Here is a 576,716-nt window from a genome sequence, read left to right as displayed (position 1 = left end):
GAGTTTTTTCAAGTTAAGGATTTGTTCTACGCAAGATCGACCTTTTCTGAACCCACCTTGGTATTCGCCTAGTTTTGAATCCAGCTGAGGTTCTGCGCGGTTTAGTAGGGCTTTAGACAGAATTTTGTATGTTATTGACAATAAAGAGATTCCACGATAGTTGTTGGAGTCTGCTTTACTTCCTTTTTTGTACAGAGGATGTATGATTGCAGTCTTCCAATCTGTGGGGATTTTTTCAGTTTTCCAGATTTCATGTATAATTCCTTTGAGTTTTGCAATAAGATTTTCTCCTGCATTTTTCCATAACTCTGCGATGATTTGGTCTTCTCCTGATGCTTTGTTATTTTTCAGTGACTAAACTATCTCTTTAATCTCTTGTATAAACTTGGTGGCTTTGAGTCTGGGTTTCGTTGTGTACGATGGAACTCAAATTTTTCTGGAGGGTTTTCACAATTCAGTAATTTAGAAAAGTATTTTGCAAGAATTTCACAGTTTTCGGTGTTGGTATGAGCAATTTCCCCATGGTCATTTTTGAACTGGAGTGATGGAGGAGAGTACTTTGTTAATTTTTGTTTGAATACTCTGTAGAAATTTCGGGAATTTTTTTTCTTGAAATCATTTTCTATGTCTTGCAATTTTTTGTCTTCGTGTTGTTTACGGACTGTTCGTATTGCTTTTGTCACTGTTTTCCTGGTATCTTTGAGATCTTCCAGGTTCTTTTGATTTTTGTTGCACAACCAATTTTGCCACGCCTGTTGTCTGAGATTTATCGGTTGGTCACACTGATCTGTCCACCATGGGTGTTTACGTGTTCTTGTTTGCGGTGCTACAGTTTCAGATGCATTTAAAAGTCCTGCTTGCAGTTGTTGCCAATTTTGTGGTTTTAAATTTTGCGTTTCTTTTGTAAATTGTTCATTGCCATTTATCTTTTGTACATCATATTTACGGTGTGGAGATTTCTTAGTGAATTTTCTTTTTTCTGGAATCACATCTAGGGAGAATTTTGTTGCATAATGGTCGGAATCTAGGTCTAGTCCATTAAGGACTTTAAGTTTCATGATTTCTACTGTATTTACGCGGGAGATCATTACATGATCCAACTGATATTCACCTAGTAATGGCTTAGGTGAGATCCAAGTTTTCGTTTTCGAGGCTCTTTTCTTGAAAAATGTTGATTTGAAAAATAGGTCATGGTTTTTGCAGATTTCAATGAGTCGCATGCCATTCCGGTTGGTCTGTGTATGCCCTGACCATTTACCTACCCAATATCGATATTTCTTTTCTTTACCGATTTGTACATTGAAATCGCCCATAAGGATTTTGATATGGTTATTTGGGATTTTTTGGAGAATTTTATCTAATTGGTTCCAGAATTCTTCTACTTCTTGTATTTTGTTTTTGTTAGTGATGTTAGTTGGTGCATGTCCGTTGATTAGGGTGTATATCTTATTAGCTGATTTTATTGTCATCGTGGAGAGCCGACCCGAGTAAGATTTGAAAATTGCGACTGAATCAAATATTGATGTATCTACTATAAATCCAGTTCCAAATTGTGGACAATTTGTCATGGCTCGTTTTCCAAGCTTTCCTTTGTATATCCCGTATCCTTCCGAATCAAAAGGATTTTCATCTGTATATTGTGATTCCTGAAAGGCAATAATTTTGATTTTACGTTCTCTGGATTTGTCCAGGATGTTTTTTAGTTTTCCCATTTTTAAGATAGATTTTACATTAAATGTCATTAGCCAAATTCTAGATTTTGGTTTGATTTTGTTATTACGGGGTTTTGACGTACTCCGATTTACCTCCATGCACACTTCTGTGGTCTCCCCAGAATCCGAATAGACCACTTGCGGTTTTTCAACCGTGGGATTTGACCCACTGGGGTAATTTGTCTTTGAAGATGCAGTATCCATGTTGATTTAATTGGACTGGGTTTGTGACTGAAATTGAGATTTCAGTCTGGTTAAGCTCAGAGTTCCACTTCTGAGTTTTATAGATCAGCCGCCACCAACATGTGGAACAGACGCTGTAGGGTTACCGCCACTAACCTGTGGAACCGTCGTGCCCTTTGTCCAAATAACCTTGGACGATAGCTTTTATAGTATCCCAAAAAGCAAGGTTGCCTCTTCCTCCAGTTCCACCGTACCGATGATCTTCATCTCCGCCTTCACTGCCGTTGAGTTGCGATTTTTTTCCGTTAGTGTATTTCCTCAGAGCAAAAGTCGGAGTTATTTGAAGAAAAAAGAAATTTTCTTTGACACTTGGTACTTTGCAAGAAAAAAATATACAAAGGATGCAGCAAGAAGGCGCTACTTACTGCGTTCTAGATGTGTTTGGAGTGTATATTTTCTCGAGCGCATAAATGTATGTTCTGATATGTGTGGAAGACACTTTTAGAATTCCGTCAGTTCTCAGTAGTGTAAAGGATTTACCTCACCTCTTTTGATAAGAACTTCCATCATGAATTCTGTTTTGGTCATTGCTTGTTCCTACATTTTGTTAATACATTTCGATATTTTCGTAAAAGAAAACGATAGTCCCACATAACCTCAATTTCACCATCTACATTCCAAATTGCATAGCGAGCAGCTCTTGCATCACACGCAGTTTTAGCGCTGACGCGTAAACGAAAATCGCCACTCGAAACGAACGAGACTCGGTACAGGAATAAAACGCCAGGGGCACTGCATTAGGCTCACTTGTCTCGAGTGGTCAATTGAGACAAGACGCTCGTTCGGGTAAAAGGGTTCAAACGTGCGTGGGCTCTAGCCGACGTCACGAGTGCGGCTTCTCCAGCCGCTAGGTATCCCCGAGAGGAGAGCGTTTCACTCTCAAGGAAACGGAATCTGTCACACCACAAACAATTCCAGCAAACGGAGCCAAACTGACACCCCAGTACCACTGTGGGATATGCTGATTAACGTTTCTAGGATTTTAATTACAAAAAAGACATTCCCTACATGAAGAAAGGAGAATGTACATCATACCTACTGGGCATTTCTAACGTTATTGGAACATTTCGGAAGTATGTCCATGTACAACTTTCAGACTTCCAGAAAGGCCGAATCATTTGCATTAGAGGCATGACAGCATCATGCCGACAGACCGCGCAGACATTTAGCTGTAGTTCCGTGACTGCTGAATGAGTGTTTATAAGATGGATTAAAGGCGTCAGCGGAGCAAAAAAAGCAGACCCAGAACGACTGCACCAGGAGAAGATCCTTGAGTTGATCGTTTGGTTTTGACGAATAGACGAGTGATAAAAACTGAAATCCAGGAAGAGATTACAGGTAGAATGTCACCAAGAACCGTGTGGAACAGCTTACTGAAAGATAAGTGGATACTTCGATTTGCCTTGGGTCTTTTTTTCCGTTGACAATATAGCACAGACAACAGAGACTTGCATAGTATAGTGTCTACATCTACATATATAGTCCGCTAGCCACCAAGCGGTGTGTGGCGGAGGGCACTATTCGCGCCAAAGTCATAACTCCCCCCCCCCCCCCCCCCCCCTCTCTGTTCCGCTCGCGGATCGTTCGAAGAAGAAACGACTGTCTGAACCCCTCAGTACGAGCTCTAATTTCCCTTATCTTTGAATGGTCATCATTGCGCGATTTGAAAGTTGGTGCTAATAATATATGCTCAACACCCTTGGCGAAGATCGGATTTTGGAATCTAGTGAGCAGCCCCTTCCGTTTAGCGCGTCGTCCCACTTCAAACTTTGTATGAGATTTGTAACGCTCTCGCGATGGCTAAATGTACCAGCCACGAATCTTGCCGCTCTTCTTTGGACCTTCTCAATCTCTTGAATCAGATCCAACTCGTAAGGGATCCATACAGACGAACAATACTCTAAGGCTGGACGAACTAAAGTATTGTAAGCAATTTCCTTTGTTGAAGGATTGCATCGCTTCAGGAGTCTACCAATAAACCGCAATCTAGGGTTCGTCTTACCCGTTACTTGTGTAATCTGATCGTCCCATTTGAGTTCATTTCGAATAGTCACACCCAGATACTTGACGAAAGTTACCGCTTCCAAAGACTGGACATTTATTTTGTACTCGTACATTAACGGGGATATTCGCTTTGTTATACGCAATAGGTTACACTCACTAATATTGGGAGATAACTGCCAGTCATTACACCACGCATTTAGTTTCTGCAAATCCTCACTGATTTGTTCACAACTTTCGTGTGATGCTACTTTCTTGTAGACTACAGCATCATCGGCAAACAGTCTAATTCCACTGTCAATACCATCAACCTTATCATTTATGTAAATTGTAAAAAGCAGCTGACCTATTACGCGGCCCTGGGGCACACGTGATGTTAGGCTTGTCTCTGTTAAAGTCTCCCTATTCAGAATGACATACTGCTCTCTGTCTGTTAGAATACTTTCAATCAAACAGCATATGTCATCGTATAGACTGTAAGCGCGCACTTTTTGGAGCAAGCGACAGTACCGAACTGAGTCGAACGCTGTACAGTGTTCAGCGATGAGCGTCGTTTCTTTTTGTGGGGGTAGAAGATCCTATGCTAGCACTACTTTTTCAACGGATTATTAAGTATAAGGTAAACACAACGGTCCCCACAGTTGCGATGAATGTAGGTTTTGCAATATATCAAAATTTCTGATGATGCTTCAGAAGGGCGGAACGCGTCATTAAAAGTACTGTTTCCCCTGCAAGCAAGACTGTTGTTCTTCCGAGATTTGGTAACTATTGAAAGAAGCTGAATGTTGGCCATTATGAGACAAGAATGGCACATGTTGTCATGCTCTTCACGACCCGTGCACCAAATGGCATATCCGAGTAGGATAATGGAACATTCCACACATTGCAGCTCACACTTCAGATTCCTTGAGGGACGTATGGATCCTTGATCGGCCTGCCCAGCCCCCTCATTTGTAATCCACAGACAATCTCTCGAATCAAAATGGAAGGTCTATACTTTCTTACAAATCTCCAGCCTGCACTCTCCATGAATTAACACAGTTTGTGTCTCATACACGGCAAAATATTGCTCAAAGTGACATATGGAGGCTGATTTTTGATTCCATAAAACGCCAAGAGTGAACCCGATGAATCATACTGTATTTGAGTCATCAGTCTTCTCACCAGTTTGATGCGATCCGCCACGAATTCCTCTCCTGTGCCATCCATTCATTTCAGAGAAGCACATGCAACCACGCTCTCAAATATTTGTTGGATGTATTCCAATTTCTGTCTTCTACTACAGCTTTTGCCCTCTACAGCTCCCTCTACTACCATGGAAGTTATTTCCTGATGACTTAACATATGCCCTACCATCCTCTCCCTTCTTCTTGTCACTGTTTTCCATACATACCTTCCCTCGTCGATTTTGCGAACAACCTCTTCATTCCTTACCTTATCAGCACACTTAATTTTCAACATCCTTCGGTAACACCACATTTCAAACGCTCCAACCCTCTTCCACTTCTGTTTCCCACAGTTCGTTTCACTGTCATACAATGCTGTGCTCCACACGTACATTCTGAGTAATTTCTTCCTCAAATTAAGGCGTACGTTCGATACTAGCAGACTTCTCTTGGCCAGGAATGTCCTTTCCGTCTGTGCTAGTTTGCTTTTTATGTCCTCCTTGCTCCGTCCATCATGGGTTATTTTGCTGCCAAAAAAAGAAGAATTCCTTAACTTCGTGTACTTCGTGATCGCCAATTTTGATGCTGAACTTCTCGTTGTTCTCGTTTCGGCTGCTTGTCATTCCTTTCGCCTTTCTTCTCTTTACTCTCAAAGCTTGTTCTGTACTCAGTAGCCTGCGCATTCCAGAACTTTAATTCTTCTTCACGTTCACTCAGTATAGCAATGTCATCAGCGAATCTTACCGTTGATACGCTTTCACCTTGAATTTTAATTCCACTCTTGAATCTTTCTTTTATTTACATCATTGCTTCTACAATGTGAGATTGGACAGCAGGGACGAAAGACTACATCCCTGTCGTACGCCCTGTTTAATCCAAGCACTTCATTCTTGATTTTCCTTTGTTTTCTCTTGGTTCTTGTACGTATTGTATATTCCCCGTGATTTCCCATAGCTTTCCCCTGTTTTCCTAGTAATTTCGAAAATCTTGCACCATTTGACATTGTCAAATGCTTTTTCCAGGTCGGGAGTTTCCATGAAAGTGCTTTGCTTTCTCGTCACTCTTGCTTTCATTGTCCGCAACGTTAGAGCTTCTTACAGAGCTTCAATTTTCCTTCCCTTTCTGATGTATATTATTCCTGTCAGTAACTTGGATGCATGAGCTGTTAAGCTGATCATGAGATAAAATTTTCGCACTTATCTTCTCTTGCAATCTTCAGAACTGTGCGAATGATGTTATTCCGAAAGGTTGATGGTATATCGCCAGTCTCATACATTCTACACACCACCGTGGACAGTCTTTCTTTTAACACTTCCTCTTAAGGTTTTAGAAATTCTGATGGAATGTTATATATCGCTTCTGCCTTATTTGATCTTAAGTCTTCCAAAGCAGTCTTAAATTCTGGCTCTAATATCGGATCCCCTATCTCTTCCCTTTGGACTTCCGCTTCTTCTATCATCACAGACCAAGTCCTCTCACACATAGAGGCCAGGAATGTATTCTTTCCACCTACACGCTTTTCTTCTCTGCGTCTAACAGTGTAAATCCCATTGCATTCTTGCCTTTACCACCATTTCTTTTAATCTCACCGAAGTCAATCTCACCGACAACGATTTCTTCTTCGATTTCTTGAGATTTTCCTTGCAGTCATTTCACCTTAGCTACCATGCACTTACTGTTCATCTCATTCCTAAGAGAATTGTATTTCTGTATTCGTGAATTTCCCTGCAAATTTTTGTACTTCGATAAACTGAAGTATTTCTTCTGTTACCAATGGTTTCTTCGCTGTTGCCTTCCTTGTACCTAGGTTTCCATTTTTTCAATCTCCGTGACTGCCCTTTTTAGAGCTACCCATTACTCTTCAACTGAACTGTCTACGAAGCTATTCATTATCTCAGTATCATACTTAGGACCACTTAAAAATTGCATTGTGTCGGACGAGGAATCCTCAATATTACTGGATGGTCTTAGGAGAATCTCTGTCAAAGAGTGTGTCAGGTTCGAACTGCTTGTAGACAGTGTAACAAGGAGAAACTGTGCTACACTTCGCGCAGTGTAGCTACAGCATATTGAATTCTGCCTTGCAGCAGACATTTATTTTATATATATGCACTTTAGAACAGGGTGCATTTACTTTGGTTATAATTTTGTGTTTATTTCACTAAAATTATGTATTCTTTTTAAGTTCTAGGGGTAGTACTGCCCGGAGCGCCGGGGGGGGGGGGGTGGATTGTTAGTTTAGCACCTCACCGCAATGTCACACGCACTTAGACAGTTGCTCCTCAGTGTTGTTTGTGTTCCCTTGTATGTCGCATCGTTGTTTGGTCCGTAGCGTTAGTTGTTGTGTGTGTCTGTTGGCAGCGGTGTAGTCCGTTCGTAAAGCTTGCAATGGGTTCCAAGTGTGTTACAAGAAAAGAAACAAACCCCTTAAGTTTCGACAAATCAACGCGTTACGTACAGCCAGGATCTTTGGAGAGTCACGATTGGCTAGTTAATACAATTCATGTAACATCTGATCAGGTTCGCACAATCAGCTTAATAGCTCATGCATCCAAATTTCTGACAAGAATAACATCCAGAAGAATGAAAAAGAAAACTGAAGATTTGTTAGACGTCAATCAGTTTGACTTTAGGAAAGGTAAAGGCCCCAGAGAGGCAGTCCCGACGTCGAATTACGTAATGGAAGTATGACTAAAGAAAAATCAAGACACGTTACACGTTCATAGGATTTGTCGACCTGGAAAAAGCGTGCGACAATGTCAAATACTGCAAGATGATTGAAATTATGAGAAAAACAAGGGTAAGCTATAGGAAAAGACGGTTAATATACAATATGTACAAGAACTGAGAGGAAACAATAAGACTGGAAGACCAAGAACTAAGTGGTCGAATTAAAAGGAAGTAAGGTTCAAATGGCTCTGAGCACTATGGGACTCAACTGCTGTGGTCATAAGTCCCCTAGAACTTAGAACTACTTAAACCTAACTAACCGAAGGACATCACACACATCCATGCCCGAGGCAGGATTCGAACCTGCGACCGTAGCGGTCGTGCGGTTCCAGACTGTAGCGCCTTTAACCGCTCGGCCACTCCTGCCGGCAAGGAAGTAAGACCGATATGTAGTTTTTCACTTCTATCGTTGAGACTATACATTGTAGAAGCAATGACGAAAATCTGTCGCCCCTATTGTTGAGTCTATACATTGAAGGAGCTATGATGGAAATAAAAGAAAGATTCAAGTGTGGAATTAAAATTCAGTGTGATATTATATCTGTTGTGTCTAGACAAGACAGCCTAGACACAATGAGAGGAAGCCGAAAGGCACGCGCTAAGCTAAAGTAGGATGGCGTGAAGTCTGAAACAGGATACGTAATGAATGTTATAAAGAAAAGTACGTAGCTTCTGGAATACTTAACTTTAATCCATCCTTTTTGGTACATCTGGAGATTGTGGCGATACAAGTGAGACTCTTTAGATACATGCAATGTTACTAATGGCGCCTTGCTAGGTCGTAGCCATTGACTTAGCTGAAGGCTATTCTAACTATCTGCTCTGCAAATGAGCGAGGCTTCGTCAGTGTGCATCGCTAGCTACGTCGTCCGTACAACTGGGGCGAGTGCTATTCCGTATCTCGAGACCTGCCTTTTGGTGGCGCTCGGTCTGCGATCACACAGTGGCGACACGCGGGTCCGTCATGTATTAATGGACCGCGGCCGATTTAAAGCTAGCACCTTGCAAGTGTGGTGTCTGGCGGTGACACCACAATATCAATGATAAGATTCGCTGATGACATTTCTGTCCTCAGTGAAACTGAAGAAGAATTACAGGAACTGTTTAGTGGAAGTGCTGACTAATGAGTACAGAGTATGCTTTGAGAGAAAATCTAAGAAAAAAACAAAGTACTGACAAGTAGCCGAAGTGAGAACAATGATAAACGTAACTTCAAAATTGAAGATCACGAAATACGAGAAGTTAAGAAATTTTGCTACCTTGGGAGCAAAATAACCCATCACGGACGGAGCAAGGATGACACAAAAAGCAGACTAGCAAAGACAAAAAGGACATTCCTGCTCAAGAGAAGACTATCGGGATCAAAAATAGGACTCAGTTTGAGGAAGAAATTTATGAGAATGTAGTTTGGAGCAAAACATTGTGAAGTAGTGAAACATGGACTGTGGGAAAACTCGAACGGAAGAGAATAGAAGAATTTGAGATCTGGTGCTGCAGAAGATTGTTGTAAATTAGGTGGACTGGTAAGGTAAGGAGTGAGGAGGGTCTCCGCAGATTCGGTAAGAAAAGATATGTATGGAAAATATTGACAAGAAGAAGGAACAGGGTTAGCACATATGTTAAGCCATCAGGGAATAACTTCCGTGTTGCTAGTGGGAGCTGTAGAGGCCTGATTCTACTCGCTGTATTCATCTATCGGTCTCCTTCTACAACTTCTACACCCCACACTTCTCCAATACTAAATTGATGATCCCTTCATGTCTCAGAATGTGTCCTATCAATCGATTCCTTCCTTTGATCAAGTTGTGCCACAAATTTCTTGTCTCCATTATTCTTTTCAGTACCTCCTCATTAGTTATGTGATCTACCCACCTAATCTTCAATATTAATTTGTAACTTTTTGTCTAAACTGTTTATTGTCCGTGTTTTACTTCCATACATGGCTACACTCCAGACAAATATTTTTAGAAAAGACTTCCTAGCACTTAATCCTATATTTGATGTTAACAAATTTTTCTTCTACGGGAAGGCTTTTCTTGCCATTGCCAGTCTACATTTTGTATCCTCTCTACCCTGGCCATCACCAGTTACTTTGCTGCTCAAATAGCAAAACTGTTCTACTGCTTTAAATTTCTCATTTCCTAATCTAATTTCATTAGCATCAACTTATTTAATTTGACTAATTTCATTATTCTTGTTTTGATTTTGTTGATATTCATCTGATGTTCTTCTCTCAAGACAGTTTCCATACCGTTCAATTGCTCTTCCAAGTCCTTTGCTGAATTACACTCCCATCGGCAAACCTCCAAGCTTTTATTTCTTACACCTGAGCTATAATTCTAGTCCAAATTTTTCTTTAGTTTCCTTTAATTGCTTGCTCAGTGCACAGATTGAATAACATCGAGGATAGGCCACAACTCTGTCACACTCTCTTCTCAACTACTATTTCCCTTGCACGGCTCTCGACTCATAACTGCCGTCTGGTTTGTACGCAAGTTGTAAATAGCCTCAGGTTCAGTGTATTTTACCCCGCTACCTTCAGAATTTCAAAGAGGGTATTCCAATCAACATTCTCGAAAGTTTTCTCCTAGTCTAAAAATTCTATAAACGTAGGTTTCCCTTCACTTAACCTATCGTGTAAGATAAGTCGTAGGATTAGTATTGCCTCGCGTGTTCCCACCTTTCCCCGGAATCCAAACTGATCTTCCCCGAGTTCAGTTTCTACCAGTCTTTTCATTCTTTTGTAAAGAATTTGCATTAGTATTTTGCAGCCATGACTTATTAAATAATAGTTCGGTAGTATTCATACGTGTCAGCACCTGCTTTCTTCAGAATTGCAATTATTATATTCCTCTTGTGGTCTGAGATTATTTCACCCGGACACATGTTGCGCACTAGATGGAATAGTTTTCACATAGCTGGCTTTCCCAAGGCTATCAGTAGTTCTGACAGAATGTCGTCTACTCCTGGGGCCTTGCTTCGACTTACATCTTTAAGTGCTCTCTCAAATTCTTCTCGCAGTATCACATCTCCCATCTTATCTTCATCTACGTCCACTTCCGTTTCTATAATACTGCTTCAGCTTCATCTCCCTTGTATAAACCCTCTACATTCTCCTTCTACCGACATTCCTTCTGCTTACCCTTCTTTGCTGACGACTGGTTTTCTTTTCTCGAAGACCTCTTTAATTTTCCCTATTCTATCTTTCCCCTAGTGATATGTGCTTCTAAATCCTTACATTTAGCTTCCAGCCAGTCTTGCTTAGCCATTTTGCTCTTCCTATCTACCCAATTTTTTCATGTTCACATTCCCTTTCGTCTTCTTCATTTATTTTTATATTCTCCCCTTTAATCAATAAAATTCGGTATCTCATGTGTAATCCAAAGTTTTCTTTTAGGCATTTTCTTTTTACCTATTTGATCCTCGGCTGGCTTCACTGTTTCATCTCTGAAAGCCATCCGTTCGTCTTCTAATATATACTTTTCCCTGTGTTAGTCAATCGTTACCTAATGCTCTCACTCAAACACTCAACAACCTCTGGTTCTTTCAACTTATCCAGGTTCCATATCCTTCATTTCCTACTTTTCTCCAAATTATTCAGTTTCAATCTACGGTTCATAACAAATTGTGGTCACAGTCCACGTCTGAGCCTGGAAATGTGTTACAATTTATAATGTGGCCCTGGAATCTTTGTCTTGCCATTATATAGCCAGTCTGAGACATTGTGGTATGTCCAGACCTCTTCCCCATATACAATCTTCTTTCATAATTCTTCAACCAAGTGTTTGCGACGATTAAATTATGCTCTGGGCGAAATTCTACCAGGCGGCTTCCTCTTTCAATCCTTTCCTCTAGGCCGTATTGACCTACTATTTTCCCTTCTCTTCTTTTCCTGCTATTGAATTCCAGTAGCCAACCACAATTAAATTATCGATTCCCTTAGCTACCTGAATAATTTATTTTTATCTCATCATACATTTGTTCAGTCACTTCATCATCTGCGTAGCTAGTTGGCATGTAAACCTGTATTATTGTGGTACTGTGTGCTTCATCTCCGTCTTGGCTACGTAAATGCGTTCACTATGCTGTTAACAATAGCTCTCCTACATTTCTATTTTCTTATTCGTTATTAAACCCACTCCTGCGTTACCCCTATTTGATTTCGCATTTAAAAACCTGTATTCACGCCACCAGAAATCATGTTGCTCTTGCGACCGAACTTCACTAATTCCCACTATTTCGAACTTCAAAATATCCATTTCGGTTTTTAAATTTTCTAACCTACCTGCCCGATTAAATAATGCAACATTTCACTCTCCGATCCTTAGAATGCCACTTTTGTTTCTCCTCATGGCGACATCCTCCTGAGTAGTCCTCGCCCGGAGATTCGAAGGACGACTGTTTTACCTCTGAAATATGTTATCCAAGAGGACGACATCATCATTTAACCATGGAGTAGAGCAGCGTGCCCTCGGGAAAAATTACGGCTGTAGTTTCCTCCTGCGATCAGCAGTTCGCAGTACCAGCACAGCTAGATCGTTTTGGTTGATCTTAGAAGGCCAGATCAGTTCAATCATCCAGACTTTAACACCTGTAAGTACTGAAAAGGCTGCTGCCCCCTTTTGAGGAACCACACTCTGTCTTTCAGGAACCACGCGTTTTTCTGACCTCTCAACAGAGTCCTCTCAGTTGTGATTGCAGTTACGGTGCTGCTGTCTGTATCGCTGAGGCACGCAAGCCACCCCACCGACGGTTAGTTTCATGTGTCTTGGATTGGAATACGTGGTTCATGGACTGAAATACACTCCTGGAAATGGAAAAAAGAACACATTGACACCGGTGTGTCAGACCCACCATACTTGCTCCGGACACTGCGAGAGGGCTGTACAAGCAATGATCACACGCACGGCACAGCGGACACACCAGGAACCGCGGTGTTGGCCGTCGAATGGCGCTAGCTGCGCAGCATTTGTGCACCGCCGCCGTCAGTGTCAGCCAGTTTGCCGTGGCATACGGAGCTCCATCGCAGTCTTTAACACTGGTAGCATGCCACGACAGCGTGGACGTGAACCGTATGTGCAGTTGACGGACTTTGAGCGAGGGCGTATAGTAGGCATGCGGGAGGCCGGCTGGACGTACCGCCGAATTGCTCAACACGTGGGGCGTGAGGTCTCCACAGTACATCGATGTTGTCGCCAGTGGTCGGCGGAAGGTGCACGTGCCCGTCGACCTGGGACCGGACCGCAGCGACGCACGGATGCACGCCAAGACCGTAGGATCCTACGCAGTGCCGTAGGGGACCGCACCGCCACTTCCCAGCAAATTAGGGACACTGTTGCTCCTGGGGTATCGGCGAGGACCATTCGCAACCGTCTCCATGAAGCTGGGCTACGGTCCCGCACACCGTTAGGCCGTCTTCCGCTCACGCCCCAACATCGTGCAGCCCGCCTCCAGTGGTGTCGCGACAGGCGTGAATGGAGGGACGAATGGAGACGTGTCGTCTTCAGCGATGAGAGTCGCTTCTGCCTTGGTGCCAATGATGGTCGTATGCGTGTTTGGCGCCGTGCAGGTGAGCGCCACAATCAGGACTGCATACGACCGAGGCACACAGGGCCAACACCCCGCATCATGGTGTGGGGAGCGATCTCCAACTCTGGCCGTACACCACTGGTGATCGTCGAGGGGACACTGAATAGTGCACGGTACATCCAAACCGTCATCGAACCCATCGTTCTACCATTCCTAGACCGGCAAGGGAACTTGCTGTTCCAACAGGACAATGCACGTCCGCATGTATCCCGTGCCACCCAACGTGCTCTAGAAGGTGTAAGTCAACTACCCTGGCCAGCAAGATCTCCGGATCTGTCCCCCATTGAGCATGTTTGGGACTGGATGAAGCGTCGTCTCACGCGGTCTGCACGTCCAGCACGAACGCTGGTCCAACTGAGGCGCCAGGTGGAAATGGCATGGCAAGCCGTTCCACAGGACTACATCCAGCATCTCTACGATTGTCTCCATGGGAGAATAGCAGCCTGCATTGCTGCGAAAGGTGGATATACACTGTACTAGTGCCGACATTGTGCATGCTCTGTTGCCTGTGTCTATGTGCCTGTGGTTCTGTCAGTGTGATCATGTGATGTATCTGACCCCAGGAATGTGTCAATAAAGTTTCCCCTTCCTGGGACAATGAATTCACGGTGTTCTTATTTCAATTTCCAGGAGTGTACATCCAGCAAATAACTGTGGAAGTAGATTTCAATTGCAAGACTGATGTCTAAGAAAAAAAAAAGCTTCGATGCCGCTTCCTTTGAATTTAAGCCCACACAAATTCGCAAATACACAGCCCTTTCTGAGCAGTTTACTATGTTCCATGAGCTCACCAATAAAATTTGAGGAATGATGGATGGGTCAAAAGCAAAAAAACACAGAATTTTATACATTTACCGGCAGCGACAGGGTTGTGTTTCTTGTAGTGAAAGGTGTCACTAATTCGAGCTGTCAGTTATTCTCAGTTCTACTAATGTACATACCGCTGTTTGGTGCCCGATCTGTTTTTAGAATGATATAATTTTACGTCTGAATCCAAGTCGCCAAGAACAGATATCTTGTGACCCAAGATAATGTTAGCGCCAAGAAACAATCAATGCCTTCTCTGCACGATAGCAATGGAGATACTATGGAAGACAGTGCTGCCAAAGCAGAGTTACTAAAAACAGTCTGCCAAAATGCCTTCGCAAAAGAAGAGGAAGTAAATATTCCGGAATTCGAATCGAGAACAGCTGCCAACACGAGTAACGTAGAAGTAAATATCCTCGGAGTAGTGAAGCAACTTAAATCACTTAATAAAAGCAAGTCTTCTGGTCCAAACTGTATACCAATTAGGTTCCTTTCTGAGTATTCTCGACGAAAGATCCGTACCTAGATACTGGAAAGTTGCACAGGTCACACCAATATTCAGGAAAGGTAGTAGGAGTAATGCACTAAATTACAGGCCCATATCGTTAACGTCGATATGCGGTAGGGTTTTAGAACATGTATTGTGCTCGAACATTATGAATTACCTCGAAGAAAACGGCCTATTGACACACAGTCAACATGGGTTTAGAAAACATCGTTCCTGTGGAGAACAACTAGCTCTTTATTCACGTAAAGTGGTGAGTGCTATTGACAAGGGGTTTCAGATCGATTCCGTATTTCTGGATTTCCGGAAGGCTTTTGACACTGTACCACACTAGCGGCTCGTAGTGAAATTGCATGCTTATGGAATATCGTCTCAGTTATGTGACTGGATTTGTGCTTCCCTGTCAGAGAAGTCACAGATCGTAGTAATTGACGGAAAGTCATCGAGTAAAACAGAAGTGATTACTGGCGTTCCGCAAGATAGTGTTATAGGACCTTTGCTATTCCTTATCTACAGGGTGTTACAAAAAGGTACGGCCAAACTTTCAGGAAACATTCCTCACACACAACGATTGAAAATATGTTATGTGGACATGTGTCCGGAAACGCTTACTTTCCATGTTAGAGCTCATTTTATTACTTCTCTTCAAATCACATTAATCATGGAATGGAAACACACAGCAACAGAACGTACCAGCGTGACTTCAAACACTTTGTTACAGGAAATGTTCAAAATGTCCTCCGTTAGCGAGGATACATGCATCCACCCTCCGTCGCATGGAATCCCTGGTGCGCTGATGCAGCCCTGGAGAATGGCGTATTGTATCACAGCCGTCCACAATACGAGTACGAAGAGTCTCTACATTTGGTACCGGGGTTGCGTACAAAAGAGTTTTCAAATGCCCCCATAAATGAAAGTCAAGGGGGTTGAGGTCAGGAGAGCGTGGAGGCCATGGAATTGGTCCGCCTCTACCAATCCATCGGTCACCGAATCTATTGTTGAGAAGCGTACGAACACTTCGACTGAAATGTGCAGAAGCTCCATCGTGCATGAACCACATGTTGTGTCGTACTTGTAAAGGCACATGTTCTAGCAGCACAGGGAGAGTATCCCGTATGAAATCATGATAACGTGCTCCATTGAGCGTAGGTGGAAGAACAAACTAAAATGAGCTCTCACATGGAAATTAAGCGTTTCCGGACACATGTCCGCATAACATCTTTTCTTTATTTGTGTGTGAGGAATGTTTCCTGAAAGTTTGGCCGTACCTTTTTGTAACACCCTGTATATTAACGATTTTGGAGACAATCTGAGCAGCCTACTTCGGTTGTTTGCAGATGACGCTGTCGTTTATCGACCAATAAAGTCATCAGAAGATCAAAACAAACTGCAAAACGATTTAGAAAAGATATCTGAATGGTGCGAAAAGTGGCAGTTGACCCTAAATAACGAAAAGTGTGAGGTTATCCACATGAGTGCTAAAAGGAACTCGTTAAACTTCGGTTACACGATAAATCCGTCAAATCTAAAAGCTGCAAATTAATTAAATACCTAGGTATTACAATTACGAACAACTTAAATTGGAAGGAACACATAGAAAATGTGGGGAAGGCTAACCAAAGACTGCGTTTTATTGGCAGGACACCTAGAAAATGTAACTAAGGAGACTGCCTACACTACGCTTGTCACTCCTCTCTTAGAATACTGCTGCGCGGTGTGGGATCCTTACCGGATAGGACTGACGGAGTACATCGAAAAAGTCCAAAGAAAGGCAACACGTATTGTACTATCGCGAAATATGGGAGAGAGTGTCACAGAAATGATACAGGATTTGGGCTGGATATCATTAAAATAAAGTAGTTTTTCGTTGCGACGAAATCTTCTCACCAAATTCCAATCTCCAACTTTCTCCCCCGAATGCGAAAATAGTTTGTTGATACCGTCCTACATAGGGAGAAACGATCACCTAGATAAAATAAGGGAAATCAGAGCTCGTACGGAAAGATATAGGTGTTCATTCTTTGTGCGCTCTATACGAGATTGGAATAATAGAGAATTGTGAAGGTGGTTCGATGAACACTCTGCCAGGCACTTAAATGTGATTTGCAGAGTATCCATGTAGATGTAGATGTAGAATGGAGATTTTGTAGATTGTTGTATTCCACTGTTCTCTATACAACTATACCTTCTCCTTTAGTTCTACTCAGTTTTTTTAGCATTTCGGTAATTCTCGAAGTATACACCATGAGCTATAGCAGTAACACTCTCGAAGGCCGAAAATTATGAACGTAAAATACAACTGCTTTCTCGTCCTTAGTCACAGTTTGACGCAGTGTGAGGTCCTCTACTTCGGGTACTTATGAAGAGAAGTGGTGCCCGCTTGAGATGTACACTTCTGTTACCACCTAAATAGCGCTCATATGTGCAGCATGTTTCCACAGATACTCTCATTTCCGTAATGAGCAGCCTGCGCGGTAACCCAATTGAAACATCTAAAAAATCCTGCATCGGTTCTTTTACCAGAAAAAACAAACGACTTTTACATGAAAGCGTAGTAATTACAGCACACAGTTTACATGCGAAGTAGACACGTAATAGTAATTAAATTCTGTCGTTAAAACGATTAAAACAAGTACAGAAAGGAGCATTAGGATTTAACATCCCGTCGACGACAGGATAATTAGATAGGATATTTTTAACAGAACATCGGCAACTGAGATACAAGGTGGGAATTTTTGTAAGGTTTTTCACTCGCCTATTTAGAGGCCCCAAACAGTTCATTTCCCTTTCCGTCTTTCCTCTTTTCTTAACTACTCAATCCCATTGCTTTTTTCTGTTACGCTCGTAAGATAATTACCATCGGTAGTTATTTTTTCTATTTCCATATATACTACACGGACTTATGCTACATTTCCTCCGTTGTTTCAGCAAATTTGTACACCTGAAGAGGGGAATATAATTTTCCCGCAACAGGTCGTGTTTATAACATAACCAAGATACAACTGAAGCTGACATTCCCAGTGTCATCAAGGGGCAAAATCTTCGACTGGGAAAAAATGGGCCTGAAAAGTCTGGGCATTTCCCTTAAGTGATTTAGGAAATCGTTGTAAAATGTAACTCTGAACGGATGGAGACTTCCCATCCAGTTTGGTACGATTAAAACAAAGGACATGAAATTGTACATTGTGAAGGTTATAACTCGCAGAGAGGCTTCGCACTGAATCTAGTAACGGGAGGAGCACTACTGAATGAAGCCGGAATGGCTGTACACACAAAAGTCTGCACGTCGCTCTAGATTACTGGGAAACATGAGAAAAATACAAAAAAACAGTTGAAACCTACAGAATTTTGAGAGTTACATAATTACAAACTACACCTGGAGATAGAAAATACAACATGAAATTTACAGAAGAGGTTTTCTTGGCTACCTGTACTGGAAGTCGTGTTTGATTGCTTGGACTACCAAGGAGTTACCAGAGGTGTTAGGATGTGGAGACGTACACTCTACTTCGTGAAGACAACGCAAGAGCTACTAGTTGAAAAGTCAACATTAACGGCTGGGCAGCGGTGTGCTCACATGCTTGTTTAAACACAGGTCAATTACGTCATAGGTAAAAGTATGAAACAACAGTTTGAGGTTTATAAATTAGTCGACATAGACTATATATTTGGTAGAACAATGGTTCATGAAGATAAGCTCTGTAACGACCAAAATCTAGAAGAGAAAAATTAAGAGTATATATGACATAAATGCAGAGTGATTTTTGAGAAGAAGGCTTTCAAAATGGTTCAAATGGCTCTGAGCACTATGGGACTTAACATCTGAGGTCATCAGTCGCCTAGAACTTAGAACTACTTAAACCTAACTAACCTAAGGACATCACACACATCCATGCCCGAGGCAGGATTCTAACCTGCGACCGTAGCGGTCCCGCGGTCCCAGACTGAAGCGCTTAGAACCGCTCGGCCACTCCGGCCGGCGAAAGCTTTCTAAATAGAATAATATGAACTGAAACAAAATTTAATACAAGCATTCTGAAGAAATGACAAAGGCTCACTGCAAAACGATGGAGAAATATTGCAGATAATTATTGGAACATGACGCTTTTCTCTTTCGGTAAATCAGTTCAGGCGAACGCTGGATTGATTTATTCCAGAAGGTCAGGCTAATATACCCCATCTATCGTCTCTGTCCACCAGAATTAATGTTCAGTATTTGATGAGACAGCTGTCTACAAAGTATAACATCCTATCATTCCTTTTTACCTCTCACAGCATCATGACTGCTCAAGTGTACGTAACAATTATTTTTTTCCAGACCTTAAGATACCTCTTGGATCCGTGTCATGGTTTCCATGTTGATACATTTGGACTCTAGTTTCTAGTGCGTGTGAGATGCTTCATTTTCTGTTGTGTCAATGGAAAAGGTCTCTCCCTGATTTCAGCGAAACGTTTGAACAGAGCAGTTGTAGAGTTAATTTGCACAGAATTTATAAGAACTTCGATGAGCTAGCACGAAAGAGCTGAGTCTCGCTCGTTTGGTTAGTCCACGAGGCTATGGAAGTGCATTTCACTGTGTCCTGACGAGGTTCCCTACTTGTAGTGGTTTCCGCGGTTCGGCGCGACAATGGCAGGCTTCTCTTGCTGGATTCACTGCCTTTGTCTGGCGTGCCGCCCTATCTCGACCCCTGAGAGGCTAATCTGGAGACAGCCTGTCTCTTTGTTCCTGCGGCACTCCACGCACTACCGTACCGACTCTGAAAGAAAAATGGTTGTTTCAGCATATGTAGCTCCCGTACCCGCTGACAGAGTACCATTACAAAAAACCAGTGCTTCAGAGAAACGGACAATCAGAATTAGTATTTACTTTCCAACAATTTAGCTGACCAGTATTTGCGGTGATTGCTAATTACTATAGTTGGAGTCACGGACGATGGCGGTCGAGTTTAACCTTGTTCTGCGCACTTACGTCACGCATTCTCCCACAGCCAGTGAGCGTGCAGTATGTTCTGAGCGCTCTGCTCTGAATGCCGTAGCTAACGCGAGCATGAAACGTGATCGTAGTGAGTTGCTGAATTTATACTTCATTTGTTGCGAGTTGTCATTGCTGATGACAAGTGATAAATTCTGCATACGCAAGCGAGAGACATAATTTACGAGATTACTCGTACTTCAAGTAAAAAGCACGCGCATTTGCGTACCGCAGCTGTCGCTTGGGATCATCGACAATTCCATCCGTCCCTCGACATCCTCCATTATAGAACTGTGTAACTAAGACGCTGAAAACTAATGTATAATTTTAAAATTATTCAGTAGTTAGCGTCCCCTTCCCTGTAAAAACGTGTACAGTAATGAAGTGCTTAAATTATGGTGTGATTACGATTTGATAGGTGTTAAGTTATAATGAATTATCATGTCATTGGGCAAACTTTTGAATTTACAGATCTTCATTATTTATGGTGTCACTGCCGGTAATTTATGTACATAGAAAAACATCACATAACACTCTATGATAAATATAAATCATTAAAGATATATTAATTCACACATATTATAAAAATGGATATACATATGTATGTATGAATGTTCCACATCTACTCTTAAACCACTGTACCGATTTCAACCAAACTGGGTACATTACCACTTACTATTTGAAAATAATCGCTGTGGAAGTAAGAATCACCTACCTATCAAAGGGGTGGGGGTGAAAAAGTACCGTAGCTCACGATATGCAAACAGCCAGACAATATTCATCCAATATTTGAGAATAAAAGCACTTAATCACTTGGAGCAGAGTTTACAGGTAATTTCATACGTTTACGAAACATTTACTCAATGACAGCCAGCCCAAATTCATGAGAGGAAAAAAGTATATCGCTTACTACGTTTCCGCTAATCATACACTAGAACTGCCGCATCATACATGTCGTATAATTTAATACTTCCTTTCTATTAAGTGTATCCCGATACATTTTGCAGAAAGCATTCACATATTCCACTGAAAGTACCAGCAAAATTATATCATTGTACAACACATTGCTTAGAAGGTATGACGACACAAACACTGAGATGTCCGAAAAACTGCTGCATCATGCACGACGTTTACATTTATTACTTATATGTTGCTAAATCTACTCGCACCGAGTTTCGCAGACGGTGTCCATATATGCCTCTGAATGTACCGCAATAATATATCACTGTATTAACCACAGTTCAGGAGATATGTCATAAACACTGACACGCGTAAATAGCTGCTGCATCACACTTGACGTTAAGATTTGTTACTTCTTTACTACCAATTCTATTCACAACATATTTCGCAGACAATATCCAAATATACCTTTCGATGTACCTGCAAAGTAAAATCGTTGTACGATGCGTAATTCGGGAGACATGCCGTCATAAACATTGGACTGCGTGCAAACGGAACAGCAGGGAGTGTATCCATACATATACACGTGAAACATGAGTACAAACATTTGCAAAATATATGTACAAATATATTTGAAATATATGTGACATGTGCACACATGGGCAACCCCACGGATAAAAAGCTCCTCCTAAACCCCTGGATCGATATCAATATTGTGGGGGTCAGAACCAGTAGCTTCCTATTAGGGTAGGGACAGTAACTTGGAGAGTGAAGAGGGAAGGAGGATATGGACAGAGAGCGGGAAGGAGGAGATAGACGTAGATATGATGAGAAGGAGATTGACAGAGAGAGGGAAGGGAAAAATAGGCAGAGAAAGGAAAGATGAGGAAATGGACAGAGACAGGGAGAGGAAGTAATGGACAGGCAGAGTGAACATGAAGCGATACAGAGAGGGAAGACGAAGAGATGGACAGAGGAAGGAAACAGGAGAGGTTGAACAATGTGAATGAGGCGAGGATAGGGTCAGGGAGAGCAGTGAGAAGGACAGAGAAAGGCAGGCATACAAAATGGACAAAGAGAGAGGCGAGAAGAAAGAAGGGGTGGAGATGTTGGATGGGGTGAGGGAGCAGGCGTAGATGGACAGAGAGCGAGGGAAGCAAGAAATTTACTTATCGAAGACTGGAAAAAATACACATATTGGCAATGGTCGTTACTCAGCTAGTTGTTTCCATATACACACATAAAAAAAAGTTTTGCCTCACCCCAGTTCCCAGAACTTCTGAAGATAGAGGTTGACTGTGGATATTGTATCACAGACACAGTCCCATTGACTGTTCACAGATGTCACTAAACCCGCCCAAAGATGTAAACAACCATGCATGAGCAGCGCCTATTAGACGGAGGGGCTCCGACAGCCGATCAGTTCCAGTCATTCCATCAGGAAAGAGGTACACAGCACGTGCTGTCTGTAGTTCAACCATGCCTAGGAGTCAATACCGCTTTCGATCGCGTCCATGTTGTTACTTTGTGCCAGGAAGGGCTCTCAACAAGGGAAGTGTCCAGGCGTATCGGAGTGAGCCAAAACGATGTTGTTCGGACATGGAGGAGATACAGAGAGACAGGAACTGTCGATGACGTGTCTCCCTCAGGCCACCCAAGGCTACTACTGCAGTGGATGACCGCTACCTACGGATTATGGCTCGGAGGAACCCTGACAGCAACGCCACCATGTTCAATAATGCTTTTCGTGCAGCCACAGGACGTCGTGATACGCCTCAAACTGTGCGCAATAGGCTGCATGATGCACAACTTCACTCCCGACGTCCTTGGCGATGTCCATCGTTTCAACCACGACGCCATGCAGCGCGGTACAGGTGGGCCCAACAACATGCCTAATGGACCGCTCAAGATTGGCATCAAGTTCTCTTCAACGATGAGTGGCGCATATGCCTTCAACCAGTCAATTGTCGGAAACAATTTGGAGGCAACCCAGTCAAGCTGAATGCCTTAAACACACTGTCTAACGAGTGCAGTAAGGTGGAGGTTCCCTACTATTTTGGGATGGCATTATGTGAGGCCGACGTGCGCCGCTGGTAGCCATGGAAGGCGCAGTAACGGCTGTACGGTACGTAAATACCATCCTCCGACCGATAGCGCAACCGTATCGACAGCATATTGGCGAGGCATTCGTCTTCACAGACAAGAGTTCGCGCCCACATCGTGCACATCTTGTGAATGACTTCCTTCAGGATAACGACATCGCTCGACTAGAGTGGCCAGCATGATCTCCAGACATGAACACTATCGAACATGCCTGGAATAGATTGAAAAGGGCTGTTTATGGGTAACGTGACCCACCAACCACTCTGAGGGATCTACGCCGAATCGCATTTGAGGAGTGGGACAATCTGGACCAACAGTACCTTGATAAACTTGTGGACAGCATGTCACGATGAATACAGGCATGCATCAATGAAAGAGGACGTCCTACTGGGTATTAGAGGTACCAGTGTGTACAGCAGTCTGGATCACCACCTCTGAAGCCCTCGCTGTATGGTGGTACAACATGCAATGTGTGGTTTTCATGAGCAATAAAAAGGGCAGAAATGATGTTTCTGTTGATCTCTATTCTAATTTTCTGTACAGGTTCCCGAACACTCGGAACCGAGGTGATGCGAACCTTTCTTTGATGTGTGTGTATTGAAACGAAGAACATGAACTGTGAAATGTATCTATGTATTCTTCCATCAAAATCGTCTATCATCTTCACTGCTAGCGTTACCATAGTTGCTGTGCCTTATAGAGTTGTTGTTGTGGTCTACAATGCTGCGACTGGTTTGATGCAACTCTCCATGCTACTCTATCCTTTGCAAGCTTCTTCATCTCCCAGTACCTACTGCAATCTACATCCTTCTGAATCTGTTTAGTGTATTCATCTCTTGGTCTCCCTCTACGATTTTTACCCTCCACGCTGCCCTCTAAAGCAAAATTGGTTATGCCTTGATGTCACAGAACTTTTCCTACCAACCTATCCCTTCTTCAAATCAAGTTGCGCCACAAACTTCTCTTCTCCCCAGTCCTATTCAATACCTCCTAATTAGTTATGTGATCTACCCATCTAATCTTCAGCATTCTTCTGTAGCACCACATTTCGAAAGCTTCTATTCTCTTCTTGTCTAAACTATTTATCGTCCATGTTTCACTTCCATACATGGCTACACTCCATACAAATACTTTCAGAAAGGACTGCCTGACACTTAAATCTATACTCGTTGTAAACAAATTTCTCTTCTTCAGAAACGCTTACCTTGCCGTTGCCAGTCTACATTTTATATCCTCTCTACTTCGACCATCATCAGTTATTTTGCTTCCCAAATAGCAAAACTCCTTTAGTACTTTAAGTGTCTCATTTGCTAATCTAATTCCCTCAGCATCACCCGACTTAATTCGACTACGTTCTATTATCCTCGTTTTGCTTTTGTTGATGTTCATCTTATATCCTCCTTTCAAGACACTGACCATTCCATTCAACTGCTCTTTCAAGACCTTTGCTGTCTCTGACAGAATTACAATGTCATTGGCGAACCTCAAAGTTTTTATTTCTTCTCCATGGATTTTAATACCTACTCCGAATTTTTCTTTTGTTTCCTTTACTGCTTGCTCAATATACAGATTGAATAGCATCGGGGAGAGGCTACAACCCTGTCTCACTCCCTTCCCCACCACTGCTTCCCTTTCATGCCCCTCGACTCTTATAATTTCCATTTGGTTTCTGTACAAATTGTAAATAGCCTTTCGCTCCCTGTATTTTACCCCTACCACCTTCAAAATTTGAAAGAGAGTATTCCAGTCAACATTGTCAAAAGCTTTCTGTAAGTCTACAAATGCTAGAATCGTAGGTTTGCCTTTCCTTAATCTTTCTTCTAAGATAAGTCGTAAGGTCAGTATTGCCTCACGTGTTCCAACATTTCTACGAAATCCAAACTGATCTTCCCCGAGGTCGGCTTCTACTAGTTTTTCCATTCGTCTGTAAAGAATTCGCGTCAGCATTTTGCAGCCGTGCGTTATTAAATTGATAGTTCGGTAATTTTCACATCTGTCAACACCTGATTTCTTTGGGACTGGAATTATTATATTCTTCTTGAAGACTGAGGGTATTTCGCCTGTCTCATACATCCTGCTCACCAGATGGTAGAGTTTTGTCAGGACTGGCTCTCCCAAGACCGTCAGTGGTTCTAATGAAATGTTGTCTACTCCCGGGGCCTTGTTTCGACTCAGGTCTTTCAGTGCTCTGTCAAACTCTTCACGCACTATCATATCTCCCATTTCATTTTCATCTGCATCATCTTCCATTTCCATAATATTGTCCTCAAGTACATCGCCCTTGCATAGACCCTCTATATACTCCTTCCACTTATCTGCTTTCCCTTCTTTGCTTAGAATTGGGTTTCCATCTGAGCTCTTGATATTCATAAAAGTGGCTCTCTTTTCTCCAAAGGTCTCTTTAATTTTCCTGTAGGCAGTATCTATCTTACCCCTAGTGAGATAAGCCTCTACATCCTTACATTTGTCCTGTAGCTGTCCCTGCTTAGCCATTTTGCACTTCCTGTCGATCTTATTTCTGAGACGTTTGTATTCCTGTTTGCCTGCTTCACTTACTGCATTATTATATTTTCTCCTTTCATCAATTAAATTCAATATTTCTTCTGTTACCCAAGGATTTCTACTAGCCCTCGTCTTTTTACCTACTTGATCCTCTGCTGCCTTCACTATTTCATCCCTCAAAGCTACCCATTCTCCTTCTACTGTATTTCTTTGCCCCATTTCTGTCAATTTTTCCCCTATACTCTCCCTGAAACTCTGTACCACCTCTGGTTTAGTCAGTTTATCCAGGTCCCATCTACTTAAATTCCCATTTTTTGCAGTTTCTTCAGTTTTAACCTACAGTTCATAACCAATAGATTGTGGTCAGAGTCCACATCTGCCCCTGGAAATGTCTTACAATTTAAAACCTGGTTCCTAAATCTCTGTCTTACCATTATGCTATCTATCTGAAACCTGTCAGTATCTCCAGGCTTCTTCCATGTATACAACCTTCTTTTATGATTCTTGAACCAAGTGTTAGCTATGATTAATTTATGCTCTGTGCAAAATTTTACCAGGCGGCTTCCTCTTTCATTTCTTAACCCCAATCCATATTGACCTACGTTTCCTTCTCTCCCTTTTCCTACTACCGCGTTCCAGTCACCCATGACTATTAAATTTTTGTCTCCCTTCACTACCTGAATAGTGTCTTTTATTTCATCATACATTTCTTCAATTTCTTCGTCATTTGCAGAGCTAGTTGGCATATAAACTTGTACTACTGTAGTAGGCGTGGGCTTCGTGTCTGTCTTGACCGCAATAATGCGTTCACTATGCTGTTCGTAGTAGCTTACCCGCACTCCTATTTTTTTATTCATTATTAAATCTACTCCTGCATTACCCCTATTTTATTTTGTATTTATAACCCTGTATTCACCTGACCAAAAGTCTTTTTCCTCCTGCCACCGAAATTCACTAATTCCCACTATATCTAACTTTAACCTATCCATTTCCCTTTTTAAATTTTCTAGCCTACCTGCCCGATTAAGGGGTCTGACATTCCACGCTCCGATCCATAGAACGCCAGTTTTCTTTCTCCTGATAACCACGTCCTCTTGAGTAGTCCCCGCCCGGAGATCCGAATGGGGGACTATTTTACCTCCGGAATATTTTCCCCTAGAGGACGCCATCATCATTTAACCATACAGTAAAGCTGCATGCCTTATCAAGTACATTTGCTTATTTTTTTTACACACCACTCAATAATCAATAGCAATTTAGAAAACGATTATCCTAAACGTCTGCAATATGATAGTGTTTCAAAATGACGGACGTTTGAAACACCGCTTTGACTTACATCCCTGCTCTATGCAAAAACATTGATATTCCAAAACATGGTGACCAAGATTTCAAGCTGTCTTTTTTTTGCTGTGTTATCATTCTTCCGATTGGTCTGATGTGGCCTTCCACGAAGTCCTCACCTGCGCCAACTTCTTCATCTAAGAGTAGCTTTTGCACCCTACTTCCTCAATTACCTGCTGGATGTATTCCAGTCTTTGCCTTCGAATACAGTATTTGCCCTACACAGCTCCCTCTAGTACTATGGGAATCACTCTGTGATGTCTAAAGTAGTGGAGGTGAGGATATCAACCGTTAAACGATCGCAGATAGAGACGGGGGGAGGAGCAGAGGGACAGAGGGAGGGGCAGGAGGAGATCTTACATTTTTTATTATATTTTTCTCAAAATTATTGGCACAACTATTAAAATTGTAACAATTATGGATGGGAGGCCAGGCATTTACCTCTAGGAAAATGAAATAGCTGCTAAGTGTAGGTAAAATTTTTTATTCATTGTTGTTGTTGTTGTGGTCATCAGTCCTGAGACTGGTTTGATGCAGCTCTCCATGCTATTCTATCCTGTGCAAGCGTCTTCATCTCCCAGTACCTACTGCAGTCTACATCCATCTGAATCTGCTTAGTGTATTCATCTCTTGGTCTCCCTCTACGATTTTTACCCTTCACGCTGCCCTCCAGTACTAAATTGGTGATTCCTTGATGCCTCAGAACATGTCCTACCAACCGATCCCTTCTTCTAGTCAAGTTGTGCCACAAACTCCTCTTCTCCACAATTCTATTCAATACCTCCTCATTAGTTATTTATTCATTAAACTTTTAAAATATTCTAATGAAAAAATCCATTTCGTGCTTCGGCACACATAATGTTAACACTGTTCATCAGAATTCAATGTACTTTCCTGAGAATATGTGTGACATACATATCTAACTTAAACTCTTGATGTTTTTCAGTTAAAATATAAATGAGTCGGAGACAGCATTTTGAAATTACTGTACACTGGAGATATTAATGTTATATGGTATAATTTAATGTATTTCTTAAAATGCTTCATCAAACCAAACAATTCAGGAGTTTTGGGTTCACTTTCTCGCGTACTACAACTGCCGTAAATTGCAGTCTTACAGAACTACGCTTTTAGTTTGTATGCGTACCTGAAACTGTAAAAAATTGTTTTCGGCAAAATCGCTAGAAACTTAAATGCAATGATCACATAATGCTCCACGCTTCTAATTCCTCGTCCTGCTTCCTCTTCTTATTTACAATTTTTGAAATTCTTGCTGGTTTAGATACTTGCAGAAGTTCCTTTCGGATTTAATGACACGTTCTCGGTCAAATAGTACGGATGCTAAAGAGCAGTTGTTTCCTGGTCATATGACCATTCTACCCAAAACAAATTTCGCAGCTTGAGCTCCACCACTGAGGTAAATAACGGCATCACGAACATCAATTTTTAAAATATTTCCACCCACTAATACTGTTTTTGTGAGATTTTCCCAAACACATTGGTTGAGGCTTTCAATCAAGTTCTGTGTACAACCATGTAGAAACTTAGAGAGCAATGTTTCACTCGCAAGGTCTCTGTATACGGTTTTATTGCTTCCGTCACAGCTGCTTGTAAGGAATGTTTGTGTTGATACTCATCTCCTCTGGATATTTGTCTCTGGTATTCACACCAAGAATCTGAACCTTCCAGATACAAAGCATGTACTGAGTCTTTCTCTGTGGACGTTGTTGTTGTTGTGGTCTTCAGTCCTGAGACTGGTTTGATGCAGCTCTCCATACTAATCTATCCTGTGCAAGCTCCTTCATCTCCCAGTATCTACTGCAACCTACATCGTTCTGAATCTGCTTAGTGTATTCATCTCTTGGTCTCCCTCTACGATTTTTACCCTCCACGCTGCCCTCCAATGCAAAATTTGTGATCCCTTGATGCCTCAGGACATGTCCTACCAACCGATCCCTTCTTCTAGTCAAGTTGTGCCGCAAACTTCTCTTCTCCCCAATCCCATTCAATACAGCCTCATTAGTTACGTGATCTACCCACCTAATCTTCAACATTCTTCTGTAGCACCACATTTCGAAAACTTCTATTCTTTTCTTGTCCAAACTACTTATTGTCCATGTTTCACTTCCATACATGGCTACACTCCATACAAATACTTTCAGAAACGACTTCCTGACACTTAAATCTATACTCGATGTTAACAAATTTCTCTTCTTCAGAAACGCTTTTCTTGCCATTGACAGTCTACATTTTATATCCTCTCTACTTCGACCGTCATCAGTTATTTTGCTCCCCAAATAGCAAACCTCCTTTAGTGCTTTAAGTGTCTCATTTGCTAATTAATTCCCTCAGCATCACCCGACTTAATTCGACTACGTTCCATTATCCTCGTTTTGCTTTTGTTGATGTTCATCTTCTATCCTCCCTTCAAGACACTGTCCATTCCGTTTAATTGCTCTTCCAAGTCCTATGCTATCTCTGACAGAATTACAATGTCATCGGCGAACCTCAAAGTTTTTATTTCTTCTCCCTGGATTTTAATACCTACTCCGAATTTTTCTTTTGTTTCCTTTACTGCTTGCTCAATATACAGATTGAGTAACATCGGGGAGAGGCTACAACCCTGTCTCACTCCCTTCCCCACCACTGCTTCCCTTTCATGCCCCTCGACTCTTATAACTGCCATCTGGTTTCTGTGCAAATTGTAAATAGCCTATCGCTCCCTGTATTTTACCCCTGCCACCTTTAGAATTTGAAAGAGAGTATTCCAGTCAACATTGTCAAAAGCTTTCTCTAAGTCTACAAATGCTAGAAACGTAGGTTTGCCTTTCCTTAATCTTTCTTCTAAGATAAGTCGTAAGGTCAGTATTGCCTAACGTGTTCCAAACTGATCTTCCCAGAGGTCGGCTTCTACTAGTTTTTCCATTCGTCTGTAAATAATTCGCGTTAGTATTTTGCGGCCGTGGCTTATTAAACTGATAGTTCGGTAATTTTCACATCTGTCAACACCTGATTTATTTGGGATTGGAATTATTATATTCTTCTTGAAGTCCGAGGGTATTTCGCCTGTCTCGTACATCTTGCTCACCAGATGGTAGAGTGTTGTCAGGACTGGCTCTCCCAAGGCCGTCAGTAGTTCTAATGGAATGTTGTCTACTCCCAGGGCCTTGTCTCCGACTCAGGTCTTTCAGTGCTCTGTCAAACTCTTCACGCAGTATCGAGTCTCCAAATTCATCTTCATCGACATCCTCTTCTTTTTCCATAATATTGTCCGCAAGTAGATCGCCCTTGTATATACCCTCTATATACTCCTTCCACCTTTCTGCTTTCCCCTCTTTGCTTAGAACTGGGTTTCCATCTGAGCTCTTGATATTCATACAAGTGGCTCTCTTTTCTCCAAAGGTCTCTTTAATTTTCCTGTACGCTGTATCTATCTTACCCCTAGTGAGATAAGCCTCTACATCCTTACATTTGCCCTCTAGCCATGCTTGCATAGCCATTTTGCACTTCCTGTCGATCTCATTTTTGAGACGTTTGTATTCCTTTTTGCCTGCTTCATTTACTGCATTTTTATATTTTCTCCTTTCATCAATTAAATTCAATATCTCTTCTGTTACTCAAGGATTTCTACTAGCCCTCGTCTTTTTGCCTACTTGATCCTCTGCTGCCTTCAGAGCTACCCATTTGTCTTCTACTGTATTTCTTTCCCCCATTCCTGTCAATTGTTCCCTTATGCTGTCCCTGAAACTCTGTACCACCTCTGGTTTAGTCAGTTTATCCAGGTCCCATCTCCTTAAATTTTCACCTTTCAGCAATTTCTTCAGTTTTAATCTACAGTTCATAACCAATAGATTGCGGTCAGAGTCCACATCTGCCCCTGGGAATGTCCTACAATTTAAAACCTGGTTCCTAAATCTCTGTCTTACCATTATATAATCTATCTAATACCTTTTAGTGTCTCCAGGATTCTTCCATGTATACAACCTTCTTTTATGATTCTTGAACCAACTATGATTAAGTTACGCTCTGTGCAAAAATCTACCAGACGGCTTCGTCTTTCATTTCTTAGCCCCAATCCATATTCACCTACTATGTTTCCTTCTCTCCCTTTTCCTACTGTCGAATTCCAGGCACCCATGATTATTAAATTTTTGTCTCCCTTCACTACCTGGATAATTTCTTTTATCTCATCGTGCATTTCTTCAATTTCTTCGTCATCTACAGAGCTAGTTGGCATATAAACTTGGACTACTGTAGTAGGCATGGACTTCGTGTCTATCTTGGCCACTATAATACGTTCGCTATGCTGTTTGTAGTAGCTTACCCGCACTCTTATTTTTTTTATTCATTATTAAACTTACTCCTGCATTTGATTTTGTATTTATAACCCTGTATTCACCTGACCAGAAGTCTTTTTCCTCCTGCCACCGAAATCACTAATTCCCACTATATGTAACTTTAACCTATCCATTTTCCTTTTTAAATTTTCTAACCTACCTGCCCGGTCAAGGGATCTGACATTCCACGCTCCGAACCGTAGAATGCCAGTTTTGTTTCTCCTGATAACGACGTCCTCTTGAGTAGTCCCCGCCCGGAGATCCGAATGGGGGACTATTTTACCTCCGGAATATTTTCCCCTAGAGGACGCCATCATCATTTAACCATACAGTAAAGCTGCATTTCCTCGGGAAAATTACGGCTGTAGTGTCCCCTTGCTTTCATTCTGTTGCAGTACCAGCACAACAAGGCCGTTTTGGTTAGTGTTACAAGGCCAGATCAGTCAATCATCCAGACTGTTGCCCCTGCAACTACTGAAAAGGCTGCTGCCCCTCTTCAGGAACCACACGTTTGTGTGGCCTCTGAACAGATACCCCTCCGTTGTGGTTGCACCTACGGTGCGGCTATCTGTATCGTTGAGGCACGCAAGCCTCCCCACCAACGGCAAGGTCCATGGTTCATGGGAGGACAACTTATGGAAGTAAGCGGCCCACACTGCCTTCTTCATTTTTCTTTAGATCTACGGCATTATCTGTAGCGGCCATGCCGTAATATGGCTGATATTTATCTTTTCCGTCACCTATTAGCCTTCCCTTTCCTTTCATGGTTTTTCCATCTGACAGTTTCTTCCGTGATAGCTCCCGCCGCAGCTTACACAGAGTAGTTCCCAGTCTTTTTTCATATGACCGACACATTCAGTTTCGCAATATTTACGCTGTATCCATAGTGTCTAGTTTCTCTTACTTTCAGAAAAGCTTTTTCATCACTGTCACTGGGATATTTTGTATGCCGAAGCCCACGTAAATCTTCCAACGTACCGCTGTACTTTAAGCGTGCAGTGGATGACAACCAAAATGGAGTGGCACCCCAGACCATCACTCCTGGTTTTAGGACCGAATGGCAGGCGACAGTCAGGTACGGATCCCTTTGCTGTCCAGGGCGTCTCCAAACACGAATTCGTTGGCCATCTGAGCTCAGTTCGAAGCAGGACTCATCGCTAAAGCCAAGTGTACTTCGGTCATTGGGATTACAGGCGAAGACGTGTCTGCAGAGACTCCTGACAGCAGTGGCATACCGACGTGGCTGTCGCCCGATAGCCGGCCGAGATGGCCGAGCGGTTCTAGGCGCTACAGTCTGGAACCGAGCGACCACTACGGTCGCAGGTTTGAATCCTGCCTCGGTCATGGATGCGTGTGATGTACTTAGGTTGATTAGGTTTAAGTAGTTCTAAGTTCTAGGGGACTGATGACCTCAGTAGTTAATAAGTTCCATAGTGCTCAGAGCCATTTGAACCATTTTGTCGCCCGATATACGGCCGGACAACTAGGAGTGATAACATGGGTGTCGTTTCTTTTCATCACAGGACCCCTTTGGTAGTCATCCGCAATATGCTGACAACACAGCGATACGTCGACGATATTTTACTCCCCATTTGTCGCCCTTCATATCAAACTATTTTGGGCTTACATTTCAGCAAGATAATGCCGGACGCACACAGCGAGAGTTTCTGTTGCTTGTGTTGGTGCTTGCCAAACCCTGCTTTGGCCAGTAAGGCCGCCGAATCTCTCCCAAATTGAGAACGTGTGCAACATTATGGGCAGGGCCCTTCAACCAACTCGGGATTTTGACGATGTAATTCCGCAGTTGGGCAGAATTTGTCAGGTATCCCTGAGGAGGACGTTCAACAACTCTATCTATTAACACCAATCCGAATAACTACTTGCGTAAGGGCCGAACGTGGACCAACGCGTTATTGACTTCCTTAATCTGTGACTCCATTTCTCTTGAATAAGTTCACCGGCTTTTCTGAAACTGTAGTCATTTCTTTCTCTATACATGTACATCACATCTACCGATATCTGTCCCACTCGAATAATTCCTTCGCGGAGCGTAGCTCATTTGCCTTAGAGTGTGTTTTGGGTCACCAGTCTAAATTTGTCTGAATGATATATTAAATGCCATACAATAATCGGCATAATTTGTTTCCTTTGCTATTGAGAAGTGGATAAATAGCCTGCCACTAGTCTTCTGAATGAATGTGGTCCTTGTTAACGTACTAAGAAAATCAGTTGCTTGGGACAGCCACACTTTCAGACTCAGTATTACAATTTTATTGTTCTACTATGCACGGTTCAACTTCATGCAGCAAATATGAAAGCTTTGTATTCTGGGCACCTCAAATGTGATCAGCAAGTAAATCACCAAGCTTCATTTGAAATTCTCTGGCTCAGCTAGACCTATCACATTCCATTTATGTGCCTCACAATGTATGCTGTTCAATCGTAGTGTTTTAAATGTGACACGTAATGAAAACAAAAATGGAAGGCCTTAAATGAGTGAATTTAGTCATACAGAAATGAATAACTATCAAATGGTACACCTGATCCAAGTGAATAATTAGAAGAATTCAGTGACAGAAGCCATAACTAAATTAACGCTCACAACTTCTTTATTGCATTACGTTGCTTATTTAACCTTAGAAAAAGAAAGGAGTAAATGCAACAGTTTCTGGTTCAAAATTAGTATACAGAAACACATTCGACACGTAACAGGAAAACTACTTAGCGCGGAACGTGATTCGCAGACTTGCATACATCATCGTTGAACAATGAGGAACAAAAGTGAGGAACACATAGTGAATAATGTAACCGCTAACATTCCGAGAAGAAAAAACAGCTGTGCATGATGATTGATGCAACAAAGGCAAGATGAAAAGCTAATTGTTTGTCAACGAAACCGTTCTTGGGGGCTGTGTCTGCCTTTCAATTAAGGAAAAAATTTCCAGAATAGCTCTTTGAAGTTATTTCTACGTAGTGTATGTGCAAGATCTTGCTTCCTTCTATCAGCGATCTACTGTAGGTCGCTGGAGGAATGATGTGGATCTAGCGATTGGAGAAATGAGCAAGTCAATCCCGTTTCCATCAACATTCGTCGAACGGACATAGAAAACTAAAGACCAATACCGCTGACGTCAATTGCGTCATTTTAGAACACGTTTTCATCTTACGTATTGTGACCTTTCTTCAAACTTAAAACTTCCCCTGCAGATTCTGCAAAGTTCGTCTGCAAGATTCGGAAAGCACTAGATACCATCTCCCATGTTTATGACGTGTTCCTTCCCTTTCAGAAGGTGTTCGACACAATTCAAAATTGTCGCCTAATGAATAAAATATGAGTGTACGGGATATCAGATCTGGCTGCAATGGACTGAAGAGTCCATTAGATGTAGGTGTAGATGTTTAAAGCGGAAAGCATGGAGTAATATACTAATCGAAGAAACGTTGTTTTACGGTGAAATGAGTAGCATTCGCAGAACCCTAGTTCGCTTCCGCTTAGGGAATAAGCTACTCCGCAAAACATCGGGTTGCTGTATAGCACCCATAAAAAGCCCCTTTGAGGTATAACTGTAGACTGGCCAAACACCCCTTGCATTATGACTTCAAGTACCTTTCAGTACATATATAATCGGAAAAAAATTGTATTCGCCGTGTTCTTTAGCTCTTAACTTATCCTTTCCGACATTGTAATAAATATTCACACTGTCGCAAGCAGTTGGTGACAAAATCTATTATTGAATTTTCATTCAGGTTAACAAGAAATTAAATGCACATTTCCTCCAAGTCACTGTAACCATACAGTTTCCAGAAATGATATCATTTTTACTAACGTTTATTAATGTTTTACCCAATGTTCTATTACTAAATTATGTTCGACGATATTTATAGCTTAGCTCTTCCGATAATCACAGTACCTGCACTGCCAACAATCAAACACGGGCTCAGATGAAGCCATTCGGAACTTTCCAGAAATGAAATTTACACTCGAGAACGAGAGGAAACCCATAGGTAAAACTAGTCAACACTAACGAATCCCAACAGAGTTCACGAGCGGAGCACAGTGAGACATAAAATGTTATGACGTCGAGCAGAGTGGCTGTAAAGTTGTAGTGGGAGGTGGAGTCATAAAAGTAGCACACGTATATATCGGGAATCGAGTTTAGTTCCACAGATGGCCGAGCACGGGGAGTGATCAAAAATTTCATCTGTGCCTTCATCAATGACTGCATCGTTTATCGTCTTCAGAGTTCTGGGTTTTCCTCCTTTCGGTAGTTGCCATAATACTTTTCATTGGGAACAAACTAACACTGTGGTCACCGAACCAGAGATAACTTTTCCTTCCACAATTACTAATTCGAATCGAGCAACTGTAAAAGAACACCAACGTCGATGCTGGTCTCTTAGTGGTAAAACGGCATAATCTCCCGACACGAGTAATGCAGAAAATGCAGCAATACAGCGGGTGGTGACATGTGACAGTCATTAAAATTTTTCCGTGGGGACTTTTATGACGTCGTTACTGCGTCCTTCTCCCGTTCTGCAGATGGCTACTAGAGATGTCTGCAAGACGGATGACTAGAGATTACCGTTTTTTTTTAGGATTCCCTGCTACAGTCTTTACAAACGGAACCATTATACGATCGCTTCGTTGTCCGTCTGTCTGTGTCTGTTTGTCGGTCCGACTGTTAAAAACCATTATTTCTCAGGAACGAGTGGAATTATCAAGTTCAAATTTATGTTGCTTACTAAAGTCTATAGTCTCTTGGCCGTGTAAAACTCTTAAGCATCTAAGTCAATGCAATCAAAAGACACGGCCATTTTGTTACGTATTCTGATACCCGAAAACTCATTCATCAAATCCCAGCATCATGAAATTTGGCATGAAGCAAGATTTAACACTACAAGAAAGGAAGAAATCCAAAAATTGTTAATTTGTGATTATATAACACACAAAAATAGTTGAAAGAAGTATACCGGTAATGTGTGCATTACATATTAACATCCAAAACGGTTTAAAACCTGTAATTAAATTCTGACTAATCTTGAACAGTGGAAATCACTTCTCTGTGTTTATTAATACTAAAATCTTCATAACGGTTGAAAAAATGTAAGTTGCATTTGTCGCTTCGGACCACGTTCAAATAACGTCGAATGGTTTTGAACGGTCCCTAATGGTTCAATCCGTGCGATTTCAACGCTGGGTGTCGCGTTTCCGAGCTCCATCGCAAACACGTGAAAAGAAGGATTGAAATGTGTGTAGGAGGGGCTGTCAGGATCTTCTTATCGTGTGGAACTTCCACGTTGGCGTTGAGCAGAATTGTGATGAAATTTGGTGGTTTTGTGACATCATTTACCAAACTTACAGCTCACCAAAACTTCCGATCTGTGTGGCCTTCTTTCAGCAAGTGTGGACACCTTGCTGTTTGAAATATCGCCGAGCTCGAGGATGACGTCACTGTGCTTCACACTTAAGCACCATTACAGAAGTACGTTATAAGCACCTCTCAGGCAAATGTCAAACCTATGCGTCACCATGGGAGGCATCTACAGAGTTGTGATTATTTAATTCTGTTAAACAATGTAGATTTATTTTCATTCATTGTAGAAATCAGTTTTCTCAGTTGCTGTTTTTGCGAACATATCCCAGTCACTCAGTTACATGTTTATACTATCCTGTCATTTGTAACATGTCATAACTCTGGGAACGGCAGTAGCAGTAAGAAGCAGTACCCATACTGGCACAGAGCAGACTATCTCTTCAGTACACTTCACTAATAACTCCAGAGCACAACCTACTCTCGACCTCCACATTGTTGATTTTTCTGAGGTGCTGGAATTGACCTGTCTCTCACGTGGTGAGAGGCGTGTAGGTGTTTAACATGCGACAAATTGAGGCTTATTATGAGGGAATCATCTCAGTAAATCTAGTTGAGAACCCATTCGTATTATGCCATGGAAATAAACAACTCAAAAGTCGAATAGGACGTTGTTGTGAACTCCCGATCCAGTTGAAACTTTAAATTTACCTTGGGAAACTCATTTTCAGTTTTCTATCACAGTTCATCTGAAAAAATAGTGTTAAGTACATCTCTTTGCAGTATGTTCTTGTTTTTAGTCTACGTCATTGTTGCCTAATTAAAATTATAAATTTTTCTCCAAATTAATATGGATATTCTTTAAAATATTCTTCCCTTAAAAGTATGCTAATGATACACTTGCATTTTAATTCTCAGAAGGTTTGCATAACTCTATCTTCATCCTAAAAATATATGAGCTAAACGAATCGAGAATCGTGAAAATTAAGTGGTACAAGCTTGATTTCTGGCAGTTTTCTCTTAATTAATTAGTTTCATGATTGTGACTTTATTTCTATATTTTTCTGTTTAGTTTGTCATGCTCCTGTATTGCTTTAGCATCATTATGATCCTGTACATCAATTATTCTTTAACCCTGGAACACTAACAGGAAGGGGGGGGGGGGGATTTTACATTGTCACTAAACCATGGTAAATTTTATTAATCCATATTTTATTCAAAGGTAGTCATAATTTATAGTTTATGAACTAGTTAATTATAATTAAAGTACAAAATGTCCGGTTTCACTCCCTGTACTGACAATACCAGATTGAGGGAAACCACGAATTGGTACAAACTACAATAGTATATTTTACGAAGGTTTAGGAATACAATATAGTACTGTTAATATAGGTAGTGTTAATAAACACAGAGAAGTGATTTCCACAGTTCAAGATCAGTCAAAGTTTAACGGTAGGTTTTCATGAAGTAAACCATTTGATTGTTAATATGTGTGTCACAGATTACCGGTACATTTCTTTCAACCAGGATTTTATTTGTTTCGCTTATCCAAATTACGTCACATTACTTTTTAAATCAATGAGAGTACAAAGAACATTTTTCGATCATTATCACAAGGTTTTTCCAGAGTGGAGAACAAAATACGCTAACGAAAAAGAACAGCAAGTGGTGAGAGAAATTCACTTAAAATTTTAGCTGTGGTAACACACAACCCATGTATCCCTATGAAACAACTTGAATGTGCGAATAGTATTAGCCATGGTGTGTTCTGCAAATACCATATTCCTAAGCAAATCACCCTTGATAAATTTCATTCCATCAACACCTTCATAGTAACGGAAGAAAGTCGCAACACCAAGGAGCAGTTGTGCGACATAAACGAAAGTTGGTAAGCATGTTTCCACTCGTACATCTGCAAGATGATGTCTCTTCATATTTCCCGCCAGTAGTATGAGAGTGGCGCTACTAACACCTCTATGAGGATGAAAATCAGGTTTGTTTTAAATAAACGTGTAACGGTCGTGAGAGTTAATTACCTTTGGGATTGGATGTGGCGAGTAGAAGTTAGTCAAGAATGCCTTTAAAGTTGACAAAGGCCCCGTTGATATTATCAACACCTTACTGGGTCTGAAAGAGATCGTGTAATAGGGCTTCCGCGATATTGCAGAAAGACTTGGCAGGGATGGAGCCACCATGCATGCTTTCTGGCAGCGGTGGTCACGTGGATGTCCAGATCCAAGAAGAGTGGACTCCCAACAGCCACGTGGCACTACCGAGAGGGAAGACCCTCGTGTCAGGCGTATGGCTCTGACAGCAGCTACTCCAAGGACAGCTTTCAGCCAGATGCCACGTAGCGTGCATTCCATCCACCCCAAACCACTACCATTTGCGACTTCAGTGCTGTCAAGCGAGCTTACTGGAGAGCAGGATGGAGCTCTGTTGTGTTACCTGATGAAACCTGGTTCTGCCTCGGTGCCAGTGATGACTGTGTGTTGTTGGGTAGGAGGAGGCAAGTTGAGGGCCGCAACCATTCTGCCTGCTTGCTAGACACACTGGACCTACACCTGGACTTATGGTCTGGAGTGTGATTTCGTGTGACAGCAGGAGCACTTTCGTTTTTATCCCACCCAAATTTGTACGTCAGTCTGGTGCTCGATTATACTGCCGTTCATAAATAGCATTCCAGGGATGTTTTCCAATAGGTTAACGCCCGGCCACATACCGGTGTTGTAACCAACATGCTCTGCTAAGTGTCGACTTCTTGCCTCTGCCTGCTCGATCACCAGATCTGTTTCCAATCGAGCACATATGAGACATCATCGGACGACAACTGCAGCGTCGTCCACAAACAGCATTAACTGTTCCTGTATTGGCAGACATGGAACTCCATCCCAGAAAGTGACAGCTTGCACCTATACAACACAATGAATGCACGTTTGCATACTTGCGTTCACCATTCTGGCGACTACGCCACTTATTAATTACAAGCATTTCACTTTTGAAATGGTTTATCTCGCTCTTTCATTAACCCGTGATCTTTCAACGTTAATGACTTAAATATGCTATCTAGCCAAATGTATTCCAGAAATTTCATTACTCTACATAAATTATTTTGTGGTGCTGGGTTTTTTTCCCGTCGCTGTAGGTTACAGTTTTGGAATGGTATCTTCTCTTGATAGTATCTACAACTACTGCGAAGTAATGTGGCGTTTCTATGAAAGATTTTGCTTACGGATGAATCATCGTTCGCAAAGAATGCTAAACGAATCACTGCAATATTCACTGCTGGTCAACCGAAAATTCACGCTGGCTGAGAAAACTGGATGAACAAGTTTTCAAGAATCGCATCGTGGTACTGAAAATAACCACATACATCTTCAGTTCCAAACAGGTATTAACTTCTTGTTAGTTATCGTAGTTTGGTGGCTACAAACGTTATACAGTACACTGAGGTGACAAAAGTCAGGGGATAGCGATATGCACATAGCTTACCAAGATACATTAGAGCATTGTTTTGGCGGAACTGTCATTTGTGCTCAGGTGGATTCATGTGAAAATTTTTCCGACGTGGTTATGGCCGCATGACTTCAATGAACAGAGTTTAAATGCGGAATAGTAGTTGGAGCTAGACGCAGGGTACATTCAATTTCTTGAATCGTTAGGCAATTCAATATTCCGAGATCCACGGTCCCAAGAGAGTGCTGAGAATAGCAAATTTCAGGCATTGCCTGCCACCACACACAACGCAGTGGGCGATCGAGAGCAGCGGCGTTCGCGTAGGGTTGTCAGTGCGAACAAACAAGCAACATACTGTGAAATAATCGCAGAAATCAATGTGGGACGTACAACGAAAGTATCCGTTAGGACAAAGAGGCGAAATTTGGCGTTAATGTGCTATGGCAGCAGACGATCGACGCGAGTGCCTTTGCTAACAGCCCAGCATCCCTTGCAGCGCCTCTCCTAGTATCGTGACCGTGCTTACCAGTTGAACCCTATACGACTGGAAAACCGTGGCCTGGTCAGATGAGTCACGATTTCAGTTGAAAGTAGCTGATGACAGGGTTCGAGTGTGCTGCAGACCCCATGAAGCCATAGACCCAAGTTGTCAATAAGGCACAGTGTAAACTGATCGTGAGTTCATAATGGTGAGTCTTGTGTTTACATGGCGTGGACTAGGTCCTCTGGTTCAGCTACACCGATATTGGCTGGAAATGGTTATGTTCGGTTACATGGAGACTATTTGCAGCCATTTATGGACCTTATGTTCCCAAACATCGATGGAGTTTTTATGGATGATAATGCGCCGTGTCACTGGGAATTAGTAGTTCTCTGTTGGTTTCAAGTACATACTAGACAATTTAAGCGCATGATTTTGGCCACCCATCGAACATTTATGGGATCGAGAGGTCATTTCGTGCACAAAATCCTGAACTGGCAACACTTTCGCAGCTATGGACGGCTTTAGAGTACTCAATATATCAGGTAATCAAAAAGTTAGTATAAGCTTGAAACCTTAATAAACCACGGAATAATGTAGATAGAGAGGTACAAATTGACACACGTGCTTGGAATGACATGGGGTTTTGTTAGGAAAAAAAACAAAGTTCACAAAAGGTCCGACAGATGGCGCTGGACAGCAAAACGTCAGTGACTGCGCATGACAATCGTGTATAAAAGGAGCTGCAATGAGAGAGAGAATCAGATGTGCCAGCAGTCGCAGCATGTTGACGTTACCTGAAAAGGCGCTTTTAGTGAAGCTGTATTATCAGAATGGGGAATGTGCTAGTTCAGCGTTACGATCCTAACGCCATAGGAAAGGGATTCGAACGGGTAAAGCTCCGTTGACAAATGCAGCTGAGGTGAGACTGATTTCGAAGTTCGAAGCCACGCGTTGTCTAGACGATAGACCCCGTAGTGGCCGACCGAGCACAAGGCGTAATGCTGCTGAGACAGTTCAGTAAGAAATGGAGACTGTAGCTGGTTCCTCAATGCACGGGGAAGTCAGCGCTCGTGCAGTCTCACGTCGCACCGGCATTCCATACACTACTGTTTGGTTGGCACTAAGGCGTACCCTCCTATGCTATCCGTACAAAATCCATCGGAATCATGAACTGTTACCTGGCGATTTAGTGAAGCGGAGGGCATTTGCGGTGTGGGCGTTTCAAAAGATGGCGGAACATGACGATTGGTTGAGTAACGTGTTGTGGACCGACGAAGCTCATTTCACGCTCCGACGGTCTGTCAACGCCCTCAACTGCAGAATTTGGACTACCGAAAATCCTAGAACTGTCGTGGAAAGTCCATTGCACGACGAGAAACTCACGATATGGGTTGGATTTACCACATCTACCGTTATCGGGCCTTTCTTCTTCGAGGAAATGCGTGATTTTGGTTTTGTACCTGCTACCGTGACGGGTGAGAGGTACGCCCATATGTTACACAATCGCATCATCCCTAGCCTGGCTGATAAACACCTGTTGAAACGTACGATGTTTATGCAGAATGGCGCTCCACCCCATATTGATAGACGCGTGAAAGATCTCTTGCGCGCGTCGTTTGGTGATGATCATGTGCTCAGCCGCCACTTTAGTCATGCTTGGCCTCCCAGGTCCCCAGACTTCAGTCCGTGCCATTATAGGCTTTGGGGTTACCTGAAGTCGCAAGTGTATCGTGATCGACCGACATCTCTAGGGATGCTGAAAGACAATGCCTCACCAGAATTCCGGACATGCTTTACAGTGCTGTTCACAACAATAGTCCTCGACTACAGCTATTGTTGAGGAATGATGGTGGACATATTGAGCATTTCCTGTAAAGAACATCATATTTGCTTTGTCTTACTTTGTTGTGCTAATTATTGCTACTCTGATCAAATGAAGCGCCATCTGTCGGACATTTTTTAAACTTTTGTATTTTTTTGGTTCTGATACAACCCCATGTCACTCCAAGCATGTGTGTCAATTTGTATCTCTCTATCTACATTATTCCGTGATTTATTCAGTTTTCAAATTTATACTGACTTTTTGATCACCCGGAACTTGCTTACCTCATTTCTTCAGCAGAACATGGTGAAAACGGCAGCGCAATTATTCACTCTTTCTAGATACATTTTAGATAGCCTTTCTTAGCTGCCTCACGATGTAAACGCAAGCGGCACCTGAAGATGGTTCAAATGGCTCTGAGCACAATGCGACTTAACTTCTGAGGTCATCAGTCGCCTAGAACTTAGAACTAATTAAACATAACTAACCTAAGGACATCACACACATCCATGCCCGAGGCAGGGTTCGAACCTGCGATCGTAGCAGTCGCTCGGTTCCAGACTGTAGCGCCTAGAACCGCACCGCCACTCCGGCCGGCCGGCACCTGAAGAGTCATGATTCCCAAAACTGAAGTTGCTGTAATGTCATACGTTCTTTCTCTATTCGTCATCGAAGTGCAGATGAGGAGTTTGAATGAAGTAATTAAAATCAGCGTAACTGAATAGTATGCACACTTGACAAGATCAACATGTGGAAATTCTACATTATGTTCGCTGTATGCATAGCACACTAGTTCAAAATTAAAAGTCACGGCGATTACATTACGTAGATCTTTCCCACGAGCTCGAGTACTTCACTTCTTAGTATTTCTAAGCTTGCCTTAGCTAAGGACATAGATATCGCAGTCTGCGAAAGAGCTGTATAATTGTACGTAGCTCTAAGCTTTCCTTGTCTATAGACACAGGGATTATAGTCTAAAAGATCCCCTGTATGAACTTATTGTCACGTTGTAATACTCAAAGATGAGGAATGTACCTTAGACAGGTAAATTAGTAGACACCAAACGAATACAGTATTGTGAAGCTGATGAAATACTTTCCGAGCAAATTTCTAAGAAGTTTACAGAACATCTCACTCATATTCTTCTTTTTCTTTTTTAGGAGATTATAATTTGCAGTGTGTATCTGAGTGTGTCACAGCTGACAAAATCATGTCACCATGGGTCACTTTGGGCAACACCAGTTTGAGTTCCAGAAAAGTGACCCTACGACTTACCTTGGGGATACGCAGAATACAGGCAAATCTAAGTTTGTAGAATTTGTAGATTTGTAACTTTCGGTTTCTGTATTGTGAACTCTGAAGGAAACCATGGACAGCTTTGCAAAAGGGAAAAAGCTTCATGAAGAAGATACAAAAATTTGAGGTTTGCTGAATGATACTGTAATTCTGTCAGAGACGGAAAAGAACTTGAGGAGCAGGAAAACGGAATGAATAACGTCTAGAAAAGAGATTACGGTATACATCGAGAAAAGTAAAATAAGGGCAATGGAACGTACTCGATTGCAGTCAGAGGATGCTTTGGAAACTAGATAGGGAATGAGATACTAAAAGTAGATTAGATCTTTTATTTGGCCAGTAAAACAAGTGACTGTGATGGAAGCAGAGAGGATATAACATGCAGACTAACAACAGCAAAGAAAGCATTTCTGAACGAGAGAAGTTTGTTAACATCGAAATACAAATTTAATTGCTACGAAGACTTTTCTGAAGTATTTATGTAGAGAGTAACCTTGTACGAAAGCGATACGATAAACAATATAGAGAAGAAAACAGAAGCTTTCGAAATGTAGCACTGTAGGAGAATGCTAAAGAATGGATGTGTAGATCCGGTACCTAAAGACGAGCTGCTGAATCGAATCGGGGAGAATAGGAATTTATGGCCTTGCCGGCCAAATGAAGGTATCGGTTGGTTGACAGGACGCATCCTGAGACACCGCGGAATCGTTTGTGGGGTAATGGAGGATTAAGGTCTTATAGCGATACTTGTGCTTGACTACATACAGTAGGTAGGTTGAATTGGATGTCGGGTGTAGTGGTCATGCAGAGATAAATGGGCTTGCACAGGATACCCTAGCGTGGAGAGCCACATCAAACCGTGCCCCCAACTCAAGCCAACAACCGCAACAACAACGTAAGTTATTGGCTATGTTCTGTCTGTAAATCTGAAGTTAACTTACTTCAATTATCATTTATTTCGAAGTAAATGAAACACGTGGTCCACTTTCTTACTAGCCGCCTTAAAAGGGAATGCACTGTTTATATAATTTGTGGATCTGATTAACAACCACACAGAAGTAGAACGTGCACAAAATAATTTTGCCCATACCAGTACAGATGGCACAGTATACGGGACAAAGATAGAGATGAGGCCTCCGTTGCGAGCGACTACCACATTGTTGTGGAAGTGCAGTGCGACAGCAGTGACCTATGCACAAATGCACAACTCGTGTAACTTGTAAGCGACAGTTAGTGAGTCTACAATCGACCTTATTAACAAATTATGATATTATATTAAACATACAGTTATAAATGATATGTCAAATGAAAGAGCAACTCAGACAGTTTTACCAAGAACCTTATAAATGTTAAATAATAGCGAAGTACGCGATTGGTTGAACATCACTGTACTCAAGTGCTGGATAGACCGCAAGGGGCCCAATGTCAGGGTCTGCTTTGGATGGCCTCCACATTCACCCGACCTAACGCCATGCGATTTTTTCCTTCATCAAGGATCGTGTGTACATGCCTGCGCTACCAGCAGACCTTCCTGAATTAAGAAACCGCCGGCCGCAGTGGCCGAGCGGTTCTAGGCGTTTCAGTCTAGAACCGCGCTACCGCTACTGTCGCAGGTTCGAATCCTGCCTCGGGCATGGATGTGTGTGATGACCTTAGGTTAGTTAGTTTTAAGTAGTTCTAAGTTCTAGGGGACTAATGACCTGAGATGTTAAGTCCCATAGTCTCAGAGCCATTTGAACCAATTAAGAAACCGGATTGAAGCAGCTGTTGCTACAATCACTGAAGACACACTTATCATCGTTTGCGAAAAGCTCGGTTATAGACTTGATGTGTGCCGTGTGACAAATTGTGCTCACATTGAACATTTATAAGGTTCTTGGTAAAACTGTTTGAGTTGCTCTTTCATTTGACATATCATTTATAACTGTAAGTTTAATATAATAAATATTATAAAGCGTTAAAACCCCGATACTCATTTATAAACACCCTGTGCTTATTACAGACGAACTTGGTACACATATGATCTACTGTTTGGAAAGAATCGCCTATGAACCGCCTATGAAAGGGATGGGACTGAAAAAGAAGTGCAGCCCACGACGCGTGAATACCCATATTTTATTCATCCAGTATTTGAGAATGAGAGCACTTGGTGACTTGCAACAAACTTTATACAAGATTATAAATCCTTACGAAACTTTTTCTGCTAACAACCACAACAAAACTAAGAAAGGAGAAATGTTTATTGCTTAAATTTTCCCTGTTCGTACAGTACAAGTGCCGCATGATGCATGGAATTTTAATTTATTACTTCTTTACTACTAGTTGTATGTGAGACAAACTTTGTAAACGGTTTTCACATATAGCACTGAGTGTACCAGCAAAATTGTATCACTGTAGACACATAGTTTAGGAGACACGTCGTAAACATTGAACTGCGTAAAAAGGAAACTACAGGATGAAATTTCATGCAGATACAGGTGAAATTTATTTAGAACCACGTATGAAAGATGTTACACATATGCGAAATATATTTGACATCTGACATAAAAGTATTCTGACTATCGTGCCGCGTCTTAATGTAAAAAAATATACTGGAGAAACCAACGTTTCGGCCTCGTTTATAACGGCCTTCTTTTGGATCTACCGTATAGTGTTTTACATTATTATTGGGTACGATACTCAGAAAACGTTTGTGTCATCGAAATCTGGAAGCAAGAACCTACGCAATCGTATGTTTGACAAGCGTGTATGCGGGCAAAGCCATGGGTAAAAAGCTCATCCCAAACACCTGGAACGATTTCAGTCGAGTTAGGTACTAATATTAGTGACGATCTGGAAAGAAATACTACGGAGGTAAGATCTGTCAACCTCCCATTGGGGTGTGGGTGATAATGTAGAGAGAGAATACGAGAATCCGCCGTGTCGTCCTCTGCCCAAAGGCGTCACTGAATGCAGATATGGAAGGGCATGTGGTCAGCACACTGCTCTCCTAGCCGTATGTCAGTTTACGAATCCAGAGCGTTACTTCTCAATCAAGTAGCTCCTCAGTTTGCAGAAGGAAATATTATAAAACAAAAAATGGGTTGAAATTTAGCATAGTGGACATCGTTTGCTACGATACTGAAAATGTGAAACAAAGAACACTTGTCATGTGGAAGGTATATGCATATCCTCTGTCAAACTTTCCGAGTATATTATCTGAACAGAAAATTTTCTTCTCCGTCTTACGAGTCTTTCTGAAGTACTGAAGCCCTGTCAAGTACTTGCTGCTATGTTTTCCATTCCTTCTTTATCTTCTTTATTGGAAACCTCTCAAGTCCACTTTTAATGAGATAACTGCTTCGTTTGCCTCCTTTCGACAAAAATTTAGTAACATTGCATATAATTAAATATGCCTGATTACGAACAACGTTCCCCACAGCTACGGTGTACAAAAACTGTGGTGTCGTGTTACGTAGTAAAGAGAATGGGCGAAGAGCTCAGGTTGGTAGGCAACAGTCAACTGAGGCTGCCGACCCTTCGAAACAACAAGATGGAATCTTCCAGCGCTCTAGACTGGAATACGTTACTGCACAGGCAGTATGTCACTTTGCGCGAGCCCTATTTTCATACACAATTTGGTGAATGTAGTTTTGTTTCGGAATTGATAAGAAGAATTGTTTCATCGAAGCTTACGAACACGACCGTTTCTGAGCTTTGGTGAAACAACGACGTACGTTCCCATCACGCTGAGAATCAAAGACGACCATCCGTTTGTATGCGGTGACGTTCGGGAGCCCGTGGGTGGGTCAGCTGCGGCATCCAGAGAGGAACGCCACACTGTTGCCGTATGTTCGTTAATGATGAGGAGGAGCGTCACAGTTGCAATGACATTGGTGCATTGAAAACTTGGCAGTCTGTGCGAGCTCGTGACCTTTGCAATGGCGCCGTTTGCCTCCTGGGGCGCCGTGCAGTCGCACGTGCCCCTGACAGATGCGGTTGCCCGCGAAACAAAAGGGCAGTAGTCCGTGCTACAGCTTCCCGCTGCCTGCAACTGCCGTGGCCGAGGCCATACACGAGTGTTATTCATCGCAGCCGGCTGCCCGAATATCTGTCGACCCTACGCTAGGCGCACAAAGACAAAGAAGAGCCTGCAAAGTATTTTGTTTCACGGTCTACATCTACATCCTTATTCTGCAAACCACTGTGAAATGCATGGCAAAGAGTGCTGCCCAGTGTATTAGAGTTCTTACCGCTCCATTCACATATCTAGTGTGGATATAATGACTGTTTAAATATCTTTGTAATCAGTAACTTTTAAGAAAATTTCGCGTGGAGAAAAAACAGCGTTCTAGCTAAAAAACTTTTCATTGAATAAAAAACAGTCTTGGTCGCTATAAAACATTTATTTGCAGCGGTTACTGGTCAAGTGAGCAGTTGACGTTCGTGTCACAACACTTGCTCCGTTCACCGCCACCGCCTACAGGCATTGAATAAATGATCTGAAGATGGTCACATTCCGCCCAAAAGCAGTAATCATTGCAAATAAATATTTTATCGTCATGAAGACTGTTTTTAGCCCATTTTAAAACTTTGTAATTTATCTAACATTGTTACTGCTGTCCTTATTGAAGCGATACGTAGGTATTTGTAGTGCATTCCTAGACTCCTCGCTAAATACTGGTTCCTCAAACTTTGTATGCAGGCTTTTGCAGGATAGTTGATGTCTGTTTTCAAGCCTGTGCTAATTTAAAGTTTCAAGGACTTTTGTGACACATAACCATGAGTCAGACTAATCTGAGACCATTGGTGCTTCATTCCTCTGTGTTCGTTAAGCATCCCTTGTTAACTCTACTTGGCAAATTCTAACAAACTTAAATAATATTAGATGATTGGTCGACGTAACGTTTCTTAAGCACTCTCCTTTGTAGATTGATTGCACTTTCTAAGTTCCCTTCCAATGAACAGAAAGCTGCCACCTATTTTACCTATGACATCCCTACAACTTGTTATAGTCAATTAAATGTGAGTTATAAGTTTAATCACTGCTCTTCGTAGTGTACTAACTATGTGCGTTTTGTGAAGAACGCAATTTCAGATTTCTAAACGTGTTAGGCAAGCACCAATCCTTGCAGTACTTTGAAATCTTACTATGGTCAGACTAGATATTTGGCGAGTCTTATCAGTTAATATTTCTGCATAGATAAATGCATCATTTGCAAAATGTCTGAAGGTACTATTAAAGTAGTATCCTGAGACATTCTGCAGGTGATGCATTTCTCTATACTGAAATATTAACTGATAAAACTCTTCATCTATTTAGTCAGACCTTAAAGTGTCCCCTCCCCTCCCCTCCCCCCCCCCCCTATGAACCATGGACCTTGCCACTGATGGTGAGGCTTGCGTGCCTCAGCGATACAGATAGCCGTACCGTACGTGCAACCACGATGGAGAGGTATCTGTTGAGACGCAAGTCAAACATTTGGTTCCTGAAAAGGGGCAGCAATCTTTTCAGTAGTTGCTGGAGCAACAGCAGAACAGTTGACTGACCTGGCCTTGAAATAACAACCCAACCAGGTGCTGTGCTGGTACTGCGAATGGCTGAAAACAAGGGAAAACTACAGCCGTAATTTTTCACGAGAGTACGCAGCTCTACTGTATAGTTAAATGATGATGGCGTCCTCTTGGATAACATATTCCAGAGGTAAAACGTCCCCCATACGGACCTCTGGGTGGGGTTACTGAGGAGGATGTTGTTAACAGGAGAAACGAGACTGGCATTCTATGGATCGGAGCTTGGAATGTTAAATTCCTTAATCGGGCAGGTAAGTTAGAAAATTTAAACACGGAAGTGGATAGTTGAAAATACACAGAGTAGGGATTAGTGAATTTCGGTGGCAGGAGGAACAGGATTTCTTGTCGGGTGAATACAGATTTTCAAATACAAATTCAAAGAAGAGTAACGCATGAGTGGGTTTCTTAATGAATAAGAAAATAGAATTGCAGGTAAGCAATCGTAAACAGCATAGTGAACGCATTATAGCCAGGACAGAGGTAAGGCCCACAGTACCACAATAATACAAGTTTATATGCCAACTAGCTCCGCAGATGATGAAGGGATTGAAGATAATGATGAGATACGAAAATTTAATTGTGGTGGGGTACTGGAATTCAATAGTAGGAAAAGGATCAGAACGAAAAATAGCAAGTCAATATGGCCTAGGGGAAGGGAATGATCTGGTAGAATTTTGCACAGAGCGTGATTTAATCATCGCTAACATTCGGTTTAAGACTCAAGAAAGAAGGTTGTATACAGGGAAGAGGTCTGGAGACACCGGCAGGTCTCTGATTGGTTATGTAATGGTAAAGCAGAGGTTTCGGAAGCAGATTTTAAATTGTAAGATGTGGACTCTCACCCCAATTTATTGATTATAAGGTGCAGATTAAAACTGAAAAAACCGCAGAAAGGCAGGATTTTAACGAGATGGGGTCTGGCTAAACTGAAAGAACCAGAGGTCGTAGAGAGTTTCAGAGGGTGCATTAGGGTTCGATTGACAAGAATAGGGGAAAGGAATAGAGTAGAAGAAGTATGGGTAGCTTTCAGAAATTAAATAGTGAAGGTAGCAGAAGATCAAGTAGTTAAAAAGACGAGGGGTAGTAGAAATCCTTGGGTAACACTAAAGATATTAAATTTAATCGATGAAAGGAAAAAGTATAAAAATTTAATGAATGAAGCAGGCGAAAGGCATTACAAACGTCTAAAAATGAGACCGAAGGGAAGTCCAAAATGGCTAAGCAGAAATGGCTAGAGGACAACTGTAAGGACGTACAAGCATATATCACTAGGGGAAAGATAGATGCTGCGTACAGAAAAATTAAAGAGACCTTTGGAGAAAAGAGAACCACCTGTATGAATATCAGGAGCTCAGATGGTTAAGCAGTCCCAAGCAAAGAAGGGTAAGCCAAAATGTGGAAGGAGTATATAGAGGGTCTATTGCAAGGGCGATGTACTTGGGGCAATATTATGGAAATGGAAGAGGATATAGATGAAGGTGAGATGGGAGATATGATACTATGTGAAGAATTTGACAAAGCACTGAAAACCCTATGTAGAAACGAGGCCCCGGGAGTAGACAACACTCTTTTAGAGTTACTGATAGCCTTGGGAGAGCCAGCCATAACAAAACTCTTCCATCTGGTGAGCAAGATGTATGAGACAGGCGAAATACCTTCAGACTTCAAGAAGAATATAATAATTCCTGTTCCAAAGAAAGCAGATAATGACGTATATGAAAATTACCGCACTATCAGTTTAATAAGTCACCGTTGCAAAATAATAAAATGCTCCTTTACAGAAGAATGGAAAAACTGGTAGAAGCCGACCTCGGGAAAGATCAATTTGATTCCGGAGAGATGTAGGAACATGCAAAGCAATACTGACTCTACGACTTCCCATCGAAGATAGGTTAAGGAAAGCAAATCTACGTTTATAGTGTTTGTAGACTTAGAGAAAGCTTTTGACAATGTTGACTGGAATACTGTCTTTCAAATTCTAAAGGTGGTAGGGGTAAAATAAAGGGAGCGAAAGGCTATTTACATTTTGTACAGAAACCAGATGGCAGTTATATGAGTCGAGAGGCACGAAAGGGAAGCAGTGTTTGAGAAGTGTTTGAGACGAGGTTTTAGCCTATTCCCAGCATTATTCAATCTGAGCGATCACTAAAGGAAATGAAAGAAACATTCGGAGTAGGATTTAAAGCCCAGGAAGAAGAAATGAAAACTTTGTGTTTTGTTGACAACATTGTGTTTGTGACAGAGACAGCAAAGGACTTGGAAGAGCAGTTGAACGGAAGGGACCGTCCTTTGAAACGAGGATATGAAATGAAATCAACAAAAGCAAGACGAGGATAATGGAATGTACTCTAATTAAATCATGTGTTGCTGAGGCAATTACATTGGGAAATGAGGTAGTAGATGCGTTTTGCTATTTGGGAAGCGAAATGACTAATGATGGTCATAGTAGGGAGGATATAAAATGTAGACTGGCAATGGCAATGAATTCATTACTGAAGAAGAGAAATTCGTTAACATCGAGAACAGATTTAAACGTCAGGAAGTCCTTTCTGAAAGTATTTGTATGGAGTGTGGGCAGGTATGGAAGTGAAACATGGACGATAAACAGTTTAGACGAGAAGAGAATAGAAGCTTTTGAAATGTGGAGCTACAGACGAATGCCGGAGATTAAATGGATAGATCACGTACTAATGAGGAGGTACTGAACCGAATGGAGGAGAAGAAACATTTCTGGTACAACCTGACTATAAGAAAGGATCAGTTGGTAGCACTCATCCTCAGACATCAAGGGATCACCAATTTAGTACTGGAGGGAAGCGTGGGAAGTGGGGGGGGGGGGGGGGGAGATAGAGGGAGACCAAGAGATGAATACGTGAGCAGATTTGGAAGGATTTAGGTTGCAATAGTTACTCGGAGATGAAGAGGCTTGCACAGGGTAGAGTAACATGGAGAGCTGCATCAATCCAGTCTTTGGGCTGAGGATCACAGTAACAACAATAATTATTAAAGTGGTGAAAAAACACATTCAGAAACAAACTAGACAACAGGGGATTCAACATAACACCCAGTGACATGTCTGAAGTAACTTCAATACCTACCGACAGCTCACCATCCAAGATGACATGCTGTCTCCTGCCTGGCAAGAAATTCTCAATCAAATCATAAATTTCATTTGACAACCTATATAATCCTGCTTTCGTTAATACACGTTGCTGTCAAATGTTTGTCAAAAGTCAAGCATCATTGGATCCATATGTTTCCCTTGATCCTTGGTTTTAAGGATGTCATGTGAGAAAAGTGCGAGTTGAATTCAGGACATTCGATGTTTTCAGAATCTCTGCAAGTTGGCATGAAGGAGGTGATTGTGTTCGAGATATTTCATACGTTAGATCAGAATATGTACTAAGATTGTGAAGACTCCATAAGAGTTGGATGTCAGTGGCATCAGGTTGCTGATTGTTTCTAAACTGTCAGAAGTGGGAATTATTAGTCCTTTTGTGTGAATAATTCCAGAACAATGACATCATTAAATTTTTCAAGTACATTATGTTTCAAACTGGAGGAGCATTTATGTCACTACTCAAAGTCCCAAAGGAACTTTCGTAATTAATTTCATATAAAATTATTCTAATATATACGCATGTAAAAGTTAAAGAAAACCAAAAAGTTCATGTAAGGTACTACTTAATTAACTTCCCACATTATGATTGATACTGTACAGAAAGTAGAGAAGTACAGAAAGTACAAGTACAGAAAGTAGATTTTTACAGCTGCTTCAGTGTATGTCGCATGAGTAAGGCTGTAATTTTACGGCTGACGCTTGTTTGTGAACTATTTTCACTGCTTCACAAAGATTATTATCTTCTAAGAAGTACATTTTAGTTAATGCAGCCTGCTGGACTCAAATCTGACAATCCTAATACGAGGGCTATTAGGAAGGTAAGGTTCGATCAGTTGTGAAACGAAAACCACTGCGAAAATAAAAAACATTTTGTCTACAACAGTTAGTTACACCTTCCAGCTACTTCTTTACGTAGTCACCGCTCCGACTAAGACACTTCTCGTGGCTTTGTACCAACTTCCCAATAGCCTCGTCGTAGAAGGCAGCCGCCTTCGCTCTCCGTTAATTCTCTACCTTGATCTAAAGCTCGTTGTCTGTGCCAAAATGTCTTCGTAGCTATCGGTTCATATGAGCGGAGATGAAACTCACTGGGAGCCAGTTACGGGCTGTATTGTGGGTGATCAAACACTTCCCATCGAAAACGCTGCAGGACCATCCTCTTTGCCCCTGTACAGTGCGGCCGGGAATCCTCATGAAGAACGAAATGCATGACAGCTTTTTTATATAGGTCCGTGAATCAGGAGAACCCTCCCACTAGGCTCTCATACTTGGCGGGAGAAGCTATTATTCTAGGCAGTAATTTTTGAAAACATTTCTCACTGAGAAACAGCGGTCTGGCTAAAAGTACTTTAAAAATGGATTACAAACAGAGTCGACATCAAAAACATTTATTTCGATGTTATTCATGTTTTTGCGGTGGACACTGTTTCTGATCCATTTTTAAAGTGTTTTCTAGGCATTTTTACTTGGTCACTGTGCGCTCAGAACTGAAAAGAGAGAGATGACGCAGTACTGAGACACTGCGCAACACATCTGTGCAAAGATTCATCGGATTTTCGCCGTGGTTCCATTTCGCACCCGATCACATCTTTCTTTCCGCGTAGCCCTATTATTTTGTGTTTTTAGTGCATCCAGCTCGCAAATTTTGCCTTTGTTAATACAATGAAACAATTTTGTTTCAATAGAGGAGGAAGCAAGTTTAAGCGATAACTGTTTGCTGCTTGCAAGATGAAAGCAGTGGTATATCACGTAAAGATTAATTTTAAGTCCACTGTTTCGCAATTGGTCAATAATCTCCGTAACATTAGCGTACTGTAAAACTTTAGTCTCAATGTGCTTCTTTTTCACTGTAACTGAGATGAAACAGCGACGTATCTGCAGACTCAGTCTTTAAATTCGGAATTTGACCAAATACATTGAAATATGATTTTTTCGCAAATGATAAGAATACCGTTAAAATGTGTCTCTTATCTTAAAATTCACATTCTCTTAATATCTGTGTAGATAAGAAAATAGCGGGCATCAAAACTGCAGCATACCATATGTCCATTGCCTGCTATCATTGTACTGAATTACGTACGAAGCTCCTCGTATCAGTTTTATAATGTGCAGCAGTAGTATTTGAATGTTATTTGCAGTGAAGAAATACCACCGCCATCTTTTTCTGCTAAAGACGTCTGCATTCTGTAGCTCACACGTACATTGCACCAGACTGCATTTCAAACACGAAGGTAAGTTTTTAACCAGGAATGAATATTTAGTCTTATAAATAAAAGCCACAGTAAGATAAGTAAGTCACAGCACTGTGTTGTGGTACGCAATCTAACTACGACTACCAACGATGTACAGGGGTGCCACACACAGAGAGTATCCCAGAGTGCTCCTGAGAGTTACAACACCAAGAAACGCTTCTTGGCTTTTGGCAAGATCAATATGTTTTTTTTTTTCTTTTCCGACTCAGGTTTCTTTATTTATGTAACAACGTAAAAGTCAGATCACCAACATGTTTTACATTTTTACATACACCAGATCCTTTACACCATACGTAAATAGCTTCATCTTGATCCAACTTACGACGTCCATGAGTCCTCAGAACAATAGGCATCGTAGAGTAAAAATAAGACATACCATTATCCTTACTGAATACTTCTCCCACATTATAAGTAAGATAAGCAATAACGTCAAGTTATTAAAACTTTCAAGACTACCAATACTCTCAATACCTCCACAGTGAGCAATACCAACAGTAAACCATCCACTAAAATGACCAAATTTATCATTGTTAAAAAGCGAGAAACGATTCATACTCCAATACTGCGACCCTTAATCTTCTTCCAATTTTTATTAATACATACTTACTGGAATTATTGTACACCTATCGGTATTACACGATCATTTTTATCATAAATTTTAAAAAAATACGACGGAACTGAGTGTGGGACGATCTGCCCGTGATCAAAAGATGTACTTTAATACGAAAATGTACAGTATGTACAACACATTTTGTTCACTGTCGAGTTTTACTTGTTTATGAAAACATAAAAAGAATTCATTTTCTTGATTAGTGTATTCATATTCTATTGCTTATTGTGTGGCAGGTCAGAATTTTTAGTATTTTTATCGTTTTTATCCTAAATGACAAAATCGGATCACGTTATATAGTTCGTACGTAGACATGTACAATACTTGTTGCGAATATCATCGGTAGACTGAAACAGGCCGTACAGCATCTCTCACAGGACGCCGCCGATTATGTTACTCCAAGTCACAAATTAGCAACAGCCAAGCCTCTTAAGGCAAATACTAGTAGAGCAAAGAGAGAGAAGTACTCCGTATTTTGCAGAAAGACGAAGATCGAATTGTGCTTCCCACTGATAATGGTAATACCACAGCGTTCTTAAGGCCATATTGTATCATAATAACGTGTCATTACGTTTAGAAAACGGTACATATAAAAGTATAAATGGCAATCCTGCTTTATCAGTCAACAGAAAAACAGGGAAACTATGTAAGTATCCTGGTCTGCAATATGACATAGAATCTCCTAAGCCGCCAAGGCTGTACAGTTTGCCTAAAATCCTCAAACAAGTCGTTCCATTGCGACCTGTTAATGCTATAGATTTTCAAACATACAGCCTTGCTTAAGTACCTAGTCTTTTTGCTAGAGTCAATAGTTGGCCACATCGAACATAATATTAAAAACTTTCAAATGTTCAGCGACATAACTAAACAACACAGTTTCAATCCAGAAAAAATTTAGTCTGTTTGGACGTGCTCCCTTTATACGCGAAAGTCCCTGTGGAAAATACATGAATGCTATTAGCAGTCCATGCCCCTCACAAAACTAACAAATTGTTTCAACATGTTTTGACGACCACCTACTTTTTGTATAATGGTAAATTTGTGGAGTGACTGAGCAAATACTCATGTGTTTTGCGTTGTTACCGCCATTTATACTTTTGTATGTACAGTTTTCCAAACGTTATGACACATTACCATGATACGATATGGCCTTAAGAACGCTGAGGCATTAGCTTTATCAGCGGGAAACACAATTAGACCTTCGTCTCTCTGCAAAATACGGAGTCCTTCTCTCACTTTGCTCTACTATGTAGTGGTTAATAAAAAAATAAAAAAGAGAAGAGAAGAAAAGAAAAGGTTGAAAGTGTGGGAAGAAATGGTGAATGAAAAGGGGGTTTTAAAATCGTAAATGACCGTGAAAAAGGGAAAGAATAAAATGCAAATCGGACTTCGTATTACAGAAAAGCTATCGGACTTCGTGATTCGGAAAAGCTATTGTTGGGGTGGTCCTTGTGGCGTTTTTGAGCAAAAGTTAAACCAATTTCCACTACAAAAATTATTGAAAAAGAACAGAGAATAACAAAATGTAACTGACAGGGGGAAATGGCGTAGATAAGAGTTCATCCTTTACCAGATTAACCTGTCTTCTTCTTCCGTGCGGCGTCCAGGTCTTCAAAAATCTCCTTCATTTCTGCGTGAAAAGTCTGCTCCGAAATCTTGTAATAAGTTCCATTGTCCAGGAATTTCTAATGTATCCAAAACCGTCTTAATATTAAATGCAATTTACTTTAGTTGCTTCTCTCTATCCTCCGAATTTCATAACAACTTCCACAATGTCTACACATTAATAAGTTTTTTCGTCTTAATCAGATCACGTCTGCATTAAGCGTCCGCTCTCGAGAGACAATAAACAGACGGATAGAAAAACAAAAAAGAGTTGCAATTTTAGTATTTTCTCTGCCGTCGAGCGCTCATACCGCTGCGACGGCACAATTCTTGTCTGAGGCAACGAGTGCAGAGCGGCGAAATTCAAAGTCCCGCTACAACTAGTATTTTCCATAAGAGACTTGGCTGTCTTTATGGAACATTTTGAAGAACACACATTAAATTCAACTCCTTCGTCCATCATGCTTCTTTCATTATTTTGAGGATGCCTTTATTATTTTACCACATGAGATCGAAGCGTTTCATCTGTTCATTAATCATGTGAACGGCGTGCACACTAATATCGGTGAACAGTGATGTCCATATCTAAAACAATAGAGGAAAATGACGTTTATTACCTATTATTAAAGCTGACAATGGCTCAGAAGGAGTTGAATATGCAGCATCAAAAATTTGTGATAAATTTCCCAGTACCATAAAATGGCTGACAGGTAGCAAACCAAGTTTTAAATCAAACTTAAAATCATTTCTCTTGGGCAACTGTTCCTATTCCATCGGCGAATTGCTATTTAAAAACTGGTAGTCAGTATTTAAAAATAAAGAAAAATAAAAAACCTTTTTTGTTAGTTACATGAGTAGGAGCAAAGAAATTGGGTTGTTTTGCAAGTCAGCCTTATGCAAACACAATTAGTTTATTTTTGTATTTAGCTGACATGTTTCGACACCTATGTGTCATCTTCTGTGTGTCAAACTTTTATTTCTTAAAGAAATAAAAGATGACACATAGGTGTCGAAACACGGGTAAAGACAAAAATAAAGTATTGTTTGCATAAGGCTGAGTTTCAAAACAACACTATTTTAAATCGCAAACATGGAAGAACCGCAAGAGGAGTTTCATACCTCAGTAAAATGAGGAGCAAAGAAATATTGTATTCATTATTGATAACACTAATCATGTATATATTTTACGTAAAGTGACTCGTTCTACCTCATTTCGATAAAAGGTGTTAAGTGGTCTATGGAACATGTCGCTTAGTAACCAACTAACCGTCTAATAACACTGCCTGATCAAATGGTTCAAATCGCACTAAGCACTATGGGACTTAACATCTGAGGTCATCATTTCCCTAGACCTAGAACTACTTAAACCTAAATACCCTAAGGACACCACACACATCCATGCCCGAGGCAGGATTCTACCCTGCGACCATAGCAACAGCGCGGTTCCAGACTGAAGTGCCGAGAACCGCTCGACCACAGCTGCCGGCACTGCATGATCAAAAGTATTCGTACATCCCTATCCAATGCAGAATTAATCAGTAGATGCCACGAGAGCCGCACCCGCCAATATACAAAGAGGAGAGCAGTATTGTATTGTCAGTACAAAACGATAATGGCAGAATTAGTCGGTCAGGAGAGCTCATCCATTTCGAACATGGGCTATCCATTGGATATCACCTGATTGACAGATACATCAGGGACACTTCAATCCCTCTAAAGCTGCGCAAGTTGACTGGTGGAGGCAGCTCTGTTGTGGAATCGCGAAGGAAGAAGCACAGCTAGATCAACACCAGTCAGAACCCATGTACTGACAGGTAGCGACCGTGGAACACTGCGGGTGGTGGTTGTAATAAATCGCATGAAGTCGGCGGATGGAATCACTCATAAGTTCCACAGACCTATCAGTAGTCCAGTAGCGCAATGACTGTGCGTAGAGAGGTAAAAATAATGGAACAGAATGGTCGAGCAGCTCCTCATAAGCCACACATTTCTGTACTCAGAGGCAAGCGAGACTTGAGGTGACGTAAGGAGCTACGTCACTGAACGGTGGATGACTGGAAACGAGTTATTCGGAGTGATGAATGACACTATACCTTGTGGCATTCCGATGGAAGGATTTGGGTTTCGCAAATTCCTGGAGAACGATACCTGACGTCACGTGTAGCTCTAGCAGTGTCGTACGGAGAAAGTGATGTTGCGCCATAGGGGTATTTTTCCTGGTTGGGATGCGGTCCCCTTATTGCACTCTAAATGAGGAAGGATATACGTACACATTTTACAGCATTATGTACTGCATGTGGTAGAAGAGCAGCTCGGAGACGGTGACTGTTTTCACCAGTATAACAATGCATCTGTGAGACAGTGGTTTGTGGGCCATAACATTCCTGAAATGAACTGGCCTACTCGGAACCCCAGCCCGATTGGAATACCTTTCGTATGAGTTACAACGTCGATTTAACTGCAGGCGGTACTGTTCTGCCATTCCTCCACAGACATTCAGATACCTCACCACAGCCCAGCAGGCCCGCAGCTCGTGGTCTAGCGCGTAGCGTTGCTGCCTCTGGATCACGGGGTCCCAGGTTCGATTTCCGGCCGGGTTGGGGATTTTCTCTGCCCGGGGACTGGGTGTTTGTGTTGTCCTCATCATTTCATCATCATCATTCGTGACAGAGGCTAAATTGGGCTGAGTAAAGAAATTTGACTGCGTGAAAAATTGGGACTTTGTATGGGTGCTGATGACCGCGCAGTTGAGCGCCCAACAAAACCAAACATCATCGTCATCACATCCCAGTAGAGTTCATGCGGTCATAAAGGTGGACGTACCTCATATCGTTATCCACTAATCGGCTCCGATCATTTTCGAACAGAAAGTGTATTTAAGAAATTCCTGATTAATGCTGTCCATCCCTTCAACCTCCTTTGAACGCAAGCCCTCGACAAATCTGTCAAAAGCTGGGAATAAAAATCCCCATGTCCTGGATTTGAAAACGCCACACGTTTGTCAATCACTGCCACATAACTGCTCGTTGGCGATTATAACTAGGGAATAGAGGTACAAGGACGACTAATGAATGTTCTCCGAACCGGAGCGAGGAATGTTAAATTTGGACGTTTTGAGAAAAAACTGTGAAAATATTAATGCAGGTATGAGCAGATTATATGTGTTACGGAGTTTTCAGTAAATTCGAAACTTGACTTATATTTCTCGTTAAGACATTTAATCAGAACAACTGACAATAACAGAGGCAATTCCATTTACTCATTGCCATCCTTATCCGCGAAACTAGAAACTAGTTATTAGCAAAAATTCTGTAGATATTCGTTTCTATGGTCTCTTTAAACTCTGCAGGTCGGTTTTTAAGTGACTCTGCAGCGAACGGATAGCAGATATTCATCATACAGAACCTAGCTTTATCTGGTTTGTGAGATCTTTCCATAGCGTAGTCATACATAATTAGTTTTTTACTCGGTTTAACACAGTTTTCTACAAACTAAAATGCTGCTAGAACAGAAGATCTAACTTCAGCTATAGTCAAACATTAGAAGTATTTCCTGGCCTGTGAACTCCGTCGGTTCAACAAACTTCAATACTGGATTAATAAAAAATAGTGAAAAGTTTAAGACAATGCTTTTAATGCTTCAGTGTTGTACATAGTCTGTGCAACACGCAGAACTTCATACAGCCATCCGACACTGTCGGGAAAGTCTTTCTTTGGAATATTGGTCGGCTCGCAAAGTGAAATTGGCTTCAGTGTCGCTTGTGTGCTCAAAGTGTTGTCTCTTCTTGTGAATTTCTACACTGTCATTTGTGCTAGGTACTTACTGATAATACGAAGTCACGTCGCCAGTGACCATTTTTTGCAGAAAAGAATTGTCCGTGTCAGTGGAGTCGCGGCAGGCGTCCACGCGTTTTTGTTTCTGTTTGGGAGTCAAGGTGTAAGGGACAAGCTATGCACACACTTTTCTCTTCTCCAACGGATTCTTGATAAAGTCGTGAACTCCTGATTTAGACATGTTAATCCACTGTGATGCCACGTGGAATGGCCGCTCGGTTAGAGGCGCCATGTCACGGATTGCGCGGCCCCTCCCGCCGGAGGTTCGAGTCCTCCCTCGGGCATGGATGTGTGTGTGTTGTTCTTAGCACAAGTTGGTTTAAGTAGTAAGTAAGTCTAGGTACCGATTACCTCAGCAGTTTGGTCCTTTAGGAATTCGCACACACATCCATTGTGATATGCGACACAACAAACAGAATACAGTTGACATTAAGGTCGCTCGTCCACTTTTAGTCGACCACGATATTATTGCTCCTGGTAGTGAGGGCATTTCCGTCGGCTTATCGTGAGTTTCTAACGTGATATTTTACGAGGACACACTGAAACGCTTAATAGCATCTGCACAACTGTCTTGATATCATTCACAGCGCCACGCGTTATCCTTAGTCACCACTGCACTTGTTAACTGTAAAGTCACAGAGTGTTTCCTGTAACGGCCACTGGAGATCAAGTGCACTTAACATGACCTATTCACAACTGACTGGTCGAATACATCCTGTTCTTCACAGTTGTTAGTTCAATCCTCCACCGTGGTTACCGCACTGACGTCCCTTATACGGCAGAAATGGAATCAGTCTCGGAACGTTTTAGGCGGTTTTCTGCGAGATCAGATTAACTGCTTCCCCATGTTGTGAAAGCAGTCGTAAGGACGTGCTGCCCACACTAACGTGTGTTTCTTGTTTACAGACACGGCGGGCAGCCGCCGCGACGCTGGCGCCGTCAGAGGTACAGTGAGCGCGAACGCTGAATTTGCCCACCCACACTCCACTCCTCTCACTCAACCACTCATTTCACGTTCTGCATGAAGCATCTGCAGTGATAAATGCCGACTGGCCATCTGAAACGTAATTACAGTGACTAATTTTTTCTACACTTACAGTGGTCCTGGGCTACCAGTCAGATCACCGCCATTCTTCCGCGCTGATGTGCGATTCCAGTGATGGGAGAATATCTTCCAGAAAGAACTCAAAAATTATGAGGAACCCATTGATGGACAATAATATTCGGTTCAATCGAGGAGGCGTTCCTGGATGTTCTGACAACTAACACTACTCATCATAAACCATTCAGCTGGGTACAGGGGCACAAGGAAATCCAAGGAAATGAATTAGCGGTTACGGCAGTCGAGGGAACGTGTACTATAAATCTTGTTACCCAATGTATTTTCCCGCTACATGCTTTATTCTCGCTATTGAGGTGCGGGATACTGTGTCGGCTGCAGGTAGAGACGGACGACTACATTGTGAGTGAAAAGCCAACCACTCGGTCGTATTGTAAGTCCGTCCGGCCACTGACGCGAGATTAAGCAATGCTAACACATCTTGACACATGGCTTCCCATCCACTTTTCACTTAAGCACATTCGTTCGTATTAAAACTTAACATTATGCGTTTATACACTCCTGGAAATGGAAAAAAGAACACATTGACACCGGTGTGTCAGACCCACCATACTTGCTCCGGACACTGCGAGAGGGCTGTACAAGCAATGATCACACGCACGGCACAGCGGACACACCAGGAACCGCGGTGTTGGCCGTCGAATGGCGCTAGCTGCGCAGCATTTGTGCACCGCCGCCGTCAGTGTCAGCCAGTTTGCCGTGGCATACGGAGCTCCATCGCAGTCTTTAACACTGGTAGCATGCCGCGACAGCGTGGACGTGAACCGTATGTGCAGTTGACGGACTTTGAGCGAGGGCGTATAGTGGGCATGCGGGAGGCCGGGTGGACGTACAGCCGAATTGCTCAACACGTGGGGCGTGAGGTCTCCACAGTACATCGATGTTGTCGCCAGTGGTCGGCGGAAGGTGCACGTGCCCGTCGACCTGGGACCGGACCGCTGCGACGCACGGATGCACGCCAAGACCGTAGGATCCTACGCAGTGCCGTAGGGGACCGCACCGCCACTTCCCAACAAATTAGGGACACTGTTGCTCCTGGGGTATCGGCGAGGACCATTCGCAACCGTCTCCATGAAGCTGGGCTACGGTCCCGCACACCGTTAGGCCGTCTTCCGCTCACGCCCCAACATCGTGCAGCCCGCCTCCAGTGGTGTCGCGACAGGCGTGAATGGAGGGACGAATGGAGACGTGTCGTCTTCAGCGATGAGAGTCGCTTCTGCCTTGGTGCCAATGATGGTCGTATGCGTGTTTGGCACCGTGCAGGTGAGCGCCACAATCAGGACTGCATACGACCGAGGCACACAGGGCCAACACCCGGCATCATGGTGTGGGGAGCGATCTCCTACACTGGCCGTACACCACTGGTGATCGTCGAGGGGACACTGAATAGTGCACGGTACATCCAAACCGTCATCGAACCCATCGTTCTACCATTCCTAGACCGGCAAGGGAACTTGCTGTTCCAACAGGACAATGCACGTCCGCATGTATCCCGTGCCACCCAACGTGCTCTAGAAGGTGTAAGTCAACTACCCTGGCCAGCAAGATCTCCGGATCTGTCCCCCATTGAGCATGTTTGGGACTGGATGAAGCGTCGTCTCACGCGGTCTGCACGTCCAGCACGAACGCTGGTCCAACTGAGGCGCCAGGTGGAAATGGCATGGCAAGCCGTTCCACAGGACTACATCCAGCATCTCTACGATCGTCTCCATGGGAGAATAGCAGCCTGCATTGCTGCGAAAGGTGGATATACACTGTACTAGTGCCGACATTGTGCATGCTCTGTTGCCTGTGTCTATGTGCCTGTGGTTCTGTCAGTGTGATCATGTCATGTATCTGACCCCAGGAATGTGTCAATAAAGTTTCCCCTTCCTGGGACAATGAATTCACGGTGTTCTTATTTCAATTTCCAGGAGTGTATTATACCAAAATTAAAAAGAATCCACCATACTGTACGTACAGAACGTAATATTTAAATGTTAATACAAAGAAATGTGGTTAAGTGATAAATGGCTCTTTTATTACGTTTCCTTTCGAATTGTTACCTAATAATTAGACTGCGTCATGCCTAATTCAATTCATCTGACAGCAGTGGATGAGTTAAATATCTGAACTGAAACCGTAGTACAATCGCAAAAGCACGTTTCCGGACATGGTTTCCTATTCGAAATATTATGTTTCCATTCCTCTCTAGAAGTCCTAGTCGTTAGTAACGGGAATTTGGGAATTTCCGAATACTCAGTATATGCAAGGTGAAGAAAAATTGGAGCGATTCTTCCCATACTGGCAATGCAAAAACATCTCTCACCAAATTTAGTCCTGCGCATATTTCGGCAGTAAATGGACGTTAAAGACTGGCAGTGTGGCAACGTTCCTAATCACATGTACAGTAACTGCCCTTGTCAGCAGATAGAGCAGCGCTCTGCAGTTGGTGCAGTAGATATCGTTTTGGGTTAACACGCAGTAGGCTGAGGTTTCTATTCTGGATCGGGGCTTATTTGGTTTTGTTTGCTAAACGTAGTCTGCGTAGTACGGGATCTGGCGTCTTAATCATCATACAGCGATGACAGTGGGTCTTTTAAATGGTTGAAATGGCTCTGAACACTATGGGACTTAACTTCTGAGGTCATCAGTCCCCTAGAACTTAGAACTACTTAAACCAAACTAACCTAAGGACATCACACATATCCATGCCCGAGGCAGGATTCGAACCTGCGACCGTAGCGGTCGCGCGGTTCCAGACTGTAGCGCCTAGAACCGCTCGACCACTCCGGGTGGCTGGCTCTTTTACAAAACATATGCAGTTATGTACTATGAACACAGGAATGGAAGTACGATCATTTTCATTGGACAGCTTTTAAAGAAGCCTTTTGCACGACGTGGACGCGAAGTGTTTCGCACCACTGCATATGCTAGATTCCAGGTCTGTTTTCTGTGCACGCTCCCTCAATGATCCAATCGAAATTATTTGCAGCGACCCTGCTAGTGACATAAGGCCCTAACAAAATGTAGTGGACCTGAATGTGGCAAAAATAATAGTTGGTATTAATCGAAAGGACCATTATGGGAAGGTACACAATAAAAATTTGGCACCTAGTAGATCCCCCTCCTAGAGATCCGAATGGGGGACTAGTCCGGCATATTTCGGCATATTTCGGGTTATCCCACTTTTTTAATTACAGTCCACGTGTCCTGAGTATACAGATTATGTGTCTTTAAAGTAGTGGTTTCCATTGCCTTCTGCTTCCTCGTGCCGTTGACCAACGATGATTCTTTCAGTCTCGGGGGCAATTTCCCACCCCAAGGGCAATAGAGTGCCCTGAACCCGTGTCCGCTACTCCGCGTTCTTTGACAAGGCCGTTGGCAGAACGAGGGTGACTTCTTATGTCCTGAGCTTGCGGCAGCCATTGCTGACTATTTTTATTCAAAACTGAAGAAATTACGAGTTTAGAACATGGGACCCAGTACGTTACTATTACTAGTCAAGGACGTCGCCCCTCTTTTAGCATGGACCGCGGGTCTGCGTTGCAACTCGATGTAAAGGTGTTCCATTGGGTTCAGGTTGGATCCACATCATGTGAGATCTAGTGGTCGATTCAGCATTATATATGGGTGTCCGGATACTTTAAATCAGACATTGTAGCTGTTTTTGCTGTTCAGCTGCATGAGTACTGTGTGGTTAACATGTTCGTCTACTATAATCTGCATGCCACCTAGTAGATTAGACCGTAGGCCTTCCGTGGACGGAATCCTTTTCAGCACATTCCTCCTGGACATTTGATCGCTTTATATTATCAAAATTTCAGCTGCTGCTATTGTTTCACCAAATATGACGCGTTCAGTCTCCCAGAAGAAGTGTACTGAAAACCACGTAACAAAATTTGGGGAACTTTTATACATCACATTACATCTACATCTACTTCAATACTGCGCAAACATCTTACCGTGTGTAGCAGGTGTTTTGTATATCACTGTCGCTACCATTCTTTCCTGTTTTAGACGCGAATGATGCGGGGGAAGGAAGCTGCTGGTAAACATTCGAGTGGGCTTGGATTTCTTTAACTTACCTCTATGGTCTTCTCACGAGATATATGTATACGTAAAAGAATGTATTGATTGGCTCACCAAGGAAAGTATTCTCTTGAAATTTTACAATAAACCACATTGTGATATTTTAGAAAAAACAACTAACAATCAGAGCAACAATAATAAAATCATTTTCAATTATAGCATTCGATGACCTTAGTACACTGAAGAGCCAAAGAAACTGGTACACCTGCCTAATAACGCAAGAATACGAGGAGGTGGAAATCTCCTCTGAACAGTAGGCATCCAGGTATGTTCAATAATGTTCATGTCTGAGGAATTTGGAGGCTAGCGGAAGTGTTTAAACTCAGAGGAGTGTTACTAGAGCCACTCTGTAGCAACTGTGGATGTGTGGGGTGTCGCATTGTCCTGCTGAAACTGCCTAAGTCCGTCGGAAAGCTCAATGGACATGAATGGATGCAGGTGATCAGACAGGATGCTTACGTACGTGTCATCTGTCAGAGTCGTATCTAGACGTATCAGGGGATCCATATCACTCCAACTGTTCACGTCACACACCATTTTTTAAAGCCTCTACCAGCTTGAGCAGTTCCCTGCTGACACTCAGGGTCCATGTATTCATGTCGCTGCCTCCATACCCGTATGCGTTCATCCGCTCGATACAATTTTAAACGAGACTCGTCCGACCAGGCAACATGTTTCCAGTCATCAACAGCCCAATGACTGTGTTGACGCGCCCAGGCGAGGCGTAAAGCTTCGTGTCGTGCAGTCATCAAGGGTACAAGAGTGGGCCTCCGGCTACGAAAGCCCATGTCGATGGTTCGCAGGCTTGTTGTTGGCCGAGCATTATCTTTAGCAGTTTGCGAAAGGGTTGCACTTCTGTCATGTTGTACGATTCTCTTCAGTCGTCGTTGGTCCCGTTCTTGCAGGACCTTTTTCCGGCCGCAGCGATGTCGGAGATTTGATGTTTTACCGGATTCCTGATATTCACGGTACACTCGTGAAATGGTCGTACGGGAAAACCCTCACTTCATCGCTACCTCGGAGATGCTGTGTCCCATCGCTCGTGCGCTGACTATAACACCACTCACTTAAATCTTCATAACCTACCACTGCAGCGGCAGTAACCTATCTAACAACTGCGCCAGACCGCAGTGCTGTATTCTGCCTGTTTACATATCTCCGTATTTGAATATGCATGCCTATACCAGTTTCTTTTGCGCTTCAATATATATACATATGGTTTACAAATATGATAATTATACGGGGAATAATATTTCCATTGGTGGTTTCGGAAATTTATTACTACTTAAACCAAAATATATGTCCCACACAGAAAATGGTGGGAATCTTACTAAAAGATAGAGAAAATAATGAACAGAACTCATCGCAGCCGTCTTCAGTAGTGACCTCGTAATATATGCATCTACATTCTGTACTATTCCACTGTTATGCAATTAACACATGTAGTACAATCTCAGATCTAGACCCTTTGCTCTCTATGTTATCTTTACATTTCGGTCATTTTCTGTCTACCAACTGCTAATGCTTCATTGTTTCTTTTACTGTTTTATTTCCATTTTTAACGTATGGTTATAGATAAGCATATGTATTTCAATAATAAGACTCTGTACTGATTTCTTTTCCTTATTTACTCAGTCACTGACAATGGATAGGTTAAAGTTAGATATAGTGGGAATTAGTGAAGTTCGGTGGCAGGAGGAACAAGACTTTTGGTCAGGTGAATACAGGGTTATAAATACAAAATCAAATAGGGGTAAAGCAGGAGTAGGTTTAATAATGAATAAAAAAAGTAGGAGTGCGAGTAAGCTACTATAAACAGCATAGCGAAAGCATTGTTGTGGCCAAGATAGACACGAAACCAACGTCTAGTACAATATTACAAGTTTATATGCCAACTAGCTCGGCAGATGATGAAGAAATTGATGAAATGGATGATGAGACAAAAGAAGTTATTCAGATAGTGAAGGGAGACGCAATTTTAATAGTCATGGGTGACTGGAATTCGAAAGTAGGAAAAGGGAGAGAAGGAAACATAGTAGGTGAATGTGGATTGGGGCTAAGAAATGAAAGAGGATGCCGCCTGGTAGAGTTTTGCACAGAGCATAACTTAATCACAGCTAACACTTGGTTCAAGAATCGTGAAAGAACGTTGTATACATGGAAGAATTCTGGAGATACTAGAAGGTATCAAATAGATTATATAGTGGTAAGACAGAACTTTAGGAACCAGGTTTTAAATTGTAAGACATTTCCAGGGGCAGATGTGGACTCTGACCACAATCTATTGGTTATGAACTGTAGATTAAAACTGAAGAAACTGCAAAAAGGTGGGAATTTAAGGAGATGGGACCTGGATAAACTGACTAAACCAGAGGTTGTACAGAGTTTCACGGAGAGCATAAGGGAACAATTGACAGGAATGGGGGAAAGAAGTATAGTAGAAGAAGAATGGGTAGCTCTGAGGGATGAAGTAGTGAAGGCAACAGAGGATCAAGTAGGTAAAAAGACGAGGGCTAGTAGAAATCCTTGGGTAACAGAAGAAATATTGAATTTAATTGATGAAAGGAGAAAATATAAAAATGCAGTAAATGAAGCAGGCAAAAAGGAATATAAACGTCTCAAAAATTAGATCGACAGGAAGTGCAAAATGGCTAAGCAGGGATGGCTGGAGGACAAATGTAAGGATGTAGAGGCTTATCTCACTAGGGGTAAGATAGATACTGCCTACAAGAAAATTAAAGAGACCTTTGGAGAAAAGAGAACCACTTGTACGAATATCAAGAGCTCAGATGGAAACCCAGTTCTAAGCAAAGAAGGGAAAGCAGTAAGGTGGAAGGAGTATATAGACGGTCTATACAGGGGCGATGTACTTGAGGACAATATTATGGAAATGGAAAAGGATGTAGATGAAGATGAAATGGGAGATACGATACTGCGTGAAGAGTTTGACAGAGCACTGAAAGACCTAAGTCGATACAAGGCCCCAGGAGTAGACAACATCCCATTCGAACTACTGACGGTCTTGGGAGAGCCAGTCCTGACAAAACTCTACCATCTGGTGAGCAAGATGTATGAGAAAGACTTCATGAAGAATATAATAATTCCAATAGCAAAGAAGGCAGGTGTTGACAGATGTGAAACTTACCGAACTATCAGTTTAATAAGTCACAGCTGCAAAATACTAACACGAATTCTTTACAGACGAATAGAAAAACTGGTAGAAGCCGACCTCGGGGTAGATCAGTTTGGATTCCGTAGAAATATTGGAACATGTGAGGCAATACTGACCTTACGGCTTATCTTAGAAGAAAGATTAAGGAAAGGCAAACCTACGTTTCTAGCATTTTTTGACTTAGAGAAAGCTTTTGACAATGTTGATTGGAATACTCTCTTTCAAATTCTAAAGGTGGCAGGGGTAAAATACAGAGAGCGAAACGCTATTTACAATTTGTACAGAAACCAGATGGCAGTTATAAGAGTCGAGGGGCATGAAAGGGAAGCAGTGGTTGGGAAGGTAGTGAGACAGGGTTGTAGCCTCTTCCCGATGTTATTAAATCTATATATTGAGCAAGCAGTAAAGGAAACAAAAGAAAAATTCGGAGTAGGTATTAAAATCCATGGAGAAGAAATAAAAACTTTGAGGTTCGCCGATGACGTTGTAATTCTATCAGAGACAGCAAAGGACTTGGAAGAGTAGTTGAAACGCATGAACTGTGTCTTAAAAGGAGGATGTAAGATGAACATCAACAAAAGCAAAAAGAGGATAATGGAATGTAGTCGAATTAAGTCGGGTGATGCTGAGGGAATCAGATTAGGAAATGAGACACTTAAAGTAGTAAAGGAGTTTTGCTGTTTCGGGAGCAAAATAACTGATGATGGTCGAAGTAGAGAGGATGTAAAATGTAGACTGGCAAAGGCAAGGAAAGCGTTTCTAAAGAAGAGAAATTTGTTAACATCGAGTGTAGGTTTAAGTGTCAGGAAGTCGTTTCTGAAAGTATTTGTATGGAGCGTAGCCATGTATGGAAGTGAAACATGGACGACAACTAGTTTGGACAAGAAGAAAATTGAAGCTTTCGAAATGTGGTGCTACAGAAGAATGCCGAAGATTAGTTGGGTAGATCACATAACTAATGATGAAGTATTGAATAGAATTGGGGAGAAGAGGAGTTTGTTGCACAACTTGACAAAAAGAAGGTACCGGTTAGTAGGACATGTTCTGAGGCATCAAGGGATCACCAATTTAGCATTGGAGGGCAGCGTGGAGGGTAAAAGTCGTAGAGGGAGACCAAGAGATGAATACACTAAGCAGATTCAGAAGGATGTAGGTTGCAGTAAGTACTGGGAGATGAAGAAGCTTGCACAGGATAGGGTAGCATGGAGAACTGCATCAAACCATTCTCTGGACTGAAGACCACAACAACAACAACACTGACAATATGCTTAGCGTACATTAAGCATATCTGGTCCGCTCCTGTTAAGGGTACAGAGAGTGTGATCATATTTTTATCGATAAATGACTAAATTCCTATGGCGATGGCAATATACTAAGGCGGTAAAGAGATGAATTACCACTTAACAATTTAGGAATTCAAATTTTTGTAGCTATGTTCCATTTTTAAGCCTACATGTAATCTAGCATTCAATAAGTCGCTCACACACCATCTCTCTCTGTTACATAGCACATGTCTTGGGTAAGACATCTTTATTGACAATTGCTGTTCAAGTTTCTTGAAAGGTTCTGTAACTGACCATTATCACAACCCAAAAATAAATGAATGCACTCAAATGTTGAATTATAAACGATTATCATTATAAAAGAACTACCAGGAGACGTGGTGAATCGTATTTCTCTGAATTGCCTCACTGAGAGCTTCTGTCTGAGTTTTTTTTTGCCACTGTGAAATAATACACGATTTAGGGCCTGTGTCAACAGAAAGAGAGTTCACTTGAGGAAACAGCTGGGTGTGTTAACTGACGGGCCATCGCCCTCCTCTTAGCATAAAGGATGATTACACTTTCACAGTATGAGTTGACAGCTAGTTCCTGCAAAAGCACGTCTCATTTTTCAGGCTTAATTTCAGGTCGTCAGTCGTATAATGTGCTTCGTTTTCGCGACCACGCAAGACTCAGGAGACGAAAGAAACTCGCTCCAAACGTCGCGAGCGGAGCACTCATATGTCGATAATGTGATACTTTTAGGTGTTTACGAACTGGATGGTAGTCTCCTAATGGTATTAACGTCGTAAATAAGGGATTATTGCAACGCAGCACACTAAATTACCTTTCTCCTGGCTGGAGAGTAATTCACTGTCTCCCCACGGTTTTCCCTCGGAAGGATACTAGGGCGGTGCTGCGACCCAGCCAAATGATCGATTTGAGAGCGGAAGACGCCCAAATTGGCTGTAAAAGGATAGCCGCCATTAAGCTGTTTGCTGTCAGGACTAATTAGATATAGACAAAGGACACAAACAGGAGTATATATAGCATCCGGGGAGTTCCTGGGAAATATCCGTGGTAAACAATCGTGATTAACTTAAAAAACACCACAGTAGTCCAGTTGAAACTGAGTTTTACTATCACTTCCTGAGAGAATTAGTGTTTTCCTGCCACGTGCTTCATTAAATAAAAAACCTTTAGTTATATGAAGTTATTTAAAGTTTCTTGTACAGTTGTTTTCTGCAAATCCACTGTAAAATTTTTATGAATTTTGTTCTTTCATTGTATCAAAACAATTCATAAGTCTTGCTTGTATGGGTTATTTGCTTTCTAAGCTGAGCAGTAAATTTGTATTTCTAGCGTAGCGTCAATCTTTCTTTTTTTTTCTCCTTTTGTCTGGCATTTCACCACTTTTATTTCATAGTTACTTAACATTTCAAAATTTATTCCTAAAAATGTAACGCTACCACACTTTTTGTTCATTTCTTATTTGTGGTTTAGTTTCTGGACAGATATGTTTCCTAGAGAATACAATAGCATTGATAGGTACACTTGACAATCAGATGATAGTTGATCGTTTTGAAGGTACAAACTTTTTTTAGTAGATCTGAACACAATGATCTGAAACTACTACCGAATATATGCTGATGAGACAAAAACAGATACAGCCCTTTAAAATTTCATGGAATCACACCTCATCATCACAATCACAATAGAACATAAGGAAACATTAAAATAAATTTTCCAGATCTAGAAATGGGGAAAGAAAATGCAGCACTACCTTCAACATTACAGATACAGCGATCCACGAAAACTACTGCCGTCTTAGAAGCCAAAAGGAAACCTATTTCCTATCTTGCATTAATAGACTATACAAACGTCCACTGTTAGTACGATATTAAACTAGAAATTGCAACACTTAACACTATAGCGAAAAACATTAGATACTGTCATACAATTACTGAAAAAATTCTTGGAAAAATAAACAAAACAAAGAAAAGTAAATTACAAGACGAAATTACACTTATCCATCCAGATAGCTGGGCTTCTTAAAACATTTCTTCCAGTATGGGGAGGTCCGCCAGCCCCAGATCAAATCCGCCCAGTGGATTAACTTTGAGAGTCTGTGTGCTAACCAGCCTGGATATGATTTTTAGGCGTTTTTCCACATCCCACTAGGTGGCTGCTATGCTGGTGCCATAGTTCTGCATCAGTTACTCGATTAACAAACATTTGGAAAACTCTGGCTCACTTTTACATAAATAACACTACCAGCCACAGCCAGCCGCGGTGGTCTAGTGGTTCTAGGCGCGCAGTCCGGAACCGTGGGACTGCTACGTCGCAGGTTCGAATCCTGCCTCGGGCATGGATGTGTGTGATGTCCTTAGGTTAGTTAGGTTTAAGTAGTTCTAAGTTCTAGGGGACTGATGACCACAGATGTTAAGTCCCATAGTGCTCAGAGCCATTTTGAACTACCAGCCACAACTTAAATTAAACATGTCTAATCCATTCATAACCACGCTGAACCTACGACAACGTGGCATGAAGCGCAAGAAAAGAAAGAAGATGACAAAACCGATATTATACTTAAATGAATTGATAATAAAAAGAGAACCAAATGTATTGTTTCACCATATTGGAGACAGTCATCTGAGAAAGTTAAGCACGTCCTACAAAAAAATTCTAAAAGTTGGATTCAAATCAGAGAACACTGTAAGAACGTGGACATATCGTTCACTAGAACAACCAACAAAATTTTCCTATTCTGCTGTTTACAAGTTAAAATGTAAAGAGTGAGAGCAAAAAATGTACATCGTGGAAACAGGGAGAAAATTTAAAAAGAGATTCCGAGACCACATGAACAACGATGAAAACAATCCACGAGCATTCAGTACATATTTCAGAGAACAAAATCATGAAACGACAGACATAGCACAATGCATTTCAGTTCTCCACGTAGCTGATAAAGACAAATATCCAAACATTTTTGAGGAATTAGAGATTTTTAGTCGGACGAAATAAGATACGAGAGTTAATCTAAATTAACAAATCGATCTAAAAGACAAACATTTTACCAAAAAATTTTAACTGTCCTCGGTGAAGTAAAATTTTAAACGAATTATATCAGACATTATACTATTTATATTTGCAAATCTTACTTTTCTATGAACCACACTTTTATGTTTTTATTGGGACTGAGAGAAACAAACATAGATATTGCACACTGCACCTAAACCAAAGGAAAATTACACAAGAACCGATGTCTCTGACAACAAGACATGTTAGCGTGATTAGCGCCATAAAACTTGCTACTATGAGGGGAGATCAAAAAGTTTCTGTATGAGGGTGATGCAGCAGTGTATACATTATGTGATAAAAAGTATCCGAACACCTGGCAGAAAATGACTTAAAAGTTCGTGGCGCCCTCCATCGGTAATGTTCGAATTCAGTGTGGTGTTGGCCCACTCATAGCCTTGATGACAACTTCCACTCTCGCAGGCGAACGTTCAGTCAGGTACTGGAAGGTTTCTTGGGAATTCTTCACGGAGTGCTGCACTGAGCAGAGGTATCGATGTCGGTCGGTGAGGCCTTTCAAGAACACGGCGTTCCAAAACATCCCAAAGGCGTTCTGTAGGTTTCTGGTCAGAACTCTGTGCAGGCCAGTTCCTTATAGGGATGTTATTGTCGTGTAACCACTCGGCCACAGGCCGTACATTATGGACAAGTGCTCGATGGCGTTGAAAGGTGCAATCGCCATCCCCGAATTGCTCTTCAACAGTGAGAAGCAATAAGATGCTTAAAACATCAACGTAGGCCTATGCTGTAACAATGCCACGCAAAACAAAAAGGGGTACCAGCCCCCTCCATGAAAAACACGACCACATCATAACACTAACGCCTCCGAAGTTTACTGTTGGCACTACACACGCTGGCAGATGACGGTCACCGGGCATTCACCATATCCACACCCTGCCATCGGATCGCCACATTGTGTACCGTGATTCGTCACTCCACACAACGTATTTCCACTGTTCAATCGTCCAATGTTTATACTCCTTACACCAAGCTAGGCGTCGTTTGGTATTTACCGGCGTGATGTGTGGCTTATGAGCAGCCGCTCGACCGTGAAATCCAAGTTTTCTCACCTTCCGCCTAACTCTCATAGTACTTGCAGTGGATCCTGATGCAGTTAGGAATTTATGTCTGATGGTCTGGACAGACGTCTGCCTATTACACATTACAACCCTCTTCAACTGTCGGCGGTCTCTGTCAGTCAAAAGACGAGGTCGGCCTATCCGCTTTTGTGCTGTACATATCGCTTCGCGTTTCCACCACCATTACATCGGAAACAGTGGACCTAGGGATGTTTAGGAGTGTCTAATCTCGCATAGAGACGTATGACACAAGTGACATCTAATCACCTGACCACGTTCGAAGTCCGTGAGTTCCGCGGGGATCTCCATTCTGCTCTCTGACGATGTCTCATGAGTAGTGAGGTCGCTGATATGGAGTACCTGGCAGCACAATACAGCTAAAGTGAAAATGTATGATTTTGGGGGTGTCCGGATATTTTTGACCACATGGTGTACGTAACTTAGCGCGATCCAATGTCGGTATATACCGTCATGTAGGCAAACGATTTATATGGCATTCTTTCTTTCCAGAGTGCGTGCGGTAAATGCAGAAACGTAACCTATAGCGACGTTATCACGCAAATGCATCGGAACAGGACCAACGTGCTGTTATTCATTTCTTGGCTGCCGAAGTACGAGCACCGATAGAAATCCATTGGAGAATGAAGGTTGCGTATGTTGCAGCATGTGTGTTTAATGAAATGGTGCACCAAGTTCAGTGCTGGTCGTGATTGGATACAAGACGTCAGTCGATCTGGGAGGCCAGGCTCATCACAGAAGTTACACAACTCAAGTGGGAGACACTCGAGCAGTCGCCCTACAGTTTGGACCTCTCCCCTTGCCATTAATACGCCTACTGTCTCTTGGAAGGGCACTGAAGGGTCAAAGATTACTGACGGATGAGTTTGTGCAGCAGGCAGTTACAGACTTCACCACGCAGCAGGACACGGTGTTTTACCAAACGGGTGTCTTCAACGTGGTATATGGGTGGGATAATTGTCTCAATGCTCACGCCGAGTTTTCCTGATTGGCATACCGATTCTGGACTGTACGGCCTTCGAACGAAAATTTTTCTATCGTCTCTTATGAGAATGTGCTAGAAACAATGTGAAATTAACAGAAAATCCGCGAAAACTTCTATGAAGGTTTAAAAGTAAAACGTAAGTAAGTACTAAACAGTCCAGCACAAATTATACAAAATTATATACACATTCCAGTTCCCATTGCATTTAGCCTGTTGTGGAATGAGAAACTCGCTACGTGTGAGGGGCTACTTGACGACGCTTTGGAAAAGTATCTCTGACTTGTTAGTACAGGTAGTTCTGTGAAGAAAATGAAGTTCGTCATGGATCTAGTACACTGTTATTACTACATTTTCAACATACAATAATTCTTAGTGCCGCAACGTGGGAAGAAGCGAGCCAAGAAGGAACGGACAGAACTACCAGGTGATCATAAGTAAAGGGCAACTAGTAACGAAGGTCCAATGTGGGATGTAAGCGTCCTATGGCAGCATAACTCGGTTAGTACGGAACTGACTTATTCTGGAAGAAACGTTAATTCCAGTTTTGGTCACCAGGTACAGGTCTGGCACTGTGCAATGTTTGTAAACGATACGGCATCATGCTGTCATTTGAGAAGCTATATCGTGGGTGAACGACATGGCTGTCTAGAAGAGACACGGTGCGCTGTTAGTGAAACGGTTTGATGTGAAAGGCTGCAATTTTTGTGCACTCAGAGAGTATGGTTGACTGAAAGTTTGAGGAGAGGCCAGACGTCATTAAACGGTTTAAAGAAAATGACAGTGAAAGTCGAAGACGCGGGTGAAGTTGGTGTGGCACCTGGAAGAGGAAGGCGTCCTATCCGGGTGGAAGTTATTGACTAGGTTGCTGTTGCTGTAACTGACCATACAGAACGTGCCCCAGGTAGTCTTAGCGCTAGCGAAGAGTCGCTAGAATGTTTATCACATGGTCAACAGTACGGAAAATATTGCGGTCTATCTTACGCTGCTACCAGTATAAAATCCAGACGGTGCAGCGACTGAAGCCTCATGGTCCGCAGCAACCTTCTGATTTTGCTCTTCGGTTTCTAGCACGGAGCGAAGGCGATGACATGTGGCCGGGCAGTATTCTGTGGAGTGACGAGGTAATTTTACACATCACGTTGCAGTGAATACACAGAACTGCCGAGTTTGGGATACCATTAAACCGCTTGTTGTACAAGAAGAGCAATTACACTCGGCCTGTGTGACTGTGTGGCGTGCATTCACATGCACCTTCATTCTCGGTCTGTTCTTCTTTGAAGAGAATGCACCCAGAGAGCCTGTCAGGTGTGCCGTGACGTCTGCGCTTTAATTGAATCCCCCTTGTGCAGCATGTGATTCCCGCTTTGTAAGAGCGCAACTGTATGGAAACTATTGTTTTCATGCAAGATGGGACAACACCCCACGTCGTTCGCATAATGAAAGAACTGCTTAATGCAATCTTTCTCGAATGTGTTATCTCAAGAAGCCTTCCAGATTCATGGTCTGCAAGATCATCTGATCTGAATGTTCAAATGTGTGTGAATTCCTAAGGGACCAAACTTATGAGGTACTGAGGTCATCGGTCCCTAGACTTACACACTACTTCAACTAACTTTTGCTAAGAACAACACACATACCCATGCCCGCGGGAGGACTCGAACCTCCCGCAGGAGGGGCCGCGCAATCCGTGACATAGCGCCTGTAACCGCTTGGCCACTCCGCGAGGCCAGATCTGAATCCATGTGACTTTCGTATCTGGGAATATCTAAAAGAATACGTTTACCAAGGACACATTCGGACTCTGCCTCATCTGATAGCTTGTATACAGGTACACATTATTCAGATTCCACTGGAACTGTTGTGAGCGACTGGTGATCATGTCGTTTTATGGGTTATGGATGAGCATCTCGTCGACGTCTCCGATGCTCATTCTGAACAAATTGTGTAAAGGTGGTTAATAATAAAAGAAACATTATGCCTCATTTGTCTGACCTTTTCTTCCCAATCCACTAAATATGGAAACCTTTCTATACGTCTTCCTCGCTTTCACAGCGCCAGGTGTGCATCTGGTGGCTAAAATTGGAACTAATTTTTTTCTGCATAAGACTTTTCCGCATTAACGCACCAGCATATCTACCAAGCTTCGCTGCCATGCAATAATTACCGCCCACACTGGACCTCCGTGCGCAGCTTCACTTTAATTATAGTCACCCACTAGAAAGATTCGCTGGACGACAAGAAAATGTATGCCTTTCTCCAACAGTGCAGATAGGCTAAGTACAATTACAAAACCGTGATACACATATCAAAAAAAGTTTTGCATCACCCCAGTTCCCAGAAACTCCTGAAGGTAGATGTTGACTGTGGATATTGTATCACAGACACAGTCTATTTGACTGTTCAGAGATGTCAGTAAACCCGCCCAAGGATGGAAACAACCATGTATGAGCAGCGCCTATTAGACGGAAGGGGTTCGACAGCCGATCGGTTCCAGTCGTTCCACCAGGAAGGAGGTACACGGCTCGTGTTGTCTGTAGTTCAACCATGCCTAGACGGTCAATACCGCGGTTCGACGGCGTTAGCATTGTTACTTTGTGCCAGGAAGGGCTCTCAACAATGGAAGTGTCCAGGCGCCTCGGAGTGAACCAAAGCGATCTTGTTCGGACATGGAGGAGATACAGAGAGACAGGAAATGTCGATGACATGCCTCGCTCAGGCCGCCCAACGGCTACTACTACAGTGGATGACCTCTACCTACGGGTTATGGCTTGATGGAACCCTGACTGCAACGCCACCATGTTGGATAATGCTCTTCGTGCAGCTATAGGACGCCGTGTTATGACTCAAACTGTGCGCAGTAGGCTGCATGATGCGCAACTTTACTCCGACGTCCATGGCGATGTCCATCTTTGACACCACGACACCATGCAGCGCAGTACAGATGGGTCCAACAACATACCGAATGGACCGCTCAAGATTGGCATCACGTTCCCTTTACCGATGAGTGTCGCATATGCCTTCAACGAGACAATCGTATTTGGAGGCATCCCCGTCAGGCTGAACGCCTTAGATACTCTTTCCAGCGAGTGCATCAAGGTGGAGGTTCTCTGATGTTTTGGGGTCCCATTATGAGGGGCCAACGTACGCCGCTGATGGTCATGGAAGCCACCGTAAAGGCTGTACGATATGTGAATTCCATCCTCTCACCGATAGTGCAAACATATCGGCAGGATATTGGAGAGGCATTCTTCATGGATGACAATTCGCGCCCCCTCGTGCACATCTTGTGAATGACTTCCTTCAGGATAGCGGCAACCCTCGACTAGAGTTGCCAGCATGTTCTCCAGACATGAACCCTATCGTACATGCCTGCGATGGATTTAAAAGAGCTGTTTATGGACGACGTGGCCCACCAACCACTCTAAGCGATCTACGCCGAATCGCCGTTGAAGAGTGGGACAATCTGGACCAACAGTGCCTTCATGAACTTGTGGATAGTATGCCACTACGAATAGAGGCGTGCATCAATGCAATAGGTGTGTACAGCAATTTGGACTACCACCTCTGAAGGTCTATCTGTGTGGTAGTACAACATGCAATAAGTGGTTTTCATGAGCAATAAAAAGGGCGGAAATTATGTTTACGTTCATCTTTGTTCTAATTTTCTGTACAGGTTCGGGAACTCTCGGTACCGAGGTGATGTAAAACTTTTTTTGATATGTGTAGTTTCTGAGTACTACGCAAACTGGATGGTAGGAATAAGTGAATTTGACCCTCAGGAAGATACTGCTTATCTTTTGATTCAAACAGTGGGGGAAACACCCAAAGAGCTGTTTCGCTTGTAACGATGATAGGCGCTATTCGGAAATACCACTGTGAATCGAATATAACTAGTGCTGTCACCTGATGGCTGTTCATTGTTTACGCAGACTAGCAATCCTCATATAACGCTGATTCAGGAACTGCTGAAACTGCTGATAGCGAGCCGACATTATCATCCATTTCTGAATAACGTGGCGGGTTGGAGCCGACGTTGTAATCCATTTCTGAATAACGTGGCAGGTTGGACATCGCGGACAACAATTCGGAAGGACAGTTACAAGTTCTAAAGACGAAACGAAATTGAGAAAGGGCGAATATGTTACGAAATGCAGTATTTCTGGAATGTTGCACGAAAAAGAGAAACAGCTCTCCAAATTTGCTGGTAATCCCACAGTACAAACTGTAATAACGGGTATTCGTTAACTTCGATAATATTGCCAAGTAACTACCATCAATAAACACATATCTATTAATCTGATAAGTCGTTTCTGTAGAATAATTCATGCTGTTTCATATTATATTCGTATTTATCGTGTGTACTGCGTAGATTAGGAAATCAAATTTCTTTTGTTCGGTCATAACCACCGTTTCCTGTTCCACGAGGCCGCGAGTGATGCTGAAAAACTGCAGAGTTCTCCTTTTATAACACCAGAGACATCAGTTCATTAAGGTAATTCATGTCCTTACGGTTATATGTGTTTGTGTCATTTGTCCTCAGTACGTCACGAAATCAAATGGTGTTTATTCGATCGAGACATAAGCAGAAGGAAACCAGCAGGTGAAAGTTGTAGCACTTTCAAAGGAGAACAGGTAATGACGGTGTTGACAGGAATGTTGAAAAGTGGACAACAGCGAGTCGCCATTCTACATGTTTACCTGCTCCCTCACCCAGGCGTACATGAATGACCTTAACCGTCTGGCCTTCCTGCCTGTCCTTTGTACTCGCCAGGCACACATGTATCTCTGCAGCTGCGGTTGTTATCTCATTAAAGTAAGCGTTACAGAGAGAGAGGAAATTTATTGTGGTGTATAAATGAAGAGACTGAGATAATGAGAGATATAGAAATTTTGTATGTGTATCTTTTTAGCCGGGCGGGATGGCCGAGCGGTTCTAGGCGCTGCATTCTGGACCGCGTGACCGCTACGGTCGCAGGTTCGAATCCTGCCTCGGGCATGGATGTGTGTGATGTCCTTAGGCTAGTTAGTTTTAAGTAGTTCTAAGTACTAGGCGACTGATGACCTCAGTAGTTAAGTCCCATAGTGATCAGAGCCATTTGAACCAATTTTTGTATCTTTTTATGTTGTATCCACATATGTGTAGTGAAAATTAATTATGAATCAGCAATAATGAGTATTATTGAAAACTGATGGTTATTGGAGACAACGATGGTCAGTAAAATTGTGTTAAATTCTCCCAAATGTGTGTTAGTTTTTCCCAATATTGTATCAGCTTGCTCCAAAACTGTATCGACTTAGCACCCCAAATTGTATCAACTTGCCCCAGAAGTGTACCAATGCGACCCGGACTTCGTCAGTTTGACACAAACTGTATCAACTTACCACCAAAAAGCGTACCAACTCGCCTTCAAACTGTATCAAAGTGCACTGAGTGTAAGCTGTGCTAACGAGCCCCTTCTGAACTGAAAACACAGACGCGGACTCTGCCCGCTCGCTTTAGTCACACCAGAGGAGTTGCTCTGTGGCAACAGGTGCGTTGTTACGTGTCTTGTATCAATGGTCTGCGGTGACATGGAAAATAAGAGCCTTATATGGGTTCCTGGGTGGCTGGTAATGGAGAACAGTGGCACAAAATTGCGGACAGGTTAATTCTTATGTCTAATAATGGGTGCTTCTCAAATGTTGCTACCGAGAGGTGCCAAGAGAGGCGGAGCTGAGGGCCTCTCTCTTCTTGGTAGAAGCTTGTACACAGTCGTAGGTTAAGCGGTGGAACGTGAACAACCTTTGTTTTACCAAAACAAGTATGAGAATAGGGTAACGTCTAAGGACTCACGTCCTTTGACAAGTTGATGCCACAACAATTTCTTGCACGAACAAGCGCCATGTCTCTCTAGTAATCATACACAGAAATTTCCACGCGAATAATCTTGGATCTCATTAGGAGGGGATGACAGAAAGTTGTCCTTTCTCTGTCTCATTGGCTAGCCTCCAGAATTTCACGTAGAGTGGATACGAGTTGTAGATGGTCTCTCCTCTAATTGGCGGATCAGTAGTAGGTAGAACAAGATTGGCTGTGTTACGTATATGGAGTGAAGCTGGAACTGGGTCCAATAAATGTAGTATGGCATTTCGAAACATTCATCAATTATTCAAGCAATTGAATAAAAATTCAAAACCAGAGTGTTGTTAACATTCTGTTGCACCATCTATCAAATCTTTACCATCCCAATTAGTGTTTAGGTACAGAATACGTAACTTGAATTACGCTTATGCTCTTCTAAAGTCACCTAGGTCCACCATCACAGTACAACCAACACAAACGGGCGTCTTAGTTGTATACAACATAATTGACCAATCTGGCCAACATTAATAACGCAAATGATATCACAGTAGGCTCTTCTGAATGTGAAGTTATATTAAAGCGTGACCACAGAAACATTCACAAAAAATTCCCTTTGCTCATAGAACCGGCATTTTTCCCTTTAACACCCCTATCTTAAAACCATGAAATTAAAGATTCCCTAGTTAAAAATTACTGTAGAACAGTATAAATCTGAATTCCAGCCACTAAACCAGATATCCATGAATTAATCAGTACTCTAAATCTGAAGCTATACTAACAGTTACAACATTCATTAAATAATATAATATTGAGGGAAAGTGGACGTGCAGCATTTCAGCTTCAGGGCACAGTTCTCAGCAGCCATTTGCAATATAGTAACAAACAGTTTGACACAAGAACCAACAAAAGATCGAGTGAGCTCACTCAGCATTACTGCATATAATCATTCAGGCTCGATGCGACCTTATCTACAGCTAAGTGCTTTGTGCGTACACATAGCTGGCCGACAATGCGGTCCCAAGCACCGGAGCAACAGCACGCACTAGCCCCACCACCCTAGCATAACACAAGAACGTACAGAGATTAAACTCGCTGTCTGAAATCACTTACAACGAACTCCAGCCCACTCCTTTAATAACAATCCAGCATTGAACACAAATTACGTGAAGTGACTCCGCGTCAATTAGAACAGACAGACAGTCTAACAAGGCCGGACAAAGTACAATGAACAGCAATAAGCTTCGTCAAAAGCCTCACACGTGACGTTTCCACCACTTGTCCAGCTGCACACCTCAGTTGTGCAGTGTCGAAGATTTAAACCATTCCCATTAGTTTATACATCAAATTTTAGCTATGCTGAGGTGGAGAAGGCATAGGATAACGATATCCACATCTACCGGTGGCGGCAGTGTCTCCTGCAGAAGGTATAAAAGAGCAGTGTGTTGGTGGCCAGTGCATTGGTGGAACTGTTATTTGTACTCAGATTATTCATGTGAAAATGTTTCCGATGTGATTACGGCCGCAAGACGGGAATTAATACTTTGAACGCAGAACGGTAGTGGGAGCTAGAAGCGTGGTACATACAATTTCCGAAGTCGTTTGTGAATTCAATAGTTCAAGATCCCCAGTGTCAAGACAATGCCGAGAATACTAAATTTCAGACATTACCTCTCACCACTGAACGCAGTAGCCGACGGCCTTCACAGCAAAGTCGTTTCTGTTTAATTGTCCGTGGTAACAAACAAGCAACACTGTGTGAAATAACTGCAGAAATCGATGTGGGACGTACGACGAACGTATCCACTAGGACAGTGCGGCGAAATTTAGCGTTAATGGGCTATGTCAGTAGATGACCAACGAAAGTGCCTTTGCTAACAGCACAACATCGCCTGGAGTGCTCACCTGGGCTCGTGACTACATCGGTTGGAACCTCGACGACTGGAAAACCGTGGCCTTAATTCCGTGGGCTTTGTTTTTATGGAATGGGCTGGGTACTCTGGGCCAACGGAACCGACCATCGACTGGAAATGTTCGGCTACATGGAGACCACTCGTAACCGTTCATGGACTCCATATTTCCAAACAATGATGTCATGTCACCGGACAACAACTGTTCACGACTACTTTGAAGAACGTTTTGGACAATTTGAACGGATTATTTGGCCACCCAAATCGTCTGACATGAATCTCATCGAACATTTATGGGACATAGTTGAGAAGTGGCAACACTGTCGCAATTATGAACGGCTATAGAGGCAGCGCAGCTCAATATTTCTACAGGGGACTTCAAAAGACTTATTCATACCACGTCGAGTTGCTGCACTATGCCTGGAAAAAGGATGGGACCCCTCCACGCTCACACCAACGTGATGACCAAACAAAAAGTTCTACTGTCACCTCGGTATAACATGTTAGTTTTTGAAACAGGAGACACAGGATGTTATCCATGCGTCTGGGTAAGATTACTCATTTACGTAGTCCATCAGGAGATAGAAAGTGGTCGAAAGCGATCGAAGGGTAGCGGTTGTAAGGACAGAGGAAAAAAAAATGCCAAGGCAAGCGCCAAGGGAATGAAACCTCTGCGACAGTAGGACGGGTAGTAAGGGCAGTAGCGGCTTCCTAGCTGCGACAGAGCATGCAAGGTGAGGTAAAGTTAGTGTGAGGTATCGTGCATCGTTACCTATGTCGCTGAGTGTTTTTTATAGCTGGGTCAGTCCGAGTGCTGCAGCTGGGCTCGTGTGGATTCTCCTGGGCCTCTGCAGTGGCTTCGTCACTGTAACAAAGGAATTCAGTGCGGCAATGCATGCGTTGCTATTACGCCCTCTACTGTGCCGTGTCATCAGTGACTTGGCACAGCTTCATCCGGCTGACTGGCGGCCGACGTGGGGGCTACTCAAACACTACAATCTTTTTAGTCCAAATTTTGTGTGTCGAGACGTGACTACCAGCGAATGCTACGTGAGATGTCTCCAGGTGAAAAGATGTAACCGTGGTTTCCTCACTGTTCACTCGAAACGGCCGTGCTCTTCTGACGGAGTGTCTACTTACCAGTTTTAGAGATCGAAGACGAGGTCATTGTACAAGCAAGAGCAATATTTTCTGCGATAATCAGAACATTGGTGTTGATATGTACTAAGCAATACATGCTGGATTATTCGAATAAATCAAGGACGACAGGCTAGCGTTATGACACAAATTATCATTCACTAAGGACTTATGAAGTCCTCTCTTTGGGGAAACTCCACTTATAGGGATAGTATTTTCATAATAGAAAATCGTATTTTAAGAATTACATTTAGTTTTAATTTTGGAACATTCTGCAAAAGTTTCTTCAAAAAACTTAGTATTTTCGCAACTACTTTATAATGTATGTAATTAATGTCCTTTGTCATTACTAATATTCCTCTTTTATCAAAACATAGCGAAACTCATTACTATAACACTAGAATCATAAACTACTTCTACACAGACTTCGAGTTGCTAACAATACAGAACTGCGTACACAAGTATTCACCGAGCTGCCAGAGCATAGTTAAAGTCATGTAGACAACGTGGTAGCGTTAAAGGTTCAATTAAAGAACTTCCTCTTCGGCAACTCCTTCTACTCTATTGAAGAATATATTCATAGAAACTCTTAAATATAATGGTTTAGGTGATTTTATGATTAGGATTATCATTAATATTCAGCGCATTGCGCTTAAATTAAATTAAATGTACTTCTTTGATTTCCGCCGCCGTTCTGCGTCCTCCTCTACTGCATGGCGCAGCTCTTCCGCATCTGAGCCGCGAGCTGCTGCGCTTGATCAGTGAGCTGCGCCGCTTCAGCGTCGGAGAAATGCAGGCCGTTCGCTCACGCTTGCGCGATGAAGATTGCCTCTTTGGCTTCTTGGTCCCTTGCGGGGGCCGATACCGCCGGGGTGACGGTTGTCTTCTTTGCATCTTTCACCCGCGGTGCTGCTGGGGCAGCCGCTGGGACAGGCATGCGAACGTCCTTCTGCGAGATCGCAGGAGTGTTCGCAGGGGTTCGAACCCCTTCTGCTGCACGGAGGCCTTGGGCAAGGACTGCTCGCAGTTGCCTCAAGACCTCTTCCTTCTCTGCAGCCACAGCGGTTGCGAAGGCAGCCCTCTCTGCCACCATGACGGCTTTGGGGGCTGCAGTGGCCTCCTCCGCGGTGGTGCCGAGATCGAGGCCACAGTTCTTCTCGGGGGCGCGAGCTGCATCCCGACTGCCCGCCTCCGGGCTGTCGTCCCCGCTCCTGGCAGGTGGAGCTGCTTCTGCGCTGTCCCTCAGCTGCGCCGGGCTGGTCTGCGCCCTTCGACGTTGATGACGTCGTCTTCTCTTCTTCGGCTGCGTCGGTGCGGCAGCGGTCGCCTCGCCGCCTCCGGCTTGAGAAAGCCGGGCAGCCGCGCCAGCCGGCGACGTGCGGGCCGCCACACCGGACGTTACTGCCGCGGTCGCAGGCGCGGCTGTCGTGATCGCCGGAGCACTTGACGCACCGCGCTGTGTTGCGACAATACTTCGCCACATGGCCCTCGCCCTACGCACCTGAAGCACTGGGGTTGGGGTCCATGGCGGTTAGGAGAGCTTCTGTCGTAACCGGGAAGCCCACCAAGCCGAAGATGTCGCTCCCGCCGTCGGCCGCTTGCACGGTCACGGTACAGAGCGGCGCCCTCTTCTTGTTGGGGGTGTTATGTGCTATCCTTATGTTAGTTAGGTTTAAGTAGTTCTAAGTTCTAGGGGACTGATGATCATAGATGTTTAAGTCCCATAGAGCTCAGAGCCATTTGAGCCATTTGTTCTTGTTGGTCCGGTTTTGCAACCTTGCGGTTGCATTACCAAACCTGGCTCGCAGCAGCCCTTCCCGGACCGCTGCCTCGTCACAGTACCAAGGTAACCACCTTAGGAGTGCCTTGGTCGTCTTCTTCCGTCCGACGGAAAGTGCCTTCTCGCGCGCTGGCGGCGCGTGGACAATGTGGTCGGCCACTGCGACCTTGATCGGCCAGTGATCAGCCACGTTTGCGGCCCGAACGCTGATTAGCGAGTCTGTATCGACGGACTCGTAGACCACCTCGTTCTTGGCGCAGTTCGTCATAATGTCGAACAGCGCTGTCCACCCGCCTTTGCACTTGACATACAAAATGGGGGACAGGCTGCGACTCGTCTTCTTGGGGCTTCCTTGCTTGGTCGGCAGACTCAGTGAGTTGCACAACCGAAGGACCCTTCGTAGCAGCAGGTTTCCTCTGCGCGTACTTCTTTCACATGCTGTGGGGCGCAGAACACGACAATCTGCAGACGTTGTGAGAACAGCACACGGCAATTTGCTTCCCGCGGCGCCCACAGCACAGAAGCTTCTGCACAAGCTCACAACGGCCGAGTAAGCGTAGAACGCAACGGTAGTGATGCGCACACCTCGCTAGCTCAGGCCGCTCTCGGCCTGGAAAAAGGATGTCCGGCACAATAATAGGAGGTATCCTATGGTCTTTGTGACCTCAGAGTATAACATGCTTCCAACACGCAGGGCGTACCATCCACTAGCCAACTTCTTAGTTTAACAGCAATACGTCATGTAGTAGCAACTGCGGCTACTGGTTGCGCACGTGTTCCTGACAGCTCGCTCCAGCTGACGCCCGCCCAGCCTTCTTTCCTCCCGCAACTCCCTCCTGGTGGCGACTGTGTCCGGCCAGTCTGCACACCATGAAGTTGTGCCAATCCCCTGACACAGGCAAATATGTGCCAACTTACGGCACAGCTGAAAACTAGCTTACGCGGTTTCTTACACTGGGCCTAACTAGAGATGAGAAAGGCCGGCCGAAGTGGCCGTGCGGTTAAAGGCGCTGCAGTCTGGAACCGCAAGACCGCTACGGTCGCAGGTTCGAATCCTGCCTCGGGCATGGATGTTTGTGATGTCCTTAGGTTAGTTAGGTTTACCTAGTTCTAAGTTCTAGGGGACTAATGACCTCAGCAGTTGAGTCCCATAGTGCTCAGAGCCATTTGAACCATTTTTTTAGAGATGAGAAGGAAGGTACCCGGATGTTAGATTCTGAAGTAAAAAGTTTATTCTCGTATCGGGCGCTGAGGGAAGCAGATGCAAGATTCTGCTATTACCAGCCTTCCAACTATTTCTGTTGGAGGAAATCAGCTCCTTATAGGTGACAGCGCAGATTTCAGAAGCGACACTGACTGACTTCTTACTAGTGACCGCTTTGCCGCGAGTTGTGTGTTAGGTTCAGCTAGGCAGTGCTCATTCTGAGACGATAGGCTCGAAACGCGACGTTTTATTCAGACCAATTGTGATAATCTCATTTAACTCCTCATCGTTAGTTCTCATAAGGTTTACGGATTCTAATTCATACCTATATGCTTATTTTCAAAGAACTGGTCATGCAAATGCCAAGTGGGTGGCCATTTTTCCCTAAGCATGCATGACTAACGGTCACTTCACTGTGATATGACGATCCGCGCAATTGTTCTTTGTTCTGTCGCAATACACGAGCCTTGTGCTCCCTGTTATTAGAGATAATGCACTTCAATTTCTCTTGCCGCACCCATTTCCTCTGTGGCCCACGCACGTCAAAGTATTATACACTCCTGGAAATGGAAAAAAGAACACATTGACATCGGTGTGTCAGACCCACCATACTTGCTCCGGACACTGCGAGAGGGCTGTACAAGCAATGATCACACGCACGGCACAGCGGACACACCAGGAACCGCGGTGTTGGCCGTCGAATGGCACTAGCTGCGCAGCATTTGTGCACCGTCGCCGTCAGTGTCAGCCAGTTTGCCGTGGCATACGGAGCTCCATCGCAGTCTTTAACACTGGTAGCACGCCGCGACAGCGTGGACGTGAACCGTATGTGCAGTTGACGGACTTTGAGCGAGGGCGTATAGTGGGCATGCGGGAGGCCGGGTGGACGTACCGCCGAATTGCTCAACACGTGGGGCGTGAGGTCTCCACAGTACATCGATGTTGTCGCCAGTGGTCGGCGGAAGGTGCACGTGCCCGTCGACCTGGGACCGGACCGCAGCGACGCAGGGATGCACGCCAAGACCGTAGGATCCTACGCAGTGCTGTAGGGGACCGCACCGCCACTTCCCAGCAAATTAGGGACACTGTTGCTCCTGGGGTATCGGCGAGGACCATTCGCAACCGTCTCCATGAAGCTGGGCTACGGTCCCGCACACCGTTAGGCCGTCTTCCGCTCACGCCCCAACATCGTGCAGCCCGCCTCCAGTGGTGTCGCGACAGGCGTGAATGGAGGGACGAATGGAGACGTGTCGTCTTCAGCGATGAGAGTCGCTTCTGCCTTGGTGCCAATGATGGTCGTATGCGTGTTTGGCGCCGTGCAGGTGAGCGCCACAATCAGGACTGCATACGACCGAGGCACACAGGGCCAACACCCGGCATCATGGTGTGGGGAGCGATCTCCTACACTGGCCGTACACCACTGGTGATCGTCGAGGGGACACTGAATAGTGCACGGTACATCCAAACCGTCATCGAACCCATCGTTCTACCATTCCTAGACCGGCAAGGGAACTTGCTGTTCCAACAGGACAATGCACGTCCGCATGTATCCCGTGCCACCCAACGTGCTCTAGAAGGTGTAAGTCAACTACCCTGGCCAGCAAGATCTCCGGATCTGTCCCCCATTGAGCATGTTTGGGACTGGATGAAGCGTCGTCTCACGCGGTCTGCACGTCCAGCACGAACGCTGGTCCAACCGAGACGCCAGGTGGAAATGGCATGGCAAGCCGTTCCACAGGACTACATCCAGCATCTCTACGATCGTCTCCATGGGAGAATAGCAGCCTGCATTGCTGCGAAAGGTGGATATACACTGTACTAGTGCCGACATTGTGCATGCTCTGTTGCCTGTGTCTATGTGCCTGTGGTTCTGTCAGTGTGATCATGTGATGTATCTGACCCCAGGAATGTGTCGATAAAGTTTCCCCTTCCTGGGACAATGAATTCACGGTGTTCTTATTTCAATTTCCAGGAGTGTATATTGCACTGGTGATCTCACACGGAGATTAATAATCATTTTATTTTGGTTTACTCGCACTACAGTGCCACCGAAACTGTTTTGTCATTTGAAAACCGATGACAAACATTAAATGTACAGTAGTAATACTAACTAATCTTTTCCTTTCCGCCGTAGGTAGTAGAGTCCTCTTCCTGATCAATTAACTGAATTTAAAAGTAGCGGTCCTCCTACTTGTATACTGCTGGAAAGAAATAGCAAATCCTGTTAGACATTTCCAATTCAATCTAGATTTATTGTTGCAACAGTGCATATGAAGTACATGAAATGAATATGAAACTTACTGGCAGATTAAAAATGTGTGCCGGACTGAGACTCGAACTCGGGACCTTTGCCTTTCGCGGGCAAGTGCTCTACCATCTGAACTACCGAAGCACGACTCACGACCCGTCCTGACAGCTTTACTTCCGCCAGTACCTCTTCATTTACCTTCCAAACTTCACAAAAGCTCTTCTGTGAACCTTGCAGAACTAGCACTCCCGAAAGAAAGGATATTGCGGAGACATGGCCTAGCCACAGCCTGGGGGATGTTTCCAGGATGAAATTTTCACTCTGCAGCGGAGTGTGCGTTGTTATGAAACCTACTGGCAGATTGAAACTGTGTCCCGGACCAAGACTCGAACTCGGGATCTGTGCCTTTCGCGGGCAAGTACTCTACCATCTGAGTTTCCCAAGCACGACTCACGACCCGTCCTCATACCTTTACTTCCGCCAGTACCTCGTCTCCTACTTTCCAAACTTCACAAAAGCTCTCTTGCGAACCTTGCAGAACTAGCACTCCCGGAAGAAAGGATATTGCGGAGACATGGCTTAGCCACAGCCTGAGGGATGTTTCCAGAGTGAAATTTTCACTCTGCAGCGGATTGTGCGCTATTATGAAACTTCCTGGCAGATTAATACTCTGTGCGGACCTAGACTCGAAATCGGGACCTTTGCCTTTCGCGGGAAAGTGCTCGAAAGATTCACTAGGCGCACACTGCGCTGCAGAGTGAAAATTTCATTCTATGTAATGACTACATTTACAGCTCAATAGCACAAGCTGTTACGAGGTATGTCGGCCGGAGTGGCCGAGCGGTTCTAGGCACTTCAGTCTGGAACTACGCGACCGTTACGGTCGCAGGTTCGAATCCTGCCTCGGGCATGGATATGTGTGATGTCCTTAGGTTAGCTAGGTTTAAGTAGTTCTAAGTTCTAGGGTACTGATGACCTCAGAAGTTAAGTCCCATAGTGCTCAGAGCCATTTGAACTATTTGTTACGAGGTATCAGGTATAGACCACGCTGCAACACCCGTATTAGTGCGTGGTGCAGCCTGCACGGGTGGCAGTGCGGGCCCTGGCTCTGTCATCCAGTCGATCATACAGGTGGCAAATGCTGTCCTGGGATACGTTATGCTACGCTTGGTCGCCCTGTTCACGTAGTTCTGTAAGTCACACGAGTCACTTCTCATCCCATCATAATGCACACGTGCTCGATTCGAGACAAGTCTGGAATTCGTGCTGGCCAGGGAGTTGCTGCATCTCTTACAGAGTACTTTGAGTTTCATGGGCAGTGTGTGGGTGAGCGTTAACCTGTTGGAACGATCTTCCTGTTGCAAGAACGGCAAAAGAACAAGTCTAACGACATTTTGTAAACACCGAGCGCTGGTTATAATCCTCTCCAGAAACATCGAAGTTGGAAGAGATTTGTAGCTTATAGTATCCCAGACCATAAGCCCTGAGGTAGGACCAGTGTGTCTTGGACGAACGCACGATACGAGACAGCACTCACCAAGTGTACCGTCGTAAGCTCAAACGACAATCACTTGCATGCAGGCAGAATCTGCTTTCATCGCTGCAGACCACGGTACGTCATTCCATGTTACAAGTGATCCTCTGACACCAGTAGAGCCGTGCACGCCATTGCCGTGTCGAGAGTGGAAGACGGGCTACAGGAGTGCGTGCCCGTAGTCTCATTCCTAATAACCGGTTCACGATAGTTCGTGCTGACACATGCGGGCTCACAAACCCTCTTATTGTGGTGTGGTAGCTGCTCTTACAGTATGACGATCCTGGCGAGCGACTGCGCTGCGTGAACGTCATAACCTCGACTGTTGGTGTGAGAAGGTTCACGTGTGCACTGATATCAGCAACTTTGCACAACACGCAGCACGACTATATCGTGTGGCGAATATCCGAAACGACCATCCCGTCACTCGGAAGGCCACAATTTGACGCCTTTCAAACTTGCTCGGTTGGGTGTAGGAAGTACGGTTTTGTCTCTCTAGCATGGTTGCTTGCTTGCTTCACATGTTTGCACCAAACTGAGCATTCTGGCTGTGAGCATTCCCTGTTAAAGGATAGTCTCAGATGGCGCTCTGGTAGCTATGTCACCATGCTGTCTGTTAGCGGACGACGTTGAAACCATTACCACATTTACTATCTCTCATGTGACATATGCCGTCATTGGATCAAAATCGACATCATCTTTCCAGGTGCACCTATTTTTTTTATTTATTTATCTTCTAATATCAGACCAGTTTCACTCCACCCAATTCAGAATCATGTACAACTGACTTTCCCAAGATAATTCACGTACGTACAGCCCCCCCCCCCCCCCCTCCATGAGTAATACACATTATACGCTGTGTGATAGGAAATTGTCATATATCTTGCTGAACGTGTATAAATTTCGAGACACTCAACGTATGCTCCTGTGGAATAATTTGTAAGATATTTGGTTATTCTTTGTTACAAATGAATAAAGAGTCAGTCTTCCTTCCATAGTCATTGTTTCCTTCTTGTTAATCCTATTTCACAAATCAAATTAAAACAGACGACGGGTGTTTTTTGACTGCCTTATCAACTGTTGAGCTCCGCTAATTTCAAAGTAGTTACATTCACTAATATGGTTAATTGATTGAAAGAATGTTATGTCGACTCTTACGACCCTCTTGTGTTTAATGAGCATTATTTTGCAGTGACGGAAGTAGCACCTCCTATTTATGTTACAAACCATGTAGAAACTGAGAGTCCTCCTGTTCAGGCTGCGGCACCTAAAGACGAACCCACAGGAGCTCAGAGTCTTATGATGAACATCAGATACAGCATAATAAAGAGCCAGGACCTTCAAAATATGCTACTCTCATTAAATCGAAATAGTGCCGAAGCTGTTTCAATTTTAAACTGTTACCTGAAGAGACACCACGTGTAAAAACACTGATACGTCACACTACATGAACATTTCATAAGGCAAAGAACATCCTCCAGAGCAGGTTCAGTGCAGTGCAGTGTCCTGCATGTGGTGAATGTAAGCTGACCCGGCACCAGTAGTGTGGATAGTGTGTCGGAAGTGCTGCGTATGGTGAGTTAAAGATTGTTCAGACTTCGAATGAGAAAAATTTGGATTTGATTTTTGTTAATGAAGAACACTATAATAATTTTTAGAGTAATAATTCTTTCATTAAATACTACTGAATAAGACATACATAGTGATGTTTAATTAATTAATGTACCGTCTTACACTTTCTAAGAATAAAAAATTATTCAGTTTTTATCAGTACTTTCGTCTTTCCCGTTGCCAGAGTCATCTTGCCCCTACACTGCGGTATAGGTACACTGCATCTCAAGTTGGCGGCGTGGACTGTGGGCACAATAATAGAGATATCTTTCTGAAACTTGGCTGAGTTACTGCTTTTGAATATACGCAAAGAGTAACAGGCTAATTTTTATTTTTATTTATTCACTACTTATGACAAGAAACGTGACCAAAAACACATAACGAAACTACATCTTTGTTCGAAACGTCAGCCATTTTATTACGTTGTCAAGTTTTAAAGAAAACTGTCTATTATTCCGTGCGCAATACCTCACAGATTAGGAATTTTTTATTTGTTACTTTTATTTATTTTTTATTTCGTATAAGATTAGCAGACTGCAAAACTTTCGTCATAGATACACCTCGTTTTGGACAGGTATTTAACTCCTCGGATGGGGGGAGGGGGGTTATTGACGACTGATTTTCTTTATGAAACATCAGAAATTGTTCGAGACTCTGTAAATAATGTGCAAAAAGATTTACGTTGATTGCTTCATTAGTTTTTTCAAAAAATCGTAAAAGTCGCTTTTATTATAGGTTGATTGAGGAGTATGGATCTTTGATGTGTAAATAAAACAGACTATTTCCAAAAATGTATTTAGTAAAAATACTTAATCGCTAACATCGCCAATATGCGTTGGTCTCTCTCTCTCCTGTTTGTTCTCTGTCAGGTCTACAGTAAAACGCGGCCGCTACATTGAAATCAATCATTTCCATAATAATTTGTTGGATGCCCATTCTGTTTTCCGATAAAACATCTCGATAGCTGACTAGGATAAGAAGACCGAGTGTACTACATTTTCCAATGGTATTCCTATTGAAAACACCAGATTTTCTTCAGACGCTAGTAAACAGGTAGTTCTCTGGTGGTAACTCACTTCGGAATGTTTCTAGGCCTCTAACAGCTTCGGTAAATATGACAAACACGTGGACCTATTCTCACGAACGATTCATTCAAGCTGATGTTAGAAAAAGACTTACTTTTGGAAGACAGTGAGTGGGAGAGAGGGCTAATGGCCTGTATCGAACCACTCGCAGAGGATGAAGTTACATCGATCCGCTGGTGTATACAGAGTCTTTCAGGTCTTCCAGTTACGTTGGTTCTTTACGAGACACATTTCATCGAAGTGGTTTCTGTCAGTAACAAGCATGGAGATCTCTTTATTTGCCAAAAAATTATAATACGAGGAAGATATGTAGATGACAGCATGCTATAAGGAGTACGTTACCCTCTAGCGTATACATTTTCTTGACTTTTCGTGGAAATTCCCCTAATATGATTGGCTGTGCGTGAGAAAATTTGTATAGATTTTTATGGTTAAATAAGAGATCCTACAATTACACACGATGCATTCTCAGGTACAGAAATATGAAACAGAGTGCATCTCCTATAAGGAAATCGCTATTAGTTGTAATTTATAAATTAATGCACTTTGGCCCTTTTCGCACTAAATCATCACTCGCATCCAATTGATCAGAACACTAAACTTTCAGAGCATTACAGAATCATTTCTGAGATTCATTGTTATAATTTTCTAGTTCTGAGAATTTCTGAAGTGACGAAGAGATAACTTCTGTGTTTTCCTTAATTCACCACACTACACGTCCACGTAGCAGACTGTCTTGATAAGTCAAGAATAGTTTAGATTTGCTACTGCCCGCATGCTAGTTATTAAACAGTCACATGCTGATGATTCAGGTCTACGATCCGCAGTTCACCCCTTTGAATTTAATCAACAGCTACTCTTCCACTACGTAACATTATTATCATCTGGCTTAGTATCAATTTATATTAATGTCTCTTCTTGATAACTCCATATTTCGATTTTGTCCAGCATGTGTACAACACATTGTTCAAACGTTTTCTTACGATAATCGATTAATTTATGTATGATACTTCAAATCAAGGATTACCCAGAGACTAGACATTTATCGTAGCAACTGCACTGCTGGTTACATGGAGTGATTGGTTCAAATGGTTCTAAGCACTATGGGACTGAACATCTGAGATCATCACTCCCCAAGACTTAGAACTATTTAAATCTAATTAACCTAAGAACAGCACACACATCCATGCCCGAGGCAGGATTCGAACCTGCGACCGTAGCAGCAGCGCGGTTCCGGACTAAAGAGCCTAGAACCACTCGGCCACAGCGGCCGGCTATATGGAGTGAGATCCGATGATTTGTGCTACGACAGGAACTCAAATCTTTAGACTGGCTCATATCAGACAGACAGCAAAATCGTTCCCGCAAAAAAAAAAATAGCCAACCTCACGTAAAGTTTTGTTTTCACGAACCACGCTCATTTCAGTTAGATATCAAAATGATTACTAAGAAAAGTAGTTATTCTCACGTAAATCTTTGACTTCACGAATCACTCATTCGGACACAAACGTCCTAAGGTTCAAAAAGCAAGTTCCACCAAATAAAGATACGTAAAAGAGCAAGTAATTCTCTATGTTTGTAAAATTGTAGCTTTATTATTTACCGACATATTGAAGGATCGCTTTTTTCAACCACATTCGAAAGATTTTGGACTTGGTCAAGGTTCATTGTGCAATTTTCACAAAAATAGCTAGGTAATTTCCTACATAGAAATTCCAAGATAGGCAGCATGACTTGATAAGTGATAGCGATCATAAAATTGTCCTCAGTTAGTAAATAACATATCCAAATCTCTAGTATTTCCATGCGCCCTTGTAAATAATGCAGCTATCATGTGCGAGTTCGTTGCTAATCCAGGATCTCCAAAAAGGGAAAGAAAGGAAGGTTATTGCTTAATGCCATCTAGGCCAGCGTTTCTCAAGCTTTCAGTATACATGACTGAGTTTTCAGTCAATTTCTATCAAACTCGCCAATACCATGGCAGTTTGGCTTCAAGACCTAGTATTATCATTTCAGGTTTTAGCTTTTCGGCCAAATGTGACAAACGTGAGATCCATGACCTGGCAAACTCTTTAATAGATTTCTTGCATGCATTGAAGCGCTCTCCACTCCAAAATTCTCTCAACACTTCATTTTGCTTATTGCTTGACCAATACTCATTAATGAAAGCTGTTTTAAATGCCGCTAATGTTTTACACTTCAACATAACATCAGCTGACCAACGCATGGCGTCACCCGCTAAATGGCTTCTAATAAATGAGATTTTCTCTCGTTCAGACCAAGTTGGTGGAATCGCATCTTCAAAATCGTTCCAGAAATCTAGCGGGTGGATATTTTTATCTGGATCGAACCGCAAGAACTGCCGACAGCCGATAAAAGCGGCGTTTGCAGCTACAACTTGTTGCATAGTACCATTACCAGAAGTTCCTGAAGCTACTTCACTCTCAATGTTAGCAAAGTTAGTACTAATACTTTCTACTCTCATTTCAACATTATCTACTCTTTGCACTATATGAGTAGTATCAGTTTTGATTGCGTCTACTTCTGCTTGACATATGTTTACTTTTATATTAACATCTTTAAACCTATCTGCGCACAGTTCAGATTCCGCCTCGATCATTTCTGTTAACTTGTGCTCCAGCTTCGCATTTTCCATTTGGAAGTCTTTGCGAACCTCAGCAACTTCGGATTTTACTGTTTTATACGTCTCAGATAACTGTTGAGCAACCTTTTTCTTAATATCCTCATGGTTGTAATCAATTTTATAATTTAAACTGTCCAGATCCTCTTTCAACTTGTTGCAGCCAGTCTTGAAGGAAGTTTCTAATTCAGCTTTATTGGATTCTAATTTATTGTCCATTGCCTCAAACCGTTTATTAAAATTGGTTTGGCTGGCCGCAATCCTGTTATTTACCTCAATTATATCAGATTTTAACTCAGCTGTCATTCTAGCATTACTGGCTGACATTTTTGCATTACTGGCAGCTATTGCTTGTAATATTACATTTAAATCAATAGCCCCAGTATCTTTGGGTTGCTCACTAGCTGGCTTTTTATCACACTCAGGTGACGAAAAACTAGCTCCAACACCAGAATCATCAAAACTAAATGAAACTTATGATTGATCAGTCATATTTAACTTCTCCTTTTTAAACTCTACCATCTCTGATGACTTTTTCATTTTTAATTCATCAGAGAAACTATCACCCAATAACTTAACACTTTCTGATTTCTGCTTTACTACAGGGGTCTCTACTATTGAATCGTTGCCTTTTTTCACACTACTGCCAGGAGACACTAGTTCGGATTTCACTTTAACATTACTATTTTCATGCATATTTACACTTGAACCGTTGTCTGGATTTACAGTTCCTTCAACAGACATAGGTCCTGATTTAGGTTTAACTTCTGTTTCTTTTTGCAGTTCCATCGCCGACAGTCTTTTGGTGCAGGTTAGTAAAAGTTTTAACAGCTTTTCACTTAACTTAGTTCCTTCTGCACGACGTATGGCGGCGTTGCCGGCGCGGCATACCAGGATTACTGATGTGACGCGGCGCGTTGGACTGCAGACGGCACCTCGACAACTGCTGTGTTGTGGGCGTAGCCCGCAACAGCAGACGCGGCTCCGGTCGCTCTGACGGATGACTGCGGTGCGGCGAGACTGACTTCTCCCGATGCCACCAGTGCAGATAGACTCAGCGCCAGCTCCGTCAATCCAGATGCGTTGTTAATCCAATTGCGTCGTCCACATGCACATGTAACACTGTCTATCACTGTTCCATTGCTCAGTTGCGTGTCGCATTTCACTTCCGAATCTGAATATTTAAAAATCACTTTCACTTTTAATCAGTTTGTTTCCCGGCCGATTAGCAACATTTGTGGGGCGGCGGGTGGAATAATTGTATAAATGTTTTGTATTTATGCTGTTTGCCGTTCTCAACACTGGCTCTCTAACTACAATATTGGCAACCAGAAAGTGATTAGCAAAACGTGAAGCCTGTAATCAGAATTCCTAGTGCCCACTTCATCTGAGAAATACATTTATAACTACAGCTTATAGCTCTGAGGAATTAGGAGATTGTCTGGGATTCATAATCAAAACCATTCTCTCTAAAATGTTCACTATATTCTGAAAGTCACAGACCAAAAAGAATCCGCACAATCCAACTACCAGAGCAGTTCAGAGTCTAATGCGCTGATGCAACTATAACTGTACAAATTAAATGTTTAAGTGAATGCTCGCCATAATTTGATGATAATGTTCACCAAACGCCACGCTAAATAATGGTAGAATGTCTGTCCTGCGGCGGCACGTGAAAATACAACATAAACAAACTGAAGATAGATCATTAAAGTCATCCCAGAATTAACACTTCACTCGAAAACGATTTCATGGTTACGTGTATCCCGAGTAACTTATTACGGCACCCGAGGCTGTTTATACCAACGATACCGACGCGACGCGGCTTCGGCACAGGTGGTGGGCTAATCAGCATCTGGAGAGAACTGGGGCCTTCTTTTTTTTTCTCGCGCAGCGTTCTTACATATAAAACCGCGGTCGGGACGGCTAAGGGAATGCCTGGTCAAATCTGCTCTCCCGACTAGCCGCTGGGCTAGTAATGCACCACTTTAAGTTATCGAATTAATCATTGCTTCCTTTGCTAATGGCCGATGAATGCTAGAAACGTTTCAGGTTATTTACTTCATTTTAAATTATTGCGCAATATTTATGACGTCAGAGCTAGTTACAGCGGACTGGCTGGCACACAATGGAAAGACTGATGTGAATTTTATAAGGCGTGAGTATGCTGCTTCCCTACAGTGGCTACACTCCATATAAACAATTTCAGAAAGGACTTCCTGACACTTCAATCTATGAGGGTTATTCGGAAAGTAAGGAACGATCGGTCGCGAAATGGAAACCACAGTGAAAATGCAATGAAGTTTCGCACAGATGTGTTGGTCACTGTCTCTAGTATGCCCGTCGATTGCGTTACGTCGTTCTTTTTAGTTCTGAGAACACAGGGAGCACGTAAGGATACCTAGAACATTAGTGTCTCCTGCTCACACGAACCGCCGGCTATGAAGACAACATTTTGGCACAGACAACGAGCTGTAGGCCAGCATAGAGAATTGGCAGGAAGCACTGGTGGCTGCCTTCTATAACGAGGGTATTGGAAAGTTGGTACAACGCTAGGACAAACGTCTAAGTCGGATCGGTGACTATGGAGATAAGTAGCAGGAAGTTGTAGCTATCTGTTTCCATTTCGCGACCTATCGTTCCTTACGTTCCGAAAAGTCTTCTTACACTCGATCTTAACAAATTTCTCTTCTTCTGAAACGCATTTCATGCCATTGCCAATCTACATTTTATATCCTCCCTACTTCGACTATCATCAGTTATTTTGCTTCCCAAATAGCAAAACTCATCTACTACTTTAAGTGTCTCGTTTACTAAGCTAATTCCGTCAGCATCAGCCAATTTTATTCGACTACATTCTATAATCCTCGTTTGATTTTGTTGATGTTCATCTTCCTTCTCAACCATTCTTCCCTTCCGTGCTCCAGGACACTTATAACTGCCATCTGGTTTCAGTACAAATTGTAAATACCCTTTCAGTCTCTGTATTTTACCACTGTCACCTACAAAATTTGAAATAGCCTGTTCCAGTCAACATTATCAAAAGCTTTCTATAAGTCGACAAGTACTATAAACGTAGGTTTGCCTTTCCTTAACCTGTCTTCTATGAGAAGTCGTAGGGTGTTCCTCCATTTCTCCTGAAAGCAAACTGATCTTCCTCGAGGTCGGCTTCTACAAGTTTTTCCATTCTTCTGTAAAGGAGTCATGTTATTATTTTGCAACCGTGAACCATTAAACTGGTAGTTCGGTAATTTTTTCGCCTTTTAGAACAGCTTTCTTTGGAACTGGATTTATTATATTCTTCTTGAAATCTGAGGGTATTTCGCCTGTCTCATACATCCTGCTCACCAGATGGAAGAGTTTTGACATGGCTAACTCTCTTAAGGGTATCAGTAGCTCTAACTGAATGTTGTCTACTCCCAGGGCCTTGTTTCGACGTAAGTCTGTCACTGTTTTGTGAAATTCTTCAAGCAGTATCAATTTCCCTTCTCATCTTCATCTACGTCCACTTCCATTTCCATAATTGGTTTTCAGTCTGAGCTTTTTACATTCATACAAGCGGTTCTGTTTTCTCCAAAGCTCTCTTTAATTTTCCTGTAGGCAGCATCTATCTTACCTCTAGTGAGATATGCTTCTACATCCTTACACTTGTCCTCTAGCCATTCCTGCTTAGCCATTTTGCACTTCCTGTCTATCTCTTTTTTTAGACTTTTGTATTCAATGCAGTTTGCTTCCTTTATAGCATTTTTATATATTTTTTTCCTTTCATCGATTAAATTCAATATCTCTTGTAAAATATCGTGTGACTACGGCCTCCCGTCGGGTAGACCTTTCGCCGGGTGCAAGTCTTTCGATTTGACGCCACTTCGGTGACTTGATCGTCGATGGGGATGAAATGATGATAAATAGGACGACATTACACCCAGTCCCCGAGCGGAGAAAATGCCCGACCCAGCCGGGAATCGAACCCAGGCCCTTGGGATTGAAATTCTGTCCCGCTGACCACTCAGATACTGGGGCGGACAATATATCTCTTGTGTTAGCCAAGGTTTTCTAGTATTCCTCGTCTTATTACCTGCTTGATCCTCTGCTGCATTCTCTATTTCATTTCTTAAAGCTACCCATCCTCCTTCTACTGTATTCCTTTCCATTACTGTTTTCAACCGTTCAATTGCACTTACTTCAGTTCTAATCTGCAGTTAATAAACAACAAATTGCGGCCAGAGTCCACATCTGCCACTGGAAATGTCTTACAGTTTAGAACCTGGTTCCGAAATCTCTGTCTTTCCTTTATACACTCCTGGAAATGGAAAAAAGAACACATTGACACCGGTGTGTCAGACCCACCATACTTGCTCCGGACACTGCGAGAGGGCTGTACAAGCAATGATCACACGCACGGCACAGCGGACACACCAGGAACCGCGGTGTTGGCCGTCGAATGGCGCTAGCTGCGCAGCATTTGTGCACCGCCGCCGTCAGTGTCTGCCAGTTTGCCGTGGCATACGGAGCTCCATCGCAGTCTTTAACACTGGTAGCATGCCGCGACAGCGTGGACGTGAACCGTATGTGCAGTTGACGGACTTTGAGAGAGGGCGTATAGTGGGCATGCGGGAGGCCGGGTGGACGTACAGCCGAATTGCTCAACACGTGGGGCGTGAGGTCTCCACAGTACATCGATGTTGTCGCCAGTGGTCGGCGGAAGGTGCACGTGCCCGTCGACCTGGGACCGGACCGCAGCGACGCACGGATGCACGCCAAGACCGTAGGATCCTACGCAGTGCCGTAGGGGACCGCACCGCCACTTCCCAGCAAATTAGGGACACTGTTGCTCCTGGGGTATCGGCGAGGACCATTCGCAACCGTCTCCATGAAGCTGGGCTACGGTCCCGCACACCGTTAGGCCGTCTTCCGCTCACGCCCCAACATCGTGCAGCCCGCCTCCAGTGGTGTCGCGACAGGCGTGAATGGAGGGACGAATGGAGACGTGTCGTCTTCAGCGATGAGAGTCGCTTCTGCCTTGGTGCCAATGATGGTCGTATGCGTGTTTGGCGCCGTGCAGGTGAGCGCCACAATCAGGACTGCATACGACCGAGGCACACAGGGCCAACACCCAGCATCATGGTGTGGGGAGCGATCTCCTACACTGGCCGTACACCACTGGTGATCGTCGAGGGGACACTGAATAGTGCACGGTACATCCAAACCGTTATCTAACCCATCGTTCTACCATTCCTAGACCGGCAAGGGAACTTGCTGTTCCAACAGGACAATGCACGTCCGCATGTATCCCGTGCCACCCAACGTGCTCTAGAAGGTGTAAGTCAACTACCCTGGCCAGCAAGATCTCCGGATCTGTCCCCCATTGAGCATGTTTGGGACTGGATGAAGCGTCGTCTCACGCGGTCTGCACGTCCAGCACGAACGCTGGTCCAACTGAGGCGCCAGGTGGAAATGGCATGGCAAGCCGTTCCACAGGACTACATCCAGCATCTCTACGATCGTCTCCATGGGAGAATAGCAGCCTGCATTGCTGCGAAAGGTGGATATACACTGTACTAATGCCGACATTGTGCATGCTCTGTTGCCTGTGTCTATGTGCCTGTGGTTCTGTCAGTGTGATCATGTGATGTATCTGACCCCAGGAATGTGTCAATAAAGTTTCCCCTTCCTGGGACAATGAATTCACGGTGTTCTTATTTCATTTTCCAGGAGTGTATAGTCAGTCTGAAACCTTCCTGTGTCTCCAGGTTTCTTCCACGTATACAACCTTCTTTCATAATTCTTAAACCAAGTGTTAGCCATGTTTAAATTACGCTCTGTCCAAAATTCTACAAGGCGGTTTCCTCTTTCATTTCTATCCGCCAATCCATATTCACCTACTACTTTTCCTTCTCTTCTTCTTTCTACTTTCGATTTCCAGTCCCCCCACCACTATTAAATTTTCGTTTCCCTTAACTACCTGAATAATTCCTGTTATGTGATCATACATTTTCTCAATCTCCTCCTCATTTGTGAAGTTAGTTGGCATTTAAACTGGTACTACTGTGGCGGGTGTGTTGTTCCTGTCTATCTCGGCTACTATAATTCGTTCACTACGCCGTTCATAGTAGCTTATCCGAGTTCCTACGTTTCTATTCATTATTAAACCTACTCCTGCATTACCCCTTTTTGATTTCGTATTTATAACACTGCATCCACCTGACCAGAAGTCCTGTTCCTCCCGCCAACGAACTTCACTAATTCCCACTATATATAACTTTAGCCTAACCATCTCCCTTTTTAAATTTTCTAACCTACCTGCCCGATTGTGGTATCTGACATTCCTCTCTCCGATCCGTAGAACGCCGGTTTTCTTTCTCCTAATAACGACGTCCTTCTGAGTAGTCCTCGCCAGGAGATCCGAATGGGGGACTATTTTACCTCCGGAATATTTTACCCAAGAGGATGTCATCACCATTTAATCATACAGCAGAGCTGCTTGCCCTCTGGAAAAATTACAGCGGTAGTTTGCCTTTGCTTTCAGCCATTCGCAGTGCCAGCACATCGAGGTCATTTTGGTTGATGTTATAAGACCAGATCAGTCAGTGATCCAGACTGTTGCCCCTGCAACCACTAAAAGGGCTGATGCCCCTCTTCAAGAACCACAAATCTGTCAGGCTTGTCAACAGATACCTCTCCACTGTGGTTGAACCTATCTGTATCGCTGAGGCACGCAAGCCTCTCCACCAACGGCAAGGTCCATGGTTCATGGGGGAAGGGGTTTTTTAGCGTACTGGACTCGTATTCATGTGGAACAGAATTCAAACCCTGAACAGACAGACGTTGTTTACATTATTGGAATATATTGTTGGCTTTTCTCCCAACCGTTCCAGTATTTCAATGCAGTTGTATCACAGTTTCTTTCGATTTTAAGAGTGTATGGTCTCATCATCAAGTACTATATGTGCCTTGAAATTCGTGTGACATAAATACAACGAACTTTCGTCCAGTAGTAGAGAAATTTGGGGATTCGGAAACTGTAACTATATCCTTATTCTTAAACAAAGGAGGCTAGTAAGACGGTGAAGATGTCACTGTAGTGACTGTACCACCGTTTTTATCTGTAGTAGATCTATAGGAATCTGCCTGGAGCTTTAAATCGACGGAAGCTGCCTTATCCTAATTATAGTTCGACACTTGTGGTGTGTAGTGCCCGTAAAAAGGGAGAATCCCAGGTCTCAGAGAATTCCGTATCAAATAAACTGTCCTTTGTGCTTATTTTGGTAGTTTCTCTATTGTAGGATCAATCAGGATTTATTTAATATTTTTATTTGAAAGTGAAAGGCATATCCCTCAATATTGCATCCACAAGATGCCACATGGCAGAGGATGACTAGGCGCTTAGTCAACATGGCGGGGTCATCGCCGTACGATCGCAGATTTGAATTTAGTTTTATCTTAACGTAACATTTTAGTCTGGTGATTTTATACTTTGCTTCTGCAAACCACTTGTTTTGCAGTAGTTATTCTTATATTTATTTCTTGATTACGTATCGTATTACTGATTATTTCGTATCCTACATAACTGACGTAATCAATTTGTTCCACTAATTCATCAAAATTTTTCAAATTTATCTTTCTTTACTGCTTTTTAGAAATATAATAGCTTTAGTTCTCTTCACATTTACCTCATTCCGTAGTCTGTCCGCTGGTGTTCAGTTTTTATAACATGCAATTTCATTTTCACTACACAGTTTCACGTCACTCTTAACGGAAAGAAATCTTCAGCGGTAAAAGTAACTTCGAGCGTACGTTTAGGTAGTGCTACGGGACTATTAATGTTCAACGATATATAAACTACCTAATGGATAACGTTGGAATTTGTATGAGGCTGTTCGGGGATGATACTGTTGTATACAGAGAAATCGCAATACTAGAAAACTGCTGGCCTGAGTGGCCGTGCGGTTCTAGGCGCTACAGTCTGGAACTGCGCGACCGCTAAGGTCGCAGGTTCGAATCCTGCCTGGGGCATGGATGTGTGTGATGTCCTTAGGTTAGTTAGGTTTAAGTAGTTCTAAGTTCTAGGGGACTGATGACCTCAGTAGTTAAGTCCCATAGTGCTCAGAGCCATTTGAACCATATGAACCACTAGAAAACTGTAGCGAATTTGAGAAAGACCTGCAGAGGATTGACGCTAGTTGCGGGGGTTTGCATTTGATCAACACAAACAAACACAACGTCTTATTCATAAACAGGTGAAAGGAGCTGTTAATACATGACTATACGACTGCTGAACAGGCACTGGATGCAGTCACATTCATTGCAGGTGTCAGTACGCTTACAGAGCTGTTTTTAAGTGCAACGCTCACATAAACTAATCACAGGAAAGGCAGTCCAAGACTGATATTCGTCTGAAAAATATACAAGAAGTGTAGTGCACCCACAAAGTAGATACACTACAAAACCATGAAGGGAATTGCGACATACAAATCTAAAACAACATTTTCAATTAAAAATAAACAAGTGAAAAAGAGTAGGCGAGGTAGCGGAAAAATAAAATCTAGCCCTAATATAGTCCCATTAGCAGTCTGACCTGTCCTACAATTTATTTGCGGCAAGAATGGGTCAGCCCATGCTCACACAACAATAGACAGTTCTGCTTAACCAGTGGAGCACCGTATCGCATCAGGCGACAGTGTGTTGATTCAAAACTTCGAATGCGACGCGAATTTCCAGCCAATTGAGGCACCACAGACTGGCGTTACGTGCTATCGGTGGCTGTGGTGCAAAAGCTGGTTAAAAATGGCTCTGAGCACAATGGGACTTAACATCTGAGATCATCAGTCCCCTAGAACTTAGAACTACTTAAACCTAACTAACCTAAGGACATCACACACATCCATGCCCGAGGCAGGATTCGAACCTGCGACCGTAGCGGTCGCGCGGTGCCAGACTGAAGCGCCTATACCCGCTCGGCCACACCGGCCGGCTGCAAGAGCTGGGTCTGACTGAAGTCAGGCCGGGGTTATGCAAACGTGATCATTTAATCGGTCTTTGTTTAAATAAACAGCTATCTAGAACACCAGAGCGCATAGAAATACAGCAAACCGTTGCGCTCAGCTCTTGAAATAATTAACGTCTAATAGCAAATGAAATATCAAATAAACTAAACAATTATTCGTCCAACAACAATAAACAATCTGAGCTCCAAAGTGGGAAACAATAATATAGAGTACAAACTTATCCTACGACAAAGGCATACACTTTATAGTTCAAACAGTGTTGCTTCTGCCCGCAAATGACTTTCAAAGAGGAGATCAGAATACAATAGCAACAAGCGGAGTGGCTCACTTGGAAGATCTACAGTCCACTGCTACCAACGCCTCCACAATACGTCAGACAGACAGCAGAGGGGAAAGCACAGTCTACACGAGTATACAAGCTGCTATAGAATCTACTGGGTAAATTCATAAATAAGTAAAAGATACAATGACTTATCGCTAACACGCAATTGTCCCAATAAGGCGACGCCATGTTTTCAAATTCAAAGTAATCCTGGTGCACTCAGATTGTACCACGAGCATGTATGCAAATAAACTTCATGCAGTTACGACGAAGCTTTGCAGTGCTTCTTCACAACAACAGCAATATTAGGCTGAGTTCACCAATCTGGTGCACAACTCCACAAGGTATTTTGGTAAGTCAGGACTCTGACAACTACGAGGTTCTGCATCATCGTTACCGGAACTCCCCAGCTTCATTCCTCCATTTCTATGAGCTGTCATCTTCTGATGGACACTTGAAAGAAAACACCATCTGCTACCGCAGCTCAACGACGTCCGTGTTGCAGCCGGCCAGGCCCCTCACTGATCATTGCAGTCCACTGCAGCTGCTTCCACATTGTAGTAAAATACGTAAGTGCTTTGTTACATATTTCAACCATTTCGTAATGCGGTCAAGAACTGATATTACTCTTAACCAACGTGTTTATTAGTTTCATCCTATCTTACGCGTTTTGCCTTAGGTCATTCTCAAAGGCTCAAAATATTAAATGAAACAACAAGTTTACTGTTACCTGTCACCATTTTATTTTTTCCACGACGCGTTTGGAAGGTTTAAACATCCATCATCGGGTGCATTTACATTACTTAGTGTTACATATGTGTGTATGTTGTGTTACGACATTTGGAGGAACTTGTGGCACATGTTCGCATTTAAAGGCTCAAAATATCTATAACACAGACGTCACTTTGCACTCAAATGTCATCAGATAATGTAGATCAGATACTTCGTAACTGTGTGTGATAGATTATGTTTCATTTTACCTATGAATGTGTTGGATATTTTGAGCCTTTGAAAACGGCGTAAGCCGAAGCGCGTAAGGCACTATGAAATTAATAAATACAATGGTCGAGACTAATAATAATTTTTGAATGCTTCAATACTAATATCAGCTCCACGACACTCTGTATCCTCAGCGTCTCTTTCCATTTGTGGCAGACAGCGAACTCCATTTTTTCTACAGAAAATTGTGTCTCGTAGCAACTCGTTGGGTCAGCCACACTGCAATAAAACAAGTCTAGACAGAACCTCATACAAGGTCCCTGCATCACCACACATCTTTCCAGACACTACCTGCACTAGCTTCCAGTGCTCGATCACGTCGAAATCACCACGTGTTCCGTACTGCACATTTACTTTGGACCCAGTACATCCTGCGCCAGCCCGCAATTTTCAGGCAGCCTCGGGCACCAGACTAATACGTGTACCGCAGCGACACACCGCCATATTGTAGGCCGCCACTGCTCCGCAGCCCCCACGCTGGCAACCAGGTAATGTGCCCTAATCTGCTACGTGCTTCCAACTGTCAGCTTCTGTGTCACGCCGGCCCAGCAACGCTCGGTGTGGCGCTCCCTCTGTCCTCTCGCTGCCGTATGCGCCGTGTGGCGGGACAACAGCTCCTCACATACCGCACTACAAGTCATACTAAAATCAGAATATAAATAATAAGCCAAATATTGCAAACGTAACATCAGTTCATCTGAAGACAGCTCTACAGAATCCGAACCCTAGTCCTCGAAAGGCGGTAGGCACAATTAAGGAACATCTGAACATTAGGTCATACGTGTCACATTAAGGAGCCACAGTGATCACTTCAGTGAACAGTGTGGACGATTGACAGTGAATAGAAATGGCGTTGTTTGTAAGGTAATGCTGCATATAGTGTTTTGAAGTGGGGAAATTGTGCTCATGTTGGAAGCTCGTCTCCCTCATGGCCAGCTAAGGCTGCTGCTGGGAGCGACAGTAGCCGCTGGCTTCCATAGCACAACAGCCACTTTGTTGCTGGGAATTTAGAGAATGCGAAGGACTGGGCTCAGGTATACTGGGGTGATGACGAGGAGTCCTGGTTACCCTCTTCCTCTTGTGGCACCAACGGCGGCGAATGGGCCTTAGCAGGAGGTGGTTTTGCTCTGTTCCGTAGGAGAGGTGTTGCCAAGCAAGAGCACATTGGCGGGCAGGATGGACGTCTGTTGTATTTTCTGATGAAAGCTGGTTCATCCTCGGTGCAGTGATGGCCGTGTGTTGGTTAGAAAGGGGCCAGGTGAGCCCCTACAACCAACCTACCTGCGGCTTAGAGACACTGGACCTACACCTTGAGTTACAGCCTTGGGTGCAATTTCATATGACAGTAGGAACACTCTCGTGGTTATCCCACGCACCCTGACTGCAAATTTGTACCTTAATCTTGTGATTCGGCCTGTTGTGCTGCCATTCATGAACAGCATTCCAGGTGGTGTTTTCCAACACAATAACGATCGCCCACGTACCGCTGTTGTAACGCAACATGCTTTACAAAGTGTCATCATGTTGCCTCGGCCTGCTCAATCACCAGATCTGCCTCCAATCGAGCACGTATGCATCATCACTGAATTACAGCTCTAGAGCCATTCACAATCAGCATTAACCGTCCCTCTACTGAACGACCAAGAGCAACAGACATGTCACCCCATTCCATAAACTGACATCCAGCACCTGTACAATATAATGCATACATGTTTGCATTCAACATTCTGACGATTACACCGGTTATTCATGAACCAGCATCTCGCAGCTACATAAGTTGTGATCTTGCAGTGTTAATCGCTGAGATAGATCAATGTATTCTCAAAATTTCATTACTCTACATTAATTATCTTTTGGTGTTGTTAATTTTCCGTCAAAGTATATGGCGTATTAGTGTGTAGTTTGCAGTTCACAATCTCTGTCAGTCCAGTGAATTGCTGTCAGATAAGTGCGAACTGTGGTGTAGGGACCTCCCATTCTTGGCTTCGTCATTTGCACCACAGTACTTTTCGTATGCATGCTAATTTGGAGTTATTTATGTTTGCTCATGGAATTTCGACCCTCATTTTTCAGCAATAAATCTATGTAATCACGTTGGACACCTTTAAAGTCAGTAGAAATCAGAACCTATAACGCTTTTTAAATTAATTTCTGTCAGAGGTACTTGAAGTAGTTGGCTATCTATTACGTTACATCCACTTCAGTTTCGCCATTACTGCCAGAATACACTAACCTCCAATGCAAACAGTTTCATAGTGGTGTAGCTAAAGGGTGGTTCTGTTACATAGAGTTTTAATTAATAGGCGGAAATAAGGAGTGCCGGCCGCGGTGGTCTCGCGGTTAAGGCGCTCAGTCCGGAACCGCGTGACTGCTACGGTCGCAGGTTCGAATCCTGCCTCGGGCATGGGTGTGTGTGATGTCCTTAGGTTAGTTCGGTTTAAGTAGTTCTAAGTTCTAGGGGACTGATGACCACAGAAGTTAAGTCCCATAGTGCTCAGAGCCATTTTTTGAAATAAGGAGTGTATCCTCACATTACCAAAATAAACGCACCATGGATGTTTTGTACGTTGCTGGTGGTCCATCTACTTCCCCACTTGTCTTCTGCAACGATGCCTGTGGCCTTCCTACAGGTCTGTCTTGTAACTACATCATGAGTCACCTTTGGATGAATAGATGTCCGACCACTTCCAGCACTCAATACAATTCCCAACAGGGTAAGGTGTCACAAACGCTGATACCTTTCAGAAGAGATTTTTCACCGTCTCTAATTGAGTCCACCACTTCCGAAAACTATGTGCTCTGGTGTCCCTTCTAGATAACATGCATCTTCCACCACTTCTCCTGTTATTGCATACATTTATGGCCTGTTTCCTGTCAAGAACTGTATAACCTACCTGCTGGCTGTACGTACTACACTTTTCACCACTCATCAATATTCAGAAGGGCCTCAGAAACCGTTCTATCTGTCTACGCATCGTCACACTCAGAGTACCATTCTCTAACAAACCATCTTGTATTTTTTCAAACTCCCTATCTATCCTGTTTCTTATCATAAACTGCGCTCTATTTTCCCTCCCTTGGAATTATATCAGCAATCTTTCTAATCGGACGCCATTCGCTACTGTAACAGGAAATTTGACGAGTAGACAGTGGTACATAAAGTAATCTCCTCCACAAACCATGAGGTGTCTTGTGGCGTTTGGATGAAGACTAAGATGTCATCAAAATATACAAGTGATTATTGTTCCTTCTCCAGTCACACGACTCTTATGTTGGAAACAACTGTTAATTAAATTTCCTCTGTCTCGAAATATAGGTATGCATGAATCCAGTCACCCCTATAGGTAGAACCTCGCATGCTGTTCCGGTGATCAAGATGTCTGCTGTGCTAGCAGCGACTGTCGACGCAGCCGGTAGCTTTGAGAAAAAGACGAAGTCGTAGAAAAATACCGAAGTACTGGGATGATTAATACCTTCATACAATACATGAGAGCATGGTGAGACACACATATGTGGCAACGAGTATTGTGTCTAATATCTTTAGTCGCGATTTCGAAGTGATATTGCATCTTGATACGCCAATGGTAGTGAACATGCACACAAAATACAGAGACGCTATAGCCTTAGCGACAAGGTTAACTCTAACAGTTCGTATTCTTGCCAGCAGAGGATAAATGCTGCCATATCAAGTATTACTTCAACGTGTTTGCTACATCGAAAAATAACTTTATCTCACAAGTAGTCCAGCCTTCGATTCAATTTCTTGAAAACTACGCTAAGCTGATGAACACTAAACGTTTATTTCTCTGGAAACAGAAACACTTAGCTCATGCATTATGTTTCAAAGTTAACCCTGCGGCTGTTATAAATGATTGGGAATGAAGTAAAATTTACTAGAGTTCTAACAACATTTATTTTTCAAAAGGCAAAAATGGACATAAATTATGCTAAACAAGTTATTGATTGAATACCATAAACAAGTAATAGGAGGTTTAAGACCACAATGGACAAGGATCCTGGGTGGAAGAATTGAGTCAAGTAATCTGGCCCTAAAAGTGTGGATAACGCAATCTGAATTGATCTGACGCTGAGCAGACTTCGATTGTTCAAATCTACAGAAGTTTCTCTATATAGGTGCAGCTGAGATCAAGTGGCGATTGAGATCTGTACGCCCTCACAAGGCCGGAGCGGCAGTACGATACTCTGTTTGCTTCGTACAGCGATGTAACTCGCAGCTGGCGAGAAGTGTGCGCCGGGGGTGAGGTGTGAAGCGGCACCTGTGAATCGATCGCGGCCACGAAAGAAATGCAAAAATCTGACGGCCTAGCGATCAGGCAGACAGATCGCAGTTTACTCTCTACCAGGGCCCTGAAATTATGGTAGATTTCAGTGTGTGACACATCCATCCGCTGGTCATACCAAGGACTAATTCGGCTCACTTATGTGACAGAGCCCACATGGATACCAAATGTGAAGACTAGTAAACCAAAAACGAACGAGTGTACCCTCGGCAAACGAGTAGTCCGAGAGATTTGTAGTCACACTGTCAGTACATTAAGAACTGCACCACAGGCTCCCCAGTCCAACTAGTGGCAAGTGAATTCCATCTTAGGACAGGTCCCGAGTACCAACCACACATGCCATAGCTTCGATCAGAAGTCTTCTTACCAGACCAAAGTCCAGCACCCAAGTACTACACACCTCTCCAGAAAAAAAAAATCCGTTTCCCACCAAGTGCAAGAACGAAATCGCCTTCACGCCGTCTTGAGCCAATCACAGGATTCTAGAGGCGCTAAATCTCCCCTCACACATGACAGCACAAACTCCTGTCGAACCAGGGCAAGAGTTACGGAACTGCATCTTTGGAAAAAAAGGAGGGGAAGATGTATTCTCCGAAGTTGCATCACTGTCCATGGCAACAAGTGAACAGATACAATCTTGAAGATCTTTATCTAAATCGCCTGTGCCTTGGAGCTATGAGGTGTAATAAAGATTCTATATCTAAACGTTTCTCAGACGCTGGAGTTTCTTATACAACTGACGCAGCCAATCGAAGTGGGTCACAGGCCTATTTGCAATATCGGTAAACACAAAAACTTGTGAAATTTTATCACATGTGGCTCTGCATATAATGGCCGGTTTACAACTCCACTGTGTATTCCTTCAGTCCATCAGCCCAGGCTTTGGCTGGTGGCAATGCAGGTATCATGGCATTGTTCTGCTGGAGACCTGTCTCGAAGAGTATGCCCCGTATGTCTGTGGACCTGTCTGGCAAGATTTACTGAGGAATGAGCTCGCCGTCAATTGCTTTCAACTCCCAACATGCCGTTTCTACAAGCTAAGACCATAAAAATAACTCATGCTTTTAGCGCCCTATCAGGCCCCATCAATGTCTGCTCAGGCTGTTAACTTTCTAGAGTCTCACTCATGGTACATCAGGTTGTAACAGAATCTTCCATAAGTTTCCATACACGAAAGACAGATGAGAGCATAACTTGTCCTCTCTCATGTTTACAGTCAATAGTGCAAGAATGTGTGAAAATGTATTCTAAACATGAAAATCTGTAAAGAGCAATCAAATAAAAACGAGCCAGATGGAAAAAGTAAGTAAAATCTTTAATTTTTTCAAAATTAATCGCCAGAACCTTTAATATAGTTATCCCACTGTGAAACACATAAAAAGTCCACTATGATTGTACCTGGCATATACCTTATCGTCCAAAGCAAATCGATGGGCAAGAATGTCTTTCTTCAGATCTCCAAAACCACGAAAATATATTGAGAGATTGGCACTGTGTAGAGGATCTGTAAGGGCGGGCCCACATGTCGCCAAGATTGTTGACAGATTGGGAGTCGAGAGATTGGGAGTGTATGGAGGATGCGTAAGAATGGGGCGACATGTTGCTAACAGCATTATGACTACACAGCAAAGGTTTCACTGGGAAACCCTTACACATCCCCCGCACTGTCCCGATCTATTGCCATGCAAGTTCCTTATTTTTGGAGCCTTGAAGGAAGATGTTTGTGGCTGTCGGTTTGCTTTGGATATAGAGGTGCATCCCTGGGCGCAATCATGGTTCCCGAGGCAACAGCAAATATTTTTCCATGAAGGCATTGATTGTGTTATCTCACAGTGGGATAAATGTATTAATAAATATGGCGCCTGCTTTTGAAATAAAAAGTTTACTTACTTTATTTCTTGTCTGTCTCGTTTTCATTTGACTGTCCCTAATACATCATCTGCATAGCCCAGGGTGACGATCCTTCTAGCCAGCTGAATTCCTGTCCCTGCGCTTATTGCTTTTATCAGCGCTCTTACCAATATCAGATTAAACGAAAGGGGGAAGAGGCAATCCCACGGTCACACTGAAGTTTTCATCTTGAACTTCTCCAACACCTTTCAATTCGCTTTCACTGTGTGTTCTATGAATGTGTGGTATCTCTTCTTTTGGAAGCGTCCAAAAGGACAGGCACCACGCATTCATATGATTCCCCTCGATGGACAATGAATCCACAACCTTCGGTGCCCATTCACAGATTCGTTTGATCTCCAGTGAGAATCTAAAATTAGTGAACATCAAGACAGGAATGGGGATGCAGATAGGTGGTGCTAGGTGGGAGTGTGGGTAGGCTGGGGAACAGACTTTAATAGTCTGCACATTTGCTATAAACTCTGAATCAGCGTGGCGCAGTTATTAACGCAACTGCCTAGAAAGCAGGATATCGCAGGTTCGAGTCTCGCTGTGGCACACATTTTCACTAGTCGTCACTGATCCTGCACAAAACCCCGATGCAGCTGATATGATTAGTTCCTTTCCTTTGTGTTCCTTCCTTCTCCAATTTATACACATTACTGCCCATTAAAATTGCTACACCACGAAGATGACGTGCTAGAGACGCGAAATTTAACCGACAGGAAGAAGATGCTGTGACATGCAAGTGGTTAGCTTTTCAGAGCATTCACACAAGGTTGGCGCCGGTGGCGACACCTACAACGTGCTGACATGAGGAAAGTTTCCAACCGATTTCTCATACACAAACAACGGTTCTCCGGGGTTCCCTGATGAAACGTTGTTGTGATGCCTCGTGTAAGGAGGAGAAATGCGTACCATCACGTTTCCGACTTTGATAAAAGCCGGATTGTAGCCTATCGCGATTGCGGTTTATCGTATCACGACATTGCTGCTAGCGTTGGTCGAGATCCAATGACTGTTAGCAGAATATAGAATCGGTGGGTTCAGGAGGGTAATACGGAACGCCGTGATGGATCCCAACGGCCTCGTATCACTAGAAGTGGACATGACAGGCATCTTATCTGCATGGCTGTAACGAATCGTGCAGCCACGTCTCGATCCCTGAGTCAACAGATAGGGACGTTTGCAACGACCATCTGCACGAACAGTTCGACGACGTTTGCAGCAGCATGGACTGGCTGCGGTTACCCTTGAAGTTGCGTCACAGACAGGAGCGCCTTCGATGGTGTTATCAACGACGAACCTGGGTGCACGAATAGCAAAACGTCATTATTTCGGATGAATCCAGGTTCTGTTTACAGCATCATGATGGTCGCATCCGTGTTTGGCGACATCGCGGTGAACGCACATTGGAAGCGTGTAAATGTCATCGCCATATTGGCGTGTCACCGGGCGTGATGGTATGGGGTGCCACTGGTTACCCGTCTCGGTCACCTCTTGTTCGCATTGACGGCACTTTGAACAGTGGACGCTACATTTCAGATGTGTTACGACCCGTGGATCTACCCTTTTTCGATCCCTGCGAAACCCTACATTTCAGCAGGATAATGCACGACCGCATGTTGCAGGTCCTCTACGGGCCTTTCTGGATACAAGAAATGTTCGACTGCTGCCCTGGCCCACACATTCTCCATATCTCTCACCAATTGAAAACGTCTGGTCAATGGTGGCCGAGCAACAGGCTCGTCACAATACGCCAGTCACTATTCCTGATGAACTTTGGTATCTTGTTGAAGCTACATGGGCAGCTGTACCTGTACACGCCATCCAAGCTCAGTTTGATTCAATGCCCAGGCGTATCAAGGCAGTTATTACGGCCAGAGGTGGTTGTTCTGGGTACTGATTTCTCAGGATCCATGCATCCAAATTGCGTGAAAATGTAATCACATGTCAGTTCTAGTGTAATATATTTGTCCAATGAAGACCCGTTTATCATCTGCATATCTTCTTGGTGTAGTAATTTTAATGGCCAGTAGTGTAATATTCAGTGGTTTTGTTGTGTCTTGTATACATGCTCGTGTTTAGTTTTGTGTGGGACAGACAGACTCCTGCATGTGTGCACAGTGACCCATGCTCACAGATGAGAGGCGTGCAGTGAGATCGTTGCATCCGCCCCCTCGCCTCTTTGTACTAGTCCCATACTGACCTAGTGCTCACGGGAAGTTGTACAGGGGTAAACGCACCTCGAGCCCTGTCCAGTACGCCTCGATTGTAACGCGCGACGCGTTTCTGTCGGCAGGCGCGGCTCGGCGCCCGCGGCGGCGGCTGCGCCGGCCACAACGGCAGCCAGCGCGATGCAGGCGGGCGGCGGCAGGAACGGCCTGGCGCCGCCGCCGGCCGACGTGCGCGTGCACGACACGGGCTCGGTGCGCTCCGTCTCGTCGGACGACGTGTCCGAGTCGATCGCGGCGGAGGCGGCGGCGGCCGCGGCGGCGTCGGGCGTGCACGGCTGCGCCTGCAGGGCGGCCAACCCGGCGTACCGCAGCGGCCGCCGCCTGCAGCTGCTGCAGATGCTGGTGCTGCCGTTCGTGCCGGTGCTCGCGCTCATCGTGCAGACCTCGCTCAGCCTGCGCGACACGCTCGTCGACCGCCAGGAGGTCGGCGACATAGAGGCGCAGGTACTCCCACACCCTATACGTTAACACAGTAGTGGAGTTCCGTATAAAGGCCTGGGTCCTACGAAAGTAATACAAAAAATAGCACTCCGTCTTAAGGCCACAGGTGGCCCATCGGGACCATATGACCGCCGTGTCATCCTCAGTCGAGGATGCGGATAGGAGGGGCATGTGGTCAGCACACCGCTCTCCCGGTCGTTATGATGGTTGTCTTTGACTGGAGCCGCTACTATTCGGTCGAGTAGCTCCTCAATTGGCGCCACGAGGCTGAGTGCACCCCGAAAAATGGCAAAAGAGCATGGCGGCTGGTTGGTCACCCATCCAAGTGCCTGCCACACCCGACAGCGCTTAACTTCGGTGATCTCACGTGTACGGGTGTATACACTGCGGGAAGCCCGTTGCCGAAGTAATACACGGGGAGAAGAAATATTCGGGTACTCTGATTTCGCAGCGCGAGTCCTCACACACTAGCAACACAAAAATGTCTCTCACAAAATTTCATCGTGCTCATATTTCGCACAGTAAATGGACGCAAAGAGTTGCAATCTGGCAACAGTGTAATCACTTGGACAGTAACTACCTCTGTTAGCATATAGCAGTTGTGCTGTGCAGTTGGTTGTAGGGTTAGCGTTTTGGGATAGCATGCAGGAGATCTAGGCTTATTTGTTTTAAGTTGATAAAAGCAGTATTCATGCTACAGTTTGTACAAAACATTTGCAGTTATGTACTACGAACACAGAAATGGACTTACAATCGTGGACACGAATTGTTTCGCGCCACTGCATCTACCAGATTCCAAACTTGTTTTGTGTGTACCCTCCCCCAGTGGTCCCATCGACTAATACCAACCACTATTCTTGCCACATTCATGTAAATTACATATCGTTAGGGCCTTAATTCAAGAGTAGGGCTTCGAAAATAATTTCGATGGGACCATACGGGCAGGGTACACAGAAAACAAGTCTGGAATCTAGCAGACGCAGTGCCGCGAAATAGTTCGCGTCCACGACGTGCAAAATGCTTCTTTAAAAGTTGACCATTGAAAACTATTGTACTTCCATTTCTGTTTTCATAGTACTTAAAAGCAAATGTTTCGTAGAAGATGTACTGTAATCAGTGTATGAAGATTAAGACGTCAGATACCGTACCACACAGATTACTCTTAGCAAAGAAAAACAGATAAAGCTCGTTCTAGAATCGAACCCTCGACCTCCTGCATGCTAACCCAAAACGCTATTCCCTGCACCAACTGCACAGCACTAGTCTACTACCTGACAGAGGCAGTTACCGTACACGTGATTATAATGTTGCCAGATCTGCAATCTTTAACGTCCATTTACTGCCCGAAATATGCGCAGGACGAAATTTTGTGAGAGACATTTTTTTATTGCTTGATGTGAGGAGGCGCTCTGCGAAGTTCGAGTGCGCGAATTTTTCGTCACCCTGTATAATGCCTGAAGCTTACGTGTATAGAATTTGTTATGAAAGTTGTAGCTACAAATAAAGTATAAATAATCACGAAGGATGGTTCAAATGGCTCTAAGCACGATGCTTGACACAGTCATGTCGATTAAATATTTGGGCGTAATATTGTAGAGCGATATGAAGTGGGACAAGCATGCAATGGCAGTTGTGGGGAAGGCGGATAGTCGTCGTCGGTTCATTGGTAGAATTCTGGGAAGATGTGGTTCAACTGCAAAGAAGACCGCTTATAAAACACTAATACGACCTATTCTTGAGTACTGCTCGAGCGTTTGGGATCCCTATCAGATCGGATTGAGGGAGGACATAGAAGCAATTCAGAGGCGGGCTGCTAGATTTGTTACTGGTAGGTTTGACAATCACGCGAGTTTTACGGGAATGCTTCAGGAACTCGGGTGGGAGTCTCTGGAGGAAAGGAGGCGTTCTTTTCGTGAATCACTACTGAGGAAATTTAGAGAACCAGCATTGGAGGCTGGCTGCAGTACAATTTTACTGCCGCCTATTTATATTTCGCGGAAAGACCACAAAGATAAGATAAGAGAGATTAGGGCTCGTACAGAGGCATATAGGCAGTCATTTTTCCCTCGTTCTGTTTGGGAGTGGAACAGGGAGAGAAGATGCTATTTGTGGTACGAGGTACCCTCCGCCACGCACCGTATGGTGGATTGCGGAGTTTGTATGTAGATGTAGATGTAGATGCTGGGTGGACTTAACAGCTGAGGTCATCAGTCCCCTAGAACTTAGAACTACTTAAACCTAACTAACCTAAGGACATCCCACACATCCATGCCCGAGGCAGGATTAGAACCTGAAACCGTAGCGGTCGCACGATTCCAGACTGAAGCGCCTAGAACCGCTCGGCCACCCCGGCCGGCTGCAATTTTTTACTTGGAATATTTAGCTACACCTTCCAAACACTTCTAAAAATAGTCGCCGCTCCAACTTAGACATTTGTCGTAGCGTTGTACCAATTTTCCAATACCTCGTTATAGAAAGCAGCTGTTTGTGTTTCCTACAATGTCTCTACGCTGATCTGCAGCTCGTTCCCTGTGCCAAATTTTGTCTTCATAGCCAGTGGTTATTGTGATCTGAGACAAAACTCAGAGGGAGACAAGTCCGGGCTGTACGATTGGTGATCAAACACTTCCCATTGAAAGTGCAGCGGGAGCGTCCTCATTTCCCCTGCAGTGTGCGGCCAAGAATTGTCATGAAGTAGGAAATGCAGTTACGTTATACGAGCTGCATGAAATCAGTCTAAATCTCTGGGCAGGCCCTAATATTTGGCAGGACACGCTGTTTTCCGGGTCTCTCTACGTGCTCACTGTATGCTCCGTAGTGTAAAGAGCGATGTGACGCGATCGATGGACATACAGTCCCAAGCTTCATCGGATTTTTCACTCTGGTGTCTGGATCGGACCTAAGTAACGAATAACCCTCATCGATACATATTTCAAGGTTTTACTGCCCCACAGAGTAGTCCCCGGCATTGTGTATATCTCATTCTCAGCGTCGTGGAAGTCGTAGGATAGCATTAGCCGGGCCATTTGTGTTGATAGATCCAGTGGAGCGGTCTATTCCCCAACGAATCTCTGTAACAGTTCTGAAGAGAATGCTATGAAGTGCTTCCTACAATTTAGGAATCAAGTTGTAATCACAAGTGCTTACGTCCGGGAAGTATGGTAGGTGGTACAGCACTTTCCTGTCCCTTCTATCGAACAAATCAGTCGCAACTTGCGCCAAATGAGCCTGAGCATTATCCTGCCAAATGATGGACTGGTCCTGCGGAAAGTGGAGGCGCTCCTGTCTCTCAGCTCTTCATTTTTGGTATACAACATGTCACCAGCTTAGAGAAAGAAACGGCGACGTTTCCTGCTGGACCCGCCCATCATTTCGCAGGACAATGCTCAGGTGCATATGGAGCAAGTTGTCACTGACCTTTCCAGTCGATGAGCCTGGGAAGTGCTGTGCCACCCACCACACACAACGGACTTAAAGTGACCTGGACATCATGGCTTATAATTTTTACTAGTACTTTGAAATTTAATAACTCAAAAATTTTAATAGATACTGGAATGAAACTTTAACCACGTCATTAGAAGACAGCGACCTCTGTGTGAAAAAAATTTAAAAACTGTGGAATTTATAGTGGAGTGAATATTGATTTATCGTATGTACTGAATTACTTGTAATTTTTATTTTATGTGCACTGTACTTCCATACTATTCAAACAAATTTTCTTATTTATTAACTTGTTGAGACAGTAAACCAGGAATACTGTTCAATTTGTTGTTATGTGTATTAAAAAAAAAGTTTTTAGAAGTAAATTTTTCTTCTAATAATTTAAAAACATATGATATGTACCAGCTTAAAGTATTTAATACACTGCTGAATAATGTTGTTCCATTTATAGGCAAGCACTATATTATTATGTTTTTTAGCTTTAATATTGGATGAGATAATGATACCATAGTATGCAAAAACATTGATTACAGGGAACTGAAACTAAAGATTTGCATGTCATTTTCTTCTCAATGATAACATGTCAAAACATGCCAACTCCATAATCATGTTGATTCTGAGTGTCCTTTCATCTTCTTTAGTTTTATTTCTTTTCTTTTTTATTCTGATCCTCTTTGTCATACTTTTGTTAGTTTTTTTCAGCCATAATTTTAACTTTCAGCAGCCTTTTCAGCTACAGCGACACGTTGTCTCTCCACTCGTAACAGCGCAACTTTCATGTTGTCCCCAGTCTTGGTTCCTATTCTGCTCTGCTTGTTACTCCGTCACACCAATTGGAAAAGCTGACACACCAACAAAAACAGTTTTTGACAAGCGTTCCCAAATGCAACTATTGAAGCTAATATTCGTATTCTGTGTTTTGTCACGTAAACTTTTTTCAAGGAGTTTAGAATCTGAAAGATCTCTATATACTGACTTTAGTTCTACCATAAACATAACATTTTCCGGCTTGGGGTGTGCATGTGCATGTTTTTGTCAGTTTGCATCGTACCTATTACACTTTCACCATGAAGTGTTATCTTTTGGTCACAGCCCACGCTGTAGATGCTCGTGAGTGCAGAGTTGCCCAGTTGCTTTTCTCGTCTCACTAACATTTTCGCTGTTTCTCCTGATGGCTAGACCATGGTGATGGCTAGACCATAGTGTTCTGTGAGGTTTTCTACTTCTGATTTTGTGAGGTTGCCTTGTCCACCAATTGCTTTGCCATTATACTTTTTCCTGTCTTGTCATTGTTGTGTTTCGTAAGTCTCTTCTGATCATGTCCTATACTTTCAATTTTTTAATTTCAGTTTTCTTATATGGTTTAGCAGCCACAACGCTATTGAAGCCTTTAGAGTCACCGTCACCAAGGCAGGCAGTGACTGTATCGCGCACCATTTCTAACAACTGACCTACTAATAATAGAAACTTCCCCTTTCTTTCCATACCATCACTGAAACCAGAGTTTTTGCCACACATGTGTTGATTTACATTATTGGTACAACCTTGGTAGTATTTTCTCTGACATTCACAGATCAGCACCTTGCCTGTTTCTGCAGAGTTTGCTGTGACAACTCCACTCAGCGATGTATTGGCCTCTCGTCTGCAAGGAGCCTTCCAATGCAACAATAATTATCTGTAGTTTCTTTCGCCGCTCTCTGCATATATGCTTCACTGACCTCCTTTAGACTACTATGCAATCGTTTATAGTGCCTCTCAAATTTCACAGGTAGCAGTGGGAGATGCATCATAGCACAGAATAAGTGGGCTGCTTTTCTTTCCTTCTCAAAGCACCTCATGGCATAAACAACACGAATAGTCACTTCACTATATTTTGTGCATGTTACAGGACATGTCACTCCACATTTCGTTACTTTACCCACTTGAAATTACATTCTCACTAAATGTAAGGGATTTTTCACTACTACAGAATTTCCATTTGGTAACAGACAAAAGCAATTCTGAAAGTATGCACTTACTAATTAAAACGTAACCATTACTTTCAATGTTTACAACACCAACGTCTTGTTCATTTTTGGTAAGATGTTTCAACTTGCGTTTTGAAACACTGCCTGGAGATATTTGGGCCTAACCCCACTTCACTTCCGCGTAACAGTTTCTTCAATTTTACGATTTCCAACAGCATGATTGTGCTGATTACCGTAAAATTTACAAGTGCAAGCAGTTTAAGGTGTAAAATGGTTGAAATACGTAGTCCCAACAACAAATTTACAACACAAACGTACTTGAAAAACGTAAGTGAACTCAAGCAATCCAGTCGTATCGACAGAAAGATCGAGTGCAATAAATCCCTCCTCACAGTACCGTCAATATCTTCTTCAAGGGTATTAGACAAACGAGTTGCTATGGAAATAGCAGCGCCAAAATTAAATAACGAGGAATTGTTGGTATGGTTGGACAGCATTGTTACAGCTGGGCTTTCAAGCGGTCCGTTTGCTTTAAGAAGGCTCTGAAACACGAAACTGGTGAGGTAGTATACATAAAGTATGTATTTTTGCTATCGGCAAGAATCACAAAATTTTCTTAAATAAAAAATTTAATTTTTTGGGCCCTCATGTCGTCCAGGTCTCCTTAAGCGCTTATGATGTCATCTTGATTACTAAATTGAAGGAAGTACTCCATTCCATTCGCTTCAGAACTGTTACAGAGATTTGTCAGACCATAGGTCGCTCCACCCTGTCTATTAACACAGCTGACATTGCCAAGGGTATCCTACGACTTCCACATCGCTGGCAACAGGTTATACACAACGCTGGCGACTACTCAGAAGTACAGTAAAATTTTGAAGCATTTACTTGTTCCGTATAAATTGTAAATAAATGGATGCCACTATTAAAGTTTTCAACCTACATGCGAGAATGCAGTGTCGACTGAATCTTCATTTCGATTCGATTCTATCATGCATCTTCATACTTCATCTGCTGCTCTTACTAGATTAATGACGGCAGAAGATTTCATTATTTAATGAAGATATTGTGCACACCTGATAAAAGCTTGGACCACTCCACTGAAGAAAAATGTAGTATGAAATTCTGTTTATCATATAGATGGTGATTTTTTCTTATTGTTTTCAACCAAAAACTTTTCATCTATTCATATGAGCCATTATCCGTGATCTATAAAAAATAAGAGGAATAGTTGTTCAAATCTATCTAATTCACTGTCGTATGTGTAGTCTTTCCTGGAAGTACTGATTCACAGCTTAATGCAACAAAACATTTTGAAACAGTTTAAAACTCTCCTACCTCTTTTTATTGAGATAAACCTAATACATTGCATATATGGTCAGTAAAATTCTCTAAAAATTTCTCCCTTAATACAAAATTTTGTCCCAGGAATAATTATTAACGCTGCGTGATCACCATTTAATTGAAAAATCCATAAATAGGATATGTTTTCATTGCGCAACATAGAAGAAACAGAAAGCACAAACAAATATTTGAATGAATGAAAGATCACGATTAGATCCTGAAATTTCCTGGCATGATCCGCAGGTATGAGTGTGACCTGCCTTATAGGCAGATCACGTTGCATGAGGATGTGAAATCTCACTTTGTAAGCCTGATGCAAATCCTCAAGAAAAACAAGAAATATAATAATCATGTCGAACATAGTCTGGAATAACACAGAGTCTTGGTAACACTGACTTCATTACTGGCTGCAATATACATACGAAGAATTCAAAATATTTCTGCTGACATCAGCTCCTTTTTTGACTAATGATCCCGCTGAATGAACCCGGTAGTATGTTCTTAGATCAAATACTGACTCACGTAAAAACATAAGAGCACGCGTGAACAGTTCAAAAATCGTGTGAACTTCATGACTGTCTGTGAGATGAAAATAAATCTAAAATACTTTCGTGAAATTTCCGATTAAAATATGTAGCTCGATAAGCATTGGCAGCAAAAAAAAAAAAATTATCCGGTGGGGGACCACATTCTGTACAATTCACGAATCATGAGTATCAGAACAAAAGTAAACTGGATACACCCTTTAATACTCGGAGCAATATTAAATTAGTAGGAACGTAACGAATGCCGTACTGTAATCTCGTGGATGGATGACTGAAATATCGATGCTACTCCATGAGCACAGGACATGATGTCTCTCTTTGAACCCCGGATACTAAGTCTGGACATGACTGAAGGTATATCTATAGCGCTGAAAACAACGTAAACAAAATTTTATGAGAAGCTGCGTTTTTCTTTCTCGTTGCGCAATGTAAGCATTTGCTACTGCTGAATATTTCAATCAAACAGTGATCAGTCAGCATTAAAATAAATCTTGCGTCATAATTATGTATAAAAGCGTAATGTTTTCATGGAATTTTACTAGAGTCAGATATATTATGTATACAATGCGTGTGTGTGTGTGTGTGTTATTGTTGTGATCCTCAGTCCGAAGACTAGTTTGATGCGTACACACTCTCCATCTCTACATAATTACTGCAGCCTAGAAACATTGACCCTGCTTTCTGTAATCAAGCTTTGGTCTCCTTTTGTAATGTTTACTTCCTCACACGTCTCTCCAAAACTAAGTTGACCATTCCTTGATGCCTCAGGTGTTCTCACGTTTTTTTTTTCGTTTTTTTTTTTTTTTTACTGCTGCTGCGGAACAGATTGTGGTTACTTTAAGTCAATATTCTCTCATTTTTCTGATTGACAAAATATAAAGTGATTAAATGGTTTAAGAGTAATATAGTCCACGCCGATGTATTTTGGGTCTCTTCGTTTTTTTTAATAAATGTGTTCCCAAAATGTGAATGCATGTCTCTTTGTCGCCGTCCAGCTTTACTCCTAGGAAAAGACTAAACAGGTCAAGTGGGCATCTAATCAATAATAGAGAATATACGTCAAGAGAAACAAGGACCAAAATATTACATAAAACCAATAAACTAAACTGAAGAAGGTATGATGCTGCCAGAGGAGGTGTGGTATGTTAGAACGTATGCCCTCAACTGATTCCTCAAAGTAGTCAAACTGTGCCATAAATTGTTTTTTATTTCCTATTCGATTCAAGATCTCTTCGTTCATTGCTCTATGCACCCATCTAATCTTCAGTATTCTTCTCTACCTTCATATTTCTAAAGATTCTGTACTCGTCTCGTCTAAGCGGTTTATCATCCACATTTCTCTTCCATAGAAGGCTACACTGCACATAAAAAGGATCAAGAAAGACACCATAATAAGTACTTGTATATTCGGTGACATCAAAATAATCAGTTTCATAAAAATTCTTACTATTGGTTCAAATGGCTCTAAACATATCTGAGGTCATCAGTCCCCTAGACCTAGAACTACGTAACCCTAACTAACCTAAGGACATCACACACAGCCATGCCCAAGGCAGGATTCGAACCTGCGACCTTAGCAGCGGCATGATTCCGGACTGAAGCGCGCAGAACCGTTCGGTCGCACCGGCCGGCAACTTACTATTGATAGGCGGCGTTCTGTATTCTCTACTAGCCGACAGTCGTCGTTATCTTCATATCCAAATAGAAAAACTCGTCTACTGCTTTTAGTGTCAGATTCCTTAATATAATTTCCACGGCATCGCGTGATTTGATTCAGCTACATTCCATTATGCCTCTTTCGCTTTTCTTCCTATTCAAAGGAGGCCACATTTCAAGATACTAACCATTTCGTTCAACTGTTCATCCAGAGCTTTTACCGTCAATGACAGAATTACGATGCCATCCGTAGACGTAAAACTTTTGATTCCTTTTCTCTGAACTTTAATTAACTGTAAGAATTTCTACTTGCTGTCATTTACTTCTTTGTAAGTACACTACTGGCCATTAAAATTTCTACACCACGAAGATGACGTGCTAGAGACGCGAAATTTAACCGACAGGAAGAAGATGCCTTGATATGCAAATGATTAGCTTTTCAGAGCATTCACACAAGGTTGGCGCCGGTGGCGACACCTACAACGTGCTGACATGAGGAAAGTTTCCAACCGATTTCTCATATACAAACAGCAGTTGACCGGCGTCGCTTTGGTGAAACGTAGTTGTGATGCCTCGTGTAAGGAGGAGAAATGCGTACCATCACGTTTCGACTTTGATAAAGGTCAGATTGTAGCCTATCGCGATTGCGGTTTATCGTATCGCGACATTGCTGCTCGCGTTGGTCGAAATCCACTGACTGTTAGCAGAATATGGAATCGGTGGGTTCAGGAGGGTAATACGGAACGCCATGCTGGATCCCAATGGCCTCGTATCAGTAGCAGTCGAGACGACAGGCATCTTATCCGTATGGCTGTAACGAATCGTGCAGTCACGTCTCGATCCCTCACTCAACAGATGGGGACGTTTGCAAGACAACAACCATCTGCACGAACAGTTCGACGACGTTTGCAGCAGCATGGACTATCAGCTTAGAGACCATAGGACCATAGCTGCTGTTACCCTTGAAGCTGCATCAGAGACAGGAACGCCTGTGATGGTGTACTCAACGACGAACCTGGGTGGACGAATAGCAAAACGTCATTTTTTCGGATGAATCCAGGTTCTGTTTACTAATGTTACTTAATAACATAGGAACATAGGGCTAGACTACACCCTGTAAGTAACATTAGATAACCATCACTTAATCCACTCTTTCGTGGTTTCACATACAGGATGTCCCAGAAACATTGCCACAAAACTTTGAGGGGTTGTAGAGAGTGCCTTGGGGAACAAATCGAGTTATAGGCGCCGGCGCCTACGTGACTTGTTTGCTGACATATCATAGGAGCAACGTCTCGCGATGTTGTTTGTTATTCAATGATCGCAACTAATTGCTACGATCGCCTGTGGAGAACATAGAACCAGCTGCTGCGCAGAAAGGTCTTGGGAGATTTTAAAGGGTTCCAGGAGACCACTGAATAACAAACAACACTGTGTGACATTTCGCCTGTGGTTAGTAGCGTACAGAGTCGCATTTGCTGCCAAAGGGGTGGCATAGTGGCAGGCCCCGGCGCATATAACGTCTATGCTCTGTAGCGTCGTTGGATGACTTTTCCGGGTACGGGTTCATATCCTGGCTGAATCCTCTTCAACTCCTCTAACTTAGTCGCAGCTTTTCTGGGCCGCCCTGTATACACGTTGCGACACCTGTTGATGATGATCCACTGCATGTTCGCTGCGTAAAACTGTCTGTGCTGTCATATGGGGTTTCGTAGCATTTTGAATGCCAAGACGACACAGCTAACTAAGTAGTGAGATCGTTGATGTGGAAGGTGATATTTTTTGCGTGTGTGTGTTGATATAACAGTTGGATTCAAGGGCAAATTAGTGTGCGAAGTGTGATCCGAGAAATATCTCAACAGGCAGGGGTCGACGACGACGAATGTAGTGTTTTACAAAGCATTAGCCTGTTTGCAGCTCAGCACAAATTTCTCTAATTCATCATTGATGTACCAGTATGAAATTTCAGAATGTACGTTATGAAAAAATTTCATAAAATGGGTGCGTCCTTTTATTGATCATATTGGGCCCATAACAACGATTGTATGCTACATGTGATGTAAACAGGTCCAAGGTAATGACTAGGTGGTACAAGAAGCGATAAGTGTCAGCGTATCCCAGTGGTATTCGCGCTCTTCTCAGCGTTTCAGTTGGCCAACTGAATACCACGATTTGTATTCTAAAGAGTATATATGGTCTTACCTGTAGCACAAGATTAAATGGAAAAGTAGGTATCCAAGAAATTTCCGAATTACACGAATGGCTACTGGCATACCCTTTGGGTTCTCAGCCAACCAACTCCTACACTAATGAGTCAGTTATCCGTGTTTGCATGGAGAATGGCTGGAAGGAAGTAAGCTGTATCCGCGATTGTTTCCACTAATAATGATCGATATTAAGCTCTAAAGTCCTACTTTGTAAAATTTCGAAGCCTTTTAATTTATCTGCATTCCAACAAAACGCGACGTAACAGACAACGTTAATCTCTTTTGACCAGATTCGAACAATATAAACCACAACACTGCAGTTCACCAACAGGATATGTCTCCCCAACTGATTCTTTCGAACAGCCTTACTTGTAATTCACTCCATGAAGACTTGTAAATACTTAATACCTATGAGTGAAGTTTGCAAGGCTAATAACTGGAATTAGGAAGAGCTGTAGGCAACTGCTACATCAACATTACTGTGTCTAAGTGTATGTATCAGTCACACTTTTATTTCCAAACTCTTCAGTTATGGGCGAATCTTTGCTTTTTCCCTTAATTTATTCTATTCTTCTTCTTTTTCTTGTGCCTTTGTCCCGCGTCAGCGCAGTGTTGGCATGGTTAGTAAATGATCTGGCACGGTTAATTTAGAGGGTGGCTGGATGCCTTTCCTCTCGCTAGCCCATTATCCAAGTCGAAATTTTTGTGCTCCAACTGTCTCCGCGCAGTGTTATTCACGTGAAATTGAAAGAAAATTTTCTAAATATTTGCAAATCATATAGGCTGTTTCAGGTGGAACTTGATACCACCCCCGGTATTCACTTACTGAGATGTGAGAAACTGCGTAAAAACCACATCCAGGCTGGCCAGCAAACCGGCCCTCGTCGTTAAACCGCCGGGCGGATTCGATCTGGGTAGACACATCGCCCCGTCCCGGAAGTGACGCTTTCGCAACCACGGCTATCCGGCCGAGACCCTTAATTTATTGTACTCGCTCTGGAATGCATGTACTTCTCCTACTGGAAACGTAATAAATACTACGCCACTATTGTTGATTACCTCCATACTTCGCTAACTACCGTATTTATCAGCCGTTATCTGAAAGTAATCACATGTAAAACGCATAATGGTGTTCTCTTCTCGGTAAGTTGAAAGGTTTCATTCGCATGATGGGTGCTAAAGCACTCTGGCCACAGACACGCAAACCGCGAAGCGCGGCACGCAACGTATCTCATCTGCTAACAAAGACATGGCGCCAACAGAACTCGCAACAGTTTATTTCCTGTAGAAAGCGTGTTGTGTTTACGCCATTCGGTTTCAAGAGGGAGGTGGACGTGCACACATTTCATATTTATGTTTATGTTTTTATTTATTTTTTAAAGTTATCAATCGTCTGGCTGACTTGATGCGGCTCGACACGAATTTCTCTCTTGTGCGAACCATTTCATCTCAGAGTACCACTTGCAACCTACGTCCTCAATTATTTGTTAGATGTATTCGTATTTCTGTCTTCCTCTACAGTTTTTACCCTCTACAGCTACCTCTAGTACCATGGAAGTTATTCCCTGATGTCTTAACAGATGTTCCGTCAGAAATTTTTGGAAAATTATCAGACAGAAACACAGCGATTTCTAAAATTATATTAAAATTATTTCAATAAACCAGTCTTGATGGCATGTACCCTGTACATTTCGTTCGGTGATCATCAGCCCAATTTTTGCTCCTTGGTGACAGCAGCAGGCATCATGAGCGGCCTTCATCATGCCAGTCTGATGATGGTCTTATGAATGGCCGAATTCGATTACCAAACGAAATATACAGAATACTTTGTGATCAAGTCTCTTTTATTAAAATAATTTTAATATGTCCTGTCATCCTGACCCTTCTTCTTGCCAACGTTTCCATTTTTTTTTCCTCGCCGATGCTGCTGAGGATCTCCTCGTACCTTATCTTACGACTACACCTAATTTTCAACACTCATCTGTAGCACCACATCTCAAATGTTTCGACTCTCTTCTGTCCAGCCTGTCCGCTGTGGCCGAGCGGTTCTAGGCGCTTCAGTCCGGAACCGCGCTACTGCTACGGTTGCAGGTTCGAATCCTGCCTCGGTCATGGATGTGTGTGATGTCCTTAGGTTAGTTCCTCATGACTATTTGATTTTCATCTCCCTTTGCGTACTGATTTACCAGTTCAGTATCCTTACGTACTTTCTCTATCTCTTCATTTTTGGCTTGCGACGTCGGCATGTGCACCTGTTGTCGATGTCGGTTTGCTGTCGATTCTTATGAGAACAACCCTATCACTGAACTGTTCAAAGTAACTCACTCTCTACCCTACCTCTCTATTCATAATGAACCCTACTCCCGTTACACCGTTTTCTGCTGCTGTTGCTATTAACCCTTATTTGCCTTACCAGAAATCCTTATCTTCTCTCTGTTTCATCTCACTGAGTCCCATTATATCCAGACTGAGCCTATGCGTTTTCCTTTTTAGATTTCCTATGTTTCCTAATACGTTCAAACTTATGGCATTCCACGCTGCGACTCGTAGAACGTTATCTTTTCGTTTATTATTCAATCTTTTTCTCATGGTCACCTCCCTGTTGGCAGTCCCCTCCCGCAGATCCGAATGGGGGAGCACAGCTCAAGTCTTCGAAGTAAACGCTCCTTAAACGAATTCACGGAATTCAAGTATTGATGGCTCCTATTTATGCAAGTATCGATGTATCTGACTGTCTATTGATGGAATGCATAGGGGCCTGAAGATGGCGTAACTGAGATTCCGAAACTGGACGTCTACAGAAAATAACTTCTCAAAACATACAGCTGTTTTGGCCATTTTCCTTCGTAAACCGCCGGCCGCGGTGGCCGAGCGGTTCTAGGCGCTTCAGTCCGGAACGGCGCGACTGCTACGGTCGCAGGTTCGAATCCTGCCTCGGGCATGGATGTGTGTGATGTCCTTAGGTTAGGTAGGTTTAAGTAGTTCTAAGTTCTAGGGGACTGATGACCTCAGATGTTAAGTCCCATAGTGCTCAGAGCCATTTTGAACCTTCGTAAACCACTTTGTTTTGGCTCCTTTAGCTACGTGGTACCGTACTGTGACCCGGCGGTTTCAGTTTGTACCAGGACTGCAGGTATCTACCTGAAAGTAAACAAAAATGATATCGTATCTAAGTAGTTTGGAGGTGATAAAAATTTATGACAAGTCCAAACCCTTGTGTGATTGTGTGCCCATGTATGTCTCACTACATATATATCTTTCGTTTACTGAAGTAAATTATGTGAACAAGAGTATCCGGACACGCCATTGTAATTCGGAATTGATCACTAGATGTCACGGAAGGCGAACCCGCCAGTATAAAAGAAGGAGGGGAGCGTTGCGCTGTCAGTACAGAAAAAGTAACAGCAGGATCGATCGGTCAGAAGAGCTCAGTGACTTGGAACGTGGAATAGTTATTGGCTGTCACTTGAGTAACAGATGGATCGGTGACATTTAAATCCCTCTAACGCTGCCCAAGTCCACTGTTCTTGACGAGACTGGGAAGTGGAAACACGAAGGAACAACCATAGTTAAATTAAGACCAGGCAGACCTTTCATAGTGAGAAACATGGACTTCCCAGCATTGTGGAGGGCGGTTGCAAAGATTCGCATGAAATCACCGAAAGGAATCGCTCGAGAGTTGCTAAGTGCTACACTATGTGATCAAAAGTATCCGAACACCCCCAAAACCACACTTTTTTTCATATTAGGTGCATTGTGCTGCCACCTACTGCCAGGTACTCCATATCATCGATCTCAGTAGTCAGTAGACATCGTGAGAGAGCAGAATGAGGCGCTCTGCGGACCTCAAGGATTTCGAATGTGGTCAGGTGATTGGGTGTCACTTGTCATACGTCTGTACGCAAGATTTCCACCCTCCTAAAAAATATCCATAGGTCCACTGTTTCCGGTGTGATAGTGAAGTGGACACGTGAGGCGACACGTACAGCACAAAAGTGTACAAACCGACCTCGTGTATTGGCTGACAGAGACCGCAGGCACTTCAAGAGGCCTGTAATAGGCAAAAATCTATCCAGTCCATCACACACTAATTCCAAGTTGCAACAGGATCCGCTGAAAGTGCTATGATAGTTAGGCAGGAGGTGAGAAAACTTGGATTTCATGGTCGAACGGTGCTCATAAACCACACATCATGCCGGAAAATGCCAAACGACGCATCGCTTGGTGTAAAGACCGTAACATTGGACGATTGAACAGTGGAAAAACGTTGTCTGGAGTGACGAATCACGGTACTCGATGTGGGGATCCGATGGCAGGGTGTGGGTATGGCGAATGACCGGTGAACGTCCTCTGCCAGCGTGAGTAGTGCCAACAGTGAAATTCGGAGGCGTTGGTGTTATGGTGAGGTCGTGTTTTTCGTGGAGGGGGCTTGCACTCCTTTTTGTTTGTTTGTCACTATCACAGCACAAGTCTACATTGATGTTTTAAGCGCCTTCTTGCTTCCCACTGTTGAAGAGCAATTCGGGAATGGCGACTGCATCTATCACGACGATCGAGCACCTGTTCATAATGCACGACCTGTGGCGGAGTGGTTACTAGACAATAACATCCCTGTAATGGACTGGCCTGCACAGACTCCTGTCCTGAATCCTATAGAACGCCTATGGGATGTTTTGCAACGCCGACTTCGTGCAAGGCCTCACCGTCCGACATCGACACCTCTCCTCAGCGCAGCACTCCGTGAAGAATGGGCTGCCATTCCCAAAGAAACCTTCCAGTACCTGATTGAACGTATGCCTGCGAGCGTGGAAGCTGTCATCAAGGGTGGGCCAACACCATATTGAATTCGAACATTAGCGATGGAAGGCGCCACGAACTTGTAAGTCATTTTCAGCCAGGTGTCCGGATACTTTTGATCACATAGTTACGAACAGTCCATCTAGCACAATGACTGTGTTTATGGAGTTGAAAAGAATGGGGTATAAGTGGTCGAGCAGCTCGTCATAAGCAACTCGTATCCATAGTCAATGTTAAGTGATGTGTCGACAGAAGTGCCGACACAGTGTGATTTGAGGGGACCGCAATGCACGCTATAAACACACGAAGGATGGCGTGAGGTCTGAAACAGGATACGTAATGAATGCTATAAATAAAAGTACGTAGCTTTTGGAATAAACTTTAATCCATCCTTGGTACATCGCTATTGACGATATAAGTGAGACTCTTTAGATACAAACTATGTAAGGCTAATGGTGCCTTGCTAGGTCGTAGCCATGGACTTAGCTGAAGGCTATTCTATCTGCTCGGCAAAGGAGCGAGGCTTCGTCAGTGTAGTCGCTAGCAAAGTCGTCCGTACAACTGGGGCGAGTGCTAGTACGTCTCTCTAGACCTGCCGGGTGGTGGCGCTCGGTCTGCTATCACTGAAAGTGGCGACACGCGGGTCCGACATGTACTAATGGACCGCGGCCGATTTAAAGCTACCACCTAGCAAGTGTGGTGTCTGGCGGTGACACCACACTAAGCAACTGAAAACGAATGGTTTGGAGTGATGAACCATGCTAGACCCTGTGGGAGTCCAATGGAAGTTTTTCAGATTTGGTGAATGCCTGGAGAACGTTACCTGCCATCACGTGTAGTACCAGCGTACGGAGAGGCTGGTGCTATAGTATCAGGCTGTTTTCGTGGTTAGTTGCCGTTCCCTTACTGCGCTTAGAAAATGCTAAATGCGGAAATATGTGACACATTTTACAGCCGTGTGTTCTGCTTACAATAGAGATACAGTTCGGAGATGACGATTTATTGTATCAGCATGGCTGTTCAATCTGTCACATAGCAGCATCTCTAAGGCAATGGTTTGTGGACAATAATAATCCTGTACTGTGCTGGTCTTCCCAGAGACCCAACCTGAATCCAGTGGAACCACTCTGGAATGAGTTAGAACGTCGACTTCCTTCCGAAACCCAGCGTCTATCAACACAACCTTTTCTGGTTTCCCGTGCGGTTCTAGGCGCTGCAGTCTGGAACCGCGAGACCGCTACGGTAGCAGGATCGAATCCTGCCTCGGGCATGGATGTGTGTGATGTCCTTAGGTTAGTTAGGTTTAACTAGTTCTAAGTTCTAGGGGGCTAATGACCTCAGCAGTTGAGTCCCATAGTGCTCAGAGCCATTTTTTTTTCTGGTTTCGGCACTTGAGGAGTAGTGGCCTGCCGTTGCTCCACAGACATTCAGACACCTCACTGAAGGTGTTCCCAGCAGAGTTCATACCGCCATAGACATAACCCATATTAATGCTCCCTAGTAGGTATCCCAATACTTTCGATCAGCTTGTGTACGTATTGCTCACTACCGGAGGCAGGTTGGCTGATAATTGTCCGTAGGCCATGACTTAAACAAATAGGACGTAACGTTCATAAACTTCATAGAAACATTTATTTCCAATTAGATAACTGGTGTGATGTGAAGTCACTTCCATATATGAGCCCATTTTTAAATAATTTGAAGTGCTATTAAGGATGCTATAAAAAAAATACATGGAAGTCACAGGCTGTGTGGTGACCACTTTCTTTCATGACACGTCTTGGTTCATATATCATCAGCTTCATCTAAAATAATCCTTAAAGCGTCACAAATAACACATAGTGCATAACAGTAATTAACTAATCACTAATAATAAACTGGAAATAAATTAAAGTACAATGTGAAAACATAGCAAGATTTTGGAAAACACGTCATACGTAGATATGGAGTCAAATATCTCGTCCATTAGACAACGCGAAACTGAATCGTTACGGCGGCTACACCCTTCAGGAAGACAACTAGACCGCCATGTGGAAGTAGTGGTGAGCATTAATACTCGTACTTAAGATTAATTATTATGTTGCTATGAGGAATGACGAAGACACGACCTGGAGGCCGTGCTTAATTACAAAACAAACTTATATCCATTCAAAAACTACGAAATAAACACTGACAAGAGCACAAAAACAAATCTCATGTTTCGCAGGAGAGCTTATGTGAAGTTTGGAAGGTAGGAGACGAGGTACTGCCGGAGGTACAGCTGTAAGGACGTGTCGTGAGTCGTGCGTGGGTAGCTCAGGTGGTAGAGCACTTGCTCACAAAAGGCAGACGTCCGTATCGCGAGTCTCGATCCGGCACACAGTTTTAATCTGCCAGGAAGTTTCAAATCTCATGTTGTAGGGGAGGACAGCAAGTAGGAGATCGCCAGGTAACGATGCGAGGGGGCACTCTACAAGTCGGCTGGTTGAATAAGCTTTTTATTACGAGACACTTCTGATTTGCAACAGATATACATACATTGACCGCCTGCACATAGTACTAAGCGCAGGAAATAGATCTAATTTTTTTTACATCTACAACGTAGGCTTCATAGGCAACATTGATCATTACTATAAAATAATTTTGTCGATTGGTAAAATTCACAGCACACAATAGCAATGGCAAAATAAACATACAGTCGCACATCAGTCACGTCATCCAGGTGTGGAAACTGAGGCTGCAGTGGGCGGACAAGGAAACAATAGAATCCGTCAGGAAGGAAGTTGCCAAATGAGAGAATGCAAAGTAGAACCTAATGATAATAACATATACGGGGAAAATTTCATAAATATGACCAAAATTTTATGTGCATAATGAAACCCCGTAGGAAATGGTAAGATATTTGAGTCCATACCTACGTATGACGTGTTTTCCTTAACCTTGGTATGTTTTCACATTGTACGTCGATTTATTTTCTGCGTGTTTGTAGTGGTCAGTTAACTACTGTTATGCGCTGTGTGTCATTTGTTACTCTTTACAGAATTTTTTTTTAGATTAATCTGATGATATACAAACCGAAACGCATCACTAAAGTAAGTAAGCACTATACAATCTGTGACTTCCATGTATTTTTTATAGCGTCAATTATAGCACTGATACAACCGTCCAACTTCAAATAGGTTATCAAAACGCCTCTTCAAGCAATTTACGATCCGCTTATGTTTCGACAGAAACGCAGGTCTTACACCCAGACAAGCACAGAAAGACTGAAGATGGTATCAATTAATAGCCAGTGTGTTGTGGTAAGGTACAAAGGAGGATAAACCGGAAAACATTGTACTTGTACCTGACTGTAAAAAATATCCAGTTACCTGAAACATAACTGTTTCTAAAATAATTAAACATCTTAAAATTGTTCAAAATGTTGTTCCAAACAAAAATAACACTATTCGGTTCTAGTAAGCGTCTAAGCAATTTTTCTCAATATTTTCTTTCTTCTTTATAAGTTTTTGTATGCATGCCTCTTGTGGAAATGAAAGTATTTTAGAAAATTTGGCTAACAGTATTTCACCTCAAGACAGGAAACTTAACTGGTCTCTACAGTGATCGTAATATCGTAATGGCCGTTCAGTCTCATAAAGCAAATGTAAGGGCTTCAAGAAAAATTGAAAATTTGCGCCAAGGTTTTTTTTTTTTTTTTTTTTTTTTTTTTTTTTTTGTAAAGCCGACAACAGTGAGTCAGCATTCCAGTGGCTCTAGAAACATACCGACTGCGCAGTTCATGATAAGCTTAAGGGCTTGGGGTCAAGCGTAGGTTACACGCTCGCAGAGCATATTAATCAGAAGAGAAATCCGTACCTGACCACACTGCTCCATTCCACACAAATTGAGTGTTTGTGGTAAGCCGGTAAATACATGTAGTGCCCTGCGTGCCACAGTACTCCGTTCTCTCTGTCAGGGCACGTCGCTTTTACAGTTGCAAACATTGAAATCAGTTGTGTGTGGAAATATGCGATAAACTGCGTTGTCTTATTGTCTAATGCGACAGATAACTGAATTTTCTATCGGTAATTGGCAGAACGTGATGATAATATTAAAAAGAAAAACACATGCTAATGTTCTGTCAAATTATATTTATTTGCTCACGAACCGACTTTCGGCTGCTCAGTCCCACTTCAGGCGACAACTGAATGTCGCAAGCACAGATATACATGATGTGCGACTTAAACAGATATTATTCACACAAAAGACATAAAAATCACAAAGTGTTTACATAGGAAAACATTACAATAATTACAGTAACTAAAAAAGGGTGTAAACAATGTTTTATGTGGAGTTACATTTAACCTATGATGAGAAATAAGATGAATTTGCATTTTGAATCTGGTATTTGTAACGAAAACTTAATTTACCCGGAAGAAAGGGGAACATGGAAATTGATCATTTAATACTATTGTAAGTCATTTCTTTGTTGATACTATTGTAAGTCATTTCTTTGTTGATTTCCCATATTTCCAGTAAGGTCGTATTTCTCCTTTTCTTGACAGAATGTAAAACTTCACATTCTACATCATGTAAACGGTTTTCTGATAAAAGATGATCGGCAAAGGTCGAATCTTTCTTCCTCAATCGCCAGCTTATCTCATGTTCACGTAGCCTAATTGCCGCGGCTCTGCTTGACTGACCTGTACACGTTTTTTCACACTGGTTGCAAGTGATTATATACACACCACTCTGTGCCAAGGGTTGACATTTGTCTTTACTACCGGATACATTTTTTTATGTTATTGGTATTGTACAGTGCAGGTCTATATTTGGAAGACTTCAACTTTTTGTTTGAAATGTTGGAATTTTACATCAGTTTTGTAAATACTGAATAACTTTTGGTGGCCAGTGTACAGATGTGGTGCAACTTTATTCACTTTCTTTTTTCATAGAATATTATCGGTCTGGGCAGCGCTGTAGCCATTGCTGGAAGCAGTTTGTTTGATGGTTTGAAGTTCTGTTGGAAAAGCTAATTTGGACAATGGAACAGTGTATCGAAAGCATACTTGTGGTTGTGTGGATGCTGGGAGCTTGTAGGGATTACCGTATAGCAGCTATTTTTTTCTGTAAAAGCTAAATACATGTTTTCATGGTGAGCAAATGAGTTTTATTTCGCAGAACATTAAAAAGTGTTTTCCTTTTTAATATTAAATAGGACAGATTCAGTTTATTTTATTTATTTATCAGGTTCTTCGAAACCATGTGAGCCAGGGATACACGATCAAGGAAAGAGTCAGTACATAGTTTACTGAATGGTGATTAAAAAATTTATAAAAAAAAAGTTTCAAGAACTACTAAAATAATAAATATCACATTGCAGAGGAAAGTATTCAGCTTAGTAGTGTGCAATAAGGAAACCTTACAACATGCGTTTCTGATTTGAAATTTAACATTTAGTTGGTTGCTATTCAGTTCTGTCGTAGATCCACCGAAAATGAAACCTGCTGAATAATGCACGTCGCCCTGTAGTTTATCTGTCTAGTGTGCACTGAAGGAATGTTGCTGTTTCTTCCGAATGACTCAATATCGTCAACAAAAGATGCAGTAATGGAACACATGTACAGGAACGCCAGAGTAGAATTCAGAGACACCTGAACAACGGCCTACACGAAGATCGCCAGCTGACACCGTGGATCAGTCTGACCAGAGTTACTCCAAAATAAAACTCCATAAGAGATGACAGTGCGGAAGTAATCAAAGTAGGCAAACATTTGAGTTTCAGTGTCAGAGACAATAATCATTCTTATTGCAGTTCGCAGTATTCAATTTGTGCATAAGATCTACACCGTGATCCTTCCAAGAAAGCATTACATCTAACGTCAGTCCTCAGAATTTAAAATGGTCGACTATGTATGTTGAGTATGTTTCAGTAATAAAACTTCACTTTTACATCAGTTCCGTGTCAGAAAGTGTATGCATAGCGTTTTGTTGTAATTGTCAGTCTGTTCTCTGAAATACTCGAGTTGATGTTACGGATTATCCTGTTAGCTACATAATTTTTATTTCGTTCCACGTCTTTCAACTCATTTGCGAAGAGAATAATTTTTCATTCCTCTGTTATGTTTAGTGGTAGATCATTGATTTATATAAGGAAAAGCAAAGGATCCAGAGCGCAGCTATCTGTCCAGCGTTAGCAAATATGCCTTTATTTATCCATGACTGTTAGATTTCAGATTTGCTTCACTTGCATTTATATATCTAATCATGAAGGGGGTCCGTGCAGGTTAGTAATGCCTATCTTAAATAATGTAACATTTATTCATACGAAAGGTATCTTTTATCAGAAACTATTGGGAATAAAAATTTGTAATAAATGTGGCTTGAACGTTACACATTTCTGACCACTTTAACAGAAGGATTTATAAAAATACCAATTAGTTTTAATATAATAATAATTTTTGTAAAATGCGGACATCAAAATAAGAAACTGTCTACGTTTTTCTATGTAAGTAATGCTCTAACTTCTTTGGGATTTACAAAACAGCCAAATCCCTATGTTAAAATATGCACTACGCTCCGATTAGTGTATCCATTAATTTTGAACAGATTCTGCCAAGAACATGTTGAAGAAATTTACACATTATTTTTAAAAAGTACAGCTTCCGGGAAACAACCATTAAAGATGTCAATGCATCCCAGCTCCATAAGATGGGTTGTCTGCACCTCTACCACCTCATCTTGAAAACAACGCATACGAACAGAAGTTCGTCTGCGTTGTCTTGCCCCTGTTTCAAGATCTCTGATAGCTCTCTCTAAAGCCCCACTATTTCTTTATCTAAATTTAACATTTGATTCACGGTGAACGGCCAACAGTTTGCAGCAGTCTTTTCAGGCTTCACACCTTAAATTTCCTTCATTCAACCTTCCCACTGCATCAGAGACACAAATGTCAGTATCGTAACTGACAAAAAGTCATAATTAACACAGACATTGTCTTGGATGTTCGGACCCAGATTAAGCCGTTGGGACTGGTTATGATTGCGGATGTGGCCATGAAGACTTTTCAACCTTCCACTGCATCAAAGACACAAAAGTCAGTGTCATAATAGACACAAAGTCATAATTAACACAGACACTGTCTTGGAAATTCGGACCCAGATTAAGCCGTTGGGACTCGTTAGGATTGTGGATGTGGCCATGAAGACATGTCCGAAAGAACAGACACCATATCCTTATAAATATATTTTCTTGAATAGTCTCTCTGAAAGTTTCTTTCAAGACCTTCGCTATGGCAAAAGATGTAGCTGGTTTGCGAATAAATTTCTCGTCATTTTGCTAGGCTCTGTTGTATTTGCACCATGGATCACTTCCTGAATGGGTTTATCGTCTGTTGAAGGGATATAAAACAAAACTGCTTATACAGCTTTTCTTGCATCTCTTCGCCTGATGACCATGCCATAACATTTCTGGGTTTTATCTATGATAGATTCTGCGAATCTATTCTTACCATCTAATCCTCTGCCATCTTACATTTTCCCCTTGTATGGAGTTTCAGTTATCTCAGCGTCGTACCCATTCGCTTTTATACATGACCTGTGGACTCCATTTAACTGATAATTAAATTTTCTGCATGTGCTTTGAAAGGTCTTGAACCCCCATTTCCTAAATAACTGACGAAACTTACTTTCTTTAACTGTTCAGATTCATCGAAAATGGTCACTCCCACACAGATTTTTTGTTTAAATGAACGAATAAACCGGAAATAAAGCCGGCCGCGGTGGTCTCGCGGTTCTAGGCGCGCAATCCGGAACCGTGCGACTGCTACGGTCGCAGGTTCGAATCCTGCCTCGGGCATGGATGTGTGTGATGTCCTTAGGTTAGTTAGGTTTAAGCAGTTCTAAGTTCTAGGGGACTGATGACCACAGCTGTTAAGTCCCATAGTGCTCAGAGCCATTTGAACCATTTGAAACCGGAAATAAGACACTAACATGTATGTGTTATATATTATTGGAAAGGAGTAATCCCATAGATTAAGATCAATGAAAACAATTAATATTGAAAATTTCAAGATTTCAACTGGTATGGAACTGCTTAAGAGTTTTGAAAGTTAAGTTTAAGGACACATTTATCTGTGTACATTTTTGTAATCTGTACCGTACTCCACAAATACTTCTTTCCGTCGAACGTTTCTGTCTCGATGTTATACTACCTCCCGAAATATTACTATATTCCGTAATGTGGAGTCCGCGAAATTCGTACATTCGCACTATAGAATCCAGTGGTGATTTCATTTTTAATAGCCAAATAGATACCAGTATAACAGGCAACAGAAATTGTTGTAAGGACCCTAAGCAGATCATAGGCGTTGACCTGTTAATCCAGACCGTAAGTTCTGTTCTCTTGATTTGTACAATCAAATATGGTTAGTTTAACTAGTAATGCACTAATAATCCCACGTAACTCTGACCTGTTTGGTAGGTGCTGTCACCTGTATGGAAATGTAAATATTCAGGAAACCAAGCACGAGGCAGCAGTGTGACATCACAAGGAGTAATTCGAAACAGTTAGCTCTGTACAGGAGCTTCTAGGGAAACTGTGGGTCACGTTTAGAAGAACAGTTGACCAATCACTGGAAACATATGAAACAGTCCATGATGGAAGGGATTCTTCATGGTATTAAGTCACTGTGAAGAAACCCGTAAACGAACAGTCTCTATTACACTATACATGTAAAACAAAGCAAATGGTGATACATAGATGTTAAATGAATCCCGTTTGACTGTCGAAGGACAATCTCTGAACCCTTCAACGATCACCGTAGTATAATATTTCGAAAGACATTTCACAAAACCCAAGAGTTCCAGTTATAAGACCGGCCGTTGTGGCCGATCGGTTGTAGGCGCTTCAGTCCGGAACCGCGCTGCTGCTACGGTAGCAGGTTCGAATCCTGCCGCGGGCATGGATGTGTGTGATGTCCTTAGGTTAGTTAGGTTTAAGTAGTTCTAATTGTAGGGGACTGATGACCTCAGATGGTAAGTCCCATAGTGCTTAGAGCCATTTGAACCATCCGGTTATATGTAAAGAATGTCAACGGTGACAAAGTCATTCTGAGGTCTACGGAATGAGACATGTCCAACAGGATGACCTAATCCACGGCAACCAACACGGTTTCCGAAAACAACAGTCACGCGAAAATCAACTCGCGCTTTTCTCACGGAAGATACGGCATGGATCTAGAAAGAAAATGCTGTGCTATACTGTCAAAAAATGAAGACCGATTTCTTTCTTACAGTCATTTTCAGCTACGATAAAAGGACATGGGGAGTCTTTGTTATCGTACCCGTTCGTAACTAAAACTATGCGAAATACCGTCACCGACGCTACTATCCTCAGAGACAGCAACTTGAGACGCCTCTTACATACCCCGTATACGCATGATCCCAACCAATTTAGCCCTTCATTTTAAGCGACTTCAAGTCCGAATCAAGATTTCGTTTGTAATAAAAATAAATAAGGCTCGAAGTCAGAGAGATGGTACGAAGACAGAGTGGTGCGAGAAGAGGAGATGGACAAAGAGAGAGGGGAAGGCGAGATGGACCTATATCCAGTTCCTATGCATATTTAACTGTTCTGTGGAAGTGGTGTGAGAAGCACTGGGATCGCCTTCACAAGTGGTAGGCGTAGGCGTTCTTAAGCTTTAAGAACTTTTTTATCCCCAGTTTGCATTGCCCCACGAACTAGTTCCTGGCTCAAGCAATCAATCAGATGTCTTTATGACTACTCAGGCTTGGTAAAAGAGATGAGGTGTCTGTGGCATAAGTGCCACATGCCATGATGTTCTGACAGTTGGGTGGAAAGTAGGCGGGACATCATCTTGATCCAGGCGTAGTGAGGCTTCTCACTTTGGGGAATAGCAGTAAATCTAGGTGTTTAGGACGCTGGTCAGCTACTTGGTGTAGTGCAGGGGTGCAACTACTTTACGCTTCATATCACATGGCCTGCTTCTTTTCTCAGCTACAAAGAGATCATAAGCATGAACCGAACAATTAGGGTTCTGCCACTCGAATTTTGACAAGCCTGGGATTGTGGCTGCAAATGAGATGCCTTCGAAATGATAGTGTCCGCAAACGTTAGTTGCTTCATATGTATGCGTAAGATGAGCATCTTTCGGGTAATTTCTATCGCAAGCTAGAAGCGACAACGCAAGCCACTAATTATCGCATTTTTGCATTGCACATTGAGTACAACCGCTGAGTGCCTTACCAGACGCTCTTCCATTCATATTGGAAAAACGCTGTAGTATGGTACTCTCGGTAGAATTTCCAAATCACTTTGTAACTGACTCACCCCACGATACCACCACGCCATCCTTTCCCCAAAGTTTGAGATGCTATTCTGCTATTTTCTGCAGCATCATTACTGCCTTCTTCAGAGAAGGGGGGTCGCCAAATTGCAGTAGAGAGCTGCTGTGGATCTGATGGCGGTATAGCTCTTCGTTTACAACACTGGTTGCTAACATGTCAACATATGGATTTATGGACTCATATCCACACACCATTCCTCTGATTCTGAAAATGATGGTGCTGGATTAAGAGAAATGGATTCAGAAATTTAATAAAAGAAGACTGGCTAAGTAGGGGAAAAATAAATGCATACACTCACACATGTATAGGGATATTTTATATACCAGGATCAATTACATCTGGTCCCTGTCACATCCGAAAATTATCAAAGAAACCTAAAAACAACTTACCAGCCAGTAACTATTGAGAGAAAAAAATAGACACACACACACACACACACACACACACACACAAACACATAAAATAACTGCTACTTATATGCAATATCCTCATCTTCCATTAACACTGCATATAATACATCAACAGGAAAAGGTGATTGAGGATTTCTATCATCCTCAAAGTGAGCACGTACTCGCCCCATCACCGTCAACATCTACAGATCGTTTCACGGATGACACTGATCAGACTGAACGAATGGAGCCCGCATCTCGTGGTCGTGCGGTAGCGTTCTCGCTTCCCACGCCCGGGTTCCCGGGTTCGATTCCCGGCGCGGTCAGGGATTTTCTCTGCCTCGTGATGGCTGGGTGTTGTGTGCTGTCCTTAGGTTAGTTAGGTTTAATTAGTTCTAAGTTCTAGGCGACTGATGACCTCAGCAGTTGAGTCGCATAGTGCTCAGAGCCATTTGAACCATTTTTTGAACGAATGAGTGCTGTTCAATGCTAATTTTATATATATATCTGAAATGAATGTAGATAATGAGAGGGCTGGTAGAATGGGTCTTAACAAGCATATTTCACATAGCAACTCATATCTTCATCCCGTAGCGTACGGCGAGAGGCGAAGTTGGACAGTTCCGCTCGCTGCCAAGAAGGTAAGGACGGTAACAGGCCTGCATGGCAACGATTTCAGTGTATTTGTGGCATCAAGGTAAAAGGCGTCGGATTGAAGTTTTATGACCTTTTTTTTGCAAACGCTGTAGTCGACATAATTGTGGATATTCCAGGCGGCACAACGCTACGGGTTTCCCTCCTCTTACTAGGGTATGAACGTGTTGCTTTTGACTGGGAAATTACCTGCTTGATAGGCGTTGATAGAGGCCAGCACCTGTAGGCACTGCGGAATCTATTTAGCCCTGCGTCAGTTTGTCTTCAAACGGTGACCCTCATGTTTGTTACTGTGTGGAGCAGACAGTAAATGGAGTGCTATTCTCAGGGGATTGGGACGGGGGGGGGGGGGGGGGGGAAGGTTCTCACTCATATTGTGGCTACCATGAAATAGAAAGATAAACTTTTGTGCTCAGGCTTTAAAACCACATGCAACTCCGACGGTAGTTCCTTTTATACTTTCCTTAGACCCTCTAAATAGTGCTCTGGTCACAATAAGTTTACCCCTAACTGGCCCCTACAGCCTGCCGCATAACTTCCTGTAGCTCTGTTACTTTCCTTCACGCTTCCCAAACACTATCCTCTAGGAACTGCAACCATTTTGTCACTTGTATTTCCGTGTCTAATACTTCTGTTTCGGTTAGTAATTCCCTGATATTCTGATTAACGGCGTCTTCTGCAGCTCTGGCGTATTGTATTACTTCTTCAGCCAGTCGTAGTAGTCGTGTATTATTCACTATCTCCTTCTCTAAACTTTCAGTCTGCATAGTGGGCCAATCACTCACAGCTTTGTTCCCTTTTTCCCAGTGCTTAACCTCTTCTATGGGTGTCGTTCACCATTCGAATGTCTTCCTCATCAGAACTGCCAAATACTGTTTTCATAAGCCGACCTCCAGCGTCGGTCCAACCCCTCTTCCTTCGCGTGTGTGGAATAACCCCCATTACCTGGTTCATCTCACTCCTTAATTTCTCGTACGCTCCACGTATTTTCTCACATATACCAGCACTTCCTTTGGGTGTCTCGTGCCTTTCCGTTCCCTGACGAAATTTTAAGAATGATTCTTACAATCTTCACACACCGTTAGAATTTCCGATGCGTTGAATACCACTTGTATCACCCAGCGATGATTGGCGATCACTACGTCTACCCGCTTGGCGAACAGCACTCCCCCTTCCAAGTGTTGTTTCCGTAACGCTTCCACCCCGACGAAGATGAGTAGTCCCGCTATGAACTGCATCGACTCACCTTCCCTCGAGCTCACCTCCGGCCAGGAATACGTATTAACTTCCTCCCCCTTAAATTCATTGCTGCTCAGCAGCTGCTCATACTAATTACACTAAATTATACATAATCTGAAAAAAATATTAAATAACTTTATTCTGGTCCTTAATCCATACAGGTTTCTCGTTACTGTTTTATTCACAACCTCTTATTTATCTTCTGTCACCTTTCTCCTCACTCTCCCTTTCTCATCCGCATCTCTTACCCCCGGAATAACTTCCAGGTTTCAACCCTATACACATAATCGTCGTTCATGTCGGCAATTGAATCTTGACATTTACTGGCGACGCAGTCTCTACCACTTAGTATGACCACTGATACTGTGATGTAACTTCTTTGTCTTCCCCTTGGGCGGATACAAAGTTGATAGCATCATCCACTGACCAACCTTATAATGTGGCATTCTTGCCGTATGGCCGACTGGTTCTCCCTGTTTCTTCCATGCTTGTGTATTTGCTCTCCATATTCCACTCCAAATTTCTCTAATCACTCTGGGAAATTCCTTAACAGATTCTCCAGTCTTCCTTTTGTTCGTTTTCAACATGTCGAATGGTGATAACGTTTTACGACAATATACTACTTTGTGTGGCGATAATCCTGAATTCGTATGCTGTCTTGAGTTGCAGGCGGAGACGAAGAACTTAAAATAGACATCCCAGTTGGTGTGATGCGGGATAACATAATGTTCAAGCATCTTCCCGATTGCCCTATGCACTGTTTCAGTTCTTCCATTGGCTTGTGGATAGAGACGACTCGTCGTTTTATTTCCTCGCATTCAGTAACTTATGCAATTCCTTGAATAGATGTGTCAGGAAGTTCGTTCTCCGGTCTGTTACTTTTATTTCAGGCACTCCAAACTTCAGTATCCAATAATTCACAAGTACTTGCGCCACTGTTGCTACCTACTGGTTTGGCATGGTAATATTTGTATGAAAATGATCAGTGATTGTGAGTATATACTTATTCTCTGCAAGAGTTTTACTGAATGGACCTAAAACATAAATCCTCAGAAATTCGAATGATGGTAATTCCACAGGTGACCTCTGTAATGGTACTCTTTTCGACACACATCCGCTGTCTCTGCGCACTATATGACATTCTGCACGTACTGGCTTATATCTGCCTACCTCTTCCTAAACCAGTACGTCTCTGCTACTCTGCTGTTGGTAGCTCTGCAACCTCCACGACCCATTAATATGCCCAACTAGGTTTTTCTACATAGCAACCCATCCTGCAAGCAAAACTGAAACTCCAAAAAATACTGCTTACATTCGTCATCCGCTACTGTGCAGTTTGTCATTCCTTATGTTCATTACCCCAACAAGTAATATTGCTACTTTTCCACTTGAGTCATCCGTATTTCCACGCTTCATCCCAGGTTTATGTGTGACTTCGAAATCTAATTCACTTAGTCTTACTGCCCATCGCGTCAGCCTACTGGAAGGATCATCTAACCCCACAAATACACATCAAAAAAAAATTTGCATCACCTCGGTTTTGAGAGTTCCGGACCCTGTACAGAAAATTGAAATACAGATCAACATAAAAACCATTTCTGCCTTTTTTATTGCTCATGAAGACCACACACTGCATGTTGTACCACCATAGAGCGAGACCGTCAGAGGTGGTGATCCAGATTGCTGTACACACAGAACCTCTAATACCCAGTACCACATCCTCTTGCATTGATGCATGCCTGTATTGGCCGTGGCATACTATCCACAAGCTCATCAAGGCACTGTTGGTCCGGATTCTCCCACTCCTCAATGGCGATTCGGCGTAGATACCTCAGAGTGGTTGGTGGGTCACTTTGTCCATAAACAGCCCTTTTCAATCCCTCTCATGCATGTTCGATAGGGTTCATGTCTGGAGAACTTGCTGACAACTCTAGTCGAGCAATGTCGATATCCTGAAAGACGTAATTCACAAGATGTGCACGATGGGGGCGTGAGTTGTCGTCCATGAAGACGAATGCCTCGCCAATATGCTGCCGATATGGTTGCACTATCGGTCGGAGGATGGCATTCACGTATCGTACAGCCTTTACGACGCCTTCCATGATCACCAGCGGCGTACGTCGGCCCCTCATAATGCCACCTCAAAACAGCAAGGTACCCCCACCTTGCTGCACTCGCTGGACAGTGTATCTAAGGCGTTCAGTGTCCGACGATTGTCTAGTTGAAGGCATATGCGACACTCATCGGCGAAGAGAACTTGATGCCAATCCTGAGCAGTCCATTCGGCATGTTGGGCCCATCTGTACCGTGCAGCAAGGTGTCGTGGTTGCAAGAATGGACCTCACCATGGGCGTCGGGAGTGAAGTTGCGTATCAAATGGTTCAAATGGCTCTGAGCACTATGGGACTCAACTGCTGAGGTCATCAGTCCCCTAGAACTTAGAACTAGTTAAACCTAACTAACCTAAGGACATCACAAACATCCATGCCCGAGGCAGGATTCGAACCTGCGACCGCAGCGAGTTGCGTATCATGCAGCTTGATGTACACAGTTTGAGTCGTAACACGACGTCATGTGGCTGCACGAAAAGCATTATTCAACACGTTGGCGTTGCTGTCAGTGTTCCTCCGAGCCATAATCCGTAGGTAGCGTTCATCCACTGCAGTAGTAGCCCTTGGGCGGCCTGAGCGAGGCATGTCATCGTCAGTTCCTGTCTCTCTGTATCTCCTCCATGTCTGTACAACATCGCTTTGGTTCACTGTGAGACGCCTTTGACACTTCCCTTATTGAGAGCCCTTCCTGGCACAAAGTAACAATGCGGACGCAATCGAACCGCGGTATTGACCGTCTAGGCATGGTTGAACTACACACAACACGAGCCGTGTACCTCCTTCCTGGTGGAATGACGAACTGCTGTCGGACCCCCTCCGTCTAGTAGGCGCTGCTCATTCTTGGTTGTTTACGTCTTTGGCCAGGTTTAGTGACATCTCTGAACAGTCAAAGGGACTGTGTCTGTGATACAATATCCACTGTCAACGTCCATCTTCAGGAGTTCTAGGAACTGGGGTGATGCAAAACATCTTTTGATATGTGTATTTTAATGCGGCCTGATCTGTTATCAATCTAAACTTTTTACCATACAAATAACATTTGAAATATGTCATTCCGTAAATAAGGCTTAACATTCTTTCTGCAGAATTTAGTTGTCTTGAATCTTAAGCTACCGGACGTTTTATGCCTTCTACTTCTACAACACACAGCCAAGTGTATGGTTTGATGCGTTACATGATAAAACAGATTCTATATTAAATTCAGGAAATATCAATACCGGAATCAAAGCTCCTTATAGCCCCTTAAAAGCATGCTGTCACTCTTCTGACCACACAAATTTAGTACCCTACTTTACCAATAGTGTCAATCGTCTGGCAAAATCCGCAAATCCTTTTACGAACCGGCTGTAAGAGTTTGTGACTCCTAAGAACGACTGTAACTCCTGTACAGGTTCTGGTATAGGAAATTCAAGTAGATCGCTAAGTAAACTTGAGTCTGTCTTAAATTCATCTTTATTTATGATATGATCTAGGTATGCTATCTCTTACATCACAAAATTACGCTTTTCTGTACTCAATTCTGACTTCGCTGCTTCTAGTCTTGGGCAGACTTACCATATTCGCTGAATATGCTGTGTATCACTCCCATCGAGATACACTAAGCATTGCCATGATTTTAAACCTTGAGTATTCCATCCAACAATCTCTGAAACGTTGCAGGTGCATTTTTTAATCCGAATGGCATTCTTTTGAATTGGTAGCGGCCCCAGGGTGCCGAATACGCTGTTTTGTGTCGCTCCTGCGGTGCAGATTCTGGTGATAACCACTGTTCAGATTCATTGTTGACAGATCTTGCATTTGTCTAAATTATCCGAGGTTTTGTGATGTTTGGCAAAGGGTAGGAGTCCGTTATACTCGTAGTTTTCACATTTAGATATCTGTAGTCATAACAAAACCTATATATTCATGTTTCATCCATTAATTTTTTTGGCATGACGACTATTTCTACCCCTTCCCCCCCTATGCACTATCACTTTCTTCAATTATTCCTCCAAAATTGGCTGCAAATACCTAGGTATTCTGTACTGTTTGCTGTAGACTGGTGATTCATTTCCCGTTAGTATGTGGTGCCGTGTAATATGTTTAGCTGGTAATGACCCTTTTCGAAAAAATAAATCTTTAAATTCCAAAAGTAATTTTCCCATCCGTTCCCTATTTCTTCCCTTTAGCGGCTTCGCTTTTCCTCGTAATGCAATTTCAGTGCGACTGTCCGTGGTTGGTACCCCTTTTGTCACATTCTTCTTCCTCCAGGATATCCATATTAGCGATTATCAACTCTGTTAATCGCATGTCCTCTGCGATAAAATTACCTAAAAAAAGTGGTACCTTCTTTTACCCCTTTACCTCTTATACCTCCTTTTTCCCCTATTTCTTGTATGTGTACAGTACCACTCTTAACTAAACAACCCACCTGATCTAATACTTCCTACCCTTAGATACACAATTGGGCGAATCAAGTCTTAGTGAGGTCGTCTGCAGTTTAATAAGCCCGTCTTTCGTGACAAACTCTCTTCGCGGCATGGCTGCCCTGGCAATAGCTTCATCTGACAGAAACATTTTTCCGTCAAGTTCCATCTGTGTTGAAACATTTTTCCGTCAAGTTCCATCTATGTTGCTAGAGATCGATTATGGCACTATGGTTATATAAGAAAACTAATCCTAGAATCGTGCCGTAGCCCTCATTCATGTGTGGCATCATCTGTACATATTGAAACTTCCTGGCAGATTAAAACTGTGTGCCCGACCGAGACTCGAACTCGGTCCCGAGTTCGAGTCTCGGTCGGGCACACAGTTTTAATCTGCCAGGAAGTTTCATATCAGCGCACACTCCGCTGCAGAGTGAAAATCTCATTCTGGATCTGTACATATTGTTTAAATTGAACTCCGTCTGGTAAAATTCTATGCACATCGATGCTAATGTTGTCACATCTTATCCAGCACTCCATGCAGTCTGTACCGTGGTAGGTCCCATTGCTTACATGTCATCAGGTCACTACTGGCGACTGACACGTGCACCCCTGTGTCCAATAATAACTTGCAACCCTTCTTTCCTATTATTCCTCTTATTGCACAGTTCACCTCTGCATACGATTTCGTGGAATCCAATCTTACTGGGAATGAGTGTAGATGGACGTGGGGTACCCGCTGCCGTTTAACACTTTATTCTTCCTGGTCTTCTACTTCTAAAACTATTATTTACTCTTACTTTATCCACATAACCCTGAGCTGGCGACACTGCCTCATTTCATGCCCCATTCGTCCACACCTGAGACATTTTATTTAAACTGCAAACACTGTCCGTTTACCCTGCATTCCAGCCAATAAATCGATCTCCTCACACTCTACAGCTAACCGCAATGCTGCGCACAAATCTGTCGAACCCCCAATCCATGCACGCCTTGACGTTTCTGCATGCAATCCTCTTAAAAAATAATTTCATTGACTGCAGCATCCTATCCTAATTTATAGGTACGTTCATTAATTTTCCTAATCCTATCCGCAAACTAGACCACAGTTTCCGTATTTTTGTTTCCCTATTTTTCTTACTTATTATACCTAATTTTTAACTGTAGTATCTGGCACTATTTCGATTTGTTTATCTCTGAATTAACCCTTCTTTAAATTGTTCGAATATTGTGGCTCCATTAAGTGCTTCTGTATATCTTACATAAGTTTTAGCTTGTTTGTATCAGTTTTTCAAAACTGAATTATTTCTTATCAGATCAATCTTCTATCTCAGCCGGCCGCGGTGGTCTAGCGGTTCTAGGCGCGCAGTCCGGAACCGCGTGACTGCTACGGTCGCAGGTTCGAATCCTACCTCGGGCATGGATGTGTGTGATGTCCTTAGGTTAGTTAGGTTTAATTAGTTCTAAGTTCTAGGGGACTGATGACCACAGATGTTAAGTCCCATAGTGCTCAGAGCCATTTGAACCATTTTTTTTTCTATCTCAGCCAGATTAATTAGTTCTAAGTTCTAGGGGACTGATGACCACAGATGTTAAGTCCCATAGTGCTCAGAGCCATTTGAACCATTTCTTTTTTATCTCAGCCAGATTAATTAGTTCTAAGTTCTAGGGGACTGATGACCACAGATGTTAAGTCCCATAGTGCTCAGAGCCATTTGAACCATTTTTTTTCTATCTCAGCCAGATTTCCAGCGTCTCCCACAATGGCCTGCTCACTTTCAGTTGCTTTACCAGAAAAAGGAGGAATTAAAGTTATAACTGACAAATCTACACCCCATTGCGATGATCGCGGTTCTACCAACCCATGCAGTTCTTTATTATCTGCTGTTAATTGTGATACCTTTTCTTACAGTACGTGTACTGGTTACAGCTATGACACACCTTATGTATCTACTTCTGTCAAAACTTTGCCCTTGACAACACTCATTTTCAGAACTAACACTCACAAGACAAGAAAACAAAACACATTTACTTAATTCTTACGATTAATCATGAGCCTTCTCGACTCCTGTCATTGCCTAGCCATATGTCCGCAACGATTACATGTGTAACATCTTACTGGAACTGATTCTGTACATGGCGCTGAATGGCCCTCAAGGTTATACTGTGCACATCAAACAGGTACTAACCAATCATGACTTCCGTTACCTCTAAAACTAGACAAATCCATTGGTTCTCCACTCGCAAGAAAATCTACTTTACAGCATGCATGACGGTCAAACCCTTTCCCCATGACCAAAATACGAGGGTTGAATTAAAAGTAATGCCTCCACCTTCGTTAATTGGGTGTTGATGGGAATATTTTAATAAATCAAATGCGGAAATAATACTTAAAATATGATAATTAATTATGAATATTCAATTTTCCACATAATCACCAGCCAGTTGGATACATTTCTGCCAACGATGAACAAGTTTTCTGAAGCCGTCACGGAAGAATTCGACACTCTGTTTCCGTAACCACAGCCTCACAGCTCTCTCAACGTCTTCATCAGAAGCATAATGATCCCCACAGATCGTCTTTCATTATCGAGAACAAAGTGGAGTCAGACGATGCTAAATCTGGATTGTATGGAGGATGCCGTACGGTGGTGAGATTCAGTGTCTGAAGTTCTGCTGTGGTGGCACGAAGTGAAGTGTGTGGTTTGGCATTGTCATGCTGCAGGAAAACATTACCCTTTTCCTTTCGGACCCTGTTAGCCGTCATTTCAGAGTTCGCAGCGTTGTGATGTAACGCTCTGAATTTATTGTTGTTCTACGATCAAGGAAATCAACATGGATACACGATCTGCGTCCCAGAACACTGTGGCCGTGATTCTTCCAGCTGAGGGCTGCGTCTTGAATTTCTTTTCTTGAGATCCCATAGACTGACGTTCCGTCTACGGGTCGTAATGGTGTACCCGTTTCGTCTCCCGTCACAACTGAATGGAGGAATGCGTCACCTTCATTCGCATAAAGTGAGAGGAGTTCCTGGCAAATTTCAAGTCTGTGCCCTTTCATTTAAGGAGTCATCATCCGGGCCCATCGTGCACAGATCTTCATATATATAACAATAATGTGACCCACAAGTTCTTGTGAAATGCCGGTTGTGCTTGCAGTTTCTCTCTGAGTGATACGACGATCGTCCTGAATCAATGTGTCGACATTTTGCTTGTGAAACTGGGTGGTTGCTGTCACAGGACGTCCAGCTCTCTGTTTGTCACACAGGTCAGATGTTCCCACCTCAACATCTTTAAACTTACTCGCCCAGCGACGCACAGTACTCACACCAACACAATCACCATAAACTGCTTTCATTCTCTGATGAATCTCCTTTGGGGTGACACCTTCTGCTGTCAAGAATTCAATGACTGCACGTTGCTTAAATCGCATTGACAGACCGTCTGCGCAGGGTTCCATACTTTACACTGTAACAACACAACCGTTCAATGCTAAGGCCTCCCGCCAACTGGAACTGTAGAGAAAGGGCTACGGAACAAGGCAATACCTGCCGAATACCAACGCTGCCAACTGTGAATTATGAAGGTGGAGGCATTACTTTTCAGTCAACCATCGTGTAAGCAAAGTTTTCGAACTCACGGTAAAATAAGCTGCAGGTTCAGACGGTGCTCTAAGAAGGCGACATCAATAACTGACATGAGTGTTAGACGACCCTTTGCTTGTCACTTTTGGAGAGTGAAATGCGTCGTCAGGACAACAGCAGGTCTGTTTGATTAACCTCTTTATTCCAGCAATTGACCGTTGTAGATTAGCAACAGTTTGGTGAAGGCATCTCGATGCCTCTCAGGCGAAATAATAGACGTTCGGCACTGCTGACAGTGCAAAGAGCGGGGCCGAGAGTGGCGTCACTCGAATGCCGCTGTCAGCGACATCTCCAGCTGTGATGTCAGCGCGACTGCGCAGCTGGCTGTTACACAGGGGTTGCTGTGACCCGCCTCTAGCGAGCGGGGGCCCGCTGCTACTGCGGTGGCTGCTTTAGTGACTGAAGGCCATGACTGAGACGAGATTATTTCGGTACACGAATGGCTGAGTACTTATATGGTCCAGACTATGTTCGCTTACGGCTTAAGGCGTGTACTCTAAACGCTTCCGTGGTGGCAAGTGAGCAAAGGCTTCAGTGCCTCTGATTGTATTTTACAGCGTCACCTGTTGCTATACCGCACCCAGCTGGCTCTGCTTCACAACGCCTGTCGGCCGTGTTTTGCTTCGCAATGCATAATACTCTTGCCTGTCTGAGACTGGCACTGTCGCCATTCACTACCACTCCGGCGTACTTTTTGATCGAGTACGGTTGATACGCTGCACTATGTTTGATACTAATAGACTGGTCGTGACCAGGAATCCCTTCTCGCCTGTGCTAGTCTGCTTTTTATGTCCTCCTTGCTCGATCCATCTTGGGTTATTTTGCTGTTTAGGTAGCAGAATTCCTCAACTTCATCTACTTTGCGTTCACAAATTCTGATCTTAAGTATCTCGGTATTCTCATTTTTGCTACTTCTCATTGCTTTAGTCTCTTCTGATTTAATTTTTAGCCACATTCTGTTCGCATTACACTGTTCTCCTTCTCTTTCACAGAGGATAGCACTCTTGAATCCTTTTTTATTTCCATCATTACTTCTTCGACATAGAGATTGAACAGAAGGGGCGAAAGACTACATCCCTGCCTTTTCTTTTTTTTTTATTTGAGTCATCAGTTTTCTGACTGGTATGATGCGGCCTGCCGCGAATTGCTCTCCTGTGCCAAGCTCTTCATCTCAAAGTAGCTCTTGCAATCTAATTCTTTAGTTATTTGCTGGATGTATTCCAGTCTCTACAGTTTTTACCCTATACAGCTCCCTCTAGTACCACGGAAGTTGTTCCCATATGTTATCATCCTTTCCCTTCCTCTTCTCAGAGTTTTTCACATACACTGATCAGCCAAAACATTATGATGACTGCCCACCGCGAAGTTGAATGCCACCTGGTGGCGTTGTGGAAACGAGACCTGGTGAGGAAAGTACGAGTACATAATCGGAGCAAACACGGCTGGGGGATCATTCTAGTGGCAATATGGATCACAAATGGGGAAATCCACTGATATCAACGACTTTGAAACAGGGCAGATTATTATTACGCGAAGTCTGTGAACGACGAATCTCGAAAACGGCGAAACTGGTTGAATGTTCACATGATACTGTCTACAGTCGTGAGCGTCTACGGAAAGTGATAGGACAGTAAAATTACCACTAGACGGTAAATGATTGGACGTCCACGACTCTTCCTGGAATGTGGCGTTCGTGGCTTGCCTGCTCTGGAAAGTGGGATAGGTGGCGATATGTACCGTCTCTGCCGAAAGAGCACAATGCTGGTGCACGCACAAGTGCTTTGGACTCCACAGTTCAGCGCACAATGTTGAAAATGGGGCTTCGCAGCGGGCGACCCCTAGCGTGTTCACATGCTGAGCCAACAACATAGTCAGTTGCGGTTGCAATGGACACGGGATCATAGAGATTAGACGATGAATCAATGGAACCGTTCGTCTCGTCGGATCAATCACATTTTTGCTACATAAGGCCGATGGACGTCTCCACAAGTGCTGTCGTCCAGAGGAAAAGCGGCTCGGAAAGTGTACTGCACCACAGACGCAGGCCGCTGGGAGCAGTATTATGCTATGAGAGGCATTTCCCTGCGTTTGAATGGGATCTATGCAAGTAATCGAAGACAAGCTGACGACTGATGATCACCTGCTTCTCTTTTTGCTTGATGTCTTTACCGACGGCGGTGTCACATTTCAACAGGATGATTGTCCATGTCTCATAATTAGAACAACTCTGCAGTGGTTTGAGCTGCATGATTGTTAACTTACGTTCATACCTTGGCCACCAAATTCGCCTGATCTGAACTCGATGGAACCCATCTGGATCGTTACCAGACGCCATCACAGCGTACACAAATCAGCTTCCAGCTGTTTGCGGTAATTACATGAACTGTGCGTACACATCTGATAACACAGACTTGTCCGCAGCTCGTGGTCGTGCGGTAGCGTTCTCGCTTCCCACGCCCGGGTTCCCGGGTTCGATTCCCGGCGGCGTCAGGGATTTTCTCTGCCTCGTGATGACTGGGTGTTGTGTGATGTCCTTAGGTTAGTTAGGTTTAAATAGTTCTATGTTCTAGGGGACTGATGACCATAGATGTTAAGTCCCATAGTGCTCAGAACCATTTTAACACAGACTTCATAAACCTACCAACAACCTGTAGAATCGATGATATCCAGAGACGGTGCTGTATTGCTTTACAAAGGTAGCCCAACAAGCTATTAAGCAGGTGGACATAATATTTTGGCTTGTCACAGTATTCTTTTCCTCTCCGATTACATGCAGAACCTATTTACTCCTAACCTTATCAGTCCACATAATTTTAAACATTCACCTGTAGCACTACATCTCAAATGCTTTGATTCTGTTCTGTTCCGGTTTGCCCACAGCCCACGTTTCACTACTATGTAATGCTGTGCTCCAAACGAACATTCTCAGAAAGCTTTTCCTCAAGTTAACGCCTACGTTTGATACTAGTAGATTTTCCTTGGCCATAAATGCGCTTCTTGCCAGAACTAGTCTCCTTCTGATATCCTTGTTCCATCCGTCATTGGTTATTTTGCTGCCTAGGTGACAGAATTCCTTAACTGTATCTTCTTCGTGAGCATCAATCCTGATGTTAAGTTTCCCGCTGTTCTCATTTCTTGTACTTCTCGCTACTTTCATCTTTCTTCGGATTGAGGTGGGGGGGGGGGGGGGAGGAGGCAGTGGGCAGAGGGTTTACATGTGTACCGAGAGAAATTATCAGGCAAGCTACCACTACTGCTACAAAAAAAAAAAAAAAAAAAAAAAAAAAAAAAAAAAAAAAAAAAATCACTTTGAGGTGGTTCTTTCTGACACGTGTCGCATATTCTATTGTGATAAGGATCTGTCATTCATCCTCTCAACTTCTCAGAAAGCGAGTCGTACAAAAAAAGGAAATCAAATTTGTTCCGCACCCGTGGCGAAATAAGGGCAGCCACCTGCGTTGCAATACGACCTGAGACCTGCTTGCAAGGCCTGAGAACGGACGAGTCTGCCTGGTATTTCTCGTGTTCCAACACAGGTAGCAACCACAGTTCACGACAGTCGCAGTAAAATGATAGATTTTTTTTAAATTAGACTCACTGTCCACACGGTCGTGAGAATGAATGACAGCTCCTGGTGACAATAGAGGTTTTGTGAGAAGTGTGATAAGAAAGACAATTATGAACGTCTAACAGTTGACTTATGTTGACTGTTGCTTTTTATTCGAACGCGGGATTCGCGGAGGACTTTCCCAGAGCTTCTACAGGTACGCCAAGGCGAATAACCCGTGACTGAGAGGGGAGCAGTACAAGCCATCTTTCTATTTCAGTTACGTCCTTTACACGGATGTAAACAATTTCTACGGGCATATCAGGCAACAAACTCTTCCATTTGAAGAGTTCCGATGGCTGTTCAAAGATGAAGTCATCGGACTGAAGGATAAGATCCAAGGTGTGGCTGCTGATGCTGTTAGGCAGACGTGAAATACACCACCAATTTTCGAGACGAACAAAGCGATTTGTCGCTGTGCCTGAAGCGCATAGTCGCATTAAATGGTCCTGTCCCCAAGCTGATGAGAACGCTGTGGAATAAGCAGAGATACATTCCACAGAATACAAACCTCCAGCAGCGTCTCGAATTGGGGATGTGACTTCTTAGATGAACCCGTGGCATCTCCATCAATCAGCGTCCCTGGTTGAAGAAGTCTATCGATGTTGATACCAAACATTGTGTATAAATACAATGTAGGCTAGAGCGTAATGGAGACGTATAAATTTTCTGCTCTGGTATACTTCTTATTAAGCATGGTTCGGTATTTCACTCTGTAACCCGTTGGTATACCGAACAGCACACTGAAACTTGGCTCATTAATGAGCATGTACTGATATATAATACCAGACAACAGCATTCTAGTTTACTGTGTACGTGCCCGCATCTCGTGGTCGTGCGGTAGCGTTCTCGCTTCCCACGCCCGGGTTCCCGGGTTCGATTCCCGGCGGGGTCAGAGATTTTCTCTGCCTCGTGATGGCTGGGTGTTGTGTTATGTCCTTAGGTTAGTTAGGTTTAAGTAGTTCTAAATTCTAGGGGACTGATGACCATAGATGTTAAGTCCCATAGTGTTCAGAGCCATTTGAACCATTTTTACTGTGTACGTAGACAGTGTCTTTATCTGAAGACAGTTGCTCACCAACCGAAATTACACTGAAGCGCCAGAGAAACTGGTATAGACATACAATCGCACCAAAAAGTATTGGCACACGTGCGTATTTATCGTTGCTTGTTACCTTCCGGTACACAGCACACGTACGTGCTACCTCACATATCAGACATTACAATTCTGCCCACAGTGCCTACCATTAACAAAGAAACGCAGTGTTATGGGCAAACATGTATCTCCTCTGCACACAAAAACTATTGGCTTCTCGGCATATTGCTGGGTTTTCAGGTACCGGAACGCCATCTGCTGAAGCAATAGACACTGCGTGTTGCTGACGGCCCAGTCGCTAGTATGTTCCTGTATTGCGCGATAGTGGTCAGCTTGGGGCCGAAAAGAAGGAACATTCAGTGGCGTTGCGTGAGAAAGTGGTATTGCTCCATTCACAAGGGAGAAGCTATCGACACATCGGAGCAGAGGTGTCTGTTAGCTACAGCACGGTACAAGCCGTCATTCATAAACAAAAAGAGACTGGAACAACAGTGAATAAGTGTCGTCCTGAACGTCCAAAAGTGCTTACAACCCGAGAGCGTCGCCGTATCAGCGCACTTGCGGAACCTGCTACAGGTGCAGCAACTATTGCTGAGGTTGTTCAGACAACGTCCGACAAGACGGTTAGTGTTCGAACTATACGAAAGTGTTGAATTAGGCTGACATGAATGGACGTCCTCCCAGGAAAAGGCCATACATATCGGAAATTAACCAGCAAAAACGCCTGCAGTTTGCCAAGGAGTACAACAGCAAGCCGATGGAGTTTGGAACACTGTGATATTTAGCGACGAATCGAAGTTCAATGTGTTCGGATATGACACAAGAAAATAAGGCTGGCTCAAGCCGAATACGCACCTCGACATCAAACACATGCATCCCACAGTCAAACGCGGAGGGGGCTATATCATGGTCTGGGGCTGTATGGCGGCGTCCGACGTTGGAAATCTAGGTGCAATCCACGGTACAATGGATCATATGAGATACATCGACGTGTTGCGAGGTAATTTACACGCTAGTGCACAGACATTGGGCCTTACTGGGGTGTTTCATTTCCAGCAAGACAACGGCCCAAAACATACCGCCATGAAAAACAGGGAGTGGTTACTGTACAATGCCACCTCAGAGCCCTGATTTGAACCCCATTGAGAACCTGTGGGCTCATCTTGACACACAAGTCAGAAAAAGGCGTCCGTCCGGTAAAAACGATCTGGAGAAAGTGCTCCTGGAGGAATGGTCGAAAATTACCCCTGAATTTAATACAAAGCATTCCTAGGCGTTTAAGTGCTGTTATAGATGCTAAAGGGATGCACACTAGCTATTAGAAGGTGAACATCAATGAAGAAAATGAACACATTGTCCGATTCATTCGCGTGTACCAATATTTTTTGGATGCACAAGAGCGATGTTTATTTTCATAACACTGTACGTTACTTCACGGACAGGTGATTTGAACATATTTTAAACCTATGTAATGTAAGGTGGCACGTGTCTGGGTTTTGTTCTGAAATATATGTTTTGTTTAACCTACAACCACTAAAATGTAACTGTGCCAATACTTTTTGGTGCGATTGTACGTATTCAAATACAAAGATATGTAAACAGACAGAATACGGCGCTGCGATCGGCAACGCCTATACAACACAACAAGGGTGGCGCATTTGTTAGATCGGTTACTGTTGCTACAATGGCAGGTTATCAGGATTTAAACGAGTTTTAACGTGGTGCTATAGTTGGCGCAAGAGCGATGGGACACAGCATCTCCCAGGTAGCGATAAAGTGGAGAATTTCCCGTACGACCATTTTGGAGTGTACAGCGAATATCAAGAATCCGGTAAAACATTAAAACTCCGACATCGACGAAAAAGATCCTGCAAGAACAGAATCAACGAATACTGAAGAGAATCGTTTAACGTGACAGATGTGCAATCCTTCCGCAAATTGCTGCAGATTTCAATATTGGGCCATCAACAAGTGTCAGCGTGCGAACCATTCAACGAAACATCATCTATATGGGCTTTCAGAGCCGAAGGTCCACTCGTGTACCCTTGATGACTGAACGACACAAAGCTTTTCGTCTCGCCTAGGCTCGTCAACATCGACATTGGACTGTTGATGACTGGAAACATGTTGCCTGGTCGGACGAGTCTCGTTCCAGCCGCGCCGTCTAAGGCGCCTTGTTACGGTCCGTGCGGCTCACCCCATCGGAGGTTCGAGTCCTCCCTCGGGCATGGATGTGTGTGTTGTCCATACCATAAGCTAGTTTAAGTTATATTAAGCAGTGTGTAGGTTTAGGGACCGATGACCTGAGTAGTCTGGTCCCATAAGACCTTACCGCTCTCTCTCTCTCTTCTCAGCGATCACAGGCCCTGTAGACCACGCGCTGCATCAACGATCTGCTTCCGCCGCCTTATATCTCTCGCAGCCTCTCCCCACTCTGCGGAAATTCATAATGCTGCGATGTCCTTCTCTATGTCATCTTTCCACCTTGTACGAGGTCGGCCCAATGGTCTTGTTGCCTGGAGAGTTCCTTCAAATGCTTTCTTGGTGATTCTGTTGTTTTCCATTCTGGCCACATGTCCAGCCCATTGCAGTCTCCTATTTTTAATTTCTGGATGATAGTGGCTTGCTTCATTAACTGATAAATTTCATTGTTCTTTCGAATTCTCCATACGCCATTCTCCAACACAGGACCCCAGATTTTTCTTCTTTCGAAAACATTCAGTTTTTCTCATTCATTCTTTGTAAGCGTCCAGCTTTCTGGACCGTACAGTGCTATGGGGCAGGTAATAGTGTTGTATATCTTCACCTTTGTGGTGATTGACAAAGCTTTACTTTTGAGTGGGTTGCTTAGTGAGTACAGACATCTTAAGCCTGAGGCTATTCTTTCATTTATATTCATTGTTATGATATTTTTACTGTTGAAACGTGATCGAAGGTATTTAAACTGGAGAACTTCTATGAATTTAGAATGTTGGTCAATTTCAAAGTAAGTATTTGGGTTTATGACTCGACCTATTTCCATATACTCGGTTTTCTCTTGGTTAATCAAAAGCCCGATTTTGCTGGCACTGTGCCTGAGAGATCTGTACATGTCTTTCAGTTCTTCTTCAGTTTCACTCTGCAACACTATATCATCTTCATAAGCCAGGAGTTTTACTTCGCTGTGTTCGGATCGGAGACCATTATGTAGATTTAAATTACTCTCCCGAACCACTTTCTCTAGTGCAAGGTTGAAGAGAACAAATGAAAGAGCGTCTCCCTGCCGTAAGCCTGTTTTAATTGGAAAGGTGGGCGATATGGATCCTCTGAATTTCACTGCTGCCTGGGAGCCATCCATGCACAGTTGTGTCATCCTAATGATTTTACTGGGTATACTAAATTCTCGTAACGTGTTGTAGAGGCTACTTCTGTGGATGCTGTCGTAGGCTCGCTGGAAGTCAATGAAGAGACAGTGGATGTTTATGTTAAATTCCCAGTATTTCTCAAATATCTGTCGTATGGTAAACAAATTATCAGTTGTGGAACGGTTTGCTCGAAATCCAGCTTGGTAATCTTGAATAATGTTTTCTGCATAAGGTTTAAGTATTTCCAGAATGGTCATTGACAGGATTTTGTATTTTATGTTCAGCAAACTGATTCCTCTGTAATTTTCACATACCATTCTGTTTCCTTTCTTGTGTATGGGACAAATTATTGCAGTTTTCCAATCTTCAGGCAGTATTTCAGTTTTCCAGATCATTGTGATAAGGTTATAAATTTCTTTGTGTAGATTGCTTCCGCCCTCTTTTAACACCTATGCTGATATCTGGTCCTCGCCTGCTGCCTTGTTGTTTTTGAGCTTTTGAATGGAGTGGATCACCTCCTGTTCCGTGATTCTAAATTCGTCATTATTAATGCTGTCACTCTCAAACATTGCGTAATTGAAGGTTATGTGCGGATCAGTGCAATTTAACATTTCTGAGAAATACTCTTGCCACCTTTCTAGGATAGCTTCCAGCTGCGTTAGCATATTTACATTTTTATCTTTTGTGAATAGGTTTTCACTTTGATAACCTCTCTTACTTTTCTTTGTATACTGAAACAACTTTTTTGAGTTTCCATTCCTGCTTTCCACTTCTATAGATTCTAGGACTCCAGTTAGATATTTCCTTTTCTCTTTTCGTAGAACTCTTGCTGTTTCTCTTCCAACCTTACCACAAATTTCCAAAATTTTTCTCGTTCCACATTGTATCAAGCGGATGGACGTGTACGGGTATGGAGACAACCCCATGAATTCATGGATCCTGCATGTCGGCAGGGGACTGCTCAAGTTGGTGGAGGCTCTGTAATGGTGTGGGGCGTGTGAAGTTGGAGTGATATGGGACCTCTGACACGTCTAGATACGAGTCTGACAGGTGCAGGTACGTCAGCACCCTGTCTGATCACCTGCATCCATTCATGTCCATTGTGAAATCCGACGGAGTTGCGCAATTCCAGCAGGACAATGCGACATCCTACACGTCCAGAATTGCTACACCGTGGCTCCAGGAACACACTTCCGAGTTTAAACACTTCTGCTGACTATCAAACTCCCCAGGCATGAAAATTATTGAGCATATCTCGGATACCTTACAACGTGCTGTTCAGAAGAGATCTCCACCCCCTCGTACTCTTACGGATTTATGGACAGGCCTGCAGGATTCATGGTTTCAGTCCGCTCAACCACTGCTTCAGGCATTAGTCGGGTCATGCTGCATCGTGTTGCGGCACTCCTGCGTGCTCGCGGGGGCCTACACGATATCAGGCAAGTGTACCAGTCTCTTCGGCTTTTCAGTGTAGCATTCAATGTAATGTAATATATTTTTTGTGATCGAGACAATTAAAACAATTTGTACACCATTTTCTTTATCAAAAAAGTCTTAGTAATCATATATACAAATGTCCGCAACATAATACATACTTACAAAGAACATTAAGTATAGAGCATCCATTAAGTCGTGACATTTGCTTCTGTATCAACGTTATACTTCCACTTCGTGTAATGTATGTTGCCTTTTTTGTTATTAAGTCTCGTTTCCACAGTCACAGCTACATAAGTAATATATATTTTAGAGACTGATCAGAAACAGAGTGAGAAGCTGCTAAGGGTGTTGCAGGGTAGGTTGTACATACTGAGAATTAATTGCTAAAAATATTCTATACTTGGAGTCATTTCCAAGTTAATTAGCATTGAAGTTATCTAATCTGACAGTTGCGCGCACTAATTTAAGCGCCCCGCCAGATACAATAATTAATTATTAGTGCCAGATGTTCTCATAGAGCAGATGACAGCGCACGAGACCGATCAGCCTTTAATTCGGGTTCGATCGTTACTACCGTCCCATGTCCAATTTCTGCATCACTGTCTTGTTCGGCTTTGGGAAACTAAACGAAGAACACAACTGATAACACCACCTCCGGCGGGCCGCTTGAATTGGCGCTCGCAACCGCCGAATGGCGAAACACGAACTCCTCGCCATGCCGTGAAGGCCCAGGGATGTCCACCGGCCGTCGTGTCTTCTCTGCCTCGCGACGTCATGCAGATTCAGTATGGAGAAGCATGTGGTCAGCACACCGCTGTGCCGGCCGTTTTGCAAACTTAACGAAAAAGGAAAAAAAGAAATAAGACCGAGGAGCCATTACTGTTCGGTAAAGTTGTTCCTCAATTGGAATCCCTGGGCTGAACGCACCCCGCACCAATCCTCCAACCAAGGAAAAAGCCTTGGCAGTATAAGGAATCGAATCCAGGTCCTCGACATGGGAGTCGTCTACGCTTACCACGCAGCTATTGAGGCGGACGCCCGATTTCCCAACTTCAATGCTAATTAACTCGGGAACGTCGCAACGTATGGAATTTTTTTCTTAATAGCTCATTGTCAGTGCAACCTACCAGAAGCATATCAGACTGCTTCTGATCCACCCCACATAACGTCTTTTTTAACTGTAGTAAACGTTTTACTCAGACAAGCCAGATTTCACTTTATTTCAAACCATTTTCGTGGCCGGTGTAACAAGGAGGCTTTCCTTCAAAATCTGTTTCTCAAGATCGTAAACAGGCTTCGTGTTTTAAAATGCTATTGATAGTCAGTATTACATTACTATCATTCACGATATTTGTTTCCTACTTAATTCCTGATCTTCTTCCACATACACGGGGTGTCCCAGGAGGAATGTTTAGTATTCAGGCCGGCCGGAGTGGCCGTGCGGTTCTAGGCGCTACAGTTTGGAACCGAGCGACCGCTACGGTCGCCGGTTCGAATCCTGCTTCGGGCATGGATGTGTGTGATGTCCTTAGCTTAGTTAGGTTTAATTAGTTCTAATTTCTAGGCGACTGATGACCTCAGAAGTTAAGTCGCATAGTGCTCAGAGCCATTTTAATATTCAGCGATATGACAGGAACTACAATTTGAAGCAAAAATCTTCGTGTGGAAATATGCCCTATACCAAGTGCTTTCCGAGGCAGAACACCTTTAATGTACATTGTTATTTATTTTAGGTATTATTCAATACATCATCAGGTTTAGACATGTACAACAGTTAGTAAATACTGCAGCACGTGCTTTTACAAAGTCCCAATTGAGAAACTCTGGTAATTACTCTACATTGTGACATTTCACAAGACGCCGAAGGTATTCTTCGACTACCATCGCAGAAGCAATAAACATGCACAGAGGTTGAAAGCAATGAGGTAGGTTGGGCTAGAATAAAACATCGAAGAGGATGGGTTTGTAACACCCATAGTGCGCGACACTACCCAAAAACAAATGTTCAGTACATCTCGGAAATCATTATAAATAGGGCATATGTCCATATATGTTGGCTTTCAATACACTCCATTTGGCTGACACTGCACATATTTTGGTTCTTATGTGTAGATCTACATACAACTCGCGTACTTTGTCTTGATGTTACAGGTTTTTTTTTTTTTGTTATGGTTTTATGGCGCAAAACTGCTACGGTCATTAGCGCCAGGTCTGTGACTTAGGAAAAGGTAAAAATAAAACGAAACTGGAAACCAGCATCAATGGGAACAAAACTCAAAAAATTGGAGAAACTAAAAACAGAAGGAAAGCTTTAAAAAACCGCTATAGAAGGGGGTTGGTTGTCCCCAAAAAGAGCTTCAAATGACTGACGTCATCTCACTGGCACTAATAAACTCGAGAACGCGATCGGCTGAGCGCGTGTCATCTGTTAAAATGGAATATATATCAGGCGACACCTGTAGACAGGCGCCTAACGCAGTAAAATTGGGGCGGGCACTCAAGTAAAAGGTGTCTTACCGCCCACAGCTGAGAGCAGTGTGGACAGAGTGGGAGAGGATCGCCACTTAAAAGATGTCGATGGCTAAAAAGACAGTGCCCTATACGGAGTCTAGTTAAAATTACCTCCTCCCGACGACGCGTTCTGGAGGAAGAGGTCCAAGCATAGGGAAGAGCTTTCACTTCCCGCTATTTATTATTGGGAAGTGTCGACCAATGTGCGTGCCATAAAAAAGCAACACGGCGACATAAAACACTCCGTAGATCGGCGAAAGGAATCATGCGAATAGCTGGCCGAAGGAGAGAGACTGCTGCCTTGGCCGCTATATCGGCCGCCTCATTTCCACAGATATCAACGTGTCCTGGGAGCCAGAGGAACGCCACATAGACGCCCCCCAAGTGGAGCAAGTGTAGGCAGTCCTGAATCCGGTGGACCAGAGGGTGGACAGGGTAGAGAGCTTGGAGACTGAGGAGAGAGCTGAGAGAATCTGAACAGATAACATACTGTATCCGCTGATGGCGACGGATGTATTGGACAGCCTGGAGAACAGCGTAAAGCTCCGCAGTATAAACCGAACACTGGTCGGGAAGCCGAAATCGATTTGGGGTGTCGCCAACAATATAGGCACTCCCAACACCTAATGATGTTTTTGAGCCATCAGTGTAAATAAATGTGGCATCCTTCATTTGTGCGCATAGAACAGCAAATGCCCGACGATAAATAAGTGAAGGGGTACCATCCTTGGGTAACTGACAAAGGTCACGGAGCAGGCAGGTCCGGGGACGGAGCCAAGGCGGTGCTGTACCCCAAGTTGTCAAGAAAGTTTTAGGAAAGCGGAAGGAAAGAGAATGGAGCAGTTGACGGAAGCGGACTCCCGGTGGTAGTAGGGAAGAAGGGCGGCCTGCGTACACTAAATCCAAGGAGGCGTCGAAAAAATGTCATGGGCCGGATTTGCAGGCATGGAAGATAGATGGCTAGCATAACGACTCAGAAGCATAGCTCGCCGATTGGACAGCGGAGGTTCAGCAGTCTCAGCATAAAGGCTTTTCACAGGGCTGGTGTAAAAAGCTCCAGCCACTAAGCGTAATCCACGGTGGTGGATAGAGTCGAGACGCCGAAGAATAGACGGCCGAGCAGAGGAGTAAACTATGCTTCCATAGTCCAATTTCGATCGCACTAAGGCGCGATAGAGGCGGAGGAGGACCACTCGGTCCGCTCCCCAGGAGGTACCATTCAGGACACGGAGGGTGTTGAGGGATCGCAGACAGCGAGCCGAAAGATAGGAAACGTGGGAGGACCAGCACGGTTTTCTGTCAAACATAAGACCCAAGAATTTAGCGACGTCCGAAAACGGAAGGTTGACAGGTCCTAGATGTAAGGAAGGTGGAAGAAACTCCGTACTACGCCAAAAATTAACACAAACGGTCTTACTGGGAGAAAAGCGGAAGCTGGTTTCGATGCTCCAAGAGTGGAGGCGATCGAGACATCCTTGAAGACGTCCTTCAAGAATGCTGGTCCGTTGAGAGCTGTAGTAGATCGCAAAATCGTCCACAAAGAGGGAACCCGAGACATCAGGAAGGAGACAATCCATAATGGGATTTATGGCAATGGCAAACAGTACAACACAACAGAGCCCTGGGGTACCCCGTTTTCTTGGGAGAAAGTACGGGAGAGAGTAGTGTTCACCCGCACTCTAAATGTGCGCTCTGCCACAAATTCGCGAAGAAAAAGGGGCAGCCGACCTCGAAAGCCCCAAGAGAACAGTGTGCGGAGGATGCCTGTTCTCGAACAGGTATCGTATGCTCTCTCCAGATCAAAAAATATTACTACCGTTTGGCGTTTCCGGAGGAAATTGTTCATGATATAAGTGGAGAGGGCAACAAGATGGTCAACTGCAGAACGATGCTTTCGGAAACCGCATTGGGCAGGTGTTAAAAGACTGCGGGACTCCAGCCACCAAGCTAAACTGCAATTCACCTTACGCTCCAAAACCTTACATACACTGCTCGTGAGAGAAATGGGGCGATAGCTAGAGGGGAGATGTTTGTCCTTTCCAGGTTTCGGAACAGGAACGACGATAGCTTCCCGCCACCGTCTGGGAAAAGTACTGTCGGTCCAAATTCGATTATAAAGGCGAAGGAGGTAAGGCAGACTATGGTATGGTAAATGCAGCAACATTTGGATGTGGATACCATCCGGTCCTGGGGCGGAATAGCGAGAAGATAGTAGCACATGTCGGAACGAATGACGCCTGCCGCTTGGGTTCTGAGGCCATCCTTGGTTCCTTCCGGCGGCTGGCTGATTTGGTGAAGACAACCAGCATCGCACGCGGAGTGCAAGCTGAGCTTAATATCTGCAGCATAGTGCCCAGAGTCGATCGCGGTCCTCTGGTTTGGAGCCGTGTGGAGGGTCTAAACCAGAGGCTCAGACGACTCTGCGACTATAATGGTTGCAAATTCATCGACCTCCGTTATTGGGTGGAGAACTGTAGGGCCCCCCTAGACAGGTCAGGCGTGCACTACACACCGGAAGCAGCTACTAGGGTAGCAGAGTACGTGTGGCGTGCACACGGGGGTTTTTTAGGTTAGAGGGACCCCCCCTTGGGCGAAACGATAAAATACCTGACGGCTTACCAGAGAGGACATTATCATCGTTGATAAAGTACGTCCGTTCTCAGAGACCAAAAACAGGAAAAGTTAACGTAATATTGGTAAACTGCAGGAGTATCCAGGGCAAGGTTCCTGAATTAGTATCTCTTATTGAAGGAAATAGTGCGCATATAGTATTAGGAACGGAAAGTTGGTTAAAACCGGAAGTGAACAGTAACGAAATCCTAGACACAGAATGGAATATATACCGCAAGGATAGGATAAACGCCAATGGTGGAGGAGTATTTATAGCAGTAAAGAATTCAATAATATCCAGTGAAGTTATTAGCGAATGCGAATGTGAAATAATCTGGGTTAAGTTAAGTATCAAAGGTGGGTCAGATATGATAGTCGGATGCTTCTATAGACCACCTGCATCAGCAACCGTAGTAGTTGAGCGCCTCAGAGAGAACCTGCAGAACGTCGTGAAGAAGTTTCGTGATCATACTATTGTAATAGGGGGAGACTTCAATCTACCAGGTGTAGAATGGGATAGTCACACAATCAGAACTGGAGCCAGGGACAGAGACTCTTGTGACATTATCCTCACTGCCTTGTCCGAGAATTACTTCGAGCAGATAGTTAGAGAACCAACTCGTGAAGCTAACGTTTTAGACCTCATAGCAACAAATAAACCGGAACTTTTCGACTCCGTGAATGTAGAAGAGGGTATCAGTGATCATAAGTCAGTGGTTGCATCAATGACTACAAGTGTAATAAGAAATGCCAAGAAAGGAAGGAAAATATATTTGCTTAACAAGAGTGATAGGGCACAAATCGCAGAATATCTGAGTGACCACCTGGTATAACAATCATGTACGAAAGGTAGTACGGAAACAAAGAAAGCTTCATCATAGGTTTAAGAGTAGTCGAATCATAGCTGATAAGGAAAAGCTGAACGAAGCGAAAAAGAGCGTAAAGAGAGCAATGAGAGAAGCATTCAACGAATTCGAACGTAAAACATTGGCAAACAATCTAAACAACCCTAAAATGTTTTGGTCATATGTAAAATCGGTAAGCGGATCTAAATCCCCTATTCAGTCACTCGTTGACCACGATGGCACCGAAACAGAGGACGACCGAAGAAAGGCAGAAATACTGAATTCAGTGTTCCGAAACTGTTTCACTGCGGAAAATCGTAACACGGTCCCTGACTTCAGCCGTCGCACGGACGCCAAAATGGAAAATATTGAAATAAACGATATCGGAATTTAAAAACAACTGCTATCACTTAGTAGCGGAAAAGCATCCGGACCAGACGAGATACCCTTAAGATTCTACAGTGATTATGCTAAAGAACTTGCCCCCTTTCTATCAGCAATTTATCGTAGATCGCTGGAAGAACGTAAAGTACCTAGCGACTGGAAGAAAGCGCAGGTCGTTCCCATTTTCAAGAAGGGTCATAAATCAGATGCGAATAATTATAGGCCTATTTCGCTTACGTCAATCTGTTGTAGAATAATGGAACATGTTTTGTGTTCTCGTATTATGACGTTCTTAGATAATACAAATCTCCTTCATCATAACCAACATGGATTCCGCAAACAGAGATCATGTGAAACTCAGCTCGCCCTATTTGCCCAAGAAATTCACAGTGCCGTAGACACTGGCGAGCAGATTGATGCCGTATTCCTGGACTTCAGGAAGGCATTTGATACGGTTCCGCACTTACGTTTAATGAAAAAAATACGAGCTTACGGAATATCGGACCAGGTTTGTGATTGGATTCAGGATTTCCTAGAAGAAAGAACGCAACATGTCATTCTTAACGGTTCAAAATCTGCAGACATAGAGGTAATTTCGGGAGTACCGCAGGGAAGCGTGATAGGACCTTTATTGTTTACAATATACATAAATGACTTAGTTGACAACATCGGTAGCTCCGTGAGGCTATTTGCAGATGACACGGTTGTCTACAAGAAAGTAGCAACATCAGAAGACTCGTACGTACTCCAGGAGGACCTGCAGAGGATTAATGCATGGTGCGACAGCTGGCAGCTTTCCCTAAACGTAGATAAATGTAATATAATGCGCATACATAGGGGCAGAAATCCATTCCAGTACGATTATGCCATAGGTGGTAAATCATTGGAAGCGGTAACGACCGTAAAATACTTAGGAGTTACTATCCGGAGCGATCTGAAGTGGAATGATCACATAAAACAAATAGTGGGAAAAGCAGGCGCCAGGTTGAGATTCATAGGAAGAATTCTAAGAAAATGTGACTCATCGACGAAAGAAGTAGCTTACAAAACGCTTGTTCGTCCGATTCTTGAGTACTGCTCATCAGTATGGGACCCTTACCAGGTTGGATTAATAGAAGAGATAGACATGATCCAGCGAAAAGCAGCGCGATTCGTCATGGGGACATTTAGTCAGCGCGAGAGCGTTACGGAGATGCTGAACAAGCTCCAGTGGCGGACACTTCAAGAAAGGCGTTACGCAATACGGAGAGGTTTATTATCGAAATTACGAGAGAGCACATTCCGGGAAGAGATGGGCAACATATTACTACCGCCCACATATATCTCGCGTAATGATCACAACGAAAAGATCCGAGAAATTAGAGCAAATACGGAGACTTACAAGCAGTCGTTCTTCCCACGCACAATTCGTGAATGGAACAGGGAAGGGGGGATCAGATAGTGGTACAATAAGTACCCTCCGCCACACACCGTAAGGTGGCTCGCGGAGTATAGATGTAGATGTAGATGTAGAAGAAGAGAGTGCATGTTGGAGTTCCCGCATGGAGAAAACAGTGTTGTAGCTTTCGCGAGTTTGAGAGGAGAAGGCAAGAGGTTGCATTTCCGCAGCGCGTTTCTTCGGGAGAAATCTCAGCAAAGTGTTGACGCAATGAGTTAGAAATTGCGATGGGGTCCACTAATGTATCATGCGCGACAGTGAGCCCAGAGACCGGGGAGAAACTATGCGCGCCGGATAACCGTCGAATCCGACTCCAAACTTCCGAGGATGGAGTGAAGGTGTTAAATGAGCTAGTAAAGAAGTCTCAGCTTGCCTTCTTGCTATCGCGGATGACGCGACGGCATCGCGCACGGAACTGCCTATAGCGGATACAGTTGGCCAATGTACGATGGTGTCTGAAAACGCGAAGAGCACGCCGCCGCTCACGTATTGCGTCACGGCATGCCTCGTTCCACCAAGGAACTGGGGGGGGGGGGGGGGGGCGCCGGGGCAATTCGGAGGTGCGAGGTATTGAACGTTCCGCAGCTGAAAGAATAACGTCTGTAATATGAGTGACCTCATCGTCGACGCTAGGAAAGCGACGTTCATCGAATGTCGCTAGAGACGAAAAAAAGTGTCCAATCGGCTTGGGCAAACTTCCAGTGTCGCGGGCGTATATATGGCAAGTGTGGCTGCAATCGAAGGACACATGGAAAGCGGTCACTCGAGTATGTATCAGCAAGGGCGAACCATTCGAAGCGCCGAGCTAGCGGAACAGTACCGACTGAAAGGTCCAAATGAGAGAAATTTGTCGTGGAGGCAGACAAAAATGTAGGGTCCCCAGTGTTGAGGCAAACAAGATCCGCTTGGTGGAAGACGTCTATCAATAGTGAGCCACGCGGACAAGGATGTGGAGATCCCCAAAGCGGGTGGTGGGCATTGAAGTCCCCAACCAGCAAATAGGGGGGTGGAAGCTGATCAAGAAGATGAAGGAGATCAGCTCGTGCCATTGGTGTGGACGATGGAATGTATACAGTACAAAGAGAGAAGGTGTATCCATAAAGGGAAAGACGGACAGCGACAGCTTGGAAGGAAGTGTTTACGGAGATTGGGTGATAATGGAGAGTATCATGGAGAAGAATCATGAGTCCTCCATGTGCTGGAGTGCCTTCAACAGAGGGGAAATCAAATCGGACTGACTGAAAATGGGGGAAAACAAAGCGGTCGTGGGGACGCAGCTTTGTTTCCTGAAGACAGAAGATGACCGGCGAGTAGGATCGTAAGAGGATCGACAATTCATCTCGATTGGCTCGAATGCCGCGTATATTCCAATGGATAATGGACATGGGGTGGACAGAAAATGGAAGAATTTGACCAAGGTTGCCCTCAACTCAACGACAGCTCAGAGCTTGCGACTGACAGCGTGGAACAGCAGTCAGCCGAAGGCAGAAGATCCTGATCCATAGGTTGTTCAGGAGCAGCTCCTGCCACCAGCGATCGACTGGTTGATCGGCCGCCAGCAGTGCGCCTCGGCGACACAGATGACGGCCGAGGGCGACTACCACCAGGTGGTGCTGTAGATGGGACTCGCCGTGGCGGAGAAGGAGAGGAACTGGGTTTCTTATTAGCCTTCTTGGAAACAAGATGTTTAGATGAAGGAGGAACTGACGGTTGTGAATTTGGGGTACGTAAAATGTCTTCACGTGTAGGCTCTTGTTTGGAAGTCCAGGTGTCTGACTTTTGGGCTCGAGATTTAGCAGAACCCGATGAAGGGTGAACCTTAGAGTGAGCAGGCGAAAGTGGGGAGGTTGAACGGGCGATCTTTGCGCTGGCCGATCTGACGACGGTGGCACTAAAGGTGAGATCACGAGTCTGCGTGACCGCCTCCTTTGTTGGCCGAGGAGAGGCAAGGACAGTGCTGTATTTACCTGTCTGAGGCACAGTGGGCTTTCGACTGGCGAATAATTTTCGAGCAGCAAAGGCCGACACCTTTTCCTTCACTCTGATTTCCTGAATGGGCTTTTCGTCTTTAAAAATGGGGCAATCTCGAGAGGAAGCAGTGTGGTCACCCACACAGTTGATGCAATGCGGGGATGGAGGTGGACAAGCACCCTCATGGGCATCCTTGCCACACTTAACACATTTGGCCGAGTTGGAACAGGACTGGCTGGTATGACTGAACCGCTGACACCGACAGCAACATGTAGGGTTTGGGATGTAAGTGCGAACGGAAATTATCTCATAGCCTGCTTTGATGTTCGATGGGCGTTGAACTCTGTCAGATGTCAAGAAGACAGTACGGGTTGGAATGATGGTCGTGTCAACCCTTTTCATGGCTCTATGAACAGCCGTTACACCCTGGTCAGACAGGTAGTGTTGAATTTCCTCGTCGGACAATCCGTCGAGGGAGCGTGTATGAACGACCCCACGTGAGGAATTTAAAGTGCGGTGTGCTTCCACCCAGACAGGGAAGGTGTGTAGCAGTGAAGTACGCAACAATTTTTGTGCCTGGAGGGGCACTGACTGTTTCCAACAACAAGGTGCCATTTCGTAATCTGGAACAAGACTTTACAGGACCTGCAATTGCATCGACACCTTTCTGAATAATGAAAGGGTTGACCGTGAAGAAGTCGTGATCTTCGTCAGACAGAGAAACAATAAGGAACTGTGGCAACGATGGAAGAACTGTCTGTGGCTGAGACTCATTGAACTTACGCTTGTGAGCAGACATAGTAGAAGATGAGGAAACCATTGCGGAAGTATCCCCCATGATTACCGGCGTCTCTGATGGCGCGCTCCTTCCTTGTGGGGGCCCTCTCTGAGAGCACTCCCGCCTTAGGTGATTGTTCACACCTCAGGTCACACCCCCCGAGAAACGGACGGAGGGACCAATCGGCACTTTCGGAAGGTATCAGCTCGGGTAATCAGCTCTCCCTGGGCCTGGCCGTTACCAGGGGTATGTACGTGTCTTATCTGTCTACCCAGGGCGGGGAATTACGCATTACCCCGTTACCGGCTACGCATGGAAATGCATGGGTCGGCCTTCAGACATACACGGGGAGGAAAAAAGAGAAGGGGAAAAACAAAGAAAGGGAAAGGAAAGAAGAGAAGTCTCAAACGCCGCAGTGGAGAAAGGGTGAAGAGAAGAGGTAAGGAAAAGAGAAGGACAAAGGACGCACGAAGACTTACAAGCAGAGAAAGCGAAGAATGTGTTACATTTTCGAGCGTCCGTCTCCAGACGCAGGCACAAAACATACTCCCAGAGAGGGAGAAAGGGAAGGAAAGAGGCGGAGGTGACGGGGGGGGGGCGAAGATGGGGGATGGAGAAGGATGCAGAAAAGGAAGGTATGCAGCCCGGAAAGGAAGGAGGGCCACATTAGCTCGGGGTCCCTTGCTCGCTATGCACTATCCACAAAAGAGTTGTGGACCCCCTGGGGGGATGTTACGGGTTGCGGTCTCCTTTTATTCTGCTATTTGTGGGTGTGGAAGCATTAGCTGCTCCTCTGTGTGTGCGTTTATATTTCTCGATGCATACACACACACACACGCACACAAGACGATAAAACAAAGTACACCTGCTTTAAGTCGATCTACATAACATGACAACGAAAATAAAATTAAATGCTATTGACCTCAGAGTAGTAAACCCAGTATTTAGAAGAACATTGGGAATCAAATAGGAAACGACGTATCACGAGTGATAATTTTGATTTAATAGTAGCAATTTAAAACATGAGAACTGTTTACGATCTTGGCAAACAGATTTTTAAGAACTATCACATTGTTACAGTAACTACTGAAGATGTTTTGAAGTGAAGTGAAATGAATATGATCTAAACAAGAGTTTTATTACAGTCGCAGAAGACCGTAATAGCCTATATTACTTGTAAATTATGTAGTTCTGGATATTAACATCTTTATATGTTAACAGGGCGAAGAATGTAGCTAGACTGAAGTAGCACAAGCTTTGTATCACAAAAAATAGAGAAATCATCTCTGGAACGACTTCTGTAACCTTCGACTCTGTTTTGTGATATAAGAGAATATGCCGCTCCAGTCTCGCCATATTCTTCGCCCTGTTATGCCGTCTTATGTATAAATCTGATTCTTTCAAAGGTGCTATAATATTGCTACAGTAAATGTGTGGCGTTGATCTAGATGTAAATGATCATGACTGGGCACATTTTCTGTGAGCAGTTTCTTTCTTGTTTGGAATGGCTTTCCATTTATGAACATTGTGATTAATTATGGTATTTTTTGCATAAGATCATCTGGTGTTTGACCGAAACTCGTAGGTTTAATAAAGTATCCAAGTAAGAGAAGATAAATATATTAGGAAAAAAAACAGTTTCTGTATATAAGAACGGCACATGCTAGTGAGTCAAGAAGTAGCTGGACTAGAAAATAATAGTAGAGAGAAACAGTTTTAACGGATGACACATATTAAACATGACAGTTACATATAGAGAATATGATATGTAGTACTTATGTAAACATCAGAATATTACAGCAAAATACGAACAGAAGGAGCACAATATTTATCCAATCCAATCTATAGGCTGCAACATAATTTTTAAAATGTAGATTTTCGCAGCTTTCGCTTTAGAAGTGAGCTGTGCAGCAAACGAGGAGTTTAAATTAGATTTCCCCGAGAAATACGCCCTTAAAGCCCAATCAATTAACGCCAGGAGAAGGGCCAACCACCGATCGGGTCGGCGCCGCCCAATTTACCGAGAGCTTGCACTTTAATGCATGGTGGCGCGTCTGGCTGGGTGGCTTCATTAAGTGGTTTCCCCATTACCCCTGCCGGCGGATCTGGTGAGCAGTCTCCCGGAGTCGGAGGGGAAAGGGCGGGGTTTCTATAGAGGCGGCGCGAGACGGCCGCACACTGCTGGCGACCCCGGCGTAATGAGAGCTGGCAGAAGCCTGCCGTCCCACTGTGCCGTCGAGAGTACACACGGCCGTACTCGGCTCAGAGCACGAGGCTCCCGGGCAGAACTTAATGATGCGCTACACTCAATGCCGTTCTGCGAACTGACAGAGCACAGAAAGCAGCCTTAACAAGCCCTAATTCCACGCCAGCTTTCAAAAGCACGACTGTACACATGCTCCGAGAAAGGAGTAACGTCGGTCTAAAACGAGCACCTCCGTCTCCACAATCCCAGGCAGATACATCTTGCAGTGTGTTGCTCTTGGCGGAACCCCAGTGCAGTGTGTTGCTCTCGGCGAAAGTAATAGTGAACAGTTCGTTCTTCTGGTTCGTGTGGTGCTCTGCCACCAGCAAATATTAAAAGACTATAATATGGGCTGATTCTTATTAATGTTTAACAAACTCCGATGCGAAGTAGGTCACGCTGGCCCAAATGTGCTAATTAAATATAAGACACATGGGGCCCGAACGTCGGCAAATAGATGACAAATGTTGAAGACGTCACGACACTAGATGACGTACCTCGCCGTACGTGCAGCAGCGAAGCCTATCTCTCTGTCGCACCTGACCAGCCCAACCCAAGTCAAGTACTCGGTGTGGCCTCGTGCCTCTGTGCCCGACTTAAGCACTTGGGATTCAGGGTACGATTCTTGGGCCTGGTAGGCTGTATTTCTTTGCATAGCGTTAGACAATGTGTTTATATTGACATAATTTTCATTATTTTATTTTCCGGTCTCGAGGTCTCAGCTGGTTAATTGCAAAGTATAGTCCAACTAAAACCTGCCATATTGCGTCACAAGTAAATAAGTATTACCCAAACTGCATCGCTACCACTAAATGATCTATGTGTTCTTTACTAAATAAAACCTGTAAGCAAAAAAAGAAGTAACGAAAGGAAAGAAACATTAAACAAGAACAGTTTTTGCTTAGTTACAGCGAGTCCAGTAATTTAAAACTACTCCTTTTATAACAGATCATATTTACAAAAGATGTGAAAACAGAGGAGCTTATCGGAGCGATATGAAGTACTGTCCACTTCCGGCGAGAGTAGGACGGACAACCCCAACCGCTGCACGTGCAGCGAGGTGCGACATCTGATGACGTCACATATTCAACATTTGTCGTCCACTTCTGGGGTATTTTCTGACATTTTCGGCCCAATGTGTCTTAAATTATTTGTATCAGCGTCATCTGAGCTGCTTCAGGGGTTTTTAAACGTGAATAACAATCACCCTGTACACTATACAGATTTATTTGATTTTATTTCAAATCTTTTTTTTCTTTAATCGAATTTGTATGTCGTTACGACAATTGCACATATTTATATCTAGACATTAGAAAGCGTTAGCGACCTTTTACATGGCTGCTAGTCTTTGCATAATTTAACTGTTTGTACTGTGCCGGAACAACCGGTCCGTATCTGAATAAGAACTATCGATACTTCCTTGTCCTGATTCGTAAGACGTGCGTTCTAACGATGGTTGGCGTTTCTTACAGTGCCTTATGTGAAGGGATGCAAGGTAGCAGCATGCTTAAAACCGCAGTCAGTCACACAAACAGGTATCAGTAAATGTTACTCCTTACCGTGCGATACCAAGGGTTAACAGTTAATACACACAACGAAATTATGAATGTGTGCTATATCTCTGATTATTACTCAAAGGTTACTCCATTCCAACTCAATATTATTTAATTAACATGTTATTAACGTCGTCCAGTTTTCTAGTACACTGTTTGCACGCGTGAAATCGTGAGTGTAGCCTGACCATATAATATCTCTTTACTACCGTAAAGTCAGCTTTCAAATCGCATTTAACTGAACCGACTACTTTGCAGATAATGACTGCCGTTGTGCACTCTACACATTTATTATTAATACAACTTAAATCTAACCATAAGTAATTACTGTAATCGAATAATAAATTTGGAGTCTCAGTGTAACTCCTTCACATCAAGTATGCGAATAATAAATAAATCTTTACGGGAATGGTAATCTGAAGATGCTTCTACATACGCTGACGATTCATCTATATCCTTGCACTGTACGTTAACGTTGTATGAAATCGAATATATGTTACAGTTAATTACACAATTAGCAGTTGCCTTCTGCCTGCTATGCTAAGTTACTACCTAATACATCTAGCAAAGCAAATAACTAATTACTTGCGATACAAGACGTAAATATTTATCAGTTATATACGTCAAGACACTTAAAATTCTTAGCTGTACCAGATCGCTCAATCAGCAGTAAAATTTTCCCACTGCAGACTATCTCTCTTTTGTTTCTTTCCTTCTCGTATCTTTGCTACGTGCTTTCGTTTATTTCTCTCACCAGTAACCGTGCAGTCGTATTATCTTTTTATTTATCTCCTATCTTTAAGTTAGGAGGACTGATAAGAATATTTTATATTTTTCTAACACAAGAACTGTTTGTTAATATTTCTTCAGCCTTGCTGATTAATTACGACTTCTTTGACATTTCGTGATTTTGTCCGGATAGATATTAACGTCAAAGAATGTCTCTGACTGATCATTCGCTAGTATTTACTTTAAGAGGGTAAGACGTCAAACGGGTTGACTTGGAACAGGAGAGGCACCACAGGACATTTTAATTTCCACTGTCTATACTTTTACAAATAAATTCTTAAAACTTTAGTAGGATGACCAGGAAGGATTCAGGATTCAAACTCATAGCAATGGAAGTTCAAAAACATAAAAAATAATTTTTTTCCATGTGAAATTGTGGTAAAAATTAAGATAATTAAATATAAAATTGAACTTCAAAATGTAACAGCTCATTAATTTTTTCACAAATTTAATAAATTCTAGAGTTTCATTCACCTGTAAGTATGGTTCGTATGATGTGCAAAATTCATCGAAGAATCTCTCTTACTTATGAAGAAAAATGTACCTATGACAACAAATGTGACCAATAGTAAGTAAAAAATGATGAAATTTCACATGTAAAAAAATTATTTTGTTATGTTTTTGAACTTGTGGAAATTAAAATGTCCTGCGGTGCCTCTCCTGCTGCAAGTGGCTCCCCCCCCCCCACCCCCTCCCTTTAACATGTCTTTTTGTAATTTTCATTAAACGGTTCTTTTGCTTTCTTTAAGGCGAAAATATCTTCCACTTCCTTTCTTTCCTATTATGGGGCGAATTAAGGGTCGGAGTTTCGTTTTAGCTTAACGCACCATAACTTCATTTTATTTTCTTGTAGAGAAGCAGTCGACGAGTGCCACAACCACTTTTTGCCATAACATTGAAACAGATCAGAGCAAAATAAAGCATCTTCAGCTCTCCAGGTGTTGGCTGATAGCGACCCTTACCTGTTCCTTAAAAAAATAGTAACGTACAACCTTGATTTGTGTATGAAAATGGCTCCTGTTAACTGTTACTCAGCTTTCGAGGCTATGTCTTGGCACTGAGTGGGGAAACTTTACATCAAAGGACAACCGATTATCACGTTCCTAAATTCGTTAATGCTAGCAAAAAAAATCAAAGCGAAAACAAATAAAGTATATGAACATTTTCACTCGTCACCGTTGATCCCGCATTAAGTCCCGATATAGTTCTGACATCAATAATTCCTTCCCTTTCGTTTAATTTCTCCCCCTTCTATCTTCATTTTACATAATATAAACTTTACAATCCCAACGCACCACACTATTACCTCAGTGCGTGCACAGTTACACCAATTCCTGTATCTATCACTCAATTCAGTCAAAGTGTACCAAATTCCTACAGCAAATAACAGTAACAACACTCAGCCATAAATGAGCCTGCAAAACTGGAGCACACAAAACCGAATTAACTATACCGATCAGCAGATGATCACGCTTTGCACTCAAAACTCTTTAACCAGAGACGGGTCTTTGCACAGTCTACGGTATTGAATTTTCGCTTCCAACGAAATAGTCTCACGTTTTATCTTCTCCCACACCGCGCTATTACAAGTGAGATCTCCCTCGTTATCTCAACTAACTACCACGTTAACCATTTATTGTGAATTCACAGACGGATGTTGCAGTATCTATCCTTTGGCTGTACCAAGTAAGTCATTACTCGTACCAAAAAACTAATTCACTCCACACTGCGAGTGCTACTGTTCCGCTGTGGCTAATACGAGTACAGCTAGCAATAGTCATCGGCACGACCTCTGTATTGAAAATAGCAAGTTCAGCCTGGCTCTTCTACGTTGACTCTCCTCAAGAATAACTCATCCACAAAAGACTTAATTCCATTCGAAACCATTTAGAAACAATTTACCGATGTTGAGTGGTATCACTACTTATAACCATTAATTCAGTTTGTAGATGACCGTCGGCTGTTCTCCTCATGGCCGTTTGCCATCATCGTGGTCTTTGCCGCTCGATTTGCTCACGCTATCTTCTCACAAAAAATAGCATCTTTGTCCCTAAAATTTGTAAGTCTGTCACTAATAGGTACACATGTAAGAAACATATAATAATAAAAACACATACAAGCAAGAGTTCAGTAGCCGGCCGCGGTGGCCGTGCGGTTCTAGGAGCTCCAGTCCGGAGCCGCGCTGCTGCTACGGTCGCAGGTTCGAATCCTGCCTCGGGCATGGATGTGTGTGATGTCCTTAGGTTAGTTAGGTTTAAGTAGTTCTAAGTTCTAGGGGACTGATGACCACAGCAGTTGAGTCCCATAGTGCTCAGAGCCATTTGAACCATTTGAACCAAGAGTTCAGTAATAGGGTTGATCTCATCAGAATCGCCAGCAAACCGAGACAGACAACGACAAGTCACGTATACATGTCGAGGTCGCAATCCGAAGATGAAGAGATAGAGGAAATATATGAGGATATTGAATGGCTAATTCAGTACGTAAAGGGAGATGAAAATCTAATAGTCATGGGAGACTGGAATACGGTTGTAGGGGAAGGAGCAGAAGAAAGAATCACAGGAGAATATGGGATTGGTACTAGAAATGAGAGAGGAAGAAATATTGAGTTCTGAGTTAAATTTCAGCTAGTAGTAGCGAATACTCTACTCAACAATCACAAGAGGAGGAGGTATACTTGAAAAAGTCAGGGAGATACGGGAAGCTTTCAGTTAGATTCTATCATGGTCAGCAGAGATTCCGACTAGATTGCAAGCCGTAGCCAGGAACAGGTACAGACTCAGATCACAATTTAGTAGTGATGAAGAGTAGGCTCAAGTTTAAGAGACTAGTCAGGAAGAATCAATATTCAAAGAAGTGAGATAGGAAAGTCCTAAGGGATTCAGAGGTACGCTTTAAGCTCCCCGAGGCTACAGACACTGCGATCAGTAGATAGTTCAGTTGAAGACGGGCAGTCACAGAAATTGGAAAGAAAGCCGTAAGTAACTGCGGAGAAAACATGGTTAACAGAAGAAATACTTCATCTGGTAGATGAAAAAAGAAAGTACAAAAATGTTCCGGGTAATTCAGGAATATAGAAATACAAATCACTTAAGAACGAAATAAACCTGAAGTTCAGGGAAGCTAAGATGAAATGGCTGCATGAAAAAATGTGAAGAGATGATTATCGGAAGAACGGATTCAGCATACAGGAGAGTCAAAACAACCTTCGGTCAAATCAAAAGCAATGGCGGTAACATTAAGAGTGCAACGGGAATTTCACTGTTAAATGTAGAGGAGAGAGCGGGTAGGTGGAAAGGGTACATTAATGGGGAGTACTTGTCCATAGGTGGTAGAAAAAATAACAGGAGTCGATGTTGAACAGATAGGTGATCCACCACTAGAATCAGAATTTAAAGGAGCTATGGATGACTTAATGTCAAATAAGGCAGAAGGGATAGATAACTTTCCATCAGAATTTCTAAAATCATTGGGAGAAGTGTCAACAAAACAATTGTTAACGTTGGTGTGCAGAATGTGTGTGTCTGGCGATGTACCATCCGGCATTCCGAGAAACATCATCAACACTATTCCAAAGATTTGCAAGACTAGTCAACTGAGAGAATTATCCCACAATCAGCTTAACAGCTCGCACATCCACAGAAGAATGGAAAAGAAAATTGAGGATCTGTTTGGCTTTAGAAAATGTAAAGTCACCAGAGAGGGAATTCTGACGTTACAGTTGATAATGGAAGCAAGACTAAAGAAAAATTAAGAAATTTTCATAGGATTTGTCGACCTGGGAAATGCGTTCGACTATGTAAAATGGTGCAAGATGATCGAAATTATGAGAAAAATAGGGGTAAGCTACAGGGAAAGACGGGTAATATACAATATGTACAAGAACCAAGAGGAAATAATAAACGTAAAGTACCAAGAACGAAATGCTCGGATTAAAAAATGTGTTCAATTTATACATCGAAGAAGCAATGAAGGAAATAAAAGAAAGGCTCAAAAATGGAATTAAAATTCAACCTGAAAGGATATCAGCGGTAAGATTCGCTGATAACGTTGCTATCCTCACTGAAAGTGAAGAAGAATTAGAATCTGGTGAATAGGATTAACAGTCTAGTGAGTACAGCATATGGACTGAGAATAAATGGATGAAAGACTAAGTAATGAGGAGTAACAGAAATGAGAATAGAGACAAACTTAACATCAGAATTGATGGTCACGAAGTAGGTGAAGTTAAGGAAGTCTGCTACCTATGCAGTAAAATAACCAATGATGGACGAGGCAAGAAGGACATAAAAAACAGACTATCACTGGCAAAAAGGGAATTCCTGGTCAATAGGAGTCGACTGGTGTCAAACATAGGCCTCAGTTTGAGGAAGTAATTCCTTCGGATGTACGTTTGGAACACAATATTGTGTGGTAGTGAAGCATGGACTATGGGAAAATCAGCAAAGAAGAAAATCGAAGAATTTGAGATGTTTGTAATAGATGAACGTTGAAAATTTGGTGGACTGATAAGGTACGTAGTGAGAAGGTAATCCGCAGAATCGATGTGGAAAGAAATATATGGAAAACACTGACAAGAAGAAGGGACAGGATGGTAGGGTACCTGTTAAGACATCTACATCTACATCTACATTTATACTCCGCAAGTCAACCAACGGTGTGTGGCGGAGGGCACTTTACGTGCCACTGTCATTACCTCCCTTTTCTGTTCCAGTCGCGTATGGTTCGCGGGAAGAACGACTGTCTGAAAGCCTCCGTGCGCGCTCGAATCTCTCTGATTTTACATTCGTGATCTCCTCGGGAGGTATAAGTAGGGGGAAGCAATATATTCGATACCTCATCCAGAAACGCACCCTCTCGAAACCTGGACAGCAAGCTACACCGCGGTGCAGAGCGCCTCTCTTGCAGAGTCAGCCACTTGAGTTTGCTAACATCTCCGTAACGCTATCACGGTTACCAAATAACCCTGTGACGAAACGCGCCGCTCTTCTTTGGATCTTCTCCATCTCCTCCGTCTACCCGATCTGGTCCATGCTTCCATGCTACTAATGAGAGCTGTAGAGGGTAAGGGCCGGCCGGTGTGGCCGTGCGGTTAAAGGCGCTTCAGTCTGGAACCGCGTGTCCGCTACGGTCGCAGGTTCGAATCCTGCCTCGGGCATGGATGTGTGTGATGTCCTTAGGTTAGTTAGGTTTAAGTAGTTCTAAGATCTAGGGGACTGATACCCACAGAAGTTAAGTCCCATAGTGCTCAGAGCCATTTGTAGAGGGTAAAAACCGTAAATACAGCGAGTTAAAAACAGAAAGAGACAAATCGGATATGTGGTTCTACAGTTATTACCACCAGTCTTACACCTGGTACTGAATTCTTTCATCTGTACATGGAACCACATTTAAACATTATATCTATTTTATCATCAATAAGACAGATTATTACCTTGCGTAGTGATTATAACACAATTTTATAAACTTATATTAGGCCTACTGAAAAATTAATACATTGATTACGCGTTTCTTTTTCTGTCCTATTCAGACTTAGATGATTTGTTGTGGTGCTTGTTAAATAGCACTCTTTGATTTAGTTCCTAAATTGCGCAATCTTTTGAACTTTTTAGGTCATAGAATCATGGTTTTCCCCGTTTGGACTTCTGACCATAAAGAGATTCTGCTTTCATAACGAAATATTTTCATAGAACTTTTCATCCCTTATTTCATCCCCTTAGGGGTTTAATTTGCAAAAGCATTGATAGACCTTTTTCTTATTTCTAACCGAGAAGTGAAATACCAGTTGTCATAGACGTACTTTTAAAATGCTTTAGAAGTTCTTTAATAATGATTTATTTTCAAAAACTTTCGCCCACTATCTCACCGAAACACGTATCTTATTTCAGACCGAAAAACCAAAGACGAATTTTCGTAGTTCTAGCCTCAAAATTTCCTTAGTAGCGACATATTTTCAAAAAAACGTTCATTCTCTAGGGAGCAGAATTTCGAAAATTCTCTTCTTCAACGGAATCATACTGTAAGGTCAGCAGCTACCCAAATTTCAAGTTTCTATCCTCAGCGGTTTCGGCTAGGTGATGATGAGTTAGTGAATCACTCAACACATTTCTTTATACATCGCATTTTTGTATTTTGTTGCTGGGCTATATAGAGGCACGTGTTCAGTTGCATCTGCATTACGGGAGACACAGCACCTGTTAGGATATGCTCATCTCACAATTATGATATGTGATTAACAAACTGCAGTCATATCAGCTAATACAAAACACCACACGCTAGAGACTGTTGAGAATTTTCGAATCTTATGAGCGTTGTGCGTAACCAATTTCGTAGAAATCATTATCTGTGATTTAATTACTAAAGCACCAATTATAAGTACCATAAGACGTTACATTTAGCTTTGGCTTTCAACAGGAGTGTATATTATCAGCATTTGTCGTAAATAAACGTTTTTTTTTAATTTATCAGCTACTAAGATCCCAAAAAGTTTCAGGAAATTATTAACTTTTATTCTACGTTTTTCTGTTTCCTACATAGAAATTCGTGCTAATTGCTTCAGTTCTTGAAGAGAATTAGTATTACTTCTACCTAAACAGATCCAGAAACTAAAAAAGAACCATCAAGCTTATTTCAAATTTATTTGTTTACTGCTCTGTAAAATATTGCACCAGCCACAATGCAGTCCCACTGTGAATGCTGTTCCCTAACGCAGGATGAGTTAGTTGACTTCCGTAAGCAGCGGGAAATCGTCCTGACTATTGTCAAGCGATGGGATGTTGCTCAGAGGTGGTATGTTATAGGCACTCCCGAAATTCCTGTACCAAGAATTCGGAAAGTGCGCGAAGTTCTTCTGGATCCTGTCTTCTCTACTGGAATCTATCACTCGTCTACTTTACTGTGAGTGGCGTTTCGAAGATAGGGTTAGGCGCCCCATGCAGGCGAGACAGGGACTAGGGAGAACTGAGGATGTTATATCGAGCCCCCAACCAACTATGTACTTCGGGGTGCTGACTTGCACTGAAACGGAAACTGTGCAAGTGAGACTCACTTAAGCTGGTACCCATTAGAGAAATGGCAGTAATGGATGGGAAAGAACATGCAACATGTTTAAGAGGCTATTACTGTAGCTTTAAGAAACAAGGTGAACCAATTGCAGATTGTGGCGCACATTCAAACGAACGGTGCCTGTTGTCTGGACACCGGGGTCAAAACTGAATCATTCCAGCAACTGGCAAAGATGGTTGACACGATCTCCTTTGCCCACGGATTTTCAACATAGCTCACAATTTGCAGAATTGTCCCCAGAACTGATCGTTCCGAGTGGAAGGACTGAACCAGAGACTATGATGGTTCTGTGACAAGCTAGGTTGCGACTTCCTGGACTTGAACCATAGAGTTAAATACAGGATCCGGGTCAGAGACGATACATCAGGGGCTGCTAATCACGTAGCACGCCTTTTTTTCAGATTAGGCTGTTCTCCATCAAGTCCAGATAACGAAAAACAATCCTGTTGGAAGAACATTCGCTACTGAGCGCTATACCAGAGGTTAAAAATATCGCTTCAGTTGTAAACAGGGAGTCTGTTCTGCCCTCATAGTTAGCACACCGCGCGTAGTACATGTCCACCGCGGCGCTCGGAGGCCACAGCACAGTTGCGACACCTGACGATGGTCTTATGAGAGCCCGAACCCGGTCGTAATAATAAAAGAAATTTACAACTGAAGCGGTATTTTCAACCTCTGGCAGATAACGATAGCCTTAGGGGACCAGGAAGTTTCATTATAAGCTCCAAAGGAACGCGCCCTTGCCCCCTCACAGGTGGGAGTATTGAAGTCCCAGTGATTACTTACCGAAGCATTCCCGACCCAGTGCCAAAGTTTGAAGCACTCCTGAAACGCAACGGGGCTCGCGTAAATACTAGGTACAGAAAGCTGATTAAAACCAGAAATTGATAATTGTGAGTTTTTTGGGAAAATTGAAGCGTATGTGGAAAGGATAGGCTAAGCGTAAACGTAGGTGGTGCACTCGTCGCAGTCGTAGTAGACAAGAAATTCATATCCACCGATATAGATATTAAAATTACATGCGAGACTGTATGGGCAGGACTCAGTATCTAGAGTGATCATGAACTATAATCAGATCCTTCTCTCCAACACCACATTCATCCCCAGAAGTAACAGAAAATTTTAAAGGAAACCTCAGTTCGCTAAGTCATCCAATAAATAATTGGGAAAATTACAGTTTTCTAAGTAGTGGGCGTGGCAAAGGGTCGTGCACAATATTACGGGCTACTTTGTCTGAGAACTGTCAAGGACAGATTGTGGGGAAGCCAGCTCATGAAGGAAATATATTAGGTGAAATAGCAGTAAAGAGAACTAACCTCTTTGAGGATGTTCACACTGAAAATGGTATCAGTGACCAAGAGGCATTTTAGCAACAATATTATTAGAGTACAAGGGACGAGTAAAACAATTACAAGGATTTATATTTTCAGCTGGCTTGATAAAGAGACAATATGTCGTAACTCAGTTTGGAACTCGAATCATTTAGTTCTAGAGAGTGGAATGTAGAATGCTTGTGGTTTGGTTGTACAAGAATAGTTGGTATACACTCGCTGTAAAGAAACTTCTGCGGAAACATACTACTGTATTATAAATGTGAAACAGCATAGGGCTATAGATTAGCGATATGCTGAATGACGGGTCAAGACGACAACCATGGTCCTAAGCAGAACTTTATCCAAGAGGGGGCAAAGCCCTAAAATTGCCACTGTTTGTCAGCGACTTGATGAATTTGACAATTTACTGCGCCCCAACGACTAAATTTGACAGGAAGTACAAGAAATGTTTAATAGTTATCTAAGATTTTTTACAGGCGGAATACTTTGTTACCTAGAAAGATAAGCGTATTTCGCTAGTACTATCAACAAAAATAACCACAAAAAATGCCACACCTCAGAGTTATAGGAAATCTTAAAGTCTGACGTCGTCTATAGTAGGCTACGTCTTTCCCCTTTCAAAGCAATTGATCATATTAATGGAGTGATGCATTGTTTTCATTTGTTCTATTTCTTAATTCTGTACTGCTGACTGGGATAAAAAAGCTGAACCAAAGTATTTTGAAAGTTCGTATTTTTGGTGGTGCAGAGGGCGGAAAAGATTTAACCCACCATCAGTATCTGACGAGACAAACGTGGAAACCTTCCAAAACAGCCTTCAGACTGACCGGTGGAACCGACTTAATAGCCAAGGGCTGATCTAAGTGGTCCTCATCTCCCAGTTTGTCATGCTACTGTGAAACCCAGTATACTGCTTCTCACAGGGGGAATGCAAGCAAGGAAAGGGAAGGGAGAACCGATAGAGGTACTCAAGGTACCCTCCGCCACACACCGTCAGGTGGCTTGCGGAGATACAGATGTAGAAAAGGACGCCAACTTCAGATAACTTTGTATTTGTTGAGCAACTTCACTGATCTTACTTAAAGGTCTTTGAGTGGAAAAATTCAATTATATTCAAAGTCATAAAAAAAAATTACAGGAAAAAGTTTTATCACTCGCAATTTGCGTTAATACCCTTTTCCACTTGGGAGCAGTATACTGAACGGCGAAAAACTGTTTCTATGAATAATGTAGTGGTTATACAAGTCACTCGAGAATCTGGTTGACAGTTCGCCGAAGACGCTGCAAATTCTCGAGTGCTGAAACCTCGTTTAAATTCATTACTCTCTCGCTATAGATCGACCGGAATCCGTCGATGTGTTATGACAGCGAATTAATGAAAAATGTGCGGTAGGCCCCTAAACAGATTTCATTAATTGCTTTTGAAAATAATAGTGTTCTCCCAAATAAGCTAGCAGATTCGTGCTTCAATCCAGTCTGCATTAATCTGTACGATCTATAGGACCTCAATGTACATCATATTAACGAGTCCAGGTTTCGATGAAAATAACCACGAACACGTATTATATTGCCACTAAACCATCGTAAAGTTTACTACCCCAGAGTTTAATCAAAGGAAGTAATAAGTTATAGGTTAGGCATTACCTGATTACACTTATTAGATTTCGAATGGTATGTAAGCCGACCTCTGGGAAGATCAGTTTGGATTCCGTAGAAATACTGGAACACGTGAAGCAACACTGACCCTACGACTTATCTTAGAAAATAGATTAAGGAAAGGCGAACCTACGTTTCTACCATTTGTAGACTTAGAGAAAGCTTTTGACACTATTGACTCGAATACTCTCTTTCAAATTCTGAAGGTGGCAGGTGTAAAATACAGGGAGAGAAGGCCTATTTACAATTTGTACAGAAACCAGATGGCAGTTATAAGAGTCGAGGGGCACGAAAGGGAATCAGTGGTTGCGAAGGGAGTGAGACAGGGTTGTAGCCTATCCTCGATGTTATTCAATCTGTATATTGAGCAAGCAGTAAAGGAAACAAAAGAAAAATTCGGAGTAGGAATTAAAATCCATGGAGAAGAAATAAAAACTTTGAGGTTCGCCGATGACATTGTAATTCTGTCAGGGACAGTAAAGGACCTGGAAGAGCAGTTGAACGGAATGGACAATGTCTTGAAAGGAGGATACAAGATGAACATCAATAAAAGCAATATGAGGATAATGGAATGTAGTAGAATTAAATCAGGTGATGCTGAGGGAATTAGATTAGGAAATAAGATACTTAAAGTAGTAAATGAGTTTTGCTATTTGTGGAGCAAAATAACTGATGATGGTCGAAGTAGAGAGGATATAAAATGTAGACTGGCAACGGCATGGAAAGCGTTTCTGAAGAAGAGTAATTTGTTAATATCGAATATAGATTTAAGTGTCAGGAAGTCTTTTCTCGAAGTATTTGTTTGGAGTTAACCACGTATGGAAGTGAAACATGGACGATAAATAGTTTGGACAAGAAGAGAATAGAAGCTTCCGCAATGTGGTGCTACAGAAGAATGCTGAATATTAGATGGGTAGATCACATAAGTAATGAGGAGGTATTGAATAGAATTGGAGAGAAGAGAAATTTGTGGCACAGCTTGACTAGAAGAAGGGATCGGTTGGTAGAACATGTTCTGAGGCACAAGGATTCACCAATTTAGTGTTGGAGGGCAGTTTGCAAAGAAAAGTCTCAGTTTAATTCTCCCACCACTGCAAACATGGGTGGTGTAGATATTGGTGTCAGTGGAATTGGGAAACATATGAATTCACTAAAATTGAACAAAATTCCGTGGCCTGATGGAATCCCTTTCACTTCCTGTACCGAAATTGCTGCTGAGTTAGCCTCTTGCTTAAACACAATCCACTAGATCCCTTAAACAAAAACCCGTGTCCAATAGTTGGAAGAAAGCACAGGCTACACTCGTTTATAAGACGTATAGCAGAACATCCAGTACCCTTGACATCCATACGCTATAGAATCTTATAACGTATTCCGAACTCAGAGTAATGAGGTATCTCCAACAGAATGACCCTCTCCACGGCAACCACTATGGATTCCCAAAATATCGATCATGTGAAACACAAATCGCACTTTTCTCACGTGGCGTCTTGAAAGCCATGGGTCAGGGCGGTCAGGTAGATGCAGCATTTCTCGATTTCCAAAATGCATTTGACTCAATGCCACATCTACGCTTTTTATCTTGTCTAACATAAACTCACCACGTCCAGTCTCAAAGGTAATTAAGCTCACGACCGTTACAGCATGTATGTAACGTAAGCCTGATTTGCATCCTCACAGTTTCGCTACTAACGTCACTTTTAAGCGCCTGTAGCGAAATTTGAATAGACATCATCTTTCAGATGTAGAGACACGCTTGCCAAATTTCGTTTATGTCGCACAACTCCTTGGTGTTGCGACTTTTTCCCGTCAGTGTACATAAGATTAAACACATTGAAGAGCAACGTACTCATTGGATTTAATACATCACGCATCATCAGAAAAATAAAATTACAGTAGAATCACATTAGATTTTGACCTGCTCCTGCAGCAAAAAAGGTGATATATTTTGAAGCTTTTCAAGTAGAGTATTACTGTAAAATGTCGGCAAACGGCAACAGATGGAGGTGTCTTGTAGCGTTGTATCTATTCATACAGCAAAAAAAAATGTGATTGACATCCTCTTCTTCATCACAGTCGCACAATGGAGATGCGACCAGACCAATATGATGTGCATATTTCCTTTAATAGTTGTCGTTGAAAGCGAGGGCCTCGTAGTGTTCGTCATTATCCTGGAACTTCGACTTATTTTTCTCGTGCCAGAAGTTAAAAATCAGCACCGGGTTCACTTTGGTATTATCTTTGGCGTCATATCTTGAGGCCTCTTGCCGTTTTGTGGTCACTTCTCTTTAACTATTTATTCGCTAACGTTTAAAAGATATGTAGCTGTTTATTCGATGTATCCACTCGCGCCGTCGTAGACTGTTGCTTCAGCTAAATTTCTAACTTGTACGAATACATTGTTTCCTTTCTAGATGTGCCACTGCGTGCTTTTATCATGTGCACTTAAAAGAAGAAGAAGAAAAAGAAGGTATCCTGTGACTACAGTACCACTGAGTAACAACTGGTATCGATCAACACATACAAATACCTGGGTGTAACATTTTGTAGGGACAAAAAATTTTGCGAATACATTTCTGGGGAATATTAGGTTTAGATGACGCGTCCCTTTAAGACAAAGATGTACTGGGGCCCCGTCCATGCAGCTAAAAAAATCTCTTCCAACAACAATGGAAATCTGTTTTATTCCAGAAAGTCTAGATAACGGAGCCATCTAAGGCGATGCTGTAACATAACAAGCTCAGTCAAATAATTGTGTACTATACACATAGTTACAGAGAAGCGCTCTTATACTTTCCTCTCCTTCTGGAAAGTGTTGATTCGCCGTAAATGACTGATAAGGATTGAGGCCATGCTGGCAATTGCACCACTATCACGCAGTTCAGTAAAAAAACACGAGTAAACACTCTCTAATCTGCTGCCTTGCGGCTGTTATCGTATTCTCGACGAGCATCAGTAGTGTTTCCGTTACAAAATACAAACACGAATATCATGTCGGCATGCTCAGTGATTGTAAATAACTTCAGCTTACTTAAATAACACAGTAGAATTGTTCAGCAAACCACAGTTGAAAAACTCAATTACGTAAATTCAAGCACAACTTCTGAACATGGCCTTCAAAACAAAAATGACAGTCTATATAACTATATAAATACGAGTCGATATTTATCGTTGTTATCAAAAATCTCGAAAAGTACTTGACCGATTTACTTCAACGTTTAGTGATAGTCTACGAAACGTTCGGAAAGACACAGGCAATGTTGTTAACAAAAATCTCCAAAATTTTTGGACGATTTACCTCAAATTTTTACACGATAGTCTAATGAACATTCGAATGAACATAGGATACACATTTTAAAAAATATATAATATATGATATATATTTAAATATAAAGCAGAAAACGATGTTACCAAAAATCTCGAAAAGTTCTTGACCAATTTACTTGACAGGTTTATTTCGGATTTTATGCAATATTCTAGGAATTGTTCATAAGGACAGGGGCTCTCTCTCTCTCTCTCTCTCTCTCTCTCTCTATATATATATATATATATATATATATATATATATATATATATATATATTAAACCATACTGTAAAGGTTTTCTGTCAAAACCGACTGCGAGTAGGGAAATGTTGCACTGTTTTGTGAAAATGTGCAGTTCCTATTTGTTTCTCGTGTCAGTTTCAGCTATGATATGAGGGCCTCTAAACCAACAGACAAATTACTTCTCCCACATATATTCTTTCTCATACATAAATTGTATTCACAAGAATATGCTGTTTTGTTTTCTTCCTTATCGTCAGTTTTACAGAATATAGGGAAGTTGTATTTATGGCTTATCGGCTTATGATTAGAATACTACTACATAATCTGATCCGTCCGAAACTTTTTAGTCCTACACCATTCACAGATTAAAACTATGCCAACTACCGTCATTGAAGTTACTATCGTCACAGCTCCACCAGGAGGAGATGCATACTTTACACTGTAACAACACAACCGTTCAATTCTAAGACTTCCCGCCAACAGGAGCTGTAGAGAAGAGGTTACGGAACAAGGCAGTACCTGCCGCATACCAATGCTGCCACCTGTTGAAGAGTTACGAAGGTGGAGGCATTACTTTTCAGTCAGCCCTCGTATATTCAGTTCCCAAGCGTACTTAGCAACTGCGCGAAGCATTGCCGGGTTCTCTAATACTTATATAAACCCAAAGACACTGGAATACCAACAAGCAAAATGAAAACTTATCTCTGTAACCAGCAGTATCTCCGTAATTGATAAAAGTGGGACAGAGAAGTTGCTGCATTAGAAAATTGTAGCGAAATACAGGAAGATCTGCAGCGGATAGGCACTTGGTGCAGGGAGTGGCAACTGACCCTTAACATAGACAAATGTAATGTATTGCGAATACATAGAAAGAAGGATCCCTTATTGTATGATTATATGATAGCGGAACAAACACTGGTAGCAGTTACTTCTGTAAAATATCTGGGAGTATGCGTACGGAACGATTTGAAGTGGAATGATCATATAAAACTAATTGTTGGTAAGGCGGGTACCAGGTTGAGATTCATTGGGAGAGTGCTTAGAAAATGTAGTCCATCAACAAAGGAGGTGGCTTACAAAACACTCGTTCGACCTATACTTGAGTATTGCTCATCAGTGTGGGATCCGTACCAGGTCGGGTTGACGGAGGAGATAGAGAAGATCCAAAGAAGAGCGGCGCGTTTCGTCACAGGGTTATTTGGTAACCGTGATAGCGTTACGGAGATGTTTAATAAACTCAAGTGGCAGACTCTGCAAGAGAGGCGCTGTGCATCGCGGGGTAGCTTGCTCGCCAGGTTTCGAGAGGGTGCGTTTCTGGATGAGGTATCGAATATATTGCTTCCCCCTACTTATACTTCCCGAGGAGATCACGAATGTAAAATTAGAGAGATTAGAGCGCGCACGGAGGCTTTCAGACAGTCGTTCTTCCCGCGAACCATACGCGGCTGGAACAGGAAAGGGAGGTAATGACAGTGGCACGTAAAGTGCCCTCCGCCACACACCGTTGGGTGGCTTGCGGAGTATCGATGTAGATGTAGATGTAGATGTAGACACAAGTAATATGTAATATTTTATTCGAAGTAGTCTATACTAACACCTCTTAAATCATTTACTTTTCGTCCTGAAACGCCCCATTTTTACTCTGATGAGCCAAAACATTGTGACCACCTGGTTAACAGCAAGCATGTTTGACCACCTTTGGCAACCAGTACAGCACCGTGGCATGGATTCAACAAGTCAAGTAGCAAAGACATCAACGGGAATTTATCATCACACTCCTCGAACCACTGCAGCACGATTCTCTCCTTGTGACACAGACAGTTGTCCTACTGTATGATGCTACCGCAGTTAACGAAATCATCACGTTTGACGAGAAGTAGGAGGTCCGCAATAACGTTGACATGGTCCACAGCCGTCATGGTGCCCTCGATTACTACCACAGGTCCCATGGCAGCCCAGGTAAATGTTGGTCATAGCATTATACTCCCCCTCCCCCACCGGCCTGTTTCAGTTGCTCGGTGCACGTTTCGAGCAGACGGTGTATCCGTGCACAACCATTGACCTGCTATAGTCATAAACGTGACATATTGGACCGGTTGACACATGTCCACTGATTACGATCCAATCTCGATGATCCTTTGCCTCCTGAAGACGTAACTGACGACGTACTTGGTTCAACATGGGAACACCCCAGGGCCGCCTGTTGCGGAGCCTCACGCCCAACGGTGTTTGCTGAACAGTGTGCTTCTAAACACTTCTGCCTGCATCAGCACGATACTGAGTCGTCATATCCGTCATACATCGCCGCCCATACTGCTTTATAGAGCGGGCAAGCGTCCGACCTCCGCGTGAGATGACGTGGAGAAGACTGTCTCGTTCACTCGTAGATCACCTTTCTTCAACTACCTTCCATAGATGCTTATGACAGTAGCACGCAGACATCCGAGCAGCTTCGCCGCTCCGATATGTACGCCCCCAGGTACCGGACCATAACAATCTGCCATTTGTTAAAATCGCTTATGCCAGTGGATCTGCCTATTTGCGACCCATACAGTCGCTGAAATGATCCCACCTTCGTCTCTGCTCCGTTTGTCTTTCACTTACCACAACATGTGTCCACAATGCCACCAGACTAGATTCAGTCTTTGTTACTCCTTATACCCATATCTTACGATTCATGTAGTTCGTATACGTTTCTTCGACGTCTTACGTAGTTCGCTGAAATATTTGGCGTTATAGCGTCGTATGTTTTTGCTTTAGTGATACCTATACACTACACGTCCCCGTAATCCTCGCAAGAAATCTGCCAGTAGCCCTTCCCATTACTGATGTTAGCTACCCGTTTTATTCCATACGATCTCGTAGCGTCACTCCTAAATACACCGGTTGATTACAATTAAACGTCCTCTATTTCACAACTTATAACACGGAAACTAATTACCATACGAGTACCAAACTTGGTATCGTTAAGGGGAAGATAAATAATGCAGAATCAATTCAACTGAATCACTTTTAATGTGCTGTGGCGGTATATCATACCATTACAAACCGATATCATTACTGCTACAGAACGGGCTCGATATGGCACTCTTTAGTGCCTAGAAGGGTCTGAAAGCGTAGGGCTGCATTCCGCACAGCAGAACAAAGCATGTCCGTAGGAGTGATGGCTACTTCTCTTGATATGCTGCACTTGAGATCAGTGTATGTGTGACTATTCGTTTGGTAAACCCTATCCTTTGGGTACCCCCACAACGAGAAATCACGGGGAGTGCGATCAGGTGTCGTGCCGGCCAAGCATTTGTAAACGATCAGGTAACAATTCGATCGATTACAAGTGTGTTTGGGAGAAGCATGTGGGGCCCCTTCTTGCATGAAAACTGTCTCTCTCCTGTAGGGCGAGTATGACATGCCGGCGTAGCTTATGGTGCTAACGCTGGCCTGTCACACTGCACGTCTTTGGTCGTTGAGCGCCACCCTGTTCAAAACAGAATGGGCCAGTGATGAACCATACAGAGGAACTTCATGCACGGTGGCTGGAGGTGAAGGCCTCCTTACTCAGCAATTCTGTGTGTTCATCTCACCAGTGAGAGAATAATGAGCTTCGCCTGCCCATAAGATGATCCAGGCCCAGCCCTCGTCAACTTCAATCCTTGGGAGAAAGTGGAGAGAGAAGTCAACACGTCGTTGTGCGTCATGTGGTCCACGCTGCTGTACGATATGGATCTTGTATGCATACCATTTGAGAATAGTTCGAAGCGCCGTCCGTACAGTGCACCCATGGGCTGTTCAACTGTCGTGACACAGCACACGCACTGTCTGACGATCGGAAATTGAGTGCAGCGTTGTCTGCCATACCAACAGCAATTTCATCTACCACCTGTGGCGCAACCGGCCGTCGACCTCTTCCCTGAGCGACGCCCTGTTCTCCAATTGATTCGAACTTCTTCATCATGCTCTGCATAGCAGGTGGAGAAAGAAGACCCTTCCGTAATCCTTTCAGCTGGCGATATTGTCGAAGTTCAGTGGCAGCATTGCTGTTGTTTTGATAACAGAGCTTCAGCAATAATGCCCTGCTCCTTTTGTCCAAGCTCATGTTGACACGTTAACAAGTGCACTGCGACTGGCCAGGTGTGTGGGACTATGTATCGTGATGACTGACCACGGCACCTGGTGGCCGTAGTTGTAACTGGACGGTGACGCTGTGACGCAAGGAAATCGTGCACCCGATATTCTCGCCATTAATGCTACCAAGTTTGGTACTCGCACGGCAATTAGTTTCCGTGTCAAACATGTTAAAAAGGGAAAATTTAACTATAACTACCCGATATCCACAGAGTGACAGGCGATACCATTATTTTAGAACTGTATATCCAGTCCGTACTCGTTTAAAATCACAAGGTATAGGGCTATTTGTTTAGAACGTCAAAATTATAAGTAACGGAATATTGTGTACTTGTACTTTACGATGTTTCTTTTATTTTTATCAAACTGTGTTTTTCTTATTTTCGAAGAAAGCAAGTATTGGATGTACTCGACTTAACAGAATTCTAGGGTATTTTCGATCTTACAGGTTTGTTACTCATTCAGAACCCGATGCTACTTCTCGGTGTGTCCAGTTGTCACTATCGATTAAATGGCGAGCACGAGGACGCTAGGAAGTCTCGACGTTCTGAACAGACAATTGTGTCCAGCGAAAATTCCATTTATTCAGCGAATATCCTCCGTAGACAGTTCCCAACATTTATTAAATTTTCTAATAATGAGAACAGAGCGCCATACCTAGTGACGTATATGTTACAGGATTCGTCACCATGTGTACGAATTTAATAAAATGGTTCAAATGGCTCTGAGCACTATGGGACTTAACATCTATGGTCATCAGTCCCCTAGAACTTAGAACTACTTAAACCTAACTAACCTAAGGACATCACACAACACCCAGTCATCACGAGGCAGAGACGAATTTAATACCTGATTCCCAAATTTCTGTCTTACTATTATATAATCTATCTGAAACTTTCCAGTATCTCCAGACTTCTTCCATGTATACAGCCTTCTTCCATCATTCTTGAACTAAGTGTTAGCTATGATTAAGTTATGCTCTGTGCAAAATTCTATCAGACGGCTCCCTCTTTCATTCTTTACCCCCATTCCATATTCACCTACTACGTTTCCATCTCTTCTTTTTCCTAATATCGAATTCCAGTCACCCATGACTATTAAATTTTCGTCTCCCTTCACTGTCTGAATAATTTCTTTTATCTCATCATACATTTTATCAATCTCTTCGTCATCTGCGGATCTAGTTGGCATATAAACTTGTACCACTGTGGTAGGCGTGGGCTTCGTATCGATCTTGGCTACAGTAATGCGTTCACTATGCTGTTTGTAGTAGCTTACCCGCATTCCTATTTTTTATTCATTATTAAACCTACTCTTGCATTACCCCTATTTGATTTTGTATTTGTAACCCTGTATTCACCTGACCAGAAGCCTTGTTCCTCCTGCCACCGAACTTCACTAATTCCCACTATATCTAACTTTAACCTATCCATTTCCCTTTTTAAATTTTCTAACCTACCTGCCCGATTAAGGGATGTGGCATTCCACGCTCCGACCCGTAGAACGCCAGTTTTCTTTCTCCTGATAACAACGTCCTCCTGAGTAGAATATATTGCTCACGATTAAATCAGTGAATACTTTGACATGTTGCTCAGAAAAATATGACAGATAAATTTCTCAGATAGTACGCTGAAGCAGTTTGAAAACTACTTAAAAAACAGGCAGCAAAGTGTTGTCTGTGGGAATGAAAAACCGTCCTGGAAACGTGTTCTCCCAGGAATGACACGAGGGTCAGTCTTAGGCGTATTTTTGTTTTTGTTATATGTAGATGAGATTTCATCAGTTTGATGTTCCTGTGAATATCATTTCTACGCCGACGACCTCCAGCTGTATCTAAGTGTCAGACCTGCGGTTGCCGATGAATGATGATCTGTCTTCGGTGGAAATATGGGCAAAAGCTGGGGCTTAAACTAAATGCAAAAATGTCGGAAGTAAATTTAGTATCCCCCCGCCCCCCCCCCCCCCCCCCCAGAAATTAACATCAGTTGCCGCTCATTGAACTTGACGGCATCCCAATACCGTATCAGAAAGCTTTGAAGTACTTGGGTGTAACTGTAGATGAGCATCTAAATTGGGCAAAGGATGCTATTGCCATCTGCCGGAAGACTTTCACTCGTCTCTATGCCCCCAAAAAGTTTCGGAGCATATTTCCACAGTATATGAAACGCAAACTCGTGCACTCACTCACTCGTTCTACAGAACCTCCACTATTGTGATGTAATTCACGGTGCACGAGAGGTGAAAACAAAAGACGGTTAGAGCTAACCATGAATCCTAGTATGCTTTACGTAAGCAACATCCGTCGATAGGACCATGTCAGAGCATCATACGGCCATTGAAGGTGGCTGCGGTCAGACAAGTTACGGGGCTACCATACGCTACATCTGCTTTGCCGACTCCTCAGTACGAAAGCACCCCAGTGCCTCGCTTCAGAGATTAATCATCTTTCGTACCATCATAATATCAACACAACATCTCCTCTGTCTAGAACCCTATTGGTGTACGAATGTAAACTGAGTGTACGTTTTTGATGAGTTCCACTGCAACTTTTATTTATCAAAATTTAGAAAAACATGCTTACTGCAACACACTGAAATCATGGGATACCGATATGCATACATGCAGCTAGCGACAGTACTGCGTACACAAGGTATAAAATGGCAGTGCATTGACGGAGCTGTCACTTGTACTCACGTGATTCATGGGGAAAGGTTTCCGACGTGATTATGGTCGCCCGGCGGGAAATAATAGACTTTAAACGCGGAATGGGAGTTGGAGCTAGACGCATTGGACTTTCCATTTCGGAAATCGTTGGGGAATTCAATATCCCGTGATCCATAGTGTCAAGAGCGTGCCGAGAATACTAAATCTCTGGCGTTACTTCCTACCACGGACAACGCAGGGGCCGACGGCCTTCACTTAATGACCGAGAGCAGCGGCGTTGTCTAGCGTTGTCAGGGCTACAAACAAGCAACACTGAATGAAATAACCGCAGAAACAAATGAGGAACGTACAACAAACGTTTCCTTGAGGACAGTGAGGCGAGATTTGGCGTTGAGCAGTAGACAATCAACGCGAGTGCCTTTGCTAACAGCTCGAATCACCTGCTACGCCTCTGCTGAGCTCGTGATCATATCGAGTGGACCCTAGACGACTGGAAAACCGTGACCTGCTCACATGAGCAGCGATTTCAGTTTGTAAGAGCTGAGGGTAGCGTTCGGGTGTGGCGTAGACCCCACGTGGCCGTGGACACAAGTTGTCAACAAGACACTGTGAAGCTAATGGTGTCTCAAATGTTCAAATGTGTGTAAATTTCTGAGGGACCAAATTGCTGAGGACATCGGTCCCTAGACTTACACACTACTTAAACTAACTTATGCTAAGAACAACAGGTACATCCCTGCCCGAGGGAGGACTCGAACCTCCGGCGGGAGGAGCCGCGCAATTTGTGATGTGGCGCCTCAAACAGCATGTCCACTCCATAACAGTGTGGTCAGTGTTTACATGGGATGGCCTGCGTCCTCTTCTCCGACTGAAACGATCATTGACTAGAAATGACTATGTTCGGTTACTTGGAGACCATGTGCAACCATTCATGGTTGGAATTTTTAAGGATGACAATGCGCCATGTCACCGTGCCACAGTTGTTCGCGACTGGTTTGAAGAACGTCCTGGACAACTCGAGCGAATGGTTTGACCACACAGATCGCGCAACATGTACCCTATACAACATTTATGCGACATAATCGAGAGGTCAGTTCGTGCACAAAATCCTAAACAGGCAACACTTTCGCAGTTATGGACGGCTGTAGAGGCAGCATGGCGCATTACCGGGTGATCAAAAAGTCAGTATATTTTGAAAACTGAATAAATCACGAAATAATGTTGATAGAGAGGTACAAATTGACACACATGCTTGGAAGGACATGGGGTTTTATTAGAAGCAAAAAAATATAAAAGTTTAAAAAATGTCCAAGAGATGGCGCTTCATCTGATCAGAATAGCAATAATTAGCATAACAAAGTAAGATAAAGCTAAGATGATGTTCTTTACAGGAAATGCTCAATATGTCCACCATCATTCCTCAACAATAGCTGTAGTCGAGGAATAATGTTGTGACCAGCACTGTAAAGCATGTCCGGAGTTATGGTGAGGCATTGGCGTCAGATGTTGTCTTTCAGCATCCCTAGCGATTACGGTCGATCAAGATACACTTGCGACTTCAGGTAACCCCAAAGCCAGTAATCGCACGGACTGAGGTCTGGGGACCGGGGAGGCCAAGCATGACGAAAGTGGCGGCTTAGCACACGATCATCACCAAACGACGCGCGCAAGAGATCTTTCACGTGTCTAGCAATATGGGGTGGTTCTAATAACACCCCATGTGTGTCAATTTTTACCTCTCTGTCTACATTATTCCGTGATTTATTAAGTATTCAAATTTATACTGACTTTTTGATCACGCGGTATTTCTGCAGGGGACTTCCAACAAATTGTTGAGTGCATGCGTCGTTGACTTTCTGCACTACGCCGGGCCGAAGGAGGTCGGACACGATATTAGGAGGTATCCTATGACTTGTCACCTCGATTTATATCCAGTGTAAAATACGTGGTATGCCTGCTCAGATGTACGAGAGGGCATGATGGGTAAAATCTTGCCAGGTTAAATAAATCGATAAATAAAATTAAAATAAAAAATGTAGGCTTACGAATTTCAAGATATTCAAAGTCGTACGCTTGATAAAATATGTTGGTGTGCATAGTACTATCTCCTTCCACTGTAAGGTAGTTGCAACGCTGAAATAAATGTGGCTCAACCTGGAGATAGCTGGTTTGCATCCCTGTAATGAATACAAAGACTTTTCATCGTGAAAATTCGACCAGTGGCAGAACGTATGTGGCCAGCTGTATCCAATCACTCGGCTCTCTGTCAATGCAATTGATTAAATCTCAAACCACTCTACAGCGCCCTATGTAGGGAGGTCGTAGGACGCTGTTAAAGGCGATCTGTCCACAGGAAGCGAATGACCAAGCTCTGTGGTGGAGTCTGACGCGCATCTATAAAGCGTATGTTTCTTCCGCAACAACAGACACAGGAAAACACACTTCATAGACTCCCCTACGATCGTCCGTTACTGTACAGCATCACACTGTTACGTCATATAGAAGAGCGCGGTCTGGGAGAGTCAACATCGTCAGCACACAATGAGCACATAGACCGGTGTTTACTTTTTCATCCAAGATTAAACAGATTGGTAAGAGGTCCGTGCAACTGAGCACAGGTTCTGAATTTACATTGTGTCGTATGAATAAAACGGAGAATGTACTTTATTCCTGGAAATTCGGAGGACATTCTCAGGTTCTGATTAATAAAGCAAGTCAGAGAATATAAATCGCCTGAGAACGTTCTCAGGCTGAGTGAAAGGGTAGGTGAGATTGATGAACGCGAAAACATTCTCCGATTTCGTATGAATAAAACTACAGAAGTTTCCCACAAGCAGAGAACATTCTCCATTTATTGAAATGAGCTCTATAGCATACTTCCATCTGATTAAGTTCTGGTCCAATTAAGCTTTACCGTTGTTTTAGTAAAAATGAAAGAATTTATGTTGCTCGGAAGGAAAAAACAGATATACGTAGCAGGAAAAAATACTAAAGAAATTTATACGGATTAAAGAATAGAAACATTATTTGGCTGCCGAACCTCCTTTCCGAGAATCATGAAAGAGTAGGAAGGGGAGAAGGCGCGGGAGAACTTTTCAGACGAAGTGAAAATGACAAAAATTTTGTGCTGCATAGCAGACCCACGTTTTCAGACTAGCGTAGGAGAAGCCTTAGTTATACACCAGACAGCTGTGTCACTGACGTTTTCGAATATTCTTCATCATGTTTTCTTACAGCATGAATGGGACCTGGTAGTCAGGGAGGCAACGATTGTTGATGGGGTCAGTAATCAGCTACCGTTGGCTACAGTAAACACATTCACTTTATTTGAGGAAATAATTTTCAACAACCATTTTAAAGGAATTTACTACACTGACGGCTGACGGCCATACTAAGAAAGAATTCAAAATTCTTTGTCGGCTGAAGGCCACAAGCAATTTTAGAATACTCAACGGCTAAAGGCCTGAATTACAAGTGAGGACAACAATTACACGTTAAAATACTAAAACCTTTTTTAAACAAACTTAACAAAATGCAACAAGCTATAGTGACGGTTGAAGGCCTTGTCAAGACAGAATAGAAAATTATCTGTCGGCTGAAAGCTACAAGCAATGTTACAAACAATTAACGGCTGAAGGCCGGAATTACAAGTGAGGAAGACAATTACACGTGAAAACATTAAAGTAAAATTTAAACAATTCTGACAACTTGACCAAGTAAGACGGGGTGATCCACAGACAGTGCTCCACGGATCGACCTGAGGAAGGTCACTACAGCTGTGCAAGCAGTGAGACTAGCAGCCCAGAGTAATGTTCACCTAAGGAGGACAACTCAAACTGGAGATGGTCTAAACGGCGAGCAACCCTCTTACCAAACCCACCTAACGGCAGATAACCAGTACAACGATGAACTAATTCAGGCGAGGGCGAAGTGACAGATAGTACTGCGTCTCCAGAATCTGGTGTTTGAAACACCAAAATGCAGAAGGAACAACTATAACCAATATAGACAAGGAAAACAATTACCCATACCCCAGTCAAGGAAGCTGTCAAATTACACGCCATGCTGGACAGCATCAGCAAGACGAGGAACAGTACACCGCCGAAAATTACGCTAACCTCCAGGGCAGGTAACTGGGCCCTTAGCGGCCACTAGGCAGTAAGATGCCGCTGGTTGCAGTTCACCAATAACAACACCAAATTCAAGCTAATATCAGGCAGCAGAAGGCGGCTAATAGCTTCTGCCGACCTGACAGACTCCACTTGTTGCTGTTGGTGTCACCGACACTGAGAGTAGCAACATGCTAACAACAGCGATATCTCAAACAGTGGAAGCTTCACTACTGGATAAGGTTCACTCAACTTCAAACATCCTGGGTTCGGTCGTCGGCTACAGTCCCTCGTTGCGACAGTGCCTACACGCCGGCAGTGGTCCCTGCCTGCTCTTGCACTGCGGACCTTCTCGCTGCTCCGTCCGAAACCGTACTGCCTGACACACACGACGACCCGGAAATACAAGCGGTCACACCAAAGACAGTACCACAGTACTGGCTATCGATAACCGCTTCTGCTGCCACTCGCAGACAAACAATCCTAGCAAACTCAGTGGTGCCATTAACACAAGAAGGAAACGAGACGCCCCTACCGCTATACAAGATGCCAAGTTACTAACGGCAACAACGCGAGCCGCACACGGCTCAATGAATCTTATATTTTGTTATGTTAGAAACAGGCGGATGAGAACAAGTAATAACTGGTTTATTACAAACCTAGATATCTGATTTCTCGTAACGAAACTGTGTAACTACTTGATACATTAGCCGACAACTATGCGTCATATTTAACCAAATTATCTCGTGTTAGAAAACTCTAACAGGGTTCCGGCTGAGAGCAGATGAAAAAGCGACCTGTTCTTAACATTTCGTTCGCAGAATGTCTTCACCTAATTTCAGCAACAAAACAGTTCCTCACATGTTGAAAATTCAGTAACATCGCCAGATAATGTGTTTTTGTAAACTGTCCGTATATCGTCTTAATAATTTGTTGCCGAACATGAAACTAAGATTGATATATAGTGCAACTCTTCCAGAACGAATTAATGCCAGGTCCATATTTGTACACTGAATATCCTATACACGGTTTCCATTTTCAAGCACTGTTTTCAGGAATTTGAATCCCAACTTACGCGTGACATGTCACTCTCTCTGTCTTATAATTTGACTCACACATACCAAAAGGCTGATTTCGATCCGCAGTGTGTTAACTATTTCTGTATAGTGTGTACACAGGTCCTCCTCCGCAGCTGTGGGGCAGCGCGACTGGTTGGCATGGAGAGGACTGGTTTCACTTCCTGGTGCAGCCAGGGATCTTTCCTTGCGGGGATGACTGGAATGGCGTCCACTTAGCTTCTTGACGCTAACTGAGGATGTCTGCAAAGCCGGTAGCGGTATGCTGCCCTCAGGTCTCTCCATAATGCTTTCAAATGACGCCATTGGCCGAGTGTGACACAGCCGGCCGGAGTGGCCGTGCAGTTCTAGGCGCTACAGTCTGGAACTGCTTAGACTGCTATGGTCGCAGGTTCGAATCCTGCCACGGGCATGGATGTGTGTGATGTCCTTAGGTTGGTTCGGCTTAAGCAGTTCTAAGTTCTAGGAGACTGATGACTTCCGAAGTTGAGTCCAATAGCACTCAGAGCCATTTTTGAGTGTGACACAGCGTTCGGTCGGCCCGTCTGAGGGTAGACCGGTGGAGCTGAAATGTATGTTATACATACTACATGTATCTGAAAAATTCATAAATGGTCTTTCTACAGATTTGAATCACTTCAAAAATGTAACACGAGAAATTGTAACGTTCTTACCAACCTTACGGCGCGGCGTCGTTGACAAAGCCATGCTGCGACACATTCAACAGCTTTGGATGGCGGTACATAGCCATTACTAGGATTCTCGTAACCTCCCTTAAAAACTCAAAAGCACCTGCGGGTATTCTGCTGTTTACAGTTCAGTATACGTCTTTGGTTCAAATGGCTCTGAGCACTATGGGACTTAATAACTGAGGTCATCAGTCCCCTAGAACTTAGAACTACTTAAACCTAACTAACCTAAGGACATCACACACATCCATGCCCGAGGCAGGATTCGAACCTGCGACCGTAGCGGTCGCGCGTTACCAGAGTGAAGGGCCTAGAACCGCTCGGCCACAACGGCCGGCTATACGTCTTTAATTAGGGTAACTGAGCGGTTTGCGGACGGTTAACTTTCTAGTTTCCCACCTCAAAAGGTTCAAAGCTGTTTCTTCTCTTCGTTTGCAACGAAGTTTTAACATGTGAACGATGCTTCAAACTGTTTAGTAGATTACAGGAAGTAACGCTCTCAAAAGGCGGATACAGTTTTTCTGAAACGAAAGTATATGAATTAATACGATTCCTGGGTCTATATCAATTCTCTACCTTAGCACTGTATCATACTGCTCTTCTTTCTTTGCTAATATCATATTTTCATAAATAATTTAGCAGGAAAAAAATGTGTTGTTTCATAAAACGCGTCCTTGCAATCCTTTTAGTAGCACAAGGCCTGAGTTGCTAGCATAATAACACGGTCCGCTGTCTTTCGTCCATATTTATGTAACCATAATAGCATACCGACCCCTAGCAAACAATCTCATAAAAGCAACCCAAAGTGCTTATACAGTATTATGGAATGCCAGATAAGGATGCCGTTTCCGGTTTATATCTCTCTCTGCCTGTGTGTGTCTCATATCGTCTGCGTTTCACCACTCCTTCGGCATGAGAAATTATTTCAGTTTTACCCACTTACCAATCAATTGAAATGTGTGTGTGTGTGTGTGTGTGTGTGTGTGTGTGTGTGTGAGAGAGAGAGAGAGAGAGAGAGAGAGAGAGAGAGAGAGAGAGACAGAGAGAGAGAGAGAGGGAGAGATGTAAAGGTACGTGTGTTCCTTAGTCATAAGCTCCTTCATTCAGCCTGTATTGTTTGTTTGTAGCACCACATTGTGCTCTTAAGTGACAAGTTCTTCATTTTGTACTGACCCGTTGCGCGATATAAGGTAACGTCGAAATTCACTTACGCATAGAATTACTTCTTACTGTTTCTTGAAAATCATTTTCAATTAATTTATGCCAAAAATCGGCAGAGCTTTTGCTACTAAAATAGAGCTGCATCATTTTACAGAAGAAACTTTTTAAATTTGCAGCTGAAGCACTTTTCTTTGAAGAAGGTGTGATGTCCGTAAGTGCGATGCGCCGCCGTACTTTTTCAAGTGATGTAATCGATAATTCAACGATTCACTAGTAAACATAATTCTTTTAAGTGGCCCAGTAGACGATTATTGAAATATGTGGAAATGAGTAAGTACACGACATACAGCCTTAGATAAAAACAAAAAAAAAAACACCATGAAGGAATTATCCGAATGGGATGAAATCGGTAGATGTCATATACATGTACAGACAAATAAAAGATTATAATTTAAGAAAATTTGGATGACTTATTCAAGATAAACAGCTTCACAAATTCACACAGTCAGGAATATCTTAGTCCACTTCTGGCCCCTATACAGACAGTTATTCGGCTTTGTATTGATTGACAGAGTTGTTGGGTGTCCTCCTGAGGAATATCGTGCCAAACTGTGTCCAATTGGCGAGTCAGATAATCAAAATCCCGATCTGATCGGATGACCCTGCCCATAATTCTCCAAACGTTATCAACTGGGGAGAGATCCGGCGACCTTGCAGGCCAAGGTACGGTTTGGACAGCACGAAGACAAGCAGTAGAAACTCTCACCGCATGTGGACGGACATTATCTTGCTTAAACGCAAGCCCAGGATGGTTTGCCATGACGAGGCGTAGAATGTTGTCGACGTACCGCTGTACTGCAAGGGTGCCGCGAACGACAACCAAAGGGAAACAAAATGGCACCCCAGACCACCATTCCTGTTAGTCGGGCCGCACGGCGGCAACAGTGAGATTCTTATGCCACCGCTGTCCGATGCGTCTGCAGAAACGTCTTACGCCTGGAATTTCAATGCCTAAATCGTTTTCATTTATGAGGCCCGCTTCGAAATGAGCACCAATGACCAGGTACACGATATCTATCGATTTCCGTACCATTTAGATAATTCTTTGGTCGGGCGTTGTTTTGTTTTGTCTTAGAGTGTATGTTGATATCCTTCATATATAGAAAAGTAAATAAATAAACGATTATTAATCAGGAAATAAAGGAGACGGGTCTCGTATAAGCTACAAAAGCTGAGGTTGTTGAGAGTATCAAAGTGAGCATTTCGCAACGATTGACTGAAACAGTGTAAAGAACCTTTGAGGGATGAAGTACTGAAGGTAGCAATGGCTCACATGAGCAAAAAGACTTGGCCTAGTAGAAATCTTTAGATATCACATGAAATATTGAGTTGAGTTGCAAATAGGCACAACAAAACGACGGTTACACATTCAGCTTTCGGCAAAAGCCTTCTTCTCGTTGTATGTGTCTGCAACTCAACTTGTCGTCTTTACGATGAGTGGCAGTCTGTCCTTTTCCTTATATAGTTGACATTTCAACCTGGAGTTTTCACTGTTTAAATACTGAATTTCATTGACGAAGTGATAAAATATAAAAATGCAGTAGATGTAGAATCCGAAGAGGAATACGAACGCCTAGAAAATGTGACTGACAGAAAGTGCAAAAATGGTTAAGCAGGAATGGCTAGAGAACAAATGTAAAGATATAGAATGATGTGTAATTAGGGGAAAGATAAATGCCGTCTACAAGAAAATTGGAGATGCCTTTGGAGAAAAGAGAAACAGCTGCATGAACATCAAGAGGTCAGATGGAAAACCAGTACCAAATAATGAATGGAAAGCTGAAAAGAGGAAGGAGTGTACAATGATACTCCGAGAAGAATCTGACAGTGATCTGAAAGATCTAGGCCGAATCAAGACCTCTCGAACTGACGACATTTCCTGAGAACTACTAGTATCCTTAGGAGAGTCAGCCATGACAAAACTATTCCACCTGGTGCGCAAGATACACTTGCTGAATCAGCTGCCCCTACTGATGTCGTTTTATCCATCGCCACATGAGAGAACAACGTTGTTGGCCTGTTGACTGTGAAAGCGTGAAGCATATTGTCAAAATGTCACAGAATAAAGGGGTAAAGCACACGAAGACATCTTAGACCTATTGCACAAATTTTGTTTATAAAACGATTTTAGCACATTAACACGGCGAGTCATAAATTAACCTTTTTATTGGGTTACATACCTGAAAGTTGTTACTTACATGTCATCAGTTTTGAAATTTCCTGTTAATTTCGTTGTTTGCGATGGTGAAACACACTGTATAAGTCAATGTTTCTGAACCATTTTTGAAATATTGAACACTATAAACGGAATAAACCTACGACGACAACGAAACCTTTATGACTATACCGCTAATTTCACAAAGAAAGATTTGAGACACTTGGATAAGTATGGCATAAGTAAGGTATGTCTTGGTACAAAATGATCGTGTAACTCATTGCCAATCCTCACTTGTGTATTTTAGCGTATGATTTCGTTTGCTAACAGTCGCCCAAAGCCCTAAGAGTGAACATACACTCCTGGAAATTGAAATAAGAACACCGTGAATTCATTGTCCCAGGAAGGGGAAACTTTATTGACACATTCCTGGGGTCAGATACATCACATGATCACACTGACAGAACCACAGGCACATAGACACAGGCAACAGAGCAGGCACAATGTCGGCACTAGTACAGTGTATATCCACCTTTCGCAGCAATGCAGGCTGCTATTCTCCCATGGAGACGATCGTAGAGATGCTGGATGTAGTCCTGTGGAACGGCTTGCCATGCCATTTCCACCTGGCGCCTCAGTTGGACCAGCGTTCGTGCTGGACGTGCAGACCGCGTGAGACGACGCTTCATCCAGTCCCAAACATGCTCAATGGGGGACAGATCCGGAGATCTTGCTGGCCAGGGTAGTTGACTTACACCTTCTAGAGAACGTTGGGTGGCACGGGATACATGCGGACGTGCATTGTCCTGTTGGAACAGCACGTTCCCTTGCCGGTCTAGGAATGGTAGAACGATGGGTTCGATGACGGTTTGGATGTACCGTGCACTATTCAGTGTCCCCTCGACGATCACCAGTGGTGTACGGCCAGTGTAGGAGATCGCTCCCCACACCATGATGCCGGGTGTTGGCCCTGTGTGCCTCGGTCGTATGCAGTCCTGATTGTGGCGCTCACCTGCACGGCGCCAAACACGCATACGACCATCATTGGCACCAAGGCAGAAGCGACTCTCATCGCTGAAGACGACACGTCTCCATTCGTCCCTCCATTCACGCCTGTCGCGACACCACTGGAGGCGGGCTGCACGATGTTGGGGCGTGAGCGGAAGACGGCCTAACGGTGTGCGGGACCGTAGCCCAGCTTCATGGAGACGGTTGCGAATGGTCCTCGCCGATACCCCAGGAGCAACAGTGTCCCTAATTTGCTGGGAAGTGGCGGTGCGGTCCCCTACGGCACTGCGTAGGATCCTACGGTCTTGGCGTGCATCCGTGAGTCGCTGCGGTCCGGTCCGAGGTCGACGGGCACGTGCACCTTCCGCCGACCACTGGCGACAACATCGATCTACTGTGGAGACCTCACGCCCCACGTGTTGAGCAATTCGGCGGTACGTCCACCCGGCCTCCCGCATGCCCACTATACGCCCTCGCTCAAAGTCCGTCAACTGCACATACGGTTCACGTAAACGCTGTCGCGGCATGCTACCAGTGTTAAAGACTGCGATGGAGCTCCGTATGCCACGCCAAACTGGCTGACACTGACGGCGGCGGTGCACAAATGCTGCGCAGCTAGCGCCATTCGACGGCCAACACCGCGGTTCCTGGTGTGTCCGCTGTGTCGTGCGTGTGATCATTGCTTGTACAGCCCTCTCGCAGTGTCCGGAGCAAGTATGGTGGGTCTGACACACCGGTGTCAATGTGTTCGTTTTTCCATTTCCAGGAGTGTATATCGAGTATATGGCGGTCGTCTGTCTGCATGCCATTCCTGATACAGTCGTAGCGCGGGTTAATATAAAACGGTCAGGGCAGTTGAATGACCCGAAATGAGACAGAGGAAATGCATGCAGACTTAAAGAAGAACGTAATAATTCCAGTTCAAAAGAAAGCAGGTGCTTACCGAATTACCGAACTATTAGTCTAAGTAATTATCGTTGCAGAATACTGACACGAATTATTTACGGAATGATGGAAAAACCGTTAGAAGCCAACTGCGGGGAAGATAGTTCTAGGTTCCGGAAAAATATAAGTACACGGGAAGCTATACTGACCCGTTAAAGAAAGGCAAAACTACTTTTTAGCTTTTAAAGAAAAGTTTTTGACAATGCTGACTGTAATGCACTATTTGAAATTCTGATGGTAGCTGAGGTCAAGTACAAGAAGCAAAATGTTACTTTCAACTTGGAAAGAAACCAGACAGCAGTTACATGAATCGATGGAGATGAAAAGGAAACAACGGTTAAGACAGGCATGAGAAAGGTTTATAGCTGTTGTCCTATGTTTTTCACTCTGTACATCGGGAACAAAGGAAGCCAAAGAGACGAGAGAATTAAAGTTCAGGGAGAAGAAAGAAAAACTTTGAAATTTACCGATGTGGGTGAAATTCTGTCACAGGCAGCAAAATATTTGGAAGTGCAGCTGAAGAGAATGAGCGGTGTCTTAAAATGAGGCTATAAGATGAACATCAACGAAAGCAAAACAAATGTCATGGAATGTGTTCGAATTAAATCAAACGAGTAGATGGGTTTTGCTACATGCGCAGTAAAATAACTGATCATTGCGGAAAAAGAGACGGTATAAAATGTAGACTAGCAATGGCAAGAAAAGCGTTTCTGAAGAAGAGACTTGTTATGATTTTCTCTGTTAGGAAAGCTTTCCCTAAAGCATTTGTTTGCAGCGTAGACATTTACGGAAGAGAAACGTGGACGATAAGCAGTACAGCAAGAACAGAAGAGAAGCCTTTGAATTTGGTGCCACAGAATAATGGTGAATATTATATAGGTAGATCTGTTGGAGAGGCACTCAGTATAATTGGGGAGAAAAGTAATTTGAGGTGCCGGGGAGAGGGGGAAGGGGGGGGGGGAAATAAAAATTGTAGAGGGAAACCAAAAGACGAGTACAGCAAGCAGGTTCAAAACGATGTGAGTTGTAGCAGTTATTCGGAGAAGAGGATTCTTGCACAGAATAACGCCGTGAGATATGCATGAAACCAGTCTTCGGACTAAAGACCACCACAAAAAATTAATAATCTTTTTTGATTTCATAACTATCCTTAAAAGATCAAATATAGTGCGCTACGTCGGAATTTGGAGGTTGCCCGATGTCAACATAGAACTAAAAAACTAAACTCCGTCCGAAGAGGCCTCGGGAGGTCCATGGGTAATAACCGACCGCCGTGTCGTCCTCAGCATATCGGCGTCACCAAATGTGGATATGGATGGGCATGTGGTCGGCACACCGCTCTCCCGGCCTTTTAGTTTTCGTGAGCGAAGCCGCTACTTCTCAGTCAAGTAGCTCCTCAATTTGCCTCACAAGGGCTAAGTTCAACCCGCTTGCCAACAGCACTCAGCATACCGGAGGGTCACCCATCCAAGTGGTGGCCAAGCCCAGCAGCGCGTAGCTTCGGTGATCCGACGGGAAATGGTGTTACCACTGCGACGAGGCCATTGTCAATCTCAACATAGACTGCAAAAAATTATTCTAGAGAGGAAGTATTAGCATAGATGGTAATGAATAATTTTTATTGTATTGTTCTAAACATCCTCCAAGCGTAGATTTACTCGGACTATTTTTTCTGGATGCCAGTTCTGATAAACTGTGATGTGTTTTATTCTGAACCGAGAAATAGTCTATCACAAGCTACGGCAGTATAAGTGCGACACAGTTCAGTTTCGGACTCTTTCGTTGGGGTGGAGCTGGGGGTCGGGCCGGGGAATAGGGGAACAGGTGTAAGGGGCAGGAATTGATGGAGGATGCGCACCAGGTGGGGATTTTCTTGATGACACTCACGAGAGTGTAATACTGTAGGCCTATTCGGAAACGCAAAAAAATGTAGATTATGTTAGCCCCACGATAATAACGAAAATAATTACAAGTATAGATATATACGTAGTAAACTGACGATCCATCGGCGTATGCTCGAAACATATGGAGCTTTAAAAAGTTAACTGGCTTGTAAGTGTGACTTGTCGATGTATTTCGTCTGTCGTTTGTCAATATGCCCAAATATGACTGAATGATGGAGGCGCAACAGTTGCAATGCATTACTGTTAACAACGTCGAACGTAATACCAAGCATATTTTAGTGTCGAGCAACCATTGGGGAGTAACTATTTCTTTCCCCACTATAAGTTTCCTTCGAGTAACTAAGCTTACGTAACCTTTGATTCCCTGATCTGTTTCAGGTGACAATAGCCACGGACCTGGGCAAACTGGTGACCAGAATACAGCAGGAGCGCTCAGAAGTGGCCTTCTACATCTTCACCAACGGCAGCACACTCAGGTGAGCAATCTTGCATTGTTGGGAAACGAGTAGAGTCTCCGGAACGGAACTTATCTTTGACTCTAAAAAATGGTTCAAATGGCTCTGAGCACTATGGGACTTAACATCTGAGGTCATCAGTCCCGTAGAACTTAGAACTACTTAAACCTAACTAACCTAAGGACAACACACACATCCATGCCCGAGGCAGGATTCGAACCTGCGATCGTAGCGGTCGCGCGGTTCCAGACTGAAGCACCTAGAACCGCTCGGCCACTCCGGCAGGCCCTTTGACTCTAAGCATACGTTCTGTCATTCAGTGAGTGGGCGACTTACGTGCAGGCCCTGGCCTGCGGGTGACATAGATGCTTAGTAAATCAAAGCCAGTTCACTACTTCCCTCAGACATGAATCTGACTTTCAGATTATGCCATTACTATGTGTGGGTTCCTGATATCTAAGACACAGCAAAATTTGCCATATACTGTGTAAACGGGCCACTATCGACCTATGGTCATAATACGACACCTAATTATCGTCGAGCCCTTGGAATTAATTTTATTATTTCAATTTAAAAACGGAACGTCAGTCGTATCTTCGATAGTGTCAACGAAGTAGCGGTACTGTAGGCATACCGTACTAGAATTTTCTGTAATAGATATGACTTGAGAAATCAAAAAGGAGCTAAAATTCATTGTCTCCGGCTACAGTTACTGATCTGCTTAGAATAATGATGGTTCTTCTTATCGGTAGATTAGCAGAACACCCGTGGTCTAGGGGGAGCAGAAGGCATTTAGCGTGACAAGACTCGGATGCGCGGCGCGCTGAGCAGCGCTCCGGACGTGTTTGTTTACTCGCTGCGCGACGCACTGCGTTTCATTGTTGTGACTTAGAGCTGTCGCTAGATATGGCATTCTCTTACCGCCGGGCGACGATAAAACTCACGTTCGACGATTCCCTCGCACGTCCAAAGGCTTATGAAATCGAACGATTTTTGAGAGGCGACGTGCATGTCTATTCCCACGAGCTCATAGGCATACATCTGTCTATCACTTCCAGTACAATCTGTCTGTCTCAAGATGAAGAACGAAGAGGCATGTGACAATCTACTCCGACGTTCCACCAGCGGCTACCGCTTTCGCCATGCAGACGGTGACCCCAGCACGGTCACCATGGACAACGCGGGTGTGGCAATACGTACGGTGCGCATATTCGAAATGCCGTTCGAAGTCCCGTCCGCTCTCGTCACTGGCGCATTACGTCCACATGGCACGGTCCTAAGCTACATGCAGGAGAAGTGGAACACCTTTGAAACTTATCACCTTCTCAATGGAGTCCGACAGGTACGCATCGAACTCCGCAAACACGTGCCGTCGTACGTGTTCATCGGCGCTTGGCGAGCCATCATTATTTACGACGGTCAACCTGGGACGTGAGCCGGCTGTGGACAGGAAGGCCACGTCCGATCAAACTGGCTCGAGCGCGGCCTGGACAGTCAGCTGTGCCGACTGCGTTATCGCTTACGTACGTGGAAGACGCCGCGTCCATGCTGCAGTCCCACGCGACCGCGAGCTCAGCCGCCGACGACGCCGTGACGGCGGCGCCGCACGACGAGACGCCCTTGAAGGACACAACGCCCGCCACCACACCACCGTCGTCGTACCACAGGCGTCTGTTCCGGACGCCGGCCCATGCCCGCAGGTACTGACCCCTGTCTCTCCACAGGGGTGGACACAGCGGTCGCGCCGAAGCGTCATAAGAAACTCCGCCTCTCAACGGGAGATGACCAACGGGGAGGAGACAGGGAGCAAGATGCCGACGCGACTCTGACGCGTCGTTGCCAATGGACTCTACCAGTACCGCCCCCAAGGAAGCATCCGACAACACGGACAGAACGGTGGCCTCAACCACCCCAGACTTTCCCATGACTGAAGCCCGCGAACACGAGCCGTCGTCGACCCTTTCCCCGTTCAGTGACTGGGCTGCTGAAATGGGGTCAGAAAACGCACCAGGTTCCCTTGGGGAGAGCCTAACAGCCGCAGAAGGGCAGCGATAGAAGTGTCTGCCACAAGGATGGTGGACAAGGGGCCCCATTACACGGACAGATCGCCATTTGCATCTACATACTCCGCATTCAGATATCCCAGTCCTACCATGTGAGGACTGTCAACGTTAAAGGCGTACACTCTGTCATCAGATTATGAGAACAAGCGGGTAACGATCTGTTCTGGGAATAATGCTGTCGATCGTCAGCTCCGTTGCAAGTCCCTGAACAAGGCTGGCATTCTCCACCTCCTCTGCTAGTCGTTGGAATGGTCCCAGTATCGTCTCTGAGCCCATACGATAGGCATAGTTTTTCCCAACATACGCTAGTGACTGCCGGAATAGCTTCTGCAATACGCAGATAAGGTCCCACAGCATAGGAACTGAGTGCAGCTGGTGCTCCTTCCTATCAAATGGTTCAAATGGCTCTGAGCACTATGGGACTTAACTTCTGAGGTCATCAGTCCCCTAGAACTTAGAACTACTTAAACCTAACCAACCTAAGGACATCACACACATCCATGCCCGAGGCAGGATTCGAACCTGCGACCGTAGCGGTCGCGCGGTTCCAGACTGTAGCGCCTAGAACCGCTCGGCCACCCTGGCCGGCGTTCCTTCCTATCCGTTGCCGTCACTTTCCTAAGGAGTACCATTGTTTGCTGTACGTTTCAACTGTCGACGATTAATGGAGCCCTACCCCCTCGTACTGAGTTACTGTGAACAGTTCAGTGATAGGGTTGTTCTTATCAGAATCGACAGCAAACCAACATCGACAATGATAGTTCAGGTATACATGCCGACGTCGCAAACTGAAGATGAAGACATAGAGAAGGTGTATGACGATATTGAAAGGGCAATAGAGTATGTAAAGGGGGATGAAAATATAATTGAGATCTGTAACACGTTTCAGCTAGTAATAGCAGATACTCTGTTCAAGCATCGCATGAGGAGGACATACACTTGGAAAAGGCCGTGCGATAACATTTCAGTTACATTACATCATGGTCACACAGGGATCCCGAAATCAGATACTGGATTGTAAGGCATACCCAGGACCAGACATAAACTCAGATCACAATAATGTAGTAGTGATGAAGAATAGGCTGAAGGTTAACAAATTAGTCAGACAGAATCAATACGCAAAAAAATTGGGTTACGGAAGTACTAAGGAATGACGAGATACGGTTGAAGTTCTCTAAGGCTACAGACACACCAGTAAGGAATAGCTCAGTACCCAGTACAGTTGAAGAGGAATGGATATCTCTGAAAAGAGCCATCACCCAAGTTCGGAAGGAAAACATAGGTAGAAAGAAGGTAACTGCAAAGAAACCATACATAACACAAGAAATACTTCAAATGATCGATGAAAGGAGGGAGTACAAAAATGTTCCGGGAAACTCAGGAATAGAGAAATACAAGCCGCTGAGGAATGAAAAAAATAGGAAATGCAGGGAAGCTAAGACAAAATGGCTGCAGGAAAAATGTGAAGACATCGAAAAAGAAATGACTGTCGGAAGGATAGACTCAGCATACAGGAAAGTCAAAACAAACTTCGGTGACATTGCAAGCAAGAGTGATAACATTTAGAGTGCAACGGGAATCCCACTGTTATTAAATGCAGAGGAAAGAGCGAATAGGTGGAAGGAATACATTGAAAGTCTATATGAGGGAGAAGATTTGTCTGACGTGATAGAAGAAGAAACAGGAGTCGATTTAGAAAAGATAGGGGATCCAATCCTAGAATCAGAATTTAATAGAGATTTGGAGAACTTAAGGTCAGATAAGACAGAAGGAATAGATAATATTCCATCTGAATTTCTGAAATCGTTGGGGGAAGTGGCAACAAAACGACTATTCACGTTGTTGTGTAGAATGTATGAGTCTGGGGACATACCATCTGACTTTCGGAAAAACACCATCCACACAGTTCAGAAGAAGGCAAGAGCTGACATGTGCGAGAACTACCGCATGATCAGCTTAACAGCTCAGGCATCCAAGCTGCTTACTAGAAAAAATAATGTACAGAAGGATGGAAAATAAATTTGAGGATGCGCTAGATGACGATCAGTTTGGCTTTAGGACAGGTAAAGGCACGAGAGAGGCAATTCTAACGTTGAGGTTAATAATGGAAGCGAGACTAAAGAAAAATCAAGACACGTTTGTCGACCTGGCAAAAGTGTTCCACAGTGTACAGTGGTGCAAGATGTTCGAAATTCTGAGAAAAGTAGGGGTAAGTGAAAGGGAGAGACGGGTCATATACAGTATGTATAACAGCCAATGTTGTTGTGGTCTTCAGTCCTGAGACTGGTTTGATACAGCTCTCCATGCTACTTATATGTTTAAATATAATAAACGAGGAAAACCCGTTTATGGTAGCATGCTAAAGTTGATTTACGAAACGAGGGAAAACCCACATCTGGATTGCAGATCAGGATCTGAAAGCCACTTCTGCCGAAAGCGGTCTCGGTAGTTTAACCATTGTCCCACATAGCTCGATCAGACTTGGGAAGAGTGTAAAAGAAAACGTTCTAGAAGAGAGAACTTGTAGGCGTGGCAGTTTAGGTTATTGAGAACAAACATATTGATGCAAACATGGCAATAGTCGCCAGATAAACCCCAGCCCGATATAACAATGTGTAGAAATGTTTGTCACATTACGGGCAATAAACGATTGAACTTTCATTACATTCTAAACTGATGTCTATTCTTCTGGTATTTCACCTGTATGACAACACTTGTTATAGATGTGGAGCATTTTGAATTCTAGAGATATCCCACCACATATTGTCGGTTCTGAGTTAATTCCATCTAACCCAGGCGCTTTTCTGTTTTTTTTTTTGTTTTTTTTCGAATGCGTGTTTTAGTTCCATCAAGTATATTAGATCTGTTCCTTCCTCTGCTTTCTCTTCCGTGGGCACTTCTACGTCCGTATCATACCAAAATTACTTGTAGTGATGTATCCAGTCTTCTGAAGGACTGATAGTTATACAGGGTGAAAAGTATTTAAACCGACAAACTCTGGGAGGTTGTAGGGGACATCAAAACAAATATTTTTTCCTATGAGGATTATTTAAACCGGTGGAGGCCGTATTACACTCTTCAGTTGTAGGCAACTGCTGTCCACCAGTGTAGTAGTGCATTGTCTCTGATTACTAATGGAGCGATACACCTGGAGTGAGTACACTGACATGCTTGGTGCATACTATGTAGCGCACCACATCGGACGTGCTTCAAATGGCTCGTAGCACTATGGGACTTAACATTTGAGGTCATCAGTCCCCTAGAACTTAGAACTACTTAAACCTAACTAACCTAAGGACATCACACACATCCATGCCCGAGGCAGGATTCGAACCTGCGACCGTAGCAGTCCCGCGGTTCCAGACTGCAGCGCTAGAACCGCACGACCACCGCGGCCGGCATCGGACGAGCTGCACAGCGTGTTTATCAACAATATCCTAATCGCCGTATCCCGCATCATGCGACCTTTGCTGCTGTGTACCAACGTCTGCGTGAGACCGGGTCATTTAGCAGATTACCTGGACAGGGATGCTGTCGCACGGTAAGTACGCTGCAATTTGAGGAAGCTGTCTTGCAGCATGTGGAGCGGGATCCTTCAATCAGCACTCGTGCGATTGCACGTAGCATGGGGACGAATCAGACGAATCTAAGAACAGTCCTTCGAGAGCAATTCTTACGTCCATTTCACTTACAGCGTGTCCACAACCTGGAATCAGTTGATTATCCACCCAGAGCACAGGTTTCGCAGTGGTACCTGGGACACTGTGAAATGCATCCTATATTTCCATCCTCTGTGTTGTTTACCGATAAAGCAACGTTCGGGCGTGATGGAGTCTTCAACATGCACAATTCGCGTGTTTAGAGTGAGGATAACCCACATGCCACAATTACTAGCGCTCATCAAGTGCGGTTCTTCGTTAATGTGTAGGTCGGTGTTGTTGGAGACTGTTTAACTGGGCCGTATCTGCTACCTAGGCCATTAAATGGCAGGCACTATTACAATTTTCTCGATTGCCAGAATTGCTGGAAAACGTCCCGCTCCCTACAAGACAACGCATGTCGTTCCAACATGACGGGGCGCCGGCACATTTCAGTCGTCGTGTGCGTCGATTCCTGGACCGACGATTCCCAGAAACGTGGATTGGCAGAGGTGGTCCTGTACCATGGCCTGCTCGATCCCCAGATATGTCCCCTCTGGCCTTTTTTCTTGGTTTAATTAATTTGTCGCCAGAGAAATCTTCCTCTGCCGGTTTAAATACTCCCCATAGGAAAAAATGACGTTAGGGAAAAATATTTGTTTTGATGTCCCCTACAACCTCCCAGAGTTTGTCGGTTTAAATGCTTTTCACCCTGTATATTTGCAGTATCTTTGTCACCTCGTTTAAGTTGTCTGATCAGTTTATATGCTGTTTCCTGTCTACCATGCGTATCCTGTTCAATACTGCTTTTAAATGCCTCCCACGAAGATTTATGTGCCTGTCTTACTGTTTTAGTTTCTTTCTGATTTCATTATTTTTCCTCTAGCTTCCTTGGTCTGTTTCTGTAAGAACGCTGTATGTGCTTTATTTTTCCGTTATACGGCTTCTTCTAGCTCTTCGTTCCAAATCTTAAGTCCCGTTTTGCGATTCGTTAAGGGTTTTTCAGCCAGTACTTCTTTAGCGACTTATATTTTACTATTTTTTTATGTTTGTCCATTCTTCAGTTAGATCTCCGCATGAAGGCGTTTGTTGGAATAGCTTAATTAGCCTCCACTGACATAGGTTCTTTAAACTCTCTCCTTGGAGCAGATGCACCTTAAATATTTTGTTTGAGTTTCTTTGATTTTTCTTCTTGTTCTGCTTCTTACATCTTTCCCAAAACTGGATCTTTCATTCAACAAGAAATGGTCTGTAGTCACGTTGTCCCTCTATACACTTGTATATCTAACACCCTTGAAGCTAGATTATTGTTTCCTATTTTGTAATCAATAAGAGATCTGTGGCCTCTTGAAGACCGTGTGTATTTCCACTGACGGAAAACAAAATGGCAACATCAAAAATAATTAATTCTGAGTAAAGAAATTTCGCGAATACGTTTGTCTAGGCAACATATTTAAGTGATTAACATTGCAAAATGTTCAAATGTGTGTGAAATCTTATGGGACTTAACTGCTAAGGTCATCAGTCCCTAAGCTTTCACACTACTTAACCTAAATTATCCTAAGGACAAACACACACACCCATGCCCGAGGGAGGACTCGAACCTCCGCCGGGACCAGCCGCACAGTCCATAACTGCAGCGTCCAGACCGCTCGGCTACTCCCGCGTGGCGATTAACATTGCAACATCACAGGTTAATGTAAGCGGGAGATTACATTGCAAATGTGAAATTCTGGTACATTAATAACCGGTATAACCGCCAGGATGTTGAATGCAAGCATGCAAACATGCCGACACTCTGTAGAGCACGTTGGTAAACGCCCCTATAATGCTATTCATGAATAGCAGCATAATACGTCGAATCACCAGACTGATATACAATAATGCAGTCAGGGTGCATGGGATAACCACGAGAGTGCTCCTGCTGTCATACGAATCGCACCCCAGACTATACCTCCAGGTGAGGGGTCTAGTGTGTCTAGCACGCAGAGTGGGTGCGGGTTCCCAACTGACCTTAATCTAAACAACACACAGCCCTCACAGGCACCGAGGTAGAACCAGCTTTCATCAGAAAATACAACAGACCTTCACCCTGCCCCCAATGAGCCCTCACTTGACACACAAAGCGTCTGGCGCGGTACTGTCCTTGACGTAAGCGATTTGTAACAGTTCATTCTATCGCTGTGGTGCAAACTGTTGTTGAAATTGCTGCTGCAGATGCAGTACGATGCGACGGACTCATATGCCCAACACGATGGCCTTCCCTCTCGGTAGTGCCATATAGCCGTCCAGAGCCCAGTCTTCTGGCAACCGTACACTCTCGCTACCACCGTAGCCTGAAATCAAGTGCAGAGGATACTTTCTTGCCAAGTATTTCTGTAGCATCGCAGAAAGAATATCCAGCTTCTCAAGCCCTATTAGACGAACTTGTTAAAACTCAGTGATGTATTGGTATCCTTGTCGCCTTAAAGGCATTCTTGACTAAGTCCAATCTAAAAGGTAAGTAACGCTCACGACCGTTACAGCGCATATTTGAAGTAAACCTGATTTGCATCCTCGTAGTGGCGCTAGTAGCGTCACTCTTATGCGACTGGTGCGAAATCTGAAATGACATCATGTTTCAGATGTGGAAATACGCCTACCAACTTTCGTTTTTATTACTTCTCTTCAAATCACATTAATCATGGAATGGAAACACACAGCAACAGAACGTACCAGCGTGACTTCAAACACTTTGTTACAGAAAATGTTCAAAATGTCCTCCGTTAGCGAGGATACATGCATCCACCCTCCGTCGCATGGAAACCCTGATGCGCTGATGCAGCCCTGGAGAATGGCGTATTGTATCACAGCCGTCCACAATACGAGCACGAAGAGTCTCTACATTTGGTACCGGGGTTGCGTAGACAAGAGCTTTCAAATGCCCCCATAAATGAAAGTCAAGAGGGTTGAGGTCAGGAGAGCGTGGAGGCCATGGAATTGGTCCGCCTCTACCAATCCATCGGTCACCGAATCTGTTGTTGAGAAGCGTACGAACACTTCGACTGAAATGTGCAGGAGCTCCATCGTGCATGAACCACATGTTGTGTCGTACTTGTAAAGGCACATGTTCTAGCAGCACAGGTAGAGTATCCCGTATGAAATCATGATAACGTGCTCCATTGAGCGTAGGTGGAAGAACATGGGGCCTAATCAAGACATCACCAACAATGCCTGCCCAAACGTTCACAGAAAATCTGTGTTGATGTCGTGATTGCACAATTGCGTGCGGATTCTCGTCAGCCCACACATGATGATTGTGAAAATTTACAATTTGATCACGTTGGAATGAAGCCTCATCCGAAAAGAGAACATTTGCACTGAAATGAGGATTGACACATTGTTGGATGAACCATTCGCAGGAGTGTACCCGTGGAGGCCAATCAGCTGCTGATAGTGCCTGCACACGCTGTACATGGTACGGAAACAACTGGTTCTCCCGTAGCACTCTCCATACAGTGACGTGGTCAGCGTTACCTTGTACAGCAGCAACTTCTCTGACGCTGACATTAGGATTATCGTCAACTGCACGAAGAATTGCCTCGTCCATTACAGGTGTCCTCGTCGTTCTAGGTTTTCCCCAGTCGCGAGTCATAGGCTGGAATGTTCCGTGCTCCCTAAGACGCCGATCAATTGCTTCGAACGTCTTCCTGTCGGGACACCTTCGTGCTGGAAATCTGTCTCGATACAAACGCACCGCGCCACGGCTATTGCCCCGTGCTAATCCATACATCAAATAGGCATCTGCCAACTCCGTATTTGTAAATGTTACACTAACTGCAAAACCATGCTCGTGATGAACACTAACCTGTTGATGCTACGTACTGATGTGCTTGATGCTAGTACTGTAGAGCAATGAGTCGCTTGTCAACACAAGCACCGAAGTCAACATTACCTTCCTTCAATTGGGCCAACTGGTGGTGAATCGAGGAAGTACAGTACATACTGACGAAACTAAAATGAGCTCTAACATGGAAATTAAGCGTTTCCGGACACATGTCCACATAACACCTTTTCTTTATTTGTGTGTGAGGAATGTTTCCTGAATGTTTGGCCGTACCGTTTTGTAACACCCTGTATATCTTTCGCATTAAAAAATGTATTTGTCACTTCCAGTTCATTAAAGGTGACAGACTCTCAATTTCATTCTATTTTCCTTAATTGTATCTTCACAATTGTTGCCGATCAAATGGTGGATGGGTTCTTTACCTATTCTTAGATTTGACTCTTCCTGCAAGATGACAAGGTCTATTTTATACAGGTGTTTAAGTAAGTCTTCGTGGTAAAGATCTGTTTCTTCCTTCTTCCCTTCTTCTGGCGCATCGGTTTCTATAGTTGCAAGATGGCCTCTATCAAATTCCAGTCTTACTGTGATGACACTTTCGTTCAGTAGTGATTATTGCCGTAACGTTATCTCCCCTTTTTCTGTCTATCAATACTTCCACTCCATTACACGCTCTTTCCTCAGATAGAGTGTAACATAATGTATAATGGAGCATAACATAATGTGAAGCATACCTCAATGTAATCTTTTACGTATTTGGCCCTTCTGAGCTTCTTTTTGGTTTCTGTAATGATTGCTATATTGACATTTTAATCTTTGACTACATTGTTGGGTTCAGCTTCATGCGTCCCTAGACCCTGTACATCCTTTATTATGCAGTTCTCAGCCTTTTCTTTGCATGGTCTTTTGTCCATTATTTACGGTTTTTACGCGAGGTTTATTTTAAAGCTTGCGACAATGAAGACTTTTACGTCGGCAGATTATCAGCCTTATCCCATAAACCCCAACTTGGAGGAACAGGTTTTTTGTTAAGGGTTTGCTCCCCTAGGAAGGGTGGCTTCAAAATGCCCAAGGAGGCCTTCCCCTCCCCCCTCCCCCCCCCCCCCCCCCCATGCTCGGTAGGCTTAGAGAATGAAAATGAAAGGCAGCCTCGGGCCTCGCAACACAATATTGTCGGAAAAAAACAAGACTTGGCCAAGAAAGACCGATAGAAAAGAAAACAAAAGGTCTAACACAAGTAAGTGGAAGCAATGTCAGACTTGGCTAAGCGCACATAGGGTCGCCGCACACATACTCCCAGGAAGGGAACCCCTGGAGGGGCTACTCTTTGTCTGGTGTGTTACCTACTGACCCATCTGGCATGGGTGGCCCTACAAAGAGCATGGAGCGTAGCTCCCGCCAGCATAGCTCAGTGTGTCCAGTACCAGAAAGATGGAGCGATGGAGAGGTGCTTATTTTACTGTTGGAAAAAGGGGAAAGAAGTAACAAGTAATTACAGAGGAATCAATCTTCTGAATATTTCTTATAAAATCTACGGGAAAGTAATTAATGAAAGGCTTCCAAACGATTCTGATTGAATGTTATCAGAACAGCAAGCAGGTTTCCATAAAGGAAGCTCTTTTGCCGACAATGATTTAACTTTGAAAAAAATTGTACAAAAAGAGAATTCAATTTTGAGAAACGCCTAGCATTTATCGACTTTGAGAGGGCATTTTACTGCATCCACAGAATAAATCTGTCATCAATAATTGAGAACAGAGTTCCCCCAGACAACTGATAAGTGCGTGCCAAGTTTCATACAAAAATACCAAAATAAGAATAGAGCTGCCGCTGGACGTAGAGATAAGCCAGGGGGTAAGGCAAGGCTGTAGTATGTCACTTAGACTATTCAACATCCACAGCGACGACCTGGTTAGGAAAGTATGAAGGTATAGGAACTGCGCCCGGCAAACTTCTCAATAGGAAGCTTTTTGCCGACGACTGGGTAACTTTACAGGACAATCAAGACATACTACAAATTGCGGTACACAAATTAAACAATATAAGCCTAAAATATAATCTAAAGATATCAACAATAAAAAATAACCTTTTCAGGAAAATACCCGTTAAGCACTAAGAAAATCTTTAACAATATAATAATGGAACAGGTGTCCCATATCCAGTATCTAGGATGTGATATAGCTTTTGAAGTAGATAAATATATAAATGAGGAACACCATACCTGTCATCATCTATGTGGCACAATAAGAATACTGAAGGGTAAAACAAGAATAGAAACCCAAATGAATTTTTGTAAAGTCATTGCACTGCCCACAGTACTACACACATCAAAAAAAGTTTTACATCACCTCGGTTCCGAGAGTTACGAAACCTTCGCGGAAAATTGGAAAATAGGTCAACATTAACATCATTTCCTCCTTTTTTATTGCTCATGAAAACCACACATTTCATGTTGTACCACCATACACCGAGACCTCTAGAGGTGGTGGTCCAGATTTCTGTACACACCAGTACTTCTAATACCTAGTAGCACATCCTCTTGCATTGACGCATGTCGGTATTCGTCGTGGCATACTATCCACAACTTCATCAAGGCACTGTTGGTCCAGATTGTCCCGCTCCTCAACGGTGACTTGGCGTAGATCCCTTAGGGTGGTCGGTGGGTCACGTAAATCAATCCCAGGCATGTTCGATAGGGTTCATGTCTGAAGAACATGCTGGCCACTCTATTCGAGCGACATCGTTATCCTGCAGGAAGTCATTCACAAAATGTGCTCGATGGGGGTGTGAATTGTCGTCCATGAAGACGAGTGCTTCCCCAAAATGTTGCCAATATGGTTGCACTATCGGTCAGAGGAACCTCCACCTTGCTGCACTCGCTGGACAGTGAGTCTAAGGCGTTCAGCCTGACCGGGTTGCCTCGAAACACGTCTCCGACGATTGTCAGGTTGAAAGTATATGCGACACTCATCGGAGAAGAGAACGTGATGCCAGTCCTAAGCGGTCCATTCGGTATGTTGTTGGGCCCATCTGTACCGCACTGCATGGTGTCGTGGTTGCAAAGATGGACCTCGCCATGAACGTTTGGAATGAAGTTGCTCATCATTCAGCCTATTGTACGACGTCCTGTGGCTGCACAAAAAGTATTATTCAACATGGTGGCATTGCTGTCAGGGTTCCTCCGAGCCATAATCCGTAGGTAGCAGTCATCCACTATAGTAGTAGCCCTTGGGAGGCCTGAGCGAGGCATGTCATCGACAGTTACTGTCTCTTTGTATCTCCTCTATGTCCGAACAACATCTCTTTGGTTCACTCCGAGACGCCTGGACACTTCCCTTGTTGAGAGCTCTTCCTGGCACAAAGTGACAATGCGCACTCGATCGAACCGCGGTTTTGACTGTCTAGGCGTGGCTGAACTACAGAGAACACGAGCCGTGTACCTCCTTCCTGATGGAATGACGAACTGATCGGCTGTCGGACCACCTACGTCTAATAGGCGCTGTTCATGCATGGTTGTTTACATCTTTGGGCGGGTTTAGTTACATCTCTGAACAGTCAAAGGGACTATGTCTGTGATACAGTATCCACAGTCAGTGTCTATCTTCAGGAGTTCTGGGAACCAGAGTGATGAAAAAAAATTTTTTTATATGTGTACATTGAGCAGAAAGTTGGACATTAAGATCAAAAGATCTAAGACAACATGAAACATCTGAAATGAAGTTCTTTGGATCCGTGAAAGGCTACACAAGAGAAGACAACATAAGAAATCAAATAAGGGAACAACAGATGGGGGGGGGGGGGGGGGAACAGCTATTTACTAAAACAGTAATTCAAAGAATATCTGATTGTAAAGAGGATGTATTGCGTATGTAATCTCAGAGAATCCCTCGGCAAGCTATGGAATATTAACCTGTTGGAAGATGGGGCGTGGAAAGACAGACTAAGAGATGGTGAGGCCGGAACAGGTCGTAAGGGCGAATCCTCGTTTGGCAGAAGAAAACTTATTCATCCTCACTAGCATGATGTGTGAGATCCAGTGGCAATGATATACTCTTGTGTTCGTTGTGGCATGAGAGTGAAAGCTTCCGAGTGTCATCCTTAGAAATTTCTTACCAGGTCTGATACATATGTTGTGTCATGTGCATCCCAGAGATGTTTTGTGGGTTACAAGTCTACAGACGGAGCAACCCAGTCAACGACCTGATCATTCCTCAAGACATTTGTGAGGTGTGAATTGCTCTTCAATTATTCTGATGGAATGTGCTGTTTGGTATCATGGGCTTCCCGTTTTTGCCACATACGAGCGTACATTCAGCTTCCGTTCACCAGTTACCAGATCCGTTTTGTTGTCATATACAATAACTCCTCACACTCTGATTCGAGACTTTGAGAAAATGTACGTCTCAAGAGTCGCCGCTCTCTGTGACCTTCCAGCAGGTTGTCTGTGGGCAGGTTGGCAGCGATCTGAAAGCCACAAACAGATGCGAGATTATTCACCGAAAATCATAAAATGCTGTTCAGTGTCCCAGCTGACTCTGACACTACACTATGCAAATCTCCTTTTTTTGTCGTACGCTGTGCCTAGCAAACGATGCATGACAACTAGATGTCTCAGTCGAGCTTACAGTAGCCGTCCAGTGTGGCCGAGCGGTTCTTGGCGCTTCAGTCTGGAACCGCGCGACCGCTACGGTCGCAGGTTCGAATCCTGCCTTGTGCTTGGATGTGTGTGATGTCCTTAGGTTAGTTAGGTTTAAGTAGTTCTAAGTTCTAGGGAACTGATGACCTCAGATGTTAAGTCCCATAGTGCTCAGAGCCATTTGAACCATCGAGCTTACAGCAATCCGTTCTAGTCTGTTAACGGGGTAACTGATGATCATCTGTACTAGAGGTCAGAAATGAGCTCCGCATGCTCGCTGTAAACGCGCCAGCAAGTCTTGTGACGTCATCTCCAGTCACGCTGTCTCCGTGCTCCCGTGTACTAGACATGTGAGTCTCCGCCGCAGCCCACTTTTCATCTGAGTCTGCTGTCAGGCACAAGCGGACTTGATTCGCTCAGAAAGGAGAGCGAGTACAAGAGTTCGCAAATATAACCGCGGACTTGCGACAGTCCCGGCGCTAAATGAGCAATCATTTTGAAAGTAATTTCCGCCATTAGACTGCCATTTCCTATTCATTTATTTGATACAATCATGATTTCGGTTTTGTAGCCTTGTCAAGTGCAAGCTGAGATGTCACAAAATGTTCGAGCAACCTAAATGAAAGAAGCAAGTTATATAGCAATATCAACGACTGATCGGTTGGCATGGATTTTGTTCTGGTTATGCACTGGAGACCCAAAGAAACTGGAACACTCGCCTAACATCATGTAGAGCCCACGCGAACCAGCGGAAGTGCCACATTACGTCGTGGCATGGACTCGATTAATGTCTGAAATATTGCTGGTGGGAACTGACACCATGAAACCTGCAGGGCTGTCCATAAATCCGTAAAAGTACGAGCGGATGGAGATCTCTTCTGAATAGCACGTTGCAAGGCATTCCAGATATGCTCTATAATGCTCATGTCTGGAGAGCTTGGTGACCAGCGGAAGTGTTTAAACTCAGAAGAGTGTTTCTGGAGCCACTCTGTAGCAATTCTGGACATGCAGAGTGTCACATTGTCCTACTAGAATTGCCCAAATCTGTCGGAATACACAATGGACATGAATGGATGCAGGTAGGCAGACTGGATGCTTACGAATGTGCCACCTGTCAGAGTCATATCTAGACCTAACAAGGGTTCCATATCACTCCAACTCCACACACTCCACACCATTACAGAGCCTCCACCAGCTTGAGCAGTCCCCTGCCAACATGTAGGATCCATGGATTCGCCACGCGGGGTAGCCGTCGAAGATTCGGTCCTCCCTCGGGCACGGGTGTGTGTGTTGTCCGTAGCGTAAGTTAATGTAAGTTACATTAAGTAGTGTGTAAGCCTAGGGACCAATGACCACCACAGTTTGGTCCTATACGAACTTACCACAAATTTACTACTTTTTCTATGGATTCATGAGGTTGCCTCTATATCCGTACACGTCCATCCGATCGATACAATTTGAAACGAGACTCGTCCGACCAGGCAACGTGTTTCCTGTCATAAACAGTCCAATGTCGCCGTTGACGGGTCCAGGCGTGGCGTAAAGCTTTGTGTCATGCAGTCATCAGGGAAACACGAGTGGGCCTTCGACTCCAAAATCCCATATCGATGATGTTTTATTGAATGGTTCGCACGCTGCCACTTGCTGATGGCCCAGCAATGAAAACTGCAGCAATTTCCGGAAGGGTTGCACTTCTGTCACGTTAAACGGTTCTCTTCAGTCGTCTTTGGTCCCGTTCTTGCCGGATCTTTCTCCGGCAGCAGCGATGTCACAGATTTGATGTTTTACCGGATTCATGACAATCACGGTACACTCATGAAATGGTCGTACGGGAAAATCCCCACTTTATCGCTACCTCGGAGATGCTGTATCCCATCGTTCGTGAGCCGACTATAACACCACGTTCAGACTCACTTAAATCTTGATAACTGCCATTGTAGCAGTAGTAACCGATCTAACCATTGCGCAATACACTAGTTGTCTTATATAGGCATTGGCGACCGCAGCGACGTATTCTGTCTGTTTGTGTACCACTGTATTTGAATACGCATGCCTACACTAGTTTCTTTGGCGCTTTAGTGTATATACGCTTACGTAGGAAAAACGTTTTCGAAGACGGCTGTAAATTTATTTTAATATTTACTATCTATTCAGAGAATGTCTAACAATTACATTAACATAGGATGCACACTTTCGAGATGTTACCGAATCTGTAACTACAGTACGATAAAACGTGAAATGAGGATGAACTGCAATCTCTAAATATTACATTATTAAAATAAATTGCAGAAACGACTGATAAGCTACGCTACTCGCTGTTAGTTCATAAACGCAGGTTGCCATAAGCAAATGAATACAAAAGAAGGGCGCTTTTTTGTGGCAGGGATATAAGAGTGACGTTAATCTGTGTCCTGTTTTCGTTTGACGCACCACATATGTTTTTGTCATGGTGGTGATGGAATAAACAAAAATACAAGAATTTTGTTTGCTTTGGTCGACATTTAGTGTTTTTCGCCTGAAGTGTGAAACGTATTCCAGATTCACTCCTCCCCTAATGGAGCGCATTTCCAGTAGTGTACTTCGCATCAATTAATTTTCGTCTTACACTCTTCAGTCTCACATCTGGTCCCTTACAGTCAGTCATTTCACCTTGTCAATGCCACTTTACACCAGCAAGATCGTGTACTCATCTTCCATCCTAACAATAAGTCACGACTAGCCTAAAACGAAGTCCTCCGACGCAACGGGGCAGCTAACGTTGACGAGGACGTGGACGGGACCTCCGACCTTACGAGAGACGGATTTGGCTCACAAACCGCACAGTTCCTTTATGAAAATGCACGCTCGTGAAATAGCTGAGTTAACTCTGTCAGCGATTTTCGAAGAAGAGCGGAGAAAATCGTGAAAAAGATTCTGGGCTCGTCAATGGCTTCACCTGCCAATTTCTGCAAGCGGAAAATTACATAATCCTGTACAAAGATCTGAGATACACGCTAGTCGAATTTATTAGTTAACTCATTTGCATTTTTACCCCATTTTCGGTTTAAAATTGAATATAAGTAAGGTGTAGTGTCTACTGTCAGTTTAATAATACCCGTATTCTCGATGTTTCATTGACTACCAACACTCTGACATAACGTACATCACATTTCAAGATCGAGATTCGTCTCGTAATTTCATTCGAAAGAGAGAGGAGATTTTTTTTTCAAAGCTGCTCATCATCATTGAAAAAGATGTTCACCGACAAGATGCAAATATGAATCAGTCCATAAATCCAGAGACAGATATGCAGTATATATTTTACAGAAAGTTTCATAATAGCTAAAACTTTCAGTGTGTAACTTCGGTTAACTTACTAACATAGACTGGCAGTCACGTTAAGATTTCTGGCCGCTGGGGAAACATTCCAGCCGTTTGCATTTGGATCAAGAGTTGCAGCAGACGCATAATTTATAATAAATAACATCGACTTTTGAGATCTGTTAAATGAATGAGAAAGACCTAGAATCTTTTAGAAAGCAAATGGTGAAAGAAAAGATTTTGAATTGTTATGACGCAAACCGATTACAACTTTCTCCTTAGCTCTCTGCTCACGACACTATCAACTGCGCTACGGTTTCAACAGGGCTGCTTCGTCTCCGTATATGATGGTGGTGGTGGTGAGTGTTTAACGTCCCGTCGACAACGAGGTCATTAGAGACGGAGCGCAAGCTCGGGTTAGGGAAGGATTGCGAAGGAAATCGGCCGTGCCCTTTCAAAGGAACCATCCCGGCATTTGCCTGAAACGATTTAGGGAAATCACGGAAAACCTAAATCAGGATGGCCGGAGACGGGATTGAACCGTCGTCCTCCCGAATGCGAGTCCAGTGTGCTAACCACTGCGCCACCTCGCTCGGTCCCGTATATGATATACACTGCCTAAAGACTGAATTTAAATATCATTATTCGATATTTAATATGCAAATTGCACCAAAAGACGCGCTTTTTGTAGATCATCATTTTACTGTAGTGCTGAAACGGTATACTTACGTGGCACACAAAATATAACACTAAAAACATCAACTATGCGAAGCCGTTACCTACCGACAAGAAGTTTCTTGTCATGTTATTACAACAACTCGTAGCGAAAAGATGCGTTTTCGAGAAATACTCAATTTTCTGATGCCTTGAAACAGTTTATATTCGTATCACGTACTCTATTTTATGTTTAGCGCCATACAACATGGCGGTTTCTACGTTCTGTTTGTGACATAAAACAGTGGCGCACCTCGTTGGCCACGTTCCTCTCCGAAATGCAAAAATGTAACACGTCATATCTTTTATTTCACGCTTCGCGGTGCGTCGTAACATGGAATCCCACTATGTAACATCACCATATACTCGCCCACGTGCGTTTTCACGTCCCCTGAGAGGACTGCATCACTTCTGCGTGATTCAGCAAGAGAGAACGAGTCGACGAGTGTGACAGCAGCGCCACAGTTCTCTGACTCGTCATACTCGCGGGACGACAGCGGAAACGAACGCAGCCGGTTAGCACTCATGTAACAGCGGTGGCGTGGTTTCTGAAGTATGCAACCCGAATACTATACTCGTAGTCAGAGTCCGTTTCTGATCACTTATCTTCACCCGGATAATGATCTACTTATCAGAGCCGGTGAACAATTTTACGATCTCTAGTGGAATAGTACTTCTAGAAGGATCCACGCCTACTCTTTATGCCGCTGATGCCCTGCAGTCGCTGTGCTATAGTCAACTGAGCTGCAGGTGCTATGTTGGGATCTACACCTGAAACCTTCCAGAAATGTTAGACACCACCGACAGCCTCCATGATCTTACCTCAGCCTTCATCTGTACGAATGAATTTCTTACCGAAAATACTGAAAGTAAGCTCACAACTAAACAACATTTTAACCAACATATCCCACAGGTATCCCAATCCCGAAATATCAGTACGGTGGCGCTTTGTCAAGGTATTCATGATGTAGCACTTTCCGTTTCCATGAGCGTAAAATAAGGAAAAAAATTGACAGCTTCAGTAGCATGAAACGCAGGAGGAAGTTCCCTAGGAAATCTAACTGTGACTGCCCGCAAAGGCCAACGCTTGTGCTCCTTGCTTCGTCTAAATGCGGAGAACGACGTCCTTTGAGGAATTAAGGGCGCTGGTCCAGCGTGGCCATTAAGCAACAACGACCTACGCTCAAGTTTTAGGGGCAAGGTACTATAAACTGACGACATCGAGAGTTCTGAATGGAAAGATACTGTCTTAAGCGGAGTATTTCTTGTCGTAAAACACCTTAACACGTGGTACCGGAAACGAAAGAATGAAAGACGACGGCTGCAATGCCTTTGGCGAAACGACAAGCTGCATGAGATAAGAAATACCTCTGTACTCAAAATATATCCACGGGTGTACTGCCGGTCTACAGTGTCCAACGGGCACAGTATTTCGGCGATCATACATGTCGCCATCATCAGGTCAACTGACGGACTGAGCTCCTGTGAACGTGCCGGCACGGAGATCCGTACGCTATGGCTGCTCAGAGGGAACTGGGTTCGGTCGCGGCGGCGGCCGATTTAAATACCCTCCGCCCGCGGCGCGCTCCCTCCGCTGTCCTCGCCCCGCACCACGGTCGCGCGGTGGAACAGATTGCGACGGCGTCTGAGATGACGTCGGAGTGATGGCTCTGTCCGCCGTGGTCGTCACAAGTATACGTTTGCTCGATTTACTCTTGATTAACCCAATCGCTGGTTCCCAAGCCTTGCTAAGATTATAGCCACAGTCACGATTTATGAGGTCGTCATTGGTGCGAAATTCGATGGCCTCTCTAACAACGCTGTCCCAGTATCTCGACGTCTGTACCAGAATCCCCGTGCGTTCGTACTCCATGTCGTGATTTTCCGACAAACAATGTTCAGCGACCGCCGACTTGCTCGGATACATCAGTCGAGCGCGCCTCTGGTGTTCACGCCATCGATCCTCGACGGTACGCATCGTCTGACCAATATACGACTTTGGCGCTCCCCACCAGTTCACGAGTTTCATTCGGAGGACAAAACATAGTTCCGACCCGGTGTTTCTTCAAAATGCGGGCGATTTTCCCCGAGAGTGCGCCTGTGTATGGAATAAACGCAGTGCCTACCTCCTCCCTCGTGATTTCATCCATCTACACAGGTTGTGCTGTAGTGGTTGGGCGGAGAGCACGTTGAATTTGCCACTCTGAGTACCCATTTTTTTCGAAATACAGTTCTCAGATGTTCCAATTCCTGGGGTAGACTCTCTGCGTCAGAGATAGTGCGCGCCCTATGTACTAGAGTTTTAAGTACCCCATTCTTCTGTGAAGGGTGGTGGCAGCTGTCTGCGTGCAAATACAGGTCCGTGTGCGTTGTCTTCCGATATGGTTGCACTATCAATCGGAGGATGGCATTCACGTATCGTACAGCGGATACGGCGCCATCCATCACCACCAGCGGCGTACGTCGGCCCCACATAACGCCACCCCAAAACAGCAGGGAACCTCCACCTCGCTGCACTCGCTGGACAGTGTACCTAAGTCATTCAGCCTAACCGGGTTGCCTCCAAACACGTGTCCGACGATTGTCTGGTTGAAGGCATATACGACACTCATTGGTGAAGAGAACGTGATAACAATCCTAAGCGGTCTATTGGGCATGTTGTTTGGCCAATCTGTACCACGCAGCATAGTGTCGTGGTTGGAAATATGGATTTAGCCATGGATATTCGGGAGTGAAGTTGCACATCATGCAGCCTATTGCGGACAGTTTGAGTCGTAACACGACGTCCTGTGGCTGCACGAAAAGCGTTATTCAACATGGTGGCGTTGCTGTCAGGGTTCCTCCGACCAATAATCCGTAGGTAGCGGTCATCCACTGCAGTAGCAGCCCTTGCACCGCCTGAGCAAGGCATGTCATCGACAGTTCCTGTCTCTCTGTATCTCCTCCATGTCGGAACAACATCGCTTTGGTTCACTTCGAGACGCCTGTACACTTCCGTTTTCGAGAGCCATTCCTGGCGAACGCGATCGTACCGTGATATTGACCGTCTAGGCCTGGTTGAACTACAGACAACATGAGCCTGTACATCCTTCCTGGTGGAATGACTGTTACTGATCAGCTGTCGGACCCCCTCCGTCTAATAGGCGCTGCTCGTCATCTTTGGGCATGTTTAGTGACATCTCTGAACAGTCTGTAATACAATATCCACAGTCAACGTCTATCTTCAGGAGTTCTGGGAATGGGGGTGATGAAAAACTTTTTTTATGTGTGTAGATTCAAATAATAAGTAAAAAATTAAGGTAGATGTTATTAAAACTACACCAAACAATCATGAAGAAAGAGTGGTTTATGTGTGTGAAAATATATATGCAAAATTTAATAAATTTTTTCTACAAGAATACTGTTTACTTCTCTTATTTGATACTATGTCAAAATCCTAAAATCATCATGCACCTTGTTTACAATATTTTTTTCCACTGCCCACCGAAACCAATCATATGAAAGGAAGTACGATAAAAAAATCTGACAGATCCGGCCACCTAACTTAATGTTTGGGTATCTTATTGCTGAAGTAGGAAGCAGTCAGAACATAGTCTGAAACGGTGGAGCAAATCCTTTCCTAGTGGAAGAACGACACCTGGTATTATCAAACGACCGTTCTCCTACGCAACTGAGAGGTCATGAAACTCCGTGTCGTCTACTCATTATTCCATACTCAGCATTTTGACAGCAAACTCGTCACCTCTTCGCATCGATAACTGACCCAGGCAAATGAATCTCCGATTAAGCTGACTCGGTAGGTTATTCGAGAAGGGAAAGAGATGGAATCTTCAGTTATTCCTCACCTTGCTGAATGTACACTATACAACTGAATAGCTTAGCAACCATCGCTACGCTCGCGTTTGCGTAGTAATTGCAATAAAAATAATTTATTAACATATCATGGGAACGCTGAAAAATTAATTTATTAAAAACCGTTTCTTTTTCTATGCAATTCTGACAAAGCTAATTTGTCGTGGTAACTGTTAAATAGCATTCCTTGATTTCATTCGCAAATTGCAATTCTTTCTAAACTTTTCACGCTAATTAAGGCCACAGAAACAGGGTCTCCTACCCTTCGAGCTCTTGTGGTGATACTTCCATAGAAACTTTCATCCCCTAACACATATTGCTTTGTATATATGGTTCTCGGGCGAGACGTCGGATGTCATAGTGAAAACTCCACAATATTTCATCAGCGAAACTGGCCGACATCTTCAGGTGCGACGAACACACTGCTAAGGCAGGTTTTTTTCTCTTTATTGTTGTTTTAAAAACCTGTACAATAGGCGGGCTGGCAGCAGCATCCTACGCTGCTCTTCAGCATCAGTATTGACAATGAAAAATATGAAGAAGACACATAGACTGAACAAAATGGTGGGCAAAAACGGAATACAAAAAACACGAAGCCGTTCACACTCGACGAGAAACACACGAAAAACTGTCGGCATGGCGCACAAACGCTGACGATTTCGACGGCACAGGTGAATGTTGGAGCGTGACGGCGAACACTAAACACAAACACGATGGCAAATACACGAGAAACTGATGGCGATGATCTCTGGCGCGCGAATGTCCACGTAATGTGTGCGAGTCTGGGGACCTGCCAAGTGGGGAAGAAGGGGGATGGGGAGTGAGAGGGCAGAACAAAGATGCCAATGGCAGAGGAGATGGTAGGAGGAGTGAAGGAATGGGTGTAGGGGAAGCTCGGGGGAGGAGTGGGGAGAAAGGGAGGAGGGAGAGAAGGGGGAGAGAAGGGAGAGAGAGTGCCCATAGAAACAAACACAGGAAGAGGGAGGGAGGATCAAAGTTGGTCAGAGGGGTAGATGGAGGGAGGAGGGCATCATCAGGGAGAGGGAGTTGGCGGATGCCACTTTGGGAGGGGATATGGAGAGTGGAGAGATGGAGAGTAGGTGGAACATGGAAATACAGGTGCGGCAGTGGACGGGGGTGGGAGAGGATGGGAGATACCAGCAGGTGAGGAGGACCGAGTTTACGGGAGGTGTAGAGGATTCGTATCCGTTCAAGGAAAAGGAGAAGATGGGGGAAAGGAATAAGGTCGTACAGGATCCACGTGGTGGAGGCGAGGCGAAGAGCATGGCGTTCTAGGATCTGAAGGGATTTGTAAAAGTTAGGGGGAGCAGAGATCCAGGTAGGGTGGGAATAACAAAGGATAGGGCGAATGAGGGATTTAAGGGTATGGAGGATGGTGGAGGGGTCCATACCCCATGTATGGCCGGAAAGGAGCTTGAGGAGACAGAATCGGGAGTGTGCCTTGGCTTGGATCGCCCAGAGGTGGGGGGTCCAGGAGAGGCGACAGTCGAGGCTGACACCAAGGTACTTAAGGGTGCGGGTTAGGGTGATAGGATGCCCACAGATGGTGATGCAGAAATCGTGGAAGCGGAAGGAAGGGGTGGTTCTGCCTACAATGATCGCCTGGGTTTTGGAAGGATTGACCTTAACCAACCACTGGTTGCACCAAGTGGTGAAACGGTCAAGATGGGATTGGAGAAGGCATTGGGAGCGCTGCAGGGTGGGGGCAAGGGCAAGGAAGGCAGTGTCATCGGCGTACTGGAGGAGGTGGATGGCGGGTAAAGGCGGCGGCATATCCGCCATATACAAGAGGTACAGAAGAGGGGAGAGGACGGAACCTTGGGGCACAGCGGTGGAGGGGAAAAAGGTGTAGGAATCCGTGTTGTGGATGGTGATGTAGGAAGGTCGTTGGGAAAGAAAGGAGCCGATCAGACAAACATCGTCAATAGGAAGGGCGAAGGTTTGGAGCTTGAAGAGGAGACCTGAATGCCACACGTGGTCATAGGCTCGTTCAAGGTCAAGGGAGAGGAAGATAGCGGAGCGACGGGAATTAAGCTGTTCGGAGAGGAGATGAGTGAGGTGAAGGAGAAGGTCGTAGGAAGAGAAGGGTGGCCGAAAGCCGCACTGGGTAACGGGCAGGAGGTGATGCTGGTGGATGTTTTGGGTGAGTATGGATTCCAGGACCTTGCTGAAGACCGAGGTAAGGCTGATGGGATGGTAGGAGGAGACAGCGGATGGCGGTTTACCGGGTTTAAGGAACATTAGGGTATGGGAGGTTTTCCACAGGTCGGGGTAGTAGCTGGTGGACAGGACTACATTGTAGAGCCTGGCCAGAGTGGAGAGGAAAGAGGCAGGAGCTTCACAAAGGTGGCGATAGGTGACACGATCATGACCAGGAGTGGTGTTGCGTTTTGTGTGGAGTGTAGCAATGAGATCCTGTGAAGTGATAGGAGAATTGAGTTCGGTGTGTGCAATGTGGTCCAAGGGGAGGGGAGGGAAAGAGGTGTCAGTCCTGATCGCAGACAGAGGGAACTGTGGATCGTCGGGGATGGTAAAGACATCGGAGAGGTAGGAGGCAAAGTGATTGGCCTTACTAAGTTTGTCAGGGAAGGGTTGGTTATCATGAAGAAGACGATAGTAGGGGGGAGTTTAGATCCGGTAAGGCTGCTGAAGGCTGATCAGTACTTCGACGAGTTTATAGGAAGAGTAGTGTTTAAACGGGTGCATGTCTGTTGCCAGTTGTGGCATTCCTTAGCCGTGAGCAGTTGCGTATGTGTCTCTGGAGTTGCCAGTGGCATCATAGTGTGTCCGCGTCATGCGTGCGGAGGAATGCACGGTAGAGACGGCGGGATTCATGGAGGAGGAGGACGGCCTGTGGGGGTAATGTAGGATGGTGGGGGTGGATGGAAGGGATATGGGCCTCCACGGCCTCAGACAAGGTCTGCTGGAGAAAGAAGGCGGCATGGGTAATATCATCAGGGTGGCGGTAGGTGGACCTTGGTGGACAGGGTATCCCGGTAGGCATTCCAGTCAGCACAGAAATAATCATGCATGTACTGCGGGGGAAGGTCATGACAGGGGTCGGGGCGGGGGCGACGACTGTCTGAAATGGTGAGGAGGACAGGGAGATGGTCACTACCAATGGGGTCCAGGACATCCACCGTTATGTGGCCAAGGAGATTAGGGGAGGAGAGGACGACGTCAGGAGTGGAGTTGGATTCGGGGCGGGTGTGCTGGGGAATGGGGACAAGGTCGCCTTGGAGGGAGGAGAGGAACCGATGCCACCGCTGTAACTGGGTGGCGGAACGACTATGGATGTCGAGGTCGGCAGCGATCACGTAGGAGCAAAAGGTACGGTCAATGTGGTAGAGGAAGTCAAAAGGAATAGGGACGTTAAGGTGGACATAGATGGTGGCACAGATGATGGTAAGGCCAGGGAAGAAGAGACTAAGGATCAGGTGTTCCGTGGGGTCAGGAAGGAGAGGTTAGAGCTGAATTGGGATCTGGCGGTGGTGACCAACAGCAATTCCGCCACACGCTAACGGGAAGGGATTGTTGTAGCAGTGCAGGATGTAGGACGAGGTGTGTATGGTATGGTGGGGCTGAAGAAAGGTTTCATTGAGGAGAAAGGCATCCATGCGGTGGATGGTGAGGGTGTGCATGAAGAGGTTCTTGTTGGCGGGAAGGGAATGGATGTTGTTGAACAGGATACGATGCTGTCGCGCCATGACAGGGATTTAGATGAGGGTGTCGAGATGGGAGAAGGTAAAATGGGCCTGGTTGTGGGAGTAGGTGGCATACATTTGAAGGTGGAAGACAGAATGGGCAGCGAGGGATATCTGCTGGAGGGTGTGAGGGTGCCGGAAAGGGTGGACATTTTATAGAACGATGGTGAGGAACCTGATGATGTCCTCAGCGGTGGGGGGGGGGGGGGGGGGGACGAAGGGAATTGCCAGGAGGGGTGGGGCTGTCCAGAGGGCAGACAGGGACAGTGAGTTCAGAAGTGGTTGGAGGGGGTCGGGCTTTACATTTTTGGGAGTACGTGGGATGCGGCAGATTACAGGTATTAGAGGAGGGAGGGGACTGAAGTTTGGGGCACTGCTGGAGGAAATGCGCTTGCTTACAGTGCAGGCAGGTGAGGCCTCACGGCACTCAGATGTTGTGTGTGCATTGTAGTGCAGATGCCTCTGGCCACGGAGGGATTGAGGAGGGGAATGGGAGGGGTCGACAGTGTATTGTTGGTTGAAGAGGAGGGCACTCTCCTTCAGGAGGCGGTCAATGGAGGGGGTGTCTTCCGAAAAAAACCACATAAGGCGGGTGGGGCCAGCAGAGTTAAAAATGTGGTGGACTGCCCGGACCTCCAGCGAGGGATGCGCCTTGAGCTCTGCCAACACCTCCTCCTATGTGATCGTCGGACTAAGCCGAGTGATCACGGCGGTGAGGGGCAGTGGGTGACATGGAAGTTAGGGTTGGTGGGTAGGAGACGAGGAAGGAGCAGGGGTGAGGGAGGCATTGGGGCCAAACCGGGTGATGGGGATGCAGGAAAGGTTGTCAGTATGAAGGGTGGGGCTGGGGGATGAGATGAGAACGGAGTCTCTTCGGGGAGTGAAGAGGGAGATGAGGACTCCAGGGAAGTGTTGGCGGTGGAGGAGTGAAAGGTAATGGGCCTCGAGGAGGGAAGGATCGGGACAAGAGAAGATGTAGTTGTAGGGAGAGGTGGGGAGGAGGAGGAGGAGGCGGAGGGAGCAGGGCCAGGCAGTGAGACATCCATGGCTTCCTGGGGGTGGGGGGAAGGAGGAAGGGGCAGAGCCTCTTTGGAAGCTGAGGAGGTGGTGGTGCCACAAGGGCATTTGAGGGCAACTGAAGGGTGAGTGGTGACGTGTGGGACAGGAGCAACAGGGAGGTGGCGGGAAGTGGCAGGTCCCGGCGTGGACGCTGGAGCCGGTGCCAGAGATGGCGATGGTGAAGGTGACAGTGATGACGGAGATGACGGCGATGGCGAAGGTGAGGGTGAGAGCTGGGCATGGGCAGTGGCTGTCGGGCCACCACCCTAGCAGGAGCTGCAGTAACAGGCTGGGGGAGTGGGGGGAAAGGATCAGAGGTGGAGGCGTGGGAGGAAGAAGCTGGAGAGGGGGCGACGAAGAGCGAGGGCGAAGGGAGAGTGAGAAGAGGAGTGATGGAATGAGGGGGGAGGGGTGACTGGGCACACCATGTAATGGTGATGGTGGCGGCGGTGGGGGAAGTATAGACTATTGCGGTGGTGGTGGTAGTGGTAGTGGTGGTGGGGGTGGGGACTGACATGATGACAAGTAGGAACAAAGACAGGACAGTATGAAAAGTATAGAGGAAAACAGAGGATGAACAAAGACGGACGAAGACGGACAACAACTGGGGAGAAAGTCCCACGCTGCTGACGCTGGCGGGAGGCGACTGCTGGCAGGAACGCTGGCTGGCTGGCTTGCTGGCAGGAACGCTGGCTGGCTGGCAGGAACGCCGCAGCTGCTGCTGCTGCTGCTGGCTGGACCGCTGCTGGCTGGACTGCTGCTGCTGCTAGCTGGACCGCTGCTGGCTGGCTGGATCGCTGCTGGCTGGCTGGGCCGCTGCTGCTGCTGCTGCTAGTTTAGTGACAGAAGCCACAATCGAAGGGCGGTACTCATTACGGGGTACCGCTGGAGATGCTAAGGCAGGACCAGAGCCCCCTATTTATGCCAGTCTTAGGCAGGAAATGCGCATGCGTGGAGGCGCAAATTCGATAGCCAATAGCGACGATATCAACCGATAGCAGGAAGGACAGCAACGCCACCTACAGGATGAAGAACCAGAGACTTCGGCGCATGCGCATAGCCTGCCGCCGCTGCTCTGCGCTGCCATCGGCCGCTCCAGCGACCTCTGTCGGAAGCCGCAAGCAAAAATGCGCGTCCGCATAGGCGCCTTGATTATCCTCCGGTTTTCAACAGAATATTTATGTTGCTGGCGAATCGTCATCCGTCTTATGACCAATAGTACTCCTCTCTGCTCGAAGCGACTTCAATATGGCCAGTACTGGATCCCAAGCTGTACTAAGCTGAAAGCCCGTATCTCTGTTTACAAGATTCGTCGAGCTACGTATTTCTACTGCTTCCTTAATAACACTGACCCAGTACGAATTCGTCGATGCGAGAATTTTGGTATGTTGATAATTCATAGAAGGGCCTGTATTGAGACAATGCTCGGCCACTGCAAACTTTTCTGGTTGCTCCAGACGAGTGTAGCTTCGGTGTTCACTACATCTCTCTTCTACAGTGCGACAAGTTAGTCCGATGTACGACATGCCGCAGCTGCAAGGAATCTCGTAAACACCGGGTCTTCTTAGGCCAAGGCTGTCCTTAGATGAGCCCAAGAGAGCTCTTAGTTTTGTCGGTGGACGAAAGACACATTTAACTTTATGCCTCTTCAATAATCTTCCTATTGTTGAAGAGACACCGCCGATGTGTGGCAAGATGACCATTCCCCTTTGTTCTTGTCCTTCTTCCACTCCCTCACGTTGGGTAACCCGCTTCGGTTGTAAGGCACGGCGAATCTCCCGTTCGGAGTATCCATTTTGTTCGAAAGTGGTACACAGATGGAGTAGTTCATTGGATAAGCTGCCTTAGTCTGATATGGCTCGTGCTTTGTGAACCAACGTCCTCAGTACGCCACTCCGTCGGTCAGTTGCACTGATGAAATATTGTAGAGTTTTCACTATGACATCCGACGTCTCGCCCGAGAACCATATATACAACATGTCCGTCGGGAAAGGCTCAAGCAACACACATATTGCTTTATTTCTAAAGTAAAAAATCTAACCTCAGTTTTCATAGAAGTAGCTATAAAAATGTTTTAGTACTGAAACATTTCTTTAAAAACTTTCATCACCTATATTACCCCATTAGGAGTTGAATTTCCAAAAACATTGGAACAGTATTTTTCTATTTCCAACCGAGAAGTCCAATACCAGTTTTCCTATATAAAGCTTTAAAAATGCTTTTTTAATTCTCTAATAATAATTTATTTTCGAAAAAAAGTCACCCTTGGAGTTGAATTTCCAAAAACACTGTAACTCGTGTTTTTTTAATTTCTCACTGAGAAACCGCATATCAATTTTCGTAGTTCCAGCTTAAAAACTGCATTAATAGTGAGACTTTTCAGAAGACCTTTCGCCTTCTGTTTAACCCCTTAGGTGTCGAATTTCGAAAAATTCCATCTTAAACGGTGCTTGCAGTATAATATCAACACAGTCTCCTAATTTCAAGTTTCTACACATAGCGTTTTTGCCAAAGCAACGATGAGTCAGTGAATCGGTCTGGACATATCCTTTCATATAAATAGATTAATAAAAGAATCGAATACAATAGATTCTGCAAGCATGCCGCTCAAATACATTCGTTGCACCTGCAATAAGCAGCCTATATTATTATGGAACATGGAATTCTCGACAATCATTGCTAGCCGAACATAACAACTTCCAGTCAATGATCGGTTCAGTTGGACCAGAGGGCCCAGTCCATTCCACGCAAACACAGCCCTCACCATTTTGGAGCCACCACCAGCTTGAACACTACCTTGTTGACAACTTGGGTCAACGACTCCATCGTGGTGTTAACAGCAGCATTCGCGTCACTCGTCTGCTGATATAGCCCATTAACGCCAAATTTCGCAGCAGTGTCCTAACGGATAGTTCGTCGTAAGTCTCACATTGATTTCTGCGACTATTTCACGTAGTGTTGCTTGTCTGTCAGCACTGAAAACTCCACCCAAACGCCGCTGTTCTCTGTCGTTAAGTGAAGGTCGTCGGCCAGCGAAATGTTCGTGGTGAGAGCTAATGCCTGAAATTTCGTGTCCTCGGCACACTCTTGACTCTGTGAGCCTCGGAATATGGAATTCCCTATCTATTTACGAAATGGAATGCCTCATGCGCCTGGCTCCAAATACCATTCGGCGTTCAAAGTCTGTTAATTCCTTTCGTGCGGCCATAATCACATCGGAATACTGTTCAAATGAATCACATGAGTACAAAGGACAGTTGCGCCAATGATCTTCCCTTTTATACCTTGTGTATATGATACTACCGCCATCTGTTTATCGATGGTAGCCAAGGAAAACATGGAACTCCATCTATCTGTAAAAACTCGTAATTCCACTAAATAGTATCTCCATAATGAAAGAGATATTTGAATGTGCATGGATTTCTCTAATATGTCAATAACTAGGTTTCTGCTAAACAGTTACACATGCATCAATTTATTGTATTAATTTTGTATCATTTTTTAAGAAACTGTTTTTGTTTCATCTGCAAAATTTAACAAAACGGTATTAGGAGGTTTTCACTGCTTCAAAAATGTTCACATGTGTGTGAAATCTTATGGGACTTAACTGCTAAGGTCATCAGTCCCTAAGCTTACACACTACTTAACCTAAATTATCCTAAGGACAAACACACACACACCCTTGCCCGAGGCAGGACTCGAACCTCCGCCGGGACCAGCCGCACAGTCCATGACTGCAACGCCTGAGACTGCTCGGCTAATCCCGCGCGGCTTTTCACTGCTTACCATCGATATGTGCATATCGCAGTCCCACGACTTTTGTCACGTCAGTGTATAAGCGGAGCAGAGACGAATGGGGAATTATTCCATCAACGACACGGTCCGCTAATGGGGAAATCCACTGACATAAACGACTCTGAGAAAAGACAGATTTGTATAGTGCGGCACTTGAGAAGGAGCATCGCAGAAACGGCTGGCCCAATGCTATTGTTGTGAGCATCTATGCAAAGTGATTGAAGGACAGAACCGCGTGTAAGTGACTTAGTACTGGATTCTGTAACAGTTTACAGTTTTAACACATTGTGACTTGCGGATATAATTGTCCGCCCCACCCTGAGCTTCTGTATCATACCAGAAACTGTGTGTATTAGACTACAGAGACATATTTGCGCACTGTTTTGACTTTACTTTGTAGAAGGCATCGTATAACAATAATAATATGTAGCAATTTCTTTTCAGAACTCTTATTACGATTCTCACTGTTCTTTACCTTTATCTCGCACTTGCCTAAAAAGAAGGAATTTTTAGTCGGTTTCTGTAGCTTGTTATTTGCTCGACATCCTCTTACGTAGTATAAATGGTCCAGTCATATTAATGTGGTCTCCTGTCAAAAGCCCCAATAATCACATTTTTCGGGAGGACTTGCAGGAAGAGAGTCAATGGGGTTCTGAAAGATACAGACAGTGTGGGGGAGCCATGCTGATTGCAATGCTGCGGCCAGCTCTGTTAAGCTTCTCGGCCGAGGACCCATGACGCGAGCAGCCCGATCAAGGTGGTCCCGCAGATTTTCATTTGGGTTTAATTTCGGGGAGTTTGGTGGCTAGATAAACTCATCTTGATGCTCTTCGAGTATACTGTGAGCTGTGTGTGATATGTTGCATTGTCCTGCTGATAGGAGCCATTATGCCGAGGAAAGACTGCCTATAGGGGTGGACATGGTCCTCAATGCAGATGCGTACTTGTGTTAATCCACACTTCCTTCCAGACAGTTGTTGCAGGGTGTTTGCTTTCAGACGTTACGTGCCGTACACGCCAACGGCCACATATCTGATGGAACATAAAACGTGATTTATCTGAAACGGTCATATGTCGACACTCAGTGGACGTCCAGTTGCGATATTGGCGAGCAAATTCCAGCCTTCGTTGGCAGTGAACAGCAGTCATTATTGCAGCATGAACAAGCTGCCTGCTCCTCAGGTCCATACGCAGCAGCGTTCACTGCACTGTCGTTGAGGAGACATTGTCGGTAGCCCCTTGGTTCAACTGCGCGGTCAGTTGCTCAAAAATTTCAGTTTTTTCGCCCGTACCCACTCCGCAGCTGTCGTTCGCCCCTCTGATCCATGCCTCGTGGTGCACCGCACTTGCCTCGGCGCCGGTTTTTAACCACGGCGGAATGCGAACAGTTTAAAAACTTAACCGTTTCGGAAACGCTTACACCCTCCCTTGATCCGAAAGCCATTATTCATGCCCTTTTGGACGTCAGACGCGCTTTGTATATCTTCTCCTGCTACTGTTGCCACCAGCTGTTTATGAATGGTCATCATACGTTGACGTGTCGCACATTGGCGATGGTCACATTAATGTGAACCAACCGTGTGTGTGTGGTACGTACAGTCGTGAACAAAACGAGCGAGACCCCTCGCCTTTTCATTACGCTGATCCGCACAGCTTTAAAGTCTGCTACACAGCATAACAGGCAAGGCGACGAAGTGCCACCAACATACTATTCACAGGCATGAAATTGACAAACTGCCAGGCACGTAGTCTGGATTGCAAAGAAATCCTGTAGATCTAGTCATGTTGATGTAACAACGAAATTATGTTGTAATTACGACATCTGAGTTACATTTGATTTGAACATCGAAGTTGCTTCCTGTTTATTTATTTTTTGTACATTATTTTCAGCCATAGACAAACACCTTGGTGCGATAAATTGATGCTGAAATAAAGTATCATGCATGGAGCAATAACAATAATTTCTTAACTACTTGTTATGGTACTGCAGTATCTGCCAGCGTCTTTAGAAGTGGATATCGCATACGACGTTCCTAGGGTGTTTAAAAGTGGATATTGCAGACGACTTCGAACAAAATTTGAATGTTGCTTCGTAAAAGTTCCGTGATCAAACGATCTGAGTTGCTGGCGAATACAGCTTATACTCACTAGACAGTATGTATTATCATTATACCTGAGGTGATAAGGGTTTCGCCGGGTGCGGTGGCCGAGCGGTTCTAGGCGATTCAGTCACGAACCTCGCTTCTACTTCCATCGCAAGTTGGAATCCTACCTCGAGCATGCATGTGTGGGTTGTCCTTAGCTTAGGTAGGTTTAAGTAGTTCTAGCTCTAGCGGACTGATGACCTAAGCAGTTGTCGCATAGTTCTTAGAGTTATTTTTTGACCTTTCGCGTAAATTTTCTTTACATAAACCGCCGTATCTTTAGATTGCGTTGACATAGATGCTCACTTTATTACACCACCAAGGGACCGTATACCGTAGGAAGTGCGATACATTTCCGCTTATTATGTCTATCCGTACTCGAGGTAAACGGGTTTTAAGGGTTCGATAGACAGATGACGGTCAAGATAGTGAGACTAGTAGGGTTCCATTTCTACCGATTTAGATGGTGAAATCCTAACAACGAAAATAGCTACGACAGTTACTGAAGATGAGGGTCGCATAAATAATTCCCCCTACTCATTATTCGAAATGTTCTAGTTGCAGTCGATACATCAGCATATTAATCGTAGCTACGCTTTCGATCCAAATCACGTTTACAAGAATGCAAATAAAATCCATTTATCTATGCATGTGGTAATTCAGATCTCAGTATTAATGCCACCGCCTCTTATAAGTGAGAGCATTCCCATTGCTAGCTAGCTTAAGAAACACTTCGGCTAATGAACGTTTTCTGGCTGTGGCGAGTCTAATGGAGAATTCGAAACATTGTAGAATACGTTTGACTGCTAGGTCGCCATTTATTTCCTGGGGTGGTGCAGAATTATCCTACTGACAGTGTTTTGTTATTTCGATAAGCATCCCGAACGATTGTCACATAAGCGGTGACATAAAGGTAGAAAATACATGTTTTTGAGTCCAAAAAGCTCTATGCAACAGGAAATGCAGATCATTTTGCCATTTTCATTACGAAATTGCCGGCTTATTCATATCTGGGATAATAATAGAAGGCTGTTTGCCTGGGTTGTCTGCTAGCGTAGTGAAAGGTGTTTCCTACTGCAAGGGAGGTCTGGTTTGTTTTCGGTTCTAATCTCGATGGAGGCAGATAGACTATCAGTAAAGCAATTTTAAGAAATTCTCGCACCCCCAATACGTTTTATTGCTGCCTTTATTCTGTACCGGCGCCCTGTGGATGTCAGTATGAAACACGTGTAGAATTTCATACTTGTTACTGCCTACTTTTTCCACTTTGTCAATAACTGAATTGACTTAAGTGTAGCATTGAATGATTTTTAACTGAATTTCGTCATGAATCTTCACGCATTGCTTAATTCGCACACTTTCATGGTAGGTCAGCAACGGTAATCCAGTATGACTGGTCTGAACGTTGACACAGACCGTTTCGCGGCCGAACGCGCGTACTGTTTTGCTAATTCGTAGCGATCTGGGGTACTTTGTCTTACTGAAATAGTTATGTTATCCCGATAAGCTGAAATTCAATTTTTTTGGTACAGTTCATACTAATTAGCGTTTCTTCTTTCATTTATATCTTATATTTACGTGTTGTGTTTAACACACTAATCAGCATTAATATAGTCTTACACATGATTGAAAATAGTCTGACAAAGTTCGAATAGTTTTTCAATTTCAAGCCTGTGCATAGTATGTTGGTAGCACTTCGTCGCCTTGCCTGTTATGCTGTGTAGCAGACTTTAAAGCTGTGCGGATCAGCATAACGAAAAGGCGAGGGATCTCGCTCGTTTTGTCCACGACTGTACATGAAAAGCCAATAAAAAACGTTAGTAACATTGGTACATGTGCGTAATTGTATTTCTTTTGTATATTCTAAAACCAAACTGACACGGTGGCACGATTTTATTTGTAAGACATTCGATTTTTAAACAAATATTCTTACGTTTCGCCAGTAAAAAAAATAGAGAGAGAGAGAGAGAGAGCGATGTATGTGTGTACTATGTGGCTTTCTCACATTTTTATGTGCTTACCAGTAGAGTATCACTGAGTTCTTCAACACACACCTAGTTTGTTGTTCTACCTTGTTCCGTTTACGACTACAGAAGCTTCCGAACACCACGTCAGACAGATGAGGAGCGAGAAACGTGTCAGAATGTTTCTTCAAGACATGGATGTTACTCGGGAAGTTTCATCAGTACCTGTTTTTCTCCCCATAACACACTTGCGATTCCCTCTTTTTCGTTAATAGGTGGAGTGCAGAATGAATTTAAAATATAATTCTTTTTACACAAAAATATCGAAACTGTAAATCTGACGTAGTTCGTCCCAGACGAACGACGCGGTAATAAATAATCCGTTTAAGAAGTTCTGCATAATAATGAGTTTTACGTTTTAAAACTTGATTTTAGAGCGGTACTGTGGCCTCCATTAATTCAATGTAATTGTGTGATGAAGAACGGGTGGAGAAAGGCCACAGCATAGCAGGGCACGTCGAAACTAGTAAAATTTTTCAGATATCGATAGGTCGGAAATTAAGAGTCTAAATGACAGCCATTCACTGACGAGGGATCGTAAGTTTGTCCACAGCTCAACAACGGTGCATTTATGTCCTATCGTTACTTGTAAAATTTTGCTCGATTCGATGACCCTGCCCTGAAGGTTGTTTTTCTACATCCTGTATATTCACGTGTGAAATAAGCACAAGGATGGCTGAATAGATACCTGAATGGGAATTAATAATAACAAACTCTCGGCGCCAGTGTTAACTCCAACATTATCTCCAAAGCGTTAGCATCACGTGCCTTATCCCTAGTGACGTCAGAGCGAAGATAATAATATTCCTGTTCACTCTCCGTCGTCTGGTCCACAGGACAGAAATTTCGTGTGGGAAGTGACGCCAACAACCGGCAAGTCTGATGAGATCGCTTGAATATGCCTGGAGTCCCAGATACGAACGTTTAACAAGGGCCACATGAAGCCGTCTGCATCTCTATTCAGCAGATAAACACCCAGAAGTGCCTATGCATACTGAAGTAGCTATCTCCGCATTGCATAACAGGTTCGCAGCCTTCGCTGCTTCCCTCACACCTTTTGTTTTCGAGGCATTTCTTGGAAACGTTTCAAGTGACACTCTACTGCTAAACTCCGTTATTTCGAAATAATGATGCCACCAGGTGAACTGCAGTATTTGCTATTCAGGGGACGTATCTTGCAGATGTTGCCGATTTCTGCATGAGCTTTTATAGTTTTCCGATTTGCAAACGTATGTTAGCCACTTTTCTAATGACTGCATTTCATCAATTTGTTTTCATATTGTTTATCTCTTCCATTAACTTTCCTAATGGTTTTTTTTTTCTTCTATTTGGTTGATCTCGAGAAATATATGTCTATCCTTGCCGATGTTGTGTCGTAATTCTGTTGAAATCTTCAATTTTCATGTCAGTCTAAGACGTATATATTTTAAGCATTCGATCTACATCTAATGGACGGCTGCAGACGAAAGGCCCTTTGTTCCTCGTAACTTAAATTTTCATGTAATAAAATTACATTCTGTTCTTACGTAAGAAACAATTTCACTTATAAAATAAAATTGCTTCAAATTATCCATCTCCTTAGCATCAGGTTTTTTAATAATATTTACTTTATCATGACTCATTTTGTGGTCATTTGGTTTCCAATTTAAAAAGTGACGTAAGATATAAAGGGAAAGGTATCACAGCCGAAGAATAATTTAGGGTAACCTGGTCCAAAAGACGAAGCTTTAATCACTATTAATTAATTAAAACGTCAATGAAAATATATCACTAACTTTCGAAAACTTTTCCTTGACAAAATCCGATCCCGTATTTGCTATCTACCAATCAGATGCTGTAGAGGAAGACAGAGATTCGAATGCATCCAGCGAATAATTAAGGACGTAGACTGTAAGTTCTATTTCGAGATGCAGTGGTTGGCACAGCAGAGGCGGAGCGCAACAAACCAATCAGAAGATTGATGACTAAAAAGAAAAGAAATATTGCGTTGAATTTTTATTTTGACATTAGAAGATTTTGAAATGTAGTGCTGCAACAGAATGCTTAAGTTTAGACAGGTACATAGGGTAACTAATGAAGAGGTACTGAATCGACTGGAGAGGAAATAAATTTAGGGTACAATTTGACTATAAGGAGAGATCTGTTAATACGACACATCATGTAGCATTAATGGATTATCAGTTTCTTAATGGAGGGCAGTGTCGGGGTAAAGGCTGTAGAGGGAGGCCAAGGCTTTATTAAAGTAAACATGTTGAAGTGAGTATAGGCTGCAGTATTATGCAGAGGTGAAGAGACTTGCACAGGATAGAAACAGCATGAAGAGCTGCAGCAAACTAGTTACAGACTTGAAACATTGCTAATATGCTGTCGTAGTGAGATAAATTCTTAAACTGAATTTATCTACAGTGTTGCTAACGAACACAATAAATTTTACATTGCTCAAATCTGAGAAAACTTTGGACATAATGCATTGTTACAGTAAGTGGCAGATTACAGGAGTGCGTGCCCAGCTAATGATAGTGTCCTACGTGCCATGCTGTCCTTCAAGCCCAACCGCACTTCTTCGCGCTGTCAAATTCACCTAACCTGACCTCCAGTGCGGTTATCAGTCTGGTGCGCTACAACATGTGAATTCTACCTAATTAAGTTTCCAACACTACCATACTTGGGGAATTTTAGTACAGCTGCAGTTGCAGAGAAACTTAATCTGGCAAATGCTCTCTATATTGTGGACTCCTATTGTCCTCAGAATGAGTGGTTGTACATTCGTAACCACATCTAAACAAAAACAAAGATGGCGCTTATCAGAATTCACAGAGTTTGCTCAAACATGGGTATGCTGATGCGACACAAAGGCCACGCATGAAACTTCACTCACATAAGAATATATGTTTTATAGACGCTGTAACACGTCTCATCTATGTTCGGGACAGACAGTCAATGCTCTTTGCCATGCGGGACATATCACAGCTCGCTGGGATAGTTTGAGAAGCTCTAAATAATTAATTAGGTATTCTCCAAACCGCAGACTTCACTGAATTACGAGTCAGAATCAAAAGAGTATCATCGGTGTCAATATCACCAGTTTTGAGTAGTAAACGGCTTGGCCGGCCGCTGGGGCCGAGCCGTTCTAGGCGCTTCAGTCCGGAACCGCGCTGCCACTACGAACGCAGGTTCGAATCCTGCCTCGGGCATGGATGTGTGTGTTGTCCTTAGGTTAGTTAGGTTTAAGTAGTTGTAAGTCTAGGGGACTGATGACCTCAGATGTTAAGTCCCATAGTGCTTAGAACCATTTGAACCATTTTAGTAAACGGCTTGCTGGTACACCATACCCAATCTACCTTGACACTCGGGAGTAATGCATTGTACACGATATAAGCCTTTCTCACCAGTCACTTGCATCTAAGCCTACCAGTTTGCCACCAGTAGAAATATACTTAAAATGCATTGATAAAGTTCATTGCCTGTGTTGTTTTACTGAGACAACTACAGTAGTCCAGCGTTAGCATTACAAAAGCACAGTGCAGTCCCAAAGGAGCGACACTTGGCACACGTCCATCCAGTCTAGCCTCCGAGGCATGTCTCTTCTAACAACTGTTTGCCACCCCACTGGTCCTCATTCTTGGTAGCAGTGACATCAGACACTATAGTTTGCCAAATATTAACTACTTTTAATTACATCCTTCCTTACCATTACTGACATGCAGAAAAACCCTAATTGTTATTTTAATGAATACTACGAGATCGCTACTGTCAGCCACAATAAAATGCAAGGTGGATTATTTTTCCCTTAGGCTACGTCCATTGATGGACACATCTACAGGAAGCAATGTGAAGGTATGCCTGCACGTGAAAGCTAAGTCTTGACTTTTACTCCAGGTTCTTTTTGAATATCCCTTTGCCTGCTCCTGCATTTTCCAGGCCCCCACTGGTTTAGCCTGCCATGCTGACTGGCAGTATCTGGGGGCCGCCAGCTGCGTCTGCCCTAGAATGCGCTATCTGGCCTACCTGTGCTCAGTTTGCCACTGACTAAATTCTGCTATGCTTGTTGAATTAAAACTCAGATCTCGACTGTATGCACTCCAATCGTTGTTTTCGCCATTCTTAGTGTAATAAAATACTGCATTGATTAACATGTTTCACAGCTAATTACTTTTCTTATTTATTATGCTGACTTAATTATCAACCTAAGTGTGCACAGTGTTACCACATGACACTGCCACGTCTCGGACAATTTATTGAAATATGTTTGGTTCTCTGGTAGTCACGTTTTATTTGCACAACCTGAACCTAACCTGATAAATTTGATTTTTAATGGTGTTGCATCACTGGTATGATGCTCATTTACAAAAACGGCTTGTCAGGAATGAAGTGCGGCTATATCAAAATTAAGAGTAATGATGTGCACAACAAACCAACACTCTCTTAACAGAACTGCATTTTGGTTTGTCTACCAACGCAGCTATTTTAGATAAATATTATTTCATTGAAATACCATTTGTAGAGTGATAATTTCAAGGGTAGTCTCCATCTGATGAGTGTAGAAGAATCGTCACGACAGCTAATAGTTAGAAATGAAAGCCATTATTCCACTCTAAACCACAGTTTATCATTGTGACTCTGCCCCAGTGGTATACAGTTGACACATGACCCTTACTATCACCATCGATATGTAAGTTGTCAATATCTATTCGAGGAATTATTGAGGGATGTACAAATAAGAGGCCAATTCACTACATCATTTACTCTGACAGTTCCAAAATAACGTTAAATGACAACGTATGGACCGGGTTTTTCTTTTTTGCTGTCGGGTAAGTATTCACTGCTGAGAGAGGCCTCAGTTTATACTACAGAATCAGCAGCAATTCTTCAAGCACTGAAGTACGTTGTAGTCATAGGACCAAACTTAATTTTGATACTCAGTAAATCTACATCTACATCTACATGATTACTCTGCAATTCACATTTAAGTGCTTGGCAGAAGGTTCATCGAACCACAATCATACTATCTCTCCACCATTCCACTCCCGAACAGCGCGCGGGAAAAACGAACACCTAAACCTTTCTGTTCGAGCTCTGATTTCTCTTATTTTATTTCGATGATCATTCCTACATATGTAGGTTGGGCTTAACAAAATATTTTCGCATTCGGAAGAGAAAGTTGGTGACTGAAATTTCGTAAATAGATCTCGCCGCGATGAAAAACGTCTTTGCTTTTAATGACTTCCATCCCAACTCGTGTATCATATCTGCAACACTCTCTCCCGTATTACGTGATAATACAAAACGAGCTGCCCTTTTTTGCACCCTTTCGATGTTCTCCGTCAATCCCACTTGGTAAGGATCCCAGTCAATAAAAACAAAACACTGTACAGTGTCTCTGAATAATTACATCATCAATACAATTGAGTCATCCATTCAAAGCAACACAAAAGGTAAGCGCAGAAATGACTTGGGTCAAAGCTCGCTGTAACGTCACTTACAGAGAAGAAATGATTGCCTTTACAAAGACAGAAATATTAAGAACGACCTATAAACATAAGATTACGCCAAGCAAATGTTATAATTTTCGCCAGTTACACACTAAAGGAGACTGGTACACATGACACCGTATGAACACCGTTTACTGTATAGCACTCAAGGAAAGTTCTTAACAGAACCCTAATTTCGCAAAACAAAGAAAGACAGAAAATGAAACATCTGAAGCCTGATACGAATGCAGCTATACCATGGTCGTTTTCCAGATTGCGTGTTTGGGCCTAGACTTCGTCAAACATCCTTTTATAAGCCAATCTTGTTTGCTTGCCATTTGTTACGAATTGCTGAAGATGAGATAACTAACAACGTAATGAAATAAAATGTCTCTCTGTCCAACATTCTTCTGGTGCCAGTAGTAGTTACCATGTATGCTTTAGTGATAAACACCTGCACGGGAGTAATTTATAGATTTAATACTTTATCATTAATAAGAATTCGAAGACAGATGTAGAAATTCAAACAAATATTTTTACGAAATTATATAGTACAAGTTACGAACATATGACGCATTTATTTATCTGTTAGCTACAAGCATTCTCTTATGCGTGCAATTATTGCCTTTAAATGCTTTATGTTATTTGGCCTAATCCATACCTCAATAGTTACCCTGATGAGACTAAACATTAAGACCGTCTGCTTAGTAGGGTGTTGGTCCCCCTTTGGAAAGCTATACAGCAGCCTCCAGTCACAGCTGGGCAAGCCACCCTCTGTAAAAACTGTCTAAAGCTTTACTCATAAGACTTTAAGAGACTTCTTGCAACGTTCGCACAGTACAGCTCTCTCCGCCTAAGAAAGACGACGAAGAAATGAAACTGAGATAACGTCTACGAGTAGTATTCCAAACTCTCTTGGTCCTCCGGTTTATCCTTGTCTATCCTCCCCACTGCTTAAACTTTGCAAGATTGCAGCATTGGCAGCCGAAGGTCTCCAGTACAAAGAGTTACCCTAGATCTGCCAACAGCCTTATTAAAGATTGTGGAGGAGCAGACAGAGGTTCGGAGAAACATCTTGCCCCTGGCTTGGGATATTGCCACGAAATGGCCGAAGAATCAGCAGTGACCAACGGTACGAGGATGAAGAAGGCAGTGGCAACCATTGCATTAAAGACGCTTAATGGTTACAAGACATACGAAATGTACTTTTAAAGTGTCACTATGATCTCTCCATCGGCAAAAGATACCCGAATACCGCCAGGTCGGATCTCCTGGAGGGGACCGCTAATGAGAGGGTAAGAAAGAGGAGAATGTAGAATAATCAGTGAAATGGTAACACTCTACGAGTCAGAAGGCTAAATGTGCAAGGGAAGTTAGAAAATCTGAAAAGGGAAATGTAATTGCTCAGTCCAGTTTTAGTGGCATTCATTGAAGTGGAATGAAAGAAGATCACGTCTTTTGGTCACGTGAATAGAGAGTAATAGCAACATCAGCCGAAAATAATGTAACAGTTGTGGGATTGGTCATGAATAGGAAGGTACGGCGAAGAGTAAGGTACTGCGAGCAGTTCAGTAATAGGGTTACTCTTATTAGAATGGACAGCAAATGAACGCAAACAGCAACAGTTCAGGTGTACATGGTGAAATGACAAGAAGAAGATGAAGATATAGTGGAAGTGTAGTAAGGAGATAATGAACGTGTAATTCAGCAAGTAGAGGGAGACGAAGATGTAGCAATCATGGATCACTGGAACACCGTAGTAGGCCAGGGCTTTTTGGTAAGAATGCGAGAGGAGAAAGACTAACTGAACTACACAGCTAGTGGCAGCGAATACATCCTTCAGAAATCACAGTAGGAGGAGGTATACATACAAAAGGCCTGGAGACAGACATATAATTGTAGGGCGTACCCAGGAGCAGATTTATTCTAACATCGCAATTTAGTCAACAGAGTCGTCCGGAAGAATCAGTGTGGGAAGAAGTGAGATACTGAAGTGTTGGGGAATGATGAGCGGCGTTTGTAGTTCTCTAAGGCTGCACATACTGCGGTAATGAATACCATACCACGCGTTTGACACGAAGAGGAGTGGACGTCTTCAAAAAGACCAACCATAGAAGCTGTACAAAGAAATATAACTGCGAGGAAACCTTGGGTAACTGAAGAAATACTTCGACTAATCAACGAAAGTAGGAAGCAATATAACTCACCTGAGAAAGAAAAAAGAAATAGAAAGTGCAGTGAAGCCAAGGCGAAGTGGCAACATGAGAAATGTGAGGAAATCGAAAAAGAAATAGTCGTTGGAAGGACTATTCAGTATAGGCAACAAAAAAGTCGGAACTACCTTCGCTGAGGTTACAACCAAAGCCGTCTACATTCCACAAGGAACCTTACACGCTGTCGAAGGTGGACATTCATTGATTAGAACATGTCTAGCAAAGGAAACGAAACTTCTACGGTGCATTTTATTGTATACTGTGTTTTTATGATATGACAGTCATCTGTTAAGCTCTACATATATTTGACATGGCCATGTGCACAAGATGGGTTTTGATTTCAAATGTTTTATTTATGACAAACCTGTGTATAATGGGGTACATTTTACCTACATGACGACTTGGCGTGAGGTCCAACTCAAAGTAAACGAATCCCATAACGAAAAATTTCGAAGATCTGAAGATGAAAGCAAAGTCTATCAAAACTGGCTGTTTTCAAACAAAGAAATTTTTGTGCGATCTTGGCTTTAGGAAGTTTTACCAAGTAAAACAGATCGCTTCTCGTAATTCCTAAGAATGAGAAAATTCAACCTTTGGAAATGGAACACAAACTTGGATTTTCTCAAGGACGGGAAATGAAATCGGTAGTGACTTTTTCAAAGGTGCACCCAAGCGCTATAAATCAATGGGTAACACGTAGAGTTCATTCTTTCCTCAACCGTTTTATTGACAGTGGTGCCAGTATTCTGCTTCGTACGTACATTCAACCTCGAGGCAATAGAATGTTTCAAGAACTTCGCAGTTTCAGAAATACAACGGCCTTCACTAAAATCAGTCTTTGTTGTAAGCCAGGCGAAGTCGATCCATTTGCCCGTAACCAGCAGTGAGAGCAACGCTTACAGTCAATCCTTTAATACATCTACCTCACCATTTGGCTATCGGATGACATATGCTGTACACTCTGTGCCACTGACATCAATCTCGCTCCTAGTCATGCTAATGTCATTGGGCAGTGCATTTGAGCCCCGCACATTGCTGGATACGAAGTTCGCTAAGTATGGCGTCTGTACTGTACAGGCAGTCGCCGAAATCTCAGAAGACACATAAGCGCTTCTTCAAACAAGACCGACTGCAAACGGCCAATTTCCTCGCTGCCTCGTAGTCGGCGCTGGAGCTCGTACATATTTATAAGGAGAAATAGTCCTGTAACCGCTGCAGTGTACCGTTGCGCAGTACTAAATAAATGTTAGGATAATGAGATTAGTAAAGTTTTGTTGCGAGGGCTAAATTTCTTTGTCGAGAAATGCTAGAACAGCTCCTTTACTCTCACATAAAGACGAAAGACCCAGCCAGTTATTTTACTTACTTTAATATAAACTGCATTCAGTGTATATTTCTGATGAGGTTGTATGATGTCTATTATATGTGACAAAATAAAGTGTTATAGACCCGAAACTAATTCATTGCAATTAGTAGCCATAGCGGTACCAGTTTCGACATCGTCTCGCGGGCATCCCTAAAATTTCTACCTATCAACGCAGCACAAACTCCGTAGTGAGTAAGAAAATGTCTAACACAGCATACTATACCCTTACTAACTTAAAACATAAATTGTATCAACATTTATTTTCTTCTAAAACAATATTATTGTTATAGTTACAAATATTTATTTAAAACATACTACAGAACTAGTTAGTAAAGTACACATGTTGTGGTATGGGGCGACCTGAATGGTTGGAAATGAAGAACGCACTTAGCACGCCGCGATTACAGTATGGAAACTTACACTGTTCCAAGACGACTGGTTTGAAAAGTCTTATGCTGCCATCATCTGATCTTATGGAACTTGTTATATAAGTGCCATGTTACATTACATGACTTCAAAGCACAAAAGACACTTTACACACCTACATATCTTGTGCATTTTATCACCTATGTGTTTTTTTATCAAGATCTGTATATCTGTGGAGTGCCTTTTGTGTTTTGACTTCATGTAATGCAACATGGTAATTTTATATGAAGTACCATAATATCAGATGATGGCAGCATAAGACTGTTGAAACCGGTCATCTTGGAACAGCGATCACGGCGCACTAAATGTCTTCATTTCCAAAACTATTTACTTGGAAAAACTGGTTGTGAATTGGCCAGTGACGACTTGTTCTGGTTAGATAGATCGACCTTCGCATTGTACAATTAATGTTTGAGAAACTGAGTATAGAGACAGGGGAAGCGTGTACGTCCGGGACGTCACCAATCTATGTATGCGGGTGTGGCAAAGGCAAAACCGCCTACCGCCCGCTACGATTTCCTCTCCTGTGCCAACCTCTTCATCTCAAAGTAGCATTGACCTACGTCCTCAATTGTTTGCTAAATGTATTCCAATCTCTGAATTCTTGTACCGTTTTTACCCCCACAGCTCCTTGGAAGTTATTCTCTGATGTCTTAACACATGTCCTATGGTCCTGCCCCTTCTTTTTGTGTTTTCCTTATATTTCTTTCTTTGGCGATTCTTCAGAGAACCTCCTCATTCCTTACCCTATCAGTCCACCGGATTTTCAACGTTCTTCACCTACATCACATCTCAAATGCTTCGATTCTCTTCTTTCCTGGTTTTCCATCAATCCATACAATGCTGTGCTCCAAAAGTACATTCTCAGAAATTTCTTCCTCAAATTAACTAGTAGACGTCTATGGCCAGGAATGCCTCATTTGCCAATCCTAGAGTGCTTTTTATGACTCCTTTCCTCCATCCATCATGGGTTACTTTGCTGTCTAGGTAGCGGAATACCTTAGCTTCACCTACTTCGTGATCAAACAATCTGAAACTACATTCCTAGCTGTTCTCATTTCTGCTCCCTCTCGTTACTTTCGTCTTTCTTCAATTTAGTCTCAGATCATATTTTGTACTCATGAGACTTTACATTCCATTCAACGGATCCTTTACTTCATCTTCACTTTCACTGAGGATAGCAATATCATCAGCGAGTCTTCTCATTGATATCCTTTCACCTTGAACTTTAATCCCACCCCTGAATCTCTCCTTTATTTTCGTCATTGTTTCTTCGATGTTCAGATTGAACAGCAGGGGTGAAATACTACATCCCTGGCTTACAAGCTTTCTAATTCGAGCACTTCATCCTTATCTGTTCCTGTCCTATTATTCCCTCTTGGTTATTGTGCACATTGTAAATTACGCGTCTTTGCTAACAGCTTACTTCTATTTTTCTCAGATTTTCGAACATTTTGCACCATTTTACAATATCGAACGTTTATTCCAGAACGACAGATACTATCATTGGGTCTTAATTTTCGTCAGTCTTGCTTCCATTATCAAGAGTAGCGTCAAGACTGTCTCTGGTGCCTTTATCTTTCCTAAAACTAAATTGATCGCCATCCAATAGATCCTCCGTTTTCTTTCCCATTCTCATTATTATGCCAGCAGCTTTGATGCACGAGCTTTTATGCTGATTTTGCGGTAATTCTCGCCCTTATCTGCCCTTGCTATCTTCGGAATTGTAGGGATAATATTTTTCCAAAAGTCTGATGCTCTGTCGCCTGTCTTATAGATCGCACGAACAAAATAGTCGTTTTGTTGTCATTTTCCCCAATGATTTTGGACTTTACAATGGGATGTTACCTGTCCCTTCTGCCTTATTCCCAAAGTTATTTAAATTCTGACTCTAATACTGGATTCCCTATGTCCCCATATCGACTCCAATTTATTTTCTCATATCACCAGATAATTCCTCTCCCTCATAGAGACCTCCAGTGCACTTTTTCCACTTGTCCCCTCTCTCGTCTGCATTTAACGGAGAAATTCTCACTGCACTCTTAATGATGCCACCCTTGCTTTTAATTTCGCCGAAGGATGTTTTGACTTTTCTATATGCTGAGCCAGCCCGAAGAACATTTCTTTTTCTATTTCCTAGCATTTTTTCTGCAGCCATTTCGCCTTGCCTTCCCTGCTTTTCCCATCTCTTTTATTCCTAAGTGGTTTGTATTTTTGTGTGCGTATTCCTGAATTTCCCTGAACATTTTTATACTTCCTTCTTTCGTCGATCTGCTGAAATATTTCTTCTGTCACGCAAGATTTCTTTGTAGTTACCTTCCCAATACTTATGTTTTTCTTTCCAACATCTGTGATTGCTCTTTTAGATATGTCACTCCTCTTCAACTTAACTACCTATTGTGGTCTTCCTAATCGCAGTATCCACATCTTTAGTGAAATTCAGGTGCGTCTTATCCGTTCTTATTACTTCAGCATCCCACTTCTTTCTACGCTGATTCTTCTGAACGATTCACTTAAACTTCAGTCCACCCTTCATCATTATTTTGTTGTGATCTGGGTCTATAGCTGACTTGTTCAGTTTTGTAGAGGGACAGACCCAGTGAATCGTAGTTCGTATCGATATACTAATTAACTGGAACTGTACAAATCACTTAACCGAGCTGATAATCCTTCAGTTAAATGCTTCGGACGAACTGGAAGTTTTTCAGTAGTAGTGGTAACATTGCTAATTCCATTTGTGCACTTTAATACGTTTGCGATGTGAAATAGAGCCTCAGTATTTAATTAATGCGACTACACATTGCTACAGTGTGTTACATGTGCGTAATGGTATGGTTGTCTCGCTTTTCTAAAGTGAAACTGAGTTGTATCAGCTTTCTTTGCTCTTTGGCAAATCTTATTGTTATTATTATTGGCTGGGTATAATTATCTCTAGGTTTATTTCGTAGAAGTTACAAGCAGTACAGATTATTGTGAGATGCCAGTAAATAGATTAGGATGTTCGGTTCATTACTAGCTTTGCAGTTAAAAATTATGAATTTGTTTCGAAATGATAAAAGAAGGTCAAAGACACTAATTTCAACCGAGATTATGGCTACAGGTTTCCAGGTGTGCGGCTCTCAGCCATCAAGGAAATTACCAACAAGTCGCGGTACGTGGGTAATGTAAACAACTCGCTGGAAGTCACCACGAAAAATTTACTTACAATGAATTTTTCTTCCTGGCATGTTTTAGAAACATTCCCCAACGCTTTTTTTTCCCTGTTAGGTTCCAAGGGGGTGGGTAAAGCGTTTGGCCGAATTTCTGACGAAACAGCTTGTCTGTCGTACATGATTGACCAAACGTACATTGCGTCAATAAAAGACGCGGGCTACTAATTTCCTTAATAAAATTGTGTTTTGAAATAAAATGCAAACATCTGTAACGAGACGACGGATGACTGTCTTTGGGGTACCAAATGTTTCAGTACATTGATTAAAACCGTGCGAGGTGGCGCAGTGGTTAGCACACTGGACTCGCATTCGGGAGGACGACGGTTCAAACCCGCGTCCGGCCATCCAAATTTAGGTTTTCCGTGATTCCCATAAATCGCTTAAGGAAAATTCCGGGATGGTTCCTTTTAAAGGGCACGGCCGATTTCCTTCCTCATCTATCCCTGATCCGAGCTGGTGCTCTGTCTCTAATGACCTCGTTGTCGACGGGACGTTAAACGCTAATCTCCTCTTCCTCCACTGATTAAAGTTCCTAGCTCAAATAAAATAAGGGTCTAAATTGTGCGATAAATTCTGATTTCGTCACAGCACTATCCCGTTCAGAGTTAAAGTCCTCAAAGTCCGAAGTGAAAAAATATGCAAGTTCGTCAAACACTTAAAGGTCAAATTCCCAATCATGGTCTAATCTGGATCCAGTACAAGTTTTCAAAGTGCTTATTCTCAAAATCTCATTTACAGCAGCTCATGAACAATTTTAAAGAACAGCGCAAATTATTTGCTCTAGGGACTGCTGGAAAATAAGGTCTCCGAATTTTTTTATGAGAAATCCCTTGAAAGTTTCTCAATAAAACAAACGTTACTAACACTCTACATCTTTATTTTTCGTGTCTCTGGTGCCTTTATCGTACTGACGGAAAAGTCACACAGTACCAAAAAAGAGTTGCGCGACATAAACGAACGTTGGCAGGCGTGTTTCTACATCTGGAAGATTATTTATGTTCAGTTTTCTCGCCATTCCCATAACAATGGCGGTAGTAGCGCCACATGAGGATGTAAATGAGATTTACTTTAAAAACACGCTACAACGGTCGTGAACTTCTGAGTTGCTGAAGTTAGTCAAAAATGCCTTTAAGGCGACAAAGACGTCATTATCAACGACTTACTGAGTTTGGACGAGGTCGTGTAATAGGGCTACGAGAAGCTGGATGTGCTTCTGTGATATAGCAGAAAGACTTGGCAGTTATGCAGTCACTGCACATGACTGCTGGCAGCGGTGGTCGCAGGAATGTACGGTCGCAAGAAGAACAGGCTAAGGACGGCCACAAGGCAGTACCGAGAGGGAAAACCATCGTGTTCGGCATACAGTTCTGGTGCATCGTACTGCATCTGCAGAAGCAATCTGAGCAGCATTTGGCTCCACAATGATACGACGAACTGTTACAAATCGGTAGCGTCTTTGATTCATATGGCCCAAATGGCTCTGAGCACTATGCGACTTAACTTCTGAGGTCATCAGTCGCCTAGAACTAAGGACATCACACACATCCATGCCCGAGGCAGGATTCTAACCTGCGACCGGATCGGTCGCTCGGTTCCAGACTGTAGCGCCAGAACCGCACGGCCACTCCGGCAGGCTTTGATTCATAATCAAATCATCTTCGGTCCCAGGTTAGAATCATGCCGCTGCTTAAATTTTGATTAATAATCAGCATTGGCGGCAGAAGACTTCCGGCATAAGAGGTAGCGCCAGAACCGCACGGCCACTCCGGCAGGCTTTGATTCATAATCAAATCATCTTCGGTCCCAGGTTAGAATCATGCCGCTGCTTAAATTTTGATTAATAATCAGCATTGGCGGCAGAAGACTTCCGGCATAAGAGGTCACCCCTCATTCTGCCGACGGCCTATTCAAAGACGGCTGCGGAGCGGACAGAGGTTCAGGGGAATCTCTTGTGGGAAACTGCCCCTAAAGGCGGAAGATTTAGCAATGATCAACTTCATGAGGGTACAGAAGGCAATGAAAACCACTGCATTAAAGACAAGTAACGTGTATCCACAGGACTTGTGGCATGCAATTGAAGCAGTGTCATGATGATCTCTTCATTGGCATGTAACCTCCCCCTCACTTATCGACCTTAATGACAGTGAAAAATTAAACCGCGTGTACCTAATGGAAATTTGGGAAAAAGCAATCGTCACCGAAGTTAATCTGTCGGTAAAGAGGGAGGAAAGGGTTACATCTAAATGAAAGGAAAAATGCAAATGAAACTGGTGGAAATTAATTTTGAAAAGGGGTAAAGTTAATGAAGAAAGTAAATGTGCGGCCGTTACGTTAACAATTAACTAGCGGTAATTAGATATTTGAGATTTGGGGGAAATTACGGTCGCCAGTCCTAAGGACAATTACTATAGTAACTGAAAAAGAAAGGTAATTACACATATAATTAGCACTAGAAGTGTGGCAACTGAAGGTTGACACGTGTAGTGTGAAAACTGAAAGTTTGTCAGAAGAAATAACTTTCGCTGCACTCTGACTTAATTTAGCAAAAGAATTAATAAAACCGGAAAACTGAAAGTTAATTTAGTGACTGAAATTAATAAGAAGCTTTCTTTCTTAAGCACATCGAAATTCAGTAAAATACGGTTAGTCTTGGACTACCTCAACAATCATTTCAAAAGCTACTTGAATCTACGCAATTTAGAAATAAGAGATTTAGCTTTGAACTTGAATTAAATGATTCTGAACAATTAATAATAGTAAAATTTAGTACGTACCAAGCTGAGCTGCAGTCACAGGTAAGCTAAAATACGGTAACAAAACTCGCACTCTTAATTTGTGCTTGCGTTATCTAAATATTGTAGCCAGCTATGAATACTTAAACTGAACTTTGAAATTAAAGCAGTGAAATGGAATGATTGTACTTTAATGCTGGCGTCTGAATTTCAACGACACTCGGGTTCATTTCGGAAAAGGAAGGGACCCTGCTTGGTAATGCAATTGGGACAATGAGCAACAAAAGTTCATGCTAAGTTGCTGTAATTTTGCGAGGCAAATGGGACAGTTTGAAAAGCTGAGGTCTGCCATACAGTTCTGAAACTTTACGTGCTTTTAGTCTTCCTTGTTGGTTCATTGAAGGTTTGAAGTCGTCGATCGAGGAGGTGGCGACAGTCACTCATTGTCGGCCGTCGCTGTTGCAGAAGCTGGATGTTGGCGCGCCTTCTTCTCGACACGGTCACCAGACGAAACGGGCTCTTGATGTGCGCCAGCTAATGCTTCCTGTCCGCGACACAATGTCTATCATCGCAAGTCGAGCGCAATTACATGCTGCCAAACCCCGAAAGCCCGGAAACTTGCGGGAGCGTCACACAACACACCTGCTCAATCGCACTACTCCAACCAGACTCCCTCATGCTCTGCTCGCGCTCCACGCGGCAGAGTTAACACTACCAAAGATCCTACACACTTTGATTCTTCACACGACCTATCGATGTAATCGTTCGATAGCAGTTTTCCCTAGGCAAGACCCAGCGTAAAAATACAAATGGTTCAAATGGCTCTGAGCACTATGGGACTCAACATCTTAGGTCATAAGTTCCCTAGAACTTAGAACTACTTAAACCTAACTAACCTAAGGACATCACACACACCCATGCCCGAGGCAGGATTCGAACCTGCGACCGTAGCAGTCCCGCGGTTCCGGACTGCAGCGCCAGAACCGCTAGACCACCGCGGCCGGCGTAAAAATACAAATAATCTTTACACAACAAACCAATTATACATCGACATAAAAGCATAAATATATATATACAAATAGTAAAACAATTACAATATGTAAAGACACAGAAATGTCATATCTTGAGGTAACAAAACAAGGAAAAAAAATAATAGTACAATAGATGGAAATAGGAAGATATGCATTTCCGGCGTTACACGTGTCCCACATTGTCTGAGGATGTTCGTGTAACGTAAACAGACTCAGAAAATGTCCCAAAAAAGAAACAGCGGAAATGCATATGCTCAAAACATCAACAAAATTTAGCATTCGTCTAATTAACCATAAATCAATTTTTAGACCATAATAATTGAGTGGAGAAACTCCTAATCTTATTCCACTCTGTCATCTTGCACAAAATAAAATAGGTTGACAACATATTAAAATTCATAGAAGATATAGAAAATGGTTTAGCTATTCCAAAATCATTAAAATTCGTAACACTATGAGAAATGGAATACTATTTGCAAAATTAATTAGAGTGCATGGTCATAAAAACAGGTAGATCAAAATACGCAAATAAATAATTAAATAGACTACACATTTTATATAACCTTTTCATAATTAATATTCTCGTCACGAGAATCTATTTAACGCTAAACAAGGAAATAATGCACAGCAGATCGACAAAAACATAAATATTAACAGCAGAATTCTTTCAGCTGTCCAGGAAGAAAAACAATTTCGCCTTCCGTACCCGCAAGTACAAAGAATGCCGACAGCGGCACAAGAGCCGACAGCGGCACAAGAGCCGACAGCGGCTTCGCCTCGCAAGTATTGTTGCGCCCGCCTGTGCGGCACGCTTGATCTCACTCGCCTGTGTAACGGCATTTCCAGAACGTCCGTTTCACTGAATTCTTTAGGAAAAACTCACTCCCGAGTAATCTCAAGGAGTCCATCAACACTATCACAGAGGATAACTCAACAGTGTCCATCATCACACGCATGTACTAGCCTGAAACTTAAAACAGCGTCGAAGTACATCGGCAGTGACTAGTAAAACACATATTCATGAAATCTTACAGCTAGTTACAAAATCATATTTACATTCCTTAATCTACTGTGACTCAGCTGAAAACTCAAACTAGCAGCTTGGATTTTTCAACTGACAAATAATCACTCTCTCTTAAATCATTTAGTAAAATTAATTACTTATTAATTACAACTTCTTTAATGTCCTCTTGGTCAGGAAAAAGCATGGCAATCTAGCAAACCTTAAATCTTACACTCTATATTTACATACTGTACAAATTACCCTTCCGTGGTATTAATCAATACTAGGTTGGTACAATTTCAATTCTACAATGTTCCGTATACCTAATAGTTTTCCAGAGCTTGGATACTCTAAGCAATAAGCATTTGTGTGAGGTATACCAATGACTTTATATGGTGCATTATAAACAAACTTAAATTTAGAGATTTCATTGTCTATCTCGCTCGATTTCTCATGAGCTTTTACAAGTACCAAGTCTCCGATTGCAAACTTATCAAAACGCGCTTTAGCGTCATGACGACGTATGCGAGCATCGGCTTTTAGCTTCATTACTTCTCGCAAACGATCCTTTTTCACACCAATACTAATGTCAATCCGTGGAGGGAATTTGATTATCTCTTCCACTAGTCCCGGTTTGTCTGAAAACACACTCTTATTCCTCATTATTACTCCATACAGGCCTCGTCTTTGTTCGTGTGTTACGTTTGACACACCGTCTACAATACTTTCCAATTCACTTTCTACTCTATTGTCAATGCTGAGATTCCTCACGTTACAGCAGTTCAAATTCATTCCTGCGTCAATGTCATCCGGCCAGTTAACAATGTGTATAGGCTGGTATTGCCTATGCACACCGTCTCCTGCCTCGTCAAAACTACTATTGTTTTATCTTGGGACGTACATGTCAAAGTTTTGCTTTCGCAATTAATCACTGCACGGTACTTTAATAGCCAATCTAACCCAATAATTACTTCCGTAGTTAAGTCTGGCACGACGACAAACTCTTGTTCAAATCGTGCCCCACATATCTCGAAGTTGACAGAAATCTGTTTTGTGACCGGTTTACTGGCCTTCCCAGTAGCACCGATAATTTTCACTCCTGTTACTGGCATAACTACGATGCCAGGTCTGTCTTTCAGTAACTCAAATATTTTTCCAGATACAGCACTCAATTCTGCACCGGTGTCAATCAACACGTTTAGTTGTAGGTCGTGCATATTAACAGACACTACTATCTGTCTACACTTGTCCTGGACTGTTTCTTTATTTTCCCACAGTAAATCCTCGTCTATATCCAGGTCATTCCAGAAAAAACCATCCGGCTTTGATCCTAAATCCGGTTTATCTGGCGGCTTTTTCAGCCTCTGTTCACATACAGTTTTAATTTCAACACGTCTGTCCTGAGGCTTAGTCTGTAGCTTCGCCTCCAATACCGAAACCTTTTCCTGTAACTTGTCAACTAGTGAGTGTTGCTTTGCTATCAATTCACTAATTGTCACCTTTGTTGATTCCTCTTTGGCCAGATTGTTCTCATCTGCCAATCTACCTGGAGGAATCTGCCCAGTCGCATCTGAAATTACTTCCTCTTGATCTGCGCAACCCACACTGCTACCGTCTGACCGCATAACGTCAGCTCTAACCTCATACACGCCGTAATCCATGTGCTTTTCTACCAATCGTGTCCGGCTATCACTAAAATTTTCGTAATGTTTCTCCTTAATACTCTCGCAATGTTTAAACTGGAGGTTTGCGTCGGATGGGTCGGCTACTTTTACCACTACGACTTTCGGTAAGGTCTGCCGGTTAGGGCCAGAACTTTCCGTTACTACTTCAACATCCAACTCTTGTGGGACGAGACACGACGAATCTTGCTCGTGCTCCCCATTAATATCAACTATTTCTAGTAAAGTCTGCCGGTTAGGGCCAGAACTTTCTATCATTTCACAAACACTATCTTCCTGCGGGACGAGACGCTGAAAATCCTGCACGTGCTCCCCATAAACACTTCTCCCATACAGGCCCCTATAATCTCTTAGTTCGTCGTATAAGCGACCGAACTGCTTTAACCAGACCTCATCCCTCTCTGCATCCCCTCGCTCGATGGCGGACGTTTTATCCGACATCTGATCTTCTCTCAACACTTGCGAATCATTCTTAAACTCAATCTCCAGTTCCGCTGTGGGTGTTACAGCTGCCACTTTATAATCGATTTCCGGAACACTACTTAAATTGTCCTCACTGACAGTGAATGTATTTTCTACTGCCGTGTATACAGCTGATCTACTACTTGTGGGCGCACTCCTTTCTCTTAACACTGGCACACTCTCCCGCCGTTGATTATTCCACACGGAATTTTCATAACGACGACACCTGGGTTTTCTCTTGTTATTGGGCCTCCAAAATTTCTCCACGCCCGGTCGGCCCCTCACCGGCGCGGCTAATGGTTTCCCTGTCTCGTCCCAGCAGATACGCTCCCCGGATCCTGCTGAGGCGGCTGATCACACCCTCTGGCGTTATTACTATTCTGTGAAGCCCGTATCACGTTAGTATGATACTGGTTTCCGTCATTCCTGTTATTATTTGCATTGTACCTATTGTTATTACGGTCCGAACCATTATTGTTATTGCTGCCATGGTTGCGGTATGCATTATTCCCATGGTTATCGTTGTTGTGGTTGCTGTGGTACCCGTTGTTGTTACCACGACATCTACCACTGTCGCGATTATTGCGCCAATTGTCCTCGTCCTCCACTCTTTCCACGAAATCATTTATTGTCCTGTAATTGCTTCCTACGTAGCGTCTTGTATCATCTGGAAGCTTTTTGTAGAGTTCCCAGACTATTTCGGATTCCGAGCGGCGATCACGCAAATATTCCAACTCGCGGATCCAGCCCTCACAAAACTCCTTCATCGAACCGCGCGAATTCGCATCGAAAGGCCTCGATACGACAAATTCGCGCCAGACACTTTGCTGTTTTTGCTCTGACCAGTATTCAGCCAGAAACAAATTTTTAAATTCGTCAAAAGTCAGGTTCGTAATGTTGAGGTTTAAGCCCCAACGCTTGGCATCACCAGCCAACACATCAATAATCGCATTAATTTCTCTCTCATCAGTCCATGATCTGGGTAAAACTCTTTCACAATTCTTAATGAAATCCGTCGCGTGTATACCGCCTTTTTTCAAGGGGTCGAACCGCTCCTCTTCCGTCAACAATTCCGAACTATGTGCATAGATTGGCACATAGCTCTGTTTTTCGTCAAGTTTCTTTTCTAATTCCGACACTCTCGTAATTACTTGGCAAGTGGTTGTCGCAAGCGTTTCTACTTCCCTTTCTTTCTCTTCGCAGGTATTAGCCTGCTTCGTCACTTTGGTATCTACTTCGGAAACTAAAGCCTTTAAAGTTTCCACCTTCTTTTGATCCTCTTTTTTCACTAATTGAATTTGTTCCGTCACCTTATTCTCGATGATCGGAGCAACTGATTCTCCTACACTTTTCTCGATTCTGCTAATTTCGGAAGAAAAACGAGTATTTATGCTCGCAATTTCCGCCTGAACGCCTATCATTTCCTGTTTAAGATTACCGATTTCGGTATTAATTTCAACAATATCTTCTTTGATTTTATCAACTTTTGTGTTAACAACTCCAACATTGTTGATAACAACGTTAATAGCTTTGTTCTGATTGTCTAGCATCCGTTCAAATTTTTCAGACTGAGCTTCTTGCTTGGCAGCCCGAGCTTCTTGCTTGGCAGCCTGAGCTTCTTGTTTGGCAGCCTGAGCTTCTTGCTTGGCAGCCTGATCTTCTTGCTTGGACGATTGACTCTTGATTTCGTTAATCAAAACATTCAATAAATCAGTTAAATTCCCGGAAACTACCGGTTTTACTTCCGTAGCGGCTTCCTCTTTAATTGTCCCCCCCGTATTCGTCATCAAGGGATTCAGATTTGATTTTCACTTCCGATTCCGAAACATTTTCTAAAGTTTGGAATTCCATTTCTGCTCTTTGTTGCGTTTCGGCGGTCGCGTCTTTCATGCTAGCCGCCTGCCCCTGAACAATGGGTAACGCGTAGCGTTTCCCACTGTTCGACCGATTGTTCCGTATCCAAGTCTACCAAATTTTGGCAATTGTTGCCTTCACTCATTTTAATAATTTTCAATATAAATGCCAAATCTCAAATATGATTAGGATTACTCCCACTACTTATTCTTGCTGACGTAACGGCCTGTACGTAACCAGTACTTTGTTATGAGAATTGCACCATACAAAATTCGTGTCCAGAACAACCTCAAAACTGAAGATTGTCCTGTCACCAGGTCGCCACGTGTAACTTCCCCCTCACTTATCGACCTTAATGACAGTGAAAAATTAAACCGCGTGTATCTAATGGAAATTTGGGAAAAAGCAATCGTCACCGAAGTTAATCTGTCGGTAAAGAGGGAGGAAAGGGTTACATCTAAATGAAAGGAAAAATGCAAATGAAACTGGTGGAAATTAATTTTGAAAAGGGGTAAAGTTAATGAAGAAAGTAAATGTGCGGCCGTTACGTTAACAATTAACTAGCGGTAATTAGATATTTGAGATTTGGGGGAAATTACGGTCGCCAGTCCTAAGGACAATTACTATAGTAACTGAAAAAGAAAGGTAATTACACATATAATTAGCACTAGAAGTGTGGCAACTGAAGGTTGACACGTGTAGTGTGAAAACTGAAAGTTTGTCAGAAGTAATAACTTTCGCTGCACTCTGACTTAATTTAGCAAAAGAATTAATAAAACCGGAAAACTGAAAGTTAATTTAGTGACTGAAATTAATAAGAAGCTTTCTTTCTTAAGCACATCGAAATTCAGTAAAATACGGTTAGTCTTGGACTACCTCAACAATCATTTCAAAAGCTACTTGAATCTACGCAATTTAGAAATAAGAGATTTAGCTTTGAACTTGAATTAAATGATTCTGAACAATTAATAATAGTAAAATTTAGTACGTACCAAGCTGAGCTGCAGTCACAGGTAAGCTAAAATACGGTAACAAAACTCGCACTCTTAATTTGTGCTTGCGTTATCTAAATATTGTAGCCAGCTATGAATACTTAAACTGAACTTTGAAATTAAAGCAGTGAAATGGAATGATTGTACTTTAATGCTGGCGTCTGAATTTCAACGACACTCGGGTTCATTTCGGAAAAGGAAGGGACCCTGCTTGGTAATGCAATTGGGACAATGAGCAACAAAAGTTCATGCTAAGTTGCTGTAATTTTGCGAGGCAAATGGAACAGTTTGAAAAGCTGAGGTCTGCCATACAGTTCTGAAACTTTACGTGCTTTTAGTCTTCCTTGTTGGTTCATTGAAGGTTTGAAGTCGTCGATCGAGGAGGTGGCGACAGTCACTCATTGTCGGCCGTCGCTGTTGCAGAAGCTGGATGTTGGCGCGCCTTCTTCTCGACACGGTCACCAGACGGAACGGGCTCTTGATGTGCGCCAGCTAATGCTTCCTGTCCGCGACGCCATGTCTATCATCGCAAGTCGAGCGCAATTACATGCTGCCAAACCCCGAAAGCCCGGAAACCTGCGGGAGCGTCACACAACACACCTGCTCAATCGCACTACTCCAACCAGACTCCCTCATGCTCTGCTCGCGCTCCACGCGGAAGAGTTAACACTACCAAAGATCCTACACACTTTGATTCTTCACACGACCTATCGATGTAATCGTTCGATAGCAGTTTTCCCTAGGCAAGACCCAGCGTAAAAATACAAATAATCTTTACACAACAAACCAATTATACATCGACATAAATGCATAAATATATATACATACAAATAGTAAAACAATTACAATATGTAAAGACACAGAAATGTCATATCTTGAGGTAACAAAACAAGGAAAAAAAATAATAGTACAATAGATGGTAATAGGAGGATATGCATTTCCGGCGTTACAGGCAGAAGATTCCGGAATAGTCCACCATTCGGATCTCCGGGAACGGACTGGCAATGGGGAGGTTACCTTGAGGAAAAAGATTGAATAGTCAACGGAAGGATAACGTTCTACGAGTCGGGGCGTGGAATTTCAGAAGCTTGAACGTGGTAGGGAAACTGGAAAATCTGAAAAGGGAAATGCAAAGGTTCAATCTACGTATAGTAGGCGTCAGTGGAGTGTAGTCGAGAGAAGACAAGGATTTATGGTCAGATGAGTACAGGGTAATATCGACATCAGCAGAAAATGGTACAATGGGAGTAGGACTAGTTACGACGAGAAAGGTAGGGCAGAGAGTGTGTTACTGTGAACAGTTCAGTGATAGGGTTGTTCTTATCAGAAGCGACAGCTAACCAACGCCGACAACGATAGTTCAGGTATATGTGCCGACGTCGCAAGCTGAAAATGAAGAGATGGAGAAGGTGTATGAGCATACTGAAAGAGTTATGCAACATGTAAAGGGGGATGAAAATCTAATGGTCATAGGAGACTGGAATGCAGTTGTAGGGGAAGGAGTAAAATAAAAGGTTACAGGTGGATATGGGCTTGGGACAAGGAATAAGAGAGGACAAAGACTAATTGAGTTCTGTAACAAGTTTCAGCTAGTAATAGCGAATACTCTGTTCAAGAAGCAGATGGAGGAGGAGGGTGATACGGGAAGATTTCAGTTAGATTACATCATGGTCAGACAGAAATTCAGAAATCAGATACTGGATAGTAAGGCGTACTGAGGAGCACATATAGACTCAGATCACAATACAGTAGTGATGAAGAGTAGACTGAAGTTTAATACATTAGTCAGGAAGAATAAATACACAAAGAGGTGGGATATGGGAGTACTCAGGAATGACGAAATACGGTTGAAGTTCTCTAAGACTATAGATACAGCAATAAGGAATAGCTCAGTAACCAGTACAGTTGAAGGGGAATGGACATATCTGAAAAGGGCCATCACAAAAGTTCGCAAGGAAAGCACAGGTACAAAGAAGGTAACTGCGAAGAAACCATGGGTAATAGAAGAAATACTTCAATCGATCGATGAAAGGAGGAAGTACAAAATATTCCGGGAAACTCAGGAATAGAGAAATACAAGTCGCTGAGGAATGAAAAAAATAGAAAGTGCAAGGAAGCTAAGACGAAATGGCTGCCGGAAAAAAATATGAAGACATTGAAAAAGAAATGATTGTCAGAGGCACAGATTCAGCATACACTAAGCTCAAAACAACTTTCAGTGACATTAAAAGCAAAGGTGATAACACTAAGAGTGCAAGGGGAATTCAAGTGTTAAATGCAGAGTAGAGAGCCGATAGATGGGAAGAACACATTGAAGGCCTCTATGAGGGGGAAGAGTTGTCTGATGTGATAGAAGAAGAAACAGGAGTCGATTCAGAAGAGATGGGGACCCGGTACTAGAAGCACATTTTTAAAAGAGCTTTGGAGGACTTTAGATCAAGTAAGACAGAAGGGATAGATAACATTCCATCAGAATTTCTAAAATCGTTGGGGTAAGTGGCAACAGAACGATTATTCACGTTGGTGTGTAGAATGTATAACTCTGGCGACATACCATCTGACTTTCGATAAACATCATCCACACAATTCCGAAAACGACAAGAGATGATTAGTGCGACAATTATCGCACAATCAGCTCAACAGCTCATGTATCCAAGTTACTTACAAGAATAATATACAGAAGGATGGAAAAGAAAATTGAGGATGCGCTAGATGACGATCAGTTTGGCTTTAGAAAAGGTAAAGTCACTGGGGAAGCAATTCTGACTTTGCGGTTAATAATGGAAGCAAGACTAAAGAAAAATCAAGACACGTGCATAGGATTTGTAGACCTGGAAAAAGGGTTCGACAATGTAAAATGGTGCAAGATGTTCGAAATCCAGTGAAAATTATGGGTAAGCTATAGGGAGAGAAGGGTCAAATACAATATATGTAACAGCCAATAGGGAATAATAAGAGTGGACGACCAAAAACAAATTGCTCGTATTAAAAAGTGTGTGAGACAAGGATGTAGTCTTTTGCCCCTACTGTTGAATCTGTACATCGAGGACGCAATAATGGAAAAAAAAGAAAGGTTCAGGAGTAGAATAAAAATTCAAGGTGAATATATATCAACGATACGATTCGCTGATGACATTGCTATCGTGAGTGAAGTGAAGAAACGTACGTGATCCTGTGAACGGAATGAACAGTCTAAGGAGTACAGAGTATGGACTGAGAGTAAATCGAATCTGCCCATACTAACTGACAGGAAGTATCTACGTCAATTTCGCGACAAGTACTTCTGATAGCAACAAACACGCCACCGCCAACCGTGTTTAGCCTATGCTTTCGGAAGACCATTAGGTTCTTCGCAAAAATTTCTACTGAGTTTACATCCGGCTTTAGCCAGCTTTCGGTGCCTATAACGATTTGAGCATCAGTGCTTTCTATTAGCGCTTGGAGCTCTGGTACTTTCTCAACACAGCTAAGACAATTTACAACTGTTATACCAATGGTTCCTGTATCTACGTTCCTCTTGTGTTCAGCTTGCACCCATTGTGACTGAAGCCCTTCTTGAGTTTTCCCGAGACCCTCTAACCTAAAAAAAAACCGCCCAGTCCACGCCACACAGCCCCTGCTACCCGTGTAGCTGCCTCCTGCTTATAGTGGACATCTGTCCTATTCAGCGGAACCCGAAACCCAACCACCATGACTGCTAGGTTGTACGTCAGTCTGGTGATTCGACATGTTGTGCTGTTCTAGGGGCTGTTTTCCAACAGGATAATGCTCATCCACATACAGCTGTTGTAATCCAACATATTCTACTAAGTGTCGACATGTTGGCTTGGCCTCCTCGAACACCCTATCTGCTTCCAACGGAGCGCATATGGGACATCATCAGACAATAGCTCCAGCGTCATCCACAACCGGCTTTAATCGTCCCTGCACTGACCGGAGTTGGAACATAATCACTGAGTGACATTTGCACTGAGTGACACTCAAAAATGGTTCAAATGGCTCTGAGCACTATGCGACTTAACTTCTGAGGTCATTAGTCCCCTAGAATTTAGAACTACTTAAACCTAACTAACCTAAGGATATCACACACATCCATGCCCGAAGCAAGACTCGAACCTGCGACCGTAGCGGTCACGCGGTTCCAGACTGAAGCGCCTAGAACCACTCGGCCACCCCGGCCGGCAGGAGTGAGACTCGCACGGATCCCGGGGGTCTTGTCGGGCTAACCGGCTTTCACTGGCACAGGCACTCTTAAGAAATCTAGCAGTCCAGCACAGCTACAAGTGCAAGCTGACTCGCGCTCGCACTACAGCAGTGAGCAATAGTTTATCGCTTCAGGGAGGCTCGTCAACGGGTTCCGTGGCAAATTTATTATTAAAACTGTTGTGTTAGTGAGAACGTGCGATGAAATTCAACGTAATGAGAAATGGCAATGAAATTCAACATTTCTTTCAATATTTCGACGATGCAAAGAACGTTGAACGTTGGGCAGCTAAGTGAGAAACGAGGTGTTTCTTACAACTATTGGAACCTTACGCTGACTGCCATTTTAGGACGAAACTTAAATTGATAAACTTTCGTTTCATTACTGTTTTATTGCAAGGTTAAACATAAAAACACAGAATGTCAATGAATATTACTTATTTTACTTTTCACTACTTGTATCAGTTTTTGAGTAATGCTAACTTGAAGCCAAGCTCTTGAGTCTGCCAGTGAGCTTCTGTGGGCGGTTTTCATTCTCTTCGTTACGTATCAAAGCAGCATGTATATGTAACTCTAAACATCGACTTAATCGTCGCTGCAGACTTCTAGAATCGTGAAAATTCACATTGAAGAAACGGAAGTCGACGAGACTGAATTTGCTTACTTACTCCTTGGTACTGCAGCCCGTGTAGGGCCTTGGCCTCCTGGATTATCTCCGTCCACTCTTCTCTACTGGCTGCCTTGGCTCTTCATCTTCTAACGCCCATTCTTCAAAAGTCCTCCTCCACGTTGTCTAGCCATCTGTCCCTTGGTCTGCGCATTATACGGCGTCCACCTGGTTTTCCTTTGAAAACTTTCTTGCCTGAGCTGCTCTCCACCGTTCTTTCTAGATGTCCCAAACCAACGTAGCCTATTACTCTTTACTTCTGTCAGGACAACTGATTTCTTGTACAAATCTCTAATCTCATTATTTCTGATTCGGCAAAACCCCCTATCATTCACTGGCCCGAAGATTTTCCTAAGTATCTTCCTTTCCCATCTCTGCAACAACTCATCGTCATTTTGTGTCATTGTCCAAGTCTCCGAACCATAGGCCCACATAACTACAGTACGATACACTGTCAGCTTGAGATTTCTTCTAATGCTCCTTGCTTTAAATACATTAATCAGTGCGAAGTAGCTCCTGTTACCAGCTGTAATCCTCATATCATTATTCTCAGTTACCAGTAACCCATGGTGTTTAAACTTCTCACAGCGTTCAGAATTTTTCCCGTTCAAAGTCATGCTTCTTTCTCCTTCACTATACCGTTTCCTAGATGTTAACATATACTTCGTCTTTGACTGATTAATTGTCAGTCCCACTTCTGCTCCACATCTTTCTAATTTTTGAAGCTTTTCTTCCAGGTCCTGTTTCCTCCTGGACAACAAATCAGTATCATCTGCGTATGTAAGAGCCTATGTCACTCTATTGAACAGTGTTCCCACAGGGTTGCCGTTTTGTATCTTTCGCATTACCCTCCCCCCCCCCCCCCCCCCCCCAAGGCTATGTTAAACAGAATAGTGGAGAGCACATCACCTTATTGCAATCCTTGGTTAACTTCAAATGCCTTTGATAACGTGCCCTCAACCTTACTTTACATACTGTTCTTCTCAAAGTCATTTGGATCACTCTTATTAGTTTGTTGCGAACTCCTGCGCCTTGCACTGCCTTCCAGAGTTGATACCTTTTGATACTATCATGAGCTTGTTTGAAATCAACAGCTGGTGGACGTCAATGTTATACTCATAACATTTTTCAAGGATTTGTCTGATGGCAAAATTCTGATCTGTAGTGGATCTATTGGTTCTGAAACCACACGTCTTGCAATGAAACTATAATCATCCAAACGTCGACCTGCGGTGTATAAGTTGCCGAGCGTACGCATTGACAGCATAACACGAAAACAGTGAAAGTGCGCGACGCTCTGCAAGCTGAAAAGCAGTTTACGGTAACCTAATCTCACTGCAGATTCATTCGTTGATTGTTCCTTCACAAAAAAGTGTATTTTCGTAGTGAAAATGTTGGGAAAATTATTGAGATCTTTATTCCTCTGCTCCCGTATGATTAATACTTTCTTCAGTTATATCGCTTAAAATCGTTTTTCTTTTCCTTCTTTTTTTCCACTTCAGCTTCTCGCTGTCCCCTCTCCAAGTGTCCATAATCTTTTGCATGGAAGCTATTGTAATGTTGTTGTAAACTAAACTTTTTCATTGTGTTCAGAGTTCTAAAGCACATTAATAGAACACTAAGGATATCAAGATACTACCACGTACGATAAACATGTAGACTAGGCATCCAGCAGTGATGCACTGATGTTGCTGTGTCTGACTTCTTTGGAGTTCCTAACCCGACCATTATGCTACTTTTCATCCCTTTAAAAACAGCTGCTTTCTATTTTAAGGGGAGACTCCAACCTAAAACTTTTCTCAATTGAAATTTAATGACTATTTCACATCTCCAGAGTATTTACTCTTAGATTCAAAAACGATTTGGCTGTATTCGAATTACAACTAAGTATAGGAAATGAGAATGAAATTTTCACTCCGCAGCGGAGTGTGCGCTGATATGAAACTTCCTGGCCGAGTGGTTCTAGGCGCTACAGTCTAGAACCTACGCAACCGCTACGGTCGCAGGTTCGAATCCTGCCTCGGGCATGGATGTGTGTGATGTCCTTAGGTTAGTTAGGTTTAAGTAGTTCTAAGTTCTAGGGGACTGATGACCTCAGAAGTTAGGTCCCATAGTGCTCAGAGCCATTTGAACCATGAAACTTCCTGGCAGGCTGAAACTGCGTGCCGGACCGAGACTCGAGCTCGGGACATTTGCCTTTTGCGGGCAAGTGCTCTGCCAACTGAGCTACCCAAGCACGACTCACGCCCCGTCCTCACAGCTTTACTTCTGCCAGTATCTCGTCTCCTACATTCCAAACTTTACAGAAGCCGCGAAAGGCAAAGATCCCGAGCTTGAGTCTCGGTCCGGCACACAGTTTTAATCTGCCAGGAAGTTTTATATCAGCGCACACTCCGCTGCAGAGTGAAAATTTCATTCTGCAAACATCCCCCAGGCTGTGGCCAAGCCATGTCTCCGCATATCCTTTCTTTCAGGAGTGCTAGTTCTGCAAGGTTCGCAGGAGAGCTTCTGAATGTTTGGAAGGTAGGAGACGAGATACTGGCAGAAGTAAAGCTGTGGGGATGGGGCGTGAGTCGTGCTTGGGTACCTCAGATGGAAGAGCACTTGCCCGCGAAAGGCAAAGGTCCCGAGTTCGAGTCTCGGTCCGGCACACAGTTTTAATCCGCCAGGAAGTTTCACGTCTAGGAAATGTTCGAAATACGGACTGTATAAAGGGACGTGACACACGGAAAGATGCCAAGGATAATTTTTGGTTTCTATCACCATCAGACGGAACCAGTTTAACACAGAACTTGGCATAAACTGAAACTGGGAAAAACCAGTTGCAAGATTTCCAGGAAAACCGAAGGGAAACAATTGGCAGTCAATTGTTGGAAATCACTTCCTTTGCCTGTTCACTGTGTAAATAAAAATTTAGAGAATACAATGAAGCCCTGTTCAGTGCAATCAACAAGCTCGAAGGAAACAGGCATTGGCGTACGATCAGATATCCCCACCACTGTACCACCTGAAGAAGACTGTGAGTAGGTTTTTATTCAGAAAATTCAACAGAAAGACTACCTTGATCTTGGAATTACAAGAAGCAGCCTCACATAAGGAAGAAGGGAAAACATTATCATACAGGTGAATTTTAATGGGTATGTGTCTTGTAGTAACATTCATTTTCTGATAAAAATGTTGAAATCCGTTTTACAATAAGTTTGTTGTTCTAAGCTCAGTATCAACTTTTTGGAACTAGTTTTGATGTGTTTGCGTACTTCTACGCATTAATATTATCTAAAATGTATGTCATTTATTTTATCATCATATTTATATATCGATAATTAAAGAAAATTTAAGGCTCGAATTTGAAATAAACACTGAAAACAAAAATTAATAATATTTCTCATAAAATGAATGCACAGAACCGTAGAACTATGTCTTGAGAATGTACCTCAAAAATCTGTCATGCGAAAATTGTGCTGTGAGTACCGAAAGTTGGTTTTCAAGAATACTATTGAAATCACATTAAAAATTCAAGACTCTAAAACCAGTGAAGTTATGGACTCCTAAACCTGGGTAGTGCTCCTTCTTTACATAATAGATGCGATTTTAAACTTTAGTTGCTATCGGCAAAGTAGAACAAAACTTAAATTTTGAGTGGAATTTCCCCTGTTTTTAATTTTTTATTTTTATTTATTCATTCATTTATTTATTTATTTATTACTTTTTTAAATTATTCTACGTACTAGAATTCCAAGAGTCGCTCGCGCCTTCCGATTAGCGGAACATCCAAACGTGTCTTCTCGAAATTTTAACGGAGATTCCGTTCGTAGTGCATTCAGAACATCATGCCGGCAAAAAAGCATCAACTTCTCATGGCTTGGACGTTCCAGCCGGAAGGCGGGTCGTGAAAGGCGCTCCGTAGAAAACTGGAAAAGAGCTGCTTGTATCTGGGGTTGCGAACAAGTAAACAATGTCGATCGTTAAGGTACGTCCAATAACCTAGTTCTTCTGTCTCGTCGGGGCCGAAAAGGTAGCGGACCGTATGACCACGTATCCAGTTCACAGCGTTAGATTTGTTGAAGGGTAAGGAATCACATCCGGGAATAAAAGAGTCAGGAAAGTGAACTGAACAGGTGTCTGTCAGGTAAGTAAAGCCAAGATACGCTGCGAGAGCCTCCAGACGTGGAGAACGGATGGGCGTCTGTGTCCTCTACACCATAGTGTACACAGAAGGGTGTGTCAGCGAGGCGGGTGCGGTGCAAACGAAACTGGTTGGCCTATTTGCCATTGACGGTGATATAGCAAGTGGACTGGACGCTGGTGTCGAGATAACCGGCATGTACCGCTTTTCACACACGACGCCATATGAACTGGGGAAACTTGTGTTCCATGGGTTTGCGGATTCGACACATTTGTAATTAATCGTGTAGAGTCTTTGACTGGCGTATATCTGAAAGGGGTGAGGAGTACTGGATGTAACCCACTTCTAGAAAGAAGTGCCGAAAGTAATAAAGGGGGGTAGAATGTCTGATAGCATGACTGGGGCTGACATGGAGACTGGCTCGTGTTCATGCAAAAGCAGTCCGGTCAGGATCGTCGGGCAGCGACGCCAGGCTTCCAGTTGGAAGCCAACAAAGAGTGCCCTAACTCCGTCTGGCACATGGAATAAGCCCACCCCACCACGCTCCCGCGGGAGGGCAAGGGAGGACTATTGAACTTTAAATAACCTCCCGGTACAGACAAAGGATCCCATCGCCATCCACATACGACGTGCGAGGGGAATCGGAACCGGGAACACTTGTGCCACATGGGGGATGCGTGAGGCGTGGTAAACATTCACATATTGCGCACGCTGTACAATGTCGAGGGATCTAAGCCGGTGGTTCACAAGGCCAGCCTTGATGGTTTTGAGGAGACGTCTACTGTTGGTTGCCGCTGAATGATGGAGGTCGTTAATAAAATCAATGCCCAAACGGCGGACGCTGGTGGCCACACTTAGAGGAGCGACATATCTCTCAGGTTGACCCTCACCAATGAGCAGAATCTTCGATTTGGAAATGTTAAGAGATCTGCCCGATGCCTCCCCATGTGTCGCCGCCCAAGTCAGTGTCGCACGAACATCGTCTTCATTACCCACGCAATAGCAGGCTTACCAGACGTTGGCGAAGCCCCTGGAGTAGGGGCCCCCTTAAGCACTGCGCCGTATACACTGTATGTTGGTATCTGAGGTTTCGCCGAACCTAATTATGGTCATTTCTCTCAAGGCAGCACATTGTTTGCGCTTCTGCCCTACCAATCGGCCGTGCTGCGCTACGTAATGACGACTGGCCGTCCCATTTCTACGCGAGCACTCACAACACAGGCACGAGCGAGGGTGACCGATCTTGTTCTCCTAGCCGCTTCCTTAATAGGCCTGCTGTAATACACGACATAGATGTTGAAAGGTTGCAAAAGTCCGATCAGTCATGTTTTCATGATAACTTATTTTCCTTTTGCTAGTTTCACTCTGGTTTGCTCATCTTCTAACGGATGGACGAAGTATGGATTTCATTGCATTACGTTTGTCTGCGATTCCGCTGCAAAGATTTTGTATTCGGTAACCGCCCATACAGATTTTGATTCTATGAATCTCTCAAGGCGAATGCTGCTATTATTTCCTAGAAAACGCTTGGTATTTGAGATAGTCTTGTCAGTCTTTATTAGGAAATATTTTACACGTTTCAAGGGATATTTTTTCGACTTTTTTGTAGTTTCCAGGGAACATCACGAGGAGATACTCTCTTTTCGTCCCCCACTAAATTTTTTTACATCATTTACAGGATTGCCAATGATTACATTTAACTACTTCTCAGTATTTACAAATGTTTCAACGATTGGTTCAAATGGCTCTGAGCACTATGGGACTCAACTGCTGAGGTCATGAGTCCCCTAGAACTTAGAACTAGTTAAACCTAACTAACCTAAGGACATCACAAACATCCATGCCCGAGGCAGGATTCGAACCTGCGACCGTAGCGGTCTTGCGGTTCCAGACTGCAGCGCCTTTAACCGCACGGCCACTTCGGCCGGCGTTTCAACGATTCTGACGTTTTCTTTGTCATTGTAATTTCTATGAGTAGGCCACACAAGTCAGAAATTGTGTTTGATTCCCATCAGTTTGGAGTTTTTTTAAAGGCTCTGCAATCGTTTCGTCAGTCTTCATTTCTGACTTTTTTCTTTTGTTTCCATCAAGGTTTAAAATCAATCGGTGAAACTAGTGGCAGTGGTACTCTGCATTTTCTCAGATTTTTCAGCAAAGAGGAAATATTCGGATGAATTTTTGATATCAATGTGTATATTCTTCGGTTCCACCATTTTGAGAAGTTATTGGTGCGATGGCGCCGTTCACTGCAGTTCCACATCTCTCTTGGCATATGTTCGTTATCGAGCCACAGTTCCACAATATATGATAAAAGTCCTGAAGCTTTTGGTTTTCAGGCGTATTCTCATCCCAACATTTCCAAGGGAAGATGTCTCGAACAGAACCCATTTTTATGTCGATGTGTAGTTTCTTGTTTTCCTTGTAGGTTGGAACGAGGCTGCAACATTGTACTTGTTTCCACAAACATTGATTAAACTGATAATTGCAACCAGCAGTCTCTGTTCCAGGAAACAAACTGTTAGCTGCTTGGGCGATGGCAATTTCGAAGTCCATCATCAGAGATGCAGGGTTCCATCCAGGCACATTAGTTTTGATAGCTTTAAAAGAAAACTTCATGTTTCTCGCTTTTTATTTGGCAACAAAACATGAACAGCTGGAATGGTGTTAATTTCCTCCCAAGAACTATTAAGGTCGGCGTGGAGCACAAACAGCTGTTCAAACTGTTTGCTTGAACTCTTGAACGTTCCATTCAAAAAGAATGATTCGTAGTTTGATAAACATGATTTTCCCTTTTCGCTGGCAAACACTAGTATTCTGTCATACGATCCCCAGTTATCATCTGCAAGTAAAAAAATTGCTAAATCTTTCATCAGCAAATTATTTTCTTGGAAGAATATTCCTCCAGAATTTGTACGATCTTGCGCAGTGCCCATATATTTGCTCCTAATATAATGCAACGTTTGTTTCGCACTTCTGTGTGATGATAACGATGATACTAAGGCGTAGCCTGGATTGAGAGCTGCCCTACTTCTCCAACGTAAACTGATGAAACTGTAGCGTCTGTTTCTTTCAGTCGCTTCTTTGCGCTGACGAAAGGTTTTCGCACTTTATTTGCTGCTTCATCTGGAATACAAACATGGCTGCCTTCGCCTGAATCTGTGTTACTTTTTGTGGATAGTCTTCCTTTGCATGTGTTCTTTATAAAGTTTAAACAACACCAGTAACTCACTTCTTGTTGTATTGTACTCTGCTCATTCACTCATTCACGTCTATTCGAAGAATTTGTCTGGTGATAGTAGCTGATTATATAGATTACAAAATTCTCTATGAAGATTCGTCCCTTTGTAAATTTCATGTACAGCATTCCTTTTCCCTTTTAATTACCTACGTGAAGCTAATTTTGCAGCCTTACTCTCCATCTACAGCATTCTACAGTTTAGGGGCGCCGTTTTATAGAAACAGCTGGTCAGCTGTAAGCAGCCGTCTTGTAGCGCGAGATGGCCGCTCGCACGCAGGACACAGCTTTTCCCCCGATGCTGCTGTTGTTGCTGGAGTGTCGCGTATCCAGTCGTCTCTCGCTGTCGATCGCATCTGATGCTCAACGTAGGGGTTTCCGGGTGCTTTCGATTAGATAGTGTACGAGAGCGAAGAGAAACTCATTTAATTTTCTTTCGTGGGTGGTGGGCGGTGGTCCAAAGTATGTTCCGTGCCTAACGATGCGTTTCCTAATTCTGGTGACATCATTAGATTCCATTAAGATTCAGATAGGCAAGATCAGCAAGACGAACTGTTTAAGTTCGTGGGATCACACCGACGTGTTTTACGGAGCTGTGTTTTATTCAGCCTTGCTGTATGGCCCAATACTTGTACAACGTGTCTCATTTCAATCTTCCTAAAAAAAACAAAAAGAAATTTAACAGCAAGGAAATCCTTAGGAGAAAATAACCATTCAAAAACACAAAAACAACTTTAACAGAACGTGAGATCGTCAACGAAAGATCGTTAAATTTAGCGGATGTTGTTGTCAAAATCAAGAAGGAAGATGCAACGGAATCTGAGAAAGAGAAGCTAAGATCGCATATCTACCTTACGCTGGTGCAATAGCAGGAAAGATCCGTAGACTCTCATGGAAACAAGGCATCCAGTGTTTTTTCAATGTTAAAGATGATCCGGGTGTGTATCGCATTTCACGTGAATGTCCCAAGTTGTTAAAACAGTCTAGGCGAGATAGAAAGAAAAAAAAAGACAGCGACGGGGCCGTCTAAAACAGCGAGGGAAGTTCAGCTGTTACTGAGCACTGCCAAACTTTCTGAGATACAGTAATTTTTTAGATCTCCAGAAAGCTTTCGACACCGTTCCTCACAAGCGTCTTCTAACCAAACTGCGTGCCTATGGAATATCGCCTCAGTTGTGTGACCGGATTCGTGATTTCCTGTCAGAAACGTCACAGTTCGTAGTAATAGACGGAAAGTCATCGAGTAAAACAGTAGTAATATCCGACGTTCGCTAAGGAAGTGTTATACGCACTCTATTGTTCCTTATCTATATTAACGACGTAGGAGACAATCTGAGTAGCCCTCTTAGATTATTTGCGGGTGATGCTGTGATTTACCGTCTTGTAAAGTCATCAGATGACCAAGACGAACTGCAAAATGATTTAGATAAGATATCTGTGTGTTGCTGAAAGTGACAATTGATCCTGAATAAAGAAAAGTGTGAAGTGATTCACATGAGTACTGAAAGAAATCCGCTAAATTTCGATTACGCGATAAGTCACACAAATATTATGGGATTACAATTGCAAGTAATCTAAATTGGAACGATCATATAGATAACGTTGTGGGTAGAGCAAATCAAAGAGTGCGATTCATTGGCGGAACACTTAGAAGGTGCAACAATATACTAAAGAGACTGCTTATACCACACATGTCCGCCCTATTCCGGCGTATTGCTGCGCGGTGTAGGATCCGCATCAGGTGGGACTGATGGATGACATCAAAAAAGTTCAAAGAAGGGCGGCTCGTTTTGTATTATGGCGAAATAGGGGAGTTAGTGCCACAGACATGATACGTGAATTGGAGTGGCAATCATTAAACAAAGGCGTTTTTCGTCGCGACGGGATCTTGTCATAAAATTTCAATCACCAGTTTTCTCCTCCGAATGCGGGAAAATTCTGTTGGCACCTACCTACATAGAGATAAATGATCATCACGATAAAATAAGAGAAATCAGGGCTCGCACAGAAAAATTTAAGCGCTCGTTTATCCCGCGCGCCGTTCGAGAGTTGAACGGTAGAGACAGCTTGAAGGTGGTTCAGTGAACCCTCTGCCAGACAATTGCGAATAGCAGAGTAATCACTTAGATGTAGAATTAAGGAGTTTATTGAAATAAAGACCCCGGAAAACCTAATAAACAGAGACGGAGCTGTGAATTTAAACGAGGTTTGGTATTCGGTACTGAATTTATTGCCTCGCCTGGCATCGTCTCCACAAGAGCTGGGAAACGCTGAGGAAATCAGCGTTTCACGAGATATCGATGTGGGCTGCGAAAAACAAAAGATGATCAAAGGGCGCAATGGGAATCGGAAGTGGAACTCGACTATAAATTGCGATGCGAGACAAACAAATGTTCACAGTCTGGCTGGAGTGCAGGCACTGAGTACACTTAACAGCAAAACTCGCAGCACCTGAAAATGATGGCTGGGTTGCTGGACGATATGTTGTGCATAAAACGGAAACAACAGCGCGGCTGAACACCCGGAAACACAACATTAATCAGTCACGCCGAGAGAACCTGAGAGATCACTTTGAAGTGCTGAGTGCTATTGACAAGGGATTTCGGATCGATTCCGTATTCCTGGATTTCCGGAAGGCTTTTGACACTGTACCACACAAGCGGCTCGTAGTAAAATTGCGTGTTTATGGAATATCGTCTCAGTTATGTGACTGGATTTGCGATTTCCTGTCAGAGAGTTCACAGTTCGTAGTAATTGATGGAAAGTCATCGAGTAAAACAGAAGTGATTTCAGGCGTTCCCCAAGGTGATGTTATAGGCCCTTTGCTGTTCCTTATCTGCATAAACGATTTCGGAGACAATCTGAGCAGCCGTCTTCGGTTGTTTTCTGATGTCGTTTATCGACTAATAAAGTCATCAGAAGACCAAAACAAAATGCAAAACGATTTAGAAAAGATATCCCAATGGTGCGAAAAGTTGCAGTTGACCATAAATAACGAAAAGTGTGAGGTCATCCACATGAGTACTAAAATGAACTCGTTAAACTTCGGTTACACGATAAGTCAGTCTAATCTAAAAGCCGTAAATTCAACTAAATACCTAGGAATTACCATTACGAACTACTTAAATTGGAAGGAACACATAGAGAATGTTGTGGGGAAGGCTAACCAAAGGCTGCGTTTTATTTGCAGGACACTTAGAAAATTTAAGAGACCTACTAAGGAGACTGCCTACACTACGCTTGTCCGTCCTCTTTTAGAATACTGCTGCGCTGTGTGGGATCCTTACCAGGTAGGACTGACGGAGTACATCGATAAAGTTTAATGAAAGGCAGCACGTTTCGTATTATCGCGAAACATGGGAGAGAGCGTCACAGAAATAATTGGGATTTGGGCTGTAAATCATTAGAAGAAAGGCATTTTTCGTTGCGACGGAATCTTCTCACGAAATTCCAATCACCAACTTTCTCGTCCGAATGCGAAAATATTTTGTTGACACCGACCTACATAGGGCGGAACGATCACCACAATAAAATAAGGGAAAGATATAGGTGTTCATTTTTTCGGCGCGCTATACGAGATTGGAATAATAGATAAATGTGAAGGTGGTTCGATGAACCCTCTGCCAGGCACTTAAATGTGATTTTCAGAGTATCCCTTTAGCATTTACCCCCCCCCCCCCCCCCGTAAACGAACGAAAAAATTACAGTCACACTATTTTGCCAAAAATTGACATGTTGGGAATCGTGGTAGTAATACTATAAGTTTTTAAGTTTTGTAAATGAATCGGCAACCACCCACAAATATGGTTTAAGGTTTATTTGGATCAAACCATAGTCTCTGATTTCTTACAAATCCATCTTCAGACGGTTGTTATACGTTTCGTTGTTTTCTTGTTGCGGGCTCGTCTTGTATCCACTGGTTACGCTCACAGCATGAGTAACCTAACATCTTTATGACTGTAAGATGTTTGAAAACAATGTTTATGTGACTCACGAGAAGCTGGGCCAGGCTTTGTAAATGTTTATCGTGTGTGCTGCCATTAAATAGATCATGTAGTGGTGTAAGGTTTTTTTCAGTAAACTGAACAAGACTCGCATATTGGACGTTCGCAAATATGTTGATTTCAAAATTCGAAACAAACACATAGGGCGACTTCGTCACACAGGCGCATACAGCAGATAAGTAAGTTTAAATAACTTTAAAGCCTTTTCTTAAACACTTCGATAGAAGTGATAAGAAATAAATCTGTCGTAAGCTTTACCAAACAGCGAAAAAACGTTTTCTGTCCATTCTAGTGCAGCAAACCACTAACGGATACAAAACGAGGCCCCAGCAAGAAAACAACAAAACATGTAACAATTATCTGAAGATTGATTTGTAAAAAACCCGAAACCGGTCATGGTTTGATCAAACTAAACCTTGTTAAACCATCCTTGTGACTCGTTGCTGTTTCTCTTCGTTGTTGTGATGCAAAATTCGAACGAATGTTTTCAGTTTTACGATCAAAGATAAATGTACAATACTTCGACTTTCAAAAGGCTAGAAACAATTTAATTTATTAAAACTTTTCGCTGAGTGGTAGGTCTTGTTAGATTGAGGACAGCTGAGTCCAGTAAGGAGTTCAAATGGCTCTGAGCACTATGGGACTTAACATCTATGGTCATCAGTCCCCTAGAACTTAGAACTACTTAAACCTAACTAACCTAAGGACATCACACACATCCATGCCCGAGGCAGGATTCGAACCTGCGACCGTAGCAGTCGCGCGGCTCCGGACTGAGCGCCTAGAACCGCTAGACCACCGCGGCCGGCCCAGTAAGGAGTGAAGGGCTCAAAGAACAATATAGGGAAGAAAAAGAACAATTTAAAATGTGTAATTTTCGTAAAGTAATGTCCGCTCATAGACGTCCTGTTACGTGACGAGTCGTCCTGCAGACTTCGTTGCAGCTTGGTCGCTGACTGGATTTCGGTGGTGTTGCAGGTCCAACCTGACGCAGCGCTTCCTGGTGACGGATGAGGCGCTTGCAACCATGGACTCGTGGCCCACAGTCTCGTTGCCGGGCTTTGAGGGGGAGCTCAACAAGTCCTCCTTCATCAACAGACTCATAGAGTTCAGGTAGGTGCTCGCAAAATCTGCCGCAATGAACACAAAGTACAGCGTACTGTCATCAGAAACGGCTGTAATCTGACAACAGAGCTGCGCCAAGTAAAGACCACAACATCAGACTGACATCAAACCGTGGGATATGCGCTACATTAGCTTTCTCCATTGTAACTTTGTGGTCTCACAGATGATAAACTGTTGGTGACAATTAGGTTGAGCCAACCCTCCGTGCAGCACTTAGAGAGTAATTTAGCGTGCCATGTTTGAAAGTAAAATGAAGTTCAAGAGCAACAAAGGCTTTGCTTCAATCTGAAGTGTACCTTTATTAAAGCACATGCTGTGCTAAGATTTTGCGGAAGCCTGGTTGGCATTCGTGTAGAAGGTTAGTGGTAGTGAAATAGTCGGTATCTGAACTCGGAGCGAGTATTCGACGGCCTTGTACAGTGCGAGAAGAATATTATTGGCGCGGTAATCAGAGGGTTCCTATCTTTGAGTTTCGTAATAACATGTTTTTTTCCGGTATGGGGTTGTTAGCCCCATGATCAACCCCCAACCTGGAGGGCGTGGATTTGTATCAGATTTACTCCCTTAGGGAGACTGGCTTCACCACGCCTCTAGAGCCCTCTCTGCCCTATGTCGTTGGAAATTGAAAAAGACAAGACCGGTGTTAACGCATGGCTCAGAAACACGAAACAAGAAGAGAAGATGGGAGAGAAAAATATTAAGAAAGATTTTTGGAGCCGTGTATGAGTCGGGACAGAGGAGGATAAGGAGAAACAATGAACTGTGTAGAAATCCTGACTTGGTGACTGAAATTAAGTGTAAAGGATTGAGATGGCTGGGCCATGTAGAGCTGTCAAAAAGGTTTACACAGGAAATCCAGGTGGCAAAAGGAGCAAAGCGAGCCCGCAGAAACGATGGCTGGAGGATGTGGAAAATGATTTGAGTGCTGTCAGGAGATGAGCAGAAAATCGTCAGGATTGGGCTGTGATCATCAGAGATGCCAAGGCCCTACATGGGCTGCAGAGCCAAGGAGTAAGTAAGCAAGTAATCAGAGGGAGACGTTGCACAGTCCTTATTGGTTAAAGTATTCCCTTTTTCCAGGCCACTGTTAAATGATAGTATCTTTAAATGTAAACAGATGTATTTATTGTTTCTCCTTAATTGCTAACGATTTCAAATAACAAAGGTGTTAGTCCTATCAGATAGCGTAGCAGATGATGCAGTTTATTCGTTTTAACTTGAGACAACTAAATATCTCGAAAATGACTTGTCATATCAAAATATGTTCCAGGTGAGAAGTTAATATTAATAAAAGGGACGTCGGTCTGCACCGCCCTCCTGCGTGGGTGGGGTTCAGCTTTGTATTTTCAAATAGGAACCGTTGTTGCATGTTCGGATTCTACGTCAAAACATACATTTCACTTCACTTACGTCTCCCAGTCACAACCTTTATGCTCCCACAATTCGTGTTTCCCGCACAAGAAGGCAAATATTACACCGTCGTTTTAACCTGTCGAGGCAGGATGCATTAATGGTCAATGTCTGTGTTTATACAGCGACTGCATCTTCAAACGACAGCGCCCTTCTGACATGCATGAATTTTGATGATATCGTTTGGCTCGATGAAACATGGTTGAATTTAAAAAAAAATGCTGGAAAGAATGCTGGACGGACAAGACCATCAGCTGTTGTACGGCAGCTCCGATCTGCAGAGGGAAGAGAATTATTGTAGCGATTACCGGATATTCAAATGCTTTCATTCCTGATTGTCTGCTCTTATTCATTTCTTATAAGACCTCCGACTACCCACGTAGAGGTGATTTTGTGGACTGCCTTGCTTCGAAACTTAACCAAAAAACCCTTTAGTTGCTACGGATAACGCTCCATATCATTGTGTTATGCAATATCAGGTGCCCACAAAGGCAATGAGGAAGAAGGACATCGTTTGCTGGCTAGAAAAACGTAACACACTTGTTGATCGCCATATGAAAATTGCATGATTAACAGAACTTGTATCACAACAAAAACCTGCGTGTCCAGTTTACCTTATGGAAAAAATAGCAAAATAATGCGGGCATAACGTGCTCAGATAGTCACACCGTACCGTTGTCATTTGAACGTATTAGAACACATTTGGGATCATATCAAACGTCACATTATTGTCGAGAATTTAAAAAAAAAATACCTTGACTGAAGTGGAACGCCTTTTGAAAGACGCAATCAAAAAAATTGTACCAGATGACTAACACAAAGCAGTAAAACATGTACAAATGGTTCAAATGGCTCTGAGCACTATGAGACTTAACATCTATGGTCATCAGTCCCCTAGAACTTAGAACTACTTAAACCTAACTAACCGAAGGACAGCACACAACACCCAGCCATCACGAGGCAGAGAAAATCCCTGACCCCGCCGGGAATCGAACCCGGGAACCCGGACGTGGGAAGCGAGAACGCTACCGCACGACCACGAGATGCGGGCTTGTGAAACATGTATCAGGAATGATACAGGAAACATAAAATAAATCAGGCATATTAACAACACCGCATCGAAGACTTGACTACATCTATCAGTACGAGCAGCGACACCGGTAATTCGAATGACTCTGCTTTAAGCGGTGTTTTCACATTGCACCAGGCTAGTGTGTAGCTACTTTAATGTATTTCTCACTACCGTTAAATCTTAACGGTTGTGAATCTGTTTCGATTACTTTCTCTTTCTTGTAGTGAGACTAAGAAATGTTGTTCAGCCAGCTGCTGTCACCTCCTTATGGTACGTTAGGCTGCGATTTTAAAAAAAAATTCATTTTGTGTAGACTTCAAGAAGTTATTTCAATGTCGGTAACACTTTTCGTTATACGTAATGACAAGAAAGAACTTTTCCCAAACACAAAAATTTCCCCAATTTTAATAACAAACTTAAACCCGCAGTAATTAAAATTAAGGAAAGATATTTGACTGATCTAGAAATAATACCAAGAGATGCATCATACGTAAATTTCAGAATTTTTACATTATTTTTGTAGGAGATAGAGGTTTTAAACTTCGTGCTTATTACGAGCTGAATGTTAACATAGTTCTGTAAAAACAGCGTTTACAAAAGCTTGTATACAGCAAATTCAATACAGTATGCAACAATGAAAAGATTCATTGCCGAGCCAAGTATTTTGGTAGTCAATGAAATGAAAGTATTGTTGTGAGTTCGATAGTTTTTAGATATGACTTCATAAGTTTGAAGCTGTTTGTGAACGGGAAAATTTTTCCTGTTTCAAAGAAAGTTAACGATGCTCTGGTCCTAATTAAATGTAAGAATATATTTTTGGCATGCTGAGAGGCAGTGTAGAGATCTACATGTACTTGAATATTGATTTTTGCCCTTCATTATAGTCATAGATAGAAACTTTAAAGCGAATTTTATCGCCACGCAGAGACACGTGGTGTGGTAGCTGCTTGCAGACCGTACGTGCGGCGGCAATGTCAGGGCCCAAAATCAGACTTCAGTGGGAATTCAGTGTTTATTCTGGACAAAATATGGCTTTGAACTCCTCTCTCCTTTTCCCTGCCCACTCCTTCCCCCCTCACTTCTCGTCCCTATCCTTCATTCCTGCATGTCCCCGTGTTCCCATTCCACCCCTACTCCCTCTCCTCAAAAACTGTACAGTGAATAATAACTATAGTACTACAATACATTTTTAGAACATACTGTCAATATCAAAATGGATGCTATTGCACACATTTTTAAGGTTTAACCTGTCGGGTAAAACGTCGGTTATAACTGCTATCTTTAACTCCTCGCTAAACTTTCTGATGGCACATACAGAATCACTTATTTTAATTATTTTCTTACTCTTGCAAACCGAATATTACGTTGAGAAACAATAATTTCTACTTCTATACTCGGTTAGGCGATTAGTAAATTATGAACAGAGTTACTATAAAACGTGGAACTTACGAACTACATGACATTCTTTTCGACAGAGATGGAGTCATAGAACATTAAGAATGGCTACGAAGATACTGAGAAAAAAATTAAAATAATCAAAGTAAAAGTGAACATTGATTGCAGTAAGACCGCCAAAAGCTTCGAGATTTTAAGTGAAGTACACAGTGTGCCAATAATCAAAATTCCAGTTTCAAAACGTTGTACAAAGAGAAATTTTGGAAACTTGTGGTAAGTTCTATGGGACCAAATTGCTGAGGTCACCGGTCCCTAGGCTTACACACTACTTAATCTGTCTTAAACTAACTAACTAACTTACGCTAAGGACAAGACACTCAGCCATGCCCCAGGGAGGACTCGAACCTCCGACGGGGGGAGCTGCGCGAACCGCGGCAAGGTGCCTGAGACCGCTCGGTAGAAAGAGAGCCACTGGTCAGAATGAAGTCAAAATCGAATAGCATGTTATTGGCGCAAGGAGAAACATTACGAAACAAAAAAATTTAACAATTATTTGTCCAATAGATGGCGCTGTAAATAGGGTCGGCTACAAATGACAAATGAATCGCAATACGGCGGGCATAGTTCGTGTTGCACATCACACCTACTCATACTGCTCACTGTGCTTCACTGCACAAGTTAGGTAAACGCATCCACCACGGGAGGGAAGTATCAAATCTGATGGGAAAAACTGATTTTGAATCATCCTGAGTCCACAAACTGCATTGAAAACGACGTCGGTTTTTAATTGTCTTAGAGCACAAAGCCGCATAACAAGCAAACTGACACCGATTTCTAACTGTCGCGAGACTGGTGCAGGACACATTCAGTATGTTGTCCACCGTTTCGTGCCACAAGTTGAAACCGAGTGCCAGAATTTTCCACAACAAATCGGTGTGTATTGGAGACAAAGTTCAGAATGCATTGCGTTCTGAGTGCCTTCACTTCAGCCACGTTCATAATTGGAGCACTAAACACAACGTCTTTCCGATAACCCCACAGCCAGAAGCCACACGGATTGAGATCAAGTAATCTGGACGACCAGACCGTAGGGAAAATAACAGCAGACAAATCTAGCATTTCGGAAATCTCTCTACAGCAGCCACTTCACTGGCTTTGCAATGTGCGGAGGAGCGCTACCTCACAGAAAAAGGATCCTACCACCATATCCACGCTGTGAAGGGTTGTAATGACGATGGCGCGCGAAAGACTCTCATAGCGTTTACCAGTAACAGTGTAGCTAACAGGACCGGCAGGACTCCTCGGAAAAATAGCGCCCTGCGATGGACAATACCGTTGACCCACAGCACACAGTCACATTTGCAGAATGAAGTGGTACCGGCTGATGTGTACAGTTCTTCTGTTACGCATATTCTGCAATTTTGCGTATCGACATGTCTTTGGAGATGGAAATGAAATTACTCTGTCCACATAATATTTCACGGCCATTCATTGTCCTCTTCCATGGGAGCAAGGAATTCCAGAACGAACGTCTGTCCTGCTCGCAGGTCAGCTGGGATCAGCTCCTGAACGTGGACGATTCTGTATGGTTAGCAATGCTGGAAGTTTTGTATGATTTTATGGACCGCCTCGCAGGCATGTGCAGCGTTCGGGCAATCCTTCGTGCACTGCATGTTCGCGCACCACCACTTGGCGCCTCCTGCAGTGTTGCGGCCACATCTTCGACAGACGTAGGATCAACTGCTTTCCTTTCTCTGCTACGCTGCACTTCAAACGAACGTGCCTTTTCGAATTTTGTGATCATTTCAGAAAAATGGTTCAAATGGCTCTGAGCAGTATGGGACTTAACTTCTGAGGTTATCAGTCCCCAAGAACTTAGAACTACTTAAACCTAATTAACCTAAGGACATCACAAACGTCCCTGACCGAGGAAGGATTCGAACCTGCGACCGTAGCGGGCGCGTAGTTCCAGACTGTAGTGCCTAGAACCGCTCGGCCACCTCGGCCGGCTGTAATCTTTTCCTCCAGACCATTACCATACATCGGATCAAAGCCTTTTTTCATACACCTGAGTGTCCGGAACTTTGCAGGGCTAGTGGTTTACAGTCACCTTCTTGTAAAAAAGCTTTACCAGCAGCGCGCGACCTTCATGGGGAAAGCAGTTTTGGGAATCTCGGACGCAAACTAAAGAACAGCCGTTTGCCGCGCGTCTGTTGGTGTGCATATTACGACGCTTACAGCACCACCTGTCGATCAAATCTGCGTTAATTGTTTTCCCACGACGTCCCCCGCCCCCCACCCCCCAATTCCCCCGCGTCAATAACACGCTGTTCAAATTTGACGTCATTCTGAGCAGTGGTTCCCTTTCTACAGGAGCATTAATTACGGACATCCTATGTGTCGATTTTAAGCTGTATAATATGTAATGTAGGTTCACTTTTTCGCTTTGAGAGAAATGAGACTGTAAAAGAAACTTTAAAGGCAGACGAACAAACAGTAATATTCCCATGCGTTAACCGTCACGCTTGTAGAGATGTGTTCCACAATGCTGGTCCTACATGTAAGTTATATCACTTAAGGCTACAGTACCATATGGACATAAGACTACGAAATCACCAAATTCTCCCAATCACATGCCACTTGTGGTAAGATACGTTTCACAACTACACTACTGGCCATTAAAATTGCTACACCAAGAAGAAATGCAGATGATAAACGGGTATTCATTGGGCATATATATTATACTAGAACTGACATGTGATTACATTTTCACGCAATTTGGGTGCATAGATTCTGAGAAATCAGTACCCAGAACAACCACCTCTGGCGGTAATAACGACCTTGATACGCCTGGACATTGAGTCAAACAGAGCTTGCATTGCGTGTACAGGTACAGCTGCCCATGCAGCTTCAACACGACACCACAGCTCACCAAGAGTAGTGACTGGCGTATTGTGACGAGTCAGTTGCTCGACCACCATTGACCAGACGTTTTCACTTGGTGAGAGATCTGGAGAATGTGCTGGCTAGAGCAGAAAGGCCCGTACAGGACCTGCAACATGCGGTCGTGCATTATTCTGCTGAAATGTAGGGTTTCGCAGGGATCGAATGAAGGGTAGAGCCACGGGTCGTAACACAACACAAATGTAACGTCCACTGTTCGAAGTGCTGTCAATGCGAACAAGAGGTGACCGAGACGTGTAACCAATGGCACCCCATACCATCACGCCGGGTGATACGCCAGTATGGCGATGACGAATACATGCTTCCAATGTGCGTTCACCGCGATGTCGCCAAAGACGGATGTGACCATCATGATGCTGTAAACAGAATCTGGATTCATCCGAAAAAATGACGTTTTGCCATTCGTGTACCCAGGTTCGTCGTTGACTACACATCGCAGGCGCTCCTATCTGTGATGCAGCGTCATGTGTAACCGCAGCCATGGTCTCTGAGCTGATACTCCACGCTGCTGCAAACGTCGTCGAACTGTTCGTGCAGATGGTTGTTGTCTTGCAAACGTCCCAATCTGTTGACTCAGGGACCGAGACGTGGCTGCACGTTCCGTTACAGCCATGCGAATAAGATGCCTGTCATCTCGACTGCTAGTGATACGAGGCCGTTGGGATCCAGCACGGCGTTCCGTATTACCCTCCTGAACCGATTCCATATTGGATCTCGACCGACGCGAGCAGCAATGTCGCGATACGATAAACCGCAATCGCGATAGGCTACAATCCGACCTTTATCAAAGTCTGAAACGTGATGATATACATTTCTCCTCCTTACACGAGGCATTACAACAACGTTTCACCAGGCAACGCCGGTCAACTGCTGTTTGTGTATGAGAAATCTGTTGGAAACTTTCCTCATGTCAGCACGTTGTAGGTGTCGCCACCGGCGCCAACCTTGTGTGAATGCTCTGAAAAGCTAATCATTTGCATATCACAGCACCTTCTTCCAGTCGGTTAAATTTCGCGTCTGTAGCACGTGATCTTCGTGGTGCAGCAATTTTAATGGCCAGTAGTGTAACAAAGGGAGAGCACGACGTTGGGATCGCAGATTAAATTCAGACTTTATACGTCTTTAGTAGGCCACTAAAACAACATAATGCGCAAAAAAAAGTTGAAAGTAAGGCGCACTACTCTGACAATTCGGAGAAAATCGCAATAGAAGTTTTACTCGTCTGTTATGTAACTGGTGTATCTGTGCGAAGGTACCGTCCATGAGTAGTCGTTGTGGTCCAGTTCCACTTCGAGCGCCGAACGGGACGGTTCTTGTTTATTTCACTTACCGCAGCGACGCTTGTGTGAAGTTTTACTTAAAGCTCTCTATATAGGATACAGAGCTTATACAGAGCTTTACTTTTCCTCGTTAATGTTTTCCCCGCCGACTGAGAGTGAACATCATGACTACCGATGCAAACGTTTTCACCTCCGTTCTAGCGTAAATGTTGGTCCTCGATTTCATAGCTAATTTCCTTACTATAATACGTAAAAACTACAAAACTAATACGTCTGTTTCATGAAGAGTTTATTAACAAATCTCTGACAGTTGCAGTACATATGTTTGGCAAATAGTTCATTGTCAAGCTGGAAGTGCCTGGTCTTAACAACAAACATCAAAATGGTAACATATGATTTATAAAATGTTCACAGAAGATGTGCCTGCTTAGAAAGTCAAAAACAATGAGTACTGCAACTTTGACAGATATGTTTCTAAATGCTTCACGAAATATTAAAAAGGTTTCTGGTCTTGTGTCAACAAAAGATTGAAACTCAAAAATAATATGTCTGTATGTATTACCTGACGAGTCGATTTGACGAGAGAGACAGAGAGAGAGAGCGAGAGAGAGGGGAGAGAAAGACAGATAGGTGGAAATGGCAACAAACTAAGCTCTGGTATTTTTAGAACTGAACGCGTACACACATGACATTGACCAACATTATTGCTCCACAACCGTCCTCGGACACGATAACTTCAGGAACATTTGAACACTTTAATGTGAGCGAATTTCAGTGGGACTGATTTCACACAAAATTTTACTTTGGTATGCCTTTCATTCATTTAATGTGACACTTTTGAAAAACTCTTTGTCTAGGTGTAAGAAGTTTTCCGAAGAGTCCCTTATTTATCTCCAAAGCCTAGCTCTGTGCAACAAAATCTGTGAAGTTTTTGCAGTGTGTCTTCTCATAATTTGTTACCTAGCTGCTTAGTTATAAGTATCATCTATGGAATATATACCGTGAGACGCTAATTCTTTTTTGTAATTTAATGTCGTCAGCTTACGCAAGTGTAATATTTAGCAAGAACGTTACTTTTCCTTTGTCAGTCGCGCTATTTTCTCCTTGTATCGACTGAAATTGCAACCAGTCGCACAGTGAGGTAACATAAGCACTGATAGAATTTGGTTATTTGCGTGACTGTTTCCCGCCGTAACTCAGGCTAAAATTCATTTATGAAGTAACATTGCCCCCTCTAGTCCCACCTCAGTGGCAAGATATATTCAGAACTAAGTATGTCAATTAGAGATCAAGGCGGAAATGTTATGGATTTCGATGGTGAAGAAATAACTATTGGATTACACTTCAGGATATGTAATGGCTGTCGTATATAGAAAACATTTTGTGTCTGAAAAGAAAAAGAAGATGTTGAAAAATGTGAAAATATTTTAATTCCGCACTGTCGACAAATTCTATCATCACTAGGACACACAGTGCTATAAATAGTTCTCTGTCAACCCTCACTGACAGTGTGGTGAATGAAGAAAAAGAAGATGAATTACAAACTGAATAAGAGAGAAAAAATTCTCGATGGCGACTCTGTTACTCACTTCCAATATCATAAGTATAAACCATTTGGTGAACCAGCGTCCGCTCACTATGACTCTACATCGACTGTGATGCAAATCGAAAACACTTACAAACCGCCTCGCTGGAATCGTCTGAATATTGGAGGAAGACTTCTCGCTGAAACAGGTGTGCTGACAGCTGCTGGCATTGACTTCAGTTGGTAAGAACTGAAACGGTAAGGCCGGCCGGAGTGGCCGAGCGGCTCTAGGCGCTACAGTCTGGAACCGTGCGACCTCTACGGTCGCAGGTTCGAATCCTACTTCGGGCATGGATGTGTGTGATGTCCTTAGGTTAGTTAGGTTTAAGTAGTTCTAAGTTCACGGGGACTGATGACCTCAGAAGTCAAGTCCCATAGTGCTCAGAGCCATTTGAACTGCGCGTCTGCGACCTAAGGTGGGGGATGACGCTGAATGCTGAAGGGGTCCTCTACTTAACATGTGAGGTCATCAGTCCCGTAGAACTTAGAACTACTTAAACCTAATTAACCTAAGGACATCACACACATCCATGCCCGAGGCAGGATTCGAACCTGCGACCGTAGCGGTCGCGCGGTTCCAGACTGTAGCGCCTAGAACCGCTCGGCCACACCGGCCGGCCTCGGAGAATCGGCGAGGACAGGAATATAGATAATAAACTGTGTACTTCACTTGTTTCATAAATTCAAGTGCCGTTCGAATAACCTAACTAATTTACTATTGCTTCAACCAGTAACTTCAACGCTAATGAAAGGATATACGTATTTTGCGCCAAGTAACCCAGTAGCATTACGGAACTGTGGCTAGGGTACGAGAGATAAGGGAATCTGTAAATAATGCATTCCATTCAGAATGCTACTGGGCTCGCAGAGATTACAGGAAGATTATTTTAAACGTTCGCCTTGATCCTGTACTGATTCGGAGCAGACCCAGCCACTACACTACAGCGACCACGTCATCACTTTACAAATTTGGCCACGAGTCCGCTTTCTCGTGTCAGCAACAGCGGCTGTTCGTGGGGTTGTTGGCTGGTATGTCGTGAGCAGCCATTGAGAAAGAACGGCCGTATACCCAGCCGGCGAGGCCGTGGTTTGGGGAGGCACACGCCGCGTGATGGAGCGTCGGAATATCCCCAGAGCAGAGGGCGTGGCCAGGCGGGTCGCGTTACCTCGTTATGCCGCGCCTCGATGACCGCTCCGGCTGCGAAACGGATGGCGGCGCGGCCGGTCGGCCCGGCAGGGTCGTTGCCCCGACCAGCCCAAGGCGATCACAGTACCAGCGTGTGCCGTGCAGCGTTGTTGAGTGCTTGAAAGGTGAGCGCCTTACACATTGGAAGAGGGGCTGATAACTCACTTTGACGGCAATCAGAGGCTCGTTTCAGTCGACATGAGCTACACTCACTTGACAAAAGTCACGAGATAGCTTTATGAACATATGCGGATGATGTTAGTTTCACGCACACAGTGTATAAAAGGGCAGTATATTGGTGGAGATGTCATTTGTAGTCAGGTGATTCTTGTGAAAAGGTTTCCGAAGTGTACGACAGTGATGGTAGCTGAAGAAATGAATTAAAATTTCTTGATTAGTAAGAAGAAAGGCTGGCCATTACACCACCGCAGCACTCTGGTCAACATTGTTGCACTGTTGGCAACAGTGCTGCGATGGAGCCTTCGTAGGTAAGAAGACACGGTTTCGAGCCCTGGCTGTAGCACAAATTTTAATTCATTTCTTCAGCTTCTGTCATTATCGTAGATAAGACGTAAATGTCTCGGGTAAAATTTAATTATAAGATCCCTAAGTTTACGAAGTGATTTTGGCAGCGCAACGTGAATTAACAGACTTTGAACGCGGAATGGTAGTTGGAGCTAGATGCATGGTACATTCCATTTCATAAATCGTTAGGAATTCAATATTCCGAGATCTACAGTGTCGAGAGTGTGCCGAGAGTTACACATCACCTCTCACCACGAACAAATCTGTGGCCGACGGCCTTCACTTAACGATCGAGAGCAGAGGCGTTTGTGTAGAGTTGTCAGTGCTAATAGACAAGCAACACTGCGTGAAATAATCGCAGAAATCAATGTGGGTCGTACGACGAACGTATCCATTAGGACAGTGCGGCGAAATGCGGCGTTAACGGGCTATGGCCGCGGACGACCACGTGTGCCTTTACTAACACCACGACATCGCCTGCAGCGCCTCTCCTGCTCTCGTGACTGTATCCGTTGGACCCTAGACGACTGGAAAGTCGTGACCTAGTCAGATGAGTCCTGAATTCAGTTGGTAAGAACTGATGAGGTAAGGAACGAGGAGGTTCTCCGGAGAATCGGCGAGGACACGAATATATGAAAAACACTGACTAGAACAAGAGGCAGGATGGTAGGACATCTGTTATCGACATTACGGAATAACTTCCATTGTATTAACGGGGGCAGTAGAGGATAAAAATGTAGAGGATAACAGAGATTAGAATACAAACAGAAAAATATTGAGGACGTAGTTTGCAAGTCCTACTATGAAATGAAAAAGTTGGCACAGAAATGGAGTTCGTGGCGGGACGTATCAAACTAGTCAGAAGAGTGCTTATTGGGGAAAAAAACTGTTGGTAGTGCTCGAATGTGATGGAGACACCCCACCCCAGTCATGGAACCAGGTGAGAAAAAGGCTCTCTGCAAGCTGGTGTGGCGGCTCCAGAATGATGTAGGCTGTGGTTTTACATGGAATTGACGGGGTCCTCTGATCCAACTGAACCGATAATTGACGAGAAATGGTTAAATCAACCTACTTGGAGACCATTTGCAGCCATTCACGGAGTTCATGTTCCCCAATAACGATCGAATTTCTATCGATGACAACGTGGCATATCACCAGCCGACAGCTATTCGCCGGCCCGAGTGGCCGAGCGGTTCTAGGCGCTTCAGTCTGGAACCGCGCGACCGCTACGCCCGCAGGTTCGAATCCTGCCTCGGGCATGGATGTGTGTGATGTCCTTAGGTTAGTTAGGTTTGAGTAGTTCTAAGTTCTAGGGGACTGATGACCGCAGATGTTAAGTCGCATAGCGCTCAGAGCCATTTTTGACAGCTGTTCGCGACTGGTTTGAAGAACATTCTGAACAATAAGAGCGAATGATTTGACGACCCATCGAACATTTATGGGACATAATTGAGAAGTCAGTTCGTGCGCAAAATCCTTCATCGGAAATACATTACCAATTATGGATGGGTATAGAGGTAGCCTGGCTCAGTATCTCTGCTGGTGACTTGCAACGACTTGTTGAGATCATGCCATGCTGAGCTGGTGCACTACGCAGGGCAAAAGGAGTTCCGACACGATATTAGGACTTACCTGATGACTTTTGTCACATCTGTGTTTGTCTTTCCTCTCGGGCGCTAGTAGCGTTGGAGATCGTGCGTGGCTTTTAGTATGGCAGTCCTGCATACAGTGATTTCATATTCGCATGACAGTCTTGAGAATCCAGCCAAAGCGAGCAGCAATATCACGGAAAGATAAACAACAATATCGATAGGCTACGACCCTGACACTGTCGGATACCACCACGTGTTTGTAGACGTTTCTTATTCCCACATGAGCCCAGCACAATCTCTTGATAAACAAATAACATTCAAATGCAATTTCTAAAAGAGAAATAGGCTGTTTAATCTTTATACAGGTTGAACCAGAACTCTGACAGACTTTCAGTGATGGTAACATTGATCAAAAGAAGAAACGAAGTCTAGTGAACATGGACTCTAAAATACATACCTCGAGAGCTATGTGCACTTGTTCTTCTTCGCAACTGTGAGACATATCTCTTCTACAGAAAGCTCTTTGCTTTCCATACTTCGAGAGACTGTAGTATGGATTAAAACAAAACAAAAAAATTAAGAAAACATCGGCCTTAAAGTGCATACCTTAACAGACTTGAACACGTGTTTATCTACTCTACTGTGAAATAAATATCGTCCGCAGCTCGTGGTCGTGCGGTAGCGTTCTCGCTTCCCGCGCCCGGGTTCCTGGGTTCGATTCCCGGCGGGGTCAGGGATTTTCTCTGCCTCGTGATGACTGGGTGTTGTGTGTTGTCCTTAGCTTAGTTAGGTTTAAGTAGTTCTAAGTTCTAGGCGACTGATGACCATAGATGTTAAGTCCCATAGTGCTCAGACCCATTTTTTTGAAATAAATATCTTCTAGTGAACAGATGCTCAGGGCTCTTAAGGTATGCGTTCTACAGTCCATGTTTGCTAGACTTTGTTCGTTGTTTTGGGATATGCTGCCACATCTGGAACACTGTCGGTGGAGTTCTGGTTCACACTCTGTACAGAATGTAGAAGGCGATACTGCTACATATTTTGCGCGGTTGTGCTGAAGTACTAATCATTTGAATGTGCCAGTTTGTCTTTTCTTGCACGCCGTTAATAGCGTTGCCCTTTTGGTGGACAATGGTGTACATCTGCGCATAACGTCATATCATGGAGCCTGTAGGCGGTAGCGTTTCGACGTGTAGAAGGAGAATGAAGGCCGTCAACTCATATTTACAATTTAATCGTAATTCGCGACTTGTGATCGGCAAATGTCACGTTCTAAAGAGTGTGGCATAGTTAATAGCGAAAACTGAATCAGGTGACAATATACGATACTTAAAGCAGTAACATTGCTGTAAACATGGATCCGCGAACGGGAAGTTTGCGAGTTCATTGCGAAAGTATGGCTACAATGCGCCACTGAGCTCAATGTAAGTTACTGTCGGAGTTAATATAGGGGACACATGACGTCAACTAAACATTGTTAGTCAATTCACCCAACGTTACGCGTTCTCTGTATTACTGCCTTGTAAGGTAATAAGCTTACTTGTTTTTCTGTTTGTCTGTAACAGATTAATGTTTATTTTTCACAAATTCTGAAATACCTTTATTTTTATTTTTCTCTTGCAGATCTGATGATGGCTGCGAGGTTAAAACGGGTTGCTGGGACTGTTAAAATGTGATTAGGACTACGAATTTTGAGTCTTGTTAAGTACCGAGGTCACCGGTCTCCTCGAAAGCTCGAAGTGACGTCATTTGTCGTACGTTTTGTTGTGCCAGTTGAAAGGGAACGGTAAAATTGTTATATACGTATTCCATTTACATAGTTGTTTAGCACATAGATACTGCTAGGACCTATGGGAAAGTTTGGTGTCTATACCTGACCGGCCAACATCTTTGAAATCGAGGATTTTCTTAACCTTTAACCATGGGCGAAGTACAGACCTTAGCGTTTTAATACATAGAAATATCCTATTTCTTTACTAATATTTGCCAACATGACGTTATAACAAAATTATGTGCCGGCCAAATGCATTAACTTCTCTGATCATCACGCCCACTTAACTCAATGAAGATCCACTAACTAGTACAGGCCATACTACTTAATAAATGTTAAAACAATTGCTCGCAAAAAATAAATTCGGATTATGACTGCTCGATAGATATGGGATCAACTAGAATTAGCACACTAACGACACAAGACACAGAGCCATTTTCGCTATTTTCCGTTACACAAGCCGTTCGAAATGTATTTCAGTTAACAAGGCCGGTTAATTACTGTGTGAAGTGACGATGATAGTAAAAGCGCAATTTGGGGTTGTATTTCAGAAAAACAGAAGATAAACGAAATTGTCTAATAAAACTAGCACATAACCATTTATTCTGTCGATAGGCGTTCATCATATTTAGCAAAGCAGTTACATTTCCCACTAAATAATCAAAGAAAGATCTCAGAATTAGATCGAAAAAGATGTCGAGTGGAAAAGTCATAGAATTGCGGGATCTACAAACAAAACGAGAGGATGGAAACACGCAAGAATTATTCATCTAAGTACATTGCCTCGTGTCGCAAAACCAAGTCCACTACTCATTTACAAAAGCTTAGCCCTCTGTTCAGGGAACTAGTGAGAGCAGTTCCAAACTGGAACAAAGATCATAGAATCGGTTACCGAAATAGTCCGTCCACACGTGGACGTGATCATTTTCATACAAAGGATCATGCCTCCTAACAAAATGAACGACTTGTTACGGGCATGGTACCATACAATAAAATAATATATAGAAATCGATTTACATGAATGTGTTAAATAAATAACTATTAATGTCAACTGCTTCCTGGAAGTTGGAAAACACAGTTATACAATAATAATTAAACCTTTTTCTAACTTAAAGCAGGATGACGAAGAAAAATGCATGTTACTTACTTTAAAATGAACACCGAAACTGTGGCTTTTGATGCCAAAAAAAAGAACTAGAAGAGGGATTGTTTCCTTTTTACCGTCAGATCACAAAAAAATCAACGACCCTGTAAAGAAGCTGTTAGTGATTAAAAATTGCACAATCGTGAAATAATTAGTAAATGTGAACTGAGTTAGGTTCGCCTTTGTAGTTGACTGGTCAGCGTCGATGGGTGCCATGTGAAGGTCTCAGGTTCGCTTCCCGATACTGTCAAGGGGTTTTCCTTGGTGGGATGACTGGTACGGGCTGCATTCACATCCAAACCTGCATATATCAGAAATTCACATCGATACTAAACGTTGTATGTCGATAGAGTAGCAACCAAAACACCGACTTAGTTCGTGCTGTATGCAATTGTCCAGTAGAACATGCGTAAATGGTAATTAAAAGTATCACAAGAGGAATGGAACACAGGAAAAGGGTATCCATCAGAGAGTGTATTGCAAATCTCGCGTGGGTGTTCTGTTGTCGTAACATGGGTCCCCCGTTCAAATCCCGAGACTGACCATTCCTTTTTCAACTGTTTACGCTTGAAACTGTTGTTTGGGAGAACATTTTCTTGACATGTAAAAGGACTTTTCTGAATTTGTAGCAGTGTTCTTTTGGCAGTCTGCTTTCACTTCGTTAGTTGAACGTTATGTACTTATTATTGATCTTATTACTTTGTTTATTATTAATGAGTATTGTTACTATTACTTCCGCATGTGTGATTCAATTGTCCCATGTAAAACTTTTACGCAAAAAAACAATAAAAAAATTTCCGTCAATGTGATTTGCACTCGGAACCATTGGCACGTGGATCTAACGCACTACCAACTTCCACACGGAAGCAAAATGCGTTACTTTCTCACAGTTAAGCTTTTGATGTGCTCCGTAGTTCTGGTCTTACTTTTAATCAACATTTACGCCCGATCTGCTGGACGACAGCACATAATATCAACTAAATCGGTGTTTTGGTTAATACTCTACAGACATACAACGTTTAGCATCGATATGAGTGTCTGACATCTGGAGGTTTGGGCGTCAGCCACGTGATGTTAATTGAGGAGCTACTGGGCCGGGTAGTAGCGGCTCCATGGTCCGCGAAACGGCCGGGAGAGCGGCGTGCTGACCACATGCACCCCCATACCGCATCCGCATGACGCCGTAAGGCAGAGGATGACAAGGTGGCCGGGACACATCCCTTGGGCCTTCACGGCCTGGCGAGGAGCTCGCTTTTTAAACTGAGTGGAAGAGGAACCGTGACTGACTTTGTTTAAGATTCTTTGTGGTTGTCTTTTATAACTATGGTGATAACATACTTTAATGGTATGTTACAAAACAGCCAGAATGACATTACAACTTATTTGCACACTCGAGGTCTCATGTTATTGATGCTTCTTTGCATCAGTTTAGAATGGACAAATACCGCACAGTTAGTTTTAGGGAATTTTTACACTAAACTGAAAAATATGACCTCTTATTTACAGACAACAATTATCATCAATTCTCCACAGTGTAACTTTGCAAAGCAATATGAAATGGAATGAGCCCATAAGGTCAGTAGTAGAGAAGACGAATTGTCGACTTCGGTTAATGGGGAGAATGTTAGTAAAATGTATATAATGTTAGTGGAACCCATTCTTGAGTACCGCTCGAGTCTTTGGGATCCCCACCACGTCGGATTAAAGCAAAACATCGTAGGAATTCAGAGGTGGATACCTAGATTTGTTACCAGTAGGTTCGATCAGCACGTGAGTGTTACAGAGATGCTTTGAGAACTCTAAATGGGAATCCCTGAAGAGAAGACGATTTTCTTTTCGCAAAATATTATTGAGAAGATTTAGAGATCTGGCGTTCGAAGCTGACTGCAGAACGATTCTGCTGCCGCCAAGCGTATATATTTCGCAAAAGGATCACGAAGAAAAGAGATATTAGGGCTCATGTGGAGGCATATAAACAGTCGTTTCCCCGTCACTCTGTTTTGCAAGTGGAACAGGAAATTAAACGACTAGCAGTTCTACAAGGTACCCTCTGTCATGCTCTGTACGGGGTCTGGTGGAGTATGTATGGAGTTACAGATGTACTGGGTGGCTATAATTACACTGGTGGTGCTCCGATTGCTGCAGTGCGGGCTGTATACATTGCAGGACGCTGAAATTTCATGGTTTGTTGAGTAATAGGTGCGTTCGACGAGTATATGGAAAAAATTATAAATCCACTTTCCACCACCAGATGAAAATATGGCGCTTTAAGCAGTCTGAATGTGGTGTGGGTGCAGGAAAACGGGAGGAACGATGAGACACATGATAACAGTGGTCCTGTCACGTTTATTAAGCCGGCCGAAGTGGCCGCGCGGTTCTGGCGCTGCAGTGTGGAACCGCGAGACCGCTACGGTCGCAGGTTCGAATCCCGCCTCGGGCATGGATGTGTGTGATGTCCTTAGGTTAGTTAGGTTTAACTAGTTCTAAGTTCTAGGGGACTAATGACCTCAGCAGTTGAGTCCCATAGTGCTCAGAGCCATTTGAACCATTTGAACGTTTATTAAGATATGGTCAGAAGTTACGACGTATGTTTAATACGGTCTCTCGACTCAGCAACCAGCTGCATCCGTAACACGGCATGGTTGACAATTGTTCGCACCACTTCCTGTGTAATCAGAGCGATATGCCGTTGTATGCTATCCTTCAGATCAGTAAGAGTCTGGATATATCCCTGATAGACATGATCTTTCGGATATCCCCACAACCAGAAGTCACGTGGATTTACGTGTGGGATCTGGAAGGCCACACACTTTGAAACTGTCTACAGATGATGCTGTCGTTGCTGAAGGTTTCTCGAAGCAGATCTCTCACTTCGCGAGCGACATGGAATGTCACCCCATCTTGAATGAGGATAGTGGTGCAAACACAGCTGTGTTCTTCCAAAACTGGAATCATGCGCTGCACAAGGAGATCCTTATGACGCATAGATGTCGCTGTGCACCTAACAGGCCCGCGCGATATCATCTCCTCGAAGAAAAACGGACCGAGAATGAAGGAACTTGTGAAACACCACACGGTCACACGAGCTGGGTGCAGTGGATATTCCTGCACAACATGTGATAGAAAAGAACTCCATATGTAACTGTTCTGTGCATTCTCGCCATCGTGCAGAGCAAAATGTGGCTTGTACATCCAAAGAATGTTACCCAGTGACATGCCATCCATTTCCATGCGCTCCAAAAAACGGAGGGCAAAGTCAAGGCGTTGTAGCTGATCTTGGGGCTTCATTTGGTGCACATTCTGATTCTTGTAGGGACACGCGTGTGAAATACGTTACAAAATCTTTTGAATTGTTTATCCTTGGATAGACAATTCCTGTGACACAGCACGAACACTGGTTGCAGAATTTGAGCCATGTGCTGCACGGTCAGCTAAAGCTACAGCAACCTCGTCAACAATTGCCATGGGAATGGACTGCCTCCCTTTCCTGCTGCACCATTTAATACACCTATCCCTTCAAATTTCTTGATCATATTCTTTTGGCCATTTATTACGCGAGGCCTTTTCACAGCTGTTTGTGTTGGCGATACTCCCGCACTGCAGCGCTGCTATTGCTGTCGTCCTTATAAAACAATTTTATCAGCAATGCACGGCCTTTCTTCTCAACAGCCATTGTTTTTGATACGGAAAACTTCAACCTTATTAACCTTTGTAACAACAGTGACTTCACAAAAGAAATCAATGCGCTTCGCCAAGTGACAAACAGCATACTGATACCAAAACAGGAGACTTACTGCGTCATATTTTCACCTCGTGGCACAATGTGGAACTATTAACCTCCTGGTAGAAACACGTTGCCTTCAACTGGCCACTGCCTCCGCTAGTTACTGTTCTATAGGCCGCGGGTTAACCCGATGCTGCTATGGCATGGACTGGCGGCGTTCAGCTGCGGCCTCCTGCAGGCTGTCATCAGCTGAGTCCTGATACCGTTGCTACAAAATAGCAGGTCAGCAACTGGAAGCAGTTAATTCCATAAATTATCTGCGAGTATGCATTAGGAGTGATTTAAAATGGAATGATCATATAAAGTTAATCGTCGGTAAAGCAGATGCTAGACTGAAATTCATTGGAAGAATCCTAAGGAAATGCAATCCGAAAACAAAGGAAGTAGGTTACAGTACGCTTGTTTGGCCACTGCTTGAATACTGCTCAGCAGTGTGTGATTCGTACCAGATAGGGTTGATAGAAGAGAGAGAGAAGATCCAACGGAGAGCAGCGCGCTTCGTTACAGGATCATTTAATAATCGCGAAAGCGTTACGGAGATCATAGATAAACTCCAGTGGAAGACTCTGCAGGAGAGACGCTCAGTAGCTCGGTACGGGCTTTTGTTGATGTTTCGAGAACATACCTTCACCGAAGAGTCAAGCAGAATATTGCTCCCTCCTACGTATATCTCGCGAAGAGACCATGAGGATAAAATCAGAGAGATTAGAGCCCACACAGAAGCATACGGACAATCCTTCTTTCCACGAACAATACGAGACTGGAACAGAAGGGAGAACTCATAGAGGTACTCAAAGTACCCTCCGCCACACACCGTCAGGTGGCTTGCGGAGTATGGATGTAGATGTAGATATAGAAGAGGTCCTCGGTTCACAGTCCGCGCCTAGCAGCATCTGGCAGCTGACCCCGTGAGCCGCAGGTTGACCATCACACTCTCACTCTGCAGCGGCCGGAACGCCTGACGTAGCCGTGATGTCGCCGAGATGCTGACGCTGCGCCTCTACGGTGGCCGCCTTCCTGACTGGCGTGCGTCCTCGCGCTGCCGGTCACAGCCACGTGCTGCCGCGTGTTTTGCTGAGACACGCCCTGCTGCCCAGGGTTAAAGCACGCCGTCGAGACGTCGCCTTCAGCGGCCGTATCACTACTTGCTGAATAAAATACGTTGTTGATACCGTTGCAGTTCCAATTCCACGACCGCTAAGGAGCTGGTTCTTGCCACTCACCGCCTACCTCACTATTATGAGATGTCATCCTGACATTGTACAGTGTCAGTAACCATCAGACTGGCTCCTTAGTACATTAGGTAGAACTGAGGCACCATGAGTCCTCCTTCAACATTTTCAACACATTTTAAGGGCGGTAGGACGACAAACGGGCCTACTTGGAGCAGGAGAGTCACCACAGGACATTTTAATTTTCTACTGTCTATATTTTTACAAATAAATTCATAAAACTTTGTCACCGTGACCAGGAAGGATTGAGGACTCACACTCACCGCAGTGGAAGTTCAAAAACGTAGCAAAATACCTTTTTTTACATGCAAAATTTCAACATTTTTTTCACTTATTACTGGCTGCATTTGTTGCTATAGGTACGCTTTTCTTCCTAAGTTAGACAGATTCTTCGATGAATTTTTCATAGCATACAAACAGTAGTTACAGGTGTATGAAACTCTAGAATTTTCCAAATCTATTAAAAAAACTGTGGAAAAAATTGAGATAATTAACTATAAAACTTGAGTTTTTTCTAAACATGAAGTTTAAAATGTAACAGTTCATTCATTTTTTCATAAATTAAATAACCTCTAGAGTTTCATACACCTGTAGCTATGGTTTGTATGCTGTGCAAAAGTCATCGAAGAATCTCTCTTACTTAAGAAGAAAAGTGTACCTATAGCAACAAATGCAGCCAGTAGTAAGTGAAAAAATGATGAAATTTCACATGTAAAAAAATGTGTTTTGTTACGTTTTTGAGCTTCCACTGCTATGAGTATGAATCCTGAATCCTTCCTGGTCATGCTGTTAAAGTTTTATGAATTTATTTGGAAAAGTATAGACAGTGGAAATTAAAATGTCCTGTGGTGCCTCTCCTGCTCCAAGTCGGCCGGTTTGACGTCCTACCCCCCTTAAGCACATTTCGATATGTAACTGGCAAACACTACCCAGTGCAGTAAGGTCAATATGAAAAATAGTTGTAAATTTTTGCCTTTACTCTCTGTCGTGCAGCCAGGGTGGGAAGCTGGAGCGTTTTGTAACTAAAGTTACTCATTCGTTTTGATTGAAACTCATACATTAAAAGGGAAGTGGGTGAGACCTAATGTCTGTTTTGTAAAGCATGCAAAAAAAGACTACTCTCTCTAGGGCGCCAACATGGCTGATATTTTGCTAACTTAAAACTTATATGTGTGTAGCACAGGTTGAAACTTGTCTGTTTGGTAAAGTTGCTCAGAATAAATTCCCCTCTGTCTGCAACGGATCTACTCAAAGAACAGTAACAACGTCATCGTCAGTTAACTCATCCTGAGAAGTAAGGGGTGAACTGTATTAATTGCTTGAGAGAAACTAGTCTCATTAGTCAAGGCCGCTTGTTAAACAACCTTTATTATCTATTACCGGCTTCGATAAGAATGGTTACCACTTCTAGATCTCTATAAAACGTTATTGCATGTCTCCTTATACCATAAGTACAAGTACTCCTCTTGAAATGTTGACAGGTATGTGAGGGACGAGATGAACAATGCATCGGCAGTCAATGGTAAAACCACAATATAAAGTAGTGTGTGGTATGGGACACGCGCATGTGGCGAATTACATTGCATATTGTGGTTTTAATCTTGACTAACAGATGAATCGTTCATCTCGTCCCTTACAAACCCGGAAATGTTTCAGGGAGGGTACTCGTTCAGCGGGTACAGGAGACATGTAATAGCTTCTATCGAGATCTGAAGACGGTAACCGTGCTTACCGGAACTGGTGATGGACAAAAAAGATTGTTTACAAGTGATGTTGGCTAAGACGTTCGCCTTCTTTGAAGTATGTCACCATTTAGGGGTCAAATCTCCATTTGGCAGGCTGGTCGACTTATACAGTATCCAGATTTGTGGGCTATTCGGACGTGGGAGTGCCCGGATGTTGGCCTGCATTAGAACGTGAGGGCAGGCATACTCGTTGGTCAAGGTTCTGGTTGACGACGTTTGACCACAACAAGGGAGAAAATCGTATTGTGCAGCAAGTACATTGTAACGCTTTCACACCTGCGCCTGGTTCAAATGGCTCTAAGCACTATGGGACTTAACATCTGAGGTTATCAGTCCCCTAGAACTACTTAAACCTAACTAACCTGAGGACATCACACACATCCAAGCCCGAGGCAGGATTCGAACCTACGACCGTAGCAGCAACGCAGTTCCGGACTGTAGGGCCTAGAACCGCTCGACCATAGCAGCCGGCACCTGCGCCTAACATCCGAGAACGAGTTATGGACATCTACATCATTATGTGCCATCGCGTACCGTTGGCTGGAGACTAGCAGCACTCGTACTGTGGAATTACCGTCCGAAAGAGCATACCGCCATTAACACTGCTACACAAATGGCTGAGTTTGGAGTGCTCCTTTGAATGCCTACACAGTGGTGCTGCTCTGACTTCATGGTGTGCGAAACCGTCGGATATGACTTGCGGTCACAGCTGTTGGTGGCTGAGGGAACTCTGACGGAGATCCCTAGGTGTGTCCCCTATGGAACACGTGTGGAACTAACTCGGATGTCAACTGCATTCCGGTGCCAGTAAGCAGTTACAACAGTTAAGAGACAGCTTGACTCAGGAGAGGATACGCCAGCCTTATGACACCCTCCTCGACAACATCAAGTTGTGACATACTAATCAAACTTTGCAAATTTAAAGATATTTGTTGAACAATTCACAGAACTTTGAAATATAAAACCAGAGAAGATACTAAGCTGGAACTTTAAAAGACAACGGCGGTTCCCGTAGTACTATATGGAGACGAGACGTCGGTCCTCTAGAAGAAACACGGAAGGAAAATAACGTCAGCTGAGATGAAATTACTCAGTGCAGTCAAACGGTGCACGCTGATGGACTAAGTACAAAACACAGTAATAAGACAAAGGCTACAGATTTTCTATTTGGAAAGCAAAATTAAAAAATATTACAAAATGGTGTAACCATTTAGAATGAATGCAGCAAGATCGTCTGCCGAGAATCGGCATGTACTACGAGTCCACTGCACACAGAAGCGTCGGTCGTCTGATAACCAGACGGTTTCCAGAACAGGATCTGCAGCCTGCCTCGTGATGTTAAGATGAGGATCGTAATCGTTGAAATAACATCACACACTCTCTCGACGCCCGAAACTTCACTTCGTTTGGTTTACTCTTCTGGAGGCTTCACTTATTCTGCCACGCAATGTAGGCTGCAGTTTCAAATGTCTCTGGCAGTCGCCAGTTCTTCTCGTATGGGATCAGTATTTATAGCGATTTTTAAATGTGGTTGACATTAAAAATAAAAATTACTAATGTAATTATGTGGGCTTCCGTGGCAAGAGTCAGTTGACATAAAACTTTCCTGAGTCAGAACTTTGATGACAAGTGAAAATGAATACTTTTCAAACAAATTTGTCAAAATAATTACGTGATATATGTCATTCACTTCTGCTGCGCGAGTAAACGTTCTTTCTTCATTAAAACTTTCCCGAGCTGAATGCTCGTGACATATGTTTTAATTAATTCAGTATTTTTGAGATACTGTTTTTTGTGTTGGTTTGCACGTTCGAATTTACTGACATACCCACCGCCGTCTGTAAAAGCAGAAACATTCTTGACTTGGGACGCAGTCAAAATGATGACGTACGAACTACGTAAATTAACACATATTGAATGTTGTGTATCGGTATAATTAAGTGCTTCTCGAGAAAACCCATTACGTTACCATGTACTACAATGAAGCTCCAAAAAAATTCTTATAGACATGCGTATTCAAATACAGAAAAGGCGCTGCGGTCGACTGTGGCAGGTGACAAGTACGTAAGGATTCTGTCTGATCACCTGCATCCATTCATGTCCTTTATGCATTCCGACAGACTTGGGCAATTCCAGGAAGACACTCTCTTCCATATTTCGCGATAATACAAAACGTGCTGACTTTCTTTGAACTTTTTCGATGTACTCCGTCAGTCCTCTCTGGTAAGGATCCTACACATCGCAGCAGTGTTCTAAAAGAGGACGGACAAGCGTAGTGTTGGCAGTCTCCTTAGTAGGTCTGTTACATTTTCTAAGTGTCCTGCCAATATAACGCAGTCTTTGGTTAGCCTTCCCCGCAACATTTTCTGTGTGTTCTTTCCAGTTTAAGTTGTTCGTAATTGTAATACCTAGGTTTTTAGTTGAATTTACGGCTTTTACATTAGACTGATTTATCGTGTAACCGAAGTTTAACGAGTTCCTTTTAGCACTCATGTGAATGACCTCACACTTTTCGTTATTTAGGATCAACTGCCACTTTTCGCACCATTCAAATATTCTTTGTAAATCCTTTTGCAGTTTTTTTATCTTCTGATGACTTTATTAGTTGACGAACGAGAGCGTCATCTGCAAACAACCGAAGGACGTGTGGCACTTCTGCGTGCTCGACGGGGCCCTATACGATATTAGGCAGGTGTACCACTTTCTTTGGCTCTTCGGCGTGTATGTACATGGGTCTTCCAATAAATCAGTGTATAATTTGTTGTGTGCACAAAACAGAAGCCGGCCGAAGTGGCCGTGTGGTTAAAGGCGCTGCAGTCTGGAACCACAAGACCGCTACGGTCGCAGGTTCGAATCCTGCCTCGGGCATGGATGTTTGTGATGTCCTTAGATTAGTTAGGTTTAACTAGTTCTAAGTTATAGGGGACTAATGACCTCAGCAGTTGAGTCCCATAGTGCTCAGAGCCATTTGAACCATTTGAACAAAACAGAACTCTGGAAATGTGCAGTTGGCTCGATGAAAGATATTGACATCAGTAAAGGAACTTTGTGTGCGTGGTATCAAATAAATCGGAAAATTATGACCAAAATTAAAGTGTCAGAATTTTATCTGATATAAAATCGAAATTTAGATAAAAACACGTAAATTGAGGATATGAGCCAAAGATATTAAAGTCAGCCATCGATCTTGTGCATGCAAACGATCACTGTGCATGAAAGTCGGCGGATAATTGGGATTAAATCACAGTCGGGGTCGAACAGTACACATGCCTCCTGAAATGAAAATAATACGACAGATAATAAATGAGAGTCACCGATCCTCTCCCTTGTCGCCACTGACGGACGTGCTTCATTCCGTTCGGTTTCGAATTCGTGCTAATCGATTTTCAGAAACCGTTTTCCTCCGGCACAAACGACTGCCATTCGATCCCCGCGAGAACGCCGGTGTTTGCCGAGCCGGCGGCAATATGTGACCCGGTGGGTGGGGAGGGGAGGGAAGGACGTGTTTGCCACCTGCCAGGCGGCGCGCTAATGAAGACAGAGCGCGCCACGGCGTGCCGGGCCGCGCAGGCCCGCTCTCCTATGCTGTGCCCTGAGCTGCGGCTGATCGCCAAACAGTCCGGCCTCCGGCAACACCGACTCAAAGGAAGGCCTCGGCGCTTGTTCGTGACGTCACATCAGCTAGGCACGGCGAACGCCAGGTCTGTTGCAGGCATACTCATAATGGTGGTGTCTCCCTCTCTGACACAGGAAAATGTGAAACTTTTGGCGGTAGTTGACCAACACACATTGTTCTGAGATATTTCTGCAATCAGTTAATTGTGCAATTCATTACACTTCTTAACAAATAGTGTACTCCTGAACTTAAATTTCCACCTGTTTTAAGGATTGACATACAAAAACAACTTAATGGTCCAGCAGCAGCAGAATTCGTGCTTCTTTACCTTATTTGTAAATCTGAGGAAGTTACGTTTGTACTGGGTTGCTTTTACAAGAAACTGTGAACATATTGGTGCTCTTATTTAGGTATCTTGGTTGACTATGGGGTGAGGAGCACTGAAAGGTAATCAAATATCTTGAGATTGTACACGTTGGGGGAGTGGGTGGGGGACAGAAGAAGAGCCAGAAGAGATACTTGTTTTATCAAATAAATTTTTTTTATCTTATAAAGTTTCTCCTTTCAGTTGCAAGGGGGGAATATTTATCTTTTCTAATGTGCACGTTTAAAAAAGTTTAAGCTCAGCAGTATTTTCGATGTATGAAGCTATTTTGTTTCCTGTTTACAATTCCTTTCGTTGAAAACGACTGTAATCCAATGACTGTAAACAGTTGGACATTTACACATGTAAATTAGTTCACATTTCCAGTGACGATCTCAAACGAAAATAAATAAATAAATAAAAGAAACGAGTTCATTGTAGGGGGGTTGGGGTAAGCTTCGATGGCAAAATGGATCCAGTAAATATACTTTCTTGAATGTAAAATTTCCGAAGCTTGCAATGGCGCAAAGCATCTTCTCATATTGATCGACGTTTGTTTCGACAGAATTCAGTAATACAGAACTATGATCTTCATTTGTAGCTTTACGATAGTAAGAAAATCTTTCATCTAAATAAAACTGCAGAATCCAAAACAATACCAAACAGTTTGTCCAAAAATAAGAGATTTATAGCGATAAGCACGCCCAGGCGTTTCTGCCTGCAACAGACCTGGCGTTCGCTGTGCCTAGCTGACGTGACGTCACCAACAAGTGCCGAGGCCTTACTTTGAGTCGGTGTTGCCGGCGGCCGTGCGCCACGAGCGTGCTACCTGTGGCGCCCACGTGGCAAACTGCAGGAGCTCACTTCATTGTTTAAGGTCTTCATCACTCGTCTGACTGGACTCGCTGTTCAGAGTAAGGCTTGGTAACGAAAGATGACAACTACAACATCCTGTCACGTTACAATACACGATCACAGTGTAGAGCTTTTAGAAGCAATTGTGCCAAGATCTAGAGCAGCGATGCTCAACCGGTGTGACGCGGCGCACTTGTGTGCCACGGCAGTCTGGCAGGTCGCCACAGCGTGACGTGGACATTTACATTAAATTGTAAGAAGTTAAGTGATTTCTTTTTTAGATACACTGCAAATTTTTTATGTCTTTTGAAGAATTTAAATGTAGTTTATTTCCTTCGAATCTAGGTAGTAAAGTAATTGTTCCTTCTTTCATTATTTGACTCTTTGATTGCTGTGCACGAATTTACGCGTCATGCTCCGCCGATCCTGAGGTGCTGAGGACGTGTTAAAACGTGTTTAAACACGTCCTCAACACCTCACTGCCACTTTTCCTTAATGCTATTGACCTGTGTTTAAGCGTCCTGTTCCCCCCAACACTCTCACTGCTGAAGATGAGTTACTTTCATTTTTTGGGGGGGGGGGGGGGGGGGCGGAGGGGGGGGGGGTGTCTGGAGTCTTCTGCCCCTACGAATTCCTCTCCTGTGCGAACCTCTTCATCTCAGAGTAGCATTTGCAACCTACGTCTCTCACTTGTTGGATGTATTCCGGTCTCTACAGATCCCTCTAGTACCACAGAAGTCATTCCCTGATGTCTCAACAGATGGCCTATCATCCTGTTTCTTCTAGTTGCCAGTGTTTTCGACATATTTCTTTCATCTCCGATTCTGCGCACAACCTCCTCATTCCTTACCTTATCAGTCCATCTATTTTTCAACATTTGGCTGTACAACCACATCTCAAACGCTTCGTTCTCTTCTGTTCCTGTTTTCCCACCGTCCATGTTTCACTACCATACGATGCTGTGCTCGAGACGTATGTTCTCAGTAACTTCTTCCTCAAATTACGGCCTTTTTTGATAACTGTAGACTTCTTTTGGCCAGGAAAGCCCTTTTCGGCATTGGTAGTCTGCTTTCGATTCCTCCTTGCTCCGTCCGTCATTAGTTATTTTACTGCCTAGGTAGCGGAATTCCTTGTCTTCATCTACTTCGTGTTCACCAATATTAACGGTAAGTTTCTCGCTGTTCTTTCTTGCTATTTTCATTTCTGGTACGTCTCATTACTTTCGACTTTCTTCGCTTTATTCTCAATCCATACTCTGTACTCATTAGACCGCTCATTCCATTCAGCAAATCATGTAATTCTTCTTCACTTTCACTCAGAATAGCAATGTCATCAGCGAATCGTACCGTTGATATCCTTTCACCTTGAATTTTAATCCCACTCCTAAATCTTTCTCTTATTTCCATCATTGCTTCTTCTATGTACAGATTGAACAGTGTGGGTGAAAGACTATATCTGAAACGTCCCCTTTGAACAATTATACAAGACTGTGCTTAAACTGGCACACAAAATTTTTAGCGCAACGCAATCTGACTTTCAATAATCCTTACAAAAGAATGGCCCTGACTAACATTAACCTATACGTTTCACAAATCGCTTACCTCACAAAAATCTTGGTTACTCGAACTACTGCAATACAGCGAGCGCCACTACTGCCAGCTAAATAAAAGATTCAAACTACGGAAGGCACTAACTACTGATAGGGATAGTTAGCAAATGAAAGATTTTAATAGAGAACAAACAATGTATTTACCTTAATAGTCATAATATACAGGGCTATTACAAATGATTGAAGCGATTTCATAAATTCACTGCAGCTCCATTCATTGACATATGGTCACGACACACTACAGATACGTAGAAAAACTCATAAAGTTTTGTTCGGCTGAAGCCGCACTTCAGGTTTCTGCCGCCAGAGCGCTCGAGAGCGCAGTGAGACAAAATGGCGACAGGAGCCGAGAAAGCGTATGTCGTGCTTGAAATGCACTCACATCAGTCAGTCATAACAGTGCAACGACACTTCAGGACGAAGTTCAACAAAGATCCACCAACTGCTAACTCCATTCGGCAATGGTATGCGCAGTTTAAAGCTTCTGGATGCCTCTGTAAGGGGAAATCAACGGGTCGGCCTGCAGTGAGCGAAGAAACGGTTAAACGCGTGCGGGCAAGTTTCACGCGTAGCCCGCGGAAGTCGACGAATAACGCAAGCAGGGAGCTAAACGTACTACAGCCGACGGTTTGGAAAATCTTACGGAAAAGGCTAAAGCAGAAGCCTTACCGATTACGATTGCTACAAGCCCTGACACCCGATGACAAAGTCAAACGCTTTGAATTTTCGGCGCGGTTGCAACAGCTCGTGGAAGAGGATGCGTTCAGTGCGAAACTTGTTTTCAGTGATGAAGCAACATTTTTTCTTAATGGTGAAGTGAACAGACACAATGTGCGAATCTGAGCGGTAGAGAATCCTCACACATTCGTGTAGCAAATTCACAATTCACCAAAAGTTAACTTGTTTTGTGCAGTCTCACGGTTTAAAGTTTACGGCCCCTTTTTCTTCTGCGAAAAAACGTTACAGGACACGTGTATCTCGACATGCTGGAAAATTGGCTCATGCCACAACTGGAGACCGACAGCGCCGACTTCATCTTTCAACAGGATGGTGCTCCACCGCACTTCCATCATAATGTTCGGCATTTCTTAAACAGGAGATTGGAAAACCGATGGATCGGTCATGGTGGAGATCATGATCAGCAATTCATGTCATGGCCTCCACGCTCTCCCATCTTAACCCCATGTGATTTCTTTCTGTGGTGTTATGTGAAAGATTCAGTGTTTAAACCTGCTCTACCAAGAAACGTGCCAGAACTGCGAGCTCGCATCAACGATGCTTTCGAACTCATTGATGGGGACATGCTGCGCCGAGTGTCGGAGGAACTTGATTATCGGCTTGATGTCTGCCGAATCACTAAAGGGGCACATATCGAACATTTGTGAATGCTTAAAAAAAACTTTTTGAGTTTTTGTATGTGTGTGCAAAGGATTGTGAAAATATCTCAAATAATAAAGTTATTGTAGAGCTGTGAAATCGCTTCAATCATTTGTAATAACCCTGTATATAGCAGTTCATGACATCCAGTCAAATTTCAAAACTCCGCCATCTCTCTCCCCACATCCACCACTGCTGGTGGCTCACCTCCAACTGCGCAACGCTACGCGCTGTTCACATCCAGCTACCGCTGCCCAACACTACAATGGCGAGTATTACAACAATTCCAACCAGCCACCGACCGCACACAGCACAGCACAGCCAGGGACCTTCATCAGAGCGCTACGTGGCGTTACCAATAAAAAAACTAGACAGCCTACTTACACATCCTTATCTTACACCATTTTTAATCCGACCGCCTCGGTCTTGGTCGTCCACTCTTATTATTCCCCCTGGTTTCATGTACATATTGTATATTACCCGGATCTCCCTAAAGCTTACCTCTGTTTTTCTTAGAATTTCGAACATATTGCACCATTTTACATTGCCGCACGCTTTTTCCAGGTAGACAAATCTTATGAAAGTGTCTTGATTTTTCTTTACTTCCATATCTAACTGAATGAAAGAGTTTCAAGTATTTATCGTACAGCGTACTTGCATCTTTGTTTGCTGTCGTTTGTAAGTTTGTAACAAAAACTCGTTTCGATATCTTGAATCGTTGAAGATATACCAGTATCGCCTTTGGTCGAAATTCGACCAGTTGCGTCAATGGACCTGCTCTGTGATAAAAAATGCCATGTATCTTAAAGTGTCTGAAATTTTAGCGCCGGCCGAAGTGGCCGTGCGGTTAAAGGCGCTGCAGTCTGGAACCGCAAGACCGCTACGGTCGCAGGTTCGAATCCTGCCTCGGGCATGGATGTTTGTGATGTCCTTAGGTTAGTTAGGTTTAACTAGTTCTACGTTCTAGGGGACTAATGACCTCAGCAGTTGAGTCCCATAGTGCTCAGAGCCATTTGAACCATTTTGAAATTTTAGCAGCATAATTGATCCGTGGCAAGTGCTGCATTCTAGCTACCTGTATTCTTGAAATAATTCTTTGATTTCTATTAATTGTTCAGTCATTTGAAGAGAGCCTTTGATACACTGCATTGAAAAATAAATTTTGTGTCAATGGCGACAAAATTAACTTTTCCCTTGCGACAACACAATACGAATGCTGCTGTACTGCCTAAAGTCACCTCAGACGCGAAATCATTTGTATTATAAAATCTGCACTGTAAATTCATCAAACCGCAATTACAGTTCTGAAAATTACTTGGAATTATGTTCAGAGCACATTTAAATGTATCTTTCAGAACGAGAATAGAATTCCTATTACTCGCTCTTCACAAAAAATGTCTTTCAGTCCGAGCCGTTAATGTTCTTCTTTGAGGCATATCCCAACAGAAATATAGTTTCCGAATAATAAGGGACTTTGTAGCTACTCAAAATGACAATACTGCAGATTGGAAACTAAATTTTTTGGTGACGGCGGCAAACGACCACAGAGTTAGTTCCTTACTCTTAGTCCAAAGTAAGTGAAAAAACGACGCTAATAAACAGCGTTTGTTGTCCTCAACGGCTTCGCTAATACGTTTCGCTTTCCACTGTCGACAACACCAACGACGTAGTAGTTTCGGCATTTTAGCTGTCCAGTATGGGTGTATTACTGCGAAAGATCTACAATATTTTAACATGAGCGTCCCCAGAATGCAATTTCACGATGCGTTGTTACTTTCGTGTGTTGTTTGTACCATAGCACCCGATCGTTAAGCATTAAAGCTTGGTAGCAATGTCAGAGACAAAGGAAAACTTTTCTCATGTATGTGTCTACTTCCTTTTACCACTTCTATAAGGTATGTATACCTGTTGGCATTCTCGTTCTGGGCATACACTAAAAAAAACCTTTTTCTCTGCATATAAGGGAAGTCGAAAGTAGTAGTTATTCAAAATGAAGAAATTAAAAATTGGGAACTTATTTCAAATTTTCTGGTAATGGAAACAAATGACCACAAAGTTACTCTTACAAAAAAGTAGGTAAAATAGCGACGCCCATATACAGCGTTATTTACAATTTTCTTAACTACTATGTGTTGATTTTCGTCGCTGACAACATCATCGACCTAGCAGTTGTCGCATTGCAACTGCCCTGCATGCTTGTTTTACTGCAAATGAACCAATTAAACATGAAAGCCCCTAGAATTTGACTTCAAGAAATGTTGTTACTTTCGTGTGTCATTTCTACCATAGCACCTGATCGGTGTGCAGGGCAGACGTTGGTAGTAGCTCTTCAGTTTTCGATGTTCAGGTATTGGAGATTTTAATGCGTGGTAGAGACTGTAACATCAGTGTTATGAATGTGAAAGCTTCTACTTCCTTTTACCACTCTTAACGGTAACATACCACATTACTTTTCTTTGCGCAAATCTATGGCAAAGTACCTTTCGAATTATATGAGGATCATTGGCCTCCATGTCAATTAACATTAAAAATCGGAACTTCAATTTTCGTGTTCAAGTATTAATATTATGACAATTATAATGACCACATTATTTCCAATGACAGGAACGGAATTGGATGTGCTACGCACGACTTTCCGCCGGATATAAGACTAGTATCTCGAGAATTAAATGAGATTATGTTTGGCTCTCAGTTCTAAACAAAATTTCGGTATATTATATAAATTTCATACGAAGCAATATATGAGCTAAAATCAACCATATTTAAGATCTGAAAAGTGTGTTTTTACCTCTGCAAACTCTTTAAATTTCGTACAATGTTTTACTTAATTTCATGCAGCACAGTAACTCTGACGAGTAACAGAAAGGTCAGTCCCTTATAGAGCAAAGACTGTAAGATGTGTAAAAACCATTTTGTTTCATCAGTTTCCTTTAGACAAGCAGAACAGCGACAACAAATTCGTGCTCTGCACTAGAAGTAAAAAAGCACACCTATAGCAGTCAAACGGTTAATACATGATGATAACTTGTATTTTCATAGAAGTTAAATCTAATTTATTTACTTAATATTGTTATACTTTGCTTATCTTAAGTTAGTTGTAAAGTTAATTGTATTCTCGCATGTACCACTCCACCGGCTGTGCCGTTGCGGTGAGAGTACTTCGTGACACTGCGTCTTTTATGTGCGGCTAGCTGAAGTGCTTTTCCCTAAAATTCCAGAGATTAACAAAAATGTCCTTCTCTCATTATTTTTATTGCCTTGTATTGATATTTGTTCCAGTTTGTAGCCGCTTCAAAAGCTTTACTACTCTTTTTTCACCATTCTCCATCAAAGGATCCACGCATTGTCAGACAACAACACATTATTTCAGTTCAACAATATTGTTGTTATTCCATCCTTTACTTTCCATTGTTTGAGTATTTCATCTTAGTTTTATCACAGCTATGCTCTGCAGTAGTGCGAATATTGTGGTTGCTCCACCAGTAATTTTTGTTACACTGTTATTAAATTTTCCTTTTTTCGATATGAATAAGTTCCAGTCCTCGAGTGCAAGTAAATAAAACCGAATCTAGAAAGAAAAACAGAAAGTGTTTCAAAGGCAATATAGTGATAATTATTTATATTATGAATTTTTTTATATATATTAACAAAACATGCCCAGTCCTCGCATGTGCTGAGTTTTAATAAAGAACTCAGTAGTGCTGCTATGGTTCCCAGTAAATTGAAACGATGATTGTTAACAAAACATTCACTCCTGTTAAGTAAAAATGTGACTAATCTTCGTCGGCTGTTGGAACAGAATAAAAAAACAAGTGAAGCGCATGACTACGTCGGTATGTGATTTGCATAAAGTGCTGGGTACTAGCTATAAGGTAGCCGAACTAATTGTAAAGGCCAAAAACCCACACGCAATAGCAGAAACGTCGTTAATGGCCGTGTGTTAAAAAAAATAATAAAGTAGTCCTTGGTTCAGAAGCTGCCATTGAAATTTCAAATATTTCTGTCTCTGCTGACACAGTCAGCTTCGTACTTGGTGATATGTCCAACGACATCGAAGACGTTTTGGGGGAAAAAATAAAGACCAGTCGTAAGTTTTCAACGTATATCGACGAATCAACCGATAATGACAGTCATGCCCAACTTCTTTCCTTCGTAAGGTATGTTGATGGGGATTTAATAACAAGTAATTCATGTTTTTGCAAAGAACTCCCCGAACGAGAAATTGGTAAAGAAATAAACTGGGCGACTAATGAATATTTGATCTGTAATGAGTTAAAGTGGGAGGAATGCCTCAGTGTCTGTACAGACGGTTTCGCTTTTATGATAGGCCGAGTGAAAGGGTTGGTATAAAGTACGCGAAGTAAATCCTAACTTAACACCCAACCATTGTTTCACTCATCGCGAAGCCCTTGTTACTAAGTCTTTGCCATCTCCTCTCAAAATTTTGGTTGGTTAAGTAGTAAAAGCCGTGAAATTCATCAAACTGCGGCCTCTAAATAAGCGGCTTTTTAGCGTTTTCTGCCACGAAACGGCATCACAGCACATTCACTACGCTTCAGCTGTAAACAGAAGTACGGCGGTTATCTCGAGGTAAAGTGATAACTTGAATGTTTGAACTTAGAGATGATGTACTTGCATTTTTGAGTAGTGTGGCACATGAGTACGCGGATTTATTTGCGGATCGTGAATGGGTATCTTAGCTGTCATATCTTTCCGAGACTTTCGTTCACTTAAGTGACCTAAATAGGAAAATGTAAGGCAGAAATGCAAATACTCTGACTACGGTCGCTAATATTCAAGGATTTATTAATAAGTTACATTTGTGGATACAGGAAACTGAAAAAGATCATGCGTGAAGTTCCCAACTGTATGCCCCTTACTCATGTTAATAAGGTGTTGATGGATTTAATTAAAGTAATTTAGTATTCTTGCAGAAGAATTTCAAGAAATATTTTGGAGAGGGTGTTGAAGAATTTGATTGCGTTCGTGAGCTATTCACGGCTTCGATACCTCTTCCGAGTAATTGAAGTTTATGCTTGCAAAAAGAACTGGCAGGTTCGAAAGCAGACAGAACATTGAAATCAAAATTTTTCTAAGCGTCTTTGGATATATTTTGATTGTCAATAAGCGGTGAATACCTGTCTGTCTCCGGTTTGGTAGTTAATGTGTTCTTATCATTTCCAACTAAATATTTGTGTGAAGTGGGCTTCTCAACGTTGACTGGAATTAAAACATCAAAAAAGGAACTCAAATCCATCGATGAAGAAATGAGACTTACCTTGTCAACAATTCAGCTATGAATCAGCCTTCTGTGTGCATCTAAGCAGGCTCAACTATCACACTGAAAGGATAAGCAGAGTTATTTTGTTTAAAATTGGTATCAGAAACGTCTATTTTCTACAGTGAATTAAGTTTAATAAGTTGTTAATAAATGAATGAGTCTATTCCTGTTTTATAATAATAATAATAATAATAATAATAATAACTGATAATGAAACAATGTAATGATCTGTAATTATATTACGATTAACACGATTTTGAGGGGATAGACATTTTGGTGTGACATCTTGAGTGTAGGCCTGCGTGGACGTACCGTGGGTCATAAAAGGCTGTGTGTCAGTCTAGAGTACATGATAACAGTGTATTTTCGTTCCCCTGAGCTCAGCATGTCATTCATCAGACCGGATGTTGACTCTGACTCAGTTTTCCAAATGGACTGAGGCAAGAAAATGGAGATACACTTGTTCGTGGTCCTAGATTGTGTTCAGTGGTGCAGTACAAAACTATGTTTGATATTGAGAGTTACTAGGTGTTCAAAAGAGCATTACGCAACAGGGACTACCGAATGAGACAGCGCAGTTGTTAAGATACTGACTTCATATTCGGAGGTATGGAGTTTGCTCTGTCCTTCCATCCTTATTCCGGTTTTCCGTGGTTTTCTTAAATCATTTCACGCACTTATCTGGCTGCTTCCTTGAGCAAGGCCACGACCGAGCACCTGTCCTATCTTCGCGAAACTCACGAATTTTTTAAAGCCAAATTAAAAATAAACTTTTGCACATGAACAACGACATCACCTAGAAAACTATGCACTGCTACAAACATATAGATGAAATAATCACGGCATATAATGGGACTGAAGAACAAACAGAAACTTTGTTAAGTAAGTTCAATATTTTACACAAAAAATTCACTTCATCATAGAACACCAGAAAGATAACAAACTAAACTTTTTAGACATGAGAGTAACACGTACTAACCATACCCTGAACATCAGTGTGCACGGAAAACCAACAAACAAAGACACTGTTATTGATAAGTTAACCACACACCCCATTTCATATAAACAAACTGCATTCAGAGCTTTCTTAAACAGAGAACAGAAATTCCCACTTAGTGCTGCTGACAATGAGAGAGAAATTATCACAATCAGATCCATTGCACATAACAACAGGCATCATCAACACGAAATACACTCCTGGAAATTGAAATAAGAACACCGTGAATTCATTGTCCCAGGAAGGGGAAACTTTATTGACACATTCCTGGGGTCAGATACATCACATGATCACACTGACAGAACCACAGGCACATAGACACAGGCAACAGAGCATGCACAATGTTGGCACTAGTACAGTGTATATCCACCTTTCGCAGCAATGCAGGCTGCTATTCTCCCATGGAGACGATCGTAGAGATGCTGGATGTAGTCCTGTGGAACGGCTTGCCATGCCATTTCCACCTGGCGCCTCAGTTGGACCAGCGTTCGTGCTGGACGTGCAGACCGCGTGAGACGACGCTTCATCCAGTCCCAAACATGCTCAATGGGGGACAGATCCGGAGATCTTGCTGGCCAGGGTAGTTGACTTACACCTTCTAGAGCACGTTGGGTGGCACGGGATACATGCGGACGTGCATTGTCCTGTTGGAACAGCAAGTTCCCTTGCCGGTCTAGGAATGGTAGAACGATGGGTTCGATGACGGTTTGGATGTACCGTGCACTATTCAGTGTCCCCTCGACGATCACCAGTGGTGTACGGCCAGTGTAGGAGATCGCTCCCCACACCATGATGCCGGGTGTTGGCCCTGTGTGCCTCGGTCGTATGCAGTCCTGATTGTGGCGCTCACCTGCACGGCGCCAAACACGCATACGACCATCATTGGCACCAAGGCAGAAGCGACTCACATCGCTGAAGACGACACGTCTCCATTCGTCCCTCCATTCACGCCTGTCGCGACACCACTGGAGGCGGGCTGCACGATGTTGGGGCGTGAGCGGAAGACGGCCTAACGGTGTGCGGGACCGTAGCCCAGCTTCATGGAGACGGTTGCGAATGGTCCTCGCCGATACCCCAGGAGCAACAGTGTCCCTAATTTGCTGGGAAGTGGCGGTGCGGTCCCCTACGGCACTGCGTAGGATCCTACGGTCTTGGCGTGCATCCGTGCGTCGCTGCGGTCCGCTCCCAGGTCGACGGGCACGTGCACCTTCCGCCGACCACTGGCGACAACATCGATGTACTGTGGAGACCTCACGCCCCACGTGTTGAGCAATTCGGCGGTACGTCCACCCGGCCTCCCGCATGCCCACTATACGCCCTCGCTCAAAGTCCGTCAACTGCACATGCGGTTCACGTCCACGCTGTCGCGGCATGCTACCAGTGTTAAAGACTGCGATGGAGCTCCGTATGCCACGGCAAACTGGCTGACACTGACGGCGGCGGTGCACAAATGCTGCGCAGCTAGCGCCATTCGACGGCCAACACCGCGGTTCATGGTGTGTCCGCTGTGCCGTGCGTGTGATCATTGCTTGTACAGCCCTCTCGCAGTGTCCGGAGCAAGTATGGTGGGTCTGACACACCGGTGTCAATGTGTTCTTTTTTCCATTTCCAGGAGTGTAGATGCACTTTCAGAACATATAACAAAAATCAGAAGCAAACAAATTAACTTAGCCACCACGTACGAAACATACAAAAAACCTAAGTATACTCGTATAACTATGCCACTTCTAGGGTAATTTCAGACAAAATAGTCATGCTGTTCTGTTCAGAAACGCAGATAACGGGATCGTCTTCGCTGCCACAAACAACTTAAGGAATAGCTTGATGCATGACATCTCACAACCAGCAGAGAAAAGCAAATCAGGGATTTACAAAGTTCCATGCAGTCACTGCAACAAATACTACGTTGTCCAAATGGGGAGACACTTTAAAACGCGTTTTCGATAATATTGTATTGTTTCAGATTTGATAAAGTTAACAAGTCACCTATAGTGAAGCATATAGACTCAACAGGACACATTGTTGCAATGGACAACGATCTTAAAGTGCTGCATACTTTAGGGAAGAACTGGAAAGAGGACATCTTGGAGGAAACGGAAATGTTCATTCATGGCTAAAATTGGACAAATTATAGATTTCAATAACTCATATTTCTTCGCCAATTTCAATTCAGTATTGCTAAAATAGAAATTCCGCCTTCCCTGAGAAGTTTCTGCCCTCTACAGTGCTCTCTGGTACTAGGGAAGCTATTCCCCGACATGTCCAACCGTCCTAGTTGATCATTTTTCTCTTTGATTCTGGGGAGAACCTCCTCATTTCCTGTTCTAAAAGTTCATCTAACTTCCAGCCTCCATCAATAGCAACTCATCTCTAACTGTTCCATAATCTTCTTTACATTTTAGCTACAATCTAACTAAACATCAATATTAAGGACGATCTAAAGGAATTTTACTATTTTGGTAGCGAAATAACGCATGCCCTCCCAAGGACACTTCCTTATCGAAGGTACATTCAGTACCGGCGGGAGGGTTTGCGTGCTCCAGCGAAGTTGAGGGCTATGCTGGCTGAACAGGCCTCAACGGAAGAGCCAGACGAAACGTGTTCCACCTAGGGAAGGGGGATCTCTACAGGCGTGGTGAAGCAAACACTCCTAGTGGAGTAAACCCTGATATGAAATCCTGGTCCTCCAAGTTGGGGTTGGGTCAACGGGCCAGCATCGTATTATCCACAAAAAACTTTTACAAGTTTGTGAATCTACAACGGAGCCTCGGAAATCGGACAGAAACTCTTTAAGACAATTATTTGGCAACTAAAAGGACATTGAGAGTTGGTACATGGCACATTCAAAGTCTGACAAATAAACACACCGAAATAGAGAATGAAATTAGTCAACTGAAGGTGGACATAACTATCCTGTCAGGAACAAAAGCCGGCCGGAGTGGCCGTGCGGTTCTGGGCGCTACAGTCTGGAGCCGCGAGACCGCTACGGTCGCAGGCTCGAATCCTGCCTCGGGCGTGGATGTGTGTGATGTCCCTAGGTTAGTTAGGTTTAAGTAGTTCTAAGTTCTAGGGGACTGATGACCTCAGAAGCTGAATCCCATAGTGCTCAGAGCCATTTAGAAACAAAAAGGAAGGGACAAGGGAATGAAAAATTTGGAAATTTCATCGATTTTTGGTAAACATAAACGAGCAAAAGCAGGCGTTTCCATTCTAATTAACAAAGCTCTGAGCACTTTTTCAAGGATTACGCATTCTTATGCAAAAGAACTGTCACTATTACTATCAAGTTATATGGCACTGAAACCCCTGTAATGTTGCCCAAGTGGACTATTGGTGACGTGTTTGTTAAGTAGAAACGCGAAGGTACAACCACAGCTAAACTAAGACCAGACAGAACTCGTGTACTGACAGATAGGGACTCAAGCATTGCGGACGGTGGTCGTAAAAAACGGCATAAACTCAGCGGAAGGAATTATTCACGAGCAATAAAATGCAAGAAGCAGTCCACCTAGCACAATGACTGTGTGTAGGGCGTTGCAAAGAATGGGGTACAATGATCGAGCAGCTATTCATAAGCCATTCTAATCTACATTTGAGGTGGGGTAAAGAGCGGCGCCTCTGGATAGTGGATGGCGAGAAGCGAGTGATTTGGTGTGATGAATCAGACTATACCATGTGTCAATATGATGGATGCGTCTGGGTTGCCTGCAGAAAGTCGCAAGTTGTCGAGCGTTCTTTGCTCGGCATGTGTAGGTTAAACCTCAAAATGTTATTTCTGCTGAACCTCTCGGTGTGGATTTATGTTTTGCCTGACTTGTGGAGATGATTGTCTTCATCTTCCTTCAGAGTAAATTATTCTCGCTGCAAGATGGGGCTCTTATGGTGTGGAGGTGAGTTTACCTCAGGCTGCAGAGGAGAAAATTATTCTTCCAGCAGGTCAGCGCAACGTTTTGTCCGCCTGTGGTGTAGTTGGTGGCCCAGTGCCATGATGAGCCGATTGTGTAATTGAAACGACTTTCCCTAGAAGGCACGTGCACTCTGCCGGATTCCGTCAAGCAAATGCGAAATTCCAGAGTCTTCGAGCAGCAGACGAGCTGAATATAGTCTTGGGAAGCGCAGACCGAGTTTCAGAGCTCCATTCTGCATCCTCTGCATCACCACGATGTGCGAGTCAGCGGCCTTGCCACACACCACAACCGCTTACTCCAATACGGGTCAAACCAGCGTTAGGTAAGGCGTAATGCCGTGATGCGGCGGCAGCGACGGTTGTGGGTTAAGCAGCTGATACAGCGCGAGAATCGAAGAGGATGCCTGGAGAATTTTACCTAGCATCTTGTGTAGTGCCAGCTGTGAAATAAGCAGGAGATGGTGTTAACGATATGCGGGTGCTTTTTGGGGGTAGGGTCGATCCTCCTACTACGCTTAGGTGACGTCCATCAATTGCGTGAGGGTTTTTTTTTTTCTAAATTTGGATCCCCCCCCCCCCCCGCGCTCTTCACCCTTGTTAGATTTAGTGAGATACGGTGTGGCCTCCATTCCTCCACCTCACCTAAGGTTTACTCCATAATTTTTAAATTTATATGATATGTTCATGTCTTTGCTTCATACCACTAAAAATACCTCAAACATCTCTTCTACATACTATATTTTGTTCTGTGAAATTAGAGGCGAAAATGGTAATAACGTTTAATGTGCCCTACAACGAGTTCATTTAAAGTAAATGTCTTGAAAGCTGCCAAATGGCTCTCTACATACCGTTGTTTCTGCAAATAATTTTCGCAAATAAGCAAATACAAAACAATTTCGACACCATTTTCCCTAATTCTTCACTCACTCCCTGGTCATCCAACTGTTTCCTCTATTGCAATGACTGGACACGTGACATGCGTGTCTTTTGGTGCAGGAAGACGGTCATTAGACGTTTTTACCAGTACATCCTCCTCGAGCAGCTTGCCCTAGGTGCGCAGCTCCTTGTCACCCCGACTGGTGACTACACGCGTTGGTCAAACCACGACCACAGGCGGTCGCGGGGTTCCGTGCAGCACCGACCTGTGGGTCTGCAGCTTTACACCGGGAACAAAGTAGACGCTGCAAGTCTTGCAGCATCTGGTATGGGTGGTAAATCATTCATCAAAAGAGATGGGCATTAGTAACAGTAAGGCCTTTGGGAATAGCTCAGATGTTTGGAGTGTACCTGGAGAGATGGCCGAAGCAGGAGCGGTGCGAACGACTTCCCACCGTGTTCCTAGTCGGTTCTCTCGTCACTTGAAAAGTCGGTTGAGATGGAAGCATGAAACGTCCGCGAACCACGGTAGGAAGTATACCTCTCAGTGGCCTGCAGAAATAGCGATTTTCTCACTTGACCACCTGCAAATGCAAGTTAAAATTTGAGCATGATTCGAGATTTATAGAGGCGCATTTAATGGGCGTCTTAACATTAAGTACAAATATAAGATCTTCAACGAATACTGGCTTCTTTCCGACATAGTCTGCATGACATTGTTCACTGGACAAAAAGGCTCCGCGAAAACAGTATTAACCGTTTTGACGGATCCTTAAAAACTTCACGTTTTATTGATATATTATACACGATGTCACTGAACCTTTACTTACGTAGCAGATGAAAGACAACATTGTTTGTACCTTCATTTAAACTGTATGATTATGTAGCTTACCGATCTCTTCATTTATCTGATCACTAAGAGAATTCTTGTCGGTGAACCTCAGCGTAACTTCCTTCCACAAACGATTAAGTTCTTGCTAGAACGTTCATTTTCGAGTTGTTGGCATGCCGTTTAACGTGGGAGTGTAAACGTTTCGAGAGAAATTCATGTTGAACACAATGACATTGGCTTTATGTGCCTTGCAGAATATCCCAACTGACTCCTGACTGTCACACAACGATCTCTACTGGCACAGCAGGGAACTTGTCCGAATGAAATCTGACACTAGCGCGGCAAATGTTTTAAATCAGGTATTCCCAGGCATACACGCGTGTAAACCATTCCGTTCATTTTAGAGAGGCCATAAGGATTGGTGGGTACGTTAACATTGTCTATGCTCATGATTAATTTCAAAAAATGAAATTTTATCCGTTATAATGATGTGTATTCTCTGAAAAGTTGACGTGAGAATTTCATTGTCCCCCTCCCTTTACAGGAGATTTAGTGGGATTTTGCAGGACTTCTACACCTCCCCCCGCCCTCATTTTTAGCTCTATTAATTAATGGACGTCACCTTAAGAGAGTGCTAATTGCGCAAAAATATTAACACACTGTACAGCGCTGTATACTGTGTGCAGTGGAGGAACAGCTCAGATACGATGATTATTTGTGTTTTACAACAGCGTCGGAGGGACAGTGGTTTTTGGACAGTTACGTTCGTGAACTGGATTGGCTCCCGAAGTCCCGACCTATACCCAATGGAAAACTTTCGAAATGAGTTACAATGTCGATTTCCCTTTCGGTTGGTAAATGGTCTGAGTGTAACACAGAGGCCTGGGCAGCAACAGTTGTGTATTTTAAAAACAATTCAGTGATCGACTTCACTAAGTGGAAAACTATAGGACAAATTAATTTTGTCTAAGAGGAGCAATATGAGGTCTTTCGATTGATCCTTTCTCTGATAATAATTTATGTGGACGACTATAATGTTGATAACACTAACAAGTTACCAATACAGGAAATATTAAATAAGGCTTTATGGTCTGTTAGAATATTTGGTTAATATAGATACAATTCTAGAAGGAATTATAGTCTGCACTCTTGTTGAGTAATTACAACTTTGGCACACAAGGAAGTGAAATACACAGCTGTACAACTAATTTTCAGTCTACCTACGAATAAAAGAAACGTCTGACAAATAGTATAACTTTTTTCAACTGGAGACGAAGCTTGTTTCTCCTTAATACGGCTTCAATACCATAGAATAATTCCTGATCAGATTTAAGTATCCACATACGTACCAGTAAAGGTTGAAATTTTGTTATAAACTTACTTTTTCAATTTCCATGATTCACATCACAGTATCTGTTCTAAATTTGACCTACGAAGTACAAAATAAATGAGCTAAACATTACCAGATGTTGTGCAATGTGACCATACACGGTGCCACACCATATCTATTATTGAGGGTAAATTTTTTTTCAGCATAAAGACAAAGCTAGTTATTTCGTTTCACCTTTTAATTGGGGGGCACAGTCCTTCACAGACAGATGCCCCAATCCGAATTTGCAGGGCGAACGCGATGCAGACAGCGCTTCAACATTCGGCAGGCTTTACGTTCCTGCGAGCTTCCTAAGAGTAAGTGCCTCGAGGAGACAAAGACACTCTTTTCCTGGAGGCGCCGCATCGCAGAGCAGGCTGTTTCGCCGCCTGCAGCGTGCTGTGGCGCCGTCTATCCGACCTCAGCCATGAATAACGCAGGCCCGTGTCTTGAGCCCTGAGGTAGACGCGCAACGAAGATGGTGCCAAGTTCCCCATATCCCTCCCCCCTCCCCAACCCCACCGTCCCCCAAGCCGCAAACCAATGTCGAACGTAAGAGATCCTTGTGGAGATCTGTAACGTGATCTATGCAACTAACCTCGTTTTACAGTCACTGGTTCACACAACTAGCATCCAAAATCGTCTTTTTCTGTGTCTTCCATAATGTGACTAACATCTTACATTCCGAATGTTTCGCTTGTTTTACACTAATACACGCTTTCCATAAATATGTTGATACAGCTTCATTAACGTGCACATCTTTCAGTTACTGAAAAAGGCTGTTTTGTCGCTAAAAAATCGTCAAAAGCAAGTATCAGGAAGGATCGACACTCTACCCTGCCATCTGGCAGTCCTGATTTAAGCTTCCCTTCATTACCCAGAATTATGTCTTGCAAATGCCGAGATGATTCCAGAGAGCCTTGTTAAGCTAGACTTGTAAATATATAAGTGCCAATATATAGGCGTGATAGACTGAACAAGGAGGTGTAATTTGTTTCAGCGATTCGGAGATGGTATGCAATAGAGCCAGCTGTAGTATACTGCGGAGCATTTTAAAGGATACTAGTACAGGCTGGAAAGACAGAAATTTATTAAAGGAGATGTACACAAAGCGAAAACTAAGTAGAGAATGAGCAGACGCAGAAGATGAGCATTGGATGGGGTGTTTGGCAAGGATGCTCATGTCACCGAAGCTGTTCAGGAGACAGCTAATAGGTAAGGCCTTTAGGACGCAAGAGGCATTGTAACTGGAGGAGAATGGATAAAACCGAGCGAGGTGGCACAGTGGTTAGCACACTGACCTCGCAGTTGGGGGACGATGGTTCAAATACCCTTCCGATCATCCAGATTTAGGTTTTCTATGATGTCCCTACGTCACTCCAGGCAAATTCCATGATAGTTCCTTTAACAGGGCACGTTTGATATCTTTCCTCATCCTTAAAAAAACCATCCAAGCTTGTTTACTGTCTCCAGTGAACTCATTGTCGATGGGACGTTAACCACTGACCTTCCTTCCTTGTTGATAAAAGAACTAGCTTATAAAATACGGGGAGGACCAAGAAGCACTGGCGGAATCAGGAGCTACAGCAGACGTTGAAGTGTATTGTAAAAAGGGACGAGGAGTATGGAATGAAAATAAACATCGAAGAAACAAAAGTTGTGAGAATAATTAAGAAGAAAACGACAGTTAACATAATCTTAGACGGGGAAAAGATAGAACACGTGTGATTCTTTCTGTACCTAGGAAGTATAACGACAGGGAACGAAATTTATACTGAAGAAATAAGGAGGATGATGTCCACGGGGAAGAGAAGATTTTAAAAGGTGAAGCAATCGTAATGCTATACACTCGTAGAAGCGAATCTTAGGAGCTAAAAAGGAAGAGGACAGATATCCAGAAAGTTTTCAAATGGGACAACAGAGAAGAACGTCTAAGGTGAAGCGAACTGACAGACTTAAGTATGAAGCAGTAATCAAGGAAACAGGCGAGGAAAGAGGATCAGAAAGAGGAAAAAGAGTCTTCACTGGGTCGTGTACAACGTGTAAGTTGGCTGTTTATGTTTTCTTATTGTTAACGCCACGTAGCGCTCTGTATGAAAATCACTGGCTGTGCTGTTTGCAGTCTGTGGCTAGTTTGCATTGTTGTTTGCTATTGTAGTGTTGGGCAGTTGGCTGTTAACAGCGTGTAGCGTTGCGCAGTTGGAGGTGAGCCGCAAGCAGTGGTGGATGTGGGGAGTGAGATGGCGGAGTTTTGAGAGCGGATGATCTGGACAGAGACAGTAAATTTGTAAGACTGGATGTCATGAACTGATATATATTATGACTTTTGAACACCTTTAAGGTAAATACATTGTTTGTTCTCTATCAAAATCTTTCATATGCTAAATATGCCTATCAGTAGTTAGTGACTTCAGTAGTTAGAATCTTTTATTTAGCTGGCAATATTGGCGCTCGCTGTATTGCAGTAGTTCTAGTAACGAAGATTTTTGTGAGGTAAGAATTCGTGAAAGGTATAGGTTAATGTTAGTCAGGGCCATTCTTTTGTAGGGATTACTAAAAGTCAGATTGCGTTGGGCTAAAAATATTGTGTGTCAGTTTAAGCACAGTCATGTATAATTTTTCTAGGGGGACGTTTCAAACGTGGGAACTGACTCTACAAGGTATTATAGAGGGAAAAGTGGAAGGAATGAATGAAACGAAGGGGAGAGTACTGGATTTCTATGCGACATTAAGAATGGAGGAACATACAAATAGATGAAGGAAGACACTCAGAACAGGACACAATGGAGCGCCTCCAGTTGAAACTTGTCATGAGACAGAGACACCAAAGAAAAGGGGTAGAATTAGAGCAGCCTTATGAGTTTTTTGTATCTTTACATTGTACTTCGTTCTGTCGACTAATTACTGTTTCTTGGGTTTTGTAAAAGATTTTTCTCTTTTTCCCGTCTTCTTATCTGTAGCCGCTGCTATGTGTGAAATGCTCAGTTCACTAGCTGACAAGCCTCATGCTGTGCCTGATGTGCGTGTTTATTGTGAGTCGCCTATTTCGGTACCCTGAAAGTTTCGAACGGTGTCGTTTCAGGCGTAAGACCTACTCAGACGAGAGCACGCTGCCCGAGGTGCTGCACTGGTACACGTCTGTGAACGCCGCCATGTTGGAGCACCTCACCAACCAGATCAAGGAGACGGACAGCAGTGGTGTCTGGAGGTGAGTGCATACTGCAACCTTGCATCCGTTTTAAATTATTGCTTGCTTGCGAGGTTGAAGGCATGGAACCAAATGTACGATCGATTTTTATAAGCCTTTGACCTTCCTATCTATCAATCTAAGTACAAACGTAGGCCGATGGAAAATAGTTCCAGTGATATATACAATTTATAAACTTACTGCAAAATATCAACTGCGTGAAATATTTTATTGTACCTGGAGTGATTTAATTGTTTCTCAATAAATATTTAACAGAGTTTTCCCATCATCAATTAAAAATAGTAAGCGAGGGCTTAAATACGATTTTATTACAACCCCTAAATAAAGTTGCAATTTTACGAATCGTAAGTAAAGTTCTTTGCTAAACTGTTTCACAGCCTGTCAACAAGATAGACACATTTTGCTAAGTGTATAATGGGCGTCATTCGCGGAATTTCAAGGTGCGCCCACTGTGCACAGAAGCAGCTATTCGCCGCCCAGAAATCCATGTGCAACATTTCACTGCATCGCTACCTAGAAGCGAGTCCTTTCCTCACAGCAGTAAAAACGAGACCTCTCTGCACCGTGTCTCACGAAGCACTTCCTTCACTGCATCCCAGACGCCACCTCCTTCCCTCACTGCGTCCCAAATAGAGCTCCCACTGTACTACTCTAATCCACAGCGTCTCACTACATTCGCTTCTCATTATGTCCAACTTCCATTGATGCCTCCTAACCACTGCAATTGTCAGTTAAGCTAGTCACAGCAATTTGCAGAAAATTCAAAATTTTCCGACCAGTACGCCAATTATAGTGACAAAACGATATTAATAGGCGCTAATACATTGAACATTTTCGTATAAAACATGACACAGTTATTTTAATGCTCGCTCATGAAATGATCATTTAATACTTACAATTTTGTGTAGATCTGATCATCTGTGATAAATTCTATAAAAATGTTCCTAAAAATTCGTATACAGGGTAATCACCAAAAACTTGCAACTTAAATATTGCGTAAAAGGGAAATTTCTACTGACGCGCTTTCTTCACAGAATTAATTGCTTGTCAGGGGCTCATATTGTTAGCCTATCAACTGATTGTAATAACATTTAGAAAGTGTATTTTTTGAGCAAACATATATTTTTTCAATGGGACAATGCCTGTTGACATTAAAAAACTTAAAGTAGGGTCAATTAGAATGTGAGAGGTGTTTGTTGCAAGACTCTAGTGCGTGTCGTTTACGAGATACCGTATTTTGAAAAGTACCTTCTGCTCATCAGTAGCATTTTCCATTTCCGCAATATTTGCGGTGTAAGTTTTAGTGATTCATCCTGCATGTAGCACCGTTTTCCATCTATTCTTCATTGTGTTTCTTTTGCTGCTGCCAAAAGTTCGTTATAATTCACTGATTTCATTGCATTAGGGTAATGAGGGTTGAAACAAACGTGAAAATATGGAGATAAAAGGATAATTAATGTACGAAAAAAAGACCTTAACTGCATGCTGTGGTGTGTTATTACTTATTTTTTTACATTACTCATTCACTGATATTATTGCATTGATGTTGTTTGTTAATGCCGACGGATAAATAAATACATTCATCCAGAACGTCGCTCTATCAGTTTATAGCATTCGTTAAGTACCACCTAAAGACGCATTGATGATTAATCTACTGTGCTGCTCTGTACACGGTTATTAAAAACATCCAAAATGTTATTAAAGTTCACAAGTATTATCATCATAGATACAAAAATAACACAGAGTTTGCTTTATGCTAATACGAAATCTTAAACCTCCTTGTTTGGCATTACTCTTTTTTATATGCAGTGGTCCTTAGCATTGGTACAAATTAGGGAACTTGAGTCAAGAATTTCAAAATAATCGAACTTTTAAGGACTCGATATTTACTGTATAATGGTAGACAAGTAATACATCCTTATTCCAGCATCTACGGTTGGCATGATGATCAAAAATGTAGTCATTCGGTTTGAATCATTGCAGATGTGTGGCTTCTACATGCATACACTGCTAGATATTGCATGAATTGGCAAAAGGTTTTATTTATTTACAAATTTCGAACTATTTATTGCAAATTTGCTGCAAAATTCTGTAGATAGAGAAATCATTAGAGAATTTGGTGTTAAACAAAATTAGCACACATAATTTGCCAAATTCTTATAAATGCGATAACTAAAGTAAAATTTGTAGGAGAAACTTCTCAGCCATTTGAAATGAAAACCCATGTTAGGCAAGGGGATAGGTTATCTCTTCTAACATTTAAGTGTCTTTTAGAAAAAAAGTGCTGGTTTTGGAAAGGAAATTAGTTTCTAAGAAGATAAACTGCCTGACTGTTGCAGACAATTTTACAGTAATTCTACAAAATATGAGAGAAGCAGTTACTCAACCAAATCTTATGGAAAGAACAGCCAACACAACTGGTGTCAACATTTCAGGTGGAATATTCAAAATTTATGAACTGTTGAATGTGACAATACGATAGCTGCGAATCCAAATAATGAAAATTTATGACATTTATAAAAAAAGGCACCAAACAACCTGGAGGGAAACAGAAAATAGTCAATTTATTATCTTGGAGCAACTACACAGCAGAAAAGATTAGAAAAAATTTCAATATATACAAAGAGGATATGGAGTAACTATAAATGTTTACAGCGAGAAATGTCTCTCTAGAACAACAAAACTAAAACACTATTCCACAAAAGTAAGGCCAGAGTATTTATATGTACGCGAATTCTTAAAGATGAATTGTAAGTTGGACAGAAATGAGGTACCTGAAACACAGGTTATTAAATAAGTAACATTTTCATTGCGTAGGGTCTGCAGCTTCAATGAATTTTTTGAATGCTTTCTTGAAGCTTTCAGCTGCCATTTTCTTTATTTCCTGTACGATTGTACAATTACGGCATTAGGCCATATTCAAGAATTTTATGGATGATTTTGATAACAGATTATTTCATATACGTCGTTGCTCCAATTCATCATGTTATGCTCATAAATCAGTTCGAGGTGTTCGCGATATTTTAGGAGCACGTTACTTTCCAGCAGTTGTTGCAATCCTAAAATAGCGTGAACACCTCGAACTGATACGCCGTGTATTTGTAACACCAACAAAAATTGTTATTCAGCGAAAGTAATTTGTATAAAAAGCGTTTTATAGTAAAAGTAAAGTGTGCAGAAAAAAGTCTTTGGGCATGTGTATCTTGGAATATCCTCTCGTGAATTCGTGGGCAGTTCCACTGGAAGTGATTCATTATGAGCTTTGCTTACTATTTTTTTATCTTCCTACTGACCAGGTAGGGTCACATAAAATGTTCATTTCCTGGTGTTTCTTTGTTGTTCCCCGTTTTTCCAGTACTATTACATCTTCTCCTCGTGTTTCTTTTCCGTTCTTTCGCTCATATTATTCCTGATATCTTATTCGTTCTACTTATAAGTCCTTGTAGGTTTAGCATTTTATCTTTAAAAGGGATTCTCTCCATTATTTACTATTCTTCGATATTATTGCTCTACAGTTTTTATCTTATTTCTGTAAGCCATGTCACTTTTGACTTCTTTTACCTGAAACACAGGAATATTTGTTTCGTTAGATTTTTCTCATCCATCCGATACTTTTAGTTTACCCTTAGGTGCAATATTGTTTATATTTTACGTAGCTCTTTGCATTGCTTCTCATTTCCTAAAGATCTGTTATTTGTATTGCAACTGTAACTTATCTTTTTTGAATAATTTCTTGAAGCCTTCAGGTGCCACTTTCATTATTTCCTGTACGATTGTACAATTAGGCCATTTTCAGCTATTTTATGGATGATTTTGGTAACAGATTATTTCATATACGTCGTTGCTCCTATGGCATCATGTTACGCTTATAAATTAGTTCGAGGTGTTCATGCTATTTTAGGATTGCAACAACTGCTGGAAAGTAATGTGCTCCTAAACACCTCGAACTGATTTAGAGCCTTTCCCACTCTATACACGGACAGCACGCTTATTGATATTACATGCACTGTGCGTGTTTCTGGCTAGCAATCAGTCTTCGCCAGGTGAGGCTGCTATCGCCTGGATGGGTTTATATTGGTACCAGGTCAGTGGTTTATAAAGATCAGTGTATATCCAGTTGCATAAGCGTTGTCATACACACTTTGTTCAATGTAGCGAAAGCATTACAAAACGCCAGCAGAGAGCTATCAATCAGAAGAAGAGTAAGTACTATAGTCCACCCCTTATTTGTATTACCAAAAAATGTTATTATTAAAATCATAAGTACTAAACTTACATACTGTATTTTGTTCCAACAGCACAACAGGTCCCTGATGCTGTACTAGCGGAAATGCTGCACCAGGACATACAGTTGTTCGACTTACTACTGTCTGCACGACCACAGCAACCCCTCAGGCACTCTTCTGAGTTTATCAGACTGTCCTGCACCGTCACAGCCATAAGAGCAGCAGCTGTTGTAAGAGGCTCTATTCAGTGGTTCCAGAATACTGCCTTTCACCGATACCTACAATCTGACTGCTAGTGAATTTAAATCTGTGAATTGACACTTGGCCCCTCATAGTGATTCTGACATATTACCTGAATTGGAGACTGTCCAATGGAGCAGTACTAGAGTACAGTATACATGGGACAAGTGGGACTACGTGTGCAGTATGATGGAATACAATGAAAGAAAGATGACGACCAAGTCAAGCACAGCACTTACTCCTATTAACGTCAATATGTTTGGAAGGAAGGTGACTAAAGTCGATAAATATGAAATAATAATACTGAATATAACTTCAGGAGACACGTGCATACACATTAAACACAAAGGTGTCGTCAATTTGCATGAATAATACTGTATGTTAATGATCATCGCAGACAGTTTATGTCACTGGCGCCAGAACATCAGAGCTGAGAATTATGACATTATAGACTACTTACTAATCCTAGTCTAAATATGAGGCGATTAGAACGATGTATAAATGCTTGTATTCCTCTTCCTCAGCACCAATATCTACAACAGTTGACCCCATAAGAAGAAAATCTGTAGATGCGTAATTTACAAACGAAATACCTGTATATGTCGTTGTTCCTAAACGACTGAACACGATTCATTTTGAATATAAGGTCTTTAATAACCAATTATTTGCAAAATATTGTAGAACTGAATAATGGAATGTATATACATATGTAAATAAAAAATATCTCCTACAAAAGTGATCTTATTTCCCCCCTCATCAACCCAATACTTTTAATCAAATATTTTATTCTTGAGTTTATCCAAATAAGAAGCATGTAAAAAAAGTATTACACAAAGTGTTGCTACATATCAAGTGTCATCGTTACTACCTGTGCTGGGCAGCACTGAGTGATGAAGTGCATGTGCCCAGCAGTCGTATGACTCATCTTGCTGTTGCTGCTGTGAATACCAACAGTGGTTGGGCTGATTTAGCAGATAAGTCCCACTAGCCACTAGTCTGGCTGTTTACATGTAATTCACTCATACAGTCATGTGAGAACACTCGAAGTGTAAGTCTGTCAAAATAGAAAGCAGGGCAGCCTTCACATGAGGAGATACCACCCGAAATGATGTTGAATTTATTTTAGGGGATTTACAGGCTTCACATCTGTGGCAGCAAACACATCAGTATGCAAACGGTGTTCAGCCATGAGTCTCTGTCTGGTGGTGGTTTCCAAAAATCCCTAGTATGGTGATACCAAAGTCGTGTTGCCACAAATGAATTGATATATCTAAGCAAGACATCAACGCAAATTGCCTCGTTCAACGGAAAAACCCATTCTCCATCAGCGACACCGGGTGAAAATAAGATCTCTGCAGGTGGCTTCCCACAACAACTAAGCAGTCTAACGAGAGAGAGTACATATATTTAGAAGAGGACACCAGTTAACGATTCAGCTTGCTCTAGAGTCTAGACTGTTTATTAAGCTGGAAACTGTGTGTGTCCATCGATTCTACCAGAGAATATGGAGCAATCTGTTGGAGACAGCACTCAAAACTCCTTATCCATAGGAAGAAACCATCGCTCAACTTTACAGTTCATGTTGTTTGTCAAAGCTGGTTAATAAGTGCAAACCAACCATGGCAGATGTAGGCACAGAGTTACTACACTCACATTTAAGTGTGCTCATATATGCTACTACATTAAAGTGTTTATAAATGAAAACTATAAAATAGTCTATATGCTACTGTAAATACATAGTCATTGCCATGACCAAGTGGACGAAAACCCTTGCCACAAGAGCCTCATAATACGAGGGTCATTTAATAATTAAAGAGACAATTTGGTCTGAAGAAAAAAGAGTTTAGTTTTACAAAACAGTACTTTTTCTACTTTTCAACATAATCTCCTTGAACATTTATACACTTGTTCCAACAGGCTAAAAGCTTTCTTTATTCCGGCTGCAGAGAACTCTTTATCTTTATGTTTGGACCAATTTCCCACACACTTTTTCACATGATCATTGTCCTGGAACCTCTTCTCCTGTAATGCCTCCTTCAGTGCACCAAGCAAATGGAAATCACTAAGTGCTAAATCAGGACTGTAAGGGGGATGAGGCAGTACTTCCGAGTTCATTTTTATCGATGGTTTTACTGGTTAGTTGAGCAATATGAGGATGTGCATTGTCTTGCTGGAGAATCGCACATCTCCTCTGAGATCCACGACGTCTCTCTCATGGCTGGCTTCACCTTGTGTAAAAGCAAATCCGAATAGTACTAGCTGTTCACTGTACGCTGCTCTTCGAGATAATCACAAAAACCTGGACCTTCAGCATTCCTAAACAACGTCAACATGTCTTTTCCTGCCGATGCTTGGGTTTTGAATTTTTTCTGGACAGGTGAGCTGGTGTGCTTCCATTCCATGTTTTGTCTTTTTGTTTGTGGCTCGTAATAATCAACCGAAGTTTCATTACAAGTTAAAATTTTGTTGAGGAAGTGCTCACCTTCTTTTTCATAATGTTCCTTTAGCTCTTTGCACACTCTCTACGTTGTTTCCTTGTGTAGCCGTGTCAACTCCTTCGGGAGCCATCTTGCACATGTTTTGCAATACTTCAGCTTTTTACAGATAATGTTATGAACTGTACCAGTACTAACTTCACTCTTATCAACTATTATTTCCACATTCACACGACGGTCGGCACTAATAATGTCATCAATTCGACTTTCAAATGATGGAGTTGAAACTGCAACTGGTCGACCAGAACGGTGTTCGTCAGTCACTAAGTCGCGACCATTTTTTAACTGCTCTACCCACTTGTAAAAATTTGAACGATTCATACAACCTTCACCATAAACTTTAGACATTCTATAGTATATATTCACTGGTTTCTCGCCTTCAGCAAGTAAAAAAATGAATAACAGAACATACATATACTAAGATGGTATCTGTTCTTTCGGACATGTCCGAAAGAACAGATACCATCGGTGACCATGCAGCTCGTTTAGAATGAAATTACAATGAAGTGAACACCCTTAGCTGCTTACAGGCGTTGACATACGTCAACGGGGAGAGATGAAAATGTGTGCCCCGACCGTGACTCGAACCCGGGATCTCCTGCTTACATGGCAGACGCTCTGTCCATCTGAGCCACCGAGGACACAGAGGATAGTGCGACTGCAGGGATTTACCTCTGGCACGCCTCCCGCGAAAGCCACATTCTCAACGTATTGTCCCGCACTACATTCGTAGTGCCCCCGCCCATTATACTCATGTAAGAAGGAGATCCCGGGTTCGAGTCCCGGTTGGGGCACACATTTTCATCTGTACCCGTTGACGTATGTCAACGCCTGTAAGCAGAAGATCCCGGGTTCGAGTCCCGGTCGAGGCACACATTTTCATCTGTCCCCGTTGACATGTCCGAAAGAACAGATACCATCTTAGTATATATATAGTTAAGGCTCACCGGCCACTTGACCATCTTCTCCTTCTGTGCGAATGCACAACCAGTGCCCGAACTCTTACGGGAATCGGCAACGCGCCGCGAGTAATGAGTATAATGGGCGGGGGCACTACAAATGTAGTGCGGGACAATACGTTGAGAATGTGGGTTTCGCGGGAGGCGTGCCAGAGGTAAATCCCTGAAATCGCGCTATCCTCTGTATCCTCGGTGGCTCAGATGGATAGAGCGTCTTCCATGTAAGCAAGAGATCACGGGTTCGAGTCCCGGTCGGGGCACACATTTTCATCTGTCCCCATTGACGTATGTTAACGCCTGTAAGCAGCTAAGGGTGTTCATTTCATTGGAATAACAGAACGTTGTTCAACCAATTTGGACATTTCTAAGCGGACTCGCCTTCTTGAAACGTATTTGTGAGGTTATAAACAAAACAATGCTGATGCATCAGTTGATCAGGGCTCATCCCAGTGATGCCAACTTAAAGCCATAAAAGTACCAAACTTGCCCTACAACAGTTTTTTTCGCCAGACCAATTTGTTTCTTTAATTATTGAATGGCCCTAGTAACTGATTGGCCCTGCAATAAACAAGACTGAAAACAATAAGAAGAATGGACGTCCACTTCCCAATAATATACATGCTACAGTTATTGGGCCAACCAACTGTTGGAAGACCATTGTCCTATCATTGCTAACATATCCTGAGGGAGTCCAATTCGAGCATGTTAATATGTTCTCACAAACATTACTTCAGCCAAACAGCTGCTATTATAAGAAATTTTGCAGAGCATAGACAGAAGTTCAGTAATCGAGTGATATTCCATCCCCCAAGAAAGTAGAGACCAACTAAGTTATCATATTTGACGATATTGCAGTAGAAAACCAGGATCAGATTCAGAAGTATTTTTGTCTCGGCCATCATATGAAAGTCATTGTCTTTTATTTGTGCTAGATATATTCCATAATTCCAAAGACGTTGGTGAAGATAATGTGAACTTATTATGACCCAAACCAGACAAAGTGATTAAAAAAGTTGTAAAGCAGACTTGATCATGTAACATACTTATTAAAATGATAACCAGTTCCAATCAATTATGATCATCTTCAGACCAACCTCTGAAATACAAATAATTTTACAACTTAGAGGGATACAAAAATAATGAAAATTAAGAACTAGTATCAATAAAATGAAACAAAATTAATCGAAGGCTATATACCCCTATGTAGTGAGTGGAGGTGGTAGGCAGAGTACAAACTAGATGTGCAAAGGCATTATTGTCGACTGCTGAGTAGCGTGAGTACAGTATATGTTAAACAGGAGAAGCTACGCCCATTGGCTGCCACACTGCATCAGTAGGAGTCAAAGAGGCTAAATGCAAGGTAAAAATGTGTCAAAGTATTAACATTATATATATATGAGAATAAACACAGGAATAATACATTAAATGATATTGGCATTAACTACTATGAACGAAAGTTAATCAGTAAAACAATGATAAAACGTAAATACAGGAACTCATAACGATCAGTTACGGGAAGGATAGTTGCCCTCTGTAGGCAGTACGTAAAAGTACATAAAAATTTTGGGAACACGACTGCTGCAAATGTAATTGAAAGCAATGTCACTGGTTGTCATGGGACGGCACGAAGAATATCGATGTGATAGATCCGAAGTAAGCAGGCGATAAATCAAACGTATAATAGATATAGCCCAATGTTGTTGGTGGCTGTGGAGACGACGTTTCAGTAAATCACTGATGAATTGAAAAGCGGACGCTGTCAGTCGCCATGCAGATGTACAGATTTGATGACTTGGCAGGCTTTACCAAAAATAATTTTAGGATTCTGTACAGTGCCCCTCAAGAGAACTTGCTAAACACCCTCGAGGACACAGATTTATGCGCATTACAAAAACCAGCCATCTTTTTTACTAAATGAACAATGGGACTTCGGAGCAAAATTATTTATAATCTTTTCGATGACTTGTTATAGAAAATTACTGTTCTTTTGAGTATTCTTTTTATCCTCTTTGAAATTATAGTCTACTTATTTTCCATGTTGATCAAGTTTGGTTGTTTGTATATTTTTTTCTATGCTCAATTCCCAGGCCAATTACTTTCAAGAAGCATATTTTGGTCGGTGATAAATCTTTTCCACATTCAAGTTGCAGGCCAACCAGTTTTAACGCTGCATACTTCGGTACGTTCACTGATCTTCACATTTCTGTTGTGCCCAGTGGTTTCTTGTCGCCACTAAAACACTGGCACAATGTCTGCATTACCACAGATGAATCCCAGACACGACTTTTTCTCTCATCAGTTCCCAGCAGCTCATCGAATGTATACATCTCCATGGTGACCGACAGCATCCACATTTCGATGCAGCTGTTATTCACCAAAAATTTGCCTCCAAAGCGACCTACATCTTCAGCTTCTCGCCATTGGATCTTTGGTTTATCGTCTGCTTACTGCAAACGTATCACATCTTCGCACTGAGTCCATGACAACCAATGGCATCACTTTTAATTGTCTTTGCTGCGATAATGTTCATAAGATTCACGTATTGTCCACAAACGTCAACTATCCTTCCCAGAACCGGTTGTTCCTGGTTTCTGTGTTTACTTTTACTATTGTTTCGCCGATCAACTGCTGCTCATTGCAGTCGATGCCAATGTAATCTGCCGGCCAGAGTGGCCGAGCGGTCCTAGGCGCTACAGTCTGGAACCGCGCGACCGCTACTGTAGCAGGTTCGAATCCTGCCTCGGGCATGGATGTTTGTGATGTCCTTAGGTTAGTTAGGGTTAAGTAGTTCTAAGTTCTAGGGGACTGATGACCTCAGAAGTTAAGTCCCATAGTGCTCAGAGCCAATGTAATCTAACGTATTATTTCCCTTTTTACACTCAGATTTATAATTTTAATATATTTGACACATTTTTGCCTTATGTTTCGCCTCATTGTCTCCTAGTGATGTATTTCTGCAACTGTTGGGCAAAGTTTCTCCTATTTAACACAAAGCCTATTCACACTATTCAGCAATCAATTTTTGTGCCTTTGCACATATAGTTCATGCTCCACCTGCCACCTCCGCTCACTACCTGAGGTTATATGCATATCTTTTTACTAATTTTGTTTTACTTGTATAGTTCTTACTTTCTAACTTCCATTGTTTCTGTGTGCCTATAATTTGTTACATTATTTGCATTTCAGAGATTGGTCTGAAGATGATCCTACTTGATTGAAATCGGTTACAATTCTAATAAATATTTCATACGATCAACAGTGTTTTTAAAATGTTTTAAAAATTTTATATAGGTTGCTTTTTCCAGTAATGGGTTCCAAAATGACAATGTGAATTCAAACCATATTTACCAGCATTTGTAGGAACTAACCTGATATTCAGTTAATTTATTGCCATATGCAGGAATTGCTCCAGTGCTTTAAAGTCAGTGTACCAACTGTGTCAGTACGCTTGTAGACTATGGAAAAATTTGAAAGGATGCAGTGCACTCATTCCAAGGGGTTAGTGCACTGACTAAACATATATGTATATGTTGACAGACAAATTTAAGCAGTCAACACAAAGCTAACGGATTGTATGGCATTATTAACGCAGCGGAAACAAAAGGCGAGCCATGAATCCAAGGCGAAACAGTTTAATGCCAGAATCCAGTGATCTGTGGCATACATGGAGTGAAAAACTGAAGCAGTCAAGAGAAGTCTCAATGCACAATTAACGGAACGGAACTGATGGGATAACTATAAAACTCGAGTTGTACGGCATGCATGAAGGAATCCATTAACATAAATCTGAGATAAAAGAGTTAAATGGGAGAACAAACCACTACAACGAAATGAAAACCATTAGCTGCCATACGTCAACGGTGACAGATGAAAATGTGTGCCCCAACCAGGACTCGAATCTGGGATCTTCTGCTTACATAGCAGACGCTCTATCCATATGAGCCACCGAGGACACAGAGGACTGCAGGTATTTATCTCTGGCACGCCTCCCGCGAAACCCACATTCTCAACGTATTGTCCCGCACTACATTCGTAGTGCCCCCGCCCATTATACTCATTACTCGCGGCGCGTTGCCGATTCCCGTAAGAGTTCGGGCACTGGTTGTGAAGATGGTCAAGTGGCCGGTGAGCCTTAACTATATATATCTGTTCTTTCGGACATGTCCGAAAGAACAGATACCATGTTAGTATATATATATATATATATATATATATATATATATATATATATATATAACAAACCATCACCACAGCTAGTCCCAAACTAAATAAATTGTATCTCATATAAAAACCTTTTTAGTATGTGGCAGTATGTCGAAAAAACGCACTCTCTTGAGTGCATTTATTGTGATAATCCCAATGAAGTAATGGAGTACATACAACCGCTCACAGCACCGGCTGCCACAGCGAATAAAGGTCACACAAACGATATAATATCAATCATTCAGAGTTTAGAGATAGAGGCGTTATCTGGTAATAATTATGGAGACAGTGGTCGGGGAACTTTACAGGCCAGTACATAAAACATTTTCACACAGGTGCATCACAACACGTGATTTGTGCAATATATGGCAGCCCAGTCTTCGAAATATGAGGCAATATTCATGGGCAGATAAAGGTTATAGATGTATATTCCAAATTCACCTGGGCCCTACCCGTGAAGTCAAAGACTGAGGCAGGGGTGCATATACAGAATGAACTTTTTGATCTGCAGCGGTGTGTGTGCTGATTTGAAATTTCCTGGCAGACTAAAAGTGTGTATCGAATTGAGACTCGAGCTCAGGAGAGCTTCTGTAAAGCTGGGAACGTAGAAGTTGAGATACTTGAGGAAGTTAAACTGTGAGGATGGATCGTGAGTCATTTTTGGGCAGCTCAGTCATTAGAGCACTTGCCCACGAAAGGATAAGGTCTTGAATACGAGTCTCGGTCCAACACACAGTTTTAATCTGCCAGGGAATTTCATGTTGCGTATGTGTTTAAACAATTGCTGCAGACAGTGTGAACTGCTGGCCTAACAACCTTCAAACTGATCGAATTTTACGATTGATATTTCAGGGCAGTACTGGAGTGGTACAGGATAAATCACTACTCACAGTTTCCAAAATATAAGTGTTTATTGTGGAGCGTTTGAACAGAACAATAAAAATAGTATGTGGATGCGATTTAATCTTCGTGGTTCATACAAATGGTTGGGTATTCTCCCACAAAGAATTGTGCAGCTTCACCAAACCAGACACCATAACATTAAAAATTGGGCCTACAATCTACATGATAATGAGCTTCTAAATATGATATAGAATTGCATTGAAATCCATGCAATCAGAAATTTATTGTAGGTGATTTGGTGCATATTTCAAAATACAAAACGTCATGCTGCCAGTCGAATTTGAGCTGAAGAGGCCAAGCAAATTCGTCAAAGAAGTGACATAGGCATGGGACAACATACTGTGGCATTCACAGTTGATAAACTAACGCATGTCAAACTTAAATTAGATGCTGGGTCAAATTTCCGATATGTCACGACGCAGCTCGTCATACATTAAAGAAGAGAAAAAAAACCTGTAGGATGTTTAAAAAAATGTATCCAATCAGTGGTGGTAGGGGCGAAAATTGTCATGAGACAGAAAGGAGCAAGAAGAAACAGACATCTTAAAATTCCTAGGGTGTTACCACTGCGTAATACATCTGGTCGATTATCCTATTTCTAACTTCATCACTTGCTGGGCTATCAGCAGTTTGTTCGTTGGTGGGATTGGTGGCTGTCATAGCCCAGACAACAATAAATGCACAGAACTTAGAGGAAAAACTACAGGAGGCTTAACGACATTACAGTATGATGAAGGGCATCGTCATCAGGAAAGTACTATATTTAAATCCATACAAGGAAAGACTTGGTCTGTTTATAAAAGACGTTATACAGCCATATTACCAGACAGACCACTTACGAATACAGATTTACTTAAATTCGTCAAAAAACTCAAAATCCCTAGATTTTGTGGAGTGTTTACACAGAATACGCTACATCACCAAAGACAATGTGTAAATTTAGCGAATATGGCAGCGTAAATTTAGATGTTGCCCGAGGATCTGGAATGCGCTGCGCTGTGTGTGTTACAAACATTGGAGTGATGTGTACTACTTTGACTAGTATGCAGATTTACATCCGCCAGGAGAACTGCGCCATTACTTCGACAACAACCACGCTTTCTACAATTTTCGATGATACCAAGACTTCGATTCATACCTCTGTGGGCATTTCTGCCTAATGATAAAATCTTCTAGGGTTGAAGCCGAGTCAATGCGCTGTTCTCCAGCAACGTTTCAGCAAGTTTCTTACTTACCATCTTCAGGCGAAGTGTCGAATTCACGCCTCTCTCTCTCTCTCTCTCTCTCTCTCTCTCACACACACACACACACACACACACACACACACACACACACACACCTTTTACTTTCCCCTCCTTGTGGAAGTGTCTGGAGGAGTTTATAGCCTGTTGGCTTTTATTCCGCAGTGTGTGTTGCGTGTGTGTGATTATCTTTGATTGTTTGGCTGTGTATTTTTGTGGTTTTCTGGTGGTGTCTTGTACTTGCCTGAGGTTGGCGAGATGTTGGGTATTTTAAGGATTAAAGATTGGTATTAGGACTTGAGATTTTGGGATTTTTTCTTCAACTTAGTCGTCGAAGATTGTTATAGGGTGTTTGCGCTTATCATGGGACATGTCATATCGACCTAAGGAGTGGATGAGGTTATTTCCAGATATGGAAGAGCTCTCATAGAAAGCCCTTGCCAGATCTTGGAATCTTTCTTTGAGACGTGGGATTTCGGCAGCGGCGTGCAGATTCTGAGGGCGCGATTCTGCAGCCTCTGGAGTTTATCCAGATGCTGCTTCACCGCGTATCCCCAGACAGAGCACGCATACTCCATTACTGGTCGTATAAGGGCCTGTCAGACATTTGCTCCTACAGAGCAGAGAAGGGAGCTGATTGTGTTGAGGAGTGGGTATAGGATGGACATTCTGGCACAGACCTTCCTGTGGACCTCTTCTATGTGGGGTTTCAACGTTAGTCTAGAGTCCAAAGTTACGCCAAGATACTTGGCGGATCTGGGCCAGGGGAGTCTGGATCCATGTAGGTGCAGGTGAAGGAGAGGAGGGGGGCGGTGGGGGGGGGGGCGTTGAGGGGGTCCACGACTACCGAGTCTCCGGGTGATCGGCATAGCCTGTGTCTTTTAAGGATTGATGGTGATGCGCCAGCGACGAGCCCAGGTTTCTGTGTTATCTAAAACCCATTATAGTCTACGAATGACCGGGTCCTAATTCACATTACGAGAGTAATAGGCTGTGTCGTCAGCAACTGTGCGGTGCGCACCAGGGGGGGCTGCGGAAGTGTCCGCAGTGTACAGACTGTACAAAACGGGCCCCAGGACCGATCCCTGTGGCACCACAGCACGAATACGCCTTTTGATGGAGGTGGCTTTTTCTACCTTGACAGAAAAAGTTCTATTCGTGAGATGGCTTTTAATCTGCTTAACTATGCTCCCAGGAAACTCTTGTGTGTACGATGTTTTAGGTGTCAGGGACGGGAACATGTAGCCTCCCACTGCGACATTCCTGTACGATGCAGGAAGTGTCCAGAGGGACATGACTCCAGGACCTGTCCAATAAAAATAGACGACCCCAGAATAAAATGCGCGCTATGTGGCGAAGGGCACACCGCTAGTTACCTGGGCTGTAAAGTCCATAAGAACTACGCCCAACGCTACAGAGGCACAAATGCCCTCCCAAACAAACCCCAGGCAAAGCTCCCCAGCCGACCTGAAATCCCAACAAGACGAGACAGGCCGGCCAACAGAGGCAAATTCCGAGAAGTAACAGCTGTCGCCAACATCGCAGCCGACACGGAAGCGCACACTAGCGCTCCTCTGCTGGCCGGGGTGGAAGCGGAATCGAGCAGCCAGCACACCCCCCCCCCCCCCCAGAAACATTCCAGGACACTCCTCCCCCTGACCAGATCCCTAACAACGGACAACGCTCTAGGGGAGTCTTAACCCCCGTTCCAAAAATCAGTCTGCGGAAGGCGGAGGGAGCGGACTGTCAGACCAATGACAGTCACCCTGTCACTCAAAATCTGATTGAGACTGCCCTCTCGCCTTCCACAAACGATCCTGTGCTGGGAGTCATGTCCCAAACTCTGAACCTTCTCGCGCAGATGATGCGGAAAATTCAGCAGCAAAATGCACAGTTCCTCGCCGCCCTACAAGCAGCAGTCAAGCAGTCGAAACCCTCAGCGACTTCCCAAGCAACAACTACAGCCAAACATGGATAGACGCCCCCACATTCAAGGTCTGAAAATGTGCGTCTTTAACGCAGACAGCATCTTCAACCAAGTTATGAAGTTCCGAGAGCTCATAAAGCAGCTTAATATCGACTTTTGCATGATGTCCGAAACACACCTAAAACCGGGAGTAAAAGCGGCAGTCCCCAACTAACACAGCTACAGAAGTGACAGGCCAGTCGCAGGAGGTGGGGTGGACATATGCGTAAATAGAGGGATCCCCCACCACCAGATATAGCCCCCAGTTACCCGTTCGTTAGAAACTGCGGCTGTGGAAATAGCCACAGCGAAAGGCCCCCTCACAGTCGTTACAGCTTACCGCCAACCGACCCCAGCTTTAGATGGGGACGACATTCCCGCATTGGCACAAATCAGAGGCTAGCTCCTAATAGGAGGAGACCTCAATGCCAAACACGCAGACTGGCATTCTAGAATCACGACCAGTGCCAGTCGTCAACTGCAACGACTCGCGTGAGGCCACCAGTTCGACGTCTGGGGCCCAGAATAGCCGACCCATTTCCCTAATTACGGAGGCCGACCAGACGTCCTTGATATAGCTCTCACAAGGAGAATAACAGGCTTCGTTACTGCGAGGACAATAAACAGAATGTCCTCCGATCACAATCCAGTTATATTCGAGGTCGACGTGGCAGAAAGGGTAGCTCCTCCACAACACTAAGTGTCGTACAAGCACACGAACTGAAGGAGCATTTTCAGTAAAACGTCGCTTCTGAAATTGCTCGCGCCCCACCTCCAACTGCAGATACAGCAGAGCAGGCGCTCAAAGACCTCACAAACACGATCCTGCAGGCTGTTGAGGTGGCCACACCCCGACAGCAGGGTGGCCCGCCTCCTCGGATACAACTCCCGGAGTACCTGCTTGCGAAAATTAGGCACAAAAATAGGGTCGCAAAAGAATGGTAAATAACAAGAAACACGGCATCTAGGATGCTGCTCAACCGTCTACAGAGAGAGCTGAAAGTAGCATTCAATGAGCACCGCAACCAGCAATAGTCTGCCCGTCTATCAGCCCTCAAAGTAGGCGACAATAGTCTATGGCAGGCTAGAAGACACGCGCCAGTATGTCGCCTCTGCAAGGCGAGCGAGGAAGCCTTGTCTTCAGCGCTGTCGACAAGGCCAATGCGCTCGCCGATACGTTCGAACAGCAATTCCTACCAGCAGAGGTGCAGGACGGGGACCACGAAAACACAGTCCGTCAACATCTCGCAGTATTCCTTGCAGCTGACGACCACGAGAACGAAAACACCCCACTTTTCACCCCAGCAGACGTGGCAAAAGTCATTAGGCCCCTGCCCAACAAAATGGCCCCAGGCCATGACCGGCTCACAAACCAGTTAGTTAAGCACCTCCCGCCAATGGCAATCACACAAATCGCGAACGTCTTCAACGCGATGAGGGGGTCGCGATAGCTATATCCGGTAAGGACCCATTATTCCCACAGCACTACAGACCGATTAGTCTTCTGCCCACTCTCAGTAAAATTTACGAGCGGCTCCTGGTCATACCTATTGAGCAACACATCTCCAGAGAGCAAATTCTGCCTGACCTCCAGTTTGGATTCAGGCAGAAACACTCCCCCCCTCAACAGATCGTGAGAGTCGTTGAAGCAGCTACCGAGGCCTTCAACCGCAGAAGCTACTGTGAGATAGTGCTACCTGACGTAGCCAAAGCCTTCGATTCCGTATGGCACAATGGGCTACTGTACAAACTATACACACAAGGCTTCCCCGGGACGACAGTCAAGTTACTCAAAAGCTATCTCTTGAACAGAACATTCTCCGTCATGGTCGATAATTTCGTGTCGACAAAAACACGCCTACGTGCAGAAGTGCTCCACGGGTCGGTGCGGGGGCCTGTCCTGTACAACCTGTACACGGCAGACACTCCCACCGCGCCCCTGGTGCACACTGCACAATATGCAGATGACACTGCGTTCTTTACCCGCAACCCAAATAGGGATCTGGTCACCATACGACTTAAAAGAGTCCTCAACGCTACCGAGGACTGGTAAAAAAAGTGGCGCATCACTATTAACAGCGACAAAACGAAGGCAATGTTGATCACACGCCGACTAGGACCGCGTGGGCCACGGAGGCAGCCACCCTTACACCTAAGACTAAATGGCCAAGAACTCCCCTGGCGCAATACAGCCAAATATCTAGGGGTGACGCTAGACAAGAGGCTGACATGGCGGGCACATATAGACGACCTGTGCCGCCGAGCCAGCGATCGTATGAGCGCTCTATATCCAGTCTTAAACACAGGAAACGCCGTAACAGCAGACATAGGAATACAAGTCTACTGCTCTCTCATACGCCCCATAATGGAATACGCATCCCCAGTATGGGGCTATGCAGCCAAGAATCACATTCTGAAACTACAAAGGTTACAAAATAGGACCCTCAAACGCGTCTTACACCTGTCCTTCCGATTCCCCACCGACGACCTGCACGCAGCTGCGGACGTAATTCCCCTACAAGAGCGTTCCGCTGACCTGGCTACAGCATTCTACGAAACAACCAGCAGGTCAACAAATCCTCTCATCAACTCACCGGGTCAATAAGACCCTACCCACAAGCGCCACAAACGACCAAGGTCAATGTTCTTTGATTAAACACATATAACTTATCGCCCACCATCATATCACCCTCTCTCACTCCCATCAAATCACCAATACCATCATCCTCACATCGCCATAACTCATGCAAAACAAGCAAACACAGCAAATACGCACACAGTCGTACAAGATCAACCAAACAGCAAAGCCACAACAAACAGTCACTCAATACCCATTGAAGTAAATGTCCGAGGACAAAAACTTCACCACTAAGTCCCCCTAAAGGACGGGGTACAAAGGTGCGAGTGACATCGTGAACCTGACACTTCACCTGTAATGGCATGTAAGAGACTTGCTGAAACGTTGCTGGAGAACAACGCATTGACTCGGCTGTCAACCCGAGAAGATTTTATCATCGAGATTCACCGAGAAAGCGATGCCAAGAAAATTTACATCTTGGATCAAGCTGTGGATATGCTCCCAATTCGAACAATTCACGTTGAGTGTAATAGCGCAATGAATTCACATCTGAATGACCAATTAATTCACGCAATCTACGGAGTCTTCCCTACAGTGGGACCAAGATACAAACTTGCTGAGGTGCCTAGCAGGCCTATATACCTCTTAGTGACAGTTCAGACATTAGACCATCTCTAGTTGAACATTGTGGAGAAGGAAGGGAATTTAGTTCATTTTTGAGGAGAACAGATCGTAATACATCTTCATTCGAAGTAGAATCGATGTAAAGTATAAAATCAGTGCACATGGCCATCAGTATATCACTTCACAGCAGGAGGACATTGTGATGACATGTGAAAACTATGAGTTTCTTGAATCAGCAGGATTGAAATTGCGCAATGATGTCACTGAATATAACATCCTCAGTTCAAAGCGACAAGCAGATCGCTCACAAGGACCATTTCTCCCACAAACCTTTTGGTTCAACAACGTTTGATAATATCAATGAGATATGGATTCTTAATCAACACCAAGATGAATTAACACATTCATTTTCTCTACCTGGAAGATATATTTATGAAGAAGGACGAAAACCTGTCAGTCATAACATCGGCACTTTTACATAATATGTTGGTCCGTTTCAAGATGTAATATAAGAACTTAATAACATCGAGATCGACCGCACAAGAAACGTTGCAATCACATTGTCCCTCAAAACATACATTTCCACATCAAATTCGGACCTGAAAGCTTTACAAAATGCAGGATAGTTTATAGACAAATCGATAAGTGGTCACTTTGTGACGTATCTCCCTCAAAACGTTTAAGGAGTACTTTGACGATAGTAAACTTATCATTATGAACACTAAACCAGAACTGATTCTCGTTCTAAGTGATATGGATAATAATGCGTACATTTAATAGGAGAAACAAGAGAATAAAGCTGTGTTTCATGTAATTGTGTGAAAAGTGTTCCACTTACCTGTATCAGTCGAGGAAAATTTGAAACTTTCGCGTGGAATGAATGCAAGTGTTCAACTGCCATTAGATTTTCATTCATGGGAACTTTATGGGTAAGCAGTTCAACCTACAACATCAAAACGTAGTTGAGCTATTAGGACTTCAGTTCAACTAGAAACGCCTCAGTTCATTATCCTGGAGCTGTAAACAGAGAGGAGATGGAATGTGAAGAAGAATTCCAGCATATTCGATAACTGTAAACTAACCAATGCAAGAGCGTTCCTGAATTCTGTATACTATCCATACTATACTCTGCAGTTTGACTAAGACAATAGCAACATATTTCTACTGTACAATATGTTCGCTAACGTTCGCTCTTTTTATTATAAAGGTGATGAATTTGGAGGCATGCTCAGCCAAAAGCAGTTTAAGAAATTAACTCCAGTTGCTGTGATCAAGTCCCCATAGCAAAATGAGAGTATAAGAGAGGCCCAGTAGACATATGTATTGAATTTGAATCATGAGAAATTTCCAGTCACACACTTCAGCGTATGTGTCATTGTAGCTCGATTGTGTTATTAATTGCTCGCCTCTCATAGGAATTATGCAGCGATTGGTATGAATGTGGCGGTGCTGCTTCACACTAGAGGCATTCTTCGATGGTACATTGCAGCAGATGTGCGGGGCCTCTACAGTACGTGTGGATAGTTTGTGTCTAAAGATGTTGCAATTGTTGCATTCACCAACACTGGACAAGTGCTGACGATGTTCTCCACTAGTTTCGCGTCACCCAGGCCGTTTAGTACAGTAGCACCAATACTCCACGGACAGCTGCCTCGTTGACTCACTAGCACCACTAGAAGTGATGAGACGATGCTGGAATGGCATACAAAAATATGGCGACATTACTTCGAAACTTTGATCATACAGACAGCATTGTTTACGTTAAATGCCATGAAAAAGTGCCGTGGTTGCATAAAGTCTTCAAGAATACTTAAATTAGAAATCTAAAGGTGTATAACTGCCGATCAATTTGATGTCACGTAAATGTGTGGTGAAGATGACAAAAGTTGTTTTATGTGTGCTTCAGACAATCTACAAATACCTTTAAGTTGGGTTACTAAAAAATGATATCATCTTTCTTTTTTTAAAAAAAATGCTGTATTTATTCAGCTCCCCCATAATGTGCAGGTGTTTTTAGGTAAGTACAGGGTTATTACAAATGATTGAAGCGATTTCACAGCTCTACAATAACTTTATTATTTGAGATATTTTCACAATGCTTTGCACACACATACAAAAACTCAAAAAGTTTTTTTAGGCATTCACAAATGTTCGATATGTGCCCCATTAGTGATTCGGCAGACATCAAGCAGATAATCAAGTTCCTCCCACACTCGGCGCAGCATGTCCACATCAATGAGTTCGAAAGCATCGTTGATGCGAGCTCGCAGTTCTGGTACGTTTCTTGGTAGAGGAGGTTTAAACACTGAATCTTTCACATAACCCCACAGAAAGAAATCGCATGGGGTTAAGTCGGGAGAGCGTGGAGGCCATGACATGAATTGCTGATCATGATCTCCACCACGACCGATCCATCGGTTTTCCAATCTACTGTTTAAGAAATGCCGAACATCATGATGGAAGTGCGGTGGAGCGCGATCCTGTTGAAAGATGAAGTCGGCGCTGTCGGTCTCCGGTTCTGGCATGAGCCAATTTTCCAGCATGTCCAGATACACGTGTCCTGTAACGTTTTTTTCGCAGAAGAAAAAGGGGCCGTAAACTTTAAACCGTGAGATTGCACAAAACACGTTAACTTTTGGTGAATTGCGAATTTGCTGCACGAATGCGTGAGGATTCTCTACCGCCCAGATTCGCACACTGTATCTGTTCACTTCACCATTAAGAAAAAATGTTGCTTCATCATTGAAAACAAGATTCGCAATGAACGCATCCTCTTCCCTGAGCTGTTGCAACCGCGCCGAAAATTCAAAGCGTTTTACTTTGTCAACGGGTGTCAGGGCTTGTAGCAATTGTAAACGGTAAGGCTTCTGCTTTAGCCTTTTCCGTAAGATTTTCCAAACCGTCGGCTGTGGTACGTTTAGCTCCCTGCTTGCTTTATTCGTCGACTTCCGCGGGCTACGCGTGAAACTTGCCCGCACGCGTTCAACCGTTTCTTCGCTCACAGCAGGCCGACCCGTTGATTTCCCCTTACAGAGACATCCAGAAGCTTTAAACTGCGCATACCATTGCCGAATGGAGTTAGCACTTGGTGGATCTTTGTTGAACTTCGTCCTGAAGTGTCGTTGCACTGTTATGACTGACTGATGTGAGTGCATTTCAAGCACGACATACACTTTCTCGGCTCCTGTCGCCATTTTGTCTCACTGCGCTCTCGAGCGCTCTGGCTGCAGAAACCTGAAGTGCGGCTTCAGCCGAAAAAAACTTTATGAGCTTTTCTACGTATCTGTAGTGTGTCGTGACCATATGTCAATGAATGGAGCTACAGTGAATTTATGAAATCGCTTCAATCATTTGTAATAGCCCTGTATTCGTCACACACAGCCTATGCCGTTTGTCAAGGATGGGATATATAATTTCAGAGGTTCCCTGTTCCCATGGACCTATCCAACTAGTCTTCTATGTAGAAAAGTCCCAATCAATTAATATGTGAACCAAGGCACTTACCTCAGCCAGGAAGCCTATCTTCCTCATGACTGCCTATTTGTATACTAACGGAGGTGCACTCTCCCTGGACCACGCCAGGGAGAAGCCCGGCTATGTTGGCTGCTGCTCACTGCAGAGCAGTGAGTGCACCAACAGGCGTCTGCAGTATGTGCTGTGGTCGACTGCTGTGCACTGCACGTGTCCCTGCAGGTGTGGTTGGCCTGCCATCTCCCACATGTCGCTCTGTCTCTTACAACAGCGTTGCAGGCCATGGGCACCTGGATGTAGTAACAAGCAGTAACAATCATAATGATGTGATGACAGCTGTTTTTACCAGACAGTTGTACAACATACAATGGTTCATTGAATCTGCCAACAGCGATTAGGTAGTGGTATCAATCCACTGAACACGGTGGCAATATGTCTTGCTGTGTCACTGGATGGTCGCAGGAGGAATAAGATGACATAATGACACACTGGCAAAGACGCCACGCATTCTTATTGTTTAATTTCGTCACTGCTGCCACTTCCTACACAGTGCTGTGGGAGGGGAGATAAGATGGTAATTGCCACTTGCAGATTCATATCTCTTCAGGTTCCAACTTGTGGCCTTGTGGTACATGTATAGGCGATGTTTTGCTGGGAAACATCACTTGGTTTACAGTGTGCACCAATATAATATCTGAAAGATGAAATTTATTGCTGCAACGGAGTGTGATGCGTCAGGCTGGCATGTCCTCACTCTCATTCTCATGAAACGATACTGAATTCGAAGAGCTAATAAAGCTACTCAGTTCATCTCCAGAACCATTAAGAAATGAGTTTTGTGAATGCAGATATACACTTCTCACTTCTCTCTCTCTCTCTCTCTCTCTCTCTCTTGCTCTCTCTCTCTGTATGCAGTTGAAGAATAATAATGCAATGGTTATCTAAGGAAACCCTTATCTTTATTGCAGAATTCTACAATGAGATCGCCACCATGTGGTTGAAAGAGATACACAGAACTCTGCCAGTAGAATTGGTCCATGCCACGCCCACTAACAATGAGTCTGATGTTTATGCCAAATGGAATAAAATATTAGAATCCATTAATCGAAATGATGTCACACGTGCCCACATTGAGATGCCAAGCTGGATCAAATACTGGAAGCCATTATTCGAAATGCCACCAATATTATCACCGTCATCCTGGTATGGACTGCAGTCTGTACCATGCTTCCTACCTCATGAGCCATCTTGACGTCATCGCCCTAGATCTAGCAACAGCCCACCAGTCTGCCCTGTTAATGGTCGCTATTGGACTGTTCTGTGGTTGCTGGTGCTTATGGCGATCCGATCTCATGTTCTCACACAGACAATTCTAATGAAGGCTAATGAGACCATAATACTCTCCTTAACACATACCTACCTATATTGGTCAGTATGCTTTCCAGAAGCATCAGTGAGCCATGGTATCCTGCCATTAAGTGCAGCACATTTCTATGCTGTGAATTCATGCATCCCGAAAAGAAGGTAGAGACAATGTTGACGAAAGGTCTGTTGTCTACATTTGGGTAAGTAACGATGTGACATCCTTGGGCAAGTTAGTTGCAGACTGGTTCAGAGCATTTACCGGGAGTGTCGTACCGACCCTTTTTCTGACATGCAGGAAAGATGGTCTGGTAAGGCACTCAGTCACGCATTCTACCTCGATGCACCCTCACATGCATACAATCCAGTAATTGGGGGCTCCAGTTTCATCAATTTTCCAAAAGATATTTCCGCTAAAGACACAGTTATTAATGTCGAATGTCATGACGATCAGTTTTGATCATACGGTCACTTCCGGCTTGCGACAGAAATTACCTGAAATATGCAGAGCATACAACTACATACTAAATATCAAATGTCCACAAACACTATAACTTCACTGGAATCTCAATCCCCATTAAATTCCAGTACCTACTAACACTGACTCCGAACTATTCATTTCACGTTTATGGCCCGGATGTAGATAAAAAAAGCAATAATCTATTTTTCAAAAGCAGCTGGTCACTGCCCCAAATATGTAGATTTGTTGCTATTCTCTGAGGGTGAGATACAACCCTACACCTGTATTAAAAGTATGTCAAAAATGGAGTAAGACATTTCTGCCCTCGACGTCTAAACTCGTTTACTACAATTGAGTATTTGGAATGACATCTAATTGACTGCAGCAGCCAGAAACCAGTACATGTGAGGCAAACAACTTCTTGAAATTTGAGAATGCTCACCACCAGAAGTACTACTCCTTTGACATTTATGCAAATTTCACGCCTACTAGTTCCTGTGTCAAATTGTGAAGGCGACCCCACTACCTCTCACACTACCTTCATAGAACGTCACATACCATATGCAGCTGCATATCAAGTTATATGCTAGTATGATTCCAGGATTAACCAGTTAGAATCATCCACTGGGGATAATCATCGACGATGGTTGCTCTCTGAGCTCATAAATCTTTCAAAGAGTGTGGATGAGATTTACCACAACAACGTTCCCATGACCAATCACGGGATAATGATGTTTATTTAAGCAGGCAGTTGACTGCCATATGGTTGTCTGTCTGTTGGATACAATGATGCTCACAGAGACTTGCTGCTGTGTGTGGAACATGTAGTCCTGCGCAGTGGTTCTGTCCCCAAGCTGATTATGATGCTGGGGATCAATCAGAGGAAAGAGATACATCATACGCTACAGAAACCTCCAGCAGTGTCTCTGTTTAGGAATGGAACCTATTCAATTCACTTGCGCCCTCTCCTTCAAACAGTCGCGCTAGTTTTTTTAGGAAAACTGTGGAAGATTTCAGAAAGTGTAGTGAAATTCATTTCATTTACTGTTGGGGTGGCCATTATGGAGCTAGAGATTACATCGTCTGGCCAAATTTTAAGTGGGCCATTATCATCCATGAATAATTAGTCGCTCTAGAGATGGATAAGTTTTCAGTGGAGTTCACAAAACCAGTCTATGTCGGTATGTGTGTACTGGTTCTTTGCAGACTCCACATCTACGACTTCCACTAAGAGTTTGCGAAGACAAACTTCTCTGATTCAAATAGATATAGATAGTTTCATCTACAGAGCAAAAGGCAGCGATCCATAAAGTAAAATGTTACCATCCTGAAGTACTCGACATAAAAGGCTGATAATCCTTAGAGCTTTACATCCAAAACAAGAGAGCTATCGGCCTGCTGAAAGACAAGGTGAATCGTACACAGATTGTGGAGTTTGTGGGGATCTGATAGCAAATATACACATCCCATGCAGACACAGGCGCCACCAAAAGATGTGCTAATGGTGTCCATCACGTGGCCTCAAAGGCTCTAACAATCGAGGATTACAAGAGGTACCTGCTTGGCGGTGGTAGTGACACTCCACACTTCGTCTATACAGCAGTGTAGCTGAAAGGTGGGCTACCACATCATGATGACAAACGGTTCATGTGTAGAAGCAGGATCAGTACCATCCATATTCAGACTATGCACTTGTGTCTGAGAGATGGAGAGAATGGATGTATTTATAATGTATATTGTAAAGCATAGTAGCATGAACTGTTTGTCATAGGTGTGTATACGTGTACTTATACGTGTGTATACTGCATACTATGTACATGTATGTGTGATTATGGTTTTTTCTTCACCTGCTGCTGGTCATACAACTTCGTCTCTCAATTTCCCATATATTATACACTGAAGCGCCAAAGAAACTGGTATAGGCATGCATATTCAAATGCTGGTATATGGAAACAGGCAGAATACGGCGCTGCGGTCGGCAACGCCTGTATAAGACAACAAGTGTCTGGCGCAGTTGTTAGATAGGTTACTGCGGCTACAACGGCAGGTTATCAAGCTTTAAGTGAGTTTGAACATGGTATTATAGTCGTCGCAAGAGCGATGGGACACAGCATCTCCTAGATAACGCTAAAGTGGGGATTTTCCCGTACGAGTACTTCACGAGTGCACTGTGGATATCAGGAATCCAGTAAAACATCAAATCTCCGGCATCTCTGCAGCCAGAAAAATATCCTGCAAGAACAGGACCAACGACGACTGAAGAGAATCATCGTTCAACGTGACAGAAGTGGCATCCTTCCGTAAATTACTACAGATTTCAATGCCTGGCCATCAACAAGTGTCAGTGTGTGTACCATTCAACACCATCGATATGGGTTTTCGGAGCCGAAGGCCCATTCGTGTACCTTTGATTGCTGCGCAACACAAGGCTTTACGCCTCGCCTGGGCCCGCCAACAGCGACAATGGACTATTATGACTGGTAACATGTTGCCTGGTCGGACAAGTCTCGTTTCAAATTGAATCGAGTGTACGGTTATGGAGACAGTCTCATGAATCCATGGACCCTACATGTCAGCAGGGGACTGTTCAAGCTGGTGGAGGCTCTGTAATGGTGTGGGGCGTGTACAGTTGGAGTGATGTGGGACCCCTGAGACGTCTAGACACGACTCTGGTAGGTGACACTGAAACGTCCCCTTTGAACAATTATACATGACTGTCCTTAACCTGACACACAATATTTTTTAGCGCAACGCAATCTGACTTTCAAAAATCCCTACAAAAGAATGGCCCTGACTAACATTAAACTATACCTTTCAGAAATCACTTACCTCACAAAAATCTTCATTACTCGAACTACTGCAATACAGCGAGCACCACTACTGCCAGCTAAATAAAAGATTCAAACTACGGAAGGCACTAACTACTGATAGGGATAGTTAGCAAATGAAAGATATTAATAGAGAACAAACAATGTATTTACCTTAATAGTCATAATATATATGTAGCAGTTCATGACAAATTACAAAACTCGGCCATCTCTCTCCCCACATCCACCACTGCTGGCGGCTCACCTCCAACTGCGCAATGCTACGCGTTGTTCACATCCAGCTGCCGCTGCCCAGCACTACAATGGCAGACAACAACGCAAACTAGACACAGACTGCACACAGCACAGCCAGTGATTTTTATACAGAGGTGGCGTTACCAATAAAAAAACCTAAACAGCCTACTTACATAGCCCCCATGCTACCCACAAAAAATTTTACAAATTGTTTTGGGCAGTGGCCAATAATGATTTGTTAAAAATTTTTTCACAATTACAATAACAAAGATATCAAATGCACACACTTATTGATACAATGTTGGTCAAAAGCTAAAATTTTCTCACAGTCTATAAAGACAGTCCTGATTCATCACAGTAAAATTACAGTGTTTTTCTTTTTTTTTCAAAGTCTGAACAGTAAAAGAGAATGCACACAGAAGTAGTGGATTTCCATGCAGTCTTGAAGAAGTAGTGTTGTCCTTCCAAAGGAAAGACAGTGCTGACTCTTGACATGCAGACAGGTAATGGGCCACAACAGAGCAAACCCACAGCAGAGTCAAGTCCAAGTTTTGAAGAATATTGGTAGGTAGGTCATCACAGAGCAGACCCACTGTAGTCCTTGTAGAGATGGCTAGCAGCCATCCGTTGCGACTGTGCAGGTGCACAATCACCATCGAAGATTCTTGCGGAGAATATAGCAAGTCCATAACCACCACTTGTGCACTCACAAAGTTTTTGAAATTGTCCTTAGAACCAGCAATACTGTTATCCAGTCCCTTGCTGAATTAGTAACACATGTGCAAACACTAATAATCCCAACTTCTTACATATTGTGCATTACTATGACCAACAGAAATGTGTGCAGTGAAATGAATGCTTACAAGTTACTTAATTTGATGAACTGGTGTCAATTACAATATTATAACATGAGAATACAATTACAAAGGTACAAAATACATCATTAAAAAACATAACAATACAGATAACATTTGTAGTAACACAGGCTTTACAAAAGAATAGAAATAACATATACATCAGTGTTACAGGAATTATGACATGAGTACATACATAAAAGATCAGAATAACTTTTGAAACATCAACTTTACACATGAGCATTAAAACAAAACAGAAGAAACAATGTCTAAACAACTTTACAAAGAAAATAACATAGTATTTGAAAAATTCTACAACATATCTCTTATCAGATAAACGTATAAGGACAGGAAGAACGTAAATACACAAGGGTACACAAACACATAGTGGGGTAACACAAGGAAAGGACAGGGTTTGTTTTACTGCAGCATTTTGCAAACAAAACTTTCTCTACTTCTCGGAGATCTCCCTTCATTCTTCATTATTTCCAAAAAGTCCTATCTATACCTGCTTTCTGTACTTTTCTCGTATAACCTCTCAGTGCATTTCTTCAAATTCATCGCAACTCATTCTCTTCTATAGTCTACCCCCTCTTAAGCTAACTTAAATCTACTGAGCTCAGATGCTAAACTAAGGGACGAGGCAATGCAGCAGCATGAAACAATTAATACAAACAGCAATGATAAAAAATACAAATGCCAAAGCAAGCAGCATAAATTAGCAAAGCAATTGCAATATTACAACTAATATAAGGCAATGTGCAGCAAACAAGAAAAATAAATCTGGCTTAGCAGAGTAACACAAATTAAAATTCAGTAGGACTATGCCTGGCAAACAGCAGCTTATATCTAAACATGACAAAGCTCAAGCAGAAAAAATATTACACTGAAAATGACCATGTCTAATACCTATGTCACATCTTAACACTAGAGTGATGCATCACGAGAACTTACAGTAGCAGATAAGTTACCAAATCGTAAAGAAATTATTTATGCAATTCCTGTGAAGGGAAATGTCTATTTATGTGCCCTCGTTTTCTTGGAAGTAGATCATTAATTTCTTATTGACTGGATCTGTAGGCATAAAATAACTATATTAGTACATATATTAAATTTTATTTTAACCAATGCTGCAGTGCAGCTAGAAACTAGATATTAAAAAAAATAGCCAAAGCAAGGCGTCAAACGTCATTCACTAGCCATATGGCATTTCATAATGCATAAACAATCTTTCAACTAACAAGACAATAGACATAAAATGTTTCTCATCATTTCCTTTCAGTAAATATCATAAATTAAGAGCTCCACAGTGTAATCATATGTTTCAAGTTCGAGCGTGTCGTATTTGCGATGCTTTCTACAAAGGAATGTCAATAGCGAGGCTAATGGCCTCTTTTTTCTTTTTTTTGCACCTAATGGCTTTCTTTTGTCAGACGTCTACCTCTCAGCTGAGCGCCCAAAACGCATTACCCCAAGGTCACTTACCTTTCTTGCTAAAATATTTACGGCACCAGTTTCCGCTACAGTGACAGTCTCATATAAAAATATTTCACAGGTCAAGAATTTGGGTTACAAATCTGTAGAAACAAAATCCTATAAATATAACAGCGTCCAAAAAATTTTCGCCAGCATTGTGATACATTCACGCATATACACACATTTCATAACTCTTAAAGTACGATTCTTGGTTTCCAACAACCTTTTTCACAAACCAGAGTCCCTAACCACTACTCATTATTCCTTACCTTATTCGTCGACACTTCTTCAATATTTCATCATTACAGATATGTAGCATAATCAAATAACTCATATAGCATCAGCTTACTGATCATAAACATACCGCAACAGCATAATACACATCGTCATCATAATAATAACATCATAACACCTCAGTCAAATCTCAAAAACGTCGTAGCTTTTTGCAATAACGTCAAAACCTAAAAAAAATTCTGTGCTCATTTCAAGAGTGTCATCTACCTCAAACGTACTTTAAAATCATGCTCCCTTACCAAATACGTCATTCAAACCTCTCATAGTATCACAATGGTTCCAGAAAAATATGAGCATTTCACAAAGTACAGACAAAATACAGTTTCATAAGTGTGAAGTTATCCAACTGTGTAATTGCGTAAACATGTGTCACTGATGTAGAAAAAAAAAGTTTGTTTCTCTGTTAAATAATCAGATAGCTATGTAATTTATGTGTTAGAGAAATATGGTACTGATGTGTAAAGTTGTATAAGCAAATACCATATTAGCTAGGGCTCCTTGTGCTTGCCAAACACATGGTACACAAAGTAGCCGTGCACCCCCTGAGGATTAATGTAATTATACCCTCAGGTATTACAGATTACAGTAATGGAATGAAATGTGTCACGGAAAACCTTTGTATCATTGTACTTCAAATATCTTTAAAAATAAATGATTTAAGTGCAAAATTAATCACTCAAATACGTGTCCTGTAGCGCTAAATGTGCGTCTTGCTGTAAGATAATCTCTGTGGAAAAGTCGTAGTTATTGTCCTCCGAAAGCTACGTTCTGCAGAAGTCAATGTACTTACCTCATAATAAACAAAAGTGAAATGCTTTGCGTATAGATATCTTAGTTATTACGCTTATTGTTGTGATGAAGAAATTACTGTGCTGTAACGTATTGTTGTGCTACGAAAAAGGCTGTCTCATTGCAGCTATACCACAAAAGTTACTACTAAAACATGTTTTACTTTCCAGAAGAATTCAGAAAACTGTGCAGATATAAAACAGAAACACTGCAAAAGCAACATTGTAAATTGTCACTCATTAGTAGCGTCGTGATAAAATCGTGTAGCTGTCACAGAAAGTACTTTAAATCCAGAATGTATTTTCAAGTAAACCAAAATGTTGCATTAAAATCTCATTAGCAGTACTGGTAAATGTTCAAAGTATGTAAGCCTTATAGTCGTTACGTAATCGTGCAACTAACAAGCAAGAATGTACAAATACAACACTGTGTCGTCTGTTCACTATAACAATGCATTCGTAATTTCTGTTTAAAAATGTTCCCTAGGTTCTAGACTGGATATTTAACTTCAAACATTGTTGTATGTTAACAGATTCTAAGTCTGACAAAGCATACTAGCAATGTAAAGTGAAAAGTTTTATGCCAAAGACTAAGTTAAAAAGCAGATTATCTTTCAATAAACGGTTTTACATGTGAAATGTGGTGTAAACCTTTACTCTTCCTAGTACGCAGAGTTTCAACTTCAACGCAATTATCATGTGGTATACGTCGGAAAGGAATGCTAAAATTTGCTCAAGGTTAGCGTCTATGTTATTTTTCCCTGAGCCAGCGGGCGCAGGTGGCTGCCTGCGGTGCGAGTCATTGTCTGTTTCTTTGTTGGCGCGCGTCGTTACTGGGATTAGGAGACCTAACTTCTACAAATTCACCTCCTCGAGAGGGCCCTGCTCTGTTTGAATCCCGCCAGTTCTGATGCAATTCAGGTCTGTCGTTACGGTCATATCGTCTGTCGTCATGTCGGTAGTTCCTGTAGTTTCTTTCTTGTCGGTTAAGTGGTGGAGAATTTCTCCCTGAATTATCACTGCACGGTGGACCGTTGCGTCTGAAGTTATTCTGTCTCCCGTGATAATAATAGTTCTGGTTGCCATATTGTCTGTTGCTATGACTGTCTCTGTCATAGTCATTACCGCGGAGAGGTGATCTTTCCCTGTAATTATTACTACTCTGCCAACGGTTGTCATACGGGTGGTGTCTTTTTTGGTCACGATTTGTGTTGTGAGAATAGCCTTGTCGTGTCCAGTTATTGTTTCTGTCGTCACGGAATTGTGACGGATGTGACCTGTAATTGTTGTGTCCCTGTTTTCGGGTTCCGCGATTGTCAGTGTCAATTTCTAATTCTTGTAAGAGTCCCTGAAAAGCCTCAATGTCTTCTTTGCAACGTCCTGCTAAAATAATATGTCGTAAATGTTCAGGTAATTTGATTAAGCAAATGCGGATGAGTTCTGAGGGGCTGTATGGGTTTGACAGGTACTGATTCTTGTGCAACATGTCTTAAAAATATTTCACAAGACTGGAGAATTCAGATTGTTCGAAATGTTTCATCATTATGATGCTATGTTTTACTCGGTCTTGTGTAGCTTGAGACCAATATGGTGAGAGGAAGGCATGATAAAATTCTCCTTCACTGCGACAATCGTGAATGACCGATCGCATTCTTACAGCTGGTTCATTCTCCAAGTAGCCACACATAAATTCTAATCTGTGTTCTAACGACCAGTTGGGAGGAAAACAATGAGAGAATTGATGCAGCCATGCTTGTGGATGAATGTCGTTGTCAGAATTCTTAAATGTTTTGAATTTGCGTGTAGTAATGAACAGCTTATAGTCAAAATCATCGTGTCGGCGAGTAGCATATCGGTCATTGTTACGTCGTGTCGGCGGTTCAATCTCAAAATTCGGTGCACCTTGCCAATTTCTTTCATAATTTCCGAAATGCCCTGTGTTATTATTTTGCGGCTTTTCCGTATTTCTAAGTCCCTCTTCCCGTGTTGGAGCGCGAGTGTCCTCTGAAATACGTAATTCTTGTATTACCTGCGTCAACCGATCTTGTACTTACCGGATTTCTCTTTTGTACTGCGTATTGATTTGATTTTGATTTTGTTTGAATTTTCTAATTTGTTCATACTCTTCTGTGTCAGTGAAGGCTACAGGTCTTGTGTCATTCAGATCATCATCTACCTTTGTAGATAAGTTAGTGACCTGATCCGAAAGTTCGGCTACTTTCTCCGATAGTGAACACATTTCCTCAGTGTGTTTTTCTGAACCAAGTTTCAGAGTGTCCATTTGTGTTGAAATCGAATCTACTGTGTCCTTCAAGTTTTCCTGAGTTTTTGCAAGTTGCGTAACCGAATCGGTAGATGCAACTGAGTCAAATTTAGCCCACAAGGTCTCATGATTTTCATGAACAATGGTTTGCAGTTCTTTTATGGCTGCTTCGTGATTCTGTAATGCATTTTCATGCCGCGAAAAAATAGGTTGAAAATGCTCACAAATTTGTGTTTCTACGTCATTACAGACTTTTTAACATTTCGATTCAATGTTTTGTAACTCAGTAGTTAAGTCTTCACGTGTTTGTTCAAGAGTTTGTTCCAATGAGTCTAACTTTTTAAGATTTTGTTCCACTGTGTCTAACTTTTTGAGATTTTGTTCCACTGTGTCTAACTGTTGCTGTGTTTGTCTCTGGTGTTGTTCCATTGTGTCTAACTGTTCCTGTGTTTGTCTCTGGTGTTGTTCCATTGTGTCTAACTTTTCTAGCTTTTGTCCCATTTGTTGCATTAATTGTAATAACAATGCACTGGTGTCTGAAACATGTTCCTCAGTGCTTTTCGGCAGTGAATTTGCACCGGCAACATTCACATTTTGACAAGTGGAAAATGTGTCTTGACTCATTTGAGAAAACGGTGAGAACCCGAAACCTGAGTCTACAGTATTTGCAATATTGTGTTCTGTCATTCCCGATTCCTGAGGCGAGCTGTTGCCGACCGATCGATCGATAATGCTTCCCTGTTCACTACCTGTTTCACTGTCTACACCATTATTTGACGCCCGCTCCACTTTTTTAGCGCAACGCAATCTGACTTTCAAAAATCCCTACAAATGAATGGCCCTGACTAACATTAAACTATACCTTTCAGAAATCACTTACCTCACAAAAATCTTCATTACTCGAACTACTGCAATACAGCGAGCACCACTACTGCCAGCTAAATAAAAGATTCAAACTACGGAAGGCACTAACTACTGATAGGGATAGTTAGCAAATGAAAGATATTAATAGAGAACAAACAATGTATTTACCTTAATAGTCATAATATATACGTAGCAGTTCATGACAAATTACAAAACTCCGCCATCTCTCTCCCCACATCCACCACTGCTGGCGGCTCACCTCCAACTGCGCAACGCGACGCGCTGTTCACATCCAGCTGCCGCTGCCCAACACTACAATGGCAGTTAACAATGCAGACTAGACACAGACTGCACACAGCACAGCCAGTGATTTTTATACAGAGGTGGCGTTACCAATAAAAAAACCTAAACAGCCTACTTACAACACGTACTTAAGCATCCTGTCCGATCACCTGCATCCTTTCATGTCCACTGTGCATTCTGACGCACTTGGGCAAATCCAGTAGGATAATGCGACATCCCGTACGTCCAGAATTGCTACAGTGTGGCTCCAGGGACACTCTTCTGAGTTTAAACACTTCCGCTGGCCACCAAACTCCCCAGAAATGAACGCTGCTAACATACCTGGATTGTCTTGCGACATGCTGTTCAGAAAAGATCTGCAGCTCCTCACACTCTTACGAATTTATGTATACTCCTGCAGGATTTATGGTGTCAATTCCCTCCAGCAGACATTAGTCGAGTCCAAGCCATGTTGTGCTGCGGCACTTCTACATGTTCACGGGAGTCCTACATTATACACTCCTGGAAATGGAAAAAAGAACACATTGACACCGGTGTGTCAGACCCACCATACTTGCTCCGGACACTGCGAGAGGGCTGTACAAGCAATGATCACACGCACGGCACAGCGGACACACCAGGAACCGCGGTGTTGGCCGTCGAATGGCGCTAGCTGCGCAACATTTGTGCACCGCCGCCGTCAGTGTCAGCCAGTTTGCCGTGGCATACGGAGCTCCATCGCAGTCTTTAACACTGGTAGCATGCCGCGACAGCGTGGACGTGAACCGTATGTGCAGTTGACGGACTTTGAGCGAGGGCGTATAGTGGGCATGCGGGAGGCCGGGTGGACGTACCGCGGAATTGCTCAACACGTGGGGCGTGAGGTCTCCACAGTACATCGATGTTGTCGCCAGTGGTCGGCGGAAGGTGCACGTGCCCGTCGACCTGGGACCGGACCGCAGCGACGCACGGATGCACGCCAAGACCGTAGGATCCTACGCAGTGCCGTAGGGGACCGCACCGCCACTTCCCAGCAAATTAGGGACACTGTTGCTCCTGGGGTATCGGCGAGGACCATTCGCAACCGTCTCCATGAAGCTGGGCTACGGTCCCGCACACCGTTAGGCCGTCTTCCGCTCACGCCCCAACATCGTGCAGCCCGCCTCCAGTGGTGTCGCGACAGGCGTGAATGGAGGGACGAATGGAGACGTATCGTCTTCAGCGATGAGAGTCGCTTCTGCCTTGGTGCCAATGATGGTCGTATGCGTGTTTGGCGCCGTGCAGGTGAGCGCCACAATCAGGACTGCATACGACCGAGGCACACAGGGCCAACACCCGGCATCATGGTGTGGGGAGCGATCTCCTACACTGGCCGTACACCACTGGTGATCGTCGAGGGGACACTGAATAGTGCACGGTACATCCAAACCGTCATCGAACCCATCGTTCTACCATTCCTAGACCGGCAAGGGAACTTGCTGTTCCAACAGGACAATGCACGTCCGCATGTATCCCGTGCCACCCAACGTGCTCTAGAAGGTGTAAGTCAGCTACCCTGGTCAGCAAGATCTCTGGATCTGTCCCCCACTGAGAATGTTTGGGACTGGATGAAGCGTCGTCTCACGCGGTCTGCACGTCCAGCACGAACGCTGGTCCAACTGAGGCGCCAGGTGGAAATGGCATGGCAAGCCGTTCCACAGGACTACATCCAGCATCTGTACGATCGTCTCCATGGGAGAATAGCAGCCTGCATTGCTGCGAAAGGTGGATATACACTGTACTAGTGCCGACATTGTGCATGCTCTGTTGCCTGTGTCTATGTGCCTGTGGTTCTGTCAGTGTGATCATGTGATGTATCTGACCCCAGGAATGTGTCAATAAAGTTTCCCCTTCCTGGGACAATGAATTCACGGTGTTCTTATTTCAATTTCCAGGAGTGTATTAAGCAGGTATACCAGTTTCTTTGGCTATTCAAAAAACGGTTCAAATGGTTCTGAGCACTATGGGACTTAACATCTGTGGTCATCAGTCCCCTAGAACTTAGAACTACTTAAACCTAACGACATCACACACATCCATGCCTGACGCAGGATTCGAACCTGCGACCGTAGCAGTCGCGCGGTTCCGGACTGAGCGCCTGAGCCGCTAGACCACCGCGGCCGGCGGCTATTCAGTGTATATACTGTATAGAAGAATGTAAATAACCAATGGGAAATGTAGTAATAACTCTCTAATGTAACTTTATTTTATTTAAGTTTTCTATTAAAGTAAAAAATAATTATATTACAAAGTAACTTTAGCAAAAAAGTGTTGTGGAAATTTATTCTTAGTAACCCAAAATTTTCTTATATACTACTCAATACAGTGTACAGACCTCAAATGAATGACAAAACGTACACAACTGGAATAATAAAAAGAATTGAGTGGAAACTCGATCCCTATAGGCTGTGGGGGACAATGACCTTGGCATGTGATGAAAACACCCATCTTTTTGTACTGGCCCCGTAGTTTGGTTACCTCGCCTCTTGCCCGGTTGGAGAAAGGAGGAGGGGGGCTTACCTTATCTTGAGAGAAACACAGCTATAGACTCACTGAGGTTCAACACTGCTTGATACACTAGTAGTGCACTTTAAGGTTTGTCTGTAAACGCCGTGCAAATTTTGAATGTCATTACATTCCTAGCCCAAATACACCCCTTTCAAAAGTACTATGGATTTTGTACGCACGTTTCATAGGCGTCTTAACAATTTGCATTCGATATCTGAAATGAACTGTGGTTAAAGTTCTGAAAAGATAAGTCTTTTTTGTGATAATGTTGCAGCTCATATGCCACTATTTTGTTCCTCTGTTACCGGAAAAGGAGGAGTTACGAATGCGGTTTTTCTGGGTTTTGTTCTGCATTCACCGAATCTCTGATTTAATAACGGTTGCTGTGGTGGCACTGCAAAATAGCTTCCTTGTACACCAGAGAAGAAACATCCAGAAAATTAGTTTTATGAATTTCGATTTGTATATGCAGCAACTTCGTTTCATCACATTTCGTTACCAAAAAAAGGAAAGTGAACCCGGTGGAGATACGTGTAATAGCAAAGTTTCCGTCTTAGTGCAAAATGTAAGCAACATTCTCATACAAGTGTCAAGTGACTATTTCCGTTTGACACTGACAACATGTGCAGACACCGTTCTCACTCCATAGACATTTTTACTCCATGAGACTAAAATATATGATTTTCTTATAATGATATGCAACGTTTCGGTACACAAGTGTTCCGTCTTTACAAAACAATTAAGATATACAACATCACAGAGAATTCCTTCGTAAAAATCAAAGAATTAAATCCGCAAATAAGTAAACGAGCTAACTACATGTCTATAGCGTTACAAAATTTCCGTTAAATCCGAATTAGCACGTCACAATTACAGAAGCCTATCAAGCAGATACATCCATCGTTTGTCTTTAAAGTCGTAGAGCATAAGACACCATAAAGAGATACTGATGTAAAACCTAGTGAGATATGGCGAACACTTATACTTCTTAAGCAACAAAATTTAAACTAAATCAAACGACACTTACGGACAGAACAATGGTTAAAATTGAGAAATTAGCAAATTAGTTCGAATATTATGTAATACCAGTTTCAATAGCGTTAAATTATGACGTTTTAGTGACCACTCACTATCAGGGTGTTACGTTGTTGTTCATTTTGGAATTTCAATTTCGGCTAGTTTCATAAGAACGTAATAGTTCTCTCCACACCTCGAGAAGTGCAAATTATTTCATGACGACAAAGTTTGGGATAATTATGGTTCAAAGACGGAACCTCGCGCTGATGTAGATCAGTTGGATTTCCAGTCGTCGCCAGAAAAGGAGACACAATGACTCCTTTAAAAATATTTGCTGCCTCAAATTACTGTAACATCTAACAAGTCGACTAACCTAAGTGTGACTTATTTTTAGACTGAAATATAACAAATATATTTGACCTCATAAAGTAATATGAATGCTAAGCAATAAGACAGCAGCAGTACTCTTGTATTTCATAATGTTCGTTCCTTGTTCACGAATATACATATAGTCACAGCTACTATGTTTGTTGTTCAAATGGTTCAAATGGCTCTGAGCACTATGGGACTTAACATATGTTTGTTGTTACTGTTGTCGTTGTTATTTCGCCAGACTGGTGGAGGCTGAAATGCCAGAAGTGATATGTGCTTCCGGTTTTCGGTCAAATAGTTTTAAGTATATAAACCAACTAGATGTTAAATAAATAATAAGTAAAGTACATATCTATTGAATTAATTCTCTCATTATTTGTGGTAATGGTGGTTCTACCACTATAAGGAAGTAGGGTTAGATGAGGTACGGAATCTGCTAATTTTGAGTATGAAATGTGCACTAGGTGTTGGGTGAATATGACGTGACATGTGTTGCGAATATTATGTGAGACAGTCTTTTGGAAAGGAAGCAGGTGGTACTATCAGGAGAGGACACGGACGTAAGCTCCTGGAAGTGAAAGGTCACGAGTCGGAAAAGAGGAGCCCTGGGCGGGAAAAAGATGATTCTGTTACATTAGTGGGCGACTTTCACGGTCAAGTTGGTGCAGGTGATTTACGTATTGTTGGAAAAGGGTATGGAGAGTGTATGTGTAAGGCTGAGGAAATCTGCTGGTATAAACGTGGTTGAGCACTGAAACTGGAAGTCATGGGTGAAACCGCTGGGTGGCGGGTCTCAGAACGCCAGTAACTATTGGACATATGTGAATAGAAGGAAGAAATTTATAGTTTGATACAGTACCAAAATTTAAATGTGGGAGGGTAGGCGGATGCGGAAAGTGAGACGAAGTGCATTGCGCTCCAATATTTCATTATTGACCCTTCACTTGTACCGAGTCACATATTTTGGTGCTTGATTGTTCTTGTAGGTATCTGATAGCATTCAAGAACCTGCTGCGCAGCATAGAGAACATGGGCATCGCCATGGTGTACGGTATTAACTACTACGGCCGTGGGCCGCTGGTCGGCAACAACTACATCGAGTACGTGCGGCACGAGGCGATCGGCAACGACCTGCTGCACTCTTCCTTCAACTACGTGCCTTCCATAGGCAAAAAGTACGACCAGCTCACCGCCCAAATGGAGGACTACAGCGGTATTCAAAAGAGGTCAGTACAACTGCCTTTTATAGCACCACTAGCTGAGTATCTGGCATTGTCCAGTATGTATTTACTCCAATCTTCTATCATTCCATCTCCTCCTTCTCCTCTTCCTGTCCATCTCCTCCTTCTCCTCTTCTCGGTCCACATCCTCCACTCCCTCTTTCTGTCCATGTCCATATCCTCCTACCCTTAGCTCTGTCCATCTACCCCGACCCCTCTCCAACCATCTCCTCCTATGTCCATCTGTTCCCACTACTTCTGTCCACCTCCTTCACTCCCCCTGTAATCACATCACCTCTGCCCTCTCTCTGTCCATTCGCTTCTCCCGCTCTGTCCATCTGCTCCTTCTCCCTCTGCCCATCTCCTCCTCTGCCCCTCTAATCACATCTTCACTCCCCCCCTTGTCCAACTCCTTCTTCCCCCTCTCTCTGTACATCTCCTCATCCTCTCTCCTTGTCCATCTTCTTCTCTGTCCACTGCCTCCTCTTCACTTTCACTGTCTATACCTGTCTCAACCCCTCTCTCTCAATTTCCTTCCCCCCTTCGTTCTCCCCATATCTTCCACTTCCTTTTCTTGATTCATCACCTCCTCTTTCCTTATACTCTGTCCATCTCCTTCTCCTTTTCACTCTCTCTGTACATTTCACCCCTTCCCTCTCTCGGTCCATCGTCCTCCCACCTACCTGCGTCCATATTCTCCTTCCCCCTCTCTGTATGTCTATCTCCTTCTACCCAACTTCTCTCTCCACATTATCATCCCTGACACAGTAGGAGGTTAGTGGTTCTTCCTGCCACAGTATTTCTTTCCAGATGGTGAATAATATATGTACCAAATTTAGTTGAAATCTTTCCAGGGCCGTAAAATAAGTTTTTCTCATGGCTTTGTCCGCATACGGACAAGTCAAAATATTTAAATATATTTAACATTTCGCACGTATTTGTACACATATTTCAACCGCATTTCTAGCGAATTTCGGTCGTATCTTCTGATGCATGTGTCATACAATAGTATAATTTTGTCTCCATACTTCACATGTCAAATATATTTTACATGTATTTAACGTATTTCACACATATTTGTATATGTATTTCAACCGTATCTCTAGCGAATTTCGTTTGTATCTCCTGAAATAATTGTCATACAGTAATATAATTTTGGAAGTACATCCAGTGGTTCATGTGGCTACTATCGCCGAAATATGTTGTGAGTAGAGTGAACAGTAAAGAAGTAATAAATTGTACGTGATGCATGATACGGCCGTTTTCACGCATCTCAGTAGTTGACGTCGTATCTCCTGAATTATGTGTCATACAATGGTATATTTTTGTAGATACATTTGGCGTCATACGTGAATACCATCAACGAAATGCGTTGCAAATAGAGTAAGTAGTAAAGTCATAATAAATTAAAACGTCGTGCATGATGTGGCAGTTTTTCATGCATCTCAGTATTTATGACGTCATAGGTCCTGAAGTATGAGTCATACAACGATATAATTTTGCTGGTGGATTCTGTGGTATACGTGAATATTGTCTGCAAAATTTGCTGCGCATACAGTCAGTAGTAAGGAAGTAATAAATTAAAAGTCATGCTTCATGTGGCGGTTTTACAACATGAACAACGAAAATGTAGTAAGCGATAAACATTTTTCCTTTCACCATTTTGTGGCGGTTCTCAGCGAGAAAAAATTTCGTAAAGGTTAAACATTAAGTTTTTTGCAAGTCACTATGTGCTCTCATTCCCTAATGTTAGACGAATAAAAAGTATGAATTTGCACGCGTCGTGGGCTACACTGTTGTATAACCCCCCTCCCCTATTGATAGGTAGGTTTGTTCTACTCCCACAACGAAATTTTCCAGACAGTAAGTGACATGTGTACCAAAAAGTTTGGTTGAAATTGGTCTAGAGATTTAGGAGGAGATGTGGAACATACATACATTTTTAGATTTACTACAAAACCGAGCGCCTCTTTCTGACAGTGTAGCTACACGGTCCAGTCTCATTATTGTGGCCACCTGTCAAAAGTCTGAATAACCACCTTTCGCAGCGTGGATTGCTGCGAGATGTGCAGGAAAAGAGTCAATGAGATTCGGGAAGATATTGTCAGGGATTTTGATCCATGCCGACTCCTGTTCTGTGGCCAGCTGCGCTAGGTTCCTCGGTTGAGGATCCATGGCGCAAACCACCTGATCGAGATGATACCGTAGATTCTCGATTGGTTTCAAATTCGGGGAGTTTGGTGATTATGGGAGCACGATAAACCCATCCTGGTGCTCTTCGAACCTCGCACATACACTGTGAGCTGTGTTACACGTTGCGTTATGCCAGACCATAACCCTCCCTCCTCTGGCCTGCTCTTACTTTCAGACCGTTCACCTCGTTCTTGCCAATGCCCATCTGTTCAGTGGAGCATAAAAAGTGATTCATCCTACAAGGCCGCCTGTCAACACCCAGTGGACATCCGGCCGCGGTACTGGCGTGAAAATTCCAGCCAGCATGGGTGCATGAACAAGGCGCTTGCTACAGAGACCCACATGCAGCATTGTTCGCTGAACGGTTGGTGAGGATACACTTTTGGTAGCCCCTAGGATCATCTGGGCCGTCAGTTTCTCAAAAGTTGCACATCTTTTCGCCCATACACATCTCCGCAGCCATCGTTCACCCCTGTCATCTATGGACCGTGGTGCCCAACAATTGCATCGGCACCAGGTTTGGTAGCGCCATTTCGTCATGCATGGTATACTTTAAGCACGGCAGCATGCGAACAGATTACAAACTTAGCCGTTTCAGAAATGCTTCCACCCTCGGCCCAAAAGTCAGAGCTAATGACCTCTTGGGTGTCAAATAAATCACTCTGTTTCCACATTAGGTTAACAGCTCTGCACTGTTGTCCGTGTCCGCTCGACACTTTGCTAGTGCCGCCACCTGCCATCTGTGAGTGATTATTGCACGTTGACGTCAAACAAAGACGACGGTCACATTAATGTCACTTGACAGTATATATGGCACTTTTTGAAAAAGTGAAAAATGAAGCACTATACCAGACCTGTGTCAGTATGGTTCACACTTATGGAAAACATTCCAAGTGCTCTATGGAAGTAATACGTAACTGGAAAACTTTTGTGGCCATATATCTATATATGAGAATAGTCTGGCATGAAGAAATTAAGAAAGGTTCGGAGAATGCAACACATCATGCAAATATCTGAAATGAGCGACACTCACATAAACTAGAGCGTAGAGAACATTTACTTCACATACCACCCCCATGAACCATGGACCTTGCCGTTGGTGGGGAGGCTTGCGTGCCTCAGCGATACACATAGCCGTACCATAGGTGCAACCACAACGGGGGGTATCTGTTGAGAAGCCAGACAAACGTGTGGTTCCTGAAGAGGGGCAGCAGCCTTTTCAGAAGTTTTATGGGCAACAGTCTGGATGATTGACTTATCTGGCCTTGTAACACCATCCAAAACGGCCTTGCTGTGCTGGAACTACGAACGGCTGAAAGCAAGGGGAAACTACAGTCGTAATTTTTCCCGAGGGCGTGCAGCTTTACTGTATGATTAAATGATGATGGCGTCCTCTTGGGTAAAATATTCCGAAGGTAAAATATCCCTCATTCGGTTCTCCGGGCGGGGACCACTCAGGAGGACATTGTTATCAAGAGAAAGAAAACGTTCTAAGGGTCGGAGCGAGTAGTGTCAGATCCCTTAATGGGGCAGGTAGGTTAGAAGTTTTCAAAAGGGAAATGGATATGTTAAAGTTAGATGTAGTGGGAACTAGTGAAGTTAGGTGGTTGGAAGAACAAGACATCTGGTCAGGTGAATATAGGGTTATAAATACAAAATCAAATAGGAGTAATGCAGGAATAGGTTTAATAATGAATAAAACAATAGGAGTGAGGATAAGCTACTACAAACAGCATTGTGAACACATTTTATGGCAAAGATAGACACGAAGCCCACGCCTACCACAATAGTACAAGTTTATATACCAACTAACTCCGCAGATGACGATGAGATTGATAAAATGTATGATGAAGTAAAAGAAACTATTCAGATAGTGTAGGGAAACGAAAATTTAATAGTCATGGGTGACTGGAATTCGATAGTAGGAAAAGTAAGAGAAGGAAAGGTAGTAGGTGAATCTGGAACCGGGGAATGAAAGAGGAAGCCGCCTGGTAGAATTTTGCACAGAGCATAACTTAATCATAGCTAACACTTCGTTCAACAGTCATGAAAGAAGCTTGTATACATGGAAGAAACCTGGAGATACTGGAAGGTTTCAAATAGATTATGGAATGGTAAGAAAGAGATTTAGAAACCAGGTTTTAAAGTGTAAGATATTTCCAGGGCCAGATGTGGACTCTGACGACAATCTACTGGTTACGAACTGCAGATTAAAACTGAAGAAACTGCAAAAAGGTGGGAATTTAAGGAGATGGGACCTGGATAAACTGACAGACCAGAGGTTCTAGAGAGTTTCAGCGAGAGCATTAGGGAACGTTTGACAAGAATGGGGAAAGAAATACAGTAGAAGAAGAATGGGTAGCTTTGAGAGACGAAATAGTGAAGGTAGCAGAGGATCAAGTAGGTAAAAAGACGAGGGTTAACAGAAATCCTTGGGTAACAAAAGAGATATTGAATTAAACTGATGAAAGAAGAAAATATAAAAATGAAGTAAATGAAGTGGGCAAAAAGAAATACAAAAGTCTCAAAAATGAGATCGACAGGAAGTGCAAAATGGCTAAGCAGGAATGGCTTGAGGACAAATGTAAGGATGTAGAGGTGTATATCATTAGGGGTAAGACAGATACTGCCTACAGGGAAATTAAAGAGACCTTTGGAGATGAGAGAACCACTTGCATGAATATCAAGAGCTCAGATGGAAACCCAGTTCCAAGCAAAGAAAGTAAAGCAGAAAGGTGGAAGGACTATATAGAGGGTATATACAAGGGCGATGTTCTGGAGGACAATATTATGCAAATGAAGGAGGATGTAGATGAAGATGAAATGGGAGATATGATACTGCGTGAGGAGTTTGACAGAACACCGAAAGACCTAAGTCGAAACAAGGCCCTGGGAGTAGACAACATTCCATTAGAAATACTGATAGCCTTGGGAGAGCCAGCCCTGACAAAACTCTACCATCTGGTGAGCAAGATGTATGAGACAGGCGAAATACCCTCAGACTTCAAAAATAATATAATAATTCCAATCCCAAAGAAAGCAGGTGTTGACAGATGTGAAAATTATCGATCTGTCAGTTTAATAAGGCACGGCTGCAAAATACTAACATGAATTCTTTACAGACGAATGGAAAAACTGGTAGAAGCCGACTTCGGGGACGATCAGTTTGGATTCCGTGGAAATATTGGAACACCTGAGGCAATACTGACCCTACGACTTATCTTAGAAAATAGATTAGGAAAGGCAAACGTAAGTTTCTAGCATTTGTAGACTTAGAGAAAGCTTTTGACAATGTTGATTGAAATAATCTCTTTCAAATTCTGAAGGTGGCAGAGGTAGAATACAGGGAGCGAAAGGCTATTTACAATTTGTACAGAAACCAGATAGCAAGTTATAAGAGTCGAGAGGCATGAAAGGGAAGTAGTGTTTGGGAAGGGAGTGAGACAGGGTTTGTAGCCTATCCCCAATGTTATTCAATCTGTATAATGAGCAAGCAGTAAAGGAGACAAAAGAAAAATTCGGAGTAGGAATTAAAATCCATGTAGAAGAAATAAAAGCTTTGAGGTTCGCGGATAACATTGTATATTTGTATATCTGTCAGAGAAAGCAAAGGACCTGGAAGAGCAGCTGAACGGAATGGACAGTGTCATGAAAGGAGGATATAAGATGTTGTTGTTGTGGTCTTCAGTCCTGAGGTTGGTTTGATGCAGCTCTCCATGCCACTCTATCCTGTGCAAGCTTCTTCATCTCCCAGTACCTACAGCAACCTACGTCCTTCTGAATCTGTTTAGTGTATTCATCTCTTGTCCTCCCTCTGCCATTTTCACCCTCCACGCTGCCCTCCAATACTAAATTGGTGATCCCTTGATGCCTCAGAACATGTCCTACCAACCGATCCCTTCTTCTAGTCAAGTTGTGCCACAAATTTCTCTTCTCCCCAATCCTATTCAATACCTCCTCATTAGTTATATGATCTACCCATCTAATCTTCAGCATTCTTCTGTAGCACCACATTTCGAAAGCTTGTATTCTCTTCATCTCCAAACTAGTTATCGTCCATGCTTCACTTCCATACATGGCTACGCTCCATACAAATACTTTCAGGAACGACTTCCTGACACTTAAATCTATACTCAATGTTAACAAATTTCTCTTCTTCAAAAACGCTTTCCTTGCCATTGCCGGTCTACATTTTATATCCTCTCTACTTCGACCATCATCAGTTATTTTGCTCCCCAAATAGCAAAACTCCTTTACTACTTTAACTGTCTCATTTCCTAATATAATTCCCTCAGCATCACCCGGTTTAATTCGACTACATTCCGTTATCCTCGTCTGCTTTTGTTGATGTTCATCTTATATCCTCCTTTCAAGACACTGTCCATTCCGTTCAACTGCTCTTCCAAGTCCTTTGCTGTCTCTGACTGAATTACGATGTCATCGGCGAACCTCAAAGTTTTTATTTCTTCTCCGTGGATTTTAATACCTACTCCGAATTTTTCTTTTGTTTCGTTCACTGCTTGCTCAATATACAGATTGAATAACATCGGGGAGAGGCTACAACCCTGTCTCACTCCCTTCCCAACCACTGCTTCCCTTTCATACCCCTTGACTCTTATAGCTGCCATCTGGTTTCTGTACAAATTGTAAATAGCCTTTCGCTCCCTGTATTTTACCCCTGCCACCTTCAGAATTTGCAAGATTATTCCAGTCAACATTGGCAAAAGCTCTCTCTAAGTCTATAAATGCTAGAAACATAGGTTTGCCTTTCCATAATGTATTTTCTAAGATAAGTTTTAGGGTCAGTATTGCCTCAGGTGTTCCAATATTTCTACGGAATCCAAACTGATCTTCACCGAGGTCGGCTTCTACCAGTTTTTCCTTTCGTCTGTAATGAATTCACGTTAGTATTTTGCATCCGTGATTTATGAAACTGATAGTTCGGTAATTTTCACTTCTGTCAACACCTGCTTTCTTTGGGATTGGAATTATTATATTATTTTTGAAGTCTGAGGGTATTTCGCCTGTCTCATACATCTTGCTTACCAGAAGGTAAAGTTTTGTCAGGGCTGGCTCTCCCAAGGCTATCAGTATTTCTAATGGAATGTTGTCTACTCCTGGGGCCTTGTTGCGACTCAGGTCTTTCAGTGCTCTGTCAAACTCTTCACGCAGTACCATATTTCCCATTTCATCTTCATCTACATCCTCTTCCATTTCCATAATATTGTCCTCAAGTACATTGCCCTTGTATAGACCCTCTATATACTCCTTCCACCTTTCTGCTTTACCTTCTTTGCTTAGAACTGGGTTTCCATCTGAGCTCTTGATATTCATACAATTGGTACTCTTTTTTCCAAAGGTCTCTTTAATTTTCCTGTAGGCAGTATCTATCCTGCCCCTGGTGAGATAAACCACAACATCCTTACATTTGTCCTCTAGCCATCCCTGCTTAGCCATTTCGCACTTTCTGTCGATCTCATTTTTGAGACGTTTGTATTCCTTTTTGCCTGCTTCATTTACTGCATTTTTATATTTTCTCCTTTCATCAATTACATTCAATATTTCTTCTGTTACCCAAGGAGTTCTACTAGCCCTCGTCTTTTTACCTACTTGATCCTCTGCTACCTTCACTACTTCATCCCTCAAAGCTACCCATTCTTCTTCTACTGTATTTCCTTCCCCCATTCCTGTCAATTGTTCCCTTATGCTCTCCCTGAAACTCTCTAAAATCTCTGGCTCTGTCAGTTTATCCAGGTCCCATCTCCTTAAATTCCCACCTTTTTCAGTTTCTTCAGTTTTAATGTACAGTTCATAACCAATAGATTGTGGTCACAGTCCACATCTGCTCCTGGAAATATCTTACAATTTAAAACCTGGTTTCTAAATCTCTGTCTTACCATTACATAATCTATCTGAAACCTTCCAGTATCTCCAGGTTTCTTCCATGTATACAACCTTCTTTCATGATTGTTGAAGCAAGTGTTACCTATGATTAAGTTATGCTCTGTGCAAAATTATACCAGGCGGCTTCCTCTTTCATTTCTTAGCCCCAATCCATATTCACCTACTACGTTTCATTCTCTCCCTTTTCCTACTAGCAAATTCCAGTCACCCATGACTATTAATTTTTCGTCTCCCTTCACTATCTGAATAACTTCTTTTATTTCATCATAAATTTCTTCAAATTCTTCGTCATCTGCAGAGCTAGTTGGCATATAAACTTGTACTACTGTAGTACGCGTAGGCTTCGTGTGTATCTTGGCCACAATAATGCGTTCGCTATGCTGTTTGTAGTAGCTTACCCGCACTCCTATTTTTGTATTCATTATTAAACCTACTCCTGCATTACCCCAATTTTATTTTGTATTTTTGACCCTGTATTCGCCTGACCAAAAGTCTTGTTTCTCCTGCCAGCGAACTTCACTAATTCCTACTATATCTAACCTATCCATTTCCCTTTTGAAATTTTCTAACCTACCTGCTCGATTAAGAGATCTGACATTCCACACTCCGATCCGTAGAACGCCAGTTTTCTTTCTCCTGATAACGATGCGCTCCTGAGTAGTCCCTGCCCGGAGATCCGAATGGGGGATTATTTTACCTCTGGAATATTTTACCCAAGAGGACGCCATCATCATTTAACCATACAGTAAAGCTGCATGCCCTCGGGAAAAATTATGGCTTTAGTTTCCCCTTGCTTTCAGCCGTTCGCAGTACCAGCACAGCAAGGCCGTTTTGGTTAGTGTTACAAGGCCAGATCAGTCAATCATCCAGACTGTTGCCCCTGCAGCTACTGAAAAGGCTGCTGCCCCTCTTCAGGAACCACACGTTTGTCTGGCCTCTCAACATATACACCTATATTGTGGTTGCACCTACAGTATGGCTATCTGTATCGCTGAGGCACGCAAGCCTCTCACCAACGCCAAGGTCCATGGGTCTTGGGGGAGGGGGGATATAAGATGAACATCAACAAAAGCAAAACGAGGATAATGGAATGTAGTGGAATTAAATCGGGTGATGCTGAGGGACTTAGATTAGGAAATGAGACGCTTAAAGTAGTAAATGAGTATTGCTTTTTGGGGAGAAAAATAACTGATGATGGTCGAAATAGAGAGGATATAAAATGTAGACTGGCAATGGCAAGGAAAGCGATTCTGAAGAAGAGAAATTTGTTAACATCGAGTATAGATTTAAGTGTCAGGAAGTCGTTTCTGAAAGTATTTGTATGGAGTGTAGCCATGGATGGAAGTGAAATGTGGACAATAAACAGTTTAGACAAGAAGAGAATAGAAGCTTTCGAAATGTGGTGCTACAGAAGAATGCTGAAGATTAGATGGGTAGATCATATAACTAATGAGGAGGTATTGAATAGGATTGGGGAGAAGAGAAATTTGTGGCACAGCTTGACTAGAAGAAGGGATCGGTTGGTAGGACATATTCTGAGGCATCCAGGGATCACCAACTTAGTATTGGAGGGCAGCGTGGAGGGTAAAAATCGTAGAGGACATTGTCAAGAACTATGACTGCCAGTGAGCTGCTGGTACGCCCTTAATAACACTAGCTGCTGGCTTTGACAGCACTGGTGTTCGTGACTTCGCCATACATGGACATATATTCCAGAACGAGATTTTCACTCTGCCGCGGAGTGTGCACAGATATGAAACTTCCTGACAGATTAAAACTGTGTGCCGGACTGAGACTCGAACTCAAGACCTTTGCCTTTAGCTGTCAAGTGCTCTACCAACTGAGCTACCCAAGCACGACACACGACGTGTTCTCACATCTTCAATTCTGCCAGTATCTTATCTCCTACCTTCCAAACTTCACAGAAGCTCTTCTGCGAACCTTGCAGATATAGCACTCCTGGAAGAAAGGATATTGCGGAGACATGGCTTAGCTACAGCGTGGGGGATGTTTCCAGAATGAGATTTTCACTCTGCACCGGAGTGTGCGCTGATATGAAACTTCCTGACAGATTAAAACTGTGTGCCGGACCGAGACCCGAACTCGGGACCTTTGCCTTTTGTTGGGAAGTGCTCTACCAGCTGAGTTACCCAAGCACGACTCACCACCCGTCCTCACAGCTTCAATTCTGCCAGTACCTCGTCTCCTACCTTCCAACGTTCACAGAAGCTCTTCTGCGAACCTTGCAGAACTAGCACTCCTGGAATAAAGGATATTCCGGAGACGTAGCTTAGCCACAGCCTGGGGGATGTTTCCAGAATGAGATTTTCCTGCAGTGGAGTGTTCGCTGATATGAAATCTTGGGACTGCTCGAGACCTGACATCTGATACACAATGTGGAACTGTAATGGAAATCGAGAAAGCGTGACTCAGCAGGGAGGCGGTTTTCACTAGTATGGATGGGTACAGTTGTGCGCATATTATGCTAATGAGGAATAAAGATTATTTCTTTCCTGCTAAATATCTCTTTAGCAATAAGAAGGCTACCAAGAAGTTCGTCTTCACTAGGTTGTACACATGATACTGGGGTAACTAAGGTGAATTTAATAATTTAAACACTTGCCATTTCTCTTAACGATTTTACAAATTACTTCTGCATAAAATTCTTCCAGACTGCAGTTAGTTCGAAACAACGTCTTTGAATTCATCATTGGAGTCAAAGTATTGGGAGCCGAGCCACTTGTTACTACATACTACTAAAAAATACTCCATCCGAACAGGCTTTGGAAGGCCCAACGGTACCGACTGGATGCCTTGTCATCCACGGCCCACAGACTTCACGGGATGTGGATATAGAGGGGCATGTGGTCAGCACACGCCCCCCCCCCCCCCGAGGGGGCTCACAGTTCTTTCATGAGTTCGTGCATGACGCACATGGGCCCCGAGCTACTGCAGCTCATTCTTCATTCCCTAGCTGCATTTCCTTCTCCCTGCCCCCTCCCTCCCTATCCCTGCTCGTCCCCCATTGCCACCTCCTCCACCTCTCTTGGTGTTCTGATTTATGTCGACCTGGCTATTCTCCTGGTTTCCTGTATTGGTTGCAGTTTAGTTCCCTTTGCCTGTTTTTTCACCCTTTTGGCGTTTCGGTCCCCACTTGAGGTTTGACCTCCACTTCAAAATTTCCTGTTTTTAGTGTGAGCCATATGGGGAAGAACACCCTCCTTAGCATCTACGGTGTAGATTCGTCTCCCCCCTCCCTTCCCCTCTGCCTTCCTCGCTATAGCCCCCTTCCACCCTGCTAAGTCACCAGCACATGCAGCCAGTCCATGTGGTGGGGCTGTTATGTACCCAAATGGATGAGCCCCTGACAACAAAGGGATCACACTAGTGATACCTTAGCTGTTCCCTCCCGTCAATCGCCACTGTGCCGGTTGGCCCTTGCTGTGGCTGGGTGGCGCCCATGGGGGGAGCCCCTGGTCAGAGCAGGTGGTATTAGGGCGGATGCTTGGCGCATGAAGCATATCAAGCTGCAATAATCTGGCTGTTCTCACAAGGTCATCTCTTTGAATGGCTAAGAATCCTTAAATGCTGCCTCGTATTACCTGGCAGCCTTCCCTTCCCTGGGTACCCCATGGGAGGAGGGGCGTCTGCAGCTGAAACCCTTTTCCCGTTACCTCGTCTGTAGCAGGACAGATGGGGACACTTTCACCGCCACAAAGCCATTGGTTTTCGTGGAAAATACCGAGGACAAGATTGGTGAAGTCTTTTAGTAAGATGCGGTTGGACTCCCTGTTGATCAGAGCTTCTTCTGACACCCAGTCCACAGCTCTTCATGCCTGTGATCGTCTTGGCAATGTCCCAGTGTCCATCACTCCTCACCAAGTTCTGAATTTGGTCCGGGACGTCATTTTTCAGAGGCACCTCATCCTGGAAACTGACGAGGCTCCAGGCTAAACTGGAGCGGCGTGCCGTTCATTTTGTTCGACATGTGCAGAAGGGTCGCAAAGACAACTGCATACTGGAGCCTTCATTCTGGCTTGCGAGGGGGATACCCTCTCAGAGAAGGTCAAGGTTATGTGCTACAGATGTGATGTGAAGCTGTACATCCCTCCACCTATGCTGTGCTTTCAGTGCTTGCATTTTGGGCACATGTCTTCCCGCTGTACAGCGGACCCTTTGTGTGGTGACTGTGGCCACCCAGTCCATGAGAGAAGCCCTTGTGTTCCGCCACCTGTGTGTGTGTCAACTGTGCTGACCGCCACTCACCTCGCTTGCTGGATTGCCTGGCTTACAAGAGAGGAAGAAGATACAAGAATACAAGTCTCTGGATCGTCTGTCTTATGCTGAGGCTCACCAAAAGTATGAGAGACTCCATCTGGTGTCACTGTCTTCACCTTTTGCCTCTATTACTTCCTTTCCTCCTCCTCCTCCTCCTTCCTCGTCCTTACCGAGCCCCACCCACTCTCCCCTCCACCTCCCCTGCAGTTCCCACAATCTCCCAGTAGGGAGTCGCTCCCCCTCCCTGGCCGAAGAAGTGTCCCTCTTCTTCAGCTTCTGCTGGTGATCAGACTCCCTCCCAGGAACTCTCTCCCTGGTGTCTCTCAGGCAAGAAGACTCTCACCACCACTCGGCCACGAGGTGCACCATCTGTGCGCCCCAAGGTCGCCTGCTCTCTTTCAGACCCCGATCTTGCAGACGGCTGTACTCCCCCTGTGTCCTGACCTCCTCCACCTCAGAAAGAGAAGAAGAAACATAAATCCCACTACTAGGCGCCCTCAGTGCCCCCAGAGGTGCCGTCTCCCCTCTTGCAACCTGAGTCTGACATCTTATTTATGGATGTCACCCCATCCTTGTCGGTGACAACTACTGACAATGTGACCTGACCTCCTCCTCGGCTCCTTCATCCCCACCTTGAACTCATGCCAACACGATCATCCAGTGGAAATGCAGTGGGTACTATCGTCACCCACTAGAAATGCAACGTCTTGTCTCCTCTTATTCTGTGTTCTGTCTTGTTCTCCAAGAAACGCATTACCATGATGACCACTCTTCAACTTTCTGCAGTTATTGGGCGTTCTGTCGGAACCATGCTGGCCCTGGGGTAGCATCTGGTGGGGTCTGCACTTTGGTTCGCTCCAATGTCTTTAGTGACTGGATCCCCCTACATACCACCCTGGAAGTGATAGTCGTTAGAGTGCAAACGACTCCAGCAATCACCCTTTGCAAAGTCTACCTCCCTCCAGGTCGGCCACTTGCTTATTTTGCACTATCTACCTTTCTACCTTAATACAGCCACTCCCACCCCCGTTTCTCCTCCTTGGGGATTTCAATGCTCACCACCCACTGTGGGGGAATGTCACTTCAACAGGTCGTAGTATCCTAATCAACCAACTTATCACTGACTTCGATTTGTGTCTCCTCAATGATGGTTCCCCTACCCACTTCAGTGCCACTCATGGCACCTTCTCTGCTATCGATCTCACGATCTCCTCCCTTGCCCTCGTGGCTTCCCTACATGGGTCATCCCAGTAACCACTTTCCTGTGACACTGTCCTTCCCCTGCTGCTGCCAGGCAGACAGGCCCCCATGTTGGGCATTCCGCAGGGCCAGTTGGCCTTTATACATGTCTGCTATCCGCTTCGACACATCTCTCTCGAATTCCATTGATGTAGTCATGCAAGGCATCTCTGCTGCTCTTCTTCATGCTGCTGGCACTGCTCTCCCCTTATGCACAGGGTTCCCTCGTCATCTGCCAGTACCGTGGTGGATCGAGGATGACGTAGTCGCTGTCCTGGACCACCAATGGACGCTGCAGTGATTTAAGCGTCACCTCTCCTAGACCAACCTCCTCACTTTTAAGTAGCTCCGAGCTAAGGCTCGCTACCATATTAAGCGAGGTAAAAAGGAATGCTGGGAACGCTATGTTTCCTCCCTGGGGACGTATGCCTCTTCATTGCAGGTTGGCTCTGAGCACTATGGGACTCAACTGCTGTGGTCATAAGTCCCCTAGAACTTAGAACTACTTAAACCTAACTAACCTAAGGACATCACACACATCCATGCCCGAGGCAGGATTCGAACCCGCAACCGTAGCGGTCGTGCGGATCCAGACTGTAGCGCCTTTAACCGATCGGCCACTCCCGCCGGCGGACGAGTCTCGTTTCAAATTGTACCGAGCGGATAGACATGTACGGGTATGGAGACAACCTCATGAATCCATGGACCCTACATGTCAGTAGGGCATGTTCAAACTGGTGGAGACTCTGTAAATGTGTGGAGTGTGTGCAGTTGGAGTGATGTGGGACCCCTGATACGTCTAGATATGACTCTGACAAGTGACATGTACATAAGCATCCTGTCTGATAACCTGCACCCATTCATGTCCATAGTGCATTCTGAGGAATCTGGGCAATTCCAGCAGGACAATGCCACACCCCACACGTCCAGAATTGCTACATGGTGGCTCCAGGAACACTCTTCTGAGTTTAAACACTTCCGCTGGCCACCAAACTCTCCATTCATGAGCATTATTGAGGATATCTTGGATGCCTTGCAGCGTGCTGTTCAGAACAGATCTGCACCCCCTCGTACTCATACGGATTTATTGACACCCCTGTAGGATTCGTAGTGTCAGTTCCCCGTAGCACTACTTCAGACATTAGTTGAGTCCATGCCACTTCGTGTTGCGGCACTTCTGCGTCTCGCGGGGGCCCTACACGATATTAGGCAGGTATACCAGTTTCTTTGGCTCTTCAGTGTAGTTAATGCAAGCATTTCAGAGTAGACAGCTTCTGTTTTGGACTTCGAACTAATTTGGAGTAAAGTACATTCAATAAATGATTACAGATGCTTAACTTCGGCAGTGTTGTTTCGAGGATGATTTCTTCTCTTGACCTGGTGTTAATAATCGCCCGTGTTTTTATCAGTTGCTTGAATAAAACGCTATCTTCCTTTTTGGCTTTTTATTTAGAAAAAGAAAAAATCTCTTAGTGCACTTTTGCCACAGACGATACATTCCACTTTCATCACAATAACAGTGAAATCAAACTGTATAATACAAATAACCAATTACTGCACCCAGCTGGTAATCAGCTAGTCACACTGCGAATTTAGTTCCCTTCTCACACACTGTTACAAATTTGTTGACTGGTCATGTTTCCAAAACTAACGATACACATGTCCCAAGAAGTTACATTCGTATGAAAATATAAACTGTCATATAAAGTTTTGTGCATCAAAAGCTGTAAAATTATGCTTTATTAGAAAATATGTTTTGTGCTCATTTTTATTCAGGTCCTTTTATAATTCAAATGTTTTCACCTGTATGACTATCGTACTCGAAGTTCTGCATTTCCAATTCAGGATATGTTAAAAATATACTCACATACACTTTAAATAAGAAACGACCTCTCATAAACCTTAAATTGAGCAGAAAGAAACAGCTCTCATGCCCAAACGGAAAGACTCGCAAGTTCCCTAAACACGGTACTGGAATCTTTGCTTTAGAAATCCAGACAAGGATCGTTATGATCAAAGTTCAAAAGTTATCAGGCAACAGTGCACTGAAGTCCCACAGAGAGGTTTCTCCTTTTGCAGCATTATTTAACGGTTATAGCGAGAACATTCTCATGGAATGTTATCCGAAGATAAGGCAGGACATAAATAAATCAGAAATATTTCTTATTTGCAGATGATCAAATTATCATTTATGGAAATGAAGACAACCTCCAAAGGACTTACACTATGTGATCAAAAGTATCCGGACACCCCCAAAAACATAGATTTTGTGCATTGTGCTGCCACCTACTATCAGGTTCTCCATGTCAGCGACCTCAGTAGTCATTAGACATCATGAGAGAGCAGAATGGTGTGCTCCGCGGAACTCACGGACTTCGAACGTGGTCAAGTGACTGGGCGTTACTTTTGTCATACGTCTGCACGCGAGATTTCCACACTCCTAAACATCCCTAGGTCCACTGTTTCCGATGTGATAGTGAAGCGGAAACTTGAAGGGACTCATACAGCACAAAAAAATGCAGGCTGACTTCGACCGTTGACTGACAGAGACCTCCGACAGTTGAAGAGGGTCGTAATGTGTAGTAGGCAGACATCTATCTAGACCATCACACAGGCATTCCAGACTGCACCAGGATCGACTGCAAGTATTATGGCAGTTAGGCAGGAGGTGAGAAAACTTGGATTTCATGGTCGAGCGGCTGCTGATAAGCCACACATCATGCCAGTAAATGCCAAACGACGCCTAGCTTGGTGTAAGGAGTGTGAATATTGGACGATTGAACAGTATAAAAAGGTTGTGTGGAGTGACGGATCACGGTACACAATGTAGCGATCCGATGGCAGGGTGTGGATATGGCGAATTCCTGGTGAACGTCATCTGCCAGCGTGTGTAGTGCCAACAGTAAAATTCGGAGGCGGTGGTGGTATCGTGTGGTCGGGTTTTTCATTGAGCAGGCTTCCACCCCTCGTTGTTTTGCGTGGCTCTACCACATCACAGGCCTACATTGATGTTTTAAGCACCTTCTTGCTTCGCACTGTTGAAGAGCAATTCGTGGATGGCGATTGCATCTTTCAACACGATCGAGCACCTGTTCATAATGCACGGCCTGTGGTGGAGTGGCTACACGACAGTAACATCCCTGTAATGGACTGGCCTGCACAGAGTCCAGATCTGAATCCTATAGAACACCTTTGGGATGCTTTGGAGCGCCGACTTCGTACCAGGACTCACCTCTCCTCAGTGCAGCACTCCTTGAAGAATGGGCCGTCATTCCCTAAGAAACCTTCCAGCATCTGATTGAACGTATGCTGGCGAGAGTGGAAGCTGTCATCAAGGTTAAGGGTGGTCCAACACTATACTCGTTTTGCATTGCAGCATTACCGATGGAGGGCGCCACCAACTTGTAAGCCGGCCGGGTTGGCCGTGAGGTTCTAGGCGCTACAGTCTGGAACCGCGTGACCGCTACGGTCGCAAGTTCGAATCCTGCCTCGAGCATGGATGTGTGTGATGTCCTTAGGTTAGTTAGGTTTAAGTAGTTCTAAGTTCTAGGGGACTGATGACCGTAGAAGTTAAGTCTCATAGTGCTCAGACCCATTTGAACCATTTTTGAACCAACTTATAAGTCATTTTCAGCCAGGTGTCCGGATACTATTGATCACATAGTTTATATGCTGGATTATAGCGTGTAAGAATACGATGTGAAAACATCAACACAGAATATGTAAATACTGACTTTCAAAGGTTCCGGTAGAAAAGATTTGCGTCGATGATCAGTCAACAGAAAATGTGTATCGCTTTAACTACCACTGGTGTAACACAAAATGTGACTAAAATTACGATACCAAATATAAACCGCGTTTTAAAGAGTAAGACCAAAAAGAACACATTGCTGAAAGTGTACTAGGCAATAGCAGTGCCAACAGTATTCGATGATCATGAAAGCTGCGCCTCTTTTCAAAAGGAAAAACAACAAATAAACAAGTAGCTAATGGAAAATTTATACCCTACCAGTCAAGTACAGGGATGAAAATGTAAAATAAATGCCTCGTACGCAAGTACTGATGATAGAATATAGCGCTACAGATCAAAATGGGAAACAATTTTGAGGTAATGTAAGATGAGATTATCTACATAAGTTATAGAATTCTACCCAGTAGATGACGTAAGACGATTCCTTTTTCACGTGCTCGGTGTCATAACATGACTATTGGCGTATCATAAAATGTCTCCCAAAGTGTTTCATTATTACAGAATAAGATCTGCGCGTTAAGAATCACAAACTCTGCTATCTTAAACTATTGTAAATAGTTTTTTACGCTGCCTACAACACTCCAAAGTGAACCAGTATTAGTAGGAGATATAGTTTCTGTACAAAATTAATTAACTGGGCTGAAACGAAATGAAGTATTAGGATCGATGTGGGTGAAATGAATGAAGCTGCAACAACATCAAATAAGACTCTCGATTATACGTCCACCGTAGCATTACCTAACAAACGCCCGATTTTATAAAATGTTTTAGGTTACCCTACCGAAGTGTAACTAGCGAACAGCTGTCGCGATCCCTTAAGTCTCACAGTGGGAAGTTGAAACCGTGCATATGATAATCGTTTGCTACAAGACATGTACAGAATGAAACGTAACAAACATTTCAGGAATATCCTAGAAATTTATGTTCGTAATGCAGTTTAACGTTTCTCTTACATTTGCAGGAAGAAAGAAATCTTTGGTAATAAAAAGCGACAACAGAGTGTGGACGAAGCCATAGAATACTTCGACAATATGGCCTCCTATGTGGACGAACTGCGGAAGTTGCAGAGAGAGCTCAGAGTGATGATCAGGTATGTACAATCAAAACTATTTACCTTCTGAGGAACTAGAAAACATTACCACCTAGTCGTATTGTTTGATGCAAAAACCAAACAGATTTTAACTTTCGGACTAAGTATACATTTTTATTCCTTAAATATCAACGTATCATCAGTTGCTTAAAAATGAACGCAAGGTAGCCATATCCAAATGAGCACAGAATTTCAAATTCATTAAAATGAAGGTACATTTAAAACACCGTCATGTATTTGTGTAAAGTCCTGTGCCCACCAGCAAACAAACTTCTGAAGTCGCTTATAAATACTACTTCTGGAAGTTGTTGCACGTGAATACACTCACAGAAACTCAACTTCCACAACTTTTGTTAACTTGCAGAAATAGCATCCGTAAGTTAGTGAAAACTGTTTCTTACATCTTGCTGCAAGTACTTGTGGAACTTGTTACTTGCTGGGAGTTTTCCTCAAACTAGCGGAATTTTTGTGTGTTCAATACAAGTATGAAAAAGTCAGTGTCGAAAAGGACAATAGCGCTAAGACAGATGGACTAAAACAAATGTACCATTGGAATTCCTAAATACTCGTATATACACAACCGATGAGCCAAACATCTGTTTAATAGCGTGTTGTTCCACTTTTCAAACGCAGTACAACAGAGATTCTGCTTAGTATTGGTTCTACAAGTCCTTGATAGGATTCCAGAGGTATGTGGCATCAGATGTCTACGCACAGGTCAAGCAATTCCCGCAAATTACGGGATGGTGGTTAACGGGCACGTAACTGGCGTCCTGTGGGTACAGATCAGGCACATTTGCCGGCCAAGACATTGATGTGAGTTCACTGTAATGCCACTCAAACCACTGTATGTACGCGTAGTTCACTGCTGTCACGAGACCTTCGATTGCCTCCACAGAACCCATGGACGCCCACCTCAGTGTACCCTGTAGCATAATCCTGTTCTCACCGGCCTGCATCTGTGGCGGGCGCATGTTTCGTGCAGTCATTCACCTGGATGACGGCTTGTAAAGACCCAGTCATCGACCTGGAGTGACAAGAAATGCGGTTCAATCGACAGGTGAAACAAATTGTCCTTTGTCAAAACCGCTTATATCACTGGATTTCTACATTTGCTGCCCTACTTCGCTATAATGTCTGCCCATTCGACTCTGATCCATTTACATTCTTTCCTTACTGCGTCACATCACCAGGAGTCATTCAGCCTCGCGGTGGGCAGTGGTCATAATGTTTAGGCTCATCAGTGTAATTGGCTACAGCAACAAAGGAAGTGAAAAATGAATTACGATTACTTCATTTCACCTGAAGGGAAGTATAAGGAAGGATCAAAAAGTTCCTGTTTGAGGGCGTTGCTGCAGTGCATATGCAAAGTGATACAACTCTAATTGGGTGTATAAGCACCAACATGTACGCAAGGGATTAGTGTGCCATTAGCGTCTTTCTGACATGCGTGTGGTAAATTCAGACACGTGAACAATGGCGATGTGAGTAACATATGTTTCCAAATGGGACCAACATGCTGCTGTTCTTTTCTTGCCTGCTCGAGGACAAATACAGGTAGACACTCATCGGAGAATGAGTAATGTGTGCCGGCCGCTGTGGCCGAGCGGTTCTAGGCGCTTCGGTCTGGAACCGCGCTGCTGCTACTGTCGCACGTTCGAATCCTGCTGCGGGCATGGATGTGTGTGATGTCCTTAGGTTAGTTAGGTTTAAGTAGTTCTAAGTCTAGGGAACTGATGACCTCAGATGTAAAGTCCCATAGCCATTTGAACCACTTTTTTGAGGAATGTGTATGGGACAGCTTGTCCGTCGATGACCACCATTGTGGAATGGTGCGCCAAGTTTTGTGCTGGTCGCGATTCGACACTAGACCCGGGCGATCTGAGAAGTCAGCCTCATCCATTACAAACAACAACAATGGGAGACACTCGAGCACCCGCCTTGTAGGTCTGATCTCTCCCTGTGCGATTATCACGCCTTCAGTCCGTTAAATACACCTTGAAACGTCGACGATTCCCGTCGGACGAGGATGTGCAGCAGGCAATTACAAACTTGTTCATGCAGCAGGACATCAAACAGGTATCTTCAACCTGGTGCATCGTGGGGATGACTGCACCAATACTCGTGGTGATTTTGCGTCATTGGCACACAAACTTTTTTGATCGCCTCTTATAGCATGGTCGTCTCTTGGTGATACAACTTGCCACCTTCTTTGGATCCTGTTTTCGAATATGTGATTATACAAGAGACAGACAATAAAGGCTCGAAAATAACAACGACATTCTCAGAAAGTTTTTGCCTGGGCGAAATCCTCTGACATTATTTCATTCAATAATGGTTCTTGATAGCATAAATCGTAAGCCACTGTATCAGCTTCTTCACTGAAACATTTATTTTTGCTTTAACTTTGTTTTTTGGTTCAAACGGCTCAAATGGCTCTGAACACTATGTGACTTAACTTCTGAGGTCATCAGTCCACTAGAACTTAGAACTACGTAAACCTAACTAACGTAAGGACATCACACACATCCATGCCCGAGGCAGGATTCAAACCTGCGACCGTAGCGGTCAGTCGGTTCCGGATTGTAGCGCCTAGAACTGCTCCGCCTCCACGGCCGGCCTTTGTTTTTTCGTTACGATTTTTCTTCAGTAGTAATAAAGCGCCGCCACAGTGGCGGCTTCTCTATTTTTAACCATGGCACTGTAAACGTCCACTTCCCTATCTCATGGCGCAACCTTAGAGGAAAAACTTCTGCAAGTACTTGCAGAAATCAACTTGCTGAAGCAACTTGTAGAAGTAAACTTGTGCAGGTTTCTGTTTTAACATAAACACCTCGGCAAGTTCTTGCAGTAGTTACGTGTTAGAGGACACACGGCTTAACGTATGTTGAGTGGCCACAAGGCACAGGAGGGTTTGTTCCATTTCAATATGTAATGTGAATGACGTCCAAACATTGCGGCTAGATAGCGTTAGAAGTGCAAGTATAGACACAACATCTAAGTCCATATGGATATGTACTGTAACAGCAGCATGTGCCGAGATAAAATTCTTTCAGCGTGGGACGATAATTGGTGCGAGAAGCATATCGAAGATTATTCATTTATTTGGCATATGGCTATCATCAAGTTACACAAGGAAGCATTTTTTACTTTAAAATACATATATAGATATTTATCAAGTAGAAAAGAATGTCATGACTATTAGTTGATTAACTTTACATTATTTACAAAGCACAGAAAGTCAAAGGATTATCTCTAACTGCCGAATATACACAACTGATGTCTTAGTTGCAAACAGAAACTCCTCTGGATCGCCAGGAAAAGATCAATTTGGGCAAGTACGTATGATGTGCTGAACAGTTTGTCGTTCTGCAGCGTAGTCACAGATGGGAGATGTTGTTAATCCCCATTTGTACATTGAGTCAGTACATCTTCCGCTATCTGTCCTTACGCTATTGAGAGCAGACCAGATCTTTCAATGCTTTTCAGACCCTGGTGGCCTGATCGAGATGGGGAAACTGAAATTTTTTCTCTGACTGTGAAGTATGGGAGTTGGAGAGGAGTAGTTGTCAAGTTTCCACTGATCAAGTGCTAGAAAGCAGAAATAGCCAGTGTCATCATTTAGTGCTGGAAGTAGAAAGGACATTTTCGCTATAAGTCCAGCATCAGAGAGTTCCTCCAGCCAATCTAGCCAACAGCTCTGTCTGTGAAGGAGTAACAGGATAGCACACTATCACCGAAATGCAGAGAAGTACCCTACAACCAATTTACAAGTGAACCAATTCTGGGAGAGACTCTTTCTTTTGGGTCATCAGTCTTCTGACTGGCTTGATGCGGTCCGCCATGAATCCCTCTCAAGTGCCAACCACTTCCCTCAGAGAAGCACTTGCAACCTATGTCCTTGATTATTTGCTGGATGTATTCCAATGTCTGTCTTCCTCTACAGATTTTGCCCTCTATAGCTTCCTCTAGTACCACGGAAGTCATTTCCTCATGTCTTAACAGATGTCCTATAATCCTGTCCCTTCTCCTTGCCAGTGTTTTCCACATACTCCTTTTCTCTCCGATTCTGCACAGAACTTCAGACCTAATTTTCAACTTCCGTCTGTAGCACCACATCTCAAATGGTTCGGTTCTCTTCTGTTCCGATTTTCCCACAGTCCATGTTGCACTACCATACAATGCTGTACTCCAATGCTTTATATTCTCAGAAATTTCTTCCTCAAATTAAGGCCTATGTTTGATGCAAGTAGAGTTCTCTTGGAAAGGAATGCCCTTTTTGCCACTGCTAGTCTGCCTTTGATGTCCTCCTTGTTCCGTCTGTCATTGGTTAATTTTACTGTCTAGGTAGTAGAACTCCTTCACTTCCTCTACTTCGTGACACTCAATCCTGATGTTAAGTTTCTTGGTAATCTCATTTCTGGTATTTCTCAGTACTTTCGTCTTTCTTTAAGCTATTCGAAATCCTTATTCTGCGCTCATTAGGCTGCTCATTCCATACAGAACATCACATAAATCTTCTTCACTTTCACTCAGGATAGCAATGTCATCAGCGAATAGAAACATTGATTTCCTTTCATCTTGAATTTTAATTCCAATCCTGAACCTTTCTTCTATTTCCGGCATTGCTTCTTCAATGTATAGATTGACAGTACAGGCGAAAGACTATTTCCCTGTCTTATACCTTTTTTAATCCGAGCACTTCGTTCTTGGTCATCCATTCTTATTGTTCGCTCTTGGCTCTTGTACATATTGTATACTACCCGTCTCTCCCTATAGCTTACCTCTATTTTCCTCAGAATTTTGAACGTCTTGCACCATTCTACATTATCGAACGCTTTCTCCAGCCCGACAAATCCTATAAATGTTTCCTGATTTTTCTTTAGCCTTGCTTTCACTATCAACTGCAATGTCAGAATTGCCTCTCTGGTGCCTTCACCTTTTCTAAAACCAAACTGATCGTCATCTAGCACATCCTCAATTTTTTTTCCATTCTTCTGTATATTATTCTTGTCAGCAGATTGGATGCATGAGCTGTTAAGCTGATTGTGCGATAATTCTTGCACTTGTCAGCTCTTGCAGTCTTCGGAATGGTGTGGATGATATTTTTCCAAAAGTCAGATGGTATGTCGCCAGACTCAAATATGCTATACGCCAAAGTGAATAGTGTATTTGTTGCCACTTCCCCAAATGATTTTAGAAATTCTGAGGGAATGTCATCTATTCCTTCTGCCTTATTTGATCTTAAAAGTCCTCCAAAGCTATCTCAAATTTTTATTCTAATACAGGATCCCCTATATCTTCTATTCGATTCCTATTTCTTCTTCCGTCACATCAGACAAATCTTCCCCCTCATATAGGCTTTCAATGTATTCTTTCCACCTATCCGTTCACTCCTCTGTATTTAACAGTGAAATTCTCGTTGCACTCTTAATGTTACAACCCCTGTTTTTAGTGTCAGTGAAGACTGTCTTGTCTTTCCTGTATGCTGAGTTTGTCTTTCCGACAATCATTTCTTTTTCGATTTCTTCACATGTTTCATGCAGCCATTTCGTCTTAGCTTCCTATTTATTTCATTCCTCAGTGACTTGTATTCCTGAATTCCTGAGTTTCCCAGAACATTCTTGTACTTCCTCCTATCGTCGATCAACTGAAGTATTTCTTCTGTTGTCCATTGTTTGTTTGTAGTTACCCTCTTCGTACCTATGTTTTTCTTTCCAACTTCTGTGATGGCCCTTTTTAGAGATGTCCATTGCTCTTCAGCTGTACTGCCTATTGAGCTATTCCTTATTTCTGTACCTATAGCCTTAGAGAACTTCAACTGTATCTCGTCATTCCTTAGTACTTCCGTATCCCACTCCGTTGCATATTGGTCCTTCCTGACTACTGTCATAAACTTCAGTCTACTCTTTATAACTACCACATTGTGACCTGAGTCTATAACTGCTCCTGGGTACGCCTTACAATCCAATATCTGATTTCGGAATCTCTGTCTGACCGTGATGTAATCTAACTGAAATCTTCCAGTATCATCCGGCCTTTTCCAAGCATACCTCCTCGTCTGTGAATCTTGAACAGAGTATTCGCTATTACTAGCTGAAATTTATTACAGAACTCATTTATTCTTTCTCCTCTCTCATTCCTTATCCCAAGCCCACACTCTCCTCTAACCTTTTCTTCTACTCCTTCCCCTCCCACTACATTCTAGTCCCCTGTGACTAGTAGATTTTCATCTTCTTGTACGTATCGTATTACCCTTACAATATCCTCATGTACTTTCTCTCTCTCTCTTCATCTTCATCTTGAGATGTAGGCATATATTCCTGAACTATCATTGTCGGTGTTAGTTTGCTGTCGATTCTAATAAGAACAATCCTATCATTGAACGGTTCAAGTGACACACTCTCCCACCTACCTTCCTGTTTCTAATGAATACTACTCCTGCTACACTGCTTTTGGCTGCTGTTAAAATTAGTCTATACTCATCTGACCAGAAATCCTTGTCTTCTTTCCATTTCACTTCACTGGCCCCTACTGTACTAGATTCATCCAATGCATTTTCCTTTTCGCAATTTCAAGTTTCCCTATCACTTTCAAAATTCTGACATTCCACGCCCCGACTCTCAGAACTTCATCCTTTCGCTGATCATTCAGTCTTTTTCTCGTAGTCACTTCCCCCTCATCAGTCCCCTTCCGGAGATCCGAATGGGGGACTATTCCGGAATCATTTGCCAGTAGAGAGACCATCATAACACTTTTTCAACTACAGGCCACTTGTCCTGTGGATACACACTTTTTTTTGGTCATGAGTCTTTTAACTGGTTTGATGCGGCCCGCCCCGAATTCCTCTCTTGTGCTAACCTCTTCAACTCAAAGTAGCACTTGCAGCCTATGTCCTCAATTATTTGTTGAATGTCTTCCAATCACTGCCTTCCTTTACAGTTTTTGCCCTCTACAACTCCCTCTACTACCATGGAAGTCATTCCCTTATGTCTTAACAGATGTCCTATCATCCTGTCTTTTCTCCTTATCAGTGTTTTCCACGTATTCCTTTCCTCTTCGATTCTGTGCAGAACCTCCTCATTTCTTACCTTATCAGTCCACCTAATTTTCAACATTCGTCTATAGCACCACATATCAAATGCTTCGATTCTCTTCTGTTCCAGTTTTCCCACAGCCCATGTTTCACTACCATACAATGCTGTACTGCAGTCGTAAATTCTCAGAAATTTCTTCCTCAAATTAAAGCCGATATTTGATATTAGTAGACTTCTCTTGGCCTGGAATGCCCTTTTTGCCATTGCTAGTCTGCTTTTGATGTCCTCCTTGCTCCGTTCGTCGCTGGTTACTTCACTGCCTAGGTAGCAGAATTCCTTAACTTCATCTACTTCGTGACCTTCGATCCTGATGTTAAGTTTCTCGCTGTTCTCATTTCTACTACTTCCCATTACCTTCGTCTTTCTTCGATTTACTCTCAATCCATACTTCGTACTCTTTAGACCATTCCCTTGAGCAGAGCATGTAATTCTTCCTCACTTTCACTCAGGATAGCAATGTCATCAGCGAATAGTATCATCGGTATCCTTTCACATCGAATTTTAATTCCACTCTTGAACCTTTCTTTTATTTCCAACATTGTTTCCTAGATGATTTACACCCTTTTTAATCCGACGTCTTCGTTCTTGGTCGTCCTTATTATTCCCTCTTGGCTCTTGTACATTTTGTATACTATCTGTGTCTCCCTATAGCTTACCCATACTTTTTTCAGAATTTCGAACATCTTGCACCATTTTACACTGTCGAACGCTTTTTGCAGGTCGACAAATCCTATGAACGTTAGTCGTACTTCCATTATTAACCGCAATCTCCGAATTGCCTCTCTCGTGCCTTTACCTTTCCTAAAGCCAAACTGATCGTCATCTAGCGCATCCTCAATTTTCTTTTCCATTCTTCTTTATGTTTTTTTGTTAGCAATTTGGATTCATGAGCTATTACGCTAATTTTGCGATAATTCTCGCACTTGTCAGCTCTTGCCGTCTTCGTAATTGTGTGGATGACACTTTTCCGAAAGTCAGATGGTATGTCGCCAGACTCATACATTCTACACACCAACGTGAATAGTCGTTTTGTTACCACTTACTCCAATGATTTTAGAAATTATGATAGAATGGTTTCTATCCCTTCTGCCCTATTTTATCTTAAGTTTTCCAAAGCTCTTTTAAATTCTGATTCTAATTCTGGATGCCCTATTTCCTCTAAATCAGGGGTCTCCAAACTTTTTTGTCCCCGGGCCACATTGACTCCTCCACGAAGTCATAAGGGCCAAGATCTACCTAGTGGGATTAAAGCACCCTAGCACTCCATGATCACCGTAATGTAAGGCTAAAGGAAAGATGAAATCGCAAAAATCTAAGGTTCTGGGAACAGCTAGCACTGAAACGAACTACGATTTTTATTTAATTACATAATTTTGATTGACCGAAATTCTGGAGTATTTTATTCTGGCGAATTTCACCTACAAGAAAGTATGTCACTGCACATTCTTCACTAAAGCGTCCTGCAAAGTTAACGAAATCTCAAAACCATTGTTAGCAACACTATTACTGCAAGACGTAACAGAGGTAGAGTATGTCAACGCATTGTTATTTCAAGCGCTGCAACAATAAGTTTAGTTATGTAGTCTTGTAGGGAGTAGCAGAGCCGATGTCGCAGTGTATTGGTCGCGATAGGCCTTGAAACTCGATTGTTGGCAGTACAGGTACCACTTCAAATATTTGGCGGGCCGGATACCGGGGATGTCCGGCCAGCTAACGCGTGCCGGTTTGCCAGCCCTCGCGGGCCGGTTTCGGCCCGCGGGCCGTAGTTTGGAGACCACTGCAGTAAATGGACTCCTGTTGCTTCTTCTTTCACATTAGAGAAATCTTCCCCTCATAGAGGCTTTTAGTGTATTCTTTCCACCTATCCGCTCTCTCTTTTGCATTTAATAGTGTAATTCCCGTTGCACTCTGAATGTTATCCCCCTTGCTTTTAATGCCGCCGAAGTTTGTCTTGACTTTCTGGTATGCTGTTTGTCTTTCCGACAGTCATTTCTTTTTCGATGCCTTCACATTTTTGCTGGAGCCATTTCGTCTTAGCTTCACTGCACTTCTTGTTTATTTCATTCCTCAGCGACTTGTATTCCCGGAACATTTGTACTTTCTCCTTTCATCGATCAGTTGAAGTATTTCCTCTATTATCCATGGTTTCTTTTCAGTGACCTACTTTGTACCTATGTTTCCTTTCCAAAATTATGTGATGGCCCTTTTTAGAGATGCCCATTGCTCTTCAACTGTACTGCCTGCTGAGCTATTCCTTAATTGCTGTAGCTACAGCCTTAGAGGACTTCAAACGTGTCTCGTCATTCCTTAGTACTTCCGTATCCCAGTTCTTTGCGTACTGATTCTTCCTAATGTCTTAAACTTCAGCCTGCTCTTCATCACTACTATATTGTGACCTGAGTCTATATCTGCTCCTGGGGACGCCTTACAATCCAGTATCTGATTTCGGAATTTCTGTCTGGCCATGAAATCCTCCCGTATTACGCGGTCTTTTCCAAGCACACCTCCTCCTCTTGTGATTCCTGAACAGAGTATTCGCTATTATTAGCTGAAACTTGTTACAGAACTCAATTAGTCTTTCTCCTCTGGCATTCCTTGCCCCTAGTCCATATTCCCCTTTAACCTTTTCTTCTACTCCTTCCCATACACCTGCATTCCAGTCTCCCCATGACTATTAGATTTTCATATCCCTTTACATACTGCATTACCCTTTCAATATCCTCACACACTTACTCTGTCTCTTCATCTTCAACATGCGACGTCGGCATGTATACCTCAACTATCGTTGTCGGTGTCGGTTTGCTGTCGATTCTGATACAAACAACCTTATCACTGAACTGTTCACAGAAACACACTCTGTGCCCTACCTTCCTATCCATAACGAATCCTACTCCCACTATACCATTTTCTGCTGCTGCTGATATCATCCTATACTCATCTGACCAGAAATCCTTGTCTTCTTTACACTTCACTTCACTGACCCCTACTATATCTATATCGAGCCTTTGCATTTCCCTTTTCAGATTTTCTAGTTTCCCTACCACGTTCAAGCTTCTGACATTCCACGCCCCGACTCGTAGAACGTTATCCTTTCGTTGATTAGTCAATCTTTTTCTCATGGTAACCTCCCTCTTGGCACTCCCCTCCCAGATATCCGAATGGGGGACTATTCCGGAATCTTTTGCCAATGGAGAGATCACCATCACATTTCTTCAGTTACAGGCCACATTTCCTGTGGATACACGTTATGTGTCTTTGATTCAGTGGCTTCCATTGCCTTCTGCATCCTCATGCCGTTGATCATTGCTGTTTCTTCCGTCTTTAGGCGCAGTTTCCCACCCCTAGGACAAGAGAGTGCCCTGGACCTCTGTCCGCTCCTCCGGCCTGTCTAACAAGGCCGTTGGCAGTATGAGGGGTGACTTCTCATGCTGGAAGTCTTCGGCCGCCAATGCTGATTTTTAATCAAGATTTAAGCTGCGGTGGGATTCGAACCCAGGACCGAAGATTTTTTTGATTATGAATCAAAGACGCTACCCCTAGACCGCAGGTCAGTTCACTACATACTACCTGTGTTTAATACAGTGGTCTCCATTGCCTTATGCATCCTCATGCCGTTGGCCATTGCTGATTCTTCCTCCTTTAGCGCCAATTTCGCACCCCTAGGACAAGAGAGTGCCCTGAACCTCTGTCTGCTCCTCCTTCCTCTTTGAAAGGTCGTTGGCAGAACGAGGGTGACTTCTTATGCCGGAAGAGACATAAGTATGGGTAACAACAGTATTATGACAGCATCCCATAGCCCCATTGCTACTATAAATCCCTGCCCCTACACATATGAACAGCATTGGGGAATGAAACATATTTATACCTATTTGTGAGTTGCGAGTCGCATCCTTTTTTATGAGTTTAGAGCTCATCATCTTACTTAAAAATGGCATCACAAGACAAAAAAAAAAAAAAAAAAAAAAAACAGGACAGTCATGTCTAGTCTAGTCCAGCACTAACTACCGAGTGTATTGTGTACCTAAAGAACTGCCATCCAGAAACTTTCTTCGCACCTAACCGGTCGCCACAGGATTAGTTGCAGCTTGTGGTCGGCCACTGACAACAGAGCAGCCTCTTTAACTCCTAGCACACTGAGATAGCAATGGGGCGCGGCTTTGGCACAGAGTTCTAACTGCAATTCCACTCTCCCCAGTTTAAAAAAATCCACTTCACCCAATCGGAGATGGCGAGTTGTCCACATATCTCGAATTTTTCATGCGAAATGTAGATTCCTCCCTTTTATGTTCGTCATTTTCAAGACAGAAGAGATGAGAGCATTCATGCCTTTCGACAGCGCAGTACCTTTCTTAGTGTGAAAATCATGTACAATAGTATGACATAGGTTATATTTCCTCTAAATACTATCTCATCTGGTAAAAAAAGTCTGTCCATGTCAGCTTAATATCTATTACGTCCTGCATTACAAGGTTAGAATTGAAACTCATTTATGGCTTGTGACAGTGTGTTAAGAGCATGCTCTGCTTCTGTCACAAGAAGCCTCCTCCTTTCGAACTCTCTTAAGGCTGACAAATAGCAGCACAGACGAGAAGTTAATATCACTTTATAAATCCGGCTATATTTGATTACGATAGTCACCTCTAAATATCAGTTTAATACTATGTATCACTTTATAAATTCGCTAATGCAGCTGATTTTATTACGATGGCTATCTCTCCCACTCCCAGTGTAAGCAGGGATTGAAATTTGGTTAAAAGATCTCGCCACAACGAAAAACGCCTGATTACCGCCGCAACGAAAAAACACTTCATTATCTCTCCCATCTCCTACTCGTGAATTATATAAGTAGCGCTCTCGCGCTCGCTTCTTCTGCCCTGCGACATGTCATTGATATCACAGTGATCCACTAATTAATTTAATTTATCATGAGATCCCCTTTGTATGGCGAGTATTTTTTCCCCCTGCGATCGGATTGCACTCGCCAGTTACCTCAAATGGGAATCCCTGGAGGGAAGACGATGTTCTTTTTGAGAAATACTATTGCGAATCGACATTTGAAGCTGACTGCAGAAGGATTCTACTGCCATCAACATACATTTCAAGTAAGAACCACGAAAATAAGATACGAGAAATTAGCGCTCATATGGAGGCATGTAGGTAGTCTTCTTTTCTCTCTCTCTATTTGCGAGTGGAATAGGAAAGGAAATTAATAGTAGTGGTACAGGGTATCTTCACCAAACACTGTACGATGGCTTGTGAAGTATACATATATATGTAAATTTAGTCTGCCTATTAAGATGTCGGTCCATCCATTTATAGGCATATAAAACTCATGGAAGAATTTTGTCTCTTATTTATCGAGGAAACAACAGACGGAACTTTTGCGCTGTCTCTCAGTAAAAACCTTCGTATTAGCCTTTAATTTTCTCACTGCAATCACTTCACGAGACGTATGCGAGATTCTATAACATGTTTGGCCGCAACACTTGAAAGAAGCTGTAAAGAGATTGTCTGTCATGCTCCCTTATGTCAGAGTGTCGCTTTAACGTTCAGGGAGAAATTCACCACCCTGCGGATGCTCGCGTCCAGAGATTTTTTGTGATTGGTACAGCTTCTGGTGATCTGTAGTAAATTACGCAATAGAGCAGTAGCAGGTCCCTTCGGCTATTTTAAATTTAATATACTTCTATCTACAGTCAGCTCCGACACCCACCAATTATCAATCCTCTGCAAATCGCTATAGCTTACCGGTGTCGAAACCCTGCTAAAGACAGGAGCCTACATCTAAATACGTATTCTGAAAACCACTGCAGTTGTGGACATGTCGTAGCAGTATTATCGCTTTCTTCGCTCCTTTCCCAGTCACTCGCGCAATGATCGAGCAAAAATGAATGTCTGTATGTACTCTAAATCTATGATCACTTCACCAGATATTGGTTTTTAATGGCCAAGAAAGTCTTACTGCTGAGCCCTTACTATACGAGGACTACACAAAGAAAATCTGACACATCTGAAGTTCATCGATATCGAATGATCACACATAAATATATCCCTGTACGTGTCCTAATCTCCTTTATCGTATTCCTACGATTACTACCCCAGAACGATGACAGTGTAATGGTGCCAGAGTCTTCGTTGACAGCATACTGTCTCGTGATAAGTGAATCACCTTTTTTTCCCAAATGGAGCATTCCTCTATAATACGAATCTAACAGCATCACAGAGCTTCCAGCATGCTATACATGAAATCATTTACATTGGTGCAACAGCCTCACATCTCTACGCATAATTCAGGGTTACTGCAAGAGTAGGGAGAGGTTCGGAATGTAATCACAGCACTGCTCACTTTTTCTCCCACGCTCTTCGGTAATAGACCGACCATGATGCTGTATTCCCTCTAAAACGGAATATATCCACATATGTAGTATCCATAATCGTAGGAGCACTTACTTATTTACAAGCAAACCCAGTAATTATACTCTCATCCAACTGCCGTACATCGAGAGCCAGTTAATCAACAGGTACAAGCAAGACCAGATCACTGTCAACGTCGCCTCCAGCAACAGCAGCCATCTTAGTACGTCTTACACTTCCATCCGAACTGCAGTGCCACAATCTTTCGGTGACATACCGACGGGATTTGCGGTCGCTCGCCTCCTACACCGTCACTTCTTAGTCGGAGGATCAGACCTCCCTTAAAAACCCATGCAAATGAATTTGAGCCTGTGATATTCTTCTGCTTCAGCTCACCGACTTGTCAGTTTTTAATCCGAAATCGACATATGCATTCTACTTCAGTTCGCTTCAGATGTTTACTGCTAGACATTTTGCGGCAGTTGAGGCTTCTGGTGAGGGTGTACGGGATCTCTAGTCTTATTAGTGTGCCATAGATTTAGTTACGTTCATGTCGACTACCAAGTCCACCATAGGCCCTCCCGCCCTCTTGCAGACAACCCATCTCCTACGAACATCCCACATCTAAAATAATACACTGCAAGCAGTTGTACAGTACATGTTAGAGGGTACATCTTGTCAGCATTATCGATTACCCTCCCATCCTAGTCTCACACGCTGATCAATTAAAAAATTCCAGAGTGAGATTTTCACTCTGCAGCGGAGTGTGCGCTGATATGAAACTTCCTGGAAGATTAAAACTGTGTGTCAGACAGAGACTCGAATTTGAGACCATTGTCTTTCGCGGGCAAGCGTCATTTAAGTTCAGTGACGTTGTGTAGGGTAATCCCTTCCATAATTAATAAACATTCCATTACAGCTACAGTCTTCCACACCAAATACATCCCATACCGATTTCTGAAATGTATCGTTAGAATTTAGACAGGATCAAACTCGAACAGTCCACTTCCATAGTTATAAATCAAAGCTTAAAAACCAGGTTCTTTTTAGCGGAGGAAGATATAAACGTTTCTCCCAGACGTTATGTAGTTGCAATATGCATTCCGCTTATCCGGATCCGTAGGCTAGTAATCAACTATAGAAGACCATTGCAGCTGTATAGGCTGATGGTCCACTTCAGCGTCAACCAGTTCTGCTTTAGATGGATTTTTCACATTCCCACTGCATACATAGTAATTTCTCCTAATATACACCATGTTCCTGACTATGGAATGTGGTACAACGCCTCTAGAGCGCATAGACTACCGACTATTAAAGTACTGATATATTACATCATCCTTCAATCTATCATATCGTGCACACATGAAAAATGCAAGCGCCTTCAATCGCAAATTCCGATTACATCTGCTGTGTAATGCTTTATGCTAAAGTAATATGACACATAGCCATGGATCCATTGATGATTAAATGAAAATGAATCATTTTTATCACGTCCATCGTGTGACTATACATTCAAATTAATTATTATGATTTTCTATGTCAGTCCCCAGTTTAATTTTTCTCATAGATATGCTTTCGCTTATATTTTTAAGGGTAGCATTTCTGTTACTATCTGCCGGTCTAGATGTACAAATTCGTCCAAAGAAAGAATCTAGGTCACATTTATCGACTCGCAGCTGTTAGAGATTCATAAGGCTTAGTAATGGTTCCAATACTTTTCTTGTGTACGCAACAGACCTTCCGTTCAATACACATCAAATAGAATTAGTTGTTTTTCGAAATGACAGAAGTATTGCAATCATTCTAAATGCGACAACAGAGGAAACTGTAAATAATGTTTTCTTAATATGTATTGGTTTGCAGTAAAAGTACCTTTTCGTAAATCTAAAAATCAGAGTTATTCAGAACCGCATATTAAAGGATACTACATCAGTGGTAAATTAAAACTGTGGAAAAGAGTTCCTAAGTAAAGTAGAATTCTAAAAGTCCTGCATGCAAGTCTGTACGTAGTTTGAATTTTAAGCTGGAGTAAACACATTATTGAGAATCGTAAACAACTCCGTTTAGTCGTTGTTCTTCTACATATTATTTTAAGCACTGAAGAGAAATTAATCAGTAAGTTAATATACTTCGCATATTTCGATCACTTATGTCACATGGAATTATATAGTGAAGTAAATCATCTTTTAGTATTCGTTGGATAAAACATGCCATAGGAATAATACGTACTGAACACTCATGATAACCTTTAATATAACTGTTTAAGGAGTTAGGTATTTAAATTATATAATTAGATTATATTTTTCTCTCAATAAGTTTACTGTAAGTAATTAATCAGACTTACGTTACGCCAGAAAAGATTAAATAGTAAACAATTAAGCTACTAACACGTAAAGTGACACATTTCACATCATTACAGTATATCGTGCAATATATAACGGTACTCCACAAACAAGGAGCTACAAATAGGAACATAATCCTGCCATTCAGACAGTTTATACAGGGTGAGTCGCTAACTATTGCCACCAAGAATAACTCCGAAAGTATGGTAGGAGCTGGAAAGTTTGTGGGACAAAAGTTTCGTGGGACAACAGGGGTCATAATATAACGTTGGTTTTTTTGTTGCTAGGTGGGGTCGCATCGGAGATATGAAGGTCAACTTTTTTTTTTTTAATGGGGTGCTATAGTTAGGTATTTATTTTCTGATAGCGGCTATCGAGATGAATCCAATGATGTGTAACAGTAATGTCTTTGAAGGTCAACGAAGGTCAAAAAGGTGGCATGAACGTCCATTTACAGAAGGCGTTCGAAGTGGTATCAATGCAGTGCTGCAATCTTCTTATCATGGTCTGAGTGGTATTCCTTATCACATCGGCACTTATCGAAGCACATGCTCCGACAATTCTCCCTCGCATATCTTCAGGTGTAGTTGGAACGTCTTTATAAATAATGTCTTTTACGACTCCCCACAAGAAAGAATCCAGATTTGTCAAGTCTGGCGAACGAGCCGATCACGACACATCTCCTCCGCGTCCAATCCAATGATTTGGGAATTGTCTCTGCAGCTCATCTCTAGCCATCAGTGAAAAATGTGCCGGACACCCATCATGTTGATACCACATTCCCTTCCTTGCTCTTAAAGGTATTTCTTCTAATAACAGACCTAACGTTTCTTGCAGGAATGTGGTGTACTTTCTACCATTAAGATATCCATCAATGAAATAGGGGCCTATAATCCTGTCCTCCAGAATCCTACGCCATACATTGACCGACCACGGTTTTTGGTGTGCAACTTATCGCAGCCAACATGGATTTTCAGTTGCTCAGTAATGCATGTTATGCAAATTAACATTTCCATGGTTCGTGAATGTAGCCTCGTCAGTAAATAAAACGAAATTAATAAATATGTCATCCCTCTGAATCTAAAGTTGAGCCCATAAGCAGAATTCAATGCGACGCATACAATCCGTATCAGTTAATTCCTGGTGGACAAGGATATGGTAAGGATGATATTTATGGCGATGCAGAACACGAACAACACTACTCTGGCTTATGCCAGATGTCCTTGCGATTTGACACGTACACAAGGCTCTCCTGGCAAGAGCACCAGTTTCCTTTTCCTCGTTAGCAACTTTCCTTTGCCGAATATGTTTCCGATGCGTTAAAGATAAAGGTGTTCTCAATTCATCATACACATATTTAAATGTACGACGTGTAGGGAGAGTACGTTGAGAATATCTTTCAGCGTTTAAGTCTCTAGCTCTCATTGAATTTCGTTAGCATTCTCTGTAGATGAGAAGCATATCGACTTGTTCTTCAAAGGAATACACAATTCACATTCGCTTGATTAGACGCTACTAGTCTTACCGTTCCTATTAGTGTTGTATTGCGAAACCATCGAATGGTGTTTTACATGTCAATGGCACATTAGATGGATACGCCTATTCGGCGAATATTTACTATCTACACGATATACGAGAGAGAATTGTCAATACATGTGCTTCGATAAGTGCCGAAGTGATAAGGAATACTACTCAGTCCATGATACGAAGATTGCAGCACTGCACTGATACCAATGGTTATCACGTCGAACACCTTCTGTAAATGAACGTGCATACCACTTTTTGACCTATGTTGACCTTCAAAGACCTTACTGTTACATATCATCGATAGCCGCTATCAGAAAATAAGTACCAAGCATAGCATCCCATTAAAAAAAAAGTTGACCTTCATACCTCTGCTGCGACCCCACCTAGCAACAAAAAATCAACGTCATATTATAGCCGTTGTCCCACGCAACTTTTGTCCCACAAACTTTTCGGCTACTACATACTTTCGGAGTTATTCCAGGTGGCATTAGTTAGTGACTCACCCTGTAAAGCAAAACGTCATCAAATGAAACTTTGGCACCTTTAGGTTTTCATTCATAGCTGTAATCTACAACAACAACTCCCATCCCCCCCCCCCCCCCAATCTTTCCACCACCACCTTATTCCGTTCGCGGTTGGTACGTAGGAGAAACATTGTTTATAACGCACTGTATTCAGACTAATTTAGCTACTCATTATGCGAACAATATTTCGAGGAAAGTAGTATGTGTTCAAAAAATGGCTCTGAGCACTATAGGACTCAACTGCTGAGGTCATTAGTCCCCTAGAACTTAGAACTATTTAAACCTAACTAACCTAAGGACATCACACACATCCATGCCCGAGGCAGGATTCGAACCTGCGACCGTAGCGGTCGCGCGGTTCCAGACTGTAGCGCCTAGAACTGCTCGACCACTCCGGCCGGCTCGAAATGTGGCTCTTAGAATTCTGTGGGGTTCTGTGTGATACGCAATGCTTTCTTGTAGCGGGGCACACTGCAGTTTGCTGAACAGTTTTGTCACGGTGATTAAACAGACCCATTACGAATCGTGGTTCTTATTTGAATCTCTTCCATCTTCTTCGTTAGTCCAACTTGGTACTGTGAATTGTTTTCAACGATGTTATTGCCTGACGCAGTACTTTCATCTGCCCACAACTACCCGTTTTAGATCACCAGTGTCGTCTTCAGATATCGTACAGCAACCAACTTTTCGTAACATCTTCCATGTGCACAAGTCAAAGCTTCTAAAGCTGTAGTCGTTTGAATGCTGCCAAAATACTTTAGCAAAAAGTTTTATAATACTTTTATATACGAGAAAACTGAATACAGTAGTCATACACCGCATAACGTGGTCAGGGTCTGGATAACTTAGTAAACAGTAAGTAGCTAACAGACGCTGGGATATCAACCATGCCCTCAAATAAGAATTGGAGTCATACCTGATTGTTATAGCAGATGACTTGAGCATGCAGAAGATGTTACAGAACGTTGTTTATTACACAGGAATATGAAAATGGCAAGTGATCATAGGGACCTGAGATCTGTGAACCGATGAAAATGATTGTGCTCGGCAGTGCAATTGTTAAGACATTATACTGCAGACTAATTCTCTCACGTTTTGTCACTTTTTTTAGTATTTAGAATTATGTAACCCTTTACTTTCTTTAGTGCTACAATGCTTTTAGCGGGGATAGATTTGCAAGATAACCTTCAATGCAATATTAACAGGGTAGATTCTTCAATATCCTGGAAATAACACACAGAGTACTTCAAATGTAACGATACTCAAAGTTACCAAAGCTCATAATATTTGTGCTGTTGCGGTACCAGTTCACTATCTAAATTTCCATTCGCACAGAAGAATGTTTATGTGCGCTTGCCCTTGTCATCTAAGCAGTGAGGTGTACTGACACACGTATCCACAGGCAATATGTGGGGATGAGCATTTCGGACGCCAACCGCAAGGAGGCATACGGCATCGCGCTGCTGGTGCTGGTACTCATGGTCTCCCCCGTCATCATCGTGCTCGTGCGCAACGCCGTCGCCACTATACAGGTGAGTCTCCGTCATCACAGTTCTCGTCTGCAACGCCATCGCCACTAGACAGGTGTGTATCCGTCATCAGCATTCTCACCCTCATCGTCATCGCCACTGCACAGGTAAGTCTCCATGTTCATCGTGTTCATTTACAACAACAACACCTTTATATGGATGAGTTACTGAGATCACTGTCCTCGTCCACCACAACATCACCACTCTACAGGTGAGTCTCTGTGACCATCGAGCTCGTCCATAACGCCGTAGCCACTACACAGCCTCAGGGTCGCCAGTGCAGCTAGGTAGCCTTACGACACTCACCCTACTTGCAAGGGTAACTCCCCATCGCAGCCCCCTCAGATTTAGTGGTAAAGTGGCCCAGTGGATGGTCCGTCTAAAACTGAACATAGATCAAGCATGAAAATAGGAAGAAGATGTACTTAACTGCGAAAAGAAAAGAAAAATAAAAGCAGTGAACTGCCCAAGATTACGATGTGCAACACTGAGCGGACTCTGAGATCCACAGCGTTGTGGTTGTGTGGTCATGGTACTGAACAGCTAAGTGGTGGACCTGTGTCCAAATTTCCCTCGTACCCCATTGTTTCCACAATACTGTGAGCTTACCGTCCGGTCGCTGACGTATCTCCTCTCCTTCTGTAGTCTTGGCAATTGTCATAGTACACTGTGGTTATAGAATATGAGTCTTGTGGTAAGAATATATTACACTCGCAAGTAAATGTGATGAACAGTGAGAGCAGGCGAGATGCCGCATAGACCTCTCACAGAAATGAAAACAACGAATACAGGGGTGAGAACTATGTCACAACAAAGGAATTCAAAAGTCAAAACATCCGAAACGTAACGCAGGAGCTGTAACATGTGGTACTTGTGGAGGACAAATGGGAGGTACATACGTCTCGAGGTCCCTTCCTTTCACCTCGCTGTTGCAAACGGACGTTACACCACGACACAGACACAAATTTAAATACATTGGACAGACATGTCAATGACCGGACAGACAGTTCATAATTTTGTGAAAAATAAGTTTAAGCACGAGGGAGATTTGAACACAGGTTTCCCCCTTCGCCGTCCAGCAGCGTGACCCCATAACTACGACTATTCAAAGTTGCTTGATGTTGACATCGTGGGCTTGAACCGTTCACTGTTCCAATATTTCTTCTTTTTTCACAGTTCAGCACATCTTCTTCCTGTTCTCATGCTTCATTTGTCTTAAGTTTTCGACGGGCTATCCACTGGGCCACTTACTACTAAATCTGAGGGGCATACGGTGGGGAGTTTCCCTCGTCGACAATGTGCCAAAATCTGCTTACTGTGAAAAACGGGTTGCTAAATGGAACAGTATAAAATTTACGTTCTAGTATAGGAGCTTTTTAGACCTGCTGGATGTTTCGTGTTTTAATACGACTGCAGCACTCACAAGGATTTTTTTAATAAGATATTTTATTAATTGTGTTTTTCTCCTCCTTCCCTATACACACTCACGTTCAGAAGGAAACAGAATACCTTCAGTGCAGAAATAACTAGCATTTAAATTACCTCTGTTCAGCGTATGTCCTGTTGCCTAGTAGGCACAGCGTCCGCCATGGGCCCTGACAACTTGTTCCATGCTTGATGGCATCGACGCGTATAAGGCGCGAATGGCGTCCAGTGGTATAGTCGTCCACGCTTCATTCGCCTGCTTCCAAAGGTCATCTGTGGTGGTCGGCATTGGGTGACTATACCCCACACATTTTCGCTTGGCGACAATTCTGGTGATCTGTAGAGCCAGAGCAAAATGATAATCTTTGACACCAAGAAGGCACGTTTTCGTGTATCAACATGTGGTCGTGCATTGTCTGGGGTGTTGTGCAGAAATGGTGTGGTTATGGGTCGTAGGATGTCGTTAGCATAGGTCATACAGGTCACAGGTGCTGGAAAACGAACAACTGTAACTTGCGGTTGTACCCAGTATTGCCCCACATCTTAACGCCTCGAGTTGGCGTTGTATGTCTTCTCCGAATGCAATCACTGTGATGACGTTTCCCCTGTCTGCGGTGATACAAAATGTGGCCATCATTTTCAAACAAACAGAACTTGGATTCGTCCGATAACACTATCTGATGCTATTCCTGTCCCCAGTGACGTCGTTCCACACACCATTGTCATCCAGCACGTTTCCACACGTTTGTCAAAGATAGGTGGAGAAGTGGACGATACGCACGTAACCGATGCCGTAATAAATGGCGACGGACTGTCACCGCTGATAGTATACGATGTGTTGCACTGTTCCACTGATGCGCCAGAGCCGAGGAGGGGACAGATCTGTCCTGGAATGCCATTCGTATGAGGCGTCGATCCTCCCGCGGGGTGGTCTGAGTGGTGCGATCTGACCCATCTTTTGGTGTTCTACGGTCTTCCATAAACCATTCTGTACACACTCGTTGCACTGCCGAAACACTTCGTCCCACAACAGTAGCATTTCCCGCATGGATGCATCACAATCTCCCATGCCAATAATGCGCCCTCTTTCAAACACACTGATCTGACGGTACACTTTGTACATACATCTGCAAGGCCTCCCATATGTCTCGTCAGGTCATACTGATCCATCACCTTCGGTTTATAGCTACAAGTGTCGCAGACACATTTTACCGATAGATGGCGTTGCGCTGCCGGTATCGATGTTGACCTTGAAACCGCGAGCCGACATGGTTCAAATGCTAATAATTTCTGCAGAACATACTAATGTACATGTTCTGTGAATATGAACGTCATATCTCTAGTCATTCAAGGCGTTCTGTTTATTCAGAACTTGAGTGTAGATGCTACAGCTGATGACACTGTTACGTTCGTGTTAGATATTGTTTTGAAATGTTACGAATGTTTAGTTTAATGTTTACCCCACTATTCGCTCTGCTTGAACAAACATTAAACAATCTCTACATATACAAGGAAATGTCCTGACTGGACACACTGACTCATCATCGCCCAGCGCAAAGGGCTAAGGACAGAAATTTGAAATTTGGAGAAGGTGTTGTTCTTATATTTTAGACACCGTCTAAGAAGGTATTTTTTTTAGAACTTTCCATTCCTAATGGGGTGAAATAGAGGATAAAAGGTTTTTTAAAAAAAATATGTCGTTAATAAGGCAATTTTGAACCTAGAACTACGAAAATTGGTTTTTGGTTTCTCGATTAGAAACAAAAAAATAAGCGTTTCTGAACTTTTGGAAATTCAGCCACTAAGGGGGTGAAATAGCGGGTAACTTTTTAAATGAATCCTTATTAAAGAACTACTGAAGCACAGCATTTTTAAACCTACATCTTTGAACATTGGTATTCCGCTTCTTGTTTAGAAATAACAAAATAGGAGTTTCATTGTTTTCAGAAATTCAATCCCTAAGGGGGTCAAATTGGAGACGAAAAGTTTGAAGAAAATGTTTCATTATGAGAACATTTTCAAAGTTAAATCTAAGAGAATTTGTATTTGGTGCCTCGGTTACAAATATAAAAATTCTTATGCCAGCGTTTATGGAAATTCAGCCCCTAAGGGGGTGAAGCAGTCGGTGAGAAATTTTTAAACAAATCGTTACTAAACAACTGTTAAAGCATTTTCGAAGTTACATCTATGAAAATTGGTATTTAACTTCTTGGTTGGATATAAAAAAATGTGTGTTACCGGATGAAAGTTCCTATGGAAATATTACCATGAGAACTCAAAAGGAAGATTACCGAAACCTTCCGAGTCCAGCTACCAGAATCGCATTTTGGTCGAAAGTACGTTCGAAAAAGACCATGCTTCCATGGCCATAATTATCGTGAAAAATTTAGACGGTGTTGTAATATGTGAAATATATAAAATATAGCTATTTAATAAGCAACACAACGAATTGGCTTCGTAGATTTACACATGAGGAATGGGCGTTAGAACATACAAATTCGACTAAACAAAAAATTAAATAAAAAGAAATCTGTGCACACCATACAGTCTACGCAAGTGAAGGAGAGGGCGCTAAGGTCAATAAACTATGATTTGGAGCGATTACTACAATGTTGGCTATTAAAGATCCCATACTATGAAGATAGCATGGAACGGGCGTCAAACTGGTATGAAGTGTGCTACTTGCTTGGGTTTTCGAATGATTAATATTTCCGCGCAATAGCACACAGCAGGCAGGAGTAACGCTATCTACGTTTTCTGTATAAGGAAAGATTACATGAGGGATTCTTATTCAGAAATCGCATCTGAATGTTGCTTATCTGTAGTAAAATGGTTTATGCTTCATTCAAGTGACAGAACAGTCAACCAGCGTGAGTTGTATTTCGACAGCGGCGGGATCGTCGTGTGTCGAGACAGCATCTCATCGTTCTCCGATACTGCTGACTGCGTTGGGCGGGATCCTACTACTGTCACGCGAATATGGAATCGCTGGCTTCAGTAGAGCCTTACTTAGCTCCATGGGGATTTAAGAGGCTCCGAGCAGCTAGCAGAAACTAAAAAGGAAGATCAGAATTGAACGTCCGACAGGCAGTGTCTAGCGGCAGAGAGGACACATGCACCGGTGGCTCGGTCATACATGATTCTGGTTCTACTGACACGCCATGCACACCCTGAATAAGTTTATGGGCTACTTTGTGGCAGAACTAGTTCCCACGCGGACAGTACAGCGCCCTCGGAAGTCCCGCAGACTGGAAGCAGGACGACCGTTGTTGCGGTTTTCTTTAAGACTGCAGTCGAGAAAGGAGCATCAAGGCGACAATAATTTTATTTATTTAGTTACTGCTTATTTAGCCTGACCAGGTTAGGGCTTTAAGGTCCCCTCTTACACCTGACCAGGACCAACACATACCAAAGATGTTACAAAAGTATAACAACAATAATTGTAAAGATGATGACGATGATAACGATGATAATTTACACTAATAACAATAAAAATAGTAAAAGCCGTTTAGAATGATGTAGATTACTTTAGCACACTTGGGACCATGTTTAGTATTATCAGAAGCGGTATGGATAAAGGAAGAGAAGACGATTGAAACGACAGTAACAGTGTCTGTTAGGAATGAACGGATATAAATAGATAACTCTTCTTACCAGAGGCAGCGAAAACGTAACGTAACGCAAAATCTGAAGAGTGCAGCATGGTCCAAGGGGTTATTCACGGACGAATCTGTGTTTGAAATATTTCGAAGCCATCGTCGAATGTTTGTTCTTCGACTTAGAGAAGAACGTATGAAGAGTCAGTGTGGGATCCCAACAGTGAAGCATTGTGGAGGATCGCTAATGATGTGGGGGTATTTTGAGGGTGATAAAGTCGGCGATCTATTGAGAATTAACAGAACCTTAAAGAAGAGACGAGATCACAGGATACCGATAAACAATGTAGTTCCATCTGGCGACAGGTTATAGGTCGTGAGTTTGTTCTTCAGAGGGACAACCATCCCGAACATGGTTATAAGTTGTGCTGAGAGTATGTCAATAGAGAGGAGAAATATGGGCAACTGAAGAATATGATTTGGCCAAGTCTCAAACATCACTCACATCCTATTGAACTCTTATGGGATGAACTTCAAAGGGAGGTAAGAAAACTGAGTTAATCTAATGTTAAATTACCTATGGAACAATTTACAGACGAATTGGACTGCAATACCTGTATAAATACTGTAAAATATTATCTCCAGAATGCCATGAGTTTGTGCAGCTCTTCTGAGGTACTGAGGTACTGTCTCTGGCTGAGCCAGATGCAGCTGCCTGCCCTGTTTCAGAGGATGATTCTCAGCCTTCCAGGTCCGGGCAATCGCAGAGGGTGGGCTTATTGGTAGTTGGGAGCTCCAATGTTAGGCGCGTAATGGGGCCCCTTAGGGATATGGCGGCTAAGGAGGGGAAGAAATCCAGTGTGCACTCCGTGTGCATTCCGGGTGGAGTCATTCCTGATGTGGAAAGGGTCCTTCCGGATGCCATGAAGAGCACAGGGCGCAGCCAGCTGCAGGTGGTGGCACATATCGGCACTAATGACGTGTGTCGCTTTGAATCTGAAGAAATTCTCTCTGGATTCCAGCGGCTATCTGTTTGGTGAAGGCTGCCGGTCTTGCTTACGAGATGAAGGCAGAGCTCACCATCTGCAGCATCGTTGACAGAACCGACTGCGGACCTTTGGTCAAGAGCCGGGTGGAGGGTCTGAGTCAGAGGCTCAGACGGTTTTGCGACCGTGTTGGCTGCAGATTCCTTGACTTGCGCCATAGGGTGGTGGGGTTTCGGGTTCCGCTGAATAGGTCAGGAATTCACCACACTCAGCTGGCGGCTACACGGGTAGCGGAGGCTGTGTGGCGTGGACTGGGCGGGTTTTTAGGTTAGAAGGCCTCGGGAAAGTACGGGGTGGGCTGCAATCTCAAAGGGTGCATGGCAAATACAGGACGTGCTTGGATCAAGGAACAGTCGGAATTGTAGTTGTAAATTGTTGCAGTTGTGCTGGGAAAGTCCCTGAGCTTCAAGCGCTAATAGAAAGCACAGAAGCTGAAATCGTTATAGATACAGAAAGCTGGCTAAAGCCTGAAATAAGTTCTGCAGAAATTTTTACGAAGTCTCAGACGGTGTACAGGAAAGATAGATTAGGCAGAATTGGTGGTGGAGTGTTTGTGTCTGTCAGTAGTGGTTTATCTTGTAGTGAAGTCGAAGTAGATACTCCGTGCGAATTGGTATGCAACAAGTCCTCTAAAGAGACAGCTTACACTACACTCGTTCGTCCTCTGTTAGAATATTGCTGCGCGGTGTGGGATCCTTACCAGGTGGGATTGACGGAGGACATCGAAAGGGTGCAAAAAAGGGCAGCTCGTTTTGGATTATCACGTAATAGGGGAGAGAGTGTGGCAGATATGATACGCGAGTTGGGATGGAAGTCATTAAAGCAAAGGCGTTTTTCGTCGCGGCGAGATATATTTACGAAATTTCAGTCACCAACTTTCTCTTCCGAATGCGAAAATATTTTGTTGAGCCCAACCTACATGGGTAGGAATGATCATTAAAATAAAATAAGAGAAATCAGAGCTCGAACAGAAAGGTTTAGGTGTTCGTTTTTCCCGCGCGCTGTTCGGGACTGGAATGGTAGAGAGATAGTGTGATTGTGGTTCGATGAACCCTCTGCCAAGCACTTAAATGTGAATTGCAGAGTAATCACGTAGATGTAGATGTAGATGAAGGCAAGTGGTGGATACTTTGAAGCGACTAAAATCTAAGCCTTATTGTATTTTACTTAGTGACACAGAGAGAAAATATTTGTTTCATTGATCTATTAGCTTTGTACGATGAGTTTGTACATTGAAATAAAGTGTATAGTTTTTATCACGGATGATCGAGAACTTACGACTGGTAGTGTACAGTTCACTCGACCCTGCAGTATCATACAGCCGCACCAAGGATCTCGCGTCCAAAAATGCGCTTGTGTTCAGCGAGACAAGATTCCACTTCGACACCTCAGCTACGTCTGGAACACAACAGACTGTCGGCACAGCAGCTCTGAAGCAACAGCACAGAGTCGGGCCGACAGCTGCACACCCAACAACACTGAACCAGGAGCGACACTGCGTCTTCTTCTCAGGGGAGCCGCAGCACTATATACGGCACGACAATGGCCAAGTTCATCTGTGGAGGATATGTCAACAACCGACTTTCAAGAAGTATACGTGTATCCGTTACTTCACTGTGTCAATTTCATCCTCCTAGCGCTACGTTCTACGAGTTGGGGGCGTGGACTGTCAGAAGCCTGAACATGGTAGGGAAGCTAGAAATCTGAAGAAGAAAATGCAAATGCTCAATTTATATATAGTAGGGGGTCAGTGAAGTGAAATGGAAAGAAGACAAGGTTTCTGGCCAGACGAGTATGGGTAATAACAACAGCAGCAGAAAATGTTATAATGGGAGAGGGATTCGTTATGAATAGAAAACTAGGGCAGAGAGTATGTTACTGTGAACAGTTCAGTGATAGGGTTGTTCTTATCAGAATCGACAGCTAACCAACACCGACAACGATAGTTCAGGTATACAAGCCGACGTCGCAAGCTGAAGATGAAGAGATAGAGAAATTGTATGAGGATATTGAAAGGGTAATACAGCACATAAAAGCAGATTAAAATCTAATAGTAAGGAGGGACTGGAATGCAATTGTAGAGGAAGGAGTAGAAGAAAAGGCTACAGGAAAATATGGGCTTTTGACAATGAATGTGAGAAGAGAATGACCAAGTGAGTTCTGTAATAAATTTCAGCTAGTAATAGCGAAAACTCTGTTCAGGAATAAAAAGAAGTGGAGGTATACTTGGAAGAGGCCAGGTGATACGGGAAGATTTCAGTTAGATTACGTCATGATCAGGCAGAGATTCCGAAATTAGATACTGGATTGTAAGGTGTAGCCAGGAGTAGATATAAACTCAGATCACAATGTAGTAGTGAGGAAGAGTAGGCTGAAGTTTAAAACATTAGTAAGGAAGAATTAATACGCAAAGAAGTGGAATACGGAAGTACTAAGGAATGACGAAATACGCGTCAAGTTTCCTAAAACTATAGACACAGCAATAAGGAGTAGCTCAGTAGCCAGTACAGTTGAAGAGAAATGGACATCTCTAAAAAGAGCACTCACAGAAGTTGGAAAGAAAAACATAGATACAAAGAAGCCAGTTGTGAAGAAACCATGAGTAACAGAAGAAATACTTCAGTTGATCGATGAAAGAAGGAAGTACAAAAATACTCAGGGAAACTCAATAATACAGAAATATAAGCTGCTGAGGAATGAAATAAGAAGGAAATGCAGGGTTGATACGACGAAATGGCTACTTGAAAAATGTGAGGAAACTGAAAAAGAAAGGATTCTTGGAAGGACTGACTCAGCATATAGGAAAGTCTAAACAACTTTCGGTGACATTAAAATCAAGGGCGGTAGCGTTATGACCGCAATGAAAATTCCACTGTTAAATGCAGACGAGAGAGCGGATAGGTGGAAAGAGTACATTGAATGCCTTTATGAGGAGGGGGGATTCGTCTGACGTGATAGAAGAATAAACAGGAGTCGAATTATAAGAGATAGAGGATCCAATATTAGAATCAGAATTCAAGAGAACTTTGGAGTACTTAAGACCAAATAAGGTGGAAGAGATAGACAACATTCCATCAGAATTAGTAACATCATTGGAGGAAGTGGCACCAGTACAACTATTCACATTGGTGTATAGAATGAATGAGTCTGGCTTCGTATCATCTGACTTCCGGAAAAAATATCATCCACATTGTTATGAAGACAAGAGCTGAAAAGTGCGAGGATTATCGCACAGTCAGCTTAACAGCTCATGCATCAAAGCTACTTACAAGAATAATACACAGAAGAATGGAAAAGAAGCTCGAGGATGTGTTAGGTGATAATCGGTTTGGCTTTAGGAAAGGTAAAAGCACCAAAGAAGCAATTCTAACGTTGCGGTCAACAATGGAAGCAAGACTAAAGATAAATCAAGACATGTTCATAGGATTTGTCGACCTGGAAAAAGCGTTCGACAATGTCAAATACTGCACGATGTCCGAAGTTCTGAAAAAAATTGGGGTAACCTATAGGGAAGACGGGTAATATACAATATGGACAAGAGGCAAGACGGAATAATAAGAGTGGACGAACAAGAATGCAGTCCTCAGATTAAAAAGGGTGTAAGACAGGGAAGTAGTCTTTCGTCCCTACTGTTCAATCTGCACGTCGAAGAAACAATGACGGAAATAAAAGAAAGATTCAGGAAGTGAAATTAAAATTCAGGACGAAAATATATCAATGATACGATTGGCTGATGACATTGCTATCATGAGTGAAAGTGAACCAGAATTACATGATCTCCTAAATGGAATGAAAGTCTAATGAGTACGTAATAAGGATTGAGAATAACTCGAAGAAAGACGAAAGTAATGAGAAATACCAGGAATAAGAATAGCAAGAAACTTAAAATCAGGACTGATGGTCACGAAGTAGACCAAGTTGAGGAATTCTGCTACCTAGGCAGCAAAATAACCAATGACGGACGGAGCAAGGAGGACATCAAAAGCAGACTAGTAGACTGGCAAAAAAGTTATTCCTGGCCAAGTAAAGTCTACTAGTATCAAACACAGGTCTTAATTTGAGGAAGAAATTTCTGAGGATATCTGGTTGAAGCCCAGTATTGTATGGTAGTGAAACATGGACTGTGGTAAAACTTAAAAATAAGGATTCAAAGGATTTGAGATGTGGTTCTGCAGAAGAATGCTGAAAATTAGGTGGACTGATAAGGTAAGGAATGATGAGTTTCTGCACAGAATTGGAGAGGAAAGAAATATGTGGAAAACACTGACAGTGAGATGGGACAGGATGATAGGATATCTGTTAAGACATCAGGGAATGACTTCCATGGTACTACAGCTATAGAGTGCAAAAACTGTACAAGAAGACAGAGATTGGAATACATCCAGAAAATAATTAATGACATTGGTTGCAAGTGCTACTCTGAGATGAAGAGGTTGGCACAGGAGAGGAATTCGTGGAGGGCTGCATCAAACCAGTCAGAAGACTGATGACTCAAAAAACAAAATTCTGTCTTAAAATGCCCCCGTAGCTTCGCAGTATTCCAGTATGGAATTTTTGATACTTCGTCCTCCAAAAGTTCTCTCAATGCTTCTCTTTAAGCGGGTTTTTGCTATTGTTATCATTAATTGGACCATGGCAATTAACAGTGGTATATTGCTTCTTCTTGCATTTCACTGTGGGAAGAAAGAGCGTTTCTTAACCGGATTTGAATTCTGTAAAGCTTTTTACTGAATTTTTATGTATATAGAACACGGTACCAAGTACTCGCATGTCTTTCATAATCTTTACTGCTGGTTTTCTCTTAGAAATCCTGTGGTTTTTGGATTCTGTAACATTTTCGTTCAAAAGTCTTGTTCCTTTTACTGATAAAATTTGTATTTCATGCTTGTCTATGAGAATTTCACATTCTCCCTGTTTATCAGTTTTTAGTACTGAGCTTACATTCAAGGTGCCAGCGAAAACTTTCCTTTTCAACTTGAGTTTGGAAGGATACCAAGGATATTCCGACTCATCCTTACTGCAGATGTTGGGACTCGCCATAACTCTAGGTCCCGATGCAATGGAGTACTCTACTTCTTCTTTACTTCTAGAGGACTTTCCATTCCGCAATTAAAATTGTACATTGTACATGGTAGGAAATAAATTCCAACATAAGATCGAACTGTTAGTCCGAAATGATTATTTTTCTTTGTTTTCTCCTTTAGGTTCTTCCGCTCTCTCTGCTGTTGGGAGCTACGATTCCTCTTCCGGCTTTGAGACCGTTGGCCAGATTTCACCTGTAACCCTAGGCAGGGGCGCTTACAGAGTGCTACCATCCTGACCAAGACCCAGTTTTTTTTACGAGGTTTCACTCCTCCCCCTCCTCCTTCCTCATCACTTGCGACATGAGACTCAGGGCTTGGGACGGGCAGTGACGGAGCTCATGATTCTTTCATTATTTTTTACTTCTTATGTTTTTGTTCGTACTTGTCATCCATTGCGGTTAGAGTCGCTGTTGCTGCCATAGATGACAACTTCACATGTGGTACGTACACACACACACACACACACACACACACACACCACATCTACCCCCTGATCATCTATTCTTCCTATTATACAGAGTTATTCAGCTGCACCTATCGATATCGTTTTATGCAACCCACAATGTGAAATCTGGCCGCCAAACACCGCGCGCCAGATTTTCGTATTATTTCGTCCGCTACGGACTAACCGTTAGTCCTACAGAAAAAATGAACACGACATTTTTGTAGGAAATTCAGTGTAGCTCAATTTTTTAATTGGCTATTTCTCCTCTACAGGCCCTAGATTTCGAATTATTCAAGAATTACGTGAAAAAGTGACGTTCAAACGCACTCCCATTCCCACAGTCAGGTCTCCCTCAACCCCCCCCCCTACCTCCCTCTCAGGATTTCTAGTGTATTGTTCATGGCGCTCCCTCCTACCAATGCACAAAAATTTGCGAACGCGCGAATTATTTCCCACGTTCGATCTTATATGGGTCTTCATTGATTAGCCTTGTTTCGCCAACGGATTAGTCGAGCACTTAAAAATTGTAAAAATGACTTTTTGTCTGAATTTTACCGAACAGTTTTGCGACCTTTAGTAGCATAAAATAAACAGTTACATCGTTGTATTCGTCAGGCCTTCTGACAACGAAGCTACTGTGCTTGTAAGGGTCTAGTTTGGATCGAATTGTCAACGTAATTAATTTTAGTGTAAAGTTTAGAAAAGTTGTTTTCCTTTCGATGCCTTCACGAGCACTTTTCAGTTAGTAACATTCACGAAATATCTGGCTATGCTGTAGGTTAATAGTTCAATCAATACAGACCGGCAGAGGTCGAATATCGGGAATAGCTCGGATATTTTTGCACAGTGGTAGGACAGAGTGCCACAAACAACAGACTAGAAAAACTGGTTGATGAGGGATGAGAGTGCAGGTCGAGGTGCCTTTGTAGGTCACTTTCGTACGTTTTTCTTGAATAATTCGAAAACCGTGGCCTCCAAGGAAAAGGTAGCTCAGTACATAATTTAACTACATTACATTTTCTACAAAAAGGTCCTGTTCATCTTTTCTGTAGGAGTAATACACTACTGGCCATTAAAATTTCTACACCACGAAGATGACGTGCTACACACGCGAAATTTAACCGACAGGAACAAGCTTTTCAGAGCACTCACACAAGGTTGGCACCAGTGGCGAAACCTACAACGTGCTGACATGAGGAAATATCCAATCGATTTTTCATACACAAACAGCAGTTGACCGGCGTTGCCTGGTGAAACGTTGTTGTGATGCCTCGTGTAAGGAGGATAAATGCGTACCATCACATTTCCGACTTTGATAAAGGTCGGATTGTGGCCTATCGCGATTACGGTTTATCGTATAGCGATAGTGCTGCTCGCGTTGGTCAAGATCCAATGACTGTTAGCATAATATGGATTCGGTGTGTTCAGGAGGGTAATACGGAATGCCGTGCTGGATCCCAACGGCCTCGTGTCACTAGCAGTCGAGATAACAGGCATCTTATCGGCATGGCTGTAACGGGTCGTGCAGCCACGTCTCAATCTCTGAATCAACAGATGGGGACGTTTGCAAGACAACAACCATCTGCACGAACAGTTCGACGACGTTTGCAGCAGCATGGACTATCAGCTCGGAGACCATGGCTGCAGTTACCCTTGACGCTGCATCACAGACAGGAGCGCCTGCGATGGTGTAGTCAACGACGAACCTGGGTGCACGAATGGCAAAACGTCATTTTTTCGGATGAATCCAGATTCTGTTTACAGCATCATGATGGTCGAATCCGTGTTTGGCGATATCGCGGTGAATGCACATTGGAAGCGTGTATTCGTCATCACCATACTGGCGTATCGTCCGGCGTGATGGTATGGGGTACCATTGGTTACATGTCTCGGTCACCTCTTGTTCGCATTGACGGCACTTTGACCAGTGGACGTTACGTTTCAGATGTGTTACGACCCGTGGCTCTACCCTTCATTCGATCCCTGCGAAACCCTACATTTCAGCAGGATAATGCACGACCGCGTGTTGCAGGTGCTGTACGGGCCTTTCTGGATACAGAAAATGTTCGACTGCTGCCCTCGCCAGCACATTCTCCAGATCTCTCACCAATTGAAAACGTCTGGTCAATGGTGGCCGAGCAGCTGGCTCATCGCAATACGCCAGTCAGTACTCTTGATGAACTGTGGTATCGTGTTGAAGCTGCTTGGGCAGCTGTACCTGTACACGCCATCCAAGCTCTGTTTGACTCAATACCCAGGCATATCAAGGCCGTTATTAAGGCCAGAGGTGGTTGTTCTGGGTACTGATTTCTCAGGATCTATGCACCCAAATTGCGTGAAAATGTTCACATCTCAGTTCTAGTATAATATATTTGTCCACTGAATAGCCGTTTATCATCTGCATTCTTCTTGGTGTAGCCATTTTATTGGCCAGTAGTGTAGTTCGAGCGTAGCGTGTGAGAGAATATGAAAATCTCGCACGTGGTTTCTGAAGGCCAGATATTACATTGCGGGTTGCATAAAACGACTTTGGTACCGGCAGCTGAATCACCCTTTATACAAACTATAAATAAATTTTAGTTAGCTAGTATCCTTCGTGGTGTTGGATTTGGCTGATCAGCTGTGCAGAATAATGGAGCCGTTTGCACAGATAGCTACCATGTTTTTGCCACTGCTTCTCGCGGCACTGTCCTGTTCCAGATGTACTCGACACACCTGGCGCAGAAGGCGCGCGAACTGAAGCGCGAGAAGCGGATCAGCGACATGCTGCTGTGCCAGATGCTGCCGCCCAGCGTCGCCCAGCAGCTCAAGAGGACCCGACAGGTACGAGGTGCTGCTCGCTATTCTCAGCTGGGAGTTACTAGCAGAGGCAATCACTGCCCTCAACAGCTTCTTTTAAAGATTATTCCATTTTTTCTTTTATTTATACGAGGATGTTCCCCCTGATATAGTAAGTGTCTTTTACTTATACTGCAGTATCACGCTTCCTGCAGCGTTTTACGTGAATTATATTGCGGATAACATCCACACACCACCAACAACTGGAAACACAAAATAATAAAGCACTGTGGGAACTCAATGCATGTAATATTAGCTCGCCCTATTTGCCCAAGAAATTCACAGTGCCGTAGACACTGGCGAGCAGATTGATGCCGTATTCCTGGACTTCAGGAAGGCATTTGATACGGTTCCGCACTTACGTTTAGTGAAAAAAATACGAGCTTACGGAATATCGGACCAGGTTTGTGATTGGATTCAGGATTTCCTAGAAGAAAGAACACAACATGTCATTCTTAACGGTTCAAAATCTGCAGATGTAGAGGTAATTTCGGGAGTACCGCAGGGAAGCGTGATAGGACCTTTATTGTTTACAATATACAAAAATGACTTAGTTGACAACATCGGTAGCTCCGTGAGGCTATTTGCAGATGACACGGTTGTCTACAAGAAAGTAGAAACATCAGAAGACTCGTACGTACTCCAGGAGGACCTGCAGAGGATTAATGCATGGTGCGACAGCTGGCAGCTTTCCCTAAACGTAGATAAATGTAATATAATGCGCATACATAGGGGCAGAAATCCATTCCAGCACGATTATGCCATAGGTGGTAAATCATTGGAAGCGGTAACGACCGTAAAATACTTAGGAGTTACTATCCGGAGCGATCTGAAGTGGAATGATCACATAAAACAAATAGTGGGAAAAGCAGGCGCCAGGTTGAGATTCATAGGAAGAATTCTAAGAAAATGTGACTCATCGACGAAAGAAGTAGCTTACAAAACGCTTGTTCGTCCGATTCTTGAGTATTGCTTATCAGTATAGGACCCTTACCAGGTTGGATTAATAGAAGAGATAGACATGATCCAGCGAAAAGCAGCGCGATTCGTCATGGGGACATTTAGTCAGCGCGAGAGCGTTACGGAGATGCTGAACAAGCTCTAGTGGCGGACACTTCAAGAAAGGCGTTACGCAATACGGAGAGGTTTATTATCGAAATTACGAGAGAGCACATTCCGGGAAGAGATGGGCAACATATTACTACCGCCCTCATATATCTCGCGTAATGATCACAACGAAAAGATCCGAGAAATTAGAGCAAATACGGAGACTTACAAGCAGTCGTTCTTCCCACGCACAATTCGTGAATGGAACAGGGAAGGGGGGATCAGATAGTGGTACAATAAGTACCCTCCGCCACACACCGTAAGGTGGCTCGCAGAGTATAGATGTAGATGTAGATGTAGATTAACCACGCACGCTGAGAATAAAGGTTCAAACGAAATGGACGGAACTAATTACACTGTGCAACATAAATAAAGACAGCTTGCTCGAAACACTGTAGTTCCCACCCATTGCAACCATAAGTATGAAATTTGTGTCAAAGGTGTGCATAACCCTCCTCTGTAATGGTGCAAAAGCGTGACGCCTGTGACGACACTCTCGGGTTCGACTTCAATAGCAAGGTGCCGACAAGTGCGAAAAAGAAGCCACAGAAGTTTATGGGCGTGTAAGGTGGGTTAATGGTATCACATTGGCACCAAACTTCACCACTATTCTGCCCAAAGTGGGCATGCTGGTGAGGTCGTCACAGCCCCTCTTGGCCACATTTCACAACTTCTTTTGGCACCTCTGCAGTGGAGGTTAGAACGGCGACGCCCCTGGTTGAAATCAAGCGGCTTCCTTACGAGTGGCCGAGGAAAACTTTCCAGACACACTGCTCCCACAATCTGCGCGGAAAGGCCTCAGGTGGTGACATTAATGTGCAGAGCCTAAAGTCAACCGTGATCACGACACAGGAAGACGAGAAATAGGGGGAATGAGAATGCACAAGTACCCTTTCCTGCCACAGATCACGTTCAAATTTCGTCGAATGGTTGTGAACGGCCCCTAGTCGTTTCAAACTGTACACGGGAGCAAAAATTGCAGTCGCGCTGCCTCCAAAGGGGATGCAGCCCCACAACGTCCTTAGAGAAGTGTGGAAACATCCCAGGATATTAGCAGTGTCAAAGTTTGTCAATAATGTCTTCCTGTTGCTTACTGCGAACTGTCGTTTTCGACCGCTAAATGTATGGGAATCAACGTACCAGGTAAAGCGGTGGTTTCATTGGCGCCCTTAACACCACCCACTTTATACCATCCATTGAGGCCTCTTCGTACCGATTCAGATCTGCGGTGTCTGTAATGCTTTCCTCGGACTCTCATTTAAAAAATCCACCTGATTTCAACACTGGGCGTCGCGGCCCTGACCTCCACCTCAGAGGCGCACAGTGCGGGTAAGAGGGGGTGTGACAAACTTCCCACCACGTGAAACTTCCACGGTCCCTTCGGACGGGTTTGTGGTGAAGTTTGGTGCGAGTGTGTCATAATTAACCCAGGTTACAGCGCACGTGAACTTCAGAGCTCTGGCCTTCCTTTCGCACGTATTGACTCCTTGCTATTTGAAGCGTCGTCGTGCCCGAAGGTGTCGTGACGCAGGGCGCCACGGTTTTGCGCCCTTACGGTGTGAGGCTGTGCGTACCTTAGAGCAAAATTTCAAACTTCTGCATCGCAATGCGTGGGAATTAAAGGGTTTCGAAAAAGTAATGATTTAATTCTGTTGCGCAGAGTAGAATACAGTACCTGAATGTCCCGTGAATGCCAGCTTTCTAACTTCTCTTTGCTAGCATCTGTGATCTGCCAAATTTATTTTGTGAGTCGAGGCCCGTTCTGTCGTCAATTAAACTAATTTTGTGTACAACTTTCGTCTGTAAATAGTGTAAACTTCGTTTTTTGTGTGCCGTTATTGAATTTAATTTATCGCACTTCCTGAAGGGTAAATTGAGATGCATCTCAGTATTTGCCTAAACGAGCGTGGAAAACCGCTTAAAAAGCGCACTCGGATTGGTCAGTGTTACTAGGCCGCCGCGCAGGTTCACGTCACTTCTGGCAAGGTTGGCGCTGCGTCTTCAGCTATGTAAGAAGCTCGTCTGGCTTCCAACCTTACTTAGATGTTTTAAAATTCGTCTTAAAATAAATACCAAATAGTGACTCATGAAGTTAGATACATTGTATCATAAAATCTATTATGACACTCTTTTATAACTTGTTAAAAAAAGAAGAAAGTCAATTCTTACGCTAAATGTATGTACCTTCCGAAAGGAATTATATACACTGAAGAGGCAAAGAAACTGGTACATCTCCTTAACATCGTGTAGGGCCCTCACGAGGACGCAGAAGTGCCGCAGCACGACATGACGTGGACTCGACTAATGTTTGACGTAATGCTAGAGAGAACTGACACCATGAATCCTGCGTGGCTGTCCATAAATCCGCAAGAATACGAGGGAGTGATCTCTTCTGAAGAGTACGTTGCAAGGCATCCCAGATACGCGCAAAAATGTTCATGTCTAGGGAGTTTGGTGACCAGGGGAAGTGCTCAAACTCCGAAGTGTGTTCCTGGAGCCACTCTGTAGCAATTCCGGACGTGTGTGGTGTCACATTGTGCTGCTGGAATTGTCGAAGTCCGTCGGAATGCACAATGGACATGAATGGGTGCAGGTGATCAGACAGGATGCTTAAGTACGTGTCACCTGTCAAAGTCGTATCTAGACGTATTTGTGGACCCATATCACTCCAGCTGCACACGTCCCACACCATTACAGAGCCTCTACCAACTTGAACAGTACCATGCTAACATGCAGGGTCCATGGATTCATGAAGTTGTCTCCGTACCCGTACACGATACAATTTGAAATGAGACCCGTCCGACCAGGCAACATGTTTCCAGTCATCAACAATCCAATGTCGGCGTTGACGGATCGAGGTGAGGCGTAAATCTTTTTGTCGTGCAGTCATCAAGGGTACACGAGTGGCCCTTCGGCACTGAAAGCCCATATTGATGATGTTTCGTTGAATGGTTCGCACTCCGACGCTTGTTGTTGGCCCGGCGTTGAAATCTGCAGCAATTTGCGGAACAGTTGTACTTCTGTCGCGCTGAACGATTCTCTTCCGTCGTCGTTAGTCCCGCTTTTGCAGGACAATTTTCCGACCGCAGCGATGTCGGAGATTTGATGTTTTACCGGATTCCTGATACATACGGTACACTCGTGAAATAGTCGTACGGGGAAGTCCCCATTTCATCGCTACCTCGGAGATGCTGTGTCCCATTGTTCGTGCACCGACTATAACATCATGTTAAACCTCACTTAAATATTGATAGCCTGCCATTGTAGCTACAGTAACTGATCTAACAACTGCGCGCCGGCCGGAGTGGCCGAGCGGTTCTAGGCGCTACAGTCTGGAACCGCGCGACCGCTACGGTCGCAGGTTCGAATCCTGCATCGGGCATGGATGTGTGTGACGTCCTTAGATTAGTTAGGTTTAAGTAGTTCTAAGTTCTAGGGGACTGATGACCTCAGAAGTTAAGTCCCATAGTGCTCAGAGCTATTTGAGCCATTTGAACAACTGCGCGAGACACTTGTCTTATATAGGCGTTGCCAACCGCAGCCCCGTTTTCTGCCTCTTTACATATTTCTGTAATTGAATATGCATGTCTATGTCAGTTCCCTTGCCACTTCAGCGTATTTCTACAAAATAATTACTCCCAAATGTCAGACTTAGCATTTAAGTAGAAAAATATGCTGACTGCAAGTACGGAAAAAGGAATAAAAAGTACACCGGTGTGCAAAGCTTAGGGTGGAAAATTATTTTCGCATGACGTGTCCCTGACAAATAACATAGCTCTATGAAACACACGTGGGGCAGTAGTACAGTTTCACAGTAACGTTGATTGGTGAGTGTAACTAGTTCAAAGATTTGGAGATCAGTACGCCCATGTAACAGTAAGCTCCCCGCCCCCCTCCCCTGTGCACCATAACACGTTGACCACCAAAACGATAATATTCGACAATGCTGGGCATACCTTTAAACTGCGAGAGATGGGAACGCATAACGCATCCAGGATCATTGTCGAACATGATTGCTGGTCCAGGTGTTGTGGTGTGGGAAGGCATAATATTGCATTGGCTTACTGACGTCCACACTTTTGAACAAGGTAAACCCGTCGGCCAGCGTCATTGTGACACTGTACTCCTTTCCCTTGTACGTCTTTTCAGTGGTGTAATCGACCCAGACTTCTTTCTTTGTGGATGGCAATGCGCGACCTCATCGCACAGCACAGCTCTTGGAACGAGACCATATTCAACGAATGGACTAGCCTAACCAACCCCCGACTAATCCTGTCGATCACGTCTAGGATGCATTGGGGAGACGTATTGCAGTGCGTCCACGTGCACCAACGACCATCCAGCAGTTGCCAACCGGAGTGATTGAGGAGTGAAACTCCCTACCACAAGAACTCCGTACCAACCTTGCGGCTAGCATCGAAGCACGTTGCAGAGCATGTATTGCGTCTGTGTTGATCACACGCGCTATTAAGAACCATGTTCCACAATTTACAAGGTCCGGCGGACACTTCAGTGCACTTATTTTCTTTGAATAAAACTGTCATTTCTGTTCGCCTCTTGGAAATATGTTGAAGAGCAAGAATTGACGTCTATGGCGATCACACATCCCATTAGCATCCATAGCCCACCGTTTGTAATGACCAGGGGACCAACATAAATCACTATGACTTCAGTGTAATTATTGTCTTTGAATAAAAGTGTCATTTCTGTTTGTCTCATTGCGTATTAATTTCAGTTATCTTCTGTACTATACTGCAGCAGTTCTCTTTTTGTTGAATGGTCCAACTTTCATAGAGCTATGCTACTTGGCAGTGGCATATCATGAGAAAGTTACTTTCGTTCATACGTTTTTGCACACCAGTACTGGCCGGCCAGGGTGGCCGAGCGGTTCTAGGCGCTACAGCCTGGAACCGCGCGACCGCTACGGTCGCAGGTTCGAATCCTGCCTTGGGCATGGATCTGTGTGATGTCCTTAGGTTAGTTAGGTTTAAGTAGTTCTAAGTTCTAGGGGACTGATGACCTTAGAAGTTAAGTCCCATAGTGCTCAGAGCCATTTGAACCATTTTGAACACCAGTACTAATTCTAAGACCAGATAATTTGGATTTTGAGTTTGTATCTTCCCTTTTCCATTAGTTTACTGAATTTTTTTTCTTAATGGTATACTAAGCTCATTTTACATAAAAACGTACCTTTTCTGAGAAGATACGGACAGTTGGCTTAAATATAGCTGGTTTCCATTAAAGGGAAAGCTTAGTTGACCATTTTCCTTCTTGTTACTACTGCAACTCGGAGTTGGTAGTGTCTGATAACATATGTCGAAGAAACATTACATTCACAGGGCTTTTAATGTTTATGCAGACCATAGAAGCAAGGAAAGCTTCGTGCTGTTACTATACATGGTACATCTTTTGCAGGTTCCGGCAGAATTTTACGCAGCGGTGACTGTGTACTTCAGTGACATCGTGGGCTTCACTGAGATAGCAGCCATTAGCAGCCCTCTTGAGGTGGGTCCCTGTGTGCATCCAACGTATCATTCAGAAAACAATTTACTTCTTTCCAAAAACGCGTGTTATTATAACAGAACCGCTTGTTTTATTACAGGTAGTCACTTTTCTGAACTCCATCTACAAGCTGTTCGACGCTCGCATAGAGTGCTACGATGTGTACAAGGTCGAGACCATCGGTGATTCTTACATGGTGGCATCTGGGCTACCCGTCAAGAATGGTACGGCACGATCCTTGCAGATTATGTGTACGTAATACGACATTACTTAACAATAATGAGCGGAGGAAACAGAGTACCCCAACTCTTCAATTTTACTCCAGTCTTTCAAGCCATCTTATTCCTTTTCATATTCTAAGGCCTTAGCTGATCGCCTAATAATGATACATTTGACTTTACGCAGCTTCTTCATCAGCTTTCTTTAGTAATTCGTCTCTAGTTTTGTTGTTATCGCTACGATCATCCGCCACTGCTGAGCTAAACAGCTCTTCCTTAACGAATTTATTCTAAGTCGTGCCTTTGCTGAATACAGCGATTCGTTTGCAAATCTCTAATCCTCAAGTCGTTATCAGCCAAATTAGCATTCCATAAAGCCTTACAGTGTTAACCCACTACGGAGACAGCGACTTAAACCACTCCCTGGTAAGGCTGTTAAATATTGTCAACGTTGATCTGTACCTTCTCCACGCATAACTAATCTCACATAATGATGCCACTAGTGTCCAAATACAGCAATAAATCAGATCAAAAAAGCCCTTAGAAATGCGTGCCTACCTCAACCAAGGCCTCAGCAAGGCAAAATATCAAGATTAAGATATGGGGTCGAAGACGACGTCTAACCAGTTTCAGAACGGAATCCATGAATTTATTTGTTAGCTAGTTGACGGTCTACTCCTTTTTTATCGGGAAACAGTTTAAAATTTCTCTGTAGAGTTCGGTTTTCATTATTTATATTTCAATTAAAGAATTATCTTGGCTCCAGGCCTAAAAAATATCGCTCTTTTATACTAAAACGAAACAGAGATTGATCGGAAACAAGTTATTTTTATTGGAAAGTTTGTTGAAAACTTAATTCTCGTCGTCGCTGTTGGAATACTTTTAGGATGTAATTGTAACACCATGAAATGATCCTACTAACATCAAATCCTGTATGTTCATTAATATCCATAATTCGTGTATTAATGCTTCGTTTTATAGCACAAACGCCCGTGATATAATTAAACTACTGCCAATGGTTAAAAATTTCGTGTCAGTATGGATGTGGATAGTTTTAGAAACGTTTTAATTATGATTTAGTAGGCTGAATAAATAAATTTAAAAATCCAGATACACCTTTCCATCGCTAACTAATGTCGTAATTTACAACATGAATGGAACTCGTAAAGTAAATATAGCGTTAAATTTCTAGACGCACAACTAGTTATTTCAGAGGTAAGCGTGATGTCTGGAAGTGGGAGAATCGCTCACACTAGTAAAAATTTCACAGCGCATTGCAGACGATACATACTTCAACACTAGTTTTAGAAAATAAACTGAAAGAATAGGTATGCGTCATTAAAGACACTGTTGGAAATGTATGATTACAGAATTTATGAGATGAAAGGATATGTTAAGTGTTTGTTAATGATGAGGTCATCAAAATCTGATTCATCCAATAATTCAAAGGCATTTATTTAGGGAAACCATAGGAAGGATAAGCCTGTAACATCGACCCAGTACTGACACCCTTCCGTCATATAGCAGTGTCACATCCAGCTGTGGCGTTTCTCACTTAACAGCATCACTGTTTCCGTCATACTACGGAACTTCGCTGCATATTTAGTGGTGGTGAATAAGCAGTGTTTGTCTTGGCCCTTTGAAGCAGTAACACTCAGAGCAGAATATAACAGGAGCCATACAAACGTCATTACTAGTTTTGTACAGGTCGCTACCGAATTTAAACCTTCACTATCAGTACTAGGAGAATGTGAAGATTTCTCGACCTAACAGCTACAGACAGTGTCTTCATGTCGAAATTGCACTTGTTTTGCGGCGTAATCTCCTCGTTTCATTCATCTGGACGAGAAGACTATCAGGAATCGTTAACTATTGGGTAACTTCGTAATCAACACGGAGAATAGCTTTTGCATGCCAGAAAACACTTACATCACACGTTTCTAGTAGATTGCGATAGAACTTGCCCCCCTTCTAACAGCCGTGTACCGCAAGTTTCTAGAGTAACGGAAGGTTCCAAATGATTGGAAAAGAGCACAGGTAGTCCCAGTCTTCAAGAAGGGTCGTCGAGCAGATGCGCAAAACTATAGACCTATATCTCTGACGGCGATCTGTTGTAGAATTTTAGAACATGTTTCTTGCTCACGTATCACGTCGTTTCTGGAAACCCAGAATCTACTCTGTAGGAATCAACATGGATTCCGGAAACAGCGATCGTGTGAGACCCAACTCGCTTTATTTGTTCACCAGACCCAGAAAATATTAGATACAGGCTCCCAGGTAGATGCCATTTTCTTTGATTTCCGGAAGGCGTTCGATACAGTTCCGCACTGTCGCCTGATAAACAAAGTAAGAGCCTACGGAATATCAGACCAGCTGTGTGGCTGGATTGAAGAGTTTTTAGCAAACAGAACACAGGATGTTGTTATCAATGGAGAGACGTCTACAGACGTTAAAGTAACCTCTGGCGTGCCACAGGGGAGTGTTATGGGACCATTGCTTTTCGCAATACACTCCTGGAAATGGAAAAAAGAACACATTGACACCGGTGTGTCAGACCCACCATACTTGCTCCGGACACTACGAGAGGGCTGTACAAGCAATGATCACACGCACGGCACAGCGGACACGCCAGGAACCGTGGTGTTGACCGTCGAATGGCGCTAGCTGCGCAGCATTTGTGCACCGCCGCCGTCAGTGTCAGCCAGTTTGCCGTGGCATACGGAGCTCCATCGCAGTCTTTAACACTGGTAGCATGCCGCGACAGCGTGGACGTGAACTGTATGTGCAGTTGACGGACTTTGAGCGAGGGCGTATAGTGGGCATGCGGGAGGCCGGGTGGACGTACCGCCGAATTGCTCAACACGTGGGGCGTGAGGTCTCCACAGTACATCGATGTTGTCGCCAGTGGTCGGCGGAAGGTGCACGTGCCCGTCGACCTGGGACCGGACCGCAGCGACGCACGGATGCACGCCAAGACCGTAGGATCCTACGCAGTGCCGTAGGGGACCGCACCGCCACTTCCCAGCAAATTAGGGACACTGTTGCTCCTGGGGTATCGGCGAGGACCATTCGCAACCGTCTCCATGAAGCTGGGCTACGGTCCCGCACACCGTTAGGCCGTCTTCCGCTCACGCCCCAACATCGTGCAGCCCGCCTCCTGTGGTGTCGCGACAGGCGTGAATGGAGGGACGAATGGAGACGTATCGTCTTCAGCGATGAGAGTCGCTTCTGCCTTGGTGCCAATGATGGTCGTATGCGTGTTTGGCGCCGTGCAGGTAAGCGCCACAATCAGGACTGCATACGACCGAGGCACACAGGGCCAACACCCGGCATCATGGTGTGGGGAGCGATCTCCTACACTGGCCGTACACCACTGGTGATCGTCGAGGGGACACTGAATAGTGCACGGTACATCCAAACCGTCACCGAACCCATCGTTCTACCATTCCTAGACCGGCAAGGGAACTTGCTGTTCCAACAGGACAATGCACGTCCGCATGTATCCCGTGCCACCCAACGTGCTCTAGAAGGTGTAAGTCAACTACCCTGGCCAGCAAGATCTCCGGATCTGTCCCCCATTGAGCATGTTTGGGACTGGATGAAGCGTCGTCTCACGCGGTCTGCACGTCCAGCACGAACGCTGGTCCAACTGAGGCGCCAGGTGGAAATGGCATGGCAAGCCGTTCCACAGGACTACATCCAGCATCTCTACGATCGTCTCCATGGGAGAATAGCAGCCTGCATTTCTGCGAAAGGTGGATATACACTGTACTAGTGCCGACATTATGCATGCTCTGTTGCCTGTGTCTATGTGCCTGTGGTTCTGTCAGTGTGATCATGTGATGTATCTGACCCCAGGAATGTGTCAATAAAGTTTCCCCTTCCTGGGACAATGAATTCACGGTGTTCTTATTTCAATTTCCAGGAGTGTATATATAAATGACCTAGTAGATAGTGTCGGAAGTTCCATGCGGCTTTTCGCGGATGATGCTGTAGTATACAGAGAAGTTGCAGCATTAGAAAATTGTAGCGAAACGCAGGAGGATCTGCAGCGGATAGGCACTTGGTGCAGGGAGTGGCAACTGACCCTTAACATAGACAAATGTAATGTATTGCGAGTACATAGAAAGAAGGATCCTTTATTCTATGATTATATGAACACTGGTAGCAGTTACTTCTGTAAAATATCTGGGAGTATGCGTGCGGAACGATTTGAAGTGGAATGATCATATAAAATTAATTGTTGGTAAGGCGGGTACCAGGTTGAGATTCATTGGGAGAGTCCTTAGAAAATGTAGTCCATCAACAAAGGAGTTGGCTTACAAAACACTCGTTCGACCTATACTTGAGTATTGCTCATCAGTGTGGGATCCATACCAGATCGGGTTGACAGAGGAGATGGAGAAGATCCAAAGAAGAGCGGCGCGTTTCGTCACAGGGTTATTTGGAAAGCGTGATAGCGTGACGGAGATGTTTAGCAAACTCAAGTGGCAGACTCTGTAAGAGAGACGCTCTGCATCGCGGTTCAGCTTGCTGTCCAGGTTTCGAGAGGGTGCGTTTCTGGATGAGATATCGAATACATTGCTTCCCCCTACTTATACCTCCCGAGGAGATCACGAATGTAAAATTAGAGAGATTCGAGCGCGCACGGAGGATTTCCGGCAGTCGTTCTTCCCGCGAACGATACGCGACTGTAACAGAAAAGGGAGGTAATGACAGTGGCACTTAAAGTGCCCTCCGCCACACACCGTTGGGTGGCTTGCGGAGTATAAATGTAGATGTAGATTAAATGAATGTTTTTTATTTTTTTTATTTTTTATTTTTCTTATGACTGCCCACATGATTCGACCCCTCGTTGTGATACCAGCTTCATTTCTGGCGTGACATTGTAGTCCTAAGTTCATCCACAGCAACAAATCGGTGCAACAGATCAGTTGAGGCTGTCCTAAACAGTGCAAATATTGCTGAGAAATTCTGTTTGCATTTGTCTTTGGTCAGTAATCTACAAATGTGGCATCCATCCTGCATAAAGCATTCTCCTAGTTCACATTTCATGTAACCTGAACGGTACACTCTCTCCCAATGCTCCTGAGACGTAACTGTTTTACGTACCTTCGATCGCTGATCATCCAGTACCACGCTGTACACTTTCTTGACGTTTTTATTTACGGCTGCCAGGGCCGAAAGTCCTAACGGGAAACTTTTTCTTGAGAATTATGGCCACCCTCTAATTCTGCCGCCCTTTTGTAATTGTTGATCATGAAATAGTAGCCTTCTTACATACCTTTCGATTAATTTCTGTTAAAAAAGTGGTTGTACAAATAAAACTACTTTGCACGTAAAACATTTGATTTACATTACTGCATGACATATACCAACGTAAAACATAATTAATGTTAATGCCATCTGTGTAACAAAGAGTGAAATTTTTACCTTCCCTCGTAGATCTACCATTAATTTACATTACCCAAGGTAACAACAGGAAACATCTATTGACATGCGCAAGGGGCGTTTTGATGAAGTTGTGCAATTGTTCAGAATCGCTTCCAGACATCCCACTGATACACACATCTTTGTCAGATAAATACCTCTGTCCCATCTGTTGCCTACAGTTTCTCTTTTTTTCTTTTGGATCCGCAGTTTCCAGTCAACATGTGACAAAAATCAACCCTTTGTCCTGATCCTGAATAACATGTAATAAAATGTGGTCGTTTTTCACTGTACAAGAGGGAATAAATTGTTAGCGCCACTACAATATTAGAAATAGAGCAAACTCAAAACGTGATCATCAAACCAAACAGCGTAGACAACAAAAAATGAAGTCGAAGACAAGGAAAAGATACTGCATAACAGGTTACCGCAGTATCACTTTTGACGGGAGAGCGGTTAAATATATTGTAGTGGTTCAAATTCGTAGCAAAGGGCTCGATACATAACCTCTTAGAGGGGATATCTCTCTTTTTCATTTCATGTTGTTCTTATTTTCTTATTACATGTCTTAGCACGGAATCGTCACAATGGAAGCATTAACTGTCACAACATGTGCTTTGAGTGGTGATGATCCCCCTGGAACGTCACACAGAGACAGTGAAGTGTAAACGTACTGTATGGAATCGTGGGCGATTAGTTCATCGATCTCCTTAGCTTGCCGCTGAACTGGAGCACGCTTTTTGCAATGTGTCCAAGACGAAGTTACACAACTACCGGAACGTGCCTTTACTGGAATGTCGCACAGTTTCAAGATAACAGGACTCTTTCACGTTTGGCGATGGTCTTCCGTAATCGTCTTCATGCTACCTATCCTGATAAATGTATAGGAAAGAGAGGACTTTTCCCGTATCCCGCCATTTTCTCCATTGCTGAGACCATCGTATGGGATCTTGTTTTGGGAATAGGGTAAGGTCCGATTCCACCCGTCTGCTTTGGCCAATGACGTCACGTTAGGACTAAAGAAGATGATTTACCGTAGTTACTAAAACAGTCACAGACAGTATTTAATAACAGGCTAATTACACACGTCAAGATGGCGACCACAGCACAGACCACCATGCTCAAAAACAAACGTAAGAAACACGCAAATTACTTCAGTCAGCAAATAAAATGATATTTACGGGATAACCACGGGAACAAATTACAAACAAAAGTTTATAAAGGTAAGATCCGCGAGCAACCTAATACTCCAAAAACAGGACACGCGAATTCAACTAGAATAAACGAAATATACCTACAGCAAATACAAAGCTGGAATCGAATACTTCACTTTACCTATAGCACAAGCGAAGACAGCGATACCAGAAACGCCCCTCACTAAAAAAAATGATAATCTATAAATTATACACACGAATTAGCCTAGAATAAAAAAACCGAACATAAAAATACACCAATCGCACAACTGTAATCGATTTTTTACCTTGACCTACATGGCTCAAACGAAGACAGCGGTACTGGAAACTGAAAAACCGAACCGTGAGAAGCAATATCGCAATTTTTGTTACGTCTATACAACGAAAAAGGATCAATTGATACTAAAAACAAGCCCTGGAAAAGAAAATAACGAAACAAAAATTGAAAACCACCAATGGAAATAAATTTCCCTTCCAGGAATAAAATGTATACTTAAATGAGATAACAAATATCACAGAAACGTACTTAAAAAGCGTAGTCGACTCCAAACTAATCTAGGTTATCCACTAAATATACTACAAATATTCATATGCACATACACATAGACGAATACACATAGAGACAGGCAGACTCACACACACATGCGCGCGGGTATACGTGAAACAACCACACCTCACAAGTTCTTCCAGTGTAATGACCAGGCTGTGTGTGTGTGTGTGTGTGTGTGTGTGTGTGTGTGTGTGAGAGAGAGAGAGAGAGAGAGAGAGAGGGAGAGTGTGCGCGGGTGTACGCGAAACAGCCACACCTCACAAGTTCTTCCTGTGTAATGACCAGGCTGTGTGTGTGTGTATGTGTGTGAGAGAGAGAGAGAGAGAGAGAGAGAGAGAGAGAGACAGAGAGAGTGTGTGTGTGTGTGTGTGTGCGCGCGCGCGGGTGTACGCGAAACAACCACACCTCACAAGGTCTTCCTGTGTAATGACCAGACTGTGTGTGTGTGTGTGTGTGTGTGTGTGTGTGTGTGTGTGATAATGACCGCCGGCCGGAGTGGCCGAGCGGTTCTAGGCGCTACAGTCTGGAACCGCGCGACTGCTTCGGTCGCTGGTTCAAATCCTGCCTCAGGCATGGATGTGTGTGATGTCCTTAGGCTACTTCGGTTTAAGTAGTTCTAAGTTCTAGAGGACTGATGACCTCAGAAGTTAAGTCCCATTGTGCTCAGAGCCATTTGGACCATTTTTTTGTAATAATGACCAACAAAACAGTGTTTTAACTTCGTTAAGTGATCCAGTGGCCGCTTGAATTTTTGGTTTTAGCTAATAATTTTGCGAAGTTTTGTTGGAATTGGTATTAGTTGTGGTGTAGTAGTATTAATACAAGTAGTTGCTTTCTTAGTAGACAGAGAATTTCGAGACCGCTGTTGTTAGTTCCATAAATAGTTCTACTGGTGTAAATGACTTAGGTAACGTAGACGTATAGTTTTTTTCAGTAACTGTAAAATTTTACCATGAGTGAGAAGTGTGGGCTCTGTCATAGGTTTTTGAGTAGTGGGTTACGGTGTGGGATTTGTTCAAAGTATTTTCATTGGGAGGAATGCAATGGGGAAGCCAGTGGGCATTCTGGCGAGATCCTCTCCTAGGAAAGTAGAATCTGTAGTAGAATAAGTTGGTAGAGGAGTTAGAGCGGAAGATCTGTGCCTTTCAGGTGCAGTTACAACGCGCAAAGGAGGAACTAGATAGGTTGAGGAGGGTAAAGGGTGGTGGGGAATGGGAACTGGCAGTTGGCAAGAAGGCAGCTAGGAGGAGGAGGAGGAATTCAGACAGTTATACTTTGTGTACATGCAATAGATTTGACCAGCTGTCAGAGTTGAGTGGAGAGGAGCCTCCTATAGCTGCAGATGAAGGGAAAATGCAGCAGTCCTCAGCAATTAGGAGGCCTAGGTCAGTTGCAAAGTCTAACAGAAAGAATAAAAGTTCTGTTGCTAGATAGTTCACACGGTAGGAAGTATTGGGGAGTGAGTACCAGGTCACCAGCATTGTGAATCCTAGTGCAGGGTTGGCTCAGCATAGGGGGGAGTTATGTAGGAATTTCATGAAGGAGGATCAGGTAGTGATAGTGGGTGGAGCAGGGAACAGTCTTGATAGGGATGGGGAATATAATGTAGGTGGTGACCAGGTAAAGATAGCTATTCAAATTGGTGGCTCTAACGTGCACTTCGTGCAGCTGTTTCAGCGTCATGACCAGCATCATCTTAATGTGGCTGTTAGGTGCGTTAACATGGGGCTGGAGAGGGCGCTCATGGCAGAGGGCATGAGTCATATTTCGGTGGTGCCAGTTGGGTCTGTCAGTAGGTCAGGTTTCACGAGGCATGACCTGCACCTCAATAGGGAGGGGAAGGGGAGGCTGGCGAAGCTTATAGGTGACAGTGTAGTGGGTGGTGGTGGGATCAATCACGGAAAAATTCCTGCAGTAGTTGGTGTTAGAGCTGCACCTTTTTTTGATTGAAGTCAGCTGATAAGTATACCTGCATACAGGAAGTCCCTCAAATGGCTCTGAGCACTATGGGACTTAACTTCTAAGGCCATCAGTCCCCTAGAACTTAGAACTACTTAAACCTAACTAACCTAAGAACATCACACACACCCATGCCCGAGGCAGGATTCGAACCTGCGACCGTAGCGGTCGCGCGGTTCCTGACTGTAGCGCCTAGAGCCGCCTCTAACTAAGGGCTCATCTTCAGAGGATGTCATGTTTCCAAGTAGAAAAGGAATGAGCATACTTCATCAAAATATAAGAGGTATTACATATAAAATTAGTGAACTGCTTATAGATGTTGACTCTGAAATTGTTGGTATATCGGAACACCACTTAAATAGTTTGACAATTCAGGGGCTTCCTTTACCAGGATACAGATTACCTGGCTCTTTTTCAAGGAGTTCCTTGTGGGATGGGGGAGTGGCTATGTATGTAAAGGACACTATACCATTTGAGCCCATAGATGCATCATCAAACTGCACTGAAAATATATTTGAATGTTGTGCAGGGGCAGTTGAATTTAGTGAAACTAAACTTCTAATTGTTGTTGTTTATAGGTCCCCTAACTCTGACTTCAGAGCATTTTAGCTCAAGCTAGAGGGAGTTCTTGATTCACTTTATAGGAAATACCAGAAATTAGTTATATGTGGTGATTTCAATACAAATTTTGTATATGATGGTGCAAGAAAAAAGATTATGGGAGATCTCCTAAATTCAAATGATCTTATGCAGACTGTATTTTTTCGAATTAGGGTGCAGAGGAACACTAGCACAGCCATAGACAATAATTTTGTTCATTCTTCATTACTAGATGGGCATTCTCTTAGTAAAAGGGTGAATGGTCTTTCAGACCATGATGCACAAATTTTAACACTAAAAGGCTTTTGTATTCAAACAAATGTCACATATAATTACAAACTATGTAGGAAAGTTAATCCAACAGGAATAGAGAGTTTTTTAATCCTTATCAAGGAACAAGAGTGGCAGGATGTTTATAGTGCTGATAACTTTGGTGATAAATACAGGGTGATTGAAAAAGAATACCACAACTTTAAAAATGTGTATTTAATGAAAGAAACATAATATAACCTTCTGTTATACATCATTACAAAGAGTATTTAAAAAGGTTTTTTTTTCACTCAAAAACAAGTTCAGAGATGTTCAATATGGCCCCCTCCAGACACTCGAGCAATATCAACCCGATACTCCAACTCGTTCCACACTCTCTGTAGCATATCAGGCGTAACAGTTTGGATAGCTGCTGTTATTTCTCGTTTCAAATCATCAATGGTGGCTGGGAGAGGTGGCCGAAACACCATATCCTTAACATACCCCCACAAGAAAAAATCGCAGGGGGTAAGATCAGGGCTTCTTGGAGGCCAGTGATGAAGTGCTCTGTCACGGGCTGCCTGGCGGCCGATCCATCGCCTCGGGTAGTTGACGTTTCACAACTAACCTTCTTCGTAGAACTCTCCATACAGTTGATTGTAGAATTTGCAGCTCTCTGCTAGCTCTGCGAGTCGATTTTCCTGGGCTGCGAACAAATGCTTGCTGGATGCGTGCTACATTTTCATCACTCGTTCTCGGCCGTCCAGAACTTTTCCCTTTGCACAAACACCTATTCTCTGTAAACTGTTTATACCAATGTTTAATACACCATCTATCAGGAGGTTTAACACCATACTTCGTTCGAAATGCACGCTGAACAACTGTCGTCGATTCACTTCTGCCGTACTCAATAACACAAAAAGCTTTCTGTTGAGCGGTCGCCATCTTAGCATCAACTGACGCTGACGCCTAGTCAACAGCGCCTCAAGCGAACAAATGTACAACTAAATGAAACTTTATAGCTCCCTTAATTCGCCGACAGATAGTGCTTATCTCTGCCTTTTGTCGTTGCAGAGTTTTAAATTCCTAAAGTTGTGGTATTCTTTTTGAATCACCCTGTATAACGCTTTCCTTAACACATTTTTCATGCTCTTTGAGAGTTGCTTTCCATTAGGACGTTCTAAACTGGGTAATAGCAATAATAGGCAGCCCGGGTGGCAGACTACTGGGATAAGGATGTTATGTAGAACAAAGTGAGAATTATATCAAAAAGTTAGATGTTGTCACGATCAAGCTACAGTAGCACATTGCAAACAGTATTGTAAGTTATTACGATGTCAAAGAGTATGTGGTATGCAAATAGAATAACTAATTCACAAGATAAAATTAAAACCATGTGGTCAGTTGTTAGGAAGTATCTGGTCAGCAGCACAATGTAGACGATATAAAGTCAGTTCGTAGTAAAAATATTTCTGTTACTGATAAATCAGATATATGTACAGTATTTAACAATCATTTTCTGAAAATTGCTGGAGAATTAAATAAAGATTTTGTTTCTACAGGGAATCACATAACTTTCTTGGCAAATGCCTTTCCAGGATTTATGTCTGAAATACTCCTCTGTGATACAGACAAGGGGGAGATTGAGTGAATAAATAAATCACTGAAGACTAAGGACTCTCATGGTTATAATGGAGTCCCTAGCAGAATATTAAAGTACTGTGCTCCACATGTTAGCACTGCATTAAGCCATATTTGTAATTTTTCCTTTAGGAATGATCAGTTTCCTGAACGATTAAAGTACTCAGCAGTAAAGTCGCTTTCTAAAAAGGGAGAAAGGGATAATGTAGACAATTTTAGACCTATTTCTATGCCATCATCAGTGTTTGCTCAAGTTGTTGAAAAGGCTGTCTATGTAAGGGTAGTTGATCATTTTATATCACATGATTTGCTAACAATTGCACAATTCGGCTTTAGAAGTGTTTAACAACTGAAAATGCTATATTCTCTTTTCTCTGTGGGGTACTGGATGGGTTAAACAAAAGGTTTCGAACGCTAGGCATATTTTTTTATTTAACTAATGCATTTGATGGTGTTTATCACAACATATTGTTCCAGAAGTTGGATCATTACAGAATACGTAGAGTAGCTCCCAGTGATCCACCTCTCACTTTAGTAACAGACAGCAAAAAGTCATTATTCACGATGTTGAGAATGGCTGTGATGTGGGGCCTGTCTGGTGTACAGTCAAGGGGGGGTTGCCCCAGGGATCAGTGTTGGGGCCAATGACACTAGCTTGGTAGTGAGGGATGTCGTGTGCAGCATTGGCTCGGTTTCAAATAGTGCAGTTCATGACCTAAATTCACAGATTTTAGAAAATAAACTAACGCTAAATCGCAGTAAGACTCAGTTTTTGCGGTTTCTAATACACAATACAACAAAACCTGACGTTTTAATTTTACAGAATGGGCACATGAATAGTGAAACTGAACAGTTCAAATTTCTAGGTGTTCAGATAGATACTAAATTGTCATGGAAAGCACACGTTCAGGATCTTGTTCAAAGAATTAATGCTCCTATTTTTGCTATTCGAACAGTATCTGAAGTGAGTGATCGTTCGACACGAAAATTAGTCTACTTTGCTTATCTTCATTCGCTTATGTCGTATGGTATTATATTTTGGGGTAACTCTTCCCATTCTAAAAGGATATTTTTGGCTCAGAAACTGGCGGTTCAGGCAATAAGTGGTGTAAGTTCACGAACTTCTTGTCAACCCCTGTTCACTAGTCTGGGTATTTTAACATTGGCCTCTCAATATATATATTCCTTACTGTCATTTTTTGTTGCCAATATTAGCTTATTCCCTAGAATAAGCAGTTTTCACTCAGTTAATACTAGGCAGAAATCAAACCTGCATTTGGATGGGACTTCCTTAAGTCTTGTGCAGAAAGGTGTGCAGTATACTTCTGTATCCATTTTCAATAAGCTACCACCTGAATTCCAAAATCTTAGCAGTAATCCACGAGCTTTCAAATCGAAACTGAAATTTCCTCATGGATCACTCCTTCTATTCTGTTGAGGAGCTCCGTGAAAAATTAAGCTGATTCTTGTTGTATTGTTGATTGCCTTTACTTAACTGATTTGTTTTTGGGTTCACAAACATTTTATTTTTTCTGTTATTGATTTTATTTTGTAATTTCACGGACACGTACCATGACCTTGGAGATTTGCTCCTCAGTTTGGTCCTACAGAACTTGACGTGGAAATAAATAAAAAAAGGACATCATGTGTCAAAATGGACGGTGGAGTCAGACAATGCACTTGCCCCTAACGCTGATCACCTGCGACACCACGACACCAACGCCTGCTAATCTCTTCCACGAAATATATCAAAACACGCACGTCTAGTCCAGACAAACCGTGTCGATCACGGAGGTTATTATTTAGAGCGGGTGTATCACTTAACAATACAGCGGATGGCGTTCATGTATCTCGAAACTTCCCGACGCATCTTATATGCTAGTCCAGTCCACAGCCTACGGCACTATACACACGTCAATTGTCAGCCTCAATTGAACAAACACGTCTTTGGAAAATATTGTTTGACAACTCGCAGAGACACAGACATACACACGTCAAAAAAAGTTTTGCATCATCCCAGTTCCCAGAACTCCTGAAGATAGACGTTGACTGTGGATATTGTATCACAGACACAGTCCCTTTGAATATTCAGAGATGTCACTAAATCCACCCAGAGATGTAAACAACCATGTATGAACAGCGCCTATTAGACGGAGGAGGTCCGACAGCCGATCAGTTCCAGTTATTCCACCAGGAAGGAGGTACAGGCTCGTGTTGTCTGTAATTCAACCAGACCTAGACGGTCAATACCACGAATCGCGCGCGTCCGCATTGTTACTTTGTGCCAGGAAGGGCTCTCAACAAGCGAAGTGTCCAGGAGTCTTAGAGTGAAGCCAAGCGATGTTGCTCAGACATGGAGAAGATACAGAAAGATAGGAACTGTCGATGACATGTCTCGCTCAGGCCGCCCAAGGGCTACTACTGCAGCGGATGACCACTACCTACGGATTATGACTCGGAGGAACCGTGACAGCAACGCCACCAGATTGAATAATGCTTTTTGTGCAGCCACAGGATGTCGTGTTACGACTCAAACTGTGCGCAATAGGCTGCATGATGTGCGACTTCACTCCCGACGTCCATGGTGAGATCCATCTTTGCAACCACAACACCATGCAACGCGGTACAGATGGGCCCAAGAAGCCAAATAGACAGCTCAGGACTGGAATCACGTTCTTTTCACAGATGAGTGTCGCATATGCCTTCAACCAGACGTGTTTGGAGGTAACCCGGTCAGATGATCGCCTTAGACACACTGTCCAGTGAGTGCTGCAAGGAGAAGGTTCCCTGCGGTTTTTTGGGGGGGAGGAGGGCATGGGGGCATTATGTGGGGCCGACGTACATCGCTGGTGGTCATGGAAGGCACAGTAATGTCTGTACGCTACGTGAATGCCATCCTCCGACCGGTAGTGCAACCATATCGGCAGCATGTTGGCGTAGCATTCGTCTTCATGGACGACAATTCGCGCCCTATCGTGCACATCTTGTGAATGACTTCCTTCAGGATGACGACATCGCTCGACTAGAGTGGCCAGCATGTTCTCCAGACACCGTTTGTTTCAATACAGCGCGCCCAGTGGATGCTGCGACGTCAGATGGCATTTGTCGTGCAGTGCAAAGGTGGTACCGTCGTGCCCTTTCGGCCAGATAACGGTCCTCCCTTTCTGATGTCACACGTGGTCGGCCCTGCCTTGGTCTTCGGGATACTGTTTCGATTTCTATATAAGTTGTCACCACGTTCGTGAAACAACAGAACGATTCACATTAAGCCTTCGGGTCACGTCAGTTTGCGACTGTCCTGCTTACACTCCACTGCAGAGAGTCTGGTAGGGATCTTCTTTGTGCCATACTGCACCGTCTGTGACTGTATATACAGCAATTGTGTATGTGGGACTACCCGGTAAGCACTACCCCGTTTGACAGGTGCCCTGAAATCATTATTTAAATGGTTGTCCATTGACTGAAACGGTATCTTCTGTGCAGAATACGATTGTATGGACATCTGTTGACATTTTGTGTGATTATACCGTGAATCAGACACAACATGGACACAACACGGGAAATTGCGGTTTGTTGCTTTAATTTTGGACACCAGTGTATATCTGTCTTATCAATTGGTGCTTCTTTTAAGAGAGCACTGGTACTTCGGTAAGATATTGTCTGTATATGTTACCATCAAGGTTGTTTCAATGAACTGTCAAAAAATTGCATCGTCTCCAATAATCCCACACCAAACATGCACGCTCTAATGCCTCAGCCAGTGTCGATTGTCAGCAGCTCAGTGACACACATTTCTTGGATCCAGTTTTCCATTCATTATAAATGTTGATCCGTCGGTAAGAAGAATTCTTTGAAGAGAGATTCGAATGTCCAAATGTCGCTTCAGAATGACGTGACAAAATTATACGTGCCTTCTGCAATCCCAGTGCTTTATCTGCTGGTGAAGTGACACATGATAGATCAGTCTTCTGTGAAAGTGTCAACATGGATTCCTCCAAAGTACTTTATATGCCTCAACTATTAGGGAGGAGGACGAGACCAACTGACGAACGCTTTGGTTTATGGTTACTACTGGAGAACCTGGACGATCTTGTTTCTGACATTGGTAACATAAATTACACGGAAAATGGTACGCTCCTTAGCAAGAAGAATTTAAATGTGCTTTCTCCTATTACAGAGCCCTTTTGCGATAACAGTGTGGTAGTTAAAATCTGTGATCAAGAGGACTGTCAGGAGCAGCTAGAGAAGGGACGATCTGTAACGTTAAAAAAGGAGCTGTGTGGCTCATTTAACTATTATCTACGTAGTAAATTCTCCAAGTTCATCACAGCGAGACATGGTGTCAAGGCGAAGCTACAATTTCTCCTACATGGAAGCGACAGTGTGACAGCAAGAGACATATTGGACAATATCGGCAAGGAAGCACTAGAGACGATTTCGAAGATATATAACACTCCTGTGGCTATACCACATAAAGTGGAATTAGGAGACGTTAAATTGGATGTTCTAATGGAGGAGTTGCCCGGGATATTGCAGCAGCTACTTATAGACGATTATTACCTCTTGGATTTAGACATAACGCAAGACTTTGCCGCCATTGTTGTTGATAATTCTTCCGGGTTATATGGCCGTGGTCCATGGAATTCTTCTATTCATAACGTTTCGTCCAATACTACGGTGGACATCCTCAGAGGTATGGCTGGTCCTGTTGAGACCTGCCGACTGATGAGTCGGGCGTCGGAAAGCGGCCTAAATACCGAGGAAAGTGGGCGTGGTCTAGCTTGCACATCGTAGCAGAGAGAAAACTAGTCAAAGATAAAATGTAACTATCGATAATAGTCCGTCATAGATAAAAATCACTTATCGATTCTGTAACGCCACTGTCCATATCTCGCTTAATTTCAAGGCCTCTTCTTTTCTATTAAAAGTATCTTCATCTTTATAAATTTCAATAGCCTCCCTATACAGTCGTGGATAACAGTTCGTGGTAGCACTTAAAACTGTAGTTTCAGAAAACTTAACTACATGGTCACCTGACTGAAGTGCATGTTCCACAACGGCTGATTTATCTATTTTTCCCAGTCGGCAAAGACTTTTATGCTCCTTTACCCTCGTATTCACACTTCTTTTCGTAGTACCAATATAGACCTTGCCACAAGTACACGAAATTTTATACACACCGCTAAATGATAATGGTGGCCTTCTATCTTTAACAGAACGAAGTACTTGTCCTATTTTTCTGGTAGGTTTGAATACCGGTTTCTCTTTATGTTTCAGCAAAATTTTGCCGATTCGATCTGTAACCTTACTAATGAAAGGTAAAGACACCGTGTTCTTCCATTGTTGTGTACCATCCCTGTCCTTTTGCCTGCTGTAATTAGGTCTTAAAACTCTATTAATTTCTTTGTTTGAGTACCCATTCTTTTCGAAGGCATGTTTCAGATGATTATTCAGTTCCATATCCAGATGTTCCAGCGTACAAATCCGTTTGGCCCTGTCCACTAAACTTTTGGTTACACCTCTTTTCTTTTGTTGGTGATGATTGGAGTTCTTATGTAAGTATCTATCAGTATGTCTGCTCTTCCGAAACACTTTATGTTTTAGACTGGCATCGGTCTGTCTCATGACTAACACATCGAGAAACGAAATAGCCTGGTCTTTTTCCACTTCAATGGTAAACTGAATTTTAGGGTTTATGCTATTAAGATAATCAAAAAATTCGTCTAAGGTTTTTTACCGTGTGTCCAAACCACGAATATGTCGTCTACATAACGATACCAACAACATGGTTTCTTATTTGCTTTATTCAACGCTAATTGTTCAAATTTCTCCATGTAAAAATTGGCAATCGCAGGGCTCAACGGGTTACCCATGGCAACACCATCCACTTGCTCATAAAACTCGTCATCCCACTGAAACTAGCTAGATGTGAGACAGTGTCTAAACAGAGCAGTCAAATCTTCAGGGAAAACTTCCGTTATGTAAACCATAACTTCATTGACCGGAATCATAGTAAACAGAGATACAATATCAAAACTGACCAAAATGTCTTCAGGAGCCAAGGTTAGACCTTCAATTTTCTCAATAAAATGACGTGAATCCCCCACATAAGAATCAGTCTTACCAATGTGTGGTTGTAGAAGAGTAGCTAGATACCTAGATAATTGATAAGTAGGGGAATCAATCGCACTAACAATGGGTCTCAGAGGGAGATTTATTTTGTGAACTTTAGGTGAACCATAAGGTCTGGGACACTTAGCTTCACTCCTTAGCAAAGCTTTTTTATCCTTCTGTGGAATGGAAGTAGAAGACTTTATCAACGTATTAGTTTTCCTCAAAATAACAGCCGTCGGGTCTCTTCTAAGTTTATTGTAATGTCCCGCCACTAATAGATCCAAAATCTTACTTCTGTAGTCCTCTTTGTTCAGCACCACAGTGTCATTGCCTGTATTAGATGGAAGAACAACGGTCCCTTCGTCCGCATTTAAATCCCTCAGGGCCTTTCTCTCCCCCTTAGTTAAATTACGCCGGAACATCTGGATACGGAACTGAATCATCTGAAAAAAACCTTCGAAAGGAATGGGTACTCAAAAAATGGCTCTGAGCACTATGGGACTTAACATCTCTGGTCATCAGTCCCCTAGAACTTAGAACTACTTAAAGCTAAGTAACCTAAGGACATCACACAACACCCAGTCATCACGAAGCAGAGAAAATCCCTGACCCCGCCGGGAATCGAACCCGGGAACCCGGGCGCGGGAAGCGAGAACGCTACCGCACGACCACGACCTGCGGACATGGGTACTGAAACAAAGAAATTAATAGAGTTTTAAGACCTAATTACAGCAGGCAAAAGGACAGGGATGGTACACAACAATGGAAGAACACGGTGTCTTTACCTTTCATTAGTAAGGTTACAGATCGAATCGGCAAAATTTTGCTGAAACATAAAGTGAAACCGATATGCAAACCTACCAGGAAAATAGGACAAGTACTTCGTTCTGTTAAAGATAGAAGGCCACCATTATCGTCTAGCGGTGTGTATAAAATTCCGTGTACTTGTGGCAAGGTCTATATTGGTACTACGAAAAGAAGTGTGAATACGAGGGTAAAGGAGCATAAAAGTCTTTGCCGACTGGGAAAAATAGATAAATCGGCCATTGCGGAACATGCACTTCAGTCAGGTGACCATGTAGTTAAGTTTTCTGAAACTACAGTTTTAAGTGCTACCACGAACTGTTATCCACGACTGCATAGGGAGGCTATTGAAATTTATAAAGATGAAGATACTTTTAATAGAAAAGAAAAGGCCTTGAAATTAAGCGAGATATGGACAGTGGCGTTACAGAATCGATAAGTGATTTTTATCTATGAAGGACTATTATCGATAGTTACATTTTATCTTTGACTAGTTTTCTCTCTGCTACTATGTGCAAGCTAGACCATGCCCACTTTCCTTGGTATTTAGGCCACTCTCCGACGCCCGACTCATCAGTCGGCAGGACTCAACAGGACCAGCCATACCTCTGAGGATGTCCACCGTAGTATTGGACGAAACGTTAGGAACAGAAGAATTCCATGGACCACTGCCATATAACCCGGAAGAATTATCAACAACAGTACCATCCGGTCGTGAAAGCCTTCATTGTATGACTTTGCAGGCATTTTTAATAAAATGGAGATGTGCGACTACCTAATATCAACCCACGACTTCTCCATGGAAGGAGACCATCAGCGATGTGTCTGTGGACAACGATAAAACAGCTGGAATAGACTGTTTAACGTGGATCAGCTCCAATTGTAGGGTAAAGGTATATAACAAATTTATATGTCAAATCACAAGTCCAGGAGTAAACAAAGTTATAGGTAACCATCTTACAGTTTTTATAAAGTGTCCCTACACGCGACTTCGGGAAACTTTTACGTCTTCTTTTGCTAAGGAGCATGGTATTACCAGGCTGGAGTCCACAATATACAACTACCGAATGGATCGTGTGTTCGACCCAGTGCAAAGCTGTTTAACTGTATTAAACACCAAAAAGCAGTATTTACAATGTGCTCCACTTTACTCTGTGCCAATTGCATCCATGTGGTGTCAGCTAACTAATAATTTACAGAACAGTTGCTGTGTGGTGTTTAACAACATTCTACAATTTGTGTACTGGGGTAATAAGAACACCCGAAAATTGAATGGTGTGCAAGTAAGTCTGCCGGACTCTCAAGACCGAGAAAAGCTTATAAATTATGCTCTGTCTCCATACAGTTTTAATTATCTACCTGTAAACTACGTGGAGATTTTTAACTCTGACTCAAACAAAGACAATATAAGTATTACACAGAAGTGTTATGTTAAAGCAGGAGAAACTTATTTTTCTCAGTCTCCACAATACCGTCCGATACAGATATCGCCGAATTGGGACTGGTTCCTACAAATAATGTTATACCCCAAGTCTTAAGAAAAAGGACCAATGTATCAAACAGACTTAAACTATTGCCCATTAGAGAAATTACTCCTTTAAGTGCAGTTAACGTTTTAAGTGTACCGAAACGAAAACTGGAAACGGAGAAACGCGAAGTAAAGAAAAGGAAACTGGAGTATATGGAGAAGACAACTGCTATAAAGCAAGAATATAAACTGCAATTGGAAAAGGAAGAAGCTATTGCCGATGTGCAGGCCAGGTTTACGTACGGATTTAAACATTCTGTATGGAAAAATCTGACTACGAATGGGGAATACAAAATATTGGCATTTACAGAAAACAGCCATGGAAACTGGTCACGTGTTGGAGGACTGGCCGAAATCAGTGGAATCGAGAACGTTTATTATATTAAGGGATACACGAAAAATGTGTTTATTTACCTCTATTCCCATTTGGATCGGCTTAAAAAGGACGGTTATATTCTATCTAAGTGTGGCGAGCTGGATCTTGTCCACTTGGCAACAGAACAGCCATTTGCCGAGTTTAAATCTGATGGAATAACTACATTTAATGGCCACTCGTTTGCAAAAATTGTAAACTTAAAGTTCTATACAGAAATCCCGCAAGAATGTGGAGCAAGAGAGTTGCTGACATACACACAGCAGGACGTGGAACGCTTTAACAGCAGCGTCATGGAGGAGATACGAGGAAAAATTAAAATCTCTGGATGCTCTCGCCTAGAAGAGCTGCAGGAAGGAACGGAGCTAACAGTTAAAGCCATAAAACAAGAATATCCCAGGAAGAAAATTAGATATTTATTAGAATTCGAGAATATACCTTCTCTGTATTTGTCGAATTACTGGCTGGAGAAAGAAATAGATGATTCAGATGTGGATTTAAGTTATAAGTTAAAAATTAAATTGGGCCTTATTAAAGCTACACCTAAGAAAAATAAGGGAAGAGTTGTTTTCTGTGTGTAAATGTATATGCAAAAGATAATAAATATTTTGTAAGAGGATATTTACCTGTCTTATTCGCTAACCTACCAAAAATCGTAAGACATTTCCTACATACATCGATCTATGTGCCTGTATTTCGGATGCGGAAGTGAGCAGTTGGGTGACCTTGAAAGGTAGTTGAAACTAGGTAGTTGAAAGCGTAGCGAACCCCTTTTCTTACCTATTTGAGTCAAAGGCGATGACTGACTAAAAAGGATCACAAACAGTAGCAACTCGTATGCTTATTGAGGTCGGAAGGAATGTACACTAGCTTTTCACACCTCTAGTTTTACATTACCCGCTAGAAATGATGTCTACGATTTGAGATCAGGTCCTCCCATTCAGCCACATATCTGCGCCGGATGACAGCCACATGTGAATCATATCTCGCGCTTCCATATCTCAGAATGAGTCGCCTGGCTTGAACCTATCAGCTACAGTAAAAAGCCAACATGGTCTTAGTCAGTCCCTACACATCTTGCAACTGCTTCCGTTTCTACAGCTTTGCGCATGTGATCATGCCATTTTAAGTCGGAACTGAGCAGAAGTCGGACAAAGCCATATCCACCACCATCTGCAGCCCATCTAGAAACAGAGCGAACTGAGTTACTGCAACAGGGCCGTGTATTGACCATTCGGCGGAAATACGCGCATTGTGGTACGTTCCCAAACCACATACAAGTACTGCAGATCCACGTCCATTCAAATCTATAAGCCCAACGCGCTATCATCGTTATTCTCTACCCCCCAGCAGACAAAAATTAACAACTATAGAAGCTCAAATAACTTCATCCGATATAAAACTCACATAGACGCCATTACTCGCGCGATGACGCAAAGCTGCGTTAGAGGTCCAGCACGGAGAGAGAGAGACATAGAGAGAGAGAGAGAGAGAGAGAGAGAGAGAGAGAGAGAGATTTCGCAATGCTTCCCAGAATAGCACAGCGTGCAGCCCTCCAGGCATTCCTAACGGCGTACTTCATCCCTCACTGAATTTACCTGTTAACCTGCTGCTGCTACTGCTCCCTGTGTGGAACAAACCTATTAAATACACACGTATTGATACACTAAGTTTCATCACCTCTATTCTAGGAGAATGATCGTATCCCACGTACTATACTGTAAATCGCAAGAAACGCCCCCTGTGGCCCTATTTAATTGTTTGAAACACTGTTTTATAACGTGTTTTGTACATTGCCAAACATTTCTTTTTTCTACCCCGTCTTCGAGGTCTATGTCAGATTCTAAACTGGCATTAAGACGCTCTGATCCACGACCTCTCACAGAAAACTAAACATCAGACTATGTAAATCATATTCTTACCGCAGATAGCATAGCCCGCATCTCGTGGTCGTGCGGTAGCGTTCTCGCTTCCCACGCCCGGGTTCCCGGGTTCGATTCCCGGCGGGGTCAGGGATTTTCTCTGCCTCGTGATGGCTGGGTGTTGTGTGCTGTCCTTAGGTTAGTTAGGTTTATGTAGTTCTAAGTTCTAGGGGACTTATGACCACAGCAGTTGAGTCCCATAGTGCTCAGAGCCATTTGAACCATTTTGCAGATAGCATAACACTGAATTATTTTTAAATAAAACACACTTACAACATAAGGAAACTAGAAGAGTTTGGCAGCATTGTGAAGAGTTTCCAAACTACCGTCCGAAAGTGATTCATGACCTCTACATTTAAATTCATATGTCACCGTGATGGAATAGATGATGGCTCAGTGTCCCATTTCGAGTTATTCGTAATTTTGCAGTCATGTACGCGATCGCTGTTTAGCTGCTAGCAACCCTCAGAAGTTGTCACCCACCCACAAAACTTCTTCCCCAACTCAAACAAACTATGCCACTCAGTCATTATGTGGTAAACAATGCGCGGATGTGGTGGAAAAGACACTGTCGATGTACTGTAATATTAAGCAACAGCACTGATAGTGCAAAGGATTTTACACTAAGTTCAGCACCGGCCACTGATGTGACAGCATGTTTCCCCAATTTCAGTATCATAGCTAAACCATGCCCGTCTCCACTGTGCGACCATCATTGCGAACATTGATAGATAACTCAGCAGTACGTCCATTAACTCTTAACTCTCCAACACATAAATGATCAAAGTATTCGAGATAGCACTCTACACATTTCTATCACCTCGAGCATAGTGTTTAATCTTACGATCTATCTCTCAGTGTATGGGAGTCACAGAGCATTCTCCCCATCTTAGGGTAAAAGACCAACCTCACACAGTCATTGACCAAGTCACCCCGCAGCACCGTTAGAGAATTAATCTCCAAGCGATCAGAAGAAGAACGCTACAATCCACGTCTCGTGAATGACTATAGCTCACCAAGTCCGAACCCATCCAAGTGCATGAGATTTCTCGAGGTGTGAGCATGTCGAGGAGCCTAGCACTCCTTATCGATGAATAGTAACAGATTTCAAAGTGCCCTAATGTAATATCATACAGTTAAGAAGAACAAGAAAAGACTTATTTTCATACTAGATGGATTTGAGACGAATTGAGTTGGACACATTTTTACCTAAATCAACGAAGCCATCAACTCTAAATTATTGTTCTAGAATCTAGGATCTGTACCTGGAAGGTATTGGTAAGACATAGAACATAAACACACACACTCCTAAGATTACAACATTGTTGTTGTTGTGGTCTTCAGTTCTGAGACTGGTTTGATGCAGCTCTCCATGCTACTCTATCCTGTGCAAGCTTCTTCATCTCCCAGTACGTACTGCAGCCTACATCCTTCTGAATCTGCTTAGTGTATTCATCTCTTGGACTCCCTCTACGATTTTTACCCTCCACGCTGCCCTCCAGTACTAAATTGGTGATCCCTTGATGCCTCAGAACATGTCCTACCTACCGATCCCTTCTTCTAGTCAAGTTGTGCCACAAACTCCTCTTCTCCCCAATTCAATTCAATACCTCCTCGTTAGTTATGCGATCTACCAATCTAATCTTCAGCATTCTTCTGTAGCACTACATTTCGAAAGCTTCTATTCTCTTCTTGTCCAAACTATTTACTGTCTATGTTTCACTTCCATACATGGCTACACTCCATACGAATACTTTCAGAAACGACTTCCTGACACTTAAATCTATACTCAATGTTAGCAAATTTCTCTTCTTCAGAAACGCTTTCCTTCCCATTGCCAGTCTACATTTTATATCCTCTCTACTTCGACCATCATCAGTTATTTTGCTCCCCAAATAGCAAAACTCCTTTACTACTTTAAGTGTCTCATTTCCTAATATAATACCCTTAGCACCACCCGACTTAATTCGACTACATTTGATTATCGTCGTTTTGCTTTTGTTGATGTTCATCTTATACCCTCCTTTCAAGACACTGTCCATTCCGTTCAACTGCTCTTCCAAGTCCTTTGCTGTCTCTGACAGAATTACAATATCATCAGCGAACCTCAAAGTTTTTATTTCTTCTCCATGGATTTTAACACCTACTCCGAACTTTTCTTTTGTTTTCTTTACTGCTTGCTCAATATACAGATTGAATAACATCGGGGAGAGGCTACAACCCTGTCTCACTCCGTTCCCAACCACTGCATCCCTTTCATGTCCCTCGACTCTTATAACTGCCATCTGGTTTGTGTACAAATTGTAAATAGCTTTCGCTCCCTGTATTTTACCCCTGCCACCTTCAGAATTTGAAAGAGAGTATTCCAGTCAACATTGTCAAAAGCTTTCTCTAAGTCTACAAATGCTAGGAACGTAGGTTTGCCTTCCCTTAATCTTTCTTCTAAGATAAGTCGTAAGGTCAGTATTGCCTCACGTGTTCCAACATTTCTACGTAATCCAAACTGATCTTCCCTGAGGTCGGCTTCTACCAGTTTTTCCATTCGTCTGTAAAGAATTCGCGTTAGTATTTTGCAGCTGTGACTTATTAAACTGATAGTTCCGTAATTTTCACATCTGTTAACACCTGCTTTCTTTGGGATTGGAGTTATTATATTCTTCTTTAAGTCTGAGGGTATTTCGCCTGTCTCATACATCTTGCTCACCAGATGGTAGAATTTTGTCAGGACTGGCTCTCCCAAGGCTGTCAGTAGTTCTAATGGAATGTTGTCTACTCCCGGAGCCTTGTTTCGACTTAGGTCTTTCAGTGTTCTGTCGAACTCTTCACGCAGTGACTACAACGTACTGCACTTCCGTGCACTGCTCATGTTCAGTGTAGAGAAACTGTGAAGAAGGTTGTATGTCTGATAGGCGGGAAAGGTATTCGATCTAACATTATAGCCCATTTTTGACTACAACGTACTGCACTTAAGAACGGGCTATAATGTTAGATCGAATACCTTTCCCGCCTATCAGGCATACATCCTTCTTCACAGTTTCTCTACACTGAACTATCTTATCGAATGGTAAAACATTTCCTTTGCATGATAGGAGCGCAATATAGCTTTGCGGAGACGTATAGTGTCCACTGTTCACATCCGCCCACGGTTCAGAACTTATACCATGCCTGTATAAGGCGTACATAAAATGATAGTTACTGGGGGAGGGGGGGGGGGGGGGGGAATAACGTAAAGCAGCAGCGTCCGACACGTGAAAATTACAAGTCATTCCGTCACTGACTCTGTAAACAGCACATCAGTCGGGCAAATGTGTACACAAGGATTGCAGCGCATCACAAGCTCTTACCGCTAAGTTAGTTATGACCCTGAAGTCTCGATTGTACACCCAAGTTGCGACAGGGACGATCGCATAAATCAAAGCTCCTTTAGAGGAGTGTGTCAAGTTTCTTCACACATGAGATGGAAGTCCTCTGATGACCGACAGGTTTACCGTTAACGGTTGCAAGTAGACAGTGATTTAAAACACATACTGAACACATAGATGTATACGAGTAGAACACAGGCTGTGTCACGTGACTGGTGCATCCGGAATCACTGGTACCTCAATAGACATACAGTATAATGCAGCCTCAATGGAGAAAAAATTGACTGCCTCTCTTATTCCCTTCGTTTCGTGGTCCAAGATTTCCGGGATTCCTCCTGTTGCAGCATACTTGGTCCAGTATACAAATTGTTCGGCGCGAACCAGAAGATAGCAAAGTACTTCCTCAATTTCACCGCTTAGGCTCTATATTCAGTCAATGTGGCGCAAGCGGACCAGCTTCACTCGCGTCATTGTCGTCGTCTAGGTGAACATGTATTTGGATAGGAATTTCACGGGTGTGGAGTACGAATGGGGCTGTCACCACCTCATGTTTTTTGAAACCGAGCAGGGATCCATGCGCGGTTTGACGGCTGTCAGGCATGTGACTTCGTGGGGGACACGGTGTGGTGGTGGGTGCTTGCATGCGTCTGTTCTGTTATTTTGTGAGTGGCCTTGTAGGCTGTGTCATGCGTTATTTGGACAGTTTACGTGTACTGAGCGTGTTTTTGCAGATATGTGTACTGCATTATTTAGGAGCAGTTTGCTATTGTTTACTGAAATTATGATTTGTCTGTGCGTCTGTGAGCTGTGCAACATGGACCCAGAACACCTGGGTGGGTGTTTTGAGATAGTGTGATAAATATAATACATGCCTAAATAAAATGTTCGAAAATTGTTATAGAGTGCAGTCATTCCCTACTCTTACCAGCAGCCCAGAACAGGCCGAGTCGTTTTCCCTAACCATCTTGGTTTACGTCAGGAAAGGAACAACAGCGTCTTCTGCTGGTGGTACTTGAGTACTAGACCTCGTGGAGAACATACTGTTTGCCGCCATCATGGATAACTGTACTTGCATCACTTGGTGTCACGGTGGCGTCCTCTGATGGCGACGAAATGTACTAAGCCAGTTGGGGTCTGGAGCTCGTGGTGAACCCACTAGGTGGCGCCATCTTAGATTATGGTACTTGTGTCACTACAGCGTCCTCTAGTGGCATTGATATGAACTAAGTCAGTTGGGCTATGGACTCTGTGGCGAATACATTTGGTGGTGGTGCTGCCTCTAATTGTTTAAATAAAGGCTGGTGTATGATTTCGACAGTTGACAATTAGCAAGCAGAGTCTTTTAATTGGATTATTATTTTGAGAATTTACGAGTTGTTAGGCTATCTGGACGTAAATGTATTGCATTATTCATTGGTGGTTCACATGTGTGTAGGTTGTGCAATGTGATATTTTTGGCAGTTTACAATTAGCAAGAGTGTGTGTAGAACCTTATATGTGAGTTATGTAGGAGTAGTTTGCAGTCCTGTATGATGTGGGGGATGTCAGAGCGAGTGTTCTGTGAAAGATATAATAGATTCCTTAATAAAATGCTCCCAAGTAAATAAAGCACATGGCAGATTTCGGTTGTTTCATAACGTACTAGCAAAATCCTATCAGCACACTGAGGAAGTTGCTTAAAAAAACTAGTGTTCCCATCATAGAATGTTGTTCAGACATGTGGGACCCAAACCAAATAGGAGTAACAGGAGACACTGAACGTATATAAAGACAGGAAGTACGGACCGTCACAGGTTTGTTTGACTCATAGGAGAGCGCAAGGAGAAAGACGTCAACTTTATCGGGAAAACCTAGTTTCAATAACCGCAATGAAGTGAGTTAGCTTTCGACAATGACGCTGGAATAAACTCTTTGAAAAAAATAATAATTTGGAAATTTGTGGTAAGTTCTTATGGGACGAAACTGCTAAGGCCATCGGTCCCTAGGCCTTACACACTACTTAAAGTAACTTGCGCTAATGACCACACACACACCCATGCCGCGCGAGCCGTGGCATGGCTTCTTAGACCGCAAGACTACCCTGCGCGGCAACTCTTTGAAATTCGGGTAAAGTAGAAAGAGCGAAAGATCCTACACAACGTTTACAGAAACCAGCGGCAGTTATAAGAGTTGAGAGGGAAGTAATGGAAGCAATGTTGAGAAGTGAGTGAGATATAGTTGTAGCCGACTCCCAAAGTTATTCAATTTGTACACTGGGCAAGTAGTAAAGAAAACCAAATAAAAATTTGGTGAAGGAAGTAAAGTCCAGTGAGAAAGAATAAAAACTTTGAGTTTTGCCGACGACATTGTAATTCTGTCAGAGACAGCGAAGGACTTGGGAGAGCAGTTGAACGGAATGGACAGTGTCTTGAAATTAGGACGTAAGATGAACATCAATAAAAACAAAACAAGGCGAATGGTATGTAGCCGAATTAAATCAGAATTTAGAGACAATTAGATTAGGATACGAGATACTGAAAGTAGTAGATGGGTTTTGTTACCTGGTCAGTAAGACAACTGATGATGGCCAAAGTAGAGAGGATATAAAATGTAGAGTGATAATGAGAAGAAAATAAAGAGAAATTTATTATTATCTAATATACATTTAAGTGCTAGGAAGTACTTTCTAAACGTGGACTTACTTTTGAAATGTGGTGCTGCAGAAGAATGCTGAAGATTAGAAGAGTAGGTCATGTAATCAACGCGCATGTACTGAACTGGAAAGAAAAAAAATTGTGGCAAAATTTGACTAAAAGAAGGGATCAGTTGATAGGACACATTGTAAGAGATCAAAAGATCACCAATTTAGTACTGAAGTGTGTGTGTGCCGGGGGGGGGGAGGGGGGGGGGGGAGGCGGGAAGGAGTATTGGTCCTTAGTACTATGGGACTAAACATCTGAGGTCATCAGTCCCCTAGAACTTAGAACTACTTAAACCTAACTAACCTAAGAACATCACACACGTCCATGCCCGAGGCGGGATTCGAACCTGCGACCGTAGCAGTCGCGCGGCTCCGGACTGAAGCGCCTAGAACCGCTCGTCCACCACGGCCGGGAAGGAGTATTAAATGTAGAGGGAGACCAAGAGATGAATGCAGTAAATAGGTTCAGAACAATGTAGACTGCACGAGTTATTCGGCGATAAAGAGGCTTGCACAGGATAGAGAAATGTGGAGAGCTGCATCAGACCAGTCTTCGGACGAAAGACTACAAGAACATTATCTAGAAAGATACTGCAGTCTCATACGTATCGTTCCCATAGGGACAATAAAAAACTTAGGCTAATAGTATCCTAGGCGAGGTATTTAAACAGTCATTGCTCCCACACCACATACATGAATGGAACAGGAAGAAATACTAAAAGGTGCTATAATGATAAGTACCCTCTGCCATCGTGTAAATAAAGCTAAAGAAGTGGAGACTGCCTAAGGCCTGAATATCGGACGTGCGTGAATAACCTCTATCAATATCCACATGACAGCGCACTGATGACCGTAGCAGTCTGGTCCCTTCAAGTCCACAAACCACCACATGACAGCCTGATCCCCGTTTTCAAGAAGGGACGTTGAACAGATGTGCAGAACTATAAACCTATATCTCTAACGTCGATCAGTTGTAGAATTTTGGAACACGTATTACGTTCGAGTATAATGACTTTTCTGGAGACTAGAAACCTACTCTGTAGGAATCAGAATGGGTTTCGAAAACGACGATCGTGTGAAACCCAGCTCGCGCTATTCGTCCACGAGACCCAGAGGGCCATTGACACGGGTTCCTAGGTAGATGCCGTGTTTCTTCCGCACGGCGTTTTATACAGTTCCCCACAGTCGTTTAATGAACAAAGTAAGAGCATATGGACTATCAGACCAATTGTGTGATTGGATTGAAGAGTTCCTAGATAACAGAACGCAGTATGTCATTCTCAATGGAAAGAAGTCTTCCGAAGTAAGAGTGATTTCAGGTGTGCCACAGGGGAGTGTCATAGGACCGTTGCCATTCACAATATATATAAATGACCTTGTGGATAACATCGGAAATTCACTGAGGCTTTTTGCGGATGAAGCTGTAGTATATCGAGAGGTTGTAACAATGGAAAATTGTACTGAAATGCAGGAGGATCTGCAACGAATTGACGCATGGTGCAGGGAATGACAGTTAAATCTCGATGTAGACAAGTGTAATGTGCTGCGAATACATAGAAAGAAAGATCCTTTATCATTTAGCTACAATATAGCAGGCCAGCAACTGGAAGCAGTTAAATCCATAAATTATCTGGGAGTAGACAATAGGAGTGATTTAAAATGGAATGACCATATAAAATTAATCGTCGGTAAAGCAGATGCCAGACTGAGATTCATTGGAATAATCCTAAGGAAATGCAATCCGAAAAAAAGGAAGCAGGTTACAATACACTTGTTCGCCCACTGCTTGAATACTGATCACTGGTGTGGGATCCGTACCAGATAGGGTTGATAAAAAAATGGTTCAAATGGCTCTGAGCACTATGGGACTTAACAGCTGTGGTCATCAGTCCCCTAGAACTTAGAACTACTTAAACCTAACTAACCTAAGGACATCACATACATCCATGTCCGAGGCAGGATTCGAAACTGCGACCGTAGCAGTCGCACGGTTCCGGACTGCGCGCCTAGAACCGCGAGACCACCGCGGCCGGCTATAGAAGAGATAGAGAAGATCCAACGGAGAGCAGCGCGCTTCGTTACAGAACCATTTAGTAATCGCGCGAAAGCGTTACGGAGATGATAGATAAACTCCAGTGGAAGACTCTGCAAGATAGACGCTCAGTAGCTCAATACGGGCTTTTGTTGATGTTTCGAGAACATACCTTCACCGAGGAGTCAAGCAGTATATTGCTCCCTCCTACGTATATATCGCGAAGAGACCATGAGGATAAAATCAGAGAGATTAGAGCCCACACAGAGGCATACCGACAATCTTTCTTTCCACGAACAATACGAGACTGGAATAGAAGGGAGAACCGATAGAGCTACTCAAAGTACCCTCCGGCACACACTGTCAGGTGGCTTGCGGAGTATGGATGTAGATGTAGCTGTAGATGTAGTTATGTCGACTGTTAACATTCTACTGCACGTTTCAAAGAATCTGTCTGCGATATCTTCTTCTTTAACAATGGAAGGGACCTTTTTTTTACTTAACAGAGGACATCATTTGGGGACAGTGTTGCAACTTGAGACAAGTTATGCCTCCATGGAGTGTAAGTATCCAAGCTCAATGGTTGATAACGAGTTCATCACAAAAGCAGTAAATGGTGTGCCGAGAGTAGGATTCGTCATGAATAGGAATGTAGGACCGACAGTGAGCTATTGTTAATAATTCAGTGATTCTCAACAGAATCAACAGAAAAGTAAAGCCAACAACATTAGTGCAAGAATACTTGCCGACGACACAAGCAGAAGATGAAGAGATAGAGATAACATAGAGGATATTGAACGTGTAATACATTTTATAAAGGGAGATGAAAATCTAACGATCACAGGTATTTGAATGAAAGAGGAGAAATTGTAATTGAATTCTGCAATAAATTTCAGCCAGTAATAGCGATTATACTGTTCAAAAATCACAAGAGGAGGAGGTATACTTGAAAAAAGCCTGGTGGCATGGGAAGATATCAGCTGGATAAAATCATGGTCAGACAGAGATTCCTAAATCAGGAATTGGATAGTATGGCGTACCCAGGAGCAGATAAATTACAATTTATTAATGATGAAGTGTAGACTTAAATTTAACATAACTGTTCAGAAGAATTAATCGGGAAAGAAGGGGGGACAGAAGAACTGACGAATAAAAAGTCCGTTTGAAGTTCTCTAAGTGCACTGATATTGCAATAATGAATCTCACAACAGGCACTTTGGCTGAAGAGCAAGGGTCATCTCTAAGAAAGGATATCACAGAATTTCAACAGACAAATACAGGTTTAAGAAAGCTACTGGTAGTTCAACTAACAAAATAATTACATCAATTTATAGACAAAAGGAAGAAGAACAAAAATTTTCAGGCCAAGACAGGAATTCAGCATTTTAAGTTTTTTAGAAATGTAACACACGGAAAGTGCATGGAAGTTAAAGTGTACTGGCAGCCGGAAAAGACATGCAGCAATGGAAAAGGAAACGGTTGTCAGAAGGACTGATTCAGCAGATAGAAAAATCAGAACAACCGTTGATAAAATTAAAAGCAAAAGGCTCGACATTAAGAGTGCAACAGGAATTCTACTGTTAAATGCACAGGAGAAAGGAGATATCTGTAAATTGAAGGACTCCACGAGAGGAAGGGACTGCCTTGTGACATGACAGAAGAAGAATTGGGAGTCAATATGGAAGACATAGAAGACAGAGTATTATAGTCATGGTTTTGGAGGACTGGTCATCACACAGGACAGAAGGCATAGATAATGTTCCTTCTGAACTCTTTAGATCATTGGGAGAAATGGCAACCAAACGACTGTTCATGTTGGTTTGTTGAATCATTGAATATTAGGTACGCCATCAGATGTTTTGTAGTTATACAAGATAAGAATGAGAACTGTCACACATTCTGTCGAACAGGATGCTGACAAGAATAATATACCGAAGAATGTTCAGTTTACCTTTAGGAAAGGTAAAGGACCAGAGAGGCAAGTCTGACTTCGTGACTGATAATATACCCAAGACTTAAGAAAAATCTAGATACGTTCACAGGACTTTTCAGCCGGTCGGTGTGGCCGTGCGGTTCTAGGCGCTTCAGTCTGGAACCGCGTGACCGCTACGATCGCAGATTCGAATCCTGCCTCGGGCATGGATGTGTGTAATGTCCGCAGGTTAGTTATTTTTAAGCAGTTCTAAGTTCTAGGGGACTGATGACACAGATGTTAAGTCCCATAGTGCTCAGAGCCATTTGAACCAGGACTTTTCAACCTAGAAGAAGCGTTCGACCACGTAAAATGGTGCAGATATTCGAAATTCTGGGAAATTGGGTAGATACTATGGGGAAAAAATGGTAAAATACAGTACGTATAAGAACCAAGAGGGAAAAATAATACTGGATGACCAAGAACAAAGTGCTGGTATTAGAAAGGTTATAAGACATGGCTGCAGTCTCTGGCCCCTACTATTCAACTTGTCACCTAAGAAGAAATGATGCAAATAAAAGAAAGCTTAAGCAGTAGGTTTAAATTCAGGCTGAAAGGATATCAGTCATAAGATTCAGTAACGACATGGTTATCCTCACAGAAAAATGCAGGACTTAAGGACTGGAATGAATAGTCTAATGAATACACACCTTGGATGGAGAGTAAACCAAAGGATTAAGTAAGCAATGGGGAGTATCTGAAACAAGGCAAGCAATAAACTTATCATCAAAACTGGGGCCATGAAGTAGACAAAGTGAAGGAATTATTCTCCGTTGGAAGCAAAATAACTCATGGCATGCGAAGCAAGACTGATACAAAAAGCAGACTAGCATAAGCAAAGATGGCAATTGTGGCCAAAAGAAATGTACTGCATGTTGCATCAAAAGCCACCATGCTGACAATCAGTGGTACTCCAGATGTTCTCTCCATGCAGATACTCCTTTTTCTGCAAGATACATAATGTGGCAGTATGATTCTGCACAGCCAAGCGAGCAATAAATCTGCCCTCTCAGCCACCAGTCAGATGGGGCTGTCGAAATCCTACATGTCCTTGAGTAGAGCCCATGGCCTTCCTGAACACACGACTCCATAGCTGTATGCTAGCCATGACATTCCCTCTCTGTTCATGTGGATGCTTGTCTTGTTGTAAGGTACGTGACATAGCAGTAAGATATTGCATGACTGAACATGCAGTACTTCTGCCTTCTCAGGCGCTAGACACATGGATCATCGAAATCTCGCATGCGGTTTAGTATGGGCCTCCTGAAGACACTGATACGATATTCATATGAGAGTCGTTGGATGCTGGTCAATACGAAAATCCCAACGATAAACTGCAGTCTGGCTAGGCCATGATCCAACAAGTGCTGAAATAGTCTGCTGGTAAACACATGAGTGAGCAGCGCTCTTGGTGGGGCAAGTGGCCTTTCCCAGGAAAACCTGGCAACTGCGCTACAGGCACACCCACATCCTGTCCAGCAGTGCAGTTCAGTGTGCGATGACTCACGTTGATTAAGTTCGTGTGATTTTTCTTAGCACTGTCACTCAGTTCAGTTAGTATATTTTGTGGTGCAGTTCGTTATTAGGAAGTGAGGAATAAGCGTACTACATCAAGAAAATCTGCACAATGCAAAGAAGTATTTTAGGAGCAAAGAGCTTTCAGTGGTCTGTAACATAATTAAAGCATGCGTTACAGAGTTGGCAGAAAAAGGATTGTTTGGTAGCTCATGCAGAAGTAAGCCTTACTACAGTAGGATGGGTCAGAAAAGAAAGTAAAAAGAAACTATGCGGTTTGCTGAAATCTCCAAGAAAGAGCGCTAAGAACTTCATGAGAAAGCCCATCATTATAAACAGCTCCACAAAATTGACAATTCAACGAACGATTTGAGACTTTTACGTAGAATAAACAACATAGAACAGAAAAGAGTGCCAACACAAGGCAAATTACTTATTGTGGTAAAACAAAAAATCTATTTTCCTTGTCAGAAATATATTTTGCATAAGACACTGCGTGAAATGGGATTTATCTGGAAGAGATGTGTAAGTAAAAGAAAGATGCTAGCAGAAAACGATAATGTATTTGAGTGGCGATGCAAATACTTGATAAGAGTAAGAAAATGAAGAGAGTAAGGCGGAAAGTTCTTTTGCGCCGACGAAACTTGGGCGGACAACAACATTACTTTCAGAAGCTATTGGCAGGCTCATAACATTTTTGACAACTGACAATACACTAAACATTCGATATCGCTAATATTGTACAGATACCTTTTAGATATGTTTACCAATATGGTGACAAAAAATTCTTGTGAATCACACTATGCAACATGCGAAATTAATAATTCCCCGTTAGCTTTTTGAATACAACTCGTGTAACATGAACTGCTGCATTTCACCTCTTAGCGGAAGCACAACAGAAGACTAAGCGTTAAATTGTATACGGTTTTTAAACTCCTGCCTGAATATATCCATCGTTTTAGGAGGAGATACTAGAAGAACATTCAATCAGATGAACAGGCATTCGTTTCTATATTCGTAGTAGATGTATGAATACTGACTCACTCGTATGGCTCCCGTTCCTGCGTTAATGTAATTTAACCTATAACAGTGTGTTTCAGAAAAAGGCAGTCGTCTGCTGTATTCTTTACAGTGTTAACTCGGTAAGTCTTTTACCTAAAATTAAATGCTGCCCGACGTATCTGCGCAAAGAGTCGCCACAGATTTAAAGTGCACACTGTGAAAGGTTCGGTACAACATTGTAAACCAATCTGCAGAAGCATCGAGGCCCACTAGAAAGACAGGCCATGGCACTGCAGGTCTTAGCAGTGCCAGCAGCCGTCTCCAGAGGAGAGCGAGTAGCTACACTGACAGAAAAAAAATTGCAACAGAAAAAATAATTAATGTAGAGTAATGAAATTACGGGAATACATTTGTCTAGGTAACATGAAATTACGGGAATACATTTGTCTAGGTAACATGTAAGAGATTAACATTGTAAGACCTCAGGTTAATGTAAGCACGAGATAAGCCGTTCCAAATGAGAAATTCCGGTACATTAAAAACCGGTGCAACCGCCAGAATGTTGAATGCAAGCATGCAAACGTTGATGCATTGTGTTGTACAGGTGTCGCATGTCAGTTTGTATGTTGCAGTTCCATGCCTGTTGCACTTTATTGGTCAATGCAGGGATGATTAAAGCTGGCTGTGAATGACGCTGGAGTTGTCCGATGATGCCCTACATGTGCTCAATTGCAGACAGATCTGGTAATCAAGCAAACCAAGGCAACATGTTGATACTCTGTAGAGCTTGTTGGGTTACAACAACGTATGTGAGCGAGAGGAAAGCTGTTGGGAAGCTCTCACTGTAACACAGTTCATGAATGGCAGCACAACGGGTCGAATCACCAGACTGACATACAAGTTGGCAATCAGGATGCGTGAGATAACCAGCAGAGTGCTCCTACTGTCATAAAAAATTACATCTCAAATCATAATTCCAGGTGTAGGTTCAGTGTGTCTAACATGTAGACAGGTTGGTTGCCAGCCTTCAACTGGCCTCCTCCTAACCAAGGCACCGCCATCACTAGCACTGAGGTAGAACCAGCTTTCATCAGAAGACACAACAGACCTCCACCCTACCGTCCAATGAACTCTCGGTTGACACCACTGAAATCGCAAATGGCGATGGTTCGGGGTCAGTGGAATGCACCCTGTAGAGTGTCTACAGAGCTTGGAGCTGTCTCTGAAGTAACCCGTTTGTAACAGTTCGTTTTCTCAGTGTGGTGCCAACTGCTGCTTAAATTGCTGCTGCAGGTACAGTATAATGTGCTAGGGCCATACGCTGAACACAATGGTCTTCCTCTCGGTAGTGCCAAGTGACTGACTGGAGCACACTCTTCTTGCGACCCTACATTCTCGTGATCACCGCTGCCAGCAATCATGTCAGTGGCTATACTCCAGCCAAGTCCTCCTGTAGTTTTGTTTAGGGGATATCTAGGTTCTTGTAGCCATATTACATGTATTCGTTCAAGGTAAATGATGTGTTGATAATGGCTTCTTTGTCGCCTTAAAGGCATTCTTGACAAACATCATCTTACCACGTTCAATCTCAAAGTTAACTGACGCTGACAAATGTTACAGCGTAAAGCAAATCTGATTTGCATCCTCATAGTGGCGTCACTAGCGCCACTCTTACGCGACTGGTGTGAAATTTGAATGGACATCATCTTTCAGACATAGAAACGTGCCTACCTACTTTCATCTACGTTGCACAACTCCTTCTTGGTGTCGCGATTTTCTTTTTTCTGTCAGCGTATTTCAGGCGAGTGTAATAAATCTTAACTGTGCATTTAAATGGAAGCTCTCTACAGGGTGGTCCATTGATAGTGACCGGGCCAAAGATCTCATGAAATAAGCATCAAACGAAAAAACTACAAAGAACGAAACTCGTGTAGCTTGAAGGGGGAAACTAGATGACGCTATGGTTGGCCCGCTAGATGGCGCTGCCATAGGTCAAACGGATATCAACTGCGTTTTTTTAAATAGGAACCCCCATTTTTATCACATATTCGACTAGTACGTAAAGAAATATGAATGTTTTAGTTGAACCACTTTTTTCGCTTTGTGATAGATGGCGCTGTAATAATCACAAACGTATTAAGTACGTGGTATCACGTAACATTCCGCCAGTGCGGACGGTATTTGCTTCGCGATACATTACCCGTGATAAAATGGACCATTTACCAATTGCGGAAAAGGTCGATATCGTGTTGATGTATGGCTACTGTGATCAAAATGCCCAACGGACGTGTGCTATGTATGCTGCTCGGTATCCTGGATGACATCATCCAAGTGTCCAGACCGTTCGCCGGATAGCTACGTTATTTAAGGAAACAGGAAGTGTTCAGCCACATGTGAAACGTCAACCACGACCTGCAACAAATGATGATGCCCAAGTAGGAGTCTTAGCTGCTGTCGCGGCTAATCCGCACATCAGTAGCAGAAAAACTGCGCGAGAATCGGGAATCTCAATGAGAATGCTACATCAATGCACCCGTACCATATTTCTATACACCAGGAATTGCATGGCGATCACTTTGAACGTACTGCCACTGGGTACAAGAGAAATTACGGGGCGGTGACAGATTTTTTTTGCACGCGTTCTATTTATCGACGAAGCGTCATTCACCAACAGCGGTAACGTAAACCGGCATAATAGGTACTATTTGGCAACAGGAAGTCCACGATGGCTGCGACAAGTGGAACATGAGCGACCTTGGCGGGTTAATGTATGGTGTGGCATTATGGGAGGAAGGGTAATTGGCCCCCATTTTATCGATGGCAATCTAAATGGTGCAATGTATGCTGATTTCCTACGTGATCTTCTACCGATGTTACTACAAGATGTTTCACTGTATGACAGAATGGCGATGTACTTCCAACATGATGGATGTCCGGCATATAGCTCGCGTGCGGTTGAAGCGGTACTTCAAAAATGGTTCAAATGGCTCTGAGCACTATGGGACTCAACTGCTGTGGTCATTAGTCCCCTAGAACTTAGAACTAGTTAAACCTAACTAACCTAAGGACATCACAAACATCCATGCCCGAGGCAGGATTCGAACCTGCGACCGTAGCGGTCTTGCGGTTCCAGACTGCAGCGCCTTTAACCGCACGGCCACTTCGGCCGGCGAAGCGGTACTGAACAGCATGTTTCATGACAGGTGGATTGGTCGTCGAAGCACCATACCATGGCCCGTACGTTCACCGGATCTGACGTCCCCGGATTTCTTTCTGTGGGGAAAGTTGAAGGATATTTGCTATCGTGATCCACCGGCAACGCCTGACAACATGCGTCAGCTCACTGTCAATGCATGTGCGAACACTACGGAAGGCGAACTACTCGCTGTTGAGTGGAATATTGCCAAATTCATTGAGGTTGACGGAAATCATTTTGAGCATTTATTGCATTAAACAGCATGCGTTCTCAGAAATGATAAGTTCGCAAAGGTACATGTATCACATTGGAACAACCGAAATAAAATGTTCAAACGTACCTATGTTCTGTATTTTAATTTAAAAAACCTACCTGTTACCAACTGTTCGTCTAAAATTGTGAGCCATGAGTTTGTGACTATTACAGTGTCATCTATCACAAAGCGAAGAAAGTGGTCCAACTAAAACATTCATATTTCTTTACGTACTACACGAATATGTAATAAAAAATGAGGGTTCCTACTTTTGAAAAAACGCAGTTGATATCCGTTCGACATATGGCAGCGCCATCTAGCGGGCCAAACATAGCGCCATCTGGTTTCCCCCTTCACGCTAGACAAGTTTCGTTCTTTGTAGTTTTTTCGTTTGACGCTTATTTCGTGAGATATTTGGTCCGGTCACGATCAATGGACCACACTGTATAGTAGATGACAAAGTTAAGACCTATAGTGGGTACTTTTTCATTGTCATGCTAATTTCCCATGAGTCCTGCACGGAGCTGAGTGTTCGCGAAGAATGGCGGACGAGGCGACTAGTGTGACGACCCAAGTTTGTTGTAGGGCCCGTATTTCTCGTAGAAGCATCTTGTGATGTAGCTGGGTAGGCAGAGTGAAGACTCGCTCTCTCGCTCATGAGTTTACCGACAAGCTACAGACATTTCTCCTACTTTCGCAAAACATAATATGATCTTCTCAAAAGCAACCAACATTCAAATGTTGTTTCCGATCAAATGCGATTTCTAGCTGAGAAACCCACTGCACAGTCTCTCCTTGTGTATAGAATGTAATGGCGTCGCTCCTATCCAGCTTGTGTGGTTGTACTACTGTTATAAAACGAAATGCTAATCAACGGGATATCCAAACACACTGTACATTTCATACCAATGTCACGTTTGTTGCATGCTGTCTTCGTGGTGCATAGATTTCAAAGGCCAGTAGTGTAGTTTGAGCAGTGGTAGTGTGGGAGGTGATCGAGGGCCGGCGCCTGTTGGCCGCTGTTGCAGGCGACAAGCACGTGACCGAGGTGGCGACGATGGCGCTGGACCTGCTGGCGGCCGCAGCACTCTTCCCCGTGCCGCACCGGCCCGGAGAGACACTGCAGATCCGCTGCGGCGCCCACACGGGGCCCGTCGTCGCCGGCATCGTCGGCTCCAAGATGCCGCGCTACTGCCTCTTCGGCGACACCGTCAACACCGCCTCGCGCATGGAGTCCACCGGCGAAGGTTAGTGGTTCCGTGTAATTGACAAATACAGGGGTTGGGCAGGAATATGTAAACACTGCGAGAAATGGGTGCTTGAACGTAAATGCAATTGCTAACCAAGCCCGCAGGTTGCGCTGTTGTATTTGACCACGAACGGCATCTGTGCAATGTCCTCAATATGTCACAAGTGTCAGTTGTGATCAGAACAGTATTCTCTGAAATTTTACGTGCTTTATGTCGGAGCTAAGTAAATTCGAATGTGCGCAAGCTGTTGCTACTAATACGGTGGTTGCTTCCGTAACCGAGACAGGAGAAGGGTTTGGCCTTTCAGGAAGCACCGTATCCAAGATTTATATACCAAACAGAGGAAGCGGAAAAACATCATCCACTCAGTCATATCCAGGACAAAAGTGTGTGTTGAGTGACCGTGGCGGGCAGTCATTGAAGAGGATTGTGACGAAAAATAAACAGGGCGAGAGCTGCAGAAGTCACAGCAGGACTGAATATTGCACTTGCGAACCCTGTCAGCACAGCACCACAGTGAGACAAATGGAGCTCCATAACCAGGGCGAGCTGGAATTCCAAAACCACTCATTGATGCAAATGCCCAAACAGGAAAAGCCATAAAACCCGGAAATGTCATTTTGTCGGAAGAGTCTTGTTCATACTGCTTCCAACTTCTGGCCTTGTTTATGCCCAAAGAGTGAAACGTGGTCGGGATTCGGTCGTGTTTTTGGTAGCCGTTTCATGGTGTTCCATGGGCCCATGATTACTCTGCAAGGTTGCATAGCTACCACGGTTGGTTGGTTGATTTTGGGCAGGGGACAAAACAGCGACGTTACCTGTCCATTGGATAAGGGAAGGTTGGGGAAGGAAATTGGCGTGCCGTTTCAAAGGAACTGTTTTGGCATTTGCCAAAAGCTGTTTAGGAAAACCACGAAAAACCTATTGAGGATGGCCGGATGTCAGTTTGAACCCTCGTCCTCCCGATTGCGACTCCAGTGTTCTAACCACTATCTACCAAGGTTTATGTAACCATTTTGCCCAATCATTTCTGTCCCATGGTACAATATTTTTCCACACTGCTGATGCTGTGTTCCAAGACTACAGCGTCCCTGTTCACACAGCTCAAATCGTCCAGGACTGGTTTTGTGAGCATGAGTATCAACTTCAGCATCTCCTCTGCCAATACAGTTACCAAATTTCAATATTACTGAGCCTTTGTCGTTTATTTGTAGTGAAGCGTCCGTGACCGCTATAGACCTCCATCGTCGTTACCCTAACGTGCCACTATTTTGCAGGAAGAATTTAATGAAATTCGGCAACAACAAACAAAGGTTGTGGTGTCGCCTCTTCCAGATAATCTACGAACTAGTTCCGAATCGTCGCTGATACAACGCCTGGTGTGTAAAATACATGAACAAAATGGGTCTTGTTGGGATATTACTTCATAAAACACTGTGATAAATTTAATTTGCTATGAGACGTTGTTATGTTGTATACAGTGTACAGTTTCTTTACGGAATCTGCAACTGTTACCGATGTGCTGCTCGGTGGAACGAGCAGCAACCACCATAACGCAAATATCATTGTCCCACACTTTTGGCGCTTCTTCTATAATTATTCGCGATTCTAGAGATGATTGTTAGGTTGTGACCCAAGAACAGAGCTTAAATTTATTTGCACGTTTCGCTCTATAGTATGACACACTTATTTATAAGGAGTTTTCAAATCAAAAGGTACGAAACGTCATAACAATCAAACCGGCTGAAATATTCATATGGTGCTTTTGGGATAACGTAGTGAGACATCTAAGCAATGAAAGCATGGACTGTCAGCTACCCCTAAAAATTTAAAGCTGTACCCTCAGCACGCAAGGTGGGCCCTCCATTGTTTTTCGACGTCCGAAATCTGATACTCATCGAATTCCTCGAGAACAGAAAAGCCATTAACAGTAAGGTGTACTGCGAGACACTACGTAGCCTGCGTAAGTCCATCAAGAGCAAACGGCCTGCGCTGCTCACGGAGGGACTGATTCTGGTTCACAATAATGCGCATTCCCACATCTCCAAGGTCACGCAAAGCGTAGTGTCCTGGTTCAGGTGGGAGCAGCTTGAGCACCCGCCCTACAGCCCGCTCATTTCGCCCTACGACTTCCATGTGTCTGGTCCGCTAAAAACCCATCCCCCAAGCCCTTCAACTCGGATGACGAACTGAAGGATCAGGGGAGGCCTGGCTCCTGTCACAGCCACAGTAATCCTGGGACAGGGAATCGTTCGACCCGTGGGACAGTGGGGTAGTTGTGCTCAGGCCTGCCGGCCGAAGTGGCCGTGCGGTTAAAGGCGCTGCAGTCTGGAACCGCAAGACCGCTACGGTCGCAGGTTCGAATCCTGCCTCGGGCATGGATGTTTGTGATGTCCTTAGGTTAGTTAGGTTAAACTAGTTCTAAGTTCTAGGGGACTAATGACCTCAGCAGTTGAGTCCCATAGTGCTCGGAGCCATTTTTTTTGCTCAGGCCTCTGGTGATTATTTCTGAATAAAGAGCCACAGTGTTGTTTCGTACCTTTTCTTTTGAGCACCTCTAATACATTTCACTGTTATCGAATGCAGTTCTGTCACTAGTTCCTTCATCTTGTACCTTCAGTGCCGGCCGAGGTGGCCGAGCGGTTCTAGGCGCTACAGTCTGGAAACGCGCGACCGCTACGGTACCAGGTTCGAATCCTGCCTCGGGCATGAATGTGTGTGATGTCCTTAAGTTAGTTAGGTTTAAGTAGTTCTAAGTTCTAGGGGACTGATGATCTCAGAAGTTAAGTCCCATAGTGCTCAGAGCCATTTTGTACCTTCAGTCAACGTCGACAGCTGCTATCCCGTATTTTGCAGACTTGCCTTAAAATGTGATTTTCAGCATTTGGTACAGCAAGTTCCGTGATTGTAGTGGTAGATATTCATCTTATCTACATTTCATTGTCTATTCATCTTGTCTATATTGCAATACTGTGACCATGTCATCTCATAACCTTCAGAGATATGTCTAATTTTTACCAATTAATAGTTGTCATAAGACGCGTTTCCTTCGTAGTGGTACAGTGTCTTCAGGTAATGGAGTAGTTCAGTTTGCCTATTGACAAAACACCGTCTAAGAATAGCTTTCTTGAATAGTGTCTGTGGTATTTTAACCATGGGAAACATGGATGGAACGCAACAGCTGTGAAAGGTATTGAAATATCGTTTGATTGTCGAAAAGAAAAATCTAAATTCGGTAATCGGATGGGAAAAATCTAAATTCGGTAATCGGATGGATTGCTATGGCCACAGACATTTTTGTGGAACACTAGGCAAGGCATTTGATCTGGAGACTGCAGAGTAGACGCTTCATTTTAAGACTGGAGGGCAGGGACTTCACAGCTAGCCTGCAGCCAAGAGACTTCAGGTGATGGCCCTCATGAGACTTTGCTTCTGACCGTCACTTCCGTTAATGACAAACACCCAACCCTGACTGCACCCAAAGGACATGCACAGCGTGTCGCATCCATGCCACTATCTGGATATGTTGTCAACCGATTCTGCATTCTAAATTCGGTAATCGGATGGATTGCTATGGCCACAGACATTTTTGTGGAACACTAGGCAAGGCATTTGATCTGGAGACTGCAGAGTAGACGCTTCATTTTAAGACTGGAGGGCAGGGACTTCACAGCTAGCCTGCAGCCAAGAGACTTCAGGTGATGGCCCTCATGAGACTTTGCTTCTGACCGTCACTTCCGTTAATGACAAACACCCAACCCTGACTGCACCCAAAGGACATGCACAGCGTGTCGCATCCATGCCACTATCTGGATATGTTGTCAATCGATTCTGCATGCATTCAGCCGCTCCGCCAGCAGCCAGATCATAGCCCGATAAATGATCTGCTCTACCGTACACCCATGAAAGTCAGCCTACAAAATATCTGTTTTTCTCTTAGTAACAAAGGAAACCTGGTAACCACATCAAGAGATTTTTTATTGATAACAGACATATTATTAGCCTACTCGTATTATTTGATTAGTAGTGATAAGTATTGATTTACATAGGTGTTACAATCGTGGTCCGAAACACGTTCTGTAAAAGTAAATTCTTGTAAATAATGTATTTAATTTCCTTCAGCTGCCATATTTGTTCCTATTCTTAAATATTTGTTGGCATACTGTGAGGGTACAGCTCGATATTGCTGAAAGCCAAACCTTTAAAAAACCCAACTGCAAGCTTGCGTCTTACTCACAACGTTTATATGCGACACATGTTCCGAAAGACGAAAACCGACTTTCGGAAACCGTTTTTCGCTGTCGCGCTTACTTGTTAAGGCTGGAAACGAAGTTGCTAGCCATGTTAAGGGAGGCACATGGAATGCACCTGTTTCGGTTTTTGATTTATTCAGCACAATTGCTATTTCTCTTCAGTTAAATATTGGAGGTAGACAGCTTCACCTACGTTTACATCAAGGTGCATTTAATATTTCTACTTATACACTTCACAAAAAGTCACTCCGACCATATTAGCCGAATGTTTTTAACAACAGGACGTTACATGAACACCCAAGCTCGTTTCAAAATGGTTTATTGTGTACAAGGGAGCGAAAATCGATTGTGGCAATCGAGAACCGGCAGCTAGAACCGAATTTCCAGAATCAATTTTGCCGTGTTTAAATGATTAATCAGAAGCGGTATTGGGAAATGGGTCTACGAAATCCTGTTTCGGGAGCTTCACGTTAACACAGCGACTGTGATGGGAAGAGGAGGAGTGTCTGAGTGCATGCTTATTCTGAGTCAGTCACTAGTGGACACTGAGAGTAGGAGATATCCCATGACTGCAGGACGGCAGCAGGTAAACTCGTGCTATGGACCAGCAGCTGGAAGAACCCACATGCGCTTATCCATTGGCAAGAAGCATGCAAGGGGCGGAAACGAGTTACCACAGCGACCACTAAATAGGTATAAATTCAGTAGAAACCGATCCGAGACAGTCACAGAAAAACCAATGACACACAAACATACGACGAGTGCATGTATGAAACGTGCCCTCGATGAAGCAAGTACTTTTTAAGCTCTTCAGTACTAAAGATTTAACAGTTAAAATGAACTTTTAAGAATTTATGTATTACCAATGCCCTGTGCAACTTTTATAAACTAAATGTCCACGGATAGTGCTTGCGGATCCCTATCAGAAATTATAGTACAATTTTTGTAAATATTACATATTTTGAACTACACGTTGGAATATGTATTCTGAGCATTAAAACACCAGTTTTACGCAAAACAATTAATAATATATTTTTACTGTAAAGAAACTCCCAAAAATTATCCAAAAATATTTTTAAAAATCCTTTAAAAATCTTTCTCATAGAGAATGAAAATTTTTCCAGGCCTCATTAGCTGTTTAGAGGTTCCTTCATTAGGTAACACAACCGGTTTCACGCCATTATAGGTGCATTTTTAGATGATAATAACTTTTCACTTCATAAGGCTAGAGAAAATGTACGCTGTCCCAACATTTAAGCTGTAAACTGATCTTTTGTGTAGCCTCTTAAAAGACTGATCATCATATTTCACGGACTTACACGAGGTATGTCCACACAGTAAGTTCCGTTTGGTTATATAAAACAAACGTGTACAGATGCAGAAAAAATATTTATTGCTCAAGAATCTACGAATGTTAAACTACTTTTCTACATAGTTTCCGAAATTTTGTAGGCACTTGTCACAGCGTGGTACAAGTTTTTGTATGCCTACTTCATAGAAGTTTGCCGCCTGTGTATCCAACCATGTGGTAACATGTTCTTTCAGCTCGTCATCATCGTTGAAGTGTTGACCACCAAGGAGTCGCGAGGACTTGTTGTGCTTAATTTTCTCGTCAGTTGTGTGAACCAGTTCATCAGTAACCACAGACAGGCATCCACTTCGTTCTTCATCATGCACTTGATCACGCTCTTCATTGAATAGTCTGACGCATCTTCTAACCATTGAATCACTCACAGTATTTGGTCTGTGAACTTCGCAGATTTGCCAATGAATTTCCTTTGGTTTAACTTTCTTTGCATTTAGAAAACGAATCACAGATCTGATTTCACACGCAGTGGCATTTACAATTACAGCTGATATTATAAAGAAGCACTACAAAGCACACGCCGGCGGCAGCGATCTGAAAATGGCGTACATGTCTTCTCCTTGAGTCAGAGTAATTGCCGCGCATGCTCGGAATTGCGATCGTAGCGCTGCCCCAGATAAAAACAGAAACGGAACTTACTTTGTGGACAACCCTCTTACTCCATAAGGTGAAGGTCAGAAGTGTCAAAACTCGGCCTCTAATAGAAAACCAAAGCTGCGTTTTTTTCTTTGGAGATACAAAATCATTTATAAACATTCATAACTTATGAAACTTCCTGGCAGATTAAAACTGTGTGCCGGACCGAGACTCGAACTCGGGACCTTTGCCTTTCGCGGCCAAGTGCTCTACCAACAGAGCTACCCAAGCACGACTCACGCCCCGTCCTCACAACTTTACCTCTGCCAGTACCTCGTCTCCTACCTTCCAGACTTTACAGAAGCTCTCCTGCGAACCTTGCAGAACTAGCACTCCTGAAAGAAAGAATATTGCGGAGACATAGCTTAGTCACAGCCTTGGGGATGTTTCCAGAATGAGATTTTCACCCTACAGCGGAGATGATACATACTTATCTTTAACACATCAAAAGATAATTAAGGTGAAGACGTTCACCACTTCAGTCTAAATAAGGATAGGAACAAAAAGATTGTACACTAGTTGCTCTGAATTACTTTCATATTTCTCAGACGAAGAACAACAAGAAAAGCCTTTGGTAAATTTCATTCCCAGTTGTTCATTATTAAAATACGACAGGATTCTGCCAAAATTGCAACAGAATTGCCGATTTATTATTGTCTGAAATGTTAGATTAGATTAGATTATATTTACCTTCATTCCAATTGATCCATAGTGAGGAGGTCCTCCAGGATGTAGAACATGTCAGAAAAACAACAATACATGACAAATATTTACAATTCAAACAAATAAGCTAATGTAGCATTCCACAGGTCCCAAGTGGCATGGTCGTCATTTTTTTAATGAACGCTATATGAAAGAATCATTTTAAAATACTAATGCATTGAATTTAAAATAAAAAAGGTTTTTTTTATTTATAAGGTAATAAACGTGTAATACAACTACTAAATACTTATTTACAATGAACACATTACTGCACTGAAATTGTGCAGAAGTTATTTGTACTTATATATATATATATATATATATATATATATATATATATATATATATATATATATATATATATATATATATATATACAAATCAGTTGGTTCTACTGAGAAATTCATCAATGGAGTAGAAGGAGTTGGCCACCAATAAATCCTTTAGGCTTCTCTTAAACTGAATTTCATTGGTTGTTAAGCTTTTTGTGGCTGCTGGCAAGTTATTGAAGATGTGTGTTCCTGAATAATGCACACCTTTTTGTACAAGACTAAGTGACTTTAAATCCTTCTGAAGATTATTTTTATTTCTAGTATTGATTCCATGAATTGAGCTGTTGGTTTGAAAAAGTGATATATTTTTAATGACAAATTTCATTAAGGAATAAATATATTGGGAAGCAGTAGTTAGTATCCCTAGTTCCCTAAACAGGCTTCTGCAAGATGTTCTTGAGTTCACACCACATTTAACTCTGACTGCACGTTTTTGTGCCCAGAAAACTTTATCTTGGCTTCATGAATTGCCCTAAAAAATAATCCCATATGACATTATGGAATGAAAGTAAGCATAGTATGCCAGCTTTTTCATTTTTATATCCTCTATGTCTGACACAACTCACATCGCAAATAAAGATTTGTTAAGACACTTCAGCAGTTCTGTGGTGTGCTCCTCCCAGTTGAATTTATTATCAAGCTGTAATCCCAAGAATTTAACACTGTCCACTTGTTCTATCTGCTTGTCATCGTACGTTAGGCATATAGTCGTGGGACACCCCTTACAAGTTCTGAACTGCATGTAGTGTGTTTTTTCAAAGTTAAGTGACAAAGAATTGGCTAGGAACCAGTGATTAATGTCCACAAATATTTTATTAGCTGACCTTTCTAAGACTACACTTGATTTGATATTTATTGTAATGTTTGTATCATCAGCAAACAAAACTAACTTGGCTTCTGATAATGTTACTGATGAAAGGTCATTGATATACGCAAGAAAAAGTAAGGGCCCTAAAATGGAACCTTGTGGGACCCCACATGTAATTAGTTCCCAGTTGTATGATGCCTGATAGCTTGATACACGTCTCTTTCCTAATAACACCCTTTGTTTCCTGCCAGAGATATAAGATTTGAACCATTTTGCAGCATTTCCTGTTTATAATATTCTAATTTACTTTAAAGGATATCGTGATTTACACAGTCAAATGGCTATGACAGATCACAAAATATACCAAAATATACCTCTTCTCATTCGAAGAAGGATAATCGGTTATTGGTAATGGCTACATTTCTTTTGATGACAAATGTAACTATCCTTCTTTTGCCAAAATGCAACATAATTTAAACAAGCTCACCTTGCAGTAGCTATTGTGACAGAATCCTGAAACAGTGTGTCTCATTAAACAAACTGTTGGTGATCAGTGAGGTCAACACCTTACGGGAAATCTCATTATGTCAGTTACAATAGCACATGAGAAGAAATTTCATGTTTTTCATACTAGGAAATTCTCTTTTCACCAGCTATCTATGATTCTTCAAAAATTACAGTACTGATTTGAAAACATTAAAATGAAAATTGTGGCCTCTGCAAGATCACCATAGATAAAGTTCAGTGTATTAACCATGTGGCAGAATGCACTCCTTTTTTAGTGCTATCATTTGGCAAAATTTCGTTTCGATATTTCGAACAGTTTACCAGATATAACGGATGTTATGAATATTTGATTCCTGTGTGCATTGGACTGGAAGTCAATGTTCTACATAAAATCTATTTTCTCATGACTGGGGACAGTTATAGATTCCTTCCCAAATTCAAAGAAAAATTCAAAATGTTAGCTATATTTCATACACAGCAACATATGGTCTAATATGCTCCAAATGCAAGGTCATAACTACCCCAATTTTTCATTACACCGTTTTCGAATTTGTTACTTAACGTGAAATGTCACAATAACTGTAACCATTAACGAAATGGTGGGTATTTCACCCTGAAACTGACAGATAAAGGCGCAAGTAGCACTGAAATCTTTTTTTTACCTAATACACTCTGTAAAATCGTTTGAGAAATGTTGCAGAACATGCACCTCAATTCTGTCACTACAGCACCCCACCAAACCTGGACGACACTGCGTGATGTCACACCAAGTGTATCATGGTACTCTCTTTAGATGGTGGCGGTGTGCCCCAGAAAAGTCTTGCAATGTTACTACATTTCACTATAAGTATTAATGTCTCAGCCGACAGTGTTTTTTTGTCTTAAACGGAAAATTGGTGAACATTCATAATCGAATGAAGATATAAATACAAAAGCTGTTTTTTTTAACAACATTCGATTGCCTGAGGAAAGAAAAGTGCAAAGCTGTCAGCCACTGTCCAACCATCAGGAGTAGAGGTCTCATAAACATCTGTGCTGCTGCATTAAATATAAGCAAACACATGACTCAGGTACGGTTCGTGTGTTTGCCAGTGTTTATGAAGGCCACAAAGTATGATGTGCTTTTGTAGCAATCACACTTATGTGAAGCTGTTCAGACTTCAACGATATGCACAACCCGCTTGTGTCTCACCCTTGCGAGCTGTTTTTGTCAACATTATAACCTCCTCAGTCCTGAGCTTATATTTTATGGACGAAGAGTTTATATTAGTGGTTGATACCCCCTTCTAGTACAAAATAAGACTAAAATGCTATATTTAAAGGACTGATGTGATTCGCCAAAAATATAGATGTTCAATCTGAATACTATTTATATTAGAAAATAACTGAAATATAACTGTGATAAACAGCTTTCTTGAAGCATATGCTGCCATTTACTGGAATCATGCAGAAATAAAAACAGGTCATGCACAGAAATCACATGGTATAAACTGCATCCCACACTCAGGCACAGTGTATCTAGTTTATTCCCTGAACTACAAAAAAATAAAGAGTTGGATGTAATGTACTCTGTCCAGTCACATTAATGTGACCACCTGTCATAAGCCTGAATAATCACTCTTTGCTGTACAGACTGCTGCAAGCCATGCAGGAGGAGAGTTAGTGAGGTTCTGCAGTATACACAAGGGACATGGGGCCACGCTGACTCCTGTGCCGTGGCCAGCTGCACTAGGTTCCTAAGCTGAGGATCCATGGTGAGACCAGCCTGATCAAGGCGGACCCACAGATTTTAGTCTAGGTTTCCATCTGGGGAATTTAGTAGCCACAGGAATATAGTACTCATCCTGGTGCCCTCTGAACCATGCACATACACTTCAAGCTGTGTGATATGTTGTCATGCTGATAGATGCAATTGTGTTGAGGAAAACCAAACTGTATGTAAGGATGGACATGGACCCCAAGGAGAGATGCATACTTGTGTTGATCCATTGTGGGTTCCGAAATGACGAGATCCCTGGGCATGCCCTCTAGCCTGCACCCTCCCGCCGATTGTTGTTGTGTGTTTGTTGCCTGATAGAGCATAAAACGTGATTCGTCTGAAAAGGTCACCTGTCGCTACTAATTGGACGTGTGGTTCATTCTTCATTGCCGATGAACTGCAGTCAGCATGGGTGTATGAACCAGGTGCTGCTGCAAAGGACCACAAGCTGTAACATTTTCTGCAAAGACGTTGAGCAGACGCTGTTGGTAGCCCTTTGGTTATTTGGGCAGTCACTTGCTCAACAGTTGCACGTCTATTCGCCTGTACACATCTCACCCCGTCATCTATGGCCCAAGGTGCGCCACATTGCCATGGCGAAATTTCTGGAAACCACAATTTTCCACCCACAATATACCACAGCAGCATGTGAGCAGTTTCCAAACTTAGCTCTTCTGGAAATGCTTATGTCCTTGGTACAAAAGCCAATAATCATGACCGAGTGAGGTGGCGCAGTGGTTAGACACTGGACTCACATTCGGGAGGGCGATAGTTCAATCCCGCATCTGGCCATCCTGATTTAGGTTTTCTGTGATTTCCCTAAATCGCTCCAGTCAAATGCTGGGATGGTTCCTTTGAAAGGGCACAGCCGACTTCCTTCCCCATCCTTCCCTAATCCGATGAGACCGATGACCTCGCTGTCTGGTCTCCTTCCCCAAAACAACCCAACTCAACCCAATAATCATGCCCTTTTGGACGCCAGATAAATCGCTCCATTCCACATTACAGCAACTCACTCTTTTTCACATCCTCATGAAAAGCTTTATATACTCGCCCCTGCTAGTGCTGCCGCCTGCCGTTATGAGTGGTTATTGCACATTGATTTCGAGCAGAGGTGGTGTCACATTAATGTGACTGGATTGTGTATATGCTGAGGGGACTGAGGGAGCAAAAATATTTCAAGAAACTGGAAATGTGAAGACTAAAATATGCCGAAGAAAAAGAACAGCAACTGATGAAAGAAATGAAGCTAAAATTTTACCAGCATGTCGCTACAAGGTAGCTCAAATGTGCGAGTAGGGTTAACAAAAGAAGTCTTTTGTGGGTACTATGATACATCCCAACACATTTCATTTTCTCCATATGTCATTCCATCAACAACATTGCAACGACTCTCAGAATGGGTAACAGTTCTCCCAGTGGAGTCTACGAAAACTGCATACTGAAATGGTGTTACTATGCAAGATGCTGTTTGTGTATCAAGTGTTTATAAACGTTGGACAATAGCAGTGAGTGGACAAATTGTCCACCTTTAAACAGCACCCAGTTCTGCACATTATGCATACTTTTTTAATCACACAGCTACAAACTCCACAATTTACGACTGTTTGCCTCAACTGTCATCAAGCAAATAGCCTTACTCGTATTACTACCTGGCTAGATGCCATATGCATTAACAGCTTTATATCCAGACATGCTGAATGTGCTGGGATGGCATCTTATCATCTCGTATGGATCATAACTCATCACCCAATAAATGACGCTATCTGTTTCCATATAAAGCAACATGGATCTTCAAAACGAATTTTCGCAAACTCATAATGAAAACGATACATATGGAGTTCTGATAGATACAATACACATATCACCACAGACAATTTCCAGAGCCACTATTCTTCATGTAAGATGCTATACCACTCAAAATTTGGCTTGGCAATCAATTTTCTCGCATGCAGATCCATCCCAATGATTAAGTAATTTAATGTCACAGTGCTGTCTTGCTAAAAATCATGTTGTTCATTAAGTTATAAAAATCTTTTCCAACAGCACGAGGCATGAATGATGGTTTACAGGAGATTAGATCAATATACTCATACAATCAGAGATTCTGATCGAATTGAATATTGCAGGTGACTCTAATCAACTCCATAGCCATGTTGATGCATTGGTGGAACTTTCTTAGTGTAAAATATATCTCTTTTTTCCCACAGTGTAATCATCAGCTTGGGGAGGAACCATCTCAAGGAACTTGATGTTCTGAACACAGCAGCAAACTGTTTTGCTCGTCATGCAAACTTTGCTCATCTGGAGAACCTGCCTCATCTGAGTTAAGCACCTTAAGTTGTTATGTGCAACAGGGCTCTGTTTTGTGATCACTGCTGTTTCTGATTTTCATTAATGACCTCCATACGGCAATTCTCATCAATGAACTGTCAGATACGTCTTGAACAACCTATGAAAAAAGCTTTCACAGAAACCTTAAACTGTTTTCCCTTGAAGGGTCTCTCACTCAGTGCAGGTACAACCCACTACATGGGATTCAACAAACCACAACAAACCTTGATGGAATTAATAAAAAGTGTAAAGATCAATCAATACAGAAATCTGAGGCTGCAAAATTCATGGGTACTTATATACACAGCAAATGTAATTGGTCAGACAAAATTCATCATATTACTTAGTTCACCAACATTTGCATCATGGATTATCACTTCATTGATAGCAGATGCCATTAAGGCTTTCTACTTTGGCTACTTTTATTCCTTAATGTTTTTCCTTGTTGACTTTTGACTGTCATAATTTTTCTCTGTGAACAGGCAGCAGCAAATATCATGACTACAACACAGGAACCGAAAACAGCTTACATATTGAATTAAAAAGCTTTAATTTGCTTCAAAAAGAAATTCATCACTCCACCATTAAGTTGTTTAATGCACTCCCACCATATATTAAATGCCTTCATTAACAGTTGCCAACATCCTCAAAGACTACCTAACTGAAAAATCATTGTACACGGCTGATGAATTTCTGAGACACTATGTTCTTTGTTGCTAAACTAACAATTGTTTTAGAACCAGTTTTAATAAATTTTACTTTAGGACTTCCAATTTAAATCCGCTTATAATGTACCAATTAAAAATAGTGTCAATTACTATATCTTTTTTTCACTACTGCATTTATAATTGTTTTAAAAACAGTTTAAATAAATTTTGTGTCTGGAATTATATTTGAAACATAATTGTACTGCACCATTCAAGAACAGTATAAACTACAGTGTCTGTACCATATTTTTCATCTTGCCATCTTATTAATATACTACGTGTCACTCTTACATAGGGTGTGCTGCTTAAATCTGGACAACCGAATTTTTTTAAAAAGCACATTTCTTAAAACAAAATACAAATGAAAACGAAAATCCTTTTACATATAATTAGTGGCATCTTTCAAGACTTACATTACTCAATGTAACCTCCTTCAACCACAATGACCACCTCCAAACTCGCCCCGAAGTGATTGCAAGCACTCTAAAAACAGCGCCGTCCATACTATGCAGTCCGTCTATGCAGTGCATAAAGATGCGACATTGGGGTGCCTCATTTTATTGATAACTCATCCAGATTACACTCCAAATGTAGTAGTGGAGGGAGTTCAAATTCAGGCTGTTTGGGGGCCAGAACTCCTTTGACCAGAACGTGTCGGTGTTATCTGAGAGCCAGTTTTTGACTAAATAGCTTGTATTAAGTCCTCCTCTGCCATTCGACGCATTTTTCGCTCGCTCACATTCAATACTGACGCCAATTTCCTCAGCAATTGCCCAGGGTTCTCCGAAATCAGCGCCTGAGCCTTTACGATGACTGCTGTAGTTCGTGACAAGCATTTCCTTGAATGAGGTTTCCTCGCCAGGTTAGCAGAACCTTCCCCAGACTTCTACAAAGCATTATACATTACAACAATATTGTAAACAGTTGATCTCGGGTACCCAAAGAATCAAACACCTTCAGTGGGCAAACGCCCAGTGCAAGACTTTTGGCAATCGCGGCTCTTCGCTTGTACTCCGCAATTGTCCATAACATCTCGGCCATTTTGAAGTTCTGACTTTTTACTAGGTGCTTATGCCTTTCAAAAACGCCATTTGTGACCTCCAGTGGAACTACAATATGGAGGAAAATTCAAATTGAAATCTGTCCAGATTTAACTGCCGCAGCCTGTATTATTTTGGACACTATTATCATAGACATGTGAAAATTTGGTTTTCATATAGATGTGTTTACTTATTGTAATATTTACCACAACTGTGCATCCTATGTTTATTACCTGCCCTTCCATAGTGAAACACAATTTTCCAATAATTGAGTGCATATTCTTCAGCCAGTATCTTATTTAGATAGTATCTTTTATTGTTAAGCAACTGATATATGAATTCTATAAATCTGATATATTTTCTATCATTGCAATTCAGTTGCTACCTAGATCTATGGTACTCAAAATCAATAAAAAAATGAGATTAGGATATGAGAAGTCTATAACCAAAAGACATCTGATACCAGAAACATCTACCACAGTTAAAAAATCCATTCCACCTATTTCAGCACAAATCAGCCACCAAAAACCTTAAATTTCAGTACATAAAAACAGTTGCATGGCAAACTGGTATAAATTGTTAAAGTATAGTATGTGTAACTTCAACAGATAACAGTGTTGTTAAACAATTTACCCATTTGCTGGTTACTTGCCCTGTCATGTCTGTACATACGTTAGTAAACTCTCACACAAATCCTGGACTCCAAAAACAACGGCATGTCAAAATTGGTTAAAATGAGCTTAACACGTGTTTTCTTCAGTATTGCATCCCATGATAACCTAGGCATTGTGTAGCAGAAGCACCCAGGTGTATGTTGCCAGGCACAGCCTTCACTCTGGAATTGCTCAAACACAACTTCAAAGAGATATATCTCTGTGGCCATGTAAAGCCTTGCATCCTCAAAGTTAGAAATTTTAAATTCCTGCCAAACACACAATGCATCCTTGTATTCCACATCCATTTTCACACTACCTGTAAGTTTACTGGAAAAATCAGACATACCACAGTTTTGTAGAATCTCACTGCTGAAACCAGGTTTAGTACAGGAAAATCCCTTCCTTGTTTACGAGCTGGACTTTAGCATCATTACAACGTGTGAGTTTTGAGATTTTCTGAAGTGCTGCCCGAGAGGATCTTAATGAATCCAGGAGGTGTAGCTTTATATTCTTGTTGACACACTCTGAAAACAAAACAGATCTTTCTGTGCTCTCAGTTAGAAGACTAAACTGGTGAATATGTAGAACAAACCCAATGAACTGCTCAGTAATGAAGTTAGCATCATACCCATTCAAATTTTGGAAAAACACAGGTATGTGATGTGGAAGTATGCAATTCAGGTTACAGGTAAAGTTTACCATTTAGATGACAGTGAGCCACACTGTTTTTCCCTGATATTTGCTAATGGAAGCCCACAGATATAACAGTCAGTTGTTTTGTTGTGTACCTATTTAACTTCCTGCCTAACAGTTCCTGTTCCTAATAATGATTAACGACCTGCTGTCATGTATTAAATCAAAAACTGGCACCATAGATAGCAACAACTTCCTCTGCAAGTACTTGAACCTCAGAGAACAACCAGTTTTGTAGGATCTGTCACATCAAAGGTTTTAAAATAATTAGGATTTGAATCATATGAACAGACAACCTAGTACAATGCAGCAAATGGTATATGTAATTTGTGTTGTAACCCTCACAGCCACTACAGAAACGAAAAGACATCCAAAGGGAGCACCGTTAATGATACTTGCTCCTTGAGTGAATATATTTTAATCCCTAAAGAGCTTCTGCACTTCAGTAGGCACCCCTTCGGTACCACATCCAAGATGGAACAATTCCGTTGTTGCTCTGTCAGATGACTGTTCATATAAAATGAATTCAGACACCAGAATGAATACATTTTGCTGTCCTGTGTACAGTAAGTTGGGTGTAAATAAGGCAGAACATGTTTTTGATCAAATAGTAATGCTGCTTAGTGCCATCTAACATGAGCCACCAATTAGCATTTTTTCACATCGACCTTCAAACTAGAAATAGTGAGGTAGTCCACCAACTTTATTATTGATCTTCTTCTTCTTCTTCTTCATTTTCTGCACATTGCGCCTAGTAGGCTTGTCTTTCTCAAAGCTGTATATATGAATTAACATGCAGGGATTCTGTCTCTCAAATTTTGCAGTGACCTGGAGTCTGATGGGGGATTCAGTCCTATTGTGTTTATAATACTCATGAATATCATGTACGAGGTTATTACTTACACAATGTGCATCTTTCATTAAAAAATTACTCATTAGCCAAAGCGAACCAAGCAAAGCAAGAATTGGTGGAATTTTTAACATTAATAATAGCATGTTTCTAATCCATATTTTGTGGAAGAGGAATATAGGAAGAACCTCTAATAAATACATCAAAAACATATATGCAAATACCCATTCATACATCTCCATTTAGGGTTTTCCCAAGTTGGAAAAATGGAAATGTCGTGTGGCTACGGCCTCCCGTCGGGTAGACCGTTCGCCTGGTGCAGGTCGTTCGATTTGACGCCACTTCGGCGACCTGCGTGTCGATGGGGATGAAATGATGATGATTAGGACAACACAACACCCAGTCCCTGAGCGGAGAAAATTTCCGACCCAGCCGGGAATCGAACCCGGGCCCTTAGGATTGACAGTCCGTCACGCTGACCACTCAGCTACCGGGGCAGACTCATTCCTCAGGTGCACAGGATCAGGTCTATATCCTAGCCATAACAGATTACTCAAACCATTCTGCAAGCAGTGTGTAACACAATATTGCAACAATCTGTCCCCCCCCCCTCCCACTATCATCTGTGAGTGGGTGAAGGTGTGCAATAACACCTCCTCATTCATCGGTGGGAGGAGCTGCAGTACTTCACAGAGGAGTGGCTCTCCACCAGCATCCAGCACTAACACTTCATCGAGATCATTGGGACACCTATCACCATGGAGGACTGATGCCACTGATGCTCTGGGCCCTTTATCAGCACCGGGAAGAACTGAACCACTTCATTGCACTCATCTACATCTACATACTTGCGAACATCCAACCACAGAGACTCAGTTAGTGTTTTCCCCAAGTCTCTTTTTCATAGTCACCAAGGAACTGCTGCTGCCCCACTCTGTCCTCCATGAGGTACTCTAAAAGTTGGAGCACATATTCAGTAATTATACTGTTCCAAAAGAATCAAAGTAGCAGATGCAAATTTTTTCTTTTTTTACATATTCCACATCATAAGATACAGGTTCTCCTGGACATCTAAATTTAGAACACATTCTTTTGATTTCCATATAGTGTTAGGCAAAGTATTTAGCAGAAACACTTCACAAAAATCTTAGAATGCAAAAATTTGTTGTACCCCAATACTTAACAGTATGGTTTTAAATATAATCCTTTTCCAATAGCCACAGATTCCATCACACTGTTGTTCTTGAGTGTTTCTTTCATTTTCACTATTTGGGTGATAGCTGCTGCTCTTCCAGCTAATGATTCAACTGATGAAAGTCCTGTCAGTGTAAGAATTATGAATGGAAGAATTCCACTTGATGATGTGGATGTCAGAAGTAATGGTAGAACCTATCACATTTTAATCAGTCTTCTTATTATTATTTTTTATGCTGCAGAACACATTTAGCTCCTGGAAATAATGATTGAATTACAGAGAAAGATTGACCTGGACATGTTTCTCGTAGAGTACATAATAAGGCGAGGGAACAATGTCTTGGCTCAGTGTCTTGGTTTCCCTTCATCACACAACAGTAACATGGATGTTAAACATGTGGTGTGCAACAAGTCTCACAAATTTTCAGACTGTGCAGTAGCATAGCAGGTACAGTAGAAAGCACATGTTTAAATACTCTTCTATTTTCTTTAGTTGACAATGAGCTGCATGCACAAACTGTCAACAATTTACCTTGCCATGTAGTTTAAGTTTTTAGCACATTGTTTTATTACTGACTGATCCAACAATACATAATGCTTTACCAGTCTCTCTTCTTGCACATTTTCACTTTGCTTTATCAACTAAAATATAGTCTGCAGTGTGATGTTCTCATTGATCATTATTTTTGGTGTATGCAATATCATGTTCTTTGAAACTTTTGTCAACAGCTTAATTCCTTTATCAATATATGCTACCAATTTTTTCCAGCTTTGTTCCCAGTTCACAATATTCACATGTAGTAAAGTTTAATCCTACAAGTAGGTTGTTGAAAATACTGCTATCTCATATAAAGTTTCTAACAAAAATGCTATCCTTCTGAACAGTTTGAGGGTTTATGAGCCTTCTTACATATAATCTCTTTGACATCCACCCTACTGTTGTGTGAAGAATGGAAACCAAGACACTGAAACAAGACTTTGTTCCATCATCTTATGATGCAGTTTAGGAGAAATATATCCATTTCAGTGTTTCTCTGTAATTCTTCAGTGTAAACATTTCTTACTAATCAATGCCCTCATTATACTTTACAATGTGTGTTCTCAGATTCTTCTGCTGCACCTAGGGTAAATACATTTGGTGACCAGCTAGGTAGCTGGGATTTCTCAAATGCAAGTTGTATTTTTAGATATGTATACGAAATCACATATATTACATATCTATTTGCCTGTATTCATGGTTTTTATATGAGTATGTAGTATTTAGCATTTTACCAGAAATGCCAATTGGTTTCATGTTTGTTGTTCAATATACAGTTCAATTATACTGTTCAATTATATCTGAAAGAAATTCTGTTGATTGATATGATCCATAAAAGAACGTGCTCAGACATAGGTTTTTATCATTCTACTCAAAAGTCATGCAATTCTAACTTTCATACGCGGGAATATTGATATTGATTTGTACCAGGCAGTTCCCATTTTATCTTGAACTTTCCACTATAAAACTCATCACCATGATCGTGCTGAAGGTCTACTGGACAGTGATTTCTCCCATCTGCAGCAATTAATTAATTATCTGTGCAACTGCTTTCTGTGTATTTGTTTTTACAGGTAAGGCTCAAGAAAATTTGTAATATGTGCGAATGATCATTAAGTATATTTGAAATCTTTATTATCCCATGAATATTGCTTCATGTCTCTAAGGTAGGCCTGTATTAAGTCATCAAATTCTTGTATTATAACAAACCTGTTTTTGCGAAGTTCTTGAAATACTGACTCTATTATTAATAATAGTATTATATAATAAGGCATATTTCTCTAAACTCTTGATAAGTTTGATATAATTTCATTCATATCAGTTGTATTTCCTATGGCAGCCAGTTCTGTGATCTGTCGCTGTACTGTTTCACCAAGGTCATAATATCAATCATTCATTTTCATTATCCTGAATATCAGTAATAACAGTTCCACTGACACCATGTTGGTCAGCTAATACTGATTTAACGATGTTTCAGTTTTTTCCAATGCATGGATTTTTATTCATCTGCTGTTTTTCCCATGTACATGAGAAATATCAAATATTTCTAATTTTTTTGATAAATGTCAGCTCACAGTTTTTAAGAATATTAGATTCAGTAAACCATGTGTTCTTTCAAATCACCAACCCACATAATGTGGTTGGTTAAATTTATATGTTGTATACCAACATACAAAGTCCTTCCCTGCTGAATCCATACATACCATCTATCTCAGTATCTCTGTAACTTTTAATGAGTTTGTCAATAATATATCGTTCTCCTTCTTCCTCTTCTTTGCCACCGTTTGCCTTACTGCCTGTCTACAAATCATTAAAGAATTTCAGAAACATACTTACATGCATCTCTGAGAGACTCATCTCTTTCCAGCTCTTCAGTCCGTAGACTCGTTTGATGCAGCTCTCCATGCTTTTCTATCCAGTATAATCCTCTTTATGTCTGAATAACAACTGCAACCTACATCCTTTTGAATCTGCTTACTGCATTTATCTCTTGGTCTTCCTTTATGACTTTTACATCCCACACTTCCCAACAATACTATTCTGGTGACCCCTTGATGTCTCAGAACATGTCGTGTCAACCAATCCCTTCTTCTAGTAAGGTTGTGCCACAAACTTCTTTTCTTCCCTGCTTTCTTCAGTACCTCACCATTATTTATGTGATCTGCCCATTTAATCTTCAGCATTCTTCTGTAGCACCACAGTTCAGAAGCTTCTATTCCCTTCTTGTCTAAATTGTTTATCATCCATGTGTCATTTCCATGCATGCCTACACTCCATATAAATACTTCTATGGAAAACTTCCCAACACTTAGGTCTATATTCAACATTAACTAATTTGTTTTCTTCAGAAATGCTTTTCTTGCCAATGCTGTTCCACATTTTATATCCTCTCTATTTTGGCCATCATCAGTTATTTTGCTGTCCAAAGAGCCAAATTCCTTTTCCACTTTAAGTGTCTCATTTCCCAATCTAATTTGCTAAGTATCAGCTGATTTATTTGGACCTTGTTTTGCTTTCGTTGATGTTCTCATTATGCTCATCTTTCAAGACACTGCCCATTCCATTCCGCTGCTCTTCTGAGTTCTTTGCAATCTCTGACAGAATTACAATATCATCAGCAAACCCCAAAGTTTTTATTTCTTCTCCTTGAATGTTAATTCCTTCTCCAAGTTTTTCTTTGGTTTCCTTTACAGCTTGTTTCATAAACAGATTGAATAATATCAGGGATAGGCTACAATCCTGTTTCACTCCCTTCCCAATCACTTCTTCCTTTTCATACCCTTCCACTCTTATAACTACTGACTGGTTTCTGTACATATATTTTACCCCTGCTATCTTCAGAATTTGAAAGAGAGTATGCCAGTCAACATTGTCAAAAGCTTTCTCTGAGTCCAAAAATGATATAAATGTAGGTTTCCCTTTCCTTAACCTATCTTCTAAGGTAAGTCATAGGGTCAGTATCGTCTTCCATGTATCCACATTTCTCCAAATTCCAAATTGGTCTTCCCTATGGCCGGCTTCTAGCAGTTTTTTCCATTCTTCTCTAAGGAATACATGTTAGTATATTGTAACCACAACTTATTAAACTCATAGTTCGATATTATTCACGCCTGGAATTGGAATTACTACATTATTCTTGAAGTCTGAGGGTTTTTTTCCTGTCTCATATATCTTGCACACCAGATGGATGAATTTTGTCGTGAATGGCTCACCAAGGCTACCAGTAGGTCTAACAGAATGTCATCTACTCCTGGGCCACTGTTTCAACTTAGGCCTTTCAGTGCATTGTCAAGTTCTTCCTGCACTATCATGTCTCCCAGCTCCTCTTCATCTACATCCTCTTCCATTTCTATAATATTGCCTTCAGCTCCACTGTGTACACCCTTTATATACTTCTTCCATCTTTCAGCTTTCCCCTCTTTTCTGATCAATCATAATCTCTGTTAAATATCTTTAAGTGCATCTGCACTGCATGTACTAGGATCAAAATCTCTGTCTACACCCTACGTAATTGTTGCTGACGATGCCTTTGCACTGCAACAACATGTCATGAAGCCCCTCCCAGGAAGTCATAACAAAGGCAGCAAAGAAAGAATATATAATTACAGTCTCAGTAGAGCCTGTTGACTTGTAGAAAATGCCTTTCACATATTATTACGAGTCTTTCGTGTTCTACGAAAACCGATTCACCTCGATCCCCAGAAAGCAAGTATAGTAACTTTGTGGTGCATTTCACCACAATTTCTTAAGAAGAAATTGAGAAGATCACATAGTTTATTCACTGCCAGGCAGTTTCGATTATGAAAATATAGAACTAGGGACCATAGAACCTGGGAGATGGAGAGACCACCCACCACTCACATTGCTACCAAAACTGTTGCCGAAGATGCGAAGCAAGTGAGGGATGAGTTTGCTGCATATTTTGTCACCGACGAAGGACAAGTGGAATGCAGTATTTGCTTTCTTAATTTAGTGATGATCATCAAATTCATAGAAAATGCTTTCTTTTTCCATGCACAAGTGTAAACAACATGATTACATTCCTGATTGTTATGTAAATAAATATTTTTAATAAAAATAATGTAAAATAAATACGCTATAACTTACTTCAAATGCGGATAAACTCGTTCTTGGTTTGTTTATATCATTTAGGAAGAGCAATGATTCGAAGGCATATCATTTTGATGAGTAAATCTCCTCTCTTCCAGAAACTGATGTCTTCAAAGAAACACATTTATTGAATTCCCTGAGGAATTGTAACCTCAGGTTGTGTAATTTACTGTCCATCTCCTTATCGGAAACTTTGAATAAACATGCAAGCTCGTGAACTGCATCAGGGGATGTGGGATCCCACAGCAAACACCTTTCGCGAAATTCTTCAGTAACTTTCAGAGTATTATATTTTGTCCACTCTTTCTTTGTAGATTGATATTTAAGGACTGATACAGAATACTTCAAAAACCTAACCTCTTTGTACACACAACTGATTACTTGTAACCAAGATGCAATGCAATGAGTCTGCCTGTGAACTGCATATACGTAGTTGAAAATGTATCTGGGATTTGTGACATGTTTTCGATCAGCGAGTGGATACAGGCACATGTGCCAGAATAGAGTATTTCTCGGAATTCTGGCGACGATGCTGCAGGCACATGTCACAGAAACTTGCAACTTGTGCCACACCCCATCAGCTACACGTGCCGGGCACAAATCTCCACGACAAATACCTCAGTGTAAACGTAGCTTTAGAAATATATGGCAACTTCACCAAAATATACCAGACAGAATTAAGAATGATCAGCTATGATACCAGTGTAGTCAATAAGATCCAACACTTCACACTGAAAGCACGTTTATTAAGCACACACAAAAGTACATACAGAACTGAATTGCTTCCCTCAGCAGACAGTGCTATAATTTATACATTCCGGTATAAATTCTCACATTCCACAAAAAAATGAAGTTCTGAATCCTTCTAGAATTAACATTGTTGAGTAATAAATAATTACAAAAGGTGGAAATGGAACCAGCTGACTGATTGTCCTCAGCCAGTGACTATAACTTCTAAACGACAGTGGTCAACTCAGAGTATATGTCAATAAAACACCTTTTTAAATGAGAGCCAAAAAGGACATAAAATTTTAACTGCCTAAATCAAATGATGAACACGTCAAAACAAACACTCAAATTATATAACTTGTATATAATAACTGTTTTATGGATTATTATGTTAAGTCATTATGTAATATTACATATTATGTGCCTCCAGAGGCACCTTGCATGTATACTAGAATAAGAGACGCCATGGCCCACTGTCTAGGTTAAGCCTAGAGACCAATAAATTAAAGAAAAAATACATTTACATAAACACAATCAGTCTGTAAATAAATTTTGTAGTGAGTGAAATTGTTACAGTCTGTTTATAAACTTGTGTGAAGAGTGATACTTCCATGTTTTGACAAACATGTTTATTTAATTTTTGGGACTCGAAAGTTTACCTGTAATTACGTTTTTATCAATGTGTACACTAAATTTGTTGAAACAATAGATTCTGTTCATCGCTGTGAGCCAAAAGGTGTATGGCAGTCAGAGATATAATAGTGCTATTAATCATTTCTGTGAAATTAACTTTGAACAATGGCCTTCCACATTTTATCGTGTTGTTACAAGAAACATGTATATTTCAGATGAATCAAATGTTTTGTTACCTGGATGAATGAAACAACCAGAGGTTGTAGAAACTTGCAAAGAGAGTATTATGCAACAATTGACTGAAGCAAGGGAAAGGAATACAATAGAAGGGGAATGGGTAGTATTTAGAGATGAAATATTGATGCAGCAAAGGACAAATTAACAATAAGCTCAGATCCAGTAGAATTCCTTGATAACAAACAAAATATTGAACTTAAGCAATGAAAGGAGAAAAAAAAACAGCATGAAATGATGCAGGCAAAAGGGATTACACACATCTGGAGAATGAGACTGACAGAAATGGAAAAATTGCAAAGCAGGAATGGCTGGAGGAGAAATGAAAACTTGTAGAAGGATGAATGACCATGGAAAAAAAGATATATTACACCTAAAGGAAAACTAAAGAGCTTTTGCAGGAAAAAGAATCATATGTATGAATATCAGAGCTCCTATGTCAATTTAGTTCTAAGCAAAGAATGGAAGGTTAAGAGGTGGAATATACAGAATGACTGTACAGAATAAATTAACTCGGGAGATAATATTACAGAAAGGGAAGGGAAACAGATGGAATTAAGACAGAAATTGTGATACTGCATAAAGATTTGATAGAACACTGAAAGATGTATGTCAAAAAGAGGTATCAGGTGTAGACAATATTCCTTCAGAATCAGTCTGATCCTTTGGAGAGCAAACCATGAAAAAATTATCCCACTTTATCTGCAAGACATGTAACACAGGTGGAATACCCTCGGACTTCAAATAATGTAGATGATAACAGATGTGAATATAACTGAACAATCAGTTTAATAAGTTGCAAAATACTGACTTCACTTATTGATAAAGGTATGAAAATACTGGTAGAAGACGATCACACTGAAAATCAGTTTTGCTTCTGGAGTTATGTAGAACTAAAGACAGACAAATTGATGTTTACAGTATTTTCAGATTTAGAGGCAGCTTATGACAGTGTAAACTTATGCCAGTGTTAACTGCAGAAATTAATGTTAACTGCAAAATACAAGTTCAGATGGCAGCAAGGACGAAATAAGGGACCGAATGATTACCAATAAATTGTACAGCAAACAGACTGCAGTTTTTGGAGTTGATCATGAAAAAGGAAGCAGTAATTGAGAAGGGAGTGAGATAACATTCTGGTCTGTCCTCGTCATTCAATCTTTCATCGATTCCCGATGTGCTCCGATTTTTACTGGAGGATGAGGGACCATTCTACCCTGATGTTTCCTCAGCACTCTACCTGCACTGATCTCTTCATCTCATGGTAGCACTTGCCTACATCCTCAGGTATTTATATATTCCAATCTGTCTTTAACTAATTTTTTTGCCATCTACAGCTCCATCTAGTACCATGGAGGTTATTTTCCGATGTCTTCTCTCTTTTTCTTGTCAGCTTTTTCCACATGTTCCTTTCTTCACCGATTCTGTGAAGAACCACCTCATTTCTTACCTTATCAATGTACCCAATGTTCAACATTCTTCTTAGCACCACATTTCAAATGCTTCAGTTCTCTTGTGTTCCGGATTTCCCACAATCCTTGTTTTACTACAGCACAATGCTGTGCTCCAGAAGTACAGTGTCAGAAATTTCTTTCTCAAATTAAGACCAGTAGACTTCCCTTGGCCAGAAATGCCCTCTTGGCTTGTGCTAGTCTGTGTCATTTCCACCTTGTCCATCACGGATTCCTTTGCTCCAAGGTAAAGAATTCATTAACTTCGACTACTTTGTGACCACCAGTTTTGATGTTCAGTTTCTCACTACCATCATTTCCGGTCCTTTTCATCATTTTAGTCTTTTTCTGATTTACTCTCAATCCATATTGTGTATTCATTAAACCGTTCATTCCATTTGATAGATCCTGAATTCTTCTGTACTTTTACTGAGAATGGCCATGTCATCAGTGAATCTCATCACTGACATCTTCTCACCCTGAATTGTAATCCCACCCTACTACCTTCTTTTTATTTCTGTCACTGCTTCATCGATATGTAGGTTGAACAGTAGGCATGAAAAATTGCAACCCTGTCTTACACGTTTTTTAATCTGAGCACTTCACTCTTGGTTGTCCAATTTTATTTTTCCTCCATGGTTCTAGTGCATACTTGGTATTAACTGTCTTTCCCTATAGCTTACTCCTATTTTCTCGGATTTCTGAACACCATACTCCACTTTACAATGTCGAATGCAGTCTTGCTATCATTATAAAACGCAACGTCAGACCCGCCTCTCCAGTGCTTTATCATCTAACACATCCCCAATTTTCTTTTCCATCCTTCCATAAATTATTCTTTTCAGGAGCTTGAATGAATGATCTGTTAAGCAGATTGTGTGATACTTTTCACGCTTATTGGCCTTGCTACTTACAAATTGTGTGGATGATATTTTCCCAAAAGTCTGACTGATGGTCTGTCACCAGTCTGATATATTTTAGACATCAACTTGGCCAGTTGTTCGGCTCTCCCTTCCCCCAATGATTTTAGTAATTCTGATGGAATGCTGTCTAGCCCTTCTGCTTTATTTGATCTCAGGCTGTTTCGACTTTTCTGTGTCCTAAGTTAGTCCTTCTGATGATCATTCCTTTTTCCATTTCTTAACATTTTTCCTGCAGTCATTTCACCTTTGCTTCCCTGCACTTCATAGTTGCTTCATTCCCAAGTGATGTATATTGCTGTATTCCTGTCTTTCCCCGAGAATATTTGTACTTCCTTGTTTTGTCAAACAATTGAGGTACTTCTTCTCTTACCAAGGCTTCTTCACAGTTGCCTTCCTTGTACCTATTTATGTTTGCCCAACACCAGTGATTACCATTTTAGAGATGGCCAGTCCTCTTCCGCTGAATGCCTACTCTGCAATTCCTTATTGCAGTATCCACATCTTCAGCGAACATCAAATTCGTCTCATCATTACTGAGTCTTCAGTATTCCACTTCCTTCCACATCAATTCTTCTGGTTGATTATCTCAAACTGCAGTCCACTCTTAATCATAATCATATTATGATTTTAAGTCTCTAAGTGCTGCTGATTACACCTTACAATCCAATACCTGATTTCAAAATCTCTGTCTGACCATAATGTAATCCATCTGGAATCTTCCTGTGTGTCCCGATCTTTTCCAAGTACACCTTCTGCTCTTACAGTATTCGCTATTATCATCCAAAATTTGTAACAGAACTTAGTTACTCTTCCCCTTGTCTCATTGCTACTGCAAAGCCTATATTGTGCCATTACCCCTCTTCTACTCCTTCCTCTATCACCAAATTCCAATCCCCTATGAGTATCACATTTTCATCTCCATTTGCATACTGAGTTCCTCATTCCATGACTATTAGAGTTTCATCTCCATTTGCACACCAAGTTCCCAGTTTAATACCCTCATATACTTTCTCCATCTCTTCATTTTTTGCTTGTGACATTGGTATATATACCTTAACTACTGTTGGGATTGGCATTGGTCTGCTGTTGAATCTGATGAGAAAAACAATACCACTAAACTGTTCACAACAGCACATTCTCTGCCCTAGCTTCCTATTCACAATGAATTCTATCCCAGACATACCATTTTCTGCTGGTGTTTGATGCTACCATATATTCGTATGGCCAGAAATCCTTAGCTGCTTTCTACTTTACATCAAAGATCCACACTATATCTAGACTAAATCTATGTATTTCCCATTTTAGATTTTTTAGCTTTCCTAATACGTCCAAACTTCTGACATTAAATGCTCTGACTCGCGGAATGTTATACCTTCGTTAGTTACTCAATTTTTCTCATGGCCATGCCTTTGCAAGTTTCTCTAAGTAACAGGCTGTCAGTGTGTATACAAAAGCTGCACAGGAGCCAGGCTTCCGGAAGTACATACGTTTATTAAGTCTGGAGGCTTTCAAGGCCATTTTCATTGGAGGTAAAAATCTACTAGCATGTTATGCCACATCATTTTTCTCTTGAATTTCTTCATAGACATTTCAACCCACATGTTGGAATCTCCTTCAGGATCTTCTGGTGTTCCCAGTATGTTGAACACTTTACTCCAGTGTCCACATTTGATTTATTGCCAACAAATTTTCAATAAAATAAAAAGCTGCACCAGTGGGCTATCGGTGAGATACAACCTCAGAGCACATGGAGTCCAATGGTCAGTTCACTAAGTTATATCAACCCCCATGATATGACCTTCTTTGTATAACACTGCCCAGTGTGCAGGCTGCCCTGATATTCATGTGGAAATGCTCTATGGCTGTAGAACTTGTCCGAGTGAGCAAACAACTATGCCTCCAACTTAGGATTACCCACAAGAATATTTGCATTCCTGAGACTTTACAAATCAGAATTCTACGGATGTTACTACTCTCTACATTGATTATGGCACTGAAAAGATGCTAGTCTGGCAGTTACGTGATATTCCCTATTAATAACAGAACACTATAAAATTCATTCATTTTCTTAACAGAAGAGAGTACTTCACCAGAAACAAATGAGAGGTGAACCATTTGTAGCAGCCCAAGAGAGAAACAGTGTTTCATAGGGTACTGTTGTGTACCTGGAAAGCTTTAAACTTTGCCTCCAGTGTGGATATGTGTTCTACTCTTCTGTCATTAATTTGGCATAGGAAAGGCAGAGAAATTGGTGCCGGGTGGCTCTCATGCCTTGCTACTGCATCAGCAGAATCTTTCACTGTTGTTGTTGTTTTTCTAACAGTGCCAATTATTGCTGATGATACTCCTCTTGCTGCTTAAAAAGTTGCAAGAACACTAGATTGGTCATGGAGCCGTTGCAGATTCTATTCAGCAAAACAGGACCCAGATCACGTCTTTGTGGCATTACACTGTGACAGTCATCAAGATCCTGTAATGTAATGATAATAATCTTTTCATATGTCCAAAGCACTGATGACCACTATATTTTAAACATGTTTGCTCTGCAGTTTACTTTTTGTCACATGCTGTGACTTTGCATGCTGGACATGAGCAGATTCATTGTAATTGAAAGAGTATTGCACACTGCCACTTCACCACAGTCTGGCGGAACGTGTGAATACATGGATAAATTATCCTCTGTTGTCAAGACACTAGGAGTACCCATGCACTATCTGTTCTTAAAATTAACAGCGACTGGTTGAAAAGCCTGCAAATTTCAGCACATATGTGGACTGATTTAGGCGACACTAATTGATGTAAGTGTCAACTAGAGTTTATTACACTTCACTCGAAGGCAGAGCAATCTTTTGAGACTAGGCAACAGAGACTTAGAAGCTGGTACATGATTAACCACTAATGATTGGTTGTGCTGAATGCTGAAGTTCATACACAATTCAGTTAAACTGAATTGTACATTAATTTACAGAAATTTAAAAAATACAGAATCTCATTTTAGCCACCAAAATATATTTATGGTTCATAGGAGATAATCAGTATTCAGCGTAAGATGTGATTTTTACCAAGCTGCATGCAAGACTACCGCAAAAAGGTCTGTAAGTACCTCAGAACTTTAAAGAGCACCAACAGCACTATCGAATACGGTTGAGCCACCACTCAAACCACTGTATAACATTGACTTGCCACTACCAAATCTTACACCGAGCGAGGTGGCACAGTGGTTAGACACTGGACTCGCATTCGGGAGGACGGCGGTTCAATCCCGCGTCCGCCCATCCTGATTTAGGTTTTCCGTGATTTCGCTAAATCACTCCAGGCAAATGCCGGGATGGTTCCTCTGAAAGGGCATGGCTGACTTCCTTCCCCATCCCTTCCTAATCCGATGAGACCGATGACCACGCTGTCTGGTCTCCGTCCCCAAAACAACCAACCAACCAACCACTACCAAATCTTAGCTTTCTATTCATACACTGTACCATATCCCCGGCTTCTGGTGTCACAAATCTGTGTCAATATTCATATATCAGCACAACAAAAATGATTTAAATAAAATATCTTTCAGCGGAGATGTAAGCAGCATTGTATATGTGCTATCAAGACAAGAAATTGCTACACAACACAGACTGGATTTAATGGTATTCATAATTGTGCAAATTGATCTTATAAAAGAAACATGCGTAAATCATTTGATGTCTATGTACGTGTAGTGTCATTGTTATAGGAACTTGTCTCCACTAACTACTGGAGAATTCAGACTGGTATTATCTCTCGCAATTCACCCATAATTCACATAATTAGTCTTTATCTTATTATTTATCACTGTTTCTATATAAATGAGAACATATAATGATCCCATAGTTCTTCTAATCTTACATGCTGTTGAGTGTTGTTATGTTTCTTCTACTGGTTGATTACAAACTAACTATTTACATAATTATAATACTTCAAGATATATTGGCCTATAGTATTGTAATTGTAACTGAACTGATAGCTTTTATCACCAGTTATCCATTGCGAATACCTTTTACTATAATTGTTGTATTCATAAGTGATCATCAAAATTTTTTATTTCTGTTCTTTCTCTAAGCTGATTTACTTGCTTGCTGTGTATCACACCCGTAATGTATTTTTACCACGTCCCTCTGTTGATATTGCTCATTGTATTCTGCCAAATTAATCATGTTCAAGAAGGAAGCCATTTTGCTCTTCTGAGCTCCTGATTCCAGGCGGATTTTTCTTTACATCACCCTTATTGTCGAACCTGGTTCATGTGTTTAACAGTTCCCACCATCTACAGTCCACGTGTGATCTTGCTACACCTTCCCAGGTCGCTAGAATTTATCATAAGTTTGGCTGTGCTGAGGCTTGGCCAGATTAAATCTATGATCTACGTAACTTCTCATTCATGGAATGAGTCCGTCAAGTTCCAATGTACAGTAATTCAATAACTCCTTTTAACTTTTGTGTCACACCATTGCAAGTAAAATATCAAACAGTCTGTAAGTGGATGTTAGTTGTTACATAGTGTGGCGCATAACATACAGCGTATCCCAGGAGAAATGATCACTGTTCTGGGATATAATAGGAATGTTGATCTGAAGCAAAAACCTTCATATAGGCATATGCCCCATTCCAAATAGTTTCCAAAACAGAACATTTAATGTACATTTATTTTTGGGATAGAGGCAGGTACACATTTGTCTTATCCACCCAACTTATTATTCTAGCTCAACATGTCTTATTGCTTACCTCTTTACTCAGGGAGTCCTGAAAATGCCACTGTCCATGGTGTGGTGAAATAGCCGGAAGGATTGAGTTCATTAAAGAGAAGCATCGTTTAATTGAGTTTGTACACACACTGACTGAAATGCCACACATCTTCACTAATGAAGAATAAGCAGATATTGTGCTTTTTATGACTTCTGTGATGAGATAGATCTTACTGTCGTCAAAGAATACCAGTGTAAACCTGACAATGTATTGAATAATACACAAAATACATAGCAACGTAAATTGAATGTGTTCTTCCTCAGAAACCGTTTGGAATTAGGCAAATTATGTCTGCGTGAAGTTTTTCTCTTCACTTCCTGTTACTTCTTTGAATATTGACCTCTCCTCCTGGGATACCATCTACATGTGACATGACACCTCTTGCTTACAACTGTGATGAAACACACAGTGCCTTCAGAAATATTATTATTTTTCAATTTTTGGTTTACTTGCACATTGGCATCTTTCTTTATGTTATAGAACTGTTGGCTGAAAAAGGCTTAGCACACCAAAAACCAGTTTTTAGAGTGGCTTTGCATAGAATTCTAATTTGTTTACTTTTACATAAAAATTGAACTTAAACTTGCTGTAGCCTGCATAACAATGTATTGGTCACATCTCAGGATAACTGAGTAATAACGCCCCTGATATATTAACACTAAGCAGATAAACAGATCAGGATTATGCAACACTTAAAATATTTAGTGGCCAATTAACACCTATTTGAAATCTCCAAGCACACTGATGACACAAAATAATTTCTGATGATAGCATGTTTCGCATGTAATTGATAGATCTAATAAAAATATCACTAATCATACCTTTTTTCTGATTTTTCAAAAAACTTAATGCCTAACTTTAATATTTATTCTTACTGTGAAATAGATCACAGCAAATCACATTTATATGCAACGATTTTTCAAATCTGCTGCATTTATGCTATTGTTTGGACTGGAATTTATGAGTCAGAATGACATTTACCTACGATAAATTTAGTTTTATGAAAGTTAATATAGATTCTGAACATAAATCTTACTTTTCCACGACTTCCAAATGTAATGAGCTTTTCGTCAGAAAACTGTGTTTTGTATGAAGGAGTATTTATTCTGTTGACAGCAATGAGAATCCACATCAGTCTTGAAATGAAGCAGGCCCTGGATGCTGTTGGAGGTTTCCGCACAGAGCACAGAGGACTTGTCGATGTCAAGGTAAAGAGTTACTAAAAACATTTTTTTATCCTTAGATACTAGATCAGGCTACTTGTAGTTTCCACAATCATATTTGTTCTATCATAAGTTTACTGTAACATGATACATGTGACTCAACAGTGTGTACAGGGTGTCCAAAGAGTCCTCAGGTGCACTTTCTCTGGTGTTTCAGCAGATATTTGCAATTTCGCTTTTGCAACATGTAGCTGGATTCAGCCCAAATCAATATGGCTGATCACATCTTTCATGCAACACACAGCATTGACGGAAAGCATCAGTTTTGTTCTCATTACAAACAAAACAATTTTTAAAGTGGAATTTTGCATCTCCATCCAACAGAGCGATCCCTGATTAGCCTAGTGCGATATTCACTTTATTGATGTGTGTTAACAAGGATAGTAAACCACAAAGAATAACCAGTACTCCAGCAGTGACAGCACTGCTCTGGTCCATGCTCATTGCTACTGCCATGCACAAGTGCTACTCAGTTGCTGCTGGTGTACTGCTTATTCTTCATATTTTACTCTTCCTGTAAATACATATTGATAAAACGAATAATGCACTAGACTACTTTTGGAATGCTCTATCAAAAGTGCTCATAAAATTACAATCTAAAAATTTTCTTTGCAATGCAAAACAAACCAACAGTTTCTGTCGACACTGGGTGTAATATAGGAGAACTGATGAGCAGGATTTGTTTGTCTGACTCCAGCTACATGTTATAAAAACAAAATTGGAAATATCTGCCAAAACATCAGAGAAAATGTGCTCGATGACCCATATGTGGGACAGCCAGTATAATTTCAATTGATCTGGTGGTGTTTCAGTATATACAACATGTTTACAAAAAACATCACATATTCTGTAGTTTGGTAGTATTGGTCAAAACTAGATGGAATGTTCCTTTAATTATATGTCCAGAAACCAATACATGTTGAGATACAGGCCATTGCAGATCCACATTTTGCAGCCTGCATTTTATTTGCAGATGAGGCAGGATTCACAAGAGATAGCATATAAATTATCACAATATTCATATGAGGGCAGAATAAAATGCTCGAAGAATCATGTAAGTGAGGCATCAGGATCACTTCAGTATCAATTTATGGGCACTGACAAGTGACACTTGTAGGGCCATGAACTTTACCAAACATACTCACAGGTGCTATATACCACTGATTTCTGAAAGGTGAATTACCAGCACTGATGGAGAAGGTTACCCTTGTACAAAGATAGCGACTGTGTTTCATGCACAACTAGTGCCACTACATTTTCTATGGATTTTGTGATACTCCCTCAATGCAACATTTCATGGATGATTGATTGATCAAGTAGATTCAGTAGTATGGTGTTTCCTTTCACCAGACCTCAATCCAATGGAATTCTGGGTGTGGAGGCATTCCTACTTACTTCGTTCCCGTCATTCCCTCTGGAACATAGGGCTGTAATGAAATCCTTCCACCTGGTACGATTTCTAGCAGGTCTCTTCACTCTAGGTTTTCCCATCCTCTGCAGCTTCTCCCTTGATCGTCCTTTTCCCGTCTGTTTGGGACGACCACATTTCCTAACTCCTTAAGGGTTCCAATCCAATGCCACCCTTTCAACAGCTCCATCTGGTTTCCACAATGTATGCCCAATCCAGTTCCATTTTCTTTCCTTGGTTTGTGTATTAACTGGTTGCTGATTTGTCTCCCTCCAAAGATCTTCATTTTTCATTATATCTGGCCATATCAAATTTAAAATACGCTGGAGGCAGTGGTTGATAAAAACCTGGAGCTGGTTTTCAATGTGGTTAGTCACCTTCCAAGTTTCACAACCATACAACAGAACAGCCGTCACATTGCTATTGAAAAGCTGGAGTTTGGTCTTCTTTAAGATGTTCCTGTTTCTCCATACAGGGTACCTTTGTACAAACGCACCATTTGCTTTGCAGATGCGACTACGAATGTCCTCCTCAGTGCCTCCTGTAGTCGTGACTATACTTCCAAGAAAGAGAGAATATTGGACCTGCTCTACATCCTCTCCATTAATGCCATTAATGGCCAGCCTATTCGTGATGGTCGAATTTATCCACATTTCTTTGGTATTGCGAACATTTATCTTGAGGCCTGCAACTTCCGCCTCTCTCTGTAATATGTCCAGTTTCCCTTCAATGTCTCGATATTGTTGTGCCATTAAGCAGTTGTCATCTGCGAAATCTAGATCTTCGAGCCTATCCCGCATCCCCCATTGCACACCTCTCTTCTGTCCCCCTATCACTCTCTTCATCACATGGTCCAACACCAACATAAGTAGTGTTGGCAAAAGAATACACCCTTATCGTTCTCCTGCATTAACTTGGAAAGGCTCTGTTAGTTCTCCATTATGTAGTACTTGGCATTCATAGTCTTCTATACATTTCCTTGATGATGTTAATAATCTTCATTGGAATGCCATATTTTGCAAGAGTATCCCACATGACTATTTGACTGACAGAGTTGAAAGGCTTTTCCGAGTCAACGAAGGTAAGGTAGAGGGTGTTTAGCCACTGCGCACCTTGTTCCAGAATAATTCTAAGAGTATTGATAAGGTCCACACAGCTTCGATGTTTTCTAAAACCAACCTGCTCTCTCCTCAGTTGCACTTCCACAGAATCCTTAAAGTGGTTTAAAATGATCCTGGAAAGTACCTTACTCGCTACTGACAATAGGGTAATGCCCCGCCAATTGTTGCACTTAGTAACATCTCCTTTTTTTGGGGTATTTTCACGCTAATACCTCGTTACCAGTCTGTTGGCAGTTTCTCCTCTCTCCATATCTTCTCTAAGAGGACGTATGATAACTCAACAGTGGTGTCCAAGTCTGTTTAGAGCATCTCAGATGCTATATTGTCTGGTCCTGGTGTCTTCCGATTCTTGATCTGCTGCAGTGCTATCCGAATTTCTGCTATTGTGGGTGCATTTACACCAATGCTGGGACTAGGATCATTGTATTCCGTTTGTTCTTGTTCTTCTATCTCACCACCAACGTCTCTATTTGGAACTTCGTTAAGGGGATACGGAATCGGATTTTGGGTTAAAAAATCGAATTTTTTTTTATTGGCGTATTATATTCTGCCATGTTTCCTCTTTAAAATGACGTATCATACATAGCTCTACTGCAATTATAACTATTTTATTTTTATATATTTGTGAGATCGGGTATTGCGCTTTAGTTATACACGTCTCTCGTGGCTGACCATGAACTTTTTGGCAGTACCTTTAAAGTGACATGAATTCAAATATCCCGGTTTCCAGCGACTATTTATACACTAGTTGCCCGAAAATGTTTCTCTTTGGTTTCCTCAAGTTACTCTTTGACTTTGTGGCGGGACTGTTTTGTAAACAGTGTGATATAAGAAAGTAGTTGTTGTTGAGTTATTTCGTATTTAGTGCTTCATTTTTCGCAGTGAAAATGCCTAGAGCTAAAGCAAAAGTATTTAAAAAGCGTGTGAACTGGCAAAAGAAAAGAAATAATGATTCATTAGCAAAGCAAAGCAGTTCATCATCATCACTGTTGGAAAATGTGAATCCACTTATTACTGATTTGCCGAACGAACTTACACCAAATGAAAACAGTGCTTCTCATAAAAAACTAAGAGATTTGGAAGAGAAATATAATTTACTTGATAGAGGGAATGAAGTTTTTGAACTCATTGATACGAATATATTGTGTGAAGCTCTTGAAAACAGTTTGTGCTGCAAAAAATGTCATGGAAACGTTTCTCTGAAAGTAGAATCCCATGTTGGCCTGGCTGCCCAGTTTAATTTAATATGCAGTGTTTGTAAATACAGCTGTAAGTTTCCAAGTTCGGTTTCAGTAACTGTAAATAATGGATACAAGAAAACTGAACTTTATAGTGCAAATATTAGGTTAGTTTATGGATTGCGAGCAATTGGTAAGGGCAAAGCAGCTGGTGATATGCTATGTGGTGTTCTAAATCTTCCAAGTGCACCTTCAAAGTTTGAAGCTTACAATTATGTACTAGGATCTCCAGTTGAAGATGTAGCACAGAAGTCAATGCAGGTTGCTGTGGAAGAAGCAGTGGAAGAAAATGACGGCAGTCGTGACCTCACAGTGGCGTTTGATGGCACGTGGCAGAAAAGGGGCCACACCTCCAACAATGGTGTTGTAACAGCAACTAGTGTTGATACTGGCAAGGTTATTGATGTTGCAATAATGTCTAAATACTGTAGGTGCACAGGCAGGCTGAAAAATGAACACAGTGATGACTGTATTGCTAATTATTATGGTAGTAGTGGTGGCATGGAGGTTGCTGGGGTGAAGAAAATTTTTCATCGCTCTTCACAGTGGTATAATGTTCGCTATGTCAAATATCTGGGAGATGGTGACTCTAAAGCATTCAAAGAAGTTTTGGAAAGCAAACCATATGGGAACAGTGTAAATATAAGCAAACTTGAATGTATAGGACATGTGCAGAAGAGAATGGGTGCCAGGCTGAGAAGGTTAAAATCAGTTATGAAAGGGAAAAAACTAGATGATGGGAAAACCTTGGATGGCAGAGGAAGATTGACTGATTCCATAATAGACCACATTCAGAACTGCTATGGCCTTGCAATCAGGCAAAATACAGGCAATCTTGAAGAAATGAGGAGAGCTATATGGGCTTTATATTTCCACACCGCATCCACGGATGAGCATCCACAACATGGTTTGTGCCCCAAAGGTGAAAACAGCTGGTGTAAATACAATAGGGGACTAACAACAGGAGAGAAATACATTCACCACCACAGTCTACCATCAGCCATCATGGCAGAAATAAAGCCCATTTTCAGAGATCTGGCTGACAGAAGTCTTCTGATGAAATGTCTTCACGGAAAAACGCAGAACCCCAACGAGTGCTTGAATAGTGTGATATGGCATCGTCTCCCAAAAACAGTGTTTGTCGGAATTAATACACTACATTTTGGTGTGTATGATGCTGTGGCAACCTTCAATCTTGGAAATATAACTAAATGCCAGGTCCTTCAAAAGTTGGGTATGTGTGTTGGTTCCCGTACGGTACGTGCTATGTTCTTTTTAGATCAGCACAGACTAAGGCATGCTGATAATATAATCAAGACATTAGTGAAAAAAGCAAGACAGGTGCAGAGGGGTGCCAAAAGAAGACTTGAAGATGATTATGAAGACTGTGAAGGGGGTATTAGCTACGGATCTGGAATGTTTTAATCTTCTTTCTCCGTTTCCCGTAAGTTTACTTTTTACTTCATCTAGGAACATTATCTCAGGTACTGGTCAACCTAGAGGTCTGAAATTTTTATGGCGTAGTGACATAGGTCCCTATTACATACTGAAACAACGATTTTTTAATTACTTGATTTACAAAAGACTTAGGGGTGATAGTCTAGTAAAAAGCGATGGAAAAAATTTACTTAAAAATAAATGTACAATATCTCTGTAAGAAAATACTTTGACAATAAACTGTTGTTTCAGTATTGTTGTAACATATGAATGCACATACAGTAAAATTTTTATCTCTCTGTCTCCAGTAGTTTGTGAGAAAATGTTCCCTATAGTAGGCATAAATTAACATTGCGGGGATACGTGATTCCGTATCCCCTTAAAGCGTTCCATCGACCTATGTGATTGTTCTTCATGTGTAGTTAGTATCTCCCCTTTCTTATTCCTTACTGGTCACTGCCTGTTCTGCTCTGTCAGCCTGTTCATCTATCCACCTTCTGTGGTCTCTTCTCACACTCCTTTTCCCTTCCTTATCCGCTGCTCTTTGATCAGCTTGTGCCTGTACTTTTTGTTGCCTGGTCCTGATTTACTCTTCCCTTCTAATCTGCTATTCCTTGGCTTGAATTTCTTTCTGGAAGACACAGTCTTCATTCAGTAAACATTCAGTAAACAAGACGGTGGTTGCTACTTGCAACTGCTCCTCTTCCATTCCACACATCTTCCAGGCTCCTCCTGAACTTCCTGATTACCATGATGTGATCAATTTGATTTTCTCTAATATGATCTGGGGATACCCATGTTATCTTATGACATCTCCGATGAGAAAACAAAGTCCATCCTGTTACAAGGTCATAGCTTGCACAGAAGTAACTAAATCTTTCCTCATTATCATTCATATCACCCAAGCCATGTGCCCCCATTGTTGTTGTTGTGTGGTCTTCAGTCCTGAGCCTGGTTTGATGCAGCTCTCCATGCTACTCTATCCTGTGCAAGCTTCTTCATCTCCCAGTACCTACTGCAACCTACATCCTTAAAGAATCTGCTTGGTGTATTCATCTCTTGGTTTCCTTCTATGATTTTTTTCCCTCCACGCTGCCCTCCAGTGCTAAATTGGTGTCCCTTGATGCCTCAGAACATGTCCTACCAATCGATCCCTTCTTCTAGTCAAGTTGTACCACAAACTTCTCTTCTCCCCAATCCTATCCAATACCTCCTCATTAGTTATGTGATCTACCCATCTAATCTTCAGCATTCTTCTGTAGCACCACATTTCGAAAGCTTCTATTCTCTTCTTGTCCAAACTATTTACCGTCCATGTTTCACTTCCATACATGGCTACACTCCATACAAATACTTTCAGAAATGACTTCCTGACACTTAAATCAATACTTGATGTTAACAAATTTCTCTTCTTCAGAAATGCTTTACTTGCCATTGCCAGTCTACATTTTATATCCTCTCTACTTCGACCATCATCAGTTATTTTGCTCCCCACATAGCAAAACTCCTTTACTACTGTAAGTGTTTCATTTCCTAATCTAATACCCTCAGCATCTCCCGACTTAATTTGACTACATTCCATTACCCTCGTTTTGCTTTTGTTGATGTTCATCTTATATCCCCCTTTCAAGACGCTATCGATTCCGTTCAACTGCTCTTCCAAGTCCTTTGCTGCCTCTGACAGAATTACAATGTCATCGGCGAACCTCAAGGTTTTTATTTCTTCTCCATGGATTTTAATACCTACTCTGAATTTTTCTTTTGTTTCCTTTACTGCTTGCTCAATATACAGATTGAATAACATCGGGGAGAGGCTACAACCCTGTCTCACTCCCTTCCCAACCACTGCTTCCCTTTCATGCCCCTCAACTCTTATAACTGCCATTTGGTTTATGTACATTATGTACATTACCTGTTCCAAACCCTCATTGTTATCTCCCACCTTGGCAGTTATATCTCCCACAACAATGAGGATATCTTTCTTGCTCACTTTCCTTACAGTCTCTCGTAACAGGTAATAGAACCCCTCCTTCTTCTCAATCTCTGATGTCTCTGTGGGGGCATAGCATTGGATGAGCATCATGTTTCGGACCTTCATCTTAAATCTGGCAATCATGATCCTACTGGACACAGGTCTCCATTCTAGAAGGCTCTTCTTCGCTGCCTTGGTCAACAATAGCCCAACTCCAGCCCATTGTTCCTCTTCCTCTTCACATCTTGAATATAAAAATATAATTCCATCCAATGTCTGCATTTCACCAAACTCTGACCACCTCACTTTACTCAATCCCAGGATATCAAGCTTGTAGTTATTCATTTCCCTTGTCACTTGTTTCAGCTTGCTACTCTCCCTCAACGTTCATATATTCCAAAAGCCAGTTTTCATTTTCCTTTATGTGCCCTAGGTCATTACCAGTTTATCCGTCTGGTTTTGTATTCTCGTCCCGGTTTCAGTTATCGGGTTATTTAAGAAGGGCGGGTGATTGGACCACCACTTCCAATTGCCTTGGTGGGGCTGCTACCTTGCACTGATGAATACAAGATGCTCGTCACTTTTTATTTCCCTAACAACAACACTACTGTACAGACAAATTTCGGGCTTGCAGCCGGTCGCCGTTCAATACTTCGCACGATATTTCAACTGGGCACCTGCCAGTCATCTTCAGGTGAGCTGTCGCAGACTGGCTAAAACGTCCTTTGTTCCACAATATATAGCGTACTGTAACTATTCTGCGCATGCGTCGAAAACTTGATAGTTGAACCACACTGCCCGCCGGCAGCGCCCTCGCAGGTGGAATAGCGGAACTCAGTCGCCCTCTGCGTTGCTGTTTGCCACGGCTGTCGACGCACTCTGTCGTCTTCGATTTGAGCAAATCGTGGAGATTATGGGGTTCTATGCACTGTCCAGCTGGTAGCCGCTGTCACGGTTTAACAGATTTTCCGCCAGTCATATTTCTACGGATTCTTTAATAACGGAGTCCCAGAAAGGTGTTGCTGTGGACAAAATAATTGTTTTCTCATACTCCATTGAATGTCCAGTAGAAATACAATGTTCAGCAATAGCGGACTTGCTTGGCTGCAAAAGGTGGGCGTAACGTTGATGTTCAGTGCAGCGTTCTTTCACGGTGCATGTGGTTTGACCTACGTAAGCCATACCACATTGGCACGGTATTTTGTAAATTCCGGTCTTTCGTAGTAACAGATTGTCCTTAACTGATCCTACATGGTCCGCAATCTTCGACGGTAGGCGGAAAACCACTTTTACCTGAAATTTTCGGAGGATTCTTGCTATTTTAAACGAAGTGCTGCCAACGAAAGGAAGAAATGCTAAAGATTGTTCCGCCATGATCTCCTCTTTATTCACTTCCTGCTTCTTAGTTTTAACTGTTAGTGCCCCGTTAATCTGCCGGATGGAATACCCATTTTCGCTGAATAGTGGCTTTAGACGGGCGAGTTAGGTCAAACCACACGCACCGTGAAAGAACGCTGCACTGAACATCAACGTTACACCCGCCTTTTGCAGCCAAGCAAGTCCGCTATTGCTGAACATTGTATTTCTACCGGACATTCAATGGAGTATGAGAAAACAATGATTTTGTCCACAGCAACACCTTTCTGGGACTCCATTATCAAAGAATCCATAGAAATACGACTGGCGGAAAATCTGTTAAACCGTGACAGCGGCTACCAGCTGGACAGTGCATGGAATCCCATCATCTCCACGATTTGCTCAAATCGAAGACGACAGAGTGCGTCGACGGCCGTGGCAAACAGCAACGCAGAGGGCGACTGAGTTCCGCTATTCCACCAGCGAGGGTGCTGCCGGCGGGCAGTGTGGTTCAACTATCAAGTTTTCGACGCATGCGCAGAATAGTTACAGTACACTATATATTGCGGAACGGAGGACGTTTTCGCCAGTCTGCGACGGCTCACCTGAAGATGACTGGCAGGTGCCCAGTTGACATATCGTGCGAAGTATTGAACGACGACCGGCTGCAAGCCCGAAATTTGTTTGAACAGTCAATTTGCCGGGAAAATTTTAAAATTCACAACACTACTGTAGTCTTCCATTTTTTTTTCTTTTCAAAGTTTGCAGTAGTGCAGGTCTTTTGGTCTTTCATTAGCACAAACCTGTGCTTCAGGACTGCTGTACAGTATCACCCGAAGTACATGAATGATTCAGTTGATCTCTCTCCTTCACACAGGAATACCATCATGAACAGCACAAGTCTTTTGACAAGCTACTCATGCATGGACTGCAATGCAGACTACTCTGACTTCATAACTCGTATCTTACAAGCAATGGAGAATTCAATACCAATTATTTTGGCTTAATATGTGTTGCAAGACATTCAAATAATTGTGAATGATTCATCATGGACAAAAGTAATGACTCAGCAATTTTTCTGGTGGGTTGACTATCTACACAACAATGAATTACCTGGGTTATAGCTTACTTGTTGGTATTTTAACACTTTCTTAGCTCTACAACTTTCATCAGCGATCCAGTTGTCCTTTTTGTTCAGGTCAAGTGACAAGTTGTGTAATGTAATTACTATCAAATTGAAATGAGGTTGTCTCCATACCTTTGCATGTCAATTTATTTATTGTATGTTTTTTTGCATGGAGACACCAACTGGTGTCTTTTGCAAACGTCATAGCATTTCTTTACAAGTTTAGTACAGTCATATATACATATGTGATTACATATACATGATACAAATGTACCACTGTACCTAATAAGGCACAATATTGGGTGTTACATTGTACCTATTACAAATATTCAGATTTTACACAACTGTATATATAATAGAGGGAAACATTCCACGCGGGGAAAATATATTTAAAAACAAAGATGATGTGACTTACCATACGAAAGCGCTGGCAGGTCGATAGAAACACAAACAGACACATACATACACACAAAATTCAAGCCTTCGCAACAAACTGTTGCCTCATCAGGAAAGAGGGAAGGAGAGGGAAAGACGTCTGCTTGTGTCTGTATATGTGTGGATGGATATGTGTGTGTGTGCGAGTGTATACCTGTCCTTTTTTGCCCCTAAGGTAAGTCTTTCCACTCCCGGGATTGGAATGACTCTTTACCCTCTCCCTTAAAACCCACTTCCTTTCGTCTTTCCCTCTCCTTCCCTCTTTCCTCATGATGCAACAGTTTGTTGCGAAAGCTTGAATTTTGTGTGTATGTATGTGTCTGTTTGTGTTTCTATCGACCTGCCAGCGCATTCGTATGGTAAGTCACATCATCTTTGTTTTTAAATATATTTTTCCCGCGTGGAATGTTTCCCTCTATTATATTGATATCATTAATTTGAACCCAACAATTACGTTTGTTATTGTCACTGTTGCATTTCGAAATCTTTTCTGTCGTCTTATTTTCTCTTCCTGTTTTTGCCAGTAGTTTCACTTTGTATTCACCTTCTCCTTTTTACCGTAATCTGCTATACAATTTTATCCCGCCTATATATACTCAATAATACGTAACCCACTTCCAAACCATAACCAAAAAATTTTTTTTGCCGCTTTCAACACTACCGCCGCTATAAAATCCACCATTTCTAGTTCACAAACAGTTCCTTTCACCTTTTAAACAACCATTTCGACTAGTTCTAATAACTTTCGCTTTATTTCCATTTCCGTTTTTCCCACATCACTGATAATTTTTAGCCGCTTCCCACAGGTTTTAACGTCATTATTTCTTCGTCAGACAATTGTTAGCCTCATTTTCATAATCTGCCACCACAAAACCACTCCTTTTAATATATTACACGCAGTTTTTTCGAAATATTCCCGAATTTCTCCGTCCTCTAACGTGTTTTGGCGGCAACACAACCACCTAACCTTTGTGCACATCGTTGTCTACCAACCCAAGTCCAACATAGCCCAGCTGTAACCAACACCTTTTCGCCTTTTTTCACGCCAGATCTCCAGTTACTTTCCAGTCCACCTTTATCCCTCCCCATATATTTTTATTTTCATTTCCTCATGTTACACTTTCCACCTTCTAATACAATGTCACCCTCACAACACCCCCACAACGACCCCATTAAGTTTTATTTACATTCCCTCTGCAAACATGCCTTCGCCCTAGCCAGATTACGCTCCCATATTCTATTTTCTCAGGCTTGTCTGACATTTGGCATTACCCCCAAAGGCCTCACACTTAAAGTTCCCATCTCTGGCTGCAACCCTTCTTTCCATCAGTCCCTATACCAGTTCCAAACTGAACAATCCATTGCCCACACCAACCTAATCCTTCACCTACACATCAACTCAGCCAATTAACACACCCGTCAACTCCTATGCTTAATAAAAGTCCTTAATCTTTCCTCTCCCACATCCACACCGGCTGTTCAGAGCATCCTCCTACAGGCCAACCGTAAATTAGAACAGCATGCCACCCTCCACCTCAAAAAACTATCCAATCTCCTGGTTTCCCACCTCCGGAAAGGCAACTCACTCACCCTTCACAACCTTTCCAGCAAACCTCAACCTCCTCTCATTGCACACAAACCCAGGAAATATGTCTGCTTGTGTCTGTATATGTGTGGATGGATATGTGTGTGTGTGCGAGTGTATACCCGTCCTTTTTTCCCCCTAAGGTAAGTCTTTCCACTCCTGGGATTGGAATGACTCCTTACCCTCTCCCTTAAAACCCACTTCCTTTCGTCTTCCCCTCTCCTTCCCTCTTTCCTGATGAGGCAACAGTTTGTTGCAAAAGCTTGAATTTTGTGTGTATGTATGTGTCTGTTTGTGTTTCTATCGACCTGCCAGCGCTTTCGTATGGTAAGTTACATCATCTTTGTTTATATATATATATATATATATATATATATATATATATATATATATATATATATATATATATATATATATATATTAGTTTAATATTAATATTCACTTAAAGAATATAAACACTTGTCAATCAAGAAATATTTCAGTTTCACTTTGAATAAGTTCCCTTTGTGGCACCTTATAGAGCTCGGTAATCTGTTGTACCATATTTGACCACTAATGCATGGACTATGGTCTGTTGTTTTTAATTTTGTTCTTTGTCTGTAGTAGCAGTCTTTATTTCTTGTATTATAGGCATGCATATCAGGGCACTTTGTTGCTTTGTTTTGATGTGTCACAAAAAATATAATTAATTTGTAAAGATACAGTGAGTAGACTGTGAGGTATTTATGATGAACAAAGATTTCCCTGCATGAATCTCTGTACCCTAATCCATGGATAATTCTGATTGCTCTTTCCTGTAGGGTTAATATTCCGTTCATATGTATGTCGGCAGCACAACCCCATATCTCTATCCCGTAATTAATCTGTGCAAAAATGGTTCCATAATAAATTGTTTTTAATGTCTGATGTGGGACTACTTTTGATAACTGGCTGATTAGATGTAATGAACTGCTGATTTTATTGCATAAAAATTTGATATGGTTTACCCATCTTAGATTTTCATCTAGGTAAATACCTAGAAATCTGCAGCCTTCTGTGTCCACTACTTCCATTCCACCTATGTTACTGATAGAGGTATGGTGTGAGTTTGTAACTTTAAATGGCAATAACTGAGATTTACTGATATTAACTTTCAAACCTTGATCTTGGAAATAGGTAGTTATTTGACGTAGGCCCTCAGTTGCTACCAACGTTAACTCATCATTTTGTTTACCAAGAAATAACAGTGAGGTATCGTCTGCATAGGTTACCAATTGGGAGTTGAAAGGTTGCTCTATATCATTTATGTACACTAGGAAAAGGAAAGGGCCCAAAATTGAGCCCTGGGGTACACCTTGCGTGACTGTCTCATATTTGGACTGGAAATTAATGATCTGATTATTGATTTTGTAAGTCAGCTTTGTACACTGCTTGCAGTTAAATAAATATGTAGCCAGCAATTGCATGGATGCAGCATTTACATTGTGTGACTCAAGTTTACTTAAAAGTAACTCATGGTTTACCGAGTCAAAGGCTTTAGTGAGGTCTAGAAGTATGCCAGCTGTTTGCATTCCTTGATCAAGGGCACCAAATTCCGTAATTGCTGTGATAGTACTATGATCCTTTCGGAATCCATGTTGTGTGTCTGTTAGGAACTTATTTTTCAAGAAATAGTCACTAAGTTGTGTCAGCAGCACAGCTTCAAATACTTTGCTGAAGACAGGTATTAATGATATGGGCCTGAAATTTGAAACCTCTTCCTTGGATCCTTTTTTATGCACTGGTTTAACTGTGCTCCATTTCAATACATTTGGAAATGTATGTTCTCTAATACTGCAGTTTACCAGGTGGGTGATTATTTTAACTAATTCCTTATTACATTTTTTAATCACGATACTACTCAAACCATCCCATCCAGATGAGTACTTATTCCTTAGGTTATTTATTATCCTGCCTATTTCTTTTTCACTTATTTGTTTGAATTCAAAAGGTGGCTCTTCAAAGGGGCAGAGCTTTACCTCACTACTCACAGTTGTGTTATTAACTGGACTAACAGCTGCAGATATAAAGTATTTATTGAAAACACTGCAGACTTTATTAGGATCTTTAATTGTGTTTCCTTCATGTCTTATATTTACAATTTCAGTCTTTGGCTTTGGTGTGGCTTTGCGGAATTGATTTACATTTCTCCATGAGGTCTTGGCTATATTGTCTGACTGAGCTATTTCACTGCTGTATATCTGTTTTCTTAGATTTGAAAGCTCTTTCTTAAAGATTTTCTCGGCTTCATTGTGCTTGGCCTTAACAACCTGCAGGTTTGTTGACTTGTGTAACACATCCAGGTCCTGGATGTTTTGCCTGAGTTTTATCATATTTGCTGGAACTATCAGTCTGTTGGTTTTTGCACTTTGGTTATGGGTGAACACTCTTTGTATTTTTTTAACAGGGCAGCATCTGTTAAAGTGTCTTAGCATAGTATCATAGAATTTGGCCCATTTGTTTTCAAATCCTTCAGTCTGGTAAACCAGATCCCAGTCCTCTATAGCTAATTTATTTCTTAGGGCAAGGATGTTACCCTCTTTTAGGATTCTTTTATTTGCGGTAACTTTTGTCATTTTTGGGATGCTTGTGTTTACATACTCTACAAGCTGGCATTTGTGGTCAGAGTAGTGAAAATCCATATTCCAGCACCTAACACTGTCTTTAATATGTTTACATAGTATAACGTAATCAATTCTGCTAGATGTGGACTTTGTTACCCTGGTATCACTATTTACTACATTTACGAGATTATATGGGTTAAGAGTATCTATTAACCTCATATTACACGTCAATCCACTCAGTACAATTTTAAACGGGACTCGTCCAACCAGACAACATGTTTCCAGTCATCAACAGTCCAATGTCAGTGTTGATGGGCCAGACAGGCATAAAGCTTTGTGTCGCACAATCATCAATGCTACACGAGTGGGCCTTTCACTCTGAAAGCCCATACCAACGATGTTTTGTTGAATGATTCACATGCTGACACTTGATGATGGCCCAGCATTAAAATCTGCAGAAATTTGCAGAAGGGTTGCACTTCCATCACGCTGAACAATTATCTTCAGTCATCGATGGTCCCATTCTTGCAGGATCTTTTTCCAGCTGCTGCGATGTCGGAGATTTGATGTTTCTCGCAGTGTCGTATTCTGCCTGTTTACATATCTCTGCATTTGAATACGCACGCCTATACCAGTTCCTTTGGCGCAATATTAGCACCTGTATGACTGCTAATTGATTATGAAATTAAATAAAATGATTAAAGAAAATAAACCCTTAATCCGCTTGGCAAATAGTGATTTAATGTTATTTTCAGGTTGTACAGCACCAAATCAGTTTAACTAACATTTTTCTGTGTGCAACATAGCATAAAATGATGGATCATTAGAGAATTGCTAACATTACTTCTTCAGTTCTCACATGTGTGGACCATGGGAAACACAGGAGAGGCAAAGAAAATGTGAATGCAATCCGCTCCATAAGTTTGGACGCTAAGCTTGTATGATCATATAATACCATACACAGCAGCAGAGATCCTCATATTATGACTACCACATGGTTAATCATAGATTAAAAAGGGAGTCAAAAACCAAACGTCAGGTATTTGAATGAACAGCACATGCTGAAAAAACATCAAGATTTGTGAATCTAATCTGAAAACAATTTGTGAACTAAGAGTCAAATGTACTGGGATGCAAACTTATGAAAGGAAAGTTCACATATCAGAGTGAGCAGCACTTAATGATACCTATCACACAACCGGCAGAGCAATGCTTATCATCAACTATTTAGGGTCACCTTCGTGACAGTGTGGATAACCATCTGGACCCACAATGTTCCAAGTTCATCTATGGTTATCAGAAGCCTCCTCAGATCTCAAAGTCTTGTACCTGTAACCCTCATCCCCGATTCTGAAGTTCTTCCTCTCCTGAAACTAAAAACCAAATGCCCTTTTCCACATACTGTGTGAGTTCTACTTTGGCTCTTGTCTAAGAAGCACATGTATTTGTTTGTTGGCCAATGGCAAACCGAGAACAACTGCTGTACCAATTGGATGTCTGAAAGTTTGTCATTTGTCACCCCTCCCAGTTGATTTCCAGTGTCCATCTAATAGGATGAAGAGAAGCAGAAGTCCTGACCTCCGCTCCTGCAAAACACAAATGGAAAATTACCAGATAACACCAGAAAGAGAAAGATGATGGCAGAAAGAGCGGTTGTTTGTGACACTCAAAGTATGGTGCCATCTTGGCAGGCCAACTCTGTCTTCTCTTAGAAAAATACAGTGCTTCAGAGCCATAAAGACAGCCTCTCCAACCATTATTTGAGTATAGATGAATGTAGGTGCCTATTTGTGTAAAAATTATTCGTTTGACCATTTCTTCTCATGGCGACAGTGGATGACATTGTATGGAATGCTCTCATTGTTGTGGGACTCAGAGCATGCTCAAATACAGTCTGGTGGTTCATCAAAGCATTGCCAAACGCACTGTCTTTTGTCCTCTGCTACGAACACCTGCACAGTTTGATGCAATTAGTGGCTATTGTCAAAGGAAGCATCCCATGGAGCACTGTGCCCATCATCGCTTACAGAGTGTTCAGTGGTGCCTGAAACATGTCTACTGTGACTGGTGCCCCCCTCCTTTGCAAAGGAACTCAATACAACCGGAAATTATCATATATAGAATTTACAAGTTGTAAACCAATTACTAAACTTAACAAGATCTGCTCATATTCTGTTTAGACAAGGAACTCAACCTACATGTGAGATCAGAATATAGAGGAAGCAGAATCTCTTGCAATGATCTTCTACAAGCACTTCTGATAACCTTCTCACCCAATTAGAGATGGTTGTAATCAACCAAATCACGTAAGTAGAGATTTTTCCCAATACAGTTACCCATCTAGCAATTGCAGTAGGACCCTTACAGCACGTGGAAATATTATATCACTTCAGGCATCAGTTTTGTCTGAAAAACAACCCTCGTCAGGTGATTTTCTGATTCTCCAGGGTGGTTGTCTTTCTGGGACGTCCCTATATTTAGCAAAAACGACTTTGATGGTACCCATTCTGAGGATTTCCTCTGTTATATGTGCAAGAAGTTCTAATAAAGGATAATTTTACAGCTCCATTTTAGATGTAAATTAACATTTCCCATTTGGTGCAATAAACTTCTTCAGATGGCAACCACATGAATCTACCATCATATAAAAGGAAGTCCAGTAACTCCTGAAAGGTTGGTCGTGAATTGCAATGTACAAAGGATTTCCTAGCATGCTGGAAATTACTGTCCAACAAAGATTTCCATCTGCAGCTGTCTCACCTCTGTAAATCTTCACCTCATTAAGTTTTTCCAGTTGCAACAACTTTACAGGTGGGTAGAACTTATTTATAGTGACAAGGAATATCTGCTGCTGGTTTAGTGGGGTGGTTGTTCATGACATAATGACAGATTGTGTCTCATAGTTAGGCTGTATTCATTTCCAATTGTCTGGTGCACATAGAATTTATGTAATGGTTGACGTCTTGTGGCATAACACTTGCACAACAATTTTTTTCTCCTCTTTCATTAGTAACTAAACATATGCTCACTGTGTTGACAGTGAAACACAGCAAGGTATTTGAGAGCTGTGATATAAATCCAGTGTGGGTGACAAATTTTTCAGTGCAGGTAGCACTAACAGTAGGTACTGGTACCGCAGATTGATGCAGTACTTCAGAAATAAACATTCCCTCGAATCACCTCGGTTTGATATTCATTGCCACTGGAGGTGCCTTTATGATTTTTTTCCTACTAATTATAATAGCAGGAATAAAAACTTATAATTATCTCCCATATCTGCCATAGCTGCAACATTCATAAATTTTCAAGCTACTGATTAATAGTATGTTAGCTAGATGTTGTGGCATCATTTGTAACCATATCATTCAGCAATGCTGCACTAGTGTCAGTCCTAGTCAAGGGAAAGGGAAATTTTATCAAAATTCAATGCAGGCTGTCATGAAACCGCTCTACTGTGCAGGAAAAGTCATCTCCATAAGGACACTGTTACGGTGTGGCTAATGGCTGTATAGTACTTTAGTAGGGCTGGCCATGATGTCTCCTTTGTTGATGCTGCTGAGTCTGCGTTGTCCATGTGGCTTCTCGTTGTATAGGCAATGATTCCTTTGCTGCTCTGGGTCCAAGAAAAGGTGCGGGTTTTTTAATTATCACTGGACTATCGAAATCATGACACAGTATTCCACAGTTTCTTTGTATCAAAAACACACTTTTATTGTCAAAACTAGATACACAACTACATTCAACCGTGGCCAACATTCAAGTGCCTGAAAACCCATTATAGACCAAAGATCACGGTCATAAGCTACAAAGAACATACAATTCCAATATCGATTATTGACCGCAACACCTAACTTAGTATTATCTTAAGCAAAAGCTTTTTTAACACGACTTTAATGTATAATAAAATAGAATTATGTCTATTTGTCAGTTCCATTACAATAGCCCCCCAAGAATTTTGTAAGTATGAAAATGCAAACAAAATTCTGACACCAGAATAATGGAACTGCCAAGAATATGATTTTAAATAAATTAAAATTTTTAATAGGACTGTTTCCTTTTAATTATGCTAACACTGAAATTGTTATAGTAAGTAAAGGAAAACATACAATTTTTTAACCTTAGAGTAAATGAAAAGCAAAAGAAGATTCACAATTTTCACTTAGAAGAGTCCATAATGTTGTAGCACTTCACATGAAACCATTGAAAGACTGTAACTTTTAACTGCAGGCTTGTTTTTTTTTCTTTTGTTGCCCACTTTTCACACTACTCACAGTCTGTCCCACATTGTAAATCTGCACATAGGTGACTTCTGTCAAAAGGTCTGATTTCTGCTTGCCCTGCAGTGCATATGTTTCCAACGCTTAGCTGTTTGTATTGCTTCATTGACTATAATGCCATGTTATCTTTTGGTTACATAATGTTTATATGTAAGTACATGGGTAGGGTACATAGTTAACCTTCTGGTAATGTTTATCTAGTGGGAGAAGTTTACAGTATCTGTCTGAGCAACACTACACAGGTATGAACTGGTCCAAAACAGATCCTTTAAAAAATAATAAATTCAATAAACATGTAATACAAATGCATCAACATATTAGGTGTAAAATATCTTATCGCAAAGGATAAAAAAATTAAATTGTTTTCAAAAGTAAAGTTACAGCCAGTTTGTTACAAGGGTTCATATTCACAGTGAAAGTGCAAAGGTAGAATCATGGATGAAAGTTTTGGAATGGTATGTATCTATCAAAATTAAAAAAATATTACTGCCTATGCATTTGCAGTGGTTGAGAGAGAAATATACAGTAATTCATGTAGTTTACTGAAAATGATTGTCTTCTTGTGGAGTTGGACATTTCAAGCACTTAAGTGTGTAGTAATTAGGACTCTGCCTTTAAGAGTAAAAAAATTTAAAAAACTTAATTGTTGCAAGACAGATTTAGTGCTGATTAGTGGCTTGCATTTTAAATGATGTCTCAACAAGTGTGGTGTGAGAGTTACACAAACTAAAATTACACAAATTATCAAACATCAATCAAATTGCATAAACATACAGAAATATCAAAACTAACATGGCTAGCATATTACACAGAAAATTCATTGCAAACACTTCATACAGTGAATACATATTAAACAAATATACAAAATTTCCAGTGAAAAACTTTTGTTGAGTCACCTTTTAACTTTCTCAGACTAGTCTTATCCCTTTTGTTTATACAATTTCAACGAAACAATATTCCTTAGCTCAGAACTTTCCTGGATTTAAGATACACCAACCGGTATGCATTTGGGTGTGGATGCTCTACAATCTCGAATGGACCCATGTATATATCAAAGAATTTATTTATTTCAGAAGTTAGAATTTTTGATTTCTCATGTGATTTTACTAAAACATAATCTCCTACTTTAAACTTGGTTGCTTTGATCTTGCCATCATGTCGTCTTTTTCTAATTTCCCCCCTGTTTTATCATTGTTTCTTTGACTATGGCTTCCCGTTCACGCATAGTCATCATTGTGCATGGTGGAAATTCTACGAGTTCAGTGATAATGTTTTCTGGTTTTAGATGAAACATAATTTCATGAGGTGAAAATCCTGTGGAAGTGTGCTGCAAGCTATTCATAACATCTTCAAAGTCTCGTACATGGTCATACCATGTAGGATGTTTATGACTACAATACGTACGACATAAACGACCGATCTCACGCATATACCTCTCAGCTGGCTTTGACGATGGGTTATATACAGATATTTGAATATGTTTGATTCCCGATTTATCAACAAAGGCTTTCCAAACTTTTGACAAAAACTGAGAACCGTTATCCGACAAGATTGCTTTTGGTTTCCCAACATTTAAGAAATAGTCTTTTTCAACTTTTGTAACTATCTCTTTAACTGTGGCTAACTTTCTTGGCCATATTGTAGAAGTATATGTTTTCTTGTAATATCTGCATACACTTCTGTATGCCACAATGACCATAGCTCTCATGAGTATACCTAATTAACCTCTCAGCTTCCTCCTCAGGCCAGCATAGTTTCCAATTGTCAGAGTCTTCGTCAGTTCTCCTAAACAGAGTACCTTTAAACACCTTATAGTACTTGTCTAATTTTTCATAGTTCTTTTTTCCTAAACAGCTCTTTACTAATTTCCAATTTGCATCACGGTTCTGGCTCCTCCTGATTTTATCACACAATGATCTAACAACTTTTTCATTTGTGACCCCTTTAATATACCTAATTTTAAACTGTTTTTCTTCGTTCTGATCAAAAATTTCTGTTTCCCCTCCTACTGGTAGCCTTGATAGGGCATCCGCAACTATGTTGTCAGTGCCTTTAATATACTTAATTTCAAAGTTGAATTGTTGTAAATACAATGCACATCTTGTAAGCCTATCATGATAGAGCTTGCAATCCTGTATATAGCTTAAGGCTTTATGATCAGAGTACACTATTACCTTATGTCCAAGTAAATAGGTCCTGAATTTTGAAAATGACCACTGTATCGCTAATAGCTCTTTTTCTGTTATTGTATAGTTCTTTTCATGCTTCAATAACATTCTGCTTGCAAATGCAATTGTAGCATGAACTGTCTCCCCATTGACCTCTTTTACTTGTAATAATTCAGCACCTAGCCCATAATCACTGCTGTCAGTATGTAAACAGAAAGGTAAATTGAAATCTGGTCTGTGTAACAGGTTCTGGTTATTCAGTTCCTTTTTTATTATGTCGAAAGCCTCTTGACAATCGTTACTCCATATCCAAACAGTGTCCTTCTTTAAGAAGTTACTTAGACAGGGTGTGTTTAAGCTTTGTTTACTTACAAATTTTCTGTAGAAGCCACATAGCCCATAAAATGATTTCAGTTGTTTTCTGTTACGGGGTATAGGAAACTCTGCAATAGCTTTAATTTGGTCTGGATCAGCCAAAATTCCTTTTTCTGTTATGACATGTCCCAAAAATTTTAACTCAGGTACTGCAAATTTGCACTTTTCTAGTTTTAGTGTCGTTCCCCCGCTTCCAAGTTTCTCACATGCCTGTCTTAAAAGCCCAACATGCTCATTCCAATCTTGTCCAGTTACTAAAATGTCATCTAATAAATCACTAATTTGGAAACAAGTTCCTGCCCAAGCACATGGTCTAAAGCTCTAATGAATTCTGCTACCGATGAGTTCAAGCCAAAAGGGACTACACAATACTGATAGCAATGGCCATTGTAAAGAAAAGCAGTGTATTTCCTAGATTTGGGTGCCAGGGGTACTTGGTGAAAGCCTGAGGTTAAGTCTAGACTTGACATTAATTTTATGTCCTTGAACTTGTGCAACAGCTCATCAATGTTTTCAGGGTGGTCTGTTTCCCTGTATAAGATCGTGTTTAAAGGCCTGAAGAACTATTCTCACTCCCCCATCCCTCTGTGACACAACTTCCAGTGGGTTATTATAAGCACTGATACTCCTTTCGATAATGCCACACACTTCCATCTTATGTAATTCTTTCTCAACTGCTGTACGTTTTGCTATGGGCACACCATATGGTTTTATGAAAAATAGGTCATGTGGTCTTACTAGCAAAGTACATTCGTGACCCCTAACTTTCCCTGGAATGTTGCTAAAGACATCACTGTATTCCCATAACAAAGACTCTAATTCCTGTTTTTGCTCATCATTTAGACAGCTAGCTTCTGAAATCTTAGTGTTTACCAGAGTGTTGAAATCTACTTCGCTTAAATCTAGCTCAGTTATATGTTTGTCAACATATCTTTTCCCTTTTACAAGATTTATAGTGTTAATTTATCATTACACAAAACTGTATTTGATCTGACAAACTTGGTGGAGATACACCCCCCATTTGGTGTTGTTATGATAAGTTTTTGTCCTCCCCAGTCAAATCTTGCATCTACACTCCGAACCCATGACATCCCGAGAATACAGTCCTCCCTGAGGCCTGGTATAATTAGGCATCCATGTGTAAATGTGACTCCCTCAATTGTAAAAGATAACAAAGTTTGTCTTTTCACAGTTTTACTATGTTTTCCTGTAGCTCCTCTTATTTATACCCCAATGACTGGCATTTCAATGTAATCTTTCTCACACTTCAGCTTTTTGCTTAGAATTTCAGATATTCCTGACACCTGACTCCCTGTGTCTATAAGGCACTTGCCTTCCCAGGTACCAACTTTTGCTCTAATGAATGGACTACCTATGTCATCACCTTTTTCAGGCTGAACATATTCATACAATAAATCATTTTGAATTTCACTGAAACAATGACTTCCTGACTTACAAGTACCTATATTACTGTCACCTTTATTATCTACGGTCATTACATTGACACACACATCATTAGCACTGTCGCTTGCATTGATAATTTCATTAATCCAAATATTTTTACCCATATAACATTGTTCACCACTACGGTATTTATCCTTCAGTTGTTCAACAATAATATGTTTAGTGTTTTGCCACCAATCAGGATATAAAATTTGAGATATATTAAGAATCATTTTTCTAAAATTGCTATCATTTCTAATTGCATCACTCTTTAGCCACGTATCATAAAGAAATAATTCACCTTTGTTCATTGCAAATGGTAGCCTACTTGCAAAGTCAGTTCTACTGTTCAGTGAATCTTTTATCATCTACCCAGGTTCATTCATAAGATGTTGCATTACAGAGTCTATTGGTTGTGACACTGGCATTAACACCACTTAAACTGTTAACAACATCCTTGGGCACATCTACAACATGCATATCAGTTTCTCCCACAACACCTAATGCCTCCATTTCCTCTTTCAAGCAAACAACATATTTTTCACCATCATCATGCATCATTAAATCTTCATTTTCCCAAATACTACAATCATCAACCTCTTTCTCCCGAAAACTTAAAACGTTGCTTTCACACCCAAGTGTACTTAATTCTTTGCTCGTTAAATCAGTGTCAACAATTTGCTCAGCTGGTTCCTTCATCAGTGCATCAATTCCTAAATCATTTAAATCGTTAACCTGCTGGTCCTCTGACAAACTACAAGCTTCTGCCCATTCATAAAATTCAACTAAGTCAATTATTTTCTCTGGGTCTTTATTACAACCAATGTGTTCATTCTTAACAGGTACTGTGTTTAGAGGGTAATATACATTCATAAGATAACTACTCATTACTTGAGACGTATCTCTTGGTGCAACGTAGTCAGTGTTATTGGTCCATCTATTATCTATGCTTTTCACCCCTACCTTGTGGACCGACAATGGAGCGCATGCTAGTTTTTTTCTTCATGACTTCCCCTAGCATTTTGACTCCTGGTGTCCCTATTTTCACGCCAATTCCTGTTTTCAGACTCCCTGTAGTTACTTCTGTTCCAATTGTTCCCAGATTGTCCTCTTGAATGGAAATTATTATTAATATTGTGACTCTTTTGTTCCCTATGATGAAAACTATGGTCGTTGGGCTTACTGTTTTCCCTCCTGTTAAAATTAGTGTTACCCCAACTATGATCCCCACCTCTTTGTGTGTGATTGAAATAGTTTTTTGGTTTCCCAACTTTGTCTATAGTCCTGTCAAGTTTGTCCACGTAGTTTAGAAATTGCTCAATGTTGTCATCTGGTCCATACACTAGGTCCCATTGCACATCTGTTGGCAAACTTCTCTTTAAAGCATCTATCTGTGTGAGCTCATGAAAGGGTTTACTCAAATGTACAAGTTTCTTCAGCTGATTCTTACAAAACTGTTTCATAGTCCCCTGTGTTTCTCTATAATTTGGTCCATTCAGGAACTCACTCTTTATCCTGGCGTGTTCAGTTTCAGATCAGAACCGTTTTAAGAACTCAATTTCAAATTCTGCATAAGACATGTCCATAGAAAAATTGTGATTGGCCCATGACAAAGATTCCCCCTCCAAAAAATTTTTAACAAACATAATTTTGAAACTTTCAGTCATATTGGGCAAAAAGTTGTCTCTACAACTCTGCAGAAAGTCAACAGGATGCAAATTACTCATTAGAAAAGTTCTTAACTGGAATATTGGATAATAAGGCACATGTGTTCATAGACAAATTTTTGTTAGCTACATCATTGCTAAATATTTCAAACTTCTGGTTTAACTCTGATACTGTACTTTTTAATTCATTAACATCTGTCTCAGTTTCAATCTCGTGGAGTTTTACTGTGTTACCTACTGTTTCCACTTTATTATTCACAACGTTTAGTTTCGAATCTACTCTACTTTCAAGATCTACTGCCATAGCTTTTACATTTACACAAACTGTATCTATTTGACTATTAACATTAACAAAACACTTTGCATTTTTCTCTCTGTCTGTGACCAGTTCATTTTTTACAGATTGAATTTTGTTACTCAGACTATATTTTACATCTCCCACTTTAGATTCTACCACCAAAATCTTTGTTTCTGCTTTGATAAGTTTCTTGTCTATCTTTGATATATCGTTGCGAAATTTATTACCCCAAAGCAAGACATTATCAAATTTTTTGTTCATAGCTCCTTCTAGACGCGACACTTTCTGATTTATAACGCGAAAACTGTCTGCAACATTCCGATTCATGTTTTGCAATTGATCTTCATTAGCTTGTAAGTGGGCTGCAACAGTTTGATTTAAAGCTAGCGACTGTTCCATCATTTGTAACAGTGATTTAATGTCCGACGTCTCACGTTCTGATGAATTAAGACTTTGATCCACTTCTTTGACTGACTCATCTTCCGTTTTTATCAGCATGTCTACAACCCCAAAGACTAACAAATTTTCACAATCCTGCTCGCATTCAGCACCACTTTCCTCTTTCACAATAGTCACTTTCGTGAAATTTCACACACAAAATAATAAAAGGAATAAACAGCACTACACAAATGTACTTATCTTTTCAGTCTGGGTCCTCACTCGTGTGGTCAGTCCACTTTACTCTTTCATTTCGTCTCCCTTGACTTCCACGTATAGCACTTATTTGTACCACGTGGTCATTAGACTTCTGCAAAACAGATTTTGTCAATCCAGTACATATAAATGTCTTAATCCCAGACGAACCCCCCGTTGTCATGAACCTGCTCTACTGTGCAGGAAAAGTTATCTCCATAAGGACACCATTACCATGTGGCTAATGGCTGTATAGTGCTTTAGTAGAGCTGGCCATGATGTCTCCTTTGTTGATGCTGCTGAGTTTTTGTTGTCCATGTGGCTTCTCATTGTCTGGGCGATGATTCCTTTGCTGCTCTGGGTCCAAGAAAAGATGCGGGTTTTTTAATTATCACTGGACTATCGAAATCATGACGCAGTATTCCACGGTTTCTTTGTATCAAAAACACACTTTTATTGTCAAAACTAGATACACAACTACACTCAATCGTGGCCAACATTCAAGTGCCTGAAAACCCGTTATAGACCAAAGATCACGGTCATAAGCTACAAAGAACATACAATTCCAATATCGATTATTGATCGCAACACCTAACTTAGTATTATCTTAAGCAAAAGCTTTTTTAACACGACTTTAGTGTATAATAAAATAAAATGATGTCTATTTGTCAGTTCCATTACAAGGCGCAGTTGGGTGATGAAATCTGGTGTTGCTGGCAGAGTATGGTAACAGTCAATAGCCAGCGGGCCAGGTAATGTAAACATGGCACTCATGGCACGGAGCTGTGATGGCGGTATTGCATGTATGATTTGTTTTGAGTGGAGCAACAATGAGGCAGGAAACTGCTGCATTGCTTTAACTTATTGCCGTGTATGAGGCATGGCACTAGGCCAGAGCCAAGAGTGGCGACTTGTAAATGGCTGACGTGGGGGAATTTATCCCTGCCATAGTTTATATCTCTCTCTGACACTACACCAGAAGCGAGGGAGAAACCAATATAAACAGACGGGCGATTTTAGCTTGGGACAGAGAGAGCCAGGTCAGTCAAGCGTCGGGACTGACGTGTGCTGGTCTTCGCTTGTAGGGGCCAGTCTGGCAGCAATGTTATAAGTATTCTGCATAAACTTGTATTCTGTTTTCTACATACTTGTTTGGGCTATGTCCCGCCTCTGGGGAGACAACACGAAGTGGGACAGAATGGCAGCCTGGAACTCAGAGATCGCAAGGTCTGCCTGAAAGAGGGCAGTGACAGAGGTCTGCAGCGGGTCCATGAGGGGCTCGGTTACACTCGAGTCTACAGGCCATGTTCACTTCCCACCTGGCGTACCAGGGCCCAGGCGAGGCATATGCTGCGGGAGGTGCAGCAGCTCTGCAACAGTGCCAGAGATGGCAGCGGGTGTTGCCATTCATCAAGCACCACTAGCAGCAAGTTGTGGCACAGCATCCAGGAGGGTGTGGGTATGAGTCCAGGCCTGTCCTGGGAGCAGTGGTAGCCCAAGGACCACAGGTCACTAGTACACCCACCTTCATCCCATGGTTGGACAGATCAGGCCAAATGGGGTGGAGGGCGGCGGGGACCAGGGACTGTAGCGGTCTCTGGAATCGTGGGCAGCAGCATGGCGCAAGTCACAACGCATCGACAGGTGCTGACAGCAAGAGCACGGCCAACTACTAGCAGGGCGGCCTTGATGATGGCAGCGTCGGCATACCAGGAGTCTGCCGAACCAGCTGGACTCACAAGACAGCGCGCGGACGGCCTTTCAACACTACACTTTACCATCGAGTACTGTAAATTATCGGAATAAACAAATGTTACCCAATACCACTGTATCACTCTGCACTGCCCCTTGATGCTCTTGAACTTGCTCAGCCTCCTGACAAAATACAGCTCGGTGGGTCCTGGCTTCAGCTCTGCCAACTGGAGGCTCGGGTTCGACCCCCCCAACTCCGCAACAGATTGTCAGAAGTGGTGCTGGTTACAACGCTGGTACCGGATTTCCACTCCCACATCTTATGTTGAACAAGTAGCGTTGAGGTGTGCCTGTGTAGAGGGGTTGTTGAGGTGTTTGGTTCAGTTCATGACAGGTGGCCGTGCACTTCTTATTACGTCTTGTCATTTGGGAGGTGTTCATCCATACCAGTATAGGGAAGAAAGCAGGACTGTTCACTTGCACATGAGCACGATGTGGAGGGGTGAGTGACGTTTAATTTATGGTTTGTGTGTCATTCTTTTGTTAATTAGGATGGACTTTTTAAAAGTGTCTTTCATAAGGCCAGAGGGACCTGAAGATGTATCTGGATTCAGGGGAAATATGATAACATAGTGCTTAAGCAATGTAATTTTTGTAACCTGTCAGGCCACGGATTACCGTGTACAAAGTGGGTGCCAAAGAATTGTTTTATTTGTATGAGATTTGGTCATTTTGCACGCAATTATTCAGAATGTAGATGAGTGATGATTCGCTGCAAAAACTAAGTTTAAGGAGTGGTAGAGTGAAATTAATGGCGACAGTGAAGCTATAAGCAAGAATGGTGGGGACATGGCAAGCAGCGGAGGCTGCGGCAGTGACTACAGTGGAAGCTGTAGCCACTCGAACAGAGCAACTGCGGGTATTGTCAGAGGTGAGGATAAGTGACAAAGAAAAATATGAAGAATTAGCAGGGAGATTTGAGGTGCTGCAAGTAGGGGAAGGGACATCGGGTGAAAGTAAATACAGATCGTGGATTGTCACAGACCGTTTGACCCGGCAATCATGACATTGATTAACCCCTTTTTGCGTAAAGCAACAGAGGATGTGTTGGTATTCCTTAATGACATTATCACAATGGCTGAGGCCAATGGGTGGTCGGATGTTGTAATGTTGAGAGTTGTGAAGTTATGCATAATAGGGGAGGCCAAGTCGTATATATTGTACCATGAGACGTTGAACAATGTGGGGACGTTTTCAGGGCTTGAGGCTGGGTTACGTCAGAGGTATCAAAAACAGAATAGTACCAGGTTTTTTCGTGAAAAATTAAGTGTATTAGTTATGAGGAGAAATGAGACTGTGGAGGTTTTCTCAGACAGGAATTCGAAAACTGAACGTACAAACATTCGAACTGTCACAGAATGGGGAGACTAATAAAGTGCTGTTACAAGAGGCTGAGAACAGAATGTTAGATGTCTTTTTGCGGGGAGTACTGCCGGAGATGTCACATTGGGTGAGAATGAAGAATCCCAGTGATCTTGCAGTGGCTCTAAGGATTTGCACATACTTAGAGGGGGTAGATTATGTGACGAAGCAAAGGGTGGAGCATTGAGTCCTGGCAGCGGAAATTAAGTGTTTTGATTGTGGCCAGGTAGGACACATTAGGAGGCAAAGTCAGCATCAGTTGTGGTGTTACTCATGTGGGAAAATGGGACACTGGACAGTGAACTGCAGGAGTAAAAGTGTGTGTGTGCGTGGGGGGGAGGGGGGGGGGGAACCTCGGTGGCAGCAGCCGTTAAATGGGAACAGGATTGCTTCAACCATCGGAGGCCGGTCCCAGTGAAATTAGGTAAAGCACTTGTGGGTGCACAGACAGAATGCTGCTTATTAGGCTTGGTGAATGGGAGGGAACAAAGGTTTCTGGTCGACACAGGGGCACACGGTTTGTTATTAGTCTGGACCTGGTTAGCAGGAGAAGTCTCGAGCCACCACGTTATAGGTTACATCGGGTGGGAGATAATAAAGTGGAGTCATTGGGTATGATGGTACTGCAATTTGTGATCACAGGAGCTAAGTTTATTGAGCAGGTAGAGGTGTTACCATGTGTGGGTGAGGGGTATTCAGTGATTCTCAGACTGGACTTCCTTGACAAACATCATGCGAAGATAGATCTTTGGCAACAAACAGTTGAACTCAGTGGAACATTTCGCACGGGGGAAATGGTTGCAAATAGACGAATGTCATAAGATGCACTTAACATGAAGGTGATGCTAAACTGCGAACGAATTCATTAAAGGCCGATCAGCAGGATAACATACAGGCAGAGACAGGGAAGGTAGTTTGGGTTTCGATGAATACAAACTTACCAAAGGAGATGTTCTACATGGTGGAGCCACTCTCGAGTAATGAGGAGTTGGATAACGCACACTGTTTTGCGCGGAGGAGTTTAGCTCATGAAAGTCATGTGGAAGAAGATTATAGGGTTCCTGTAAGTATAGATAACTTCGGCAGAGCGGATTTTAGCTTGTCTAAAGGGTTGTTAATGGCCACGTTGGGGTTTTTTGATGAAGATGACATCAATAGGGAGGATTTAGAGGCGATTCATAAGCAAAATGTCGATGCAGCACAATTAAAGGGAAAATTACAGCATTTGCAGGGAGACGACAGGGTCGCGTTGGAGGAATTGTTATTGACATGCAGCCATTTATTCAGAACGGAGGGTAGGTTACCGGCAACACCAATTATGAAGCATCACATACCAACGGAGGATAATACACCAGTGTTTAGGAAACCATATAGGATAGCATATCATATGCAACCACTACTAGAGGAGTTTATAGAACAACAACTATGGGATGGAATCATAGACCATAGCGATAGCCCATATTCAAGCAATGTAGTCCTCGTACCTAAGAAGTCAGTGGATGGTACAAGGAAATATAGGTTTTGTTGTGGTTGTAGGTTTCTGAATGCGAAAACCATTTCAGACGCATATCCGATTCCGAATATCAAGGACACATTGGACAATCTGGGACAATGTAAGTATTTTACGACAATGTATTTACCGAGTGGATACCATTAGTTGGAAGTAGCACCAGAGAATAGGGCAAAGACAGCTTTTACTGTTCCTGGGGGACAATATCAGTATATACGTATGCCATTCGGGTTGACGAATGCACCGGCAACTTTTCAGCGATTATTAGATGGGGTTTTAATGGGGTTGAAACCAAAGACATGTATGGTTTACCTACATGACATTCTAGTATTTTCAAAGGATATGCCAGAACATGTATCACATTTAAGAGAAGTCATTAGAAGATTGCGGTCGGCACGGTTAACATTAACTTTAGAAAAAATGTAATTTTGCACAGAAGCAGGTCAAATATTTAGGTCATGTAATTAGTAAACAAGGGGTTCAAACCAATCTTCGGTTAACAGAGGCAGTTCTTAATTTTCTGACACCACTTACAATGAAGCAATTACAATCATATATTGGGTTATGTTCATATTATCGTAAATTTGTAAAAGATTTTGTTAAAATAGCCGAGCTGTTGACAAAGCTTTTAAAGAAAGGATTTAAATTTCAGTGGAGGGAGGCATGTCAGGAAGCTTTCGATGAATTAAAGATGAGATTAGTTTCTGGTCCAGTGTTGGTGTTTCCAAATTTTGAAGAAGACTTCATCTCATAATGTGACACTTCAAATGGTGCAGTAGGATGTGTTTTGGGGCAAATGGTCAATGGATATGAGCACCCCGTGGCATATGCTTCTAGACAGTTAAATATGGCAGAGTGGAACTATTCCACAACAGAAAAGGAGATGTTGGCTGTAATATATGGAGTAACGTATTTTCGTTGTTACCTTTATGGCAGGAATTTTAAGGTCGTGACACATCATGCAGCGTTGAGATGATTACTGGGACTCAAGGATCCTTCTAAGTCGATTAATACAGTGGACTCTAAAATTAAGTGAATTTGGCTTTGAAGTATTCATAAGCCAGGGAAGAAACACAGAAATGCAGATGCATTAAGTCGCAAGTTAGACGCATTAGAAGTACTGAGTATGAGTGTCGCGGAATGGCAAAGCGCACAAGCAGAGAATGAGGAGTGCCAGGGTTTTAGAACTCAACCACATTTCATTGTGGAGGGAAATTTGTTGTGTAGAGTTACCAGATGCAGACCACGGGTAGTGGTACCAAAGAGTTTGAGAGAGTAAGTCTTAAGGCAGACCCATGATCATGTGCTCTTGGGGCAAGGTGATCGTTGAGCAACGGGAAGACGAATGGCAGAACGATTTTGGTGGCGCACTTGGAGAAGAGATGTGGAACAATACGTTGCAAATTGTGTGCCATGTGCACAGTAAGCGGATGTGACATGCACAAGAATTTTATTGCAATGGTTACAAGAGGCTTCAAAACCATTCGAGTTTATCGGGCTAGATATTTGTGGGCCATAAAACAAAACACTGGCAGGGAATCGTTATGTTTTAACTATAATTGATCACTTTTCGCGGTTTCTAGCCATGGTCGCAATACCAGACCAACAGGCAAGTACAGTAACACAAGCTTTAGTCAATAACTGGTTATTGAAGTTTGGGGTGCCTAATACCATAATTACAGATCAGGGAACGAACGTCATGTCTGAATTAATGTCACAGTTGTGTCGTCTATTGAGAACTAAAAATTATGGACCAGTCCATGCAAATGTGAGAGCAGAGAAAAGACTAAGTTATTATGTGAATGGAAACCATGATAACTGGGACATTTATCTTCCGTACGTGGTATCGAGTTATAACACTAAAATAAATTTGAGGTCGGAATGTCACCGTTCGAGGCAGTCTATGGACGAAAGATGCCAGCGCCATTTGATGTTCTATGTCCAAAATCGGGAGCTAAAGGGGGCACAGTGAGGGAATTTGCACGGACAATACGGGAAGTCTGGAAGAGAGTACAGAAGGCCAATACGAAAGCGTTAGAGAGGCAGGAAGAACCGAATAAGCCGTTGGGACTTTACCACACAGGGTAGGTCAAGGGGTATTAATCATGAATCCATATACACCTAAGGGAAAGACGAAAAAATTCTTGAGGAAGTACAGACCATACCAGGTCGTGGAAATGACTTCACCTGTGAATGTTAAAGTGCAGCTGCCAACAAAAACATCCATTATACATGTGAGTAGAGTAAAGCCTTTTAAAGGAATGGTGGACCGATTACCTCAATTACAAGGAAGTGTCCCGATTGCAGAGGCTAGGCAAAGCAAATGGAAGAAGAAGGTCTCGGGGGAAAGACAACAGTGGATGCATAACGTTCTGTATGCATTACAGTCATGGAGGGAGTAAATTATTGTATGTGTAATATTGTATAGCATGTTTACATTTTGTATTTTTATATCAAGGGATAATTTTCGTTTGTGTGTGTGTGTGTGTGTGTGTGTGTTTCTCTCTCTCTCTCTTTTTTTAGCATTTTGGTGCATCCAATAATAGTTGCGTTTTTCTTGTTTGTTGTTTTAGTTTTGTCATTGTATGGGGGACACTATTTTTTTTCAGAGAATTTTTTAGGGGCAGAGTGAACTATCAGGAATTTCTGAGGATGTCATACGATGTTGTAGTAACTTGCAGTGGAAAAGGGGCGGTACAGGCATGTTTCATTCCTTTTCTTTGCTGGGTCAGAACATAAGTGGATGAGCTGGATGATAGCCATGGGGATGCTGATCTGTCGTCACAGCAGTGGAGTCGGACATCAGCAGATAATGATCCCCTTGCAGTCAGGGGTACTGTACTCATGGCAGCCAGATATATTAGTAACAAGCCATAAGTGGTCACTACGAACAGCAATAGACGTATAGAAGATCAGCAATGAAGTACGAAAATTACAGGAATCATTCTCGGAATTGTATACCGAGGGAGAAAGAAATCACATATTAAAAGAAGTACAAGGGAAGTATCAAGAATTACAGTTGACTTATACTAAACTTAGGGAGCAATTGTCTCGTTTAAGTCTCAACATTTTCATGTAAACAGATTAAGAGCTACTTTCAGTTCTTTTTCTGGGAAAAGAATTTTATGTTTGGAAAACAATGACATGAATGTTCAAAGAATTGTGTAAATGACAACTGATTATTAAAATCTAATCGATCACAGATCTGTGCCATGATGCAGTTGTAGACATCTCGGGCACACATCATTCTTGATTCAGTGAAACATTCTCTTTTTGCAGTTGGCTCTTTCTGTTCCCAGTGATCTTCAGTATCTAATGAGGTCCTAGCATGCTGGACACAAGCTTCAAACCGAGATATATATTTAGAGGCTTTCACTGCATCAAAATTGATTTTCTGGTGCTGCTTGAACATATGTCACAATGTGGCAGGACTTTATGAAAGAACTGTAGCCAGAAGAGGAAATCTTAGTCTTGGAGGAAACCCTCGCCTCCGATACCCTTGTTGGCTGTCCTAGTATCATCAATGATTTTATCCCATGCACTCAACAATTTGTTTTTGGTATTTTTTTTTATAATGGTTATGTTCTGTGATTTGAAATTTCATTCGATTGACTGATGACAGGTAGTAATACATTTCTTCACTCTCTAATCAAGAAAAGCTGTGTGTTTAGGAGACTGGGGAAAAAATGTAGAAATTCCTTTCAAGTTGCTGAAGATCTGCACTTGGACGTTGCGTGTCACAAAACTTTCAACAGTTAAATTTCAGTGATGTGCATAACAATAAATGAAGAGAGCATTTTTTATATGACACTTAAATTCTGATTTGAACTATACTTTTGTGGCCAATCACTCGTAACAAGAGCACTGTCATTGACACTGGGCTATTAGTTTCTCAGGTGATTCATTCACGTTCATTTTCTCCAGCTCGCTGATAACAGCGTCTGCTGTGTGACTTTTAAGTCGCACAAAGGATATAAATCTTTCGTAAATTTTTCTCTAGCAGCTCATACTGAATTAGTATGAGCAGTTATGACAAATTTGCACTGTCACTGTCAGTTGTTTCAACAACTTCTACAGAAAGGAAATTTGTTATTGACAGTTCATCCCTGATGAGACGGGGGCATAACTCATAAATTAATTCCAGCATTTAATTTTGAATTGTTTTGAAAAGGTCTAAAAAACGGGTTTTCCGATGTGCTGCTTCTCCATGGCGTCCAGTTATGCCATCAGATCAACTGTTGTTGCTGTTATTGTTGTTGTTGAGCTCTTCAGCACAGGGACTGGTTTGACGCAGCTCTCCATGCTGCCTTATCCTGTGCAAGCCTCTTAATCTCTGAGTAACTACTGCAACCCACATTCTTCTGAATCTGCATAAGAGTATTCATCCCTAGGTCTCCCTCTATGATTTTTACCCTCCACGCTTCCCTCCAATACTAAATTGGTGATCCCTTGGTGCCTCAGACTGTGTCCTACCAACCGATCCCTTCTTCTTCTAGTCAAGTTGTGTCACAAATTCCTCTTCACCCCAATTCTATTCAGTACCTCCTCATTAGTTCTGCTGCATCACATTTCGAAAGCTTCCATTCTCTTCTTGTCTAAACTATTTATCGTTCTTGTTTCACTTCGATACATGGCTACACTCCATACAAATACTTTCAGAAAAGACTTCCTGACACTTAAATCTATACTCAATGTAGTTGGCACATAATGTCCAAATTCCCTAGTACTAAAAATTCAATAAAATCATTTACATGTTTTTCACTGGAATTGTGCATGGAAATTGTGAATTTTTTTAAGTCTGTGATACAGTCCTCACTCCAGGCATTCTCACTGCTATTTGTCACGAGATAAGTGAAACAGAAAACCGCATTTTTCACTTCGCAACCACGGAACCTACATGTAATCTGCATGTACCAAATTGTTACCTGATAAATCAAACACTGAATTCATATTGCATTGTTATATGCTAGAATGTAAAACTCACTAAACTCAGACACAATCCACTCACAAAAAGAAACACACTCACAAAAATAATGCACATTATCCGCAAATGCTGTCAGCAAGTAAAGTAAGTAAAGTAGCTGGATATATTTTGTGCGCTTTGCTCCAATAATCATTCATGAAACTCTCGCTAGGTAGTGATACTAATGTTACCGAATTCTACGGCACTCTGGCGAGAGATTTGTAGACTTATTTTAACAGCTGATAGAATAGCCAAAGGTAGGAGAAAAACTAAAAAAAGTTATCAAAACCACTTTCAAAACAAAAATACTGAATGTTGGTTAATGAAGCATCAAAGGATAATAGAGATATACAGAAACAGGGGTTCCATAGTGAAGTTTCTCTAATTCTGGTATAAGCACCGGAATGAGAAAACCATGAGGATGTTCGTAGGATACCCTTTGGCTCGAAGACCAGGTACGGCCATAAGAACTACACTAGACGCCACGCCCCAAACTTTTGCTGCATACAGCCAAATGACATTTCAATGCGCAGCCTTACAACTAGCTACTACCTGTTCGAAAAAAGCTCTTGGTATCATATATCAACAGTTCCGAAAGCGCTGACCAGCATTATTTAAATCCGTGAGGTAATTATGCGAAGTGCTTCTGCATAACATAAATCTGTAACAAGCTGTACAGAAATTTACTTTAGACCTAAATCACCCTGTATGGTCCAGTAGGAGAAATTCTGGCGTAATGTCGTACATCAGAATCTTGGTAGTCTTAAAAACAGGCACAATTATCTGGATAGTAGTAGTAGTAGTAGTAGTAGTAGTAGTAGTTTATTCATCCAGAGACAATTTACATTGCATGGATTTCGTCAAAAAATACATAGTATGTATATACACACATATAGGGTGAACAATACTATACAAAATACAGATGTGCATAGTGGACTACATAACATCAGACCACATTGAAATAGCATGTACAACTTTGATTATTTACATTGATGTATGAGAAAGACTTTTTACATGGAATACACAGTTGACATTTAGATATAACACATACAATTCTAGCACTTTTGCACATATTATTTATTTAGATCATAGCAACAGTCAGATAAAAATTACTATTGGCACAGAGTACATCACTATAATTGTTTAGTATGAAGCTATTCCAGGTATTCTTTTACACTATAATAGCAGTTGGTCATTAAAAATATGAATACTGCTTCTTTAAATGAAGACAATTTTTTTATTTCTTTTATCTTTACCGGTAGTTTGTTATACAATCTGCTTCCTTGTATGTTTGTTTGTTTCTGCACCAAAGCCTTGTTAACTCTTTTTATATGAATGTCATTGCACTTTCTTGTGTTGTAAGTATGTAGATTCGAGTTGGATTGGAAAGTGTTAATATTTCGTTTTACATTAATTACGCTTTTCTGTATAAAGAGGCATGGTAGGGGTAGAATATTCAGCTGTTTAAATAATTGCTTTGAAGGAGTTAGCCTTGAACTGTTGGTAATTATTCTAACAGCTCGTTTTTGTAGAGTGAAGATGGTTTTGAGATTTTTCTTACTATGACCCCAGAAGATGAGGCCATAGGTAATAGCAGAATGTATATAAGCAAAGTAAACAGCTCTGCTACATTCCCTACTACATACAAAGCTAATAACGCGTAAAGCAAAGCAAGCAGAGCTTAACTTATGCGAGAGATACAGGATATGGGACTTCCAGTCTAAATTTTCATCTATATGTACACCTAAGAATTTTGTGGTAGCAACTCTCACAATTTCCTTATTTTGTATTCTAAGATCTAGATCAGAGTGTGACTTTGCTTTCCTGTAATGGATATAATTAGTTTTAGAGATATTTATGGTTAATTTGTTCACTTCAAACCAATTTTGCAAATATTCTATAACTCTGGTTGCAGATGTTGGCAATACCCGGTTTATGTCAGTTACTACAATGTTTGTGTCATCCGCAAACAGGGTTATATGAGTACCATTTACTGGAATCTTGATATCATTTATGTAAAGAAGAAATAGGAGAGGTCCTAGAACACTCCCCTGTGGTACCCCTATTGGCACAGTCTGAATATCCGATCTGTAAACAACACTTTGGTTTTTACTGTTTGTTGTTGCAATTTCTACTACCTGTTTCCTATTATGGAGATATGACTGAAACCACTTTTTAGCTACTCCTCGTATACCGACATATTCTAATTTGTCTAGCAGGATATGATGTTGGACAGTATCGAATGCCTTTGAGAGGTCCAAATTTATTCCTATTGTACTGTTGTTCTTATCTACCCCCGTTACAATATTTTCAATGAATTGGGTGATGGCTGACTCTGTACTCATTCCTCTGCGAAAGCCGTGTTGGTTTACAGACAATAGATTGAATTTCTCGAGGTAATTTGTAATTCTGTTTTTCATGACTGTCTCTATTACTTTTGAAAATACCGATAATAAAGCTATTGGTCTATAGTTTCCCACTTCATGTATATTGCCCTTTTTATACAATGGTTTTACTTTTGCAATTTTTAATCGTTGTGGAAAGACACCTTCTGAAAATGATATGTTTATGATGTGTCAGAGTGGGTCTGATATGACACTAGCACATCTCATCATGACTGAGCAAGGTATCTCGTCAATCCCTGAGGACATGACAGTTCTGTTATTCTGGTGGCATCTGTAAAGAGTGGTTTCATGTGGAAGCTGCTGAGTATACTCAAAAGCTGTCTTTTTTCATCACTTTCAATTAACAGGTTAATATTAAAATCTCCACATAAAAATAATTTCACTTCATTACTATAAAAGGTGTTTAATGCTGCTTCTATTTTTTTGAAGAATATGTTTTTGTCACCCAGTGGAGATCTATATACTGTAATGACAACTAGTTTTTCACTCTTCTCCTCAGTTTTTAACTCTATGGCACATGATTCAAAATGTTTTTCTATATTTAGATGGTCCAATTCTGTTTTCACTTTGAACTGCAGTCCTACTCTAGAGTAAATGCATACCCCACCATTTTTAAAAACACTTCGGCAATAATGTGTTGCTAAATTAAACTTGCTTATATTTATGAGACTTAATTCACTAGCCTTGCACCAGTGTTCAGATAAACAAATACAAGAGACATCGGCAAGATTATTTAAAGCTACTTCTAGATCTAGTACTTTGTTTCTGAGGCATTGAATATTCTGACTCATTATCCTGACTGTTTTGCAAGTATTTTTTCTTTTGTCATTACCTGGTAATGTGCTGCTTTTTCCATAGTATTTGTGACTGATCTGCAAATTTTCTTGCTGATATCATTTGGTATGTTGATAGACCTGATATCTTAGTCACAACTGAACATTAGTACACTGAAGACCTGATTAGCATTAGACAACCTCTGTCTGTGAAATTTTGTTCTGCCTTTAGCAGGAAACACAAGACTGGTGGTCGTGTAGCAAACTTCACTGTAAATGCAAGTAATTTCAGTGTTATCAACATTAAGTGCATTCTGCATAGAAGTCACAGAACTTGCTACAATAAATCTAAAACAGCAATTATTGGTGTGTACACCTGGGGTGTGTATGGATACATTTTTCAAAAATCTCTCTCACTTGTATATATGTATATACAGACAGTACATTTTCTGGGATAAATGGTCATGTAAATATTATAATAGCAGGGGATATAAATATAGACTTATTAACCAATGATTTCAACTCCAAAAAGCTGCACCTTCTACTTGATGAATTAAATCCAACCCCACTTACCAACAAGTCAACTCCAGAAATTAGCAACAAATTGCCTGGAGAACATAATAACAAACATCACCCATCTTTCCTACAGCACATCTGTGCTAAAACTAGCCATCTCTGATCATCAGCCAGTGCAGCCTCAGTTGGAGCAAGTGAGGTGCCCTTTGTCACTAAAAGACACTATTTGTAAGCCTAAGAATTATGTATAATGATAACATCAACAGACTGAGCTTCATGTTAGCACACACACCATGGTTTCAGAATAATAGCTTTTTCTAGGATAGCTTTGCTGCTTTCTTCTTGTACTGTTGTGATGCCACATGCCCAGTTGCAGCCACAAAAGTTAAACAAAAAATATAAGCAAAAGTGTCTGGATAAATAATGATGTCATTGAAGCAAGAGAAAAATTAGAATTACTCCACAGTGCAATGCTGAATAATGAGGAAAATCTCAAGCTAAAGAAGGCCTTCAAAATTTATCAAAAATAATATACAGATTTGTTAATACACAGCAGAAGCAACTATGTATATTGCAAACAAGCTTAAGGCTTCACAGAATGTTGCAACTGGTGGGGAGAGACAAAAATGTTTAGAACAGGCAGAGACAAATCCTGTATGGACTTTATTGTTGATCACAGTGGTATAGTCATAAAAGACAACTTTAAATTGCTAATATTTTCAATGAATAATTTTCTTCAGTAGGTGAAGCTATTAGTGGTGGGCAGGAAATCACGTATCTCTTAGAAATCACAGTGATTGAGAAGTCACAGATATCACAATAACAACTTTACAAAATCTAACTGCGATTTCAGTCACAGTTAGCAGTCACAAGTAGCATTTCGCATTCAACGTCATGAGCCATCTGTTGGCCGAATTCCATACTCCTTTCTGCGATTTCCGTGACAAGTCGCAACCAAGAGTTGCAAGTAGCAACTAAAAAAGGCAGTTAGCACTGCCATCTGTTGAGCAAAGTTCATACTACACTATCCGCTACCGAGTCAAACTGCGATTTCTGTGACAAATCGCAACCAAGAGTCGCAAGTAGCAACTAAAATGCGCAGTTAACATACTTTTGTTCATTTTGAGATACAGAGTCGTAAAGTTAAATGAGTGCTGAAAAATCTGCAGTTGAGACATCAGAAATATTCAAGCATATGGCTTCTTGCTAGAGATGAACCTTTATTTATGTTTGTTTGGATCATTAATTTCAGAAGCATTATAGACAGAAAAGTGGAGGTAATGGACTTGTACCACTATTGAAATAAGCCCATCATATTATATGATGACATGCACATTCAGCATCAGTTATGGTTGGTCAAATACTGCTGTGACTCTGAATGTATTATATTAATAAGAAGCAACATTGCCTTTTTCTCCTGAAAATATCAAGTAATGTAACAAATGTGTTTGATTCTGCTTCCAATATGACAGTTTTGGTTAATACTCCACATGCCTACAGGACTTTTCAATGTTAACACAGCAGAACTCAGACATCTGTGTAAGTGTAGTGAAATGAAAACAGTATTATTGAGTCATATGAATGCCTTCACACACAAGAACTTTTTGCCGACACTACTACCACCTACATAAGTAAGCTTTTCCTGTGTTACTTTGAAGTAATGCACTTAAGCTATTCCTGATTTAACTGGAAGATCTGTACTTCCCACTTTCATACCAACAGCCTCAAAATGCATATTGTAGACTTCGGGATATGTTACAGGTCAGTGTCACACCAAGATTGTGGAGAAAGGGGGGGGCGGCACGTCGCTATCCAACAAGTGTTTACCAATAAGTAAGTGGCAGAAAATTACGGGTATTGGACGGCTTAACATGTGGAAAATGAGATTTTTATTATTCACTCACTGTATTTAACATTTATTATTCCTTTAAAATTGCACAACAACTTCAATAAAACACAGTTTAATCACTCGCACACTTATTTCACAATTATTTCACTTTTAAACTGCAAATCCTCTAAGAGCTGTCTTGCATCTTCACGAGTCTCTCTAACAGCCTTGATGTGGATAGATACGTACAGCAACCAGTAATCAGAATCACAAGTGCGTCTGCAAAAACACAAGGATTATTAAACAATTTTTGCTGTCACTAATTACTAGCAATATAATTGACAGAGTAGATTGCTAATATTTGCTTTAATGAATATCACATTTGCAAGAACGATCTCACTGAAGTAATTAAGCACATCAAAACGCTTAGAAACTAACCTCTCGTCTGACGAAAACGGTCTAAAGACGCAGTGGCAATTTCTTCAGATCTGTTGACAATGATATTTTGAGTTATCACTTTACTGAGTGACTGAAATGTAGTTCAGGTACTTGTGAACATAACAATATGTTAGAATTCATTTTCTAAACACGAACTATTATGGTACTGTATGGCTACTTACACATTTTCACAGTTGTTTCTTTAATACAAAATTAAAGCCAACGGAAGAAAAAACGTAAAATATACTTACCAATGACAGGTTTGTTGAGATGCAATTTTCTGTGTGGACAGATGTAACTTTTTCATACGGTGGTAAGTCACAGAAATCGCAGGAGTCACAGAAATTGCAGAAGTAGCAGAAGTCACAGAAATCGCAGAAGTAGCAGAAATCGCGGAAGTAGCAGAAATCGCGGAAGTAGCAGAAATCGCGGAAGTAGCAGAAATCGCGGAAGTAGCAGAAATCGCAGAAATAGCAGAAATCGCAGAAATAGCAGTGGCGGAGGGATACACAACCTATGTTCCTTAACTGCGACAAATCACAGTTAAGAATAACAGATACTGAAAAGTAGCATTCACAGAAATCACTGATATCGGAAAATCGCAGTTTAGCCCATCACTAGAAGCTATCAATGACAAACAAGACAACCCACAGTATAATTTTAAAGGCTATCCATTGGAGCATAACATATATCTAGTCCCCACAAACTGCAAAGAAATAATGAACTTCATTAGCTCTTTAAAATTTTCGGTTGTGTGTGGCGCGATGGCCTCAGTAGTAATGTATTAAAAGTGTGCAGACAAAAGTATCTGCATCTCTGTCTGTAGCAGCAAATAATGTGATAATATCTGGCACCTTCCCAGACAGACTAAAAATAGACCAGATAACACTAGTCTTTAAAAAAAGGGCAAAAATACAAAACTGAAAACTACAGAACAATCTCAATACTTCCTGTCTTTTCCAAAACAGTTGAAAAAGTCATTCTGTGTATAAAAGAATTATAAACTTTTTCAACAAGCACAACGTAATGTTTGGAAATCAAAATAGCTTCTTAAAACGTAAATCAACTAGCACAGCAGCTGCTCAGTTAACTGAAGAGGTAATAAGTGGAATCAAGAACAAGCATCATGTTGCAGGTATTTACCTTGAGCTAGAAAAAGTTTTTGTCTGTGAGAACTCTACTATCCATTAGATAAGCTATGGAACCTTGGTATCAGAGACACTGCTCATGTGCTAATAAAGTCTTACATGAATACTGAAAAAAGTTTGTACTGCTTGAAGATGAAAGTGGTGTTCACAAATCCAAAATCATTAATATAAAATATGTAGTGCCACAGGGCTTGGTACTGAGTCCTTTTCTGTTTCTAATTTATGTAAATGACATAAAATATTGCACTCAAAGTTCCAAAGTAGTTCTGTGTAAAGATGATACATCCATCGAGTATAAAAAGGAATCATTTAATGAACCAGAGACCCAGTGTAATAATATGAAAAATTAAATTGTTCAATACTTTAATGAAGGCCACTTAAATGTAACCCCAGTGAAACATGTTTCATGAACTTCAACAATAGTAGTTTTAATGATGAAATTACTCTATACATAGGGCATGAATAAGTAAAAAAAAAAAAAAGAGTTTAGTGTAAAATTCCTCAGTCAAACAAATAATCTAAAATGGAACACACGTTGACATTCTAGCAAGTAAGTTCAATGAAATTACTCTATACATAGGGCATGAATAAGTAAAAAAAAAAAGAGTTTAGTGTAAAATTCCTCAGTCAAACAAATAATCTAAAACGGAACACACGTTGACATTCTAGCAAGTAAGTTCAACTAAATTGTCTAGGAATATATTTGCAGTTAATATGGTTAGTAAGTACTGCAAAGACACTGTTGTCCTAAAGACTGCATACCATGTTTTATTTTCCTCTCACCTGAATTATGGAATAGAAATTTGGGGACCAACAACCAAAGCAAATCTAAATAAACTATTGCTATTCCAAAAATGAGCTATAAAAATCATCTGTGGAGCAAAATACAAGGAACCATGCTATGGCCTGTTTCCAAAAAGTGGTGTGCTAACCTAGTAAATATGTACATACTAAAGGCTGTATTATTTGCTAAAAGATTGCAGCCCAACAGTTGTTCTGATTTGCATCAGTAAAATACCAAAAATAAAGAAAAAATTTACATCAGCAGCCACAGAACAGAACTAAAAGTGTCCACAATATGCGTATTTAAAATTAGCACAGCACTGCCCAGTAGTTATGAACCTTCCCATAATAAAATTTTAAATTTCAGCTACAGAAATTCCTGTTACAAAATCTATTTTATAGATTAAAGGACTATCATAACTACATGCAAAATAAGAAGCGTTTTTAAAAAAATTGTAAACAGTGTTAAGAAAACCATTTTATTTGTAATCTAATCACTTCGTTAATTAATGGTGTATTCAGAAGAATGTATTATTGTGTTATGTATCAAGAATTGTAGCCTGTTTTTGTACATATGCAATGCATCATCCAGCTTACAGAAATACCAGTCGAATGATAGCTTAAGAATAATTTCTTTTGTAGGGTGTAACTGCAAATAGTACCATGCACTATTTTTCAGTGCATGTTCCTCTCCTTCCTAGGATTTGTCAAGTTTCTGTGGTAGGAGTACCCTCAATTAATGATGACAATATCACCTCTGATACAGTGTGACCATCCCCACTACACTAAGTTGGAGTGCCTTCCTACATGGTCGACAGCCAAATTTGGCTTTACTCAGTTTAGATAAAATACTGTATCTAGTATTGGATGTGTTAAAATTAATTTGGTTTTGGCAATTATATCACTTCCTATTTGCTGTACACTTGTTTTGTCACACTTAACTGGTCAATAAAGCTGGCTTGACTTATTTCTGCTTGTGAAGTAGCATAACATACATTGTTACTACAAAAAAAAAATCTTATGCACTTTAATGGCCATTACATAACCGCTGTTACAATAAATCCCATAAATATTTCACATGTGTAGTTACCAGAACTCTGTAGCTTACTTGGTCATGATATTTACTGGGTGAGGGGGTAAACCTTCAATTGTTGGATATGACATTTTGGAACTGTCTGAACTTTTTTACCCTTGATCTATTTCTTTCCCATCATCAGAATTAGAAGCACTATTCTTCTCCAACTTGGATGCATTTGTTTGAGTTCTTGTACATTCATTATTATGTCTCCAGAGGACATGGTCTTTCAAGAATCCCCATATGAAAATATTTTGCACAGAATCGCCAGATGGCCAAGGAGACTTCATCAGAAGTGAACAAATTATTCAAGAATCCAGGTATTTTGCTTAGCAAATTTATCATGGCAGTATGGGAAATACCTAGAGCTACCTTGTATCTGGGAATAAGTTTCAATGCCATTTGAAAGGATAAAATTTGATCTCCTTAAGGGTTCAGCATAAACTACTTCGACTCACCTCTAAAATACATGACTGTTGGTGGGCACAAGATTATGTTCAAAAGCTTCCCTCACTCTCTGCACTTTTTTGGGTGTGTGCAATGCTCTCCGAGCTCCATGCTCCATTGAACACACTACCAAACTTCACCCAGCCAATACAGTTTTCCAAGGTCATACCTGACCAAGCCCCCCCCCCCTCATGAACCATGGACCTTGCTGTTGGTGGGGAGGCTTCCATGCCTCAGTGACACAGATAGTCTTACCACAGGTGCAACCACAATGGAGGGGTATCTGTTGAGAGGCCTGGCAAATATTTGGTTCTTGAAGAGGGGCAGCAGCCTTTTCAGTAGTTGGGCGGAGGGAGGGGGGGGGGGGGGCAACAGTTTGGATGATTGACTGATCTGGTCATATAACATTAACCAAAACGACCTTGCTGTGCTGGTACTGCGAATGGCTGAAAGCAAGGGGAAACTACAGCTGTAATTTTTTTCAAGGGCATGCAGTAAACTGTATGGTTAATGTTGATGGAGTCCTCTTGGGTAAAATATTCTGGAGGTAAAATAGTCCCCCATTTGGATCTCTGGGTGGGGACTATTCAGAAGGATGTCATTATCAGGAGAAAGAAAACTGGCATTCTACAGATCGGAGCATGGGATGTCAGATCCCTTAATCGGGCAGGTAGGTTAGAATATTTAAGAAGGGAAATGGATGCATTAAAGTTAGACATAGTGGGAATTAGTGAAGTTTGGTGGCAGGGGGAACAAGACTTCTGGTCATCTGAATACAGGGTTATAAATACAAAATCAAATAGGGGTAATGAAGGAGTAAGTTTAATAACGAATAAAAAAATCTGAGTATGGGTACGCTACCATGAACAGCATGGTGAATGCATTATTGTAGCCTAGATAGACACGAAGCCCATGCCTACCATAGTAATACAAGTTTATATGCCAACTAGTTCCACAGACAATGAAGAGATTGAAGAAATGTATGATGGGATAAAAGAAATGATTCAGATACTGAAGGGAGACAAGGGGGACTGGAATTGTATAGTAGGAAAAGGAAGAGGAGGAAAAGTAGTAGGTGAATACTGAATGGGGGTAAGGAATGAAAGAGGATGCCGCCTGGTAGAATTCTGCACAGAGCACCTGGTAGAATTCTGCACAGAGCATAACTTAATCATAGCTAATACTTGGTTCAAGTATCGTGAAAGAAGGTTATCTGTGGAAGAGGCCTGGAGACACTGGAAGGTTTCAGATCAATTACATAATGGAAATACAGAGATTTAGGAACCAAGTTCTAAATTCTAATACATTTCCAGGGGAAGATGTGGACTCGGACCACAATCTGTTGGTTATGAACTGTAGATTAAAACTGAAGAAACTGCAAAAAGGTGGGAATTTAAGGATATCGGACCCGGATAAACTGAAAAAACCACAGGTTGTAGAGAGCTTCAGAGAGAGCATTAGGGAACAATTGACAAATATGGGGGACGGATTACAGTAGACGAAGAATGGGTACAAAATAGTGAAGGCAGCAGAGGATCAAGTAGGTAAAAAGACAAGGGCTAGTAGAAATCCTTGGGTGAAAGAAGAGATGTTGAATTTAACTGATGAAAGGAGAAAATATAAAAATGCAGTAAATGAAACAAGCAAAAAGGAGTACAAACTTCTCAAAAACGAGATCAGCAGGAAGTGGAAAATGGCTAAGCAAGGATGGCTAGAGGACAAATGTAAGGATCTAGAGGCACTAGGGGTAAGATAGATACTGCCTACAGGAAAATTAAAGAGGCCTTTGAAGAAAAAAGAACCACTTGTATGAATATCAACAGCTCATATGGAAAAACAGTTCTAAGCAAAGAAGGGAAAGCAGAGGCTCTATACAAGGGTGATGTAGTTAAGGGCAATATTATGGAAATGCAAGAGGTCATTGATGAAGATGAAATGGGAGATATGATATTGCATGAAGATTTTGACAGAGCACTGAAAGAGCTAAGTCGAAACAAGGCCCCGGGAATAGACAACATTCCATTAGAGCTACTAATAGCCTTGGGAGCGCCAGCCATGACAAAACTCTTCCATCTAGTGCGCAAGATGTATCAATCAAAATACCCTCGGACTTCAAGAAGAATATAATAATTCCAATCCTGAAGAAAGCAGATGTTAACAGGTGTGAAAATTACAGAACTAAAGTTTAATAAGTCATGGCTGTAAAATACTAACATGAATTCTTTACAGGAAAATGAAAAAACTGGTAGAGGCCAACCTTGGGGAAGATCGGTTTGGATTCCTTAGAAATGTTGGAACAAGTGAGGCAATACTGACCCTACGACCTAACTTAGAAGATAGATTAAGAAAAGGCAAACCTACACTTCTAGTAATTGTCGACTTAGAGAAAGCTTTTGACAATTAACTTTTTATACCTGGGATTCAAAGTCATGTAGAATTTTATAAAAGACATCATATTTACGCCAGTGACTGTAATACTTTCTTTATTTCATGATTGCAATTTCAGCCTTAGGCCATTAACAAGTGCAGATTTTTGTGGCTTTAAGCCTTGTCAAGTTAAAATGAGCTGACACATTTAAGTGTCATTGTCGTAACTATTAAATACATTTGTGATGCTGTTACATATTGCGAGCACACATATCCATATGTCATAAAACAACATAGTCTGTAGACACTCATTTTCATTAGCCCATCACTAGTCACTTATGCACTAAACTGCAGCAGCAGATTCATCCATTATATTCTTCGAGCTGGAATATTTTTCTTGACAGTTTATATATGACTGGTTAGTTTACCTTCAACAATTGGCTCTATACTTCTGTCTTTGTTCTGCCATCAATATACGCTGTTAGTAGTAACTGAAAGACCTCATACTGTCTACACAAAATTTCTACCAGCAATATAACTTATCCACTGTTTTCAAACTACTGCTCTACACTAGCTATATCAAAGCAAATTTTAGTAGGAAACATTGTACTCTCCCCTGAGTTGTATTAGATGATTGCATCAAATCTCCCCAACCATACAATTGATTTCTGTAATGCATCTCTCCAAAACATTGACTGACACCTGATCTACAATTCATTCACCAGTAGATTTGTATCTGTTACTTTTGTGATTAAAGAGCTTTCAAGAGCAATACACAAGATTACTCATAATTACCTCTGAGATTTCAGAAGATAACTATGTCAAAACCACAAGATACACAGAAAAATTACAAACATCGGTGGATGGAGCATCTCTGCATAGAGCATCTCTCAATAGAGCATCTCTCAATAGAGCATCTCTCAATAGAGCATCTCTCAATAGAGCATCTCTCAATAGAGCATCTCTGCAAGTTTCAATTGATAATATGCACTGTGGTGTAGTTGCACTACGGGACAGGTGTGTCAGAAGGTGTAGAGAAATCATCTGCACTGTTATTGTTACAGATTTCATAAGTGGGCTGCTGTTGCAACTTCCTGAGAAATTCGTGTAAGCAGCTTCACTGAATTTCAGACACATTTTAATGTTTGCCATGTCATGAACAGTGTCCATATTGAGCACCTGTAATGTATGTTAAAATCTTGAAGATATGCTGTGTCCACTGATCAGTGTCTATCTTCTGTATGTCTTATAGTTTACACAAAGTCATCTTCTGAAGCCCTGTATGTATATAAGAATACAAAAATAAAATTAAAAAAAATTATGAATAACCCTGTATAAATCGTGTATCTTGAAGTTTTCACTACATAATGAGTATTCCATGAGATTTTGAGGGGGCAAGCCAGACATTTCATGGAATAATATAAAACTTCTAGCGTTCCTCCCAATGTAAGTAACCTGTAGCCCATTTGGGCCATGGTAATTTTGACTTTACAAATACATAGGATCTCCAATAAACAATGTCATTTCCACTAGTAACTCTCAGCTTCAAGAACAGAAATTTTTCTACACATGGATAGTGACTGCAAGTGTGAAAAAACTTGCCCAACTGTCAAAAGAAACCTGAATATAAAAATAAAGAAATATGTTGGGATGTATCTCCTGTAACTATCACTGACAGTAAAAATTGTATACTGTGCATGCTATATGAGTTTTATTTGTTTTCTGTTTTCCAGGGCAAAGGTTTGCTCGACACTTATTGGCTGACGTGCAAAGAAGGAGGCATCTCTCGATCAGCACATCTCAGCACATATCTTACAGATACACAGCCAGTGTTCATGAGACGTCTCAGAGATGACACTTATATTTGATGGATTATGGAAAGAACTGCCAGTAATTTTAATATTACTATGATGAACCATTATGAAACTGTAAACAGTTTAAATCCAAAGGTTTGGCATGTCTTATAGAGAAATCATGAAACAATTACTTTTCCTGCCAATCCTTTCTTACAACATATGTTTTGTGTAAGAAAGAGCATATCTACCATTTTAACAATGTCATTGTACCTGAGTAAAATTGTTATTGTTTCATTTCATATTGTAATTATAAGAGTTAACAGTTTTTTTTAAAAAAAAAGCAAAGAATATGTGGTTGAGGAAAATTTCTTAGTTCAAGAGCTTCACTGTATTATATCGATCATAACTTCTCAAGAAATATCGTTTTTTATTATTGACAAATGCTGTAGACCAAGGACAACATTGTGAAGTCTATTGCACATGCTGGTCTTGTGTTGTGTTTTGTTCTTTCAATGAATTGTTCCTCTCGATTAATGTTATCACTCATACATCTAAAAATGGAAACAATATATGGACACACTGGCTTTAAAATGTGTGTTACTATATGAGACGCTGGAACACTAATTTAATATTTCACAGGTGTGTTTGATTCCTTTAGTCACATGCATTTACCAGATTTCAAAAGTAGGTAGTAAAACTATCAACTTCTTTCCCATTACAACTTAACAACATTATCCAAAGTACTGTCTCCTTGCAATAATCACAAATTCCTCTTCATATGACAATTCACAGATTCCCCCCAGATCATGTGTGGCATGTGTTTCCATACTGCAGAAGGCTGTGACATTTACCTTTCAGAACTTTGGTTCTAGGGCTATTCAGTAAGTTCACATACTCTATCTCCTTCCAATTTTGTAACGAATTACTAAATAACACCAACAGCTCTCTCCACGATAAGATTTATAAGTAGCATATTTAGCTGCAGACTTCACATACTAAAATTGGATAAACATGTTACTGTCCTTTAAATTTCGTATCTTTCATTTCCAGGATTGCTATGTTTTTATTTTTAATTAATGTTTCAATGATGCCAAGGCACATCAAGTTCCTTAACTTTCACTCACATTCCTAATTATTGCCAATAAGTTGGAAGCAGAATTCATATTGTGCTGTATGCTAGAGTGCAAGGAAATAAAAATTCAAGGAATCAGGAACAATACACTCACAAAACAAAACTTTCAAATCATGCTTTTTATCCAACAAATATCATCAGCAAGCAAAAAAATTCTTAACAACTACATGTGACATGGCACATTTCTCACACTTATTACTTCAAATCATTCTGGAAACTCTCACTAGGTGGTGCAGTAAAGTGCTGCATTTTAATGCACTCTGATTCATACTGATTGAACTGCTCCCCGAATTATGGAATCATATTCTGTGTGACTTAAAAATAAATGACAAGAAGACATAAAACATAGACAAATGGAAGAAACCAAAACAAGACACAAAGAAAATACATTCAAATATTGACAAACTAGCGAACAATGCATGACAAAAACAGACTAAAATAAAAGATTATAGTTCCTTTATAGGAAGCATGACTGATTCACTGCAGAAAAGGCTGTTGGGATCCAGTATGTACAACAGGAGCTTTGTTGAGCTGAAGAGGTAATTAACAGCATTAATATTGGGAAAAAATGTTCACAACTGCCTTATTTGTTCATCATATACAGAAGTTTTATGATGATCATGGACAAACACAATAAACAATGCAATACGAAAAATAGAAGTTTATGCCACACAAGATGACAGCACAGAAAATGGTCAAATAAAGCAGAACCTCAACATAAACCCATGTGCCGTTTTTTATGTGCACTCTAGAGCATATGAACTGTGAAGGGAGGGAACATGCATGTCATACACATAATTGCTCAAGAAAACGTTACAGCTTTAAAAACTTATGTGATATATTTGACAACTTTTATTTCTGAGTCCAGTGTGAATTCAATGCTTCCTTTACATGGTGAATGGTTGTCTTTCACCTTATTACCTGTACAGTCTTCATAATTTGTCTTATTACTTCATCAACACTGTTGTACAGATTAGTTGCATGGCTGATAATAATATAGTTGCAGTCACAAAGTATGTCATTTTAAGTGATCAGCAAATACTGAACAAAATTTTTAATAATAAAATGTCATCTTAGTACCATGGAGGCATACAACTACATATTAATGACAATCAAGAGAATCATATATTCTTTGTTGAATGTAACAGCATTTAAATAAACAATAATAAAATTCACAGATGCTGATAGCATTCTGTCACTATCTGATGCAAAGAAATTTCATGACACTGTAAATTAACACACCTTCTTGGGAATAACATTCTAATGATAGTTCATGACTGGCTTGTAACATCAGTGTGAGGTAGTGACGATCTCTGAATTATACTCTTGCTCTAGAGTTCAACCTACTTCCAAATTTCATAAACGTATGGTTTGTGAAGGAACTCTTTCTTGTAATGCAGGAACAAGGCAGAAGGAACTCATCCTTGTAATACAGGCACAAGGCAAAAGGGCCTGACTAAAGAGGGATGACATTCCTGCCTTATTCTTTTATAATATTTTGCTATTTACATTGATATACTGCCAGTAGAGGTATCTGTCCAGATGCTTCTCTCATCAATTCATTCAATGACTCCATTTCTAGACACATTACATGTGAAAACCATCTTTCATTGAGCACTCTTTAACATTTACAGCAGTTTCCAGGCCCTCTAACTTTTTCATTGCTCTTAATGTAAGACAGTATAAACTATGTGGACATTCATCTTAAGCACCCCTTTCAGTTAGATATATCCAGGGTGAATTATTTTACTCCAATTGTCCTGCAAAAGTAATATGAACAACCACATCACACAACAATTAAAAAAAAGAAGCCACAATTTATACAAAGTTACAATACCCAGATTCATAATAGTAATGGAAATTACCGGATAAAAAATGATATAAAATAAGGGAAAGGCAACCATTTACCTATTGCACTATAGTCCTACTGCTGTAGGTAAGTGGTTGCCTTTCCCTTATTTGGTGTATTAGTACTCACATTCAGTTTATGTACTATTGATTCCTAAGCATGCATCTGAGAACACAGAGGCTGCGCGGAGTGGCTGCATGGTTTGAGGCGCCATGTCACGGATTGCACTGCCCCTCCCACCAGAGGTTCGAGTTCTCCCTCACGCATGGATGTCTGTGTTGTTCTTAGCATAAGTTAGTTTAAATTAGTTTAAATAGTGTGTAAGTCTTGGGACAGATGACCCCAGCAGTTTGGTCCATTAGGAATTCACGCACATTTGATCATTTTTGAGAACATTGATTATTTTTAATGGTTAATCATGATGGCCAATCATCATCTTGCTACGAGGAACCATTTTAACATGAAAGCTAAATAATCAGATAGTTTATAAATGGAACAACTAATAAATTATCACCTCAAATTACCTATTGGAATGTGAAAGGATGTGGTTGCTGTCTTGGGTGGCAAGACGTCTGTGTATCTGAACATTATTTTTTGTTTGTATTGTGGTAGTGTATGTCATATATTCTCAAATTTATTTTTATTATTATTAGCCACAAATAGGAATCCTCTGCTGACAAATGAGTGTAAGAATTTCAGGGTGTATGGTTTTCTACTTTACACAATATTATTACTCCCTTTGGCACACCACAACGAGTGTAGATGATTTCCATAATTTCAGTGAATGATCAGTACAGGAAGTACACGAAATTGATTTGCATTTATGTTGGAATCTTAAAATAAAGAGAGAGATTTCTAATTACAAAGCATGGTGCATAAAATTTTCCACCAATATGTTTAGTATTCACTGCAAAATATAACTTCAGTTGCATCTACTTGCAAGAGCTTTTCCTCATGAGTGTTGCTGAGCTGCTTGCTGAAGGGATGGACACATATCACATGTATAATGCATGCCACATAACCTTACAACAGCAGAATGATAAAGCCAGAATATTATTTGATTTCAAGAATGCTACCTGGAAAAACATGAGAAATTCAGATATACAGTGTGTTTCAAAATGAATATCTGGGTTTTAAGGCTTTGTAGCATTTATTACAGTCAACTTAAATTTGTAAGTAATACATCAAATGGAAGAGCAACACAAATAGTTTTTCTCAGAAGTGTTCAATGTGAGCACCATTTGTCACAATGGACACATTGAGTCGATGGGTGAGTTCTTCCCAAAACTCAATCAGTGTGCTGGAGTAATTGTTTAAACATATGCTTCGATCCTGTTTCTTACATTGGGTAGATCAGTTGCGTACATACACATGATCCTTTATGAAACCCCAAAGATAAACCCACATGGCATCAGATCAGGTGAACATGGAAGCCATGTCAAACAAGCACTGTCATCTAGCCCCTTGCGGACAATCCAGCAGTGGGTATAATTTCATTTAACCAATTGAGTACTAAGTTATGCTAGCACAATGGGACACCATCTTGCTGCTAAATAAAGATCTGTGGCTCAACTTCTTGCAACTCAGGAAAGAGCCACAGTTCTAGCACATCAAAATAACAAACACCAGCTGCAGTTGGTTCACTGAAAAAAATAGGCCCATAAACTTTACGCTGGGATATGGCACAAAAATATTCAATTTAGGAGTGTCTTGTTGCAACTGTACCATATTGTGGAGAATTTGCTGACCCCCAGAAGAGTACATTATGTGTGTTCACATTTCCACTTTGCCGAAGTGTCAATTAATCACTGAAGAAAACATTACCCAGAAAATCTTCATATTCATGCAGGAATATTTCATTTGCAAAGTCTGCACACATCGACTCAATATGTGCCATGTGATGAATAGTGCTCACTTTGAACACTCATAAGAAAAACTGAGTTGTTCTTTCATTGGATGTATTGTTTACATTTGCAAGTTGAATAAATGCTACAAAGCCTTAAAATCTGGATATTCACTTTGAAACACCCTGTGTAACACACTGGGAATGCTTTACATCACAATTTTTGACATTCACGCCCTCACATATTCCTCACATACTGTCAATTGGAACAACAACAACACAATCAGTTTCTTTTAGGCAAATGAATGGTACTTTCTTTTAAGCAAATGGATGGTACAGACTGCAACTTTTAACTATAGGCAGCCCCTTACACTCTTTAAGCTTGCTTCCTGAGTAGGTGTGTTATATACTGAAAGTAAAGGCCAATGCTATGCTTTAAATGTACTATGCAACACAGTTAAAGGGACACTTTTTTAAAAGCCCATACTGCCTCCCACCACAACTCAGAAGTTTAAAATTTGGCTTAAATGTGCTTACAACCTTCCTCTGTAATGGTGCGAAAGCTTGGCATCCTGTGACATCAGCCTTCAGTTCAGTGACACTTCAAACAAAGGCACACAAGGAAAAAAAGCCAGAGGTCAGAGTTTCATATGAGCTGTAATATGATTAAATATGTCACATTGGCACCAAATTTCACCACAATTCTGCCCAATACCACCATGGGTGTGTCACACAATGGGAAGGTCATCACACTCCTGCTTACACAAATATATCAACTCTTGTTGCAGCACCTATGTGATGGAGATCATAACCGCAAAGACCAGCATTGAAATCAAGCTGTTCTCTTATGGGTGGCCGAGGAGAACATTGTGATGAGCAACAAGATAACATTCTTGACAGCCTTCAACACTGCTGCCCCCCCCCCCCCCCCCCCAAATTCCAATTCAAGCTTTTTCTAAGGACATCATGGGGCTGCAACCCAAATGAACATGATTGTACCCCTTTGGAATGTAGAACAACAGCAAGTTTTGCTCTGGTGTACTGGGTGGAACCATTAGGGACCATTCAAAACCATTTGATGAAATTTGACTGTGACACTAAGCAACAAAGGATATTTATGCTTTTTCAACCCTCCTGTGGTGTGATCATACCAGGAGTGTGTTGTACAACATTAAATCAGTGCCACTTATTTGCCACATTGTGAGACAAACAGTCCATTGCTTTGCCAGAAAAATGTTTGTGGCTGCCTACAGAACCACTGTACCCAGATAGCCAGGCACCTCTTCACCAGCAGTCATGAGTGTCTTTCTTCAGGGCTCCAAAAATATGGAAATCACAGGATCAGAGATCAGGACCATATGTAAGATGTGTAAGGGCTTTTGAGTGAAACTTCTGCAGTGACACTGGTCACAAAAAACTGACAACGACCAAGTGAGTGGTGCGCTGACCACCTGCCCCTTGACATCCGCATCCAGTGATGCCTATGGGCTGAGGATGACATGGTGGTTGAACCATACTGCTGGGCCTTCAAAGCCTTTGGTCATTGCCATTTTACCACTTTTTTCCATCTGTCTCATTTTCACCTGAATGCCTCTTATGCCAACAAAATCATGAAATTATGGATAAAAAGTGCACTAGGTAATCAACATGATGCAGCACCCTTACATCAATCTGGCAGTCTGTTCTGGGAATTGCTTTTCTCTACGTGGGAATTGTTTATCTCTATGCTCTATTTGATCTTTGGGTAATGTATCTGCTCTTTCTTGAAGGTGAGTGAGGATTTTCACTTCTTCTAACATGTTCGTTTGCAAGCCTTTGGGGGTACTATACAAAATTTCAAGATGATTCTCTATATCTTGTATTGCATGCTTATAATGTAGGAAGTTGGCGGCACGAGGCCCGGCCAGGCTTGCAGATGCGGTGGCTCATGATACGCCAGGAGTCGCCGGTGCAGCAGCAGGCAACACCCTCCGCCGGCCGGTCCTCGGGGACAGCGTCACTGATGACGATGACGTAACAGTGACCGAGCACCCAATCGGTCAAACCGAATGCCAACGCCCACCTCTGATGCCCTTAAATAGTGCAGACCACTGCTGAATCCGCCAGTTACGCGGTGATGTGTTTGTTAGAATGTTCTCGATGAGTTGGTTAACGCAACCACGCCACACGCAGCCCGCGACTGCGTAATTCTGCTAGTGCTGCATTCTGGCTGTTGATGGCTGCTGCGCATGTACACACATACCGACGCTCGTTGCAAAACTGTGTCACCTGCATAACATGCCGGCCAGCATTCGTCCACCGTCTGCCGTGAGGCTGGTGCATCGCGCACTGAAACACACTAAATCACAATTACGCACCATATTTCCTAAAAATAACCCCTTGTCCTCTACATAACAGTCACTTCCACAATTTTGGGAAGTCACTCAAATTCTTGCCAAATGGTTCGAAGGAACTGCATCTCTAGATTGCTCACCAGTAGGTATTTCACCTCTGCCATTAGTGTGCCAGCGCTTCCCCCACACTAGGCTATGGGCATTGACAATGCAACCAATCAGCAGTTGTTTACTTAACCACATTCCTACTGCTACCTACAGTTCGCATCCAAGCATTTGGCAGATCGTTCACAGAACCAGTTTCAGACTATTTCTCGACTGTTCTGATCTCGAATAGAATTTTGGAAAAATGAACAGCTAAATCTTTCTGTGTGAGCTCTAATTTCTCTTATTTTGTTACAGTGATTATTTTCCCCTATGTAGGTGAGAGTAAACAAAATATTTTTGCATTTGGAAGAGAAAGATTGTGATTGAATTTTGTGGAAAATCTCGCTCCAATGAAAAATGTCTTTGGTTTAATGACTGCCACCTCAAGCTGTGTATCATGACGATGAAACTCTCTCCTGTTTGTGATAATACAACATCAGTTGCCCTTCATTGAACCTTTAGTAAGGAGCCCGTACCATGCAGCAGTACTGTAGTAGAGGACAGAGAAATGCAATGTAGGCAGCCTCTTGGGTAGATTTGTTACATCTGTTTAGTTTCCTGCGAAAATAAAAAAGTCTTAAGTTTGTCCTCCCAAGAACATTTTCTATGTTATGGTTCCAAATTAGGTTGTTTGTAACTATAAACCTTTGGTATTTAACAGAATCACCAACCATTATATTTATATTGTTTATCATCTAACTGAAAATTAACAGTCTGTTTTTATTACTCTTGTGGAGGCTTTCACACTTGTTACTGTTTAAGATCAACTGCTATTTTTTAGACCACACATGATAAATGACATCATCACCTTGTTCACATTGTCTCCCAAATAGTTAATATGGATTACAAACAGCAGAGGGCCTATAACCCATCCCTGGGGAATGTCAGGTTTCACTTTTGTGTCACTTGATGACTTCCTATCAGTTACTATAAACTGTGGCCTTTGTAAGTAAAAATCACACATCCAGTTGCACAACTCATATGATGTTCCAGAGCTCCAAAAAAGTATCTGCTGGTCTCATCACTTCCTGGGAAGGAAGAGCACTGTCCTTGGGGCAGGTAAGCTGTGGTCAGTATAAATTCTCTCATGCTCCCTTCCTTACACTGTTTCATCCTGAACATCACAAAGTATCTGAAACAAACGTTTGTCATCATCAGCATGAATGAAATTTCATTTGAGACCAATATCTTTGCAGTCTTGAAAACTTCCTCTGATGTCTAGAATAAAAGATAGACCTCCTCCCATGGTACTATCTTCTTCAGCCACTGCTGTTCCCATCCCCTCACAAACAAAGATTATATCATCTATATCCAGACAGACCCTCCTTTATTTGGAGCCCTGACTTATATCTTTGCCAGTCTTTTCAAAGAGAGCCACATGAACTACTTCCTTCTGCTGTGAGGTTTTGTTAAGAAGTGGATATCCTTGTTGGAGTATCGTAATCCTAAAATCTAAGGTTGCATTACAATAGGTCTGTTTCCCCCTAGATTTTTCTCAATACAGTTAACCTGGAAAATGGGAGTAGTGGACTCTTCCCTTGTTCTCTTACTGCGTCTTGGAAGTGGAAGGAGTCTCAATAACCCCCTTCACTCAAAGGCAGTCTTTTCTCGAAGGTCTTAGGTTAAAACCTTTCAATTCCCTTCATTTGTTCTTTGGAAACAATTTTTTGACTTTCTTTATATTCTCTTAAACATTTCCTCTGTGCCCCAAACTAGGCTTTGATCTCAATCTGGTCCCCTCTTCAATGACATTTTCCACTTCTTGGACTAGCCTATCACCCAATCCAGTTGGAGAAACAGTTTCCTACAGATATCCAGGATGCTGGGTTAACAACTGCATTGCAACTTGTGTTAACCAGTTCGATGTATAAAACAGCTTAAGTAGCAAGATCCGTTTTTTTATTTAATTGGTGAACAGCTTTGGGTTACCTGGACCCATTTTCAAACCATCCATTTTGCTGTTTGGATGATTTGAGAACAGGTTCTGGTAATACAAAACTAGTCACAAATTAAATAAAAAGAACTACAATCTTGCAACTTTGGCTGTTTTCTACATCAACCATATTCCAATGGTTCAACACCCAATGTCTGGGTATCTGAGGTATCATCAAGCCCCTCTGCTTTCAAAGTGTCAGTGTAAGACTATTTACTGAGAGGCATTGCTGGTATCCCTAGTTGGTAAATAAGACAATGGAAATAACGTGGAAAGACAGGGGGTGCTATGTGACACCCTTTGTTAGGTTCATTCGCTGACACATGTCTTACTTGGGAGACCCTGTCAGTAGCTATCCTACTGCCAAAATAGTCCTCAGCTTCACACAAACATGCAAACCTCTCCAACCACATAGTCAGCATTATGATAAGGCTATTTTGTTTGAAGTCTTGACTTTTTCTTCCCAAACAGTTTTGCAACTGTTTTATGTAGGCATTAATATACCCACAGCTGGGGACCCGTAAATGGAACATCATTACCAAACCTGCTCCCTGGTTGAACATATGGCAAGAGCGGTGATATTCTAATAGGGTGTGGGTGCAACTGATTTGCATGACAGGTCAGCTGCACCTTATTGACACCCATCAAAAAAATAGCTGTTGAGCCATGTGGCCCAAAATGACACCCAACAGTCACCACTGTCACCGACCAAATAACAAGAACCAAATTGCAGACCTGGGAGTTCAAACTTGCACAACACAAATTGCCTAACATTATCAAAAACAAGGGTCCTGAGGGAACCCTCAATGGTAAAAACAATTGACAACACAGGCAAACAGTGGCAATTGACAAAGTGGAAGACAACTTGGCTACATAAGAAAGATTGGAGTATGCATCAACCACCAACAACTATATGTTGTCCAAAAATGGACCCGCAAAATTGATGTGCATCCTGTCCCAAGGGTGCTCTGGGACCAGCCACAGAGAAAATGGGCATGGTGGTGCAGCCTAGTTCAGAGCACAGACCCCACAAGAATGCTTCACATTTGATGCCAGGATCGACTGCCAGCCAGTAACCATGACACCGCGCCACTCCTTCACATGGGTCATACCCCAGTACTATGCGAGCACCAACTGGAGTATGCAAATATGCAATGTGAGAGCGACAACAGAATTTCACATCTATAGCTATTTATTTATTTATTTACTATTTTCTTTTAAACTGTTATCTCTGCAAAAGAATCAACTGAATGTTGGCACATCTATTGGCGTGAGTAAAGCACATAACAATTTAACATAATTTCAAATATGTAGTGAAAACTGAGCATTATGCTATTTAAAGGACAAAATACAAATAGATTGACTACTTTGAAACAACTATTATTATTATTATTATGTTTGTGCACTACCATTTGGCCATCTGGCACACAGACATTTGTTCATCTGGACTCCAGAAGAAACACAGTACTAGTCTATTACACTATACGGCTTTGGTAGATCACAAATTTTGTAATTTATAATTCTCGACTATGCTACTACAACATTATTTTAGAAAGCACTGCACTACACAACACTACACTATTGTACTTGGTATTAGAGTACTTGGTATTGGAACCAAGATGGATCCCTTATTTGTCTAGATGGTTAACCCCCTGTGTGCAGAGGTGCAACTCAGGATTCACAGGGGCTGTGCTGCTGTGCCACCCACACTGTAGAGATTAGGAGATGGCTGCCAGTCTCAGGAAGTCCTTCCTGGTCCTCCCCAAGCCTCGTCTCCTCACTACTTCAAGAAGGATATTGCAGGTGGGTTTTCCGCTGTGGTGTGTTCTCGTTATCATGATGTAAGACCTCTTCTTGGTTGTCTCTCAGCTAAGTAGACTTGCAGTTCATAAGCTGATATCTTAGGGGTGAGCAAGTTCAACTTGTGCCACAGTTTCTCATTCCTTATTATATTATAGACTGTTTTATTTCCTAACGCATTCCGGTCACTTATTCTGACTGTTGGATTTCTCATTCTTGATAACATTCCTTTTAGTAACATACAGACTGTTTTGCATGCTGCTACAATTAGTTTGTTTTCTGTTCACCAGTTTCTTAGTCCTTCAACAATTACCCTACTGTTTTCTCCTAATTTAGCCCTTGTGTTAGTAGAGACTATAATTATTAGAACATCTGTGTAGGTGATGCAGTCCCTGATGTGTGTTATACTCTGAAGTTGGTTCAGTACTGGCTCTACACCAACATTGCAGAATTCTGGAACACAAACAGTGCCCTGTAGGCAGCATTGGGAGATGTCTTTTACAATTTTCTTTCCAGGATATTCTAATTGCACCTGCCTGTCTGTGCATTAATCTCACATACTGTTATAGAGACACCTTGGACAGCTCATCTGTTTCAGTCTTTTGAATAGGGATGGCCACCATAAATTATCAAACACCCCCAACAATATCAGTCATTATCCCTCTCATGTACTTGTCATCTGAGGTGTTCAGAATATTCACTGTGGACTTTGCTTTCCTGAAACTGAACTGCAGGGGCTCATGCCTGCTAACCATCTATGAACCCTCAGGTGGCACCACAGTAGCTTTTTTTGTACTCTGGATAGAGCATTTACCAAGGAAATTGGCCTGCAAGATTTCTGTTCTCTTGGGGCTTCATCTTCCACTTTTTTTTTCATAATGATTTTTGAAATTTTCCTGATTCTGGGCACCCAACCATCCAAAATACATTCGCTTAGTAATATAGTTGTATGTGCCACAATTTGGTCCACTAACTGATGCAATGCTTCTGCTAGAATTCTATCAGGTCCTGGTTGTTTCTCCTTCTTTAACTTTATTACTGTCAGTCTCACTTTCTCGTGGGCAAATGGAATCACAACACTGTTATTCACATGCTCCTCTAGCAATTCAGAGTAAGAATTCTGATGGAACTGTGTGTCTTCTGTCATTGTATCATCTGGCAACAAAGTTCTGAGTAGGTACTGAAATAGTGTCTCCCAGTCTGTTGTCATCATGCCATCAGATCTTCTCAGAGTTAATACAGTGGGTGACCAACATTATTTGTTGCAATTTTGTATGGGGAACCCCAAACACCTGTTACCATTTGCTCCTTAATGTATGCTTCCCCTTTTTCTACTGTCATTTCCCATATTAGTAGATCTTTATGTTGTTGTTTAGACTGTTCGATAGAAAATTAGCCTTCTTTGTTCTGTCAATTCCAAAGATCTCGAATAGTATCTCCTTGCCTGCCGTGCTTTATGTCTTAAAGACCATAGGGTGCGGCTACAGGGAATTTAAAATACTTTTGACTTGCTACCAAATGTTGAGATTGACTTTTTGTGTGTCATCTGCAGTGCTAGCACCAATTTGTCCACTTTGGCATCAACATCAAATCCACTTCCTTGCACTGGTTGTATCTTGAATTCTTCTTCTCCTCCTCCTCCTCCTCCTCCTCCTTTCGAATAACCCATTTGGAGGGTACGATGAATCAACTTTGGCTACTCTTCATTGTATTAAGATTTCCTTAGTTTCCAAATTTCCTTCATCCCTTTAAAGTGTTGTTCCCTTTCTTCTTGAGTCCACTTTCGTCTAGTTGTTTTCTGTATCTCCTGAAAGTCTGCCATTTGAACTGCCTTTCTAAAATGTGTTCTGTTTTATATTGTGTCTATTGTAATTCCAGCATTGTCCAAGTCCTTTTTAAGTCTCTATGAACCATACAGGCTTGGATTTGTAGCTATTGAGTAATGTGAATATCTGCTTGGTTAGTCTGTTGTTATCCACAATGAATATATGTCTAAAAACTGTAGTCTTCTCTCCATAATTACATCAGTTAGTTTTTCAGTTTTAATGTATAGATCTCTGTTTGGTCTTAGCCTGTATTCAGCATATCGTTCCTTTTAGCTCCTAGTATTTTCCTTAAAATTCTTCTTTCGACCTTCTCTAGTTTCTCAAGATCTCAATTTCTTGTTAGTTTAAGCGTTTCCACTGCATACAGAGCTTCAGGTGTGCCCACTTTGTGGTTGTGTCTTGATTTCGTGTTCCAGGACAAGGATTTTTTGTTATGAAAATTTTGGTCATATGAAACACTCTTTCCATTTTATGCACTCTTGTTCCTAAAGCTCTCTTTCCTTTTGCATTGTATGTAATCCACTCTCCTAGGTATTTAAAGGGATCTGTTTTGTGTATTGTATTGTTGTCAACTGCAATATTTTGGGGGCCATCACAGATGCCTGCCATGAAGTTCGTTTTTTTTCAAAGGATATTTGTAGCCCTACTTTGGCTACTTGTTTTTGCAGTTCTTTTATTTGTTCTTGGGCATTATCTAGCAAATCTGTAATCAGTGCCATGTCATCTGTGAAGACTAAACAGTCAACAGTGATCTTGTTTTGATTTCCTCCTAGGTGAATCTCTCGAACCACCTTCTCTAACACACAGCTGAAAAGCAGAGGTGACAAACCATCTCCCTGTTGGATACCTGACTTTATTTCAAATGATTTTGTGAGCTCTCCTGTAAATTTTACTTTCAATTTTGTTTTTGTCAAAGTTGATTTAATTATTTCAGTCGTTTCTTTTAAGATATCAAGCAGTGTATTTCTGTCAACTGCATCATAGGCTTTTTTATCCACAAAAGTAATTACATATTTTAAGTTCCTGATTCTCTTCATTTCTATTATGTTCTTTAAGTTTAATATACAGGGTGATTCAAAAAGAATACCACAACTTTAAAAATGTGTATTTAATGAAAGAAACATAATATAACCTTCTGTTATACATCATTACAAAGAGTATTTAAAAAGGTTTTTTTTTCACTCAAAAAGAAGTTCAGAGATGTTCAATATGGCCCCCTCCAGACACTCGAGCAATATCAACCCGATACTCCATCTCGTTCCACACTCTCTGTAGCATATCAGGCATAACAGTTTGGATAGCTGCTGTTATTTCTCATTTCAAATCATCAATGGTGGCTGGGAGAGGTGGCCAAAACACCATATCCTTAACATACCCCCATAAGAAAAAATTGCAGGGCTTCTTGGAGGCCAGTGATGAAGTGCTCTGTCACGGGCTGCCTGGCGGCCGATTCATCGCCTCGGGTAGTTGTCGTTCAGATAGTTACGGACAGATAAGTGCCAATGTGGTGGCGCTCCATCCTGCTGAAATATGAATTGTTGTGCTTCTTGTTCGAGCTAAGGGAACAGCCAATTCTCTAACATCTCCAGATACTGTAGTCCAGTTACAGTAGCACCTTTGAAGAAAAAGGGACCAAAAACTTTATTGGCTGAAATGGCACAGAAAACGTTCACCTTAGGCGAGTCACGTTCATACTGAGTTGTTTCCCGCGGATTCTCAGTGCCCCATATACAGACATTGTGACGGTTGACTTTCCCGTTAGTGTGGAAAGTTGCTTCATCACTAAACACAATCTTTGAAACGAAAGATTCATCTGTTTCCATTTGAGAAAGGATCAAATCACAGAAATCGATTCTTTTAATCTTATCAGCTGCAGACAGTGCTTGAACCAATTTCAGACGATAAGGTTTCATAACTAACCTTTTTCGTAGGACTCTCCATACAGTTGATTGTGGAATTTGCAGCTCTCTGCTAGCTCTGCGAGTCGATTTTCCTGGGCTGCGAACAAATGCTTGCTGGATGCATGCTACATTTTCATCACTCGTTCTCGGCCGTCCAGAACTTTTCCCTTTGCACAAACACCCATTCTCTGTAAACTGTTTATACCAATGTTTAATACACCACCTATCAGGAGGTTTAACAGCATACTTCGTTCGAAATGCACGCTGAACAACTGTCGTCGATTCACTTCTGCCGTACTCAATAACACAAAAAGCTTTCTGTTTAGCGGTCGCCATCTTAGCATCAACTGACGCTGATGCCTAGTCAACAGCGCCTCAAGCGAACAAATGTACAACTAAATGAAACTTTATAGCTCCCTTAATTCGCCGACAGATAGTGCTTAGCTCTGCCTTTTGTCGTTGCAGAGTTTTAAATTCCTAAAGTTGTGGTATTCTTTTTGAATCACCCTGTATATTCTGCACATGACATTGCCTTCCTATATCCAGCCCGATACTCTCCTAGTTGTTTGACAAGTATTTCTTCTGCTCTTTTTAAAAGTGTCTTAGACAAGATCTTACAGGTCACTGCTAAGAGAGAGATTCCCCTATAACAGCTAGGGTATGTTTTCTTCCATTTTTTATGTAGTGGATGTATTAGTGCAGATGTCCAATCTGGTGGTAAGCTGCGTGTTGTCCAGATTTCTTTGAGTATTTCTGATAGACATTGTATCATGTTGTTACAAGAGCACTTCCATAGTTCAGCAACGATATTATCCTCTCCAGGTACTTTATTTTTTTTAAAGTCTTTTATAATTTCTTTTATTTCTTCTGTGGTTGGCAGCTTTGCGTCCGGTGGTGTTGGGTTTACAATATCAAAATTAAATTTTTCTTTTGGTGGATCACAGTTATGTAGTTCTTCAATGTATTCAGCAAGTATTATACAGTTCTCTGTGCTATTATATGCAGTTCTCTGCATGTTTGGGTCTGTGAAAAATAGACTAGGCAAGAGTGTATTTCTTTAAGCTACTTTTGAAAGTTTTACAAAAGTCTCTAGCATTGTTCTGTTTGAAATTGGAGTCTATTGATGCTAGTTGGTCTTTCATGTATTGTACATTGATCTTTTTAAGGCCTTTTGATGTTTGCTTCAGGGCTTCTTTTAGGGAGTTCCTGTTCTTATCATTTTTATTTGCATTCCATTGTTCCAAGCTGGTTCTCTTGTTAGGATTAGTTCATCACACTCATCTTGCACCAAGCATGTTTCCATTTTTTGGTAAGGAGAATAGTTTCTTCTGCTCTCTGTACAATTTCTTTTTGAAGTGTCCCATGTCTTAGGTGTTCTCTTTTCCAAAAGTGTCCTTACATAATCTTCCTTAGTTAATTTCTGAGTGTCAAACTGTTTAGGTTGATATTGGCTCTTTATTTTATATATTGGCCTAATTTTGAATTTAACGATAGACAGATAGTGGTCTGAATCTAAACCTGGACTCTTAGCAACTTTTTCATTGATTAATTCTGATGAAGAGTGTCTGCTTATAGCAACATGGTCAAGTTGTATTTCCCCACAGACTAGATTCAGGGATACCCATGTAATTTGTATCCTAGGGAGTTTTTTGAAAAATGTAGATTTTAGAACTATGTAATGTTCTTGAATTCTGCCTTTAAAAGTTCCCAATTCACTCTGTGTAGATTCTACAGGTTCTCAAGCTGGATGTTAACGTCCAAATCATTATCTGTGTGTGTAATATGAACTAAATCAGATTATGATCAATTGTTGTAAGTCCATCACAAACCTTTCAGCTGGCAATGTGGTCACTGACTTTCGAGTTTGTGAGGGTGATATCTATACTTGTTGCTGCACGTGTACGATTTTGGAAAGTAGTTGGCTGAGTGGCCTACTCATGACATAAAGGTCAAGTTCTTGTACAATGTCCTGAAGCAGAGTCCTCTTTCATCCATTACTCTGGTATTCGACAATTCTGATTTCCCTTTTGTGTCCATTACGAAAATGTGTCTATTGTGTCAGCCCAGTATTGCCGCCATTTTTAAGTTTTCTGTGTGTGGTTGTATCTGCTGAATATTGAAAATATTGATTAGTTACGTAAAATTTTCCTATGACAATCATTATTTCTGTTGTCACCGTGTGCTTGTCACAGAGTTGATGTATCCTTGTCATTGTTATGTCTCTCTTTGGCACCACAATCATGGCCATTGGATGTTGACCTGACATCATGATCTGTGCTGAAACTGGCGTGTGAGGTAATGGCCCCTTTTTAGAATAAAGCTCCTGTATACATAGTGTGTGTAGCTTCAACTCCATTAACTCTTTCCCAAGTTCTTGCAACACCATGGCACTGTCCATTACATTTATCTGGCTGATTTTAAACATTTGTCTCTCTCCCTTTGCCACTGGGGTGTGATTTGATTATAAGTGAAAGCTACAGGAACCTTGTGAACACATAACACATAGCTGTGGGGTCTGTGTAACCTGTAATCATACACAATTCGGCCATGTGTCATCACTAATTGCCTGCACGCATGCCCAATATCAAGTGTCTTCTGTCTCCTCTTAAAGACAACATCAAACAGACTCTACAGTTCCTTCGTACTTGTAGGCAAGTTATTGACAATGAGATGAATATGATCAACTTCCTCCATGACAGGAAAATTTATGGTATAGCGTTTTGGATGACTGTGCCTAACCAGGTGTCTTAATGTTATGGATAACACATGCATTTCCACTAATTCGGCCAATCTCATTGCATTTACACACAGTTCGTAAACAGGCTGCAGTCTGGCTATAAACTACTTCCATTTTTCATGCCCTGTCCACCACTGTTTGTATCTTTTTCCTAATTACCACTGTCATATGAAAATTTTCATGATCTTCCTCTATTAGCTATTGCATGCTATCATACTCCAATATTAAAATGTGTTACGTGCTGTCACACCTTGCAATTATTGCACTTTCAACTTTTTCTGAATTTGACAGTGTGTCCCTCTTTAAGTCTTCCTTGTCTAGAGGTAGGCATGCTGTCTGTTCCTTGTTTTCCTTTCTTCTTAGCCACTCCCCGAAACTCCACTCCTTCTCTCCATTATTCTTATTATTGACCTTTCCACTGTCCATCTCATTATTGCCCTTGTCTATATGGTCAGTCACATTCTCAGTTTATGTCGCCACGTCATTTCTCGTTCTGCCCTTCAAAGTGGACCAGAATATTTTGGCTCTTTCTGCATCTCACTTTCTTTTTGGTGGAGGTCCCCATGTCTTACAATGATGACAGCTAATTTTGTAATCTGTTTGGATCAGTGTCTAGGATTTAATAGTTGTCTTCCTGGACAGTGTTTCACCTTCTTCAACTGTCAATGTGATATTTTCTGCATTTGTATTTGTTCTGTGGTTCCCTGTGATGTTTGCCAGCAGCTTACACAATGGTTCAGAATCCATATTTGGTTTATTGAATTTCCTGCTCCAAAAACATATGGCACATCACACAGTCTTTACCTCATTAGATGCAAGACGTCTTCCTTTTTGCACATAGTATGCACACAGGAGTCTATTCTTTTTTAGGCAGTCAAACTCTCCACAGAGGGAGCATGTCGGTTTTCCTTACAGTACTTTGCAATGTGCCCACAGTTGTGGCTGTTATAGCATTTGCTGACAGCAGTGTAGTCCTCCACAGTGGTTGATTGAAAACCAATCTATATTCTTTTCTGCAAAACCAATTCTGATCTGATTTTCGGATTTACCTCCAGTGTATAATTTACAGTCAGCTTCTCCCATGGGCCAGTTTTAAACCTGACTTTTGTTTCTACTAAGCACTGCTTCCTGTCTGTCATTCACTCCAAGCTACACTCGTACGTTGACTCAATTAACTCACTTTCTGCCATGGTAATTGGGATGTCATACACTTTCACTTTTGGCCTACCCTTCCTAGTTGTCTCGCATATCACTTCTTTATTTAGCTCCAAATTCTGTTTCAGCTTCCTGATTTCCTCTGCTGTTTCTGTTTCATTTATGACTACACTTTTTGCTGTCTTCATTTTGTTTTTTCTTATCTTTTCTTTCTTCGGAGCAAATAGCTCTGTCCGACATGCTTGTACACAATTTGCATCTTTCTTGTCCATGGATCTGATGAACAGTGTGCTACCTTGATTGGCTTGTGTGGTCTCAATCTTTGATTCTATGGTGACCACCTGAATGAGTGGAGCAGCAGCTGCCACACTAGCAAACAAACTGACCATCTTGTTTTTGTTTTCTTCCCTAAACCAGTTATTTTCTTTTTCTAACTGTTCTATACAGCCAGTCAGTTTTGCACACGACATTGCCCAATGAGTGACTTTGTGTTTCAACTCTAGTACTTTTGCAGCAGTAACCTTTGTGGTTATGTGGAATTTCACATCAAAGTATTGTATTACGTCCTCAAGTTCGTCCGATTGTATGTTACTTGTTTCTGAGTGCTCAGAAGTTTTTGTGGAGGGCTTTGCTGCACCCTCAGTGTCGTTTTTTCCCTCAGCAATGTTTCTGTAGCGCACACATGTGAACCCCCTCAATTACTCACATAGGAGGGAAAAGATATGCCTAACCACATCCACTTCTGAATAGACACACTCAAACCAACCCATCTTAATAGCATAAACATCTTCCAGAAAAGTTGGTCAGCGGTAAGGGCAGTAGTGAACTCTCCTGTCAAGCCATCAATGGAAAATTGGACAGGGGTTGCTGCAAGGCATCATCCAGCCCAAAAGCAAGAGCCTCCTTCCTCTCAAACTCCTCATCAGGCCCCACATGTAGCCACAATAGCACATCAGGATTGGCATGCTGGACAATTACTTGGGTAGATGTTCCATAAAGAATCTGAACATTTCTATTATCAAAATGATGTTCAAAAATGTTCAAATGTGTGTGAAATCTTATTGGACTTAACTGCTAAGGTCATCAGTCCCTAAGCTTACACACTACTTAACCTAAATTATCCTAAAGACAAACACACACACACCCATGCCCGAGAGAGGACTCGAACCTCCGCCAGGACCAGCCGCACAAAATGATGTGGAACAAGTCAGTTTATGAGAAATGTATTATTTTTTTTAACTGGCTACCAGTTTTTAAGTACAAATTCGCCAACTGAGTAGAAGGAATTGTCCACTAGAAATGATTTTAAATTTGATTTAAAACTTGCTTTGCTTCCTGTCAGACAGTTTATGTTATTGAGCAAATAATTTTAAAAAAATGTTACATATTGAACTCATCTCTGAACCACTGAATGAACGGTAGCCAATGTCATAGCGACAGTAACCGAGAAAGAGCGTCCATCTCTGCAATCAGTAAGCAGCCTTATCAGGCAACTTCGAACGTGGGCTAAATACTGAAACTAGTGGCTTGTGGTCAGTTACGAGGAGGAAAAGCATGCCAAACAAGCATATGGAACTTTTTAGCTCTGAAAATAATAGCTAGTGCCTCCTTTTCCATCTGTGAATAATTACACTGCATAGCAGAAAGTGTTTTTGATGAATAAACAATGGGCTGTTCAGTGTTATCCCAATTCCTAAGGGAAAGAATTGCCCCAATGCCATACTGTGACATGTCACAGACCACGGTTAAAGGTTTACAGTATGTAAAAGAAGTCAAACAGGGAGCAGAGCACAAACACTACTTGAGAGACTGAACAGCCCATTGGCAATCTGCAGACCAGACAAACTTAACGCCTTTCTGGTGAAGGATGGCAGATGTGTGCAGGGAATAAATTGGGCATAATACAAAATCTTATCCAGAAAAGATTGGTGTTCCTTCAGGTTCTTGGGCACCAGCAGACTGATGATGGCTTTCATGTAATCCTCTGTCAATAGGCCATCTTTGCTAAGCACATGACCCAATATATGCATCTGTGGGAAGGAAAAAAGTGTACTACTCCAGCTTGCACTGAAGGCTATCCCAGGGGCTTTGGAAAACTGACTGAAGGTTTTCTAAATGCTCCTCTCTTGTAGAGGCTCTTAATCACATGTCATTAAGGTAACTGACACAACATTTAATGTCCTGAATCAACTGCTCCAAATACTATTGATACATTCCTGGTGCAGACAAGACTCCAAAATGCAAGTGATTAAACTGGTAAAGCTCAAAGAAAGTCCAAGAGGCTGCATGCAACAGCGATTGCAGGTAGACACTCAATGCATGAAAAATGCTGGTCCCTCAACGACTTTGCCAGCAGCTCTGCTGGTCATGGGCTTGGACACAAATGTGTGACACACAGTGCATTAACAGTCCCTGCCAAGGTACACAGCACCATCAGGCTTTTGTGTCACCACCAAAGAGTTGGTCCACTGACCCATCTAAATAAGAGAAACAAAGCCTTGTTCTTGTTAATGCTGCAACTCAGCCTTTGCCCAGGGGACAGGAATGGGGTGAAGGCAACAAAATGTAGGTACTGCCACCCAGCATATTGCCATCCATGAGTCTGCAGTGGGTTTGTCAATACTACATATTGTATATGCCCTCCATGGCTGATTTCTGCACTGTTCCACTGCACTACAATTGCCAGCTCATCTGCCTCCATCATGATGTGCACTGGTGGTAACACTAAAGGATACATACTGTTAAAACTAGCCATCATATGTTGCATTTCTGCATGATCAGCTCTGAACAACAATATTGTTATCAACATACCTTTTATAGTAAATATTTTTTCTTTCAGGGAATAATTTTTTTAAAATCTTGTAATAACTTATATATCCTACAACAGCATTCACAAAATAGAGCAGATGAATATATTTCATGTACTGAAAATTTTATCTCAAGAACTGTTTCATCTAAACTTCAGTTGTGGTTGCTTCTTACTATATCAAAATAACTGAAGTTCATGAACTACAAAAATGGCGGCTATTTCTGGAGGGGCGGGGGGCATGGGGGGGGGATTATGATCACAAAATGAACATTAAATAATGAAATGACATTTAAATGAATAAATATGAGTGTGTATTAAATGTTTCCACTCAAGTCGTAATTCAAAGTCTGGGCATATATTAACTCTTTTGTTAAACACATGAAACATCCCTAGGTTTGAGTGTCCAAAATCATTTAGATCACACCTGTATTAAAAGACAATTGCAACAGATTGCACTAAACACCTATTCAATTTATTTTTCATCATATAAAACACTTACATATATTAACAACAAAATTTAGGTACTGCCACCTGGCTTATTGCCACCCATTGGTCAATACCTCTGCAGCAAGTCTACCCACACTATGTATCATGTGTGCCCTCCACGACTGGTTTCTATGCTATTCCAATGCACTACATATACCAGCTCATCTGCCTCCATCATAATGTCCACTGGTGGCGACACTAAAGGACACATACTTTTAAAACTAGACACCATATGTGATATAGAAATACATGTAATATAGAAAATATATGTAAAATAAATTACTTCTTGATAATGAATGAATTCAGTCTAACTCTGCTCACACCAATGTCTCACAAAAAGGCAATGAGCCTTTTCAGAGCCAGCTTAGGGAAGAGGAGGGCTCAAAGAAATTCTCTACATATGAAATAATTCTTATTGTCAATTACAATGGTGGCTTTTGCCTTACAAAACAACATATATTAGATTCATTATTTTCTTTCTTCATTTGCTTATTCCTAAAAATGATAATTTTACTCATATACTTGAAATGTGTTCATAAAATAGAAATTCTATCTTAACGAAACTCTTGTTATTAAAATTCAACTTGGTGGCCATAAGGTATCTACATACAAACTCAGTGGCACAGAAAGGCATTTCCCTTTTACTCATAATAAATTTCAATCATACAACCAAGAAAGACGATGCAAAATGTTAGTACTTTTCTTATCACAAACTGTGTATGTCTTACAATGTTATTAATAATATCAAATGAAGAAAGAAACATTGCTGTTAGATGTCACTCCAAACGAATTTATTAACTCTCAAAACAACAATGAAATGACGGAGCAATGGACTATAATGAATAAACAAAACAAAACAAAAAAAATAACCACACCTAGCAGTGAAAATGTGTTCCCAAATTGCATTAAAATCTACTTACTTTTCTCATATCGAAGCCATTCATTACACCTCCACTTCTGGCCTCTCACAGATTAATCATACAGATTAATCATAGCTACTTAATACTTAAGTCCACCCCTCCCCAAGTACATTCAGGGATTGTGCTTACCCAGTTGATTCTGCAACATTTCCCACTAATTACCTATGAGGGAAAATTTAAAAGAAAGGTCTTAATTTTTTTAATAAATAAAAAAGTTTCCCAAAATATATACATCATTTTAAAAGGTGAACATTTACCATAATTTTTCTGCATAGTCATCACTTTGGTCAATGCATTTTTATAGATGCTGTGACAGTTTTTGTATGCACATCACTCTGTCAAAGCTCTTGAGGAAGCACTGAGCCCCATGTTTCACCTCTTCATTGCAGGTGAATTGTCTTCCAGCCAAATGATCTCCCATCTTTGGGAACAGGTGGTAGTCACTGGGTGCATCCAAATCATAGCATAGGTGGGTGATAATGTTTTACTGACACATCAAAGAGAGCAATAGTTTGACATATGTCTATGCAAGCAATGTTGCGGAAGAATACTTCAGTCCTAGCTCAACATTTCTCCTATCTGTTTTTGAACTGTGCATATGAAATTCTTCCAGTGATTCACAGTACCTGCCACTCCTTATTGTGCTCCCAGCAAGCAAAAAGTCAACTAATAATAAATTCGTCTGATCTCAATACATAGTTTAAATGCCTTTACCACCAAACAGTCTTTGAATTTTTCAGCTTCAGCAAAGATTAATGCTACTACTGCTCGTGTGATTTTTGTTTGGTCTCAGGTGTAAAGAGGAGCAAATACAATCAGTCACCCATGATAATCTAGTCAAAAAAGCTGTTATTTTCATGTGCAAAGCGGTGAAGAAATTTGCAGTTAGTGGTCTTTCAGCAACATCTATGACACTCACCTTGCTCACATCATTTGATATTGTAACTTTTCTGTTACAATCTTGTGCACAGTGCTTCAGGAAAACTCAGGAACTGAAACGCAGAAATCATAATGAGTAAGGTGCTGATTTTCACGCACGGTTCGCTTATGTGTAGAAATTGACCATCTCCTTCTCATTTGTCCATTGCAAATTTCAGTAAGAATGGCTGCAGGCTTTCTAAAACACCTGCAAGCATTTCTACATCCACGTACCATTCTCCACACGCTTCCATTAACCCATCATTGAATTTCAATAGGTTTAACATCTTCTTCATTTAAAAACAGTATAACTGTGTGAGCCTCACACTTGGGCAGAGCTTCATCCTTGGCAACCACCAAGCAAAGACTGAACATCCCAGCAAGGTGTGCACATGTTTATTTGGAATTGGGGGATGTGCCAATCATAATAGTGTGACCAACAGCCACACACCCACTTTTTCTGTGTCCCCTTGTCTTTCAAGATCTGCCATGAGTCATACATAAAGTAATAGAAACAGACTTTGTTGACAAATTACAGACTGACTTTTCGACAAGCACTGCCTTGTTACCATAGAATTCAGATACAATAACTGACATTATGAGAATAATATGTGTCAAGTATTTCTGTATCAAAAAGATAAAAGTTGTAATATAACTAAATGTAACAGAATATAGAAGATAAACTGGTGAACTGTACCATGCGAGCAGACCACCAGTATGCCTTTTAAAGTTTATATAGCATTATGAAGATACTGCAAAGAACAAAGAAGTGTCTATCACAGAGACTACATTACCTGAAATACAAATCTTTATAACAAGAATTTATTTAAATGATTTTAGTAATTATTTGGTCACAATGAGTAACTATTCCTTTAAACATTTTTCTGCATAATGCTTTTTTCAGAAGTTTTCATATGTCCAAAAACCAAATTTAAAGGAGGAGGGAAAGCTCAAAAGCAAGCTGTGTGTCATATTCCTGAGTATCATAAAATTTTACCCATTTTTCTTGCAGGGATACATATAACAAAAATGGAGCAGTACCTAACATTCACGTAACTCAAAGCAAATAGATTTTACTCACCTCCTACGCAAAGAAGTCAACAGCTCACTGCACTCTTGACACTTACTAGTTCACTTAGTAAACAAAATTATTTTTAATAAATGCACTCACATCGCGGTGGTAAAGACAAAACTGATAATAATGCTAAAATATTGTCTGGGTGCCCTTTGTGTAGTGACTTCTATTTCAACATTTTTCAATTACTGTGCCAAATTAATATTAAAGTTAACAGCAATGTTACCTTAAAGTGTCTCTCTCTCAAAACGTAAATTTTAACAAATACTGGCCACTGACAGCTCCAAGAAATATACTTGTCTCAGCAATTGAAGCAAACATCTAATGGTGTACACATAGTAGTATTAAATTTTGGGGTAGCTCTTCGCATTCTCAAAAGATATTTTTGGCTCAGAAATAGGCAGTTCGGGCCATAAGTGGTGTAAGTTCTTGGATTTCTTGTTGACCCCCGTTCTCTAGTCTGGGTGTTCTGACATTGGACTCTAAATATGTATGTTCTTTATTATGCTTTCTTGTTAACAATATCAGCTTATTTTGTCAAATTAGCAGCTTCCACTGAGTTAATACTAAGCAGAAATCC

General features: G+C 42.3%; 1 protein-coding gene across 1 annotated transcript; it reads left to right on the top strand.

Annotated features, from left to right (window-relative positions):
* Positions 1 to 115,080: 115,080 nt before the first annotated feature.
* LOC126474185 (receptor-type guanylate cyclase gcy-19) lies at positions 115,081 to 553,322 on the top strand. The gene is made up of 13 exons (XM_050101647.1): positions 115,081 to 115,224; positions 210,430 to 210,527; positions 284,937 to 285,071; positions 331,934 to 332,059; positions 371,593 to 371,832; positions 390,153 to 390,281; positions 409,528 to 409,657; positions 423,951 to 424,073; positions 430,611 to 430,700; positions 430,798 to 430,921; positions 470,319 to 470,537; positions 502,882 to 502,973; positions 551,210 to 553,322. The coding sequence occupies exons 1-13, from the start codon at positions 115,117 to 115,119 to the stop codon at positions 551,342 to 551,344; spliced, it is 1,749 nt and encodes a 582-aa protein (XP_049957604.1). The 5' UTR covers positions 115,081 to 115,116; the 3' UTR covers positions 551,345 to 553,322.
* Positions 553,323 to 576,716: the final 23,394 nt, after the last annotated feature.

This window comes from Schistocerca serialis, chromosome 4 (genome assembly GCF_023864345.2).
Source record: "Schistocerca serialis cubense isolate TAMUIC-IGC-003099 chromosome 4, iqSchSeri2.2, whole genome shotgun sequence".
NCBI classification, from domain to species: domain Eukaryota; kingdom Metazoa; phylum Arthropoda; class Insecta; order Orthoptera; family Acrididae; genus Schistocerca; species Schistocerca serialis.
The sequence above is the reverse complement of the archived record's forward strand: the minus strand, read 5'-3'. Positions and strand labels throughout refer to the sequence as shown.

Bases quoted from the DNA above. Each gene is read 5' to 3' on its own strand.
- LOC126474185 (XM_050101647.1), top strand. From the start codon at position 115,117: ATGCTGGTGCTGCCGTTCGTGCCGGTGCTCGCGCTCATCGTGCAGACC. The intron at 115,225-210,429 runs GTACTCCCACAC...GATCTGTTTCAG, and splicing joins TCGGCGACATAGAGGCGCAG to GTGACAATAGCCACGGACCT. The intron at 470,538-502,881 runs GTTAGTGGTTCC...TTCTGTTGACAG, and splicing joins CATGGAGTCCACCGGCGAAG to CAATGAGAATCCACATCAGT.